Source organism: Aotus nancymaae, unplaced genomic scaffold, assembly GCF_030222135.1.
Source record: "Aotus nancymaae isolate 86718 unplaced genomic scaffold, 86718_ANA_hifiasm-v0.15.2.pri h1tg000033l, whole genome shotgun sequence".
NCBI lineage: Eukaryota > Metazoa > Chordata > Mammalia > Primates > Aotidae > Aotus > Aotus nancymaae.
In genome coordinates this window covers 63,546,966-64,105,000 of record NW_026988447.1, presented here as the reverse complement: position 1 = coordinate 64,105,000, position 558,035 = coordinate 63,546,966, and the positions used below count along the sequence as shown (strand labels likewise).

The window sequence follows — 558,035 nt, the reverse complement described above, 5'->3', positions numbered from 1 at the left end:
GTCCATAGAAGTCAGCCTTCCGGAGCAGAGTAGGGAAGAGAAAATAATGCAACGGACCTGGAGGAACAAGAAGAAACATGACTACATTTTCTTTTACATAAGCAGATGAAAAGACTGTGGCCGTAGAAATATCAAGGAGATTGAAAATATCAATTATTGGGGGACACTCAAGACAGCTTTGGAAAGCATCTCTACTTTGTTTTTGTAATCCCTTCATTTATTTCTCCTTTTTCAAAAGTTTAACTATTAAATACATGGCTATGTAAGAAATTTTTTATTAATAAGTATAGCTAATGAAGTAGAATGACAGTAAGATTCCATGGATATCTGTATTCCTCAGAGAGGTAACATTTTTTTCACATTCACCAGAAAAGACCTTTGCATTTATTTAAAATTGTCTTTTCTAATTGAACTAAAGCCAATTCTGAGTGTCATCATGAGCACGCAGCACAATTTACCTGTTTTGCCATTCAGAGCTAAAAATGCCACCGTCATATTTGTTTGAAATCTCAGGCTGAGGCAGTACAAATGATTGAGACCTGTATGGATTCCTTTGGATAATATGGGACTCACTTCATAAATCAAATGCTTTATTCAAACTTTGATTTGGCCTACCCTCATCAAAAACTGTTTGTGGCATCAAGAAGGTGATAGGATGGACCATCTGCCTTTTCTACCTGTTCTCAGGAATGCTTAACGTTTGATATAAATCCCTTACAATTTCAGATTGCAGAGCAGTACCCTTAGGTTTTTCAACATAAAATTGTTGCAGAAATACCACACCAAAAATCTCGGTGTTAATTGCTTAACCTTCAGAGGCTTTAAAAATGGCTTTACCCTGGTGAATTACACAGGCAATAAAAGATGGTTCATTTATAAAGTTCGTGTAAATGATGCATTGAGAAAGGGTTTTTTGTTCTAGTTGATAAAAGTTAATCAAATGCAAGATGGCATAAAGCAATTTAGCATAAATCTTCCACAGAGCACTGCTTAAGCTTCCCATCTCCCAAGTAGAAAGAACATTCATCTGACTATTTCTAACTGTCCCAATAAATCTTTGATTAAGAGAAGCATATCAAAGCAGCTGACTAATGACTTGTTTTTGAGAACTGTTCTAGTAAATATATTATAAATGGCATCTCAAGTCTTCAGTAGCCTGAATGCAAAGATGTTTAAAACTTAAGTGAGAACCAAATGAGTCAAATGAGGAAGAGGTTTGTCCTAAATGCAGTTTTCTCTTAATGCCAGAGAAACGGCCTCAAGAAAAGCAAGAGGAACTTAGCACAATTAAGTTCTACAATGTTTTCGAACCACTAGATTTTTATTCTTTTAAGGCCTATGCTGAATAACAGATTCATTAGTGGTGGTGCTTGTAAGCTCATTGATGGGAAAAAAAAAATCGATTACTATTCATTTCAAATGCTGTTCAAAGTCTGAGACAATGATTTTAGAAGATAATTATCTCTTCCTCTCTATATAGTCCTAAAAAGGAGAATAAGGCTCTCTGAGGAAATGTAGTTTAACTAAATGGGAGCAAATGGCTATTGTCTGTGGACAAATATATCTACCTACACAAATCAGCTTGTTCCCCAGACAAGTTTGCCTTGTGCAGGCTTTTGTGCTTGACCACATGATGCCAAATTACTTGTTTAAAAAACCGCTCAAGTGGCCAGGCACGGTGGCTCATGCCTGTAATCCCAGCACTTTTGGAGGCTGAGGCAGGTGGATCACGAGGTCAGGAGTTCAAGACCAGACTGGCCAACATGGTGAAACCCTGTCTCTACTAAAAAATACAAAAATTAGCTGGGCATGATGGTTCATGCCTGTAATCCCTGCTACTTGGGAGGCTGAGGTAGAAGAATTACTTGAATCGGGACCCGGGTGGTGGAGGTTGCAGTGAGCTGAGATCGCGCCACTGCACTCCAGCCTGGGCTGCAGAGCGAGCTTCCATCTCAAAAAAAAAAAGAAAAATTGATCATGAGTGTTTTGACATAATATGTACCCTTTCATATATGACCAATTGTATTGAATTATTCCCATCATGTCAAGAGAAAAATTATATGCATATACTTCTTAGCAATTTTTATGGGATTAAAAACCTGTAACATGTGACTACTGCTTATTACATGACTGGCAATCAACACCTGTTTGTCCACTTCCCTTTGCCCATCAGCACAATTCAGATACAGGTCCATATGTTCTCAGTGTGTTTGCTTATTATAATAGCTACCACTAATGTGTGAAACTGTGTTTAGGACTTCTCATCTGTTACCGCATTTAAGCCACACAATAAACCTTTGGGCTACAAATCTTCTCATCCTAAAGGTGAGTAAATCGGAGCTCAGTGGAGTTAAGTATCTTAAGTGAGATCGCACTATCTGTATGTGATTGATCCCAGTTTTATCTGAATTTAAAACCACATTGTTTCCACTGTTTCTTTTTTATTAAACACTAAATGTCCTAGGTGTTAAGGATTTTGATTCTGCATATAATGAAGCAAAGTAATTAAAGATACCTACCTAGAACACTGGAAATTAAGGAGACTGATTATAAAAAGTTCAATAAAATGTATATTTGTGAAACTTGAATATTCTTGGAAACACTGTAATATCCTCTTAAGCCACCTGTTTTTCCCTCCTTAGGTGAAATATACCATGTGCAATTACGAATCCTAATCTGTGGATACAAACAAGTTGGTACCAATTTGTCGCATTAGACCACAGAAAAATGTTCTTACCCAGGTCACCATCCTGCCCAAACATTGAAGTTGTTTGTTTCATGGGAAAGAAAAACGATAATAAAACATTGAATCCTCTTTGCAGCTGTAATTCATTTTTTAAGCCAGAACTCTTCGAATGTAATATACTCAAAAAAATGGTGCTTGCTTTTCAAGGAGACCTGACTACAATGAAAGGGGCCAAAGGATCATGATGATGAAAAAATAAATGCCCTTATTTGTGTATTGCATAGTTTGACTGCAGAATAAGAAGACATTACTAACCCATCATATTTACAGTAGTTTTATGTATCTTTGAAAAGCAGGATAACATTTCTTCTTTCTCTCTGCCATTGCATTTAATTAAATGTGATCTTTTCTAAACTGACTGAGTCACTTGGCACTGCTGTGTGTATTTTAGGCTCCACACATAAATTTTTTACCAGATTTCCATTTGGGGAGGATTAACCATTTTGCAATCTAATTTTCTTCGAGCAGAATGTCTCTGGTTCTTTGTCAATATTGAGAAGAAAATATGGAGCTCTCTAAGGGTCTAACTCTTTCCATACAAATGAACTCTCTCCGTAATCTTCTTGATTACGTTCTCTCCCCATCTTCAAGAAAGTTTGCATATGAATCATTTCTCCTTAGATGGATAGGATTACATATTATCATCTCCCATGGGCCTATCCTTTACCACACATGGCTTCTGCCAGATTCTGTCAAATTCAAATCTCTAGGCCAAAGTTTTAGTCCAAGGAATTTTTCTGTTGGACAAGAATCTGGACTAATGACTTCAAATTTCAATCTCATTGCTTTGGGATGCCTTGACTATCAGTGTTGGAGAGCCATTAGAATCATTTAGGGTGAAAGCCCTCATTCTTCAAACAATGAAACAATAGGTGAAATTAAAATGTCACAAATGATTTAATGACAAAACTTGGACCACAGCCCTTGTGATATGTGTCCAATGATTTTTCTACATAATAATGCTGGCTCATACAGGTGATTTTTCACATTTTTGAAATTTTTGATATTCACTTTTAATTCAACTGAAATACCTCAACTGAACAAATACCCATATTTCATCAACATGAAGACACATTTTTCTACTTACTAACTCTTCTAAAATAGAGAGGAATCTAAGAGGCAATGGTTCTTATCGTTGCTTTTAGCTGGGTGTCAGTAATGACATGAATGAGTAACAATGGTTATTCATTATAATTGTTTATTGTCATGGAGTCGTATGTCCAAAGAGGTTGAGGCAGGAGGATCACTTGAGCCCAGGTACTCAAGGCTGGAATGAGGTATGATGGCCCCACTGCACTTCAGCCTGGATGACAAAGGGAGACACTGTCTCTATTTAAAAAGAAAGAAAGAAGAAAGAGAAAAAAGAATTGCTGCATTACTGTTGCTCGTAAAAGCACCGAGAACAAGATTGTTGGAAAGCATAGGCATTAACAACTGAGTTGAATATTATTTAAAATAGAATCTGTGAAGAACCTTTAAGAATATCTTAACCAATCTATTTACCTTATATATTCCATTTTATATGTGTGTAAGAATGTTGGATAATAAAAATCTCAATAAATATAAAATAAAAATTCTAAACCATTGTTCAATTTTCAGTGTTTTTTTAAATGGTATGTAAAACAATGATATTATATTAGGGTCCTCTAAGAGGGACAGAACCAGTAGGATATCAGCATATATAAAAAGGAGTTTATTAAGGAGAATTCGCTCACGTGATTACACCATGACAGGCCATCTACAAGCTGAGATAGAAGTCAGTAGTGGCTCAGTGCAAGTCTAGGAAAGCCGAGTACAGTCTGCAGTCCGCAGCCAAAGACCTGAGAACTCCAGGGAGGCTGCTGATGCTGCTGTAAAGCCCAGAGTCCAAGGGCAGGGGAAAAGGAAGGAAGCATCAGGTAGGAGAAGAAAGAGAGAGCCAGAAGACTCAGCAAGCAAGCTGATCCCTGCTGCTCCCGCCTGCTTTGTTCCAGCTGAACTGGCGGCCGATTGGATGGTGCCCACCCACATAGAGGGAGGGTCTTCCTTTCCCAGTTCACTGACTCAAATGTCGGTCTCCTCTGGCAACACCCTCGCAGACATTCGGAGGAACAATGCTTCACCTGCCAGCTAGGAATCCCTCAATCCAGTCAAGTTGACACACAATATGAACCATCATAGATATATCTTACAAGTAATCATGCAATGGTTTGAATATTTGTCCTCCAAAGCTCATGCTGAAATTTAATCCCCGATGTCATAGTTTTGAGAGGCAGGGCCTGTAAGAGGCGATTAAACACAAGTGCTGAGACGACCGCGAAGTGACTGACAAGCAGGATGGAGTCCACCTGGGAAGGCTCCATGGAGATGACGCAGATTAAACAGAATTCTGAGGTTGGGAAGAGATGGAGTGAGTTAGCGAGGCTTGGCATGAGAATTATAAAAATGGATTGGAGGACTAGAGATCTAAGGATGCCAAGCTGTCTAAGTCTATTTTCAATTTCAGATCATCAGAGCTTTCCTGTTTTGTGATCAAAAGATCCAGCAAGCAGTGAGAGATATCCACAGGCCCTCTAGGAGAAAGGTACAAAGAAGGGAGAGAAACGTGATTGTATTTGCAGAGATTGGTCAGCTAGCTTTTTCCTGTGTCAGCACATGGACATTCTCAGGCAATCTGTACCTCAGAAGTACCCACTACGTCAAGGAATCCACATGGGAAGCACTCACTGCCTGGTGCTGGGTGTGTTTCTCAATGCACTGAGCTTTCTCTTGGCCAACAGCAGCTAGTCATTGCAAATTCATTCCAGCAGACTGCCCAGCACTCCTTGAAGGCATACTTTAACTTTGTCTACTTCAATATAGAAATTCCCATCAAGTGCTCCTGCACGCCTGGGGATAGAGATGAGAAGAAAGGTAGCAAATACCTGTGGGAGCAGGGCTTCTGCAGACCCAGTCTCAGGGTTTGCAATTAAAACTCTCAGTACAGGGCCAGGTGCGGCGGCTCATGCCTGTGATCCCAGCACTTTGGGAGGCCGAGGCGGGTGGATCACGAGGTCACGAGATCGAGACCATCCTGGTCAACATGGTGAAACCCCGTCTCTACTAAAAATACAAAAAATTAGCTGGGCATGGTGGCGCGTGCCTGTAATCCCAGCTACTTGGGAAGCTGAGGCAGGAGAATTGCCTGAACCCAGGAGGCGGAGGTTGCGGTGAGCCGAGATCTCGCCATTGCACTCCAGCCTGGGTAACAAGAGTGAAATTCCGTCTCAAAAAAAAAAAAACTCTCAGTACAACCTTGTGAAGCAAGAAAACATCAATATGAATCAGAACATGAAACTGGGCAGAGACATGCTGCAGAGTGACGCCATGGGAAGTGCGTGTATGGACCAAGCAGTGATCCACAGAGAAACTCAAGGCATCACAGGGAGTCCAAAGAGGACTCGGTGGAGAATAGAAGGTGCTTTAGGCTTTGCTATAATAGTTCTGTAATTCTACAATATTGCATCCTAATTAGCAGATGTCAGTTTAGAACTTTGCTAGTCAGCTCTCTTAAGCATAAAGCTAAGGAACAAATCATGAGCCCTGCAACAGTCTTCTTGGGCCGCCATAACAAAATACCGTAGACCAGAGGGCTTAAACAACAGACGTTAACGTTCTTATTTTCTGGAAGTGCTGGCAGAAGGATTTTGTCTGAAACCTCTTTTCTCGGCTTGTAGGCAGCTGCCAAGTCACTCGGTGCTTACCTGGCCTTTCTTTAGTTTGTGTGCACAGAAATCGCTGTCTGCTGTTTCCGCTTATAAAACACCAGTCCTGTCGGAGCAGAGCCTCACCTTTATGCATCTAACCTCAACCACTTCTTTAGTAGTAGATTTGGAGGTCCCATATCCGAATATGCTATACAAGGGGTTAGGGCTTTATTTAATATATGAATTTTGTGGGGGTGCAAACATTTCCACTCATAACAGTCCTCTAAATAGAATGAGCCGTCTCATGAACTTATAAGTAATATTTGAGAATGCCTATAGGAAATTTAAAACTATTAGTATAATATGCAATATTTTAAATAATAAAATGATAAGGCTTTAACCAATATAAAATCATGGAAGAGAAAACAAGACCATCCAGGTTGGCCCATTTTCTCTACAAAAAGAATTGACAAGGTAGGGACTGGATAATAGTTCCTACGAAACAAAGGGCAGCAGGAGTATCAGGTGTTGGAGTAAGAACTTTGGAGGGGGAAACAGAAGTGGAGTCAATAAGTTGAGCGAAGGCTGTGGAATGCATAACATTATTCCACCCCATACTCCTACTCACGAGTTCATAAGTCCGCTTAGATTTCTTATGAAACACAGTGAAGAGGCTAAGCTGGCAATTGTTTATAACCTGGGTGGTATCACCCTCACAGTAGCTAGAGGGCATTTGGAAATGTGTGGCAATGTTTTGGATTGTCACGATAATGCCAGAGCACCATTTATACGCTTTACATCCTCAGTGCAATAGACGGTCCCATAGACCGAGAAGGTTCATCTGAATATCAATAGATTTAGGCACATTTACCTAAGTCTCTGAGGAGTATGTAAGGCCATAGGTCGCAATATCTCATCATGTATTTATTTTTTCGTTCATTCATTTGATCATACATACACTTAACATTTGTTAAACTTCTAGTAAGTATAGAAAAGCAGAGATGAAGCAACATGAGTAAGGCATGGAACCTGTCCTCAAAGAAGTCCTAATCTATTGAGGCAGGTATATGCATAATTAAATAAAATGCTTTCTGATACATTTGGTAGTAGTCATATAGGTAGAGCAATAAGCCAATAATTAATTCAAACCAGGAGAGAAAAGAGGGGAGAGCATCAGAGAAAACATGTTTGAACTGAAACGGAAAGGATGATTAGAATACCACCAAGTTACAACTTTAGAAGTAGCGAAGAAAGCCATTCCAGTAAAAAGAGCAATGAGAACCAAGGCACAGAGGTATGAGAGTATATGACATCTGTGTGTCACATAACATAAGATACAAAAAATAATTGGTAGTTGAGCCGGATGCAGTGGCTCACACCTGTAATCCCAGAACTTTGGGAGGCTGAGGCAGGTGGATCGCCAGAAGTCAAGAGTTCAAGACCAGCTTGGGCAACATGGCAAAACCCTGTCTCTACTAAAAATACAAAAATTACTTGGGCATGGTGATGTGTGCCCATTTACTCAGGAGGCTGAGGCAGCAGAATCACTTGAACCTGGGAGGCAGTGGTTGCAGTAAGCCGAGATCATGCCACTGCACTCCAGCCTGGGAGACAGAGAGAGACTCCTTAAAAGAAAAATGGTAGTTGAGATTGGAAAGGCAGTTTGAGACCAGATTGTGAAAATACTTGTAAGTCATTCTAAGAAGCTTGGATTTCAGTCTGTGTAAAGCGAAGACCTATCAAAGGATTTGATCAAGGGAATTGACATAGTTATGAATTTAAGGGATGGGAATAAAAGATTAGTTGAGAAGCATTACACTAGTGCACAGGAGAGAAGATGAGGACATTGGTAAAAGATAAAGAATCAAATAGGTATTTCAGAGCTACAAACAACATATTCCCTGTGCTTTGGAAAAGTTCATAAAAAATGGTCACAGTGGGTTTTCTAGGTTTCTGACACCAGTTAAAAGTAAAATTTCGTGATTCAAACATCCCCAACATTGACGGTACTCATGAATATGTGTAAGTGTAAATGGGATAAGATAACACAAGGCAATTTATTTTGACAAAAACTCCATGATCATGCATTTATTATGAATAATCTGATGTTTATGTTGTTAGCTTCAAATTCACCCATTTCCCTGAGGGACTACTAGGATCAAATCAGCTGCTGTGTTCCTAAAATACCAAAGGATGTTGTTGATAAAGTGTCTCTCAAAGTCAGGAGTTTCCAACACAGGGTGTTTCTCTACCAGTCTGGCTGTCAGCTGAGTTATTATGTTTTTCTCTGACCTTCAGGATATAGTCCATCTGTTCAAAAATGCTTTGGCCTGAACCATATGAATGGGATGAATGACAAGGGAAAAAGCCAATAATAAGCTGCAATTGCTGTTTTAATCTTTACAGTGCTTAAGTATGTGGGTCTCATGTTCCCACCAATCTTAACTCACAGAATAAAATATCGGTCTTTGCCAGAAAGAAAATAATCTTGTTTTTCCATCACTCAATAAGTCACTGTTTGCTTGAAGATTTGAAAAAGGTAATTAGACAGGGTTCTAGCAATGGCTCTGTGTTTACTAACTTCCAAGAATGCTGACCAGATTCTTAAAATATACTCGGCTCATTAGATATGCTGCCCTTTGGGGATCAGCTAATTCAGCATGTGGCATCAAGGCAAGAGATTTCCAGCCTGGTTGGCTTATGGCTTCTGGCAACCAGTACTGTTGGCCTCAGAAAGGTTTGTTCCCCTCTTTCTGTTTTGATTCTTTGTTGTTTCTGAATTTTTGGTAAGGAAGTTTGTGGGAGTCAAGCATACGTGGTATTTTATTATACAATATCCATATAATCTTACTCTTAAGTTATTTAACTAATACTCATTTTATGAAAGAAGAAAATAAACATGTAAGGCACAAATCAACTGCAGCTGTGCAGGTACATTTAGTGTCTGAGCAGATAGCACAGAGGTTCAAATGCAGTACTTCCCATTAATTAAAAGGCACAATAATTCTATTAATGTTATATTGTGTAATTCTATATTTCACACCTATGAGTTTAGCTCCTTCTGGCTGAAAATAACTTACCCACCCAAGTAACTCACACACATTAAACATACAGGGCCCTTAAATACTTACCTAGTCCAGGGTTACAAGATGGTAAGTGATTTTTACAGTTATTTATTGAGAACTTACTATGTGCTAGACATTGTGTTAAGTGCTATAATTGTAGTAACTCATGTAATCTCTGCAACAGCTTGGTAAGAGCTTCCTATTTTTCTTTCTTTCTTTCTTTCTTTTTTTTTTTTGTGATTTGAGTTTCACTCTCGTTGCCCAGGCTGAAGTGCAACAGCATGATCCTGGCTCACTGCAACCTCCACCTCCCAGGTTCAAGCTATTCTCCTGCCTCAGCCTCCTAAGTAGCTGAGATTACAGGCATGCACCACCACGCCTAGCTAATTTTGCATTTTTAGTAGAGACGGGGTTTCTCCATGTTGGTTAGGCTGGTTTCAAACTCCCAACCTCAGGTGGTCTGCCCGCCTCGGTCTCCCAAACTGCTGGGAATACAGGCATGAACCACAGTGCCTGGCTTACTCTTTCTTTTTTTCAAATGAGCTACAGATGCAAAGGTTGGAGAAACATTTTTCCAAGGTAGCAAAGCTAGTAGTTAGGAGAACTAAGATTTGAACTCAGTCTCTCCTACTCCAGCATCTGTGCTCTTAAACAACAAGCAATATTTTGTTGTTGTTCTTGTTGTTTAAAAAACATAAGTACATACACATAGAAAGTCAAAAAGGATTGTGTTTAATTTTTTTCAGCAATAGGATTTTATGTGGTTTGAACTGTGTTTTTTAATTTTTTATTTGGAATAATTTTAAGCTTGCAGAAAAGTTACCAAAAGATGACAGACTTATCATATATCCCTCACTATGCTTTCCCTATTTTATGTAATTTGAGTATAATTTCAAAACCAAAAAAGTAATATTGGGGCATATTACTTGATGTTTTACCAGTTTTTTTACTAATTTGTGTTCACTTTCTTACTTTATGACACAAAAGATTTTCTAAGATCTTATATTTTCCTTAACCCAGCCTTGGAATCAACCATTTCTCCAGAGACCTGAGTCATCAGAAACCACAGGGAAATTAAGTATGATCATTGTGACTGGACTGTTGTTTCCTCTAGGCCCTCTCAGTGGACAGAGTTGGAAAATATATGCATCAGGAAGAAGATGGAGGGTAAGAGGCGGAAGTAGCTTTCAGCTCCTGCTCAAATGGACAGAACCACATGTAGAGACTTGCATCATGAACTTCTTCTCCAAGAACTGCTGCAGAAACATACCAGGAAAGCCAAGAGAATCCACAGGCCCTTTGAAGGAGCTGGATCACCCCTGCAGACTCCCTGAGACACTGAAAAACTGAGTCTGCTGCTTTCTCAACGGGAAGGTTCATGACGTGGGGCAAGTTCTCAGCGCTGCACTGGCTGCCTGGGAATAGACTCAGTGCGTTGGAGGGCACAGTGGGAGTGGGACCAGCCTTTGGGACTGCAGGCTGCATGGGAGCAGGTGAGGCCCGACTGTCAGCTTTCCCCCACTTCCCTGGAGACCCAGATGACTCAGCAGAGGCAACCATAATTCCCCAGGGAATATAACTCCATTGGACTAGGAATCACCCCTTCCCCAACTGCCACAGCAGCTGCAGCAAGCCCCATCAAAGGAGAGTCTGAGCTCAGATATGCCTATCTTTGCCCCCACCTCATGGTCTTTTTCTACCCCTCTTAGCAGCCAAAGACAAGACAAAGGTTATAATTTCCTGGGAGTTCTATGGCCCTGCCCACTGCCTGAGAAACCTGAATACTTAACCAGGTGTCCCTAGGGCAAGTTTGAATCCTCCCTATAGGACCACAGCTGATGCACTGTTGAAAGTGCCACCTCCTGCCTGGAGGCCAATCAACATAAAACTAGGGTACTAAACAAAAATACAACGAATGGCCCTGGCAGAGTCCACTTCATTCTCCTGCTGCCTCCACCAGAGCAAGTGCTGGTAACCACAGCTGTAAGACCTGGATTCTCATCTCTCACCCTATACAAAAATCAACTCGAAGTGGATCTAAGACTTAAATCTAAGACCTGAAACCATAAAGATTCTAGAAGATAACACTGGAAAAACCTTTCTAGATATTGGCTTAGGCAAATGCAACTTAATTTAGCTAAAAAGGTTCTGCCAGCAAAAGAAATAATCAGAGTTAATAGACAGTCCACAGTGTGGGAGCAAATCTTCATAATCTATGCATCTGACAAAGGACTAATATCCAGAATCTACAGCAAATCAGCAAGAAAAAAACAAACGATCCCGTCAAAAAGTAGGCTAAGAACATGAATAGACATTTATCAAAAGACAATATACAAATGGCCAACAAGCATATAGAAAAATGTTCAACATCGTTAATTATCAGAGAAATGCAAATCAAAATGACAATATGATACCACCTCACTCCTGCAAGAATGGCCGTAATGAAAAATAAAATAAAATTAGATGTTGGTGGATATTTGGTGAAAAGGAAACACTTTTACACTGTTGGTGGGAATGTAAACTATTACAACCACTATGGAAAACAGTGTGGAGATTCCTTAGAGAACTAAAAGTAGATCTACCGTTTGAAACAGCAATCCCACAGTAGGTATCTATCCAGAGGAAAGAAGTCATTGTACAAAAAACATACTTGCACATGCATGTTTGTGGCAACACAATTTGCAATTGCAGAAGTATAGAACCAGCCGAAATGCCCATCAATCAACCAGCAGATAAAGAAATTGTGATATATACCTACATCCCAAAATACTATTCAGCCATAAAAAGGAATGAAACAATGGAATTCGCAGCAAACTGGATGGAATTGGAGACCATTATTCTAAGTGAAGTAACTCAGAAAATGGAAAACCAAACATTGTATGTTCTTGAACTCATATGTTGAAGCTAAGCTATTAGGATGCAAAGACATAAGAATGATACATTGGACTTTGGGGCTCAGGGGAAAGGGTTTGGGGTGGTGAGGGATAAAGGACTGACATTGGGTACAGTGTACACTGTACAGGTGATGGGTGCATCAAACCGTCAGAGTCACCACTAAAGAACTTATTCATGTAATCAAACACCACCTGTTCCCCCAAAACCTATTGAAATAAAAAAATTAAAAATTTTTAAAAGGAAAATATAAGCATGTGTATATTTTTACCTACATGTATATAATGTATAGATTTTATATTTACATGTATATAACTACACATACACACATCTACATGTATCTCTGTATCTATCTACATAAATATATTAAAAATTATGAAGTCATACCAATACTTCCAATATCAATCCAAGACTCAGGGTTCATTATAGTCTTTCTTTTTTGTAACCCTTCTCTCCAACTGCAGGAAACCTAGGTTTCATTATCTACAGCATGCTTTATTTGTGCAACTGACAATAATAAATGTTGATAAGAATACAGAGGAACTGGAACTCCGAGACATTACTGGAAGAGGTATAAATTAGCACAAATATTTGGAAGAGTGGCATTACAAATTAGAGCTAATCATATGCCTACTTCATGGCTCACAACAAATTAGTTCATACAAACACCAAAAAATATATACAAAAGTGTTGATAGCAGCTTTAGTCTTAATAGCTCTAACTGGAAACAATTCAAGTGACCAATAACGACAACAACCACAACAAACAGGTAAACAAATTAGATATGGTCATTAAATGAAATACCACACAGCAATAAAGAATAGACTACGGATATACACCACCACGCAGATTCCTCTCCCAGAGTAATGATGAGCAAAAGAAGTCAGAGACAAAAGAGTATCTACTATATGACTCCATATGAAGTTCAACCAGATACAAAACTAACCCATGTTGTTAGAAATCAAAGTAGTAATTACTTTTGGAGAAGTTTTAACTGGAGAGAGACATAGGAACCTTTTGTGATATGAGAACATTCTGTCTTGAGCTGCAGGTGGTTACATAGGGTGACATGCAGTGTTAAATCAAACTAAAATTGGCCCAAGGAGGCCTCCTTAGGAGTTCCTAACTGCAACCTAACTTGGAATGTAACAAACTGAAAACATAGTTTAGGAACAAATAAGTGTCTCAGCCAATCACAGGTGACCAACTAGTCAAATGATATTCGAACAAGATACATCTGAGTTATAACCCATCAGGCTGTCTCTGTACCTCGCTGTCATTTTCTGAATGTCACTTCCTTTTCTCTGACTGTAAATATAACATGCACAGGTGGTGGGGTGGGGCATTCTGAGCCATTTTTGTTTCAAACTTCTGTCCGATTCTAGAATTGCAAATAAAAGCCAATTATGATCTGCAAAATTAGATTTATTGTATTTTTGTCTTTGAACTATGAGAAAAACAAATCAATCTGCATACTTACAATTAGTGTACTTTATGTACTTTACCTGTATGTATGATAAAAATAATTATTTTAAAAATAAGATGAGTCGAGTGCCTCAGAAAAATGGAGAAATTTCCAAAACTTTTCAACATGAAACAAAGAGCTAAATCTGACCCACCTATAACACAAAGAAGGAGTGAAGAACGTAATGTTAAGTAGTTGGAGCACAGCATTACAGCTGGATAGAAAAGAAGGTGATTAAAATATCAGACATTATTGTCACTCTTCTGATACTAACTTGAATCCATCGATCCCACTATTTCAACTCAAAGAAATAAAATGATAAACAAGGATTGTTTTCAACAGAGACAACTGAGTTTTTAGTTGAAACCAGCAGATGTTTCAGGAAAAACAGATTCTAATATTTCATTTATTTTGCTCTCCCACAAACTCATTTCACATCCAAAGAATCAATTAATATTCAAGTTCAGCCACACTAAACTACGTCATATGTTAACTCAATTCCATTTGAATGTCTTTTACATAATCCTTAGGCAAGGACCTTGTCAAACTCTGCTCAGTACAATTCTTGGGACACTACTGACATTCAGTTGAAAGTGTATATTGTAATTTATATCATAATAACAATAAGAATACAAGGTGTGTATTCACAAGAAGAATGCATACCTTTTGCAGTTTGCAAAAACGTTGGGCTTCAGCTAGCACAGAATTTTAATTCAGATTCAACAATGGAGAGAGAGATCTGAGGGTAGTAAGAGCAATTTAATTCAATGAATTCAGAGATTCAGCCTAAACTGCAGAAAAACGATACTTACGAGGCAAGCTCTCTATAGGATACAGCTAAAGTAAGCAGGGTATTATGTGTTCTTAATGCATTTATCTTACATAGTGAAAGCTGATGTCTTAGCAGCTCCACAAAACCAAGTCTTTTATTGAAGGTGTAAGAAATTGGAAGTGACTGTGTGTATCTTTAAGTCTATTTTAAAATGTTCAAAAGTGCTGATTGTAGGGTAAGAGAGGAGGAAACTAATAAAATACTTTGTAACTGAAAAGATTATTTGTCTAATTAATGAAATGAGTTATACCTTTAGCTCCTAATTCCCACCACAGGAGAAACTGCTGATATAATAAGGATTAATAAGCATTCCCTAAAGGTACAAAGCTGTTAATTTTTTTCCTTTGGAGAGCAGCCAATATCCACTCTCCAATCCTCAAGTCGAGGGCACATATCAAACTTAGCCAGGAAAAGAAAAGTCTCTGGGCTGCGTGTCACAGAAACACCTGTCAAAAAGCCCCAGGGCAAAGAGAATTTACCCCAAATCCAGATTTAATCTGAAAGATTTCTTTTACAATGCCTAGTCAGTGATCCTCAAAGTATGCTCCCTAAACAAAAACATTATGGACTGAAAATGGTTTAGAAATGAAATTTTCTCATTCTTCTCCAGACCTGCTAGATCAGACACTCTGAGAGGGGGGCCAGGGAACCTGGGTTATTTATTTATTTATTTATTTTTTGAGATGGAGTCTTGCTCTGTCGCCAGGCTGGAGTGCACTGGCACAATCTCGGCTCACTGCAACCTCCGCCTCCTGGGTTCAAGCGATTCTTCCGCGTCAGCCTCCCAAGTAGCTGAGACCACAGGCGCACACCACCACGCCCGGCTAATTTTTTTTTTTTTTTTTTTTGTATTTTTAGTAAAGACGGGGTTTCACCATGTTGGCCAGGATGGTATCGATCTCTTGACCTCGTGATCCGCCTGCCTCGGCCTCCCAAAGTGCTGGGATTACAGGCGTGAGCCACTGCGCCCAGCCGAACCTGGGTTTTAATAAGCCCTGTTGATGGCTCTGAGGCAGGCTCAATTTTATTTCTCATCAGTTCCACATCCTCTTCCATTCCCCTTCAAATAAACAACTGGCCTTGGTCTCTTACATAGCTGCTGCAAGTTTCTCTTCCTGTTACATCATTTTTTTGAAGATAATTATTCTTCAGAGTGGAGTCATATTTATCATTTGCTGCTTTACACATTTTTACACTTTACACTTTAACATTATTCAGGCAGAATGTATAGTCCCAGTAGAGACCATTAAAATACAAGAAAAGTGTGTGTACCAAAAATCTTGCCCAAATCTATTAAATTGTATTAGAGCCACTACAAAGCACAATAGGTCTTCTGCAATCCAATTCTAAGCATTATGTTCCAGAACATTCTACCACACCAACACCTCACCTGCAATACAGAATTCTCCTACACAGTAGGTGAATTTGCATTTAAGACTTCTGCAGAAGAGAATCTGTGGCCATGTTACTAATTTTTTGACAATAAAATATGGAGAAAGTAATTAATGTATGGCATACCTGAGTCAAGACCATTCAGAAGCAAGGGTAACTTTTTCCTGTCCACTCACGTGATACAAATAACACAAGCACTGAAGGCCTGGAACAGTGGTTTTCAACTTTTATCATGCTTTAGAATTACCCGGAGGGCTGTTTACAATGCTAATTGCTGGAATCTACCCTCAGAATTTTGAATTCAGTAGGTCTAAGGTGGAGCCTGAGAATATGCATTTCGAGTAAGGTCCTAGGTGATGCTGATCCTACTGGTGCTCGAACCACTGTCCTGAACCACAGCCTAGGGGATGATGGAGCCAAAAGAAGGAGACTGCTACGCAGAGTGGCCATATGGAGAACAGCTGGTTAATCAGGAACACAAAATTCAATCTCTATGAGCAAGAAGTAAACTCCTTACTGGTTTTGAACCAATGTGCTATTGAGAATCTATTTTTTATCATAGTTTATTCTATGTTTTATCATAGTTTATTCTATTATAATAAAATTCCCTGGAAAAGTTGATTTCAGCATCTTTTAGATATTATATAAAAATATATTTATAGTATTTTTAATACAAAACAATAGACACCAAACAAAATACTAGAGACAAAAATAACATTTTATGCATCTTAAGATAGAAATAATTGATTTTCATTTTTAATACTTCAGCAAATTCACCCACTGTGTAGGAGAATTCTGTATTGCAGGTGAGGTGTTGGTGTGGTAGAATGTTCTGGAACATAATGCTTAGAATTGGATTGCAGAAGACCTATTGTGCTTTGTAGTGGCTCTAATACAATTTAATACTTTTCAATGCTTATCTCCCCTAGAGTTTCAACACAATATTTATGAATTAATTTTCCTCAGTGCAATAATACTTTCTGTTCTGTCTAGTCTTCCATCAGCCAGTGGCTTTGTGACACCATCAGAACAACACTGTCTTATTTATCTTGACTTTCCTAGTGCCTAACGCGATGATTGGCACATGGTTGAAATTTTTCTTTTAATTATGTGAGATGAACAACAACACAAAGAAAGCATAGGAAAAATGGAAAAATGGATAATTTTTTAAAAAACTGGCCAGGCGCGGTGGCTCACACCCATAATCCCAGCACTTTGGGAGGCCGAGGCGGGTGGATCACGAGGTCAAGAGATCGAGACCATCCTGGTCAACATGGTGAAACCCCGTCTCTACTAAAAATACAAAAATTAGCTGGGCACGGTGGTGCGTGCCTGTAATCCCAGCTACTCGGGAGGCTGAGACAGGAGAATTGCTTAAACCCAGGAGGTGGAGGCTGCGGTGAGCCAAGATTGCGCCATTGCACTCCAGCCTGGGTAACAAGAGCGAAACTCCGTCTTAAATAAATAAATAAATAAATAAAAACTGGTTTTGTTGACTGCCAGAATTTAGGTACCATTAAGCCCCACAGATGCATTCAACAAATATCTCTCTGTCATATTTCAGGCACTGTTCTGGTGATGGAGAAATAAACTGAACAGAAAGTCAAGGTCTCTATTCCTGAAGTCTACACTACTGTGAGAAAAAAAGGAGACATTAAAAAGCAATGTTTAAAAATGCAATGTAATCAAATAAGAAAAAACAAGGCAAGTAACTGAGTGGTAGATTCATTCAGAAAATGTACACTGGGTGCTGTTGTCTAAGACACTGGACAAAAGTACTTGGCAAACTTTGGCATAAGTAAATGGAAAAACCTCTATTGTACCAGCAATACTTAATAGGCTCCTGCAGCAATAATTATTTCATGGCATCTGGGGGAAGACTCCATGAGAAATTAATATACAAAACATTTGTATTGTAAACAGTCATTGAAGTTGTGCATTTCCAATGAGGATAAAGAGTATGTTCAGCTGGAGTGAGGAAATGAGGCAGTCAGAGAAAAAGAGTATCATAATTTGAGATCATAGTAATAAAAAAGTTCTGGATGTTTTTAGATGAGGAGTTTTAAGATGAGGTTACTGTGATGAGTTGTTGAAATTAAGTAAGCCGCAATAGAGGAGTGTAGGGTGAAGGTATGTGAGTCAGGGTGTCGGATGTTGAATAACATGAGGATGATAACAGACAGGAGGGGTCAAGTGCTAAAGTTCTTCAGAATGTGGAAGTGTGAAGTAGCAGATGGCTCTCAAAGAATAAGTGTTCCTTAGTTAAGAGTCCTCTATTATATGATTGTATAGCATGAAGTATTTTTCTTTGTGATACTTGACTAAATTGTAATTACATTGTAAATACATTGATTTATTAATACCAACCTCCCTGTGAGATACTGAGTTTCTTGAATGTTGGGACTGATTATAGCTTGTTCCAAAGTCGTTATATTAGCTTGTAAAATACAGAGATGGATGGATGGATGGATGGATGGATGGATGGATGGATGGATGGTTGGACTGGTAGACAAATGAAAAAGAAGCAGTACTAAAATTAAATGGCATCAAGATAAAAATAAGGGAGCCTTCAGAATAAAGTCAACAGGAAGATCATCTGCAAAATAAAATTATACCTAAAAATTCAGAATTTCTTCGTTACAGTTACTCATTCCCTACCTCCTTGTTTAATCTTCATATCTTCTTTCCTAGATTAATAAACTACATATTTATAAACTCATCAAATATGTATGATATGCAAATATTTTATTTGCAACACTCTTTATAATACTGAAAAACAGCATTGTCACTAAATTCCAAAAATAGGGAATTTGTAAAATCAATAAAATAGTACATTCATAAAATTGAATTTTATGCATCATTTTAAATATCCTGCCTTTGTAGATAATGTCCATGAGGAACCATTAAATGAAAAATATACAGATTAATCTACATATGATCATCTCATCTTTAAAGTGTGTGTGTGTGCGTGTGTGTGCATGTGTGTGTGTGAGAGAGAAAGAGACAGAGCACAACAGAGACAAAAACAGAAAGAGAAAGTTCTGGATAATACTTGGAGTTTTCCCTCTTCCATTTCTTATCTTCTTCTCTCTTCCTGCTCTTTTCAGTTCTATTAAGAGGCCATAGTTTTTGGTGAAACTGTCACTTTTAGAGCATAACAAACATTTGCTAAGGGATGTCATCAATATTACACCCCCCCAAAAAAATATTGGTTTGGATTGTGGCTATTTGCCTCTGAAGACTGTGAGGCTCTCCAGCATTGCCAGATCTTCACTGCTCAGGGGCCACTACCGACCCTGCCTCCCTTTTTTAGGTGATGCCCAGGTACTCAGGCATCAAAGAGAGTTTTGGTGAGAAGGAAGAGTAATGAAGAGGACCAAGGGCTTATAGAAGAAGAGAAGGAGGATACTAGAATGAGAAGGGAACAGAAGAAAAGGGATACCTTCAGAGTGAGTATTGTGAGCTGATAGGTGACGTAAAGAAGAAGTAAAGAAGTGCTTTGCACCACCCCATGAACTTCAGAGACAAGTGTGTCAACACTGGCTCACTCCTCCAGGTACTCCTGGTGTAGCGAAGTGGTAAGATGTATATGTTTACATCTGTGATGGTACATGCAAATATATACATATAATACATATATATAATATATTATAGTATTATACATAGTATACACATGTTGTATTTAATAAATTTACATATATGTAATATAATATATAACATACACACATACTTTACATTTAATATTATATGTGTTATGCGCACACACACACATATAGTTACAGATATATATAAAGACACAAACCAAGCTGTTAGCAGTGACTGTTTGTGCAGCAGTCTTCCCACTATGGTGGGAAGGGGAAACATTAGCTGAATGCAAATCATTAAGGCATGAAGATTGGGAGCAGTCTGTATAAACCTCTGCATCGTTTGCATGGTTCACAATAGCCATGTTTCATAATTTGAAAACAAAAATTTTCTTTTAAAGAGTTCAACCAAATCTCAGTTCACCTGCATAACTAGTATATCTGAGCAGGAGAAAGAGGCTCTAATGTCCATTTCACTCTCCTGAGCATGGTTCATTCTGCCATTAGAGTTGCCCCCAAATTTGTAGTGAATGGTTCTGAAATCTTACCAGAAAAGCAATTGTTAGGTTTTCTTGGGAACGATCATTTAGCTGTGCAAACGAATAAAATATATGTGTTCTAAATTTTCATGATCACTTACACAAAGAGGAAAAAAATAAGTATACAGTGAGATCACACACAACATAACTCCTATATCCGGTATCCACAGATTAGTTCTGTTCACTGACACAGCACTAGAATTTGTACTTTCTATTGCCATCCAATCTGAATACCTTGAATTCTTTCAAAATCAGAAATTCTCTTATTATGTATGATATTTAAAGACGCCCATCTGTATAGTGAGCAAGGTACACATTTTACATTAATGGGCGCGCAGAGGCTTTAGACATTAAGGTCACAAAGAGTACCACCTTAAAACGTACTGATTCAAGTTACAAGCTGTATATTCCTATTTCCATGCTACATTGTGACTGCTCAGGAGGCCAGATAGCCTTTTTTTCTTTTAACGTTCTTATCTCACTAGTAAAATGCAATGTCACTTCAAAGTGCATCAGACACTTGCTTGAATCAGCAAAGACTAAATTCGCTACGTAGAAGTAACAGACAAATGCTCCTTCTTGGTCTTCCCAGCCATGACTTTTCCATTTGGCAACTGATAAAGTACAATATTTTCATTCTTCTGTTCACTCAATAACTGCTTTTTGTACGTTCAGTTTATTTGGATATAAACCATAATGTGGAAAAAGGTAGAAGACGTAAAAACGAACAATGTGCTTCTTATCGACAACTTCCCTGGAAGATTGGCTGGTGATTATGTGTCTGAGTCATGACCCAGGCAATGAGTACCCATTAGACCACTGTTAATGAAGACGTGGTTTTAGTCAGTATCTTATTATGCATCTTTCTTACCCTCTGGTAGTTTCTCCTGAAAGTACCTCTCCCATTGATCCAACATTTGAGCAAGTGCATAAGCACAAAGTCATGGAAAATGTGCCTCATAGGTACCATTTGTTGCTGTGAATATTGAAAGAACTCCTATATTCTTGGCTGGGCGCAGTGGCTCACACTTGTAATCCCACCACTTTGGGAGGCCGATGCAGGCCAATTACTTAAAGTCAGGATTTTGAGACCAGCCTGGTTGACATGGTGAAACCCCATCTCTACTACAAATACAAAAATTAACTGGGCGCCGTGGCTCATGCCTGTAATCTCAGCTACTCAGGAGGCTGAAGCATAAGAATTGCTTTAACCTAGAAGGTGGAGGTTGAGTGAGCTGAGATTGCACCACTGCACTCCTGCCTGGGCAACAGAGCAAAGCTCTGTCTCGAAGAAGAAATGCATATTTAAAAAGATTGAATATTGGAATTTTTACATTCTTGCCCATTTCCACATGTACTTGTGTACCATTTTTCATGTACAATGCTTCCCCGTACTCCAGCCAGAGAGCAGGACTCTAAAATAAAAACATTGTGACTGGATGTGGGAGGAAAAAGACTAAACAGAGAGATCAACAAGCTCTAATATTAGGGATTGATTCTGCAAATGCCACTTCTAATGAGGACTAACAAGAAAATTATTAAAAGATGAATTTACTTATTTAATATGTCAAAGTTTTGTCCTATCTTAAGAGAAGTAGCTTGCCTTTTTGCATTATTTTTGACAGATTCAGGAAAAATGGCATCATTGACTTAATAATGGAGAGATGAAAACTAGCGTTTTGTCGAAGTGGAGAAGAGACTGACCAGGACAGAGGTAGGGAAAAGATAAAGAAACCTAGAGAGAGATTCTTGATCCGTCTGCAGTTTCCAAGCCGTTCTCCATTTACAGCCAGTTCACACACAAAATTAGATGTCTAATTCTGCATTTAGATGGGGTACTGTGTCACCATGGTAACTGGTTTTTCTTAAACATAGCTCTGCGTGTACATACAGTCCAAATTAGCTATGGAAGAGAGAGACACACTCAATATTCCTGGAGCTTATATAAAACCAGCCTATCTATTTTGTTTCTCTGAAGCGAGGTCTATGAGTTCATGTTTGCAAATGCTCCTTCATTAAAATTTTCCTTTCTCAGTGTAGTTGTCTCTGATCCTTCTGTTGTTATAATCCTAAAAATAATATTCCAGATAAAATTTCAGGTGACAGTCAACATGTGAAAAGAATTACTTGTATATGCTTGCTGGCTTTTGTCAGTAAGTTCTTAGTGTGGGGAACATGAATTGTATAACCTACCACTTGAGCTTCTTCCCTTTCAAATGCTATTTTGTTTGGCTCATCCTTATGGAGTATTTTGGATCATTTTTCTTGAAAGATTATCTCCAAATAGCACATCCACCCCCACTGACTCCTCCTTATGATAAAATTGCTAAGAAAACAACTTAATGCAAATTGACAGGACTTTAAAAAAAGGATGTTGGCACAACATGGTATTCAAACCAAAAAATATCTCCAGCGTTCTTCTAATAATGTTTACTTGAAGATTTATCTGAAAGAAAAGATAATAATTTATAGTTTGAACTCCCTTACATGACACTATAAAAATAGTGTGATTCTTTGTGCTTTTCAAGCCTCTATTTCTTTCTGGGTCTTTTTTTCTTTTATTTTCTGAGAAGAGAATTTAGCATAATACAATTTGGTGGAAATCACATCATTTGTTGTTTTACAATTTTCAGGACCATCCTGGTTTGTTTTAGTTTTCTGGTACTAAGATGGCATAACGTTCATAGTGTTTGTTAATCTTTTGCTGCAAAGAGGTAAAATTAATCATGTTTCCTCTGCTGAACATTAGTGAAATTATCCTTCTGCTTTTGGCTACAGGATGTACTCACAAAATTTGTCCAGTATCTGTAGCTGTGGCCCATCTATTTCAAGGAAAACTGCAACCTTTATATTGAGCTCCAATTATGTACCAGTCATTTGGTAGAAAATTTAGCATGCCATGTCATTTAATTCTCACAAAACTTTGCAAGGTAGGTGTCACTTCCACTGCAGAAAAGGAAACTAATGCTGAGAGCTGTCAAGTTACTTTCCCTCTCTTACACAGCTGAGATGCAAATGCAGATTCCAAAACACATTTGCTCAAAGGATACCCAGCCCATTTCTAATGCTGTTATTACTAAGGATGAGCAGATGAGAGCTCACCTGCATTGGATTATGTTGGACTGGCTGTGTTTTTTTCACTAATACTCTCATCGTTCTGTTGGAAGATCATTATGTCAATCCACCAGGAGGACCACCAGAAGGTAGTAGCAGTGTAAACCAAACCTTAAAATTCGAGTTATTATCACTAACTTGCTTTGAGCTGAGTCTCCATTTCTACCAGGAAGTGAATACGTAACACTTGCTTCCTTCCCCAGACTGTCAAGACTCAATTGTGCTGAAATATTTCTTAAAAACTGTTTAAGGATGCAGATATCCTGGCTTCTGTATGCAACGGGAAGAAAAATGATAGCGGTTCAGCAAAAGCTTCTGACAACACGTCATTAACAGCGTCCGAGGAAACGAGAGAGGTAGGAGCATTGCTTGAACGGGCTGAGAAAGATAAAGAACTGCAGTCTGTTGCCTGCAGAGGAGCAAGGACACCCTGCGGCGACACTGAAGTGACGAGCATGTGGTAGGGAGGGACATACACTGGTCCTTGAATCCCAGAGCTAGAGATGACCTTCAGGAACATCTCCCCCAGTGGCTGCCACACTGTGTCTTGGAGAGCTTCCTACACACGTGTCCCAAAAGCAACTAAAGGCTGTGGGCCAGGGGTGACTCCTGAGCTTCTGATTATGCACTCCAAGCCTGTTTTTTAACCTCAGTGTTTTCGTTTTTATAGGTTTTATTTTTGGGAGTTTATGCAAAGATTATTTATTTATTTATTTATTTATTTATTTATTTATTTATTTTGAGATGGAGTCTTGCTCTATCACCCAAGCTGGAGTGCAATAGTGCAGTCTCGGCTCACTGCAACCTCTGTGTTCCGGGTTCAAGCGATTCTCCTGCCTCAGCCTCCCAAATAGCTGGGATTACAGGCGCCCGCCAGCACGTCAGGCTAATTTTTGTATTTTTAGTAGAGACAGGGTTTCTCCATGTTGGCCAGGATGGTCTTGAACACCTGACCTTGTGATCCACCCACCTCAGCCTCCCAAAGTGCTGGGATTACAAGCATGAGCCACCGCACCTGGCGCAAAGATTTTACTTTATAAAAGAGAATAATGCTTCTTAAAAGTTTGAAAATTCCCCAATTTTATACATGAGGAAAATGAGACTTAAAGGTAATCTATCTTACCAGTTCTTTGCTCAGTAATAAACAAACTGTTGGGGCATATTCCTACTGATAGTACAAGTATTTATGCCCATAATATTCTTCACTATCACAAAGCAGTTTTACAAGCCCCCTAGAAGGAGTGAACATCTGAGAACATGAAAACAAATGTACTGGCACAAGGTCTACACCTCAATTCTACCAGCATGTTTTACTATGATGCTCCTTGAGACAGATCAGTGACAGAGAAAGCTTGCCTTTATCTTCTCTTTAAGATGAAAACTGCAATATCAGCCTCTCTTATCAGGTGTTGATTTGACGGGCAGAGTTGGCTGGGTGTTCAACTGAGAAAAGAGCAAGTCTAAAGGAAAGACAATTGTATGTTAAGGAGAGTGATTTTTTATATTATTAACACAAAGCAAGAAACTTCAATTCACCCAGGGTATGGAAAATATAATTGAGGTGTTAACCAAGACTACAGTTCTTTATTTGGGAAGGAAAAAAAAATAACATCCCTTTTGCAAATTCATATGCAAAATGTTCCTATGAAAACAGTTTCCATAATTTGGGGCAACAGAATAGCTTCGAAGAAAAAGCGCCAGCTTTGGACCCAGATATTTCTGAGTATGAATCCAGCACTGCCAAATCGTAGCTGTGTGGCTTTGTGGGCGTCACAGTCCTCTTTGTAAATGGCTGTGGAACTATTTGAAGGATTAGAGAGAATAAGTGTGATGTGCCCAGCACTGTGCCTGACATTATTGTATCATTGTACACTGCTATTGTTTTTGTTGCGATTGAACCTGAAAATAAGGATTCAGAGTTACAGAGAGATGGCTGGTATGATTTTCTTACAGTAAGAATATTATTGTGATTCTGCAGCTCATTTCATTTAGGAGAGAAATTCGAACTAGTTGATAGTGGATGCCTTCAGTGCTGTGGAGAGAAGTATTCTGAAGCTTCTCAGCAGGAAAAATTAATGGAAATATAGTTAAAATGACAGCACACATGTCAGGTTTGTATCATCTCTTCCCTGTGCGAAGAAGGTCTTAGGAACAGGTAACACAGGTACTGAGCCCCAACATTGTACCCAGTCGTTTCGATCATTGATGGAGGACAGTAGAGAAAAATACCACCTCCTCCTTTCACTGCAAAGACTTTACCAGACACAGAAGCGGCTGTCTGTAGAGCCTCAGTGGCTGGTTTGCTATCATAGAACTTGAGAAGCTGCAGAGGAAAGGGTCAACTTTAAGTAAGAAAGAGCAGGAGAGAAATTTCAGGGAGAAGTCGGACAATCTAGCTTGGAGATGCTGTGTATATCCTGACAGGTGCCACCTGCTGTGCCCAGCATTTGTTAAAACATAAGGCCTCTATTTTACCTGTTGGAGAATTTTCAGTGCTACTGTAAACTCCTAGAGAAACCCTAGCACTGGAACAAAAGTACATTCAAGATTGAGCTAACCAGAAAAATGTGATTTGAGTCCATTTTTTCAAGAAACCTCAGAGGCTTGGAGTTAGTAGGTTTCTAGTAGCCTCTGGATTGTTGCTGGACCAAGGAAGCCAATTAAAAGAAGGCTTCTATAGAAAGAGGGTGGGCAGACTGGGAAAGCATCCCTAAAGTGACTGTGGTCTTAAGAGCATAGAATTAGAGATTTTGTACACTTTGAAATTTTCCTAGAAAAACAGGAAAAATAATACAGAAAAAATAGTACGTTGTGTGAATATAAATTTTTCTATTGAGATTGTTGCCTTTCTGGAAAATAATACTCTTGTCTCTCATATTAGGAGTCTACGAGGCTGATCATCCAACCCTCATTTGTAGAAATTACTGCTTTAAAAATCTAAGCCATGTGAGTCATACTGAGAATGTGGGCCGGCAGTATGGGTCATATCATGCTACACTTGGTCATTTTGCTCAAAACGTGTCAGCCAGGGTCTCTGGTTCTCCTGAGGCAGACTGCTAATGCAATCTTTACCGCTTCTGTTCTAAAGCCTTATTACCTAGTCGTAGCCTTTTTAGCTATAATTACTTGCTAAAGATGACATTTTTCTTTTGCAAGTGAATAGCCTACAATGAGTATATGAAACTACCCTATTTGAATAAGTGCATCAATTTAGTATCTTGAAGTAAACAAGGTTAATAAATTGATGCATTCTGCATAGTCCCTGAACATAATTAAATTCAGACATTGCCCAGGAGGGGATCATGTTGCTGACCACCTTCCACAAGGACAGCACCAGAGAAAATAGTATCTCAGCCTCCTTACCAGAAGAAACAACGTATTAAGTACTTTAAATCACATCGGAAGCTCAGGGTTGCTTTGCATTTCTGTTGTAAATATTCCCCAAACACTCCGATTTTGCCGTAGCCTTTGTGGAGTTAGAGTGTCCATGAAGCAGCACCAGTGAAACCTGTTTTCTACATATCCACTTTTCTGCAGGCAACTTTGGCAACTGGCGTTTTTGTTTTTTAATTTTCAACAGTATTTTCTTTTACTTTGGCTGCTGAATCGACTGTGGAAGCTTAACTCCACCGTCCCAGTCTTGGGAGTCCCCTTTGAGTGTCTACTTAATGGTTCATAAACGTAGCACTTTTAGCTATAAAACAAATTCCACTGTATTCTCAGTCTTTCGCTCTACTTTTGGATTCCTATCTATGTATCTGCTGCCAAAACCATTAGATTCTACACAGCCTCAAAGAGACAACGCACCACTGCTCCCACTGGTCTGGGCACTGTCCGTGGCTGTGGTCCACCAAAGTCGTGCAGTACCAGCAACGCTGGGAGTTCAAGCTCTTTTGTCCATTCATCCTCTAAGACGAGGTTGTCACATTTAGTAAATAAAAATACAGATAAGCAATAAATAAATGTTTCAAGTAAATATGTCCCAAATATTACATGGGATACACTCATACTAAAAAAAAAAAAGTGTTGAATTCATCTGAATTTTAAATTTAACAGGATTTTCTGTATTTTATCAGGCAATGCTACCTAAAATACATATAAAATGTGTATTTCAGATGCCTCTCCTTCTACAGGGGATCACAGTTCCTCATCAACAAGAGAACAAGGCCTGATGGAGAACGAGTGCGTTCCAGTAACAGATTTAGGCTTCAGAAAGCGGATAATAAGGAACTTTAGTGAGCTAAAAGAACATGTTCTAGCCCAATGTAAAGAAACTAAGAACCTTGAAAAAAAGGTTTGACGAAATGCTAACGAGAATTGACAACTTAGAAAGGAATATAAGTGAATTAATGGAACTGAAGAACACAATACGAGAACTTTGTGAAGTATGCACAGGTTTTAACAGTCGAATTGATCAAGCAGAAGAAAGGATATCAGAGGTCGAAGACCAACTTAATGAAATGAAACAAGAAGACAACATTAGAGAAGAAAGAGTAAAAAGGAATGAGCAAAGTCTCCAAGAAATAAGGGACTATGTGAAAAGATCTAATTTACGATGGATAGATGTACCTGAATGTCATGAAGAGAATGAATCCAAGTTGGAAAATATTCTTCAGGATATTATTCAGAAAAACTTTCCTAATCTAGTAAGGCAGGACAATACTCAACTCCAGCTAATCCAGAGAACACCACAAAGATATTCCTCAACTAGAGCAACTCCAAGACACATAATCACTAGATTCACTAGGGTTGAAATAAAGGAGAAAATTCTAAGGGCAGCTAGAGAGAAAGGTCATGTTACCCATAAAGGGAAGCCTATCAGACTCATAGCAGACCTCTCACCAGAAACCCTACCAACTACAAGAGAGTGGGGGTCAATATTCAATATCCTCAAAGAAAAGAATTTTCAACCCAGAATCTCATATCCCGACAAACTGAGCTTCATAAGCGAAGGAAAAAGAAATTTTTTGCGAACAAGCAAGCACTCAGAGATTTCATCACCACCAGGCCTGCTTTACAAGAGCTTCTGAAAGAAGCACTACAAACAGAAAGGAACAACCAGTATCAATCATCCCAAAAACTTACCAAAACGTAAAGAGTATCTCCATAATGAACGTAAAGAGTATCTCCATAATGAAGAATCTACAACTAATGGGCAAAATAGCCAGCTACCATTAAATGACAATATTGAACTCACAAATATTAATATTAATTCTAAATTTAAATGGATTAAATGCCCCAATCAAAGACACAGACAGGTAAATTGAATAAAAAGTCAAAACCCATCGGTACACTGTATCCAGATCTATTTCACAAGCAACGACATACAAAGACTCAAAACAAAGGGATGGAGGAAGATTCACCAATTAAATGGAGAGGAAAAAAAAAAAAAAAAGCAAAAAACAGGAGTTGTAACTTTCATCTCTCACAAAATAGACTTTAATAGTAACAAAGACTAGCCGGGCGCGGTGGCTCACACCTGTAATCTCAGCACTTTGGGAGGCCAAGGCGGGTGGATCACGAGGTCACGAGATCGAGACCATCCTGGTCAACATGGTGAAACTCCATCTCTACTAAAAATATAAAAAATTAGCTGGGCACTATGGCACGCGCCTGTAATCCCAGCTACTCAGGAGGCTGAGGCAGGAGACTTGCCTGAACCCAGGAGGCGGAGGTTGCAGTGAGCCGAGATCACGCCATTGCACTCCAGCCTGGGTAACAAGAGCGAAACTCCGTCTCAAAAAAAAGAAAGAAAGAAAAAATAGTAACAAAGACTAAAAGAAACAAAGAAGAACATTGCATAATGGTAAAAGGATCAATGCAACAACAGGAGTTAATGATTATAAATATATATGCACCCAATACAGGAGCACCCAGATACATAAGACAAGTTCTTAATGACTTGTAAAGAGACCTGGACTCCCGCACAATAATAGCGGGAGATTTTGACACCACATTATTAATATTCGACAGATCAACAACATAGAAAATTAATAAGGACATCTATGATTTGAACTTAGACCTGGAATAAGTAAACTTAGTGAATATTTATAGAATTCTCCACCCCAGGTCCACAGAACATACATTTTTCTCAGTATCATATTACACCTATTTTGAAAGTGACTACATAATTGGAAGTAAATCACTCTTCAGCATTTGCATAGCATTTCACAGACTTAAATGAAATATTGGTTGGCTGTTTGTTTGTTATTTTCTTCCCTTATTCCTTCCTGTCTTCGCTGTTAAGCACAATTATCGGCATAAAAGAGGTTTTTAATATCTATTTTTAGATTACATTCCAGCCCGGGCAATAGAGCAAGAATCCTGTTCTCTCTCCCCCTTTTTCTTTCTCTTTCTTTCTCTCATTTTAAAAAAAAAAAAATGTGTATTTCATCCCCACAACAATATTATACGGTGATTATTATTATTGTAACGGGGGAAGGAATGCATACTCAGCTCCCTCCCCATTCAGATTCTGAGGTCCTTGGCCTCTCTTACTCCAAGAATGAGGAAAGGGGCCCCACTGGCTCAGTGAGCTTATCCTTCCAATAAATATCGTGGACCCAAAGAGTTTAGCAGAGAGTGATTTATTAGGCAGAGAGAGAGAGAAAGCGCTCCCACACTGCCATGGGAGAGGATCCAGGGAAAGAACTGGCTTAGGTAAAGAGCAGCAGGATTTTAACCCTAAAGTTAGTCCCACCCCATTCATGTTATCATCTGATGAGAGGAGCTCTTTAAACCTTCCACTGGAGTGACTGACTGATCTTTGACTGTGATACTGGATTGGCTACTTGGTCCTCAACGGAGCCCCCTCCTCCCAGAGCTTTCTGAGGGCTTTTTGAACAAAGAAACCCAACTGGATTTCTCCACCTCGCCAGCCAGTGAGAAAGTCAAAGAACTTTACATTTGAAACCCCTCTGGTTCCCAGATGGAGGCAAAACCACACCCCTTGCGGACCTGGGAAGAGAAGTTTTTCTCCTTAACACAGTCCCTCAGTGCCCTCTCTGAACAGGAAAGTCCAACTGCTGTTGGAGCACAGGACACTGCTTCCTCTCCTTCACATTTGACTGTATTCATCTAAAAGCACATGTGCTATAGTCTGAACTTTTGAGTATTCCCACAAAATTCCTGTGTTGAAATCTTAACCCCCAAGGTGATGGTATTAGGAGGTGAGGCTTTTGGGAGGTAGGTCATGAGAGCAGAGCCCTCGTGAATGGAATTAGTGGTCTTATAAAAGAGGCTCAAGAGAGATCCCTTGCTTCTTCCGTCACGGGAGGACACAGCAGGAAAACGTCTCGGAATCAGAAAGCGAGCGCTCGTTCAGAAGCTATCCATTTTATGGTGTTTTGTTACAGTAGACCGATGACTAAGACAAGTTGTTAAGAACTGAACTGTGCACGTGCTGGCTCATAGTCATGCAAATAAGTGCAGCAACCCTACCTTTAAGCCGCGTGTTGTCTTAGCTTACAGAAATGCTCAGACAAGATGGTAAAGCTCGTGGAGCAGCACTCAACGCATTTTCCCTCTTCGAACCATGTTTTATCAAAACAGCCCCATCTTTGTGTTGGTTAATACTGCCCTCATCTTAGAAAGCTTTAAGTGACCTACGATTTTATTTTTCTTATTCTATTTCTGCCTAGAATTAAACACTTTTTTCAAGGACTTGCCAAAGATACGTTCAACAGAAAGCCAGCAAATCAAATTCAGATCACTACTGTCATCCATGTGACAAGTTATTTCTTGTTAAAGAAAGACCCAAGAAAGTGCATGGGCACTTTCTTCCCACACAGGGCCTTGAGTCTTTCTTTAACAGTAATTTTCCAGAGAAGCCACTCCATCCTCATGCAAACAGACTTATGTGAGTTGTTCAGGCATGTTGATTAATCCTATCCTGGGGTCCTTGGGCAGAATTTCTATAATTAACTAGTTGAGGCTTAAAATGAATAATCAGTTGGTTATCTGTGACTCTCTTTGTCATCCAGAAAACAGTAGTGAGATTATTTCGGCCAGGATACATTTAAGCAATTTCTTTAACTAAGTCCATTTTGTTCAATCTAATGAAGATTCCTAAAAGTGGACTTGGGTAATTTCCAGTTTATATGACTCCACAAATAAGACAGGTCCAGCATTCTGAGGTGCTGTCTCTAACAAAGAGAATATAAAGTCTACTCTTAAATAACCCTCCAGGACCTAGTGGCATCAAATTCTCAGAAAGCAACCTAACTTAATAATAAGTGCACTTTCTCCTCTCTAATGTTGTCTAAAAACTGACCTAGGATGTGTAGTTTCTCTTGGGGTACTCTGCACAGTGGCACCAGGACAGAGGGTGAGTGGGAGCTGAATCGCATCCTAGATTTCATTTACCAAGCCATCTGCTTAGCCCACATCTGCATTGGCCGAGAAGAAGAAGAAGGCGCCATATGGGCTGGAGGAAGCCCAGGTTAAGTAATACGTTTTCTGAGTCCTCTGGGTAGAACATGTCCTTTGAGTAGACTTCCAAACCAGATCAACAATCCTAGCTATTGAGCAGAACTGCTTCACCACTTGGTAAACCAAAGAGAGGGAAGATGGAAAATTAGGCTCATACATTTTTAAAACCCTGTATTTCTGTATTTTTATTTCCCCATACTTATGATAGAGACCTTCGGAGTGTCAAAAGGAGTCCGCATAACAAGTACTATTTGGAGGATTATACTTGGTAAAATGTGTAATGCAAGAAACACTAAGTCAGGGTGTGCAGTCAGGGTGTGCAGTCAGGGTGTGCAGTCAGGGTGTGCAGTCGTCAGGGTGTGCAGTCGTCAGGGTGTGCAGTCAGGATGTGCAGTAGTCAGGGTGTGCAGTCGTCAGGGTGTGCAGTCAGGGTGTGCAGTCAGGGTGTGCAGTCAGGGTGTGCAGTCAGGGTGTGCAGTCAGGGTGTGCAGTCGTCAGGGTGTGCAGTCGTCAGGGTGTGCAGTCGTCAGGGGGTGCAGTCGTCAGGGTGTGCAGTCAGGGTGTGCAGTCAGGGTGTGCAGTCAGGGTGTGCAGTCGTCAGGGTGTGCAGTCAGGGTGTGCAGTCAGGGTGTGCAGTCAGGGTGTGCAGTCAGGGTGTGCAGTCAGTCAGGGTGTGCAGTCAGGGTGTGCAGTCGTCAGGGTGTGCAGTCAGGGTGTGCAGTCAGGGTGTGCAGTCAGGGTGTGCAGTCAGGGTGTGCAGTCAGTCAGGGTGTGCAGTCAGGGTGTGCAGTCGTCAGGGTGTGCAGTCAGGGTGTGCAGTCAGGGTGTGCAGTCAGGGTGTGCTCTGCCACCTACAACCTCTCTGAGTTTCAACGTCTTTACTTAGGAGCCTTCCATACTTAGTTTAAGAGATATCCGAAAATAGCATTTGCATGTAAGCATTCTGTACAAAAACACAAATATGAGGATTGTACTCTAAATGTTTATTGTACCTTAAAAATTTTAAATAATGTTTATTTTATTTCACGTAAGAAAAGCGACACATTTTAGTTACTGCAAAGTGTTTTCAATTTTTAAATCATCAAGTGATATACCACAGGAAGGGGGATTGAATCACTCTGATCCTCTTCAGAAAAAAAAAAAGGCTTTGCTTTTTATTTCTTAGGATAATCCTATCATCAAAATATGTTCAGGATCTTAGATTACACCACAGCAAGATCCATTAGGTTTACAATCTAGAAAAATAGCAAAACACAGGATAACATGTTCAATTCATAGAATAAAAAAGAGTTTTCTCTTCAGTCACATGCTATAGTTAAAGTAAACGCTGAGCTAAGAAAGTCTTTCAAAGAAAAATCACATTCCAACAAAGTAAGGATATACAACTAATAGTCTCTCTACAACATACACTGTTGAATGATGTAGGTCTCATTAGCGGTGATTTCTTCTAACAAATAGCAGCACAATTCACAATTGCAAAAATATGGAACCAGCCCAAATGTCCATCAATCAACGAGTGGATAAAGAAATTGTGAGGTGTGTGTGTGTGTGTGTTATATATATAAAACGAAACTCTATTCATCCATAAAAAGGAACAGAATAATGGCATTCTCAGCATCCTGGGTGGAACTGGAGATCTTTATTGTAAGTGAAGTAACTCAGAAATGAAAAACTAAACACCGTATGTTCTCACTTATAAATGGGAGCTAAGCTATGAGGATGCAAAGGCATAAGAATGATACAGTGGACTTTGTGTACTTGAGGGAAAGGGTGGGAGGAGGATGAGGGATAAAAGACTACAAGTTATATACTGCTGGGGTGATGGATGCACCGAAATCTTACAAGTCAACATTAAAGAACTTACTCATGTAACAAACATTGCCTGTTCCCCGAAAACCTATGAAAATAAAATAAAATAATGATAATAACAATAAAAACATTTCTAATCCTAAATAGCTTTCTCAAGTTACAGGAACCATATCATCATCTTGGAACCTCTTTTGTGTTTAAGTAGATGTTAGTCAGTCACTAATATAACAAAACACGAATTATTTACTAATGAAATTTTACTTGATCTTAAACTATGTACAGAGAGAGGAAGGCTGAAAATGAAGCAAGGAAGGGGCTTGAAGTCAGGAAGTGTCTATTTTCTTTTCAAAGGACTAGAAGACCACTGATGGGGCTCATTTACTCATTTGTCAAATATTTTATTATTGAATGAGCTGGTTATGAGCTAAGCACAGAGGATACCACAAAATTAAGCAAAAAATTAGTGGGGTGTGATGGCCAAATAATCATATACAAATAATCATATTATATAAGTAAGTACATAGCAAGAGATGTGGATGTGTCCTGTGAATAAAAGAGAAATGTTTTTATGAAGGCATAAATAAAGGACACTGATGAGAGTTATGGATCAGGCAAGGCATCCTTGTTGTAGCAATAGTCTTGCTAAAATAAAAAGACTAGAAGAAATTAAGTAGGTAAAAAGGTAGAATGTAGGTACAGAGTGAGAGGTTGAAAAAAAAATATTCCAGGTAGAGCAAATATCACGTGCAAAGGTCCTGTGGCAAGAGTAAGTGGTTGAAACAAGAAAGTGCGGTGCGGTTTATAGAGCAAGAGAGACCAGAAAACGGATAAACACACAGACAGAACAAATGAAACAGTCACACAGTGATTAAGTATTTAGAAGAAAAGCAAAGATGACTAGGGGAACAGAGAGAGAACTGGCAATAACGTAACATTTGACAGAGACCTAAATGAAGCAAGGGATAGCAGCATCTGGACAGCTGTGAAGAGCAATTTCCAAGCAGAAGAATCAGCCAGTTACCTGAAGTGCCAGCCTCTGCGTAATTTAGAAAAGGAAAAGATACTGCTCTGGTTGCTGGAGAGTAACACAGCAAGAGGAGAACACCGAAAATGAGGTCACAGAAATAGTAGGGGGCAGAGACCACTGCACCGTATGAACTTGAAAGGCATTGGAAGACCGTTTGCAGAAGAATTTAATAATCTGCCTTACGTCTGTAAGGGTCATTGCATCAGGAACATACCGTAGGGGCAGGAGCAGATGCAATCGTTGGCTTAGATAGGAGAGTTCAAGGACAACTCCTAAGCATTTGACCTCTGCTCCTGGGAAGCACTAGTACCACTCCTACAAACTGGCAATCCTGAAAGAGGACTTGGCTTTCTGAACATACTGTAGAGGAATCACCAAAGGAGAGGAGAGAATGAAATATATTGTGATCATTTGCATTTGAGGTAGTTTTTGACATCCAAATAGAAGTGTAACTGTAGGAGTCACTAGAAATCAGAGAACAACTGAAATTTCAGGTGCAGAATCGATTGCCTAAGGAGGAAGAACGTGCTGGAAGAGAGAGGGCTAAAGTCCCAGTCATGAACAATAACAACATTTAACAGTGGAAGAGAGGAGAATAATAACCACAGTAACCACAAAAGTAGGGGAAGGAGGAAACGCAAGAGCTGCAGCAGCATGTATCTGGTGCTTATTATATTTCAGGCACAAACTTTATGCTTCACAACCCTAAAAGGGTCCTTGCATTACCTTTGAAATTCAATAATTTAATTAGATATAAACTCCTGTTGTCAGTCTTGTATTAATTTTGCTCAGACATCTGCAGATTCAAGTTGTTCTTTACACTAGGTAAAATTTTCATTATTCATGTCTTTAGACATTTCTTTGGTTGTTATTCCGTAAGTGTTGACCACTTTTGCTCTCTTTTATCTCTGTCATCCATATCTATTCCTTTTTCTGAAATTATTTCTGTATCTTTTTGGGGTTTTCTCTTTTACTCTGTGCAATTTTCTCAACCCTACCCTAGATACCCTCAGTTTAGATTTGCCTTTATTCGAATTGTTCAAATGTGGCTTTCATCTCTGTGATACATTTTTTTAAATCTTCCACTTCCTTCTGGAAATTTTCTCTCCTTGATGCATTCTCTTCTCAGCTTTCAGGCCCTCTCACACCATCGTTGATGTTTCCTTCCTGCCTTGTTGTTCTGTCTCAGCCCTTAGCAGCTTCCTCTTGTCCCTGAGCTCTAAGCCTGAGGCCATTCCGTGTTTGGTTTTATGGCTTCTTATAGTACTATATATATTTTAAGAGAAGGTCTTGCTCTGTCAGCTAGGCTGAAATGCAGTGGGTCTATTGAGGCTCGCTGCAACCTCAAACTCCTGGGCTCAGGCAATCCTCCCACCTCAGTCTTGGGAGTAGCTGAGACTACAGGCATGCACCACCACACCACTTAATTTTTGTATTTTTCTTTCCTTCTCTTTTTTATTTTATTGAGCCGGAGTCTTGCTCTGTCGCCAGGCTGAAGTGCAGTGGCGCAATCTCGGCTCACTGCAACCTCTGCCTCCCGGGTTCAAGCGATTCTTTTGCCTCAGCCTCCGAGTAGCTGGGACTACAGGCATATACCACCAGCCCAGCTAAATTTTTAAATTTTTAATTTTTTTTTTTTTTTTTTGTATTTTTAGTAGAGATGGGGTTTCACCATGTTGGCTAGGATGGTCTCGATTTCTTGACCTCGTGATCTGCCCACCTCGGCTTCCCAAAGTCTTAGGATTACAGGCATGAGTCACCGTGCCTGGCCAAGTCAATGTATTTTTTAATAGAGATGGGGTTTCACCCTGTTGCCCAGGCAGGTCTCAAACTCCTGAGTTCAAATGATCCTCCTACCTCAGCCTCACAAAGTGCTGGGATTACGTGGGTGAGCCACTGCACCCAGCCTAGTTCCACAGATTTTAACAACATCTGTGCTTCTGTGACTCCCAAACTTAAATGTCCAGCCCAGCCTTCTGCCTGGAAACTTATAGTTAGCTTTCTAAACAATTCATTTCAAAGTGGCCCCTCAACGTGAGGAAATTTAACATGAAGCTCTAGGTTTTCTCTCTCAAATCTGCTTTTTTCTCCGTCTTTTTTCATTTTGTAAATTATACCCCTCTCCACTCAATTGCTCACACCATAAATAGTATTTATTATTGTTGTCTATCCTCACATTCAATCTACTATTTGAAAGGCTCTGATTTGTCTCTTAAGATCTTGAGAAAAATCACTCCAAATGTCAGCTGCTATAGATCTTAGCCAAATGCTTTGCCCCTTGAAAAGACAACACCAATTTGCTTGGGATAAATAACAAATTGCTTAGGAAACAACAAAGCCACATAATCTGTGGGTAAAATGCTTTCACCCTGGGAAGACTGAGAATTAAAGTTAGAAATAATGAAGTAAATTAAATCCATGATAGTAACACTTTTGCATTAAATTAAGATATAATCTTTGTACCTTTCTACTTCGTATATTTGCAATGTTTAAGAGAATTTGGCACATTTGAGTTGTGACTACAATTTAAAATGTCTGATTACTCATTTGCACTTGTGATTTTAAGTTGAAAAGTATGAGAATATTTTATCACATATTTAAGATACACTGTACTTTAAGATACATGCACCGTATGACATTTCAGTCAATGACAGATTACATATACAATGGTGGTCCCATAAGATGATAATAGCACATTTTTATTACACCTTTTTTATGTTTAGAGATGTTTAGATACACAAATACGATTTGTTAGAAATGCCTGTAATACTCAATACAGTAATATGCTATGCAGTTTCGCAGCCTAGGAGCAACAGGAGCAATTTGCTATTTATCCCACATAGCCTGGGTGTGTAGTAGGCTATACCATTTAGGTTTGCATAAGTACACTTTATCACGTTCACACAACAATGCAATTGCCTAACAATGCATTTCTCAGAACTTACCTTTGCAGTTAAGTGAGCCATGACTGTATCTATAAGTCTGGATTGTTAGAGTTGTCATAAAGAACATCTTAAGTACTTTGTAAATTTTTGTTATTCATATAATTGACATACTTAAAGGAATTAAATATCTTAAATGTATAAATAGTATTAAAAATATTAAAGCCCCTTAGTAGCGATTATTTCAGTTTATCAGATTTTTAATTAAAAATGATGTTTTCACAAAAGAAATGAGAATTTTCAATCCTACTGATCGAAGGAGGCACAAAAGTCCCTATCATGTAGCACTGATGAGTGCCTTCCACAAAGTAATATTTCAACAAATATTTATTGAATGAAAAATTAACCCAAATCTATTTTAAAGAAATTTATCACTCACTGGCGGTCTATGCACACCATATGACTATTTATTCAATGAAGATAGAAACAAAGTTTTGGGCAATTAAGTATCAAGGATATCAACCTTAATGGGAACCACATACATTCTTAATTACTTCCTGATATTGCTAGAGCCAAAGCATCCGCTGGTCCCTGCCCACCGCTGCCTCTGTTTTCTGAAGTACTCCCTTCTCAGAAGGCAAAAGAATACAACTTTTATAGCAGTGGTGTGGTGCTTACTCTGAGAAAGCTGCTCAACCACCTAGATACTTCAATTCATGAACCAACACTGGGATTTCCTTTCTGTAACAGCATCATACAGAGAATCCATTTCACAGGTTATCTACCTATTAAATTCTAGACTCCAGAAACCTTTTGTAGAAGGCCCATTTCCATTTTAGCAGGTAATTAGGATTACCATATTGATTTGATCAAGTGCCTGATAAATTCAACTTTTAAACTTAGTGAAATTTCAGACGAGAGCATGCTACCACTAATCAGAAAACTCTTGCAGAAACCACCTTCGACTTATCTCCAATCCCGTCAAAGAATAAACGTGGCTGTGCCGGGTGCAGTGGTGCACGCCTGTAATCCCAGCACTTTGGGAGGCCGAGGCGGGTGGATCACCTGAGGTCAGGAGTTCCAGACCAGCCTGACCAACATAGAGAAACCCCATTTCTACTAAAAATATAAAAGCAGCCAGGAGTGGTGGTGCATGCCTGTAATCCCAGCTACTCAGGAGGCTGAGGCAGGAGAATCGCTTGAATATGGGAGGCAGAGGCTGCAGTGACCCAAGATTGTGCCACCGCACTCCAGCCTGGGCAACAAGAGCAAAGCTCTGTCTCAAAAAAAAAAAAAAAGAATAAACATAGCTGCTTCTAAAATTTCAGACATAAAGCTGAAATGCTGTGTAGTCAGATGCTCATCTTGTGCCACTTCATAGGAATCTCCCCAGAGCCCAACCATTGGATCCAAGTCTTTAGTACCAATTTTATATATTGGAAATGTTTGTAGGGTAAAAATACCAAAATCTTTTCCAAGCCAGACCTGACACTCTTCCTTCAGTAGTCTGTGTTTCTATGTGTAAACTTTGTAGATGCATCTGTTTTGAGTTACATAAATACACTAAAAAAGTATTTTATAGCAGGAAAATTTATGCATTCCATATTCTCACAGCTTTAAAATGGCCAAATTTATTCTCTTGAATAAATGCTCTGGGGATAAAATCAAAAGAACATCTCCAAAGCAATATTTTGAGAGTTTCTGCCAGCATCAGAGAAGAAGAAGGTACATAAAAATAGACACACATTTATAACACATATATTCATATCCTGCTATTTTTGCTGAGATAAGGGAGACTACAGATAATTCCAAATGATTTGATGATTCAAAAAATTTATTTTCAGCCTTAAATATATTTGTACGCTAATATTATGTTTGAATATAGCTGTGTTCAATATTCTTATATTCAATTCAAAGCAAATAAGAGAGATGGGAGGATACCAGTTAGTACCATACAGAAAGAAGAATTTCTGGTAGCATTTTTATGACTACTGAAAGGTTCTCACCATCAAGATGGCATAAACATTGAGATTGCCACCTACCACAGTGGCTGGCAGGCAAAGAGAGATGAATCTGTGTGCTAGCGCTCTCCCTTACCTCCTTCCATAGGAAAATGTGAGTCTAGGATGGAACCCCACTATCCATACTCATTTGTCCCAGCCTCCCTAGACAGCTATAACAGAAAGAATCCCTAGGAATACAACTAACAAGGAACGTCAAGGACCTCTTCAAGGAGAACTACAAACCACTGCTCAACGAAATAAGAGAGGACACAAACAGATGGAGAAACATTCCATTCTCATGGTTAGGAAGAATCAATATCGTGAAAATGGCCATACTGCCCAAAGTAATTTACAGATTCAACACTATTCCCATCAAGCTACCAATGACCTTCTTCACAGAACTGGAAAAAACTACCTTAAACTTCATATGGAATCAAAAGAGAGCCTGCATAGCCAAGTCAATTCTAAGCAAAAAGAACAAAGCGGGAGGCATCACACTACCAGACATCAAACTATACTACAAGGCTACAGTAACCAAAACAGCATGGTACTGGTACCAAAACAGAGATATAGACCAATGGAACAGAACAGAGGACTTGGAGGCAAGAAAACATATCTACAACCATCTGATCTTTGACAAACCTGACAAAAACAAGCAATGGGGAAAGGATTCCCTGTTTAATAAATGGTGTTGGGAAAACTGGCTAGCCATATGCAGAAAGCAGAAACTGGACCCCTTCCTGACACCTTACACTAAAATTAACTCCAGATGGATTAAAGACTTAAACATAAGACCTAACACCATAAAAACTCTAGAAGAAAATCTAGGCAAAACCATTCAGGACATAGGCGTAGGCAAGGACTTCATGACCAAAACACCAAAAGCATTGGCAACAAAAGACAAAATAGACAAATGGGACCTAATCAAACTCCACAGCTTCTGCACGGCAAAAGAAACAGTCACTAGAGTGAATTGGCAACCAACAGAATGGGAAAAAATTTTTGCAGCTTACCCATCTGACAAAGGACTGATATCCAGAATTTACAAAGAACTAAAACAGATTTACAAGAAAAAAACAAACAAGCCCATTCAAAAGTGGGTGAAGGATATGAACAGATACTTTTCAAAAGAAGACATACACGAGGCCAACAAACATATGAAAAAATGCTCATCATCACTGGTCATTAGAGAAATGCAAATCAAAACTACATTGAGATACCATCTCACGCCAGTTAGAATGGCGATCATTAAAAAATCTGGAGACAACAGATGCTGGAGAGGATGTGGAAAAATAGGAACACTTTTACACTGTTGGTGGGAATGTAAATTAGTTCAACCATTGTGGAAGACAGTGTGGTGATTCCTCAAGGACCTAGAAATAGAAATTCCATTTGACCCAGCAATCCCATTACTGGGTATATATCCAAAGGATTATAAATCGTTCTACTATAAGGACACATCCACACGAATGTTCATTGCAGCACAGTTTACAATAGCAAAGACCTGGAACCAACCCAAATGCCCATCGATGATAGACTGGACAGGGAAAATGTGGCACATATACACCATGGAATATTATGCAGCCATCAAAAACGATGAATTCACATCCTTTGTAGGGACATGGATGAACCTGGAAACCATCATTCTCAGCAAACTGACACAAAAACACAAAATCAAACACCGTATGTTCTCACTCATAGGCGGGTGTTGAACAATGAGAACACATGGATACAGGGAGGGGAGCACTACACACTGGGGTCTGTAGGGGGGAAATATGGGAGGGACAGCAGGGGGTGGGGAGTTGGGGAGAGAGAGCATGGGGAGAAATGCCACATATAGGTGAAGGTGGGAAGGCAGCAAATCACACTGCCACGTATGCACCTATGCAACAATCTTGCATGTTCTTCACATGTACCCCAAAACCTAAAATGCAATAAAAAAAAATAAAATAAAATAAAAAATTAAAATAAAAATAAAAAAGAATTTCAATCAAGACCAGGAACAGGGAGGTGGTGGATGCTCCTGGAAGGAATAGCAGAAATGACTAAATAATCTTTGCTGTACGGCTACTATGCACTTCAGGGCCCAGAAATCCCTGACAGTTTTCCACCCCAAACTCATCATCTCAGTCATTAACTAGCTTTTCCACTCCTGCCTCATAACTCTTGGTGCTATTAGGTCCAGCCCCTTGACCACATATATTCTTACTTGCAGCGCTGAGTCGACTCTGTGCCTCCTTTCTGACTTTGTGGATATGCCCCACCGAGCATCAGTTGACATTACTGTAGGAAAGTCGACTAGAGAAATTGAAAAGCTGTTCAATTTCCTAATTGTGTCTTTTACCAGGGTAATCTAACTCAAGCTTATAATTAACTTACTTAGAGCTATTAAGGTTTTGCCTCTTTAATTTTTTTTTAATCCTGAAAAGGAAAGTACTTTCAAAGATTTTCTCTGCCTAATACGTAAACATAAAGTCATGAAATGTAAATGAAGGGAAAGATACAGCTATGCAACATTAATAGGGACATATATCATCAAGCCCCCAGGAATAGAAGGCAAGGGCAATGAAGTTCAAAGCAAGGTTTGCCGGGAGTTGACCACACCGCAGCTACTGTCTTTGAGAATAATCAACAGGGTGTTCTGTAGATGGTCTTGTGTACTTCTGAATTATAAGAGTAGAATCTTCACATGAACAGCTCCCATCCTGCTTGCTGCCTCCTCTCCTGGTAAGATTTTTTTAGGTTCTGGGTTTTTTGCCCCATCTACACATCCCATGTTTCACTAACCCTTCACCAATTTCTTTCTGAAATGCATACTTACTTTTTTATGCTGGCAACTTATGAAAAACCCACTTTTCTTTTTACTTTTCTTGTCATTTCCCATTAGCGAACCAAGTATCAATCCAACCATGGCCGACAAACATAGGTAAGAAATGGGACTCTATCAAGGAAAGAAAGTCCATGATTTTGATATAATATTGGACACAGGGAAAAATAAGCACTCTCAAAATATAAATTCCTTTAACAGTTCCAGAAGTTCCTTAACAAATTTCAACAAAGCTTCGCATTTATGTCACTTTTTAAAAATTTTTCTCAATAATCTATATTTAATAAGAAAAATAAATTGAATTTTAGTATTACTTTCAATGTATTTAATTCCTGGTGTGGCAAGTATATCTTCTGTATAATCTTTTATTACTTATGTGTAATTTTTCAGTGATATTATAAATTAATATGTGTTTGAATACTGATTTGACCAAGCAATAATTGTTTGTGATACTTATAAAAAAGAATATTATAATAACTAATATTTTTAAAACTTACAAACACAATCTATTTTAAATTGAGACGTGCCTGAATACATGTCTGTAAAACATAGAACCATCTATATGTCTATTTTTCTCAGTATAATGAATGTTTGATGTTTTCCCTTTTATTATATCATCTGCAGAATATGGTTTTCATGGCTTCCCAGTCAAAAATTTGAGATAAATCATGTACTTATACATTTGACATATTTTTATTATGGTCTTATAGCTGATTGTCCTCCAATGATCAATATCCCAGTGATTTTACCCTTAATTCATCTTGGTTCTGCAAAGAAGAATTTAGCTTTAATTTTTAGGAAAGTACTTCAAAAAGTATCTTCACCAACTATAAACTACTCAATTTTCTTATTTAACTTTGAATTTATTCTTTGGAAGGTCATTTTATTAAAAAAAAAAATCCCCGCATCTTCAGAAAAAAGTAATTTTTATCCAATATTTAATGTGATTCACTAAGTCAACAAATATTAAACCTATTCTTTGCCAGATATCTATATGAATCGAGATAAATGAATTAACTGATTGCTCAGCCATCTGATTTAATAATATTGGAAACATTTTTTTCATTTAGTTAATATTTATTAAATTTATCCTACATTCTATGTACTATGCCAGTAATGAGTTTTCAAAGAAACAATTTGAAAATCCTGCCCTTAAAAGAAAGTCTTCATCCCATGACTGCAAGACAATCTCTTCAAGCGCATATGAAATATTTACCAAAAATGACAATAAGCAGGGACATAATCAATAATCAATTCTCTACAAATTTCAGAGAATTCGTAATTTACAGAATATTCTTACAGCCACATTAGAATTAAATTAGAAAACAATCATTTAAAAAATCTATAAAATCTCCAAATGTTAAAAAAATCAAAATTATTCTTTTTAATAGTCAGAAAAATATTACAGTGGAAATTTCAAAATATATTACCACGAAGTGAAGATAAAAATACAACATAGTGGGCTGTAAATAAAGTCACACTAAGGAAGAAAGGCTAAGCCTTAACTGTATATATTTTTTTAAAAAAAGAAAAAGCCAGTGATCTATGTACCCTTCTGAAGTTTTCTAAAACGCAAAGTTATGCAAAGCAATTAGTTCAAATACAATAATCAAGATAAAAATGAATTAATGAAACACAAACATATAATAGAGAAGATCATTAATTCAAATTTTGGTTGTCTGAAAACAATAAAGTTGATAAGAGTTTGGCAAAAACTGATGAATACTAAAGCCAGAAATTATCAATTCCAAGAATTTTAAAAGTCATTATGAACCCTACAGTTATTTATTAGATTATAGGAGATTATTATAAACAACTTTATGTCAATAAATTTTAAAATAGAGATGAAATGGATAAATTTCCAGAAAAACACAATCTATACCTAATTGACAGCAGAAAAATTTTGAAAATCTGCCTGGTCCTCTACCTGTTAAAGAAAGCAAATCTATATTTTAGACTTTCCCACAAAATAAATTCCAGGCAAGACTGATTCTGGCCTTGTATCCAGAATACATATATAAACTCTATAAATCATATTTTAATACAGAAAATTCTATAAAAAGAGAAACAAGGGACTCAAACAGAAACTTCACAAAAGAGGATATTCAGACGTTCAAAAACATATGAAAAAGTGGTCAATTTCATTACTTACCAAGGGGATGTAAATTAAAATCTTAAAGAGATACCAATAAGCACATTTGAGAATGACTATAATTAGATACACTAATATTAGGAAGGATATTGTCTATATTGCCTAATATTACAAGGATATAGAACAACTTAAATACTTATATATTTCTAGTGGGAATATTAGATGAGTATAACTTTGGAAAATTGCTTGGCAGTGATTACTAAATCTAAAATATGCATATCCTATAGCCCAGCAATTCCTTTCATATCGTAAGAGATCCCTGGGCCTCTTAACTCTGATGGGTGAAGAGAACACACAATCAACCTGTCTAGCTCTCCTGGAGTTTTCTCTTTTTATACTACTCAAAGATTCTCTCCCATTTTCTTGGTCTCAGTTTCTCAGAGAAATTAAGGCAAATGAAGTCTTTATATTGAAAGCACTATTCATAATAGCCCTAAGCTGGAAAAAACTGAAAAGTTCATCAATAGTAGAATGGATAAATAAATTATGGTTTACTCAAACATCAAAAATTGTACAGCAATGACAATGAATACAGTTTTATTATATGCAGCAACATGGGTGATTTTACAAATATGGAAAGAAAGAATCCAAACACAAATAATGTATTATTTAATTATTCAAAATTTAAAAGCAAGGAAAACTAACCCGAGGTGCTAAAAGTTAAGAGAAAGATTATCTTTGAGTAGGGAGATAATAACTGACAGAGGGCTTCAGGAAGTCTTCTGAGGTTCTGAAAATGCCCCATTTCTTTATCTGGGTGGTGCACACAGATTTCTTCATTTTGGGGCAATTCACCAAGCAGTATATTTTCTGCAGATTCATTGATTAAAGTTTTTACTGGCCAAAGGAAACTCATTGTTGTGAAAAATATTAAACATAACGTTTCCCACTGTTCTATGGTTTCATACTCCACTTGGTTTTCCTTTGAGATTTTCTAAGCCAACCTACCCCTTGATATGCATGATAAAGGGTTAAAATTTAGATAATAAAATATTCACTGGTTCCGGACAAAGCATTAGGCATGCTCATGAATCATTTAGTTTTACAATTTCAGCTGACTTTGCCTGCACATGTGTGCCGGAGAAAAATACCCATTTAGGTTGATGCCAGTTAGATTTATTTTGGAAATTTCCACTTCGGCGTGCTGACTACTGCAGCAGGATTTGGATCCAGTCACCTGTTTGGCTAAGTAACTGGAGTGATCCTGCTGACCAGTCCTCTAGTCTTGCTTTGGCAACGGTTAAAAGAGAGAGGAGAGTTACCATAACGTAGATTTCCTGCTGCTCTGGCCCAGGGCCCTTCCATTATTTTCTCTTTTCCCAATCCCCAGAATTGCCTCAATGGCAAAGGAGGACAATAGTGGATATTCCCAATTAAAATGGAGATTAGCAGGTTTTACATATGTCATTATTATCTAACTGATAAAAAGGGCAGTAATATCATTAAGATATTAAGAAGGAAGAATACCACAAATTGAGTAATTTATAAAGAAAGGAATTTTCTTCTTACAGTTCTGCAGACGGTAAGTCCAAGGTCAAGGGCCACATCTGGTGAGGGACTTCTAACCCCATCGTAACATGGTGGTGGTCATCACACAGTGAAAGGGCAAGGGCATGCCAGCTCAGGTCTCTCTTGTTTTTATAAAACCACCAGACTCATCAAGGGGGGCCCCACACATGATGACCTTACCTAATTCTAATTACCTCCCAAAGGTTCCACCTCTAAGCCACATATAAATTTGGGATTAAGTTTCTAATATATGGAATTTGAGGGACATATTAAAACCATAGCGGTTAATTAGAAAAATTTTTATGGCTAGAGGAAAATTTAGAAATGACCCCTGGCCTCTTTACTCTGATGGGTGACAAGAGGTCTCAGGCAACCTGTCTAGCTCTCCTGGAGGAGTTTCTCTTTTCACACTACTCAAAGGCTCTCCCCCGTTTTCTTCATCTCAATTTCTCAAAGAAACTAAGACAAACGAAGTCTTCATTTCCTCTCTGGGGAAAACAGCACTCATGATTTTTTAAAGTATATTTTGTGGCTGGGTATGGTGGCTCATGCTTGTAATTCCAACATTTTGGAAGGCTGAGGCAAGCAGATCACTTGAATCCAGGAGTTCGAGTCTAGCCTTGGCAACATGGCAAAACCCCATCTCGAGAAAAAAATACAAAAATTAGCCAGGTGTAGCCGGGAGAACAGGTGGCACATGCCTGTAGTCCCAGCTACTCAGGAGGCTGAGGTGGGAGGATAGTTTAAGCCCAGAAGGCAGAGGTTGCAGTGAGCCAAGATCGCACCACTGCACTCCATCTTAAGCAACAGAGCAAAACTATGTCTGAAAAAGAAAAAAAAAAGTGTATTTTGTGCATTAATACAGTTAGATTTCCCTAAAAATTAAAGGCCGTTTTAAGGAAAACTCCTAGATCTGGCAAAGGTGGATAGGAAGCTCTGTTCTTTATCTACAGCCAATACTGGCAACTCCAGAACAGATCCTGGCAGGAGTGATAAAGGTAGAGAGGAGACACTGAATTCTGGAAAACTGAACCTCCTTTCTCCTATCCACACCTCTTCAGGATACATTGTGTCTCTTTGAAAGCTGCTTACTGCAAGCAGGTGATGATCGGTGTGAAGTGTATAAAGCAGTTCCTAATGAATCCACCACGCCAGAGGGCCAGGCTGCTTTCCTCTCTGTTGACAATCCTAAATCCCCTTTCGAAATGGTAAAATGTCATTCAAATATGGGAACATTGAACTCCCTCTCTACAGGTCCAACTGACAGCTGGAATTAAGGTCAGAGGGATCATGGGGCCCCTTTGTATAAAAGTAAAATGACTTTTGAAGTGAAATAATGGATTTAAAGCACTGAAGCAGAACACAGCTCCGTGTAAACCCCTAGTGACATATTTACAGAACCAGGTCTGGCTGGAAACAAGGTGAAAGAAACAGTAATTCCAATTGCAGCCAGCAAAATAAAAAAGCAGATTGGATGGAGACTGGCCAAGCTCTTACCGTTAAAAATACCACAGCATTGCTGCCAAAGGGTATTGGGACAAATTGCCAGAGGTAACTGTTACATAAGCCAGAGCTCACCCTGCCAATTAGTCAGAAACCATTGCTAAATCTCTTTTGGCCACAATTATTCTGATAGGTAACTTGCAAGCTGTTTGACTGTTTAAAGGACTGTACCAGAAGAAATCAGTTTTTTTGTGGGAAGGGAAAAATACACGTCAAGGACTAGGCAGCCTGTGGGTTTAGTTCCTCTGGGAGTGGTGATTCCACCCATTGGTTGATATTGAGTAAGAAAGTAAGAGGATCTCAGAGAACCCGGGCAGATGACCTTTATAAAATTGCTGCAGCTTTCAGGGGAGCAAGGGTAGCAAAAGCAAACAAAAGTGCCTAGGCTTGCAGAAAGGAAGGAAGGAAAGAAACGCCTATGAATTTCCTCATTTTCTTTATTAAAAGATGCTTACCACCCTGATTAGCTTTGAGCTTTGCAACAGTTCCCTGAGGTCTATTCTCCAAAGGTAAAAATGAAAGAAAATGCAGAGGACAATTATCCAGGTATGTCAGACGAAGCCTTTCCTTGCTCTTGCAGCATGGAAAATCATGGCATGTGGATGGAGTTACCCAGGTAAGAGCCCCATGCTCCTCTCCTGTCACTGCTCAATCAGGATGCAACGGATCTGGGGCCCTGCCACCACCTGATTTCTAGCTGCCATTATTTTCCTTCTGATTCCCAGCCACAGCCTCCCTCTAAGAAGTCTCCTATATCCTGGTATCATCCTCCTCCCTACGCACTCACAATGTCACATCCGTAATCCGTTAAACTGCCACCTGTCAAAGTCCTCATTCCAATAAACAAATTTGATCTTGCAATTCACCTATACAAAATCCTGAAGGACTGTTTCATTACCTTTGGTATTAATTCTGAGCTGAAAACAATAAACTCAACCTACTTTGTAGGCCTTAGTTTTACTTATCCCCACAAGCTCTACATGCTAGACAGAGGATAATTTATTAGAGTGTTTTTCCACCTAAGGAGCACATTCTAATGACCAAAGCAGTGTCTATTAATCCCAATGACCAAATAGAACTCCATATCAATGCATCAGAACTCTAGGAGGGAAACTCAAGCATCTATATCATTTAAAATTTTCCCTGTGGTTACGAGTTTGAGACCCAGTGCACTATACCACCTCTTCTGCTTTTGCACACACTTTTTCTTAGCAAGAAATGCGTTATTTTACACTTTGGTTAAGTTTTACAGGTAAAGAGTTTTTTTTGCAACCTTTCAGTGACCTCCCTTCATTCTTATGGCAACGAATGCACTCCTGGATCCTAAGCCGTAATTTTTCTCTTTATGTCTCTAACTAGATGAGAGCATCCTTCTGGGCAAGAATTGTGTTGTGTTTGTCTATTATCACAGTGCCTATTGAGGAAGAAGAGCAGATGCACACCAGGACTGATTGATTTAATTCTCCAAGCTCTTCTTCCAACTTCTTGAAAGCAAAACAGTCTTCTGTTTGCAAAAATCTGCAAGACTTTATAATTTTAGGACATAATAAAGTGAATAGAGAAAAAAAGACACCCGGAAGATAAGAGCATCACAGCTACTTGAGGACTTTGTAACACTGGGAGTTTTGTTACCCTCCGTGGTTGCTGTTAGCAACTGGATGAGAAATTCTTAATAGCTTCCATGTAGAAAGATTTAAGAAATGGAGTTCTGAAGTCTTCAATCAAGAGCATGAAGGCTTATAAACAGTTTGATTTTATGACCTTTACCCAAACGGATTTTGTTTTTAAAGCATTTTGGCAAAGCATGTTCCACAATGTGAAGGCAGAAAGAACATTTAGATAAGTGGATACTGGGGGCTTGGTTTCCATTAAGAGGAAATTCAGCACTCTTCCAAACAAAAAGGGATCCTGGACATGATGCAAGGACATTGTGAGAAAAGATCCAGATTTAGCAGTGAGGATGCAAACATGAAAGCAATTTCTTGCTGGAAAGACATTTTAAAATTCTGTGATCTGCAGGCCAGAGCCTGCCATTAGAACTGGCAAAGAAAGAAGAAAATATTGATTTTCATTTTGGCTTTTGCCACGGTACCATTGCTTTGTGATGCTTGCCCAAAGTCTCTAAATGAGATACTTGCTGTGTTTTTTGAAGTTTCTGCATGCTGATGCCAGCGCGGAAGACACACTGCACTCCTTTTCCTTTCTATCCAGTGCAAACAGCTTTAGACACTAAGCTGTTATGAATATACGTTGAAAATAAAGTTTATTTTCCAACATAGGTGGTGGCCCGTTATTCAGGAAAATCATAGGGACATAGAAAGACGAAGTATGATGTGTAAAACAGCCAGCAAGGTGGTACTTTTTCTTTTCCTTTGTTCTTTTTGGAATTCTAAGAATTCTCTTGAGCAAAATTTACACTTTTAATAACATGAGCTTTTTATGTTAAGGAGGCCCTATTTCAGGAGTGAATATAACAAGACACAGGAACTGTCTCCTAAAAATGTCACATTTTAGTGCAGGCTTAGCTTTTAGTAATCCAGTAATCTCTTAGGTCTCAAGACAATTACGTAAGTATCTGAGAGGGCGATAACAAGGTAGAATGCACGTTAGACATTTTGTATCGGATCAACATCCTGACAAATTTTTTGTTTCTTTTTTTTTTTTTTTTTTTTTGAGACACGCCTCACTCTGTTGCCCACGTGGGAGTGCAGTGGTATGATCACCACTCGCTGCAGCCTCAACCTGCCTGGACTCAGGCGATCCTCTCACCTCAGCCCCTGAGTAGCTGGGACTATAGGCACATGCCACGATGCCCTGCTAATTTTTGTGGGGTTTTGTTTGGTTTTGGATTTGAGTTTTGTTTTTTTTTTGTAGAGATAGAGTTTTACCATGTTGCCCAGATTGATCTCAAACTCCTGGGCTCAAGCCGTCCTGCTACCTCAACCTCCCAAAGTGCTGGGATTGTAGGTATGAGCCACCATGCCGGGTCAACTGGCCACATTTTTAATAATCAATTTAATTCCTTCTCTCTACTTATCCCTTAGACACAATAACATTAAATCATATAAAACTGCCATTTCTATAGGCCAAAAAATGTCAGATATCAGCAATTCCATTTATTCGTCCTAATAATAAACTGCCTTCGGAGTAAAAGGATACCGAGTCCCAAAGATACATGAGGTCCCTTTGAATTTCATCTTTAGATTTCAACTTCCTTCTTACCAGTTTAAAAACCATATAGCTATTCCCATTTTACAGATGAGAAAACTGAAGATTACCAAAGTTAAATAAATTGTCCAAGGGTACAATTTTAAGTGGCAGAGAACTAGGACTGAAAACTGTATTTTGACTTGAGACACCCTGGTCCTGCTTCTAACTCAGGCCATTTCCGAGGGACTAGTTATAAGGGGTACTAAAAGCAGTATGGGAAATGTAAGGAGACAAACTTAGCAGGATTCTCCTCAGGTTGAGGGCTCTGTGTTTGTTGGGAGAAACACTTTGATTGGCTGCATGGTGTGAGGAAGGGCGGCAGTGAAAGATGACAGCTCCCGAGAGATGCGCGTCCTCAGGTGGTAACTCGGTTAATCCAGCATCACGAGAACAGGTCGTGCTTGCCACCCCTGCTGTGGTTCACATGGTGTGAAGTCAGTGTGGTGTCACAGGGTGATTGGCTTCCATTCTCACCCGTCCACAAGTTTCCCCAAATGGATCCCTCAATTCCATGACTCACCAACAGCTTTTGAATCAGTATTAAACCCCTGGGTGTGACAATGGGCTTGTCAATCTCTTGCCCAATGTGGATACCCTCCACCCCTTTGTGCTGTTTTTATACTGCAAACTCTCCAAGTAGCTGGGCCAGCCAAACAGATAGTTTATGCAAATCCTCAATGGAAAAAAAAAGGCACATTTTGGTGATCAAATAACTGAAAGCATATTGTGGCAAAAGATCCAAAAACATTGAAAAGGTCCTTAAGCTCTTCCTAGCCAGTCTTATTTTTCCACTGCTTATGAGCCACTAGTTCTGCTTTTCAGTTGTGTAAGGTCTTAAGCAACTTTCCAGCTCAGAAACTGCCATTGCTGCCCAGAGCACAAACGTGCAGACTTTTAATTGGAAGTTGCACGCAAGAGGACAGGCTGGCCTCCAGAATCATCCATTATGGACAGTCTTCAGCGCTTTTGATCTTAATTAGCTAAACAAGCTCCTAGGACTTGCTGGCAGAACCAGTTCAATTAATCTGACTTAGTCACAGTTTTCCTTGTTGGTAAACAGTTAGGGTCATAATAACTTTAAAAGATGACCATAATGTGTGAAAATACTCTATCAGAGGAAAAATAACACTAAAACATGGAAAACATATCCTGTGACCTGTAATTCGAAGCACCCAGTATGTTGTATATGGTAAGCTTCAATTCTAGTATATAATTTGATGCCTACAAGCATATATTTAATAAATATAATAACAAAAACACACAAACACCAACAAAATGGGACAGATGTTGCCTGTAATAACTGGTCTCTGCTTACCTCTTTGTGCCACCTGAATATGAGCCCTGCTACTTAAGGTTGACAATGTTGAGTTGGAAAAGTAGAAACACCATAACTAAGAAAAGTTCAGAATTCTCTTCTGTTACTAATTACCAGGAATTTAACAGTTAACTTCAAAACAAAATGGGTCGAAGGCCCAGACATCTGCACACTGCTTTTTATTTTGTTACCTTTTTGTTCAAGCTTTGGATTTGCAAATAAATCACTGTATAGGGATATATGCATAGACTCATGTACACTTTATGGGTTGATTTAAAGGGCTGGCAATGATAACTTTTCCATACTTTGTTTTCACATTTTGTATTGATTTTAGAGATTAGTCCTTGTGATTCCTCTGAAGAAATGAGCTAATGGATCCTCAAAAGAATTAAAAATCATTCAAATAGAACCACAACACTAAGCCATAAACAACTTTTCTTCATAATTAGTCTTTGTTTATAATGCAATTTTCTATCTTCATATATCCATTTGCCAGCAATTAAGACTTTATATTCCTCTTCAACACAGGGAGAAAAGTTGCTTTTCACAGCAACTCCTTTCCAGTTCCATTGTCTCCTTGTTTTGCGATAACCTTTGCGTGATAGGCAGCAAAGAAGGCTCTGAGACTTTCAGGCTCAAAAATTTCAGAACTTCCCTTCGGTGTATTTGAAAGAGACAGAGTAAGGAAGCCAGTGTGCTTCTCCCTTCATTTATTTATGAGACAGTTTCGCTCTTGTTACCCAGGCTAGAGTGCAATGGCGCAATCTCGGCTCAATGCAACCTCCACCTTCTGTGTTCAAGTGATTCTCCTGCCTCAGCCTGAGATTACAGGCATGTGCCACCACGTCTGGTTAATTTTGTATTTTTAGTAGAGACGAGGGTTCTCCATGTTGGTTAGGCTGGTCTCGAACTCCTGACCTTAGGTGATCCGCCCATCTCGGCCTCCCGGAGTGCTGGAATTACAGGTGTAAGCCACCGCACACAGCCTTCTTCCTTTATTTTTTACCTAAATGTGGATCACAGTGAGGCAACTTGTTTCTTGGGACAGGGTAACCCTGTGGCTGCTTCATTTTCTTTCTTTTCCTCAATTACCTGCCTGGCTCAATTCAGGGAGGATGTGAAAATGCGAACTACCAGACTGGTAGAAATGATCCCCACCAACTCCAATGGAAACGAAGTATGGTGATGAGAAATGTTATTTAAATTCTTCCATGAAGTGCCCTCGCACAGAGGAGAATGAACGGGAGGTTCAGGGATGTCACATGGCCTTTGGCATGCTAGGAAATGTTTTCAGTGCACTATTATTTATTATTTAAAGTGCCATGTGATTATTTTTTCATTCTACTGCAAAGTGTTTGCCTGTTTAAATATAAAAATGTTTTATATTACTTCCCACATAATCAAATTGTCTTACCATAGAATCAAATTTCTGACCATGGAATCACTTTCACGATTTTTCTATGAAATCACTTGTCTGCTGGCTTACCAGACTGAACATTCTAGAGACAGATGAAAGGTTAGTGCATCTAAAGAATGAGACATGGCTTCGAATCCTGCCTCTGTCAGTTATGTACTCTGCAGTCTTGATTAACTTGTTTCATATCTATCTCCTTCTTCCCTTTTAATGAAGGAAAATATTTTTAATACATTCCAACTCTAAAATCTTATAAACCTAATATTTGTGTTATAATTGTATATATATTATCGTTAGAATAAATTCAATTATATTGAAAAGTCAGCAAAACATTTGATGCTTTTAGAAAACAGAATGAAGTGTTCATGAAGAGCGAAAGAAGGATAACTGACTAGTGCTTAGAAGCCACTGAAGTCAGAGAGACCAAACAATCTCAGAAATTAGCACCAGCGAGGGGCAAACTTGAGCTTCAAGGTTTCTACTATTCTCTGTCTTTTGCATTTAAAGATGGCCAATAGGCAAGTAAAGAATGTTTAGTAACATTATGTTTGCATTTATTCTTTCACCTCACAAGGTGCTTCAAGGATCTGTCCTGAAGGTACAGCAGCAAAAACACAAGCATAGCATTATCTGCGGTAGCAAAAGACTGAAAATAATCCAAACGTTCATCACTGCGTTACTGGTTGAATAAACAAGGGTTTACCCATATGACGGAGGACTATAGAGCTGTGAATAAAACATAAGAAGCACCTCTATATCGTGCAATGGATTGACCTCCATAATACATAAGGTAAAAAACTGAAGTGAAATTAAACATGAGGAGTAAAGTTCATGTAAGAAAGGCATAAATATATTTACAATAGTTTGTATTTTTAATGTAAGGAAAACTCAAAAACATTAAAAATACCATCTTTGGGGAAGGAAAAAAATAGCATGGAAGGAACAGAGATAGGCAAAGACTTCTTGAATGCCCTTTGCTTTATAAATTTGACTTTGAAATTTTTACATAATTATTACACAAAATTAAATTTTAAAAAAATTATTAAAAAGCAAAAGCAAAGTTGAGTTAAAAGCAAATAGTTATCAAGTTCAAGCAACTTTGCAGCACAGTGAGTTGATTATATATTCCTGGCAGCGTATGCCTTAAGACAAAATGAACTGCAGCAAAAAAAATCTTAAAATATTTCAGTAACCACATTGTTGCAGACAGTGTTGGTATTGTTATTCTAAGGTTTTTACACATGAATTGTGGGATAAATCAGATGAGTAATTATGTTGATTCATTGGGAGTTGGGATTTTCTGTGTGGGAGAAAAGAGAAACAGATGAAACATAAAGTTAAGTAAAAACAGTAGGATCCTGAATGTAAATGGGAAATACCAGTATACACTCAGATGTAGATTACCTTTGAAAAGAAAGAAATTCCCAGGCTATATTTACTGAATGGGTCTAGAAACCAGTGGTAACACTGACAAGTCTCAAGAACAGGGGTGTGCTAGAGTCAGCACACACAGGCTCATAGCAGCGGGCTGTTAAACGTTCCGAATATTCTGACACTGTCGTTAAAATATGATGTCCCGTGTTTTTTTTTTGAGAATGTGTTTGCCAGAATAATGCTATATAGGAGCCAACACAAAGAAGCTACCATGGACAAACATTTTCAGCATCAATAACTACAGTGGAGTGAAACATCAAATATAATTACATTTCTATGTTCATAATGATATTTCCTCACACTGAAAATAATTGATTAGTCACCTTCAAAGCATATGAAGTAATCAAATTTCTATTTTCAAAAATGGTAAAGAAGGGGAAAGAGTCAAAATACACAGGAAAACTAATAGGAACAGGAAGCAGAGAAATTCTGGGCAGAAAAGGGCAGGTCCTTGTGAGGCCCCACCCTCCAACTGTAAAGCCTGAGACCTCGGCCCAAAGTGAGAACTTACATCCCTGTTTTCCTGCTTGAATGTTGCCTTTTCCAACACCACCCATGGCCCCACCCAACTCCCATCCTGTACCTATAAAAATCCCACATTCAGGCTGGGCACAGTGGCTCATTCCTGTAATCCTAGCACTTTGGGAGACCAAGGCGGGTGGATCACCTGAGGTCAGGAGTTCGCAACCAGTCTGGCCAACGTGGCGAAACCCCGTCTCAATTAAAAATACAAAAATTAGCCAGACATGTTGTGGTGTGCCTGTAATCCAGCTACTTGAGAGGCTAAGCTAGGAGAATCTCTTGAACCCGGGGTGGGGACAGAGGTTGCAGTGAGCCAAGATCACTCCATTGTACTCCAGTCTGGGCAACAAGAGCAAAACTCTGTCTCGAAAAAAAAAATCCCGGACTCAATCAGCAGAAAGGAGAAGCAGTTGGACATTGGAGAGGAGCAGCTTGATGGCATAACTCCAGTGAAGAATCCAACCAGAGATGGCTGGACTTCAGGAAAAGATTACCTTCCCACCCTGTCCCCCTTTCATCTCCCCTTCCTGCTGAGGGCCACTTCCATTAGCAGTAAAATCCCCACATTTACCATCCTTTGATTTGTTCACGTGACCTCATTTCTCCTGGATGTCAGACAAAAGCTCGAGAGTCACAAGTGCAGATACAAAAGTTCTTCACACTGACCCTTTGCCCTCACTGGCAGAAGGCAGCCATCTCACATGAAGAGACAGAGGGCCCACTGAGCTGTTAACACTTAAGCTCTCTGTGAATAGCAGAGCTAAAAGAGCACTGTAACACACCATCTGGGGCTTCAGGGGTCATAGGCATCCCCCAAGATGCTGCCATGGGGCCCCATGAAATTTTCTTTGGCTGACACCCAAAAGCCCTTTCCCTGGCTTCTCCACCCACTCACCTGCATGCTCCCTCCTGCAAGGGGTGGAATGCAGTGGGTTTGAGCAAGTGAAGTTCGCCCCTGCCTGTGCCAAAGTGGCCATCTGGTTCCAGCATTCCAGTTCCCACCTCATTTGCTAGCACACTCCCTCCCACAAGGAGTTGAAAGCTGCAGGCTGGGTAAACGAGGAACCCCTGTCGTGAGTTCCATGAAGCAGTCAGGCAGATATCCTGCTTCAAATCCCCAATTATTTAATGAATTTAGACAATGAATAATAATAGCTTCTAACATGACAAAGTAGAAAAGAATCAGATGTTTGCTTACCTACAAAACACCATTCACATCCCCAAATCCTACTCCTCCTCAAAAGTAACTTCTATATCTGTGTATGGATTTGTTCTCACATCAGCTGACTCTCTAGACACCAACTGGGTGTGCTCCAATTCAATTATGATGCTAGCTACCCGAGTTAGCATAAACACCACAGGACTGTCCCCCACTTCAGAACCAATTGCAAGTAGTAGGCCCCTAGGTTACCCGCATTTCTATCTGACTTGACTCCAGATCGAGGGTTCTGATGACCTCCTTCTCATGTCTGATAACATGCTATGATGGCTCACAGAACTCAGGGAAGCACTTATATTTACCTGTTTATTATAAATGCTGTGATAAAGATTACAGATGAATAGCCAGATGAAGAGTCACATAGGCAAGATTGGAAGGGTCTTGAGACAGGAGCTTCTGTCCCCAAAGAACTAGGATGCATTACCCTCCCAACACATGGATGTATTCAGCAAACTTCTTAGAAGCTCTCTGAACTCCATTTTTTAGGGATAGTTTGAATGATTCATCATCTAGGCATAACTGTTTATTAACTCCATCTCTAGCCCTTCTTTCCCCTGGGAAGGAAAAGGGTAGGTGTGGGGGGGAAAGTTCCAAGCTTCTAATATGTCTTGGTTCTCTCTGATGACCAGCTCCCATCTGAGACTAGCCAAGAGCCCATGAAGAGTCACCTCATTAGACCAAAAGATGAGCTTATCACCCAGGAAATCCCAAGGGAATTCTAAGGAGCTATGTTTCAGGAACTGGGGTCAGAGACCAAATAGAATAAAAAGATGCTCCTAGTATTCCTATCCCTCAGGAAATTTCAAGGGTTATAGGAGCTCTGTGCTAGGAACCACAGACGGAGACCAAATATATATGTCTTATGTCAAAATAGGTAACTACAATTTTACAGGAAGTACAGGAATCAAGAATCGTGTTAACAAAAACTACGCAATCAGGAAAATTTACACTATTTAAACTCTACAGGACAAGTTATGGATTTTTTCAAAAAATAAACTGTAAAGAAATATAAAGAGATGAGAATAGAGAAGGAGAAAGTGTGCATATGAGAGAACCTGCAGACTGAAAGACAGATAAACTAAATACAAGAATGAATTGCAACATGAACCAGTTGCAATAACCAGTAAGAAACATCAATCAATTACAATGTATGGATCTTATTTCAATCCTAACAAGCTATTTGAGAGGTGGAGGGAATTAAACAATAATGAGACAATTGGGGAAATTTGAAAAAGGTCTAGACATTTAATGTTATGGTAGAATTATTATTTTTTTAAAGTAGAATAATGGCACTGTGGCTACGTTTTTATAATGAACATATGTTTTGGGGATATATGTTGGAATAATTATGAATGAAATAAAATATCTGGAGTTGGCCTCAAAGTAATGAATGGGCAGGAATAGAAGTAAGTAGGAGTTTACAGAATTCTGCTATTCCAAGAGTAAACACCAGCTAGGATCCACGTCACCTGGGAGCTTGATCCACATCATATAAAAACCTCAGGCCCAAGTCTGAACTGTAAAAAACTATATTTTAACATTCAAGATGATCAGTAGGTTTACTGAAGTTTAAGAAACTCTAGTGTAGCAAAAGATATTTGGCCATTGTTTAAGCTTGGTGATTGGTGTATGAGGATACTATACTTTCTACATTTGTGTGTATCCGATTTTTAAAAAGAAAGCCAAGTTAGAGAGAAGGGTAGCTAGAGTGTGAATAAACCAAAAATAGACCTTTTCTTTTGCTCTTTACCTCATATTCCCTCACTTAGTCCCTGCTCTGATACTTACCCATTAGCATGTTCCCTGACTTACCCTCACATAACACACTCCAAGCCTCTTGAACTCTAGGGCCGTTCCTATTGTGTTACCAATTCTAAATTCCAAGATCAGCAAGTAGATGTCATAAATTGAATAATTTATCTCCTCCCAGAGCCCTAACAACGCCTTTGAAAACCACATTTGAGACTCTTCAGGAGAGTTAAGCAGAGAGTGATGCCTCCTGCCAGGAATGATTTACAGAGCTCATGAGGAGACAATGCTTTCCAGCTGTCTGCGTGCGATGGCGCAGCTGCACTTTTTACAAAGGTCACTGCTCTTTCTTTAGTGATTAAAAATATTTTAGCACTGTTTTGCAAACAACAAAGCGGAGGTAAAGGGAAGTCTCTCTGCATGTAGATGCAACATTGTATTTTTTACTGTACAAATATAAAATAATGCATGAATAAGGTCCAGGGGATCAACAAGACTAGAGGAGAAAAAATAAAACATTCCTTCCTTGTATATTAGGCAAGGTATTTTAATATACAAATGCATTTTCACAATGGTTCAAAAATAAAATCTACTCAACTTCCTGCATTTATACATCGTCCAATCTCCTTAGTCTTCTCTTTTTTTCCAACTTATACAAATAATTGCCAAGTCATTCAGAATCCAAGGTCCTCTGGGAATTACCCTGCCCAGGAATTGAATAAGAATAGCCAGTGTTAGTTAAATTTCATCCTGCATTTAAAAAGCTCAGTAAGCTTTCTTTAAACATTTGAATGAAATAAGTTTTACTAGTAGTCAAATAAATGCAAAGGAAAATAGCGAGTGTCACCACAACCTCTCAGTCATCACAGGTGCTACTTAGCGATGAGGAAAAGCAAGCGTTTTCTCATGATACTAACGAGAGAGTGATGGGGGAAATCTTACTAGACAGAAGTTTAGCATTACGTATCAATAGTCTTTTCTATTTTAAAAAAAGTTACATTGAAATATAACTGAAATAATATAAACTACCTATATTTAAATTATACAATTTGAAAAGTTTTAAAATATGTTTATAACAATGAAACTATAACCATTATCAACATAATGAGCATATTCATCACTCCCCAAAATTTCACGTTCCTTTTAAGCCTACTCTTGTGACCTATCAATGACATTGCTTTTTGACCACATTCATGTCTTATGATTTCACTGAAATGAAATTATACAGTATGTGTTATTTCATCTTGCCTCTTGAACTCAGCATAATTACTTTGAGATTTATCTATACCATAGCATGTGTCGGTGGTTTATTCCATTTTAATGCTGAGGAGTATTCTATCATATGGCAACATCAGTTTATCCAGTCACCTGTAATATAGAAATTTGGATGGTTTCCAGTGTTTAGCTGTTACAAATACATCTCTGTGAACTTGTGTGTGCAAGTCTTTGTGTGGGCATAAGCTTTCTTTTCTCTTCTGTAAATACATAGGAGTAGAATAGCTGGATTATATGGTAGGAATGTGTTTAAATTTAAATAAATTGCTGAACCGTTTTCAAAAGTTATTGTTCCATTTACTTCCCATCAGCCATGAATGAGAGTTCTAGTTCCTTAACATCTTGGCAATAATCTGATTTTTTTGGTCTTTATTTTTTGACAATCTAGTGTGTATATACTCATATCTTGTGATTTTAGATGGCATTTTTTTAACAACTAATGATGTGGAACATCTTTTCATCCACATGGCTATTTGCTATCTTTATATTTCCATTGGTAAAATGACAACTCAAATATTTTTTCATCTTTCTTGAAGTTTTTGTTTTTCATTTCCAATTTACATGTCTTTTATTTCTTTCTCGTTTAATTTATCTGGCTAGAACTTTCAGTACTGTTTTAAAGAAAAGTGGTAACAGTGACCGTGTTTGACTAGCTCCTAATCCTAAAGGAAACTTTCCATGTAATTTGTATATATGGCCTTACTGTGCTGAGGTACATCCCTTCTGTACCTAACTTAAGCCTTTGCATCATAAATATATTTTTATATCTTATATATGAATAATATACATTATATATATATATAAAACCATATATTTTATGTAAAATATATTTAAAATATTTTATAAATTATATATAAAATATGTAATGTATTTAAATTTCTTCAATACATATTTATATAAAATATATTATTTTTATATTATATATTATACATATATAATATGTATGTATTACACGCACATATGTATAATATACACACACATACAACAGAAATTCAGCCTTAAAAAGAAGAAAATTCTGTCATTTGTAAAAACATGGATGAGCTTGGGAAACATTATTTTAACTGAAATAAGCCAGACAAAGGAAGACACATACTGCATGATCTCACTTATATGCAGAAACTTTTTTTTTTCGAGACAGTCTTGCTCTGTCACCAGGCTGGAGTACATCACTGTAACCTTGGCCTCCCAGGTTCAGGTGACTCCCCTTCCTCAGCCTCCTGAGTAGCTGGGACTACAGGCCTGTGCCACCACGTCCAGCTAATTTACATGTGTGATCTTATAGTCGAACTAATGGAAGTAGAGAGTAGAATTGTAGTAACTAGGGCTGGAACGTGGGTGGAGAGTTGGTGACATGTTGATTAAGGACAGAAAATTTCAGTTGAATAGGGAGAATGTGTTCAAGAGAACAATTGTACAACATGGTGACTATAGTTAATGACAATGTATTGCATTTTGAAAATCACTGGGCAAAGTTTCTGGGTGTTCTCACCAAAAAAATGATACGTAAGGTAATGCATCTGTTAGTTACCTTTATGAAGCCCTTTCACAATGTACACATATTTCAAAACATCATGTTGTACATGATAAATATACACCATTTTGTCAATTGAATAATAAAAATAAAATAGAAATGCATACAAGAAATAGAGTCAAAGGAAGTTATTTTGGAGGCTTCAGATTTAATGATTGTCCTACTGGGATTTAGACTTGCATGGGGCCTGTAGCCCCTTTGTTCTGGCCAATTTCTCTCATTGGAATGAGACCATTTATCCAATGCCTTTATCTTGGAAGTAACTAACTTGTTTTGGCTTTGCAGTATCACAGGTGGAAGGGACTTCCCTTGTCTCAGATGAGACTGACATGAGAAGGATATGAGATTTGGGAGGGGTCAGGGCAGAATGATATGGTTTATGTCTGGGTCCCCACTCAAATCTCATGTTCAATTGTAATTCAACAATTGTAATTGTTGAATTGGAACTAGCAGTTACAATTCAATTGTAATTGTTGGGGGAGGGACCTGGTGGTGACTGGATCATGGGGGCAATTTCCCCTTTGCTGTTCTCTTGATAGGTGAGTGATTTCTCACAAGATCTGATGCTTTACAAGTGTGTGTCACTTACCCATCACTCTCTCTCTTTCCTGCTTCACCATGGTAAGACAGACTTCCTCTTCACCTTCTGCCATGATTGTAAGTTTCCTGAGCTCTCCTGGTCATTCTTCCTGTTAAGCCTGTGAAACTCTGAATAAAGTAAACCTTTTTTTCTTCATAAATTACCCAGTCTCAGGTAGTTATTTATAGCAGTGTGAGGAGGGACTAAAACACCGTTTGTGTACTATACTCAGTGCTCATGATTATTGAGTTTTGCCTCCCTGTGCCAGGACCTGGATACTCTCTTAAGGTAATAAATATAACACATTTTCTGTCCTCTCTTAGATATTATGGTCCTTTTTTACCCCCTGTTCAATGTATTATAAATGGTTGTTTTATATATTTTATTTATTGTTTAGGGTCGTTTTAGGCAGGAGGATACAATCAATACCTAAAACTCCATAGTGGCTGAAAGTAAAATCTCAAAAACCTAAATTTTGAAAGTACGTAACTTTTGACGTAGCTATTCTACTTAGAGGAAATTATCTCATCAGAATATGCCCACAGGAGGGCCTGGATTTATGTACAAAGATATTTCCTAGACAGCAGTAATTATAACATAATAAAAATTGCATTATCTATTATATTGGAGGAATATAATATAATTATATTTAAAATAGAGAAAAATTAGAAACCAAATTACAATATTTGGTCTTTTGTTAGACCAAGTGTCTAACAATAAGATATTTAAAACATTTATGACTATATGTCAAATGATTTAATAGTAGGCATTTATTAGGAAGAAATATATTAACATATTTGTTAACAGAGAGAAGAGATCATGAGTATTTTTGAGAGAAAAAGCACCTTATAGAAAGACTGGCACATATAATATATGTCTATTTTATAATGTTATTTATGTGTACATGTATATAATTTGTTTCCAAGAAGAAAAAGTCTGGAAGGTAATAGCAAAACCTCCTTATCTCTTTTGGGTAATGGTCTATCTTGATTTTTAAATTCTCATTTATTTATACTTTTAACCATTTTTCATCGTATATGTCTTACATGTCTCACATAGTCATGTATCATGCAATGTTTGCTAAAATTTCATTTTGGAAAAAAAACGCTAAACTTACAGAAAAGTTGGAAGAACAATACAAGAGATTCCTAAATAGCTTTCACTTTAATTTACCAATTGTAACACTTTTCCACAAAAAGCAAATGGCAAATATTATTGTGAAATATTTTAGTCACACAGGCACAGTTTTGTTTTCAGAGACATTTGCTCTGTGACAGGCTGGAGTGCAGTAGTGTAATCATTCAGACTCTCTTGCTTTCCTGGGCACAAGAGGTCTTCCCACCTCGGCCTTCTGAGTAGCTAGGATTGCAAGCCTGTGCCACCATACCTGGCGAATTATTTTTAATTTTTTGTAGAGATGGGATCTGGTTATGTAGCCCAGGCTGGTCTCAAACTCCTGACCTCAAGCGATCCTCCTGCCTCAGCCTCCAAAACCACTGGAATTACAGGCAGGAGCCATCATGCCCAGCCCTCACATAGGCACTTTTAAAGTTGGTCACAGAAACACAGACTACCACTCTTATTTATATCATTTCATTACAAATGCTTATTACTGACCAGAATATATCCAGAGTAAGGTGTGGAATGATAAAAGTAAACCCATCTCCGTTACTCAGGAAAGAATAGCATTACACTATGCTAGCGATGGGTTAGAACACACTATTCAAATACAAATAACAGCATAAGTCTTTTTTTTTTTCCCAAAAGGTTATTTGTCACATTTAAAATACAAAATCAAATACACAGATCCAGATACGTGAACCATATATACATATCTATATAGCTATTATTTAGACCTACATGAACCCATCTATACATTCTTAATTTGTCAATGCTATCCCTTAAGTAAAAAGCAACATATCTCTTTTAAAAAACCTAGGTTTGTTATCAGTAACACTGTCGAATGTAAATTATTTTCACTTTATCACTTGAAAGGGTAGAATTAGATACCTCCTAGAAATAGGGCAATTACCAAGCATATATCCAATTTGTATAGATTTCTTAAAATACATTCTATAGGAATAATTAACCCAAGAAACTGCCAATCAAAGTCTTTGGACATACTAACTCTAACAAAATTTGAGTCATGGGAAGACATAGAGTTAATTACTTACATTCCAAGAGTTTTGTTTTGATTTTGGTTTTAAATGCAAAGAGACTTTATATGGTTTAGTACACACAGCACTTCCAAGTCATACTTCCTGTGGAGTTATAGTGATAACAGTTTTTCAGGGGCTACCTACAGCTATTAAAATTAAAATGGTCACTAAAGGAGGTATCTGATTTTTAACACTGTGGAGGTTATTTCAGCCAAAATGCAAGAGCACATTCTTTAGGAGAAAGGCAGAAATTTTAGACTTCTAGATATAGAATGTATGATGTCACTAACACACGGATGTCCTGCTGATCCGGGGGACTATGTTATAACAGCTTCTTTGTTCTAGGATGTCATCTATCTTACATGCAGACCACAGGACACTAAGCCTCAGGTACCTAAGCATCTCCATTCCAGGCACAGGATTGCATTAGTGCCTGCTCCCACAGCTGGGAACACATAAATATAGAGATATGGGTCATTACCAAAGATTTACATTAAAGGCGTCACAACAGCAACACAAATGTACTCAATGTCACATTTCCATAGGAAAGGTTATATATACACTATACACTTCAGTAATGAATGAATTTGGTGAGGGTCCCACACCCTCAAACCCTAATTTAGCGCAGCAAGAGCCCCTCCTTCGCTGCCGAGCGCTGGCGGTGAACTTTGTCTCGCTGCAGCTCTTCACGATTTGGATGCCAGAGTTTCGTGATGATCCTTTCAATGTTAAGGGCATAGACAGTACGCGTAGGGATGACTTCCCTGTGTACCTGCAAAGCCTCAGAAAGCTCATACGCCAGCAGGAGTGCAGCCTGCTGCTCGGCATCATCTGGGGGTGGGTGAGAAGCTGGCTTCTGACCAGCACAGGGAGCAGTAAAAGCTGGAGGGCTTTCTACTAAGTTGTTGTAAGCTACTACACTACTCTTCAGGTATGGCTGTGGGGTCACGTCACTGCCAAAGGCGTATTTAAGATCGCCATCTCGTATTGACACAGCTGAAGCAGCCTCCGCGGTGACGTTGTCCAGCCCGTGCTCATGAGCAGTCACTGTCACTCCCTTCAAGCTGGCCTCGAGCGGGAAGCATCATTGTCTGGGAACAGAGTTTCAAGTCATCATCATATTGGGGATCTTTTGCCCCAAATTGCTGGGCTCCTGAGAGGATTTTGAGGCTGGAATCTATGATCAAATTTCTGACGAACAGGAGAAAGCTTTTTCTTTCCCAGGTTTTGCCGCAGAACCCCCTGTCCAGGGCAAAGATCCAGCACCCTCTGGTGTAGAAACCAAAATCTGACGACGCGTGAGAATGGCCATGATCGTGTGTGAGAAGTCTATGAGCTTCAAGGTCAGACTCCTCTTTGCCGCCAGGGCTCGCTCAAGTTCTTCTTGGCTGCCTCCAGCTCGCTGACTAAGGTCGCCATCGCTCCGCGCGTCTCCGCATAAGTCTTATATATATAAATAGTTTCTGCATGTCCCTTTGGCAAAGCCTATGGGATCAATCTGTCTGCTTCCGTCTGTAGCTTCCTGCTTGTTCCCTTCATCATAGTATCAATTCCTTTTCAAACGACATAAGGCCATTGGACCAAGGGGCTTATGCAGAAAGAAAAGACAGCCATGAGGACCAAAAGATTTGATCTGGATGTCCCCAGGCTATTTCCTAAGCTGGAAAAATTGAATCAAGATAAATTATTTAGGGACTGGATCTCATCCTCAGCCCAATTTTATAAGAAAGTGAATAGAAGTGGATTTCTGTCTGCTCATTTTTTCTCTCTTGGAGATTTGAATCCTGATGCTTTCGCTCATCATCAGGAAAAACAGTCTCAAAATGCCGTTTGTAGTTCACGCCTTGGGTCTCTGAGACATCCCCTCAACCTCTGCGCTTCTGTTTCAGCGCAGCTGTGGTGGACAATTTCTTTTGCTCATGCTCACCTTAGGGTCAGGCCCCAAGCCCAAGCAGAGTATCTTTCTTCATTCTGTCCTGTGTCCTTAGACACAGAAAGAGCTCTTGTGGCCCACATGCCAGAACACTGTGGGAATCTAGAAGGGTTTACGCCCCCAGTGAGCAGCCTTCAACAATGGGAGTGGATGGATAAATTCTACCATTTCTTATGTTTCTTAGGATAAACTACAAGCATCCAAAGCTTTGTCTCAGCCTCTGCTTTTGTAAAACTGAAACTAAAATACCTTTCACTCTTTCGATGCATTTAATACCTTATGTACTGAAGGTAACTAAATGTAACTCTGCTTGCTTTATCAAACGCCCACAAGAGCAGGACTCTACCTATTTTAGCCAGCATTTGTTCCCAGAGCCCAGTATAACGACTAGAGCAAGGAAGTCCCTGCCTTAAAAAAATAAATAAATAAAATTAGAGAGCAGAAAATTCATTTCTTATTCATAATTTTTAAAAATAACATGTACTTCTTTGAGAATTGTATAAATACCACTCAAAAATCCTTAATTCACCTTGTTTGATTTCATGACAACTACAGTTAAGGCAAAAAAGTGAATGAACAGGCAGAAGAAATTTGTCAAATCATCAGTATGAAATCCATTAAAATCTAATTGTTCCTGTCAGACTCTTTCAAGAAATTCAGTAAGATTAAGTTCCCCTGTGTCTGGAGAGAAATAACACGGACTAGGTGAAATTCTCTTATTCTGGGATTCCTTAACGGTTTGTCCTATTAGAACATCTACCGTGACGTGCATCACAGATTTTGTTGCTGCCTCTCGGCTCTCTGTCTTCCTACACACTGTACGCACCCTGAGGGTGGCAACCATGTTTGCATTATTTGCTCCATAATCAAAAGCATGTAGCTTCAATCCTGGAACTTGGTAAATCTCTATAGTTATTCACTGAAAGAATAAAAGCATCTTTTTCATTGCTTGCACAATGTGTTTGCTCTGCTTCTAATTAAGGTCAGTATAAGATGAGACAGGGAGGTTGAGAGAAGAGACAGAGAGAGGAAAGGAGGGGAGAAAATGGAAATGGCGGGAGAGAAAAGGAGGGGAGATAGGAGAGAGGAAGGGAAAGGAGGTGAGAAGTGAGGACACAGGGAGAGCAGTTCCTCATTAAGCAGCTTACCCAACCACCGTGGAATATGACAGTAAGAATAGGTTTACTGAGATAAGGAAATTGTTGTTCAAACTGAGCTATTTAGAAGAGCACTTCGAAGGATACTGTATTTTACAGGAAGTCTTAATACATACTTAACTGCCTTCTCGTTTTTACTACTGTCTGAATATTTAGCAAGTACAGTTAGTATGTTTACACAGGCATTTCGCTTATATTTATAAATATATCTAGAGATGTAGCTCGTGCTGTCTCCTTTTCACACCTTAAGAATATAAAATAGTGTTTCCAATCTGGTGCTGAGGGGCTAATTTTGCTAAAACAAATAGTTGACTGGATCATTAACAATTCTTAAACTTAACATGTAAATAACTATAAGCCAGTTAATGCCTAGAACACATCATTTTTCCTGTTTAACCTGGTTTCTTCCTAAAGTCTGATGAAGGCATTACTTCCTCTGTGGTTTCCCATTCCCTTTATTTCAAACGTCTGTAGTGCTTCTTTGCTCAGGTTTGGCCTGAGAATCACGGAAATTCTATAGATTATTTTCTCAAGTATCAGCAAGCTAGCGATTAAGGTCTGCTTTTTTTTTTTTTTAACTTAGAAGTTAAAATTCCCCTGTGAAATAATGGAGACCCTCATAATTGGGCCAAATATCAAGCAGTAATTTCAGTTCAGCCTCTTTAACGCAAGTATTCTTTCTCAGTCCATTAGTTTCCAACCCTATCAAGTGATTTGGGGCATGGTCACTACTTTCTTTGCCCAATAAAATATAAACACTATATCTAGCATTCCTCTTGTACAGCACATCCTTTTCCATCTTGGATGACTCTTGCTGCATGTGTGTGTACGTGTGTTTGGGTGGGGATATGTGAAGTGAGAGGACATCTTTCAGAGTCCAACATCCCATCTAGTCACACTCGCCCTATTGCTGATGCCTCTTGGTGACTTCCACAAGCCGATAATTGTTTTCTTTGTGGTACATTTACTTCACAGTAGAAGTCCCTGGTGTTCTGGACTTTTCGCTCTGTTGCCAGGCTGGAGTGCAGTGGCATGATCTTGGCTCACTGCAACCTCTGCCTCTTGAGTTCAAGTAATTCTCCTGCCTCAGCCTCCGGAGTCGCTAGGACTACAGGCACGCACCACTACACCTAGATCATTTTTGTATTTTTAGTAGAGACGGGGTTTCATCATGTTGTCCAGGATGGTTTCGATCTATTGACCTCATGGTCCACCCACCTCGGCCTCCCAAAGTGCTGAGATTACAGGCGTGAGACATAGCACCTGGCCTTTTATGACTTCTTTTTGACTAGATTCTGTGTTTCATTCCATAATTCCCAGCCTGCTGCTAATTTTGTCCAGTACTTCGCTGTCTCATTTCATTCTTTCTTGTAATGTTTGATAAGCAGGCTACTGGACACCCACCATTGCCTTCTTTCACAGAGGATTCCCATCCGCTAGAAAATTCCCTTTCATTTATTACACTGTAGGCCCCTTCAGTCACTTCAGGCTATATCCAAACTCAAGTTCCTAAGGAATGAATTATAAATTATGTTTAGTATATCATATATTTCCCATATGATAGTAGAGGCTAGTTGTGATTCATTCATTCATTCCACAGGTACATATTAAGCACCTAGCTGGAGGAAGAGCCTCAGTGTTCCTTAAATAGCTTGCATGTTAATATGCATACTCAAATCTGGCAACCATCTTTATTTTATCTAACATCAGATCAACTAAAATAAAATTTGATTGGCGTATAACTTGAAAACTCAGATAGTAGCTAACTAAAAAAGTGTTTATCTCTATTAGAATAGAAGCAGCAATGGTTCACTGGGAAAGACGGGAGTCATAAAATCCCTTTTAAAATACACTGGGCAATTGGAGAAAGGTACTTTCAGGGAATAACATTGAACAGCTATAAGAAGACAAGAAGAAGGTCCGTGATTTAGGATGCAGGTAAGAGCGAGAGAAGATGGTGGGGCAGACTGACAGTGATGGCCAAAAGGACGTGCTTGAATAGGATGGAACTGCCAAGTCGCTGATCAGTGTCAAAGAGGCAGACCAGGAGGTTGCTTCAAACTCTGTTTGAAAACAGCAGTCATTTTTTCTTCCAGGGTTCAGATTAAACAATATTTATCTAAGATAATGAGCTGTGGCTTCTGACTGCACATTTTTTGCTAGGAATTTGTACTTTTTCAATTTTGATTTCTAAAGAGGTATTCTACTTTATTGCCAAAATGATTTGCTCCAGTATTCTACCCAAAGCAGTGAGCTAGAAGGCGAAGTCTTAGACCTGGTGACCTGTGTTCATTATTTCTCTGAGTGTCTCAGATAGCTGAGCAACCAAATTGTTTTTGTTATTAAAATGGAGCCTAGTCACAGTTGAGCATATGAGCAATTCTGCTTCTTAAATATTTTGTTTGTAATTGTATTCACAATGGCTTTGGCCAAAAATATTGGGTTGTGTTTAATAATAAAGTTGCAAGAATTAATATAAAGATATCATAAATAACAAAAATTGGAATGACAAAAGAAAACAAATTATGCCAGACAGCTTAAGGTTGCAAACAGGTGACAGATAGAAAGTGTGACTCTGGGCGTCTCTTTCCTGTAAGGGCTGCTTGTGGCACAGTTGTGGGGAGGATGGATTGGAATGACTCAAGGAAGCTGGCATCAGTGGAAAAACCAGAGAAAAAGAAAAGTGTCTGAGGATTTGAGAAGCAACATCTGGAAGCAAGGACAATTAACTCAGTATTTCTAGGTGACACCCTATATGCAGTGGGATAATTAATTTTTCTCCACTCCTTTTTTTTTAAGAGCTGAAAAACTTGAGGAAATTGCTTTAATTGTTATCATTGTAAAACAAGTCATAGATGAGAAGCTGGACTTACTTATGTGCTAAATAAAAACACAGCAACATTCCATTAGTTTTTTTCAGCTACTATATTTATGACCTAAGTGGCTCATTTTACACAAAATATCTACTCCATGCAAAAAGCCTTGGTAATAGGAGGTCAAAAGCGTTTGTTATGAAATTAACTAACCACTTTCTATGCTGATTCCCCAAAGTATCAACTCTGCCTTAGGACATACTCTGAGAGAGTTTAAAGTTAAAATGTGAGAGGATCAAAGATGGCTGAATAGGAACAGCTCTGGATTGCAGTTCCCAGCAAAAACACAGCAGGTGAGTGATTGCTGCATTTCCAAATGAATTTTTACTGTCCACAGACCAGGAGATTCCTGGGCAGAAAAGTGCCATGAGTCTCCAGCACGGGTGCAGCAGGTCTGCACACAAAAACTCACACAAATCCAGGTGCCTTTTCAACTGGCGCCTGGAACACCTGGGAGACAGAGTTGCCTGTTCAACTGAAAGAAAGGGGCTGAAACAGGGAACCAGGTGATCTGGCTCAGCCGGTCCTACCCCTACAAAGACCAGCAATCTGAAACGCTCTGGAATGAGAGTTTCACAGCAAGCACAGCTGGAACTGAGATGGTCCTGCTCTTTGGGGAGAAGGGTATCTGCCATTACCGAGGCAGTCCACCACTACCAAGGCAGTCCACCATTACTGAGGCAATCCACCATTACTGAGGCAGTCTGCCATTACAGAGACAGTCCGCTATTACTGAGGTAGACTGCCATTACTTAGGAAGTTCTAACTACACCTCTATAAACAAAACTGCAAGGAAGTTCACAGAGCAGCTGGGCAGAGACCACAGCAGCTCAGCAATGCCTCTGCTGGCAGACTGTGACTAGGCTATGTACTCACTGGGCAGGGCATCTCTGACAAAAGGCAACAGCATGTCAGGAACTTATAATTAAAGCCCCAACTTCCTGGGACAGAGCACCTGGGAAAAAAAGGTGGGTTATGAGTTCCGCTGCAACAGACTTAAACGTACCTGCCCAGCAGCTCTGAATGGAACAACAGAGCTCACAGCTCAGCACTTGAGCTCCTATAAGGGACAGACTGTCTCCTCAAGCAGCCCTCAGATCCCCATATATCCAAAGAGACACCTCATAAAGGAGAGCTCAGGCTGACATCTGGCGGGTATCCTTCTGGGACAAAGATAATATGAAGAAACTGGCAGCAACATTTACTGTTCTGCAGCTGCTGCAGGTGATCCCCAGGCAAGCAAGGTCTAGAGTAGACCTCCAGCAGTCCTATAGCAGAGGGGCCTGACTGTTGGAAAGAAAATTAAAAAACAGAAATAACTTCATCATCAACAAAAAAGACATCGACTCAGAGACCCCATATGAAAGCCAATAACTACAAACACCACAGGTAGATAGATCAACAAAGATGGGAAGAAACCAGTGCAAAAAGGATGAAAACATCCAAAACCAGAACGCCTTTCCTCCTCCAAGGGAATCACAACTCCTCACCAGCAAGGGAACAAGGCTGGATGGAGAATAAGCTGATGAACTGACAGAAACAGTCTTCAGAAGGTGGGTAATAGCAAACTTTTCTGAGCTAAAAGAACATGTTCTAACCCAATGCAAAGAAACTAAGAACCTTGAAAAAAGGTTTGAAGAAATGCTAATGAGAATAAACAGCTTAGAGAGGAATATAAATGAATTGATGGAGCTGAAAAACACAACACGAGAACATCGCAAAGCATACACAAGTTTCAATAGCCAAATTGACCAAGCAGAAGAAAGGATATCAGAGATTGAAGATCAACTCAATGAAATAAAATGAAGGCAAGATTAGAGAAAAAAGAGAAAAAAGAAATGAACAAATCCTCCAAGAAATATGGGATTATGTGTAAAGACCTAATCTACTTTCGATAGGTGTACCTGAATGTGACAGAGAGAATGAATCCAAGCTGGAAAACACTCTTCAGGATATTATCTAGGAGAACTTCCCCAACTTAGCAAGGCAGGCCAATATTCAAGTCCAGAAAATACAGAGAGCACCACAAAGATATTCCTCAAGAAGAGCAACTCTAAGGCACATATTAGTCAGATTCAACAGGGTTGAAATGAAGGAAAAAAATGCTAAGGGCAGCCAGAGAGAAAGGTCAGGTCACCCACAGAGGGAAGCCCATCAGACTCACAGCAGATATCTTGGCAGAAACCCTACAAGCCAGAAGAGAGTGGGGGCCAATATTCAACATCCTTAAAGAAAAGAACTTTCAACCTAGAATTTCATATCCAGCCAAACTAAGCTTCATAACTGAAGGAGAAATACAATCCTTAACGGACAAGCAATTGCTCAGAGATTTCATCACCACCAGGCCTTCCTTACAAGAGCTCCTGAAAGAAGCACTAAACATAGAAAGGAACAACCAGTATGAGCCACTCCGAAAACATACCAAATGGTAAAGAGCATTGACACAATGAAGAAACTGTGTCAACTAATGGGCAAAACAACCAGCTACCATCAAAATGGCAGGATCAAATTCGCACATAACAATATTAACCTTAAATGTAAATGGACTAAATGATGCAATCAAAAGACACAGACTGGCAAATTGGATACAAAGTCAAAACCCATCGGTGTGCTGTGTCCAGGAAACCCATCTAATGTGCAAGGATACATATAGGCTCAAAATAAAGGGATGGAGGAAGATTTACCAAGCAAATGGAGAGCAAAAAAAAAAAAAAACAAAAAAAAACAGGAGTTGCAACCCTAGTCTCTGATAAAATAGACTTTAAACCATCAAAGATCAAAAGAGACAAAGAAGGGCATTACCTAATAGTAAAATGATCAATGCAACAAGAAGAGCTAATGATCCTAAATATATATATGCACCCAATACAGGAGCACCCAGATATATAAAGCAAGTTATTCATGACCTACAAAGAGACTTAGACTCCCACACGATAATAGTGGGAGACTTTAACTCTCCACTGTCAATATTAGACAGATCAACAAGACAGAAAATTAACAAGGATATCCAGCACTTGAACTCAGATCTGGACCGAGTAAACCTAATACACATTTACAGAACTCTCCACCCCAAATCCACAGAATTTACATTCTTCTCCACACCACATCACACCTACTCTAAAATGGACCACATAATTCGAAGTAAATTACTCCTCAGCAAATGCAAAAGAACAGAAATCATAACAGTCAATCAGACCACAGTGCAATCAAATTAGAACTCAGGATTCAGAAACTAAGAACTCCACAACTTCATGGAAACTGAACAACTGGCTCTTGAATGTTGACTGGATAAACAATGAAATGAAGGCAGAAATAAAGATGTTCTTAGAAACCAATGAGAATGAAGACACAACATACCAGAATCTCTGGGACACATTTAAAGGAGTGTCTAGAGGAAAATTTATAGCAATAAATGCCCACATGAGAAGCAAGGAAAGATCTAAAATCGAAACCTTATCATCAAAATTGAAAGAGCTAGAGCAGCAAGATGAAAAAAACTCAAAACCTAGCAGAAGACAAGAAATAACTGAGATCAGAGCAGAACTGAAGGAGATAGAGACATAAAAAACCTTTCAAAAAATCAATAAATCCAGGAGCTGGATTTTTGAAAAGATAAAGAAAATGGACCACTAGCCAGATTAATAAAAAGAAAAGAGAGAAGAATCAAATAGATGTAATAAAAAACAATAAAGGGGATTGTTTTTTATTATACCACAGATTCCACAGAAATACAAACCACCATCAGAGATTACTACAAATAACTCTATGCACATAAACCAGTAAACCTGGAAGAAATTGATAAATTCCTGGACACTTGCCTCCTCCCAAGCCTAAACCAGGAAGAAGTCGAAACCCTGAGTAGACCAATAACAAAGTCTGAAGTTGAGGCAGCAATTAAGAGCCTACCAACCAAAAAAAGGCCAGGTAAAGATGGGTTCACAGCTGAATTCTACTAGACATAGAGGAGCTGGTACCGTTCCTTCTGAAACTATTCCAAACAATCCAAAAAGAGGGAATCCTTCCCAAAGCATTTTATGAGACCAACATCATCCTGATATCAAAACCTGGCAGAGACTCAACAAGAAAAGGAAACTTTAGGCCAATATCCATGATGAACATAGATGCAAAAATCTTCAATAAAATACTGGCAAACCGATTGCAAAAGCACATCAAAAAGCTTATCCACCATGATCAACTAGGCTTCATCCTGGGGATGCAAGGCTGGTTCAACATATGCAAGTCTATATACGTAATCCACCACATAAACAGAACCAGAGACAAAAACACATGATTATCTCAATAGATGCAGAGAAGGCCTTTGACAAAATTCAACAGCCCTTTATGCTAAAAACTCTCAATATACTAGGTATTGATGGAATGTATCTCAAAATAATAAAAGCTATTTACAATAAACCCACAGCCAATATCATACTGAATGGGCAAAAACTAGAAGCATTCCCTTTGAAATCTGGCACTAGACAAGGATTCCCTCTTTCACCACTCCTATTCAATATAGTATTGGAAGTTCTAGACAGAGCAATCAGGCAAGAAAAAGAAATAAAGGGTATTCAATTAGGAAAGGAGGAAGTCAAATTGTCTCTATTTGCAGACAACATGATTGCATATTTAGAAGACCCCATTGTCTCAGCCCAAAATGTCCTTAAGATGATAAGCAACTTCAGCAAAGTCTCAGGATACAAAATCAATGTGCAAAAATCATAAGTATTTCTAAACACCAATAACAGACTTAAATAGAGCCAAATTAAGAACGAACTGCCATTCACAATTGCTACAAAAAGAATAAAATACCTAGGAATACAACTAACAAAGGATATAAAGGACCTCTCCAAGAAGAACTACAAATCACTGCTCAAGGAAATAATAGAGGACACAAATAGATGGAAAAACTTTCCATGCTCACGGTTAGGAAGAATCAATATCATGAAAATGGCCATACTGCCCAAAGTAATTTATAGATTCAATGCTATCCCCATCAAGCTACCTATGACCCTCTTCACAGAACTGGAAAAAAACACCTTAAACTTCATATGGAACCAAAAGAGAGTCCACACAGCCAAGAAAATTTTAAGCAAAAAGAACAAAACTGGAGGCATCACGCTACCTGACTTCAAACTACACTACAAGGCTACAGTAATCAAAACAACATGGTACTGGTACCAAAACAGAGATATAGACCAATGGAACAGAACAGAGGCCTCAGCGAGAACACCACAAATCTACAACCATCTGATCTTTGACAAACCTGACAAAAACAAGCAATGGGGAAAGGATTCCCTGTTTAATAAATGGTGTTGGGTTGGGAAACTGGCTTGCCATGTGCAGAAAGCAGAAACTGGACCCCTTCCTGACACCTTGCACTAAAATTAACTCCAGATGGATTAAATACTTAAACATAAGACCTAGTGCCATAAAAACCTTAGAAGAAAACCTAGGCAAAACCATTCAGGACATAAGCATAGGCAAGGACTTCATGACTAAAACACCAAAAGCATTGGCAACAAAAGCCAAAATAGACAAATGGAATCTAATTAAACTCCAGAGCTTCTGCACAGCAAAAGAAAGAATCATTAGAGTGAACTGGCAACCAACAGAATGGGAAAAAATTTTTGCAATCTACCCATCTGACAAAGGACTTATATTCAGAAACTGCAAAGAACTAAAACAGATTTACAAGAAAAAAAGAAACAAACCCATTCAAAAGTGGGTGAAAAATATGAACAGACACTTTTAAAAAGAAGACATATATGAGGCCAACAAACATGAAAAAATGCTCATCATCACTGGACATTAGAGAAATGCAAATCAAAACTACATTGAGATACCATCTCATGCCAGTTAGAATGGCGATCATCAAAAAATCTGGAGACAACAGATGCTGGAGAGGATGTGGAGAAATAGGAACACTTTTACACTGTTGGTAGGAGTGTAAATTAGTTCAACTATTGTGGAAGACAGTGTGGTGATTCCTCAAGGACCTAGAAATAGAAGTTCCATTTGACCCAGCAATCCTATTACTGGGTATATACCCAAAGGATTATAAATCATTCTATTATAAAGACACATCCACACGTATGTTCATTACAGCACTGTTTACAATAGCAAAGATTGGAACCAAACCAAATGCCCATCGATGATAGACTGGACAGGGAAAATGTGGCACATATACACCATGGAATACTAAGCAGCCATAAAAAATGATTAGTTTGTGTCCTTTGTAGGGACATGGATGAACCCGGAAACCTTCATTCTCAGCAAACTGACACAAGAACAGAAAATCAAACACTGCATGTTCTCACTCATAGGCGGGTGTTGAACAATGAGAACACATGGACACAGGGAGGGGAGTGTCACACACTGAGGTCTGTTGTGGGGGACTAGGGCAGGGACAGTGTGGGTAGGGAGTTGGGGAGGGATAACCTGGGGAGAAATGCCAGATATAGGTGATGCGGATGGCAGCAGCAAACCACATTGCCATGTATGTACCTATGCAGCAATCCTGCATGTTCTTCGCATGTACCCCAGAACCTAAAGTGCAATAAAATATATATGTGTGTGTGTGTGTGTGTGTGTTTGTGTGTGTGTGTGTGTGTGTGTATGAAAAAGAAAATACGTACTGGAGAAAAATCTTATGCACATAATTATTTTGAAAAGACCTTTGTATGACATACAGGACAACTATGCTGGAAAAATATTATATAAAGAAGTTAGCAAAGCCTTTAATTGATTCTCTAATCTTACTCAACCGACAATTTGTATGAGTGAGAAGCCCTACAAATGAAATAATTGTAGAATGACCTTTGTCCAAAATTTACACTTGGAACACCACCAGTGAATTTTCTGGAAAGAAACTTTACAGGCACAATTAATGTGGGAAATAATTTTAAAAATCAACTCTGAAAATTTGATAAATGAAAATAAAAATCAGATTAATCACCTTAGAAAGAACTAAGAAACTCACACTGGTATATACATTACTCTAAATCTGAGTGTTTATTATGATGAATAATCTAAAGTTCAAAGAATAAAATAATTTAATTGTATGTCTCAAAGACAGAGATTGATGGATCAATAGATATATTCAGTGTCTATTTTCTTGTAATGACAGTATTTGAAATTATTCGAGCAAATATTATTGATGTAATTAAACTGTCAAATTACAAAAATAAATAAATAAATAAAGTTAAAATGTTTCTTACAAAAAAAGGATATTGGAAAATAAATTAAAACTGAAGGAGGAAAGAAGGTTTCAGTGCAGATGACCTGGTTGGTGATGGAAAAAGAGGTCAGGTATAATATAGCATTCCATTTCATTTCTAAAATGAAAAATGCCTACATATTTGCAGGATAAGTCTGGTCTTCTGATTCAGCCAAGGAGGTCAGGTCAAAACTCTATTTTTGAAAAGAAATAGATTGTATAATTGGTTGCTTGAAATTAATTGGAAGTTGGTACAATTGGAGAACCATTTTCCCTGAAGACTCATTCCTCTTAAATTGAGCAAATGTCAGAAACAGACATTAAAAACCTCATGTTTGTCTTCTAATTCTCAAAGATTTTATTGTGTGTGTTTCCTGTGGACATGTATACATGAACCTTCCTAGGCTTGTGTAAATGGTTCATACCAGGCTGTCTCTGACCACTGATCCCTTAAATGAAAACAGCATTTCAGAAACTATCAGTGAACTAGAAAAAGAAGGAATGATTAGAACTGCAATTGTAACACTTTCAGATTCAATGTCTTCTTTTTATAACAAGTATTTTTTATCTGCTAGTATTTGGTTTTATTAATTTCTTAACATTTAAATTTATATACAGTAAAACTAGCTTTAGTTTTTATGTACATTTCTGAGTTTTAACACATGTATAGATTGCTATAACCACCACCACAACCAATTAAAAGAATAGTTCCACTACACCCCAAAATTCCTTCATCCTTTCTCTTTGATCTTTACCTCCACCACAAATCCTGAGAATCATTTGCTCGTGTAATCTGTCACAATAGCTTTGCCTTTTCCAGAATGTCATGAAATGGAATCTTATACCAAGTGATCTTCCAAGAGTGACTTCTGTTTGGGGCAACTCTTCATCGTGCTTCTGCACATCTTGTGATAGCTTTTGTTCTGGGCTGTCCTTTTGAGGCTGTTTTTGATGATAGTTTCAAGGTTGTTTGTTAAGATAGAGGTACTGTCTCCCTCTAAGGCTAAAGGAACATTGATTTCTTGACCAGGATCCTGAAGATTTTGTCTTTTTTTGAGGCAAACATTGGGCTTAATTGCTTGGAGCTCCCTTTATAAGGCTGTTGTGGGGAAGAGGTGGGGGTTCTTTTTCTTTGAGACAAAGTCTCGCTCCATTGCCCAGGCTGGAGTGCAGTGGCACCAACTCAACTCATTGCAACTACCACCCCACGGCTTCGAGTGATTCTCTTTCCTCAGTATCCTGAGTGGCTGGGATTTTAGTCACCTATGACCACATCCAGCTAATTTATTGCTTGCATTTTCAGTAGAGATAGGGTATTGCCATGTTGGCCAGGCTGGTCTCAAACTCCTGACCTCAAGTGCTTCACCTGGTTCAGCCTCCCAAAATGTTGGGATTACAAGCATGAGCCACCGCACCTGGCCGGCCAAGGCTGTGGACTTTCTAAGGTAGAGTTCTTCAGATGTGACAGAAACTCAATGTACATGGTGTTTATCTGGGTGTGCTAGAGGAATTGACTGAATCCTGAAGCACATGCTGGCTGCTGTGCTGTGGGTAATAAAGTTCTTTGTTTCTGACCCAGGAGTCTCCTCTTTTCTGTCAGCATCTATGACACTGACACTGTGGTAGGCAAAACTGTTAATTTTTAAGCAAGATAAAGCCTCAGACTCTTCACAATGCTTAACACTTCCTCCACCTAATCCATTTTAGGTAATTTTATGTAGCAGTAGTGTATCAGTTTCCTAGGGCTGCTGTAACAAAGTAGCAAAGTTTGGGTGACTTAAAGCAACACAAGTTCATTTTCCCAGGGGTCTAACGACCAGAAGTCTGAAATTAAGGTGCCAGCTGGGCTATGCTCTCTCTAAGACCTGTAGTGACATCTTTTTTTTCTTCTTCCTGGTTTCTGGTGGTTTGCCAGAAACCACTGGTGTTCCTCAGCTTGCTGCTGGATAACTAAAATGTCTGTTTTCTTTGCCACATGGCATTTTCATATGGATCCTTTTATAATGACACCAGTCATATTGAACTGGGAATCCACACTATTCCAGTATGACCTCTTCTTAACTAATTAAACTTTCAGTGGCTCTATTGCTAAATGATGTTACATTGTGAGGTACTGGGGGTGGGGACTTCAACATCTGTTTTTATGGGGGAGGAGCAAAATTAACACATAACACATAAAAAGTGTTATTGCTAAGTACTATTCCATTAGATAGATGTACTATGTTGCGTTTATCCATTTGCCTGTTGAAGAATGTTTGGGTTATTTCCAGATTGGTAATTATGAGTGATGTAGTTAAATACTTGTATACACGTTTTTGTGTGAACATAAGTATGTATTTTTGTAAGGTAAATATCTAGGAGTGGGATTGCTGGGTCATGTAGTAACTTTATCTGAAACTGTTTAACTTTATAAGAAACCGTTCTCCAGAGTAGCTGTATCATTTTTGGATTTCTACCAGGAATATGGGAGTTCCGGTTGCTCTGCGTTCTTATAAACACTTGACATTATCATATTTTTTGTGTGTGCGTTTCTTTTTTCCTATTCAAGTAGTTGTATAGTGATATCTCATTGTGGCTTTAATTTGCATTTCCCTAGTAACTAATGGTACTGAGCATCTTTTCCTATGCTTGTCACCCATACCTTGTCCGGCATGTTTGTTCAATTTTTTGCTCATTTTAAAATGTGTTATTAAATTTGGAGAGATTTGTGTATATTCTATAGGCAAATTGTTTGATAGATATGTGATTTGAACACATTTTCTTCCAGACAATTGTTTGTTCTTTCATTTTCTTAAAAATGCCTTTTACAAAGGAAAAAATTATAATTTTGACGTAGTCTAATTTATCATTTTTTTCCTTTATGGTTTATGCTTTTGGTGTCATCCATGTGAACTCTTTGCCTAACCCTAGGTCACAGAGATATTGTTCTATGCTTTATCTAAAGATTTTATACTTATTATTTTAGATTTTGTAAATCCATCGTCCATTTTGAGTTAATTTTTGTGTAAGGTATGGGGTAGAGGTCAAATTCCTTTTTTCTGCCAATGGATCTCCAATTGTCTACTATTAATTTGCTGAAAAGTTATCTATTCACCATTGAAATATCTTTGTACATTTCTCAATTGACCATTTATGAGTCTATTTCCCTACTCTGTTCCACAAATTTATGTCTCCATCCTTTCATCAATACCACACTTTTTACTACTATAGATTTGGAGTAAGTTTTAAAACTGGGTAGTGTGAATCTTCCAAATTTGTTGGACTTTGAAAAAGCATATTGGCTACTCTAGCTCTTTACTCTTTCTATAATATATAAATTTTGGAATCAGTTTATCTATATCTACAAGGAAATCTTGCCAGGGTTTTGATTGGAACTGGATTAAATCTAGACAGCCGATTCATTTGAGAACTGACATCTTAGTCTTTGACTTACTAGTTAATTGACTATATAGTAAGTCTGCCAATCAACTGAGTTCTAACGAACTCAGTGTATTTCCATTTTGTAGGTGCTCTTTTATTTCATCAGCATCTCATAATTTTTGTTTTTAATTTTATACATATCTTAAAGAACTTGAGGAAAAAGCCTACTATTTGTACCTACTTGCTGTTATCTCTACAAAATTCATTCAGTAACTCTCCCCTTGTTGTTTCTACCATTTTAAAAATACAAAGTCACAAACTTTCTCCAATCATTAGACTCTTACATGGAAAGATTCAGCTTAACCAAAAGAAATATAAGTATGTTTTTTGTCCTTCCCACCTAGATTTAAGATAACTCTGTTAAGGTAGTGGTTACATTACTGTGGTAAGGAATGAATTCAGTTTTGTCTTATTTATAGGCTACTTTGTAGTATTTTCCAGTAGTCAAAGAGTGTTGCATGAGGAAGTGATGCCGGGACGTGCCCAGATGGAAGCCAATAGAACAACAGAGTGAGAAGGACGGAAACATCCTTGATGATGCTGTTGAGCTACCAAACTAACCTCAGGGCCTATAAGTCCCAGATGTCCTTGTCCAGAAATTGCAAATGTCTCTGTGGTTTGAACCTGGTTAGGTATTCGGTTACTTGCAGCCAAAACACCTCCTGATACAAACGCTGATTTGGCTCCATCCTGGCTTCTCATTCTCATCACTTTTTGTGCCCCACCCCTCCTTTGCTGTAACCGAGTCGTCAACATATCACTATTTTTCTGGATCTTTTCCTCTGCTCTCACTTTTTCTCTCACACTGGAGCTCGAGCCTTATTTCTGCTTAGTGTAACCCGAGTAACTGCTGCTGGATTCCCTGGTTCCCACACCGGGGAGTTGAACCCAGGCCATCTGGATGAAAACCAGGAATCCTAGGTGCTAGGCCACCGCAGGGACAGGGTAGCTGCAGCCGGAACTTAGGCTTGGCCTTCCTAACCCCACGGAATGGCGAAAGGGGCCGCGAAGGCGCAGTGAGTTTTGCCGATCAAATAGAAATCGTGGAACCGAAGAGCGTGTGAAACTGCGGTTTATTAGGCAGAGTGAAAGGACAGCTCCCGCGCTTTCGTAGGAGAGGATTCCATTCCAGGCTGGGGAGGCTGGAATTTTTACCCCTGAGTTATTTTCTCCCCATTCATGTTCTCTTCCAACGAGAGGGGTTCTTTCACACTTCCTCTGGATTGAGTGATCTTTGACTCCATGACCAGATTGGCTACTGATTTATAACCCCGAGTCACAGAGCTCCCACCTCCAAGTGCCAAAGTTGGGGAAATCCTCTACCTGGCCTGTCAGAGGCGGGAGAGCTGAAACAAGACACCCAGCAGGCCAGAGGCAGGAAGGGGAAACAAAGGGCCCCAGCCAGCAGGTCGGGAGAGCTGAAACACAGGGCCAGAGGCGGCCAGAGGCAGGAAAGCCCAGAATCCCAGCACTGGAAGCAATGCCCCAGCCGACCGGGGGAATTCCCTTTCACAGTCCCTCAGTGGGGAGATTCCAGCCAAATAAGGTTTGCGTGGGTTTTTCTGACACTCACAGGTGCTCACGCACGCATGCACAATCTTCACCTATGGAATACCTGAAGCTGTGTGTGACCCCGTGTGCTGCTCAATGTAAGAACTAAAGTTGACTGAGTGCCTATTTTCTGCCGGGCACCATGCCTACTACTTTTGAAACCCATGAAAAGCTTATGAACTAATTACTGTCATTGCCTTCATTTCACCAAGGAGAAAATGAGTTTCTGAAGGTCACACGGACATCTAATAAGTATCAGAGCTTTAAAAATTCCAACCCAGGCCCAACTGTAGGTCAGCACCGGTGTAAAGTGCCTCATGTAGAAGTGAATACGGGCGGTACCACATTGATTTCTTTTCACCGCCACTGCATATCGTAAGAGACTAGATTTTGTCTTGAATTTCATTGTACTCCTTTCTCTGCCACAGGCCTAGCAGGATAGCTACACAATAAATGCACCCAGCTGATCAGTCCTCTCCCCAAGCACTCTCGTGCTCCAGCTGTGGTCTTCCCCTCTCTATAAACACACCTGTCTTTATTAGTCTTCGACTAGCCCTGTTGGAACCAAATGAGTTAACTTTTACTAAGATACTAATAGCTGACAAGTTAAAAAATTTTTTTTTGGAGAAGGTGCTTTTGAATTCAAAGGAATGACTCAGGTTAAAACTTCTGGAAGGTAAAGGGTGGTGAATATATATTCAGAGGGCATTTTGTGAGCAAATTCTGGCAAGTTGATGGTGATAATGGGTGTGGTTTTTATGGTAAGGTGGGTGGGGTGACATAAGGAATCTTTTCAATATGAAAGCATTCCATTCTCTTCAAGGCACAGGCAGCTTTTTTCATTGATTCTTCACCAGGAGTCTTCAGATACTCCACCACCACTAATCTCCTTTTCCTGGGTGAAGTCTAATACACTAAAACAACAACAAAAACCACTGCTTCCTTCTTAAAACCTTTTAGTTGTGAATGTTGTATTACATACTTAAATAATTCCATTTTTGTGTAAATTCATATCCATTAAACTATTAATGAAAATTAAATTCATCATGCATAACCCTGTGTAACAGCCATGATAAGCAGGAAAATATTTGCCTCTGCTAGAAAATCTGTAGAAATAAAAATATAGAACTGAATTTTAAGTTTGCTGTAGAGATAGACTAGACCAGGTTTCTTAGACTTGATCCATAAGAATTTTGGTGGCTGCTTATTAAAATGTAGGCTCCACTCCAGACCTTCAGGAATTAGGAAATTCTTAGGCGGAAGAGCAGGAAACATTGAACTGGGGTAAGTGTTTCAGCTGTTCTTCAATATGGGTTTGCCATTTGGAATCTGGGGGTGCCCCACACCATAAGGCTATGCCAAAAAACATTTTCCTTCTCCTTTCCTCAGTCCCCTTCTTCCAAGAAACACTATGCCAGGCAGTGTTTCATCCGAAGGATGCAGAGATAAGCAACAATGCTCCCTGCAGTGACGGATGGACAATAAACAATTACATGCAGCGGATTCAGTGTCGAAAACAGGTACTACAGGATACTGCACGCTTAGAGAGGAGGAAGTGACTCACTCCCGTATTTAAGGCAAAGCTGACATCTGCACATAGAAGATGCATGAACACAGACCCAGAGGGTTGAGGAGGCCTGCTGTCTTCTGAACATTTAAAAAAGTCCACTATGGCTGAAGCTCAGGGTCAAGTTTGGGGTAGATGAGACTGGCAGGAATCAGATCGTGAATACACTTGCATGCCACCTTGTAAGACTCAGGACAACCTGGAGTTGTTGAGAAGAAACCTCGATGCTTCCAGCAATTGGTATAAAAATATTTGAAAATATAACATGACGAGAATGCCTTACGACTGAAGTTTAAGTCAACTTTGTGCTGAGCTAATATTCTGTAATAGTCAATTAAAACTTTGATAATGTAGCGGAGACTCTTTCAGCTGATATACAGCAAAATACATAAAAGAGCTGCTTTGGTTGATACAGAAAGCTCAGCCCCACGGGAGTACTCCCGGAAATAAAAGCTTAAACAGTTTGCAAATCAAAGTTCTGTGCTTTCAGAAGACTGATTAATTGCATGGATATTTGGAATCTTGCTATTGAAGGGAAATTTAGATATCATCTAGTTCAATGTCTATCTTTGAAGAGTTTCTTCAACTCCATCCAGCATAACTTCTTCCAGGCAGCATCACTCACGTGTCTATGGCACTGAATAAAGTCTGCCCAGGTTTTAACACTTAGGAAAGGAGAGGCACTTAAGCTTTCCGGCAGCTTACTCTCTGGTTAAGCAGAGTCATTCCTTAGCAACTTCTGTCCTATGGTAATTAGGCATCTTTCTGATTTAAAGAACGTCTTTTGGGATAACCAACTCGGTATTACATCTGTCATGATGTCTGCTGCTCACCTTTTAAGTACGTTTCTTCAGTCCTTCCTTAAAACAGACTCTCTCCTGCGGGGTCTCCATTTTCCCACGTGCATTTCAATTCGTCACTGTTGTCTCTCAAAATTTCCATCACCAGATAAAGGTAAAACAACACTTTCACTACTTATTTCCATGTATGCATTTTTTAAAAAATAAATTTTTCGTGAAAGGGCCTAGCTAGGGTCTTTTCTGGCTAATATACAAAGAAGGAATATCCATGAAACAAAAAGCAAAGAGCAGCTCAGTGTTAGCCTGACAATGACTCACTGTACAATGGAATGCTGACATTTAACACTGTAATAAAACCTGGTATGTTGTTAAGATTGCCAGGCGTTGTGTGTGTGTATGTGGAAAAAACAAGAACCCAGAACAGTGAAAGGAACAGGGCAGAGGACTGGAGTTTGAGAAATGAATAAAGTGCAAAGCCACATAACAAGGGCAAAGGACATCTCTTCAGTTGTGGAGATCGACTGAAGGGGCTTTCAGTTGACCAACTTTTTTTGTTGAACTCAAGGGGCTTTCAGTTTTGAAGAAACTGGTGGGGCAAACTGAAAGGTCCCCTTTTCTTAATGGAGTGTGACAAGAGGGGCCCAGTGAGTGAGGGACATTTAAGTAAGACCATTCCCATGGTGCCTCCTATGGGGCTGACTTCATGTTGGGGGCCCTGGTTTCTGGACAGAAACATGGATGTGTATTAAAATTTATTTCACATGGATGTGGTGAGGGTGAGAGGGAAGGAAGTGTTTCAGGGTGAGGCCATTCTGAGGGTTTCAGCGTCACCATGACACCACGTTCTAGGCTAACGCCAGGAGATACTTCCAGCTGTGACGTCATCCCAAGTCCCACACTGGAGATGAGCAGAGATGTTTCTCGTCTTCTCCAGTTTGTTCTCCTCATTGCACAAGTTTGGTCTCTGAAGATTTTTCTTTCTTTTCTTCAAATACCATTTAAGGAGCATAGAAGTAGAGGACATTTTAGAAAGAAACAGCCGAAGCAGGGTCAGTCAAATCTAGCTCTTCATCCTTGAAAACACAGATGAAAATTCAGCACTGAGTTTGAATCCCATGAGAGTGAAGTCACCCTGGGGACGGGGGACAGGAGGTGGCTTCTGTGTGTGTGTCTGTGTGTAACCAGACGTACACTGGTACGAGCAACTAAAGAATTCTACAGTTTCTCCAAAATTGAAGGAGAGAAACCTAATAATTGATGGTCTGGAACTGTTGCCACTTTTGGAGAAATAACTACTTCTGTATTAACTTTTTTTGAGAGACCAAACTCAAAATACACAGTATTGACTTTCCTAACCACTGATCAGAAAGACCAAAGCAATACTCACATCAACTGCTTATTTTAATGTCAAATGTTTATTTCTAAGCCATAGTTGCCTCAGCACAATTTGTAAAAGAAAGGAATCCAAAAAACTGAATTTTAGTCAGGATATTTTCTCTGCAGTTATAAGAAAGAAAATAAACACAATGATACCAGAATCACCATTTCTTTCACATCATTCTAGGAAGTTGCATCTAAATATTTTCCTTGGTTGCCACTTTTTTTTAGGACGGAGAAATATCCACAGGAAAAAAAGGTCTGGATTAATTAAAATAACTTGGGATAGTCTTTGACAGACTGTATCTAGAACATCTTTGTTTTGGGATGCTACACCACTAATTGCCATATCCTTATTATTTAATATAACAGGCATACTTTATTTTACAAAACAAAGTGCACTGAAGATGAACAGTGTTAGAAACAAACTGAAGTTTGGTGTGTCTTAAATCTTCGGGTGATTAGATATAGCTGAAGCGTGGGAATACAGATTTTCTCATTAATACAAATGCAACTCTCTTCTGTGATGAAATGCACTTAGTAGCCTCGTACTTTCTGCTTTAGCAGATAGGACATCCAATACAACTGAAACAACCTGATCACAAATGAGTTTTAGTTTTCAATAAAAAGGAATGCTCTGGTGTCTTAACTGGCTCCTCAAGGAAGCCAGAAGATGGCATCTGCTCTTTAAATAGACTTCTCTTATCTGATCTGAGACACAAATCCACCAAGATTCTTACAGTGGAAGTAGGCGCCACCCCTCAGATCACGAGGCCCCTAGGAAGAAGCCTGCTGGAGTCAACCTGTGATGCCTGGTGGTGGGCCAGCACCTAGAAGACACGTGGTGGCCGTGCACAGAAATCCCTGCAGCGGACCCAGTGGAAGGATGAGAATTCTGTAAGTTCATGCACATTTTATTGAGTAGTAATATAAAATGCTTTTTCTTTGTCATTGTTACAAGTGCATGCTTTGATTGCCAACATGTCAGAAGTCAAATTACAAAGGCAAGGCTTTAGGCTGTAGTGAATTACTTGGGCACTTATACAATTGTTAAAAAATATGAATGGACTTTTGTGTTGTTGTTTTCAGAATGAACCAGTTGTAACCCGTAACTGATATACAAAGGGAAAAAAGTGAAAAAAGTACATATTTTGTGGCACATGACAGAACAGAACAAAATAACTAAACTGTTATGACGTTAACAGTTACCATGCATTTAGAGTTTCACATGTAACTACAAACTTATTATAATTTCACAAGGTTTGCTAAACATGCTAACCGTCTACATGTGCACTGACAAGCTTATGTTAAAAACTTTAAAGAATACTCTCCCCTTTAGATTTTTTCAAAGCTTTTTTTGATTACAAAATTTCAAAGGCATTAAGCATTTTAGAGGATATAAAGTACGCCAGTATACATACATTTCCAGTATATGTCAGACCACTAAGCGCATTACAGTCCCGTACAGGCCGATACAGCCATTTTGTTTTCTTAAAAAACATGCATAGGCAGATTTTTTTTTTTTACAGAATATAGATGCTTTATCACTGTACTTAATATGGTGTCTTGTTCACTATACTTAAAAATGCACCACTCATAAATATTTAATTCAGCAAGCCACAACCAAGACTTGATTTTATCAACAAAAACCCCTAAATATAAACAGCAGAAAAAGATAGATGTAATTATTCCAGTTTTTTTTTTTAACTTAAAGAAAAGATAGTCATTGCCGAATTAGTAAGATAAGAGTTATATGGAAAGAAGGGCATCCGAGCACACTAAAGAAACCTGAGGTAAGCATAATCTGTACAAAATTAAACTGTCTTTTTGGCATTTTAACAAATTTGCAATGTTCTTTTTTTTTCTTTTTCTGTTTTTTTTTTTTTTTTTAAGACTGCCTAATTCAGTTTATAGCCATTGTCTGACAAGAGTAGCAAAACATTATCAATAAATAGTCCTTAGTTTGTACATCATTTTGTTAAAAATGTTTGATGTCATCCATTTTTAGTGCTGCGACTGTAAACGTACGATAGAGTAAGAAATTAGACAAAGTTTTCATGTCCAGTAACAGAATAAAAGGCCTTCCATTAACCTATCTAGAAGTCCCCAATGCAGTAGGAAAACATGTTCATTCCCCTAACATTGCAGTATATACTAGCATTAGCTTTCTTTTTAAATTTTTTTTTCTCTATAAGCATTTTTAAAAGGCATACCCAAAAGAGGTGTTTAATCACCACCCCCACCAAAATATAGTTTACTATCTCTCTCCCTCTTTTTTAATGATAGTGTAAACTGAATCCAAGTCCTGGCCCCCAGAGCAAATAAGCTACTGTCAGAGGCAAGAACATCCAACTGCTGATATGCAGCAATCCCATCAAGCCCTGCAGCTCAAAAAAAAAAAAAAAAGTGAACAGGAAGTGGTCACTGAATATTGCTGCTATTGCTGCCATTGCTGTCCGTGCCGTTAGTCTCTGAGGTGAGAGCCTTGTTGATGGAGTTAAGGTTGGCGTCGGAGGGCATGGCATCTCTGCGAGGCGGCATCCTCTCGTTAATTCGGTCTAAGCCCTTGGCTTCCTCGAAGCTAGTGATCTTATGTTGTGGTGAAAATCCTTTGATAGCTAAACAGAAAACCATTAAAAAAGAAAAACAGAATTATCCAAAGGAAAACAAAAGGGACAGCTGTTGTAGCAGGTGACGTTAGAGATTTCGCAGTGAGAGGGAATCCTTCAGTGAAGAACAAAGTGACGGGACCTGCACAGCACACGACAGACTCCTTACCATACTCGGAGGTGACCAAAGGTTTGAAAACAGCCAATGTCTCTTGCCAACCAAAATGTCCTCTTGAAGTTATTAAGATGTAAGCATTTCTCCTGTCTTCACGAACATTTAGATTAAAGAAATCCAAAGTGGACACATAAAGAGGAAGGCTGCTTTCAGGGACAAGCCTCTAGAACCAGCATGACTGGCTACAGCATTAGCACGATTAACTGCATCAAACACTTAACCTGGACAGGCTGCATGTGCCTCTTTGTCTTCTTCCATTGTGCCAGTAACGGCAAATTCAGTGGAATCACTGTGTCTGCTATACCTAAAAACCTAGTAAAGGGCTTAAAGCAGAAGCTAGAAGGAGCTGGACAAGGAATTAACGGGAGCATTTCCATGCCATCTCAGAATCCCAGAAAGAACTTCTTGGCAAGCAACTCAATGATGGCATGAAAAAAATTGAAATTATAAACTCCCATTTCTCCACTCAACTTTGGAAGGATGTGGAGTGAGTGAAAAGGTAAGAGAAACTCAAAAAAATCAGGATAAGATCACTAAGGAGAAACACAGTCTGCCCTTCAGCAGTGAACAGTCAAACTGATGTTCATCTGGTATCCATTACTGCCTAAATAAAAGAAAAACTCAGTAGATCAATGTAGATGTAAGTGATGGTTAAATGATAACAAGGAAAAAATGCCTTTCACAATATTTAGCAAAAATGAACTGAACTGGTTTTGGTCCTATTCAATTAAGACATGGAATTCTCAAAGTGGGAATGATATTTAAATTTTTGTTTGTTTGTTTAACGAAATCTTTGGTGTGCTACAGATAAAGGTAAGGCATCTGTACAAAAAACTTAATGATTTCTTCAGTGAGTATAACAACTGGTGAGCTACAAATAAAACACATAAATGGGGAACCAATGACATCAGTTTGCTTTACTCCCTGTGAAGTGCAAACCAGGTATTTCAGGGCCAATCACCAATGCTCACTGGGCTGCATCACTCATGGCTGATTGAGGAGAATTTCACGGTACCTCTATCCTCCCAACCTTATTTGGGGCGGGGGAGGGGGAAGGAAAGCAGTTTCAAGCTGAAACTTTACCAGCCATTCCTACACAAATGTGCAGTGCCTTTCATTAGTAGGGATGAGATTCCTAAAAGATATACACAGCCGTTTCAATACTCAGTAAACGATGAGAAATACTTTCTCCCCCTCTGCATTTTAAAGGTTAGCATAATGGTGATTAGTCAACTGTGAGAGGAGTAAGATGGGGAAATGGGGAAAGACCAAGGCCCAAAGCAAAGCTTGTTAATTCTTCTCTAATTTAGTCATAAATTGCAAAATAATAGAGCTGTCTAACGAGCACCCACCCTGAAAACTAACTCAATTATTTTGAAGTACAAAAGAATGGCATGAAGTGGTACTCTACTGTTTTTGTAGACTACTGTGAATATAATTTCATAATAATTAACAGGTACAAAAGTTTGTCATCATTATCATTTATGAAATGATTTAATTAATTTAAATGGTAAGAGTGGAATTTCTAGGTTTTAAAAGCCAATAGGGTGGGAGTGTTAAAATTAAAATTCTATCGAGAACAATGCATACTTCTGGAATGGGGCTCCATCTCCAATCATTTCTGTCCATCCTGGTATGGAAGAATGTGCTCTGCTGTAGTTGCTGGTCAGACAATGGGTATTAGCAATTTACACTGGTAGTATACTTAACACAACACAGAGTCACAGAAACCACAGAAAACAGCCAAACTGTCAACAAGAATGCACACTGCAGATTAGAATTTGCCAAGAGGAATAGAGAATTCCCACATAAATAGCAGTTTGTTCGCTGCTATTTAGGAAGCAGTTGTATTTTCTCTTACAGTGCCATCGTCCCCTGCCATGTCCAAATCATTACAGATTGGAGGAGTCTGAAGTGGCGCTTTTTACATCACACCAAAGGACCATATGCACAGAATTTTGAGAAAAACAAAAAGTTACCTTGCAAGAACAAAATACAACTGAAGAATTTTGTTTTAAAGGGGAACTTCAAATTATTATTTTTGAAATTTCCAAAGGATATGGTACGTATAATATTAAAACCTATTTTGATATGCAGTTCTCTTCTAACTGTGTATTTAAAAAGCAGTCAGTAAAACACAATTACTAAAGCGTTGAGTTCTACTGTCCTTGAGCAGTGCTGGGACACAGCTGGAGATGGACACTTGTTGATTTCCCCCGCAGCTCCTAGGACAGTGCCTGGCACAGGGCAGACACTCAGTACACATTCATCAATTGAGTGCTACTTGATACTCACTATTCTTGTTATCGGCCACTTCCACAGCCATTAGATACTTTGGAACTCTTCATCATATTTTGCTGGTGATAATTCTCATACAAATAGCAGTAGGTTGAAATTTGATTTAAGATTACCAGAACTGTTCATCTCGCATACAGCTGTCTCATGTTGGAGTATTTTTTAGAGACATAAATTAATGTTGAACTACAACAAAGCACTATTTAAATGAGCATTTTTTTCCTTTGGCTACAAACTTCTGAAGACTAGAATTAAGATGGCTATTTTTATTCTCTTCAGTGCTTCCTGAAAGTGATTTGAGGGAGGGACATGGTTCAGCTCATAGATTACTGTTTTACAAGCTACTGGTCAAAACAGCTGCCATAACCCCCACCCCACATCATTCAAAATATATAATCCTTTTGTTTTCTGTGATTAGACTATTCATCATATACAAAAGTCAAACATAGCTTTAAGGGAAAGAAACAAACAAACAAACCATAGAAGGACATTTTCCCCTTTAAAGCAAGAACATTTTGGTTAATACTGAGCCACAACTGTTAGCTCAACACCCACACACTCTGTACAAGCTACAGCAAAAAAATGAATACACCCAGCAGAGCCCTTATCTGTTGCAGGTACAACAGAAAGGGGACTGGCCAATTTACCTTCATCAGCCTCAATAGCCTCAACAGTAGCTGAAGGAAGAAAGGGGGTGCAAAATGAATGAGAAAAATGAGCAGAGGATTTTTAACTCTACGAACAAATCAGTGACCATCAAAGGAGCTAAGAGAACTAATGTTCCTGTAAGTGCTAGATTCTGGCACACGCAACAAAACAGAAATGCTAAAAAGAAAGAAAAACAACACCACAGAAATTATGTTTAATTTATGCGCTGGATATGCCCATCTGAATTAAATGCTTAGGTTTTTGCCCATTAAATAAATAACAAACAATTAACCCTTGAGGAAAACACTTGGGAAAATTTCTTTTACATGAACTGAATTATAAGGGATTATATGAATCTCAACTGTGCTTCTGACTCTCACAGGCTACTATAAAACCTCTGCTATGCTTGGTGATTTAGTTTAAAAATGCCAGACAAAATGGCAGCATTTGAAGCAGTGCCGCAGTATCAGTGGATCATTCACACTATTTAGCCGATATTAAATAGCGCTATTTCCTGACGTGATGCAAAAGCAGGGGATTCAAATTAAAGGAAAAATAAAAATCAAAGTGTCTAAGGAGATAATGCACGTGACTCCTTAAAGATAAACACATCAGGCATGTTTAGCTTTGGGGGTCGGTGGGTAGGAAGAGGGTGAAGGAAAAAGAAAAAAGGAAACAAACTTGGAATATTAGTCTGGACTTCTTTATCCAGCAAGCCCAGTTATGTTTTCTTTTCCTTACTGGGATATTCTTTTCGAAGTAAAATTCTCAAAATGTTAGAAATCAAGTGGTGATGTGCCAGCAGTGGCAATAATTCTACCAGCATTTTAAAGAACAGGCAGCCTAAATACTGAAAGCTCATATAGCTGTACGAGGCTTCATATAAATATGCAGCAACAGCGTATTTCAGAGGCAGAACTTTAAAAGCTCATTGCTTTATCAGCAATTTGTGTAATAAGGTTAGCATCTAAACTTTCACTATGTAAGTGTATGAGTCTTTCTACGTTATTAAGGTTAGTTTATACTTCCCTAATTAAATCTTAAAATGCAAAACTTCTCTATAACTCTGAAATGTTTAATATTAAAATTCTACCCCTTGACTTTAATTTGCATTTTTCTTATAATTCAAGATTTTAAAACTATAGCAACTGCAAAAATGTGCACTATAATTTACTTACAGTGGATTCTAGATTCCTTATGATAAAAATGGAGAATGGTTACCACCACGGAGAGAGGAGCTACATAACAAAGACGCTAGTCGTTTCCCCTTTTAGACAAACTGAAGGCCATCAGGCAATACATTTTGGAGTCGTATCAATGTATGTGGTTTAAAATATATAGGAATTTTTCAAACCCATATAGAAAGGTTCCATATGTCTTTTATGTGGATGTGTGTTTGTGTATAGGTTCAACATAGAAAAACACAAACAATGGATTTAAAATAAAAGAAAACTGAATAACCCAAGTAAAAACACAGGGAAAAATCTGGAAATGAAACAAAGAACTGGAAAGACTTAAGTAACTTAAGTTTAAAAGTAAAGCAAAACATCCAGAATCACACGAGCACTGACGTATTAGAACTATGCAGCGCCCACTATTAAATGTTCTAACGCAAATGTGGTCCACAGTTTCTGACAATATACCTGCTGTATCTTCAATTGTACTTATCAGAAACTAGATTTCAGTCAGTTAGGTAGAGAGTACATTTTGGACATGTAAATAATCCATTTATGCTAATGTTTTAGTGAGAGACTTAATTTGGTAGAAAAACTTCTTTTTTACAAGTTGTTAAAAAAGTTCCTAGCTGTAGATTTAAAGTGGGCGGTTGGGGGGTGGGGTGGTTTACTCCTCAACACTGTGTGTCTTCTTACTTTCATTTAAAAATATTTCTCTTTTTGTAAAAACTCGAAAGACACTGATTTGAAATACATTCATCTGAAAATAAAGAAAATAATCGTGATGCAGCCATGATGTGATCATTCAGAAATACTATATTCATGAAGTTGATTATTACTCTTCATGTAGAAGCGTTATCTCAATTACAGAAATGAGAATAGCGAGTCTTCCAGGTTGATGGGCAGGGATAGAAAATATGAACAAGATTCAGGGAAAGATACAGGAAAATAAGCAAGAGTCTGAGAATGTTGTGAAAAATTTCATAGCATATTTTCATTTTCATTTTTTTCTTTTAAAGCCTCATCTAATAGCAATTTTCTATTGTTTAAATTGTACTCTAAATGTTAATATCTATTAAAATTGATAACAAAAGTAACAAAATTGAAAGAATATATAGGACTGTGCTGCTAACATGGTAGACACTAGCTCCCTGGCTTATTTAAATTAAAGTTAATACAAATTAGATAAAATAAAACATTTAGTTTCTCGGTTATATTTGCTATATGTTCAACAGTCAAACAGTCATATGTAGCTTCTGTATAGATACAGAAATTTCCATCATCACAGAAAGTTCTGTTGGATGGTACTGGTCTAGAAAGCTACACATTTTGACACAAAATCTGTATTGCAAAGGAAATGTTACTCTTTTTTTCAAAAATAAAATGTGGTTCTACTCAGTCTCTTATGTTTTCAACTGATAAATCAGAGAAAACACACATATGGCTCCCAATTTCCATTCAAGAGGATAATGAAATCATCTCCCCGAAATCTAGACTTACAGGTGTATTTTAGTGTTTGTGTGTATGTGTGTTAATCTCATACATGAAACAGATAACTGGAACACTTATTAAAAATGTAATTAAAAAGTTGTTTTTGACAACTGACTGGCTCAAAGTCATCAAACCTATTACGCATGTGGGCAACGCAAATGAGCTGTCCTATAGCTAGGCCAGAATACGTAGATTAACATGTGAATGAGGGAATGGGGAAAAGGTGGAGGAGTAGAGACCACATTCCAGAGAACGAGGGAGCTATCATGTTGGACAGGACTGATCAAACTGATTGGGGTTTCAGCCCTTCTGCCAGCTGAGAAGAACTGAAGACCAAGACAGAGCTTAAATGAGTGAATCAATCGGGGCTCTAATGACACAGCTGACTGCGACGCCCCGGCACAGTCGTACCCATCGGCCTGCTTACTGCTTTGAATGACACAGCTGACTGCGATGCCCCGGCATAGTCGTACCCATCGGCCTGCTTACCGCTTTGCAAGGTTTGCTTCCCTCCAGAAAGCACTCCACTGGGGAGCATGCCAGTCGGGGTCAAGCCTTTCAGCGTCAGCACACTCTCACTCTCTTCTCTGGAAGGCACAATGAGAAGTGGCATTAACTTTTAATTTCTTTTGTGAAAAAGAAATGACTCGAAGGAAAAAAATGCATGTAAGAACCCACGTCTCCCTCTATCTTGGTTCTCTGAATCTTTTTTTTAAGATACTTTATTTTAATTTATTTCTATACTAGTAATGTTCCATAAACAATTGCTACAACAAAGTTTACGTTGTCCAATTAGGGAGGTTCAGTTTCTGAGTACTGAAGATAGAGAACGCCATTTTGATTTTGTAATCAGGCATCACAATACAAAGTTTTGTTGTGCATTCTGTATGTTAAAAGTGAGCCATGGAGAGTGCTGATGTAAGTTTTTCAGCCAAGGCTCAGCCAAAGTAAATGGAAGTGATTTGATCTGACAGAAACAAACAAACGAACAACAACAAAAAATAAACCAGAGCATATGGGAGATTGGGGAAAAAAATCTGATCTGTAGATTAGGGAATTTGGAATTATATTTGGGGACTTTTAGAAATTAAGGAATTTAGTAATTTAGGCGCTACATGAAAAACACATAAAATAATGGCAAGTAGCCAATAAACCTACTGGTAAAATTTCCCAGCTTTTTTTTTTCTGTCACTTTCCCTACTGATTTGCTAAGATAAAATTATTTTCTTATTCAGCGTGACAACTGTTATACAATCAGTTTGAAGTACATCATTATTTCAATTATATGTATTAATTACTTGACAGTATTAATCATTATTAATCATTTTGAATTGTTGAATCCTCATAATTAACCGTGAAATAATAGTAACCTTACTCTTTCCACATAGCGATACTGAAATCCTACATGACAAGAAAAAAGTCTTTAAAATACAAATTGTATATATACACATATACACACACATACATATATATACAGGGAGAGAGTTTAGTATATAGAATTATCTACTCCAAATTTTTACAAAGGTGTCTCACATGACTCAAACAGAATTCCTGAACTTCTCCCCAAACCTGCTGCTTCCACAATCTGTGTCAACTCAGAAATTAGCAATTCCATCTTTTAGTTACTTAAGAGTAAAGGATCAGCCTTCAACTCTTTTTATCCTAATTCCATATCCATTACATCAGCAAATATTAAGGGCTCTACCCTCCAAATATTTCTGGTATCTTATCAATTTTCACAAAGCTACTACCTCATCTCTTCTGACAACAGCTTATATCTTGAGATATAAACTTGGCATACGATTAACCTAAAGTATAGGATTCAATCGATGGTCTTTAATATATTCACAGAGTTGTACAACCATCACCACAATCAATTTTAGAACATTCTCATTATCCCTCAAATAAACTTCACAGCCATTAAGCAGTCACTCCCAACTTTCTTCAGCCCTGTGTAACTTCTATTCACCTTCTGTAGATTTGTTTCATCTGGACACTTCATATAAGTAATATCATATAAAATACAGTCTTCTGTAACTTCCCTGTTTTGCTCACCACCAGTGTCACCCACCTGGATTGCAGCCGCCTTCCGAATGGTCTCTGCTCCATCGGAGCCACCCTTGTGCCCCTCCTCCCACAGCCCTACCCCTACCGTACCCACAGTATGGTAGCCAGCGTCAGCCTTTTCATACCTATGCCAAATCCGGTCACTTGTGTATTCGGAACTCTCTAATGGCTTCTCCTCTCCTGACAGGTGAAAGGCAGGTTCCATGAAGGCCTTAGAAGAAACTAGTGACCTCACACTCTTCTGTTCTCACTCATCTCTTGGTTCCCATTTTCTACCAAAGTCCACTTTCCTTAGACGTCCTCACACATACCCAGCACACGCCACCGAGGGGCACTGCACTTTGTCATCCTGCTCCCCTGGCATCTGTGTGGCTCACTACCACTCTGCCTTCTAATCATTGCTCCAATATCACCTCCTAAGCAAGGACTTCCTTGGAATATCATTTAAAATAATATTCCTGGATAACCGCCTGTAATCCCAGCCCTATGGAAGGCTCAGGTGGGTAGATCACAAGGTCAGAAATTCAAGACCAGCCTGGCTAAGATGGTGAAACCCTGTCTCTCCTAAAAATATAAAAATTAGCCAGACATGGTGGCAGGAGCCTGTAATCCCAGCTACTTGGGAGGCTGAGGCAGGAGGATCGCTTGAACCAGGGTGGCAGAGGTTGCAGTGAGCCAAGATTGAGTCACTGCAGTCCAGCATGGGCAACAGTGTGAGACTGTCTAAAAAAAAATAATAATAATAATAAAAAAAAAATCCCTTTCTCTACTCTTTCTCTCTTTGCCGATTTTATTTTTATCTAAGGCACTTATCACCCTGAAAAACGATGCAGTGTGTTTACCTGCTTATTTTTGGTCTGCTGTCTACTCTATTCCCCTCCCACCCCCTGCTCACCCCAGCTAGACAAGCCTCATGAAAGCGGGGGTTCCTGTCTGCTTTACTCATGCTGCACCCACAGCACCCAGACTAGAACAGCGCCTGGGTCACAGCCCACATTTCAAAAATACTTACAAAAAAACAGTAAAAGTTGAATGGAGAATGGAAATGTTAATCCATATTTTATATTTCTGTATCCTTTACTGCAAAGTTTACTTAAAAATAATAGGTTTGAGAGAATTAATTATTCTTTATTTTCATACAGGTATTTCAAACGTTTTAAGCTTCTGTGGTCTGTCAAACTGCCAGAGGTCCCATGAAGAAATATACTGAATAATATGATTTAGGAAAATTTGGAGTATCTCTAAAGAATGAACACAATTTTCCTTTACATTCATATTCAAAATATGGCTTTTGCCTTATGAGTGATTATAATTCCTACATACAGAATCTTGGTGTCCAATCCTGTATTAAACATGGGATTCAGGCTGGGTGCGGGGGCTCACGCCTGTATTTCCAGCACTTTGGGAGGCTGAGCTGGGCAGATCACTTGAGGTCAGGAGTTTGAGACCAGCATGGCCAATGTGGCGAAACCCTGTCTCTATTAAAAAATACGTAATTTTTAGCTGGATGTGGTGGCCTGTGCCTATAATCATAGCTACTTGGGAGGCTGAGGCATGAGAACTGCTTTAACCTGGGAGACGGAGGTTGCAGTGAGCAGAGATTGTGCCATTGCACTCCAGCTGGGGTAACAGAGTGAAGCTGTCTCAAAAAAAACCAAAAAACACAAACAGAAAAACAAAAAAACCCACCCAAAACACACGGGACTCATCAAATAAACAGTTACAACCCATAATGCTCTGAGAAAGCCAAGTAAATTATTAGTTTTTTAGCTACAAACATTTTCTGGTAATCTGGAGTATTCTTTTTAAATCTTCAAAATTTTAATTTTATACAAACAGTAGAAAGATCTTTTTGGGAAATCACATCTTTGTGGGGGTCACACTTACTCAGGCTAACGTCCCAGTCATAAGACTGAGGTTGGGACATTATTTAACTTTCTTGGGCTTTAGTTTCCTTATTAATAAAATCCCATCTGTAATTATAGGATTTCTATGAGGATTAAATGTTACACTGTATATGAAAACCTCAGTAGAGAAGGCGGTCATTTTCCTTCCTTCCTTGTTCTGTTTTTCTTTCTCCTTGAACCACATTCCTTATTTCCCTTAATTGTGACTGCCATTCCCACCTCACAAGGAGCCCATGCCCTCAAAGGTTTCTAGCAGCTTCTTCATTTTTCAATTCCAACAATCTCTGCTGAGTTCTCATTCAAACTCCTATCTCTGCAGTATTTTTTCTGATGACCATGCTCTCTTCCTGAAAGACTCTGCCCTGCGTGTTGTGATGCTTTTTTTCCTTGCTCTCCTTCTTCTCTGACATCTTCTCAGTTCCTAGGCTGATCTTTTTCCTATATCTCCAGACCTGTGCTTTCTAATATGTAGGACCCAGCTACATGTGACTGTTAACCACTTGAGACATGACTAGTCAAGATGTTCTGTAAGTGTAAGATAAACATGGGATTTCAAAGACTTTGTACAAAAAAAAAGAATAGAAAATTTCTCTTTAATAGGTGTTAGTGATCAAATGTCAAAATGATAAAATTTTGTGTATTTGTGTTAAATAGACTATATTATAAAAATTAATAACCATTTCTTTTGTTTCTGTTTTACCCCTTTTACTGTGGTTTCTAGAACATTTAAAATGACAGATGTGGCTCACATTATATTTCTGTTGGAAAGCAATGTTGTGAAGAATTCTTGCGCCCCTTTCTCTCGTCTATCGCTCTTTCCTTTAGCAAGACCGTCAGCTAATGCCGCTGCACCCCTGTCTCTGTGTTGTTTACTTTCATGTGGGTATTACTAACCCTCACCTCTCTCTGAACCTCCAGGGCAGCATTTCTAAGTGCCTCTACATAAATGCTCTGCAAATTCAGCTCATCCTACTCTTCCTAATAAACATCTGTTAGATATTTAAATTGAAAAATACTTCCTCTTCCCTAGCATCCTATCAATGACATAGACTAGGACCTCTGTAGAATATTCTGGAATATTTCCTTTCTCCTATAACCTCTCACATAGGTAAGGGTTTGCATAGCCAACAATGGAAATCTATTCTGGCTAATTTTAACAGGAAAGAGATATATTAAAGGTATTAGAGAGCTCGCAGATCCAGAGAACTGGGCTTCGATGCTCTGCGGCTGGGAAGAGTTAACAGTACCTGTCCACACTGTGGGGCTGGCTCCATTAAGGGCTTGGCAACAGCCAATGCCAGAGCTCAGAGTACTGCTGTCTAGTTAGCTCCCAAAATGTTGAGGCAGATGCTCTTCCATTGTTGGGCCCTGAGATTCCATACCTGACGGGACAATTGCTGTCCTGCCTTGCTGCTTCCTCATGATGCTCAATTTGAAACAAAGCCTCATTTACATGCATTTACCCGACTGGCGAATCCGAGGCAACAGGCTTGTATTTTATCTGCAAGGACTGCTGAAAGACAGTTTTCTGGTTCCCTTATAACGTTGTAAATTTCCAAAATGTAAGGAACATGTTGGGCAAGTGTATCTGACAAATCTGTGCCGCAATCCATATTACTTAATCACAGTCTTTCTTCCCACATTTCTTGTATTTGTCCTTTCCTTTGCATTTCTCCTGCCATAGCCTGCTTCAGCCTTTTGCTTGGATTACTTCAAAAGCTTCCTAAATTTTTTTTTTTAATTTAAATTTTGTGTTATATGTCACCATGCTAGCCAATCTTCATGTTGCTATTAACATACATAGTGAAACATGAGTTAGAGATGCCTCTAATCTCATGAAAGTAATTCTATGACTCCTGATTGCCTACACACACGAAAACTGAATACTTTAACATGCTATGCAAAGCACTCAAGGATATGGACTTCAGTATATTTTCGGCCTCCTTTTTAACTAGATTCCTCGTTGACCTTCATGTCTTTTACTAGTCAGTCAACTTACACATTTAGAATTCATTACTAATATTGCTTAGAATTTATACTAGACTACATAGCGTACTTTTGTGTAGGACTCTCATTAGTGTTGCTCCCCAAATCAGTGAGTTTGGACGCTCTCCTTAGCCTCTCTCGGATTCAGTTTCCTCCCAGTACAGTCACCACGACCTTGCAAGTTTCCTGTGCTGATTATTGTCAAATGTGCGTAACACGGGGCATGGACCTGGCACTTAGCAAGTGCCCCATAAAAGGAGGCCATTGATGTTGCTCTTAGGATCGTTATGGCTGTGCTCCTGATAATTTTTCCACTTCCAGGAATGCCTTCACCACAATTCTCCCTGTCCTGGAATCCAGCCTATCCTTCATAGCACTCGTCCAATGTTAACCTCTTTATGAACATTCCAGTCAGGAAACACAGGGTTCCTTCCTGTCTAATGCCACAGCAGGGTACCTATTCATGTAGTTAGCACATACTTTATTTTCTTACGTTAGCTTATTATCTCTCTGGTTAGCATTCCAGTTTGGTATCTAGATTGCCTAATTCAGTGCTTGGTATACATTTAATGCTCAACTATTATCTACTAAGCTTAACTTACTTTTTTTCTGGATAGGATCTCTCTATATTCTACATATGTGCTATGGATGCTTTCATTATAGAAAAACATTAATATATAGCTTGTTTTTATTTTCTACTAAAATGCAATTTCAAATCAAGTCACTGATGACTGGGTTCAAATAGTCCATTTATCATGGGATAGTCCATCAAAATTCTAGAGCTATTTTTACTTTTCCACATAGACACTTCAGACAGAATAATAAGAGCATTATTGGTAAGTCTGAGGCACAATAAATATGCAAGTGTTTACTCAGAGTTCCAACTGAGCTTACGACCTCCATTTACTCCTTTCTTCCCGCAGAACATTTTTCTAGACATACAGGCCTTCTTGTGGTCCTCAAAACTGCCAGCTTTGTCTTTATTTCAGTATCTTTGCATTTGCTATTCTCTTTGCCTTGAACTCCCTTACCTCATTTCTTCATGAAGGTCACCCACGCTTCCCCAAATACCATTACTCTGAAAGTTTTTTGTTGACCACACAAAGTACAGCAAGTGAGAGATAAAAGTTCTTTACCTCTCACTTGCTCTATCTCTACATTGCTTTATTTCTTTTCTCCATGGTACATAATCGATGCTTTAAGTTTTACTATGTTTATTTATGGCATGAATGAATAAGCCCTGAAAATGTAGTCAGAAACACAGAGCAATAGAGCGAAGGTAGCCTCATTCAGTAACGCAAGGAGCAGTGATGCTCTATTTTCAGCTTGAACACGGCTTGTCGTGATCGTGCTGGCTACCACGAGTTCTCACTGCCTTTGATGTGGTGTCTCTGAGACCACTGGATGAAAAGGACGATGCTTTTCATCCTTCTGATCGCTCCCTCTTTTGGCACCAAGTCATTCAGTTACTCTGCAGTGACCGTACCAGGAGGAGGACAGAAATAGCGAGAGGAGAGATCAAAAGAGCCAGTGTCGATACTCTATTGGAAGGCGTTGAGGCAAAAATTCAGCAAAACCTTAGATCATTAAATTATCCAATTGTAGATATACTATTTCCCAAGGTGTTCCTATTTGTCAATATGTATTATTTTGAGTTGACTGTATACTCCTTACATATAAATATATCATATTTTAAAGTAACCTTCTGAAGAGAAATATGTTAGATTGTATTATCTAGAAATAACTGGAGTTTCCTTTATGAAAATATTTGTTTTCTAATAATAATATGATTCATGATCTATTTATAAGGTATGGTACTATACGGAAATTGAAACATTAAGTATTTTTTTCTCTCATTAATTAGAATAATATAGGTTCACAGGAATAGCTTTATGGTTGATGTTTATTTCCTAGAAATCTAGTGAAACGTGTTTGATAAACAGATCTTTCACCACAGAACTACAATGAAAAACAAAACAAAAAACAATTACACTAGCTTTTCCTGTTTGATAAGATGTTCAACCTATTGTGAAATCAACGTTTTAAAGTCCTATACCAAATAGAGGAATAAAATGTGATGCAATTCATTTGGAGACTTTCTTAACAGAAATAATTTAGTAGATTGCAATTTAACTAAAATAATGAGAAACTGACAATTTGATATTTAATATTCTTCCTTTAATTTTTAATTTAAAAGTGAAAAAAAAATGAAAGGCAAATATTCACTAGTAAAATATTTAAATTACCGGATGAAAGTATTAAAGTATTTGTTAGTGACACGTAATAACGTCTGAGACAGACGCAGAGGATGAACACACCCACCTGAGCACTGAGAACACTCTGGCCATTTTGCCTATTGCTCGGATCTTGTTCCTGATCACTTCCTTCCGGGCCGCAGCTGTTGCGCCTGTATTTTAAAACAGAGTTCACTGGTCAGGAATTTTTTATCTAATCGTAGTTATGATACAAGTTATACATACAACAGACTCCACTAAGCAAAATCAGTTTTTTCCCTCAAGAGGATTTATCTGTAAATCAAATTTGAAAACCTAAGCTTTTGGCCACCAATACTAGGATGCGATTTTTAAGAGGTTCCCAGAGTGTCAAAGAAAAGCTTTTGAGATCTCCAAGGGGCAGGTGAGTAAGAGGCTGACTGGAAAATCACACAGCAGACAGGGGTAGGTTCCTTCCTCCTCTTCTAACTGAGTTTCCCTTTCTCTTCTGTTTATACAAAGAGAGCATGCACTGGGAGGAAGAGCTAAGTGTCTTATCACCATCTTCTATTCATTTGCAGTCTCCACGCTGGGAAAACTGCTTTAGGAACCTGCTTTTCCAAAAGTTCTCTTTTGATGTGATTAAACTAGGAAGCCTCTCAACTCCCTATCTGCCTTGCAACATCACTCATAATTATTTGATGATCTTTGTTTTAGCATTTGATACTCTTTCATCTTCTGGTTGGTTCATGAGTTCTAGAGAAAAAAGTAGAGAACTGCTGAATTGGATTTAGTGAGAGATAATGGCACCATGGTTTGCATTTTAGTACTATTTTTTTAAAGTTATGCACGGTTTTCCTGAGTAAGTTTTATCACTTATTACATTTTCCAAATTAAAAAAATGTACTTGATAGGTTATTGTTACAAATAAATGTATTTTAAAAAATGTTTTAAAATAATACTTTAATGAAGTAATTTTATTTTTCTTTATTCCCGAGGTATATTTGAAGAAGTACAAAACAAATAAAATACCTCTCATGATTTCTTTTTTTTTTTTTTTTGAGATGGAGTTTCGCTCTTGTTACCCAGGCTGGAGTGCAATGGCGCAATCTCGGCTCACCGCAACCTCCGCCTCCTGGGTTCAGGCAATTCTCCTGCCTCAGCCTCCCGAGTACCTGGGATTACAGGCGCGCGCCACCATGCCCAGCTAATTTTCTGTATTTTTAGTAGAGATGAGGTTTCACCATGTTGACCAGGATGGTCTCGATCTCTTGACCTCGTGATCCACTCGCCTCGGCCTCCCAAAGTGCTGGGATTACAGACGTGAGCCACGGCGCCTGGCCCTCAAGATTTCTTTTTTTAGGATGGGGTCTCACTCGGTTGCCCAGGCTGGAGAGCACTGGTGTGATCTCGGCTCACTGCAACCTCCGCCTCCCAGGTTCAAGTGATTCTCCTGCCTCAACCTCCCAAGTAGCGGAGACTACAGGCATGTGCCACCATGCCCAGCTAATTTTTTTTTTATTTTTTATTTTTAGTAGAAACAGGGTTCCACCATATTGATCAGGCTGGTTTCTAATTCCTGACCTCAAATGAACCGCCTGCCTTGGCCTCCCAAAGTGCTGGGCTTACAGGCATGAGCCAGTGTGCCCAGCCAAGATTTTTATAACCCAAGTTAACATGGGTAAGGTATGTTTTTTATACATTATGGGATTTTATGGAAAGTGTTAACACAAACAGATAATCTTTCTAATTCTACTGCCTCTAATAGATATACAACAGAATATTCTTTTCAAATAATATCACTTGTGATAACAGCAAGCTTTCACAGAAGGTTTTTGAAAGAAAGATTTCTACTGTTTCCCTTAGAGGGCTTTTATGAACGCAATTTGGAATCTTGTTGATTGTAAGGGTCAAACAATCCATTTCCATGAGAAAGAAAACTTGTACCAACAGATACAATTTTGAAATGGCTACAGAAAAGGCTTTTGTTTTTTTTCTCTGCTCCGAGAAAGTGAAAACATAATCACTTTCTTTGCCTGGGTGGGTAATCTTTCAGAGGTGATGCTAACACGAACCCATCTCATAGGCACATGGGTGTTCGCCAGAGGGTGTGTGAAAACTAGCAAGCTGACTTCCTCCCACCTTCCCTCTGACCTGAAAGCCTAAAATTATGTTCCTTTCTTCCTCTTTTATGGCAACTACACCATGGCAGGCAGCACCTTCCAACATATCCAATGGGCAGGACTTATTGCCAGCTCTTCTACCTGCAAATGGATGGAATAGGTTTCCATCCATGTGGGCGAGAGCTGTTCTCCAATCTAGCTGTTCTGATAATTAAGCAAAACCACGGGTTCTCATTCACTATAAGTTCCTTCAATTATTAATTAGTCTCTTGCCCAGAACATTGGAGAGGAGAATAGGGTGTATGCAGGACCCCTGCCTCTAAATGTATTCTGATTTTGTAACAATATTTATTATCTATGATTTGGAATTAAGATTTCACAGCAAACTCTGCTCTGGAGACCATCTAAAACTGAATTCTCTGTGCTTGGATTTTGGATGATTAATGAACAAGAGACCATTAAAAGACTGTTTTTTTTTAAAGTGTTATCGCAAATAGTCCCCTTAGGGTGGTCTCCCTATATATATATATATATATATATGATGTCATATATATATATATCATTGAATGGAGTAACTGAAACATATATATATGTTTCAATGATGCTTTCAGTCTAACACTGTCTTATTCCCCACCTCAACTGACCTGTGAACTCAGGGGTCATGATGTGTTAAGTAAGGGTAAAGATTCTGGCCCTCTCCAATAAACAATATGGCCAGATCATGAAATCAATCCAATGAACACAAAGAATGGAAATTGTAGGAGAGCTCCAAAATTGGTCACCATATTTAGAAGCATAACAAGAAAAGCAGCAAGGAATGGTTGTCTAGAAATAAAATTTCATGTATTTAAGTGAAGTGAGAAGGGGAACACATAAAATCAATTAAGTAAAAAATATATATGAATAATAATCTCACAGAACATTTCTGATACATGACTTGCAAAAACCATAACTAGAGCAATGAAAAGTAAGAAACTAAGTTGGAAAAGGAGGGAAATAAATTATGTAGAGCTGTGCTTCTTAGTTTGGTGTAAGCTAATAATCAGAAAAATGCTGAAATACATATTAAATTTTAAATGTAAAATGAACATTCTCACAGTCAGAGTCAGTATACTATTCCTTATATTTTCAGATAAAATGGATGATTAGCGAGCACATAAAAGATATTCTACTCTATGTATATGTAGCTGTGCTCCCCATAAATAGTGAATCACAACACACTCTAGCACTTTTCTTTCTATCTTTTTGAGACAGAGTCTCGCTCTGTTGCCAGGCTGGAGTGCAGTGGCGCAATCTCAGTGTACGGCAACCTCTGCCTCCTGGGTTCAAGCAATTCGCTGCTTCAGCCTCCCAGGTCGCTGGAATCACCTGCACTCGCCACCACGCCTGGCTAATTTTTGTAATTTTAGTACAGATGGGGTTTCACCATCTTGGCCAGGCTGGTCTTGAACTCTTGACCTCATGATCCACCTGCCTCAGCCTCCCAAAGTGCTGGGATTACAGGCGTGATCCACCGCACCTGGCCCCAACACTACCGCTTTTCTTAATGAAAAAAAAAACTCTCTTTAAAACATTTCTCAATAACCCAGATAACGAGTTTTATTATCCCCCTTATAAAATTGGAATATATTTACACAAAAAGTGAAATAACCTGACCATAGACAGTAAGAAGACATTATTCTCTGAACATTTGATGCTGAAAAGTACCTTCAATCTTTTCCATATAATCAAAATAAAAACTAGCTCCAACCCCACATTTATAACCTCACAAAGATTTAAAGTATAAAAATAAAATATCTGGATTGATATGTAAGTCAATCTAAAGGAGCTGAACAACAGCAGGAGAGAATTAAGTTCAGAAGTCAATGTTCTGGTATACTAGACTTAGTATTACTACTCCAGGTTTTCAGGATTTTCCAGAGATCATTAAAACTCTTTTTTCAAAATCTTATTCCAGTCCAAATCCTTACAGTCCACAATTAAATAGAAAGATCAAGAATAAGTACATGTTTTTCAGAATTTTACTACCTGAAACATGCAAAGATAATGTCATATTAAACATTCTCGGTACTGTTCTGTTTAAGTTGTGAAAATGTACCACAGTAGCTCATATTAAAATTCAGTATATTAAATAATGAAGACATATACATTTTACATGAAAACTGTGGAAATTTCTTTCCACTGAAAAAAAATGTAATCACTTATTTCAACTTGGAAGTCCAAAACTGAAAGGTAGCATTTCATAGGTTAGAAAAAAATAGTAATTTTAAGTAAAATTTCATTTTGTATTTCTATTCAAATAATATTCACTTCTTTTTTTGGCCTATCCTTTCAACTTTTTGAATTCTGATCTTCTTTTATGCCTGGGGTATCATGCTACTATTTCCAAAATCTAAGCAACCCTGCAAACTCAATTTTCTTCAACATGAGGGAGGCTACTATATAGACCAAGGGCATCTTTAAAGATTTGCTTTAAATATGTGTCCTTCTTGCCCTTAACTTTGCACCTTTCTGACTTCTCATTAAGTTTTAAGATACCTCTGGCAAGTGGCCTTCTAAGTGAGTGTTGCAACCCCACAGGGTGGATTTCAGCCTCACAAAGGAACTGGAAAAAGGCATTTGCACTGTGGGAGTGGGGGGTGGGGGCAAGTGCTTGGCTGAAGAGAGATTTTTGCCACCCGGGGTATCTGCCACACGTTGCAGATGTTGACTCTGACCTCCAGCTCAGCTACCACTGTGGAGCTGCTACTGTGCACTCCTCAGTCACACCTGAGTTAGTGGGGTGTGCAGCAAGCGCTATGTAGCGTACACATTACTATCCAAACCATCCCTTCATCAAATATTCTTGTGACTACTTTACTAGATAGTCTGCCAAATGCTAGCAACAGAAATGTGAATGAGACATTGTCTCTGCTTTCGGGGATCATGTGAACAACAACAGACCATGACAGATATTATGCTGAAAGTAGCAGTGGGGTGCGGGACTAGCGTCTGTCAGCTGCTAAGAGGATGCTAGTGTATCCCTTCTTAACTCCATGGTCAGTAATTTCATGTTGGTAGCTTCAAATCAGCTGTGGGAGAAACATTTATACCACGAAAATCTGTAACTGCTACAAACCGGGGCCGTTTTCCCTGGGAGGACAGGTGCAAACTGCTTAGAGGCACAAGAAAAATTTTTCAATGAAATGGTGACAGTTAAGGATATTGAAGGATAAATAAGCACCAAAAAGAAAGAAGAATGACATTCTCCAGAGAGATTTTTTAAAAGTGTAAAGGCAGCATTATTCCACATTATTTTCACATGATGGGTAAGAAGTTTGACGTTAATCAAGTTTGAGTACACTCGGATGAAGGTAGGGTGGGAAAGAAGCAGGAAATGCCTGGGCTAAACTATAAAGGCTTTAGCATAGCACCTGCAGACAAGAAGTTTAGATATTAGCATATGTGCAAGAGATAAATAAAACTTACTTTGCCAGATACCAGAAAAGAAAGAAACGGTTGGACTGCTGGGTGAGTAGAAAAAGATGCGTGACAAAGCACAGACAGTCAATTGTTAGCTACAGAAAGTCAAGTGATGACTACCTGGGTCCTGACCATATAGTTCTTCAGACCTTCCTATATGCTTAAAACATTTTGTAATAAAATGTCAAAAAATGAAACTTGGAAGAAATTTGGTTTTATGGAGAAAGCAAAATAGCAGCTTTGAGAAAAGAAGTCTCTATGTCCCGCCCTGCCCTTCCCTTATGTAATAGAGGAGGATGCATGAGCTTGCTCAGAAAGGCAATGGACTTCTCACTGCAGTTAGATTCTCACCATCTCTCTTTTCCACCAAATCCAGGCGAAAACTGAACTGGTAACATTTTGTTTTAAAAGTTTAATCCAAGAGATTCTTATTAGTTGTAACGCATTTTTACAACCGTAAAAAAAAATTATACTTAAATTCTTCTGAAAAGAAATATTTTTACATTAGAATGTGAAAAAACTGCTTTAAAACATTTTTCTTGTTATTTATTGAGTTGTATTTTAGTTGATAGAAACACTGGCAGACCTTTCCTAATTCATCGGTATACAGGCCATAAGCCTGCCGTTATCATTTAGGCTTCTTTCTTTATAGGACATTTAACTAATACAAGGGTATCCATAGCATATATATTTAAATGAAATATGAAAAAAGTATATTTATACTAAAACATTTTATATGTTTTAAAAGGAAAGATATGTTTTTAAAATCATATTTTGCTGGTAGACTTCAAATGTTTTGAAACTTTAATCTAAATTCTGAGAAAAAAATAATATTTTTCATCACTCGCCTCTTCCAAATTTGTTGAAACTTAACAAAGTTCATCCCTGTTCTACTTGAAAGTAAAATTTTTATCATCGATCAATATTATTAAACAGAGTTTCAATGTTTCTTCAGATTTTATTTTTTGCCAAATAGAGCAATTACTGAATTTGAATAAAAGCTCTTAATGAAATGAAGCATAAGGTGTTGAGATCATTCATATCTTTTGTTATGCAATATTAAAGATAAAAATGGGTTTGGTGTCCATCCAAAATCAGCACCTTTGAAACAGAAGATAGAATGCATAAGACAGAACAGACTTCAGATACCTCTAAGAAACTTGCATAATTAGTTTTTATAGCTTTTTACAGATGATGGAATTATGAATATAAAGACTGTCTTCTTTGGGAAAATACATGTCCAACATTTGAAGTAATCCCTAAATTTTATCTGGTCTTTTTCTTTCCTGACCTAACTTAGCAATAACAAATCTTGTGCTCGTATATCCCAGCAAAGAGACGTTATGCAGAAGTTCATTTAGATAGCTACCAGCTTTGCCATTGGCTATGGACTGTGGCAAGTGCTTCACTACATTTTTCTACACCACCAGGCACCTGAGTCCTAGATTTAAAAAAGCACCATAAGCAATGGAAAACTGTTTACTCTGATGGAATGGCTTCAAGACTGTAGCCTTTACAGTTTCTACTCATGTAGCTACAAAATAATATCCCCAAAGAATACTATTTCCATTCCATGTTTAAATAGCTTAAATAATGTTGTAAACATTATGAGATTAAAATGAAATGGCTATGTTACTCTGTTACTCATGGCATATAAATAACACAGTATTTTGAGTCCCACTATCATTCTTTTTAAATTCTATGAATAAAATTCTCATTGATATTTAAAAATGTTTTGTTATTCTTTTTTTCTTTGAAATTGTAGTTTCACTTTAATTTCCCGAATTTTACTCCAGTGCATTATAAATTTACACTTTAAAACACACTAAGCTTTTCCAATGTCCCTTTTTTTTGTGCTCCAGGGGTTTTTATAGCTCAAGGAAATGTTCATAGTGACTATGTCTAGGGAGGCCTGTGCCTTTCTGTTAAAATGGAAAAAGGGCATTTGAGAAAGAGGAGGTGGGAAAGCAGAAGATGCAAGAAGGCCTCCAGCCAAGCTGCTTTTTCAGGCTGATCACTTTTAAGAAAATAAGACTTGTGGAGGCCGAGGATGTGAAAATGGATTCCCTTTAACTCCCCTTGAAATGTCTCAGGGTAATCCAGACAGTACAGACATTCTAGCCTGAAGGCTACTGTTCTATCAAGACTTAGATGACTCCATTTCTAGAGCTGACAGCTGTTGGAAGAGCTCTTTGAGTAGCCATAAACCTGGAGATCCTGCACTGTTCACCTACTTAGGGTCAGCACAGGTTGAAGTGAATCCAGAGACTGTTAGGTGCTTTCTCTCACACACACAAAAGGTCATATGTATGCTTATATAGGTTAGTATTTTGAGCAAAAGCAAAACACATTCAGGACAACAAATTTAAAAAATCCTGGTAAAAATTCATCTTTTTGGAGATTTAAAATGAAAATATTTAGAATATCATTGTAACACGGATTCTGACTCTATTACCCATCCCTCCCATAGGTCGTAAAACTGGAACATAATGGCCACTCACTCCAGATCACTCTAAAATACACATTCTGAATTTCTTCCATATGTTTTTTAAGTTGACTACAATCTCAGTATGTATTAAGAGCCTGCAATGAATGGTGTGATATTTGACGAAAGACTATTCTGTCTTATATCCCACTTTGAATGCAATATAAGAGTCTTTAAAATATAATTTTCAAAAAGGTTTTCCTTTGTAATGGATTTTCAGGGTGTAATGGATTTTACGGAAGGCCAGAAGAGCCTCGACTAATTTTTTCTCCACCTCTCTTGTCATAAAACATAACCAAATTCTTTGGCTAGGAAGTCTTAAAAACGGACAGACTACTCCCAAATGTCCAAGTCCTGTCCTTATTCGGTTATTTTCTGTTTAATTAAAAGTTACTTTCATTTCCAAAATCTCATTTGATTCCATGCATTTTTGTGCTCTGAGATGTTGTGTTCCATCTGTTTAATGACTCCTTGGTTGAGCCGCAGAAGCTGACTATAAGCAGAATTCTAACTGGGTGAAAGTGAAAGACTTCACAGTAGATTAGGAACCTCCCATTGATTTTTTTCAAGAAACTATTACATATTAAGCTCATGCTTTACAAAGGATATTGCCTTTTTTAAAAATATATTTCCCAAGGAAGTAATGAATAGCCGTAACATCCGACTCGCATCAACCCCTTCATCATGACAAAAACGCATCAGTCTCACAAAGTAACAACAGAAAATAAAAACAAAAAGCAATAAATCTAAATTTAATAATGTCGATTTATTGTCTAAAAGGGAAGCAATCATCATGCTTGCATGTCTAATCAAAGATTGCTCTTTACGTAAATGAGGATATAACCGTTTAATAGGTATTTATTGAGGACATAACTGTGCATATGTGATAAGTGCTGGTAGAAGTCATTCAGACTAGAACTTAATTCTAGACCCTTATGGATTTATACATTTATCTAATACTAGAATGACATTTACATGTTGTCTCTGCAATGATATAAAGTGAAGGACATATGTTTTACCTTAGATAAAAAGTTAATTTGAGTACCACTTGACAGCATAATAAAAAGCAGACAGAAAGAAAGAAGTAATACAGCTCCTTCATCTGACAGTGGAGAATGGCTGAGGCACTGGCATGTAATGAGTATATCTGAAAAGAAGTAATTCAAAGGTCTTTAGCTATTCTCAATCCAGGCATGGTGTTTGGTTACTTTGTGGGAGATGTAGTGAAGTTTTGCTCAAGAAGGAGGAGTAGAGAAATAAGCACAAGGTTCTGGCCGGTGATCCATGCATAAGCAACTTCAAAAAGTAGATGGTCCCCAGGTCATGAGACTTTAACATCACCTAATTATATTATTATCTTATCAGGAGAATGGATGTGCTAGTCGAAAATGTGTTTGCTTGCAACAGACACATAGTGAAGAAGAGTAGCTGAGGCAAAACATTTGAAATGTTCTGGGAAGTACTGTGCATAGGCCAATGGCCATCAAGTGTCCTGGTCCTACTGCAAAGCTTCAGGTCACAAATAATTGGCTTGTTCACTTCTTTTAAGACATATAACTAAATCGGCATTTGAAAGCCAGAACAGTACAGAGGTAAAGAACTTGTGTCTAGAATAAAAGACCTTGGTCCAAGTCCCAGCACTATCATTTACTAACTGTGCTACCTTGGGCAAGTACTAAGTTGCTTTAGGGGTTCACTCCTTATCTATAACATGAGGAATGTTCTAAATGCAGTATTTGTATTATTTCATATAATCATCACAACCACCACAAGGAGATGGAACTATTAGTCTCCATTTGACAGAGAACAATTCTAAGAAACAAAACGCTATTTGTCTAACGTCTTTAGCTAGAGGTGATTCAGAACCAGGATTCATTACAGTACCAGCTGACTGACCTACTTCACTGATGGTGGTAGAATTAAATAAGCAACGTGCTCATTCACTCTCAACATTCAACAAATACATGTACCAGGTAGGGTGCTACCTGCTAATGCACATAGAACAGAGCTTTGGTATATGGAAAGTATTGTAAAATGATTGTTATTGTTAAGAAGAAAACATTTGTGCAGATATGAACATTCCAGTTTTTCTAACAGTTACATTTCTCTCTGTAAATTAAACCATGTATTATGTGATCTTGATGAATATCAAGCTGCCCTGAGATTTGGCCTCATTTATGTTTTGTGCCAACCAGGCTAACGGTTGAACCCCAGATTATGGCAAACACACTTGGAGAGAGTGAGAGCAGCCAGGATGCTGCTGACTTTGCAGTCAGAACAAAATGGACCACCCCAAAAAGACGGGTGGACAAAATAGAATCAACGGTTCTATTTCTACAGAATTCTGAGACAAAACAGCTTTTATATCTTCTCATGAGCTAAGAATAGAGAGGAAAAGATTAAATAAAATTTTAGAAGGGTGAAAACAGGGAAATATCAGAGAAAAATACTTTAAACATTTAAATTTTGTGGGCATTTATTGAACTTTGAAGTAAAGTCTTTACACCTGCCATGCTAGACCAAACAATTACTCTAAGAAATGTTTTATAAAACTTTGGACTCACAACTCTCTTGCAGTTGTTCAATCGGTTATCAATTACTCTAGTAAAAGTACAATCTTCAAGTTTTAAGAACCTGAATCCATTAATGCTTTAGTACAAAGAGATGCAGGAAAGCTCTGCCGGAAAAGTTTGAGGAATATATTTTATTTTCTTTTGGTATCACTTTTCATTACTTACTAAAGCTTACATTACTTACTAAAGGCCTTTCTACAAAGAAGGTGTCTTTTACATGCCAGTTATCTCAACCCTGTTTGCCAGAACTAAAGTTTTCTAAAATACAGAGACTTTGCTTTCATTGAGAAAGAGTGATCTCTATTTCAATGCCTTTCAAATACAGAATGCATTAAGGCTTATAGAGCCGCATGTTTACTTCCCTTAGGCAACATAGTTTGCTTTCTCAAATAAATTTTATAAATATATTTATGCTTTGATATGCAATAGCTAATGTTTAGTATAAGTTGGCTAATGTCACCATTAGTTGAATAAAAACTCTAATGCTATAAAAATCATTTCTTTTAAAAGCTGTATAAAATATGTTATCTATGCATATAATACTGCATGTTGAAATACACTATAAAATCTAGAGTATTTTCTGTAGTATTACCTTACTGTGAGTGTAATATTCTGGCCAATGGTGGACATTATCCAACCAATTAGGTACAACAGGGATATGCTGTTTTTTAACATTTAGTTTATTCTGCAAATTCTGAGCTTTCATGCAATGTGAAATTATGCCAGGTAATTAAGAGAAACAGTTGTGCAAAGTCATGGTAGTACAATATGAAGAGAAGGCAGTATTTCTGATGCCTGTATTATTGCATCATTTTAATTGCTAACTTAAAGAGATTTTAATTATTGTAACCAAAGATGACAGGCCAGATTTGATGAAACTGATTAAAATATGATAGCTAACCAGGTAGCTGGTTTGATAGTCAAGGCCTCAAAATGTCAACAGCCCTAAACACGATGAGAATCATACCAAACTATACCTAGTAAATGCCCATGTGTTTTTCAGACATCTTTTAGTTTTAATGATATACTAGATATAATAAGGTGTCTTCTTTTTAAGATGAAAGGATAATGAAAAAAGCAGTTTTCTGTACTTTATAAAGGGTGTGAGAAATAAATAATAAATTTACAGAGACAAACAATTTAGCTTCTAAATTAGACACTAAAATATTAGGCAACTGAAAACAACAACAACAACAACAACAAACTGGGAAAACAATAAAAAAAAGCCTGAGAAGAATTTAGTCTTTTAAAAATATTAAATAACCTATCTTTCTATACATTTTCTTTTCCCTGGAGCCTAATTATATCAATAAACTCAATTATGAAAATAAAAGAGATGTTAAAGCTGGTAAATTGATGTCCATTCTTGCATGTAATTTCCTAGAAAAAATAATGTGGATTTCTCACACAGCCACATTTTCTAAAATATCAAAATTCATAGAAGTTTTTTTCCTTTTCAGAAGCAGAAAAAGAAAGATGTCCCCCATGTTCTTCCTTCAGTTACTAAATATTTCATCTCAATTCCTGCTCCCTCCTCTAAACGCCTATATCCTGTGACCAGCATCTTTGAACACCTATATCCTCTGCCTGACTAGCATGTTTAAAATTGGTTTAATTCTTATTCCACTTGACTCCAAATTCAGTGAAGGCAGGGAACACATGTGTTCTGTTCATCGGTGAATACATGGTAAAAGATACTATGTGAATATTTGCTTTTAATGAATACACAGAAATAAAAATAATATATAAAATGAAAATACAATGTTATATTAGAATTGGGGCACACTGAACTTTACTTAAGTATTTTTTTTCCAATGATTTCAATTTTATGTGCTATTGTAAAAATAAAATAGCAAAATAAATAAAATTTTGCTATTCATTTCTTTCAACAATCCGATGTCTGATAACCAAAGTCATGGTCCCAGTTCTGGCCAGACTTATATCTCATAGTAATTTTTCTGCAATGGGTGCAAATACTTTTAAGTAGCTGTTGCCTGAACTGCTACACAAACCTGGTTTTTGTGCTCTCTCTCTCATCGCTCCGATTTTCTCCTTCACCTGCTTGTCTTTCATCTCCCGCTTTAACAGTGCAGGCTAATTTCAAAAATCAGTCCTCAATTTTGTGAGATTTTATTCCAAATCAGCAACCCTGAAGACCTATTTCACTCTTAGTAAACTCAGTTATTACTTAATCCTATGCTTCCGTCACTAGCTCCAATTTCTTTCTCAGTTTCTAGGTCTCCTTTCCCAATTCCTGCTTGGGCGTTTCTAGAATTACACGTGCCAGTTTTACTCAAACTCCTGCCTGTAGCAGAACTCATCTTTCTCCGAGAGCTGGGGACTTTTTCCATAAATGTTACCCGCCCTCCTAGGCCCCTAGGTTTGAACCATCAATTCAGCTTCTGTTTCTCTTGCCCCTCTGTCTAAGACCTGCGGGGTCTACACTGTCAGTCCGTGGAAAGGTCTTTTGAACAGTTCCTTTTTAACGTTTTTCTTAACAATACTTTTGTTCAGATCTTGTCATTGCAACTTCGATACTTTATTAAGTTCCTAAATTATATCCCTACTCATCCTTTGTTCATTTTATAAGCATTTATCCAAGCTTGAAAAAGTTCTTGCTTTTTCTCAAATACTGTTTTTTTATGTTACTCCTTTACTTATTAACTTCAGGTTAGGCTGCAGCGTTGACAGAACAAGAATCTCATTGCCACTTGTTCCTCAGAGCATATTTTATTTTTGTGTCTAAATGGGATTTTTTTTTCTATTTTTATATTAAAATTTAATATATTCCTTCTAAATTGACAAATATTATAAGATATAACATCTTTTTTTTCATATTGGGAACCTGAAATATAAGATGCTAAAATGAGTTGCTCAGAAATAATAATTATAGCACAAAAAGAGCTCTAAGCTAATGGTTCTTAGTATAGTGGTTGCTAGATTCACAAAGTGATAGGACTTTCTAACATTAAATCTTTAAACTTAATTTATTCACTCCATTTAGATTTTTAAGTTAACCAAGCCCATTTAGATTCTGTGACTATCTGAAAGTAATGACTCGGGGGTAATCCGTTTATGCTTGGGGTACCAAGGGCTTGCATTTCTACAAAGGAATTATTACTGTCAAATGCTTTTGGCTAGGTCAAACATTCATCATGGCAAATAAATACAGTTTTGGTAGAACGTAATATATCCATGCCCTTAGAAAACTATTCCTCAAGGACCAGTAAGATACTACACTGGTCACACGAATTCCCAACTTTGCACTTTAAGTTCCATACAACTTTTAACAGCTAGACAGAAATAGGAAGACACTCTGGAACCTGTGATGGGAGATATGAAGAATTAGCTAATTCAAGACAGACTTTGGAAGATAATTTTCTGGTATACGCTATAGATGGTTTTATAGAGGATGCAAAACACTGCTCTGATTCCATATTCACTTGCTTGTGGTTAACATTAGGATAAGCAAAAATGCTGATAAAGGATAAGAGTTCTACCATGTGCTTTGCTCTTTAGATGAGAGCAGACATATAAATTCTAATTTAATATTAAGTCTTTCCAGTGCAGCCTGAAACTATATTTGGCTTAAAATGTATTCACTTTATTATTTTTTCTTTCCTTTCTCATTCTACAGGATTTCAGTTTAACTTCCACAATTCTTTCTGGTGAGTGAGACTTATCACATATCACAGTCTCAAACATAATTTGTATTTTTTAAAAAAGTGATCTCAGTGCCTATGATTTTAGGACCCAAAAGAAAGTCCCAGATAAATAAATATTCCTAAGTTACAAAACCATCACTAGGTTTCTAATGCTTACTGTTACTTCAGACTTCCTAATTATAACAGTGAACAATAAAGAAACTCTTGTAATGAAGGTTGATTTCTATTAGCTCTACTTTGCAATCACTTACTAACCCCTAGTCTGAAATGACTCTTCTTCATTAACATTATCTACCAAATGAGATACATATACTTGGATTTCTTTTTTCTCTAAAGTGTTCCAGTGAATAACAACCCTAAATTGAAACCAGACTATCATTTTATCATCCAAAATAAGAAGTGGAAACAGGAAACAAAGATCCTAATACATATAAATTAGGTCATCAAAAGACATTCATTGGCCTTAAACTGCTTCCAAACTTTACAAGATAACAGAAGTTTTTAATTTTATTTTCAACATAGAGGACCACAGGCCAATTTAAAACAGCAATCTTTTTCCAGATGGCCTATCGAATTCCTTTATTTATCAGACAGAAGCTAAGGAGGGGAGAATCATGACATGGTTTCCATCCAGAAGCCTGTGTGAGCCAGAAGGCAATTTTTGTCTGCTCAGATACACCTAATTTTTTTACAAGATAAAACACATCTCTTCTTAGATTATGTTAAAACAATTGAATGATATCGTTTCATATGCATTGACTTTCATTGCCAAATCTATTTCTTCATTTCATAGAATATTTTTATTTTACAATATACTTATGTATTGTATTTATATTTTATTTTACAGAATATTTAACAGAACAAATTAAAGCATATTACATTTGCTTATTAGTGTGTGTGTGTGTGTTTTTTAAAGCATCACACTGTGTGAATGAAAAAGATTTCAAACATTATAAACACACATGGTGGAAAGTTTAAGAGCCTGACGACCAAGCAGACATTAGTTGAATACAGGCTCTGTGTCACTTCACTAGCTGGATAACTTAGGTTTTCAACTTACTGAGTCTGGATCACTTTATATGTAAAATATAATATCGATAGGCTGTTTTGAATATGAAAGATAATATAAATTGCCTAGTAAATGTAACATAAACAATAGTTAATAACAAATCTTTTGTTGGCCAAAAGGTAAAATTAGTAAATTAAAGAACTAAGCTTGATCCCTAACATATAAGTGTTAGTTGCTGTCATCACCACTGACATCATCATTAAATAGTAAACGGGAGTTGTCCGATTCTGAAGGAAATGAGGAGCATCTCCAATTGCTATAGGAGCTATAGACACTAAGAAGTCAAGCTGATAAGAAAAAAAGACAGTCATGGATTGTACAGGCATTATTATTACCTTTGACTTTTCCATTGACATTGGAGATGGAATTAAATATTGAGAAGGGCTTGATAAATGACTCATGAAGAGATAGCTCACTTAAAATAAGCAGCAATTTAAGGAAGAGTTTTGTTTGTGTTTGGATGTCTTCTGATTTCTGCTTTGCCTTGCAGCCAATAAAGAGCCTGGCAAGCAGCAGGAGACAGCCAGCCCCAGGAAAGAGACAGGCTACAGGCAAAGAAGACAGGGTATGGCAATTGGAAATTTTATCCTAAGGTTGGAAATAATGCTACACACAAACACACACTCTCAATATATGTTATCAATAAACAGTATTCCCAAAGAAAATCAGGAAGTTCTGAGAAGCTTTACGAATTATTCTTTGCGCATCTTTGAGCACTCTAACCCTAACCCTTTGAGGAAATCCAGTTTTGATGTCATGTTACGTCAAGTGCTAGGACTCTTTCTGATTGCTCATACTGAAACATATAACATCCTAAGTAGAATAGATTTTTTTTTTTTTGAGACAGAGTCTCGATCCGTCACCCAGGTTGGAGTGCAGTGGTGCAATCACGGCTCACTGCAACCCGTCTCCTGGGTTCACGCGATTCTTGTGCCTCAGCCTCCCAAGTAGCTGGAAATACAGATGTGCACCACCACATCCACCTATTTTTTCTATTTTCAGTAGAGACGGGGTTTTGCCATGTTTGCCAGTCTGGTCTCCAACTCCTGACCTCAAGTGATCTGCCTGCCTTGGCCTCCCAAAGTTCTGTGTTTATAGGTAAACTAGATTATTGAGGGAACAATGGCAAGAAAAAAAAAAGTCTGTACTCAATCAGTACAGATGCAACTTTTTCCTGAATATTTTCAATCTGAGGTTGTTTGAATCCATGGATTGCAGAACCCTTGGATACAACGGCTGACTATACTTCTGCTTTTTTTTTTGAGATGGGATCTTGCTCTGTCACCCAGGCTGGAGTATGGTGGTATGACCACGGCTCACTGCAGTCTCAACCTCTTGGGCTCAAGGAATCCTCACACTTTACTTTCTGAGTAGCTAAGACCACAAGTATGCATCACCACACATGGCTAATTTTTTGTAGAGATGAGTTCTCCCTGTGTTTCCCAGGCAGGTCTCCAAATCCTGGGCTTAATCTCCTGACTTGACCTATCAAAGTGCTGGGAGCCACTGCACCTGGCCCCAACTGTACTTAAATGCAGTTAAGTTTGCTCCTATACTTTCCTTCTCTAAGTACATTTTTGTTAGTTTCCGTTCATTTTTAGGTGCTTCTGTAAGGCTTAAGGTAATCTTCCCCTCCATCTTTAACCTCATGGATCTGTGCCCCTTGCAGAAAAAGCATACCCTTTGAGGGTAATTAAACACCAAATAATATCTTGAAAAACATCAAAAACTCCTCATAGTTTATTCATTATCAATTTTACTACAGAAAGAAGAAATACTGGGATTGACATAAATACCAATATATACATGCCTTTTTTCATAAACATCAAAATTTGAATATTTGACATGAATAACCCCATTAGAGGACATTTTAAAATTGCCTGGTAAAAGAAAAAATAATTGTACAGTAAGTGGTAACACTTGTTAGAAAATAAAGGATTACATTTGTATGAAAAAGCCAAAAGAAGTCACTTAGTGATATGAGCCACTAAAAGCCTATTAAAAGAGTTTACTGCTTTAACAACGTTTTCAAAGAAATGAGAAAACTATCATATTTGTTTCTTATACTTTTAAAAAGTAAATAGAAAATAAATCATATCTTTCATTCTCAATTGTGTACTATGTTTTAAACATAATCTAAGTCTTAGAAATTTATTCTTGGGTTTAGCAATGAGACTCCAAGTAATTAGCAGGCAAATAGCATTAGCCCAAAGGCACAAAGGCTCAAGCCTCTTACCATCAAATCCATCTTCTTCTGACCCCAGTTCATCATCTGAGCAGATGTTGAGGACATTTACCAGCATCTCAGTCACTAAAGAGAGAAAGCAAAGAGAAAAGTCAAGCTTTTCTGTTTTAACCTCAACTATCACAATGGCATTGTTTATGAGCAAACTGAGCAATAGCATTTCTTACTTAGTTTGTACACAGAAGCAGTTTCAGTGAAAACCCAGATCATCAAAGACAACCGCCTTTGTGAGTCTATGCAGACTTTATTAAACTATTAGCTCCTGACTATGATATCTAATGATAACGTTTATCAGCTCTAGGTCAATAGACATTGACAAGTCAAATATGTGGATGTGCGTATACTAGAAATCAATAGAAGAGAAAATAGGTTTTTTTTTTTGAATTTTTATTGTTTGCACAATGATAAGGCTTAATCTAGATCAGATTATAAACTTCTATTCAGTCGGGATGAAGAATGATGATTTTATTCTTTTGTATTTTTAATCACCTAGAGAACGTCACACCATTACAGGCATGTTGTAGGGTCTAGCCCTACTGGGTCTAGAGGGCATTCTCTACGGGTGTGGAGATGAGAGACTGTAGAAATAAAGACACAATACACCGAGATAAAGAGAAAAGTAGTTGGGCCCAGGGGTCCACGACCACCTAGTACGCAGAGTCCGCCAGTGGCCCCGAGTGCCTGGACATTCTGACTTTTATTGGGTACAAAGCAGTGGGTAGGGAAAGCAGGGTGAGTTCAAGCAAATCACGTGTCTAAGGAACAAGGGGACGCGGCTTGCAAGTAGCCGAAGCAGGGGCAGCAAGATGCGTTAGTACTTCATGTTATGCTTGCCAAGTAACAACAAAGGCTTCAAGAACGATGCTACTTCTTACTACCTTCAAAAGAGGAACCAGGTGCAGAAGTTGGAGTGAAAGCAGACACAGACTGGCCAATACAGCACAGCACCACATAGAGACAATTAAGCCACAGGAGCACTGGGGAGTGGAGTGTTCTCCAGCTCGCCCAAAGACAGGACATGCTCCCTTCCAAGGTCTGCTGAGTAGCGGGTGCTTCTCCAGGCACTGGCACTACCACAGAGATTTTAGATGCCCTCCAGAAACCCTTATGCGAGTGTGACAGAGGGCTCAGTTTCGGCATTCAACAGGTTATCTCTGCTGATCTCCACCACTGGATGTTCAACAGGTACTGATGCTCTTGCCTGGTGGCCACCATAGGGTCCCTTATCAGTCCCTAACCACAGCAACCTAAGTCCCTAGATAATTATGCATAAAGTACAAGAAGACTTTAATCAAGGCTTAATACTCTAAGACTAATATCTAATCACTCATGATACTTAACATTCAATAAGACTGATATCTAATCACTCACGACACTTATTCCTAGCTAGATTCTTCTTTCTATACTCTATTTATTAGACAGGAACTGGCCGGGGCTTCAGTCTCCTGCTTTGGCACTTATGAGACTTTCCTCCCACAGCATGTGCTTTTGTGTTTAATACAAACTGTTGATTGATAAACTAATATATTTGAAGTACTTTTCAGAATACTAATTTTAAAAATATTTTTACAAATATTAAATTTGATCTTCAAAAATGCTTAAAAAATTAAACAGCTGCAGTTTAATCAGAAATTTACTTAATAGATTACAATAGGATTATATAAAAGTGCTGTACAGGCCGGATGCAGTGGCTTAAGCCTGTAATCCCAGCACTTTGGGAGGCCGAGGTGGGCGCATCATGAGGTCAAGAGATTGAGACCATTCTGGCCAACATGGTGAAACCTCGTCTCTACTAAAAATACAAAAAAAATTAGCTGGGCATGGTGGTGCGTGCCTGTAGTCCCAGCTACCCGGCAGGCTGAGGCAGGAGAATTGCTTGAACCTGGGAGGCGGAGGTTGCAGTGAGCCGAGATTGCACCCTGTACTCCAGCCTAGCGCCTGGTGACAGAGCAAGACTGTCTCAAACAAACAAACAAATAAACAAGAACAAAAACCCCCTGCTGTACAGAGGAAATTAGTACTGCATTATTTTTATACTACAAAGCATGCTATTTACATTGAACCTTTTTTGAAATTAGACTGGGTTCTATCATGCAGGTGAAAAGAAGCCTGTCTATTGCTTCTTCAGGAGCTGTTTTTAAAGTAATATGCTATTTTAAAAAATGTCCTGCTAGAGTTGAAGATGTATGATAGAGAGTGAAACTTCAAGGGAGCCAACACTGATCCAGAGTTTCAGTTTAATTATCAAAACTGGATTTTGTGTACCAGCAGATTAATATGCTAATTTCTAATAAATGCCCTAAATTTTAATAATTAATAGAAACAACCCAAATAAAGGGTGTTCAAAAGTGCCCCACAGTTGTCAGGATTCACACTGTTTCTGTTTCCAGCAAAGCCAACAGATGACACTACTTCAATTTGATCAGTGCAAGAAAGTTGCGATATGGAGTGGTACTGGGAATATTTACTGGAGACTATAAAAAATTTACTTTTGATTATTTTGATATCCAAAGGGAAGAATTCTTAGCTGACAACTCATAACTTGACTGGTTTAATCATTTTAGGGCATTTAAAGGGAAAACAACAATTACTGTAGGGTTTCAGAAAAACGTTTAGCTTTTCTCTGAAACTCCTCATAGGACATCATTACTCTAAAACTTAAGCATCTTTCTGACAACGCCCACTCACCTTCTCATGCAAAGGATGAAAAGATGCATGAGAATCAATCTGTGAATTATTGTTAGGCCTCCTGAATGAAAAACAACTGGTGCAGGAATTTCCTCAACATTTTTGTTGAGGTTTAGGTCAACATATGAAAGCAAAACGAAGCGGGGCAGAAGGAAGGGAGGAAGAAAGTTAATAAGCAACTTTTTAAATGCGAATTTGTCCCTGTACTGTACCTTACAAGGCGCTAATCCTACTACATTTTTGATGAACTACTTTGTTGCTGTTGTAAATGTTGTTCTTCGTATTATTGTAGCCATTAAGCACCATCGTACAATAATTTATTAACATCAGAAATGTAAGGAAAGCATGGCTATCCTAATCTTTTAATTTGGCAGATAATTTGTAAAATAAAATAGTCCTTTGGGATTATAGTACAAAGGGGTAAGGAAAAAGGGTAGACATTACTTGAAACCAGGTAAAGTTGTATTTCCATTGTTTTTTAAAGAGATGTATTATTCTAATAAGATGGTATAAATTTACTACATAGTTCTGCTGTCTTTTTGTTTGCTTTCCCTGATTCACTCATTGTGCCCTGTTACTAGGATACAGCGTGACACGTCGGCACTTCCAAATCACATCTTTCATTGTACAACTTGGGAATTTTATTGGCTGGGCCAAAGTTCGTCTCCAAATGTTTAATCTCCTTTCCTTCCTTCCTATACTATTTTAATAAGAACGTCTCAGGATTCCACAACATACCTTTTTCCCCAACAAATGGCAGGGACCAAGTAAAAACATCCATGAAATTTGGAAGCCAGTATGGATGAGGAGAACAGTTGAACTGCCTGATATTCATAACGTTGTTCTCATACTTCAATACTGCAGCTAAGAAACCAAAAAAGGATGTTAGATACACAGAACATATTTCTGCTTCTATGTATGGCTTTAGCTCATCAAGAAAATTCAGCTAATTGACTGAAGTTCCAAAACATCCAGGCTCATACCTGAGTCATCTCAGAATGTTACACAACTTATGGACTTAAGCTTTACTCAGTGTAACGTATAACCACACAATATATGAATACTTAATACGGAATTGTATAACAAATTGGAAAATATTTATAGAAAATAGTTAATCCAATGTCTGTTGGAACTGTATCAAGGAATTGTATCAAGCTCCCCTTTCAGCCAAGAATACTTTAGTCTTAAAATTTGATATCTGATGACACTAATAAAAGTGGCACAGCTAAGTCTGACACAATAACCTCCTCAAATAGTTTAAGTAAATTTATTTTTAAAAAATAAAACTTCCAGTAGAACTCCCAATAGTTGTACAAAATAGTTTTAGTTAGATTGGTTTATGTTTTTTTTTTTTTTTTTGAGATGGAGTTTCGCTCTTGTTACCCAGGCTGGAGTGCAATGGCGCGATCTCGGCTCACCGCAACCTCCGCCTCCTGGGTTCAGGCAATTCTCCTGCCTCAGCCTCCTGAGTAGCTGGGATTACAGGCACGCGCCACCATGCCCAGCTAATTTTTTGTGTTAGTAGAGATGGGGTTTCACCATGTTGACCAGGATGGTCTCGATCTCTTGACCTCGTGATCCACCCACCTCGGCCTCCCAAAGTGCTGGGATTACAGGCGTGAGCCACCGCGCCCGGCCCAGATTGGTTTATTTTTTAATGTTTATTTTATTTTTTAAAATTAACATAATACTTGTATGTACTCATGGAGTACATAGTGATGTTTTGATACATATAATGCATAGTAATCAGATCAGGGTAATTAGCTATATATTAAATACCATCTCAGACATTTGTCATTTCTTTGTGTTTGGAACATTCAATATTTTCCTTCTAGCTATTTGAAATTACTAACTATTATTGTTAACTATAGTTACCCTATGGTAGATTGCTTTCTTGACTTAATAAAATAAAATGTTTGGATTGAATCCCGCCTAAAATAATGTGCTTCCATCTGACTCTATCCTTGATTTCTGAGAAAACAAATCTACATGCTTCATGTCTCTGTGAGTACTTTCAATAAAGGAAAAGTCACCTGTTTTAATGGGGTCATCTATTCTATGAATAGGTAATTTTAAGTTGCAGGAAATTTTCAGGTTGAGTTTAGACCTGCCTTTACCAGTCAGTGATCATGGTTTTGCTATGAGTATCATATTTAATATTTAAAAGGCTGTCATTCTGCTTCTGAATGATAGCCTTTTAAATATTAAATATGATAAGCATACCTTCCTGGGCTTTGGCAAGATTTCATTTTTATTATCTATTCAGGGTATGATTAGTATTACATTAGAAGACAGTAACAAACAGATTATACGTGATATCAAATGATCTCTTCTTGTTTATATTAAGGGGTTGAAAATATAGAAAAACTAATCATTTCTTTACTTTTTTTGCTTTTGCTCAGAATATATGCTCAGAAGCTGGAGAAACATCTTGTTATTTGCCTTACAATCTTTCTCAAGCCAATTATTTTTATTCCCTTTCACCCTCTTTAATATGACATGGCTTCTTGATGCTTTAACTCATCATGTTCGACCTATTCTGAATGCATGCCAGATTGGCAATGTCTCTGTTACAATGTGGCCCAGAACTAATATAATCTTCTAGGTCGGTTTGAACAGTGCAGAGTATGGGGAGAATATATCATTTTCTGTGGTGTGGATACCATATATATACACCATATATATACCATATTGTAGCCTAACAACATGTTGATGTTTTTAGCAGCCTGCATTTAACTAAATTCAGACTTGTGAATGGTAAGCCCTTTGCTTTGAGTTGTTATTTCTGGCTGACCAACATGGTTCCATGGAACATACAATCACAGACACCCCGGGGACAAGAAATGTAGGTGGTGTAGGCAATACTGATACAAAGGTAGCCACCCTCTTCTTCCCTTGGAATACTAACTCCTGCGTATATTTCTGTAAACCCATTCCCTTTTACGTTGTTTTATCATTTATGCAACAAGGATACATTTACATGATATTAAAAACAAGCAAAATAAAAAAATCAAGGCAAGCTACCACATCAATACTTTTGATCTTCAGTATGAGAAAGGTGAAGTATTTCCCATCTTTGCTAAGTGCTTCCAGAGCTCTAGCTCCTGTAAGACGTTTTTACTATTTTGCAACACTGAATATTCACAGCAGAAATGCAACCTCATATCTTCAAATGAATCTTTAAGGCTCTAAATTGTCTTTTTGAAGAGTAATTTCTCCTCTAAATTCCCTCACTTTTTATTAACCTTAGGTTGGTGATGTGGCAGGAGGAAGGAAAGCAAATATTGTAATTAACAGTGCCCTGGAGGAAAGAGAGAGGCTTTATACAACAATCTGCACAACAAATCTGAGAAGCATGTGTGACTGCCCTTACGTTACAAAGGAGTTGTGGTTGAGAAATGGAGAAACTTGCTCAAGATCATGCAACCAGTAACTGGCGGATCTTACTCATTATTTAAACTCAGCTTTTTCTGACACCAAATTCATTCCCTTTCCATCATTCCCTGCTGTCTCTCATAAATTATAAATGCATGAATTCTAGTCCTAGCTGTTATAATAATTTAACTTTGAACATGGATTTCATAATTAAAGAGGTTTTAGCTTTGGCTAAAATACATGTTTGAGTGAAACAGGATGCAATTCACAAGCAAGGGTAAGGCTCATCCAACAGATAAAACAGAAGTTCAGTTTTGTAGCTAGTGAGATAAAAGTATTTATTTATTCGACCTTGGCTCGACACAATTTACTTGAGTACCTACTGATAAAGCAAACTGTTTTCAGATTTTATTTACATTTATTTACTGAGTATCTGATGTACGCAAGGCATTATGTGTGGCCCTTTACAAACATAATTACAAATCTTCACAATATTCCTCAAAAGTGGTTCTTATCATTTATGTTTGGAAAATCAGCCAACAGAGAGGTTATCTGCCCACAGTCACTTAGGAAGAAGCAAATCTCACTTTTGGCCTGAGTCTAAAGTCCCTGATCCTTCTAGTACAACATAATATACTCATCCTAATGGTATAAATCATTCAGTGTCTATCAAGTTTTGGACACAAATTCTTTCTCCTTCCATGTTTAATCTCTTTAAAGAAGAGCACAGGACTGGAAAGCTAGGAAGCCAGACTACAAGATGGATTCTGTCACTAATTATTCCCCAGACTAAGGTACATAATAGGTCTCAGTTATCTAACTATGTGGGTTTATAGATAATTTATAAAATCTCTTCCTGATCTGAATGATGTTAACAAATTTCACTGTTAACAATGAAAGAGCTCATCACTAATGCAATGAATAATATTCTGAGTAATTCTACAGGCTATAAATATAATTTTTTTCTTATTTTTTTCTAGGTCAAAAAAATCCTAAATTTTTTCAATTTTAGGATTTTTTTGACCTAGAAAAAAATAAGAAATTACACCAATATGTGTCTTTTTTTCTTTAGCAACACATTTATGCAAAAATGCTTTTTGAATAACCTTACATTAGTAAGTTACTCAAAATTCTGATATTTTTGTAAAATAAATATATAACACAGAAATACATGAGAGAGAGAAAAAAAAACTAAAACAGTCCAAAATATCTGCAGTCACGAAATTCACAGTTAACGTTTCATCTTCCACCTCCCACATCCTCCGCCCCTGCCACCTGCCTCCGACTGTCATTGGGATTACAAAACCCAACTGGAGCCCTAACAGCGTGCTCTTCTCTGAAGTACTTGAAAGACGTTTATCTCCAGTACAATATAAATAATACAAATAGTTGTACTTCAAGAATCACTCAAGACCACCTCCTGAGACCTTGTCTGAAAAAAAAACAACAAAAGTCTACCACCAAGGAGCTCCTTTATTCTAGTGACAATTCCACATGACCTCTTGTCACTTAACAATTGTAACAGAGAGACTGTGACATACATGCAAGCTTTACATTATTAACCATCATTCAGAGCACACCAGACACCACAGAAATAAATGCTCTTCTTTTGTACTTGCAGGTATGAAGAACAGCTGGAAGGAAATTTGGTATAATGAAAAGAATACTAAATCCACAAATCTGGAACCCTGACTGCCAGTTCTTTTTCTGACGTCAAAATTACCGTCTTAAAGTTATGCAATCCAATCATTTTTATAGTACCTGTAGGACGCTGTGTTCAAAGGCACGCTGTAAAAAGCTGTAAAGTTAGTAATCAAGGGACTGCTCCTATTTGGTGAATGGGGAAGGGGGACTGGACTTCGATTATTCCCAATAACACAACTGGTCCCCTGTACATAGTGAAATCCAAGGAATAGGATCTTTATCTTAATGCACTGCTCTGTTTACCAAGCCATGCACTAAGTTGCCTGGTCATATCCAAATCTGTAAAACAAGGAATCTTTCTATCTTTAATTTGAAAATTTGATGATACAAACAACAACAACAACAAGTATTTCATAAAAACTTGAAAACATTTCCAACATGCTCTCTACAATTTTCTTCAACCCCGGAAAACTGGAGACAAAGCAATGAATGACAAGAATAGAAAGATCAAAAGAAAGCTTCTAATTAAAGACCAGCTATCAAAATATGGCAAACAAGTGGTGTTAACTAGTCACCAAACCATAAATGGGCTCAGCACTTTTCAAGTGGGTGTCCAGAGGAATACAAAGTTCTTTTTCTGAAAAACCTGTAACTGTAATGCTTCCAACATAGCTCAGGCATTCTGCACACCACTCGTCCTGATTTTAAGACGGGGGGCAGAAGGGGTCAAAAGAATGGAATATGACTTGAATGTTATTCCTGTTCTCTCCCTTTTGCTGACATCTTTCTCTCCTTATCTCTAATTGACCATCCTCTTCCACTTTCAGAAGATGGGAAAGAGGGAGAGAAAAGAAAAGAAGATGAGAAGGAACCAAATGGGGGCATACCAGAATCATAATCCATCCAGAAATAGCAAAAACACAAAGACATTGCATAATAGACCCAGGATGTTTTTTCCTTCCAATTCTTCCACCCGCAGATGCCCTAGCAGAAAAACTAGCATCAATGTGTTCTTTTGGCAAAGTCCTACCATCACAAAAGGAGGCATAATGCCTTGGTGGATACAATTCCTGAAGAAGGACCCATGCGACTCATAATGTTCTATAGTGGCATTTTAAGATTATGCCAGTATGGTGCATACAAGGGGTTTTTTAAATTCTGGGAGCCATGCTACTTAGTTTTTTTTTTTTTTTAAATCTGTATTTTCTCATAAAGATAACATTTTGGTGTAAAATTTTCATTTAAGATAGTATGAATATGTACATATGTGCATTCACATATATGCATAATTTTCTGTAGTATATAACATACATGAACACAGTCTCTACAATTCCTTCCATTTTAAAATTTGTCTTCTAACTTCCAGCTTCTTTTTTTCAATGTCCTAGCTCCTGCTGGATGAACTGTCTTAAAAGATTCTTTTAAATATGATTAATAACTTAGTTAAAGGGAAATGTACTAATTCATGATGGTTACAGTATTTATTTGGTGAGCAAGGACTGCACTCATAACTCATTATTACTCTGTAGATCATAACCTTAAGTGAAAACTATGTGTTCAAGTTACTTATGAAGGTAGACTTCAAGCCTTAAAGTTTTAGGTAATTTGACCATGATATTCTTCAGTGTGAGAAAGTTAATGTTTATATTGTTTGATCCAGTACCTAACATAAGGTCATTCACAGGCAAATTTTCAGTAAGTTCCATGGAATGACTAAATTTTTCTTTACTTATTTTTCAAGAGATAGGGTCTTGCTCTGTTGCTCAGGCTGGAATGCAATGGTACTATCATAGTTAACTTCAACTTTGAACTCATGCGCTCAAGTGATCCTCCCACTTCAGCCTCTCAAGTAGCTGGGACTATAGGCATATGCCACCATACAGGCATATGTCTGGCTCATAATGACTAAGTTTCAGCTAATCTGAAATATTTTCTTATTAGTAGATACAAACAGTAGGTATACACGACTTACTAGAAACTATGAGATAATTATTTTGTATGTATCAAGGACACACATGTATGTGACTATACATAATCACTTTATAGCCATTCTAGCCCTTGCTCCACTCCTCTTACTCACTAGGTAGAAATGAAAATACACTCTCAACCTCTGTATACCTTCTCTACCTTGTACATGCATCTTTCATAGTACCTACAACACCTTTTCTTAACTTTGTTACAAGTCTCCTAAATAAAATATTCATATTATCTCACCTACATGAAGGGCAGAGATGACACTAGATATTTCTGTGAAACAATATGAGCTGATATTATCATGTGCATGTGTGCATGTATGTGTACCATTGAGCAACGCAGGCTTCAACCTCACAGGTCCACTTATATGCGGATTTTCTTCTGCTTCTGCCACCCATGAGACAGCAAGACCAACCCCTCTTCTTTTTCCTTCTCCTCAGCCTGCTCAACATGAAGATGACAACGATGAAAACTTTTATGATAATCCACTTCCATTTAGCGAATAGTAAATATATTTTCTCTTGCTCATGATTTCCTTCAGAATATTTTTCCTCTAGATTTTGTGTATTATATACAGTAAGAATACAGGATATAATACACATAACATACAAAATATGTGTTAAATGACTGTGTTATCGGGAAGGCTCTGGGCAACAGTAGGCTATTAGTAGTTAAGTTTTTGGTGAATCAAAGTTATATGTAGATTTTTGACTGCAGTGGGGGTTGGCACCCCTACCTAACCCCTGTGTTGTTTCAGGGTCAATTCTGTATGTGTTTCCATTCTTAATAGAGGATTCGAAAATTGTTAACCAGGTTATTATTCATATATGGAATCTTGGGTAAAGTAAGTGGAAGGATGAAGATAGAAGGGATGAGGGAGGCACAGACCCCTTTTTATGCTTTTGCAGTGTTATGTACCGTATCTGGCATATGGCTGATGCTTAATTGTGTTGGTTAAAGAAAAGACCTAAGGATGAAAATAGAAAATGGGAAGAGAAGAGGGAAAAAGAGAGGAAAGAAACACAAAACATATAACTAATCAGGACACTAAAAATATAACAAAATATAAACAGAAATATGAAAAGAACAAAAGAATTTAGGTAAAAAGCAATGCGTCACTTCAAAGGCTAAACTGTTTTAAAATTGTAAGAGAATATAAATTAGAGAAGAGTGGAAATGATACTGGTTCTGTCACATGGCAACTATATGACCTTCAGTAAATACTTCTCCTTATTTAGGCTTTACCTTCCAAACTTGTAAAATAGGAATAATAATGCTTGTTCTCTCATTTTTAAAGTATAAAGATCAAATAATCCAACTGCTAAGAATGGGGCAGGAAAAATAAATAAAATAATATATGTGATTAACATTCATGATAATATAAACAATCAGGTGAAATATTTTGTCCCTGAGAAATGTAAAGTATTATGTCTGTTGCAAATTCCTCCAGGAGGGCATGGGTATCTATTTTAAATAGTTTGCCATTTTATAATCCCCACCTAATGTGTTATACCTACATACTAGGATCCAGAGAATTTGGGGCTGATAATTGATCTTTGTAAGTAGCTCAAGTCCAGTTAAACATTGTGAATCATTTCTAACATTACAATTGTGCATCGAATATTTGAATTTCTTCTAGCAAATTCCTTTTTGTTAATAAGAACCACTGGCAATTATCAATTCCTTAACAGTTTCAGCTAGTGAATTCACTTATGTTCTAATCCACATTATGATAATGCTAAAGTGAGGCTTAAGCAAACCCAGACTAAAAACAGAGAGACTTAGCTGAAGCTTTAAGCTGTTGGAGGAGACGGCACGGGCACAGTAAACATTGTGCCTTCGCCTTGTTCTCATTCATGCAGCTGCAAGTGCCTAGTAAGGGGAACTGTGCTCTCCTGGGAGGTATCCTGAAACTGCGTTATCTCCACACATTTATAGAAGACCCTTTGCAGCTTCAAGCTTGGACTTTGTATCAAGTCTTGAGCTATAGCTTGCAATGATTCCAGGTTATCTCCAAGATATCCTTGGTACTGAGTTAGTATTAGTTCCTACACTTCATGTCAACATTGTTTTCCATGGAAGTAACGTCATGGCAGACTTTTGGACGCTGCAAGAGTAAAATCTAAGAGTCTCTTGCAGGTCTAGAATACTTAGATAATGAAGAGCAAGTGACAACCCATTAATTCAAGTTTTCAACATTCCTCAGATTGTTACTGTTTTTCCCTTGTTGAATGCTTTACAGAGAATGAAATTTCTAGAGAAGTAGGTTTTAGCTCAACTGAAGAATCAATTAACCATCAGGGCTATCAGGGTGGATTCTTTGATTGACCCTTTTCAGATGGTAACAGAAGAGCACTTGGCAATGAATCTGTATGGAGGATTCAGCATTGAATCTTCCTTTGTTCCCTGGCAAGGTCTTCCATAACTTTGACATCTGAAATCCTGTAATTCTATAGCCAAAGCTTGGTGAAAAGCAAGAATTACCTTACACACTGTGTCTTACTTTGCTGAAGTTTCAAAATAACTACTTAACTAAATTTACAATTAGAGAGTAGTGATTTTTAAGAAGTCAAGAAGGTCATTTGTTGGCCCAAAGATACATAAATTATGGGAATATTAGTTCAATTAAAACATATAGTACAAGGAATCTTTCAATATTAAATCTTTTCTTTTTTTTTTTTTTTGAGATGAAGTCTTGTTCTGTCACCCAGGCTAGAGTGCAGTGGCACAATCTCGGCTCACTGTAACCTCCGCCTCCTGGGTTCAAGGGATTCTCCTGCCTTAGCCTCTCAAGTAGCTGGGATTACAGACACTCACCACCACGCCCAGATAATTTTTGTATTTTTAGTAGAGATGAGGTTTCGCTATCTTGGCCAGGCCGGTCTCAAACTCCTGACCTTGTGATCCACCCGCATCGGCCTCCCAAAGTTCTGGGATTACAGGCCTGAGCCAGCATGCCCAGCCTTAATATCAAACCTTAATGGGATAGTTTATATTTTATCCTCCCTTCCATTAATTAAAAGTTTAAATGTGAGCAAGTGACTACTGAATTAAAACTAATCTATTTAGAAAGTGGCCTCTAGCAATGACACTTTCACAGTGGAGCTGAATAAAAAACAGCAAAAGTGCTTTAGGGAATACATTTTAAAGGGATAAATAAATTATTTATTTTAGAAAAATGTAAAACATACTCTAACTTCATTCTTTTAATAATGCATATATTTGGATGTATAACATTCATGTAATTTTAAAGTGATAACAAATGACTCTTCATTTCAAAAGCTTTCTTTTCTTATTGAAGAATGGTTAGAGTCACCTAAACATGATGGAACCATGAGGTGAAGAGTGGCTTAGTGCAAACACTGTTCGCAAACATTTCACAAAACAAAGCTAAGGCGGAAGAGGATAGACAGAGGTTAGCATGTGGGCTCTGCAGTCAGTTTGCTGAGTTTCAGTCTCAGTGCTTTCTGGTACTGGCTTGTGTACCAGAAAAATATGCAGTTCCTTTGTGCCCCAGATTTTCATCAATAAAATAAATATTATACAGTAATGCATTTATACACATAAACTCTTTGAGCAGTGTCTGAGGCATAAGTGCTCAAAAAATGTTAGTTATCATTATATGCTATTCATAGGGACAAAGTAAATAACATAGGTGTAGTATGCTATCCCAACTCAAGGGACATTTTCACATTTGCTAAATATATTACCAACCTAAGACTTTAAAAAATATATATCTAACTATATCACTCAAGGTGACAATGATAATGACAATGGTAAATAAAATGAATATCATAATTGGATTAATTACACATGGTGAATCTTGGATATAAAATGTAATGAGAGAAGACATTCTGTTGAAACTCCTCTGCAGTGAATTTTAACCATTCATCTCAGAGGGGTGATTTTCTGAAAACCAATCAAAACTTCCTACCCTTGTGTTCTCTTCAGCCTGAAATGTTTATGTAAATTTCTTTTCTACCACTTCGTATTGATAATAAAAGAATACTAAAAGGTTTTGTTTATAGTTTCTGCTTTATTCCTTCATGTAAATTCTTGTATTTCATACCATTTCTCAGTGAACTCTCATAGGCTTAATAATCGTTACGAAAAAATTATCTTTATAGTGTGTCTAATTCTATCATACACATATGGCTTTAAGAATCTTTATCAAATAAAGGAAGAAATAAATTAGGGGTTGGAGGATGTTTTACTTATTGTTTTGCTTTAGTCAAGAAACAAAAATAAAGTACAATAACCTTGGCCTACAATTATTAGAAAGTACCAAATACGCTGCCCCGACTGTATGTTTACATCTTCTATATTGCAATAAGTGATCTGGGGCAAACACGTTTTCAGGACCCATTAAGAGTATCTTCAGGTTTCCAATGATGGCAAGAAAAAAGGACACGCTGGGAAAACTGTTGCTATGGGGCAAAGTCTCTGGATTAATTTTATCCAATTTGTAAAGCAACTAGTGATCATATTTAACCTGTGGTTGTAAAGATACCAACAAAATGCTTTAAAAAGTCAATGTGAAAAGTCATGTCCATGCTTAAGATAAGCCTCAGGCTCGCAGAAACGGATCCATGAGAACAGTATGGGGGAAACCACTTCCATGATTCAATTATCTCCACGTAGGGCCCTGCCCTTAACACGTAGGGATTATTACAATTCAAGGTGAGATTTGGGTAGGGACACAGCCAAACCATATCAGATGCTTTCCATGTGCATCTTATAAAACCAATTTTCTATCTCTCTCTTCCTTAACTACTTCAATATTGAATTGGTTTACTTCTTGGTTATCATTTAAATGTTTGGTCTTGATTACTAAATTAGCTTGGTTGCCATTAGATATTTCTCTAAAATCCAAAATAATTTTCATTTAACAAATTTCCTGTATTTTACTGGCAGTAGGATTTACCGGAACTGAGTTACATACCTCTTGTACATACGTTTGTATTTCTCTACATATATATCATATATTTAACCACTCATCCAATCACCTATCCATCCAGCAACCCATCTGAACTACGGAGAACTTGTACCACATGGAAACCTACTGTCGTTTACTTTAGATTCTTTTGAAGCACAGGTGTACCTCTACAGAGAAGACAAATTTAAGTGTTTACATCAAGGTATAAAATATACTTTTCCTGAGGTTCATTATAATTTTTGGTCAAACTGAGTTGTTTAAGCCAATGTTCACATCTGCCACTCTATTTCTCGATCCAGAGAGATTTTACTCTCACTGATCGCTTAAATATCACTTCCCCAATTAATCCCCATAGAATAATTTCCACTCTCCTATCACATCACTCTTTTCTTTGCAGCTTTTTCCAAATACATATACTTAATTATTGGTGGAATTATTTATTTAATGTCTATCACACTACCAGATTATTGAGCACACCAGGGCAAAGACTATGTCTGTGTTGTTTCATTTATATCCCCAACACCTACCATGGTACATGGTATATAGTAAGTTCTCAATAAAAATTTATTGTACTGGTGAGTGAGTAGAGTTAAAATCACTTTTACAGGGGGCAAATAATTTTCTAAAAAATTGAAGCTATGTGTCATTACTGTAATTTTCATCTGATTAGTGTATTTGAGTAATTAAGAAATAGCTTTTCCTTTGGGTCTACAGATTCATAGAAGAAATTCAACAATTCAAACATGCAAAATGCTCTGCAAATGTTTAACTCCAATTTAGAAAGGGCATCAGCACTGGTTATAGGAGTAATTTAAAGTGATATAAAGATCTGTGGGTCAATATCAATAGGGTACTTTTGGTCACTGTCTTGCTGTTAATTCTCCAAAAAAAAAATGTTTAAATCAATGCATGTATTGACTGCCTACCACAGTCAAGGCATGCAACCTGGCTTTACAGTATGCATCAAAAAGCCTCATGTTTCAGACTAATTATAATCTCATTGGGAAGTAACAGGAATGCATGGAAAAGCTAACAGAAAAAAGTAAACAATAAATACAAGAGAAAATGATTGGGATGGCAGACATTCAGACAAGGACTACCAACAGAAGTCTTTATGGAAACACAGACTAGACTGGGTCTAGTCCATTTAGACAGGCAGAAGAAGGAGACAAATATTTTAGACAGAAATAAGTATGCAGGCAAAAAAGTGAAAAAAAAAAATTAGAGAAACAAAATGTCTAAAGTTGCTCAGGGCAATAAAGTTTACCTCAAGTGAAGCAGAAAGACAGGTGATAATGGTAGATTGAGGCATACAGTGAAATTATCAATAAGCAACTGAGGAATAAGGGTATTTTCCTGCCAGCTTCTGTTAGCTTCTTGCACTAACATGTAGCAAAATAATAACAACATAAAATATCCAATGATAATAACGTCTTAATATCGCACGGCATTTTGTTTCTAAGCGATTTCATGTAATATTCACAAACAAACATTTTTTCTCATCTCATAGTGATGCCACTGCATGTCCAATAAATTTAAATGAATTAGTTGCTTACTGGCAGAGCTGTGATTCAAACCTATATCTTTTGCTATGCATCTTGCAGAGCTGTCAGAGTGAAGACACAGAAGCAGGGAGACAGGCAAGAAGACCGAGCAGACTGCAAAGGATGAGAACTGAACGAACTCATGTGGGCTGTACCAAGAGATGGAACAGTTAGCCCTCGCAACTTTCTGAATGCTATGTTAGATATAGTGAACTGTCAGTATGCTCCGCTCTCTGATTCTTTAATTCTCCATTTTAAAGTTTAACTTCCTTATGGTTTCAGTAAACAACCTTATCCACCAGTTCTAATCAGCAGTTCCCATCTGTTCCCCCAGTCCCCTGCTCCATCCTGACTCATCCTGATTACCTGCTCTGGTCATCTGCTTCGGTCACCTGCCCTGGTCACCTGCTTTGACCTGAGTCACCTCTGGTCACCTGCTCTGACCTGTCCTATAACTGTCCTTCCCACCAAACTACCCACTCCACCACTCCAGCTGGTACTCTGCTCTTGTTAAAATAGCCAATCAGAATTAGCCTAGAACGTGCAGTCTAACCCTAGTTAATAGGGGAATGACACAGCAGTAGGGGCTACCTGCATCAGGAATAAGAACCCCTGCCCCTCCTTGTCCAGGTGTGCACTTGTCATTGCTCCATCTGTGAGATGCATCCATCTATAGAAGTAAATTGCCTTGCTGAGGAAATCTATATTTGAATGCTACTTCTTTTGCAGCACTGAAAATTTATATATAACACTATTAATTGCAGATAAGTATGAACTACTAATCAGAATTATTGGACATTTACATATGAATCTAATCACAACTATTATTGGTTTTAGGATGGCAAGAATAAATCTATTTTCCTTATTCTTTCATTTTGCCAGAGAGTACTACTTCTGTCTTAAGCTGTAGGAGCTTCAAGAATCAAATCATACTGTAACTATTAGGTTATAATTCCTGAGTACTTTAGGATCATCTGTTTTAAACAATCAAATGGTTAACTCAGATTCTTCACAGCTATTTTCCATTGATTGGGTTTTGAAGATGCTTGCAATCCAATTTTATTACATTGCTTTTAAAAATTCTAGTTAACATCAATTTTATTCAAATACAGTAATCCTCACTTTAGCAGTGAATAATTGACTCCCACTCTGACATACTGTATACACTGTTAGCATAATAGCTTTAAAATGCTTCAGAAATTTTACATAAAAGTCTTTTGAAATTTTGCTTAAACTCAAGAATACATCCTTCTCTTCCCTATCAGTTTATCTTTTTCTCTCAGGAGAATATTTTCTATCATGAAGAGGTTCCCAACATGAAACACTTCTACCCACTTTCCATCTATCCTAGAGATGGTGATCTACCCCAAAGGCAAGAGAACACAGTGAAAGAACTACAAAATCTCAAAGTCACTGATGTGTTGGTATCTTTTTTTTTTTTTTTTTAAAGTTCCAACCTTGTTAAATCAAACCATACAAAAAGAAGCAATTCACACCTTATTTGAGAAATAGGTACTGGTCTCAAGCAAAACTGCATTACCTAGCATTGTGATGAATCGAAAGTGTCTAAGTCTGTTTTTGTGGAGTAAAATCCCAATTTTATTCCTTTTTTACTGTTTTGGTTTCTTTTTTAGAAATTGCGGGTAAACTTGTAAGCACAGTACATGCTATTTAGTAATCAGTGTCTGGCAAGAAAATAACTTTTAGGGACATTTCCTTCCCTCAGTTTAATAGTAAAAAATCTTAATGCCATAGAACAATATAAACCTGTGTTTTAAAAAAATATATAAAAGTATGTTTTATGTACTTTGGTAAATTATAGGATCATGGTGGAACTGGGATATGCAATATGACTTACTAAATTCTTGCATTCCCTGTAGGTATCTCAGGGCCTTCCCTGTGCAAGATTGAGAATCCTCACCCAGTCAAAGAGATTAGCTTTTATGGGTTCTATACAATAAATGTTTACTGTTTTAAAAATATTCATTGGCCTTCATACTATTTATTTCTCTTTCTAATAAAACATTCACTATTCTTTAACATCCAGATCATATTTTAGCTTAAGCCTTTCTCTGACCATTCTAGAAAATTATCCCTTACCAAATATATTTAGTGTTTGACTCTCTTTGTTTATATTATTGGCTCTTATATTATTAGTTAAATCACCCAAATGTCTTACTTTGTCAACTCTACAGGAGTTTTAAAAATCACATCATACTGTAACTATCTGTTTATTATTCTAGAGTCCTTTATGATCATTTGTTTCTAACAATCAAAGATTAACTCATAGATTCTTCACAGCTATTTTTCCATTGATTGTGTTTGGAAGGTGCTTGCAACAAAATTTTATTGCAGTCGTTTTCAAAATTCTAGGTAACATCAATTTTATTCAAATACAATAATCTCCACTTTAGCCGTGAAACAGACTCCCACTCCCACATACTTAAAAGCATGTGGCAAGCAGAGAACACGTTTTATTTTATTTTGCATTCTTCTTGGCATAGCCTACTAAAGGCAGCACTTCTTTTCTAGGAACTGCCTCTTTTGTCCCCCATGGTTATAACAAAAACTGCACTATGCCTTACCGAAAACCATGCTCCTTCACCACAGAGGAGAACCCAGCACAGTCAAAATGACAATATAAAGGACTATATGGCTACAGCAAACACCATTCAGCAGATGTCATTCTCTGGGCTAGGAAACAAAGGACTAAGGACAATTCAAAAGGTGCTGGGGAACAAAGGTGGCCAAGGCCAATATTAAGCATCCTGGACGCCAGGCCTGGGCCAGGAGGACACCCATCACATCTCATTTATGCAGGCACATGACTCCTAATTTCAGGAGTTTTTAGACTGGCTCAGAAACTAGGCTGCCTTTTACCACCCCTTCTGGGCCATAATTGACCTTATATATGTTATTTGACTGCTTCTTTCCTTCTGTCTCCATTTCTCTTACTCTCAGAAAGCCACACTCAGACATGCTGCCTATATAAAATCCAGACTAATGCTACCTAGAGTTAAAGGCTTTTTCACATTTTATCACCCATTCTTACACGTGAAACACTTTATAATATATTCAAATAAAGAGATTACATTTATGAAAGAAGGATATAATGCACCCCTTGCTCTTCTTCTTTTCCCTGTAGTAAGTAATAATGCCCTCTTGTTTTCATGTTTCTTTTGGAATGGAGTTTCAGAAAGGTGGCACAGGACATAGAACCAGATGTGGATTTGAACCTAGTTCATTACTTCCTAATTAAGTGACCTTGGACAAGGCAATTAACCACAGGGACTCACTCTGCATATTAAAAAAGGAGGAGGTAGAGTGGCTAATAATATTTACCTTGAAGTTTACCTTTTTTTTTGCTTTTTTTTTAAAGAAATGAACATGTACTTGCCTAGCATAGGAATCCACTCATGATAGATGCTTAATAAATGCAATTCGAATTTGAATTTCAAGCTACTGAGTTTATTTTTTGTTTCTTTTTCTTGATCCTTTCCATGCACCATCACACTTATTCTATTTAAATCCAAATCCTTTTAAGAAGCATGATTCTGGATTACTCCCAATTATTTCTTTTAAAGTCTGTATCTACCAGAGCAGCAGCTGTCAACCCTGTTAAGAATTAAAATGTCCTAGAAAACATTTAAAAAATTAACAGTGCATAAGCCCAATCTCTGACCAAATTTGAATCTGTATCTTTGAGGATAATCACAAAGCGTGCATCAAACAATAACTGAAAAATAAAAATAAAAAGGACTGGTTAAAAATACTTAAGACCAAACCAAAATAAAACTGCTCGAGAAGAATTATTGCACACATTACATAAGACTGAAAAGGGGATTTAAAAACACTTACCTTTGTTATTGTATACATCTAAGTAATTTGGTGCTGAAAAAATTGTAATTAGAGAAGGGAAGCCTGTGGTTTGGCTTTTCCTGTACATGCGGTACCTAAAAAGAACAAATACAGTTAAAACAAAGGTAGTATGGAAAAAAGATAATATCAAATCATAGACTTAGAAATAGAAAATTAAATAAGTCAAGTTCCATTATTCAAAGAGTCTCCAATTATGTAACACTAAATAAAAATTTCTCCCTAAAGTCTGTTATACACAGGTGTTAATACATTTCAGGGACATGGGCATGAAAACATACATTCATATGTAAAATTTCCAAACAGGTATTTTCTAAGTTAGCAAACCTCAAGAGAGTGTAGAATTAAGTGGAAAATCATAATTCATTTCCATGTGTTCAACAGAGAGGACAAAGGCTGATTAGTGCACACAGATACTTTGTACCCACCAAAATTTTCAGACGGTTGCCAACTTTTTTGCCATAAAAAGACCAAACAAACCAAGCAAGATATAAAGACTAATCACTAATAGCCAGGCCAATTATCCGATAAATCCACAACATTCTGTAAAGATTATATATAAGCATTTTGCCTAGACTAAGTTATTTTCTTTTAAAAGAATATCCTCTTAAATCTATGAATTTTTACAAATTGAAACTGTTTCTATTTTAGAATTTTATTTATTACCAATCTCTACTGGTGTCTACAGGTCAAAGATTATTGTCTCAGCAGGGTAATATTTAATACATCAGTAATGAAACAGAATATTCACAAGAACTTTTGAAATAAACCAACAATCCAGTTATTAAGACAGAAATCATTTATAGGGTAACACTTTAGTCCTCAATTAAAAATACAGGTGACCCTGACTCATTTACATAAGGATAAAAATGTATCTAATGACTTCTGTGTACTCGATTTTAGGAATATCAGTTTAGAAATACCCCTCCAAAATAACATTTTTTACCATTTCTTCATTGATCTGTGTCATTTATTCCTGGTAGACTAAACCATGCCTAATATGGTTGGGTTCTAAAAGTAACTCAAAAAGTACCTTTAGAAAGATAAATAGCCACTTTAAAATTTTTAATTTTAAAAACACTTTTGAGTCCTCTCTTTTTGGAACTTGGTCATACTATATTCCCCAGAAGAAAATGCCCCTTAAAAACCTTTTAAAAATGTTCTAGAAGTACGTGTTCTGATTATGGGACTGAGCTTTGCTATGGAAAAAAAATCCATGTGAAAGACAGTTACGTTCTTAATCCTAGTAGCTTGACTTTATAGACTAAGGGTGACTATATGCCTACTTGACAACAAACGAAAACAAAGAAACTGGATGACATCATCTCAATTTTTCCAATGAATCAATCAAATTCTCATTTTAAACAAAAATACTTGATATTAACTGATGCACTTAACACACTTGCAAGTAAGCCAATGGTTATGGGTATGTGGTGTCATTAGGATAAACCTGCCAAAAATGGGCAGTAAGCCAACTGGAACACTCAGCCAAAATAGCATGGTGACACCACTGCCTTGATGAGAAAAATTATCTGAAGACCTGATTGGTTGGGTATAATAAACAGGTTACTTCAAACATCAGCTATAACACAGTGAGTACATAATATTGAATCCATTCACACCTGTTGACTGATTGCTTGAAAACAGCTAATTGTGAAAAGAACTTGGTATCTGCCTTGATTCAGGGGCATCATAGACATGGGCCTCCTTCCAAATGCAGGTATCTATATTCCTAATTTCAGCATACAGGTTATAAAAAGAAGAGCTCCTACTTTTCAGAAAACCTAGACTATCAAGGAATGAGTTTAATTATTCAAAGGCAAACAAAGCCTTTCAGCAGAGCCTACTGGAAAATGGTATTAGGTCTCAAATCTTAAAACTAATTATTCTAGTTTCTCCCAAATGTAGATTTAATACACTATTAAAGTGAACCTCTGATATTTCATAATTTTCTAAACCTTCAAAATTGTTCTACATCTTAAAAACTTACCTGATGAGACAAAATCAACTTTATGTAATCATTTGCTAGTTAGAACATAAACTTTTCCCTTTTTTTAAGATGTTCCTATTTTTTTCCCTTTAAAATCAGGGATTTTACAGGGATCAGGAATGGTATTCGGGATCAGGAATGATATTCTTTAAAACAAGAGTAAAATGTGCAATATCTATTAAAATATTTATGTATAATTCTCATTCACATTGTCAACTAAGACTGAAAAGCAGCTGGTAATTTACTCTCTTATATGACAGTGTAAATGCAGCAATCGAGGAGTAAGAGGAGGTGCCCTCACAGTGCATAAGAACTCAAGCTGAAAATGGACTCGTTCAAGCTAAAGATGGAAGAACTGCAAGGGAGTCTTCACAATACATCTGCAGCCATTCATCCCCCAGGACTCTGTCATATCCGTGTCATTCATCAGGAGATAATTTTAAGCTCTAATTCCTTTTGGGAGTGAGTTTGGTAAAAGGGAACCTGCAGAGCCTAAGCAGTGAATAAATTCTGGAAGATGGACAATGCGTGGTTTTTATAGATGCTCAAAGCTGCTCACCCTGCATCTTGGGCTTCATGGGCTCGAAGTATAGATAACAAGTTATTGTGCTGTAAGAATTCACATACAGCCGGGTAACTGCCAGAGACAAAAAGAAAAGAGAAGCATCTGTTATGAAATCATCAGGAGTAGCACATTTATCTCTAACATCCAGATCCATGTGACCGGATGAAAGATAATCAAACATACATCATTCATGAAACAAGCCTCTTGACTCTAAGGCCAAGTTTATCCTTGTGGCAGAAAAAGCATCTATAGCTGTACTTTTTACATAATCAGAAAGGGGTTTAGGTGTGTGAACTGGGGGGAAAATATAAGCTATTATATAACAACATTAGGAAAGTGTCCACTCAGAAATACTGATTTTTACAAGTCTACATTTAAAGACAAAGTGAACAATATAACAGGATAATGAATTTAAAATATAAGTCTCAATTTTCTCAGATAATGCACCATTTGTGCCTGTGTGCACGTGCATGTGTATACAACAGAGATAACTGAGTTTGGAGGCAGAAGGGAATACATATGCTCTTTTCTGCCTCCTATTTTTGTTTCTATATCATATTGAACTATATTTTAGACCTTGAGTTAAATCTCCCAGATTTAAGACTCCTCCCATATGGTGGGAAATCACATTATATCTAACATTATGGGTACATTAAGATGATTATATCATTTAAAACCTAAACAAAATTATGAATATTCACAAGGCTTTAAAATTTGTCCTTTAAATATGACCTGCAGAACTTTAAGACTTAATCTTAACTAAATAAAACATCCAAGATACAATTGTTGTGTTTGCCTTTTAAGAGTCTCAAACTCAAATAACTTCATCATAAATAAAATTTAAATCACAAATTAAACTTGAAAAACCTTTTATAGTCATTATGTCTCTGATTTAAGAATTTTTAATGAAACAAATGTGTATTATAAAAATAAATTTTTGACAATCCAAAGCAAGGTACAGAAAACCAATACTCAAACTGCAAATATTCACTAGAACTTAAATTATATGCCATTGAAAACATTCATCAATTATAAAAATAGCACTGCAGGGAAATATTCTAGTAGTATATGTTACTGAAATAATTCATTAGAAAAGATACTTTCTGTGTTACAAATCCCCTGAACAACAGGGAAAAAAATACCATTAAGATAACATACAGTTGGCTGGGTGTGGTGGCTCATGCCTATGATCCCAGTACTTTGGGAGGTTGAGGCGGGCAGATCACCTGAGGTGAGGAGTTCGAGATTAACCTGGCCAATGTGGTGAAACCACGTCTCTACCAAAAATGCAAAAAATTAGTCAGGCGTGGTGGCGGGAGCCTATAGTCCTGGCTATTCGGGAGGCTGAAGCAGAATTGCTTGAACCTGGGAGGTGGAGGTTGTAGTGAGTCAAGATAGTGTCATTGCACTCCAGCCTGGTGACAAGAGTGCAATTCTGTCTCAAAAAACAAACAAACAAACAAAAAACCCCGATAACATACACTTATAGAGATACTGACTATAACAAAGATTCTTTGGCAAAAAGGGATCTCAAGCTGAAAAGTCTCTGTTCATGTGCCCTTGTGTGTGTTTTGCAAGAGAAAGACAGAAAAAGAGGAGATAACCATGTGGCCTCCACTTCGTAGTTGTCCCCAGTCAACTCAATAAATAAAACACCTAACTGATGAACATGAGTGTATCTTAGAAATTGGAGAGGATGGCCCAGCCTCTGCATGGAAACATGCCCATCTGGTACCCAGGATCAGGTGCTGACCAACATGTGTCTTCAAAGGCTTCTGTTTTCTGCTTAAAGAAAAAGTGAATACACGACCTTTTCGGGTAAGTTTGTGTCAGAGAGAAAAAAACAAACAAAGAAAAAACCACTTTTATTTCAGAGATACTAGTTGGTCTTTCAAAAATAGCAGATTTGTTTGGTATATATTAGCAAAAAAAGACCCAGCCAAGGGGTGGCACAGAATAGGTTCTCAATCAATATTCCTTCCTTATCTTTTCTCTTTCTCTGAGGCCTTTACTTAAACTTCTAGTGCCTTTGCAATGCCTCTGTATAGATGTAGCCTGTCTTGCTGCCACTGTCAGGAGAGGTTGCCTGTGTACATCTGTCACTTTTTTGCCCTTGGCAAATGACTTGGTTGCTGCTTCTTATTTGACCCTTTGGAACAACTTACACTAGACTTAAGAAAGAACAATTTTAAAATATTTTCTTCACACTAAGTTTGATACCCTTATGTTTTTAAGCTAAGTTTTTTCCCATGAAAATCTATACCTGATTTTTTTTTTTTTTTTTTTTTTTGAGATGGAGTTTCGCTCTTGTTACCCAGGCTGGATGAAATGGCGCGATCTTGGCACATGGCGAGCTCTGCCTACCAGGTTCAAGCGATTCTCCTGCCTCAGCCTCCTGAGTAGCTGGGATTACAAGCATGTGCCACCACACCTGGATAATTTTGTATTTTTAGTAGAGATGGGGTTTCTCCCTGTTGGTCAGGCTGGTCTCAAACTCATGACCTCAGGTGATTTGCCCACCTGGGCTTCCTAATGTGCTGGGATTACAGGCGTGAGCCACTATGCCGGGCCTATACCTGATTTTTAATGGAAATCTGAAAACAATAAAATTAATCAAGTAGCAATTTGCTAGGTTAACAGAATTAAGTGAGGAGTATTTGCATTATCTACTTGGAGGGAATTTATTTTGAAGAAAAACTAGAAATTTTAAAAAATATGCAATCAAGTACTCAGCTTTTCAAAGAAATACCAACATTTTCCTCATAAACCCAGAAAATACTTGAATATGATCTAGATTCCCACTGTTGATGAACTGCCTACTTAGGATATACAGAAGTTTTTAATAGTATTAGAAAAGAGAAACAAAAACTCTGTAACACTTTATGCTCTTTAATGGAAATGATCACAAACCACAAAATGTTTAAGCTGAAAGGCACTGTGTACATACACAGACACAGACACACACACACAGAGAAAGGGAGAAAGAGAGAGAGACCGGCAGGAAAGGCAGATTGCTAACAGCTAAACACCACAGAGATATGAAAAAATTACTTATTCCTCAGTAATTTATCAGAAGCCTAGTGACGACTGTTTTATTTGTTAGAAGACACTATTAGCTACAGGGAGGTGTGGTATAAGTTCAAGACATGGTTTCCGTCCTGAGGGTATTTATTATCTATATGGAAACATAAAACATTGTAAAAGAATTTTTATGAAACTACTGAAGAATAAAACACATTACAGATAAAATAGTTTTATAGAGACACTATAAAACAAAAAAAGCATCTGAAATTAATCAGAGAAATCTTTTGAAAAAATATCTTATCTTTTGTTTTATATATAAACGAGAATGACGCATGCAAATCGGTAGACAGGAAAGGGGTGAGAATTCTGCCCAGAAAAGGGGAGGGATAATTGGAAGCTGAGTGAACACGAACAAAGGTAAGGAAGGTAGAAAAGAAAAAAAATGTAATAAATGGTAGATGAGCCAAGATCACGCCACTGCACTCCAGCCTGGGCAACAGAGCGAGACTCTGTCTCAAAAAAAAAAAAAAAAAAAAAAAAGGCTTGATGACACACATCTGTTTACAGCATGGTTTACTAAATATTTTAACTTCACTCGTAAGTTCTACTGCTCCAACAAAAGGCTTCCTTTCAAGACATTACTGCTCACTGATAACACACTTGGTGACTGAAGAGCTCTGAAGGAGATGTACTAAGAAGATTAATGTTATTTTCATGCCTAATAACATAACATCCATTCCACAGACCACAGATAAAGGAGTAATTTCAAAGTTATCAGAAGTTTGGATGAAGTTGACTCAAAACCTCATGGCTGACTCTAAATTGAAGAAACTGCAGATGTAGTAGAAATAGCAACAGAATTAGAATAAGAAGAGGTGCCCCTGCTGGGCATGGTGGCTCATGTCTGTAATCTTGGCATCTTGGGAGGTCGAGGCGGGAGGATCACTTGAGGTCAGGAGTTCGAGACCAGTCTGGCCAACATGGTGAAACCCCATTTCTACAAAAAATACAAAAATTAGCTGGGTGTGGTGGCATGCACCTGTAATCCCAGCTACTCGCGAGGCTGAGGCATGAGAATTGCTTGAATCTGGGAGGAAGAGGATGCAGTAAGTCAAGACTGTGCCATCACATTCCAGCCTGGGCAATAGAGTGAGACTCTATCTCAAAAAAAAAAAAAAAAAAAAAAAAAGAAGCCTGAAGTTGTGACTGAATTGCTGTAATCTCATAATAAAACTTCAATGGGTAAGGAGTTAGTTACTTTGTACAGATGAGCAAAGAAAGCGTTTGTTTGTTTGTTTGTGTTTCTTAAGATGGAATCTACTCCTGGTGAAGATGCTGTGAACATTGCTGAAATGACAAAGAAAGACTTAGAAGATTACATCGACCAAGTTTATAAAGCAGGAGCAGGGTTTGAGAGGACTGAATCCAATTTTTAAAGAAGTTCTACTGTGGGGAAAAATGCTACAAAACCCATCACATGCTACAGAGAAATATTTTGTGAAAGGAAGAGTCAATTAATGCAACAAACTTCATTGCTCTCTTTATTTTAGAAATTGCCACAACCACTCCAACCTTTGGTAACCACCACCCTGATTAGTCAGTAACCATTAGCATCAAGGCAATACCCTTCACTAGCAAAAAGATTATGACTAGCTGAAGGCTCAGATGATGAGCATTTTTTTTAGCAATGAAGTATTTTCTGATTAAGGTATATACATCTGTGTGCTTTTTCTTAGGTATAATGCTAGACTACAGTATAGTGTAAACATAATCTCTACATGCATTGGAAACCCAAAAAAACAATGACTTGCTTTATTGCAATATTTGCTTTATTGTGGTGAGAGTCAAACTCTTAACATCCCCGAGGTATATCTGTGTAAGTATACATATAGATTTGACATTTATTTATTCACTTATTACTTATTCATATTTTCATTTTATAAATACTAAGAATCCATTTGAATAAGAATTTCAAAGTGAGCCTTTCATTTATACTAAAGAAGTTATACAAACATTATAAATAAATCAAACACATGGACTGATAAATCCTAGCATTATGAAGAAAACGTGTTCAGGATAGCAAGCTCTCTATTCTCACCTGTAGAAGTACGAACACCCCCTGACTGTGTTGTGAGTGAAATGTTCCTGAGTCTTCTCATTTCCAAAATCTTCCAGGGGGTCTGACCACAGGATATCACACATAGGTCCATATGCAGGTGGTTCTTTGAATCGGTCTAACTAAGAAAAATAGAAGACAGAGAGCAAAATACTAATCTTTGGAAACTTAGAATTCCGACAATACGAGAAACAAGCCCTGTGAAGAATGCATCCTCTTCTCCCCAGCTACATTTTGGGGTGAAACGTCTTCTCTCTCTCTCTCTTCCTGTCCTTCTTCCTCCTCATTTTCGTATCTCTCCTCTCTCTCTCCAAATTTCTTTCCCACTTCCTTCTGATGAGATCATTTAGTATCTACCTTAATCTCACCCTTTACCTCCCTCCTGTCTCTATTATCTCTAGATTTTGCAGTTTCTCTTCTCTCCTATTCCACCTTTCATACTTCTCTCTCCTTACTTACTTTATATAGCCAAGTGTTTTTGTCATTACCGGTTATTATGACTCTATTTCTGTTTCATTTATTGAGGAAAGACTTTTACTTTGGTTGGGGAAATTCCTATTACTTCCTCAACTGAACTATGATTTAGAAGTCTGGATGGAAAACAGTTCCTAGTTTTTATGCTTATGTTATATATATATATATATATATAAATATAGACATATATTTATATAGATATATATATGTATAGTAAAAGCCATCTTTTTTCAAAATCATGTTCTTAAGAACATGATTTTGAGAAAAGATGGCTTTTACTTTAAAAGTAGCCACTTGCTATATGATATTTTAGATATTCCTTCATTATGGGCTATCTAGGTTTCTAATGATAAAGTACAAGCTTACTGTAGTTGACTGTAGTGGGCACAAATATAAGTAATGATAAGCAGTAAAATAAAATCCGATTTAGCTGGTCATTCTTAAGTTCACAGTTCTAAGCCTTATAATTTTACCTGAAACCTTCATATGAAATCAATTTTCCAGCTATAGATGTTTAATGAAGTCATATTTCAATTTTAAATGGTGCATTTAGAAGGCATAAGAGAAATATAGCCACTGGAAAAAACATATCATGATCAATTTTAAACATTTTAGTTTAGCTTTATTTAACTGTAACTGAAGGATCTTTGGTGAATCAGCAGATACTATAAAGGCCCTTGAATAAAAGCATACAATAGCTATGAAAACCTATTAATAATTGATATTCTTCATATTTATATTTAAAAAAATCCAATACAGACAAGTGAATATATTTGGCTGACAACTAATCAAATTGTATATTTTGTTTTCTGGGACATACATTTTATTTTTTCTGAGTAATCGTTTTCCTGCACACTACTTTTTATTAGTGTCTACAGAGAATGAGGAAATATTTTACATCTTCAACACCCAAAGAAAAACTTTAGTAAAACAAAACTCTGTATTTCAACCATTATGTTAGTCATAAAATATTCACTGCAAACTTAAACTTGTTTAAGAGATTTAAATAATTTAGGCCTTTGAAACAATACATTAAAAAAATAATAATACTTGTCCCTAAAAGTACAGAACTTCTGTCTGAAAAATAAGAACTTATTAAGGGTAGGACAGCATAGGATGAGAAAATTTCTGATTAATATGAATCCCTAACTAAAGGTCTGCAAAGCAACCAGAATATAACATTTACTCTGGAAAAAGCATAAAGTATATTTTAAAGTATCATTGACAGTAAAAATAAACAAATACAAAAAAACTTGAATTGATATATGGCAAAATGAAAACCTAAAATCATTTTCTGGTTATGTTCAGAGCTTAATGATATGTATGAAAATTGAATATAGCATCTAAAATACGTTGGGAGGTAATTCCTAAGGTTGTTAGGTGATATTTTTAAAAATCTATTTAATTTATGATATGAAGTTTATTTATTTCAAAAAAAAGTCCATCAGATTACAGAAGAATGAGCTGGTTACATTCATGCAGAAAGAAACAATTTTTTTTTTTTGAGATAGAGTCTTGTCCTGTCGCCCAGGCTGGAGTGCAGTGGCTTGATCTCGGCTCACTGCAACATCCACCTCCCGGGTTCAAGGGACTCTCCTGCCTCAGTCTCCTGAGTAGCTGGGATTACGGGCATGCGCCACCATGCCCAGCTAATTTTTGTATTTTTAGTTGAGACAGGGTTTCACCATGCTATTCAGGCTGGTCTCAAATTCCTGACCTCATGATCTGCCTGCCTCAGCCTCCTAAAGTGCTGGGACTACAGACATGAGGCAATGCACCCAGCCCAGAAAGAAACAATTTTACACTGAATTAGCATCACATCTCTAATGTACTTTAAATAGAGAATGAAGACCAATACTCTATGCTCTATCGGACGGCAGAAATAAGTGTGAAATAATGTCTTAAAATGAACACAAAGACACAGAGCAACAAAGTTTATTTATTGTGCTTTTGCTTGAATTTTAAAATAAAAAGCATGCATTTGCTTTCCAATAGGAAAGTAAATACATTATTTTTACACTTGAACACTTGAACCTCAATGATAGAGTATTAAGGAAGAACTTGAATGTTTTATTTTACCTAAATATAGTTTTTCTCTAAAACCTAATGAATTTTTAAGAGAATACTGAGTTCATGGTAGCAGAGATTTATGGTATGTAAATACATTCCTAATTTACTGAAGTATTTTCTCAAAACCATGAGTTTCATGAACAAATGTATTAAAGAAGCACTACAAATGAGAGTCATATGAAAACGGTTATTCATTTTGTAGTAGAGCTTTACAGCCTTTTTGCTGGTGACTGCGTCTTAAACAAAATATTCCAATAGCCCTAACCTTTCTGTTTATTCTCTACAGTATAAAACTCTATTCAGAATATCAGTTCTGTTCAAATAATGAAAACACTGTTTTGAGCAAACTTTTCACTAATACCCTTTTAAGGAGGACACTCAGTAAGTTTCTTGTCTGCTATCCAAGGTCATGAAATTCGATCAAGGCAAGAGAATGAAACATAAATGCATGTCTTTGCTGCCCAACATTTGCTAACAAAAACTACTAAACTTATTTGTAATTTGAACTTTCCTATTTTCCAAAACTATTTAAGTAAGTGGTTATCAGGTTAATATGATACACGGATACATGAATAGATAAAATATTTGCTTTCCTTCTCCACTGAACACAAGGAGAAAATATTTTAACAATTTAATAACTTAAGGCAGCTGTAAATGTTATTCGGCATACAGACTTCTAAGACTTAGTTAGCAATCAAGTTTCCAAACTCTGAAGAAATGGAAAAAAACATTTAAATGGCATCAATCAAACAAGTGACACCAAGGGAGGCTTTGTAGGAATGCCCCTAACGGTAAGTGAGATCAAGAATCTGAATTGTGTCCGTGGTTATTCTTAAGTGAACCTATATTTAAGAAATAAATTCTGTACACCTTGAGATTAGAACATCACTTATTTGAAGCCAAAGTCTACCTGTAAGACATTAGGCTTAAATAAATACTTAGTATGTATGTTTAGAACAAATCTCAGCAAAATTCCAATCTTTATAGTTCAAATACAGTAATTTAGAACAATGTGACCAATTTATTCTTACCAGAATTACTGGTGAGGATAATAATAAAAGGCTAGAATTATTTCCATATCTCTATTCTATGGGATAAGTACACGCATATTTTCTTAGGTCTCTAAAAGTAGAGGAAAGAAGATAAATATAGTTTTCAACTATCATAATTCCTCCAGAAAAAAATTGACTTAGATTTCCTAGCTAGAAAGCTTGGTGATGAGCACAACTTTTCAATAACATATATTATAAATATTGATGTGAAGAAATTATCATACTTTAAAATAACTCAAAGTAATATTATTTTAAAATGACCTAAGAAAACATTTACATTGCTTTCTCTCTTTGGCAATTTTGGCACCAAGAAATATACACTGAGATTTTTTATTACTCTCTATTTTTTTCCCTTACATAGTTGCAATCATCAGAGTTAGAAACACAGCCAAAGAAGTAAAAGATTGTCTACTGTACTACATAAAACTATCCCATGTTATTAGATTTACTCAAGAAAAAGACACAATCCACTTCAATGTAACTCATCTTTTTGCTGGTTTAAACAACTGTTAATAGCCAATGCTAAACTGCAGTACTTCTTAAAAACTTCTTAAAAATACTTCTTATAAAGTCCATTGTTTTCCACCTAGCCATTCAATAAAATTGATAGAATATTATCACTGTATTTGTTAGATTGCTACTTGAAAGTTTTAAGTTGAAACAAATAGTAGATTTTAAAAACACCATAAAATGAACACATTTTAATGGTTATGTTATGATATTTTCCCATGGGCAAAACAACATTTCTAGCATAAAACATGAATATACAATGGATTATTTAAAAAAAGCCAAATGGAAATGATACGGCATATTTTTTTAGAGGTCAAATATTTTATATTTCCAAAGACACATGTCAGATAGTAAGACCAACCCTGAGGTTGTAGAGATAAAAACTCTTCCAAATATAAATATATCTTCCTTTCTTGATAAAAATTTAACACAAAGAAGAGATTCGTGACCACTTTAAATCATTTTAACTCAAAAGGATAAAGTTAGTGACAAAGGCAGGGTAATTAATGTCTTCTATTTATCATGGTAGCACACGAAATAATTAGACTTGGAAAATAACAAAACTTACTTTTCTGATATCATCTAAAGTGTTAATCTCTGGAGACAAACCGCCGTGTACACACAGGAACTGCTGGTTCATCAGGGCAGCCAGGGGAAGGCAGTCAAAGGCATCCATACAGGCGTCATATACGCGTTCTGAATACTTTATTTTACCTTTTAGAAGTGATAAAAAAATACTCATGATATATAGGCAGGATCATTTCTTTGAAATGTTTTTGGTTTTTTTGAGAAGTTTTATTGTTAGGACAATATTTAACATAAAAGAACACACTGCAAAATTCTAAAACATAATTAAGATTTTTTGACACTAACATATTAATCTTTTATATCTAGTTTTCCTGTTTTTGTCATTCATTCATATTTTATAATTTTCATAACTTTTTGTATAGCAAGAGAATTTGTATATACATTCTGGCTATTTATCTGCAGATGTCTCACCATAAAAATGTACATGAACAACTGGAAGACCAACGGAAAAACAGTCATAAAGCTGCTTGTATCCCTTCATAATTTTGTAGTAAAGCAGATGGCAAGACATTTTCTAAAGTTGTTTCTATCTCACTGCACATCGCTTTTCCTGTGACTTATATCTAATGTTTTAAGAGGAGAAGTCTTTATGCTCTATTGAATAAAGGACTAAATGAAAAAGAAAAATATTGATATGTATAGAGAGATTCTCTGGCCTTCCATTTAACTGTATTTATATATAAAACAAAAATGTAATGTTTTATATACCTATGTAAGATTCAGTGAACAATAAAGAAAATTGTAAGGAGGAAAAAGAAATTTTAAAAAGTACTCCACACTCCTTGTGTCTATGTCTAAAGAATGATGTCATCTTCAATTTTATAAGACTCAGTAGAAGCTAGCATTTATTGGGTCCAAAACAGAGGCATAGGGTTGAATTTGCCCTCCATTTGCGTTTCTTGAGTAATCTGAGATTAATAGGTAGAATTATTGTTCTAAACAGTAGTATTCCTAAATCACTTGTTTCTTAGGATAAATTATATCAAATCTTAATTCGAATTCTTCAACCACATTATAGAGAAGTTCTAGTTTACAAAGAAATTCTGGATTCTCATAAACGTTCATGCTTAGAAAGAAATATGGGATGATACGAAAGAGTGTCACTTTAAGTTTTTGCCTTTTAGGCAATGGATTATATTGTATGTATCTTAGTATTGATTAAAATTACTGTTTAGCACATATAGTGTTAAAGGAAGGAGCTTGACGTATACTTACATTCTTGTTTAAATGTGAAATACTCTGTTAGATGTCTACATTCATGATTTCCACGAAGTAAAAACAGTGTTTTGGGGTAAAGAATTTTCAAGGCCCACAAATACAGCACACACTGAGAAAAATAAAAATCATATAAAAATAAATATTCTTTCCTTAATACTTATGCATTTCATTGTTCACATATCATAAAGGCATGAATAAAATGTGTTACCATGACCAAAAGTCCCCCAAAAAACTGGACCTTAGTAGAGAAGATATTGACAATCAAACAGAAAACATTACTTTGGTAAAAAGCCAAGGCCCATCTACACCTAAAACATACATACGCACACTGAGGATCACATATCACAAGAAAACAATAGACTACATATGGTCAATAGAAGGAGAATTATGTGGCCTGAGGAAGTGGGAGTTTAAAAAGAAAAATGGAAGATGAAGAAACTAAAATATACTAGAAATAAAAATATGCTAGTGTAAAAGCATGATAAGAAATACTGGTATGTGTGGTGAGATTCCCTGACTTTCAATTAAATTTACGTCTAAATCAAAAACTTAAGATTTATGTACCAAAGACACTGACAGAAAAGACAGTATGTTGGTAGAGAAGAAGCAAGGAAGTAGAGATGGAGAAAAGTAACAGGAAATGGAGACACGGTTCAGGTTAGGCTGAGCTTGTCAGTGCTTTGCTCCCCCTTTTTGTTGTTCTTTATCTTTCCAATTCTTCAATTTCTGTTACCTGATTTTTTAAAATAATTAGCTTTACAAAGGGAAGTGACTTTATTTTACTTATTAATTTCATAAGGTATAGGAAAAGCATATTTCATATACCTTGAAACTCTCAACTTGGTTACTTGGGCATTGCAGTCTATAAAAATGATGGTCAATTATGCATTCACCAAGTTGGGAATGCATCTACATTTGACGTAGTCTTCCTGAATGAGCACTGAGACAACTGGAATACTCAGGTATTAACACCAGTAATTTGTTAAGATCAACTGACATTTGTTAAGAACCCATAGAGAACAGAAAACTAAGTTTTGAAAAACAAGTCTGCTTTATATCCTCATAAAACCTATATTCCAAAAGTAAAGCTAAGAAGATACAGAAACTACAAAAATATTGAGGTAAGTCTAATTCCGGTTACTCAAATCTGAAACCAAAATTCATGAGATTTATACATTAATAATTGGCTTTCCAATACAGTAGATATCCTGGATACTATCTATAGGGTAAAGCTGCTGACTATCTGTAGTACTACTTGTAAAGAGTAATCATCTCTTTTAGCTCATATGATAATTTATGAAATGAGTGAGAACTAATTATATTTGACTATACAGATCAAGTTTTGGAGAAAATACTAATTATCAGAAAAAATGTCTATTATTTTGTTGTTCAAGCAAAATCTCTATGTAATTATGATTGAAGTAAACAAAATAATAGGTTGACATTAAATTATATATGTTACTTTAATTAACTTTCTAATTACCACTTTCTGATTATAGTTATTAGCTAAAGTTCAAGTGACTAATAATATTAATACGTCTGAAAGTTGACCGTGCGGCATGCAAAAGTGATCCTTGAAGCATCGTGGTCTGTTGATGTGTGTAAAGCCTCCTGTTACCTCAGCGAGCAGTCCGGAAGCTTAATGAGTCTCTGCTACAGATCGGGTTTTATAGCTGTACTTACGTATTTCAATAAAAAGAGTTGGTATTACTCAAGCTTGTCTCACATTTCAGAGAAGATATTCATAAACTATTATTAATGTCAATGAGAGAATTGTTCCCAATTTAAAACGTATGAGGCTGTACCTTAATCTGAAAGTAATATATGTATTTTTCCAAATTGGTTGTTAATTTAGGATGTCTAGTTTCAAATACGAATGGATATGAAAACTACTTTAAAACAGATTTGTATGTTGAAATTGCTACTTTGAATATATTTTATTTACATGCTGGGGGAGAGAACACATGTTTTGAAGGCACTTAGGCTACTTCTATTTGAGTTTTTTTTTTTCTTTAAGAAAAGTATAACATATCCAGTGAAATGTCCATAACTGAAATCACAGTTCAATTAATTTTTACACATATCCCATGAAACCACTACCCAGATACAGTTATATTTCAGCACTCAGAAGGCTCCTTTCAGCCTCCTCCTAGTCAATATTCTTTTGAAAATGTCATTATAATTCTGATTTCTTTAGATCAGTTTTGCCTGTAAAAATGTGTTTTAAAGCAAAGCTCTACCTCTCCAGTTGAAATCTAAACTGCAACTTTTTAACCACACTGAAATACCAGTAGAGGAATCACATTCTAGGATCCACATTTTCTTTTTTTGCTATCTGTTAAAGGCCTTTTTTTGACATTAGCGTGCGGCTTTATCCCTCTAGTCTCAATTACCACAGTTCTTTCACAACTGAAACCTCAAAGTGGGATATATAAATGCACAATGCTACATATTTCTATCCTATATATTTACGCCTTTTAAATGATGCGACATACATTTAATGTCTATTATTATTTAATGGCTGTAAAGCACCTAGTATGTGGTAGCAGTTAAGGAAATACTAGTTCCCTTTCTGTAAATGAAAAAGAAGGAAAGAAAGGAGGGAGGGAGCAGGGAGAGGAAGGAAGGAGGGAGGAAGAGAGTCAGGGAGCAAGAGAGGGAAGGAGGAAGGAAGAAAGGGAGGAAAGAAAGGAGGGGGTAGAGGAGGGGGGAGGGGAAGGGAAGCAGAGGAGAAGAGAGAAAGAGAAATAGAAGGCAGAGAAAGAGAGAGAGAAAGAGAAAAAACATAACTCAATCTAAATTCTTGGCTCAAAATACCTAAAAATAAGTCTTCTTCTCACATTTTATTTCCTTCTCCCCTGTGACAAGAATAAAGTATCTTCCCAAACATTGACTAAAACCACAGATGCAGCCAATATGGAAGAAGCGGCACGGTAAAGGAAAAGGGCAAGGGCGGACCGGAGGCGGAGCCCTGACAGCCTCTCCCTCAACAGCTGGCGGGGGAGCTGCCAACGACAACACTGTCTTGCCGGCAACTGTTTCACCATCTAAAGCTCTAACGTTCTGGAGAACTGAAGATCTTCAGCAAATCATAACCTGATAGTTTTTAAAAAGGGAAAGTCTTGTGCAAAAAAAGTCATCATCAATGAAAGCAGTGAAATACAATTAGTTACTTGTTTATTTTTGTCTATGTGGTATAAGATGGCTAATTTGAATCAAATTTTCACTGAATTAATTGGTTAAGGTAGAAGCAAAGGGCTGTGTCACGCTGGCCTTTTCTGCATGGTGAGATGTAAATGAGGTGCACTAATCACTTCAACTGGACCCCACTGTCTTTCTATTCTGACTCTTAATTAAACAAATATTTACACTTTAAGGTTAGTTTACACTACTCAATATGAAAGATTGAGCATCCTCTATTTTTAAAATCAATTTTTGCCACAGACATAGCTTTCTCCTGTTCAAATTTTTCCTATCTTCCCCAATGAAGCAGCACTAAGAATATAATTTTCTTCGTTAGTTTTAATTGGTTCACTGATAATAATAGTGCAATGATTTACTTTGTACTTTATGCTTTTAATGATAAGTATTCTTGAAAATTGCATAGAGAAGTAAAGAAGGATGTAAAAGAGGAAGCAAGGAAGTAAAAAGAAAATACACAGCTTTAGGTATATATTAATCAGCCCTTTAAAGTAACTATTTGTGCTGTGAGACATTCCAATCAAAAGTTCTGCCTCTCAATCACTGGACAATTAAGTGAAGGATTTGCATCGACTGGGAAAACATCCAAACTCCTGAAATGTCAAATGTAGCTCCTCTAAGGCATCACTTGCCTGCTCTGACAAGCACGTAGAGAGGCAGGAGCGGAACAGCAATGCACCATAAAGATGACTGGCTACAGGGAGACAGCCAGGCAATTTCTTCCTCATGTCTGTGGCATTACTCTGTCACCTAACATTGCTTGTTGTGCCACTTGCTTGTTATTCTTAAGCAGAAGCATGGAACACTGCATGACTTTCTGTGGTTCATTCTGGTCTACAGATTTACAGCTAATAAACACAACAACTCTTCACAGTTAAACGTGCTTGAGGCCTGGAGTTGAGATCTGGTCTAAGCTGAGAAGCCAGCTCACTGCTAAGCTCTAGTCAGTGCAGTGCAAAAAGACTAGAAACGGAGTTTGTGGAAGTGAACAGAAGTAAACAGCTGTGCGTGCCTGTTTGCAATTCTAAGTTTTTCCTTGGGTTCTCAGAGAAACACAGCCACAGACCTATATATACACATATGCTTGATCAAAGAGATTAGGTAGTGTAATGCAATCATCAGAAAGAGCAGTATTCGGTGTAAGACAAATTATTACTCAAAACAAAATTACCTCTTTCATCACTACTAAAAAGCTTGCTTGTCTTATTTGGGCTAACTTTGTGGGAAACGATTTCTAATTTTGGCAAAAGGAGAAGACTGGGGTGGGGTAATGCATAAAATGAGCTCTGTGTACTGCCCAGAGCACATTACCTAGTGCTTACAAATATACCCAGCAGAGACTGTTTGAAATCCGAAGTTATCCTTCAAAGCTGACTTGGTAAAAATTAAACTAAAGTGCTCCCCTTTGCCCAGAGGGTAGCCAAAGGAGAATACATGCGGTGGAGCCCTGAATTATTGAGAAGAATTGAGATCCTTTAGAAGCCTGTTAGAATGATACACGCTGGAAAACGGAGCTTTTATTTTAGGATTTTTTCTTAAACCAACAGTATCATACTCACAAAACACTTTATACTTAATGCTTTGATCTTCAGATTATATAGACAGGGAGAGGGCTGTGTGTACATGTTTGTATATGCATGGGTGAGTAAATAGTGTGTACCAGTTTCTGCATTCTTGATTTTATTTTTATTTTTTTGTTGGTGCTTTGTGGTACATCTAATGAATATACTATGGCAAAAGCCTGGGGTTAGTGGAAGAACACAGGTTTTGAATACCAGCACTGCCATTTACCATGTGCGACCTTTGAGCCCCAGTTTCTGCACTCATAAAAGGAACATATTTACATGTCCCTTCTAAAGCTGTCAGGAGTGAGATCGTTTAAACCATGAAACAATAGCATTTACAACATGCTAACAATGTCAGTTTCCTTAATCCATGATAAAAAAAATCCTTAAAGTATTTTCAGTAGGTACACTTTATATAAATGTCCATTTTAATTTACATATGGTATCAACGAGCCATTCCAAAGCCCCACAAAGGTCACAGTATAATCAAAATGGAACATTTCATATCTGAGACATATTGTTATTTTTGTATGTATGTGGCAAGTCCCTGGGCTGTAGTCTTAGACTCTTGAAATTTAATTAAAGAGCTGTTTTTGAAAATGAGGACCAGTACATGCATCTTACAACTTTTAAATGCCCCATAATTTCTACATTTGATATGTCACTAACATCCAGTTTGATCCTTTGCTTGAATTTCAAAAGGGGCATACTGTACCAAACAGCAAATTTCGTAGTTCAAATATATAGATTCATCGTAGCCTTTAAAGAAATCTGCTGAGGAAGAAATTAGTGATTACTGCTTCTTAATGCCTTTTTTTTTTTTTTTGATATGGAGTCTTGCTCTAACACCAGGCTGGAGTGCAATGGCGCGATCTCAGCTCACTGCAACCTCCGCCTCCCAGGTTCCAGCGATTCTCCTGCCTGTCTCCTGAGTAGCTGAGACTACAGGCTCACGCCACCATGCCCAGCTAATTTTTGTATTTTTAGTAGAGACGGGGTTTCACCATGTTGGCCAGGATGGTCTGGATCTCTTTATCTCGTGATCCACCCGCCTCAGCCTCCCAAAGCGCTGAGCTTACAGGCTTTAGCTACCACACCCAGCAACGTCTTTACTTAAAAAAATAGAACTCTAAAACTCTCTAGTTAGGAAAAGTTTTAGAAAATTTCAGGTGGTTCAAGGACAGAGATTCAGAAGCCTGCACTCTTCAAGTAAAAAAAGGTAAATAAAGACCAATAAGATTAAAGAATATTATCCAAAGATGGAGTTGATGGGACAAAGAGGGAAAAGTCCAACTGTGCCCACTGTTACTCAAGCCACACAAGATGTGGTACCTTATTATAAAATGAATAAGCAAGCGTTGTTGGCTTTGGTTACCTTTGGAAAGATACAAAGCTGTGAAAAAATCACAAATGTTATAATAAAAAAAATTCCAGTGTAGCACAACAATATTTGGCTGACAGAAATAATCACTCCATCATGATAGTCTCGGGATTTCCTCACTTAGATGGCAAGCTTCAAGGACGTAGAATGCCTATTTCATTCACCCTCAAAAACTTTATTAGGAGCACTATAAATGTTAAATGAGTAAGATGAATTTAAGAGTTACTAAAATAATTTTAAAAATATTTACTTAGAGTCTATATAACCCAGGCCAGATTACAGGCTCATGCACTTTGTAATCTGAGCACTTAGGGATGTCAAGGTGGGAGAACTGCTGGACCTCAAGAGATGGAGACCAACCTAGGCAACATAGTAAGAACCTGTCTCTACTAAAAGTAAAAATTAACCAGGCATGGTGGTGTGTGCCTGTGGTCTTAGCTACTTTGGAGGCTGAGGCAGGAGGATCACTTCAGTCAGGGAGACTGAAGCTGCAGTGAGCTATGACTGTGCCACTGCACTGTCACCTGGGTGACAGAGGGAGACCCTGTCTCATTAAAAGAAAGAAAAGAAAAAAGAAAGGAAGTGAAGAGAAGAGAAAAGATAAAGATTCTATATAACCTTAATTCAAGGAGAAGAGCAGAAATCTTTGTACTTCCATTGCTGGTTCTTGCCTACCACAGTCTTCCTTATACCTGACCACATACGATCACCTATGGCCATATCAACAAATTATGGCTCATGAGATACAAGTTGAAGGAACTGGGCCATTTCTGGGAAACATCCTTAAACAAGAAGACATACCCTTCTCTTTCTCCCTTTCCTTCTTGTTGAATATTATGTGGAGAAATGATGGTTGAAGCTGATGTAGCCATCTTGGGTCACTAGGTTGTCTTTGGAATGAGGCCATGAATAGCAGCAAGAAAGCAGATGGAGCCTAGAACCCAGCACCGCACTGTGCCACACCAGTCTTGGTGTGCCATCAATGGGCAAAAGAGAAAAACATCTATCTTGTCCAAACCACCGTTATGTAGAAGTTTTGTTTCGTTGTGGTTAATCCTGGCAAATACCAGTCCTAATGTGATATAAAGGTCTTACAAAATTAGTGCTCAATTGCTTTTCCATTAGTTAAGCTGGTCAGGCTGGCCCCAAGAACAAAACAGGGTTAGCAGAGTTCACTAATTTCTTCCTCTGTACTTTTGCTCACTTTAATTTTCTTCCCAGCTAAATCTTACTTGTTCTTTGATTCAGTCTTTCCCAAACATGTGTGTACTTAATATTCTCTCACTTTTCTCTAATCCTATCACACTTATTATTTTGTACATCCTTTAATCACAAGGTTTTAATAATCCATTCAAATAACTGAACCTGAATGATCACCTATTCCAGGCTTCTGATTCTATACAGATTTTTATGGTTCTATTTTCCAACATAGATTTAGGTTTCTAGACAGCAAGAATGTATATTACATTTTTTAAAATTCCTCACAGTCCTATTCATAGTGCATATACATTTTATATGCTTGACAATACTTGTTTATCAAATGGAGGAAATAGTAGGAATTTATTTTCTCTTCTGGGATTTATACACCATTACAATTCCTTCTTCTTCCATTGTCACCAGGAGTAATTAAGAAATCTGTGATATTTAAATGCAGAAGGGATTATTATGCTGGTGGAAATACATATATGTTTGTATAAACTTTTCTGTGTCTGTGTGTCATCAGTGACTAAAGGTGAATTAAATAACCAAAAAATACAACTAATATAATTTTATAAAGAAAAGCTGTTTAAGGATGACATGCTTTTAACATTAAATATCCTTTTAGTAAATAAAACTATAATAAATTTTTTTGAAATATGGAATCTTTTTCAATGATTATTATGAATATATGATGTTGGTGTGAGTCTCTATAATGTTGATTTCTCTCTTTAATTAAGAACAATCATTTTCCTTTTTAAAGCTCTTTTTTGATAGCACGTGTCAGCTACTATACACAAGGTCTGATTCTTTAAAACCTATTCAATTTCAAACCATTTCTTTCAATAAATTATTTACTAACACACCATGTTAGGCACCAAGAAGAACAAAGATACGAATAAAACTATGTCTCTGCCTTTATTTCAAATGTGGTTTTATGTACTTAAAGCAGATGCAGATGGGAGGCTGTGGAAGAACCTCTACTCCCCAAAGGTTATCGTTTTGTTTTAATTAATGAGTTTGACAAATGATCCTAGTTAGATGACAGGTGCCAAAAAAGACAAAATACAGCAGCTATAAGTGTATTCACACACGCACAGTCACAGACACAGACACATGTACTTCATTATCAATTTACACAGGTAAGTTACTGTCTCAGAATTTTAAGGCATAAACATGCAAATCCATACCTGCTTATTTGATCAACCTTGATTAGTTCTTTCAATGGAAAATGGAATTATTTATTGTAAACAAAGATGTAATTTTTGCAAATTTGCAAATATATAAAATGTACGAAAGGCAAGATCTTACTATTTACCATTTTTCTGGCATCTCTATTAAAAAATATGGGAGTCAGGCTGGGCTTGGTTTCCAGCACGTGATCCCAGCATTTTGGGAGGCTGAGGTGGGTGGATCACCTGAGGTCAGGAGTTCGAGATCAGCCTGGCCAACATGGTGAAACTCCATCTCTATGAAAATACAAAAATTAACTGGGCGTAGAGGTGGGCACCTGTAATCTCAGCTACTCAGGAGGCTGAGGCAGGAAAATGGCTTGAACCCTGGAGGCGGACGTTGCAGTGAGCAGAGATCACACCACTGCATTCCAGCCTGGGTGACTGAGCCAGACACTGTCTCAAAAACAAACAAACAAAAAACATATAGGAATCAACTGAAAACAGAACATGTAATTTCCTATGAATTAAGCACAATACATTTCATTGTTAGAGGTTTCCATGAGGCAGTAACATTTATTGCTTTTATTTTTTTGAGATATTGCTGATCCATAACCGAAGAGCTAAGAAGATATGATGTAGACTTACTTCGATACTGAAGTACCCTCTGTCAACATAGTCCCCTAAGAAGAGGTAGCGAGTGTTGGCAGGAGATCCCCCAACTTCAAAGAGCTTCATCAAGTCAAAGAATTGTCCATGAATGTCCCCACAAACTGAAAGAAACAAAATTCATTTTATGGTCATAGTATGTTAGGAATTCAAATTAAATAAAATTCCAAAATTTTAGATCCAGACTTAATTTCAAGTTTATCTGGGCCAAAACATTCTTTTGCAGAACAAGAAAGTAAGATAGAAAAGCTAAGGACTTTGCTCAGGTTTCCAAAGTTAATTAGTGGCAAATCTGGCTCTAATGTCTGGGTCCACTAGTATACAGATTAATTATAAAAAATGAAGACAATAATAACAATAACGGCTATCACTGTGCACTTAACAATTCTGTATGAGACGCTGCTAGGACGTTTATACACATTTTCTAATTTAACCCTAATAATGCCATGAGACATGTTTTCATTTTGCAGGTAAGAGATGACGCAAAGAATGGTTCAGGAATTTGGCATAATCTATGCACAACTGAGGTCTGAATACATGGCCACTACACATTACTGCCTCCTGAAGAGAAAGAAACTTTGATATGTATCATAAAACCTGCATTTCGTTGAATCCAAAATGTTATCTATTGTAAGACACATCATTAGTTTATGTACCAAGAAAGAAAGAAAAAAACTCCAATTAAACGTAAATTATAAGGAGCATTTTTATAAAATGTTAAAGTGAAAAAAACTACAAGAATTAAAAACTGTGAAATACTACCAAAAAATTACTGGGAACTGGTATTTCTTAACATTCTCACTTTCTCTTTTAAACCAACTCTCTTGGAAGAGCTATTTTGTCTCTTTTAAAAAAATCATTTATTTAATATTTATTTCATTTCCACTTTCAGAGCTCTAAAAAATATTATTTTTAGGCCAAGCATGGTGGCTCACGCCTGTAATCCCAGCACTTTGGGAGGCCGAGGAGGGCAGATCATAAGGTCAGGAGTTGGGAGACCTGCCTGGCCAACATGGTGAAACCCCATCTCTACTAAAGATACAAAAAATTGGCCAGGCATGGTGATGTGCACCTGTAATCCCAGCTACTCGGGATTATCAAGCAGGAGAATCACTTGAACCTGGGAGGTGAAGGTTTGCAGTGAGCCAAGATCATGCTTTTGTACTCCAGCCTGGACAACGGGGCGAGATTTCATGTTAAAAAAAAAATAAACAAAAATAATATTTTTATTTCTATTATACAGATAAGGAAATAATATAGCTTAGAGAGGTTATGTTGCTTGGTAAGGTCACTGATAAAAATAAATGATCCAGGGCTTAAATTCCGATTCACCTGATCCAAAGCTTTTTCTGTCAGCTACCACATTATGGTATCTTTGATATTTTTATATATTTATACATATATATGTGTGTGTGCGTGTGCATATGTAACATTTTAAAAATTTTGTGTTGAATGGTGAACATGATGTGGCCGCTTCTGTAACACCAACAGTTACACAGAATGAATGTATTCGCGAATACGAAATCAGGAGTAGATCTTAACACATTATATCCTGCAATTACAAGCAAGTTATTGAAATGTTTTAAATTTTACTCCTTTATTTGACAAAAGTTCAGAGAAAAAATAATCAAGTGAGTTTAATGATGAAACAATTATAAAACAATTAAATAAAAATGTTAAATGCTATAAATTCCTATCTTTACTATCAAGAATTAGCTACTAAAAACCCACAGCACTATAAGCATGAAGCAGGTACAGGTGGATTCCATTTTAGAATGTCTGCACTTGATAACCTTAGATACTAACGAAATGGCTGTAAATAACAAGAAGCTTTAACTACTAATGCATCCCTTTGGCAGACTGAGATCATATAGCTTCTTCCCTCTATTGAGCATGAGATACACAGTAGAAACATATTCTTCCATTTTTGAAAAAATACGTTTTAGAAGATAGTTTACAAATAATTTTTTATTCCTAGAGCAAATAAATCCATATTCTGAGGCATTAAGAAGTTGGTTTGTGAGACACATCATATACTTTGTTGTAATCATATGTGAGATCTAAGCCAGGGGGAAATAAATAAAGAGCACTGGATGGGATGGTCCAAACGCTGCCAGGCATGGATGCCAGTGCCTGCTCTGGAGAATTTCACAGCTATGTTTGGAGCTGTAAAAACTAATATAAATAGTAAAACACTTCTTAAAACTTTTATATATTTTATATATGTGTATATATAATATGATATGAGCAAAATTTAAAAATTATCCATCTTAAAAACGTAATTAGCACATTTTTATTACCAAATTTTTAAATAGGCAAGGATAAAGCTTATTAACTAACAAGTAATAATATAATTACTTTTCTACCTATGTATCTATTGAAGTTATAGTTGGTATGGATTACTTATCACAAGTGCCAGTTGCTCTCAAATTGTAGGAATCTTGGTATCTGTCATATATATGACATGTTTCAAACCAAAAATTACAATACAGAAAATACATAGTTGGAAACCATACCTTCACGTGCTCTCTATTAACTTTAGAAGTTGAAGGAAGGAACTTCAAGGAAACAAATTATGAAGCAAAACATTTCTTTGCATCGGATTTTATGCAGCCCTTCATATGTCAATGAGTGTGACGTGACACTGTGTATAGCCCATGTCTTGCTACCGGCTCGCTCCCTAACAGAGAGGTGAGGGTCAAACATTTGGTAAGTAAGGCTCAGGGAAAACAGGAACTCAGGTGAGGGGCTAAGTCACAGGCTTCAGACACTATTTGGAATTCCTATGGCAAGTTTAATAGTTATGTTTTAGGCTATTATTAAAATACCCCCAAGACAAAATGGCTAATCAAAGGCATTAGAGGGTGGGGTATCACTTAAAGGCCTAGTCTCTGGATCCACACTACTCAGGCTCCAACCTGGACATTGACTCAACTTCTCTGAGCTTCAAATGTATTTATCAATAAAATGGGGGTGGTATTGCTACCTTACCTTATTGGGCTATGGTGAGAATTAAATGCGTTAATATCATAACAGGCTTAGAAGAATTTCTGGAGTCTAATAAGAATTTAACAAATGCTGTATCAAAGTGGCATTTCAAAATGGCTGTATCTAAAAATGTCAAGATCCCAGACAGAATAGAAATCCGGTGCTTGGAGCTGGGGGGGAATAAGGAATGCCAGAGTGGAAGGCATTCTAGGGACATGCTAAAGCATCTTCTCTCCCCCTTCTGGCTTCTTACACCTTTTTTATCCTTCCATTTTAATTCCTGGCCATGTCTGAAGATTCAAGGATAATTGCTTTTTACCTCTGTATATGTAAATGACATAAATACCAAGACATTAATTTACATTGTAAACTGCAGGTTAGGCATCAAGCAATTATAGCAACTAACATACAACTGAAGCATAATCTCACAGCCAGAATGAAAAAAAAAAGTCTCTAGACAATGCAAACATTATGAGGATATGTTTCCTTTTGTTGAAGTACAGAAGTACATTATCATGAATTTAGTTTTATAAAAACGAAATTAATCTCTTCTTTCTGGTCTATAATAATTTTGCGATAAGAGATAATCTCAGTGATTTACAAGATCACTGCAATAACTGGATTTTGGCTTGATGATATAAACTAGAAAGGAGCAATTGCTGTAAACTCTGCATAGAAAACAAAATACCCTGAAATCTATTACACATCTGATCATCACACTTTCACTGACTTTACCTTAGAGCAGCCATAGGTCTTTCATAGAAAGGCCACCTATCATGACGCTCAGTAAAGGAAAACGATGTGCATACATAAACATAAAAAGATTAAAAGCCCAACAAAAGAATATAGTAGCTCAAATAAAACATAATTTTAAAAATGGAGGTATTTTCTTCCTTGAATTTTCATAGGCTGCCTTCCTTTCATCCATAAGGTCTCAGATAAATGTCACATGCCCAGTAAGGTCTTTCTTGACCAACCTGTGTAAAGAAGCAAAGTCTCTCCACCATCATCCTTTACTTTCTTCACAGTAATTATGCCACAATCAGCATTATCTAGTTGATTTATTTGCATGCTTGTTTCTTCTCTGATTCTTCCCACTGAAATCCAACCTCTGCTAAGCTGGGTACCTTGTCGGTCTTGTTCGCCATATCCCTAGTGCCTAGACCCGTGTGCCCAGGCGGCACACTAGAAACACCTGCTGGGCTGGCATTCTTCTACTAGGGCTATGCCATGCTTAACTTGAAAATCCTTCACTAAGGCCAGAGATTTTGAGATGCCCTTGGGACTCACAGAGATTGACAAGTTTGTGGAGTTTGCTTTGATGGAAACCAACGGCCTCGACTTATCTGAGATCGTACTTGTTTTAAGCCTTTAAGTTACAGGTTTCAATATGGTGTGCAGCAAGTCTGGGATAGAATGTGGAACCTCCACATATCTTATGGTTGTTTTCTCCACCTAATTCTACATCGGAACCACTTCGAGAGGTTTCAAAACTACAGATTTCTGGGCCCTGAATCAGAATCTCCAGAGATGCAGATTCACTAACAAGCTAGTTACTATGACTAAATACACCTATGCTTCTGAGCCTCCCATAGCACACACAGCCCTCATTCTGCACACTAGCATGGTTCCTCTCATAGGTGCTATGTGTGGAGGGGATGAACATTTGGAAGGCAACCTCTTTTACTGCTTATTCTAGGTTGCTGTGAGATTAGGACTTCATCGTTATATGAAAGAATCAGAGTAAGTGATAGATGGCGGGAGGGATGAACCTAAGAGGGGTGATAACACCACATTTCTTTGGGCATTTTGTTGTATTTATTACTCAGGCCTTGGATATTCCAGCTGTAAGATAAGGGTTTATCCTTAAGTCCTATTATCCCATTCACTGTCTTGATATCAAATTTCAGGAAGAAAGTGGTCACCATACTGCAGTATCCAGGAGGTAGCCAAAAGGATGGAGGGTGGGCCCATGGCATCACACAGAGTAAAGGCTTACTAGGCTATAATATGCACTTCCTATTGGTCCCCATCCTCTATCTTCTTGGGTACCCAAGATACTGATGTCCAAAGAGCAGCATAATATGCCAATGCCAACTAATGATACAAGTTGTCTGCTTGGTTGCTTAGGGCTCGAAATTCCCCAGAAGACCAGGTCCCTTTCTCTTCTACTTTACTTGGCCTTGACAGCACTTCTCAAACAACCAGGCTCTGACAATTTTTTGCCTTCAAGGCAAGTTCACAGCAATGCTTCCCACATTCTCCTGGCTTTCCATTACTTGCTTCTCATTCCTCATGAGAATGCTGGTAGGTAAAGTACCCCAATACTTATGATGTTTAAAAAGCATCAGTAACATAGATGCACAATACAAGTATTTAAAACACTCCTGGCACTCTAGGAAATCATCCATCCATCTGGCTGAATAGTCCAAAAAATGTATTATGTCTTCAGCAGATTATTAACAGAACTGTGTATACTTATGTCAGATATTCAGAAAGTTACAGCATTTAACAAAATTAACACATTAAAGATACTGAAATAGAACATAAGTTTATTTTTCTGGAGTATTACAATTCATATCTGTTAGCAACCTTATATGACAAAAATATTGATGGTTATTTTTCCTGTGAGAAATAACCTGCCATTTGTTTTTGTACTGGAGAAGTAAGAACTATCAGATACACCGAGCAGTTTCATCTGTTTGGTGAGATTAATCTAATGTAATCTATCTTGGTAATTTCCCTAAGTTGGGTAACTCAGCAGTTCTGAATATGGCTCCTCTAACCAAATGGTGCAAGAGTGGCCAATATCCTGTGATGTTTACACACTATTACTTATCTCTTCTATCAAAAAACATATATATTCTGCCTATGTAATCAACTACAAAGTAAGGACTAAGCAAACAACTACTTTTGCATAATTGCCTTTTAATATTGCTTCCTTGCCTCCATGGCTTTAGCCCATTTTATTTTATTTTTCTTTATTTTTATTTTACTTTAGGTTCTGGGGTACATGTGCAGGTCATGCAGGATTGTTGCACAGGTGCATACTATAGCCGGCATTTCTCCCCATGTTATCCCTCCCCACCCTCCCCAAACCCCCTGCTGTCCCTCCCCTAGCCCCTCACCAACTGGCCCCAGTGTGTGATGCTCCTCTCCCTGAGTCCACATGTTCTCATTGTTCAACACCAGCCTATGAGTGAGAACATGTGGGGTTTGGTTTTCTGTTCTTGTGTCAGTTTGCTGAGAATGATGGTTTCCAGTTTCATCCAAGTCCCTACAAAGGACACGAACTCATCGTTTTTTATGGCTGCGTAGTATTCCATGGTGTATATGTGCCACATTTTCTTTGTCCAGTCTATCATTGATGGGCATTTGGGTTGGTTCCAGGTCTTTGTTTAGCCCATTTTAAATAAAAATTTATGGGAAATAATTTTCACACAGAGTGGTGCCAAAGACTTTTCATGTAAGTTGAAGCCTTTTGAGGTTTGAAATAGGAAACGGAAAAATAACATGCAGAAAGTATTTGTTTTTATTTTTTAGGGAATGGAAGAGCTGCCCCCTGCCCCAATATCACTGTAAGAAAGCTATTTATTAAGCTTTGAAATCACGGCATGAAGGTGCAAGTATATACAAACATAAATGTAAATATTAACTTGTGTGTGTATAAAGCCACCCACCACCAAGGAGGAATTCAGAGATTAGGGAGCAGTGTGGTAGTCCGGGAGTCATTCAACAGAAGTTCAGGACTTTACTTACTATATTACAGAAAAGTAGTGCTGAGGAGAAAACAGTAACGAGCTAGAGCAGTGACAAGGGACTCTTTGTAGTCAGCCGAGTAAGCTCTCGCAATACACAAAGTGTACAATGAATCAGTCACAGGGCGAGTCTAAGAGTCTCTAAAACCAGTGTGCTCCTAAGTACAGAAGATAATGGCCAGCATATTGAGGACAAAGAGGCCCTTGAGAATAGAATCTTGGCAAAGGAGAGAGGACAAATCAGAAAGATAAACATCAACAGAACCAAGCATTTGCCTTGCATCTTCTGACCAGAGAGATGCTGGTAGAGGGACAGGTGTTCAAAACAAACAAGAACCAATCTTGTATTATTTAAGTGTTAGGTATGTAAGTCTAAATGAACTTAGCAAATGTTCAAATAAGCATATCTATATTATAATTTCATTATTTTTCAAAGAATTCTGCTGTTTCTAAGTTTATATTGGCAATTAAATTATTACATTAGAAAATGTAAACCAAAGTGGGTAATAATGAACACTTTAAGATAAGGTTCCACTATAAGAGCTATACATAATAGCTTGAAGAGGACTCCGATAAAACTGTCATCCTGAATAGAAGATACATAACTAACGTAATATAAAATATACATTTTCACATAAAATTGCTTAATATTTTGACTTAGTGCAAAGACTTACACATTTGGTCCTATTTACTTGAGTATATGAAAGGGAAATTTGTTAAAGAACACCATTGGGTCAACTTGTTGATACTGAGCAAAAATTTTATAATATCATATAATTTCAGGTTAAAGAAAGCTTATACAAATTAGGTTGTCTAGGGACAGAGGAGTATGTTGTTAAAAATTGTGAAACAATAAATTAATAAATTGCAAATGAAAAATAGATTTTTAATGGGCCAGCATTTCAAAATTGTTAGGCAAGACTGTATCAATACTATGATTTAGAAATCAGTGGTTTTAATTCTTGACTCATTGTTTATTTTTCTATAAAGTCCTTTTTTCTCCAAAATACTGGCTTTTATCATCTTGGAAGACTTGCATGAAGTAGAATAACTTCTTATACAAGTTTTTCCAATTCACACTAAACTAACAGATGACAATTTTTCCTTCAGAAAAGACGTTACTTAATCGTTCAGCAATTTTCACCACTGGGGCTCCACACTACTTTCAGCCTCGTTTACTTCAACCTAGTATTTCTTCGGTAATAGCCACAGTTTCCCAAGACAATAAAATCCCTAATGTTAGGGAACTAAATTTATGTCTAATTCGCAGCATGAGGAGATTAATTTATTAAATGTATTTGTTTAGTTTTTGGATACTCTATCTACCAAAACTTTTTTCTTTTCTAAAATCTACAATTTTGTAGAGAAAGATTTAATTTAGAGGTTTTGTTAGAGGTTAACCACAGTGGGTACTACAAGTATATATCTGTTTCCTCCTGCTGGTAATCCCGGTTTATGGAGTCATAAGTGGATGAAAAGTTCAAGTACAAACCAGATTGCCTAGATATGTGTAGTTCATTAACAGAATGCACAAACTTTTAAAATCAGGCAGTTACTCAGATAACGGTGACACTGCAGTTCATGACAGTGTCCATCTAGAAATTTGCTTCTATCTAGAAATCTGTATCTATAGTAAAATAAACTAAAAAAGAAAAAACAACAGAGTTCTAATTCACTAAAGAGGTATATTTCAAAATAATATTTTCCCATAGGGAATATTACCTTTTCAAAGGATAAATATGTTTTAGGTACTTTATGAAAACAAACTGTAAATTATTAGGTCAGTCTGGTTTGATAATGTAGAACAATAGTGAAAAAGTCTCTAAATCAAATCAAAATTTGCTAAATACAGAAATTTCTATCAGCACATTCTTGGTTATAAAAAAATTAAATATAAATATATATGTATAATATACATATATATATATGAAATTGCAAGGATTTAAAAAGAAACAATAAAGCTGTAAAATAAAATACAAAACAATAACACCAGTGCAGATAAATAGCAGTAATTTCAAACATTTCTTTATATTTATGATGCTGTTTTATGAAGATAAACTGTTAGCCAATGTTAATGAGAAACAGTGCAGGAAAATTAAAAAAAAACAAGAATAAAATACACAGTAGATTACAATAATTAATAACAATGACAATAATCCAGTAGTAAATATCTCATTAATCCTCTTAATCTCAGTTCATAACTGTGATCAGATGGAAACAAAACAGAATAGTCTACATTTTAAAATCTATCTTATTGAAGGCCCAAGCATATACGATACCATCATTATGTCCACAGTATACTATTTCCATCAATAAAAAGTAAATTAATAGAACCTATATTTATGTTTTCATCCTAAAGATGAGTGTTCTCACCATTGAGATTGTTTTTTTTTGAGGTGTCCCTTCACTGATTGAACACTTTAAAAGATTTAATTGATTGAATTAGGAATGCATTTGCTCCATTTGTTATCACTATTTTTCCATTTTAGCACCAATCAATATTATAATAAGATGCCTAATTATTAAGGGTTCATAATAGCATTATAGAATTACATAAATTATAGTCATGATTGTGGTGCCAATATATAATAAGTATGTACAACATTTATGATATTATTTAATTAAATTTGCTCATCACTCTGTTCTTGTGTTCAAGTTTAGTCAGTCCTGGAAACTAGTAGCTATTTGATGTGACTTTATTTACAATTCGTAGTTTACTAAGTCCTAGTCCTTGATTATCAACACCGGTCAATCAAGAGTATTGGACGAACATTATGAGTTGACACAATTTCACCCGAATGTATACAAATTTGATCAGTACATATAAACTACATATAAATATAAATAAGTTATTATTAATTAATAATTTTCACTTTTAAAAACACTCATCTCAGGTTTCAGATCCCCATTAACTCCTTCCAGGACCCTGAAAGATGGACTGTCATTACTGCTCAGATCTGGGGCGCTCAGGTATGTCTTAGTGTTTCTATTTTGGGTCTTCCAAGCCTGTGTTTCTAGGGTTTTAAAAAAATCTTAGTGTTTATTAATACTGTGTCTCAGTATTCTTTCATTTCTGGCATTTTGCTTTTTCCTGGCTATGTTATTTCACCCTTTGTAGAGGCAGTATAGTACAATGGTTAGGAACACAGACTATGACATGAGATTGCTTAGTTCCAAAGCCAACCTCCACCACCCAATCAGCTGAGTGCCACTGGAGAATTAACTAATCTCTCTTTATCTGTTTCTTCATGTGTAAAAATGAACATCGAAATAGCACCTCCCTTAAAGGATTATAACAAAATCAGATTTATAAATTAAATTATAATTGAACATCGTTTACTTTAATACAATACATACTAGACATCTGGCACTTGTTATCATAAGGGTTTGTTATTACTCTTCACTCAGAATTTTTTGGAGCATTATTATCATAATTTCTCTGTTAGTTTCTGATTTTATGTGTATTCCTTCTGTTTGACCTTAGTCTATAAGTGGTGGCTTCTTTCTTAATTACTTTCTTATTCATTCTGCTTGAATCAGCTTTCTCTGCTACAGAGTGCATAGACTCTTCCAATTCGCTTTTCCCAATCTCCTCCTTTGCATACGCACACTCTATTCTTTTTACTACATTTTTAAAGGATTTGACCATCGTGCTCAGTAAATTATGACTTGTGTAACTGGAACAAGAGAGGTATTTGTAAAAGGCCTCAGCTGCCTCATCTATAAGGAGACTCAAAACAGAACTTGCAGAATTGCTTTTTTAATAATGAAGCAACGTAAGGAAGAAAAAAGCTTAGCAAATGGTAGGTACTAACAAGTGAAGCAGCAGAAAGGGGAGTTATTTCAGGGATTGTCTAAGAAACATTTTGAATGTTCTGCAAGACTTAGATAGATGGATTAAGAATCTGTTATCAATGTGGCCATGAGTAAAATACACAAAAAGTTGTTCAATATTTTTCCACTTTTTATCCAAATGTATGCTATCGTATATTGAAAGCTATTAAGGCTGAAATCAAATAGACTAGGTCTTAGGCGCCACAATTTCCATTTTCCAAGAGTGGAAATATCTCTAAATGGCTGTGGTGATATCACCAATCTTTCAGAGTGGCAGCACCATGATGGGTTTCCAGTTAGTCTCATTTTCTTTTGTAGCAAAGCTCATTTATAAGACCACTCTGTTCCATGGCTATGTAATGGTAGTAATGTTTCAAAAGCTGGAAGTGACATAGCAAACAGAAGTAGTATAAGACATTTCAACAAATGGATTTTTTGAAAAAACAAAACTTTCTTAGATTTCTGGAAAACTCAGTTAAGAAAAATCTTCTATGTAGGGGAAAAAAAAGAAAATCATCCCTTTTCCTCGTCATGATAGTCCTCACATTTTGACAATTTAAAGGATTGTTTTGATTTTAATATTTTTAAATCTCAAGGCAGGCAAGGAATGACATTTAATTCTAAAGTCCACATATTCATTATTGATTTGGCAATTATAGGCAGTGGGAATATCAGTAGAAGGGTTTTGGTTAAAATTGACTTTTAAGTATTCAGCTCTATTTATGCCTACCAATAAGTGACAAAGCTAGTAAGTGCTATTCTTAAACGGCAATACTTAAACGCTGTAAGCAGAGGAAGGATTAGACTATTTACTATCACTTCCTCAGTAAAAATATATAAGCTTATTGTTATGTGTAGCATATCTGGAAATTAAACATGTAATTCTGAATTGACAAATTATTAAACTATTATTCAGACATATTTGAACAGGTTCATTTAAAATTTAAGAATATGTATTAAGAAAAATTATTGGGCCAGGCGCGGTGGCTCATGCCTGTAATCCCAGCACTTTGGGAGGCCGAGGCGGGTGGATCACGAGGTCAAGAGATCTAGACCATCCTGGTCAACATGGTGAAACCCCTCTACTAAAAATACAAAAATTAGCCGGGCATGGTGGTGCGTGCCTGTAATCCCAGCTACTCGGGAGGCTGAGGCAGGAGAATTGCCTGAACCCAGGAGGCGGAGGTTGCGGTGAGCTGAGATAGCGCCATTGCACTCCAGCCTGGGTAACAACAGCAAAACTTCATCTCAAAAAAAAAAAAAAAGAAAGAAAAGAAAAATTATTGTCTCAAAAATAATTCTGACAAAGGCAATGAGCCCATTTATTAATTCTGACTAGATTTTAAAAATCTATCTTTCATTCCTTTACATATCTTTCAGTAGATAGATATTCCAGAAATATTTATTCAGTTAAATATCCAAACAATGAACAAAACACGGAAACATGAAATATTTGCTAAGTATTCTGTATTAACAGATGAATAAACACTGAAGACAGGTTGACTTTTCACGTGTGCTAGATTATACTGGGGTAATAGAGAAATAAAAATGTGGCCTCAAGAAGCATACTTGAGAAGATGTACACATAAACAATGGTACTGAAAAGTATCACCTTCCTAACATCAGTGGACTTCCCTCTCTGTACTAGAAACTTCTGTGGGTTTAGGCCTTAGGTCTCCCATTGATGTCTGATATGGACAAATCATTTTATTGCCTGTTTCCATCCATCACATTACTCAGCAGAGGCAGTAGTATATACAGTTTTTCTAAAATAATTGTCAAATTATAAATACTTTACATTTACTTTTAAAAATGATGTTTTCATTTTGGAATTTCAAATTACATTAAGAAATGAGACTGTTTTCTTAAAATCTAGGCAAAACCATTCAGGACATAGGCGTAGGCAAGGACTTCATGACCAAAACACCAAAAGCATTGGCAACAAAAGCCAAAATAGACAAATGGGACCTAATCAAACTCCACAGCTTCTGCACGGCAAAAGAAACAGTCACTAGAGTGAATTGGCAACCAACAGAATGGGAAAAAATTTTTGCAGCTTACCCATCTGACAAAGGGCTGATATCCAGAATTTACAAAGAACTAAAACAGATTTACAAGAAAAAAACAAACGTGGGCAAAGGATATGAACAGATACTTTATAAAAGAAGACATACATGAGGCCAACAAACATATGAAAAAATGCTCATCATCACTGGTCATTAGAGAAATGCAAATCAAAACTACACTGAAATACCATCTCACACCAGTTAGAATGGCGATCATTAAAAAATCTGGAGACAACAGATACTGGAGAGGATGTGGGGAAATAGGAACACTTTTACACTGTTGGTGGGAATGTAAATTAGTTCAACCACTGTGGAAGACAGTGTGGTGATTCCTCAAGGACCTAGAAATAGAAATTCCATTTGACCCAGCAATCCCATTACTGGGTATATATCCAAAGGATTATAAATCATTCTACTATAAGGACACATGCACACGAATGTTCATTGCAGCACAGTTTACAATAGCAAAGACCTGGAACCAACCCAAATGCCCATCGATGATAGACTGGACAGGGAAAATGTGGCACATATACACCATGGAATATTATGCAGCCATCAAAAACGATGAGTTCGCATCCTTTGTAGGGACATGGATGAACCTGGAAACCATCATTCTCAGCAAACTGACACAAGAACACAAAATCAAACACCGCATGTTCTCACTCATAGACGGGTGTTGAACAATGAGAACACATGGACACAGGGAGGGGAGTACTTCACACTGGGGTCTGTCGGGGGAAATAGGGGAGGGACAGCGGGGGGTGGGGAGTTGGGGAGAGATAGCATGGGGAGAAATGCCAGATATAGGTGAAGGGGAGGAAGGCAGCAAATCACACTGCCACATATGCACCTATGCAACAATCTTGCATGTTCTTCACATGTACCCCAAAACCTAAAATGCAATTAAAAAAAGGAAGTATAAATCTAAAATTATACTAGATTAACTTAAATTTACTTGTCAGGACTAATGTTCAATTGAAGACATTGTATAAAATTTTTTTATATGCTACCGTGATATGAGCCGTCATTTTTGTTTGTAAAGATTAACAAGGCATACAGTGGCTCACACCTGTAACTCTAGCATTTTGGGAGGCCGAGGTGGGTAGATTGCTTTAGCCTACGAATTTGAGAACAGCTTACACAACATGGTCAAATCCCATCTCTACAAAACATACACACAAAACAAAACAAAAAAAGATTAACAAGGGATAGATAATCAGAGTCTTGCCATCCAGGCTAGGAAGCTTGAATTGCATCCTAAAAGGAGCCATGGAAGGAGTCTGGGCAACAGAAAGACTCTATCTTGCTTCTGGCGAGTAATTATAACTGTCTAAGCCTCAAGTTCTTAAGAATAAGGACAATACCAACTCCCATATAGAGTGGTTTGTAAAGATTAAAAATTGATAAAGTTGTAATAACTGGTACAGGATAGTACTTTGACAGAAGGTAACTCCAGTCCCTATTACACCACAGCTCTCATTAGCACTGCTTGATTATAACTGCCCCTTTAATAAATGGTTACAATAATATTTCAATGTTAAAATATCACTAGCATCAGACTAGGCTTTTAAAGAGTTTTGTGTATCTTATTTTCTTTTCGTTTTCTTTAATTGAATGCTAGGTAATGGATAGCTGATGGTCCCAATTTTACATCTGTAGATATAAAGTGCAAGGAAGATGACACTGCTTTCTTATCTACCACTTTTCACACAATATGACCAAATTAGAAAAACAAACCCGCAGAAATATTTAAAATAGAAATCACATATGAACAAATTATATAAAGATAACTATGTTGGGTTGCGTGCAGTGGCTCATGCCTGTAATCCCAGCATTTTGGGAGGCTGAGGCAGGCAGATCACTTGAGGTCAGGAGTTCTAGACCAGCATGGCCAATATGGTGAAACTCCACCTCTACTAAAAAAAATACATAGCCAGGCATGGTGGTGCATGCCTGTAATCCCAGTTACTCAGAAGGCTGAGGCAGGAGAATTGTTTGAGGCCAGGAGGCAGAGGTTGCAGTGAGCTGAGATCATGCCACTACACTCCAGCTTGGGCAACAGAGCAAGACTCTGACTCAAAAAAAGAAAAAAAAAAAAAAAAGAAATAACTGTGTTGGTGTTGAGGAGCACATTTTTATTACTATGCTTTTAAATTCTCATCATTGACAGAGCCCTTTCACATTGATATTCATTATTAAAGTAACTAAACATTCACAGGGTACTGAATTATTAATTGATGTACATATTATTTTCACTGTTTGTAAATATAATGTATTTCCAATGAAGCAAAGAGTTTCTGCAGAGATTCGATTCATCAAAATCTCAAAGCCAATGAAGAAGTAAGTGTAAATGCTCATTAGCACATAGGCAGAAGTGTATAAGATACTATGGAACCTTAAGCCACTTTCAGGTTTTTCTCTTAAGCTCTTTGCAAATCCCACCATTCACTAACCGTATCTTTCCCTCATAAAATGCAGTAAAATAAAAATACTGCCTTCAGGCACAAACAGATCTGAGTTTAAACAAAGCCTGCCTCCAACGTTCACTCTCAATCAACTTCTCTCTGCACTTTGATCTTATTTTTACCTACTGCAGTTGCACCTACTCCAAGTATCCTCTAAATCACATCCATTCAGCTTGATAACCTAAAAGGTAGATCTACCAATCCCAGCAAAACTGAGCCATGAAATAAATGTGGCTGGCTCTCTGAAGGTCCCCTGCACACTCATGAGTCTATCACTGCATCCAGGAAATGGTGCATGCTGGCTGGCCAGTTCTGGGTCATTTGTTCACTCTCTCTTATTGGTAGGAGGAAGGCTAAGTCTATTATCAAAAGAAAAGGGATTGGGAAAAATATTCCAGGCAGCAATCACAAACAGGGCTTTGTGCATTTTTTAAGAAGTAAAAATTCTTATATATTTCTCTTTATCATAAAGATCATTGCAGTAGCCATTCCAGTGCTTTGGCTAGAGGTTAGGTTCTCACTTCAGCAATGTTGGCAAGACCTGGAAAACTCATTGAAACCATTTAATATTCACTCCACCTGGTTGCTGCATAGAATTTATGCTGGATTCATTTATATTACAGATCCGAATCCCTGAGGAATATGATATTTTATGTTTAGTTTATCGGAAGCCATTCTTTCTGGCCCTTAGGTCATCACCTCATCACTTTCCTCTCATTTCCAATGGAACTGGCTTTCTTTTCATGGATATCTTTTTTCATAGGAAATAAACATACATACTAAATGGTAGCGGGGGAGGAAGGGAGAAGTACAGGTAAATTTATACACAATATTTTTAAAAGCCAAAATGAAATTCACATGCCGAGGAATCTGCTAGAATAATGCATGAGTTAAATTAACACATGTCATGGACCACTGTGAAAGGTCAAATCTTACAACATAAAAATTGTGAATGCCAAGAGACTACTCTTCTCCTACTGTAGTATCCTGTGATGTCTAAAATATGGTGAAAACATTTTAAGTACCATGACTCATGTTTCTGAATATGGCAGCAGTTTTCATACAAAGATCAAGTGTTAGAAAGGCATGGAAAACTGGAAATGAAACAACTATATAAAAACCCACTTAGGGGATGATCTAATCTTCGTTGATTCAAATTCCTGTAAGGATTAGAAAATTCTAAGTGAAGTACAATTTCCATATTTCTCTTTCCATAGTTGTCATTAATATGGTATTCACAAAGGACTTTTTGACTAAGATACAAAAGAGATGAGTTTCCTTAATGGATCAGCCCATTGTTGCTTATTTATAGTCATAATCCTATGCTTAGGAAATCAAGGCTGGTTACTTTGGAAATACTGATCGTACAGACACATAGATTATGATACAAGACCTTTATTTATGATGCACCTTTTTATTCATGGCATCTTTAAACACTTCATAAACCTGATGAACTCGTACTTATCTACGTGTTAAGCTCTCAAGATGAGACAATACGTATGGTCTACACAAAGCAAACTTAATTAAGTGTCACAAACAGAAAATAAACATATTCTCATTCCTGGGAGATCTCAAAAACATCTTACATAAGTAAAATCTATCTGTGTTGGAAACTGGCCAGGCAACCACAGTCTACAATGCTGTTTTTATGACGGCTGTTAAAGGTACATTAACGCTTTGAAGTTGCCAGGATGTCATTTATCCCATGTTTGAGGAAAGACACTTCCAAAAGAGGACAGGCTGGCACTTGTCAAGGGCCAAGTTAAGTCTACTGCTTATATCTTGGGAATCTGTTCAGTACTGTGATTTCTCTAGGATTTAAGTCCAAATTCTGCCCCTTAGACTCACCCCAGAAGACAGGAATCTTGTTTTAACTTATCTGAGCCCAGAAGTTTAGGTTTGGGTGTATCATTTATTCATAGAAACCTCTAGGCCTATTCACTAGTTAAATGTCAAAATACCAACTTTTGTTAGATCTTCCACCTCGCCCCCAACTCCATTAGTGCCCTCTGCTTGCTTCTGGTACATCAGTTCCTCTACTTTGAATATCTTTGTTCTAGATATTATGGGTTAAACTGTGCTCCACCACCCCACCAAAGATATGCTGAAGACATTAAGGTCACACTTAATCCAGTATAACTGCTGTCTTTATAAGTAAAGAAACAGTTGAACACTGGCAGAACCACAGAGGCCATGTAAAGATGGAGGCATAAAATGGAATCTTGCTGTCACAGGCCAAAAAAAAGGCCTGGAGTTACCAGAAGCTGGAAGAGGCAAGAATATACTTCCAGAGGTTTCAGAGGCAAGGAGGCCCTGCCAACATCCTGATTTCAGGCTTCTTGTTTCCAGAACTGTGAGACAATACATTTCTGTTGTTTAGCGACTCAGTTGGTAGTACTTTGTTAGAGCCAGCCCTAAGAAACAAATGCACCAATGTATTACTCAATTATTTGAGTTCTATTGCTATACACATGCACAACAATGACAACAACATTTTGAGTCTTAAAATATGTCAAGCAATGTTCTAAGCATTTTAGATGCAATAGTTCAATTAACCATTCAGTAACCATAGGAGGTAAATACTTTTATTTATCATCATTTCCCAGATGGAGAATTGAGACAGATTAAGCAACTGCCCAAGCTGATAAGTAGCAGAGCTGGATTCAAACCCAGGCAGTCTCACTCTGGGGACTGTGCTCTAGACAAGATGCTTACTGATGTCAGCCACTACATATCTGCTGCATATATAGGACTTTCTGCCATCATAAGCCCCTGAATCTTTATGGAAAGCCATCCTTCGCATAGAGATGTCTAGGCCACAAATTTATCCAGTCTTCCCTAGCCTAGTAAGAGGCTTTGTGCCCTGAGAGCTAACATAAAAACCCTTCTCAAAATCACAGCCAGATATGAGGAATGAATTCTAGTGTTCTATACCAGTACAAGATAACTAGAATTAATATTTTATGTAGTTTCCAATTGCTAAAAGGAGGATACTGGATACTCCCAACACAAAGAAATTGTAAATGTTTGTGATAGCAGATATGCCAATTACCTTGGTCTCATCACCAATCACACATTATATGTATTGAGGCATCACTATGTTATATACCATGAATATGTACAATTATCATTTGTCAATTAAAATTTTTAATTAAAATTAATTTTTGATTCCCGGGCAAGATGGCTGTATAGGAACAGCTCCAGTCTGCAGCTCCCAGGGAGACCAATGCAGAAGATGTGTGATTTCCGCATTTCTGACCAAGGTACCCGGCTTATCTCACTGGGACTGGTTAGACAGTGGGTGCAGCCCATGGAGGGTGAGCTGAAGCAGGGTGGGGCATGTCCTCACCTGGGAAGCACAAGGGGTTGGGGAACTCCCTCCCCTAGCCAAGGGAAGCCCTGAGGGACCATGCCGTGAAGGATGGTGCCATCCTGCCCAGATACTACACTTTTCCCATGGTCTCCGCAACCCACAGACCAGGAGATTCCTTTGGGTGCTTACACCATAAGGGCTCAGGGGGGCTATCTGGGCAGACACCTGGCTGCAGGAGCTGCAGGAGTTTTTTTCCAAACCCCAGTGGCACCTGGAGCATCAGCGAGACAGAACCGTTCATTGCCCTGGAAAGGGGGCTGAACCTGGGGAGCTAAGTGGTCTTGCTCAATGGATCACACCCCCACAGAGCCCAGCAAGCTAAGATCCATTGGGGGAAATTCTTGCTGTCAGCACAGCAGTCGGAAGTCGACCTGGGATGCCTGAGCTGGGTTGGGGGAGGGGCTTCCACCATCACTGAGGCTTGAGTAGGTGGTTTTCCCCTCACAGTGTAAAGAAAGCCACCTGGAAGTTTGGACCGGGCAGAGTCCACTACAGCTCCCCAAAGCTGCTGTACTAGACAAGCTCTCTAGATTCCTCCTCGCTGGGCAGGGCATCTCTGAAAGAAAGGCAGCAGCCCCAGTCAGGGGCTTACAGATAAAACTCCCATCTCCCTGGGACAGAGCATCTGAGGGAAGGGGTGGCTGGGGGCACAGGTTCAACAGACGTAAACGTTCCAGCCTGCCATCTCTGAGGAGAGCAGTGGATCTCCCAGCACAGTCCTCAAAGCTCTGCTAAGGGACAGACTGCCTCCTCAATTGGGCCCCTGACCCCTATACCTCCTGACTGGAAGATGCCTCTCCAGCAAGGGTTAACAGACACCTCACACAGGAGCGCTCCTGCTGGCATCTGATGGGTGCCCACTAGGACAAAGCTTCCAGAGGAAGGAGCAGGCAGCAATCTTTGCTGTTCTGCAGCCTCCGCTGGTGATACCCAGGAAAACAGGGTCTGGAATGGACCTGCAGCAAACTCCAGCAGACCTGCAGAAGAGGGGCCTGACAAGAGGAAAACCAACAAACAGAAAGGAACAGGATTAACATCAATAAAAAGGACAACCATGCAAAAACTGCATCCGAATGTCGCCAATGGCAAAGACCAAAGGTAGATAAATCCACAAAGATGAGGAAAAACCAGCACAAAAAGGCTGAAAAATTTAAAAAACCAGAATGCTTCTTCTCCTCCAAAGGATCATAACTTCTTCTCAGCAAGGGAACAAAACTGGATAGAGAATGAGTTTGACCAATTGACAGAAGTAGGCTTCAGAAGGTGGGTAATAAAAAACTCCTCTAAGCTAAAGGAGTATGTTTTAATCCAAAGCAGGGAAGCTAAGAACTTTGATAAAAGGTTAGAGGATTTGCTAACTAGAATAATCAGTTTAGAGAAGAATATAAATGACCTGATGGTGCTGAAAAGCACAACATGAGAACATTGGGAAGCATACATAAGTATCAATAGCAGAATTGATCAAGCATGAGAAAAGATATCAGAGATTGAAGATCAATTTAATGAAATAAAGCATGAAGACAAGATTAGAGAAAAAAGAATGAAAAAAATGAACGAAGCCTTCAAGAAACATGGGACTATGTGAAAAGAACAAACCTACGTTTGGTTGGTGTACCTGAAAGTGATGGCGAGAATGCAATAAAATTGGAAAACACTCTTCTGGATACTATCCAGGAGAACTTCCCCCACCTAGCAAGACAGGCCAACATTCAAATTCAGGAAATATGGTGAACACCACAAAGATACTCCTCAAGAAAAGCAACCCCAAGACACATAATTGTCAGATTCACCAAGTTTGAAATGAAGGAATAAATGTTAAGGGCAGTCAGACAGAAAAGTCATGTTACCCACAAAGGGAAGCCCATCAGACACAGCAGATCCCTGTGCAGAAACTCTACAAGCCAGAAGAGAGTAGGAGCCAGTATTTAACATTCTTAAAGAAATGAATTTTCAACACAGAATTTCATGTCCAGCCAAACTAAGCTTCATGAGTGAAGGAGAAATAAAATACAGACAAGCAAATGCTGAAGGATTTTGTCACTACCAGGCCTGCCTTACAAGAGGTCCTGAAGGAGGCACTAAATACAGAAATGGAAAACCGGTCCCAGCCACTGCAAAAACAAACAAAACAAAGATCATCGACAGTATGAAGAAACCACATCAACTAATGGGCAAAATAACCAGGTAGCTAATATTGTTATGTGTGAATTTGACAGAATCAAATTCACACATAACAATATTAACCTTAAATATAAATTGGCTAAATGTCCCAATTAAAAGGCACAGACTGGGCCAGGTTTGGTGGCTCACACCTGTAATCCCAGCACTTTGGGAGACCAAGGTAGGTGGATCAACTGAGATCAGAAGTTTGCGACCAGCCTGGACAGCCTGGCGAACATGGTGAAACAGTGTCTCTGGTAAAAATGCAGAAGTTAGCTGGGTGTGGTGGTGGGCACCTGTAATCCCAGGTACTTGGGAGGCTGAGGCAGGAGAATCACTTGAACCCTGGAGTCGAAGGGTGCAGTAAGCCGAGATTGTGCCATTGCACTCCAGCCTGGGTGACAAAAGCGAGACTCCATCTCAAAACAATCAATCAATCAATCAAACAAATAAACAAACAAAAGGTACAGACTGGCAAATTGGTTAAAGAGTCAAGACCCATCAGTGTGCTATATTCAGGAGACCATCTCACATGCAAAGACACACACAGGTTCAAAATAAACGGATGGAGGAAGATTTACCAAGCAAATGGAAAACAAAATAAAAAAATCAGGGTTTGCAATCCTAGTCTCTGATAAAACAGACTTTAATAAAGATCGAAAAAGACAGAGGGGCATTACATAATGGTAAAGGGATCAATGCAACAAGAAGAACTAACTAGCCTAAATTAATATCCACACAATACAGGAGCACCCAGATTCATAAAGCAAGTTCTTAGAGACCTACAAAGAGACTTAGACTCCCAGACAATAATAGTGGGAGACTTTAACACCCAACTGTCAATATTAGGCAGATCAATGAGACAGAAAATTAATAAGGATATTCAGGACTTGAACTCAGCTCTGGACCAAGCGGACCGAATAGAAATCTACAGAATTCTCCACTGCAAATCAACAGAATATACATTCTTTTCAGCACCACATCATATTTATTCTAAAATCGATCACATAATTGGAAGTAAAACACTCCTCAGCAAATGCAAAAGAATGGAAATCACCACAAACAGTCTCTCAGACCACAGTGCAATTAAATTAGAACTCAGGATTAAGAAACTCATTCAAAACCGCACAACTACAAGCAAATTGAACAGCCTGCTCCTGAATGACTACTGGATAAATAATGAAATTAAGGCAGAAATAAATAACTTGTTTGAAACAAATGAGAACAAAAACACAACCTACCAGAATCTCTGGGACACAGCTAAAGCAGTGTTTAGAGGGAAATTTAGAGCACTAACTGCCCACAGGAGAAAGCAGAAAAGATCTAAAATCAACACCCTAGTATCACAATTAAAAGAACTAGAGAAGTAAGAGGAAACAACATCTAGCAGAAGACAAGAAATAACTAAGATCAGAGCAGAACAGAAGGAGACAGAGACATGAAAAACTGTTCCAAAAAACCAATGAATCTTGGAGCTGGTTTTTGGAAAAGATTAAAAAACTGATAGACTGCAAGCAGACTAAAAAAGAAGAAAAGAGAGAAAAATCAAATAGACACAGTACAAAATGATAAAGGAGGTATCACCACTGATCCCACAGAAATACAAGCAACCATCAGAGAATACTATAACCATCTCTATGCAAATAAACTAGAAAACCTAGAAAAAATGGATAAATTCTTGGACATATACACTCTCCCAAGACTAAACCAGGAAGAAGAAGTTGAATCTCTGAATAGACCAGCAACAAGCTCTGAAATTGAGGCAGCAATTAATAGCCAACCAACCAAAAAAGCCCAGGACCATACAGATTCACAGCCGAATTCTACCAGAGGTACAAAGAGGAGAAGGTACCATTTCTTCTGAAACTATTCCAAACAATAGAAAAAGAGGGAATCCTTCCTAACTCATTTTATGAGACCAGCATCATCCTGATACCAAAACCTGGCAGAGACACAACAAAAAAAGAAAATTTCAGGCCAATATCCCTGATGAACATTGATGCGAAAATCCTCAATAAAATACTGGCAAACTGATTCCAGCAACACATTAAAAAGCTTATCTACCATGATCAAGTCAGCTTCATCCCTGAGATGCAACGCTGGTTAAACATATGCAAATCAATAAATGTACTCTATCACATAAACAGAACCAATGACAAAAACCACATGATTATCTCAATAGATGCAGAAAAGGCCTTTGATAAAATTCAACACCGCTTCATGCTAAAAACACTCATCATAAACTAGGTATTGATGGAACATATCTCAAAATAGTAAGAGCTATTTATGACAGACCTACAGCCAGCATCATACTGAATGGGCAAAATCTGGAAGCATTCTCTTTGAAAACTGGCCCAAGGCAAGGATGCCCTCCCTCATCACTCATATTAAACACAGTATTAGAAGTTTTGGCCAAAGCAATCAGGCAAGAGAAAGAAATAAATGATATTCAGTTAGGAAAAAAGGAAGTCAAATTGTCTCTATTTGCAGATGACATGACTGTATATTTAGAAGATCCCATCCTCTCAGCCCCAAATCTCCTTAAGCTGATAAGCAACTTTAGCAAAGTCTCAGGATACAAAATCAATGTGCAAAAATCACAAGCATTCCTATACACCAATAATAAACAAAGAGACAAATCGCGAGCAAACTCCCATTCACAATTGCTAGAAAGAGAATAAAATACCTAGGAGTACAACTTTCAAGGGATGTGAAGGACCTCTTCAAGGAGAACTACAAACCACTGCTCAAGGAAGTAAGAGACGACACAAACAAATGGAAAAACCTTCCATGATCATGGATAGGAACAATCAATATTGTGAAAATGGCCATACTGCCCAAAATAATTTATAGATTCATAGATGCTATTCCCATCAAGCTACCATTGACTTTCTTCATATAATTAGAAAAAACTACTTTAAATTTTACATGGAACCAAAAAAGAACCCATATAGCCAAGACAATCCCAAACAAAAAGAACAAAGCTGGAGGTACCAAGTTACCTGACTTCAAACTATACTACAAGGCTACAGCAACCAAAACAGCATGGTACTGTTACCAAAACAGAGATACAGACCAATGGAACAGAACAGAGGCCTCGGAAATAACACCACACATCTATAACCATCTGATCTTTGACAAACCTGACAAAAACAAGCAATGGGGAAAGGATTCCCTATTTAATAAGTCGTGTTGGGAAAACTGGCTAGCCATATGCAGGAAGCTGAAACTGGGCCCCTTCCTTATACCTTATACAAAAATTAACTGAAGATGGATTAAAGATTCAAACATAAGACCTAAAATGATAAAATCCCTAGAAGAAAACCTTAGGCAATACCATTTAGAACATAGGGATGGGCAAAGACTTCATGACTAAAGCACCAAAAGCAATAGCAACAAAAGCCTAAATTGACAAATGCAATGTAATCAAGCAAAAGAGCTTCTGCACAGCAAAAGAAGCCATCATCAGAGTGAACGGGTAATCTACAGTATGGGAGAAAAGTTTTGCAATCTATCCATCTGACAAAGGCCTAATGTCCAGAATCTACAAAGAACTTAAACAAATTTACAAGAAAAAAGCAACCCCATCAAAAAGTGGGCAAAGGACATGAACACTTTTCAAAAGAAGACATTTATGGGGCCAACAAACATATAAAAAAGCTCATCATCACTGGTCATTAGAGAAATGCAAATCGAAACCACAATGAGATACCATCTCACACCAGTTAGAATGGCAATCATTAAAAAGTCAGGAAACAACAGATGCTGGAGAGGATGTGGAGAAATGGGAACACTTTTACACTGTTTGGTGGGAGTGTAAATTAGTTCAACCATTGTGGAAGACAGTGTGGTGATTCCTCAAGGATCTAGAACTAGAAATACCATTTGACCCAGCAATCCCATTACTGGGTATATACCCAAAGGATTATAAATCATTCTACTATAAAGACACATGCACATGTATGTTTATTGCAGCACTATTCACAATAGCAAAGACCTGGAACCAACCAAAATGTCCATCAATGTTACAGTGGAAAAGGAAATTGTGGCACATATACACCATGGAATACTCTGCAGCCATAAAAAAGAATGAGTTCATACCCCTTGCAGGGACATGGATGAAGCTGGAAACCATCATTCTCAGCAAACTAATACGGGAAAAGAAATCCAAACACCGCATGTTCTCACTCATAAGTGGGAGCTGAGAAATGAGAATATATGGGCACAAGGAAGGGAACATAACACACCAGGCCCTGTTGCAGGGTGAGGGGTAACGGGAGGGATAGCATTAGGAGAAATACCTAATGTAGATGATTGGTTCATGGGTACAGCAAACCACCATGGCACATGTATACCTATGTAACAAACATGCACATTCTGCACATATATCCCAGGACTTAAAGTATAATAACAAAAAATTTAAAAATCCTTCTCAAAAAAAAAAAATCAGTATGTAGGGAGCTTGGGTCCATAATGATCACCTGAAAAAGGTCCTGGAAGTTTTAGTCGATGGTATATGCAATGTATGCCATGTCTGTGTTGAAACACAGTTTCGTAGTGCAACAGTTTACTCTGAACTCCCTATTTTTAACACACATTAGCAAAACAGAATACAATCAGGAACTAGGATTAATACTATTCTGGGTCTTGAAACAATGTTTTATAAGAAAAACAGAGGCTACCTGGTCTGAGAAACAGAGTTGATGGCAGCATGATACCTGTTCTCAAGTATCAAAGAATCTTTCACAGACGAGGTACCCAGAGGGCAGAATAAAAGCAAATGAGTGAAAGTTAAAAGAAGCCCACTTGGTTCAACTGAAGAAAAAGAAGATTCATTTATAACAAGAAAACCATTCAGAATGAATAGCTGGCACTGTGATGTAATGAGCTCACCCACACTAGAAATATTTAAGCAAAGTGGGAAACACCAAGTTGTTATCTTTATTTTATCCTATTCCTGTGTCTTGCTTTCATTTTCTTCTTTTAGATTAACGATTTCTTCACTTGTGGCAACTTACTTTGGGTAAACAGCTTGAACTCTGGTGAAAATGGCAGCACTAGCACTAATCAGCTTTAAGATAGTGAACTATTTATTTAAATGTTCTCACATGTCAAACTAAAATGGTAATATTCCACCTTGCAGGGCTGTCTGAGGATTAAAAAGTATCTTACGTTGTGATTGTTACTAGCATATTTCAATCTACCACTGATTATAAGACACATGATTAGTTTATCTATTTTTAAACAAAATGTTTTCCTATCACTTAGAATCTTTATTATACTTCTTAAGTGAAACATTGATTAATATATTCCTAAATCTCCTCCACATTGAGTTTGGCTAATCAGAGCCATTTTTCACATCAGTATAATTCAGGTTTTTACACCAAATATCATCTGTGCTATCAAAAGTGTTCATTGGCTGAGCACAGTGGCTTAGGCCTGTAATCCCAGCAATTTGGGAGGCCGAGGCGGGTGGATCATTTGAAGTCAGGAGTTAGAGACCAGACTGGTCAATATAATAAAACCCTGTCTCTACTAGAAATACAAAAATTAGCTGGATGTGGTGGTGTATGCCTGTAGTCCCAGCCACTCGAGAGGCCGAGGCAGGAGAACGGCTTGAATCTGGGAGGCAGGGGTTGAAGTGAGTCGAGATCACACCACTGCACTGGAGCCTTGGCGACAGAACCAGACTGCCTCAAAAAAAGCATTCATGAGGCGGTGTCTTTAAAGAAATGCTGCAGTATCATAACCAGGATTTTGTTGCTGGACTTTCTGGTTTGATGTATGATAGGCACTCTTCTGCTTGTATGTTGGCAAGAAAATATAACCGGCTTCATCAGCTTATGGTAATCTTTATTTTCAAATCCTTCCCATTAAGCATTTGGGTTTTACTTTCTGTGAAAACTGGGAAATGAAGACAGCCAACCAATAATGAATATTTTCTTTCTAGTATAAGTACCTCATTGCCTTATGTCTGTGTCTTTTTGAACAATAACATTTAGGTACTTGAAGACATTAAATAGCAATTAAACTCAATACATGTGGTTCCAACAATGCTTATAAATCAAATAAACAATATAAACATCTATAATCAAGTTCTTGCATGAGCAGGAAATGACAACTATAAATATATCATGACCAGTGTTTGACCAACAGCCAGTTGAGACCCAGGCAAATTTCACAGTAGTTAAAATATGAAAACAGTGCATCTCAGAATTGTAAAATACACTGTTGTTTGATTAGTATAATTTTCTTTGACTGTAACAGAAGTGTCTATTTAAATATATACCTCTGTATTTACATAAAAGAGGCGCTCAACCAGTATTTGCTTAATGCAGTACAGGTTGGCAGGCATATCACAGAGGGGATTGTCTGATACTGTTTACAGTAGAAGACTGCTAGATTACTTTCCAAACCTAGGATTATTTCATCCCCAAGCAATTACAAAGGCAAGATGTGAGGAGTAAGAGGCGGTCTGACTGAGATCATGCCTTGAAATACAACTAAAAGACCACTTTAAATAAGGAATCACAAAGACAACAAAGCTGGCTGTCTCTGTGGCTAAAGAATGGTTTGCGGTTCCCAGGTGTCATGCCAGTTGGCGTGAGAAGGCACATAAACATGTCCAAGCTCTCCCAGTTGTGCTAATGGGAGCCGTGTCATTTCCACAGCTTCTCTATGGAGCACCTCAATGACAGTATCCTTCTCTACCCAGCCAAACCAAAGCCTAGGTCTTCCCAGAGCAGGGGTAGGCTGATGTCCTCTCAAGAGATGAGCACCCACCGTCTCCGGCCTAGGTGTCTTGTCTGTGGGATATTTTTACTTTTCGTTGTAGCTGATTTTATTCTTTTCACAGGATCATCATTCTACATTAGCATTAATTGGCCAATGCAGTGCTTCTCCTCTCAACATTTTCTCCTAATCTAAATGTGTCATAAGAAAGACAGCAGTTTACTACTCGCCATGGGCTGAGAGTAGGTATACATAAATTTGATAACCTCATTATAACTCACAGCTTCCAGTCCTCAAATAAAAAAAAAAATAACCTTTCACACACAGGCACGAAAAAATAAAAAATTCAAACTAGCAAGGACTCTGTCTTTATTATTCTGCATTATAGAAGACAGGTCACTAATAAGCAAGCAGTTGCATTTCTGTATCTGTAAAATTGAGATCTCACTAACCTTTAAGTATTGCTTTTACCATATCACTTCTCTGGGCAGAAATAAGCAATGGTTGCCTTTTGTCAAAAAGACAGAAATCTAAACTCCTAATCATGGCACTGCCATATCATATTCAGTCCTCTCAATACAAACTGGTTTTCTTTCACGTCTACAGCCTTGTCTCATCAATCCCTTTGGAGAAATGGACTGGTTATGGAATTGACTTTGATATTTACATAGCTGATTTGAATCTTGGCTTTACTTTCCTTAAGTGCATAATTTTTGGACAAGTAACTAAGCTCCAAAGAACATAAGAGTTTTCATCTCTAAAATAGAAATAAGACATCTATTCATTGGCTTATTGTGTTATATATTTAATCATCAAGCACATTAGCTGAAACATAGTAAGTTTACATAAATGGTAGCTATTATTTTAGGTCAGTTATTCTTTATCTGAAATGCTTGGGAACAGAAGAGTTTTGCATTTTGAAGTTTTGGGGGTTTTAGAATATTTGATTTATATACTTACAAGTTGTGCGTCCCTAATCCAAAAATCTAAAATCCGAAATGCTCCAATGAGCATTTCCTTCGAGTGTCATGTTGGCACTCAAAAAAATTGCAGATTTTGGAGGCTTTGGGAATTCTCAAATTTTCAAATTATGGATGCTCACCTGTATAACAATAGCATTCCACTCTGCACTCTTACTTGTCTAAAATCTAATTAGGCTTGCTCTACTATTCATTGTATACTGAGATAATACATGTGTATTTTACATATGGTTACATACAAGGCTACAGATGTAAACTTATGACTATGATACTTACATATGAATAACGTTACATCTGTAACCTTTCATTGTTAATAATTTCATATTATGACAAATACATGAAATTGAAGTGTTATAAATAAGTAACATCAAAATATTATGGAAACCTAATATGTGAAAAACACTTTTTAAGAAAAAATTCACATATACTATTTTCTTTAATCTTCAAATAAAATAGTAAACAATCCAAGTACTTTAATTTATGTAAACAGTCTAAGTATTTTGTAAAAGTAGAAACTACATCTTAGACTTAAGACAACCTGTTAAAGGTATTTTGGCTGATTAGTGATAGAGTCAAGCCCAGGATTCTTTTGATTCTCACTAATGTTCACACTCCCAAATTTAAGAAGGCAATCAGAAGACAAAGACAGCCTTTCTGTGTCCTCTAAGGACTCAGATTATGCCTTGCATCTGCACATTGTAGGAGCTCACAAGTATTTTATTTGACCCGTAAAAGAATTATGACAAATGTAGAAACAGTGCTTTGGGTATATGCCAGGAAAGAGTGAACATGAACAGTCCTGATAAATTTGAAAAGAGGAATGGATCTTCTACCCAAATTGAGTTTTTTGTTTTTGGTTGCTATTGCTGTTTGTTGGGTTTGACTGTGTGCTTTTGTCCTGTAACTACTCAACAAATAACATAAAAGATAAAAGGCTTCGAGAACCTTAACTCCTTTTTCTAGTGGCTTGGAGTGTAAATCCATTGCAACAACTGTTACGACTTGAAAAGATATGCTAGAGTAAACAGAACAACACAGTTAATTCACCTGAAGTCTTTAAACTCTTTTTTTTCCCCAGGGTATTTTTATGCCATGTGGCAAAAAGGCACTACCGTACAATTTTAGGTTTCGGTAACAAATGATCTCCTTTGCTTTGCTTTCCCAATTAACTGTGCACAACACTTTCATATTATACTAAAATAGTCTTATGACGAGAAGTGAATGATTAGCACAAAAATTTTCTAGTCCAAACTATTAATTAATGAAAAATTAATTTACATAGCAGTTTTTAAAAGGTAATTTATAATTGTCCAAACATCACTCTTTCTCAGTTTCCTAAAGGAGATTATTTGTGAAAACATTCATTTGTCAGTTAAAGTGGAATTCATCCTATATTTCTCTTTGCAATTTACTTTTCAATTTAAACTAGATTTTAGTGTATATCCATGCTGAGCTCTGAGTGCAGAATTGAGCAGTAAAGACTTAATAATATTCTCATTTTCAAGACACTGGCCTTTCGAGACACGGATCTCAGCAGCCCAATGCATGCCCTATGCATGTACAGGAGATTCGAGCAGCTCTCCTCGCAGCACTTGGATTAATCATGCACTATTAGGTCTTGAGGACGTTTTCTTTTTCCTTCTTTCCTTTATCAGTATTGTCTTCTCTGGGTAAGATGCATTACTTATGTGATTCAGAATAAGATGAACAATTGGGCTCTAATGCTCATGTTTTTATTTAGGAAGAAAAAACTCAGTCCTTTTTTTTTTGGAAGTCACTTTTGGTAAAAGTCAAATGTATCTGTGACCAAATTATAAACACTGTCTTATGGATAAAGAGAAATGTCATCAGAATTATCATGAAGAATGACTACAGTTTCAAAAGCATTCTGTTATGTGTACACAGTAGAATTATGATTCTGTCTCTCTATCTACAGACACCCATTTCTTTAAGACACATGATTAAAGTTAACAGAAACAATATTATCTGTTTTTAGCATTCTACCCACATAAAGTAAATAAGAGTGGGAATTTGAGCTTAAATTATCTATGAGATACTTTTTACTAGTAGTGCATTTCATGGAATACTGACTCATTTTGATTACTTGCTCATGAGTGAAAAAAGAGGCTAAAACATAATGGAGACAGAAATAATACTTAAAATCTAAAGATATCATAAAAATCAATATTTTATTTCTCTGCTCAAAACCCTGTGGTTGGCCGGGCATGGTGGTTCCCAGTACTTTGGGAGGCCAAAGCAGGTGAATCACCTGAGGTTAGGAGTTCGAAACCAGCCAGGCCAACATGGAAAAACCCTGTCTCTACTAAAAATACAAAAATTAGCTAAGCATGGTGGCACATGCCTGTAGTCTCAGCTACTTGGGAATCTGAGGCAGGAGAATTGCTTGAACCCAGGAGGTAGAGGTTGTAGTGAATCCAGATCATGCCACTGCATTCCAGCCTGGGCAACAGAGGGAGACACCGTCTCAAAAAAAAAAAAAAAAACAAACCAAAAAAGCCTGCAACAGTGTCATATTTGAATTGTGCTACGGTCCCAAGGCCCTCTCAAACCACAGCTTCCCTCTCTTCTGGTCACTAAGTTTGCTTTGGCCACAGTGGTCATGTTTTCCTAAGAATACGAGGCCAATTCTTACCTCAGGTCCTTTGCACCTCCTCTGCCTACAGAATTTTCCCCTAAACACGTCATCTGCTCTCCCCTTTACTTATCGACTACCCTGCTGAAGAGTTATTTTCTCAGAAAGGTCTTCCCAGATCCTCCTCTCTTGTATTTCCTGATACTTTCTATTTCTTCTTTAGTATTCTTTCATAGCACTTGTTACAACCTCACTTATTCTGTATTCTTTAAATTTACCAGTTTCTTTGTCTCTCCCTACTAGAACGCAGCTTCCCAAGAACAGAGACTGTTCACTCCTGCATCTTGATTTATTAATCAGTGACCGCCTTGTAGGGCTGAGGGCCCCACAGGGTTGTGGGGTGTCCCTTATGCTGTGCTGAGGCGTGGGATCCGAGAAATAAAGAGACAGGACACAGAAGTACAAGGAAAACGCAGCTGGGCTCGGGGGGCCACGCCACCTATGAGCGGAGTCAGGCGAGGCCCCGAATGTCCAGAAGCCTGAGTATTTATTGTGTATAGGTTAGGGGGCAGGGCAGTGAGTGAAATCATCTCTAAGGATAGTGCTAGGGTCGTGAGCAATAAAACATGGGGTCCACCCCCATTAGGTCACCTAGGCCAGGAGGTGGACAGTGCACAGCAAGGGGCCCGTTCCCATGAAGACAAGGGCTGTGAGCAGTAAGGGGTCCACCCCCATTAGGTCACCGAGGCTTGAAGGTGGGCCGTGTGCAGTGAAGAGGGTGCAGTGTGCAATACTTCTATCTATGGGAAACTACTTCTAAGAAGAATTATAGGAGGATGCTTTAAGTCACACAGCAGTGACAGAGCTGTCAGGGTTACCGCCACCTTCTGGCAGCTTCCAATGAGTTCTATGGGAAGATGCTTTTCGAGCAGCATAGTAGCAAGAGCTGATAAAGTTCACAGTCACCAAGGTGGATTGCCGTTCTGAGGGCAGCCTTCCACAAGAACTGGAGCAAGGTCCTACAACTCCTTTATCAGGAGGAGTGGCTCTTGCCCCAAGCCTGCCGTACAGCGGGTATCTTTATGATACTGAACGCTGCCGCCTCGGCCATGGATTCTTGTCCTGGTATAACTGTTTTTCCCTTAAATCATGCTCTGCACTGTGTCTGCTCTAGGCATTCCTCTGACTATAAGCTGCTTATTACTTAATTCATGCTCTGTACTGTGTCCACTCTAGGCATTCCTCCGATTATGAACTAAGATATAATTATAGGTATATATGTAGGGAAATATTCTTTAGGCACTCATACTATCAACTATTATATGATTATATATAGAGGATTATATAAAGGGATACTTCAAGCCCTAATTCTATAAACGAATATATGATTATGTAAAGGATTATATAAAAGGAAATAGCTGAGCAGTAACATTATAAAGTGAGATGTTCCTCAAGCCCTAACTGTGCCAGAGTTCTGCTTAGCTCTCACTCCTCGGTGCCTATATGGGGGGTTACCCACACTGCCTCAAAAAGTTTCTTAAATGAGTGAATGAACGAATGTATAGGATGCGTGATACAAGGGCTAAACTTACGCTTATAACACAAAGTGGTAAATGTAATCTCAGATTCCACTTAATTGTGGTACAATAATACTTAACCTTAGCCTGCCAATGGAGGATGACAGGAAAAAGCACTCCAACTGTAAGCATTTGACATCATTTAGAGGAGGAAACAAGGTTAAAAAAAAAAGAAGAAGAAATTGTGGTCGACCACAAATTATCTTGTTGAATAAAAATAACACATAATGCAATTAAAGACACTGATCAAAAATTAGCATAGAAGCAAAATATACTAGAAATGGGAGACTTTGTTTTCCTGAATACCATTGTAACTATCTGCATAGAAGTAAAGCATTTTATAAATACTAAATTGGACTTCCCGTAAATCTCACCCCTGGAATTTGAGGAAACAGGATAACTACTTGTCTATACCTGACTTTGACATATAAGGAAGAGCTACTTAGTGAATCAGAAACCATAAGAAAGCAGGGATACAAGCTGAGTAGTGGAGATGGTGAGAAAGAAGAAGGCTAAATACAGCCCACAGCTACACTACAGCCCTTTGGAATGAATAACAACAACAATGATAATGATAATAATACCTATCAATCACTGAGTGTCAATTACGGGACCCACACTATACAATGAACCCCACAGGCATAACCTCCTTTAAACCTCACAACATTACCCCACCCACCAGCCCCGGCTTTTTTGTAGATACAGGGTTTCACTATATTGCCCAGGCTGGATTCAAACTCTCAGGCTCAAGCGATCGTCCCACTTCAGACTCCTGAGTAGCTGGGACCTAAAGGTGTGAGTCACTGAGCCTGGCTTCCCTTCTTTTCTTAAAACAAAGTAAACCTTTAAAAAGAACTTTCATAATTAATTCAGGTAAGAACTGAGTAATCATCTTGTAGAATCCATTTGGAAACTCAGTCATTCTACGGTATGTTGCTAACATTTAATTATCAGGGAGGACACCACACTCAAGCGAGAGGAGTGGTATTTTCTGGAACTGGGCTGTGCAAGGCCTCTGGCTATATGCCTTGATCCCTGTGCTGAGCTCACTATACTTTCTGCCATGGCTCTGGGCATTTCTCTTTCCCAGCCACCCTTTCAGGGGGTTTCTAGATCATCTGCAGGTTTCTCCTTTGCCTTCACTTTCAGCACGTAGTTTAATTTCTTTCTATTACACAAGTAAGAGAGAAAGTGGGCTGGGATCCACATTCTCTGTTTTCTGGTTCTCTACTTCCTCTCTCACCCTTTCTATCTTCATATTTTTCTTTCCTTATGGTCTTAGAAGGTCTTTATTCCTACCTAGAGCTAATCAGTCTACGGGCATTCTCATGACTATTTTCTCAGGGATCACAGGCCATCATCAATTATTTACTCCCTCTCTTCTATTTCCAACTTCTTTTCAAATGGTTTACCTTGCCTATAAACATTTGAGTGTCTTACAGGGTCAAAAAGTTTTCCCTTGATCCTCTCATCCTCTGTTGCTACTGTCACATAGGTCTTCTCAGTCAAGCCACAGGAAAGACTAGTCCACCCTGGGCGTCTTTTTTTCCTTGCTCTCCCTAATAACTCTTGATTCACTATAATCATAATGGCCTTGTCCCTGGACATTCTACTCCATTTCTATGGACAGATTGTACCAATCACTTTCTAACTGTCAAACCCAGCAGGTATTCTTGAGTCCATCTCTCCTCAGGTTCCATTAGACTATCATTCTTTCTCCATCTCCTCTGTGGCCCCACTTCCTTCGATTCTTCATTAATTTCAGGCATTATCCCTGGCTTTGTAATCTCATCCAGTTGTATGATTTTACCACTATCTACACAAAGATAGCTCCAGAGTAGTATCTCTAAACCAGATCTCCAAGCTGAACTCCAGAGAAATGTACAGACAGCTGTTACAACTGCGTAGTTTCATTTAGGTGTCACACAAAAGGCTCACACTCAACCCACTGAATCCATTGCCTTCTCACCCAAATTTGTCCCACATATACATCTTGTCTTGGATGATGGCATCACCATCTATCAAGTCACATAAACCTGGAAGCTGAAACTCATCCTAGATTTCTCTTTCCACTCATCAACCACCTTCTTAATACTATTTCATACGAATCTTAAATATGTATTAAAATCCTATCACCTTTACCACAACTGCTGTTGCCACCATGTCTGCCTCGGTTCAAGCCCTGTCGGGACCATTACATGAAGTTTAGACAGAATTTCTGCTTCAGCCTTGCTCCCTCCAGCATCAACTTCAGATTCAAGTGAATAAAACATGATAGTAACATATACCAGATATGATCAAGTCTTTTCCTTACTAAATACAGTAAAGTATATGTATATAATGAAGCTTAAAGTGCTTATCCTTAGCACAGGAGACTTTCCCGTGACAAACTCTCCTCTCTCCCTCCTGGCACTTTCCCTCAGCTGTAAAATAGTTTTGCAAACATATCAAACTAAAACATCCCTCTGCTCCTTAGGACACCTTCCCATGCCTAGAATGCTCTTCCCCCTACCCCTTTTGGTCTTGGTAAGCTCCTATTTGTCCTTCAAAACCTTTATCAGAAGTTACTGCCTTTTGACCTGTACCCACAAAGTTATTTGCTTCGAAGCGTGTTATTCCCTGCAAATTGTTCTTGCTTCACACATCTATCATATTTTTTATAATAGACTGATTTCAGTCTGTCCTCTTTAGGAGACTATGGTATCACTAAGGGCAAATACTACATTTACTAACTCTGTGACTCTAGATCCTAGAAATATAAGTGATCAATAAACATTTCTCAGCTAAATAGAAGAACGGTATTCTATTTTGTTCACTTCAATCTACTGCTAGATATTCCCTGAGGTTGACCATTCATGCTTATGAAAACCTATTTCATGGTATTTCCTATGCCACAATCTCTCTCAACAATGCGAATTTTATGCAAGGTTCTGTGCTTTAGGCAGTGTTTTTATAAATTATTTGATCACAAATCAAAATTAGAAATGTAATTTACCTCATAAGCCATTATAAACATATATGAATACAAATAAAAAATTACTTTCTTTTAATTTCCTTTAATAAACTCATATTTTCTTTCCTAGTCTAGTTTTTGCATTAAATAAAAAAATAGTAGATTGACATAATAACCTGCTTTCATTTCCCATGAACTGTGACGTACAGATTTTGGAAAACATTTATGCTTGACGTATGGTACAGGTTAAACATCGCTTATCCAAAATGCTTGGGGCCAGAAGTTTTTCAGATTTCAGATTTTGGAATATCTGCATTATACTTATTGGTTCAGCAGGCCTAAGCATTTCCTTTGAGCATCGTGTCAGTGCTGAAAAAATTTCAATTCTGTAGCATTTCAGATTTTAGATTAGGGACACTTAACCTGTATCTCATTCAATTTGTACACCATTCCTCTGAGATAGGTACTGCTTTTATCCTCATATTTTCAAATTAGTAGAGTAAAGCAGGGAAAGGTTATAATTTGCTGTAGATCACACAGCTAAATAAGCAGCAGAGCTGGGGCTTAAACCCAGATTTGTCCAGAAGTCTAGGTTATTCTCATTAGTCTCCGCTGTTAAAGGCAACACAGTGAATTGTCAAAAATTGACAAAGTGACAGATTAAGAGTTCAAGGTTTTTCTTTTATAGCCAATAATTTCCCAGTTGTTCCTTAGAGCATGCCATTAAATTCTGGTTTAATTCTTTTATGCTTTGTAAAAAGTCACCACATTATTCAATAATTTAAAGTAAATCTAAAGACTGAGTATTTTTCAAAAATGTCATAAATGAGTTTGCTGGCTTGCTGTCATGTATGATCAAAGAATTCAGAAGGATGCCTTTTATCTGAGACTATCAAAGGGTACTAACTAAAAAAAGACACAGAGGTCCTATTACAGTGAAGAGAAAAAGCTGAGCCCATTGAAATATTATACAAGAATGTTGGCATACAGGTAATTCACAGATATTATTACCTTTGCTACTTGAAATTGGACCAATCTGGATTCTCTCCAAGAGCTACTCTTTTAAAACTGTAATACATTAAATTCATTTGCTACAATTGCTACTTTTTTCCTTGTTCTTCCATAGTTCCTCCTCATTCTATATAAACACACACACACACACCCGTACGCACAAGCGTGCATACACACACACACATACACACACCCATACCCATACCCACACACAGATCTGTAGATTCATACCACATATCCATATACTGTATTTTCCTCTGTGGCTAACAACAGCCTATACTATAAAATAGCTAATATTTATCACTTTAGAAATTATAAAATTAAAATTAACTGAATTATCTTTTCTAGTTGTCTCAAGTCTCTAGTCATTATGAGGGAAACTGAATAATTACAAAATCTATTCAGTTAAGTAATCGTGGTTAAGATCCATGTTTCTGTCCAAAGTAGATACAGTCGGGTAATTTCATTGGTCTGGAACATATTGTAGACAGTAACAGTTCCCTCTCAAAAATGTTTATTTCAACTCTTTCAACCAAAATATAAGAGAACAATTTTTCCCTTAAGATACACTGAAAGTATCATTATTGCTGAAATATACTAAAAGCTAAATCTTGTCATGGTATTTTGAAAAATCTGGTCTTACAGAATTAAAATGTACTTGAAAAAAATGTTTCCTTTGAGCTTGATATAAAATAAAGCTAAGAAACGTGAATATGACTTCCAGAGAATTATCTGAATATTAAATGATATATATGGTTTTAAGTAATTATATTTATTCCCATCAAAATTTGTGAAATTTTTTAGTTTCTCAATATCACTTTTTGACATAGAATTATTTAAAACATTTAAATCTGTTACTGTAGTTAGGCTGTTTATTTATTTATTAAATGTCTTGATTGTGAAAGTTAATTTATCTTTCTAAACAGAAATTTTAGATTCCATGAAAAGAAACACTACCATAATTTTTTTATACTTACAAAGAGTGAATTTTTTAGAGACATTAATCTCTTGATACACTGTTCTTAAGGCAAAATAATTAATCTACTTTCGTGGACTGAATTCCTGATCAAATTAGCATATATATTTTAAAGTAACAAGAAAGAAGTTGAATTGCCACCTCTTTGGATTCCGACAGTGCTTTATGATTCCAAGAAGCCTGGTGCCTGAGCATGTCTTTTATCTCAAATGGTAAATGTACCATCATACCCAGGAAAGGACAAGGAGTGTAAGGCTTTAGTGAAAGATAGGAGTGGAATGTTCTCTTAAAGGTGTTATCATGACACCTTTTGTATGTTTGTTAAAAGGAGTAAAGCTGGCCACTCTCTTAGGATAGCCTATTTTCCGATTCTAAATGAGGAGACAAAAATATTGTTAAGGCATAATGTATTCAGATTTTTAAAGTAATCTATCATAGAAATTGTACTTATATTCTTGACTAGCATACCATATTAATGCTTTTGGATATTTGAAAAAGATTTTTCTTTTTATGACTTATCTTTAAAAGCTGTCAGTTCACCCTGTCCAAATGACCACATTCTAAAGTAATAGGTGCTGATAAAGACATTTTACTTTGTAAGATCAGAGAATGTCATAGGTTATTCACAAAGTAAGAAAATTGGCAGTTGTAAGACCAGATTATGCACAGAAAATAATATAAAATGCAGTAACATAACTCAAGTAAATGTTATTAGAAACGTATTTCTCCATCATGCCATTAAGTCCTTACACAACTCTTTCTCCTTGTCAACCAATCAACCAGTCAATCAGCAAATATTTAAGATACCTACCATGTGGCAAGCACAGTATTACACAATGAAGAAAGAGGCAGAGAAACAGTCTAGAAATAAACATATAATCTAGAAAGTACACAGATTATATAGGCCACTGAATGTGTGCACTGGTGTCACTAAACAAAAGAAAAGGAAAAACAGTATGAATGCAGTAGATAGTATACTTCTTTGGATAGAAAAAGACTTCCCACAGGAGTGACATTTAATTTGAGACCCAAGGGGTGAGTAGGGCTTATCTGGGTTAAAGGGGAACTTAACAAATTCCATTAAATGTTAGGTATCTAGTAAGTCCAGAGTCTGGAGATTAAGGGGAAAAGACCGAGAGAAGGCTGGAGAAGAAATCCGAGCATTCAGGGTAAAGTGGTAGGATGGTAAAGTGTATTCCATCCCAAGGGCAAAGAGATGCTATTAAAAGGTTTTGTGCAGGGGCAGTGGATTGACTTGTATGTGCAGAAACTCTGTTCGTGGTTCTGAATGAGGCAGGCATGTTAAAGAAAAGAATTCAGGCTTTCCTCAACACGGAACCTAAACAAAGCATGGCATTATACAAAATAAAGAAACATTTCTTGTTAAGTTCAACTATTAGCAAAAAATAAATTGCTATGTTTATTTCATCGTTCTTAATAACATTCATTTCAACAGTATACATAGAGTTCTAGATTTGTGAAGATACCATATACTAGTGGCAAAACAGAATTGTATATATAATTGGTACACGGAATATAAAATTCTTGTCATCACCTCACATTTGTTTGTTTAGCTGCTAAAAGATCTTTGAACAAAGAATCACATCAACAAAGAGGGTGTCAAAATATCAACAGAAAGAGATCTTGTCAGAGCTTAATTAGGGCTTCCAATTATAAAACCAAACTAAACTCTATTAGCACTCAAGCAGGTATTCTCCTTGCTTAGTAGAAATGAAACAGCTCCCACATATTATCTAGATAGCAAAAAGGAATTTTATGAAGAACTCTGCCTGGTGGGATTAAGCCAACAAAGACAAGCAGCATGAAAATCCATCTCAGAAGACGAAGGATAACCACTGTGTGCTCAGGCATACTTCCTGCAATGCTACCAAGTTACTGTCATAGTTCATTCTAAATACAACACATTTGGGCGTACAGGATGTAAATTTTATGAAAATAAAAACAACCACAACACATTGGGACATACACATGGCCTCCTCTGCTGCTGTCTGGTAGAAGTTATTAAATAAAGCCATTTTTAAAAGAAAAAAAAATTCTAAGTCAAAAGGAGTAAATGTGCTACTTAACAATAGAACCAACTCAGTTTTTATGAAGAAACACATTTGCTTGTATGTGTCATCCTTATGAACACTGCTTGCCTGCCTCCCGTTTTCAAGAAGAAAACAGTTCTATCCTCCACTCGAAATTATTTCTTGGTCAGAATGGTTCAAAAACTGTGAATGGTCCTGTTAGTTAATTAAAACAAGTTTACTACTATAAAATATTTGCCGTTCTCACAAAAGTCAGGTGTTCTACCAGCGAATAAAAAAGAGAAACATTTTCAAACCCAAAGTAACATATCAAGAAACAAAATTCTGACTAGCAAATTTATAAACAGTATCAAAATTTAAAATTAGTTCCAACAATTAAATCACATGTGGTTTATTCTGTACAAGAATTTGGAAATGGTTTTTTTTTTCCCCAGATTGGTGGAAAGGGTAGGTTAAAGAAATACTCCAAAGCTATGCTATGGGGCAATAAAAGTGTTCCATCCAACACATATAAAAATTATCTGGTCTTCCAGAAGTAATATTTAAATTCCAACATTTTGTCACAGAGATAACACAGAGTGACTAGATTTTAGAAACTGCTAGTTAGACTCTACCCAGAGTTATGTAATCATTGTGACTCCAGTCATGATTGGGTTTCTTCAGCTCAATAGCAGATTCTCAAACTACTCAAGTACTTCCAATTTATTCATTCAAACATGCACTGCATTACATTTGTTCTATCAGCATGGAATTTAGCAAATGTCAATCTGCTTCAGAACACATTTACTCCCCCCCAAAATTTCAAGATTTAATTGGACTTGGGATGTTAAAAAATAAAAACAAACAAAAAAACTAACTTAATCTCAATGCAGAGGAATAAATATCATGCTTTTGAGGTGTCCAGTACCCAGCACAGTGCTTGTCACCAGGTATATACTCAACAAATGGTTGAATTGAACGTATACTAAAAGAGTAGACAAACCCATGAATGAATGAAAACAGACTCGCATTACGTAGAGCACATTTATCAAACCCCTTTTGCCCTGAAGAGGTAAGGTAGGTATTCCTTCTGCATCTGACGCCTTGAATTAGCTTCAAGAAAGATGAAAGGTCCTTCTTGCAAGTACTGTCCATCCACCTTTCTTTCTCGTGGGACAGAGGCAGGCGCTCCAAGATGAGGGAAGCGGCATGACTCAGAGGATAGCTAGCCTTTAAACTTAGTATTTGCTAAGCCAGGAGAGAGAGTTCCTTTGTCCTGGGAACAGATCCGTTTGGCCCCAGGCTTCTGAGAAAAGAGACAATTATATGACTAATATAAGGAACTGTTAAGCTTAAAAGATTCCTTTGTTTTAAGTTCCCACTCTGGGAGGCACATAACTACCTCAGTGCACTAACTACATGCCTCATTACTACTTAAGGGTATATTAGATTAATTTTTATTTTAACTTGAAATAGATTTTAAAGCAGGAAATATCTTTTAACTCAAAATTAAATGTGTTGAAATAAATGGTGAAAGAGTGTAAAATTCATCAGAAAAATATCTACAATAATATGAATACTAATAACCATGACAGCAGTTAATACTCATTGAGCTCTTATCACTGTGCTGTGTATTGTTCTCATCCTCACAACCACCCTTCAAGGTAGACAGGGACCCTTATATGCATTTAGAGATATGGAAACTATGCCTATGGTCAACAGCTAGTAAAAGTCAGAGTGGGATTTCACACTCAGACAGTCTGATTCTGGTACCTGCTCTATGTTTCAATTACAAGTTTTCATATGAAAAAAGGAAATCGCTTTACTAAATCAAGAAGTCCCAAAGGTAAGCAATTCAGGAACGACTCGAATAGTGTTCAGCGTGTGGTCAATCCCTCACTTTTTAAGAGGGTGTTTCCATATATCAACTCAGGGGGCCTTTACCACCATTCCAGTCCCCACGCCAAGCCCAGAGGGCATCAACAGAGACACAAGAGAGATTAAAGAAAGAGAATAAGATTTGAAAGCTATTCTAAAACAAAAATCAGAATAAATCACAGAGATAGCTAAAGGCATACTCCAGGGACAAAGAACAAACCAATTTGGCTAGATTTGAAAAGTTTATGAAGGAGAACAGGAGATAGGTATGGGACAAACTGTGGGTGGCCTGAAACCAGTTTCATGAAGTCCTTTGAATCGATTTCTAAAACTGATAGTGAATCACTATACGTTTTTAAACAGGGAATGAGGAGTGCAACATGGTATTTTAGCAAAATTAATCTAGCAGAGTTTTAAAAATGAATTACAAGAGAAAGAGACAAACTACAGGCAAAATAGGCAGGAAATAACCACAGCCCCTTAGCAATCACAGATTAACATTCAGAATTTCAGCTTTTCCCAAGCAATCTCCAAATGGTCCCATTTCTCATTTTTCTAGGGCACAGAGTTACCAGGTCGGTTTGTGAAAGCAATTCATTAGTCAGCACTATGCTTCTGCTTTTCGGGGAAGTATGGTTTGTCCGATGCTGTTTTTCCCTCTAGACCAGGGTCCTATTGCCACTTAGTAAGTGAAGAAAAATGTTTCTGTACGCAAAGCATCCCCAGGTAAACCACAACTGCAGGTGTAGAAATAAATGATGAATTATTGGAAAGAAATGAGTTTGGTGATTTAATTGTGGAAGTTCCGCACATTAATTCCTTAGTAATATCAAGATATTTTATACTTTCACATTCCAGGCATTTGTGTCAAGAAGACAATAGAAATAGGGAACCAGAAAGCTGACATAAAAGACATTGAAATGAACAGTAGGTCTTAGTGGCTAACTAGAAATAAGGGATAAGGAAAAAGAAGAAATAAAGACAGTCTCTAAAGTTCCTAGCACGGGAGACAGGGAGCATGGCAATGCCTTGAGTAGGCTTAAGAAATCCTAGAGGCAACCTAGAACAAGGACAAAGAGACTGGTGTCTGTGTGCACCGAATCAAAGTTCTTAAAGGCTGATGATGTAAGTTAACTGTCTGGCAGAAGAGAATTGACTTAGATAATTTTGATGTTCTTTGAAACCCATCAAGAGAATGCAAAGTTTGTTCAATGCTTTTTTCTTCTGCTCTTTTAATACTGCAAGTCCAGGGTACTCTAATTCCCTGATTTTTCAAATCAAAATTGTATGGTTCTGCCTTTTATTTCAGAAAATGCTTTATGAATCACCCTAAACGGTTCCCTAGGAGGCAAAGAAAAAAAAAAAAAAAAACCTCTCAGTCTTCGTGACCAGTTTCGAAATAGTTCTATTTTCAATTCACGTCTAAAAGCTACAAGTGTTTAAACTTTTGTACACTTAAATAATGATGTCATACTGATATACATCCTAATTGAGAGAGACAAAGGCCACTGGTGAAATAACTTTACTATGTTAATGTTTTATCTTTGTTTTGCAGGAGAAGCTTTGCAGAATATTTGCAGGACAAATATTCCATGAAATAATTAAACCTATATTTACACGAAGAAGACGAAAAGAAGAAAGAAAAACCCACCAGAAACCTGAGAATTCAGAGAGAATTATTCACAATGACGAAGAGCCATCATCTCAGAAAGCGCATCACCAGCCTCATCTGTATTCCCCAGGGGAAGCAGCAGCAGCTCCAAGGAAGATCAGCAGTGAAGAAAGAATGTGTTATGCAAAAATAGTTATTTCAGACGGATCACAAATGGAAGCCTGGTGGGCAGAGAAAAGCTGAAGCAGTGTGCTACAAGAACGTTTCAAAAGGCAGTACTTAAGAAGGGAGCAACTGTTTGTCCTTTTTTGTTGTTGAGGTTCAAAGGAAAACAGACGAGTTAAGGGAGCTTTCCTTTCAGTCTCCATGTTTAGGACTTTGGGCCTCTGTATCACATCATAATTAAATGTCAGATGAGAAATCACGAGAGTAGTTAAAACCAGGTGCCACACAGCCGGTCTAGGTTTTTGGGGCCTCAGTGACTTCAAGTGTGGCCTCTACTGTGATTGCCTATTGCTGGTGCCCATAAATAATACCTGAACGAGCCAGTCAATTGCTGTTTGGTATCTGGTTATTCAATAACTAAATCAGTGCATCCTATGAATAATATGAAGTTTAGTAAACATAGTAAAAGCTCTGTTATTCAAATGTTCGATGCAATGGCAAATAAAAGTTATAGCATTTTAATCGGCTAAAAGTTAATTCCTATCTCAGTAACATTTATTAAGTACTTTTAACCAATATTATCCATTTTATTTAATCTTCACAGGAGTGATGATACTCCATTTTATGAGTAAAAACAAGTAAGTGTCAAAAATGATTAAGAAACTTAAACCATGATAATAGTAGTTGACTTAGCTTCCTCTGGGGGTTTGGTTCATTGAATCCTCACAGTTCCCTAAGAAAGGTACTATTGTTACCTCCATTTTGTAGCTGAGGAAACTGAGGCTCAGAGATTTTTAGGTAAGTTGCCCACATCCTTAAGGTAGCAAGTTATACAGCCAAGATGTGAACCAATCCTGGCAGTCTGGCACCAGGGCCCATGAAGAGCTCATTAGGAGGCAGTAAGTTGGAACTGGAAAAGAAGCAGATTCTACAAACCAGTGATTCAGAGGCCAGTGTTATTCCTGCAGGCCATGCTCATCTAAGTAGGTACTCCCAGTTCTTTCCCTCTAGCTCTTCACCCCACACTTGCCCACTGACCCACTTCCCCAGCCTTCCACTCCCTGCCCCAGGATAAGAATAGTGCCAGCCTCTGATTTAATCTGGATGTACATTATCTCAGGGGAAGATACCAGGGGTTTTAGAGTAATCCAACACTTCCACCCAAAAGAAACTCAAGACAGATTTTTTACCAGAAGTTTTGTCAGTTGAGTGAACTGGACTGGCCTTCTTTCTGGTGTCAACAGAAAGACAGCATTGTTTTTTTTTTTCCCCCCATTAATGGTTAATAATTATCTAAATGAATAGCTGTATTTTTATTAAGTAAAACTGACTCAGAAACCCTCACAATGCCCCAGTCTTAAAAGTATTCCCATCCTATGTGCTATATTGTCACTACTGTGAAAATTCACAGAATATAGTCTTATAACAGGATTGCAAAATACCAGAATCTTTCAAAAATATACATTTATGGATGTAGGGCTAATTCTAAAATAGGTATCAACCAGCGCTGCCTTTTTCTGCTTGCTTCAGATACCTGAAATACATACATCAAAACCATCTGTACACAGAAATGAGGCCAGTGTTGGGGGCAGTGTTCGGTATTATTTTTAAAGTTACAAAAATGTGAGCTATCAAAACTATTCACTCTGATTCTTATTGGAAATAGCCCAATAGAAAAAATATTCATGTATGCATCATTATAATAATCAAGAGGGGATAAGGTGACAACTCCCTGGGGAAAGTAGAGAAGAAAAATGTGAAACAGAAAGTAAAATATAAACGTATGGTTGGTGCCTGCCTGCTGCATCTCACATTGCGATCTTCATACAACGCAATAGTGTGCTAAGTAGACACCTTTACAGCGACTGCAGTGATGAAGTCACTAACAAAATTCTCCAGTGAGTACACTGACTTCCCCATGGAAAACACATTGACAAAGACCACTGATGGAAGTGATTCTAATCCTTACCAACAAGGTTTGGCTCATTTTAGGCAAATAACTTATCCTTTCTGCCCCAACTTTTTCATCTGAAGTAGCAGGAAAATGGCCAACATGATTTCTTCAGTCTCCTCAAATTTTAATATTCCTCAACTCAATCAAAAATAATAACCTCAAATGTATGCATTAATAAAATATATGGGCGTCCAATCATGGAAATGCATAGAGTGTGCTCTATAGGATAGCTATGTGAATATTTTAGAAGCAAAATATGTCTTACAAAATGATTAATAATCCTTCTTTCATTTCTATGAAGTCAATATGTTACTGGAGTTGCTCAGAATGAGCACATCCACCCTCTACTCCTTTGCACTACTCTAAAAGATAGTGATTTCCATGAATGAATAGCTCTTTCTTCTTTTTATATATCTAGAGTATATCTATTCTTTAAAAATGTATTTTAATCAGACAAAGATACTCTTTAGAATATGTATGTGAGTGAAGGTATTCAAATTGATAATAAGGAGCCAGGTTTTAGAAATACAGAGAAAATGGACTTGGGATATTAGATCTGCTAATATGAAGAGAAAATCTGAATCCTTGTTGAAGTTCAAAATAATGACTCACATTTCAAGGGCTTCTTTTTCTCCCTTCTACAAAGAAATACATCACATACTGCATATCCATGTTTTGGTCAAGGACATGCCACCTATATAATGGTGGGCCTGTAAGATTATAACATTATATTTTTACTGTGTCTTTTCTATGTTTAGAGATGTTTATATATACAAATGCTTACCTTTGTGTTACAATAACCTACACTATTCAGTACAGTAACATGTGATACAGGTTTGTAGCCTAGAAGCAATAGGGTACATCACATTCTCTAGGTTTATGTAAATAGACCCTGCATCAGCTATATCATCTAGGTTTGTGTAAATACACCCTATGATGTTCCCATAACAACAAAATCAGCAAATGGTGTATTTCTCAGGATGTTTCCCTGTTGTTAAGCAAAGTGTGACTATAATAATATTTTTATTGATTATTTGAACAAGCCTCTCCCTATCACAATGAATTCAATCATCCATTAATCATTTCATGAGGTGCTTTAATACGGTATAATACATTATACATTTTTCTCAGGCTATAATCTTGGTATTTAATGAAACTAAACAGATTGCCTTAGTGTTGCTATGGGAACATTTATCAGATAGGAGGAAGCTGGCAGTAAGCTGTCTGCCGCCAAATGGGAAAGGATTCATTAACTCTAGAAGACTGGCAGTCCTAAGAATCATTTAAATACAGACATGAAAAAGAAATGCTCAGTTTACAATTAGGATTTTACACAATTCTAAAATCTCTTTTTAACACACAGAAGTGAGAGCTTTACAATACTTGGTAAAGAATTCTGAACAAATTCAAGTACGGTTGCAAATTTCAGAAGAATACAGGAAAAAGAACAGATGGAGTTGACGTGTAAGAGAAAAGTCACTTGTTTCCAAAAGAACAGGGAAGGCCAGTGTCTATATCAGCATACCATAACAGGAGCTGCCTCAAAGCAGGCAAGGTGACTTGGCTATATATATATTCTATAGAAAAATTTTACCTTGATAGTCCACATCAAAGTTAAAAATAAAAATGGAAGTAGGCCAGGTGTGGTGGTTCACGCCTGCAATCTCAGCACTCTGGGAGGCCGAGGCAGGTGGATCACCTGAGGTCAGGAGTTCGAAGCCAGAATGGCCGATGCGGCGAAACCATGTCTCTACTAAAAATACAAAAATTAGCCAGGTGAGGTGGCACGTGCCTGTAATCCCAGTTACTTGGGAGGCTGAGGCAGGAATTGCTTGAGCCTGGGAGGTGGAGGTTGTGGTGAGTGGAGATTGCACCACTGCACTTCAGCCTGGGAGACAGAGCAAGACTCGGTCTCAAAAAAAAAATGGTGGTGGGGGGTGGAATAAATCAGGTATGGAACTTATTTCTGCGTCTTTGACACTCTGTGGAATAAAAACATGACACCCTGTGCAACTTTGGCAATGAATTTCTTAGTTGATCCACTCATAGAAATGGAGTCCTCAAACATACATGTACGTGCACTAATTACATACAGTTGACAGTATCTTGTCTCAGGGTTAAAATTTTCACTAGCAAATTTGACTCATCCTTTCCCTATAAGAATTTTCATTTAATTTCACTTTTTCATTTAGAAAATGGGCATGCCTTTGAGAAACCTTATTGTCAGTCAGCATTCAGTATCACTCTTCTACACTCTCTCTAAGCTATAGGACCTGGATTCCCTTGCCATTAGGGTTCTGGATAAGGCTTAGGTTCAGCCAAGGAGATGTAATTCGCATCATGTGATTAGTTGAAAGCAAAGTAGGTAAAAGTCATCCATTCCCAGCACTTGACATGACTACTGACTGTGGGTTTTGGTAAAGACTTTTTAATAACTGGAAATTCTATATTCCAATACCAGTCACCAGTTTAGGAGCCATGGAGCAGTTACAGCTTTGGCAGGCTTTTCCTGCATCTGTGCATGCCAGTTTCCTGGACTCCAGGTCACGGTTTGCAGCAGAGTGAACAACAGCAACAAGAAACCTGGCCTGGTATTCCTCTGCCTTTTCTAACAATTTTGCAGATACATAATTCATTGTTTGAAATCTCTTCTTGATATGAAATATCTGGGGCTGTTGTTGTTGTTGCTGTTGTTGTTTGCCCTGAGTCCTTTCACAAAAAACTAAGGATCCGAATCTGTCAGTGCAGGATATGCACTGGCCCAAAAGTCAAAGTTGTAGTCGTAGTATGTTAAAAGAGATCCACAAAGCACGTAACAGAGAGAGTGTGGTCTCTGTAATTGTTTGGTGTAGTCTTTAATGAGGACAAGACGATATTCTTCCAACCTTTCTTATTCCCACCCTTTCTTTGAGGCTTAAATAACTATCCTTATTTTTATTCTGTTTCTCTTCTCTTTCTGCTCTTCACACTTGTGCAAGCCCTGGGCTGGGTTACAGAGGCACAGCACTAGGTGTTAGGATACATATTTTGTGCTGGCATATATGATAGGTACACCATGGTTTAAAGTTTCTGGTGGATTCAGGGGTAGAAATAAGTAAAGCCAATTTTATATTATTTTTAAGTCACCTGAGGGAACCAGAACTGAGTTCTACGTCTGGTTCAGCCTAGCTCCTCAGGCATTATATACTAAGGTTTAGAACCAAAGGCTTAGCCAGCAGCTATTTATCATGAATACATAGATTTCTATCATGGACTCAGATAGAAGTTGGTAAATGATAGTTTTAGTTTTTATTTACTTATTATTTGCTTTTAGAGACAATGTCTTGCTCTGTCACCAAGGCTGGAGTGCAGTGGTGTAATCATAACTCACTGCATCTTTGAACTCCTGTGCCATCAACTGATCCTCAAGACTTAGCCTCCTTAGTAGCTGGGATTATAGGTGTTCACCACCGTGACTGACTAATTTTTTTGAGGAAACAGGGTCTCACTTTGTTGCTCAGGCTGGTCTCAAACTCCTGGCTTCAAGCGATCTGCCTACCCCAGCCTCTCAAAGTGCTGGGATTACAAGTGTGAGTTACTGTGCTTGGCCACTTGACAGAGTTTTAGAATCTGTAATTTCACATCCAGGCCTTCATTCTCTCCACCTATAAATGTCCACTGGAACTCATTCTGACACAATTGGAAGAAAATATTGTAAAACTTGTTCCTTTCAGGAGCAGCATAAGCAGTATGTTATGTAATTTAATCTAATTCGAGGTTAATAAATATTCAAGTTGTAATTTTAACAAAACAAACATATTAATTACAAATGAAGCAACCCAAGGTTTGTAGGATGACAAACTCCTAGGAATAGCGTGAAAGAAACCACAGTAAGGTACACGGCCTTCAGCCTGCTCACTCTGGGTCACACTTGCCTCCTTGTGCTGCCACATTTGTTCCTGGGAGCCAAGCTCTACCTGTTCATGCTATGAAGAACCTTTCCTCTGGGTGTCTCGTTAGCTACCTCTTCACCTATTTCAAATCTGCTCAAATCTCACCCTCTCAATGAGGCCTACTCTGACCACTCTACTTAACAATTCCACCCACCCTCACCCTGACACTCCCTTATCCCACTCTAAATTTTCTATTTCTATGGAACTTATCACCTTATAACATCCTTTATAATTTACTTATTTATACTTCATTGCATTTATTATGTTTTGTCTTCTACTGTTAAGATAGTCAGAACCTCTGTGGAAACTCTCCTGTCATATCCCAAATTCCTAAAAGAGTACTTGGCATATAATACCTCAAACACTTGTTGAATACATGTCAAAAAGAAGTTCCTAAATGAATCAATGATTTCTTCTCTCCCTCCTGTCCCCTATACGGTCCTATCAGTTTTTTTATAACTTACTACTAATAAGTTTATTTCTTTATTTATTAAAAGCCATTGCAAAATCTGTTAATTGGGTAGATTTACATAGAATAATGAAATAACCACTGAGATCACTTACTTCCGTGGTACCCCGACTTTTGGATTTCATGGGCCAGTAAAATATCCCCCACAACAGAGAGAGAGCAGTGAGGATCAGATCAAAATAGAATGTCAATATGTTCTTTTGCTCTGTAAAGGCATTAAATTAAACCAATAGCATCTATCATAATTAAAATAGGACTAGGGTCATATACCTAATCCACCAAAAAAACTTAGAAGAAAAAACAGTTCTACCAGAGATTAAAGGCTGCCAATGCTGCACATGTATACGGCACACATACATAAACCATTTCTAAACCTCCTTCATCATCTTACTATGAGCTACTGATCAGCACTGACTCTGGGTAGGGGAGAAGAGATTTTATGCTTTTGTTCAGTAGTCTATCCAGTACAGGAATCCCTAAAAAAATGATTCCTGAAAGAAGGTTACGCTCTATGGAATCTGCTACTAAACAAACGGCAGCAGCTCCTGCGGCGGTGACAACCACAGCAACAAACTCAGCGACAGCAGTTTATTTCCTGTTCGATGACCCTCAATAGAAAACACTTCTTGGTATCCCTTTTTGACATAAGGAATGCTGCACATGGTTTAAAAGTAAGAATAACTGAAGGAAGACAGACATTCCACATTGCTCCTTCCATAAAGGCAGTCTTTTTCTCAAACATTGCAAAATTAAAATAATGCCATTTGTTAATATAGAATAATTATTCTTTACATAAACAGTAAAACATTTGCTGTCAATTTTATTGTACAATCTTTCAGACAGATTCAGAGAGACACGAACTTAAACTGAACCCTTTACTGTACTTCACACAGTCCTTATCCTTTTGTCCAACCAGCATTCTCAGCTTAACATGATTTTGATATTAAACCCTTTTCCCTTGTTGCTTTACCCAAGAATAAAAGAAAAAACACTTGAACATCCGAAACTGCTTTTATGTATAAGTTGTTCAAATATTACTTATATGTGTACATCAACAAAATGTATTAATCTTTCAAGAGAACTGGTTGTATACAAGCACAAAGCAGCCTTTATGAAATAATAGGTATTTTACATGAAAATAAAAGGAACTTATCAGATAACATTACTGAGATATACTCAAACTGGCATCAGCTTTGTTGGTAGTGACATCCAGGCCATAGATACTACATAAAATTTTCTAAATAACGACAAAAAATGATCTGATTAGTTAAAAGAAAAGTGGATGGATGAGACAGCAACAGAATGACCAAAAGTAGAAGATGGTAAACTTGCTAAACCAGTTAAGCAAAATTTTAAGTCCTAAGGGGTCAATTGGAATACATACAACTAGGTAAAATATGGAACATACAGTCATTTAGAAGATTTCAAGAAGAGGAACTCGAATTTACATGCATATTCTGACTTAAAAGTATTTTAGGATGAAATATCATATACAACTACTATTTAGATAATGAAGTACTCCCAGGCAAAGACATTCTTCCCGGTACAGCCAAGCAAAGGCCGACGTACTCTCTTCCAGATTCAGTGAATTTCATCACTTTGATTTTCCTTTCACCTCAAACCAATTGTCACTTTGGCTTTTCTGCACAATTCTTTGGTGTCTAATAACCCATTTTTGAGCCAAAATACTATACAATTGTCCCACGAGAGCAGTGCAATGTACTGTTCCTCCAATCCAAAAAGCAGATTTTTATCATGCAAAATTCAGTCTCAACACAAATATTTAATGTTTACTCATTTAAACAAATTTCTTTTGACTCCTTAGAATATTTTTTCCTGAATATTCTACCTCCCTCAATGGAAAGATTTCCCAAAAGGACAGAAAGAAAAGAGACAAAGAAAAATAAAACTAAATTTCTTGAATTCAATTTCTCATTGCTTAGGTCATGTTTGCAAGTGGCATACCCTGCTATGATAAGTCCACATGATACAGTTTATTTATGGAGAGACCACCTTATGTTATTTTGGATTTTCATATGGTGATCATATTCTGTGAAGCCAATATTTGAAAAGCATTTAGTTTATCATTTAAAAGATGGATAAAATACTTTTTACCTCTAAGGATTCCAAAGCAACAATAATATGAACATAACTATTGGTTACCACTTACACTGTGTATTTCCTTAGGGCATATTAACACATTTGAAAGCTTGCTACATTGGGTGCAAGCCAAAACATTATGATTTATTGACTTTGTTGATATTAACAAGAGCCAAATTATTAGAAAGCAATGAGACAATTTTCAAAACTGATATAGCAGCACATAGCCAGTTTCTTAGTCTTTTTTGTCCTCCCCTTTTAATTATATTTGAAATTGAACATTTTCACCTGAATTCAGGAGAAGGCTAGGTGAGAAATGTTTTGCCTCAAGTCAAATTCCCCAATTCCATTCTTTTACCTAAACATGTTGGTGTCATTAATTGAAGGAAGTGAGACAAATATAAAATTACATTTCTGTGTGAGAAATAACTTCCTAGATTCTGTAAATGCCCATTATTAGGGCAGATAATCTTTAAAGACCAATAGAGATGATGATTCTTGACATCACTATAGAGTCTCTTGGTTAAGGCACCTAAGAACAAATAGCTTCTGTATGCATACTGAGAAGCATGGTGATTTTTTTTTTGTTTTTTGAGTAAATCCCAGCCACATGGTTACCAGGCAGTTTTCTTCAGCTAGACAGCTTTCGTAAAAAGAGGAGCTTAGCTTTCATCAAAGAGGAGCTTAGTCAACATTTAAATCATTATCAGTATGTGTAGAAGTGTTTACCACATGCTTAATATAGGCCATGTATTGTTTTAGACACTTGGAATGAAGCAATGAAAATAAAAACAGTAAAACATCCCTCCCCTCCTTGAGCTTACATTCTAAAGAGGCAGAAAGATAATAAACGAATCAACGGAGCTACGAAGTGTATCAATGAATAAATGTAATGAAGATTATAAACTAGGGGTGCCTGATAACAAGCACCTGAGAAGTGGTTAGGGTTGGGGGACAGGAGCTGTGACATTATGTAGAGTGGTCAGAGAAGGCCTCCCTGAGGAGGTGACTTCTAAGCACAGGCATGAAGGACGTCAGGTTTCCTATAATTATGTGGGTGAAAAGGTGGCTGTCTGGAAAGGACACCGAGTACAGAACATGTGTGAGGAGCAGAGGGGAAGCCGGGGGGCTGAGATGAATGAACAAGGGTGGCAGGAATAGGAGTTGAAATTAGAAAGACATAAGGGCAGAAGAGGAGAAGGATCAGAATCTAAAAGGCCTTGGAGATGAAGTCAAGCACTTATCCTCTTGACCTCTAGTGGGAAAGGAAGCTCCTATAGGGATGTGAGCAGAATGGCTGGATGGTGCTAATTCTGTTTTACCAGGATCACGCTGACCACTGGGTTGAGAATGGGGCCAGAGAACACTTTAGATAGAGGCCACTGCAACAATCCAGCCAAGGTAGTGGAAGGGCTAGTGCAGAAGCGGGGGAAGTGATCAAATTCCAGGCATAGTTTAAAGACAGAGCTAAAAGAACTTTCAGACAGACTGCGTACAGGATGTAGAAAAAAACAGAGAGGAGATGTCAAGAATACAGTTGTGTGTAATAAGATGGAAGGCACAGTCAGAAGAACAGATTTATCAAGGAAGGTCAGAAGTGTGGCTTTGGAAACATTTAAATTTGAGGTGTGTCTTAAACAGGCAAATGGAGGTAAGTAGATAACTACAAATATGACACTGGACTTAGAGGAAAGGACGCGGCTAAAGATGCAAATATTTAGGAAGCATCTCACAAAAGACAGTTTTGAAAACAAGACAACAGGCAAAATATCCACAGGGAGTGAATGTAGATAGAGGAGGGTAGTCTAAGGACTAACCATTGGGGCACTTTAAGAGGGGGAAGAATCTCCAAGGAGACCAAGTAAAAACGACCACGAAATAAGGAACAAAACAGGTGAGCATGGTATCCTGAAAACCAAGCAAAGAAAGTACTGGAAGGAAGTGAGGGTGTCAACTTCTCATGAGGTCCAATAAGAGGAAGACCAAAAATTGGCTGAGAGCAAAAAGGTTCAGGTACTGAACTGAATTATCAATCGTGTTAGTCACCACGCCCAGACCTGAATAGTATCTATTAAGACCATATATACTTCTCCTTAGAAATTAGTTTTAGGAGCTGTGCCACACTATCCACACGTCTAGCAGATATTTACACCAAGACTTTTGTATCAGATAGACCTGCTTACACATATATGAAGATACATGTGCTAAATCCACCATCTTAGTCTTGTGAAGCAATGATGGAGGAATTATAATTCTTTATAATTCTATCTTCCCCTTTATACCTATTTGCTGGATGATCAATAATATGTACTGAATGAAACAATAATAAAGCTACTTCATAGACTTCAGTCACAAATGCAAACAGGAAATTGAGACACTCATTTTTGCACAAGGGCAATTAATTGCAAACAGGAACTTCAGATAAGCAGTTAAGCAATTATATCTACATACAAAGGTCAATAACCAGCCTTGCCTGTTCACTGAAGATCAAACTGGTTGCCTAGTATGGTAATCATGTATAGGCAATGTAGGAAAGTAGATATATTACCCAAATTATAATAAAGCCGGTAGGTGAAATTCATCACTTGTACCTTCTACATGGATTTAGCACACTGCGTAGAGAAGATGCTCAGTCAGCAGCAAGACAAGAATGATGGTGTGCATGCCAAGGCTACTACAAACGACCACTCCGGCTGTGTCCTACACTACTCCAGAGGGCGCTATTTACGAGGCTACCATGTTACGAGACGTGTGGTGCAGACATGCACACCACCTGTGGCAACCCTGGGGAGCATCCGTCAGCCTGACTTTTATCCTAAAGCTGAAAAGTAATCATGGTAATGACACATATGAGCTAAATATCCTTTGAGATCAACATTACCTGAAACATGCCTAAAGAGACAGTTATTGAATGCCTACCTATGGGTTTGATGATTTTTACCTAGTGCTATATGTGTATATGTTTTCAGCATCTGCTTGCAAGTGGCTAAAAGGCAGGGATTGAGCAGGCAAATATTACATACCAGAAGCAGTAAACACCTTTTTTACTGTTGACTCTTATGTGATGACTTCGTAACCTTAGAGAATCTGTAACAAGAGCCTTCAAGAAATGCTGACTCAGAAACCATTTACAAAGCATGCTTTTAAGACATGCTGGTGATTTTTATCCTCTTAAATTTGGGGAGTTAGTTTTGATTCTGAAAAGACTGTTCTTTTTAAAGTAAGTGCCATTCAGTATACTTGGAATTCAGGCAGTGCATTATTAGGCAAGGCCCAAGATTTTGGGCTCTGCCAACAATTAATGGAAATTTCCCCCATTTCTATAGTTTTCCAAGTAAAATACAGTATTTATTTGCTAGCACTTCCTGATCTTAAACACAGTCCAATTAAAAGCTGTAACACAAGACACGAAAGTGACTTAAATTACTCCCAGATAATAATTTAAGATTCTTGGAAATAACAAAAGAAAAGCGGCCTTAAAACAAGTAACACAAAGTCTGTAATTTAGAGCGTCAAGACATTTTTTTCCATAATTACATAAAACTACATAGAAAAGTGGAAAAAATATCCTCCTGACTCTTGCTGAAAATCTCCCATAGAGATCAAAAGGCAGAATATACTGCAAAGTACCTGAGATGTTAGGCTTTAATCTCCTGGGTCCTCAAGGCTGTAATTTTTCCTGGTAATTCTAAAGCCACAGTTAACTAGATAACACAGAGCATCGGTCAGAATTTTTAAAAAAGGCAATAAACATTTTGCATGTTACTACAAATAAATAAACGGAATTTAACTGATTGGAAAGGCGCTAAGGGCTGGGAAAGAGTACCATGGAAGTAAGGTGAGAGGTGAAAAAAGATAACAACAGGAAACTGCCTTCGTATTTGCGGAAAATATGTTCGCCATGCTTGAGTCAACCTCACACCTAGCACGTCTTCTCTGTGTCTCTGTACTTTGCTTAGATATAGTTATACCTGGATGTTACTCAGAAAAGTAACAGAATAATCATGTTTCATGTACCTTAACTCAAAAAATCCCACACAGGCTGTAATTCATCCTTCTCATCTGTTCCCCAAATATCTTAAGCTTTCAAAATTCATTCAATTTACTTAAACTCTTATTTATTGAGCACCTACTATTTACCAATATTATCAGTGAAACTGACACAAATCCCTGCCTTCGAGAAGCTCACATTCTAGTACGGTAAAACTTATATTTGCAAATAATTAATCATTTTGTTTTTTTTAATTCAATTCCATTTTAAATTCCATTTAAAAATGAACTAACTAGCATCTACAGGAATTCTTAAATATTTACTGTTTCACTTATTATGACAGTTTTTCAAATAGCTATCAATATTCACCCAAGGTACACAGAGAAAAGTCCTTGGGTAGCTGCCAGCAGTTTACATTCCTTCCCTGACACGTGTGCAATCTCCTTTCTGTGTAATTTGAAAGCCATTAGTTTTTACCTTGGTGTGTGAATCTGGGTCATCTATGGAGCTTGTGAAAAGCAGAGCTCAATTCAGACTTACTGAATAACAATCTCCTACAGTGGGAGCTAAACATGTATATTCTTTAAAGCTCCATAGTTGGTTCTGATGTACACTCCACCAGTTTATGAACAATTCTTTAAAAAAGAAAAACACCCTCAAAGAAGGTTGACAGAGTAGGTAAATACTAAGGTTAAAAGAGAACTTTGCTGTGAAGTTCTACTATATGACAATAGGAATAATAATAATAGCTATATCTTCTTGTGCATTATTATATATCTTGCACTGTTCTAATCTGTTTCCCAATGTTCCTTCTTCCAGCCTGTAAAAAACTATTATTATCCCTACTCTGCAGGAAGCTGGAATATGCATAGGTTAAGTAATTTGTGTAAAGTCCCAAAGCCCAGTAGTCATAAAGCTGGATTATGAACCCTGGAATGATTCCAAAGTGCCCATGTTCAGTCACGACTTTGTAGAAGAATTTATTCTCACCATTCATTAATTTATTCATTAATTTACTTGGGAAACAGGCGTAGGTATAAGAGACTAGTTTTCCTCTGTAATACCACAAACACATACAATTGTGTAATCTGTTTAATACATATTTCTGCTAGGATAGAAGGATCATGAGGAAATGAGCGTGTCTCTCTTTTACTATGGCACTGCCATATTTAGTACAATGCCTAACGCATGACAGCATTCAATAAGTATTTTTAGACTGACTGACTGATTCAATGAATGAATGATAGTTTGTAGACTGCAGGTGTACATTTTTTTATTAAAGGAGCCAAACTTGTAAATTACTTAACCCAGAGCAGTAATGCTCTTATCAAAGTACTGATGGAGAGCAATGGGAGAAAGGAAGACACGAAATGCCATCATATCCAGAGTACCACTTGATTCTTGCAATAAGCCCATGACAGGCAGTGGAAGTTTTATTACCCTATTTTATAGGGAAAAAAATCCCTCAAAATGAGTATGTCTAGAAATTCATGCTATATTCCCACAACCTGAGCAAAAAACCAGAGAGATTTTTTCAAATCCCATTTGTGACTCTTCTGTGGCCTTAGACAAGCTCTTAACATTATTGAGCTTCAGCTATTTCATCTCTAAAGAGAAGTATGTACCCATCTTGCTTCTAATTTACTGATTTATTCCAAAAACTTACAAGAGTGCCTAGAATATAGTTGGTGCTAAATTAATTACCAAATTGTGAGGTTCTTTAGGGCCTTAATTATGAAAACATGTACAAAAGTACCCAGCACTGTGACTAACCCAGTTAGTCATGGTTCTCTTGTGACTAAATGTCCCCAAAATGTCATCCTCACTTCCCTTTCTCTTCGAAATCTTGAAACGAGTCTTTGTCCCCTTCCTCATTTCAGATTCCTTTCTAAGCACATGTAGCCCCTTCTCTAATGAGCCTTAGGAGGTTTAGCCCTATTTCCATGAAATCACCTAGTTTTCTAATACAAAGGGAAGCTGAATCTAGTCTTTAAATCAGGACAAATTCTAACTTACAATGGGAATTAATTTGCTTTCTTATTCCCATAAGACATATTAAACATAAGTCTCTAAGTTCTCCTTCTTTCTAAAACCCATGTCCTCACTTTTATTTTTAATGATCCTGTAAAAAAATGCTTACAAAATTGCAACCCTATTTTCACCATTCAGACTAACAAAATCAATTAACTACATAGGTACATATTAGATTTCTTTGCACTGAAGAACAGTTAACTGGACATTTAAGTCCAGCATTCCCAGATTTATGATAACCCACATGTACACAGAGCTCTACAAGCCAGCTTCCCTCTTCACACCCCTCTCTACACCTTCTGCCTGTCAGTGCAGAAGAAGAGCCATTGGGCCAGTGTTATAACACAGCCCAGATTCTAAAGACAGACTCTGGGCACTGACAGTGGCTTTTAGGGATTAAGGGAACAGGGCTTTTGCCTTTATTGGGGGATGAGGGAGTAAGGGGTGTAAATGAAAATGTCCTGCAGGCTCAGCTATATTGCAATGAGGAATAGATGGATGTGTGGTGGGCGGAGTGTTTATTTAGCATTGTGGTAAGAGAGAGAGGCAGTGTTTGGATGTACAAGAGTTTGTAAACCTTGTAGTTCATAATTTGAGTGCTAAGGAAAAAAAAAATCCAAACTTTAGAAGGCCTTTATTTCAAACAGCAAAGTGAAGTTCTAGGTGGTTTTTGCAATTATATCCAGCTCTAGCAACTGACATTTTTATTAACTGCTAAAAAGTAACAGTATTCATATTTACTTTTATCCAAATTTATTCTTATCCACTAGAAAGACAGTGATATCAGGATTTACATGGAGATATAAAAACGGACACAGAGATGAAGTCCCTCTGTAAGCATACATAAGTTTTAAATAAGTTTAGCAAAGATGTATTCCATCCAAACAATTTTAATTTTTTCAATCAAAAAAATTCCTGATTTAATTAACTAAATTATAATAACAATAACCATGTCAATGCTAAAAATACATAATATTTATTGATATAAGAGCATAACAAAAACCCACTGAGGTATATGTTCTTAGTATCCTTCCATTATATAGATAAGAAAATCTTATCTATAAGATAAGGTTCAAAGAAGTTAAGTTGCTTAAGAAACAAAACAGGTAGATCCAGAATTCGAACTTAGATCAGCCTAACAACAAAACTCCAGGTCTTTCTTAAAAACATGAAATTCCAAGTAATTATACATAACTGTAATAAAATAGTCTCATGGGGCAAACATGAAATTAGGTGTGGAAATCATGCTTACGTAGGGATTAAGACTGCTGATTTCTACTCTTCATTCAACTATTAACAAACTCAATTATCTTGTAATGAAACTAAACTTTCTGGGCCTCAGTTTCTTCAGAAGTAGAATAAAAAATTTAGCTAAGTACACATTTCCCAAATATATTTCCCAGAATGTCTTTGGTCACAGGAGAGAGTGGTGTCATCTTTCTGTTAACCAGGGCCTCTATGTTTTATATTTGGAATTTTGAATTTAAATATTTAATTAAACAAAGAAAAAGTGTGGTGGATCATGCTCGTCACCTCCACATTTTGGGAGGCCAAGGTAGGCGGATCACTTGAGGCCAGGACTTTTAGACCAGCCTAGGCAACAAAGCAAGATCCTGCCTCAACAAAAAATTAAAAAATTAGCTGGGCATGGTGGTGGTTGCCGGTAGTCTCAGCTACTTGGGAAGCTGAGGCATTAGGATTACCTGAGCCCAGGATTTCCAGGCTGCAGTGAGCTATGATTGCACCACTGAACTCCACTGAACTTCAGCCCGGGCAACAGAATGAGACCCTGTATCAAAATAAGCAAACAAGCAAAGAAACACACACACACAGACACAAATTCCCCCCAGAAAAAAGAAAAACAAAATCAAAAATCCACATGTTGTTAACAAATAGTTTGGAAGTCACTGAAATCAATCAGCTTTATACTTTCAAGATCTTTTAATATTCTATGGCTCTATTAAATATTTATGTTTTTATCAGTAAGATTGCCGCCTTCTGCATTGCTTAAAAGTGGCTCTTTTGAAACATGAACCTAAACGATGTATTTTCAAGGAAGAGAAACAACCAAACTATTTGTTACTTTTTTTCATTAAGATATCACAAAATTAACTGGGGTTGGGGAATGCTTCATTAAAGTGCAACGGATTTAGGTACACTTATTTTTAAAAGAAACAATACATTGTTTTGAATTTATGTATTCTTGTAATCTGGCTTAAATATTTTCTAAAACATCTTCTTGAAGTAAGTAGAACATTTCTTCCTAACAATATATGAAAGCTTTAAATACTATGAGAATAACTTTTAGGATGACAAGACTATAAAGCATATTGTGCAAACCTAAACATGAGACTATCCATATTGTGAGGTATTTCAGGGGAGCCTGTGGGTGCCAATTGAGGTACCCTTTTTAATCTAAAAGAACATAAAATCTAAAGACATGAAGTGCAAGTCTGTGGAAGATGAGATGTTCAGTTGGCCAAGCATAGTGAGATGGGGAAAGGGAACAAAGCCTGTCGTAAGACTGAAGAGGCCAGCACTCACTCACATGCCACTTACTATATGCCTGACAGCTATAAGAGCTTGACAGATATTAATTCACTTAATCCCCAAAACAACTCTAGGTAGACACTGAAACAGAGCATACATAACTTGAAAAGTCACAGAGCTGGGTTTGAATCCAGGCATTATGGCTATAAAGGAGTTTGCTTTGTTTGCGGGGAAGCCAGAGGACTAAGGTAAGACTGAAAGCCCTGAAAAATACTTGGAGATGTAAGAAAGATCTAAGATAATCTATAATGCTAGAAAGAAAAGGTGTCAATGCCTTAAAAGCAAATCCTAAAACAAAGACTAAAGAAAAGAAACAATGAATTTTTGGAAGAAGAAGCTAAAATGACATCATCCTTGTTTTTGAAGCTATGGAAACTGGAAGGGGCCTGTAAAGGAAAAAAAACGTTTTACTTCTGAGAAATTAAAGGGAACACTAAAGGTGATAGCTTGAATTAGAACTTAGGGGCTGACCTGTGGCAGACTCCTGGGAAACGGTAACCGTCAATTTTAATTGAATGAAATCAGAGAAAAGGATGACCAGGTAATTTTTGCACCTTGTTAGCTGATGTGTTTTATCAAAGAGAAAATGGAGGCATAGGGAATTGAAGTGGTTTGCTCCAAGATTATTCCAGCTGGTTAGTGGCAGGTCCATCACTCCCTTCAATGTACTTCCTGATTTGTTTTTAGCCTTAATGTTTCTTCAAGCTGGAATGCTGTATTATGACTCTATTAGAATGTTTGTGAAAGAAGGAGCATCTAACGAGTTCAAAGGGAGTTAAAGCTCTCTGTGATATATACATATCATTTTTTTTTGTAATTCTGTAGCTGTACACCATATTAAAAGATGTGTATACTTGAGTCTGTCCTAAACTGTTGACGAGAAAGAAGTAGCTAGAAAGTAGTCTTTGGAGTACGAAACATCTTCCATTTTCAAATGGAGAGGAGTGGCCAGTAAGAAACCTCAGTAGAGTGGAGTAGTTTGCTCTTTAGGTATAAATACAATAATATTGATTCTACCACTCAGGAGTAAGCTTAAGAAACTGGAAACATTCTATTTTATTCCATTTTCCGCAGGAAATACAGAATGGATATCTCTGGTATACTCCCATCTGAATCATGTGGTCTCCACAAAACCTTCCTCGCTCAAGTCTGAAGACATTTGAAAATAATTATGGGAGAAGATGAGGGAATCTTTCCCAGCAGTTAAATGAGGATAGTCATGGAAGGGACAAACATCACACCTCTCAGGTTATGACCTCTGTCCCTCTGCCAAACATGATGCAAGAAAGCAGAAGTGAGCTCCGGGTCAAGGACAAAATGAGAAATACACTAAGGGATTACTTTATTGAAAGGTTAGTAGGAAAAGATCAGTTAATATGTGATCTACAGGATTGTTAAGAGTAGAAAAACTCACATCTATTGCGGAAAAATAGCTGTTAAATGCATTAGTGTATGTAAATTTATTAAATTTTAATAAAGCCAATAGAAATTAAATTGTAAAACTAACACTAACATGCTGCAGAAGTAAAGTCATCAACATCCCCACTGTTCAGAAGGGAATAGATGACAGATAAAGAAGGGCAATGGGACATGGTGGAGAGAATCCACAAGAGCATGGAGGGACCAGAGTTCTGGGCCCAATTCAGCACTTCCCAGAGTGAGTGGCAGTGCTAGACTGCTCCAAGCTTCCTAATCTGTAAGGTCAGTAGCTGGAGTGGTCTCTAAGTCTCTTCCAAAAGTAAAATTATATGACTATTTAGAGCAGAAAATAATCACAGAAAAAATTCAAACATATTTCAAAGTCAAGAATTTAGCAATAGAGTTTATATGACCAATTATCATTCATATGGGGCAAGTGATTAACCTTTAAGAATAATGAAGATAGAGAAATGATAGAACTGTTCATTAAATCAATTATATGACTAAAATACAACCACTATAAAAGCCCCCCAAAAAACTACAGTGAAATGTGACCAACGAACATCAATAAAATGTGACCAATAAAATGTCAACAGATACGTGATATTCCAAGAAATTTTACTTAAAATTCCTAAATCCATTACCTTTTCACCATGCTTTTTTCTATAGCCACAACATTATTCAAATCAAAAAGAAGTCAATTCACATATTATTTAGATGAGAAGAATGTAAAAGCATGCATAAAGAAGAAAAATGTTTTTGTGAAACAGATCCGCTATATTTTAAAGAAAAAAGGAACACACATAGGAGTCGAAGCTTCATTATTTTAACGACAGAAATCATTCTGGATATTGAAGAACTCACAAAAATAAAACTGGTGTTTTTAAAATGTTCAGGAATTCATCATATGGTGGGAAGTTAAATCGCACAATAACAAAAGTTAAGGTTATCTGTTACTTTGACAGAAGTGTTTTTAAAGGGTAGCAGGAGGAAATGCTGATTAGACTAATCAAGATATTCACTTTGAAGTCATGTAACACATAGTTTGGGTAAGAAATGCATTTACAGAACGAAAACCAACAAGCGCTTTGAGATCACCTAGAATAACCTCTTCATGAATTACAGGAAGACACTGTCAGAACTGGCACAACCTCTCAGGATTCCTGATTCATAGTAGTCCCGCACTCTCCCCGCTTTTAGACAATAGTTTTCACTAATACTATTATTTTCATCTTTCTTTTCCTGTTAAGCTCAGGGAAAAAAGGGATTATTTTAGTTGAGTAACGACAAGAAGATCCTAAACAAACAACCATACTTTTACTTGGAACCAAATGTCAAACAACTCATATGAGTCAAACGAAAAGTGGGATTCAGGTGCTAAGAAAGCACATCAAACAAAATAGAAAAGAGTTTATATAAATTCTATGAATTCAATTTTTGAATTTTCTATTATGAATTATTTTAATGGTTTCTGATTTATACCAGAAGGGCAAATGTGAATTAAGTGCTGAATACATCAGCAAACATTTGATATTTCTTATGAAGAATGACTGTTAAATTTAGCAGAAAAAATAATTCAATTCCTAAACAATGACTATTTTATCCAGAGTACACTACTACATACAAAGCAATATTATTTTTTCTGTTTACTAAACATTTATATCCATCCATTTACAGAAGGTTTCAGAAAATATATGTATATAGATCAGTTTTAGTGGTAATAAATCATATTTTTTGGTCACTGAATGCCTACTACATATCACGTATTATGTGAAGAGCTTTTCAACATTATCTCAAGTCTCACAGCACTGTAAGGTAGAAATTATTTCATCCACTTGCCCAGAAGTTTAAATGAGGAAGAGCATGTTAGGTAACTTGTGGGCAGGATTAGAGCCTATTTCTGTTTCATTCTGAATTAGGTGACAAAGCACTACCCTTACAACATCCCATTACACATAAAATGTGCTTGTTATGTGAAAAAATCTAGAACACAAGCATGAATCCATGCTCCAGTTTTACTTTATATGCAAACGTTTGGATTTTATTTGTCAGCAGCATGGTGACCACTTAACAGTTTCAGCAGTTGGCCTTGATTAGTTAAGCAGAAAATAAAAATCTGCTCCAAAAAAGCCTGACCTTTACATTTGAAATTTTTATTTAAAATCATGGTCACGCTGCCCCTGGAAATAATGTATTCTATCTAACAAATATAGTCACACTGTCTCCCATTGAGCTCTACTGGACAGACTGTTGGTACTGTGCTCTCAGAGTCATCTGACTAAATCAGAATGCATAGTTTGCTAAAACCTTTCCTCTCTGTGCCTTTACCATTCTAAACTGCATAATTAGCCATAGTAAGTCAATTTTAGGAGTAAGCTGACTTTTAGGAATTGACTTACTATGGATAATTATGCAGTTTAGTACTCCAGTCTATCCTCAAAAAGGTCACGTCTATTCCCATCATAACCTTATCACTAGTCCCTTTCTGGAAATGAGCATTTGTCATGACACTTAGACATCACTAAATCTAACATAAAGCCCTCAAGTTGGTAAGCATTCTCCAGACAGCCCTCAAATGAATAGAAGTGTTACTATTGCCCCTTCTGTCCTAATTCCTCAGGTTCAATCCAACCACACATAAACCACCTCTGACAAATCCTTTCCTTGTCTTCAAAATTAGCATTCCCTGGTCACTCTTAGTCATCAAATAATCATTTCTATAACCCCTGGCTAACTCCCACTGATTCTTACTTTGTTTGTGGAACCTAAGTCTATTGGCCAAATCAACTGTTTCTTGTTATCACCAGTCTTACAAATCCCTTCATCATATTTGACTCCCACAATTTTCTTCTCTTTCTTGAACTATCTCCCAAACAATCACCCACTCTCTCCACGTCACTTTTCATCGTAGAAAACAAAAGAGGTGTCCAGGACATCACAAGTCCTCATGTAGGTGTAATCTTCGTTCCTAGAGTGCTATTTAAAGAAAATAGCTACAGAACTGAGCCTAAATTTCATCCACGCGTCCACTATTTTTAGGGAAAGGTTTGCAACCTTTTGGATACCATCCCAAGGAAATTATCACCTAGCTGAAAAAGTTCAAGTCAGAAACAGTGGGTTATCTACCCACTGCTGAGGCAATTCACTTTGCCCCTGGACAACACCACCCCTAGTCTCAATTTGGTGATTCATCAAATTAATAGAAACTCAGTATGCTATCTTCCATAACTGCAACATCCTGGATACGATCCTGGCTGCAGAAGGGGACCTGTGCCATGGTTGGAAGCCACTGCTGTCTCTTTGTCCCCAGCAATCTATCTGATGTTTCAAGAGGTGAAAGAAGTAATTTGTCTCATCACTGCCATCAAGCTGACACCGGTGACTTGATGCTAAGAGCACTGGACAACACTGAATGACTGTGCTTCGCACACTACCTATTTCAGGGCAAATGCTCAATAAACGAAAATTCTAGAAACATTAAAAATATTTGAATCATTATAATGTGTTGACCTTAACACTTATATATTCTCCCATGTGTATAAGAAATGTTTTATTACAATTTTTGACATCTAACTGACCCACTCTACAGTACTATTCTAAATTTCTAATGTTTTACTGTATTAATTTATGGAATCAATCAGGTCTACATTCAAATGCAAATATACTCAAAATCTACATGTAAAATATTATTTATATGAAGTAATCCCCATTCTGTTGTGCAAATAATTATAATCTGCACTTGTGGTACATCATTCTGTAGTCACCCAAAAATGACAGGACAATGATTAGTGCACCCAAAGTTGTATGTTCAAGTTGGCCAACATTAAGAACGTGAGGTCATATCTAGTAAAGATGGGCAGAGGCGGAAACTGGAGACCTTCAAGGCACAGTACTAGGACAAGCTAATATCCCAGTTGGTCTGGAACAGTCCTGAATTAAATGTGCTACGTTAGTATAATTATTAACTGCATCCCTGTTTACTTTCAAATGTGTACCAGTTTGAATGATGAACTGTAATATCACCAATTTGGTACCAATAATCAATAAGTGGGTTCTACTCACGATCCAAGAATTGGCTCAGCTGGTAAAGAGCTAAAACATAGCCATGGGCCACTAGCAAAAATCACAACGGAGACAGTGAAAATAAAACCACTCTCCTTGTAGGCCATTTTTAAAAGGGCTGTATGAGTTGGCATTTAATCTACTGTCTATGGATGTCTGACAGTTAAACTGTATTTCATATTATTTATAATTGTATGCCTCAGTTAATTCTGGAAGTTGACCTTCCCTGATAATTACTGAAATTTTTTATTTTGAATCAGTAATTAGCATTGTATCTTGCTACAGTAACCCTGGTAATAGTGAGCTCACCCACAGTATTCTCATATTGGGAATTTGAGAGCTACCCATAACCTAAACTAATAGTAAATTAAGTTTCCAGATCATGATGATGTTAGGGTAAATACTGCTTTGGCCAGGTGCAGCGGCTCACACCTGTAATCCCAGCACTTTGGGGGGCCAAAAAGGGAGGAACACTTGGGGCCAGGTGTTCAAGACCATCCTAGGCAACACAGTGAGTCTCTACAAAAAAGAAAACTTAGTTGAGCATTGTGGTATGCACCTCATTAGTACACTATATTACTACATAACAGTCCCAGCTACTCAGGAAGCTGAGGTGGGAGGATCACTTGAGCCCCCAAAAGTTCAAGTTTACAGTGAGCCATGATTGCATCAATACACACCAGGTGGGTGACAGAGCAAGACCCTGTCTCTAAAAATAATAATAAAATAAAATAGAATAAGTGTTGCTTTGAAAATTTTTTAATATTTAAGGATGTTAAAATAATATTGGCAAGTACTTTTTCCCCCTGTATTAGCTTTTCGTGAGAATTTTTTCAAATTGGTACAACATCGTAAGTTTATGGTCACCATACTAAAAATTGAAAAATAACATACTAAGTATTTCGACTTACACAGATTTTACTGGGTATATTATGGACATTTATAAATATGTTGATGGCTACAAAATACAAGGAATTAAACATCAAAAAAATATCAAATACTCAATATTCTCTAAAACCTGAGGAGACTTTTTAAAACAAGGTCCACAAAGGTAACATAACAAAGCTCAAATAAAATAATATATTTCAAATAAATGAAATTTATATAACTTAGAATATAAAAGGAAAACAAAAGTGTTTTAAAAATTATTTTAGTAAAAATAAAGCAGGGGTTCCTCTGTTATGCAAATAGTTTTTCCAATATTTACTTTTCCTCAATCTGGAATATAAAAGCAGGATCTGATAAAAATACACAGAAAAGGCCGGGCGCGGTGGCTCAAGCCTGTAATCCCAGCACTTTGGGAGGCCGAGGCGGGTGGATCACGAGGTCAAGAGATCGAGACCATCTTGGTCAACATGGTGAAACCCCGTCTCTACTAATACAAAAAATTAGCTGGGCACGGTGGCGCGTGCCTGTAATCCCAGCTACTCAGGAGGCTGAGGCAGGAGAATTGCCTGAACCCAGGAGGCGGAGGTTGCGGTGAGCCGAGATCGCGCCATTGCACTCCAGCCTGGGTATCAAGAGCGAAACTCCGTCTCAAAAAAAAAAAAAAAAAAAAAAAAAAAAAAAAATACACAGAAAAGCCCATTACATTTTGGAGCCAGACCACTCAAAAATCACATTTGACATGAAAGTAAAACACATTAAAATGAAAGCATTATACAAAATAATGTATCTTACAATTCTATAATTATATGAAATTTAGCAATATGAATTTGCCATGAGAAGCACATAAATGAGTTGTCAAATCTTTAGATAAGAAATTGTCCTGTGATCCCAGCACTTTGGGGGCCCGAGGCGGGTGGATCACAAGGTCAAGAGATCGAGACCATCCTGGTCAACATGGTGAAATCCCGTCTCTACTAAAAATACAAAAAATTAGCTGGGCATGGTGGCACGTGCCTGTAATCCCAGCTACTCAGGAGGCTGAGGCAGGAGAATTGCCTGAACCCAGGAGGCGGAGGTTGCAGTGAGCCGAGATCGCGCCATTGCACTCCAGCCTGGGTAACAAGAGCGAAACTCCGTCTCAAAAAAAAAAAAAAAAAAAAAGAAAGAAATTATGAGGAGACTTACAAAGAGGGTGAGACAGGCTAAACAGCACAATTAGGGATGCTATCAATTATAACCATAACCATGATCACTAGGAAGCCTATCAAAATCAAAATAAGAGCTGACGATAATTTAATTGTAAGTGATTTGTATGGAATAAAAAGGCAAGATTTTGAATAATTTAATATGAGATTATCTACTCTTCAGTTATCATACTGGGCTACACTGTGCTTTTCTCTATTTCTAGGATAAGAAACTAGGAAAAATTGGAAAGCATCCTTAATCTTTCCTTTAAAAAATAATTGTGTAAAAGTATCTCTAAGTCCTAACAATTTTTAAGGTGATAGATTAAGATGCAATTAACATTTTTTTTGGTGTTAAACAAAATCAAATCAAATTGGATTAAATAACCTAATACAGACAGGCATTGGGACAGATGCTAAGATTGCTTTCAAGAAGTTTTAGATACAGCTATTTCCCTCAAAGAATTTTCAGTTTAGCTGGGAGAAAGAACATACTACCTAATAAACATTAAATTGAATAGGCTTAAGTAATAAAATGCACGGGGAATTAGGGGAAGAGAAAGATCTTGCTATTTGAGGATTCAAGAAAATCTTTCCAGAGGACAAAGGACCTGAGCCTGCTCTTGGGCACTGTACAGAATTCACAGTGGTGGTGAAAAACAAAAATAAAACACAACAACAAAACGGAAGACATACCTCAGGTAGATGGAATTTCTCTGATGGATCTCAAGTCAGAGAAACAAAGACAATCAATGTTCATTAAAAGAATAATATATTGGCTTCTCTCTGGAAAAGAACAGGGTTTGTGGCAGGGATTGATAGTAGCTATGGTAGGATACATCTGTAGGAAAGGCATTAATAAACTTAGATTTTGTGTTTCATATGGTTTGGGTGTGTGCCCACCCAAATCTCATTGTGAATTTCCAGGTGTTGTGGGAGGCACCTGGTGGGAGAAAACTTAATCACGGGGGCAAGCCTTTCCCTTGCTGTTCTCGTGATAATGAGTAAGTTTCATGAGATCTGATGGTTTTAAAAATGGAAGTTTTCCTGCACAAGCTCTCTTTGCCTGCTGCCAACCACATAAAATGTGACTTGCTTCTCTCTGTCTTCCACCATGACTGTGAGGCCTCCCTAGCCATGTAGATGTGTAAGTCCATTAAACCTTTCTTTGGTAAATTACCCAGTCTCAGGTGTGTCTTTATTAGCAGCATGAAAACAAACTAATACAGTATTAGAATGCAGGCCAAAAAATATTTAAAAGACCCAGAGATAACAATAGCTTAAATATGATAAAAGCTTATTTCTTTGGATATAAGCGATTTGGTCTAACACGGCTTATACACAACACTGGGACCCAGCAGACCTTCTGTCTTGTTGCTCTGCCATACCCGACATATGATCTCCGTCTCATGGCTAGAATGGCATCTTCGGCTCCTGCCATCCTAAGTGTGTTGGCAAGAAGGGAAAAGGGAAGCAAGGAGGACATCTGAAAGTAATACATGCTACTGCTGGTTATAACCCATTTGCCAAAACCAAGTCACTCTGTCATATATAGTGACAAAGGAAACTACAAAATATAGTCTTCAGCTGAGTGCCCACGTGCACCACTTAGAAAAAAACAGAAACTGAAGGAATGAAGGTTGGGATAAAATACATAGTGTATGACCAACTCAATTCTATAGAATAGTGTGTTACAATGTCCTCTAATGAAAACTATTAAAATCCGTTGCCTTATTTAACTCTATTTGATATCTTAAAATCAAAAAATTTTGTGATTAAAAGCATATTAGAAAAAGTTTTGATTCTCAAAGTTACATGCTATAAAATGGACATTTTGTTACCATTATAAAGAATGCATTCCTTTTCTTTCTTTCATTTATTTTTATTTATTTATTTATTTATTTATTTATTTTTTATGAGACAAAGTCTTGCTCTGTTGCCCAAGCTGGAGTGCAATGGTGTGATCTTGGCTCACTGCAACCTCCACCTCCCAGGTTCAAGTGATTCTCCTGCCTCAGTCTCCCGAGTAGCTGGAACTACAGGCATGCACTGCCACACCCGGCTAATGTTTTTGTGTTTTTAGTAGAGACGGGGTTTCACCATATTGGCCAGGCTGGTCTCGAACTCCTGACCTCGTGATCTGTGCACCTCAGCCTCCCAAAGTGCTGGGATCGCAGGCGTGAGCCACCACACCCAGCCTGCATCCCTTTTCTTGATCCAAGTTTTTCTATTTGGTGTTGTGTGAAAGACATACCAGAGACTGTTGACTTTCTGTATCAAGGCTATTGCATTGCTTTGCTTTTTCACATTCTTGCTTCAGTATCTCATTGTTCAATCCTACTTGAGTCATCATCAATTATGACACACTTACCCTATGAACCTTGTGCCACACTGCTTTGAGAATCACTACTATGAGGAATGGTAGTCACAGAGGCTTTCTGAGCAATGGCATGGTAATAAAAATAATGCCTTAATGAAATTAATATGATGGTTTTGTGTAAGATCACCTAGGACTACAAAACAAAGCCTGCCAGGGAGGACAGAGCAGAAGGGTTAGAAAAAGAATATAGTTCTGCCAACTGGAAGTAGCAAATGGTGCACATTCTATAGGCCCAAGCTCACCATTTGGGAAGACAAAAGGAGCTAGGTTAGAAAAAGAAGGTAAGTGACCCCGTAAGTGACTCCCATAGACTGCCAGTGGTGTGCGATTTTATGTCCTTTGATGCAACAGGGAAAGGGATCAAAGACACAGAACGAACACCATAGGATCGACTGAAACAGAAATAGGTCGAGAATACAATCTGACTATGCTCGATAGTCACGACACAGGCAGTTAAAGCCAAAGAAGAATCTAACGAGGCAATGCTTGTGAATTGAAGGAAGAAACCTATTCAGGTCCTGAGATGGTACACTGTGCTGATGGAGAGCTTGAGGTCCAGAATCAGTTCCCCGCACTTGATTCCAGCCGCTGCATTTACTAAGACTCTGATCGTAAGTTACTTGCCAAGCTTCAGCTTCTTTATCTGTAACTGCTGTCTGATATAGTAGCCACTAGCCACAGGTGGCAACTGAGCTCTTGAAATACAGTCAGACTGAAATGCATCTTAAATATAAAATACACATCAGACTTAGTAAAAAGAGAATGTGAAATATTTTATCAATAATTTTATATTGATTTCATGTTGAAATGATAATATTTTGGAAAATTGAAGTCATAAAATATATTATTAAAAATAATGTCACCTGTTTCTTTTAAAATGTGTAAGTGGCTCTTGGAAAATTACAATTACATACGTAGCTCATACTATGTATCTACTGGACAAAACTGCTTCTCTACCTTTAGTAATAACAACGGTACCTCCACCTCACAAGATTGCTCCATAGAGCATATACAACCTTTAGTACCTTGTTAGGCGTGTAGTAAAGGTCCGAAGAAGGCCAATTACCATTCTTTAGCACTTGGAGTTAAAAGGGAAGGACTAACCTAGGTACTTCATTCTGGGGTGAGGAAAGGGCTCATGGCTGCACACGGCAGCATCAGGTAGGAAACAGAGTCACTGGGGGAACTGTGGCAGTCGCACAGAGACGCAAGCAGCAGGATGCAGAAGACTGCAAGCTATGTGCCTTAGTCAAGCCAAGAGGGAGGTCCAAAATGTCTTTTTAAATAGTAGTCAAATGACATCATGAAGTTTTATTTGGTCTTATGCCAAAGTCAACAGTTTAAATTGTCTTCTTAGGTAGCACAAATACATACAGTAATTTCGAACCTGCATGCCAAAATTCTTCTAACTACAAAAAAAAAGTAAAATTTCAGTCAAGATTTGTGAGGTAATAATATTTTTTTATTTTTATGTATTACACAAGAAATACTGTTTGATGAGAATTTTGAAGAGGTAGAAGGAAGAAGAAGAAAATAATTCTGGGTTCACCCTTTCCTAGAGGACCAACAGGAACTGAAGTCTTATATAAATCATCTGAACTTCAAAGAGGGATATTCAAAAGATTTCAAGACTGTTTTAAAATGATTCCAATATCTCTAACACAGGCACTTGAAAGCAATTTCTAAAACTAAACTTTTGAAACAAGGTCATGTGGGGAAAGAAAAAAGAAAAGAAAAACTATGTGTTCACTTTAAAAATATTAACTAGCTCTTGAAACATTCTAATTCTCACTTCACCTAGTAACTTCACTGGCTGTAGCATGCCTTCTTTACAGGTTGCATGAAGTTGAGGAAATACTTTGGTATTTATGAACATGGGTGTCCATTAGAAACTTGTTTCAAAGCATTAGTGGAGAATAATAGGAGAAATTCCTATTCGAGAATATTTTAATCAATGGTTTATGGCCACCTTCCCTGCCTTATAAGACATTGGGTTCTGGAACCAGACTGCTTGGTATTGAGTAATATTTTAGTGGAAGGGCCATGCCTTAGAACCAAGAGCTCCAAACTGCAGATACTCTATGTCTACGACCCTAGGCAAGTTCTGTAAACCTTTCCACATCTCAATTTTCTCATCTATTACATCGATATCCAAAGAACATCTAACTCCCAGAGTTAACGTTCAGTTCATTCATTGCTTAAAACAGAACCTGAAAAATTAGTTCCTACCTACAAGTGGTTTAAATTTCTTTACAGTGTACAAAAGAATAAAGGCATAATTGAGGTCAATCAATATTATGTTGTTTTGACACATGATCCTTTAACCTACAATTTCTTTATTTCTCCAGCTGAAACATGTGCCTAGTGTTTTCTTATTAACATATGTTGAAACATACTAAGAAATTGTTACAAAGACAGCCTGAGCTTTCTAGAAACGCTAGAAAGCTTGACAAAGAGGTATAGAACAAAATGCCACCAAATTGTTTAGGGTTGCCAGTGAGACGCAGAAAGTTCACCGGAAATCCCTGCAACATTTTTCTGATTTAAATGTCAGAAAGCAATCTAAAGTTGCACATTACTTGGGAAATGTAAAATCCAAATTACGTACACTCTGTTGGTAGTTCCATGAACTGTTAAAAAGTCAATCATTCAAATATGAAATGAAAATGCATTTATATCCAAGTGATTCTTAATTATCAAATACAAAGAAAGTATTACTTTGACATGGGACTCTTGAGCAAAGCCCACCTTTGCATATATTTGGCTATTTACTTCTAGTTTTCTAATATATAATAGCTCGTATTTGCCATTTTTAACTTTTCTTTTTCTTCTGATATACTGATAGTACAAAATAAGTTGATGAAAACAAAATTCATTTTCTTCGAAATTAAAACTCATTTGGAATTCAGAAAGGGTGAGTAGGGGACAGCTGTGGTTAGGAGGAACTGTCTGCACGCTCTGTCACAGCACAGCCCTCTCAGTCTTGACTTACATCCATAAAAGGGGAACCGCCAGCTATATTATCCAAATTAATATAGTTTTTATCAGGTGTCTATACTTCTAATCACCAAAACCATAGACTAAAATCACGAGTTGGTATATCAGATACATAACAATACCAGCCACAATAGTAACAGTTATAGTAATAAAAACAAAAAAGTTACTACTCAGTGGGCATATCTGTGCTGTGTGGTTGCAGCATTTCACTTTATCTGAGCGACAGGCATAACACCTAACACCACTGAATAGATACAAAGCTGAGGTTTAAAGAGGTGAATATCCTGTCGAGTGGTTCACAGGTAGAAGGTGGCAGATGCAGAATGCTAACTTAGAGATCCACAATTATGCAGACGCTACGCTGGATAGGGTGAAAATAAAGTTACTGCTGCAGTTTCTTCCACCACTCTGATATCCCACAGACACACCTCAGGTGACCTGCATAGCAGCGATTAAATCACACTTCCTAGTCTTGCCTTTTCTTACTCCTGTCATTTTCTTTTTTTGAAGATAATCTGGCTGAACCAGAAGTTTGAAAATAATCTGAGAACTCAAAACAGGCTACAAAGGGGGGAAAAAATCTGTAAGTTGGCTCACTGTTACCATGTGCTTAATAAACTATGCTAACCAGCCACAAACTATTTTGTAAGGGGCTAAAATCATCTGATGCATTTTTAACATTTCTTCAATTCAGAATCAAGTGGAACTGATATTTTGTATCAATAATGCAGGCAATTTAATGTCTAGCTTTTACCTACCTTTGATATATATTTAATAAATATTACCAGCTTATCTCCTGAAGCAGGCAAAGCAGTAGTTGAGATTAAGCTAAGGTCCACCTTTGAAGGAGTTGGCCTTTAATGTTTAAAACATGAGAAAGAGAATTTCAAATGAGTAAATTCTGTCTCATGCTTGATTATCTGAGAATCTCTTATTCACCACATGATATTCAAATATCCAATCAAATTTTACCTTTTCAAAACCAATGAAAAATATGTAACTAGGATTTTAAACAGGATGCTGAATATCTACAAATGTCTGACCAAAGCTGTGTTCTGAAATTGCAGCCTGATTATAATGCTTTGTAAGAAAGAATCAGATTATGCTTATTAACAAAGACCAAAGCAAACATGCATATTACTTTGAGAAAACAGAAAGGAAAACACAAAGGATCCTTTGTTTGAAACAAAAACAAACATCTGCATGTCATTTCAAAAACATTCTTCTTCACAAGCAATACAGGATGTATGATTTTGAGAGCAGTTAAAGGAACAACTGGGTGTATCAAATGCATACCACCAGATGGCATCTTAAATCACATAGCACATTCAGAGATCGTGAGATCGTGAGAGTTAATAACTGCATTTTTCGGAATCAGGTTCATAAATTCCAAATAGATCTTTTCACATTAAAATGTCTGACATAGATCATAAAATCCAAAGAAAACTAACAATAATACTGTCTTGAATATAACAAAAATATATGAATCTGAAAGGCAAGGCAGTGAAACAAAATGGTGATCTCGACATCTATTTATATGAACATAAATAAGTCATTACGAATGCAGCCATAAGGGCAAAAGGATTTGGTTAATCATATGAGGCTGCCCTTATTTCTACCTAAATTTTTTATTCCTACTAATCTTCATATTAAAATACAATGTTGTTTCAGAAAAATTACTGAAAAACACTTGATTATATCATGTATATTTGTTTTTATTTCTATCATCATATAATCAGTATAATCCTACATTTTCAAAATACATTTTGCTATAAACGTTATTTTCATATGATGAAGGCAACCTAAAAGTGAAAATTCTGACCAGTTTGTTATCTCTTTAAAATATGGATTTACATATATGTAAATAGTTTGCTACATAGACCTTTTAGGGTTTAATATGAGGAAAAGAACATTGGACTTTTTTGAAGGCTTTTCCCTACCTCCTCAACAGACTGACTTAGGTGTCAAATCATTCCATGGATTTCCATGTGACTTTATAAGGCAATGTTCAAGGATGCTGCTGGCAAAGCAGACAAAATACAGAAGAACCAGCTATCTGACCTCCAGGTCGAACACAAAGCCAGGGCTGACCTGCCTGAAGGCCTTCTCTCAGGTAATGTATTTTCCATTAGCAAGGTGTGGACCTAAAAGCATTTAGTTCTCATTTTTAAATAATGTTACATTTTATATACCAAAACAGTAACTTTACAAAATAGTAAAGTAGCTGCATCAAAGTTAATATTCTTTTCCTTTTACAAATCCACTAATTAAACCACAGATTCTTCTATAACAACTTTCAAACAGATTTGTGTATTCATCCAGTATCTCATGTGTCTGTGTTCAAAACACTCCACTAAGAAGAGAGAAATCAATAAAATCAACAAATTCAGGAAAATGGAAAAGAATAAAAAGATAACTGCCGTGTAAATGGTTACACTGACACAAAGACACACATATATAAATACCCACTCTAGACATTTCCCTGTATTGCCATTATATTATTATAATTTACTATGTACAAATCAGCAGTGCATTTATACTAAAATTATTTTAAAATAGAATAATATCCACCAAGCCACAATGCATGTTTACATCCTCAGATGTTTAACCTTTAGTAGGATAATAGTATGAAACAAAACTATTATTCAGGACAATACAGTTAATGTCATGCTATATATGGTTACTTCCAGATTTAATGATTTCATAAACCTGTAAAATTAGCCTCCACCTCCAAATAAAACAGTAATAGACACAGTAGAACTGCTTGGGATGTAATCCCAATTCTGGCACTTTCTAGCTGGGTAACCTTAGTAAGATATACAATTTCACTGAGCTTTAGAGTTTCCTCATTTGTAGAGCTGATAACAGTACTTTTTTCACAGGGTTGTGTGAACACTAAAAATTAAAAAGTACAGTGTTTATAATAGTGAATGGCAAAAAAAAAAAACTCACAAGAACTTAATATGTTAGCTTTACAACAAAAACAACTCAGTTTATCGCCCCTAAAATTATAAAAAATTACCATCTACTGTCACTACAGTGTCAAAAAGAAAACATTCTCACTAAGATGAAAATGAAACATTCGCTCTGGATCAGTGAAAACCTTCATCATGGATCAGTACCAGTCAGTGGCTGGTATTTTGCACTGTCCATTACAGTCCACACATGTCACTGACTCAGAAAGAGAACAAAATTAATGAAGTCTGAAATTATTAGGAACACTTCAATGAGAAACTGGAATATAGATAAGATTGGAAACATGAGTATTACCTGGGTAGACAAAGGAAAACATCTACCATTTTTTCTTCAAGGTACCTAAGAAAATACTCCTTCCTTATCTGGAGGCATTTCAGTGTTACCTGAAACACCACTTCTCTTAAAGCCACCATAGTATGGATTTTAATACATTTTGGTTTTCTCCAAAAGAATTAGAGCATTATTACTGCCAATGATTATTTTCAAATTTTAATAATAATAATTTCGGGGATGTTTGTCTTCCTGTAAAAACAACAGGCATTGCTTTACCAAAGGTGCTTAAATATGTCACTATTTGTGAAAAGTACCAATTCATGAGATGTTAAAAGGAATATGTACACTGTGTCTTAGAGTAAAATAGTTTCTGTAACTATGATGTAATTGTAATGACTGTCAAAAGTTTCCCATAGATAGTGCTACATGTTTATTGATGTTTATAATAGAGTATTACTGATTTGTTCACACAAATACTGAATTACTATGGTTCAGCTATTTTTTTTTTCCTGTATTATGCATGCTTTTATTTACTCTGTTCTATTTTCTTATTGACAGTATAAGGTTTCTTCATTTTTTAAATTGCATTTTAGGTTTTGGGGTACATGTGAAGAACATGCAAGATTGTTGCATAGGTACACACATGGCAGTGTGATTTGCTGCCTTCCTCCCCATCACCTGTATCTGGCAATAGAATACTGTGTTCATTGCCACTGAAACATGATTTTGATCCCCTTGCTTACATTTTTTGTTTGATAAACTGCTCCAGTAGTAACTTTCTATAGTAAACTCCTGAAGAGCTTATAAAGAAAAGCACTATGAATGTTTCTTTCTGGGAAAAACTACATACGTAAACTCTATATCCCAAATATGCCAAGCATTTTGTTTTGTCCTCCCCCTTGTATTATAGAAATATACCTTTATTTAAAATATAATAAATTATAATCAACAGTCAAAATAAATAATTTATTCCTTCTACTTCTTGCATCAGTATTCTTTGTACATTTTCTTCAGTCATGAGCAGGAAAACATTCTTGTCATGGGAATTGAAAGCACAAGACTTTAACCCTACGATGCAGAGGTAGAATAGTATATACAGTACAGTATAATAGCTAAGCACAGGTTATGTAGATGAATGCCTGTTTAAAGCAAGGTCTTCAGCTTACTAGCTATGAGACTTCAGTCTAAGTTCCTAAATCAATGATTCCCACAATGTGGTCCCAGATCAAGAGCACCATCATTACCTGGGAACTCAGATATTCAAATTCTCAGGCCCTATTCCAGACCTACGAAATCAGAAACTCTGGAGGTAGAATTCAGCAATCTGTATTTTGTGGAAAGCCCTACAGGTGATTCTGATCTATGCTCAAGTTTGGAAACACTGACTCTACCTAAGTCTCCCTTTTCACATTTGTAAAATGGGTTTCCAGGAACAACTTGCAAGATCGGAGGTGAACAGATCAAAGGACGTTGGCTCTCATGCAGTCACCTTTTACAATCATAATCACTTTTTTAACCAAGGGCTGAAATTAAGGAGTATAAGGACATCAAAATGATGTGTGGTTGCCACAGGCTGGGACTGAAATGTGCTGACTTGCCAGCAGTGGGCCGGATACCAAAATAGGTCTCTGGCTGCAGGGCAGGCCCTAAAGATTTGGCCACTAAAATCACAAGTGGGCAAAATGCCCCAGACGCAATATTTTATTTCCATATAAACTAAGCCCACACTACTTAATAGTGACAAATAACAGTATGAGGAGAATAAACACTGATCTTTTAGGTCCCAGAAGACACCAGATTCCTATCCCTGCTTAACTCTCCTCAGAGTGCAGGCAAGGGGAATTCTCCTAATTGACGTCAGCTGCTGTAAGGGAAGGAATGCCATGACCTTAAACTTGGCCACCAGTCCACTCTCACATCCAGGAACAAAGCCAGAGGGTTCTCCTGGCAACTGCCTGACATGCTAAATGGCAGGCCCAGCCACTGAGGGAATCCTTTGCTGCCCCAGGGACAAATCCCCCACTGCAGGAAACAGACAAACCAGAGAGATTAGCAGTTTTCCCAGCTGATGCTGGCCTATCCCCTCTGCCCAGAGAGCAGAAAATGAGTTCTAAATCATTCTATTCAAAAATCTAAGCTTCGGGTCTGTTTTTGCATTATAAATGAGTGGAATGTTCTCTGCTAAGTCAAAGGGAAAACAGGAAAATATGAGAACTTCATGGAGAAATGTAAATTGGATCCCTGCACAAATCATCTTACCGTCTTCAAGGAGACTTTAAGAGATACTAATGTTTGAAATACAAACTAATCAGAAGTTTTAAATCAACTTTAACACTCATTTTATAAAAGGCCTTTGTAATAAAAATGGGATTCAATCCCCCTACCCTGCCAGGGCTTCCTTGAACAAGCATGAAAGTTTCCTAACCAACCCCTCTCTTCGGAATTCCTCCCCACCTCATCCTACTTATCTTATCCAGGACACTATTCCAGCCACAAACGTGGTTATGTAACTCTCTGGCTCAAAGATCCCCTTTACCCCCATTCCTTATAGAATGGTATCACAATAAGCGCTGCCTATAGAGATTAATATTTAACCCTGGTCTTCCAGCCTCAGTCTCATCCTCCCAGCTCTAGCCCACCTCTCACACCCTTCTAAAACCCCATCTTCTCACAGTAAACCTCAAAGAACATGCCTAGCCACTTTACAGAAAAATACCAGTAGCTTTCATGTGCTGTTATCTCTGCTCACAATGTCCTTCCCAAATCTTTTCACACAGTACAGTTTTACCTACCATACATGACACAATTCAAATACCATGCAGTCTGTCAATACTTGCTTGGCTCTCTGCATCCCTTTTGCTGAGCTCTCACACCAGTTTTTAGGTGCCTCCATTACAGTTCTTAAAAAACTTATAGTAATTATCCCTTCATGTGTCTGACTCCCTTATCTAGGCCTCGGATAGTCTAGTCAAGGACTACGTCTCATATGTTTTATCACCCATAGTCTTAATCTTGAGTAAGTTCTCAGTGCATATTCATAACGGGTAGGACCCACAGCTATTTAACAGTTTCTTTAACTCAAAGATGAAGTATAATATCAATGAGCAGTTTGAAGGAAACAGTCATTTAGAAGATAGGAAAACATTCTGGTTTTAAGTTAGCTATATGCACTTTGATACTTCCTAATTTGCTTGAATAAACCTAGGTTATATCCTTTAATTTGGTCGAAAGTTTAATATACCTATGATTGGTTAGGTATCTGTTTCCATCTTTCCTGTTATATTCTGAGCCCTTGGAGGGCAAGAATCAGGTCTTATTCACATGTGTACGATCCATACCACCTGGACCAGGTAAACATATAATAAACATTTTGTTAAACTGGATTACCAAAATGTGTTGCCTCTCTGGTTTTGGGCCACATTTTTTTCAATGTTCCATTTGTGTGTTTGCAAGAACACAAAGATAAGTTCAAGTACGTTTTTGGAAAAAAAAAGTCAAGGAGGAAAAATACTTTTCTTTACAAAATTGCCTGCAACACAGAAATACAGTCTTCAAATTAAAAATCTGAAAGAGCTACCGGTCTAATCATCCATATTAGCTGGGAAAAAAGAACAGAACTTGCCTCATGGCTCCCTTGTTTGGATAAACCACATCACTACTCCTATGAAGATGGTCTGCTCACCTATCTAAATCCACACGCTAAATCCACTCTCTGTGAGGGCAAGTTCACACTCTTTTACTCCCTCTGCAGAAGAACAGATGCAGGGAGTCAGGGGACTAGGTAGCTTCCTGGTGCTCTGACTTCTCCAAAATAAAACATAATGAATTTTCAGGGAAAAAACATCCTAAATGAACACAAACCTTTCATTGTCTTAGGAACACTTGAAGAGAAAGTCTTTTTCATTTTAACTTTAAAGATATGCTAAAGGAATGAAGGAATATCTATATTTCCAAGAACTAGGACATTAATTCCCCAGTTTTTCTTAAATGGGGGCAAACCATGGCAAATGTCAGTACAGTTCTTCTCTAAACATCTGAAAGTGAAACATTTTTATTAATAAAAAGTAGGAGGGAAGGACTAAAGGAAAATCCGGGAGTGGGTTTTTAATTATAAAATATTGATAATTTCTGTTGAGGGTTTATGTCTCTGCTATACTTAATACGGAATTCCATACAAGAAGTTACTGGTGAGTAACTTACAAAGTAGTCTATGGCTTGACATAGTTCCACTGGTCCAATATTGGGTTAATACTCCTCAAGTCAATTCTTCCTCTAGCTCACCCTAAACGGAGTTATTAATTCTGAATTACAAATAAGAAAAAAGCATTGCCAGACAAAAATAAAATGTAAAATAATGTCAATCCCTCTGGGATAGGAATCATTCAAGATATTTTGATCAAGAAAGGTAAGGTGTGATACTCAAAAGAGCTTATCTTTCTTTTAACAGTCAAATTCAAACATGTATTTGAAGACCAATAATTTTAAAATAAATTAGTAATCACTAGTATATATGAAATATTTTTAGATGCCTCCTTTATATCAAAAGGACATTATTCTGTGTCTAAATCAGAATGATTATATTTAAGGAAATATTTTTAGCTTATTCAAAAATGAAAAGCTGCAAATTAAGTAAATTCCATAAAGAGTAGACCCAAAGTCTCTAGTATTAGAAGCTGTATACCATACAAAAGTTGTTTTTTTTAAATTTAATTTTAATTTTAATTTTATTGAGATGGAGTCTCCCTCTGTCACCCATGCTGAAGTGCAATGGCGCAATCTCGGCTCACTGCAATCTCTGCCTATCGGGTTCAAGAGATTCTCCTGTCTCAGCCTCCTGTGTAGCTGGAATTACAATCGCCTACCACCATGCCCAGCTAATTTTTGTATTATTAGTAGAGATGGGGTTTCACTATGTTAGCCAGGCTGGTCTCAAACTCCTGACTTCAAGTGATCTACCAGCCTTGGCCTCCCAGAGTGCTGGGATTATAGGCACGAGTTGCTGTGCCTGGTCCACACAAAATTTTTTGACAATATTTAATTTTTATGGCCTAAGAGAAGCACACTTACACAAAATATGTATCTGACCCTAAGAAGTAACAAAACAAAAACATTTAAAAAATTAAAAGGCCAGCATGGTGGCTGATGCCTATAATCCCAGCACTTTGGGAGGCTGAGGCGGGCAGATCACTTGAAGTTGGGAGTTGGAGACCAGTCTGACCAACATGGAGAAGCTCCATCTCTACGAAAAATACAGAATCAGCCAGGTGTGGTGGTACATGCCTGTAATCCCAGCTGCTTGGGAGGTTGAGGAAGAAGAATTACTTGAACCCAGGAGGCAGAGGTTGTGGTGAGCTGTGATCGCACCATTGCACTCCAGCCTGGGCAACAAGAGCGAAAACTCCATCTCAAAAAAAAGCCAGGTGTGATGGTTCAGCCTGTAATCCCAACACTTCGGGAGGCTGAGGCAGGCAGATCACCTGAGGCCGGAAGTTTAAGACCAGCCTGACCAAATGGTGAAACCCCATCTCTACTAAAAATACAAACAATTAGCCGGGCGTGGTGGCACATGCCTGTAATCCCAGCTACTTGGGAGGCTGAGGCAGGAGAATTGCTTGAACCTGGGAGGCGGAGGTTGCAGTGAGCTGAAAACACACCATTGCACTCCAGCCTAGGCACCAAGAGCGAAAGTCCATCTCGGAAAAAAAAAAAAAAAAGGATATTTTGTAGGGACAAAATCTACGGGCAATAGAGAAAAAATGCGGCTTTCTTCCTCAAGTTCAGTGCTTCTCAAACTTTAATGTGCATCAAAGTCACACAGAGGGCTAGGTAAGACACAGACTGTTGGGTCTCATCCTAGATAATCTGATTCAGTAGGCTGGAATGGAGCCTGAGAATGTATATTTTAACAAGTTTCAGATGGTGATGATGATGACAGTATCAGTTTGGGGATCACACTTTGAAAACCACTGTTTGAACTTAGCCCCTTACTCAACCATTGTGTAAGTCTCGAGATGCTTTGTCTAATCTTTCCCAACAAGTATCTTGTGTTCTTTGTGACAGTTAGTATTTCTACTTAAAAACAGTATCACTTCTTAACTAAAGCATTACTTCAGAAACCATCTTCATCGCTAAGTTGCATGCCACTTTTTATAGCATTGCAATCTTACAGATATTTAACACATGAAAATATGTGTATATATGCAGAATATCCTTACTCCTCTAATGTATAGATTTGACAGTAAAGGATTATGATGAGTAAGCTGTTTGAAGACTCACTGGTAACTAGGACTTTTGATTTGATGCTACAAACAACAAAATGTGTATACAAGTGAGCAATCTCCATCCTCAGGACTTACCTGTGACTGGTGCATCAATATCCAGCAAGTTTTTTTCCTGTCGAAGAATTGATGCACCTTCTGTTATTATTCTCAATGCAACACTCTCTTCCAGCCTTCCCTCCTTCATAAGATGTGCCTTTAAGATATCCACACGAGGTTTTCCATCATTATCAAACACTTCTTTTGCTGTAAGCCGGTGACTTGGAGGAAATGGAACAGCTGAAAGAAAAAAGGTCAAATTATTACGTTACGTTAGCCAAAATGCAACAACAAACAATTCAATAATCACCACCAAATATCCATCCTCATCACAAACCATCCAATATAGTATTTTTAGGCGGCTGAATTAAAACGTGATCAAGGGCTATCTATCAAAAATTAAGAACTGTATCTTTCCTTTGATTCTAGATATAATGTGATTGCTTAAACAAAATTAGTAGTTCTTGTTCATCTAGCACTATCTCTTGAATCTATAATATCCCGATTGAGTTAAAAAGGAATGAAAAACAGTTTTCAGTTCAACAATAATCAGTTTAGTGAAAGAAAACAGCTCCTATACATCCAACCATAACCAACTTGTGCAAAGATGGGTCTCTGCTAGAAACAGGCTCCTCTCCTGGGATTAGTGTGGGAAAAGGTCTACCCAACCAGATTTGCTGCTCTAACTACAGTCACATCTGAGATAACTGATCTACTCACTGTTTAAGAAAACAGCAGGAATCTGTTTAGGCAAAAAGGCAAAAGTGCACTGAATACTGATCAGGAAATCAGGATTTGCCACTGAGCGTGTATGCTTGTACTGAAGGGACCTCCTTAAGAGTTAAGGGTCACGATGTCAGGGTGAGACACAGGTATTTTTAAAAATGACACAATGACAAAGTTAAATTATTGCTCAGACTTGGAAGCAACCGTTCTCTCTTCCATTCTTCCACATCTTCTTAACAGCAAGAAGCTCTCTTGTAGCACTGACTTCCTCTGTATCTTTGAGTACATCCATTCACTCATCCAGCCAGAGGACATTCACTAAACTCCTCCAGCTTGCCCTGCATCCAAACCTCTACAGTCAGAAATGGTACCACAAAGGTTAAATCTGCAACAATTGGCCAATAAGCCATTTAAAAACTCATTATTTCTCTGTTTCACATGGTGGTTCATTTACTGGACAACTCATTCTTGCCAGATATTAGAAGCATCTAGCAAGGAATATAAACATCATCCCATCTATCTTTCATGCGCCTTGTGCGTTATGAAACAGACATTCGGCATCTCCATCCGATGGCTCCTCTCTCAGGAAAAGCACTTGGTGTCACAGAATAAACTTGGCCCTCTCCCATCTAAAATTGTCTCTCAAAGAAGCAAGACTTAACAGCAGACCTATGCCAAGAATTTTTATGTAAACTAATGGCATAGATTTGTAATCCTGAGTGAAATTATAACTGTAAGAAAAGAAAAACCGGGAAATAAACCTGCACAGATGGATGCAAGCATAATTTTCTGGACAATCCCACCACATCTATTTAACTATGCTGTCAACTTGAAGCAGTCGTGGCAGATCTGGTGGGTGAGGAGGAGGCTTTTGTGGTCAGACAAACCTGGGTGCGGACCTTGCACTCTGCACACTCACCAGCTTACGACTTTGAGCAAGTTAAACAACCTTCTTTGGCTCCAGTAACCTCACCTGTGAAGTGAGGATTACATCTGTCTAAGGACTGTTATACTAACTAGAGTAAATAGTAACAGTAGTAGCTAACATTTATAGGGTATTTATTTTATGCCAGGTGTCATTTAGGTAATAAAATCAGAAACAACAGTAAAGCTGTAAGATGAGTGAGGTTACATACATGTGTTTATATATAAACTTATTTAGCTCTCATAATATTACTGTGCAGGAGAAACCTGAGGCTCAAAAATATTAAGCACCTTGCCCAAGATAATCATCTAGTTGATTTATGTGTATAACTCAGTGAGTTTAAACCCCAGCAGTCTGATGCCAGGATACCTATAACAAACTGCATTGCTTCCCAGAAAGTACTGGATAGTGCTTAGTAAGTAAAAAGTGATTAATAAATCGCTTTTGGGAATTGAAATTCTAATACTGAGAGGTATTTATTTCTCACAAACACTCCTTTATTTTCCAAAAGGTATTTTTAGTAGCTTGTATAGTACAATAGATACATAATACAAAAACAAAAGACAAAATGTATAATGCCCAAGAATACTATATAATATAAGAAATCTGAAGATTAAACAAAGAAGAGAGAAAAAAATGAAATTAGGTCATTAAATTTGAGGGGTTTGGGGTAATTCTATTTTTTTTCCTCTGTCCTCCTTGCTGTCTTGCTCAACAGAGTATGCACGTTAAGAACACACAGAGGTGTTTTTCAACAGCCATATTTCTTTACATAGGTCTTTATGTTTGTTTTGAGATTAGAAAATATCTTACCCAGCAATTCCTCAAAATTCCCGAGGCAACAGACTGTGAGTCAAGATACGGGCTGGGGGCTGGAAAGGGGGAAACTGCAGGAGGATGCTTGTGTAAGGGCGAGAGATGAATTTTTTAAAACTGATTTCCCAAGGTGTGTTAGGTAACAGTGAAGGTTTAAGTGGCTCTGCAAAACTGTCAGGGCAGAATCACAGGAGCACAGAAGGGAAGAAGGCGGATATATTGTCAGGCAGATAAAAGCAGTGGGTTTGGGCCACACATGCACTTGCTAGCCTGATTAAACTTAAGATAAATCAAAGGATTAAACCTGAAAGTGCCGAAGCATTTACGAAGGTGAGAGGCAACAGGAGAGCACCCCAGGGAGCGCCTCATCTTCATGAATTAGTCTTTCTCCAAGTCCCTAGACTCCCTCCAAGGCCAAGATCACTGCAATAACAGATGCTCCACCCTCCACTGCAGATCTTTTACCTTCCAGTAATTGCTAATCCTAAGGTAACTGGCTAAGGTAAAGCCACCTGCTTTGAGATACTGGTTCCAAATCAACAGGGGCAAGAAAGGAGAGGAAAAAGGCCAATCAGGGGGCTCTATTTCCAATTGGATGGAAGGGATCCTGACGAGATAGGGCCCTTAACCATTAAACAGATGGCAAGGCCTGCAGGGAACCAAGATGGGCAGTAATGATGCCAAAGAGAACACAGAGATGCCGTCAGCCGGTGAAAAGTTTTCTAGGACAAAAATAAGACTGGGCTAATATTTGTGTGTTTGTGCACGTTTTGGCTTCATAAAAAACATATCAACCTTTTAGGTCACATTTATTTGTTTTCTCTCCTCACCTAGAATCCTACATGAAGACCTGGGCCAAATATTGAGCAAAAACTATTTAGACCAAAGAATCCAATCAGGCATGGAAAACATTTATTTAATTAATTCATTGTGAAAGTTGCCAGGCTTAATATAACAAAATTGGATTTCCCCTTCCTTTCTCTGCTTTGAGTATTACAACCAGTTGCTTTCATTGATACATGAGCAGGCCAGGACTAGAGAAGTTAGGTTTGTGCACATTACTATAAATTCAGAAATAGCTGTTGATATTTGGGCTAGCTCTTTCCAAAACAATTTTTTATAACTGCCTGTAAGCAAAGAATATAGTGCTAAGACTTCTTAGAAGCATCCTAAAAATAGATATAAACCTTCTCAGCTTTCTCTACTTCACAATTCCCACTCAATGCCAGTTTTTTCTCTCAAATTAATAAAACAGCAAAGTAGATAAAATCTGGGACATGTAAGTCATTGACTGACTCCTAACAGAAAACATCACAGAAGACTTTACAGGCAAACAACATATTGGGCTAGGATTATGTTCTCATATCACTGACTGTGGAAATCCTGCAGACGCTGATTTTCAAGGGTCAATGATATGAGATTGTTTCTTTTCTATTTGCTGTTTCCACGAGACAGTTTATCTGATACAGAGAAAAGTTACTAGTCTATCTATGAACCAAACTCATATGCATCCAACATTGGTGTCTACGTAACTATTATTAAAGCTGCTGTCAGTTGTACATTTACCAGAGAGAAACACATTTCAAGTCACGAAAATCCTGCACCCAGAGCAATCCTGGCCCTCGGTGTGGCTGACTCTGGGAACTACATCTCAGAAAGATCCAGAGATTACTTTCTGATTTTGGGGCTAAGTTAGTTTTAGAACACAAATAGTGTTCAGTAGCGTAAGTGATCTGTTATCACTCGGATAGATCCGGGTATCTGGGATTTCTGCTTCTCAAATCTGAGTCACTTAATCCACTACTGAAAGGATTCCACTATTTAATAAGAAACATCTGAGGGTCATTGCCGTGGTGACACTTCACTGGAAGATGGTCAGTGCAAATACCAAATACAGTATCAAGCCTTCTAAATACAGTGAATTTGCAAAGACACTGCATCTGTTGTGATCGATTCACTGGTGCGGAGCCTGTTTGGGGGAAGTAACTAAAATGCTTGGCATTTTGTATGCCTTTACTCATAGTATCAATCAGCAGATCTCAATCTGGACTTCATATTCATGTAATCTGGGATGTATAAAAATATGCCAATGCATATTTTTAAGTATCAGGAGCAGGGTACCTACTGGAGTAGTCCTATAAATGCTGACAAAAAAAAATTTAAGAGAATATTTAGCCTAGTGATGTTTTGAGCCTTTGTTTTGCTTCCTTTTTTTCCCCTCAAACAAAATTACGCCCGGAAACGTAAGTATATCCAAAGGGGAAGGGATTAAAGCAGTGTGGCTGCTTCCTTTCTCCTTGATGATGGATGCTGAGGGATGCTCACACAATCCTGGCACTCTCTGGAGCAAAACTAGAAAACTCCCAATCAGGACTGATCAGCTCATACTAAAACGAAAGCGAAGTCCAGAGAGAGGATGAGTGAATCAGCCAACATCAAAGGATTAGTCACTGGCCAAACCAACACCAACATTAAGGTCTCCTGATTTTAATTCCAGCACTTTATCCTCTTTATTCACAAAATACTACATTGACTAGTCACATACAGCTGTTGAATACTCAAAAAGTAGCTACTCCAAACTGAGAAATGCTGAAAATCCACAGTGAGCACTGTATTTAGAAGACTTGATGCAGTGTTTTAAAAAGTTAACTATACCATTCATATTTTAATATTCATTTTATGTTGAAATAATATTTAGAACATATTTGGCTAAATAAAATTTGTTACTAAAATTAATTCCAACTATTTTTTACTTTTTAAAAATATGTCTACTAGAACATTTAAAATTTCGTATCTAGCTTCCTTTTAGTGGTCAGTAGTATTCTAGACCCTGCATCCTTCTAAGTAAACGAGAACAAGGTGAATGGAAATTAAATTTCTTGGCCTTTCTTCTCTCCCAACTTTGGTTTGATTCCTACAAAACCTCAACTTATCTCAAAACTGGTTGCACAACAGAATTGCTTTTTAAAAAGATGATGCTCAAGCCCTGTGTCTAGAGATTCTGATTTAACTGTTTCAGGGTAGGGCCAGGGCATTGACCTACTTTTAAGTAATCCCCAGTTACACAAATATGAAGTCCAGACTGAGATCCACTGATCCATACCACAAGTAAAGGAATACAAAATACCGGGCACTTTAAATTCTCCCTCTAAACAAGCTCCACACCAGTCAATCAATCCACAACAGATGCAACGTCTTTGCAAGTCCAGACACGTTTCTGTCCTCCTTCTCCATAACCAGGACATGTACAGGAACAGCTCTTGTCCCATATTTCATGTGGCTACTAGTGTCTGAATAGGACTGTCAAAGATACTTATGTCAGCACATGTTAAGAGAACAGCTTAGGCATATCACATGTCAGACACAACTTAAAACACTTTCTGGCCTGACCTCCTTAGATTGGAACACCATCTATTCCCATGTGGACATTTGTGTATGTCACAGACCTCTGTGCTAATCAAACCATATCAATTAATGAATCATTTAGTAGCGCCTACTGAGCACCAACTATGCATTGTATATCCCATGCTAGGCAGTGAGAAGAGCAGGAAGAAATGGGCCACAGATAACAAGCATAAGACAACCCACGCTCTGAAGAGCTTACCGGGTGGTATAATTATCAGTTTTTGCTCGAGATAGTTGGCAAAGTGCTAAACTGCAAAACTAACTAACAAGTTTAAAGACAATGAGAAAAAATATGCAAGTAGTAAGAAAAAATTGTGTCTATCTACCCTAAGGTTATTTCTGAATTCTCAGAAACTCTTTGATATAGTTGCACATTTCTGTTGTTTAAAGTATATAATAAATATTTAATTTTTTAGATGACTCCAGGAGATGAAGTTCTGTTTTTAAGTTATGAAAAATATAATATATCCATTGTAAAATATAGGCCAGTTGAAATATAACAAGTAGCTCCATCACCAAAATATGTGAAATCTGATTCTACTTCTGAACAAAGAGTAAAGAGATACGTAAGTACCAAGGACTTTTCACTGAATTTTATTTGGGTTCTAATACTGAGCAATTAGGTTTAACTTATACACCCCTGGAATAAAAAATAAATTCTATCAGTATGGGGGATATGTGTTTATTCGTGCACAGAATGGATATTCTGCAAGCAAAGATATACAAAACATGCTGTCTGGAGACAGAGCTAAAAATTAACCACAGCTAGCCCCTAAAAGAATTGTAAGAACATATTTATTAGGGTTCTACTTACACTATTCCTGCAGACACTCATCACTTGTGTTTTTGAAAGTCTTTGGCTTTCGTTATAGATATTATTTCAAATAAAAATGTATATGGCCATCTCAAGAGTGATTAAACATTAGACGTGTAAACAGAAACAGTCAGTCACAATTACATTTTTTTTTCATCTCCACAACATTCCATTTATACACAGAACTAAACAGATAAGCACATAGTCACTATTGTGGTTAGAAGCTGGCAGCACGGGAAGGGGGAGAAACAGGTGGGGAGTGGGGCTGTTGTTAAAAAAAAATACAGGCTCCCCTCACAACTGGGGGGCCTGAGGGGAACTTGGTCTGCAAATCATTTTTTATAGATCTGTAAATAAAACTCCAATTTATTAATTCACTGGTGTTTTTTTCCTGCTATGATGACGTCTATCCTTGTCAGAAACCTTCCTCACCTTTTCTGAACACTACCATACCGGTCCTGAGCCTTCAAATAGATTCAGCTGTTAAGACACAGTATGTGTCTCGATCATTTTACTAGCAGATTGAATACCTCATTTGGTTTTCCTCAATGTTCACATACAAATTTAGCAAAATAGTATCTTATGTAACATCCCAAAGTGTTAATCAAAGGGTGTTATGGTACTCGAAGCATTTACTGAAATAAGCATTCTTCTTTTTTCTCAGTCTTACAGAATACATATGACACCCAGTGATTTTTGAAACTAAATCTGAAATGTGCTACAAGTAATTATTTAATAAAGATCAGATGAATTAAGAGAATTATTTCTCAGCCAGGCAGGATGGTTCACGCCTGTAATCCCGGCACTTTGGGAGGCCAAGGTGAGCAGATCATGAGGTCAAGAGATCGAGACCATCCTGACCAACATGGTGAAATCCCATCTCTATGAAAAATACAAAAGTTAGCTTGGCATGGTGGCGCGTGCTGGTAGTCCCAGCTACTCAGGGGGCTGAGGCAGGAGACTCACTTGAACTCAGGTGGCTGAGGTTGCAGTGAGCCACGATCACACCACTGTACCACTCTAGCCTGGCAACAGAGCGAGACTCCATCTCAAAAAAAAAATTACTCCTCCAACTACAAGGGATTAGTAATTAATTAGAGAAAATAAGTACCTGAGCAGTACAAAGCTTCTTGTGTTATCTGAATTTCAAAATAGTGTTTAAATGTTTCTGTATATATATTTAAATATACCTATTTATGCACATCTAATCCTTCCCATGTACAGCTTTTCATGCTCCTTCTACCATATATTCTTGAGTCTAAGGATTCAAGGACAGAGAAATGAGTGACAGTCCCCAACTTCCTCCGCATGCAGTGTTGAGAAGCTCTATCACAAAACCACTTTAATTTTTGATATTTTGGTTACTTCATTTCATTACAATTGCAAATGCTTATCTAATGAATTATGTAATAATGATTCAACATTAACGATTATTTGACAAAAGTTATTTTAAAGGTTTCAAAATATTTCAGCATTATTGATAAGTTTAAATAAAAGCTGATTTTTAAAAATTTATTATTATTATTTTAGATAGGGTCTCCCTCTGTTGCCCATGCTGGAGGGCAGTGGTACAAACACAGCTCACTGTAGCCTCAACCTCCTCCGGCTCAAGCAATGCTCCCACCTCAGTCAACCTCGGGGGTTCAAGCAATCCTCTCACCTCAGTCTCCTGAGTAGCTGGGACCACAGGTGCATGCCACCACACCTGACTAATTTTTTAATTTTTTGTAGAGATAAGGTCTCATTATGTTACCTAGGCTTGTCTTAAACTCCTAGGCTTAAGCAATCCTCCTGCCTTAGCTTCCTAAAGTGCTGGGATCATTGGCATGAGCCACCATACCCGGCCCTGATTTTTTAATGTTGTTCAAAATTTAAAAGTTATATACACAAGTCCATTGATTGACACATGGACAATGCCAATCACAAATTATTTCATACATGGGCATGATAAAAGCAAAATTGTATTTATTGATTTTGAAATATATGTTATTGAATGTTTAAACTAAGAATTGTAAGTAAATATTAAATGTCTTAATTTACATATTTAAGTCAAATACTTAAACATTAAATATATAATTGAAAAACTGTTGTTTTATACAAGTCTATTCTATAATGGTTTTTAAAATTTCTTTAAAAAAATATATGTTCAGTTATGCCTAGAGGTACCCATCCATCTTGGATCTCAGTACTAGATGAAATGATTACAACAATATTTTCAGCTGATGGTATTTATACTAATCCCCAGAATATCAAACTAAAGTAATGCATGAAATTCACCTCACTAGGATGAATTAAACAGAGAGACTTTTAATTTATAAATTTAATTTTTGGCCTTGAACATTTGCTCTCTTTAGAGAAAAGTGCCATAGGAGAATAAGAAAATCAAGAAACAAACAAGGATAGATACTTTAAGACCAGATGAATTTATTTCCCAAGTGAGCCAGTCTCTTTTGAACACAGTAATTATTCCTTAGAAATGAAGAGTACCCAGGGATTCTGAAACTTTATTTAATCCAGGTACATTTTTAAAAATTATTTATTTATAATTAAGTTCTGGGGTACATGAATCCAGGTACATTTTACCACTCAGAAATCCTCAACTCAACAGCATAAGACATAAAATATAAGGAAGGACTTTACCTAGTGAGTTGAACTACTTGATAGAAGCTCTTTAATCACTATAAACTTTAGAAATCTATGTATTAATTAACCCTATAAAATATAGTATTTGCCTTCTGAGTTCTCAATCCTAAACTGCTAAGTTGATATGAAAAAAAAGTCTATGCTCACATATAACTTGTTCCTTTTACCTTCTTCATTCAACTCTAGGTGCCTACACATTTTCCATGCCCATGTGCCCACCTACCATCCCCATCCTCTGTGGTTAAAACACCTAAAGGCATCAAAAGCATTTTATTTAATAAACAGACTTTATCTTCTTTCAAAGGGCCTTAATAAAATGGCAAATATGTCCCAAATGATACCAAATAATGTAATAAGTGACAATTTAAGAATGTCAACCACTTTTGCATATAAATGATCCATTAAAAAATAATAAATCCAGCATACAGCATCTTGTATCTGTGACCACAGTGAAGCAAAGATCGAAATATTTTGCCTGAGAGTCACCCTCCAGAGAACCAAGGGCAGGAGCTAAATTCCCAGGTTTCCATTTAATTCCCACCTGCTCTGGCTCAATACTCCCTACTCTGAGTAGGCTTCAGAGCAGCTTGCAGCAAAACATCAGGCCCTCTGGGTCTTTCCATGTTTCAGTAATGCTTACACTGGTTTGCTTCATGCTGACGACCAGACCTGTTCTCATCCACTCTCTGTGGTCCACCATTTCTAAGAACCACTTACTCATCTGAATAACACAGAGGCATGCAGGACATTCCAATTCTCTGCACCTCAAATGTTCACTCCCCAGATCATAATCTTCACACATCTATTTAAAAATTGAAATGTCTTAATGACTACCACCTATAATAGTATTCTCTCAAACTTCATTTTCAATTGAAAATAAACTTGTCAATTTTGGTTTAAAAATTAAACATGCATTTTTTAATCCAGCAAATGGAAAATGAACAATTTTATAATAAAGCTACAACAAACTGTATTCTTTTCCTCAAAAAAGAACCACTCTTGGGAGATAATTTTCACCCATATGTAAGGTAAATTTTGTGCATAAAAGAAACTTTAAAATAATAAGGAAACAGATTGCTGGAATTATAATGCCAGTTGCAAATTTACAGGTAACATCAAATCTCACTCCAACCAAGGAGTCAATCAATGATCACTAGTCAATAACAGAATAATTAAGTAGAACGATTAACAATCAAGTCCCATTGAGTGTCTAGTCCAGTTCCCTGGCATCTGATACGTGTCTTTGAATGAATGTAAGAAAGGATTGCCTTTTCTCCATCTCATTTACAATTTATTTAATACTTCTGTGGTACTAGAAGCAGTCTAAGAAGAGGGAATGGAAAAAAAAAAGGTCTTGTTCAGATCTAAAAGTATGTAATTATGAAAATGATAGTCAATAGCCAAAATGACAGAACACGGAAATCTTCAGTTAGTAAATGTAAATGTCTTTAAGTAGCCGTTAGAGTAAAGAGACCATGGATGCCACACGGTGTGGTGGAAGCTGGGGACCCATATCAAAGAGTAGACAGACAGATGTGATCAGAAGTGAGCAACAGATAGAAAACTGAAAAGGAACAAGAAAAAAAATGGCAAAAATTTTGAAAAACTAAGTGATTTTAATCCCATATGTGAATGCAGGGTCACAGATAAATCTGTTGGTAATCATGATGTAAAATTAACCCAATAACAATAAAACTAATGTTACATCAATACAGTAGTGCCTCTCTGCTGTTAAGAGCCTAAAGCACTAGCACATGGAATTTCAGAAAGCAGGTCAATGTTTTCCTAGTTTATAAAAATGCTATTAAGGTAAATTATTGAAGTATGATTCAATTAAAAAGACATTTTTAACTGCTGAACTTGCAATGTCCAAGACTTAATAGACTAATCCTTTCTCAGCAACTCAGGAGTCAGAAGGAGTTCAGGAGGACAAATGCCTCTTTTTCCCCTCTTTTTAGAGTCTGCATGACAGGCTACCAGTCAAAGTGAATCCAAATCTTTTTTTTTTTGAGACGGAGTTTTGCTCTTGTTGCTGAGGTTGAAGTGCAGTGGCATGATCTTGGCTCAGTGCAGCCTCTGCCTCCCAGGTTCAAGCCATTCTCCTGCCTCAGCCTCCTGATTAGCTGGGATTACAGGCATGTGCCACCACGCAAGGCTAACTGTTGTAATTTTAGTAGAGATGGGGTTTCGTCATGTTAGGCAGGCTGGTCTTGAACTCCTGACCTCAGGTGATCTACCCGCCTCGGCTTCCCAAAGTGCTGGGATTATGGGTGTGAGCCACCATGCCCAGCCCCAAATCTTACTAGTAGATACAAATTAAAAATTTATTGAGAAATACATCTATCAAGAGTAGCTAAATAACTAGGCCAGGCACAGTGTCTCACGCCTGTAATCCCAGCACTTCGGGAGGCTGAGGCGGGCAGATCACTTGAGGTCAGGAGTTCGAGACCAGCCTGGCCAACATGGTGAAACTCCGTCCCCACTAAAAATGCAAAAATCTGCCGCGTGTAGTGACAGATGCCTGTAATCTCAGCTATTCGGGAGGCTGAGGCAGGAGAATCGCTTGAACCCAGGAGGCAGAGATTCCAGTGAGCCGAGATCACATGGCTGTACTCCAGTCTGGGCAATAGAGTAAGACTCCATCTCAAAAAGAAAAAAAAAAAAGAGTAGTAAATAACTAGAGTATCTAACTCAGCCTAAGCACATATATAATGGCAAACAGAATAACATTAATTTCCATGATATATGACTTTGAGTTACGGTTCCCCATAGCATCCAAAAAGCTTCAGTTCCATAAATTGTTCACTATCCAGGTGAAACACACTAATTTAGGCATGATGGCCAGTCATTTGGGCAGCACTGTAAGGGGCTTCATTCAAGTTTCATGCACGGAAGTCACAACTAGCAGACTAGAAATACACTATTTTTTATTATCACATCATTTAAAATCACTCATTGCCTTAAAATTGTCACTCAAGAAATAATCATGATTAAATTTAGAACTACTAACAGGTTAATATAAATGTAAGACACAGTATATGTTCAGTGAAAAGTAATCACACACACACAGAGACAGACACATACACAAATTCAGATGATGTAACAATGTGTGCTACTCCAACAATGGGGTTGTATTTTGTTTCGTCCCTTGATACATGATAATGCTCCATTTATTCAGAGCTTTGTTTCCCATCATCCTCACCAACCACAGTGCAATTCCACACCTAGAGCAATGGTGAGAAGCCTCACCACAAAATCCATGTTCTTTATTCCACAAGAAATGGAGCCATGCTCAGCACACTAAACACAAAGGGATGCTGGACTGGCATGACTGAGTGTGCATGTGTAGAGTTCTATGCTTCACAACGATCCTAAGGGACACCAGGGAGTATCTGTGGTGTTATACATTCCCCACTGCACAAATACCTTTTATTACAGATTACTAGACGATGTTCTCTGTTACAAAGAAAGAGACAGGTATAATACAATTTCAATATACTCTCTTTAAACAGAATTTTAAAAGTTATATGTCTTGGTTATGTGATTTTGGTGAAATATATCATTCCTTGATTATACCATATAATTGAAGGTTCATATACACTGTCAATTCTTTTTTGGAATATAATTCAAATCAGGAGAAGGTTCTTATTCTCATAAGAGTGAATTTAGTAATTCATAAAGAAACAAAATATTATTTGACTTGCTAATATTCTATATTGAGTTTACTTTTTTATATAATATGTAGGGTACATGCATTCATTATGTACTGCAGAAAGAAAAATCTCACATTCTACTCATTACATAAATGGAAACTATGTAAAAACAATTTTCCTTTATAAGGACAAAGGCAGAAAACATAGAAACCTGTACAATTGCTTTCCTGATATTCTTCTTCAAAACTAACAGGTCAGTAGCATCACGATTTTTGAGAATATTTATATTTATAATATTATAAAGAAATAATTTATACTTCCATAATAGAGACTTTAACAGTCCAAAATGCAGTAAAAGTTCAAGAATAATCAAATAAATAAGGAGAAAATAAACAATTTTTTGTGACTTGAGGAAGATAAATTTGAGTTCAACTAACCAAACTGCCAAGTTACATTGCATTGTTCTTAAAAAAGGCAAAATCCTAAACAGCATGTGAGTTTTACTAGAGCAATTTCCCAAAGGTACTTGCAATGCTTACTCCCTACATAGCCAAGGGGGACTCAATTATTACTCTCACACCAAATGATAAACAAAAACAATAATCAGTCACCCAACCTCTTCTGAACTCCCTCACCACTAGACTGTAATTACCCTGAGGATTTCCATGCTCAAGAGACAAAAAAGTATGTCCTAGAAGCAAAGAAAAATTTTGGATCAGATTCACGCAAGAAGCCGTTTAAAATACATTTTGTATATAAGATAGATGTACTGTATTTATGCACATAATTTTCCTATCCCAGATACAGCTTTACAAATAACAAGTGAACATGAATAGACATAGAATGGTATGGATCACTGTAAAGACATACTATGTACTGGTCACAAGGTCTACCATCACTTTTGTACTCAAGCAACAAAGAAAGAAAAACTGAGGCTCAAAGAGAGTAAGAGTAGTAATTATAATAACAATGAAATAAAATAAGTGGTATCTAAATAATTTATATACATATAAATTAGAAAAGTGTCTGAGACGTAGTCAGTTCATACACACAGATTTAATTCACTGAATCTACACAACAGTCTTGTGATTTGGGTACTGTTATTCTACTTTTTATATTCCACAACCCAGGCACAAAGAAATGAAATGACTTTGCCAAGGTCACACAGCAAGTAAGTAGGGGAAGCCAGGGGACCTCTGCTGTGGAGCTGTGCTTTTAACCCTTGCTATTCCCTCTCTGTAGATAAGTGACTCATCCAATGATCCAAAGGTAACTAAGGGCAAAACCAAAGTACACATCCGGTTCTCCAGATTCCCTGAACCGTGCTCTTCACTTTTGAGTTCCCTATTCCCTACCCAGAGTCATAGGCATAGGAAGCATTCAAAAAACGTTTGTCTAGCAATTTACTGGTATATGATTCACATCTCACCATATAATTTTCTAAATGCAGTAATGTTTATTCTGCATGCACAGTTTGCTCCTTGAATATCTTATCTGGCTCTTCTGCCTTCTTAATTGCTCCCAGTCTTAAAAGAGACCAAAATGTACAAGGGACAACTAGGTCAGTACTCAGCTTGTCAAAGGTACATGTTTTTTGTTTCAATTTAATTTTTGATTAATTGATCCAGAGATCAATGAGTTCTTCAAAGCATTTCCATATATGAACATTGAGCTTGGATCTACACAAAACAATTCTTCCCATCAGTGCCAGCTGTCCCCTCTGAGACTGGCCTGTGGTTTTGTTTAAAAGTATGCCTCTTCTGCCTTTACTCTTCACAAAGCACGTTAGTTAACCTGTTGTTGAGAATTTCCAGCAATACAGAGCAGAAACTGAGCTCTACGTGCAACAAAGTGTCATGGTTGTTAGTTTTGAACTATCTAATTACCTGCCTTCAAATGATACCTTTAATGGCTGTGTGTCCTTCAGAAAATTTTTGAGAAACCAGTTTCATGACCTGTCGAATGGAGACAGTAATACCTACTCAAGAAGCTATTGAAAGGATTAAATGAGACCACACTTGCAAAAGTGCTTTGTGCAATACTTGGTGTGAAGTATGAAGTCAAATTTGTTGAACTTATATATTTTAATTATTTGTTACTATTCTGCTTCAGTTAATTCCCACAGGATTTCTTTCATTCTATATGCCTGCATTTTCAGGTATGCTTGAAAACTTTCATTTGGCGTATATACATCACAAAAACCCTAAGTATTAAGTAAATGCTTATACCATCTAATTGGTCTAATAGGAAGGAACTTATCTGGCAACTGACAGAGACACCCTCAACAACTAGATCACGTCCTTTGCAGGAGCATTGTTGGACTGGAAGCCATTTTCCTCAGCAAACTAACCCAGGAACAGAAAACCAAATACTACATGTTCTCACTTATAAAGTAGGAACTGAAGGATGATTGATAATACATGGATAAATAGGGGGAACGACACACATTCAGGCTTGTCAAGGAGAGTGTGGGGGGAGGGAGAGAATCAGGAAGAACAACTAATGGACTCTGAGCTTAATACCTAGGTGATGGGATGATCTGTGCAGCAAACCACCATGGCACACGTTTACCTGTATAATAAACCTGCACATCCTGTACGTGTACCCCTAAATTTAAAAGTTGAAAAGAAAAAAAAGATGGCCTAAAGATGGTTGTCTAAACAAGAATTTTATTTATTATCATGGGCAAATATGAGACTTCTTACTATGAATATAATGTGTCTTTAGTGGAAGGCTCAAAGCAGCAATTAAAAAACTACTGGGCTTTTCCAAGAACATTTATGTATATAGCAGCATTTCCCTACTATAATTCTGGGTTAATAGATGTTTTATTTAAAAAACTCTGGGTGGGGAAGAACTCCAGAATATCTATGTTATAAATGGTTAAATTTCTTTGTGGCAAATTTTCTTAGAGATCTGAATAATCAATATGCCTGGTTAATATCACAGAGGATGATTAATAATGCCTCATTTCCCAACATTTTCCTATAAAACTCAGTCCTCCTGACACATCGTAAAGTATGTCTTGAGAAAGTCCACTATAAACAAGTAGCTAATCATTTTGACAAAGTGAGTTAGTTCATGCAAACATGAATATTCAACAACAGATACTATCAGTAAAACTGGTCAGAAATTTTAAACAAAGTCATAAATATGTTAGTTTTTTAAGGAAAGGACATACTATACTTGTTCATCAGATTCAAAAAAGTTAAAAATTTGCTTATTTCTGATTTCTATTAACTCATATGTATACCATACTATGAAACAGTGTACAATCATGCAATAAAAATTAACATTTTTTAACCTATAATGCACACAGTGTCTACTTCATAGTATGTGACTGCAGTCGTATAGTACTGGTTTAAGTCAAATACAATTTAAAGATTACTAAATGGTATTAGGTATCTTCAAATCAATGATGAATAAGTAAATTCCCGATAATTTGAGTATAAAACTGACCTAGTTGTCTTAATTTGGCTGCTCTACAGGGCATAAAAATGTTATCATTCGGAACAAAGAACTCCTTTTTAAGTTAGGTCTCAACTTAAAGAAACTCAACAACAGTAAGACACTATCCACACATGCTTTATATTTTTAACACATTTTCTTATGTATGATTTCACTCCCTCTTCAGAATAACCCTATGTAATAGGTACTGCAGTGTTCGTTTTATAGATTAGAAGGAGTTTACACTGAATGATACAAATAACACAGCTTGTGGGCAGAGCCATGGCATAATCCTAGAGTCTTGGCTCCACATCCCATGCCCTCTCCACTAAAGCTCACTACATTAATCTGAAAATGCCTGTAAATTGTAGGTTATCAGAGGTAGTTGTCATTTCTCTAAAAAATCTACTTAGAGAAAGAAAGTGAAGAATTCCAACCAAAGAAAAGAAAAGCTTCGGTTTTTGACAGTGACAGGGTTGCCACAGCTGCAGGCACTCCTATCTTCCCTCCACTTTCAAACCCAGTCTGTACTCATATGCCAGTCAGAGATAACCAAGATTATCAATCATTGAAGTGTTTACTTACATTCATTACAATAGATTTTCACTCTCAAATAAGAGATTTATTCTTTATTTTGGGGGGCTAACATTGAAGAAGTCTGGGTTACAAAGTTGTGCTTGTGCCAAGGCTCTAAGACTCTCATTATCTGTATTCAAATTCTTTTCCTAAAACCTACTAGGACTCGGCAGTTGGGTAATTTATTTAATCTCACTGTGACTGAGTATCCTCATCTGTAAAACGGGCATAAGATAGAACAAAGTGGTTGGAAGGATTAGTAATAATATATATCATATAAAAAACATAGAACAATGCCTGACATGTACTAAGGGATCAATAAACATTTGCCATTATCATTATGAGACTTCCTAAAACAAGAGCAAAATCGGAAAAAGATAGCAGCTCCCTGAGTTGTGATTTTTCTAGAAAGAAGATCAAGAATCATTACAGGCCACCATCCAACAATGACCTCCATATAATAAGACACGCTGGCTTTCAGCAGAGATAACTGTCTCCACGAAGGAACTTCAATTTCTACCTATTAGATAAACGTCAAAACTCAATAATGAAACTCCTCCTACAGCAGGGTAATCTGTAAAAGCTCCTTTTATCAAGCCAATATGTTCTGAGGAGTCATTCAAATAGATTTAATCATGCAACTAGACACCAGAATCACCTGGGAGATCTCACTGAAATAATCAGTGATCAAATGCAAAGGGTCAAATTTTGTTATCAAAGTCTTATTTTGATAAGTTCTAACTAAACAGAAATCCAAAATCATTGACACTGATCAGGCACATGCCTGTAATTAGCCATGTCAATTTTCCTCCTAGTCATTTATTTCATTTTCGTTTAAATTAATAAAATTCCTTAGCCAAAATGTAAGAGAAGAACACTAGGGAAACACTATTCACTCTAATAGCAATAATCACACATTTTCATCCTTACGGTCTAACAGTATAACTATGTACATCTTTGTTAAGAAAATTCTCATGTCCTTTCCTGAGATTTTGTCTGGCATATATTCTCTGAATTGAGTGTACATTGAGGGAAATTCATTTCTACCAAATGCAATATTTACAATAATAATACTTATAATTAACAATATAAATAATAGTTCACAGTGTTATAGTACATTTACCAAATGCAGTATGCGTGTTCAAGCCAAAAAGAGAAATTTGTTTTGAAAGCTTTAAAAATAAATGCAAATTGCCATGAAATTAAAACAAAAACAAAAACTATTCAGCTAGCCAAAATGCATTAAGCAAAATATAAAAGAATATAAATAGACTTCTCTAATATCTGCATGTAACTAAATGAGGTTTTTACCAAAACACAGAATGCTTTAATTACATGCATTATATTGATTTCTTCCAAATTCCTCATTTCTAACATTAGAAAAGGATCAAGTGAAACTTCTCTATTTTTTTTCTCTTCAGCTTAATTATCTATTAACAATCCAGTTACCAAGTAAGCAAAATATAATTTATTCTTAATTTGTTACAGTAAAAGCATTTTCCTTCCTTTGGTACAGAAAGAAACTGCATGAAGGGGAAGAAAGTTCAATTATGTGTATCAGAGACGAGGACTTGGTAACTATTCTAATCCTAAAGTCCCTTTTAACCAAGTAACACTAACCTTCAGTTGTTTTCATCATGCAAGCATTTTAAAAATTCCTAATTTAATAAAGCTAATGCAAACGGCTCCAGAAAACATATATTGCTGATATAGTTGTAAATTTATTCTAAGACACTACTAATCTATTTTCAGTGTGATATATTTTACCATATAGTATACAGATGAATGCCATCTAGCAAAGATTTAGAAAAAAGTGATCAGTTTAAAACTAAAGTTGTATCACAAAAGCTCAGAAAAAGCACCAAGGAGTGAAGAGAAGACATACTCGGCAGGCGGCCGACTGCATCATCACTAACTTTGCAACATCTTGTATTAAACAACTATCTGGCTCAATTAAAAGAAAAAAGTTCCTAAGACTTAAATGTTTATGCCAAGACTTAATATCTAACAGAAGAATCTAAAAATTACGATGCTTTTTGAGATGAATTTTTTGGCTGACCTACATATGAATGCAAAGGAATGATTATTTCATAATCAATAAATTATACAGCATTATATATGATTTATCACTGAAAAACATTATTTAACCATTGTACCATGTAAGGGAAAATAGTAACATGGTCCTCAAATAAACTTAAATTACATAATTTCCTTCTCATTTGCATAATAAATGGCACTGTCCCAGATTAAGGAACTAGTGGTGATAACAAATGAGCATAATTATGCTCTTTTGAATCCTGTATTTTCTTTACTGTTCCCAATCATGGGGTTATGAATTATATTTCACCAGCTGATCACCAGATTTCAGTGTTATATTCCAAAAACATGTGAGTCCTTCAAAATTGGTTTGCAGAACTGCTCAACTGCTACAAAAATGGTCTGTAGATTATAACACCTTCCTTTTTTTTTCTTTTTCTTTTTTTTCTTAAGAAAGGATCTCACTCTGTCTGAAAGGATCTTCACCCAGGTTGAAGTCAGTGGCGCAATCTCATCTCACTGAGGCCTTGACCTCCTGAGTGCAGGTTCTCCCCCAACGCCAGCCTCCTGAGTAGCTGGGACTATAGGTACACACCAACAGATCCATTTAATTTTTTTTTTTTTTTCTAATTTTTAGTAGAGACAGGGTTTCATCGTGTTGCCCAGTCTGATCTTAAACTCCTGGGCTCTGGAGATCAGTCCACCTGGGCCTCCCAAAGTACTTGGATTACAGGCGTGTGCCACTATGCCCAGGCCCATAACCTACTTCTTACTGTTAAATAAAATCACCACATATATTTATGGGAAATTATATCAGAAACCATTTTGACAGAGAAGCTTTATGTCTTTCCCAAAGTCATTTCCAAATATGAATAATACAACTCAATGATCAGTGAAAATAAAAATGTTCAAAAATTATATAAGTAAAAGATGCTCTTTAGGAGCATCAATCAATTCAATGGTGCTAGCTCTTAGAAACTCTTCTAAAATTTATTGAAGAAATGAGCCACAGTAGCAGGTAAACTGAGGCTGGACATTGCCTGTGAATTTCACTTATCCCTGGAGCACTTCACTCTGGTATCAAAGGTTTCCTATATTTGGATTCGGGGCCTGGTTCTATCATAACCATGTAAAATAAGTGTTTATTGTTCCTGTTTGACAGATTAAGATAAAGAGGTTAAATATCTGGTTCAGGTTCACTCTCCTATTAAGTAGCAGTTTCCATGAGCACTCAGGTATATTTGGTTTCAATTGTTCACAGTATACTATTCTAAACTACCTCATATATCAAATAAAATTGGTATTCTAAAATAACTTTCAGAAACATATTCAGTATTTTGACTATCAAATCTGTTTACATGTTGAGTGAGTTGAAACAATATAGTGTAGTGTTTACTGGTCCTCAAGTTAGCAGAGAGAATCAGTCAAGGATCTGCTACTCACCTACTACATAGGTGTGGGCATTTCACTTCACTTCTCAATAGCTCAGTTTCCTTACTGGTAAAATGGGCAAACGGTGCCAGTAATCTCCAGATCTCTTTCCATTTTCAAAAGCTATTCAGGGCCTTCACATACTTATCTCTCATATATAGCCATTCCTTCTGTTTCACAAATCCCAGACGTATCCCCAAATCTACAGGTTTAGGAGGAACACATTTAAAACATAAATCAGCCTAAGACAAGGACCAGTGCAGTCAATTGTACAGTGTGGCTACTGCACAAGGGTCTGGATGAGGCAGAAACTGAGGGACTGAAATCCTGATCCCCATAAATGAGTCAAACTACGGACCTTTTCTACGTTCCTGCATGGAGTAGACACAAGCCAGCCAGAGACCCTGAGTGATGCTCAAGGGACCTGTATCACAATAACAGATTTGTTTGTCAAGATGGGAAAAGGAAAGAAATGCGATAATTTTATTACTTGTCTTCACTTTTTGGAACTTGAGGATGAACTACCTGTCCTGGAAGAGCCCAGCAAGGAAGAGGGTCATAAAAAACTTGATGGAAAAATAAGGGGAGAAAAGAGAAGGAGAAACTGTCAAAGAATGAATGTGAAGGGAAAGCTGAAAGAGAAAGAAAAGAGCTGAAGAGAGAGTTATTACATGGAGCTATGAAGAATGCAATAGTTTCCCTCCTCAATAATAACGGAAGAGGGAATAATGCCCTTTTCCCAAATAACAAGATTTTACACTCAGAAAATCCTGAGTTAAATCAAAAGGTAACTGGTCTTTACTATTAAACACTATTTAGCTAACATTAATAACTCCCAATGAAAAAATCCCTTAAAAACAGAATTTTAGTAGTAAATATCTGGATTTTGGAGTTAAAATGTGAAAAGTTTGAAGCATACTCTCCTACCCTCGCTGTTGAATTTTTCTCTTTTGCTTAAAAAAAATTTTTTTTGTTACACCCAAGTTTTCCCATACCTCTTCACCATATGAGATCAACTTCTGTTTTCACAAACACTAGGAAAGCTGAATAATAATTACTCACAGTTTAAATTCCTTTCCAGAAACAATTCATTTAGAAAAAAACAAAGGAAAAAAACTATGTGTAATAATGGAAAATACAGTTCATCCAATGTCCCAATAAGATAGGAACACAAATAGTATTTCACTAGTGGGATACACTGTAAAGAGAAAAAAAGAAGAGAGACCTAAAATGAAGTAAATGGATATGAAGAAAAAAGTGGCAGGTTTTGAGTGCTGAAATGAGCAGAAATACACATTTTTAAAACTCTTAAATCAGACATAAGCAAACAATAGAAGAATATTCTCTACCACTATTTGTACTCCATAGTTTTTACTGGATATCTATATGCTTCTTCACAGCACAAATAAACACACGGTCCCTTTGAAAACACCTGGTAAAGATCTGAGTTTGCTCATTCATTTAAAAAGCTTTCGTTAAAGTGCCTATTATGTGTCAAGACACTGAGCTAGGTGTTATGAAATCATAGTTAAAATCCTACTTTGCTGCAGGGCATAAAATGGGGGGAAATGGAAGGCTATGACTGGGCTTTACTGGCAAAATCCTATATGCTACAGTTTTATGGTCTCGTGCTTCAAAGTTTCCTATTTCATCTCTGCATCTGGAAAGTATGCTATGGATAATCCAGATTATTCCTCTACTTAATAGCTAACAGATTGCATGCACAACATTTTAATAAAATCTATTCTCCCTTCACGAAGTATTCTAGAGTATAATGAATGTTGCAGATACACAGAAGAACAATTAAAGCTCTAGTATATTATTTTCGTGAGGCAGCTTCTGAATCACATCTTGAGAATAATATTAAAAACTATCATGAAGGCAAAGACAGAAGATAATTAATTTCTTTAAAAATAATTAGATTGTGGAAGATCCTCTTTAGGGAGGAGATCCAAGATGGCCGCTTAGGAGGAACTCGGGAATGCAGCTCCGAGAGAAAGCACAGAGGGTGAGTGGACGCCGTATTTCCAGACTGATTTTTACTGCCCACAGACCAGGAGATTCACACGCAGAGAAGCCACACGGGTCGCCAGCGCTGCTGGCGCTGCTGGCTTGAACGGCGCAGCCACTGGGCCGGCACCCTGAGGCAACGGCTCACTGTACAAAGTGAGAGAGTCTGAGTCCCCTATAAGCCAGCAAGGGGAGCTGAAACGGGGAGCCAGGCCAGCGCCACGAATCTCAGAGCCGCGGCTTTAGCCAACGCAGCGGCTCCGGAGGCAGATCAGATGAGACGGTGTCCCCTCTTACCCAGCAAGAAGACCTGAAACACAACTGAAACCGGGACGGTCCAGCTCTGTGGAGGAGGGGCGTTCTCCATAGGCACCCTGCTGTTCTCTACCAAGGCAATCCGCCACTACAGAGACTCCGTCACTACAGGGGCGGGCCAACATATCGGAAGCAGTTCTAACTACACCCAGAAGTTCACACGGAAGCTGGGTGGAGCCCACAGCAGCTTAGCGAAGCCTCTGCAACCTGAGTGTGACTAGGCTGCCACCTTGTGGGCAGGGAAAACAGCAACCGCACAGAGGAACATCATAAAACCGTAACTCCCTGGGACAGAACACCTGGGGGGAAGAGCAGGGGGTTTATGAGTTCTGCCACAGCAGACTTAAAATTACCAAAATCAGAAAGACAACAACTACAAAGTCAACAGGTGGATAAATCCACAAAGATGGGAAGAAACCAGCGCAAAAAGGATGAAAACACCCAAAACCAGAACACTTCTCCTCCTACAAGGGATCACAACTCCTCACCAGCAAGGGAACAAGACTGGATGGAGAATGAGTGTGATGAAATGACAGAATCAGCTTTCAGAAAGTGGATAATAAGAAACTTCCGTGAGCTAAAAGAACATGTTCTAACCCAATGCAAAGAAACTAAGAACCTTGAAAAAAGACTTGACGAAATGCTAACAAGAATGGACAACTTAGAGAGGAATATGAGCGAATTGATGGAGTTGAAAAACACAACACGAGAACTTCGTGAAGCCTGCACAAGTTTCAACAGCCGAATTGACCAAGCAGAAGAAAGGATATCAGAGGTCGAAGATCAACTCAATGAAATAAAACGAGAAGGCAAGATTAGAGAAAACAGGGTAAAAAGGAATGAACAAAGTCAACAAGAAATATGGGACTATGTGAAAAGACCTAATCTACGTTTGATAGGTGTACCTGAATGTGATGAAGAGAATGCATCCAAGCTGGAAAATACTCTTCAGGATATTATCCAGGAAAACTTCCCCAACCTAACAAGGCAGGCCGAGATTCAAGTCCAGGAAATACAGAGAACACCACAAAGATACTCCTCTAGAAGAGCAACCCCAAGACACATAATCATCAGATTCACCAGGGTTGAAATGAAGGAGAAAATACTAAGGGCAGCCAGAGAGAAAGGTCGGGTTACCCACAAAGGGAAGCCCATCAGACTCACTGCAGATCTCTCAGCAGAAACCCTACAGGCCAGAAGAGAGTGGGGGCCGATATTCAACATCCTTAAGGAAAAGAACTTTCAACCCAGAATTTTGTATCCAGCCAAACTAAGCTTCATAAGTGAAGGAAAAATAAAATCCTTTGTGAACAAGCAAGAACTCAGAGAGTTCATCACCACCAGACCAGCTCTACAAGAGCTCCTGAAGGAGGCACTACACATAGAAAAGAACAACCAGTACCAGCCACTCCAAAAACACACGAAAAGGTAAAGAGCATCAACACAATGAAGAATCTGCATCAACCAAAGGGCAAAACAGCCACCTAGCACCAAAATGACAGGATTGAATTCACACATAACAATATTAACCCTAAATGTAAACGGACTAAATGCCCCAATCAAAAGACACAGACTGGCAAATTGGATAAAAAGCCAAAACCCATCAGTGTGCTGTATCCAGGAAACCCATCTCGCATGCAAGGATACACAAAGGCTCAAAATAAAGGGATGGAGGAAGATTTACCAAGCAAATGGAGAGCAAAAAAAAGCAGGAGTTGCAATTCTCATCTCTGATAAAATAGACTTTAAAGCAACAAAGATCAAAAGAGACAAAGAAGGACATTACATAATGGTAAAAGGATCAATGCAGCAAGAAGAGCTAACGATCCTAAATATATATGCACCTAATACAGGAGCACCCAGATACATAAGGCAAGTTCTTAAAGACTTACAAAGAGACTTAGACTCCCACACAATAATAGTGGGAGACTTCAACACACCATTGTCAATATTAGACAGATCAACGAGACAGAAAATTAACAAGGATATCCAGGACTTGAACTCAGACCTAGAACAAGCAAACCTAATAGACATTTACAGAACTCTCCACCCCAAATCCACAGAATATACATTCTTCTCAGCACCACATCACACCTACTCTAAAATTGACCACATAATTGGAAGTAAATCACTCCTCAGCAAATGCAAAAGAACGGAAACCATAACAAACAGTCTCTCAGACCACAGTGCAATCAAGTTAGAACTCAGAATTCAGAAACCAACCCAGAACCGCACAGCCTCATGGAAAATGAACAACTTTCTCCTGAATGTTGACTGGATAAACAATGAAATGAAGGCAGAAATAAAGACGTTCTTCGAAACCAACGAGAATGAAGACACCACATACCAGAATCTCTGGGACACATTTAAAGCAGTCTCTAGAGGAAAATATATAGCAATAAGTGCCCACATGAGAAGAAAGGAGAGATCTAAAATTGACACCCTATCGTCAAAATTGAAAGAGCTAGAGGAGCAAGATCAAAAAAACTCAAAACCTAGCAGAAGACAAGAAATAACTAAGATCAAAGCAGAATTGAAGGAGATAGAGACACGAAAAACCCTTCAAAAAATCAATAAATCCAGGAGCTGGTTTTTTGAAAAGATCAACAAAATAGACAGACCACTAGCCAGACTAATAAAAAAGAAAAGAGAGAATAATCAAATAGATGCAATAAAAAATGACAAAGGGGATATCACCACAGATTCCACAGAAATTCAAACCATCATCAGAGATTATTACAAACAACTCTATGCACATAAATTAGAAAACCTGGAGGAAATGGATAAATTCCTGGACAGCTGCCTCCTGCCAAGCCTAAACCAGGAAGAAGTCGAAACCCTGAATAGACCAATAACAAGGTCTGAAGTCGAGGCAGCAATTAAGAGCCTACCACCCAAAAAAAGCCCAGGTCCAGATGGGTTCACAGCCGAATTCTACCAGACATACAAAGAGGAACTGATACCATTCATACTGAAACTATTCCAAATAATCCAAAAAGAGGGAATCCTTCCCAAATCATTTTATGAGACCAACATCATCCTAATACCAAAACCTGGCAGAGACTCAACAAGAAAAGAAAACTACAGGCCAATATCCATGATGAACATAGATGCAAAAATCTTCAATAAAATAATGGCAAACCGATTACAACAGCACATCAAAAAGCTTATCCACCATGATCAAGTAGGATTCATCCCGGGGATGCAAGGCTGGTTCAATATACGCAAGTCTATAAATGTAATTCACCACATAAACAGAACCAAAGACAAAAACCACATGATTATCTCAATTGATGCAGAGAAGGCCTTCGACAAAATTCAACAGCCCTTTATGCTAAAAACCCTCAATAAACTAGGTATCGATGGAACGTATCTCAAAATAATAAAAGCTATTTACGACAAACCGACAGCCAATATCATACTGAACGGGCAAAAACTGGAAGCATTCCCTTTGAAATCTGGCACTAGACAAGGATGCCCTCTCTCACCACTCCTATTCAATATAGTACTGGAAGTTCTAGCCAGAGCAATCAGGCAAGAAAAAGAAATAAAGGGTATTCAATTAGGAAAGGAGGAAGTCAAATTGTCTCTATTTGCAGACGACATGATTGTATATCTGGAAGACCCTATCATCTCAGCCCAAAAGCTCCTGAAACTGATAAGCAACTTCAGCAAAGTCTCAGGATACAAAATCAATGTGCAAAAATCACAAGCGTTCCTATACACCAATAACAGACTTAAAGAGAGCCAAATCAAGAACGAACTGCCATTCACAATTGCTGCAAAGAGAATAAAATACCTAGGAATACAACTAACAAGGAATGTAAAGGACCTCTTCAAGGAGAACTACAAATCACTGCTCAACGAAATAAGAGAGGACACAAACAGATGGAGAAACATTCCATGTTCATGGTTAGGAAGAATTAATATCGTGAAAATGGCCATACTGCCCAAAGTAATATACAGATTCAATGCTATCCCCATCAAGCTACCAATGACCTTCTTCACAGAAATGGAAAAAACCACCTTAAACTTCATATGGAACCAAAAGAGAGCCCGCATAGCCAAGTCAATTCTAAGCAAAAAGAACAAAGCAGGAGGCATCACACTACCAGACATCAAACTCTACTACAAGGCTACAGTAATCAAAACAGCATGGTACTGGTACCAAAACAGAGATATAGACCAATGGAACAGAACAGAGGCGTCGGAGGCAAAACAACATATCTACAACCACCTGATCTTTGACAAACCTGATAAAAACAAGCAATGGGGAAAGGATTCCCTGTTCAATAAGTGGTGTTGGGAAAACTTGCTAGCCATATGCAGAAAGCAGAAACTGGACCCCTTCCTGACACCTTACACTAAAATTGACTCCAGATGGATTAAAGACTTAAACATAAGACCTAACACCATAAAAACACTAGAAGGAAACCTAGGCAAAACCATTCAGGACATAGGCGTAGGCAAGGACTTTATGACCAAAACACCAAAAGCATTGGCAACAAAAGCCAAAATTGACAAATGGGACCTAATCAAACTCCACAGCTTCTGCACAGCAAAAGAAACAGTCAATAGAGTGAATCGGCAACCAACAGAATGGGAAAAAATTTTTGCAGCCTACCCATCTGACAAAGGGCTGATATCCAGAATTTACAACGAGCTAAAAAAGATTTACAAGAAAAAAACAAACAAGCCCATTCAAAAGTGGGCGAAGGACATGAACAGATACTTTACAAAAGAAGACATACATGAGGCCAACAAGCATATGAAAAAATGCTCATCATCACTGGCCATTAGAGAAATGCAAATCAAAACTACATTGAGATACCATCTCACACCAGTTAGAATGGCAATCATTAAAAAATCTGGAGACAACAGATGCTGGAGAGGATGTGGAGAAATAGGAACACTTTTACACTGTTGGTGGGAGTGTAAATTAGTTCAACCATTGTGGAAAACAGTGTGGCGATTCCTCAAGGACCTAGAAATAGAAATTCCATTTGACCCAGCAATCCCATTACTGGGCATATATCCAAAGGATTATAAATCGTTCTACTATAAGGACACATGCACACGAATGTTCATAGCAGCACAGTTTACAATAGCAAAGACCTGGAACCAACCCAAATGCCCATCGATGATAGACTGGACAGGAAAAATGTGGCACATATACACCATGGAATATTATGCAGCCATTAAAAACGAGGAGTTCGCGTACTTTGTAGGGACATGGATGAACCTGGAAACCATCATTCTCAGCAAACTGACACAAGAACACAAAATCAAACACCACATGTTCTCACTCATAGGCGGGTGTTGAACAAGGAGAACACATGGACACAGGGAGGGGAGCACTATACATGGGGGTCTGTTGTGGGGGAGTGGGGGGGACAGCGGGGGGGTGGGGAATTGGGGAGGGATAGCATGGGGAGAAATGCCAGATATGGGTGAAGGGGAGGAAGGCAGCAAATCACACTGCCACGTATGCACCTAAGCAACAACCTTGCATGTTTTTCACATGTACCCCAAAACCTAAAATGCAATTAAAAAAAAAAAAAAAAAAAGAAAAAAAAAAAAAAAAAAAAAAAAAAATAATTAGATTGTGATAATAAAATCTCACCATTAAACTAAGTACACATTCTGTTTCATCTAGCTTTCAGTAGAAAAGCCTATAAGAAAATGTCACTTATAAGTTATTTCAAATGGAGTATTAAATTATATTATTCTCAACCATCCATGGTGAACAATAAAACTTATTCCTAGAAGCTCTATATTCTTTAAATCAAGGTAACCCTAAAAGTAGTCAATATCTATAATAAAACGAATATTTGAAACACATTATAGTCTTCAGTACTGTCATCTTGGGAAAGGCTCGTTGACAAACCATATTCCATGTAACAATGCAGACTGATTTTTCTAAATGTATTGTTTAAATTGCAAAATGAAATGAGGGAATTCAAACTCAAAAGATCTAAATTTCCTGCAATAATGAGATACACAAATGCGTAACTTTATAGTATTAAGAATGGAACTAACTTTACATGTAATTTGGCCAAATAATTGTTACCGAACGTCCATAATGATCATTTTCCATGAAGTACTTAATCGTAAGGTTTGATTAACATGCTCTGGTTTCTTGCATGCCATGTCATCATTATAATCAGAAAACTGGAAGAAATTTGCTTCAATTAAGTATAAAACAGACGATCACACTTAGGAAGAAAACATATTTAACTGCCACTTATATAGTTGTTACAATACATATGAGTATTTTCATCTAAAGGAAATCATATTTAATGGCCTAATTTTTACAAAAGATGTTTACATTTTCAAGTCCTTTGAGATGAGGTCAGGGAACACATTCTTAAATAATAATACTGTGGATACCCAAAGCTTTCTGTTTTCAGAATTACTTGACAGCATGTTTGGGGTTTTATCTTCATTTGTTTATTTTATTTAATGGCTAAAATAATGGTCAAGTGAGAAGGGAAAAAATTAACCTGTTCCTTTTTTATCAAAATTATTTTCAGTTCTATTTTAATCTATCTCTTTACAATCAAACTAAAACGTCTCTCAAATAACAGCATTAAAACTAAATTTTATTTAACAGAATCACTGATGTATCTCCGCTAGAGATCAATGGATTTTAATAAAAAGATCTAGCTTTTCTGATGCTCAAAGAAAAATAAATTTATCTGGGTACAACTGACACTAGGGAAATAGGTGTTTTTTTTTTTTTTTTTCCTGGCTTAATTATTCTTCCTACCTGTTACATGCGGATGAAACACATTGGTTATTTTCCTTCCCCAATTTCCCAATTTACCTGAGGACAGTGTCTGTTAACAATTAGCCCTCTTATATATTCCCTGTCAATAACTCACATACACACACAGCCACACACAAAGGTTAACTATTCATTCACATTAAATTATGGCAGGTGTGCCAGTCACAGCTTTACCTCAAAGTTTGCATTGTAAAAATTTGAGCTAAACCCAAATGAGCACCTTCGCCTTAAATTCCTCTTGTAGTTTTATTGAAACAGATTGTCCTGTTTGAATTCAGCCAAGAGAAAGTCCAAGTATTCTGTTCCCAGCCATTTTACATGAGTATTTTAACAGAAATTCCAGTGAATAAGTTTTTTAATGATCAAAAATTATGTCAAAGTAGAGTTGAATGATTATAAACAAAAATCACTCATATTATAATTTGGTAAGAGAAAGCCTTCCAAATTACTCCTATGAAATGACTTGCTTCCATAGATTCTAAGTTTCACATATACTTTTCATTAGTTCCCAAGTGGTAGGAAGCACTAACTCCAAGTGTACATTGTGTGATATACATGGAATTATATGAAATACACAGCTGCCTCCACAGTTGCTATGGATAACAGAACTAAGTAAGTCTATCACCATTAATTGCTAGTAAAATAATATTTTACATCAATTTGAAAGATTTCTAACTCTGTCAGATCTGACATATTTTAGGTCATATCACTTAAAAGTTTGTTTCAAAAGCATATTTCGAGAAGTAAACAGCCTTCTGGTAAGCTTCCCTTCACAGATGCAAGACTTTAAAAACGACCACAGTTCCAAACTGGAATTCTCATTGTTCCATTCACTTTGCTTAATACACACACACACACACACACACACACACACACACACGAGGCAGAGAGAGAGAGAAAGGGAGAGAGAGAGGAAATTATTTTAAACAGACTATTGAAAAACCACATTAAAAAAATCAAGTCCAACATCAGCAATGGGCACATAGAAATGTGAGGCATATTCATGGTTCATGGAGGCCAATCTTTAAGGAAGGCTGCATATCACCAGAACGGCCACACTCTAGTATATAATCATATTTACAACTCCAAAACATACTTACTGTTCAAAAATAATATGTAACAACGTCAGTTAGTAACTTTTCTGTTTTAAGAAACAAAACACTCTCCCTTCTAAAAGAAAATGCATGGCTTAGTCACTATCTGGTAGCCAAGATAACTGAAAGTTCACACCTGCTCTTTCTTATAGATTGCATTCTTAATATTACCAAAAAAATTTAAAAATAGAAAATATAGAATTAGTAAGAGAGAGCTAACATTTCTGTTTCCTTTAGAGTTCTATTGAATTTTTCTTATTACTTCTCATAAATATAAAATAACCTGTACTTAAATTTGAAATCTGGATTATAAATGCATTCTAAAAATACTTTAAATCATTACAATCATTTATCAAACGTTTTAAGACCACTGAAAAAAATCACTGCTTTGTTCATGTATATTATTTTAGGAATTTTATGAAGTTAACAGTTTTATCCTTATGGTGAACACATTGTTCTTTTCCTTTATTATAGGAGAGAAAGGCATTTAATTTCAAATATATATGAGAACCACATTATAATGTAAGTGGATGTAATTCATTTCTACACAGAAGCAGATATCTCAGTTTGTAAAACTTTCCACCCCCAATTCCACCTCAAATACACATTAAAAATATACTCAATAACAATGGTATGCCCTAATTGTTCTTTATAGCCAATGTTTTTTTCCAGTCCATAAATATAGTAACACACAAAAGATTAACTTCATTTTTCTTTGAATTCTGTGTGTTTAAGTGTACTAGAGGAAGGGCACACTTTATATTCTTTATATTGCCCAACATTACATATGGAAATCTGATTATTTTTCCCAATTGTTATTTTATTCCAAGGTCATAACTATTGGCAGGTATCCAGGAATGGATGAATCATTGCACTGATGAAAATGTATTTCATAAAAATATCATTTACATCAAAGATAGGTCGATTGTACAAGGATAGTCTAAGGATCTACTCTTAATCAAACAATAAAAAGATGAATGAACTTTCATTAAAAAGGAATATGATTTAGCCTATGTAAACATACTTACTTTGCTCCACTATTTCTGATGAAAGCTACGCCCTACACTGAAACACAGCTATCAAGCTAGATTAGCTGCAAAGACACAGTTGAAGTTTAATTATCCATACCAATCGTGCAGGTCAGCGGTGCACATAATCCAAAAATCATTTGTATGTGAAAGACAGACACTTGGGTATCTCTGACAGCCTATAAACGCACATTATTTTCAATAAAATACGGAAGTCATTGTGAAAGGTCTACTTAGGTCTATTTGCCCAAGCTCTGAAACCTGTCAAACTACTCACGTTAACTCCTGTATTTCCCCCCGTGAAGGGATGAACTAAGTAGTCTCCTAGACTAAAGGAAAGATTGGCTTAAATTTGACCTTAGCTCTCTTTATAATTAGCTGATTCACTCTCTAGGGGAGAGAGGTAATTAACTTACTGATTAAGAACTTCCTTGGGAAAGAAATGTAACTATTTCACCTAAAAGGGCTTTCCTTGTTCCGACAGACCTAATGCAATCTCAGATTTAGATAGAAATCATAGTTTATAAAATTGTTTCAAACATACTAAACTCTTTGGCTCTGCACAACAGCCAGTGACTCAGTATAGGTCAGAGAGCCCTAAGGCACAGACAGGGTAAGTAATATTGGCAAAATTGTAATTCCACTTACTGAGAAAACAAAAAGAGAATTAAGATTTCCTGACTCTTAGTTTAGTTCTCTTCCTCGGATTCCACAATTACATGTCCATAAGACTGTTATAGCAATATTTATAGTACAGTGATATTTCAATGTGGGATACTGTATTTGCAAAGCAAATCTGGACACACATATGAAAGCATTCATTCCAGAAACTTCCCTTTAAAAGGAAACATTTTTCTCGCCAATCTACTTCCATAAACCAAAACTTTAATGCTTTTGTAAAATACATAAATAAACACTTCATAATTTCAATGTATAACTTAGTATCATTATAAGAGCAAAACTCTAGAAACCACATATAATTTTTAATCTAAAATAATCTCTCATTCAACGGGCAAAAATAAGGAAAATAAACTTCAATATGAGCATCTCCTAAAATAAGAAATGTATAGTCTTCTGAAGTACCAGAAAAGTCACCAATCTCCAATCTTTTTAAAATACAAACCTATAAAACCATTCCAAGAGGGAGAAAAAATTAAAGGGAAAACAAAATTTGGGGCTAATCAGCACTAATAATATTCTAAATTAAACTAAAATTATGAAAATACCAAAACTTGAAATGACTTCTAATAACATAAAAGGTATGCAGCACAGTTACAGATCTATGTTGGGTGACCACAAATTTATCATCAAAACCAGGACACTTTGAGGAATGAAGGGTTGCTATAAATAATTACACTGGGACAGCAGGCATAAATTGGGATTGTCCTGGGAATAAAACAGGACATATGGCCACCCTAATTACATGTCTGTACCAGCTGGATTGTTTTCAAGGATTCCCAAGCATCTCAGTTTTGGGATTTTGGCTTTTTAGGTCAGAATTCTTTTTTCTTTCATTCTGTTGTACCCCTACTTCTCCTTTCCAATCCAGGAAAATATTAGTCAAGGCCCTTTATTCTTTCCTCTACATGTCCTATTATGTCTATTGAGGCAAAAATGTTTATTAGTCTGAAAATCCCCTTTAAAAGCTATTACTTGTACAATGGCTTTATGACACCTGTATCTCCATTTCAAAATGTCATTGCTAGAGCTCCAAGAAGAAAGACAGCAGGCTGGTTTCTGCCTAAACCTATAGTAATACACTATTGTATATTTGAAATCACCTGAAACTAGACTTTGAAAAATCTGCCACAGTCAATTTGAGGTATGTGTGCTACAATGCAAAGTCTTCTGAAATTCAATATTCTGAATAGATAAGAAAACGGGGGCGGGGGGATGACACAGAAGAAGTGGACAATACTATAAATACGTTTCATTACACAAAGTATGGTCAGGGTTTCCAAAGACATTGTCAGTAACTCTTTATGCTCAAAGCTGTCCAGTGGTTTCTCATCTCCTTCAGAGAAAACACAAGGCCCTCATAAAGTATTCTATGATTTTCCTCACTCCCTACACCTAAGGCCTCCTTCGCCCTCCTCTTCTTTCCCACCTAATTCACTCTGCACCAATCAATCCAACTCTCCTCTCCAAGATTCCCAGCAGACAAACGGCTGCCTCCGGGATTTGGGATCTGCTGTGGTTAGAACACTTAACCCCATGGAGGTACTCAGCTGCTCTCTCGCCAACTCTAGGTCTCCCTACAAATGTTACCTTTCCGAGACCTTCCCTAACCACCCTGTTTGAAATGGCACATCTCCCGGCATGACTCCTCTCCCTTTCTAGCCTTACTTTCCTCCATAAAATCACTATTTGATTTATAATTTATTTATCTTTTTTCTGTCACTAGAATGGAAGCTTCACAAAATGAAGATATTTTTGTTAAAAATGCTCACTTTTGTATCACCAGTGCCTAGAAAATGACTGACACTTAAAAAAGGGCTCCATAAATATTTGTTGAATAAATAAATAAGGTAATCTAAGAAATGTAACCATTAAATGAACAAAGCCTACGGAAATGTCTCGTAATCTGGAACAATAGTAATAAAGAGTTCTACAAGCCTTGGTTACCAAAAGATGATTTAAAATTCATAGTTAAAATGACCATTTTGCAAATGACCCTTTAGGTATCTTTGAAACACATAATTATTTGGATTTTAAATGATGTATTGGTTCTTGAATGTTTTTATCAGTCACAGGAATGACAAATTAGAATATTATAAGCAATAGTAAACAGAGATTTTTTGGCAGTTAAACTTAAAATAGAAAAAGTATAGGTGTCTTTGCATATTATATAAAATATTCTTAAGAAATTATATGCCCACTACTAAATAGAAAAACAATGACTTTCCTTTTTATTCTCTAAAACATCTGGGATAGAGGTAGATTTAATACTGGCTACTTTGTGTCAATGTACTTTAGAAAGCAAACATCAACATGTGAAACAGGCAATCACGTTCTCAGTTTCTCCATAAAGATGAACATTTGTACTTCAGTGTGGGGAATAAGAAATGTGATGAGCATGACACAACCTATATTTGCTTTTAAATGAAAATAGTTATGGAAAATAAACTGTTACACAATATGGTCATGACATTAATGTTGAAATCCCTGAAAATTTGAATCTAACGTTAAAGTAATATTATTCTTCTTTCTACATGATAAAAACCTTATAGATACAGGACCTAAAGTATGAAGGTCATGAACAGACCTGTGCTGAAACACCTCTGCCAAGACCTAAATCTGTGGTATCTGTGAACTATTTGGGACTCCAGCCTTCTTGCAATCTTCCCAAATTTCCAGTTACAGACGTGCACACACGTGGGTAGACGTGCACACCTGTCTCCTTCCTTTCTCCACCCTTATCATCATATCTAGCACCTGGCAACATTTCCTAAAAGAGACAAAATGGAAAATGCAGAACCTCCTGACATCCTGATACTGTAGCTGGGAAAAGGTTACATGTTCCAGTGACCCAGACTCCCATGTGATATGCAGTGCACATTTGTAACATAAATGGTCAAGGTCAGAGGCTGCAGACTATTGATACATAAAAAAGTTCTGCTAGGTGAAGGAGTCTCTATAAAGATCCTTTCAACAACTGTCAAAAAACAAAACAAGTTCTAACTCAGCGAACTCAATTCAGTTCACTGTATCACTGAGTTAAAGTTGCAAATGCACAACTGTGTATCTTGTATTAATACTCTGGCTATTGAGAAGTCCTAGAAACCTGGTACATCCTACATAAGCATCATTTTACTCAAAGATCTTACAGGAAAAGATCATTTTTTGTAGTAAAACACATGTATTTGGAGGACAGTGCAACTGCTTACATAATTATTTTTTCATATGAACCCTAAGACTTCAGAAATTACAGACTTCCCATTTACAGTGGCCTCTCAGAGTTAAATCTCTTGTGTAAGAACATGATCATTCACCTCTGTATTCATGGTGTCTTCTAATAGAAATGTCTGGAAAATACTGATATCATTAAACATTATCACGTCAAGCAGAGAAAAGAGAACAGATTTACAACCACGAGCCTGTCCATGGTTCAGGACAACTACTTTTTTATATGATGGACAGGACATAGTATTACAGGTACAGATGTTTATAGTTCTTTTACAATTAAACATGATCTAATTTAAATAAGCATTCCAAAAATAAAATAAATGTCAATCTATTGATAGGTTCAACGTTGAAAACACAGATGCCTGTAGCATAATGGTAGCTAGGTATGTACATCCATCAATACACACATAGATACACATAAGTGACATCATTTAATAAAGACAACACATGCAGGAAGAGACAGAAAACACACCATAATTAAATTTCTATTAAGAAAACGAATCCTCATCAATTTCCTAAGGAATTCACTGATTATAATTTCTTTTCTGTTTGACCACTGCTTTTTCTTCATAATCTGCTACTTCTCCCCTCTTGTGTTATATACTAGATTATATCGTATCATCATAAATAGGAGTACAATTATTGATCAACTCTCTTTCTCATTCTGTACTATGCTTGTTGCAAAGACAGTGAGGCTGGCACACAGAAGGCCTTTCAATTTAATTTCAATTTCTCTTTCTCGTGTTTCGGTCACACTAGTGGTGCCTGGAGGATAGTGAACAGAATTTCTCTCATCATCCAACAGGCCTTTTCTTATTTTTTTTAACTTTTATTTTTGTTTTAGGGGTACATGTGCAGGTTTGTTATATAGATAGATTGCATGTTGCAGGGGTTTGGTGTACAGATTATTTAATAATCTAAGTAATAAGCACAGTCGTTTTCAATCCTCACCCTCCTCCTCCCCTCCACCATCAAGTATGCTCCGGTGTCCACTGCTCCCTTCTTTGTGTCCATGTGTTCTCAATGTTTAGCTGCCACTTATGAGAACATGCAGTATTTGGTTTTCTATTCCTGTATTAATTCACTTAGGATAATGGTCTCCAGCTCCATCCATGCATCCATGTTGCTACAAAGGTCATGTCTCATTCTTTTTTCTGGCTGCATAGTATTCCATGGTGTGTATTTACCACAGTTTATTTATTTAGTCTACCAGTGATAGGCATCTAGGTTGATTCCATGTCTTTGCTATCAAAGGTCTTTTAATGGGGATTCTTTCTACAATGAGTCAAGCTACCCATGATGGCATAAGGTTAAGTTATATGGCACATAAAATCTAATATGATAAATAATTTAAATAAATGCAAAATCATTTTTCTAAGTAGACATCAAATATTGAAAACACTTATGTTTCAATGAAGCAAGAATGCACAGTTTCTTTTCCATGATATGAATTCTCTATTGTCATCTAAACAGAATTCTCTTTGAAATCACCATGAGACTCCTCTTTCAGGGTATACCTTCAGAGATTCTGCTATAGAACTATAAAAATCTGCATTTCTGGGCAAAAATTACTGAGGTGCTAATATGTGAAGTTTTACAAGAATTAAATCACAATGCAAAATTATGAACACATAGCATCCACAGCATAGAAATATTTTTATATAATTTAAATATAAATCATTTCAATCTTAGATATGAAAACTTAACAACCAAACAAATGACCTTAAAGAGTCTTGATTAAAGGCACTATGCAAAATGGAATTTTACATTTTCTTTTTACAAATTATTTTAATTTGGGACTCTCATTACTTCTTGAGGAATCACGACAAAATATCTCCATGAGCATTCGAGGGAAAAATCCTTCATAGCAAAGGGCCTTTTCATCCCTGCCAAAAAAATGTTTTTGAGAATCAGAAGCATGTAATGAAGTTCACAAAGAGCCAACTATCAAAGATTTGAACTTCAGAATAGGGGCAGGGACAGGCAACCTAACAGAAGTGACGTCTATCCTCGTAAAATACTCTTCTTAATTAATTGCCAGGGAACAACAGGTAAAAGCAATAAACTACTGTGAAAAGAGCCATTTCATTAGAAAAGATTTGGAAATAAGTATCTATAAAGATAACTTCCACCAGAAAGTCTAGTTGGTGCTGCCCCATTAGATACTGCTTTTGATTTTCCAATTAATAAAATGTGAGGGACTGTTGTGAAAATTCATTTTTGACTGGACAACCAGTATGCAAACTCCTGTCACTCTACTTAGCACTGAAAAAATAAGCTGTTTCTACAGTAATATTATATGCGTTTGCAAATAACTGCTGTATAAAATAAAATGATCAGCTGTCTAATAAGTCAATTCTCTCTCTTCAATAAGTGCTGCCAAGTGGTACAAAAACACAATATTTTTTAGGGACCAATTGAAAAAGAATTCAATACAACCTAAGTGACACCGTGAACACTAAAGAGAAATACAAATTTCAGAATGAAGATTTTTATTCATTATTTTAAACACACACACACACACACACACACAGAAAGAAAAATGCCTTGTGGTTTTGAATGGAATTGCAAGTGTCCAGTCCCAAAGCTAAGACAGCTTGAGTCTCTAGGCTGAGTCTAGGAAGCCGCTATCTATACAAAGTTCTGGCTGCTGCTGATTCCCCATACAAAGAAAGTGAATATTCTTCAGGAGTTAATTACCCAGTATATGAGAATCACATTCTAGCAAAAATGTGTAATTTTGTCACAGTCTATTCTCTCTAAAAGTTCTTGTACTTTTCGAGAACTGTATTTACTTCCTATTTTGATTTATTTATTCTTTGCAAAAGTAAATCCTGACTTGGATAGGAGTTTGGCAGAACGGTGTGAGGTGAAAAAAAATAAATCTAAAGGCCACATTAATATAAATTGAGCCCTTAGAAGTCAGTGTCCACTATAGCCCTTGGGCCGAGCGTTAACTGTTCCCTTCTGTACTGTATACATTCCCAGTCTCATCCACAATGCAGAGGGTAAATGGGCAGTAGGAAAGGAGGAAATCAAGAGGCAGACAGTGCTTTGTGAGTAGTAGTTGTTTTTAAGGCAAATAGGGCAAAAAGAAAACTGAGACAGTAACAAAATAAATGGGAAAATATGGAAGAAAAAGCCCAAAAGATTGAAAAAAGGAAGACATTTTTAAAAACTATATTTGGAACCATTTATCACCAGTATTGAGGTATACAAAGATAGGTGGCTGAATACCCAGTTCCTTCTCTATTAAAACAAATTTGATTAAGGTCTCAGAGCTCAAATCAGTGATTCCATGAGATCTGGATTATTTTTTAATCTATTTTGTGGCTGAATCATAAATGCCTCAACAATTCATAAACTTTAAGTTCTAACAATCTTAAGAAGCATTTAATCCTAAGTCTAGAAATTTTTAATACGTCAACCAGATTTTTCTTCTCTAGAAATATCTCTAAAATTCTATCTATCCCCACTTGCAGCTCCTACTTCTAGTGCCAACATCAACTCTACTTGAGTTACATTTTTCACTAACTTTAAAATATATCATGAATTTCTGTATCTCTAAGAAAGAAAAAACTACCACCAATAAATTTATAACTTGTCATCAATTGCATCCCAATTTCAGAGATAGAGGAAAATACTGTTCATTTTTAAATGGATAAATTTGAAGTTGCAGTGAGCCATGATCACACCACTGCACTTCAGCCTGGGTGACGGAGAGACCGTGTTTCAAATCAATAAATACATAAATAAATAAACAAACTAAATAAATGAATTAATTAAATTAAATTAAAAATGAATGGATAAAGCCTCCCAACTGTGTCTGCTCTCTTTCTCATCTCCCAATTCACCCACTCCATCCTTCGCTCTGCCACATAAATTATCTGCCTGTAATAGCACCTCCTAGCTAAAAGGTCACTGTGTCTTCCTTCTGCCTGCATAGGTAAAATCTAAATTAGACATTACTAGAATAGAATGAAAAGCTTTTCACAAACAGAACCTAATCTGCTTTCTACTCTCACCTTCTGCCACTCCTACATCATAACTCTATCCTGAAGACACAATGAGGATTTCTACTTTTCGTGAATACATCACAATTATTTCAAGACTTTCTGTGTATTCTCTGAACTATTTGAACTGTCTTCTTTTCCCTCCTCATCTAGGAAAATTTTACTCACACTTCGTAACCTGTCTTTCATGAATCATTTTCAAAATGCAAAGTCATTCCAGGGTGCACATGGGTATGAACAATGTCATAAGAATCAATTTCCAGATCCTCAATGTTCAAATCTCCTCTTTCCTAAAACTATCTCCTTCAGAATACTCTTGTGGACCACCCTTCTCTGCCACCTCCGTTTTCTCTTTCACAAATGATCTTCTCCAGTTTACAAGTCTTACGATGACGCACTGGCCAGGATTTAAAGAACTAGAAAACCTGAGAGCTTTCCTCTGGGGGACAATCATGGAAGAGCAAAGCGAGAAATAGGGAAGGCAGCAGTTTTAGTTTATCAGGCCGCTAACTTGTGGCCAGACTCCATGACTCTATCTATAAGTCAGACTATTTATCAATGAGTCCATTTATCTTAGAATTAAGAATCAGAAATGATACACTAGGGAAAGGAGGTGTAGTTAGTTTATTTAAACCGAAAAAAGAAGTCATACTTTTTCTTACCCAAAGTTAAGTCTCATTTGGCTTATTGATTCGACAAGTGAAGACTCTGTAATGAGATAATGTGATGGGCCTTTTCTAGTTTGGCTGAAAGCAACTATTGAATGTTTTGACCCAAAAAATACATATAAATACTTAAAGCAAATATACACCATAAGAAAAAGATTGTACCCTTTAGGGATGCATTGTAACACATACACGTTGCTGCAAATATTTGATATTTGTCTGTCTCCCTCCATGGGATCATGACTGACTTGTCATTTCTTATTCATTTAAATATCTCACTTATTGTAATTGCTCAGTAAATTTCTGCTGGACTACTGGATCAGTCAGAGTTACAATTAAATCTCCTCATTAAAAATTCCTAATAAAATATAGTAGTGTTCAAACTGCTGATTAAGTGTGCGAAAAACATTCTCCCAATCATAAGTATTCATTCTCATTCCTCCCTGTGATCTCCCACTGAATATTACCAATAACTCAGTATTCTGTGTTGAAAATATTACTTAAGTACATTTTATATTATAAGATATCAGCTCCTCAAGATCAAGAGCATCATCAAATTGATCTCTGTCATCACCTCAGCATCTAAGGTAAACCCTACTTGACCTTTTAAAATAAATTAATAATTTAAAATAAAAGCCTTTGCTCTTTAAAGCACTGACACCTAATTCTATCTTACTGCTCTGTGTTTTGGCACAGGATAGAGAGGGTAATTCCTAAAAAGAAAAAAAATTGCTGTCAGTATATAAATATGATGCCACTGACTCACCACCAAGCAAGGCAGGCATGCTGAGTTATTTTTTCCAGTAGTAATGATGAATTGTGCCGACTGAGCCATTTGGTTCCTCCTGGGACCAAAGGCACACATATTTTTATGTAGTCTGTCAGGAGTTAAAATATAGTTTTTGGCCACTTGAGCAAACTTGGAATTATTTTCTTAAAAAAATTGTAGAATTGTAGTTATTTCACCCAAAGTGACAATACTAAGAGCCAAAATAAAATAAGCAAGAGTATATGCAATAGAAATAAATGCTTCATCTCTAGCTCGAAGGCCTTATACCTTACCACCTTTAGTTCCTTCATACATGAGTCAGGTTTTGGTCTCAGTATCTTATGACTGACCACATGGAAACTAAACACTTGTAAGTTGAATTTTACATGCTTTCAATTGGCTTATGGTCATATCCCAGATCAGCTTCAGAGAAAAAGGAATATCTCACTACATTTCCACTTCTATATAAAACAACCTTCCTAACACTCTTGAGTTTAAATTAGTTTCATGATGTTAAATAAAAACATACTATTATTATTTGCTGTTCTTTTAGTCTGAAAATGTCAATTTTTAAAACTGTTTTTTTACATTTTTAATAGTCTATATTCTGGTATTCTAACAACAGAAAAAGAAATTATCAGTAATAAATGAAGAATAACATATAGATTTACTAGTATTTATTAAAATATTAGTAAATTTATTTGTTAAAATTATTCAATTTATTTATTAAAATACTAGTAAGCAGCTAAATCTAACAGTAAAATAAAACCTTCACATTCATTTAAAGCATTCTATTGTAAACAAATACCAGCTTCTATGCAATGTCGTCGATACGAAACTCAATAACGTTTTCAATTCACTACTGCCTCCTCATCAACTGCTAATTGTCTTATTCATTATTTATTTACTAATCACTTATTCATTCCTACGAGTTAGCCTGCTATCTACCAAAATGAATTATCTAAATATGAACTATACGAATGAGATTTTGGATTACTTTTTTTTTTTAATCTGTAACTATTTTCAAAGAAAAAGCCAACTAATTTATAGGAAAACTATAAGACACTATATTTAAAGTATAAAATAAATTAATATCTAAAAACTTCATATTAGAAAATATTTGAAAATGTACAGATATAAAGAATAGCTGTCTGTGAGTATAGGGCTGGTGTCTGTCTTACTCCTTTTTTTTCAGAGCTTGGCAGGGTCTGTGTTATGTATCAGCTATGGTGATATAATGGCCCTTCTAGTCAAGCCATGGTGTCTTTTTTATCAAATCCTTTAGATTAAAGTACCCATCAATCAGTTTTTCTAAAAATCACAAAGTAGAACAAATTGCTTGGTAAATTAATAACAGTAAAGGAAAGTCTATCCATTTTAACATGAGTTAAGGCAGTTGGCAGTTAAGGCAGTGAGAAACATACAGGTCCAAAGTCAAAGATGTACAAAAATAAATATTAGCATCACATAATTAACTTTTTACTTAATCACAGCTTTTTGCCAAAAAAAATTCTCTGCTGGTTCATTTTCTAACTAAACGAATGAGAGTCTGAATATTATTCTAAAATTATTAAAAGGACAGGGCTAATGTACTTAGAATAAATGTGAAGACACTTCAACAGAGTCATTCATAAATAAATACTGCAAACAGGCATTCTTCAAAACAAGCTTTTCAATCACACATATATATATATATATAACTAGTGAGTGAATGAGATAGGTGACTTTTTTAAAGATGAAAATTATTAACACATGGAAAATTTTTGAGAGACTACTTCAAAATAGGACTTTTTTAGACAAGATACATCTGAATTTAAACTGCCCAAATGATAAAAAATTTACACAATTTAAGAAACTGAACACTTTTTACACAAGCTATATCCATCTAACTAATTTGAAGTATGGGGCCGAATTGCCACAGAAGTAAATTTAAATGAGAATAGCTTTTAAAGGCATCTCATTTGGGATTCAAAGAATACTACTGAGGTTGCCAACTCTTCCTGCTAACTAGTCTTCAATCTATGTCACTTTAGACTTTTGAAAGGGTCACCAGACCTATATATGCATAAATAATGTCAGAACCCAAACACATACACAAACAACATAGATATAGAATGTAGGCATTTGTATCAGTGTTAGACTGACATGAATGTAAAGCAATATGCAATGAAAAAATGATTTCTAATTAACAATTATCCCTTCACTAGATATAAATTCCATGAAGAAAGATTGTTTGTTTTTCTGTAACCCAAGAACCTAAAAGGTGGCTAGGCATAAAGTAGATGCTCAGTAAATGTGTTTTATTAATTAATATAGCATATTTTGGCCATTGACATCTGACTTGTGGAATAATCATTAAACACTTGACAGCCAATCTGTCTAAAATTGAGTTACCTCATGTGTAGCTTCCCTCACTGACGTTATAGAGGATAATACACAAATTTTCAACCAAAATGAATATTAACTCATAACAGTTAATATACCCTTTGCACTGAAAAGGGCCCACATGACTTTCCAATAAAATGAACAAATTTAAATCTTTGCTCTGCATTTAAGGTGCCTAAAAAAAAAATCAAGTAAAAATGTCAAATTCACCATGGCTTGACTAGAAGGGCCATTATATTACCACAGCTGATACAGAACACTGACTCTCCAAGCTCTGATAAAAAAAGAAAAGGGGTAAGACAGACAGCAGCCCTGAACACACAGAATTTGTAGCTTTGTAAAGAACCTATGTAACAAATAACCAAATGAACAAATAAAATAATCATAAATTATATCAAGTGCAATGAAGAACATAGGGTACGAAGACAGAGAGTGAAAAAGGAAATCAGCTTTAAATAGTATGCTAAGGACAGGCTCTGCTGAGGAAGTAACATTTTGGTCAAGATCTGAAAGATGAGAAAAACAGTCATGTTAAAAGCAGAAGGAAGTACATTCTAGGCACAGAAAACATCAAGGGCAAGGGTCTGAGGTGGGAAAGAGCTTAGCATTTTGAAGAACTGAAAGAAACCTTGTAAACTTGAACGAAGTTGAAGGGGGCTAAGGTGGGGACACCATTTGTGTTTGCAGTTACAGGCACCAAACTAAAGAACATATATTGAAGTACAAAGGGAAGCCATGAAACGATGTAGGTAGGGAACTAGTAAAATCTCTCTCTCTATGACATGTGGACAATGAGAGCAAGAAGCAAGAATGGGAGTGATGGCCAGCGCTTTGCCTTGATTATCAATTAAATTTCACCATCTACAGAAGGCAGGGAAGCATTTTTTAAGGTTGTTTATTTGCCTCTGAATTGCTGAAAATTTATGTTTTAAGTAATCCTTGATTCTTCCACTAACAACTCATTGTTTTAAATAAACATATTTTCCTAAGAAAATTTCTAAAGTAGGAATATCCAGAAGTCTTAAGCGACATAGACTGAAGACTTGAAGACTAGTTGGCAGGTAGAATGGGGCAATGTCAACAGTGTTTTTTGAATCCCAAATGAGATGCCTTAAATCTTGGCTTTTCTGCCTACTAGTTATATGAAGCTTCCAGATTTAGTGTCCTTCCCTGTAAAATGTCAACAATAGAGTTATCTCATAGAGATATTATGAAAATTAAATTATGTAATCTGTGCAAAGTTTTTATAATAGTAGGCTAGTAAGAATTAAATAAAATAATCCATAGAAAACACTTGGCAACTAGATCATTAAAATCAGATATAGTATTGTTATTTCAACTATGATTAAAATTAAGCCGCAAAAGCCTTCCTTTATTAGCTATCCTTTTTCTATTATTTTGAAAATAGAGTTTCTCCTGGAATGTCAAAGTCTAGCAGAAGATATCATGGCTGCAATTGTGATTTCCCAAATGATCAGATCTAATGTGATACGGTAACACTCTTCCAAGTGAGCGGGTAAATATAACATTATCATTATGTCTGCTGAATCATCCGAATTAGATTTGTCCAGCATTCCAGGGAGTGGTGGGTTGAGTATTAACGTGGAGATTCAGTTATTGAGTAGCTAAAACAATGTCCACATAGAGCAGCGTAAAAAATATTACACATGATCAACTTACATTAGAGAAGGCAAACCAATAATGAACTTGCATAAAGATCTGGTTGACTACCACCAACACATACATTTTTAAGTATTTTACCTATAGTTTCATAATTGATCCTTAGCTCCTTACTACTGGCTTTCATAATACCATGCACTGGCATCTATTACAACCACAAGTTTGATTTAATTCGTGTAGTTTTGAACAATATATCTTCATTATTAGATTTAAACTTCTTGAAGGAACAGAGCACATCTGCTTCTGTTTAGCAGGGTGTCCCCAGCAAAGTCTGATACTTGGTGGACAACTGTAGCAGATGCTGTGGCACACTGGCCAGATCCCCGGACAGTCAGGACTCCCCCTCAGCATCAAGGATACCCTTCCCTCGACTTCTAAGAGTACTAGATGCTGACTACTCACAGCTGTGCCACTCAAGGTTGCACTATGTCCTTGCTCAATGCAAGACTGCAAAGACCAAACTCAAAGGCCATCCCAGCTCCAGAGCTCACCACAGGACTGACTCGCATCCCTATTCCGACTGTATCAAAGTTCAACTCCCTCTTTCCCACTCTCTTCAGTGCCGTAGATGTTGGTCCTGGGAGTGCTCTCCAATAAACCTACTGCACACAAATCTTACATTCTGTTTCTCAGCAATCTGCCCAAAGATATTACCCAACAAACACTTGTAGATTAAATGAATGTGATATGGCCGTTAGATCCAGACAAACCTTCTTTTAAAAGAAAAATCCATTTTCAAAGCATAAGACAACAGTAAAATTGACAACAAAGATGCACAAATAGACTTAAGAATACTGTCATGTTACTATGTCACCGTATTATTTAATGTTATCCAACAAAAAACATGATCTTAATTGATTTAATACCTTGTCCTTCACTCTGAAACCACAAATCAATTAAAAGCTGATGTTAGTTCTATAGAAATCTCAAGAAAATTTTTAATTTAAGAAATAACAGGTTTTTTATAATTAATAAAAGAATTTAAATATAAAAAGCAGTTTATGAATTCTTTAGTATGACATTAATTTCATCATACAAAGCTGATTAAAAAATGGAATAGATGAAAAAAATTTTAGCTTAAAGATTTAAAAAATAGAAAATACTGAAAATGGAGGTGTGGAAAACACACTGAAGCTTATTTTCTTCCATATAAAGTACTAAAATCCCCTAGGGCTATTTAGAGTCTTAAAGTTCATAGCTTAAAGAGATGGGATTCAAAAATCATCATTTTTCTACTTTCAAGAATCAATATTTATCTCAGGTCACAAGCTAGATGTTAATCGTTTTGGTGGAAAGCTCTTCAATTCTAATGGATATAAAAAGAGAGACCAGAATTATGTTCTCAAATATATCCTATCACCTATCCTTCAACTAGCCTTCTCAGAGGCTTAATTCTTTCTCTGACCTAAGACGTTTTGAACGTCTTACACAATTATTGCTTTACCGGCACTTTGATGACTCATAATTATTTTTAGGATCAAAACTCTAACGTAACCATCCTCCCATTTGCCAGTACTACCAAGTATAACAAACATATTGCTGACAATTAAATTAACTTCCTCCATCTACAAACACTGTCATTCAGAGAAAGTTTACTGAAGGCAGGAAACAGATTGTGAGCGGCTACTGAGCCATATAAGCAGAACTTTACACAAAAATTACTTTTGCCAATAAAAGCAAAGAGGCCAATATGTAACTTAGTATGTTCTGTCTTCCTTTTCACTTTATTAAATTCAAGTTTAAACATCTCACCCTTCTCAGAAGCAAATAAGTAATTTTCTTAAAATGTCACAGTCTAACTAAATTCTAGTTTTCAACAAAATTTAAACAATTGGTTTAATTTTATTCCAAAAGCACTAAAATAGTTTGATGTCACTGTTGATTACTCTCTTTTTCTTTCTCAGTAAAGTGATCTCAAAATCAAATTGTAAAATTGAAAGCAAACAAACATGCCAACAAACCAGAAACTGAATTTTAAAATTCTGTCTACAAACAGAGGAAAGAGAATTCCAGAAGAAAACAATTCCACTTAGTTATAGGAGAGGACCTAAGGATGATTATGATGTTTAGTTACCACAACCTGGAAGCAAGATTCCACAAAAAAAAAAAAAAAAAAAAAAAAAAAAAAAAGCAAGTTGATGGTAAATATAAAAATAGTTAAATACAAACTCACAAGTAGACAGTAAAAATGATAATCATTTTAATGGCTTACCTCTGCTTTCCCATTTGTTCTCTAGTCACACCCAAGATAAAATATGAAGGCATATTAAGGCTGCCATGGGCCTTGTATACAAAACTGGTATTCAGTAATAAAAGTTGAGAGTTCTGCACTGGAAACTGACTCATCAAAGTCTTTACTCCTTTAGGTTCTCAGTTCCATCAGGGATTCCACAGGCATGAGAAGGCATCTCACTCTTTAGATACAATAGTTGAAATGCAGCGCACCCACGGTCCAGTAAAACACTTCCTACTGTACACTGACATCAGGTTGCTCTTAGGCAAATATAATCTAGAATAGTTTGATTAAGGAGGTTTAGAATAAAAAGAGCCTACAGTGGCTAGTTTTTTTTTTTTCCTGGCGGGGGCAGGGAGGTAGCTACTAGAACATAGGATCAACTGGTTTGTACACGATTTTATTGCTACAGTTCTGCACATACTTAGGTTCAGAAATACGGCAGATGAACGCATTTTTAAAAGTAAGAGTACACACAGGAACAAAGCAACAGTTAAGATTTTGAATTCTCTGAAAATCTTTTGGCCCTTTAAAGTTTATATACACAATGGAGTTCTCACCAGAGGACATCACTATACAAAAGCAAGGGGATGACATGCTTCAGTAGCAACTATAGGGAATTACCAAATTACATAAAATTAATGGGATGTGGCTCTTTGCAATGAATAAATTTATATCTAAATGAGCAGTGCCTTTCACTTTTGATTCCACTGAGTGAACTGCTAGAGTAATCAATTCAATCAGGTATATTAGAGAAACCATTACATGTCTGATGGGCAGTTTTGCTTTCTTTTCCCCCTCTCCTTATTAAGATTTCTGTTTGTGTTTATGGAAAAATTACCAGGTTGGTCTTGGAATCTATAATGTGGGAGGCTGGGAAATCAGATATGGAAATGGAAAAAAATAAAATGAGAAAGCAGGAATTGAATAAGACAGACACAAAATAATAAAATTAAACATCAGAATTTAAATGTTTTGTATATAAATCAAATACTTTCAGTTTCAAAATATACAAAATTTGCTAATATTCAGAAAACCTTTCTAACAATTAAAAAAACTAAGGATGTGTTACTGTGATCCAATCTGAGAAGACTCCAAGCCAACACAGATTTGCCTCACATCCAAAAGATCCATATTTTAACATGCGGAGGCAACGACAGGTCCCACAGGAATGTAAGCAGAATTATTTTTTCTTCTTCTTTATTTTTATTTCTTTATTTTTGAGACAGAGTCTCGCAGGGTCATCCAGGCTGCAACCTTGACCTCTTGGGCTTACGTGATCCTCCCACCGTAGCCTCCCAAGTAGCTAGGAACAGGTACACAGCACCATGGCTGGCTAATTTTTAATTTTTTGTAGAGACCGGGGGAGTCTCCCTATGTTGCCCAGGAAGGTCTTAAACTCCGGGACCCAGGTGATCCTCCTGCTTGAGTCTCCTCAAGTGCTGAGATTATAAGCATAAGCCACCATGCCTGGCCAAGATGCTTAAGAAGAGGTAGTGTGGTAGAGTGAAAAGAGAAATGACCTAGGTTTTCATTACTGCAATGAGGTAAACCTTTGCACTCCTATGAAAACGTGCTTCATCTATAAACCAGCAATATCATTTTTCCTAGCGGCTTCATAGTTCTCACAGGAAAGCCACCTAAGATAATATGTGGAAGGGCTTTGTAAATGTTACAGCAGTCACAGATCAAAGGTAACACAAATTATAGGTGATTTTAATGTTGTTAACTCTAACAAAAAAAGCAAGTGTTAAACAAGTATTTGTTGAATAAAAGAAAGAAAATTTTAAAATGATTTTAAACCTGAAATGAAATGATTCGAATCATTTTGTTATATTAATATTAATGTCACACTGTGGAATACTTTAGTTGTCTATAATAATAGCCAATATTAATCCAATGCTTACTATTTGCCAGGTCCTGTTTTAAAGCCTACCAATATTAACCTGACAATAACTTCCTGAGATAGAATGTATTATTAAAATCTATTTAATCTGTAAATGCATTTGCTTTATTTATTTACTTCATTCAAATTACTTAAACTAAAATACAGGGCTAGATAATATACCAAAAATCACACAGTCTCAATTCAAACCTGGAAAATCTGATTCCAGTGATCATGCTTTTAAACTAAAAATGAATTCATTAATACATGTACACTTAGACAAACTGCTAAGTGTATTGGTACAAATGTTACAGTACATGACCAAAATAGCGTTTTCTGGTAAAATCAATTCAGGATTGTTGTTAACTGTACTGTGCCACACAGTCATAATTCTTTTAATATTCTGGAACTGCCAAATATCAGTTTTATGGCATCATATCAATTACATAACCTCCCTGTTTCACTTTTCTGCCTTTAAAACACTTCCTTCTCTGTTCCCCAAATATACTTGTAATCGAGCAACTTGTTTGATACAGATAGAAACATGCTTAATAATGAAATTCTTAAATTAGATTCATAGTAGAAACACCTAGGTTTTGTGAGTGTTTACAGACAGCAGTTAGCTCATTAATGGCTTATTTACTGACTGCAGTAAGCATAATATTAAACACTGAACGAGGATAGATAAGCAATTAAAGACATGACCTTAATCAGTTACTTTTTTTAATCAGTTATTTTTAAAATCTAATTAAGACACAAAACATACTTATGTGAGATGACCTGAAAACTACATTTTAAAAAACCACTTATTTCCAGTTGAAAACTGGCAAGCTACTAGTTGAATACGCAAGTCCTAAGGAGAAACAAGAAGGGTCAAACTTCTTCAAAGGGAAGACAAGTGCCAGGGAATAAAAATTAAGTTAAATTACTCTGTGTGCTTTACATTGTTTAGTAAGGAAAATCTTCACCCATATTCTGCATCACAGATTTGCAGGACTCCCAGACTGTCTTATATGTGTCATTATCGAAATATGTTACGTTAAGAAATCTGGGCCAGGTGCCGTTTCTCATGCCTGTAATCCCAACATTTTGGGAGGCTGAGGCAGGAGAATAACTTGAGGCCAGGAGTTCAAGACCAACCTGGGCAACATAGCAAGACCTCTGTCCCTACAAAAAAATAAAATATTAGCTGGGCATGATGGCATATGCCTATGGTCCCAGCTACTCAGGAGGCTGAGGCAGGAGGATCACTGCTGCCCAGGAGCTGGAGGCTTCAGTAAGCTATGATCACATACTGCACTCCAGCCTGGGTGACTGTGCCACTGAATCTGGGTTCTGTTACCCTCTAATATGGCAGCAGCTTGTGCGGCAGACTATTGGGTAAAGTGAACAGAAAGGTCGATGATGACCATGGTAGTGGCTCCGAAACAAGAATGGTTCAAAACCAGAGGAAATCACGTAGGACAAAACCATTTTCCTTTACATCTCACCTTTACCAACCCACCAACTAGAAGAATCCACTCGTACTTTTTCCTTCTGCCCAGTTTCCTTAAACTGCCCAACTCCCACTGTCAATCTGTTTCAGGCAGCTCCCTGACTCCCATATACACCATATGTGTGCACACACAAACACATATCCTCACAGACGTAGCGCTTATTCTTATTTGTACACCTAAAGATAAAGAACATACTGCCCATTCTGAACCACATATAAAAGCATTAGATTAAGAAACAGCGTAGTGAGTTACAGAGTGGGGCTGTGAAAATAAGTACAGTTGACCTTCCATATCTCTGGGTTCCACATCTATGGATTCAACCAAAGGCAGATTAAACATATATAGTGGAAGAAAACAGCAACTATACTGAACATATACACCTTTTTTCTTGTCATTATTCCTAAACAATATGGTATAACCACTATTTACATAGAATTTACATTGTATTAGGGATTATAAGTAACCTAGAGATTATTTCAAATATACAGGAGGATATGCATAGGTTATATGCAAATACTATGCCATTTTATATAACAGATTTGAGCATCTGTGAATATTGGTATCGTTGGGAGGTCCTGGAACCAATCCCACATTGGCTGCTGAGGGAGGACTGTGTATCATTAATAATTCTTGGCCAGAAGTTAAACATCTAACTTCAAATCCCAGTTCTTCTCTGCATGCCTGTGTGGTCTTGGTAGTTATTCCTTCATTTTGACCCTCATTTCTCATTCATTGACCCCTGGACAAAGAAACTGCTAATGTGCTTTCAAGTTCAAAATTATTAATTCTTGAAAGAATAAAAGTGAATTCAAAGGAGACAGAAAAGTTTTGATTTATGAGATAAGGTTTGGTATCTTTTTAACAGGACCACAAATGTCCTACCTCATGATGACTGAGATCGTAGTCTCTAAGTGAAGAGTATATTGGCTTTCCTATGCCGAAGGCAAGATCATACCTTCCAATATTAGTAATATTTGAACCACAAAAGGAATGTAGCAAGTACTTTGTCCTTAAATCATCTCATATTTAGTTCCAATGTTATTTTTAAAACATGGTTTCTGTATATAAGTTAGTTTCCTAAAATGCCTTCTGTAGAAAAGTCACACCAGGACCAACCTCCAATAATATGCATATCTTTATTCTCTACCAATGTCTACTCTTTATGACACAAAAGTAACTTAGAGTCTACACCCTTTTATGGGATCTCTTGTTTTTTTCATTTCTGTTATGTTAATGAGAGAAGAGTAAAACAAGGAGGCTATATAATTAACCTCTTCAATCTGCAAGTTGAACAACCTGGAAACAGCACACAAAGAAGTCAGTACACAGAGTCTTCCGAGAGCATGTAACATGCTGCTTTTAATCAACACCGCAGAATAAAAGCAAATGAGAAACAATTTCCTCACCACAGTGCTAATGAGGACTGACTAACAGCACAATTAAAAGTGCGCTGTATGCCCACCCCCATGGTAGACGAGAGACGCCTACAGCTAAGACACAAACACACTAAATCGACACACGAAAACACAACATACAGAATAGGTCTGTTATTTGATGTGACATACACTTTATATGCTTTAGAAGAATTCAAAACACTTCAGTACCTGTTCCTTGAAGTTGTGCTATACATGATTCAGCTAAGTTTGGAATTAGTTAATATGCAATTTACACCTAATTCATACTGGCACAGTCAGGGCTCTCTGTTCCACGTCGGAATACCTGCCTGCAAAATGTTCAGAGATGCCAAATACATGATTCTGTGAGAAATGGCTTTAAAGGAAACTATTTAAAGTCATTTCCAAGCTATTTCATAATTTCATGTGAGTCACTGACAAAAAAGAAAAGAAAAATCGACTCTGCCTATGAAACTGGGCTATCATAAACATCAGCCTGCAGATATTTCAAAGAAATCTAGTGAAATTTAATGAGATTGGTGAATAGTTTTTCCATACTTGTCTGAATAGATTTTTTTTTAATGGCTTCCCATCAGGCTTTTAGAAGATAAAAAGAGAGCAATCTGATTACACAAAAGGCAAGGCTCACACACTGCACAACACAATTTCCAACACTGAACTGTCAGATAGTCCCACCACCCAATGCACTTGTTCATCACATGTTTAATCTGACATCTTCTCCTCCCACAGATCACGGGCTCCTCTGCACCCTAGCTCAGGCTTATTAGTAGCACCAACATATTTGTAATCTCCTCATATAGAACATCAAGGGCTTATATTTCACCTTTTTATCCCACATAGTACAAATAAGAATTGCATTCAGTCACTATATACCATACACTTTAACCATTACTTTATTTACTGCAATCTGCTACCACTTCCTATCGGTTTTTCATTCATTTCATTCATTTGCTTGAAAAGGGTCTTAAATTTATTTCTTATGCTCCAAAGTCATTGTTATCGCCATAGACCAGGCTGTCATCAGCTCTCCCCTGAAGGATTTCAAGAGCTCCTGTCCTTTACCCCTCTATGTATCCAGTTAATCTCTAGGAGACTTATCTTCCTTAAACACTAGGTCAATAGGTCCTCTAAATCTTATATTGGTTCTATCCATGTTCTATTACAGTATTTATCAATGTGTATTTTGTCCTCCATCCCACCCCTAATAATACACATGGCCAACTAGGTGTGAGATATTCTGCTTGCTACTGTCCCTTCTTGGATTCTCACTGTGTATATTAACATACTAAAATCTCTGAGGTCTTGAGGTGCAATAATCTATTTATCTTTCTTTAACCTAGCATATTTCACACTTACTTGAACAAGGGACCTTTCCTCCCCTCAGAACACACACTAAAGAAGTAATTTTGGAAATTATATAATCATTCATCAATTCCATATACTACCGTGGCTTTCAATTCCCTTCTCCTTCCTATGAACCCACTGTCACTCAATTCATTCCCAACCCAGTTGTTCATGTTGTCTCTCTAACTACCTCTGCTTCGTCTTTTATATACACTCAAATTCTGCTAGTCTTCACAAGTTATACCTCATCTGTGAAATCTTCCATGATAATCTTCCCAGTCACCTCATCCTACACAGGTCTCTTTCTTCCCCAATTAGAGCATAAACTCCTTAAATAAAGTATCTTCATGTTTTAGGAAGTATTTTCTTCACTTCCAGCAAAAGGTGCATGTAGTAGGGAGTAAATGAGTTTGTGTTGATGGCCATATTATTACCTGATACAAAGAAATGACCATATAGAGTGAAATATCAACTACAATCTACACACTGGCATACAGTCCTGGTATGTTTTCAGAAAGACGCCAATGAGATGCTACTTATTTATTCTGACCATCTTTAACCAGTGAAGTCACATGAAGAACTATGGCAAGCCAAAGTGATTTGAAAACAAAGCTTTAGGCCCTGTTGCAAAGGAGACCAAAAGTATATCTAAAACCACTGACATCCATTTTCTAGTCAAATGATAATCAAATCTTAATTAGTAACAAGTTACAAGCCATATATATAATTAAATCTTAATTACTAACAAGTTATAAGCTATATAGGTTAAAGTATTAATTTTAGTCCTTCTTTAAACAATAAAATAACCTCCATATATTTACTCTGAGTATAAAACAACTGTGAGTTAAATCAGTATAGACATAGTTATATACACACACAGTGTGTGTAACTATATATGTAACTCTCTATATGTGTATATAAGCATATATATGATATATATACAAGAGTCTCCTACAATATGTATAAAGTTAAAGGGCTTTGTTATTTGTGATTTATAATAGATTTAATTAAAAAGTGGTGCTAATGAGGCACAGGTGAAAAAAACTCATTCTGAGCCAGTTGATTTAATCTTGAATTTGCAGCCTTCTCCTATAACCCTTAGTCTTCTAGCTACCCCACAAAATAATCAGAAAAATTAACCAATCTTTTGAGAAAAACAAAGTATATACAGTAAGTACAACATATGTATTTTCTTTAGAGCAAATATAATTAGTTTGCATTCAAATGCTATTCACACACAAACTCACTAACTAGAAGAGTATATTCCCTCATAAAACCAATTTATGGAATATTGGATATTAAAATTTTTCATGCCTAACAGATGTGGTAATGTCTTGCTTGCCATCTTTTCTCTTTTCTCTTTTGAGATGGATTCTAGCTCTGTCACCCAGGCTGGAGTGCAGTGGTGCAATCTCAGCTCACTGGAACATTCGCCTCCCAGGTTCCAGCAATTCTTCCGCCTCAGCCTCCCGAGTAGCTGGGATAACAGGTGTTCACCACCACACCCAGCTAATTTGTGTATTTTGAGTAGAGAAGGTGTTTCGACATGTTAGCCCGGCCAGTCTCAAACTCCTGGCCTCAGGTGACTCGCCCACCTCGGCCTCCCGAAGTGCTGAAATTACCTTGCCACCCTAATACATGTCTGCCTCTTTGCCATCCCTGAAAGCTGTTCCCCACCCACCCTTCCTACGTCCCGTTACGCTACTCTGCATTTTGTACAAAGCACAGAATCAGCATCATTTCTATTCTTAGCATGAGCAAAGAATTTACAAAATTTAAAGGATGAAGCTTATTGTGTTTTCCCATACATATTTTTTTTCACTCAGTTTGTGATTTATTTTGTATGTCTTAGGGGTATGGTCAGGAAACTAGATATCAAAGTAGGTATTTCAACAAACGAATTTTAATACAGAAAGTTGCTTACAGTTGTCAGAGGGCTAAAAGAGCAAAACAGCAATACTGAAGAACACAAAAACAAAATAGTAGCAGTAAAGAAATTGGTATTTACTGAGTGCTACTATACATATACCACTCACTGTGCCCTGCCTGAAGACGGACAAAACCCTTCCTTGCCCAAAAAAAGATGACAATAATATAAAATAAGTGTGTATGAGCGTGTGTGTGTATATAACTTTTTAACTTTCTCTATCCATGTGTGTATATACACATACATACATATATATACATACACATATGTATATATGTAGAGAGGGAAAGAGTCAAATAATATAAACAATGTCCCAAGAGAGTAGGTGTTTAATTAACTGCTCTGAATGGTGTTGGAAAGGAGCTTGGAAACAGCAAATACTAGTAATTAGAAGATAAAAATTCTAGTCTGGCCACTATCTGTTGTTTGTTGGCAAGTCCATAAAGCTCTTTTGGCACTTCCAAAAAACTTTACTACATGACACATACTTTGTTCCTTCTGTCTATGACATTCTATAATTATTTACAATTTACAATGCGGAAGAAGTCACCTGACAGCAGCAGTATGTTGTAAAAACAACTTGAGTTTTAGAGCCAGACAGACCCAAACGTGCATTAAATTTCTAGGTTAGAATACCTTGCTTGTATTTTTCTTGTTAGAATTAATGATGATTCTTTTAAGGCATGCAATACGCAACTGCTCTGGAATAAACGGCAATTTTTGACTTAAAAGGAAACCACTGTTCTTCAGAGAAAGTTAGCTACATCACAAAATAAGATACTTTCTCATCTCTAAAATATTTAAACATATAAATTTGTCATCACTTTTACTAAATAGAAAACATCATATCAAATTCCACTATACATTCAACTGCTCTGGGGAAGAGGTTTCATCTTTAGCACTTATACTAACTGGTGGGAATACAAAATCAACTCAATCAATGCTGTTGATAAAACAAAAGTGTGTGCTGGATTACCTTTTTACATTTCAGATTACTAATATGTCCTTTTTTCCCAAAGGGACTAAAAATCTGGATGCCTACACCCTGACGAAAGTATCAGACTTGTAATTAATGAAATTCTATTTATTTCTTTTGTCTGTCCTTAGTAGCTACTCTGAAATTCAAATCTGAACTAAAATATGTTAAAATCATCTGTCAGAGAATCTTAACTGTTAAACAACACTTAAAAAAACAATACAGCTTTTAGGGATTCTGAAATACTTTTCTAAATGTAAGCACTACACAGATGATTTCAAGTCCCCCTTTTACAGATATTTCATCCACCTTGATATAACATTAGCAAAAATAAAACAAATTTAGCTTTAAATTTTTATTTTATGTCATAAAATATAAAATATTTTTAAAATAATGTCTTTGGTATTATTTACCCTTAAAAATACAAAAAAATCCATTAATAAATACAATAAATGGCCTTGGAACAAGATTGTTAAGATTTTTCACCCAATGCAAAAGGAAAGATTTTTTTAAAAAAAATATTCATTCTTCCTTGAAATACCAAAGTTAAACATCAAAAAAAAAAAAAAAGTACTGAACTTAAGGAGTTATTTTGTGAGTGGGTAAAACATTGATATTTTAATTTCCTGCAATACTCATTTCAGTTGTTGGAAATAACTGGCTTTTATGTACATGGCAGAGAACTTGCAGCCAACATTAGCTTTCAGTTTCATCTTATACAAAAAGACTTTTAAAATATTTACATTGCTTTGCCTTATTCTTAATGTAAGGCAGAAACTAACAACATTATATTATCAACCTCTGTTTAGTACTATAATGTATTATACCATGTTTTAATATGACAAAGCTAAACTACTAAAACCAAATTAAGTTTAGTGTTTCATATTGTGAATACAGTTCCCTCAATACAATTACAACATAATACAAAATAGCAAACAAATTTTCTAGTGAATTTTTCATAAATTATACAGCAAATTACTGTTTCTTTACTTTTCTTTGCTAGCCATTTAACATTAGATTTTGGAAGATCACAGATTGTCCTTCTGAAATGCTGTATAAGGCACGAAGGTAATAGTTTATTCGATGTTACTTAATAAACATTTAATGAGTGCTTTGTGATTCAGTTTTAAAAATAAGAATCACTGAGTTTTTGGAATTTGAGAACCAATGAGATTTCTGATATAAATTATTCTAAACCTTTCTTATAGATTAAGAATTGTCACCTACGTAAGTTAAGCCCCTGGGTCAAGGTCACGCAGGGTGGTGTGGTGTCATGAGAGTGCCTAGGATTTAGAGTCAGACAGACCTGAATGCTAATCCAAGCTCTACTTCTTACTGTGTTACGCTGTACCTGTGGCTGTACCTTCCATAGCCTTAGTTTCAACATCTGTAAAAAGGACATAATAATGAGTATTCCATATGTCGCCATATGAATATATTTAATAGAATATTATGTTACATAAAAGGATGGTAAACTTTTGTGAAGCTCTGTCCTTATCAAAGAAACAGCTACATACAAATCTAGGTTTCTTGCCTTCTCGTCTATAACTGACTCAGATGACATTCTGCTTAACTTACTGGCAGCTTGTAATTCAAAATCCGTATTTTTCCCACATACTTTTGAAACTCATTCCAATTATGTGAATCTCACAGATTCAAACAGTACCTTTTACCTCCTAAATATTAAATTAACATAATTAACTACTCAGAAGTGACTTTAACACAGTTTTTCCGTTCTATTCATTAGCCTCAGTTTTTTCCTTCCCTGAAGTTAAATTTTTTTTCAACCATTAAATTATTAATAGGGTTAATAAGCAAGTATATTCCTCTTGATAAATATAATGGATTACTAAATTCATATTAAAAGGAAATACAAATTTTTAAAGACAAATAAACTATCTCAACTGTGATTACCACGGGACTCTTTTCCCGAATAATCAGTTTGGTACGATGACTAAAAATAGAAAGAAAAAAAGGTTGTTCTGTCTTTCAAATAATGATTCTTTAAGTCCTGTAAGAGAATAATGTTTTTAATTTTATTAGAAAAACTACATACAGTTCCACTTAACGCAAAGAAATTTTTCATGTTACAGATCTTTAATTTAAATAATTAAGAAATATTAATATTTAAATAATAGTTTAAATAATAATTAAGAAGAAATAGCAATGATAGTCTTAGCTTTCAAAGCCTCATAAAATTGTATCATAAGAAGACAAATGTGGAATAGTGAAAGAAAACAACCGGGGAAAGCTGAACAAAGTCCCTTAAAGTTTCATTTATTAGGAAAAAAAGAAATATATTTATATATATGCATTTCTGTTTTCCCAAAGAAGTTAATATCTTTCATTATATTGTACCTATAAATGAAGGGCTTTAGAAATTTTTACTTATGTTTTGTTAATCACAAAACTTAACACAAGATTTTTCTGTCATGTGAAAATATGACTGACATGCAGTATTCTTAGCTGCTAACAATAAATGGAAACACCTGTGAAAATTACACAGGACAAAAATTAAGTTGGATCCAACAATGACTAGTTCTTCAGCATAGAGTACAATGACATTTCTCTCTTTAGAATCAAAGACTATTTATTAAATGTCCTATAATTGTTAACAACAGGGATGCTCTAACGCTTTTCCTGAGTAAGAGAAAACAGTCTCTGATTGTAGAGATTAAAGGCACCATGCAAGTCCCAAGTAAACTTGGGTGTATAGTAACAAATCGCAACTATAATAAAAGTACATTCTAACACTCTCTTTCCTTTCCCAAGAGGCTCAGAGAGGAAGTGTGCACTTACTTTAGCTGGATGAAACTTCCATCATTTCTGAAGGCAAAAAGTAAAACGGGATCTCCATTTCCACCTATAGGCAAGAATACATGTAGACACCAAAGGTGCTGACTGTTTCCACAGGACAGATATAAGCCCATACCTTGCCTCCTTCTTCATCAAAGTTTTAAACTGAAGACCAGACTCTCCTCAACAGAGGGTTTCGAAAAGGTCACACCTTGCTGAAAAGGGACATACCCACGATTCCCATGTGCCATTACTAAAACTATGATTTTAAGACAAAATCGGTTCTACAAAGTAAATATTATTATCTCCAATTTCCAGATAAAGAAAGCGAGGTTTGAAGAGCCTGCCTACATGTACAATGACAATCAGTAATGTGTGGCAGAATCCAAACTCTAGTCTGATTCTAAAGTCCACGTCCTTAGCCAAAATGTCACGCTCTCCCCATATTACCAGCAAAATGACATTTGCCCACCTTAGTCTTGAAAGAACTAATGTAAACATAAATTATTTCTTGGTTTGTCTGTCATATGACTGAATGCAGCCTCTGGTAGGGTTGTAAATACAGTAGAGAATTACTAAAGGAAAGCATCCACTCAATTAAAATAACATTGTATCTTATCTTTTTTCTGATTCATATGTGACTTTTCCCCCTCAGTTGGTAAAAACTTAACTAAAACTAAGACGTATCACTGTGAAACAGGTGAAAGAAGGAGTCTCAGAGAAAATCCCTTTGCCCACATTTATAACTCCACGGTAATGGTAATGGTTTTTAACAATGTGCATCTATACAGAAAAATATTGCATGGAATTTTTGAGTTCCCAGATCCTCTGAAGACCATATATGCACCACATATAGGTCCAGGTACAACCCTGCTTTATGAATACTTGAAAGTATGAGCAAATTATTGGCAATATTAACTTCCTTACACATTTGCAGCTGGGCTCAGAGGCCCAACTACTTTTGTCTTCTGTCCTCTTCCCTCCTTTGAAGTCCTTCTTAACTGTCTCTCTTATTTGACAGACAGTTGCTCTCATATCAGTTTCAGTCTACCAAGAGGCCCCACTTAATATTTGGGGTGAAGTGAAACAGTGGAGAAGAAGGCTGCTAACCAGATGCTGACGCTAGGAGGCTGCTGCTTGCTAAGGCATGTGCTTCCCATGCAGAGAAAAGGACTCACTGAGAAGCCTGACAAAGAGGGAACCGTGAAACCAACTCTGACTAAGCTAAAAGGGTCCAGAGGAAATTCTAAGTTTTCACCAAAAACAACATTTCATAACCAAGTAAAGGACAAAACAACATACTGAGATTGTTCATTAAAAGTGTTTTTGCTGTGTTTATTCAATGAAGTTATTCATGTTGAAATACAGTTATCCCAAATGGCAAAGCTTCCCTGACCAACAGCCACAAAATAGAATATCACTGCTACTACGTATTATTTTTTAGCACACATTCTTACAAATTATACATGTGAGAAGCAGATGGTGAATGTTAACTTGGCACCATTCCACCATCTGCTCTTTGTATAGCTAGTTAAGTTCATAACGTTAATCAAAGATTAAAGAAAGACAATGATATTACTGAAACTTAGGGTCACCTTCTTTCTTGAACTCTTCCAATATTTGTAATACAGATACCAAGCACCTTCAAGGGTAACATTCTGTTTGTGATACATAAAATCTACTTTAATTTCATCATATTAAATAAAACCTAAATAAAAGCATTCATCTTCATCACTTGTGCCAATTATTAAAGAATCCCCACCAAAAATCCTCATTGTTCAATATTTACTAAACCTATGTGATTTTCTCTGTAGAATTTAAATTTTATGTTTGTAGATAATCTGATTAAATTAACATATGACAGATTATGATGTTATTACTTAAATAAGAGCTTAGTCCATCCTCTATCCCACATTCACATTATTCTAGGCTTAATGAATGATGAATTAGTCTCAGAAATGTGTGAATATATGAAGAAAAGAGTGGAAAGGCAGCACCTCTCTTTTAGGATGCTCCTTAGAAAAGGAGAAATTGATTCTAGTTTTCTCTGTGGGGATATGGCAAAAAGCATATCCTGTAAAATTATACAATACAAGATGTCACTCAAACTCTGTATACTCTCTTTGCCTCTCCCACCTCCAATTTATAATCATTAGACTTAAATTCTACAGTAATAAGGCATTTTACAGCTATTATTAAACTCGTGTCAGGTAAGATCAAAAGTGAAATCATCCTGTCCTTCAAGACATATATCTAAAGAGGCCTAGTCAGTATGACTTAACCCTCACAAAGTCCCAGTACAGTTTGTTCTTCCAGTTACAATTTAGAAAATTGTACTAAATGTATTGGTTTATATAACTGTCTGAAGTACTAAAACTAGGAGGATATAGCTGGGTCCACTAGTGATCTCTGTATTCAGCAAGAGAAGCTAGTGCACATTAAGCACTTAATGAATAATGAATTACCAGACATAATTCATAACTTCATTTTTAATGGAAATATTCTGCTAGTTATAGAATGTGTATAATTTATTTGCTGGTCACAGATGTGGACCCAGTTTAGGCTTTGTATAAACTGTTTATATTGCATTTTAAATTTTTTAAAAAGCAAAAGTCATTGATTTGTGATTGCTCTATCACTTTATTCAGAGTCTAAATATTTCTGGCAATATCTTTGACAATATCTCTAAGAATAAAAATTAAATAATTGGTAAATAAAACGAAAACTATGCCCGCACATCATTTCAAAACTGGAACAGTATTCACTGATATCATTCATGTAGACATGATCAATGAGAGAACATTATCTAAATGGACTCTTAACAACTTCAGTCAGTAAATTTAACACGATAAAGCAGTATTAATTGGCTCTTCCCTCATTACTTTAAATGTTAAATCTTGAGTCTTGCCCTTTGAAAAATTTTGCTCTTATAGTCACTATGACTGTCTATCAATTGCTTAATTCAGCCACTCAACCAACATTTAATGACTTGAGCTTGACTGTCCCCCTAAACTACTACATACTTGAAAGTAAACCCTGTGTCCAATCAATCTTTTTATTTTACACCATGCATAAGGCAGGACCTCATACGTATGTAATTAACCAGAAATGAGTACTATATGTGAATGAAGGATGCTTTATCAAGACAGTACAAAAACATAAGAAGCATGAGTCCCAGGTCAAGATGTAAAGTTACACAGGATGAAGTTCCTTTTATTTGTTTCTTTGAGGAAACAGAAAACTTCAAATGTTACAGATTAAAAAATCACTGAAATGAGAAAGCCTATCCCTTGTGACTTCCAATTTTGCTTCTCTCCTCTCTGGGAATTACCCTGTCCTAATTCACTGCAAATCCATATTCAGAAGCCTATCCACTAAAACATCTCTTACAACAAACCTCCTAATTTCTGATTTCACCAGAAAGCGAGGGACTCTATCGTTGTTGTTAGTTTTTTAAAAAGGAAACACCGTAATGGCTCCATGTTGTACATGCTGCTCGCAAGTGAAAATTAGTTTCCCATTTTCAGTTTAACATGAATAGTTCACTTAGCACTTATGAAATATGAAGATATGCACCAGAAGGGCACCAACAAAGCTAGAAATTAACCTAAGACACAGACCCTCCTCTCTAATATTTTACTATATTTATCATACTTTTAATAATTTTATTTTAAAATTACAAATAAAAACAATTCTAACATCTTATTGTCAAACAAAACTAAGTAAATTCTGCAATTATAAAGCTAGTCTATCATTTAAAATTAAGCAATTGAAGATGTATTCACTGTCTCTTGTTTTTATATCTCACACTTCTGTATAGTGCCACATTTGAAGACTTTGTTCAAAAGTGTACTAAACTATTAAAAGCTTGTTTAGCTTGTTACTTTACTTTGTTAACATAACCACTGGTACCATGTTAATGTTACTTTTCCACAAGGAAGGCATTAAATAAGCCTCAAATCTACTTTACTGTTTTCACCTTTCTCTTCCTGCTCCATTTTTTAAATAGGATAATGAATAATTTTAAATCATGTTCCTCTCTCTTTCGGCTATACTACAGTCACTGGATGGTTACAGTATTGGTGGATTACCAGTATGCCTAACAATTTAATTCTTTTCTGCCCCTGAACAGGGGTACTGAGTGTCTATTTAGCACTCTTGTCACATCAAGATTTTTATTGAAAACATATTACAAAATGTAACAAAGGTCCACATATACAAATTCTCAATAGAGATTTACTATAAGCACAATACAAATGCCATATTATTCCGCTGTCTGACTAGAGTCAGAGTCTACAGAGTTAACTTTCTAAAAATCACCTAATGTCTGAAGCGATTCCTACCAACCAGGAAAAAGGATGTTGTCTTTCAGGTTACAATAGCAAAGTCAGCAATGCATAAGCTCAGCTATTGTTCATTCTGGCAAATCACCACTGGCTGGATGATTTACAACAGGTTGCTACTTACACGACGGCACATAAACATTGCTAGAAATTGTAAATACTCACCTGCTAGAAATGTAACTACATGTGCTTTAAAAGTAGAGCAATCAAAATCACTGGCCAACTCCAAAGGCAAATATTTGACTGGCAAGGCTGCCTGCTCACTAGTGTTAGTACTCACTGATACCAAATAAACCGTATCTACAATAGAAATTTCCACGTAAATGACCATTAAGAAGTCTGATGAAGTTCAACTGAAATACAGTGACTGCAGAGTTTCAATGACGGAAGGAGTCAACAGACTTACTATGAAACAGCTTCGTGATTTGGGAATGTTTGCGAGTTAAGATTGTCTGGTTCCGTGAGAAGCATTGAAATGTTAGGGTTATGTTCCTAGGGCAGCAGATTCAGTCACAGAGACTAATAGAGATGGTAAGAAACAAGGGAAAATAACCATTTATTGTTTCCCATCTGTGAAACAAAGCACTGAACTAGAGCGTTTCAAGTATATTATTTTGTTTAACGTTCTCGTTAATGCTGTAAAGTAAGTTTTATCATTGGTACGTGTTTTATGCTTGAAGAAACTGAGATTGTGAAAGATGAATTTAGCCAGGATTACCCAAGTAAGGAAGAGGTGGCATTAGAATCTTAATATTTCTTATTACGAAACTCGTTCTAGCTCTGCTATGTGCCCTTGGATGGGTCGCTTAATGTTTCTGAGACTGAGTTTGCATATCATACACTGAGCTCCATGTTAAATACGTCCATGTTATTGTTTACTCCTGATTCTTTTAGTTTTGATGTCTTCTTTCAGTGAAGGGGTGTTTAATAAAGGTAACGTATATTTATGTTCCAAAAGGAAAAATACTAAAGAAATGGGTTAGTTACCTCCACCCTGGATTAGAGAAATAGAGGTCTCCATCTACATACATAAGACACTTTCATCAGAATTCCACATTCAGTGACAGAATCCAATGGACATATTATAAGCCATTTTATTTGATATCTAGAACCTGCTTTCAGTTTGTTCTGAAGTTCACAAATATTTATTTGTAGGCTGTGCTAACCTCACTGTAAGTGTTTAAATCAGAGACTACGGTTTAATATATTAAAAGTATTTATCATATAGAATTGTTCTGATTATCAAAATAATCAATGTGTAAAATATTTAGAACAATGCCTGGCATGCAGCATGCTCTGTAAAGTGCTACTTAACTTTATGATGTTGGAATGATGTACCTCTTCATCCATGAAACATACAGAACATTACACAGATGACAGAAAATGTTAACAGCTGTGTAAAAGGAATCATACTTACCATAAACATACTATTTGTTTATTTTTAGCCCAACAACATTAGGTACTGAATATGCCTTATTTGTATATAGAATATACCCAGGAACAATTTTGTTTCTCTACCATCAATGTGGACAATTCAGAATGTAATAACATTGTTTCCAAAAAGTGACCAAAAATAATTTCTCTTAAAACCATGTCAGCAAATGAAACTGTTCAAAAAAGTTTATTAATATTATATCCAAAATATTAATATTACGTTCAAAACAAATGTACTAATATTATGGCCTACTTCTCCAGAGGCAGGGAAACATAAAAAACTCCCTGAAATAAGTGGGTACCCAAAAACTATTTGCTGTAAAAACAAATATACAAATAAATGACTCTTAAAAAACACAATTCCAGTAGTAGTGAAGCAGCCAAAACACAAAACCAGTTACCAAAAAAGTCCTAACTTTAATCAAGAACCCTGAATCTCAAGTATAAATACCACATTAGCATAAACTTATTGATGGTCAAAAAACTATAGAATACAGTAGCTAAGGAAAACGTCACAAAGAAAGTGGACATTGTAGGGGATTCTCAAGGAACTATGCAAATGGATGACCAATGAGGTAAGAAACTATGGTCTAGATCCCTCAAGGTCAACTTGCCCCAATTTTCTGATAAGCAATGAACTACTAGCAAGCAAAAGGAAAGAGGAGGGCCAGACAAGAGGCAACTGTGCTGTCCACAGCTGAGGATTCGCCTCGGACAAGAAGACAACCTACATGTTCTCTCAAACCTCTCCATGTTTCAGACACTAACTTCCCAAGTGGAAACAGTAAACACAATCTAAATTAGAGTTAGCTAATCAATGAACTCTGCTTTGATAAGAAATGTGTGACTTTAAACAATAAATACGTTTCTTCCTGAGGAAGTTTTCATTCCTTTGACTTTTTTTCTCTTTCTTGTTTATCTATTACTGAGCTAAGCTACTCCTTTACCACCACCCGTTTCCTGGTGTCCTCATCTCTCTACCTGAAGAGCCACAGTGAGACTTCCTTTGCTAAAACTCAGAAAGAAAGGAGAAATGGGAAGCCTGGCTCTTCTCTCAAGCTTGACAATGAAGTCCAGTTTCCTTTCTTGAAAGAAACTAAATATCTGGGAATTAAATGTCTTTTAGAAGAAACCAGACAAGTGAACTGCTGAAGCCCAACAAACCACACTCCAAGTCAGGATTCCTACCCAGGTCTTCCTGCTGCTAAAAGAAGCATCTAGCATTTGCCCGGAATCAAAAGACCTGGTTTCTGCTTCTGACTCTTCAGCTGACTCCATCTGGAGAGCAGATGACACTTCTTAAGCTCTGCTCTGGGTTTCCCCATCTACCAAAAACGAGAACCAGAGGTGTTCTTCAGTTTATATTTAAACACTTTTATTGCTGCAAGCACTTCCTTCTCTTGACTCTGAGGAAAGTCACACTACAAGCACTTTCCTCCTCTATCATCATCTCTCTCCAGCTACCCACAACGTGCCAACGGTTTCCTCTCGTGTCCTTGAGATAAAGTCAATTTTGGAAACTAGTCAAAACATGGGTGAACCCAGCTGATAGGAATCTCACTGCTAAGCACTTCTGTTTTCAATATCATGGTTTTCTTCTTCCTTTCTCAGTAGACAGGCAATCATTCATTCAGCAAGCAAGCAAGCAAGCACAATGACCCTGGATGCCACGTGGACCAGGATCACCAAGGAGTTCAATAAATCCCAGGATAATTTATTTTCTGGAGCTAAAAGTACTATTTCTGACTGCTAGCTTAAAAAATGTGTTTCTGGCATGATGTAAAAGTAACCTGGTCAGGATTATAAAGCACATCATTATAATGCCAGATTTATTTATAGTGTTACATTGAAATCATTATGTTCAGGAAAAATTTATAATTCTGAAAGGTGTTTTAGATTCCTTGGATTAAAACACACAAACACACTCACACACACACACATGCACACACACACAGTCCATCCTAAAGGATGCTGCCTTTCCATCAGAGCAGAAGATCTGGACTGGCAAATTAAAGTAAGTTGTGAATCCTCTGCCACGTGCTCTCTTCTCTTACAGTGGTATATTGTGAATACGCTCCCATTTTATCAGCTTCATGCCCCTAAGACCTGTGAATGCCACACAACCCATTTCCAAAGTATACGTTAATAAAGTACTAAGAGGTGTCAAGGCATGGAACATGAGAAAGTTCCTGACCAATGTTAATACTAATTACTCTTTCCTTTCAAGGCAGAAACTTCTGTTTTCAGCCTCAGCCAATTTTAGCTAGACGACCAGTTTAGAAAGCATTATTGTAAAATGCAGTTTTACTGATGCCAGTTTTTCTTAATGACTCATCGTTAGCTGCACAGGCTTCTGAAGACAGGGCAAATCATATCAATAAGAAAGGTGCAAACTGCTATTCTAATAAAGATCTTGGCGTCACAGGATTTCATACTGTCTCTAATTTAAATCTTCCCTTAGATATTCATAGATGGCAAAGAAATTTTGTGTGTGTATGTGTGTATCAGTGTGTGTGTGTATCAGTGGATGTGTGTACCAGTGGATGTGTGTACCAGTGGATGTGTGTATCAGTGAATGTGTGTATCAGTGAATGTGTGTATCAGTGGATGTGTGTACCAGTGGATGTGTGTATCAGTGAATGTGTGTATCAGTGAATGTGTGTATCAGTGGATGTGTGTACCAGTGTATGTGTGTATCAGTGTGTGTATCAGTAGGTGTGTGTATCAATGGGTGTGTGTATCAGTGTATGTGTGTATCAGTGTGTGTGTAGTATCAGTGTGTGTATCAGTGTGTGTATCAGTGTATGTGTGTATCAGTGTATGTGTAGTATCAGAAATATAATAACTTTAAAACCTTCTTAACATCCTGGCGTCCTTTCTGGTCTTATAGAACACTTCACATCGAAACAAAACAAAGATACTCAAAGTCTAGAACAAAATTTAAATGACCTGATAAAATCATTCCTTAAAATGGAACATCTGATTTCCCAGAATATCTTTTTCTTCCTAGCACCATTCTAGTCCATATGGAAATATCCAAGATCTCTATTGAATGACAATAGATCATCTAAATAAGCCTTTATATTAAACTGGTCCTTCATCAAAAAAGGAAAGCTCTGTTTCAACCCTGACGAGCCAAATTATTAACTAAATGATGAATGTCAACAACATATTGTAGCTTTAAATTTAAGTCCAAACTATCTTCTTCCCCGAAAAAGCAACGTTTGTTCATCAAAAGTAATTCATTCTATAAACTGCTCTCTGACAATCTTACCAATCATTTCTCAATTATTATCATCAGGTAAATTATCCTCATAAAAGGTGTTAATTTATCTTTCTAATTAACATTGTCACCTACTTTCTGGTTACTCCTATCTGGAGTAAGCTAGAAGGAAGTTCTATTAAGTAAATCACTTAATTACTTCCACTGTCCCAAGGAAGAAACCAGATCTTAAAGGAAAAAGAAAAAAAAAAAAAAAGGAAAGGAGTTAGAGGTATCATTTTCGCAGAGAAAGCACAAGCCAGTGGCAAAAGAACAAATGATTTTTTGACAAGATCTTCCACAAGCAAGGTAACATTATCACTAACTTCTCGTGAACATTTACTATAGTCTCTAGCTAAACACTTCGTATGTATTGCTTTACTTAATTTCCATAAAACTATATAAGGTAGGTACCATTAATATCTCCTGGAGATAAGGAGCTGAGGGTTGGCTAACTAAATCATTTAACCAAGATTAAAACAGGTGGTGGAGTTGAGACTCTTACAGCATATCAGAGGTAAACTCCTTCAAGAATTATAAGAGAGTACAGTCAGTTTTCAATCACAGTGAAGGAATATTGTAGAAAATACCATAAAAGAAGACAACAGGCCGGGCATGGTAGCTCACGCCTGCAATCCCAACCCTTGGGGAGGCCGAGGCAGGCAGAACACCTAAGTCAGGAGTTTGAGACCAGCCTGCCCAACATGATGAAACCCCGATTCTACTAAAAATTACAAAAAAATTAGCTGGGCGTGGTGGCTGGTGCCTGTAATCCCAGCTACTCAGAAGGCTGAGGCGGGCGAATCACTTGAACCTGGGCGATGGAGAAAGCAGTGAGCCGAAATCGCGCCAATGCACTCCAGCCTAGGCGAGAAAAGCAAAACTCTGTCTCAAGCAAAAAAAAAAAAGGTGATATATCTAGCATTGAGCATGGCAGGCTCAAATTCTTACATCTGAAGCCAACATATAAATTTGTTCACTCTGTAGTATTTGTCACAAGACATTTTGTCTACCGTAATGTAACATTATTGCTGCATAATATTTATAACTTCCAGATTTTAAAAGACATGTTCCAAACATCTGCATTTCTTCCAAAGCATTTGCAAACACCACATAGTATATTGTTAAAAAATAAATCAAGCATTCTCATTTATAAATTACTGATGTAGTATAATTATTTTTACTTTGAAAAAAAACAGAACTTTCTTCAAAAGTATCAATGATCTCACTGTGAAGCATAACCAGAAATATACATATAAGTTTAGAAATATATAATTAACTGTCAGCTCTGCAAATTCCCAAATTAACTATTAAAATCATTGAGTTTTCTCATACGTTCCTCTGAAAAACTCATTTTTTTAAAAAAACTTACAATGTATGTTTTAACTTCCCCTCTGCCCCAACCCCAATAAAAAAATTACCAAAAGAAATAATCAAGCATGAATGATTTATTCTTCCCAGAATTATTTAAGGTAATCTATTCTAACTACTCATATTTTTCTATAGGATTAAAGTATGAAATATTCAGAGAGGTTATTAACCTTCCTATATAATAACAAAAAAAAATACATTTAATGATTTTTCTAAGAATTATTCAATGAGTTAAAAACTGACCAGGAACTAAGGTAAATACAAAGACCAATTTTCACCTAAGTAGTTTTTATATTACATTTCTTTTCTTCTTTAATAGAAAAAAAGGAATCCACCCACGTCCCTCCTTATTTTACTAATAATCGCTCTGCAAATAGGCAATCAAAGGCAGCGTTGTCTATACTTTATAGAAGCACTTTAGGCAAAATCAATAACAAGAGTACACACACATCCAGTCTTCTCCCTCACCCAAGATTAAGATATTTCTGGACTGGTAATGTCTTAATTCATATCACTAAGGCACATTCCAATTAAAACAACTCAAATTTAAGGATATAAAATGATGTACATTGTTGAAATCTTTAATTTTTATTTAGTTTTTGGCTGGGTTTCCTTTTAATATCAGGAAAAGAGTATTTAGCAACAAGTGGATGCTTATTTTCTCTTAAACTAATAATAAAAATTAAATGGCACTCCATACTGTAAAGGCTAGAGGGAACCTTAGGAGTGGCTAGTTTGAGCTTCTCATTTTGCAGAAAGGAAAAGGAGACAGAGACAGGTAAGTAAGTTGCTCAAGCACATGAAGTTAGGTGGACTCTAAACCTCTGAGACTACGATGGAGGTCACCTAACTCTCACGGTTTTATTCTCCTGGAATTTGGCATATACCATAACTTTGAACTGTGTGTGTGCCTTCTACGAAGAATCAGAAAAATGCAAATCATGCTGATGTGAGCTATAACCATCCATCTGACCACCTTACTCCCATAGTTAGCGGGCTGGCTACTTTGCTAAAAAGAAAATTTGCGTTAAGTTTTATGCCCATGGTTAACCCTCTGGCCCTAGTAGGCTCTCTGTCAGGGGAAGGGACAGAAGAACAAAGGGAGGAGGAAGGTGCAGGAGAGCACTCAACTGGAGAGAAACAACACTGAAAATATACCAACATAATCCACAGCAGCTACAAAGGTAATGAGCTTATGATGCACAATGCGGTGTGTACTGTGTGTGTACTTGGCTGGGAAGATAAAATTAAGCTGAAGTCTTGAATCCCATATCCTTAAGAGATATTTTCATTTTCCTTAGCTTTCAATCTTATCAAGAAAAAATTCAGGACAAATACATGTCACCACTAAAAAATTCAGGACAATACATGTAATAGCTACTCTGTAGCTATCACAGAGTATGTGGCAATATGTCCTCTTTGTTCCACGTCAGAAAATCTTAGACTCACTAGGCCAGTGACACTGTAACTCTTGTGGAGCAGTCCAATTGTCTGAAGAACTTATACAAAAAATTAATACTTAGACCCCATTGCAGATAAATCAGAATTTCTAAGAGTGGGCTCTAGGCATCAGTGCCATTCCTGTCCCTGTTACTGCATAATATGTGATATGTCTCATTCAATCATATAATCAACAAACAAATGTTTTTGTTAATACTTCCTTCATAGAGGGCAACAAGGCCTCACAAGAAAAGACAGACAAGGTGTGTTTCTAACTTTCAATAAAGGGAACTTTCTAAAATTTTGAATTATTTACCACCGGCAACTTTACATTTCCTTTCTGATATCATCCAGCGGTTTTTATTTAATGTTTAGCATGATTAATGGGAAAATGCAACACCCTGCCCTGCCCCCACCTATATGCACACACAAAAACCAGAGTGCCCTGCTGACCACTAGAAGCATCCTCCAGACTGACAAGGGCCCACTGATTAAATTGTTGGTTCTTTTGTTCAGACAGGAAAAAAATCTACTTAACCACATTATCATTTAACCCATATTAGCTTTATTTTCTATTGTTTATATTAAGGTACCATTCAAGAATTTTATATAAATGGAATAGGAATTATATATATATATAATCTTATATAATATGTGAATATATATTTTATATATATTTTCTCCTGATCACTCTTCTCATTTTACCAGATTAGATATTCAGGTCAGTTAGATTGACAGAGAAGATGGTAAAAAGGGTGGTTTAACTCCATAATGATTACTCAGAAAAGTCTCCATCCAAAACTATCTTTCCACAGGATTATCTTAGTATATTGATTCTCGCAGTATTTAAATTAGCAATTTGATAGACTAGACTATGTCTATGTCTAGACTTTGAAATAGACAGAAAAAGTAGTATGTCTTCATATAAAGCTCTTCATTTACATCAAATAAATTAAATAAGGCAAGAATCCTATTCGTATCTTTTTCACCCCATAACCGTTTCTGTTGTCTATCCTTCCTTTTATTTATTTTTTATGACCCAGCACCTATTAGTAAATGAGAAATCACTGTAGCTTACAGTTGCATTAGAATTTTTTGACTTTTTAATTTCAAAAGAAATTGAGTCTTTTTTTATCTTTAATATGAAAACTGAAATGACTTCTAAGGCATATGAAGAAAGGAAAAATCAGCACCATAAGACAGGGTAAGAAAAAGAAAAAAAAAATTTAAAAAAAGGAAGGCAGGAAAAAAAAATTCCTTTGGAAAGATTCTTCACGAATCAGTTTTTTGAGACCAGCAAGCAAGCAATCATTATTCAACATACAGAAAAATGCAAAATGTACAAATGCACGTAAAATTCAGTTTGTTCTGCAGATCTTTGTCCCTCAGTCTCAGTGTAAATCAAGATTCTAAAAGCCCCGTTGCACAGTGACCTTCAATTTCTCACAATGGTTTATTAAGTTCAAATAATCACTAAGCAAATATCTCATTTAATCGTTCAAGAAAAGACAACAAACTCAAATGCCTATAGGAGCCAGGGGAGGCAAAGTAAACAAAGCATGCACGAGGGAAGAGAGGATGGAGGAGGCAAGGCAGAGTCCTGGTCATATAGGCCCTTATTAAAGGAGGTAACTGTGAAAAGTCAGGTTTTATCTTCTGAATCCCCACGACGGAAACTGATACAAACTGTTTAAATCTCTTTTAGGCCAAACAATTCTTTCTGAGGGGGAGGTAGCCTTCAGCTCTGGTCTAGGTGATTAAAAGAAAGAAAATTCAGGAAAGAAACCAAAAACTTCTATTACCACAATTTCCATAAGCATTCTGCTGAATTTTGTTGTCTTGTAGGTTATAATTTGTTAACCATATGAAACCATGTAGTACAGCCTGTTTTCCAGAGTCTCCCTCTGTCACCCGGGGCTACAGTAGTGGTGCAAACAGGGCTCACTGCAGCCTCAACCTCCTGGGCTTAAGCGATCCTCCTGCCTCAGCCTCCTGAGTAGCTGGGACGACAGGTGCACACGACCAAACCCAGCTACTTTTAAATTTTTATTAATTAATTTATTCATTCATTCATTCGTTTATTGAGACAGGGTCTTGCTCTGTTGTCCAGGCTGGTCTGAAACTCCTGGGCTCAAGCGATCCTTCCATCTCAGCCTCCCAAACTGCTGGGATTATGGGTGTGAGCCACAGCATCCAGCCCAGGTCTGCTTTCTTCAAAATATTTAATCCTGAGTTTTTCTTGTTAAATTGACCTGAATCCCAAATAATAGAAAGACTATCACAAATACAGAGGATAGGCAAAAAGAAGACTGAACCACTTTTAATGAATGGTGATTCAAGGAAAGGATAACTAAACATGAATCACTTGGAAACATGAATAAATACAATGAGTTTTCTTCATTCACTTCTCTGCTTGTGTCAGCATTTTGAAGAAGCTGAATGAAAGGTAAGGAGTGGCTAAATTCCAAACTCAGATGATAAGCCAAATAAAAAGCACACAAGATAAATGGCAGATATACAAACACTGCTTCAAAACAAACATAACTCATTTACCCTGATCTCAAACTGTCTAATAAACTCCACTGGTCATTTGCTTACGAAGTAGTGAAAGACCTAGTTATGTAATAGAGGTGAGTAACAAGGGAAGCAACACGGATAAACGTCTTTAAGATAATGCAGCTCCCATGCTCTACCTGGAAAAAAAAATGTGTTTCTTTAATGTATTTATGACAACATGCGGAGGGATTATGGAATTTACATGTTATCTCTGCCTGTGGATGAATCACCTTTATATACAGAATTACCTTTAAGAATACAAAGAGGAAGTAAATTTATACCTCAACAGGTTAACTTTCTTACTAAGTGACTTAGATATAATAATAATCAACAATTCCAGCCTGTTTTTATCATTTCTTACCTCACCTATTTTCTCTATTTTTCACCAAAACTCTGTATTTTCTTTCATCAGTTCCCACAGTCTTATTCTTTTTTTTGAACTCTGTCAAAATATGAAAAGCTAGTAAATTACTAATAGAAAATAAAGAGAATAAAAGTTACATACAACTCTCTATGTTTGCTATTTATATCTTACACCATACATCATAAGTACAAAAAAAAATAGGATTATTAAATGAATGCATTTGTCAAACAAGTTATTAAATTCAGATATGGCCTTAGCTATGTTTACTACTACATTATAAAAATGATTACTTGTACATTATAAAAAACAGTTAAATTATTATATAGTGATTAATCTTTCTCATTTAAAATCACAGTGTTATTCGGTCTATACTAACTATCCACTAAGAACAAAATAAAAAATCTATAATTAAGGATGACCTAATGAAGTCTCAAGGAAATGTCAAGGTTGGGACAAACATGAAGAAATTCCTTTATATTGACAGACTCAGAGATGACTGGATGAGAAATAAGAGCACAGTCCCTACTAGACCAGTATGGTCTGGTCTAGCAATTGAACCTGAGTTCAACTAGTGAAAGGATTTTAAATTAGGGGCTATGTGTACCAACACAAACACATTCACTAAAGAAAATTAAGAAAACAGTATCTTTTCAGTAGTATCTCTGGGTATAAAAAGGAGAGAATAAGTAGCAACTGCTCAGTAATTACCGATTACTGATACTGTCCTCTCTCATATAGAGAAACTGACCAACTATTGCTTCATTTAAGCCAAATTCTGTAAGAGCACGAGACAGACAAACACCCCTAGCTGTTCTTTTCAGATTACTACTCCTAGCTGCCTATGGGCTGTGGTGTGAAGTCAGACCTTATTACCAGGCTGCCTCTGCTCTGCGGTGTCCTCGGCTACCAAGGAATGAAATAATATGTATGGGCAGATTTCCACACCCTCAAACTGAGTGAGAGGACTCTAGAAAATGGAACCCAATTTCTTCAGTGTCAGAATAAAAGTATATTAGGGATAATTCATGCACTGTTCAGAATATGTATTAAATATAGGTAAGTTAATGGCTCATCTAAAAGTTGAACAAAATTCCACTTCCACTGAATCAAAGGTTTTCATACGTCAATGTAACATATAGTAGGTATGAATTATCCATAAATGTGAATAAAAGATTTTTTTCTAACCAGTATTTCTTCAGGGCCTATGATATGCTAGGAATTGTGTTTTATACTCGGGATTAGAATGTCAGAGTGCTGCAGGTACTCACTATTTAGTGTGAAAGACAATCAAGTAACCAAATAATTACAGTACAGAAACTATGCTACAACTCCTTCTTTTGAGGGCCATAAGCATAAAGTTTAAGAATGGAAGTGCGTGAAGCCCACACTACACTGAGACGGGAGGCAGGAGGGGATAAGGGAGTCTGAGGAATGGCCTCTAAAGGAGATGACACCTAATCTGACAAAGCGGAGGGAAATGTGTCCAGGCAGATGAAAAGCCATGTGCAAACTCTCCAAAACAATGGCAGGCCTGATGGAGAAGCAAATGGGGACCAGTGATAGAGGAGGCCCCGACTTCCCTATTTAAGTAAAGAAACACACCAAGAGACTTTAATCAGAGGAATAATATGCAGCACTACTTCTACACGGCATGTCTCAGCTACTGAACTCTCTCTAAATTTGTCTTTACATTAAATACCTGCCTAACAGCTGAATCCATATAAAATCTAAAATCATATTCCAATTAATCTTTCAAAACTTAATCTCTTATTAACTAATTAATTGACCACACAAATATTTTCTGAAGGTGAGAATGTGTTTTGATGAAAAAAATAACTTTGAAAACTGGGGTGAGAGTGAGAGGTCAAGATAAAGGTACAGAAGCAGGGCTATGGGGAAGCAGAGGGCAGGTTATGGGAAAGCAAATAATTGAAGCACCATCTAAGTGTAGTAAAATTTCAGTAACAAAAAGCAGGACAAAGAATGATGAAGTAGAAAGGGAGGTCAAATGCCTTTAATCTAATTTAGCAGCTAACGGAGTGCTAAAGTATAGTAAATGGAAGAGAGAGAAGTTGCATGAGAAAATCTACTGCATCTGTAGCCAGTGTGCAGGGGAAACTAGAATGAGGATATCCTTAAATGTGGGGGTATCAGAACAGGGTATTATAGTCAAGAGGCGATTTGGGCTTAAACTGATAATGGCTTTGGGAATGAAAAGAAGGCAACACAGACATTATAAGTGATGGGTTCCAATGAGATCATCATGAAAAGGCAGGTGGAGAAAGCCATAAGAAAACAGTTAAAATCTAAAATTGAAGTTCAGAATTCATGCCAGGATTACACACAGTATCATTTTAAATGCCATTCTTTCAGAGGTGACCACTAATAACCATTATTATACTCCTTTCAACTTTTTCCCCACTTCTGCCTCTTTAATGGAAGCTCCTTGAGGGTAGGAATCCTGTGTTATTTTTATGCCAACTTCTGGCCCAATGTCTAGGAGACACTTTAAAAAATAATTATGAAAGGCTCTATGATATCGTAATTAAGCTAATAAACATAAAAGCACTTAATATAGTACCTGACATGGAGTAACCATTCAATAAACATTACCTAATGTCATTAGCATCATCCCTTTTGATTCTAAACTGCTATGATTCTAAGGTAACTCTTACTGCTATTCATATCCAGTACAGAAGAAAAAAGGCAGAAAGATGGTTCTATAACTTTAATTTTTATATTATAAGAAAACAGCAGGAATCACTACATTTATTTGAACACACATACAAATATAGGCAACTGTGTTCTGATTTTAGGCAGTAACAAGTTATCTGTGGTGGATGGTTAAAGAAAAAACTATCTGTAACATTTCTTAAAATAACAATAAAATCAGAAATCCAAGACCAGATGGGAAAAAAACATGCTAGAAACATGCATATCATAACAAGTGAAAGATACGAAGATTAAAGACAGGATGCCTCTTTTGATATTTATGATCCACTAACAAGTTTTCAAGGCAAATATAAGCAAATATAGGTTATGAGTAATTCTTGCTTGTTTACAGATCAAGCAATGAAATTTAGAGTGTCACTTTTGTACAGATAGTGTTAATATTCAACATCAAGATATACATATAATGACATCATATTTATCTAAATAAATCATAAATTGTCATCCTACACAACAGAAAATGATCAGTCTAATTTAGGGTATTTATTAAGCACTTAAGAAATGAGGCAAGCAACAACCATTATTAGATTTATAGGAATTCTCAATCTTCAAATGCAACCTTACAAAAAAAGATACTATTATTCTCCCATTTACCAGTAAGGATATTTGAGCCTAAGGAGGTTAAGCAACTTGCCCAAGGTCACAAAGTGAGCTGAGAAGAAAACCGTATAATAAATTCAGGCAGTCTGCCACCAAGGACTGCATGTGTGAAACATTATAAAACAGCGCCTCACCAAAAGCATTAAAGAGGCTTCTAAGAGCAATAGTAAAATATGCTTTACTGCATGTAAATAATTACTATGTCTAATAATTTAACACACAATACTTTTACTCGTGTTTAGCTTTAAAAATGTAGTAAACTCCACTAATTTTATCTAATGACAAGATAAATCTGATATATCAAAAAACTTACAACAAAAATTCTCTATTATAAAACACGCTTCACAGAAAATCTTTATTACTTAATAGAAATCTTTGGGGGTTGTTTTTAGTAACAACAATTAACATGAATATAATTGTATATGTGTAATAGATAATTCTAAAAGAAAATTTAACATTTGTAAAAACATAATTACTTCTCTTCACTATTCAAATTCTCTGTCCCAGATCTTCATTTTAATAGTAATATACACTATCTCTGGAAAATGCAATTTATACTACTAATAAAAGTGAACTCCAGACTGACAAACTTACTAAAAAGTTCAATAAATTGAGTTCAAGATGAGATTGTATTATACAAGAATTTATAATCATAGTTAATACACCAATATTTACTCCACTATTAATATTCATACTATTTATATTATTGTTAACTTGTATGTTTTTAAACTTTTAAAACATTTTTAGTCAAAATAAATAATTTCCTCCTTTTCAGGGATATAGTTGATAGTGTAAGTTAAAATCAATATGCCTGACCAACATAATGAGATCCTGTCTATAAAAAAATACTAAAAAATTAGCCAGGCATGGTGGTATGCGCCTGTAGTTCCAGCTACCTGGGAGGCTGAAGCAGGAGGATTGAGTCCAGAAGGTCAAGGTTGCAATGAGCTTTGATTGTGCCACTGCACTCCAGCCTGGGCAACACAGAGAGATCTACTCTTTAAAAAACATAAATAAGTGATAATAACAATAATAAAAATGAATATGGAGAAGAAGAAAAATTTATAAATTCTCATTAATTTTCAACTAAAGCCAATGGAAAAGAGGTATTGTTTCTTTTCTGCAAAAATAACTGCACCTAGTTAATCATCAGTGAAAGAAGTATGAGAAAAGAAGGCACAATTCTGTCACATCTCAGTGACTACATTCTTAAGCTGGTACATAGTGATTCGTAGGCCTTCAACAATTTCAGAGAATTCTGACCTCTCAGTTCTTATGGCGCTATAAGATCACGATGCTGAAATCAACTCAAATACATAAAACCATCTTCCTCTAGAATAGTATCCTAAATATGTCAACACCACTATAAAAACCTGCAAGTCATACAACCAACAATACGTGAAGTAACATTGTATTTAACTGCTAATGAACTAAAGATAATAAAATTGCAACTTTATCTCACCTCTATACCTCGATAAACCTAAGGGAGATTCACAGCCTTTAACAATCCTAATAGCATATTATTATTAATACTTGCTGAAACACATTAGGCTTAATGTATTAGTTATATATACAAGTAACATATCTGAACCAAATGTCCAAGACTTTTCAGCACTCAAGAGATCCTCCTTAAGATAATATGGGAAAAAAAGCCAAAGGACAATATCACAATTTGATTTCTACACTGTGTTCATGAAACTGGTCTTGGTATTTGATTCTTTTATTCTTTTTACTAAGTTGGCTCATGGGACTTCCTGCCAAATATTAGCTGCCCAAAGTTTATAAACTATTTGTTCAGCCCAGGAGAAACCTGCTATGAAAATTACAGAAGAGCAGATATCAAATTCATTTATTATGTACAGTTGTACCAACTTAGCATTTTTCATTTTTATTATCTTTTAGCAATGCTGTTCCTGTCTTCAAAACCTTTGCCAAGAAGATTGAGACCCACTGCTGTAAGATTACACAGCTGCCCTCCTCACCAACTCAAAATCCCTCTGCTTCCTCAATTCCCTCTTCTTTAATGCCTTTCTCTGAGTTTTAAACATATCACCCTCTCTACCAAAGCAAATCTTCCACCCGCTTTTCATGAAAGTGACTCACTGCCAATTGCAGTCCGTTTTTTAAATCAATTATGCACCATATTTCTCTTTCACTTGCAGATTCTCTCTGTAGGTTGGCTCCTTTCTCTCTTCCTACAAAAGTTTTCAGGTATCCTCTGTGCTTAGAAAAGGGGTGGGAGGAGACAGAAAAAAAAAAAAAAGATAAACCTTTCCTGTGCTCCTGCTCCCCCCAACACAATACCTTTGTGATTGTTTACCCTACAAATGTCTTTAAAATGAAGACTGCCCCAGCTGACTCTAATTCCTCACTTCCTATCCACTACCTCATTTCCAAGTATATTTGTTAAGCCATTTCTACTTTGCTTAAATTGTTCTCCCAATGACTAACATCTGTATTTGTCCACAAGCACACTACTCCTTCCACTGCAAGACAGAAACCTTGAGTCACCCAAGACTTACCCTGTTACATCACCCTATGCATGCAGTTTCTAAGTGTTTTAATAAGTTGATATTTCTACTTTTTGTCTCAAATATATCTGTTGGTGCCAGTATATTGGTTTGGGTGATCATTACCGCAACTTAAAATATTGTGATACTCTCTTAATTGATCTATCCACCTGTGGCTCTATCTGTTGTCTAGAACAGGCCATAATAAATCTTGCCAGGCTTCATTTTAACCACTCTTTATTTACAATTCAGACTACACTTTACCGTATACCCTGATGGAAGAATCATCTTTCCAGAAGCCTAGCAGCAATAACGCCACTATCCTCCTCAAAATATTCACTAAATTTTCATTAGCTCCACATTCACAAGTGAATTAAATGCAAACTTCTTAGTTCATTACACAAAGCTTTCAACACTATAGCCCAAAACTATCTTTGTTAATCGAATTCTCTCTGACTTGTATTCTAGAATAAACAATATTAAATTGTTAATCCCATCCATGAAAACAGGGATAGAATTGTATTGTTTTCTTCTTCTCGTGTCATGCACAGAAAAGAACATACGTTCCACACAAGGAAGGGGTGTGTGTGTGTGTGTGTTTTAACTGCTATATATCCCAGAACCTGGAAAATTTCTTGGTAATTAACAGGCATTCATTAAATATTTGTTGGAAACACAGGCATCCTGTGATAATATCCATTTTGTTTCATGGCTGAGAAACACAAAGTATACTTACACTGCTGGCATAATTAAGCGCCTCAACATGAGCATCATGAAGAAGATAACATATAAGTAAGTATTTGTAAGGTAAGTGTCCAAATATGGCAGTACTACAGAAATGCAACATCGATAGAAGTCAGGCCTTTACTTTTCCAGTCTCTATAAGCTCCTCATTGGTTTTTCCAGGAACATGTGAACATTTCATAAGATTTTGGCTAACCCATAGTAATCTCTGTGGCATAGAGTTAGCTGCTGAGGATTTCATTAAATGTTAGAAAGAGTTCCTAGAAATGGAGTTAAGGGCACATAACATGTGAGATGGTAATGAAAAATACATTTCACATGCTTCAAAGGATGCTTCACTGCAAACGAGTTCTTTGAGAAATACAGTATTAAGACAGCAATTCTCACTTTGGGAGGCCGAGGCGGGTGGATCACGAGGTCAAGAGATCAAGACCATCCTGGTCAACATGGTGAAACCCCGTCTCTACTAATACAAAAAATTAGCTGGGCATGGTGGCGCGTGCCTGTAATCCCAGCTACTCAGCAGGCTGAGGCAGGAGAATTGCCTGAACCCAGGAGGTGGAGGTTGCAGTGAGCCAAGATCGCGCCATTGCACTCCAGCTTGGGTAACAAGAGCGAAACCCCGTCTCAAAAAAAAAAAAAAAAAAAAAAAAAGACAGCAATTCTCAAGAGGCAAAAATGTTTCTTAAAAGGTTCTGAGTTTGTAGCATTTTTACTACATAACATCTATATCTTTTAAAATGGCTATAGCTACTGCATAAAAACAAAGTGTCATCTGTGCAATCCATGACAGGTCATTCATATGTGTGCAAAGTACCTTCACAACCAATAAAAACTTCATCAATTGTTGTAAATATGTATCTCAATCTATTGCTCTATCACAAGGCATAAAGCAATGCCAGGTACAAGATAAGCTTGTTCAAACTAAGCTTCCTTCCACCTCCAAGATTCAAAGGAAAGGACAGTTCACTGCATAATGCCATAAGTTCCTAAAAGTATGTTTAAAGACACAAAACAATTGCCTACCAATTATTTTGAGATGCACTATGCTGCAAGAAATTAGATACCAAAAGTGATTTTCAAATAGACAGTCTTGGTCTATTAAATGGTCATAATTTAAGTACATCTTCTAGAAATGATAAATCTGCATATTGGCAAAAAGGGTCCATCCAACTTCCTTTATACCTGCTTTGTTTAACCTGAAGTTTTTATCTGTTAATGTACAGGTGGGCTGGTGAAGTCCTTGATGCCCTACATAAGACTTAACAATTTAATAAGATTCATTTTTCATTAGTTATCTTTTACATTCTAAAAAATCATTGCCTAAAAGTCCTTTTTGTAAATTTGAACCCCAAGGTAGATTAAATACAGTGTGACTGTATGAATTTTTAAGAACTGTTCCATAAACTACACATAAAAATCAATTCTAATAATTTTTAGTTAGACCTCTGTTACAGATATTTGAGACAGGCTGGAGTGGAGATTCAAACTCCTGGGCTCAAGCAATCCTCCCACCTCAGCCAGCCACTTCATCTATGTTCACTCTCTCCTTCACCTCAAGCTCTCTCAGAGAGATCACATCACACACAGAAACTATTCTCCAAATAACAGCACTCCTACTTGTCTTCTCAAATCTTCTGGATTTCTCTTTATAGGATTCTACATGTTTTCCAAACCTTGATAATTAAAAAAGCAGCTTTCAGTCAACAACAAACTCATGACACATACTAACGATGTATGCATTTAGCTAGTAAGTTATATCTTAAATAGTTAATATCCCTTCAGTAATATTTTCAATTCAACCAATAAAAACTGATTGGTGCCAACCATCATTGGTTAAGGGCTAGTTATCCATTTTCCCACCTGCATACCACCAGTTACAAGCAGAAGTTAATACTGACTGTATATCATGATAGTCCTCTTTAATCTTTTAATCAGAGAAAGCAAACATAAATCTAAAAGGCAGTGAGTATTAGGAATTGTTTTTCAATGGGTAAGCCAGTAGGGTAAGAATAAAATACAATTCAAAAGCACTAATTAAGGACAAAAACTTTTAACCCATGGCTTACTTATCCATCACATAAACTGCTTTGTAATTCTGTCCCGAATTTGTCTCTTTAGGGGAAGGAAGAGGATCATGCCCCTTCCCCCTACAACCCCCATCTTTCGGAATCATTCATCTTCCTGTTGCTATATGAGTCAGCACCACCGGAAGTGGACAGCTTCCTGCTGTTTATTAAGAGGAAAAGTCTTCAACCCATAAACTGATATAGTATAGATAACCCACAAACAAGGGTAAAAGATGGGCCCAAAAATGTGGTAGACAGAATTATAGACACACAAAATACAAACAGCAAAACTGCTGTTGGTGAATAAATGTCTATGTTGCTCACTGACACAACTTACCTTTTTAAAATAACATTAAAATATGACATTTTAAATATTAACTTAGTCATTCCTAATCATTATACTATAATGAGATAATGATTAATTCACTTAATAGTTAGGAAGAAAGAAATTTTCTTTATTATTAGCTAGGCCTAATTTGCTTCAAAGGGCTTCCCTTACACCCCACTCCTCACACCTCAAGGTTAGGTTAGTTATCTTGCCATTTGTGGACAGCTCACTCGCTATCCATAGCTGATAATATGATTATATGAAACTGTTTCTAGGTTTGTTTCCTCCACTAGACAACTTCTATTTCTATCATCCCAGTTACAGCACTTAATACTACATACCACTTATTCAATGCCTTCAATATACTTGACCTGTTATATTCATTATTTCATTAATCCATAACTACCTTATGAAGTACTACTAGTTCCATTTTGTATTTAAAAACATTCCTTAGAATTATAAATAATTATAAGAAGTATGGCAGTCAGGATTTAAACCCAGTTCTGTTAATCACCAAAGCCTGGATAACTTCCAGAGATATAATGCCTCATTCTATAATACACAATATATGTAGGATAACAAGGCAATTATATCAAGATTTATTTACCTATTCAACAGAAATTCATCCAAGAAAAGTATGTTTTCAACATTACTGACCATTAGCGTGCTTCTCTTTAGTAGTGATCCTTCTCTTATGCTCAGAGAAGTAGCACACAATCGTTATATAGAGAGATGACTGGGGTTCCAACCTCAGTTCCTGCCCTTACTTCTCCACGCCTCAGTTTCTTCACATGCAAAATATGGACAATAATGTTATCTACCTCATAAGATCAAATGCATTAATATCTACGAAGTACTTGAGATGGTGCCTGGCACAGAGTAAGGAAGTGTTTATTAAACAAAAACTCTCGCTGGGTAGACGGTATCAGATCTGCTTAGTGGCAAACTCTGTTGACACACATGTACTTTATTTATGGAGAAACACCTCGTAACCCAAATGCTTTAAAATGTTCCCTTAGGGTAAGGGACTCGTCTGAAAGGGGGCAGACAGGAGCAAACTATTCCCAGGGAGGAATGAAAAGCTAACAATGGAAGAGGGAAGGGAACAAAAGAGAAACTAAGTTGGCTTCAGACCTCCAAAACAACATTTTCCAGATTGACTTTTGGTTATTTGAAGTACTATCAGACCTTCAGATCATCCTGAGTTCAAAGGAGGAAAATTTTATATATTTTGATTATTGATCCTCCAATTTATGACTTAACAGATTTAAGTATGATAGATATTAATTGTTTTGAGAATACAAACTGGCAAGTGTTTTTAAATCAAGAAACTTTTTATAACTCCCCAGTACCTGTTCCAAAGGTTTCTGTTACTTTTAAAGAATTAACACATTTTTTTCACTCTGAGATTCTATATTTAATAAAGGAAAATAATTAAAATTATGCATTTTATGGAGACAGTTCACATTTAAGAAACTGAATCCAAAGCATAGGTAGTTTTATTTCTCTACCTCTCAAAAATACGGTTGAATATATATAAATCTCCTAAGGTCAGAATGAATGAAAGGAGTAGAATAAAAGAATGATTTTGGCAAAAATGGCCAAGAATGACACCTCTTCTACAGAACTAAAATAAAACTGTCAACACTGCAAATAAAAATAAAATGCTGAAATAAGAAAACATCCTGGGCCAAAAAGCAAATTGGCTATATTTAACTTAAATTTTTAAAATTTATTTAAGGAAAAAAAAATTAGATACCTGGAAAAAAAAAACTTTACACAAAGAAACTACAAAATAACTTCTTTTTTTTCCCCCTAGCTGGAATGAAGTGGTGTGATCTCACAGCTCACTGCAACGTCCGCCTCCTGGGTTCAAGAGATTCTTCTGCCTCAGCCTCCCAAGTAGCTGGGATTACAAGTCCCCATCACCACGCCCAGCTAATTTTTTGTATTTTTAGCAGAGACAAGTTTCACAATTTTGGCCAGGATGGTCTTGAACTCCTGACCTTGTGATTCATCCACCTTGGCCTCACAAAGTGCTGGGATTACAGGAGTGAGCCACAGCGCCTGGCCACAGACAAACTCTTAAATAACATAAAGTAGATTAAAGGTTGGCTGGGCGTGGTGGCTTACATCTGTAATCCCAGCACTTTGGGAAGCGGAGGCAGGCGGATCTCCTGAGGTCAGGAGTTCAACACCTGCCTGGCCAACATGATGAAACCCTGTCTCTACAAAAATACAAAAATTAGGTAGGCATAATAACAAGTGCCTCTAATCCCAGCTACTCAGGAGGCTGAGGTGGGAGGTTGTAGTGAGCTGATATCTTGCCATTGCACTCCAGCCTGGGAGACAAAGCAAGACTCTCTCTCTCAAAAAAAAAAAAGGAGAACATGACATAGATAAGAAAATATGTTCACGTCTCAAATTATTTTAAGTCTTTACTCAGTTAGTACTGAAGGACATTTCAGCTGTTAATTGGCTACAACATCCAAAATTAACAAATCTTCGATTATTTTATTTCAATCAATCAGATCAAAGATCTATGAATTATTTAGTAATTTAAGGCAAACTTATTCTGTACAGGAATACTAAACCAGCACTATTCAGATTTCCCAATTTCTTCTTCAGACATGAGACTCTTCCAGAGTTCACAAATACTCCCTTTCTTTTTTTACAAAAATCTTTTCTTCTATGTACCATATTAGGACATGAAAATCATGGATTACATATTTTTTTCATTTCTGTAGGAAAAAAAGGCACATTTTGTCCACATTACTAAAATCTCTGGGAATTTATTCTGCCTTTAATTAAAAAAGCCTTCCCACAAATCTAGTGTATTTAATTCATTTAATATTTAATTTCATAAATACCAATAATCAAGCTCAAGTGAAATTGCATTTAGATTATTACAAACCTAACAGGTGCTTTCTTATAATGCAAGATACTTCCAGCAATAAAACAATTCACATGAGATAAAGTGTTTAAATAATAGCATTGAAAGCCTTTAATAAATAATTATTGACATATTTTTACTACTTAATCACAAAATGTTTAAAAGGTCAAAAATAAAACTGAATTATTTTCAGTGATTGGGCTCCAAAAGTTAATTATTTAACGTGGCTGAAAGTCTTTCACTTACCCTGCTTCCTCATTAGCCTCATTATTTCCTCATAACCCTCTCACTTAACAGTATATATTCTGGCCACAAAGAACATCTTTCTGATCTCTAAACTCTCTGCAGCCTTGACTCCAAGCTTCTGCACTGACGATTCCTTTACTTTCACATCCCTTCTCTCACTAACTTATTTGGTTAACTACCACCCGCATCTCAGGTCTGGTTCAGTTGTCATTTCTCATAAAGCACCTTGACTGACTCCTCAGGGCTTCAGGTAAGTGTTTTTCCTATGTACTCTCACAGTACCATGTTCTTATCTGTAACTGCCTATAGAAACTTATACCTTCTTTCAGGTCAAACCCTTAAGAAACTCAGTTGCCAATATATTATAACCTTTTTCGACCCATATTCCTGGAGTGCTTTCCATAAAAGGTATAAGGCTAAGAAAACTATACTACTACCAAACAGCAATCATTCCAATTATTTTCAAATACAGGAAGCTTATTTGAGAAAAACAACACAACTTCAACATATTTGAACTTTTAACATTACTGAAGATAAATCTAAAGAATCAAGGTCATTCTCAAATTTACCTAAAATGTAACAAAAGTAGCATCTTCTTCAAACCAAAGACTCAAAATTACAATGGAAACCATAGCCTACCGATTCCTCTATTTAATAGCTTTTCAATCTTTTTTTGCTGGAAGCATGTTATGTGCAACATCACATTTGCATCTCATCAAGTTTTTTATTTGTTTTAGGGTTGTGTGGTTTTTCGCTTTTTATTTTGTGTGTGTGTGTGGGGAGGGGTTTTTTTTTTTTTTTTTTTTTGGACAGGGTCCAGCTCTGTTGCCCAGACTGGAATGCAGTGGAAATCATAGTTCACTGCAACCTAGAACTCGAAGGCCCAAGAAATTCTCCTGCCTCAGTCTCCTGAGTAGCTGGGACTACAGGTGCACCACTATGCCCAGCTAATTTTTCTAATTTGTACAGATAGGATTTGATTACATTGCCCAGGCTGGTCCTGAACTTCTGGTGTCAAGCAATCCTCCTGCCTCAGCCTCCAAAAGCACTAGGATTAAAGGCTTGAATCACCTCGTCTGGCCTTATCAAGATTTGTATCAAGTTTATGGAAACCTGCCCATATTAACCAATGAAGGAAACAGAAAACACCTTTAGAGAAGGACTGCCTCTGAAACTTGTAACCTGAAGCCTCTAGAACACAACCAAATTAATATGAGAAGTAATTTCTGTCAAGAGGGTGCCTCTAATTCACAGACTCTGAAAGCACAGGTATCAACTTTTATTTAATAAAAACTATGCTATTTTTTTCTGAAAATTAAACAGTTTAAAATAGTTTCAGTCATTAGTTCAAATTCCTCTTATGCCTTCTCAAACTTTTTCACAGAATTTTTTTCATGATTTGTTTTTCATTTTTCCTTACTAGCTTTTCCTCTCTGTGTTTGTAAGGCAGTTTGTTTACATGGTACTTTCACATACATTACCACCTGGCTCATTTCTTCACTCATCTCAATCATGCAATCATGTACCATGTATTTATCAGACATCCACTATGTACAGGAAACAGGGTTTGCCCTTGCAGGTTTACCATATTAAAATAAAATATATTTTTTAGAACAGTTTTGTATTTAGAGAAAAGAAAACTGAATGGTAAGTAACAGAGTTTCCATTTACCCCTTTAACTCCCACAGAGTTTCCCCTATTATTAATATCTTGCATTATTAGTACGGTACATTCGTTGAAATTGCTGAGCCAATATTGATATGTTATTATTAACTAAAGCCCACAGTTTACATTGAGGTTCATTCTTTACGTTACACATTCTATGGATTTCAACAAATGTATAATGACATCTATCCAGCATTATGGGATGATACATGGTATTTTCATGTCCTAAAAGTCCCCTGCATTCCACCTATTCACCCCTCTTGCTTCCCAGATCTACTCACTCGCCCTGGGATTCACTGGCCTTTTCACTGTCACCATATGTTTGCCTTTTCCCTAATATCACATAGCTGGAATCATACACAGCCCTTTCAAATTCACTTCTTCCACTTGGCAATTGACATCTAAGTTTATCAAGCTATTTCTATGTGGCTTGATAGTTCATTTCTTTATATCTCTGAATAATACCTCATCATATGGCAGTACTACAGTTCATCTATCCATTCACTTATTGAAAGACATCTCGGTTACTTGGAAATTCAAAATAAAGCTGCTATGGACATTTGTGCACGGGTTTTTGTGTGAACCTACATTTCCAATCCATTTAGGTAAATATCAAAAAATGCATTTTTTAAATTTAATAACAAAGTTAACACTTTATTTGTTTAAAATGTCCTAATTCGTCAGAAATTGCTCTTCTACTTGTATTAGTTATGAATATTTAGATAATATGGTACGCAAATGTTTCTAATGGTTCTTGTCTCCTCAGAGGTCCATCTTTCACATTCACCTCACGCACGCCTGCAATTCCTGTTAGACAAAAATATCAGCCATTATTTCTCTAAATGTACACAGCTTGGCAAAAATGCTCACCAAACTTTAAATCAATCTATAAATGTGCATTGGCTTTTTCACTTTCCAGTGACAAACCTAAACCAAGACAAGTCAACAATATTTATTAAATACGTACTATGAACAAATCACAGACCCTGTTGGCTGCAAACGGGGTTTCTACTTGTCAGTGGTCTAAGAGTGTTCAGAATTCTGTCTACATCAGTGACTCACAATGTTCTTAAAGAGAAATTTCCACAAAAACCAAAGCAGTACATCATAATACTAAGATAGTAACTATATTATAGCCTTATAAATCTCCCTCCTAATCTTCATAGGATCAGTCCTGATTTTTCTTAAAGCCTATATAAAACCAGATATTTTTTTCCCAGTTCACAACGTTGAATCTAGCATATAAAACTCCATTTGCTTTATATGGAGAAAGGGCCACTTAATTCTAGCAACAAACATAAAAAATGAAACTTAAAAAGCCATTAGTTAAAAAAAAAATCAAGAACAGTTCTTTTAACTATGACTTTTAAATTCAACATTATGAAATAAATTTAACACTGAAATCATTTTACCCTATTCAGTTTCTTAATTATAAGCTTATAATTGAGGTAAGCATGTCTTTAAAATATGTTAAATTTTATTTAAAGATTGCTTAGTCTACCTGTCACAATCCCATTACCCAAATTTTGCCTTTCTCTAACCCTCAGAATTAGGTCCATTAACTGCCCCACAGACACCTGATGCCCTCCTCATCACTCCCTCTACCATCTTTGCATCTGCAGTGGTTTAGAAATAGCTGCTGCTCGACAGAGCAAGGTGGCTTAAGCCCATAATTCCAGCACTTTGGGAGGCCAAGGAGGGCAGATCACAAGATCAAGAAATCGAGACCTTCCTGGCCAACATGGTCAAACCTTGTCTCTACCAAAAATACAAAAAAATTAGCTGGGCGTGGTGGCATGCACTTGTAGTCCTAGCTACCCAAGAGCCTGAGGCAGAAGAATCGCTTGAACCTGGGAAGCAGAGGTTGCAGTGAGTCGAGATCATGCCACAGCACTCCACACTGGCAACAGAGCAAGACTCTGTCTCAAACAAAAAAAAAAAAAAAAAAAGAAAGAAAGAAAGAAAGAAATAGCTGCTGCTCAGAAACAGACCTCTCCATTTTGACACTGGAGCTCTTAAACTGCATTTCCTGAGACTCTTGCTCTGCTATAAAGCAGATTGTGGATACCACAGAGATGGAATATTATCTTCATCATGTCCTGAAAAACAACTGAACATGAAGGCCAACCAGGCCTACGCAGAATGCTGAGGTGTGCCAGCAATGTTCTATATAGGTAGGGTTTGTGTGGGCAGTCCCAGTTTATGTCTCTTACTACTTTCATCTTCAAAGCACCCTGATTTAGACAATAAATTAGAAGGCCAGCCTGGTGATAGGCACCCCTCTCTTCTACACATTCACTTTACATCTTCCCTACCATCCCCTTAAACAATCACCGCTGTGGACATCTGGCCCCTTTGTGCCACTGACTATCAAAAGTTTAAGCACTTTAACACCAAGGATTCTGTAGCCACTACCTTTCACACACACTATACTCTATGCAGGACCATTTTTAAATATGACAGATTTGTTTTATGAAAACCAAGCAATTTCCCAATAAAGCCTTTCTGTTCCAAACTAAAAAAATGTAATTAAAATGTCTTGCATCAGACTTAGAAGCATAAAACACCCCAAAATAAATCACGAGCCAATCACCTTCTAACTGAAAAAAGTTAGTATAATGTTCTAAAGTCAAAATAGCAATTGCTATAGGATTAATGTAAAGATAAGTGTCTAGAATTCAAAAAGAAAGGGTGGCCACAATTACATTTTACAAATGGCAAGGTCAGAAAAAAAAAATGTGTAATCCAAGAGCAGCAAATAGATGAGTAACAGTAAGACAGAGGTTCAAGGTGAGAAATGAGTTTGGGGCAGCTTAATGAAGGATATGAGGAATGACATTTAGAAAACAGAATAAAGCAACAGACAAGAGAAAGGCTGCAGGAGGTCCTAGAGGGGTAGAAGCAGAGTGAGAGCCAGTAAGCAGCTGACCAACATCAGATACCTGACTCTGCTGTGCATTGGAGCAGCCAATGATCAATTAGAATTTCCATTAGTAAAGAGTGAGAAAACGCATTCCCGTGACTCTCGTGGGATAATTGCTAAATGGTTCATGCTGTATATAACTGCATATTTTGTATCAGAATAAGTATAGCCCTCCAAAAGATAACTTGCAGAGTCATTCACCAGCTTCAACTGAGCAGCCTGACTGAAACCAGCTGAGCCAATGACATCACCACAGGCTTTTTACTATAAAAAGGGCAAGCTCTGTGAGGTCAGGAAGCAGAACTAAGCTCCGTGAACAGAAGCCAAGCTGAAAGAGGGAAGAGCCAAGAAGTTCAGAGAAGAGACTCATTCCAAGAAGAAGCTAGGATGAGCACCTTGCTCAGAGACGGCTGCAGAAGAAAAAGGCACACAATGGAAATCTTCCTTTAAGAATAAGGCGCCACTGTTTCTTCTCCCAAAGAAGTAAGTTATCTAAAGAAGTCTCAAAGGAGAAACTGACTAACGCACTTTCACATTTTCAGTTCCTAGAACTGAAATCAACTGTAACATCATTGTGGTAGTAATATTCACGTAGTCTTTTCCCTCAATGTATATTAATTGAGCACCTACTATGGACCAGGCACTGTAGTAGGAAATGGGAATACATTGGTGACAAAATGGGCAAAACTCACTGCCCTCTTAGAGCGTATATTCTTGGATGTAAAGCAATAAACAGACAAACATACAGCACGTCAAATAAGCATTACAGAGAAAACTAACATGAAAAAGTAGCTGGATTGAGAATAATGACATTTGGGCAGATGTAAGGAGGTGAGGAAACAAGCCATGTGGGCATCTGGGAGAGAAGCATGGGAAACACAGGTAATAATAAATATAAAGGCTTTGAGCTGTGAACCTGTTTTCTTTTTTAAATAAGTATCATGAAGGCCACTGTTACTGGTCAGAAACAACAATGGAAAGCAAGAGTCTGAGTGTATGGACAAGTTAATTTAGACAGGCAGGTGGAAGTGTTAAGAAGGTATTTGTACATATGAGACTAGAGGCACTAAGGAAAGATTCAAACTGTAGGTAAAAACTGGAAACCATCAGTGTCATATATGAAAGAATGTTTGGGCTCACTCCGCAAGTGTATTATATAGAAAAGAAAAGGGGGCGTCCCAATGATTAGAGGCTGGAGAAACAAAGAAGAAATAGGGGAAAAAAATGACTGAGAGAGAACAGCCTATATGATGCATGAGGAGAACCAAGAGCATGTGATGTCCCAGTACTCCAGCAAAGAAAGTGTTCTGGGAGAGACAGTGTGATCAGCTGTGTTAAATGCCATGCTAAGTTAAATTAGATGAGCCTGCTATTAGACTGGACAGCACTAAAGTTATTGGAGACTTTGACAAAAGCAGGCTCTGAAGTAGTGAAGGAGGAAAAGCACTGGAAAGGGTTCAAAAAAGAATGGGAAGAGAGCAATCTGAGACAGTGGACTTAGGTAACTCTTACGGAGAGTTTGGCTCTGAAGAGAAATGCAGCAGTAACTGGATAAGAACATGGGCTCAGGAGAAGGTTTATTATTTCAAGACAGTAAAAACGATGGCATCTTCTTCTGCTAATGAGTAAGATCCAGCAAAGAGTAGAAATTGCTGATGCAAAAAAGAGGACTTCCTGGGGCAATGATCTTAAACAGCTAAGAGGGGGTGAGATCCAGTGAAGAAGTCTTGGCTCTTCTTTTTGTTTGTTTTTTTTTTTGAGACAGAGTCTTGCTCTGTTGCCAGGCTGGAGTGCAGTGGCGCGATCTCGGCTCACTGCAATCTCTGCCTCCCAGGTTCAAATGATTCTCCTACCTCAGCCTTCCGAGTAGCTGGGACTACAGGCGCGTGCCACCATGCCCAGCTAATTTTTGTGTTTTTAGTAGAGACGGATTCACCATATTGGCCAGGGTGGTATCAATCTCTTGACCTCGTGATCTGCCCACCTCGGCCTCCCAAAGTGCTGGCATGAGCCACCGCGCCCCACCTCAACTCTTCTTGGGTATAAGTAAAATTGAATGTATATGCATTATAATATAATTTGATTTGTTAAAAAAAATTAATATAATTGAGTTGGCTACGATTGAGAATGTATCAAAAATTTTGCCACAACTTTCTGAAATTCTTAAGTAATTTGGGCTATGATACAGATGGTTTTATAAGTCAATCAAATGTAGTAAGAAAGTGGTTAAACATCCAGCATCCAACTCAAGTAAGAAAACACACTAGGTCCTTCCAGAATCTCATTTTAATTTTATAAAGTGAAAAAATCATCCCTAAATTAATCAAAATACTTGCCTACATATAACAAAGACAGGCTGGCTAGTTATTGAGGGTCTTTCTTCCTGTACTAGGTTCTCAAATGACAAACCTGGGGAGGAAAACAGAAGAATTTCCGTTCAACATACATTCAATTACACCTCAGAGGGCCTGTAAGTATACATTTATAGAGCTTTCCAGATCTACAAAAATTGATATTTGATATCCCTCCACCCCATACCTTTTCCTAGGAAAAGCTGGTCTAGAAAATGAGAATATATTATCTGCTCATCTATGGTAAGTTTGAAAGTGACTTGCAGTTATTCTACATGAGCTTAGATAATCCACTACCAAACCATTTTAAATCTGGCTTAACTGCTTAAGGCCAATTTTGAGTAGGAGTGTTTTTGACAGTCAAAGCCTTGATAACCACTTCACACCCACCTAGAGGCCTCTGTAGCCAAGAGCTAAGTGGCAACAGAAAAAAAAAAAAAAACCAACAGTTTTTCTATCCTATCTGTGAAAACCGGAAGAATGACAAAGGAGATTAGATGAGTGAAATGTGATGGACAGCCCTCACTAGAATTCATGTTAGATACAGGTCCAGAGCCCTTCCCAGAAGATTGCTCTAAGTTGGTAAGACATGGATCAGGTCCTGAATTCCCAGTGGCCTGTTCTAAATGACAGCACATTCAGCATATTCCCTGGATCTGACTGATCTCAGAGCTTCTAGTCCTGCCTTCCCTTGTCAAGGTAGTGTCTGACTCACACTTATTCTGGGTTCGTCCCTATTTCTTCTTTGGTCTATTCACTTGTTGATTTTGCAGCCCAAATAATACTACTGTCAATAGATGTCCAAAGACTGGGATAAAATTAATTTAACATAATGCATGTGGGTGCTTTAACACCTTAGCAAGCTTCCCTTCCTGAGCCTGCTGAGATGCAGGAAGTAAAGCAAGGCTCCCACCCACCTCACACCACAGAAACACGACTGATTTACACAAAGGAGGAAAACCTGTGTCTGGGACAGTCTTCAACATATTTAGCATGGACTTTTAAAACAGCTTATCCAACTCTAATTTGAAATCTAACTGTGACCAAATAAGCAGCCATTTTAAGTAAATGCCTTTCCTTTCTATCTATCCTTGACTTACCTGGGTCAAGTAGTATTTGGTTCAAACGTATTAAACACCAAGAGTTAATTTTATAGGTTCAATAATACAACTATCACAGTCTCAATCAAAGCTCGCTCTTTGTGCTTTAAAAATGTAAAACAAAACAAAAAAACCTTAAAAATTAAAACCTGTACTACTCAGTTTTCTTGCAAAATGCTAATAACTGGTTATTAGCATTACCAGTTTACAGGAAAATAATAATTTACAGGAGAGCCCCAAATTTCAAAAAGATGGTTTTCAAACACTCAGTTTTAACATGTAGCTAGTCAACAACATAGGTTCAGATTAAAGCAAGTATCTACTACCCCTAATGTGGCAAATAATTTTGTGACTTGAAATAGCAAAACATCTAAGCCGTGGTGTCAATGCTCTCTGTAAAACGAGAACATTGTCTAGCATGGCTCATATTGTTGCTTTTGGCTATAATGTTCCTTGATTTCCTTCTACACAATGTTATAGATAGATCTTTAGTCTCTCAGATCTGTTAAATTTTACTCAACATAGAGTGGTATTATTTTTAATTAGCAATGAAAAAGGTAAATAAGTTGGGTGCAATACAAGTTAACAAAATAAGAGTATTTTAAATTTAGAAAAATCATGCTTGCAGGGAAAAACAACATTTCTCTTCAGTAATGTGGCAAACCACTCTTAAGACTTTGCCTGGCTCCCACTTCCTCCTTCCTGGGAATGGTCAGCACTCCTACATGTCATTCTGCAACCCAACCTACAGTCGCTTGATTCGGAGGGTAGACACCAAACCCATGTAAAGATAATCAGATTTTCTCTCTCTGGAAGATGCCATTGTTATCTGATAAATACAGGCCTGGCACCACTAATATCTAAGTCATGGTGTGACTCTGAAGAACCCACCGGTACTGCTTCCCAAAGCAGTCCTTAGTCCCTAAGGCCACCCTGGCTTCTTCCTACTCTTCTCAAGATTGATGTTTCAGTTACTCCCAGGATTCCTTTAAATCCTAAAAAGTTTACCTTTAAATTAATTAAAACTAAGTAAAACGTAAAATCCAGTCTTGTAGTTGAACTAGACATATTTCAAGTGCTAAATAGTCCCATATGGCTATTGACTACCATGCTGGATAGCACAGATTCTCTAAACACTTCCCTTATCACAGAACATTCTACTGGACAATGCTGCCCCAGAACCTTCTAATAAATTTCCTCTATTCTTAAACTGCTAGGATCAGGGTTTGCTTTATGTGTCTTTATTTGCTTTTTGTTTGTTGTATATTTGTATCCATAAGAGTAATCAGGAAGTATAATGGTAACTTTCTGGAAATCTTGTAAAGGATTTCTGGGCAATTTCAAGGGTTTTAAGTCTTGGAGTTAAGGTTACTTCAAAACTTAAAAGTTTACTCACATGACTCCTAGACACCTCCTGGGTCACAGAATCATGGAATTTAAGAGCTTAAAAAAACCTTAGAAAGTATCTAATTCAATTTTATGGCTTTTTTACACACGAAGACATTAAGACCCACAAAGCTTGTAACTTACTTTTGTTTCTGAACAGTACTTAAGTTTGGCTTAACAGATTATTTAACACAAGATAAATAAGATACTAACTAAAAATGTAATATAAAACATAACTCTGCAAATCTCATGATTACACAAGTAACAAAGCATGAAGTTTAAATATTTATTTACTCACCAAGCTGTTACTAACCCACCTCCTTCCTACTCCCCAGCCCCATGCCTTTTTTTTCTCTTATTTATTTTGTAAGGTGCATTTGCCGTGGTTACCATTGTTTTCAATGTCATAGTTACCCATATCTAAAAGGTACAGGAAACATTCTGTACTTTCAAATCTGGGAGCAAATACATTTTTTTGTTTTAATTTTTATTTTTCACTAGAACCTTTATGTTCAAATCTTCCACATGATTAGTCATCTGTACAGATTGAAATCTGGATAGGTGAAGATGTTTTTATTCAGTTGCTTTTAAACAAACAGTAACCAAACATCATTTAAAATACGGGGATTAAAATGTCACACTTATTCATCAATAGATGTCAACTTGCCAAAGCAAGTTCTTTTGGCATCTTCGTAAGAAACATATTATTTCTAATGACAGCGAGAAAACCACACATAAACAAACCCAAATACTGATGGGAGACAAAGATTCTAACCCTCTACCTGTACTCGCTGCCTCACACCTCACTGCACTAAAATCTGTAATGTCCACACAGCACAGAGATTTTATAGGTTTCTTTCCAGTAAATACAGAATTCAAAATTCATGCAATGTTAATTTTGACATACAGGATTAGGTTTCAATAATTATACTTAACTTGCTTTCCTTTAGTCAAATCTTATCAAGTGGTAGAAGAGATTACAACCTCCCATCCATCCCTTCCATTAAAGATCAATTGCTTACACTTTCTCTGCTACACAGATTTCTATCTAATATGACTAATCTGTAAATAAATGGGGTATAAGATTTATAACCCTGTACATAACAAATCACTTAAGATCCACGTTTCTGTACGGCCCTCCCTTCTTCACTGTAAAGAAGACCTCCCCCTTCTTATGTCACATTACACAAACCAACATTCCAAATCTTCTGAAACAATGATATACATTTCAAAGAATTAACTGACACTAATTCCTTTCCCTCCCCTTTCAAATGCCTATGTGTGTGTGTGTGTGTGTGCTCGCTCGCATGCATATCACAAAGTTTTCTAATACATGTGGGTGTTGGCTACTCCTATCTCAGGGAAACACCTCTCCCAAGATGGTCAATTCATGACCCACAAAGTCAACAAGGGGAGGTCCTGAACTTATCAGTGCCTGCTGCTATGAGTCATGCCACTAATCAATACTAGCGTGAATCATCACCAAGTGTGTCCAGGGAACACAGACCAAGAATATCAGTCCTTTAACAAAAGTTTTGGCTGATAATTTACACAATGAAAACAGAAAGGCAAAAGCAACATAAACTCCTATACCTAAATTGCATTGCAATAGCACATATTCCTTAGAGCAGTGGTCCCCAAACATTTTGGTGTCAGGGACCGGTTTCGTGGAAGACAATTTTTTCATGCACAAGGCAAGGGTGGGTAGATGGTTTCAGGGTGAAACTGTTTCACCTCAGATCATCAGGCATTAGATTCTCATAAGAAGCATGCGACCTAGATCCCTCACATGCGCAGTGCGCGATAGGGTTTGTTCTCCTGTGAGAATCTAATGCCATTGCTGGACAGAAGGCAGAGGAGCTTAGGCAGTCATGCTCCCTGGCCCTCTGCTCACATCCTGTGTGGCCAGGTTCCTCACAGGCCATGAACCACTACAGGTCCAAGGCCCAGAGAACCCCTGCTTTAGAGAAAATATGCTAAAGCCAATATAAGTATGTTAAGGCAAGTAAACACAAATGCCAACCACAATCTTGGATGGTTTTTGTTCAGACACCTGACTCTTTTAAAATACTTGCATATACTCTGGAAGGGATTACAAATTATTTAGGTCATAAAGTTTTGCACCTGGAAATATCTACTTCACTAAAAAGTTACCAAGAAGGTAGAAAAATCCTGGCATCTCACAAATGGAAAGTATGAAGTTAATTATATTAATAAAAATCAAACAACTGATTAAAAAACAAAAAGTGTCTTCACACTTGAAGAGGCTCTATAACCAAACTCACAGCATCTGCTAGGCGTTCCTTTCAAAATGGAACTCCAAATACTCTTACAGGACACTGTGTCAGAATTTTAACCATTCCTCCAAAACTGATAGTTTACACAAATGCTAACATAAATTCAGCTTCAGCATTCATAGCTGGTCATCACAGACCATCTCGGGAGAATCTGAAGACCTATAAAAGCAGCCTGGTCCTTTAACAAGGTCTGAGTAAGGGGGTCAGCTGTCACCTGTGACAGGGTTCAGTCTCTCACAAGAAAGTACATTAGCTGCAGCCGCCTAGCATCAGTTTTTGACAGCTGGGACTTGAACCTGTAGGATTTTAAAAGTTGTTAATTTTTTATGATGGAAAGCCTATATATTCTTTCCAGCAGGTTTTAGATTACAGAGCAGGAAAAAAAGTATGTTTGTAATATTAATATAATTTTTCTCTTAAAATAAACAGTAATGTGAGGCTATGTTTACTAAACTTTTAATGTTTAAAGATGAAATAACAAGGTCATTCTCAAATCTGTATTTCATTTCTCAAACTCAGTAACTGACAGGCAAAAAAAAAAAAATAGCTGCTAGCAGAAATACCTTAGCTAATTTACCTTGTTTTAGCAAAGCTTAAAATTTTTGAATTAGCCACCATCTTACATTTTTGATTACTTTAATTATACATACTTAAGCATTAGAAATACAACGTAAAAAGTCACACTTATTTTATATAATCCTTTTAATGCATACATTTATGGTGCAACACCAAAGAAATAGAAATTAAGAGCCTTTAGACAGAACTGATGTTGACCGTTACTTCTTGACAAAATTCTTGTTTTGAAAATATTCAGGACAGAAACACAAGCCTCTGATCAAAACAGTGGCAATACCCATTAATTTTCTTCACCATGTAGTTCAATTCCAGGCATCTGAGTGTGAAGTTCTCTGCTCCCGTTCACGTGCAAAAGTCCTCTGCCTAAAAGACCCACTAGCATTCTACAACCACTATGCTCACTATCTCACTTAGCACAAGTACAAAATTAGTCTTCTGCCTTCTAAGATATATGGATCATGTGGCATTAAACAGAAAAGAAAATAGTAGCTAGTGTTCTATTAACCTCTCTTCTTTTTTTTTTAAATTGATGTGAGCAAAGTGCCTAAAAGAGTTTTCAGTAAGTTTGTCCAAGACAAAATTTAAATTTATATCGCTAATCAGAAGCTGGTAACTTGTGCGCAAACTCAAGAAATAAAAATAAAAATAAAAATAACAGTTTTCAACAATCCAGTTCCTACTGCACCATACTATTTTTTTCCTTCCTTGACCCAACTGTCGAAGTCAGACAATCACCTTCAAGAAACCCCTTTGCCCTGCCAGCTTAAAGTCATGCCAGCAACCAAAGTAGAATCTGATATAAAAATAGGAGTCTGAGGAATCCAGGGAAGGCAAAGCACATCCTGAGGCCAACAGGTTAGATTGCCAACACCTTTTGGTGATAGAAACTTAAGCCTATATCTGAAGGAGCTATAGAATTAACTTGCCCTACCAAATTAATCAGTTAAGTCAATAAATCACTAAAATGACCAGGTGTCTGGCTGAAAACCCAAAGTGAATGAATTGGTGTTGCAGAGTCACAGGTGAAGGACATTAATCTACTTTTTTACAAGTCTTAGCTTATACACAAAGGCAATTTATTTTACTGAGGTAAAATTAATGCTTACCTACCAAAAAAAATTGCAAGTCTGTCATTAGAAACATTGGAATACTAATGTGAAATCAACTAATTACTCTCAAGTCATCTGAATTTTCAGGCACCCTAGGTTCTAACAAATTAATGGATAATAATGTTTAAAAGAAGGAAGGAGAGAGAAGAAGGGAATGGCAGGGGGAGGGGAGTGGTGGGAGAAGGGATAGAAAGGAAGGGGAGGGAAGAAGGAAGGGTGGAAAGGATTAACAACAAAATCGTGCTACCAAAAAGAGAAATAAAGCTTAGCATGCTAGTTACAAAGACATGATGATGTTCATGAGGTAGTAAAAATATTATGTGTATTTAAAAAAAATAAAGGAAGCAGCTGTATAAATATTTTAGCTTCCCCCCCAAAACAAAATGTTTATATGCTGTTCTGAGGACAGAAATAATCCAAGCTGAGACAGTGTGTAAACCTCTAGAAAACACACACACACACACACACACACACACACACACACAAAATGAAGTGCCTTGAGTCCCTTCATCCTTCCCCTCTTTGATTTGAAACATTTCCTCCCAACCTGGCTGAAAGACGGAAATCCTGAAAGTGAGGGTCATCAACAATATCTGTCACTCTCCAACTGTGTAGGAGGGAAAAAAAAAAGCCTTACTTGCTGGTTTCAATTTAAAGAAAAATGACACTGGTCTGCTATCTTTTATAAACCCATTATAAATGTAATGCCAATTTCGTTAAAAATATGCATGTCTATATTAAAAAATACTCAAAAGAAAATGTACAACAAAAACAACTCTAAATCTAGAATATGCATTATTTTGCACATTTCCTTCATATGTGTATATCAGAATACATATTGGTCATATAGATGTAATCATGGTTTGCTTAGTTTTGTATTTTGCACTTTTACTTGACATCTCATCATAACATTTCCATATGCTCCACATATTTGTAGAATCATTAAGAATTCTATAATATTCCACAGATTTAATCAGCTATTTATCTACTTGCTTATTTACGTCTACCTGCCTTCTTACAGAATGGACTTAGGATACAATCTCCCTCATCTGAGGTGGACTATTACGATTCCCACTACTCTCTTTTTTGGACACTTAGGATGTTCCCTATTGTTTTCCTCCTTTTGCAGCTAAACTTGTAATGAGCAACTTCATGCAATAAAGCTCCCTTTCTCAATTTAATCATTTCATGATTAATTCTCAGGTGAGTTAATGAGTCAAAGATTGTAAATCCATTCTCTTATGTATAAGCATACTCAATCTAGTATATACATTTTCATAGATTTTCTTTGTATACATAATATATATGTATATATGTGAGTTTTTAAAATATTTTCTTTCATTTTACATTAAATTTCTCCCTGCCCTCAAGTATGAGCTTATGACTTCTGTGAATATGTCCCATTCAAATGTCACTTGATTACAGTTATACATTCAATTTAACAACATCACTATAACCCCAAAATGTCCCTCTGTGTGTGTGTGTGTGTGTGTGTGTGTGTGTCAGATGTTTAAGGCTAACATTAAAATGGTCTCATATGCCCTAAGATCATGTTGCTGGAATGGTGCAAGGAAGTGTTAGGAAGGAAGCTAGCCTGACATCAGAAATGCGTCACCCACATGCACATAACGAAGACCATACGACACCAACATTGTACCTAGCAAGATAAAAGTGATCTACAGTTTTAAGAGATGAGTGACATAAAGTTAAAAGTCAACAAAAGTTCACAAAACTTGCCAAGCAACAGCTAGCAAAAATCTTGAAAATAGTGATTTCTCTAAAGGGTATAACTGTGTTTCTAGTTTAAGTCATAAGATGCTCTCTGCAAGAAAGACCATTTCTGTTATCTCTATCTCCAGTGTGACTTTGTCCGGTACCGTCCCAGGAATTCCCTTTGGTCACTCATGCCTCTCCTGTTAATGGCCCAACAACTGAGGTGGAATTGCCGCCCACATTAAACCACCCTTCACATCTGTTTTCCCATCACCATGTTTTATTTTTAAAAACACTTACCAGTAATTGGTATTTTCTTGCTTAATTTAAATATTTCCTGGCTTAAATAATATAAATACATGAGTATGTAAGCCTAAAAAGTAAGAATCTTGTCTCTTTATTCTTTCATTCAAAACAAGTATTTGTTACGTCCCTACATATGCTGGGCAGGGGATGGAGTAGTGATCTAAACAGGCAAAAATGCATACACCCTCGTGAAGCTTCCATTCCAACGGGGAGAGGCAGGTGACTCACTACGGAAGTAAAACAAATAGTATATTAGAAGGTAGTTAATGCTATTGAGAAAAATAAAACAAGGAAGGAACACAAGGAGTGCCAGGGAGAGAGCAGAGGTATGTGGCTGCAACTTAAACATTATCTCCAGCACCTCCAAGAGGGCTTGCAGGCAATCGATGAATACCACCTCTTGGGATGGGACCAAACTGACATATCCCAACTCCCTGAATATGGTGATTGGTTTTGAGCTATGCAAATAAAATCAGTCATTCAGATGCAGGAGACATTGGAGCTAGCAAGCTCCATGGTATTTTGCTGTTGTCAACAGGCAAGGCTTGGAGCTACTACAACCATTTTGCTACTCTAAGAACAAAGTCATCATAAGCAGGAAAGAACAATGTAAGAAAGGCAGAACCCAATAGAGCAAAATAACCAGGATGGTTTACATTATTTGATTGTCTGCTGCAAACTGTACCTGATGTTTTGCCCCCTTAACTAGGCTATTCAGTTACTTAGTGTAATGAGAACCTCTAAATCAACTAAATTAGTTTTTCTATGTGGGTCAAAACAATTTCCTGCTTTGCTTTCACTAACAGGAGTTCTCTTAGGGGCCAATTCCTCATTTAGAAAAAGTCAGAGTTGCTGTGTGATGTTGTTTAATCCACTCTGAGCTGGGTTTCCTATGACTTGCAACCTAAGGAGTCTGTATTGCCATGCATTCCACTTTATTATGTAATCTGAGGACTGCCTTCCCAACACATGGCATGCTCATCACTACGTCCTTGTTCCAGCTCTGGAATACTTTCTCTACCCTCCACTCCAAGCCTCAATTAGGGGAAGGTCGTCCTCTACCAGTACACATCCATATCTCCATTGCTCTCACAAAGCATTCAAGAATTAATCCATGCATTATTCACTCAATCATAACTCTAACAAATGCTTAGCAGACACTGACAGACACTGAAAATAAGACTAATAAGCAACATTCTTGTTCTCAAGGACATTTCAGAAAGCAAAGAAAATACCTGAATGAGTATCTGTAACAGCAAATGCAGGCTAATGACTGCTGGACAGAGTGATGTGTAGGAAACAATGAGGGTGTGAAGGGTGGACACATGCCTTTGGAATGGCCCACAACTTCCCTTACCTCCACTAGGCTCCACGGCGGTATCAGCTTGTCCCATAACACACATGGGCCAGTCACAGTGACTCATACCTGTAATCCTAACACTTTAGGAGGCTGAGGCGGGCAGATCGCATGAGCCCATGGGTTTGAGATCAGCCTGGGCAACATAGCAAAACCCCATCTCTACAGAAATAAAAATAAAAAATTATCCAGGCATGGTGGTACACTCCTATAGTCCCAGCTATTCAAGAGACTGAAGTGGGAGGATCACCTGAGCCCTGGAAGTTCAAGGCTGCAGTGAGCTCATGATCGTGCCACCACACTCCAGCTTGAGCGACAGAGACCTCATCTCAAACACATACATACACACACACACACACACATACACACACACAGACACACACACAGCCCCCATAGTGGAAACTGACTCTTCCTAAAAAGTTCAAAGCTCTTTGAGGGTAGAACTCTGTCCAGTCATTCTTCTATAGCTTCTAAAATTTCTAGCATATCACACACAGTAAGTCTCCAGTAATTGTTTATTAAATTAAAATATGGGTGTTTTGTACTCAAACTCTTGAAAAGAATCATAGATGCTATTTCTAGTCCGAGTTGAGCTGCATTGCTTTCTGAAACTATCTACTTTTTCTTATCTGTTTTAACAGCTGAGAGCTTATCAGAAGAGCTCATCCTAAACCAGAGTACATAAACCTCTCCCATGCCATCACCACGTGGCCTCTAAATCAGCTCTTCTTTGTGAGTCAAAATAAGTCTCACTTTGCTTTCACTAACAGGAGTCCTCTTAGGATCCAAGAAAATAATGACTTTAGAGTTTTACTTTTAAGTACTATATACAGAAGCCTCCTGTGCTGTGGCAATGAATCAAAGAGAGATTTTCTATTGCCACAGAACTCCTTAATCAGGCTCTTCTCAATTTAGAAAAATAAATTTAAAAGACTGACAAACTAAGTGGAACTAAGTACACCTTTTGGTCCTTAGGATAGGGCAAACAAAAATTAACCAAAAAACAAGGGGTTGGTGGGGGGGACATAACATGTTCCTGAAAAAAGTTTTGAGGATTCTTAAAAGCTAATGTGATTCAAAAGGGAAAAAAGTGTTTTTCCCATGTGGTGAATATTCAATCTAGTTTGTATTGTTTTTCTACATGATAACCTTATGTATTATATCACATAATGTAAATTATTTTTTATCTATTTTCAAACCTATGTGGTCATTTACAGGCTAAGTTTGATAAACCAACTTGCTAACTATCCTATCCAAATCTCATTCACTGTTTCAAAATGTTACATTAAAATTGTGGTACTATTGTACTATTAGTGTTATAGGCAGAGAATGCATGACTGGTGGAGTAGGGTCTGGGAAGCTGGCCTAGAATCATAACCCGCACTCACAATGTGGTCAATAGGCAAGTGCTTTCTGAAGTTCACAGCAGGAAAGGGAAAGCAGCATGGAAAACATGTGCTTCCCTTTTCCCCAGTCTAATCCTCCTGCCCTTTTGTCTTCTCCTCCTTTACCTGCTTGCTCAATCACAGGTAATGTTATTGTCCCTTTTCTGCCTTCCCATGCTTTACTCTTCCATAACACAATTTGGGCAGCTACTGACCGCCTTGTGGCCAGAACAGGGAATGAGAGAAGCTCAGGAACTCTTCATTCTTCAGACTTTAAAGGAATACCAACCAGCCCAGCCATGGCTGTGTCCTCTTAAAAAAGGAAGAAATGTCAGTCACTTTCTCTTTGATGTTTACCTACTCCAATGCATTCCCTCACATTTTTCCACACGTAGAAGATGCTCCTGTTCCCCACCTGCATGTCTTGTAGTGTAGACAGAACAGACATTCAGAGGCCCACGCCCTCCTTTCACCTCCACCACAGCCATGTAATTATGTGACCTTCAATTCCTTGGGTCTCAGCTGAACCACGTGATTGTTAAGCCACTTGTAGTTCAATGTTTTGTTCCATGTGTTAAGACTCCTACAGCTTTGCTTTTACCGTGTTTGCTTATTTTTTCTCCATCTCTCTTTTGCTCCATGAGGGCAGAGACAATGTTCATATCTTCAGACACTAGCACTGTGCCTGGCATACAACTGCCAGGAGGCATTATATGAGGAGAATGAATGTATCAAGATAGAAAAACCAGTATTTCAACATTTAAAAAGCAATAAGGAAGAAACGATGATCTGCTTTTTTAGTTGAGCAGTCACTAACAATGATAACTGAGGAACGTCAACATCATCAAGCCTTCATGTAATATGGATAGAAGAGAACAGCAGATCTCAGAAGAACTGGAATGGAGATGGGAGCTGAGGTAATAAGAACCACTTATATTTGTAGTTATACAAAATGAGTGAGCTTATAAAAAGCACCTCTTGGACCTCGCCTTCATAATCCAGTATTAATACGGACTCCAAGCAATCATCTTTGAACAAGGTATCTCGTCAAATAATTCAGAACCACTGATGCTCATCAACACATCAACCCAATTAGGAACCATCAATTCGGCTCCTTCCAGCTGCAGCGGTATGTAACTTTAGGACATACTAAGTCTTTCCAAATCTCTACTTACTTGATTACCTTGGGGCACTTCAGTATTACAATTTTATAACCATGTATCAAGTAGATGCTATAACTTCATTCCCTACATGTGGCTAATTTAATCATTTATATCAAGGCCTATGCTTAAGTCTCTAATATTAGTATATTTTAAGAATATGTTTTATGAATTTTAATGATAAAAAATAAATACATTATATATGGCAAAGAAGAGAAAGATAGTTTCTTCCATCTAGGGCAGGGTTTCATTATTTACACTTTGGGCCTGATAATTCTCTGTTGTGGGGGGAGTTCAGATGTTTGGCAGCATCTCTGGCTTTTACTCACTAGATTCCTGAACCGGGAACCACTGAAAAAAAAAAATTAAAATAATTTCATGGGTCTCAAAATACAAAATGTCCATTAAAGCCACCTTTATATACAATAGACAATTACTTAAGAAAAAGGGCTACTGTTATACTTGGTCTGAAAGTGTATCTGTTCATATTTTAGTGGCTTCAAGACCTTTACAAATAGTCGAGCAAATGAGTTTTATCAAAATGGGCACCTATTTTCTATTTTGTACATAAAGCTTACACAGGTGGAAAGTTTCCAAAATTAACACATGCATGTTCTAAGACAACTAAGGAATTCTAAATAACATTTCCTTAACATTCTTTTTGGAAAACTGGACGCCCTCATTCAAAATCTCACTGTAAACTCCATGATTTAAGACCATGTCTAGACAGAACGAAACAAAATGGAGACTTGGCAATTCTTTGATGTTATTACTTTGCTTCAAACTTTTCTCTTTGGGATTTAAATTATAGATTTTAACTGTCAACACTAATAAATTTAACCAGATAATTAGCCAACCTAAAAATAACTTTTTGCCATCTAGGCATTAGCTACTGTCATGATTTAAAGTTGTTTCCATTTCTTCCTATGACTCCTCTTCAGAACAGTTTTGGAATCCCAGAGGAAAGTGTAAAAAGTTTAAAAAGAAAATCACTCATTCTGAAAGTTTAACATTTGAAAGTGAGATATTTTGTTCCAATGGACCAGACCCAACAAGTTATGAACTTTAGATAAACTTCTTTGGAACTGTAAGACCTCAAGAATGTTTCCTTCTGTGCTTTCTTTTGTAACAGACTTGAAAACAAGCTGGAGTTTTTTGTTTTGTTTTGTTTTTCTGAAGGAATATTATATGTCTTTCAAGCAAAATGTGTCAAGAGGACAGTCATATATTGACTGTTTAACCTTAGAATTATATATATACATTTTAAACATGTTCCTAAATGATAGCACCAAAGGGATTTCCTAACTTTGTTAAGAATTACCAACTTATTAAAAGAAGTAATTTTCCCAAATAAAATTCAATAGATTTCAATTACAGCAAGCATTTTAAATTTCTACTGGTATGTAATTCACAGTGGAAAATAGAAAGTTAATGATTTCTCAGGGGCTATCATGTTTGTTTTTAGAACTAAATATAAGTATTTTGTTTGTGAAAAATTTTAAGATTATTCATCTAGAGTCTACCACAGTCCAGATTTCATGCAGTATCTGTCTTTTGTTCATTTTACTGCTCCTTAACAGCTACATGAGAAAGCTAAAGAAAAATAAAGATGAACTACTTTTATTACACTCCACATTTTGATAAACCAGTTCATCGTTTTTGCTTTAAGCTGACCTTTTCAAAAATAATCAGATAGGTAATCAGAATATGTGCATTCTCTTTTTAAAGGCGGAATTCCATATGTCCCTATTATTCCTATAAATTCTGGTGACTATGTTGTGTTATTTAAGGGTTTTCTCACAGGCTTAATTTCCTGAGGGTTTCAACTAGATTGTTTCTGTTTCCCACTTTTTAAAGCTTCATTTATTATTACAGACGTGCAAAATTTTACATTTATGCATACATGAATATAATTGATAAAGTAAAAAGTCATACACCTAAAAGTTAGGAGACTCAAGATTATAGCTGAAGTTAGCCAATGACTCATAGTAAAACACTGCTAAATTATTTAACGGCCCCTTCTATAACACCAATCTGCCATTAAACCACTGTAGAAATGTTCTGAAGTTAAATAACAATATGTTGAAATAACATATATTTAAAACACTAAGAAGCCTCTTTTAAAAAGTTTTAATATATGCACAATTGGGCACAATATCATTCTAGGAACTTACAAAACTCCTATCAAGACACCATGGCTCAGAGACAGTAGCAAATAATACAGAAAGATAAAACAAAAAATATTTACATATTGCTTCCTTCCTCATTTATTCTCGTCTTTTATTTTTAATGAATTTTGGTTGAGACTGGTAAGTGACAAGCTATCTGTGCCTCCCTAATCTTCTCTAATCATTTCTTTTGGAGTTAAAATTAGATTAATTCCAGATGAAAATAAATATTACTCCTCTTAGCACCGTGCCTAGCACATAGTAAGTACAAAAGTAAGCTTCCAGTTTAAATGATGAATCTAAGACATGGGGCAAAACCAATCATGATCATAATCATTTACCATGTCCTAAGAGATTACCATATAGACATCATGAACTGGCTATCATAATACAGGTGATTGCTTAACCTACCCAGAATAACATCAACACATCCATGTAAGGCAACAGAAGCAGGCCCAAGGTCTCTTAGGGAACATGTAGTCTGACTATGCAGAGGGTGTCATGGCCACTTGTACCTGGGATGTCAAGAAGAGGAACCCACTAGAGAACATCCTTGGGAAAGAGTCAACTATGCCAGCCCAGACACATATAGCCAGCTGCTGGCAGTGAATTCTGCACATAACCTACCATAACAGAGGTTTCTTCAGGCTTTTTTCCCTACTTCCCTATGTAGCAATATTCATCCGGATGATGAAGATCCCCTCTCCTAAATCTGAGATTTAGACTGTATTTAAACATGAAATTAAACATGTATTTAAACTGAAAATCTCCTGACCAACATGAAGAAACCCCATCTCTACTAAAAATACGAAAAATTAGTCGGGTGTGGTGGTGCATGCCTGTAATCCCAGCTACTCAGGAGACTGAGATAGGAGAATCATTTGAACCTGGGAGGCAGAGGTTGAAGTGAGCCAAAGCCCCGCCATTGCACTCCAGCCCAATCGACAAAAAAAAAAAAAAAAAAAAAAAAAAAAAAAAAGAAAAGAAAAGAAAAGAAGAGAAATAGGACCAGGAATCAGAAAATCAGATCTTAAACTGACTCCTCGTATTCGTGTGCCCTGGCAAATCCCCACTGGGCTTTCTCAGTGGGAACAGGCAATTCCAATAAGTGACTCCAGACATTCCTTTCAGTTCCAGAGACCTAGGATTCTAGTATTTCCCTCATATATATCTCATATATATATCTCCTATATATATATATAGGAGATATATATATTATATATAGGATATATATAGGGTCAGAACATGCTAATTAATGGGTCTCACAGCTCCTTATGCCAACATTATAGAAAGATGGACCCTCAGACAAACTCAAGAGTTTCTAAGATGTAGCCCAATGTCATTCAGGACCCCAAAGCCTCATACTTCCTTTTAAATTGGTCTAAGACAAAGAATTCTTGATGTAAAGTGACCTAACTATCAACTACAACTAGCAGGGATATATATATTACAGATGACCCTTTAACAACATAACTTTGAACTTCCCAAGTCCACTTTTACATGAATTTTTGTCATTAAGTTACACAGAGTATGCATGCCTCCCCTGCCACCTCCTCTACCTATTCCTCCTCTGCTACCCTTGAGGCAGCAACACCAACCTCTCCTCTTTCTCCTCAGCCTACTCAATGTAAAGACAATGAGAGGATGATTATAATGTTCCACTTCTACTTAATGCACAGTAAATGTATTTTCTCTCCCTTAATAATTTTCTTTGTAACATTTTCCTTTCTATAGCTTACTTTAAGAATATGGTATATATGATATATATAACATACACAATATATGTTAATTAACTTTATGTTATCCATCAGTCTTCCAGCCAACAACGGGCTATTAGTAGTTAAGTTTGGGGGGACTTAAAAGTTACCTGTGAATTTTCAACTACATGAGGGGTCAGTGCCCCAAGTCTCTAAACTGTTCAAGAGTCAACTCCGTGTGTGTGTGTGTGTGTGTGTGCATCTGTGTGTGTGTACACTCATGCATTGCTTTATGATGGGGACATACTCTGAGAAACGCATAATTGGACAATTTTGTCATTATGTGAAGATTAGAGTATATTTGCACAATATCAGTTTTCTTTTTTCTACTTTTTTTTTTTTTTTTGGTAGAGAAGGGGGTCTTGCTGTTGCAGGCTGTTCTTGAACTCCTGGCCTCAAGTGATCCTCCCATCTCAGCTTCCCAAAGTCCTGGAATTACAGGCATAAGCCATTGCATTCAGCCAATTAGAGCATTGCAAGCTACAGACAGAAAGCCTGAGGACCCAATTAGCCCTGCAGTCCTTGTTCTGAGATCCGTGAAAAACCACTGAAGACTTGGAAGCTGGACAATGGCAGGTTTTTCTGTTTGTTTTTTGGTTCTTTGTTTAGAGACAGGGTCTCACTATGTTGCCTGGGCTGGTCTTGAGCGACCCTCCCCCGTCAGCCTGCCAAGTAACTGGGAATATAGGCATGAGCCATCATGCCTGGCTCAAATATGCCCCATTATAATCATATGGGACCCTATCCTATATGGGGTCTGTCACTAACTGAATCATTGTTATGCAGCACATAACTGCTATGTGTAAATATATGTTTATTTATAAGAAATAAATATTACATACCAGAATTTTACTGCTTTGTCCTCTATTTGGAATACTAAAGGACAGACATTTGTCTTTTTAAATATCTGCATTGTACCAAACATGTACAAAGCATCAGTTAATGAAGATAAGTAAACACACTTATAATTTCCATTATAAAATGTCTAACTTACTTTCATCAGGTCATAAGCCTTAGGAGGTACTTATGCTACTGTCTGCCCTACATCACCTAGGACTAACATGCCACACAGTCCTAAAGCTACTTTAAAATGCAGTCTTTGAACACACTGTTTTTGAATACCTATGTGTACCCAGCACTGTGCTTGACACTGAATTTGTAAAGTTGATCAAGATGATAATCTCTTAAAAGCATACAAATCTTTTAAAATTAAAAAGAGATAACAGCCTCTGCTTCCCAGAAACAGTCTACTAAGAAGAAGCAGTTGAGGAAGTAAACGTAAATACGAAAATAACAGACTAATACACTGCTATTTTGGAGAGACAAATAATTTGGGTCATACAACAAAGAAGCTATAATATTACCAACGTCATTTAACACATACAAACTAGTAAGATTAATGTCCACTTATTAAATAAGCTATATTACCAATTTCATTTAACAGATACAAACTAGTAAGATTAATGTCCACTCATTAAACATTTCAGTCTGTCAAGTCAACCTACCCATAAAAACAGTTTGTATCCAGAAGATGTTGATCATAATGGCTATGAAAACAGGTTTAGTTAAAAAGCTATTTGGATCAAAAACTGGCAGTCACACATCTTGGCTTGGGTATTTCTAACACATAAAGGACAAAGATCACATCAAAAACATAGACCAGGAGCAACCTACCAGTGAAACGCCATTAATATTACCATAGTGATAAAACCGTTTTTGTTTTAATGTTTTAAATTAATTTTAAAATCCCTTTTTGCCAGCCAGATGTGGTAGTTCATGCGTATAATCCCAGCACTTTGGGAGGCCAAGGCAGGTGGGCCACTTGAGGCCAGAAGTTCAAGACCAACCTGGCCAACATGGTGAAACCCCATCTCTACTAAAAAAAAAGAAAAAAAAAGAAAAGAAAAAATTAGCTAGGCACGGTGATACCCGCCTGTAGTTTCAGCTACTCAGGAGGCTGAGGCACAAGAATCTCTTGACCCCGGGAGGCAGAGGTTGCACCACTACACTCTGGCCTGGGCAACAGGGCAAGACTCTGTCACATAATATTTCATATAGTGGTCCTAAATGTCATTGCAGATTGTACTGTGTATCTGCTTCCCCCAAAATAATTTTCATCTCTGAGTAATTCTGAGTTCTCTCCATACAAAAAAAATCATTGTTTCTATTGCTATTTATAAATATTTTGGTGAACACCAGAAAAAATAATGAATTACAGTATTCATCTAAAAGTATCTCAATCTTCAGATTTAGGGACAGGATTTTACTTTAAATCATTTCAAACATCCTTAAAACAGAAGTCACCATCATTCACCACAAATGGAATCATCTCAAACACCAAGACAGTAAACACGTTTACACGTATATTACAAATTTACTTAAATGCATACATTTATACAGAAAATGATTCATTTATATAAATGCATACACACACATTGACATGTGAATCTAGCATTCACGTCTTCAAATATCCAAGATTCACATTTGTGTTTACTGAAACTACAAAATTCATTTAATGTCAAATAACATGATACTACCCGCCAAATATTGAATCCTCCCTACTCAAACATTTCCAATGAAGTCTGTGTTATGAATTACCCAATTCGCCTGATAATCCTTGACCCAAGTAATGTTAACAACCGTTACATATATCAAATTTATATATAATATTATATAGCACCATATTATACATAACTTTAAAAATCAAAGGAAATTACTAAACTATGATCTCATTAAAACACGCAAATAAGTAAATATTATTTATATTTGCTTTCTGCAACAATTGGCCCATTTAACATAGTTTATAGAATATCCTAAAGAAATTTCTGTTTGAAAGAAAAAAATTGAAAATGAATGCAAAGCTACCCAGCTTCTAAAAGGGTACACTTTTTCTTTTAGATACTAATTTTACTGATAGGGACTACCTATACTTTTAAATAATATTTATTCCATTTGATAATAATGAAAAACAAAGTAAAATGTATAAATGCTTTAGATAGAGCCCTAGATTTAGAGTAATAGCATTTGTAAATTGGTTTACGTCAGAAATACTCCCCAGAATATTGCTCAAATCAAGTCCTAGCTCTGTCATTAGCCAGCTGTGTAACCAGGGACAAGTAATTCACCTAACTTGGAACATCTTTAAAATGCTGATGCATCCTCATCTTCAAGTTTCCTTCTGGCGGCAATGACATATTATTACAAGAATCTTATATAATTCAAAAAGCAAGGATAAACTTTTCCAAGTGAGCACACCATTACCGAGTGATGACTTAATCTGTAACAAGTCTGTTACAGCACTCACTAATAAGACAATTAACAGAACATGAGGTCTCTAAGGCTGTCATTACGGCACATTTTTATGCAGAACTCCAAATAATCTAAAAATACAAATTAGTTAATTCTCAATATTATCATTCTCAACTGAGAAAGGGAGAAACTGAGTCCCAGAACCGCAAGAGTGATTTGGCCCCTGTTAGCAAGATAGAATCCAATGTGGAAAGACAAAAGTTTCAGGCTCTCAACCACTGCCTTTTAAGAGTAAAAACAATTCAGACTCTCTAATCACTCTAAGGCAGAGTTATTAACAAAGCACAGCAATCAAGTTGAAAACTGTAGGGTCAAATGTATGTCTTGCTTCAAAATTGGGAATGGCCATATAATTTAATTTTGAGTATTATTCAAAGCTATATTCTACTTCAAAATTCATACCTCCCTTAAGAAACTCTAGATGAATTTTTCATCATCAAATGAGATTCAGTCTCCACTGGGACCATGTCACAATGAGAGGGAAATACAAGGACAGATTCTGTAACTCCATACATTTACCTCAGTAACACATTGTTCAAAAAACGTGTGATTCTGACTCATTTCAAAATAGCATGTTTCCATAAAGTAAAATGGCCAAAATGTATATGTAAAATTCTACTTGGTACTTTTAAAATTACAAATGTAATATTTATATTCATTTCAACTCTACCTCTCCAGCAAGCTACACTAATTCACCCTAGGGAAATAACCTTATTTTTTCTAAATGTACACAAAAATATACAAATATATGCATTTCACAAGTTTTTATTAACAAAATTACATAAAATACATGACCATATATTTATATGTACCTACGTATCTACAACTTTCTTTGCTCACTTCAAAATACTTCATGTGTTTACATCATGTACATTTTCCCAAGTGTACAGTGTTCCTATTATTTGAATATAGGTGCATGATATTCCATAGTTTGAATGTACCATATGTAATCCAAAAATGTTTCACTGATATTTTTAACACATAAAAATACATCTTTAACAATTAAATTATATTAACATACAGGTTGTTAACAATAGACATTCTCGTACTCTATCTTTTTGTATTGGTATTCTCTATAGGATGGATTCCCAAAAGTGGGATAGGATCAGTTAGGGAAAAAGTACATTTTACATTCACACTCTTATCATTAGTATATAAAAATGTCAGTTATCTGATATTCTTAGAAGCACTGGCTATTCAAAGTCCTCTTAAGTGCACTAATTTGATGAGATAAAAATGACATCTTACTGTTTTCATTTGTATTATCATGACCACTCATGATGTTGAACATATTTATAAATCTTCACTGGCCACACTTGAAATCTGTCTGATGTTCATGTCCTTTCAAAACTGTTTTTTGTTTCATTAATGTGCTGACGCCCTGAACATATTAATTAATCTTCTTTTCATCATATTTGTTGCAAATATTTTCTGCTAGTATTGTGTCTTTCTTTATGGTATCTTTGATAAATGAGAATGTTTTACTTATATAACCAAATCTGTTATTATGCATTATGGGTCAAAGTTTCTCAACATGCATACAAAGACCACTTTCATTAGGATATTTCACTAATGGTCTCTTATGTTTTCTCCTAATACTTTTTATTTAAATTATAAATTGTATTGTGCTATTACCATATTTGGAATTTCCTAATATATAGTATTATATTTGGCAAGAGTCACACCACAGAATTTACTGCATGTTTTTCCTATTTAATGGAAATGTCATTTTTTCATTTCAGTAAGTTTCACTATGTATTGGAACTTGCTTCTGGGTTTTGCCTAACGATGCCCATCTCTGTGCCAGTACAGACTTATATGTGGTAAATTTTACCTTCTGGTATAAGGACAACATTCCCTGTAGTTTCATTTTTAGTTTATTTCTACAGATGAGAAAGATTTTATTTATATTTTTTAAATAAATGGAATAAAATCTGAATGTTATGTAAAGTATTCAAAATTGCTCATCTAGGTAAGACTGAACACTTTCCTAAATCCTTCATGTTAAGATTTTAAACAGAATTACATTAAAAAATGAATAAAAGTGTATACATTTACATATCTAATAGATTTTAAAGTAAAAACTTACAACTTCTAGGATAGTCTACAGGTTTAAAACTCTATATTCATTTATCAACACAAATCATTAAAGAATGTGAAAGAAAAATTTTTCTTGACCTTACATTTCTTAAAGAAGAAAACAAATTCAAGAATTTCTAATAAATGTTCCTTATTTTTATGTGCTACAATTTATGAGACTAACTAAACAGGCCAGTCAGCTGGCCCAATTTAAGGAAAAACATTGAGGACATTGAAAATTAACTGAAATGTCAACCCACTTTAGAATAAAGCTATTAGTAAAACAAGGGTAAAGTTACAAGCACTTGTGAAAAGCACAATAAATAAACAATGAGACCCATTCAAAGATACTGGGGAGACATTCAGGCTTTGCAGGGTTAGAACAAGAGACAGCAGAACCAGTTCCCACATGGGCAAGAGTTTGTTTATTTTATTTTGCTTATCTGAAATCAGGGCAAATGATCCCAGTGGTTTGGAATGCCTCAAAATGTTTCTGGGCATCTAGGGAAGAAAAACTGCTTGGTTTTCAAGCAGAGCTTCTTATTTGCTCATTTGAATCTTAAAGTTCATGCCTGAAAATTGAAATATTTGAGACCACAAAATGTATTATTCTTTTAGTCACATGTTTAAGAGAAGATCAAAAGAAACACTTTCCACACAACTAAAAGTACTGCACAGTTTGACCTCATACATTATTGTTTATGGAAATGTCTTCACAGAGTTGTATTTCACACCTTGGGGAAAGATGTGAAATGAACTTAGATAGCTACTTTTAATCATAATTAAAGTTTTCTAGAAAACTGAAAACTATTTAAGATGTGAATTATTTGTTTCCATGATCTCATTTAAGGCCAGGCTAATTGATGAGAAAGCCTAGAATGTATTTCTTTCAGAGTATCAAATAGAGAGGAAAAATGACTATCACCCTTTTTCATATAAAGGTAAAGGAAAACTATGTTCCTTGAATAGAATGAGAGTTGTGATATCAAAACTTTCTATTCAACTGCAATTTCAGAATAAAATCATTTGTCACAAGCTTCCTATTTCAAATGCAGAAAACAGTAGGTTATAGGGTGGAGGGGGGTGGTTAGAAAGAATCAGTGATAATGTAGTTTCAACCTTTCATAAATATCTTCTTTTACCATCCAACAGTATAAAATGTTTTTAAGGACAAATACTCAAGAAAGTATCAAAATATAACCTACTCATTAAACTAGTTAATTTCAAAGCTTTACACAGTGCTTTGAAAGGATAAGACTTGCTGGAAAGGTACAGTGAAATAAGAAATTTTTTTTTTCTAATCAGACATCCACAGGAGGAAAATGTCTTAACTCTTGCCTCCTAAAATGGAGAATGTACTTTACCTTCATTAGGTGGTGAGGCAGTCCACCACAAATACAACAGCTATAAATTCTTTAGGGCAGGAAAAGCAGCCCTATGTCATGTCCATGGAACATCTACCGTTTGCCTAGCTTACTCCGGAAGGGGTTTCTAAGTTGGTTGGCTGTCATTAATGTAAGTATATATGGGAGCAGCTAATTAGAGAGGGCACTTTTCTATTTGAGAAACACTGCCTCAGGTGAGGCTTGAATTAGTAGCCAACTTTCACCCTACACCCCTACTCACTCCTGAATCAGCGCTCTGTCTGGAACACCTACCACTCCAGTTTTGGAATGTGGCCTGCCTCCTCCACCTGACCACCAAGGCTCCCCCTCCAGAAAGCCACAAATTATAGTGCTCAATTTGCAGCCAAGAGAAGAAAGCACTTGGAGGTAAAGCCAAAGTGAGAGTGAAAGAAAAATTTCCACTAAGAAACCACCAGTAATAATAGATCTATGAGCTACAGAAAAAGTGAACGAATATGGGCTGTACACCCACCACTTTCACTTCTCGGAAGAATAAAAGAAGAGAAGAGAGAGAACACAAAAAGACTCATATTATGACTTGGGGGAAACAAATTTCAGCAGAAGCAAACCAAAAAATAAACAAGCTAAGCTACAGCTTTCATTCTGTTTGCTCTGACTTACTGTAATTCTGAAAGCTGTTATGTTGAGCATTACAGTCTTACTGACAAAAAAACAAAAACAAAAAACAAATGCAACTCCCTTATTTCACACAGATCGCTTGTTTTGTGAAGGTACACTCTGATTTTTTTGGGGGGTGGAGGAGAGTGGTTTAGTTATTGGTAGCTCCTCTAATTAAGGTGTGAGAATTATGGCACTGAATAGGCAAGAGAAAAGCAGTCAGCTTCAGAAGTATTTAATGAAGGATTATATCTGAGGGAATGCACACCATGTCCCCTCTCAAGAACCGATGCTAGTGGTGGTATTGTAACTGCTACAGCTCTATCAAAACACCAAGTAATTTTCCCTAGCAAAAACATTAAATTTCAATCATGTTGAAGAAAGACTCTAAAATCGGATTAAAAGAAATCACTGCACTAATTTCACTTAGAACCAAAAAAAAAAAAAAAGAAACAAAACAGATTTTGTTGGTACAACGTATTTATACAAATGACCCCACTTTATGTGGACAATCTGAATGTCTGAGGGGAAGATACATTCGCCCTAGCTCCACTTGTGATTACAGATGAAGTTTTCCTGGTCTGCAGGAACTTAAACACAGAGTGTGCGGAAATGAAAAGAGCTGCCATATCTCCAGTATTTGGGGGCTGTTACCTCCTAAACAATTCTGAGAAAGTAACCGGTTTGGCAGGACAAAACCTAGGAAATCAGATAGGTTACCATAGTTGGCTGACCTTATCACCTGAAAATACATCTTCATTAGTCAAACTCTAATATATATAGATAAAGAAGGTAACTCCCTAAAAATGTTTTTGCTTAACAAACTACTTATCTTGATTATGTGATAAATGGTTGCTATTCTTATTATAAAATGTAGTTACAACCGGTCATATGTCCAGTGTTAAAAAGGCTAAAACATGGTCAACTATAAAACATTTTTTGGTGGCAATTTTCTCAGATGTTTCTAAATCTACCAGATGTACTTGTGGCCAACACTTGGAACACTTGGTGTCTAGTACGTGAGGACTTCCTCCAGAGCTAATACCATGCTGAATGCTTTAAAACAGATCAAAGTAACCAAGGAAGTTATACTGAAGTATACACTGCTTTCTTAAGGATAAACTTCTCTTTTATAAAAATTCTATTTATACTCCAATTCCATGGTAGCTGGGATTACAGGCACCCACCAGCATACCCAGCTAATTTTTTAATTTTTTGCACAGACAGGGTCTTGCTATGTTTCCTAGGCTGGTCTCTAAGTCCCGGCCTTAAGAGGTCTTCCCACATCAGCCTCTCAAAGCACTGGGATTACAGGTGTGAGCTACCACATCTGGACCATAATTATTTTTAATGAAGTATTAGCCAAAATTTATTTTGTAGTGACAAAAAATTTCATTACTCAAGAAAAATATACTTTCTACAATGTGAAATTTGATATACATAAGATTAAAATTTTTTCCATTAGTAAGAGAAAGTTACTTCCCAGAAAAAGGAATTCAGAATTTTCTGCAAAGACCTCCTGGTCGGGCCTGGTGGCACATGCCTATAAGACTAGCACTTTGCAAAGCAGAGGTAGGCAAAGGCTTGAACCCAGAGTTCGGGACCAGGCTGGGCAACACAGCGAAACTCTGTCTCTACCAAAAAAAAAAAAAATTACAAAACTTAGCCTAGCATGGTGGTATGAGCCTGCGGTTCCAGCTACCTGGGAGGCTGAGGCAGACGAGTCATTTAAGCCTGGGCTATTGAGGCTACGGTGAGCCAGGATGGTGCCACTGCACTCCAACCTAGGTGAAGGAGCAGAGCCTGTCTCCAAAAGAACAATAATAATAATAATAATAATAAACCTCCCAACCACAGCCAAACCTTCCTCTATCATCCCTTTTCTTCACTTTGATAGCAAGGCCTTTGTCATTTATGGAATAGAAAGGAAACAAAACGATACTACACGTCAGGTATTAACTTGGTACTTCCTGTTGCTTCCAGTTATAAGGGGCTTTATTTCTGGGGATATTATAAAATGACAAAGCTTTCTACTTGATAATAATCCATAAATAAGAGACTATAAAAAACATAATCCTTCAGAAGAGGAGGCAGCCAGGCTTCTGAAGTAGTTGTGTTGTGATGTAGGTTTCATATAAACACTTGAAACTCAAAAGCAAAGCAGGGTGGGTTGAGGGTGGGGAAGCAGCACTGCACAGTTCCATAAACTCATCTTGTTCTAGGACTCAGGAAAAACTTTTTTTTTTTTTTTTTGAGATAGAGTCTAGCTCTGTCACTAGGCTGGAGTGCAGTGGTACAATCTCAGCTCACTGCAACCTTTGCCTCCCGAGTTCAAGCGATCTCCTGCCTCAGCCTACCAAGTAGCTGGGATTACAGGCACACACCGCAACGCCCAACTACTTTTTGTATTTTTAGTAGAGATAGGGTTTCATCATGTTGGCCAGGATGGTCTCGATCTCCCGACCTTGTGATCTACCTACCCTGGCCTTCCAAAGTGCTGGAATTACAGGCATGAGCCACCACTCCCAGCCAAGAAAAACATTCTTAAACATGGCCAATTGGAATACTACAAAGAAAGATGTGCTATTCTGCCTGGAAATAAAGCAGGTAAACAGAAAAATATATATCTGCTATGTAGGGCCCTGTGAAAATTCCAATTACACATTTTTTTAAAAACAGAAATCCAGATGTTCAATTGATTCTCATTGCAGTCTCCACAAGAATGGTCAAGCAGTCAGAATTAACCAAGAGAGACTCTGTTCTCCAACAGGTGATACAATGGAGTGTTTCTATAGGATATTCTTATACAACTTAATAACAAAAAATACTTTAAACAACAGTGTGCCATGCATTCTCCTACTTTAAAAAGAAAGTATGTATTTATTAACATCACCTTATGCTTGATTCAACACTCTAATTTCATGTCCTAGAAAGCCTGAGACAGTATATCAAATGAAAAGATCAGTGTGTAAATAAAGAGAAAACTCAACCAATTATCAGGGTACCTAAAATCTACTTTGGTTTAACTAAAATATACCAGTTGCACTCTCTTCAGCTGTAGTACTACTGATTGCTGTATTTGTTAGTAAAAAGAAAAGTTTCCCATGATTAACTTCCTGTTTTTCTACTTTTCACTGCCAAGGTTTTTAAAATAAATCTCTCATAATTAACATAATGCTATAAAAATAAGGCTTAAATTGAAACACCATGCATTCTCAATAACCAATAATAATGATGGTTATGTTCTATCTTAATACTGATTAACCTGCCTCTCAGAAATTATTAATGTAATCACACAAGACCTCAAAGATTTTCAAAAAGAGTGATATTTGTATCCTGCAAAGAAGAGAAATAGTAAATTATATCAATTCAATTTTAAAAGAAAAAAGGCCTATATTCTTATCACTTTGGGAGGTCCAGTTGGGAGGATCACTTGAGGCCAGGAGTTCAAGACCAGTCTGGGCAACACAGTGAGACCCCCCATTTATACAAAAATAAAAAACCTTCCAGGAGGGGTTTCACCCATAGTTCTAGCTACTCAGGAGGCTGAGCTGGGAGGCTCACTTCGGCTCAGAAGTTAGAGGCTGCACTGCAGCCTGAGTGACAGATGGAAACCCTGTCTCAAAAAATAATAATAATTAATTAAATAAAATAAAAAAGTTGTTTAATTTTGACAAGTGAAACTACTGAAATCCAAAAAATTACTTGAGAATAAAATACATGACAAAATTCAATACAATGAAAGCATAAACATTTTTGACCAAAGGATCTTTTTCAAATTAAATAAAAACTATTAACGCACTTGGCACAATACAATTCACCTAAATTAATGTACTTAAAATGAAAGCAGCAGACTACTTCAAAGTCATCATCATAAAGAGTACAAAATTTAATTAATAATGAATGGAATAGTGAAAATATTAACACGTTTTTGAAGCATAAAATAAAGAAGCCTTATGGAAGGACACTAACTTAAAAATCAAAAATTAGTCAATTCTAACTTAATTATTCACAGAAGAGAAATAGATAAACCTTCGTTTCAGGATTTCCTATTTGCCTGCAAATCCAAGTATAGCTTAAATTCCAAGAGATCAATTTATGTTTTATAAAAGGTATGTAAACACAATGCCACTTATTTAGTTTTCCTCTTTTCTTATACTCCCATCATTTTTCTTTTCTCTGTTTTAGGAGGAAGAGATTTAAAATTTGTTTAGTGCCTAGGATGTTGACAAGGCACTGTGCCTTGTTCTTTACATTATCCTATTTAATCTTTACAACCAGCCCTATCACCTTGATAGTATTATCCCTATTTATCTAATGAGGTATTTAAAAATCATGAAAACTGAGTAAGTTACCTCAAGTCTGTAGCTATTTATTAGGTGTTTGGCCCTTAAGCCATGCTCCCTCTATATATTGTAAGGCAATACTAAACATTAAGATACCATCTCTTGGCCAGGCAAGATGGCTCATGCCTGTGATCCCAAGGCTTTGGAAGACTAAGGTGGGCAGATCATTTGAGGTCAGTAATTCGAGACCAACCTGGCCAACATGGCGAAACCCCATCTCTAGGAAAAGTAAAAATATTAGCCAGGCATGGTGGCATGTGCCTGTAATCCCAGCTACTAAGGAGGCTGACGCAGGAGAATCACTTGAACACAGGAGGCAGAAGCTGCAGTGAGCTGAGATCTTACCACTGCACTCCAGCATGGGCAACAGCAAGAGATTAAAAAAAAAAAAAAAAAAAAAGATACCGTCTCTCAGTATGATGCTGCAATTTTTCTGTTGAAAGCTCAGGTTCTGAACATATACCTTGTCCAAGCCATCCAATTTATTATCTCTTTTCTATTTCTTTCTACTCAAGGTAGTTATGAAGATATGCATACAATCCACTTATAAGTTATCCAGACTCAACTCTCTAATATCTACTACTTTATATCACTATGTATCATTTACAAACTAAAATAATGATAATAGTTGACATTTAATGAATGCCTACTCTTTGCCAAGCACTTCTCTATGTGACTTACACAGACATATCATTTAATTATAAGCAGTTGAAAAAGACAACCAGGAGTTAATAAGTATAAACAGATTACATATACTTTTGATTAAACTGAATAAAGAAAATATATATCTATGCAGCATATTATATAATGCATATATTGCAATTATATAAAATGGATCATTACAATATATTCAATTTCATTTTCACTGTAAGTACAGACGCTCCTGTACTTACAATGGCATTACCTCCCAATAAAACCATCATAAAGTCAAAAGGCTGTTAAGTTGAAAACTATATATAAATTAAACTTGAATTATGTGACGTAAGACATACAAAGAAAGCTGGAACTTATTAAGTATTATTTTGTTATTAAATAATTAATAAAATAATTCACCTGGGAGAAGAGTTTTTACCAGAATAAAAAGCAAATAAATAGAAATAAAGAAAATATCTAGAACCTTCTTTTTACATTCTATAGAACATTCACAAATTATCTTCATTGTCAGACTGGCTGAATGGCCATTTGTTTTTTAAATGTTCAGACTTGTGTGAAAATTAAAAAATTAAACAAAATAGTCCCTCCTTTAGTAATATGTGGTCCAGAAAAACTAAGCTGTATAATCCGTTACTGATGAAATTTCAAATAATCTTTAATTATCAATTTTTAAAAGGAAAATGTATAGATTAATACTATAAGTGACAAAATGCAGGCAAATAAAATGTATAAAAGACACTCAAAACACAGAAGTAAGCTAAGTGCTTTCACCCGAGCACTGTACCCACCGGAGACATTAAAAAGTGTTGCAGGCGAAACCAGCATCTTTGACATACCAACATTCTGGCTACAGAAGGCAAAGAATACATAAAAAGCACTTTAAAATGTACAATAAAATATAATACAAGTTACTGAGAAAGGCATTCTAATAAATGCAGAAATCTAATTTCTTCTTTCCTTCCCTTCTTCTAATCTAAGCAAATCCTTTATTTTATACCTCAAACGCTTCAGTTTCCTTGAAGATATGTCATCCCTTATTACTAAAGATCCTGTGGGTAGCAATGTATTTTTCACATTATGAACATTTCTCTCTCAGTTTTTAATACCACAAAACTGAGTTCTTGAAGGATCTTTTTTTTCTTTTTCTTTCAGAGATGAGGGCTGGCCATGTTGACCAGGCTGGTCTCAAAACTCCTGGCCTGAGGCAATTCTCCTATCTCAGCATCCCAAAGTGCTAGGATTCGAGGTGTGAGCCACCACAGTCAGCCTAAGGATATAATATACAAAATTAATCTCTGAGACATACCAGTGAAGTTCTGACTTAAACAGAAAGTCACCTTAATTTTCAAGATGTATTATGTTTTAACAGGGTCATTTTCTTGAAGGTTCAAATTAGCATTCATATTTGTATAGTTGACCTCTGCAAACATGGAAGACTTGAGGATTTAATACAATTTTATCTCAATTTCAGTTTATGTTGTTTTGAATTGCAAGAGAACAGCCTGTCCCTAGTTTTCCCAACTAGCCTCTGCAGAACAAGTGGGAAGATAAGGACTCCATGTTGGTTGGTAGTATTTTAAATCTGAAGCATTTTCAGAGTCTAAGGGTAATTCAGACTGCACACTTGTCAACTTAGGAGTCCCATTAAAATGACTTTAAAAATTCCTAAAAGAAGGCATGATTTATTATAAGCAAATGGCTACCCTGGCTTTTTTAGTAACAGAATATTAAATAAAAATAAAATTATATAAGATACACATTGTTTGGATTTTTTAAAACTCTATTAAACTTTTAAGTGGTTGTGAATATAAAGGCTGAAATAATTAAATGTCAACCCCAGCTGACTAGTGAACATATGGGAAAATGGGGGGGACTGATCCCAAAAGTTCTTCTCTTCTAAGCACTTCAGTTAGGGGCAAACACTAGAAGGTACAATTGTTACTGTACAACAAACACCAGTGAGAGTCTGTCAAATAATTTTAAAAGAAAACAGAATGCATTTGCAACTTACAAATGCATTTAATGTCCAAAATTTCATCACCTACCCTATGTCTAAAACTGGGAGGCAATCCAGAAACTAAAAGGAATCAGAAATTTGCAAAAACGTGTTTGCAATACACTATCCAACACTTGTACTGGCAACATTACTGAAGATATTTCAACATATATTAATTTTAAAGAATCAGTTCTGCAGATGGGCTTCTAATTTATCAAATTTCAATTAAGATGTTACTAATCAAGTTACCAAAAGATTTAATTTTCAAAATGGTAATACTCAAACTGCTTTTTGCGCTGCTGTAAAAACTATCAAAAATGGCAATACCTCTCACTACAACTGATCTTCAACAATTTAATAAAAATATCTACCAATATATTTTTAAGAAAATAAAAATGATCCCTATGATACATTTTTGATGGTTTTTTTTCAGTTGAACTACAGAAAAAAAATGGAAACAAAGTATAAAAATTCCTCTGTTTCTTCAAATTATCTGAATGGTTACCTTCATTATAAGAGTAACTGCTTCTTCATTTCTCCTTTTATAAAAATCACTGTGCAGAAGAACATATTTCATTTGTATTTTTTCAAAACATGATTAGAAACAACTAGCTCTTGATTTTATATTTTTTCATTAAATATGGCAGTCCTACTTACAGAAATCTTAACATCTGGTTCCCTGTATACTGCAAGGCTCTGAAACTAAATAGCCTTAAAACATAAATATTAGGCTCTAAGAACTCAATTTTCATTTCAAACTGTGTTGCATTATTACAATCACCTTTTGATCTAGGCTTCTATGGCTGTTCTTTGGTGGAGATTCCCTTATCTTGAATAAGTTTTCCTCACTTCTTTTTCTGCCAAAATCCTTAACATGTTCCATTTTCTGGCTCCTTTATTTCCTCTATACCTTTAAAGGAAAGTATCGTTTGACATGATCTCAGGTACTTCAATATAAAGAAAACATAGGTAGTAACAAATGTGAATTCTGAGCCGAATATGTGCTGTACCTAGAGCCAAGTATTTATATTTTATTCAACCATAATCTTTAGCAAATACTATGACTATGCTATGGTCTGAATATCTGTGCTCCCTGCAGAATTCAAATGTTGAAACTTAATCCTCAATCTGATCATATTAAGAGGTAGGGCCTTTGGGACGTGATTGGGTCATGAGGGTTGAGTCCTCCCATATGGAATTCATGCCTTAAAAAAGAGGCCCAAGAAAGCTTGTTCACTCCTCCCACCATGTGAAGTTACAATGAGAAGACACACACCTGTGAAGGAAGTGGGCTCTCATCAGAATATGACCATGCTGGCACCCTGACTTCACAGCCTCCAGAACTGTGAGAAATAAAACTGTTGTTCTTTATAAAACCATCTAATCTAAGGCATTTTCTTAGAGCAACCCAAATGAACTAAGACACACTACAACCCCAGTTTTATAAAAAAGTAAATTGAGGCTCCATGAGGTAAAATAACTTGCCCAAGATCACATAATTAGTAAACTTCGAAGTCAGACTCATGTCTTTGCCCTATGCACATTCATTATTCACTGACATTCAAGAGCAGAGATATGCCCAAAAGAATAAAGCCAATAAAACATAGAAGAAAGGTCCTATTCACTGAGAATGGTATCTGCTAGAATTAAATTCAGCTGCATATGACAAACCCAAAATAACAGTGACTTCAGTAAGATAGACGTTTGGTTCTCTCTCACAGAAATTTAAGTCAAAGTGGGTAATCTAGCCTACAGTACTGCAATTCCACAAAGTCATCAAGGACTCAGACTACTCCATGCAACGGTGTCCAAGGGAGAGAATACAGTCATGGGTTCGTAGTTTCGGTTTCTGGTTGGGCAGTACAGCCCCTTCCTCATCCCTCTTTTCTGCTTATCACTAGAGACAGAAACTGAAAACCACCGCTTTGGGCTGCTGAAAGCCCAAAACAAAACAAAACAACAAAATAAGGCTGGCCGGACAATCTTGCCTAGTGTGACGCATCCCCAAGGTCTAAAATGGCTGCCAGAGCTCCAGCCATCAATTCTGTGTTGTAGGAAGCAGGATGAGAAAAATCAGGAAAGAAATATGATACCCTTCTCTTTTAAGAATACATCTCAAAAGTAACACTCAACACTTCAACATCTGCCCAGGAAAAGAACTTATCACACAGATTCACAAGACTACAAAGGAAGCTACAAAATGCGGGTTTTCTGGCTGGGTGGCAATGTGTTGAGGTAAAATCAGAGTTGTGTTATCACTAAAGTGCAAGGTAAAAATTAGTATTTGGAGGCAACTAGGTGAATCTGCCACAAGAATTTGCATATATTCTCCAATTTATTCATAATATATAATCAAATTTTTCAAGCAAATCAGAGATAATTGAGGCTGACGTATCCAGAGTTATTTCTTAGGAAAGATATAATACCCCATTAGAGTCATCTCATTATAAGCAATCAAATAAGCAAATGTGGTTTTACATTTCAGGAAACTATTTGCAACATTTATATTATGAAGAATTAATGTTTCTGTCAGACAAAATCAGGTGGGATTTGTTTTACAAATACTAATCTTTTTCCATGGTTAGACTACAGGGAATTGGTTTAGGTAAAAGTAAGTTCTGCCAGTAGAGAAGTGAGAAATAATATATCAAATGTTTTTAAAATAACATATCAAAACAATTTGGGAATATAAATTGCCCATTCAAAATGATAGCATGTTCGCATACATGCTTTCAAACATTGGAATTTTATTTTTTAAGAAATATTTAGAAAAAATTTAAGCCACAGAATGATTAAAAAAAGTTCACTATTGAAATGATCTACTAACATCTGTTCATAAAAGGCCTAGCCCCAGAAAACCCCAAACCCCAGCACCGAGTAAATTATTCCTTTTAAACTGAGTTTACAGCATACTTAAAAGGAACTTCAGCTATTAAATTCCTTTTAGAAAGTACAAATGACTTTCCCATGAAAGGAAACACAAAGAAATGTGTATTTTTCCTTGAATAATGGAATATTTTATAATGAAATCACAGAAGTGGTAAGCAAACCGGGCTTCATTAATGATGTGCTTAGATTTCAGACAAATTGATAGGCATCATACTTACCACCTAACCAATCTTAAAACATTAACCTATGAATCATGAAGTATTGTTATATTTTTAGAATTGCATATATGGGTAGTATTGTGATAACTGCTCTGTTTGTATATCCACTATATAGTACAAGCATAAAAGTATGCAGTAGATACTAAGAAAAACAATATAATCAATGTCTTCCAATAAGAGTCATTAAAGTTTTCATTTGTACCTAAGAAAGAGATTCTGATTGGTAAGTTCTAAAAGTTGGGGTCCAAAACCTTATGCTTCAGTCTAACTTGATAGCCAGCATTCTGTTTTTAATACAAACATTAAACCTGGTATCAAGAGAATTCTAACAGCTCAAAGTTCTGTCCATTATGCATTACCACTCACATTTAACTTTGTACAAAGGGATCTGGAATCTAAGAAATGTGCAATGACACTGGCTTGGAGATTCTCACTTCTTTCAAACTCTCTATATTCTTAAATTATTTTATACAGGTTTGCACTTCGCAATGTAGGCTAGCTCCATTTCTGCTGGGCAAGCAGTCTCTCAATGAAAGTTATTTTTAAAAATTAAATTAGCAATGAATGAGAACATAATGAAGACAAATATTATTTTAAAAGCAGGCAGCCACTTAGAAAATTTATTAAAAGCTACGGCACTCTTAAAAGTGAAGAATTCTGAGTTACACCATATTGGGGGAAAAAAAAGCTAGCTTTAAAAAGGAAGAACAGAATAGTTACCTGATATTCCTTCGGTAATGTATACCCCCAAAAAGAATGAAAGATAAATCACATTATTACTTTTAAAAACTCTTAGTATGCTTTTACAAAATGACTAAGTTATATTCTAACCTAGTGATTTGTGGCATGGCTCCATGGAAAGGCTACTAATTAGTGGAAGTGCCCCATTTAAGGTTCACTCACACTATGTTTAGGATTCAATAATTTAAATAAATTTTTAGAACTACAAGTTCTATAATCTAATTTTATTCAAGAGTACCCAAAACTTTCACATCACAAGCCATGTTAAAGCAAACTAAAAATACTTCTTTACAACTAAATCATCAATTTCAAATGGGCAGTAGATTAAATGATATGAAATTCACAGTACTTCCACAGACGTGGTTCATTCCTTTCAATAAGAATCAGGTTAATCGAGAAAAAGAAATCTCACAAATCAGTTTAAAAAAAAATTGAGATAAGGACCACGCGTGCTGGCTCTCGCCTGTAATTCCAGCACTTTGGGAGGCCAAGGCGGGCAGATCACCTGAGGTTGCGAGTTTGAGACCAGCATGCCCAACATGGAGAAACTTTATCTCTATTAAAAATACAAAATTAACTGGGTGTGGTGATGCATCCCTGCAATCCCAGCTACTCGGGAGGCTGAGGCAGGAGAATTGCTTGAACCTGGGAGGCAGAGGATGCCATGAGCCGATATTGTGCCATTTCACTCCAGCCTGGGCAACAAGAGCAAAACTCCAACACAAAAGAAAAAAAAAATAAGATAAGAATTTATTCAGGGATATTTAGAAGAGGTTTCAGAACAGAAGAGCAATTATATCAATTGATGAAAGCTTTAAATATCCAAGGAATAAACTTATATCAAGAATCTTATTTTAAATACAAAATAAACAGCATACTAAGAGTGATAGAGCAGACCCAGTAAAAACTCTTAAGTACAACTGGCTTTGTGGTATCATGTACTATTAAGCAGACTAAGTCACGTACATTTACCTTAATTTCATCTCAAATAAAGATAACACCTGCTTTCTAGGATCATTTTGAATGTATAAGATACTATGTATACCTCAATTTCCTCTACCCAATCCCCAATTTCCATAGGTGTCAGTGAACAGAGGGACAACAAGCCAAAATATTAGCAAGGAACATAACTCTAAGAAGAGCATCAGGTCATATTATTCTGTCTTACAGAAACAACTACGAATTCACACATGTGCGCACACACACATATAATGTGTAGTGATTGTTTTTTTAATTCCACAAGGAGCCTATCCAAAACTGTGATTTTAAGTTTATATTTGAGATTAGGCATTAGCATTAGGAAGGCATTCCCTATAAGCTACCCAAAAACAACTAACCTAAAATGTAATCAATTAAAATTGTTTACTTGCATATTATGCTGTTACTAAAACAATATTACATACTAAAGGAAGGTATTTTCAAAATGGATCAGCACAGCCATGGCATAGCTTAAATGGTAAACACATACACAAAACCACTCATATGTATGTATATATGAATGTGTGTGTGTATACACATATCTATACAGACTTAACATGTCAATGTTTCCTCCAGTGGAAGAGGGGCTTGGATGCCAGGTGATTGGTCATGGTTCTTAGAAAGAAACAACCTTCATATAGAAAGGAACAATGTTTCAGGCTAAAAACCTTGCCTAAAACATGACATACTCACAGCTATTCTATTATTCTTAACTTGAGTTAAACAGGCAATCTTTTCATGTATAATTAAGCTGTCACTACCTGGTAAAGGGGCTGGCCTGACAAACCTGGACACATTGCCTGATCCAAAAGTAGGCATATGATCCATTCAGAATCTTTGGGAGAGATTATATGATTGTGATGGATATCATGTCAGGCTTATTCTGAGGTCTTTGTGAAAAGATCTCAGATATTTTTCTGAGATCCAAGTTAAGTCTGGGTCTACAGGGTGCATATCTTTGCTCCAACATAAAAAAATGACTACAGGACAGTGAAGCCATCTAAGAGGAAAGCATCACAAAGAGGTAAAGAGAAGAAAAACACTGATGTTTGTGTGTTTGAGTCAAATATAACCCTTGCACTTTCACTTACAAGACAAAGTATTTTTGGTGGGATTTACGCTATTTTCTATCCTAAGACATGATTTGGGCTTCTATGTCCACCAGTCATCTGTGAGATTGAAAACTGTGATTCCATTTCCTCACCTACACTTTACAGATATAATACTTATAAACAAACTCAAGGAGAGCAGATCTACAGAAATAAATATGTCCATATATGTTTATTTTATATAAACTAACCCATAATAATTAGTAAAAACAGAAGTCCTTTGGTATAGCTGACTTATAGAACTACATTATTTAAAAAACAGATAAAGTTCAGAAACCACATATATTTGAAGAAACAAAAGAGCATTTCATGTAATCCCAGCACTTTGGGAGGCCGAGGCGGGTGGATCACGAGGTCAAGAGATCGAGACCATCCGGGTCAATATGGTGTAACCCCGTCTCTACTAAAAATACAAAAAATTAGCTGGGCACGGTGGTGCGTGCCTGTAATCCCAGCTACTCAGGAGGCTGAGGCAGGAGAATTGCCTGAACCCAGGAGGCGGAGGTTGCGGTGAGCCGAGATCGTGCCATTGCACTCCAGCCTGGGTAGCAAGAGTGAAACTCCGTCTCAAAAAAAAAGAGCATTTCAGTGTTGGGTATTGCTTTAGCAGACAATATTACATCACTAAAACAAGGAAAAGTAATCCTTGCCCTAAAGGCTTAAAAAATATTAGCAGAGACCCCCTCTATCAGATGAGAATAAATGTCATTCCATCTTCAGTAATGACAATAACATTTTTGTTTTTAATTTTTCCTTGAAATTTTCTTCCCCCAAAATCTATCTATAAAAGGACTAGGGAGCAGGATTCATTTGTTGTTGTCATCTGGCATAAAATAAGGGAACCCTTCCAAGCATACCAAGTACCAGTGAATAAGCCTCCAAGATGGGAATAACAAATGAAGAAAAAGGCAAAGAGCTTGGTACTACGGCTGCACAAAGGTTCAAAAATAAGAGCAGTAAAATTTTGTGCAGAAACAAGAAAAATCTGAAGAGTCAAATGGTAGAGCTCAAGTGCCAAGAGAAAGGTGTTTTTAATAGCAGTACTCTGTGAAGAGGAAAAACAAGCCGACCAAAAAGGTGGCTGTTGCAACAGAGGATTCTTCACTGCAAAGACCATTTATAGTCACTTTCCCTACAGAAGGTTGGCCCTGTCCCTCAACTCCAATTAAGAATAAGAAATCCTTGTTTCATTTGTCCTTTAACACTTCTGCCACAGAACTCTTGTCAAATGAGCTCTTTTGAACATATTTAAGCTTTCTGGTTAAATGTTAAATAAATAATAGTCAATCTCTTCACATAGCAATTTTTTCTATGCCAACAAAAACATGCCTAATATTGCCCATGAAAAATAGATACCACAGTCTATTCCAAAATGCATGAAAATCACTATTGCTACGGTCTAAATGTTTATGTCTCCACGAAATTCATATGTTGAAATCCTAACCTCCAAGATGATGGCATTAGGAGATACAGCCTTTTAGGGTATGAGTAGGTCATGAGGCCAGACCATCATGAATGAGATTAGGAAGTGCCCTTAAAACACAGCTAGAAAGTAGGCTCTCACCAAACACCACTAAATCTACTGACTTTTTTTTTTTTTTTTTTGAGAAAGTGTCCCACTCTGTCACTCAGGCTGGAGTGCAGTGGCGCAATCTTAGCTCACTGCAACTTCTGCCTCCCAGATTCAAGCGATTCTTGTGATTTAGCCTCCCAAGTAGCTGGGATTATTGGTGTGCACTAAACTGGCTAATTTTTATATTTTTTAGTACAGACTGGGTTTCACCATGTTGGCCAGGCTGGTCTCAAACTCCTGACCTCAGGTGATCTGTCTCCCCGAGCCTCCCAAAGAGCTGGGATTAAAGGGATGAGGCCCCACACCTGGCATCTACTGACATCTTGATCTAACGATACAGCCTTTGCAACCACAGGAACTATGAGAAATAAATTTTTGTTTACAAGCCATCCAGTTTACAGTATTTTTGTTATAGTAGCCTGAATGAACTAAGACAACTATGATAAAGAGGTAATATATTTAGTTAATATCACAACTTTGAAGAGACATAAAAATAGACACGGAAATATCTTATTGTAGAGTAATACTTAACGTCATTGTTTTTGCTACATTCAGAATATATATGTGTGTATATATGTATCAATGTATTTAATGAGAAAAGCATTAAAATAAGTAAAAATAGAGCATGTGTTTCTCATTAGAATACTCAAATCTTCACACTTCAGCCACTTTATCTTTCGGGAAATAAAGGCGCCGGGCTAACGTGCAGTCTTTAGGGCCCCTCGAAGGGCCACATGTGACAGCTCCAGTATCCCTTACTGCTCCAGTCCCCCCTTGCTTGCCCTCCGCCCTGCCTGCTCCATTTCCTCCATGCTTGAACTGAATACCTTTAGCTGTTCCTCAAATAAAGCCAAACTATAAAATACTATTAGTCTAATGAATTGCTTTAAAAATACTAAACTGTGATACTATAGGGCTTTGGGGAAGACAATTATTTTAAAGACTAAAATTTGAATTTCTTCAGTGACTCTTATGGAAGGAATCTAAAATACATCAACGAGCTAAGGTTAATCGTGTATGTGTGATGAGTGTCACTTGCTCCCTCTTCAGGCAAGGATGAACTGATTATTCCACTTACCCAATGTAATGAGGAGTAAATGGAGTCAGAATATATGTCTGAACGCCTAGTGTTCATGCTCAAATCAGGGATCCAATTTCCCAGATTAAAAATTCTATTTTAATGTAAAGAATCTCTGAGATGTTAGAACCATTAGGTTAAGAGTCTATGCTTTCATATATAAGCCACCTTTTCTTTTTGAGGTATGGAATATTTAATAACAGTAATTATATCTGCAAATACTTATACAGCACTTATTATATGTCTAACATTCTTCTAACTGCTGTATGTATATATTAATTCATTTAATCCTCATAACAATTCTATAGGTAGCTGCTATTATTACTATGTTTTAATGACAAGAAAACAGAGGCACAAGGCCGGGCATGATGGCTCACACCTGTAATCCCAGCACTTTGGGAGGCCAAGGTGGGCAGATCACTTGAGGTCAGGAATTCAAGGTCAGACTGGCCAAGAAGGTGAAACCTGGTCTCTACTAATAATACATAAATTAGCTGGGTGTGGTGCACGCCTGTAATCCCAGCTACTTGGAAGACTGATGGACAACAATCACTTCAAGCTGGAAGGTGGAAGTTGCGGTGAGATTGAGGGAAGGTGTTCTCTCTTCAGGTTCACAAGGGGGCGTAGTTTTAAGGGCAAGAATTTCCTAGTGCCATGCCCACCCCTCCCCACCCCATCTCTCTCCATCCAGGAGATTTAACAGTTTATGTTTATATTTTGCAGACTCAGGAAGAAACTAAGGGTCAGTCACTCCAGCAGAAGTTCTAAGGAACTCCTTTCATTGGCTTGGGGTGTTAGAGAAGGTGGGGGTTCCTCCCAGGTTAAGTGTCCCCTTCTTCCACACCCCATCAGACTCCATGTTTGGACTCCCTTCCACAAACACTCCCTTCATGGAAGCTGTTTTTCTCTCTCCTGGATTTCCCCTCTGGAGTTTCCTTCCACACTCTCTCATGGAAGCCTGTCTTCCCCTCCTAAACTCCATCTCTCTCTGTTCCCTTCCACTCAGTGTGGAAGCTGCTTTCCTCTCCTGGATTCCATCTTTCTGGATTCTCTCAGTGTGAGTTAGCTATTTCTTTCTCTCTCCTTCTCCTGTTTCTCACTCTCTTTAAATAAATCACTTTCTACAAACACTTTTGAGTCCCACATTTACTGCGTACTGCACAGTGGTCCCCTCGAGAGGGCAGGAGACCAAACCTGGAGAAACGTCCTCTCAGGGGAGCTGAGGGCACCCTGAACCCCTGAACCCCAGTATTACAAAATGGTACCACTGCACTCAAGCCTGTGTGACACAGTAAGACAGAAAAAGGAAGGAAGGAAGGGAGGGAGGGAGGGAAGGAGGGAAGGAGAGACAGACAAGGAAAGGAAAGAAAGGGAAGGAAGGGAAGGAGGGAAAGGAAGAAAGGAAAGAAGAAAGGAAACGGAGGCACATAATTAACTGGCTTACCACAACATAACGAATAAGCAGCAGAGCCAGGAGTCAATGCAGGTAGCTTAGCTCCAAACCACTCCACCATATGCAACTAAGGGCAAGGAGCACATAGAAACTCCATTTCTCCCCACTGTTCCAGTTCCTTTTTGCTACTTCATTCCTCACTAAATGCAGCTAAATGAACAAAGTATGTGCCTGGAACTAAATTCACTAACTTAAAGAAAATCAATCAGCCATATACAAACTGAAGAAAATTTAAAAACAAAAATTTAAGTGCTTAGAATCCTATCCAGTGTAATGATGTGAATTTATTTAACTCTTGGTCCAGTTTTTGTCCATTTGGTATTCCATATCTCCCTGCCTCCCTCAGAATAACTCTTCACCTGAGGAAAAAATGGAACATAAAAAAGACAAATTTTGGCGGCATTTTCATTCCCTAGTGCCAAGGAGGATAAAAACAATGAAGGAGTTCAGTCTCACAAAAAAGGAAATTATTTTTTATGTCATGAGGAGCCAATTATCGACACCAAAAAGACTAAGTAAATATAAGCCCAGAATTTCTTCTATCTTTGATTGTCATTTGGCATCATTTTCAATATATGATTTACAAGTTGAAATGTTCTGTTCAGGGTTAAGAAGCTGGAACAGAACACAAAGATATCTACTCCTATAAAACCAGTACTTGTTAAAGCCTGGTCAAACTTAAGAATCACATGGGATACTTGAAAAAAAACAACAGTGCTAGGGTCTCATTTAGAGAATCTACTTTTTAAAGGGAGGTGAAGAGGAAAGTAAAAAGATGCTGCGGGCTTACCTAGACAGTCTAATTTAATTGTACAAGGGCAGTGCTGGGCAGTGGTGGCTTTAAAAGTTTCCCAAGTGATTGTAATGTGCAGCCAGTTTAAATGCAAGGCAGTTTAAATGCAACCTAAACCTTCTCAAACTTTAATACGTATATAAATCACCTACAGACCTAAGCTAAAATGCAGATTCCGATTCAAAAGGTAGGGCCTGAGATTCTGTACTTCTATCATGTTTCTGGGCAATGTTGATGCTGCTGTTCTGTGGACCACGCTCTTGAGCAACACCATTCTATACCTTCCTCAACAAATTATCATAATTACTAAAGGTGAGATGGAATGGAAAAGGTATCACAAGTCAAGGCAATGTGGAATATTTCATTTTTATGTAAAAGAAGTAACTATTTTTGACAAGCAACTGGAACGCATAATAAATGATTAGAGAGCACAGGGCTACTGTGAACTGAGTGAGTTAATGTGGATAAAGCATGAGGGACTGCTCCTAATCCAGAGTCAGTACTCAATAAATATTAGTTATTGCATTAATTTTTTTTTAACAAATGAGTAGCAAATGACGACTAACCATATCAAGAAAACTGAAAGCAGATATATACCTAGTGTTCTAGAAAAATATGGCTTCTACTGTTCACAGTCTTTATATTGTGTCATGCTCTTTCATACCTTAAACGATTAGGTACAGAATTCTAAACGCTAGCCCCACAGTTAAAACGTGTGCATTTATTAACATGATGTCTGTGATCTACTTTAAAATACTTTGGCAAAGAAAAAAGAACAGTAATCCTAGCACTTTGGGAGGCCAAGGCAGGCAGATCACTTGAGGTCAGGAGTTTGATACCAGCCTGGCCAACATGGCAAAACTCTGTCTGTAATATAAATACAAACATTAGCCAGGTGGGGTGGCCTGCGCCTGTAGTCCCAGCTACTCAGAAGGCTGAAGCAGGAGGACTGCTTGAACCCGGGAGGCAGAGGTTACAGTGAGCTGAGATTGCACCAATGCACTCCGGACTGTGCAACAGAGCAAGCCTCTGTCTCCAAAAGAAGAAGGAGGAATAAAAGAAATGTAATAAAATCTCCATAAGTAATCTATGGACTAGGTATATGGGGGTTAACTGTCCTCCTAGCTTCTAAATATACTTGACAGTTTTTCAAAATAATTTTTAAATGTTCTGGTTTTTAATTCCAGCTTGATCACTTACTAGCTCTCTGATCATGAGAAAATTATTTATCATCTTTGATTCACAGACTTCAGAACAGATTTACATATTAACCTCCTCACAGGATTACCTTAGGGATTAAAAGAAACAGTATTAGTAAAAATAACTGACTCCAAGTAGGTCACGTCATAAAGATAAATTTAATTTTAATCCAAATAGCTCTGATTTTAAGAGAAGCAAAAAGAATGGTAAAGTGGTTCTAAAACTGAAACAGGTGAATCTGTAAAGACTGAAGAGTGTCATCTTCTTGCCATTTCAGCGTTTTCTACTGCCTTGTAACATTCTAGACCAGATTCTATCAGAAATAGCAACAGGTAGCATTTAATGAAGTCTCCAAAATGCCATGTCCTGAAATAAATGCATCAAAATGTTTCTTACATGACAATATAAATCAAGTAAGGGTAGCCTATAGACAAACACCACTTCTAGCTCCTATACCATTCTCTGGTCTACAAGTAACATCACTCCCTTCATTCACGAACATCTCTGAACAGGTAGCTGGGGACAACAATTCAAGAGAAAAGGAACCTCTTAAATATAGGCTAAATAATCAAAAGCAAAAGATCCCTTCTGGTGCTAGCTCTTCACAGGACAGAAGTTCAAATAGTAACAGGTAGTATCTTTATTATCTGAGGCATAACTACAAAATCATTTAAAAATATACATTATTGGTGATAATTACATCATTCTTGAAATAAGCCAAATCACTCACAAAATCTCATAGTAGGAAATCTTGTAAAGAAGGAAAGGGGTAGACTTTCTTCCATGTGGTCACAATATACAGCTTAGCATAAAAATGAAAGGTAAATAACTAATTAAAATAGTGAATGTACAGAAAATAATTTATGCAAATTTCCATTTTTAAGAATATGGAGAAGAATCTTACTTCTGTCCATGACAATTGAATTCTAATCAAATACTGTGACTGAATGGGACTCCAGTTTGCCTCTCTTTTATCAGAAAAAAATTCTAAAACCTGGAATCTACTACAAATATGTTAAATTCTCTCATTAGCTCAAGAAAGAACAAAAATAGGGAAGTGAACTTAGAAGTTGTATTTACTAGGGGAATTCCCAAAAGAAGAGCTCTCCTAATCTTCTACTTTAAAATATCACTTGTAAGACACAAATTAAATCCACATTTGTAGAACAAAAAAGACAAACAGAAACTCCAAGCACGTGTCTTACGTGTCTTCTCACTTGGTTCACACACGCTACCACTAGAATGCTGAGTCATTGGTTATCTTACTTTGGCATTCCTATTTCAATACAGACTTACCTGATATTTTTCCTATACTTATAACATTCAAATCAGCTGTATGTGCGCAATAAATATTGGGCATAATCATAACGCAGCATCAATTTCCTTATAAAGCAGAGCTTATTTCAGGCGAGGTCTGGCTTCAGAATTGAAATAAACACACATAGCAGGAAAGTTGTATATTTTGTTTTATCAGGCCATCAAAACTCTTACATTTCAATAAATGTATATTAACAAAACAAGAACTGTCAACAAAACACTTTAGTTGTATGACGGTTATTCAAATTTTTCATCTACATGATAATGAACACTTTTCATAAACAACAACCAAAAAAAAAATAAATAATAACATTTGAAGTTCAGGGTTCACAAAAATATCACAAGGGAAAAAAAGGAAGAAGAAGAAAATATGAACCCAAGCTGATTCCAACAGGAAGAAATTTTCCCACATGCAGAGGTATTCACCACAAAGCAAGAGATGTTAAGAGGCCTCAGTGTGAAACTGGAGCTCCCTGAATTTACAGATGCAGGTAATCTGTACAGGGTGCTAAATCTTCCCTTACGCCTAAAGCTATGACCTGCAACTACCTCAACCACAGAATTTCTCAAAGTAAATTAAACGAGGTTCAGTTGGATTCAAAATATGTTTAGCAATCCCAAGAACAAACAAATTTCTCCAATCATCTGCCTCAAGAGAAACATTAAAATTCTCAATTACCATTTTTTCTTTCAAACAATTTAGTAAGTGTGTAACTAGGCTAGCCCTAAACATTCATCATAGTACAGGAATAGTTAAAAGTAGTAAATGAAAAATTCTGATCTCAAAACAATTCACATGTGCATCCAAATGTTACAGTGAAACCACATAACTCCCTCCTCAAAATGTTTCATGTGACATCTCCTTGAAGTGGCTTTCACTTTAGCTATGTGTGGCTTCCTTTATTTGCTTCAGCAACAAAAATATGAAAATGAATACAGGCATACCTCATTTTACTGTGCTTTGCTTCACTGCATTTTGCAGGTACTGCATTTTTTACAAATTGAAGATTTATGGCAATTCTGTCACAAGCAAGTCTACCAAGTCTAGCAGTGCCATTTTTCTGTCAGCACGTGCTCGTTTCATGTCTCTGTGAGATATTTTGGTAATTCTCATAATATTTCAAACTTCTTCATAATTATTATATGTTATGGCAATCTGTGATCCATGGTTTTGTATGTTACTATTGAAATTATTTCGGAGCACCTTGAGCCACACCCATATAAAACCGCAAATCTAAAAAATAAAAAAATACACTCTGACTGCTCTGCTCACCCGTCACTCCCCTATCTCTCTCCCTCTCCTTGGGCCTCCCTATTCTCTGAGACAAAGTAATACTGAAAATGAGGCCACTTAATAACTTTACAATGGTCTCTAAGTGTTCAAGTGAAAAGTCACACATCTTTCACTTTAAATCAAAAGGTAGAAATGATTAAAATTCTCGAGCAAGGCATATTGAAAGTGGAGACAGGCACAAAGCTAGGCCTCTTATGCCAAACAGCCAAGTTGTGAATGCAAAAAAAAGTTCTTGAAAGAAATTAAAGGTGCTATCCAGTGAACACACAAATGATAAGAAAGCAAAAGAGCCTAATGCCAATATAAGAAAACTTTTTGTGGTCCAGATAGAAGATCAAACCAATGACAACATTCTCTTAAGCCAACACCTAATGAGCAGCAAGACCCTAACTCTCTTCAATTCTATGAAGGCTGAGAGAGGTGAGGAAGCTGCAGAGGAAACGTTGGAAATTAGCAGAAGTTGGTTCATGAGGTTTAAGGCAAAAAGCTATCTCCACAACATAAAAGTGCAACAGCAAATTTTGATGTAGAAGCTATAGCAAGTTACCCAGAAGATCTAGCTAAGATCGTTAATGAAGGTGGCTATACTCAACAACAAATTTTCAATAGAGATAGAACAGTCTTCTGTTGGAAGAAGATGTCACCTACGATTTTCACAGCTAGAGAGGGGAAGTCAATTCTTGGCTTCAAAATTTCAAAGGGCAGGCTGACTCTGTTTTTAGGGGCTAATGCAGCTGGTAACGTAAGTTGAGGCCAATGCTCATTTACCATCCTGAAAATCCTAAAGCCCTGAAGACTTACGCTAAATCTACTCTGCCTGTGTTCTATAAGTGGAACGACAAAGCCTGGATAACAGCACATCTGTTTGCAGCATTGTTTCCCAAATATTTTAAGCCCTCTGCTGAGATTGAGATTTACTGCTCAGGGGAAAAAAAAAAAAGATTCCTTTCAAATTACTACTGCTCTTTGCAATGCAACTAGTCACCCAAGAGCTCTGATCTTATACACAGCATCCATTCTGCAGTCCATGGATCAAGGAGTAATTTCAACTTTCAACTCTTACTATTTAATAAATACATCTTACAAGACTATCACTGCCATACATAGTGATTCCTCTAAAGAATCTGGACAAAGTACATTGAAAATCTTCTGGGAAGGATTCACCACTCTAGATGCCATTAAGAACGTTCGTGATTCATGAAAGAGGTCAAAATATCCACATTGACAGAGGTTTGAAAGAAACTGACTTTGAGGAATTTAAGGCTTCAGTGGAGGGAGTACCTGCACATGTGGCAGAAATATCAAGACAACTAGAATTAAAAGTGAATCCTGAAGACAGGACTGACTTGCTGCAATCCCATGATAAAATTTTAATAGATTAAGGAGTCGCTTCTCAAGGATGAGCAAAGAAAGTAGTTTCTTCAGAATCTAAAAAACTACTTTCTTTGCGAACCAACTCAAAGGATTTCACATACCATATAAACTTAGCTGATAAAGCAACAACCACCCCAGGACACTGAAGGCTCAGATGATAATTAGCATGACAATTACGTGTTTTTTTAACTGAAGTATGTACACTTTTTTAGACATGCTATTGCACACTTAACAGAGTACAGTAAAGTGTAAACATAACTTTTATATGCATTGCGAAATCAAAAAAATTGTGTGACTTGCTCTCTTCTAATATTTGCTCTATTGTGGTAGTCTAGAACCAAACCCACAACATCTCCAAAATACGCCTGTATAAAAAAGCAAAGTCTACAAAAAAGGTTAACAGTGCACAATAACTAGCACTACATTTTTTTCATAGTCTTAACCTAGGGGAAAAACTTAAGGTCCAATTAAAATGACTTCTTTATGGATCTCATAGCTGGGACTTCTTTTTATGTTTGGGATCGTCTGTGTTGTAACACCATAATAAGGTGTAATAAGTGTAGTTTATAGTCCAGTCCCATGGTTGTGGGCCTCAACTGCATACCTCTACAAAGAAGACAAAAATATTTGCCCCACAAAAAGTACTACATTTTTTTCCCACAGAAAAGGCCACAGATGTTCAGCCAAAATGATTTCCAGTAGCAACAATATTTTATATAAAATCAAATCCCTAATAACAAGTATTTTCTGTCAATTCACTGACACTATGTTACATATGTGGCCTCATCTTGCCCTCAAATTAGCATTATGGTGGTAAAAGCCCAGGATCTGAGTCAAAACTTGGAGTCCAAATACCTGATTCACCACTTACTCACTAGGAAACTTTGCATAAGGTACTCAAAATGAGATAATATACATGCAAGGCATGGGTATTAATGTCAATAAAATTTTTTAGAATTGAAAGTTCAAAAAATATCAAGACACTTGATTACTTGTTCTTTTCTTTTTGAGCAAGATCCTATGGAGAAGCAAACTCACCTACAAATTAACAGTGTTCTCTTCAAATATAAGCATGAAATAATATATTACAAAACATACGCCAAAAATAAATGTACAAATTCTCTAATGATTATCCTTAGAAAACTCATTTCCACCATTCTCTGAAATCACAAAAGATTAAAGCTCAAGGTAGGCAAAAACAACTCGTCATTGTTTAAAAAGTTATCGTTCCGAAATACAGCTACAGAAAAATATACCAACTAGGTAAGAGAGACATCAAGGACAACAATTGCTCGTGCACCTCCCTTTTCTAAAGAAGCCACAGCGTATTAACCCAGGGGAATTTTTCCCATGTCACACATGCAGAATCAAAACAATCTGTGAATACGCTCACCCAAAATGACTGGCTCCAAAAATTAATTTAGTAGCCAGGTTTGGGTAAAGGCCTAGACAAATATACTAATGGTGCAAACTGGAACAAATAATTTTTTAAAAATTTAAGTATCCAGATTCTTTTTTAAGTCTAAAAAGGCTAGAATCAGAGGTTAGGAAGATTAAATCAAACTGCGATATTACTTTCAATTTTGTGTTTACAAATAAAAATTACACAATCTAGAGTGAAGGAGACCCGGCTTATAAGTTCATCACATGAAAATGCTCTCGGAAAGATGAGGGGAAAGTTCAAAGTATGAGAGAAAGTAATTCAACTGTAGCTAAAGCATGACATGGGTCGGGAGGAGAGGAAGTACTTTGCTTCATTATTCTTGTGTAATAAACAGAAATTAGTTTCTCCAGTCAATTTGTTTATTGTAAAACAAAACAAACGAAGAGTAATGTGCCAGGCATTGCGCTAAGCACTGGGGAGATCAAGTGGATGAGACCCTTCCCCTCAGAGATTTCTCAGTTAATGAAGAAACAGTTTGCAAACGTTTGTGATCCATTGTGCACAGAAGGGACAAGCAGCAGCACAGACAGCTGGCAAGGGTTTCAGGGAGTTTCACACAGGAGAGGCAGACAGACTAAAAGTGTTCCATGCAGAGGCAAAGCAAATGAAAGGCACAGGCGTGCTTCGGATTTTTAAGTCCTTCAGCTCAATTAACTTTTATTATATACCAAACACAGATAAACATTCAGAATACACATATAAACAAAAAATGTTCTCTCAGCTCTCAAAAATTTATATTCAAATAAATTGGAGACTTAAAATAAGTTCAGTACAATGTGATATATTCTATATTGTAAGTATTTTCAGAATTCATGTGATAGAGTCAAATTCTATAATATACAGAGTTCCTGCAAAAAATGGGATCAACCATCAAATAGGTATTGGCATAATCAAATGTTCATTTTAGAAAAATAATTCTAGTAACAATGTGACAAAATGTACGTATGCAAGAGGAAAAGGTTGAAAGCAGAGACACTGATGTTGGAAGGCTCCTGTAGCATTGGGTTTGGGGTATTTAAAAAAAACTGACCTGAGGGCCATGTTTAATTGACTGGATGGATGGTGGTGACATCACCAAGCATAGGAAACACAGGAGAACAAACACCCAACTATATTTGCAACAACCCATCCACAGCAAGTGTTGCATATAGGGTTAGAGAAACAGCTCAAGAAAAAAGTCTAGGTTGCAAATACAGATGTGTCCGTGATCAGCCTATAGGCAGTAATCAATCCTGTAAGTGTGAGGATATGAGACTGCCTAGAGGAAGGCGTAAAGGGATAAGGGAACATCAACATTTAGGATTCAGTCAAGATGAGATAGCAAACAAGTCAGAGAAGAAAGAAATTCAGGAAAGCCAATGAGGACAACCTTTCAAGAATGAGGTGACACCATGTCAAATATCACAGAACAGCCATTGGACAGCCACTGCCAATCTGTGTCATGGAATGGTAGCCCCACCTCCCACACCCCACCAACGCAAAGGACTGTACCATTGTATAGTAAGAGGTTGCAGTAAGCTGAGATCACACCACTGAACTCCAGCCTAGGTGACAGAGTGAGAGACTGTCTCAAAAACAAAACAAAAAAATGTTTATTCCAGGCCATCTTTTCTCACATACTCTAGGGATTAAAAATGTGTATTTGTGAGACAGCTGACAGTTAGGAGACTAATCTCCAACAACGAAGAAATTGACTCCCAAGTCATTCTGTTGCCAAGGAATTAGCCCTTTAACTTGCAAAGTAGAAAAAACTTACAAAGATTTCAAATATACTTCAATGTCTCTAACAAAATCCAAACAATGGATTTGACAGTGGACAGGAGGTGAAGAAGTGTATTACTTTAATGAAAATCATTTCTAGAAGAAAAAAGCATGTTTTTCAAAGGAGCTGTCCAGCAGCAACATTACAATATCTAACATATATAAGGAGCACTTTCTGTGCAGGCACTAAGGCTAGACATTTTACACAATCTTCTTCTCATTGTTACAACAACCTTGAAAAGTCTGTATTATCGTTTCCAAATTTTAATAAGAAAATTGGGTTCAAGATGGTTACATGACTTGCCCATGGATACACAGTTGTCATATGGAGGACAGAGGATTTAAATCCAGGTTTTGTTTAGCTATAAACCCATGCTCTTTCCACACTGTGATGCTGTCTCCCCATCACTGGAAATATGTGGAGGGAGGAAGAAGGGAGTGTGGCTTGTTAACCATCTAACAGAAATATCTTTTCTTTTTGAAAGATATTAACTAGCTTACTTCTCAGGCCTCTTCTATCTTCAACAGTCTATGATTCTTATATACCCTGCTTACAAGTGAGTTATAATAGCTACAGAATTCCAAACATAGTGCCATCTTTTTTTTTTTTTGGTTACAATAGCTACAGTTATAATAGCTACAGAATTCTCATATACCCTGCTTTACAAGTGAGTTATAATAGCTACAGAATTCCAAACATAGTGCCTTATTTTTTTTTTTTTTGAGGCAGGGTCTCATACTGTTACCCAGGAATGGATGTAATGGCATGATCATGGCTCACTACAGCTCAACCTCCTGGGTTCAAGCTATCCTCCCACCTCAGCCTTCCCAAGTACTGGAATTACAGGCATGAGCCACTGCACCTGGCCTCCATCTTCATTTTTTTCTCATATTATCAAACTAATTTAATGACTGCTAAAATTCATACTTGATAGGAAGACAATCTATAACTAAAAGCGTCCCTTGTTAAGTGGAAAGCAAAGATTTACTGACACTGAATCTCCCGTGCCTTGTATAGCACTAGGCACAGAATGGCATTCCGTGTTTTGAAAAACGAGTGAATGAATGGTCTGCCTCTTGTCTCTGATAATACAGAATATCATGTTAGGCAAAAACAGGCATCCATCTTCATTTTAAAGCAAGCTCAAAGTCATAACACATGGCAATATATACTATACCTCTCACAAATTAATATTGATTAAATTTATTTTTGCAAAAAAATGAGAACACAATATAAGGGGGTAGCTTATCACTCCCTTTTCTGCATTCCCACATAGGATGTAGCACCTTCTGCTATTAAAGCAAGCACAACTTATACCGTGATTGCTTTTTGCTTCTCACACCAGACAGTCTGTACCTTCAGATTCTCTACTTCACGTTAGGCCCCAAGAACATAGTGCAGAGCCCCACATGCAGTGGGCACTAAAATTCTGACACATATGTGGGCAGAATGGAAAGGTGGATGGGCAAATGGATGGCTTAATAAATAAAGGCAGTATCTTTTTAACAGCCATTTTCCACTCGACCAAATAATCTACTTACCAAGCAGGAGATTCTATCATATGTGAAGTGGGAACATATGTAAAACTGAGTGACACTTTCAAAGAGGTATAGCATATAGATTTTAAAAGAAGCATGAAAATTCACTCTCAAAACTCCTGAATAACAGAATTTTTTTCCTAGATTCAACATTATCCAGAAGGAAAAAAAATTTAAATTAGTCAATTCAGTAAATTATGTTTTAGAGATCAGTTACTTTTGAAATGCCTATCAAAAAGGCCACTCTTATCTTAAATAATCATGAAATTTCAGGCATGGTAAGTCCCTGGAGATGTGTGGGGAGAGAAGACTTCATAAAGCACTTTGAAGTCACCCCAAATGTGCCTACATAAATGTTTCAAGATCTATTCAATTTACAGACCTGGTTAGCAAAGCCAGTCTCCCATCACACGTCTCGGCCTTTCTTTTCCCCAGAGATATACATGATATTGCATTCACTTGTACGAAACACTAGGACAAGCAAATCCAGATTCTAATGAACCACCATTAAAAAAAAGTTCAGGGAAATACATACATATGCAATTTCCACTGTGATTAAAGACTTTATCAGTAAGATCAAGCAGACTGTAAATTGCACAAATGCCCAGCATGGAGAGTTGCAGCTCCATCCCTTCATGTCAGAATGCAAGTGAAAGTAGCATCCAGGGTTAAACTTGAATCCACTCTCACTTATACATAGGTATCTTAAAATAAGTTATTTGTAAACTTCCGTAGGTTGTGATCAGTAGCTGTTAATACCTCACAGCTGAGTGTAACACAACAATGTGCTGTGACACCATCGTTAGAAGCCACTGGTCTCCTTCAGATCTCAGTGAAACTTAAACTGGTTATCAAATTACAATTGAATTCACTACATTTGCCAAATTCAACAGCCTTAAGAACAGACGACCTTCAAAGATTAGGCACAAGTGAAAGCAAGCAGAAGAGGCAGGTATGGCTCTGGTCAAATGAGGTGCTGAGCTAGCTGCCTTTGTGGCATGATTTGAAAAGTAAACCAAAGGGCATGGCCTGTCTCTCAGCAGCCCCACCACCACCACGTGCTGCCGTGCTTTCATCCCGTATTACAAATGAAAAGTGAAAGCAATACCTTTAAAAAGTTGCTGTTAAAACGCATCTGCTATCTAGGTTTTACTTATAGAGCAGATTAGGCATTTGACAACTTGAAATTGCAGAAGTTCTGGGAAAGAATAACAAGAGAATTTCAATGGAAAAGGCTTGAGAACTAAGAGCAACACGACTGCGGCAATCCTCACCCTCCCAAGGGGTATCACAGGATGCTAAACTGAGCCCACCTATGAAAGACTTTTGAGTTCCAAGTTGGCATGAGGGCACAGGAGGGCAAGCAAGAGTTACCAAGGAACCAAGCGCAAGGTGCTGGAGGGTCCACAGAAGAAGTCAGTCAAGATCAACCTTTGTTCACTTCTCCATCTTCAAGGGACACCTATAGCCTGACTTGGATTTAAAGGTAGGCTCCTAGAATGGATAAGGACTTAGAAACCAGCTGGGCATGGTGGCTCATGCCTGTAATCCCAGCCCTTTGGGAGACTGAGGCAGGTGGATCACCTGAGGTCGGAAGTTCAAGACCAGCCTGGTCAACATGGTGAAACCCCATCTCTACTAAAAATGTAAAAAAATTAGCCGGGTGTGGTGGCAGGTACCTGTAATCCCAGCTACTATGGAAGCTGAGGCAGGAGAATCGATTGAACCCAGGAGGCAAAGGCTGCAATGAGCCGAGATCGTGCCATTGCACTCCAGCCTGGACAACAAGGGTGAAACTTCATTTCAAAAAAAACACAAAACAAACAACAACAGAAAAAACATGTTGTATGAGGAGTAAGACTGAAGAACAAGAAAGCTGGCCGGGTGTGGTGGCTCACGCCTGTAATCCCAGAGATCAGCTTGACCGACATGGTGAAACACCATCTCTACTAAAAATACAAAAAAAAATTAGCCAGGCGTGGTACATGCCTGTAGTCCCAACTACTTAGGAGGCTGAGGCACAACCGTTTGAACCCAGGAGTCAGAGACTGCAGTGAGCCAAGATTGTGCCACTGCACTCCAGCCTGGGTAACAGTGAGACTGTCTCAAAAAACAAAAACCAAGAAGGCTGTTTTTAATATCAAATGAGTTCTCTGGAGACAAACAGATAAGGCTCATTCTATGTAATTCTGTAGGGTAATGCTAATAACAAGCAATGTATATTCAAAGCATCAGATTGTAATCAAACATAAGAAAATATTTCTTGAAAGCAGAGTTGTCCAGGATGGAGCAAGAGGTCGATGGAATAAAGAGCTGCCTCTCACTAGATGTGTTCATGCAGGGGAGGGTTCCATCCATCAGAGACCCTGGACAGGGAGTTCCACATTAGGGATGGCCCGAGCTAGAATTCTGATAAACCTTCCAATTCTAGGAGTCTAATTTGTTATGCCTAAATTTAGGCATGAGCAAATATAAGAGTTAAAAGGTTTCCCCTATATCCCCCAATCCTTCTCCCCAGCAAATAGAGGGTTCTGAGCCAGAGAGAAAATTAGATTTATTTCCAAGGTTGCTTCCAGCTTCAAAAGCCATAATTTAAGGTTCAGACTATTCTTCAGCACACAAAGTTCACATTTACAACAAAAACAAGTGAGAATCATTTATTCTCTCCATTCAGAAGATTCCCATAAACCATCCCCATGTTAAATGCCCCTAACTGGTTAAAATTTTTTTACATCACCTAATTCTCTGATGCTTCCAAATATTTTCTCTTCTTTAGTTGACCGGAGTGATGAACAACATCTGAGTATGATCCAATACAGAAAGAGACTTTCTAATATTCAAAGACTGTAGTTAAATCACCACTCACCCTTTTTTGTTCAGACTGAATAAAGTTCTTTAATCATCTTGGGGACTTTTTTATAAAATATACTCCAAAATTTAACACATCCATTTCTGGAAGGGCATGTGGAATGAGACAGAGTACTTAGGAAGAATTCTGACCAGAGGCAAGGGCAATAGAGATTCCCCGCTAGTTGCTGAATGCCAATCAACAGAACTAACAATGATTTTTTTTTAATGTAGGAAACTATAGTTTCCCTAGTCTTACTCCTTGAAATTAAAGTACTTCTGTGTTAGTGAGACAGAGTATATCCTGGCCCATCTGAGAGACTAGAAATATTGGTTCAGAACAAAAAAAACAATGGAAAGCCTCAGCTGGCCTTCTTTAATCAGAAGCCATATAACCACATCTGGGGTAGTGCAGCTTCAGTGATCTTCTGTAAGGATGGGACTAAGAGCAAGTGCCTTACTATACTGCCACTCTGTTGGTGTGGATTCCAGTACTGAGCTTTTCTAAAAACATTCACCATGCAGACATACCATCAGGAGAGCTGACTCATGAGCAGCCTGTACTTGTGCTGGGCCTGAAGATTTTTTATTGGTATATATACAGTAAGTCATCACCTATCTGGGTGTACAGTATGTTTTAATCCTGTTCTAATTCCTAATCTTATGCATTTCTATTCATTTGAATTTGCACACTGTGAAGACTAATAAGGGCCTTCCACATGCTTGTCAAACAGCTCTCCCTCCAACTTCGTATCATCACCAGTCTTCCTGAGAAAGAAACACACTCACCTTTGAGGAAATCAACCTATACACCTTGTGACAATGATCCATTAAAAGCCAAGCACTCCCCATGGGAAGGCCACTTATGCCAGTTACGCTTCTGCATGCTGGTTACTGGGCAGAAACTATAATACAGCACTTCGAAAACTCACAGGAAAACACACTTCTACAAAGACTAGAGCTTATAAATCAAGAATTACCCATCAGATGTTTGCATAATGATCATGATTTAAGGCTGACAAAATTTCAAAACATAAAGGAATCCCATAATTTAGAAATTTAAATCCATCTTATCCTTTATGTTATTTCATTCCTTTAACAACCATTTATCAAATGCTTATTCTACAGCAGTCCCTGGGCTAGAGTTAAAGATACAAAAGTAGACAGAACTTGTGTCTCTGGGACTTTCCACTTCCTGGGGATGAGAGGCAGACAAGGAAACAAATCACAGCAACATGCTCTTATCAAGGTGTCTCCTGTGAGAAGGAAGAGGCTCAATCCCTTTATTCTAAGTGAAGGTGTCAGGAGATGCAGGTCCCAGAGAAGGTAATTTCTGAACTGAAGCTCGGAAGAAGAGAACTAAGTTAATGATCAGAAGAATGCTTGTTATCCCAATAATCAGGCCTGCAGAGAGCAGGAATGTGTGTAACTTTAATAGTATTAAATATACATGAACAAACAATGGCAGATTTGTCAGTTTTTAAAATGTAATTCCTTTGTAAAAAGCAAACAAAAAATAAAACAAACCTGAATTCCCCACTCAGGTCCATCCTTTTAAGAATGTATCCTGCTTTTAATTTAACTTGGTAAAATAAAATGGCATAGCTTACAAGATGTTTTAAAAACAAATGTCAACGGATGGCTCAAAGCCCACCTATGAGAATCTAAGAGTCAGCAGCATTAGTGCCACCTTTTTAGCCCATATATCTTTCCACTGGATGGTATCCAATGACATCTTGGGGGCCAGAGAAGGGGAGGAGGTCATGTTGGAGAAGGCTGCATTTCTGGATTACAAAAGCAATATAGAAAATGGTATATTGAGATGCAAACAAAGAGGTTTTTCCATTTTGTGTTCTTTTCCATGAGATTTAGTAGGTCATTTTATCCTCAAGTCCAAGTCTACACAATAATTAAAATACAAAAATCACCCGATAATCAGTCAGTCAGTTATTAACCTATTTTTTCTCACTTGTCAAAAACTGATCAGCCTAAGGGGAAATATAATAAAAACTGAAAGACAGCTGTCAGGTTCAAGCAAATAAACTAAATTGAAAAGAACTTAGCCTTTTAAATTCAGCAGGGATAAAGTCAGTTCAAGTGACTGAACAAAACAGTTCTCATTCTAATTGTGTTACCTTATTAATGCCTCCTTCTCATACTCCATGCCATGATTGGGCTGGAGAAAGAAGCACTCCAATTCACCAGTCACCATATATAACCATTTACAAATGGACTTAATATAATACACTCAACATAAACACAGTTTAGAAGGCCTCAGAAGGCACAGGAGAATTTTGCAATGTCCAAATCATTCAACAAGAATTTATTCAGTGCATAATAAGCAAGACACTGAGCTAGGGACCAGTAAGATAATGACCATTTTTTCCAAACTATAACTTTAAATACAAATATTAACAATTTTATGCAACTTCCAAGTATAGGCAGCAACCAAGAGCCATAGCTTAGACACTGACATACTAGAATTTCCAAAACATTCTGATATTACATAGAAACAACTGGACATTTTAAATAAAAACTACTACTAATTCTTCCCCAAAGAAAGGAAAAGTGAGACAATAAAATCACCATAGAAAGATTCTTTTTAAGTCTAAGAATCTTAGAGCTGATGAAATGTTTTTAAATTTCACTCCATATAAATAAAACTCTCTCTTTGAACATCAACCATCATTCTTCTGGTTTCACAACTGTCAAAAGTACCTGAAATTGACCAACATTGTAGAGTAGTATATCATAATCTTGAGGCATCTTTTATAAATTCCTGACATCTGCTTGTTTTCCTCTTTTGCAGATAGACACATGCAAAATTTCCAGTTCAAGAGAGGGAAGTTCACAGAAAAGTAGACCATTTTTTAAAATAGAGTCACAGTATATTTTGCTGTGAGACAAAAGCATGGATAAGGAAAACAAAAAGGAAAACAAAGTTATATTCCTCTCTGTGATGGTCTCAAAAACAACCTATCTGAATTCCAAAAACACAGCATTTTAATAATTTATTGCCACTTCCTCAGTGAGGGCTTTTACTTTTTTAATATCTAAAGCTTCCACTACCCAAGTGCATATATTTGCTAGAACGGATTTGAGGTAACAGCAACTGGGCTAGGTCATCAAGTTGATAACCCACCTGATTTAAGCCATTATTCAGAACACCTAACCATGGAGGAATAGAAAATTGTTATTTGACTTCTCATATAAAATATAATTGATGGATTCATATAGAAGATGGAATTATTGTAAAATAAAATGAATTTAAAATGCTGAATATGTCAACAGTACTAAAGACTTAATTTGCAAACTAAAATCCTATTTCATTGCCTACATCGGTCCTACCTAACGACTGCTTTAAAAATAGGAATGAAACACCTCAGAATCACTGGCCGATATTTTCACCTGAGCCTGCTCTAGAAATTAACAAAATCCTCAAATCAGAGGATTTTGTTTGTCAAACCAGAGTATCAGTGAGGGTCATTATCTGTAGTTCAGATAGACAAGCTTAAGACAACATCCTTCAAAATGAAAGTAAATAACATTCCTTTGCAGGAGAGTACGCTATTCTATTTCTGTGTGTATATTTACCTGAACAGAAAGCAATGTTTAACAGTATTTTCTTAGTGAACCTCAGGCCAAGGTCAAATCAGATTATAGTATTTGTCACCAGAATTTTATATATCTGCTAAATAAGAAATACAAAAAGCTTCCTCTCCTAATCAAACTATTTCACATAGCTGATTATTTAGTAAAACAAAATGGGAAACAAAATGTGAAGACATCTTAAATATACCAAAAGAAGTGGCCATTTTCTTTTCTTTTTAAGAGATATGGTCTTGCTCTGTTGACCAAGCTCCCACCTCAGTCTCCCAAAGTGCTAGGATTATAGGTGTGAGCCACCACACTTGGCCAGTGGCAATTTTCAAACATATTTTTTGGCAAGAAAAGCCTCTTTAATAAAGAAAATGGCTTGTGTACACTTACCTGTAACCATTCTATTCTGTCTCCACTCCTTTAACTATAAAAGTAAATGTCATCATAAGCTACTCTTGACCCGACACTCATGGCTTTCAATACTAATGGTTCTGACTATTCTCAGGTGACCTGAAAATACATAACACCTTGTCATTTTTAATTCTGTGTTAGCAGTGACTGAATTGCCATTACCAGGTAGTGGACAAAGTGTAACCACCACCCACCCTCCCATATCCCATTTGATTATCCTCTGGTCCTCACAAGTTGGCAGTGGATACAATTACTCCCCTTTTATGTATAGGGAAAGTTAGCCTGTGAAGTTATAACATGTAACAGTGGAATTACAGAAAGTTGGAGTTCAAGGTCTCACCATATCCCTCTTGTATATCAAGAGACTGGTACATCAGAAAGTTGCTGAAAAAAATTGACAAAATGATTTTTTAGTAATTATCAAAATTCTATTTCATGAATCACCACCATTCTTCATAGTTCTAGAAATAGATGACATATTTTCATTACATTTTCAAAATGGTAATTTAACCATATTTGCTTAAAGGAGAGTATCTCTGCAAAAATGCTGTTTTCCAATGAGGTCACTCTAAATGGATTCTGTATTTGGTGTCATAATTAGTTTCAAATTTACACATAGCTGACACAAAAAAAGATAAAGAAAAGCATAAGGGGTCAATTACAAAAGTTATAAAAGAATAGTATATCAAAGTCATATTTCATCTCTCTAAAATTACAAATTAAAACAAATCATAAAGAAACAAATAGATTTTAAAAGGCATAATTTTAAACAAACAAATCTTAGAGTAAACCTCAATAATTAGATTCTAGATGTTAATTTTTCCCATTTTTACTGGATGTCTTAAAGTATGTTGTCCATTTAAAATAAGGGTTCTATCCCACTCTTCCCAAAAAAACTATTATCTTCAAAATGTTGATTATTCTAATTGATGGTATTTTAGAATCACTGGAATGTCCCTGAATGCTAGTCTCAATTGTTGCACTAATCCTTAAATTTACTGAATGTTTTTACAACAATGCACTTATAGTCATTTTGTAATAGTCCCAAAAGGAAACATTAATAAATAGACCAACCTAACTTGTAATGAACAGCATGAATTTGCATATTGTTCACTAAGTATTGAAAATACTTTGTTCTCTTAGTATATTAACCATGCTGAAACTATGTTGTTTATACTTTTAGATTACTGGTCCCCTTTTTATCCAGTGCTGATGTAAACTTCAGCCAACAAACACTGATGATATTCACAATAAATTTAAATTTGTGATATTGAATTAATAAGGTTTCACTATACTCAAATTGAAAACCAGATATTTGAAACTCAACTGATGGTAACGAAATGTCAATAAAAAAAATCACAAGCTCTTCTTAGAACACCACAAATAAATGACATTATTTACTACTCCACTGCATCATGGTCTACAGTTATCACCAATGTTGCATATTTGTTTTCTTTTTAAGTAGTATGACCAGTCTCACCCAGCTAGAAATACCAGTGGCTGGAATCCCTATTTACTTAATAATATTTAACTTAACTAGCATCATCTTGCTTCTATGACCCTACTATCTTTTCAGAATTCTCCTATGAGTACTCTGTCTACACGAAGTACATAAGCTGACAATACACCTGGAAAACAGCTCATTCTCTAGAGCCAAAAGCAACCTTACAGAAAGCACATAGTTTGAGAGATTCCACAAAACTCTCCCCAGAAATTTATCCCTCAGCAGCCTGCCACAGTTTCTAAAATTTCTACCATTACAATCAGTTTGAGTTAAGGTAAAAGCCTCATCACAAAATACTTGGAGATGGGAAGAGAGGGAAGGAAGGTTAAGAGATGTAACAAAGCCAAACACTCATTATCACATAGGGTTTAATTTCGTCTAAGTATTTTTAACTATTATGTAGCAAAGTTCTGTGACCAATATGGAATGCTAGGGCCAGACAAAGCATTCCAGGCAGAACAGAGATAAATAGAGAAAAGACAAAGTTTGGAACAAGACCCGTAGAGTACTATTAAGAGAAAGATCAGGATGGGGTTGGGGAGAAGAAGATAGTTCTTCTTCTATTTATTGCCCTCGGTTTGCTGTATGTCTCTTTAAAAATATAATGTAGAACAATGAATGGATCAAATTATTTTGATTTCCAGCAAATGTCATTACCATGATGTTTTCTCTGAATTTTTCTACTTTGCATTGTTTTAATCCAAGAGCAGTCAGAATGAAACAGCACTAGTTTTGCTAACTGAAGTAACTTTTTCTCCTGGGGTAATCTAAATGAATACCTTTCGTCTCCACTGCCATCATTCTCTTTCATTTTTAAAGTTTAGAAAACTGACCAGGGTCTCTGCATACATGCTAGCAGACTCTATAAACCTCAAAAATAACACAGTTGAAACAAACTCAACCTACCTCTCTGAAACTGCATTCTAAAAGCACAATTAGGAAAACAGTCACATCATATTACTACAAACCACAAGCACATCTTTATTTGCAAAGATCAATTTGTTATACAACAAAAGCCAGATGACACTAATAAAGATAACTGTAAGTAAATATCATGGCATGCCATGGTAATAACGACCTGAATAATTATTTCTCTATTATATATAGTAAATAATACTACATATACTCGGTAAAAAAGAGAAAACTTAAGGGGCACAAATACTTCCTTAAAGATAATTTCTTTTCTGTATTAAAGAATTAGTTAAATGGCCATTGAGATGAAGTTCTAACAAAATTTCAAGTAAAATCATGGTTTCTTAACTCCATATTATCTACTTCTTGCAAATATAAAAAAATCATTTGTTAATGTTTCACATCCAGCATACGCGTACTTTCCATTCATTGAGTATGTGTATACATATTCAAGGGGAAATATTATCTCACAGAAGGCTAATAATCAAAATAGATTATTTCAATTACTAACCATAAAATGTTATTTATGACAAAATGTTGAATCCAACCTTGGATAATGCCTTTCGTGCTAATTAATATAAAGTCTACAAGAAAACACGGGATAAACAGCAACTGTGTATCCACCTTAAAATCAGGATTCATCAACAAAACTTCTATAAACAAAATTTCACATTTCACATCTCACATCAGGATCTCTATCAAAAAAAATGCAAAATTAACTTTTCCTATTTTTAATCTGTTATCCACACTTGTATTTCAGTTCTGCAAAAGTATGTAAATAAAATTTTTGAAATTACGAGTGGGTGTGTGTACCTAAAATGAAAAGTCACTTATAATGATACAGCATTGAAAAAAAGCAATGCAAAAACCTTGGAATGGTTGAGTGGGCGCTTCCATTTTTTACCGATAAAGACACTAAGCCAGAGAGTATAAACATTTATTTTTACATGTTCACCTGATGACTTTATTTACATTAAGAATCCACATCCTGTGATTTAAAACAGGGATTGTGACCTTACGTGTGCAGGACTGTTTTTTTAATTGCCAACACATTCACTAATATCATTTGAATAGTAAGCTTTACATTGTTTTGATCTTAACCTAGATTGGAGCTACCTCAAAACTTCACACATTAAGGAGATAATTGTCATAGGACTGTTTTTTTAATTGCCAACACATTCACTAATATCATTTGAATAGTAAGCTTTACATTGTTTTGATCTTAACCTAGATTGGAGCTACCTCAAAACTTCACACATTAAGGAGATAATTGTCATTCTCTGATATTTCAGCAAAGAGTCTCAATTTTTGAAAATGTCAACAGAAGCCTTTAATGCAAAACACAGGTCTCTCAAATGAATTTGAAATGGACTCTTTCCATGAAAATCCATGCCTGCAGAAAAAATAAAACAGTTGTATATCTCTCTGAAGCCCTATTTCGAATCATTTTTGCAGAGCTATTTCCTCAGTATGTTCTGGGTATACGAATCTGAAGCACTGAAGCTGAAGCACGAATGATTCCAGTATAACTAAAACAAAAGAAGATATTTTGTTCTTTCCGAAAAAAGGGAAAACAATTTCCCCCATCACCACCACCACTCACACAGAAAAATTACTTTCAAAACTGAGTAAGCCTGTAAGGAGAAAGGATCATTTCTGAAACCCCAGAGGGACTTGAGTATCATGGTCTCTGGGCTGCTGGGTCACTTCACTTAAGTGCTCATGGTGCAAACGACTTGATTGCCTTGCACCCTAATTGCATGCTCTGGCCACATTAGATACCATCTCTGTTCTACACACAACACACATACACATTACACCAGCCAGTGCTGTTTCCAATTTAAGAGGCCCGCTTCGCGCACAGCTCATGCCCATCTTTGCTTAGCTTGGGGTCCTGACCCCAGGAATGAGAGCTACTACTTAATCAAGGTGGATCTGCTCTGCTGCTTCATCCTTCCAGGATTCACAGGATGGTTCCTCCCCCACTACACCTAGGAATACAAGGAGGCCAGTGGATTCCCGTGCGATAGAGAGAGCCCCAGCCTGTCCCCTTCCTCACTCCGCACATCCCAGTTTCTCTTTGCCAGCAACCCCAGTATCATCCCCGCCAGGAGTATATCATCCTGGAGGCGGGAAGAGGGGGCAATAATAATAGGAATCAAACAGCCCGTTACAAAAGGGATGCCAGGGCACGGAGGAAGCAGGCGGAATGAGGTTATCACTTGGGAGGTGTGCACGAGTGGAGAACCCTTCAGGAGCAATGACAGGTCGGCGGGGGACAGCCGGGGATAGCGAGGAAGGCTGGAGAAGTGGTTTTCGTGTCTCTCCAGGGCCGTGCGGGGGAAATCCCGGGGCGGCTACGGCTGGTGCTCTCGGGTCGTTACCCGCCTCCCGCGCCCCCCGCGGCCACCCTCCAGCCAGCGGCCGCCCCCTCCCCCGCCCCGCGCCCCGCGCGGAAGGAAGCGCCGGGCTCCCCCCACGCTCTCCCGCTCTCTCGCGAGTCCTGTGCAGGCCCTTCCAGGGGGAGGGGGAGGGGGCGCGGAGGGAATTGCTGCAATGGAGCGAGCGCCCACAGAACCCTGCCCGAGCGAGGCAGTCGGTGGAAAGCCACGGCCACATAAAAATGCCATATTAATTTTTTAAAGCCATAAATCACCCCTCCCTCTGCAGGAGAAAACCATAAACCCGATCCCATGCAAGCCTGAGAGCAGCCACCCACTTCCTATTTCTGTCACAGCAGCTACACCCTGCCAGCAACCACCCCCCGGGCGCCCCCTCCCGCCACCGCCACCCCCGCCGCCGCCTCCCCGCCGCTCAGCCATTTGCCAACTGACGCCCCCGTCAATAAAAATGCCCCAAGTGAGGCTGGGTGGGACGCGTGGGGGAAGGGCGCCGCGGGGGCGGGGGGTTCGCGGTTGCACAATATCCTAGAAGGTCTGCGGCTGGAGCGGGCAGAGGAGAACCCGGGGCGGGGGAGGGGAGGCGAGGCGAGCTGCCCTGGCGCCTGCGGCACACGGTGCACCCGGGCCACCGCGGCGCTCCGCTTACCTTTCACCACCCTGTCGGTCGTCGACAACTTGGGATCAATTGCCTTGGGCTCGGACATCTCCAGCCGCCGGAGGACAGCGACGCGCTGCTCGTCCGTCCGACTGCACACCCCGACCGGACCGGCGGGCCAGACACTCAACGCCGCCGCCGCCGCCGCCGCCGCGCTGCAAACCGCTCGGCTGGAGGTCTGGGCTCTGAGCTGGCTTTAAAGTTGTGCCTTCTCCGCGCGTCCCTCCTCCGCCGCCGCCGCCTTCACTCCTCCTCCGCCGCTGCCGCCAGCCCCGCCGACTCGCTCCGGGCTGCGCGTGTGTGGTGGTTATTTATTTATTTTCTGAGCACGCCTCCCGGTTCTTCTTTTATTCTTGGGGGAAGGGGGATGGGGAGGAGAAGCGCACACACGAGCACCCACCCCGGCACGGAGACCCGGCACCGCGGAATGGAGCCCCACGCGCGCACACACGGCCGGGATTAAGACCGATCACATGGGGAGGGCCGGGGGCGAGGGAGGAGAGGCAGGGCCGCCGATGTCAGTGCCACCAGCCGCACCTTGGCGTCCCCGGCGGCGGAGAGGCGGCCGCCGCTGCTGCCGCTGAAGCTTCTGCTGCTGCCGCTGCCGCTGCTTCTCCACACGGAGCGCCGCCGCTGGTGCCGAGGCCGCCAGGGACGTCCAGCCGTCGCGATCGCCCGCGCTCGCCTCTGCCTCCCCGCGCAGCTCCTCCACTCACACAGGCACAGCAGCGGAGCTCGGCAGACACAGTCCCGGGCACAACCTTCCTCCCTCGGCCGCCTCCGCCGCCGCCGCCGCCACCGCGCCCGCCTCCGCCTCCGCCGCCGCCTCCTCCCCTTCCTCCTCCCGGCCCCCGCCTCTTGCGCGCCGGCCACCTCCTCCTCCCCACGGAGCCCGCCCCCGACCTCCCGCCCCGACGTTGGAGTCCCGCACGCTGATTGGCTCGGGTGTGCATCACTCAGTGCCAGGTGGCGGCCTCCCCGCTCGTCCCGCCTCCCGCTCCTCAGGGTTGTCCCCGCCCCTCGCTCTGTTTTCTCCCGGCTGTCGGACCAGCGGGCCCGCCGCCTCCACCGCCCAGTCCCTGTTCAGGTGTCACTGTTGCTGGCGGGCCGAGATTAGGGAAGGAGAGTGGGCAAGGGGTCGCGGCCCAGAGGAGATGGGCTGTACCACGCCACCCCGCTGTGGCCTCCGAACGCGGACCCCGCACACACCCCCGCGCCTGTTTGGCGAGCGTGCCTTGTCGGCTGGGTTAAGCCGCAGTGTGAGTAGCCAAGTGCGGAGGGTGTCTCCTGGTGTGTGCGTGGCCCACGAGAGGGCAAGGAGAGAGAAGGCGGGGATAAGAGGGAAGGGGTGGGGGCGAGAGGCAGCCCTGAGAGGGCGGAGGAAGGAAGAGGCTGGGAGCTCGGCGCCCGCGGCGCAGCTGCTGTCGCTGCCGCAGCTGTCCAGGGAGCATCGCCAGAACGGCGACGGATAAACAGCTTACCTTGCGGAGAAGAGCTGCGGCTGCGATGGGGTGTACGGTGGTTTTTGCTTTTGCCTTGGCGGCGTGGCGGCTGTTACTGTGTCCCACCCGGGCGTGCACCCTGAGCGGCAGGGCGCTGTGGAACGCCGGAGCGGGCTGGCGGAAGAGGATGGGACCGAGCCCCGGCGACCCCGGGCGACTCGGAGTTCCTTGGGGCAGCCCTGCGGGTCTCCAGGGAGAACCGAGGAGAAGCACGGGAGAGGGTGGCCTTTCCCCTATTCACACACGCGCGCAGACACTGGCCGGGACAGGTGACACCCATCTTCCTTCCCTGCTCCTTCCAATCATTCGACACCCGCTTGGTGCTGCCGGTGCGGGCAGAGCCTTGGAGCCCAAAGCGGATCCCCACACTTGTCCCTCCGGTCGGAAGGAAAGTGAAGGAGAGAACGTCAGCCGCGCCAGGGCTGAGGGTGATAGATAGTGGTCCAAAGGCTTCTTCCTGGCCCGCCTGCTGCGCCACAGAGTCTGAAAAAGCCGGTCTCCCTCTACCAGAAGGTCACCTCCACACAGCCCCTCTCCCTGAACAACCGCAGCACCCGAGGGCTGGCAACATGGAGCTTTTTGGGGTAATTATGAGGAAATCTGAACAAATGTGTTACCCTTCATCCTTCCTGTTTTATTTCCAAAGTCCTTCAGTATCAGGGTTTTTCTGTTTCCTCAATTGGGCCACGGGTCCAATAAATGATTTAAGGTACCCCCCCCCCCGACAGACACACCACACACACAAAGAAAAGATAAACAAGTTTAGGGAGCTGGGAGACGGAGCCAGGAGGAGTGTTTTGGAGACAAGGATTAGATTAAAGCTCAAACTTGACAATTAAGTTTTAGTAAGAGACTGATAGTGCTGCAGCATGACTTTGATGTGGACTGCACGGAAAAGAAACACACTAGATACTTCTGTGGAGGCCTAGCAAAGGGAGCAGATGCAGGGTGTGTCCCACCAGCACAGGGAGGCTGCCACTGGCACTGAGATTCTCCTGCCCCATTTCCAACCCCAGGATACTGGGTGGCAATTAGACAATTCATTCAATAAATATATTTTCTGTACTTATTATATGCCAGACACTGTGGTGGGTAATTTGGTGGGGAGAGAATGTATTTGAAAATGGTCCTTGCCCTCAATAAAGCCTAGAATTTTCAGAGAACATAAAATTATGAGCTCTGAGAGATCACTGTAATCTCCTCAGGAAGGGGTTGTTGAAAACAGCCTCCTGAGCACGGGCAGAGCTAGTTGCTAAGGCAGATTTGGGAAGTTGGTCCCTGGCCAGATGGCACACAGTGAGGGAGCGATGCCAAGACCTGTGGGTGAAGAGGGCCTGTTTCAGAAAAGACCAGGAAACCATGTCCAGAGATGCTCATTTCCAAGGCCAAGACACTCTCTCCCACATATTAGAAAAAAATGAAGTTCCCACTGTTATTTGGACTTTCTACCGGGTATAGGATAAACATCTTTGAACCAAGATCAGAAGGCTTAAAATGTCAGCACCATAGAAAATTTTATGATGGATAGGAAATAAAGGCACACCTTTCAGGCACACCCTTTAGTCCGCTACAAGTCTAGGACACCTCCTAGCTAAGGTATGTTTGGGGAAAAAAAACTTATGACTCATAATCACTTCCCAACACATTATCAACAGGAACTTTTAATGCCTGTGTATGATTCCATAACTGCTGCAACACCGACACTTCTTAAACAAAATTAGATACTGCTTTAAGGAAAACAGGACAGCAGCGTATTAACTACAGACTACTTGTGTTCATACATCTGGCTTTCTGAAGTCGCCAGCCAGATAATCTTTTTGATTCAGATGTTGTTTCAGATGTCCTATGCTTTCCTACTGCCACTCTTTTTCTGTCCTGTCCAGAGGTCACTAACCTTTTTGGCACAAGGGACTGGTTTTGTGGAAGACAATTTTTCCATGTATGGGGGTCGGGGGTGGTTTCAGATTAAAACCGTTTCACCTCAGATCATCAGGCATTAGATTCTCATAAGGAGCGGGCAACCTAGATCCCTTGCGTGCACAGTTCTCACTAAGGTTTGCACTCCTATGAGAATCTAATGCCACTGCTGATCTGACAGGAGGTAGAGCTCAGGCAGTAATGTTCGCTCACTCTGCTGCACACCTTTTGCTGTACAACCCAGTTCCTAACAGATCACAGACTGTTATCAGTCTGTGGCCCAGGGGTTAGGAACCTCCATGTTAGACTTCCCTAGCAGTCCATAATTATATTACCACTTGCATGAGAATACCTTTTATTTGGAATTTACATTTTGAAGGGGCTACTTCAGTTCCCAGATGCTGACTTTGACAATGTCCTGCTTATCAAGAAATCGTAGGGAGCAAAAACTTGAAAAAAGACAACAGTTTGTCTATCAGAAAATTGTGTTTTCCCTTCCTTAGTATAATTCACCCTGGGAATTATCTGCCCAGTAAGGGATTCCATTTCTAGCCTGACCCTGCTTTCCGCTAAGTAGGTCCATGTGACTAGTTCTGATTGGTGGACTGTGGGCTGAGGTGGTTGGTCTCTCTCAGGCCGAGACAGTTAAGCAGCAGATACATTTTCTAGTCGATGGACTCCCATCCTTTAGCTGAATGCAGAGACTTCTAATACCCAGGACAGACCGAACCCCAGAGATAAAGAGAGTCCCTTAATTACCACGCAGAGGAATGCTGCCCACTTACTAAGAAAATATGCATTGGGCTTTACACATGTATTGTGTTACTCCATTAAAATGTGTTAGAATAGCTAATATTAACAAATTAACATACAAAAGTAATTTATTATGGTAGTTCAAAAAATACAATGCTTAGCAAAATCTAGAATTATTGTTTTACTGTAATATAAGAGAAATACCAAAAAACTAAAAATACTTATTTCTTTTAGTACATGAGCATTGAGTCTTAATTATCTGTAAGTGAATATTTAATTATCTGTAAGTGAATATTCATTGACCACTTGTGTTTTGAACACCGGTTCTGTGCAATGCCCTATGCTACATGATCCATAAAATGGAGTAAAGAAGGATTCAGAGATTTCGTTCCTTCATTCAAGGATTTAAATGTCTTGTTATATGATCGTTAAATACATATTATCTATGCAAACATTTAAGTGTCAAGTGTTACTTCCTCTTTCTATTGGAGAATAACTACTAGCTTTATCAAAACTAATTATGAAGATAAATATGTGGGGCAAAAAAGAAAATATTGTAGATTTGAAGTCATCTATGCATTTAAGTGCACCACACAGCTTACTTCCATTGGTACAAATCATAGTAAATTAAGTACATTTTAGTTTACTATTAAGTGCTCTTTCAGTTGCTTTATTTTTAAAAATAAAATAACATATTGTATGTTATATTCTGTTTTGAAAATAATCTACTTTCAAAAGTTTGAACTTTCCTTTGGTTCTTGGATGAATTTATTACCCTTTGGACCTTACAGTTGAGGGATAGCTTCTGATTATGACTTTTCTGAGGCATGCACTTTTTTTCTGACTCACTGATGGTAGACAGCAGTATGTCTGACCTGTCCTTACTTAAGTTCATGGAACACAATGCTGAGGAACCTGCGCAGTAGACAGTCGACCGTGATAGGGCCGTGGATGTGCATGAGACACAGTCGACCGTGACAGGGCCGTGGATGTGCATGAGACGCAGTCGACCGTGACAGGGCCGTGGATGTGCATGAGACGCAGTCGACCGTGACAGGGCCGTGGATGTGCATGAGACGCAGTCGACCGTGACAGGGCCGTGGATGTGCATGAGACGCAGTCGACCGTGACAGGGCCGTGGATGTGCATGAGACGCAGTCGACCGTGACAGGGCCGTGGATGTGCATGAGACGCAGTCGACCGTGACAGGGCCGTGGATGTGCATGAGACGCAGTCGACCGTGACAGGGCCGTGGATGTGCATGAGACGCAGTCGACCGTGATAGGGCCGTGGATGTGCATGAGACTGCGGGTTATTATCTTAAAGCTAATTCCTGTGACATTTCCTTCTCACATTGTCTAGTTCTACCCTACTTCAATAGAGATCCTGTGAAATATGCTATTCTACATAGATCTTATTTGAGGTTCAAACCAAAAGAAAGTTTTATTGCTTATTTTTTGGATTACTCTTGAAATTTTGTTGAGCCTTGTTTCTTTCAGAAGGCAGTTTTACCCATTTAGAAAAATTATATTTCAAGGAGCATTAAACATTTTTATATCAAATGTATTCAGGAATAAATTTAATTTTTTCCCATCAGGATTAAACTATAATTTATGGAATTTTATGCCAAGTGTAATACAGAGAGAGATATTTTACATAAAATTTGGCAAGGCTATCTGCCATCATTATTCATTTGTATTTAATAAATATTCATATTTATTTTATTAATATATTTGTATCATCATCTCATATCCCAGTTTTGGGCACAGAGTAGGTGCTCAACAAATTTTGTTGAATGAATTTTTAAAACATAGTGGTATCTACTGTGTAAGTTACTAGCCTAAGTAACACAGGTTCTACTGTCAGAGAAATTTCAATATGACCCCAAAAATTAAAAACATGCATACTCACCCTTACACACACGCACGCACAGACGCACACACACACACACACACACGCATGCTGGAGAGAAACGTTATTGGTCCTTTCTCTTAGTTTTAATTCTAATTTCATTACTGATTTTGAAATTGTGAATATATTAATGGTGCCAAGTCATAAATGTTTGCATTTCAAATATATGTACTATTATATTTTTATACATCCAAGAAATACACATGCTGTAAAACTTCATGTATTCTGGATTTTCTAAACTTAGAATTTCAGAGTATTTGACATGAAATGAGCTGAGGTTTACATTTTAAGTGCTTTGAGAATGACTTCAACAATACCAGCAAAGGGCTTACTAATCAAACTACAGGTACAGACAAATTGTAGGAGACCTAGTAAATCAATTTAGGAGAAAGTTTGTTAGGGCCTTTAAAAGCATATTTGCATATACAAAATCAATATAACAATTAGAAATGAGTTTCACTCTTCTAAGTTAGCAGAGATATAGTTTTTACTTGAAACAGATTTTGCCAATTATTGATTAAAAATTCATGAATTTGCAAGTAAATATTCTGTCATTTAAATGAATCAGCTAGCCATCTTTCCCTTTGTTCCAATTAGCGAGATTTTATTTTACTACTATTCATGGCTAGTGGAAAGCATATATTCACAAGGTACTTACTGAGGTTGGGCATGGTGGCTCAAACCGATAATCCCAGCACTTTAGGAGGCCAAGGTGGATGGATCACCTGAGGTTGGGAGTTTGAGACCAGCCTGGCCAACATGGTGAAACCCCATCTCTACTAAAAATATAAAAATTAGCCAGCCATGGTGGCGGGCGCCTGTAGTCCCGGCTCATCAGGAAGCTGAGGCAGGAGAATCACTTGAACCTGGGAGGTGGAGGTCACAGTAAGCTGAGATCACGCCACTGCACTCCAGCCTGGGTGATAGAGCAAGACTCCATCTCAAAAAAAAAAAAAAAAAAAGGTATTTATTGAACACCTATACATATTAGGCCCTAAGACTGTAATATGGAAAAAAAAAAAAAGCAGCAAAGTCTCTGCCCTCATAAAACTTATATTCTAGTGAAGAGAGACAGATAACAGAAAAGAACAATTAACAGTTACACACACACAAACACACAAAGACATGCAACATGTTAGGCAGACTAAGTAATAACTGCAAACAATGAACGGTGGTAAGGACGTTGAAGGAAGTGATGGGAAGAAGGGTACTATAGTCAGCCCTATGTATCTGTGGATTCTATGTTCATGGATTCAGCCAACCTTGAATCAAAAATATTTGGGGAAAAAAGATAACTATATGTGTACTGAACATGTGCAGACTTTCTTTTCTTGTCATTATTTCCTAGCAAGACAGTGTAGTAATTATTTACATAGCATTTACATTGTATTAGCTATTATAAGTAATAGAGAGATGATTTAAAATATACAGGACGGATGTGCATAGGCAGCATGCAAATACTACACCATTTCATATCAGGGACTTTAGTATCTGTGGATTTGGGTATCATCAAGAAGTCCTGTAACCAAATCCCGCAGATACTAAAGTATGACTGTACTTGTTTCAGACAGCTTGGACCGGGAAGGCATCTCTGAGAAGGTGATATTTGAACAGACATTCAAGTGAAATAATGGAGATATTTATACCACTATGTAAAAGAAGAGAGTTCCCAGTAAAGTCAACTTTCATAGAGTAGAGAGTTGACTCAGGCCTTGAGGATTACAAATGGAATTCAAGAGTTTAGTTTTTAGCATGAGGTGTGTCTCTCACACATCTGTACTGTAAGAATAATTAATTATGTAGGTCCAAGGGAGGCCCAGTATTACTCATATTTCTTCCTTCTCCAAATACACAAAGGTTCTATTGTTTGCTTGCAACATCTAAGCTATTCCCTGATGATTAGTTAGGACAGATAGCAGCAATTTTCAGAGAGGAAGTGGATATAATTTGTGTTATAATTGTTTAGGAGCAGTCCCGCAAAAGAGTTTCCCTCTGTATTTCAGGGTGTTACTGATGCCCAGTCCAAAGAAATCTAGTTGTGGAAATCATGTTAATATGCTTTAGGGTACCTGTCCTGCCCATATCCCTGCTGTAGATAAAATGCCTCAGTAATGTCATCTGCTGAGTGATCATCAGGTCACAGGTTTAATCCCTGCCATTACAGGGGATTAGACCAGGGTGGGTGAACATCTCACTAGAAGGTACCTATGGGCTGGTAACCTTTAACTTCCCTAACCTAATTTGCGCAAGTAAGCTAGATTAATCAGATGCTGTCTGTGAAGAGCTCGCCCTTAAAATTCAGAGGAAACTATCTGATGGTAGTTTGAATAAAGGGAACTGCAGGCTGGGGCTATGGTACTAGCACACGATTCAGTGCAAGGCGTGTAAACAGATAGAGCAATTCCGGATAGAGGGGTAATAGGTCAGATTCAGTAGGGGTGGAGAGAGTAGAAGGAGACATTTCAAAATCTGTATTCTTTTTGTCCTTCCAAGGCATATTTGTTTAATTTTTTTTCTGGATAATAAACACCTCAATACCCTTACAGTAAGCCCCATTTTCTAGAGCTAGTTTGAGTGTTATGTTCCATACAACCAAAAGACCCCTAAAAAGAGCAGCTAAGATTGTTACTTCATGACCTCTGGAGTTTTTTACCTACGGAGTCTGGTGCTTATGGAAATTTTCTTCAGCAGAAAATGACCATATTCTACTATCATCACTGCCCATCCCATTGTTTCTATAGCATACCCAGTACAGAAAATGAAAGGAGAAAAGTAATTATGGATGGAAAGAGGGACAGACAGACTCTATGTAGTCTTGGTGAATTTTGCAGCTATTAACTGAATATTCTCCCTGCCTGTTTCCATGTCATCATCAGGCAGGTTATAGGCTATGCTGCAGTAAAAATGGAAAATCTCAGTAGCTTAACAAAAGTTTGAATTTCTCTGCAGGTCTGGGCAGTCCTCCAGGCTGACTCAGCATTCCAGCCTGCTACAATCAGATAGCACAAATATTAGCACATGCTTCCACCGTCACCCAGAAGGGCTAGAGAGGGCTGAAGGGCTTAGCCCTAGCAATCAAATGCCTCTGCCTGGAAGTGATACTCATGAATGACCACACTCACATTCCATAGGCTGAACTCATGATTTGGCCAAACCTAATTTCAAGGGAGGCAGAGTTATGTGATTCTCCCACATGTCTGAAATTAGAGATCAAACATTTATAAATGGTAATAATGTCAATCAGCATATCTAAATATCTCATCTAATCCTGTGGGAACCATATGCTACTCATTACAACCCAGTGACTAGGGCATTTGTCTTATCTGTTTCACATGCCAAAGTTAGTCCTGGAATGACTGTGACACACGTGCACAAACACACACACACACACACACACAACATATTACAACTTTATTAAAAATTAAAGTTCTTAACTTAGTTTTTTTTTGGTAAAAACTTAATTTTTGTTCCTCATTCATGACCTAAAAATTTCTGTTCTGCTAAATATATAATATCTACTTCCTAGGTAATTGTAATGCATGGTCAGCTATCTATGGTTGGGATACGTAGATGTAGACCCTAAGGTAAATAATTATATAAATGTGATTTATTAAAAAGTGTTCCAAGGAAAAACCAGGAGGGAAGCAGGAAAAGTGACAGGGAAGGGAAGAAAGCCAGGCAAGGGTGAGACGTCCAGCAAAGATGGTAACTTTGGCCCAATCCTGCAGGGGTCTTCTGGAGACTTATAAGTATACTTCTGAGCTGTTCCCATCAGGGACCAGGGAGCTGACTATTTGTACCCACCAGGTTTGGGTGATCAGACTGCCTCAGGAAGATATTAATTCCTAGGCACTTCCTGCTCTCTCCACATTCAGGCAAAGGCCAAGGAAGCCCAAGGACAGTGCTCTGACAAAAGATCCAGGTAAAACATGCAGGGGACTGCCATGGAAATGGAAAAGTTTGGGAGAGGCTCAGGGTTGAGGGACTGAGAGCATATGCTAGTCAGGATTGATTGCCACTTGGATAGAGGAATGGTGCAAGGAAAATGACGAGATCACCGAATTAAAAGATGCAGTGGGGAAAAAAAGTAATCTCTTCTTATCTCACTTCAGATTACTTTCCTTCTCCCACCTCCGCAATGAATTTGCCATCCTAAGAATAAGGGTGATGGAATTTTCTAGGCAGATGGCTTCACTCCTTTCCCGTTTCTAATCCCCAAATGATGTGCCTTCCATTGCCTGAAATTCTTAACTCACAGAAAATAGCATTTAATTCTTTGATAGGTAAAGTGAAAATATTCCTAATATGGGAAATAAATTGACTCAATTCAAAACTGAGATCTGTCCCAGATGTTTGCAGTACCCCCTCTTCCCAGGCTGGAAAGGCATTAGGTTTATGTTTGATGTTTTATCTGTTCAGAAGCCTCATTTCCAAGATGTCTTAGCCACATGATTCTACATGACCATGTCTCAAGGTTGTAGTTCTATAGATCAATATTGGACACATGATGCCTTCTTTTCCCATGAGATTTCTTTTCTTTGGACAACTGAATTCAGTCTTTTTCTGGAAAACAGGTCATATTGATACTAAGAAGCTTTCCAGCAGCTATGTTATTCCACCATATGGATTAGGAAAGAAGAGAAAGGGATTCTACCAAAAGAGAAAAAAAACATGAATCAGACATGCAGAAAAGAGCAGATGAAAGAAGAAAGACCACTGGTATTCTATTCCCTGATTCCACTGTGTTCCCATGACCCAGCTACATGACAGCCCTTGGGGACCGTGAGACCCCCACAACATTCTTATAATTTATTAGCATTTTATGCTGGAGTTGGGTTGAATTTCAGTTGTGGATAACCAAAGGATACTAAGTAATAAGGAAATGTATTCCTAATTGGCAAAACTTGGAAGCAACCAAGATGTTTTTCAGTAAGTGAATGGATAAATAAACTGTGGTATATTCAGGCAATGGACTGTTATTCAGCACTAAAAAGAAATGACCTATCAAGCAATAAAGAAACATGAAGAAAACTTAAATGCACATTACTAAGTAAAAGAAGCCAACCTGAAAAGGCTACATAGTGTGTGATTCCAACCATGTGACATTCTGGAAAAGCCAAAACTATGGAGACAGTAGAAAGATCAGTGATTGCCTGAGGTCAGTGGGAAGAAAGAGATAAATAGGTGGAGCAGAGAGGATTTTTAGGGCAGTGAAACTACTCTGTGAAACAATATAACGGTGGGTACATGTCATTCTACATTCGTCCATACTCACGGAATGTACAACACCTAGAGTGAACCCTCATGCAAACTATGGCCTTTGGGTAATAATGATGTATGAATGTCCTCATCAGTTGTAGCACTGTACCACTGTGGTGGGGGATGTTGATAATGGGGGAGGCTATGCATGTGTGGAGGCAGTGAGTATATGAAATGTCATTATACCTTTCTCTCAATTTTGCTGTGAACCTAAAATTAGACTTAATAGGGGAAACTAAGAGCAACAGTTTCTCAGCTGTAGATTCTGACTAGGACAAATCCTGGGTCTAGATCTGTGGAGCCACCTTCTCTCCAGAGGTCTGGCAGAATGAGGGGTGACCCAGAGGCTAAAGTGGTGACAATCATAGCCCTGGAATATAAGAAGGTTTTCTAGAAGGCACTGCCACTTCTTTTTTCCCATATCTCTCTTCACAGAACCTCTACCTTTCTTTCCCTCTTCTGAAATTAGTATGGTGCATTATTCCAGGATGTGAAAACCTCTGGGGAATAACACAGATAAACAATGTGAGAACTGAAAACAAGGAGTATCATAAGATGCATCCAGGAAGGCATCAATGCATGAAATATTGGAAAGGAAGGTGCCTTTTCTAATAGGGTGAAAGACTGAAAGACTGATGGATAGGCCTCCGTGACTTGATCCATCTCCTGAAAACCATGTGTTACTTATACAGGTTAGAATTCAGAAGTGAGATACTAGTGGGGCTACATATTTAAATATTCATTGAAATTGAAAAACAAACTCAGGATTTTCTTTCTCCTCACAGAAAATTCCACTTTAGTTATTGTTTCACAATTAAGAACTGGCTTTGCCAGCGAAGTTTTTTGGCAGACATTTTCTCTAAATTAAATAAGTTAAATGTGCTGCTCTATTGTTTCAATGAAAAATATTTAACACATAAGTGCAATACACAATTTGCTGGAAATTACAATTCTGTTTAATTATTAAATCATCAGTATAAAACTTTAGCTAGCAACTGAAAAATATAATGTAAAAAATTATTTTGAAGGCACTAAAGCAAAAACATTGGATATCTCTAGATCAGCAAAACATATTCACTCAGACTTAACCGCTATGACAAAGACATGCTAGACAAACCCATTTTTTTTTTTTTTCTTTTCAGACTCTTGAATGTCTCATGACCTAGGACCACACACTTTGGCCAATTAGCCTAGTGGCTCAGATCTCACATATTTGCTAGTTTCTAGTTTTGGCATGTGAAAGAGAAGACACAACACAAGTATACTAGGTACCCAAAAGGTGGTCATTTTTTATATTCTAGAGGTAATGAATAAAAACTATTTTACCTGTTCTATAATTTTGTATAATGCCAATATCAAATTTTTATAGTACTCTATAGCTAATACAGTATTTCATGTATTATTTCATTTTATTCTCATGAACCTTAAGTAGATTTTTTTTTTTTTGCCTATATCTAAAATCCTGAGATAGAAATTCTTTTCAAACAATTTATTGAGGGAATATCATTAGGAGAAAGTGTGAGAGAAGCCAGGCAGGACAAGAACTAGAAGATAAGCAAGTAAGTGGTTTCAGCTGGTCACTAGCTTCAATCTAATCCCACAGATAAGCTCTGTGCACAAACTGCACCACAGAGTTGGACCCCCTCCATCCAAGGGGCTGGCTTTCTGTACCCCTGTCCCTGGGGGCAGGGGGAAGTTCCTGTTTGACCAGTACTCTGGAGGCAGTTCTGTAGAGAAGAGGGAGATTGTCATCAATACTTACAGGAGATGGGAGATGGATACTCTAGATGGTAAAGGGAATCTGGGAGGAGCATCAAAAATATCTCCAGTTTCTTATTTAGAAGTAAGTACCCAAATTCAGAAGGTTTAAGTATATTGTGCTAGGGTTCTATAGACAGTAGATGATGCAGTTATGGCAAAACGTTGGGTCTTCTGACAGTATGATACAGATTTTTCTCATGCTATACAGGTTCATGTCCAATTCATATAGTTTATGGAGCTAAACAATGTAACATGAAATCAGGACATTTAGTAGCTATTTCCTTGGATATTTATCCTTTGGAGATATGACTTTAGACAAGTTATTTAACATATAAAAGTCTCAATTTCTTAAACTAAAAAATGTGAATAACAGTAACTACCATTGTATATTTCTGAGCATTAAAAAATGCATGGAAAACATCTATCATTGTACTTTTTGTACTTTTAGTAGAGACGGTGTTTCACTGTGTTGGCCAAGCTGGTCTTGAACTCCTGACCTCGTGTTCTGCCTGCCTCAGCCTTCCAGAGTGCTGGGATCACAGGTGTGAGCTGCCATGCCTGGCCCTTAAATTATACTGAAGATTTCAAATTGCCTTCTAACCTGAATGTACCAATTTACACTCTGTCAGGAATATATGCTCCCTATTATTAATATATTAACACTTTTATTTCACCCCATCACATGCTGGTGAAACAGTATCTCATTTATTTGTCAAAGTGAATTTTTCTGAGTGAATGTAAAGCTTAATGTCCTTCATTGTGTTTACTGGCCATTTGGTTTCCATTTGGGTAAATTGCTTGTCATTGTCCATGATGATTTTGTACTGTGTCAGTGTGACTAGGCTAGACCTTTTTACCAAAATTCCCCTCCCTGAATGGTTCCAGTTAGAACTGACCAAAAGGGAAACAAATATGAGATTTGGAAGGTAGAAGTGAAGCAAGAGCTGTTTAGCTTTGAAGGTTATCATGACTGAATTTGGTGAGAGATGGGCACAGAGATGTTTGCAATTTTTAGCTTGTCCTTTCTTTTCTGCATGATGTCTAGCTCTTCATGATAGCTGGCCTGATAACAAGTCACAATCCTCAGCTCTCCACCAGATCCAGAAACAACAGCCTTCCGCGGTCTTCTCTCCCAACACTCCTGTGCATTGCCACTCCAGCAACTGAAAGTGCCTGGCTTCCAGAGAGCTAGTTAGTGCCTTTTCTCTGATTTTTAAATTTCTTCCCTTAGAACCTATGCTCCCCAGCTTCTTCTACAATTGTGTAAGTTGTTATACAATAAAAAATTCTTCAGAGACAAAACAACTCAAAAAACTGGAAGCAATTGAACAGCTAATAAAGAAGGAAGAACCTAATAGGCTAAGATCTGAGAGAGAAGAGAGAGACTGAACTGAGCCCAATATCCGGCATAGCTTTTTCGCTCAAAGCATTTGCCAAATCATAAGTATCTCTCCACATTCCAAGAAGATAAGTGTAATAGAACTAGGGAAAAAAGTGTAAATTATGGCATTCTCCAAGGAGAAGGATCCCCAGTAAAATCTCTCGTTTTCAATAGGATGACTGGAGGGATACACTTTAGGAATGGTTGCTAACCAGAAATAGAATGGAATTTATAAAACTGACGCCCAGCTTCAAATCATTTTAAACAGACTTTATAAATATCATTTCTTATTAATTTTTTTTAAAGACGGCAAGAAGACATCCAATTTTTAATCAGAAATGTAGAAGCAGCTTAGGAATCTTTACTCTGTCCTGACAGCAAGTAAAAAGCTGAACAAACTGAAAATATCAACAGCTCTTCTTGGATTTTTAAGAGTACTGAGATCAAAGGGAAAACTGATGCCCCCAAATTTGGGAGACAGACAGACAGATACAGAAAAATGACAAAATATCACAGCAGAAAACTATGGGAAGTAGTGCTAGGGTCGAAAAACCTGAACTGTAACTGACTAACTGCTCAAGTATGAGAGTTAAAAACTCCAGACAAACCCAGTCACAAGGAGGCCTCCACATTTTTGTGAGGTTTACCTCCAGGAGCTCAACCAGGTTCTCAAGAGTCTGTTTTTCTTAACAAAGTATGCCCTCAAAAGAAACTGATTAACCAGAGCCTGATCTTCTAGTGTTTTATCAGAGCCATCTAAGGGAAGGGAAATACCAAACTCCAGTTCATTCTGCCTTTCCATGGGAGAGAAGGGAAATACCCAATTCTAGCCAATTCTGGCCATCCTGTCTCACCCAAGGGAGGAGGAAAAAAACCCTGAGAAACGCTTATGAAGTTCGAGACCAGAGACATTAGCTCACTAAAAGACATATCTAATTGTAGTGCTATAGGACATGCCTACTTCCCCTATATCTTACCTCCATGTTACTAAAAGCCTGTTTACAGTAGTTCCTTTTAAGCAATACATCATGTTTGGCTAACATGAAAAAAAATTACAAGGCATACTAAAATGCAAATAGCTTTTTGAAGAGACAGAGCAAGCATCGGAACCAGACATAATGGGAATGTTGACAATACCAAACAAGGAATTTAAAGCAATTATGATTACTATGATGAAGTAGACAGCATACAAGGGCAGAGGGTAATGTAAGTAGAGAGATGAAAAATGTTAAGAAATAACCAAAAATATGGTAGAGGCTAAAAAAAAGTGTAACAAAAATGAAAAATGTGGCTGGGCGTGGTGGTTCATACCTGTAATCTCAGCACTTTGGGAGGCCAAGGCAGGAGGATTGCTTGAGTACAGGAGTTCAAGACTAGTATGTACAATGTAGTGAGATCTCATTTCTATAAAAAAATATAAAAATTAGCTAGGCATGGTGGCACATACCTGCAGTTCCAACTACTCAAGAGTCTGAGGTGGGAGAATCAACTGAGCCTGGGAAGTTGAGGCTGCAGTGAGCTGTGCTTACACCACTGCACTACAACCTGGGTGTCAGTGTGAGACCTTATCTCCCACCAAAAGAAAGAAGAAAAGAAAGGAGAGAAAAAAGAAAAGAAAGAAAAGAAAAAAGAAAAAGGAAAGAAGAAAGGAAAGAAAGAGGGAAGGAAGGAAGGAAAGAGAAAAAATAAGGAAGGAAGGAAAGAAGGAAGAAAGAGAGGAAAGAAGGAAGAAGGAAGGAAACAAGAAGTGAAAATTGCATTCAATAGGCGTATTAGAAGATTCGGCACAGCTAGGGAAAATTTCTGTGATCTTGAGGATATCTCAATAGAAACCTCCAAAATTGAAAGCAAGAAGAATAAAGACTAATACAACAACATCAACAACTAAAACAACAGAACAAAAAAATCCAAGATTGTGGGACAACTACAAAGATGTAACATGCATGAAATGGAAATACCAGAAGGAGAAAGAAAAGAGAAAGAGAAGAAATATTTAAAACAAGGATGACTGAGAATTTCCCCCAAACTAATGTTAGGCATCAAACCACAGATCCAGGAAGCTCAGAAAATACTGATCAGCATAAGTAAGCAAAACATGAAACAAAAAACCCCAAACCCCACACCCTACACATAGGCATTATTTTCTCAAAAAAATCCCAGAGGAAAAAAAAAACCTTGCCTATAGAGCAAAGTTAAAAATTACCAATGACTTCTCAGAAATCATGCACGTGAGAAGAGATTGTAGCAAAATATTTAAAGCTTTGATAGAAAAGAACATCAAGCCGGAATTCTATACCCTGTGAAATTATCTTTCAAGGTGAGCAGAAATAAATAATTTCTCAGAAAAACAAAAATTAAGGAAATTTGTTGCCAGTGGACCTGCCTTGCAAGACATGTCAAAGAAGCTCTTTAGACAGAACTAAAATAATAGAGGGCAGAAACTCAGATTTACGTAAAGAAAGAAACATCATCAAAGAAGGAAGAAGTGAAGGCAAAATGAAACTTTTTTGTATTCTTAATCGATGTAATAGCATTTTTCCATGTAATAATAGCAAGAATGTATTCAATTATATATGTGTACATATGTATCTTATGTATGAATATATGCTAATATGTAAGTAAAATGAATGACAGCAATGCTACAAGTGATTGGAGAGAGGAATTAAGACACATTATTATATGGCACTCAGACTATCTATGAAGAGATACAGTATTATTTGAATGTGGGCTTGCATTAATTATAAATGTATGTTGCAAACTCTATGGCAACCACATAAAAATGTAAAAAAGCAGGTATAGCTGATAAGCTAAGAACAAAGAGAAAGCAAAGTCATAAAAATGCACAATTAAAACCACAAAAGAGACAAAAATAAGAACAAAGAAAAAGGGCAATAACTAGAAAACAGTGATAAATATGGTTGATATTAATCCAGATATGTCAATAATCACTTTAAACATCAATGGTATAACCACACTAAGGAAAAGGCAGATTGTCAGAGTGGATCAAAAAATAAGATTCATCTGTAAGTTTTCTATAAGAAATCCAATGTAAATACAAGTTCACACACACATATATATAAAAGTAAATAAATAGAGAAAAAGAAACAATGCTAATACTAATAAAAATAAAGTGGCAGTAGCTATATTAATTTCAGACAAAAAAGATTTTACAGCAAAGAAAGTTACCAGGAATAAAAAGGGGCATTACCTGACAATAAAGGAATCAATTCTCTAAGAAGACATAACAATCCTCATCATATATGTACCCAACCACCAAACACCAAAATACATGGGGCAAAACTAATAGAACTATGAAGAGAAATAGACACATTTACTATTATAGTTGGGAACTTTAACACTCCCTCTATAAGAAATGGAGATCCAACAGGTTTCTCCAGAAAATCAGTAAGGACATAGTTGAATTCAACTACATCATCACTCAACTGGCTTGACATCTATAAACTACTTTATCAAGTAACTGCAGAATATACATTTTTCTCAAGCTCACATGGAACATTTAAGAAGAGAAATCACACTGTAGACCATAAAACACATCTTAACAAATTTAAAACAATAGAAATCATACCATGTTTTCTCTCAGACCACACTGAAATTACACTAAAATCTGTAAAGGAAAGATAACTGGAAAATCTCAAAATATGTGAAGAGCAAATAGCACACTTCTAAATAACACGTGGGTTAAAGTCTTAAGAGAAATGAAAAATATTGCTAACAAATAAAAATGAAAACATATTAAAATTTGTGTAATGCTACAAAAACAATGTACAGAGGAAAATATTATGGCATTTAATTTATGTATTAAAAACAAGGAAAGCCAGCCTGGGCAACATAGCAAGACCCAGCCTCTATTAAAAAAAAAAAAGGAAAGAAAGAAATGAAAAAAGTTAGCTTGATGTGGTGGTACACACCTGTATTCCTAACTACTCAGGAGACAGAAACAGGAGGATAGCTTGAGCCCAGGAATGTGAGGCTGCAGTGAGCCATGAGCTGCACTACACTCCAGTCTGGGCAAAAAAGGAGACCCTGGATCAAAAAAAAAAAAAAAAAAATCAGTAATCAGTAATCTAAATTAGAGCAGAAATCAATAAAGAAAACAGAAATCAATAGAGAAAATAAATCCAAAAGCTTATTCTTTGAAAAGATCAGTAAAATTGATAAGCCTCAACAGCTCAGCGGTAGTACAATCAAACACCAGGAAGATTTCTAAGGTTTTTGTTTTTGTTTTTTTTGAGACAGCTCTGTGGCCCAGGATGGAGTGCATTGTAGACCATATTGTAGACCATAAAACACACCTTAACAAATTTAAAATAATAGAAATCATACCATGTTTTCTCTCAGACAACAGGATGGAGTGCAGTAGTGCAATCTCAGCTCACTGCAACCTCTGCCTCCCAGGTTCAAGTGATTTTCCTGCTTCAGTTTCCTGAGTAGCTGGGATTACAGGCTCTCCCCACCATGCCAGGCTAATTTTTTTTTTTTTTTTTTTTTTTTTTTTTGTAGTAGAGACAGGGGTCTCACCATGGTGGCCAGGCTGGTTTCAAACTCCTGGCCTGAAGTGATCTGCCCATCTCAGCTTCCCAAAATGCTGGACTGGGATTATAGGCATAAGTCACTACTCCCAGTTGATTTCTAAGGTTTAAAAAAAATTATTTGTGGGTATATAGCAGGTCTATGTATTTATGAGGTACATGAGATATATTGATACAGGCATGCAATGTGAAATAAGTACATCACAGGGAATGGGGTATACATCCTCTTAAGTATTTATCCTTTGAGTTACAAACATTCCAATTACACTTTTTAAGTTATTTTAGAGTTTACAACTTAGTTGTAATTGGGTATAGTCACCCTTTTGTGCTATCAAATAGTAGATCTTATTCATTCTAACTACTTTCTGTGTGTGTGCCATTAACCATCCCCACCTTCCCCACGTTCCCCAGTATACTTCCTAGCCTCTGGTAATCATCCTTCTACTCTCTAAGTTCATGAGTTCAATTGTTTTGATTTTTAGATCCCCAAAATAAGTAAAAACATGCAATGTTCGTTTTTCTGTGCCTGGCTTATTTCACTTAAGATAATGATCTCCAGTTCCATTCATGTTGTTGCAAATAATTGGATCTCATTCTTTGTTTATGACTGAATAGTACGTGTGTGTGTGTGTGTGTGTATGTGTGTGTGTATAATCACATTTTCTTTATGCATTCATCTGTTGATGGACACTTAGGTTGCTTCCAAATCTTGGCTATTGCAAGCAGTGCTGCAAAAAAACACAGAAGTGACGGTATCTCTTGGATGTACTGTCTCTTTTGGGTATATACCCAGCAGTGGAATTGCTGGATCAAATGGTACCTCGATTTTTAGCTTTTTGAGGAACTTCTGATCTCTTCTCCATAGTGGTTGTACTAATTTACATTCCCACCAACAGTGTACAAGGGTTCCCTTTTCTCCACATTCTCACGAGCATTTGTTATTGCCTATCTTTTGGATATAAGCCATTTATCCAAAATGGGATGAGATGCTATCTCATTGTAGTTTTGATTTGTGTTTCTCTGATGATGAATGATTTGAGCACCTTTTCTTATGCCAGTTTTCCATTTGTGTATCTTTTAAGAAATGTCTATTCAAATCTTTTGCCCATTTTTTGGTTGGATTATGAGATATTTTCCTACAGTGTTGTTTGAGCTTCTTATATGTTCTGGTTATTAATCCCTTGTCACATGGATAGTTTGCAAATAGTTTCTTTCATTCTGTGGGTTGTCTCTTTACTTTGTTGATTATTTTCTTTGCTGTGCAGAAGTTGTTTTTAACTTGATGTGATCCCATTTGTCCATTTTTGCTTTGGTTGCCTGAGCTTGTGGGGCATTGCTCAAAACTTCTTTGCCCAGACCAACGTCCTGGAGCTTTTGCCCTGTGTTTTCTTGTAGTAGTTTCATAGTGTGAGGTCATAGATTTAAGCCTTTAATCCATTTTCATGTGATTTTTGTATATTGTGACAGGTATGGGTCTAGTTTCATTATTCTGCATATGAATATCCAGTTTTCCCAGCACCATTTATTGAAGAGCCTGTCTTTCCCCAGTGCATGTTCTTGGCACCTTTGTTGAAAATGAGGTCACTTTAGGTGTGCAAATTTGTTTCTGAGTTCTCTATTCCATTCCATTGGTCTATGTGTCTGGTTTTATGCCAGTATCATGCTGTTTTGGTTACTATAGCTCTGTAGTACAATTTGAAGTCAGGTAATGTTATTTCTCCAGTTCTGTTCTTTTTGCTTAGGATAACTTTACTATTCTAGGTCTTTCGTGGTTCCATATAAATTTTAGAGTTGTTGTTTTCTATTTCTGTGAAGACTGTCATTGATATTTTGATAGGGATTGCATTGACTCCACAGATTGTTTTAGGTAATATGCATGTTTTAACAATATTGGCTCTTCCAATCCATAAACATGGACTATTTTTCCATTGTCTCTTTAATTTCTTTCATCAATGTTTTATAGTTTTCATTACAGAGATCTTTCACTTCTTTGGTTAATTCCTAGATATTTAATTTTATGTGTGGCAATTGTAAATGGGATTACATTTTAAATTCCTTTTTCACATTATACACTGTTGGAATAGAAATGCTACCGATTTTTGTATCTTAATTTTGTATCCTGCAATTTTATTTAATTTATCAGTTCAAACAGTTTTTTTGGTGGAGTCTTTAGTTTTTTCCAGATATAATATTATATCATCTGCAAACAAGGAAACTTTGACTTCTTTGTTTCCAAGTTGGATGCCCTTTATATCATTCTTTTGTCTGATTGCTCTAGCTAGGACTTCTGGTACTATATTGAATAACATTCAATATGGTGGGCATCCTTGTCAGGTTCCAGATCTTAGGGGAATGGCTTTCAGTTTTTTCCCATTCAGTATGATACTAGCTGTGGGTATGTCATATATGGCTTTTATTACATTGCAGTATGTTCCTTCTATACCCAGTTTCTTGAGGGTTTTTTTTTAATCATGAAGAGATGTTGAATTTTATCAAATTCTTTTTCAGTATCAGTTGAAATAATCATTTTTTTAAATTCTTCATTCTGTTAGTATGATGTATCACGTTGATTGATTTGTGTATGTGAAACCACCCTTGCATCCCAGGGATAAATCCCACTTGGTCATAATGAATAATTATTTCCTTCAATTGCTATGAGTTCCCCCAAGACCTGAATGGGTAATGTTTTTGACTCTAGTCCCTGACTCCCAAACTTCACCTCTTGACCAACCAGGGGCTTGGGGGATCTCTCAACCCTAAAGGGAAGGACACAGACCTAGCTTGCTTTGCCACTTGCTGAATGTAAACCTTTAGGGCTTTGAGTGAAAAAGACAGTAGCCAGGGAGTGGTTACCACAGCTCTTTGGCAAGACTCTGCTCTGCTGGCATCAGGTCTGACCCAGCACAGTCATAGTGTTAGTGGCCCCAGGGGTGCTTGTGTCACATCACCTCCAACTTTGGGTGGCTCAAAACAGACACACACACACACACACTCTCACACACACAAACACATGACTCCATTTGTTTGGAAGAAAACAAGAGAAGAGAGCAATAATCTCTGCCTCGTAATCCAGAGAATTCTCCTGGATCCAGTCCAAGACCATGATGGTGATATTTTCACAAGTCTGCAAATACAACAGTTTTACTGGGATTGGGCTGTCCCCTAAAGCAGATATATCTTAGATCACAAAATCCAAGTCCTTTCAATTATTTGGAAAGCCTTCCCAAGAAGGATGGCTACAAATAAGCCTGGATAATGATGACAACAGTAAATACCTAATTCTTCAATGGTCAGTCACTGAAGAACTGTGATCAACACCAGGATCAACACCATTCCAAAAAAAAAAAAGTAAACAACAGCAACAAAAAAACAAAAACAAAAAATCCATGACCTCATCAAATGAGTTAAATAAGGCACCAGGGACCAGTCCTGGAGAAACAGAGATTTGTGACCTTTCAGACAGAGAATTCAAAATTGCTATGTTGAGGAAACTCAAAGAAATTAAGATAACACAGAGAGAGAAATCTGAATTCTATTGGATAAATTTTACAAAGAGATTGAAATAATTAAGAACCATGCAGAAATTCTGGAACTGAAAAATGCAATTGGCACACTAAAGAATGCATCAGAGTCTTTTAATAGCAGGATTGATTAAGCAAAAAGAAAGAATTAGTGAGTTTGAAGACAAGCTATTTGAAAATACACAGTTGAGGAGACAAGAAAAGAGAATAAAAAACAATGAGTCATGGCTACAGGATTTAGAAAATAGCCTCAAAAGAGCAAATCTCAAAGTTGTTGGACTTAAAGAGGAGGTAGAGAAAAAGATAGGGGGAGAAATTTCATTCAAAGGAATAATAACGGAGAACTTCCTAAACCTAGAGAAATATATCAATATCCAAGTACAAGAAGGTTTTAGAACACTAAGCAGATTTAACCCAAAGAAAATTACCTCAAGCCATTTAATAATCAAACTTCCAAAGGTCAAAGGTAAAGAAAGGAAACTAAAAGCAGCAAGATAAAGGAAATAAATAACATACAGTTAGAGCTCCAATACATGGAGGAGACTTTACGGTGGAAACCATACAAGCCAAGAGAGAGTGGCATAAAGTATTTAAAGTGCTGAAGAAAAGTAACTTGTACCCTAGAATAGTGTATCTGGCAAAATATCCTTCAAACATGAAGGAGAAACAAAGACTTTCCCAGACACACAAAAACTGAGGGATTTTGTCAATACCAAACCTGTTCTACAAGAAATGCTAAAGGGAATACTTCAATCAGAAAGAAAAGGATGTTAGTGAGCAATAAGCAATCATCTGGAGGTACAAAACTCACTGCTTATAATAAGCACAATAGACAAAAAGCAGGATAAATACAAAAAAATTACATGTAGAAACATTACAAAAAACTTCCCCCAAATTAGTGGAAATAACTCATAAAATCAGTTAATAAAAACCCAGAAAATATTTTAAATGTAATTTGCAAGTTGAGTCTAAAACTTATATAGAAATGTGGTTGGGTGCAGTGGCTCATGCCTGTATTCCCAGCACTTTGGGAGACCAAGGCAAGTGGATCACTTGAGCCCAGGAGTTTGAGACCAGCCTGGGCAACATGGTGAAACCCTGTCTTACTAAAAATACAAAATATTAGCTGGGCATGGTGGCAAGTGCCTGTAATCCTAGCTATTCGGGAGGCTGAGGTAGGAGAATCTCTTGAATCTGGGAGGCAGAGATTGCAGTGAGTCCAGATCATCCTACTACACTCCAGCCTGGGCAACAGAGTGAGACTCAGTCTCAACAAATTAAATATCTAAATAAATAATAAAATAAAATGTATATAGAAATACATAGGTGCAAAAATAGCCAAGACATTCAAGAAAGAGAAAAAAGAGTGGAAGAATTAATGTTCTTGGATAACAAAACTTAAAAAGCTACAATAATTTAGACAGTAAGATGTTAACTCAAGAAGAGTCAAATAATCAAATTGAACAGGTAAAAAACCCCATCAATAACCTTTACATATGCAAATATGCAATGTGTGGCAAAGATGACACCAAAGAGACATGAAAAAATTATATATTTTAATAAACAGTTGGATAAGTTGAATATGCAAGTGGAGGAAAAAACCTTGGATGCTTACCTCTCAATGGACACAAAAATCAATTCCATAAAATTTGTAGATATAAAAGTGAGCATAACAGTAAACTTTTCTAAGATTATAGGAAAATTTATTTAGGATTTTGAGTGTAAAGAAACATTTTTTAAACAGCACAATAATCTATTCATCACTAGATACTGTTATGAGAATGACAGGGTCAAAGAGTAGGAGAATATATTTGTTACGAATAAGACTAGTAACAAAAATATACAGAAACCAATAGAAAAATAGGTGAGAGATGTTAACAGGCACTTAAAAAATTAGAATAGCCAAGTGGACAATGCACATATGAAAAGGTTCTCTAACACATTAGTAATAAGGGCAATTCCAATTGTAATTATGTGATTCTTCTATATTTACCAGAATGGTTTGAAATTATAAAGTCTCATAAAGCTTGTAATGGATAGGATGTGGAGTAAATGACACAATTGAAAAAGGATTGATAACAAAGATTTTGGTAAACCATGTAGCATTATCTGCTAATGTTTAATGTGGATATTCCAGAAGACCAGCAATTTCACCTCTAAGTTTGTAGCCAATAGAACTCTGCACATGTATTAAAAGACCTCTTGAAACATGTTCTTGAGTGCCTTATTTTGTATTTGCTCATGGAAATAACTCAAATGTTCTTTAGATCTAGAATGGGCAAAAACTGATATACTCATAGAACAGAATCCTTTACAGTAATGAATATTAATTAACCTTACCTAAAAACAACTTTAAAAGTATTTGTGGGCACTCTACCCACCTAGTCCTAACTGGGAACTGTGCTGAGAATCACTCTGCTATCACCTGGACATAGCTTTGCTAAAGAGTGATGTGGAATTGGGGAGAGTTCTGCTTTCATCTATTTAATATTGATACGTTGTACAGAAAGCTGTAACAAGCAGTGTTGCTTTTGTAGTCCAACGTTCTGCCCCTGAGCTATACCCCCTCCTAGTAGTGTTGCTTTTACCCTAACATCAAGAAAATGTTACATAAACTATATAATCATAGTTTTCATAAAGGAAGAAAGAAAAGTATGAAATCCATAGTATGACAGGACTTTCAAGAAGACATTGTAGGAGAGCAGTGATAATTAGCATTCTGACTTAGTTCTAGATGCTGCATTGCGGAGATTTCTAGGGCAAAAAGTCATATAAATGCTAATTTTCTCCAGAGCAGATTCTTTTCTTCCAACTTGACATTGCTCCAAATTTTCTTGTTTTTCACCTCTTTCCAAAAGATGGTTTTTAGAAATATATGTATTTTCCAGAATTTATGATTATTGTAATTGTTACAAGCAGAAGTGTTAGTCCAATCCAATACAAGCAACTCTGTCACTATTGGAAACTCGCAATTTTTTGTTTTGATCTTGTATCAAACAACGTCACCAAGTTTTCACGTCATTCCAGTAAAAATTTTTAAGACAGGTATGATGTATAATGGCTGAAAATGAGAATAACTGTAGGTACTCCTTTTTAATCTGTATACCTTAAATTTTATTTGTTTTTTATTATATCTATATATATTTTTTATTGCATTTCAGGTTCTGGGGTACATATAGAGAAAATGCAGGATTGTTGCATAGGTATATACATGGCAATGTGATTTGCTGCCTCCATCCCCGTCACCTTTATCTGACATTTCTCCCCATGTTATCCCTCCACAACTGCCTACCCCTAGCTGTCCCTCCCATAGTCCCCCTCAACAGACTCCAGTATGTATGCTTCCCTCTCTGTGTCCATGTGTTCTCATTGTTCAACACCTGCCTATGAGTGAGAACATGCTGTGTTTGATTTTCTGTTTTTGTGTCAGTTTGCTGAGAATGATGGTTTCTAGATTCATCCATGTCCCTACAAAGGACACAAACTCATCGTTTTTTATGGCTGCATTGTATTCCATGGTGTATATGTGCCACATTTTTCTTGTCCAGTCTATCATCGATGGGCATTTGGTTTGGTTCCAAGTCTTTGCTATTGTAAACAGTGCCACGGTGAACATATGTGTGCCTGTGTCTTTATAATAGAATGATTTATAATCCTTTGGATATATACCCAGTAATGGGATTGCTGGGTCAAATGGAATTTCTATTTCTAGGTCCTTAAGGAATCGCCACACTGTCTTCCACAATGGTTTAACTAATTTACACTCCCACCAACAGTGTAAAAGTGTTCCTATTTCTCCACATCCTCTCCAGCATCTGTTGTCTCCAGATTTTTTAATGATCACCGTTCTTACTGGTGTGAGATGGTATCTCAATGTAGTTTTGATTTGCATTTCTCTAATGACCAGTGATGATGAGCATTTTTTCATATGTTTGTTGGCCTCGTGTATGTCTTCTTTTGAAAAGTGTCTGTTCATATCGTACACCAACTTTTGAATGAGTTTGTTTTTTTCTTGTAAATCTGTTTTAGTTCTTTGTAGATTCTGGATATTAGCCCTTTTTCAGATGGGTAGATCGCAAAATTTTTTTCCCATTCTGTTTGTTCACCATAATGATTATTTCTTTTGCAGTACAGAAGCTCTGGAGTTTAATTAGATCCCATGTGTCTATTTTGGCTTTTGTTGCCATTGCTTTTGGTGTTTTAGTCATGAAGTCCTTGCCTATGCCTATGTCCTGAATGGTTTTGCCTAGGTTTTCTTCTAGCGTTTTTATGGTGTTAGGTCTTATGTTTAAGTCTTTAATCCATTTGTAGTTATTTTTAGTGTAATGTGTCAGGAAGTGGTCCCGTTTCTGCTTTCTGCACACTACTAGCCAGTTTTCCCAACACCATTTATTAAACAGGGAATCCTTTCCCCATTACTTGTTTTTGTTAGGTTTGTTAAAGATCAGATGGTTGTAGATGTGTGGCTTTGCCTCCAAGGCCTCTGTTCTGTTCCATTAGTCTATATCTCTGTTTTGGTACCAGTACCATGCTGTTTTGATTACTATAGCCTTGTAGTATAGTTTGAAGCCAGGTAATGTGATGCCTCCAGCTTTATTTTTACTTAGAATTGACTTGGCTATGTGGGCTCTCTTTTGGTTCCATATGAAGTTTAAGGTGTTTTTTTCCAGTTCTGTGAAGAGGGTCATAGGTAACTTGATGGGGATAGCATTGAATCTATAAATTACTTTGGGCAGTGTAGCTATTTTCACGATATTGATTCTTCCTAACCATGAGCATGGAATGTTTCTCCATCTGTTGGTGTCCTCTCTTATTTCGTTGAGCAGTGGTTTGTAGTTCTCCTTGAAGAGGTCCTTTACATCCTTTGTTAGTTGTATTCCCAGGTATTTTATTCTCTTTGTAGCAATTGTGAATGGCAGTTCATTCTTGATTTGGCTCTCTTTAAGTCTGTTATTGGTGTATAGGAATGCTTCTGATTTCTGCACATTGATTTTGTATCCTGAGACTTTGCTGAAGTTGCTTATCAGTTTCAAGAGATTTTGGGCTTAGATGATGGGGTCTTCTAAATATACAATCATGTTGTCTGCAAATAGAGACAATTTGATTTCCTCTTTTCCTAATTGAATACTCTTTATTTCTTTTTCTTGCCTGATTGCTCTGGCTAGAACTTCCAATACTATATTGAATAGGTGTGGTGAAAGAGGGAATCCTTGTCTAGTGCCCGATTTCAAAGGGAATGCTTCCAGTTTTTGCACATTCAATATGATACTGACTGTGGGTTTATCATAAATAGCTTTTATTATTTTGAGATACATTCAGTCAATACCTAGTTTATTGAGAGTTTTTAGCATAAAGGGCTGTTGAATTTTGTCAAAGGCCTTCTCTGCATCTATTGAGATAATCATGTGTTTTTTGTCTTTGGTTCTGTTTATGTGGTGAATTATATTTATAGACTTGCGTATGTTGAACCAGCCTTGCATCCCTGGGATTAAGCCTACTTTATCGTGATGGATAAGCTTTTTGAGGTACTCTTGCAATCAATTTGCCAGTATTTTATTGAAAATTTTTGCATCTATGTTCATCATGGATATTGGCCTGAAGTTTTGTTTTCTTGTTGAGTCTCTGCTGGGTTTTGGTATCAGGATGATGTTGGTCTCATAAAATGATTTGGGAAGGATTCTCTCTTTTTGTATTGTTTGGAATAGTTTAAGAAGGGATGGTACCAGCTCCTTTTTGTATGTCTGATAGAATTCAGCTGTGAACCCATCTGGACCTGGGCTTTATTTGGTTGGTAGGCTATTAATTGCTGCCTCAATTGCAGCTCTTGTTTTTGGTCTATTCAGGGTTTCAACTTCTTCCTGGTCTAGGCTTTGGAGGGTGCAAGAGTCAAGGATTTTATCCATTTCTTTCAGGTTTACTGGTTTATGTGCATAGAGTTGTTTGTTTGTAGTAATCTCTGATTGTAGTTTGTATTTCTGTGGAATCTGTGGTGATAACCACTTTATGGTTTTTTATTGAATCTATTTGATTCTTCTCTCTTTTCTTTTTTATTAATCTGGCTATTGGTCTCTTTTGTTGATCTTTTCAAAAAAACCATCTTCTGGATTTATTGATTTTTTTGAAGTTTTTTTTGTGTCTCTATCTCCTTCAGTTCTGCTCTGATCTCAGTTATTTCTTGTCTTCTGCTAGCTTTTGAGTTTTTTTTTGATCTTGCTCCTCTAGCTCTTTCAATTTTGATGATAGGGTGTCGATTTCAGATCTTTCCTCACTTCTAATTTGGGCATTTATTACTATAAAATTTCCTCTAGACACTTCTTTAAACATGTCCCAGAGATTCTGGTACATTGTGTCTTTGTTCTCGTTGGTTTCAAAGAACATCTATATTTCTGTCTTCATTTCATCGTTTATCCAGTCAACATTTAAGAGCCAGTTGTTCAGTTTCCATGAAGTTGCGTGGTCCTGAGTTAGTTTCTTAATCCTGAGTTCTAATTTGATTGCACTGTGGTCTGAGAGACTCTTATGATTTCTGTTATTTTGCATTTGCTGAGGAGTGATTTATTTCCAATTATGCGGTCAGTTTTAGAGTTGGTGTGATGTGGTGCTGAGAAGAATGTATATTCTTCTCATTTGGGGTGGAGAGTTCTGTAAATGTCTATTAGGTTTGCTTTGTCCAGATCTGAGTTCAAGTCCTGAATACCTTGTTAATTTCTGTCCTGTTGATCTGTCTAATATAGACAGTGGAGTGTTAAAGTCTCCCACTATTATTGTGTGGGAGTCTAAGTCTCTTTGAAGGTCTTTTAGAACTTGCTTTATGTATCTGGGTGCTCCTGTATTGGGTGCATATATATTTAGGATCATTAGGTCTTCTTGTTGCATTGATCCTTTAACCATTACTTAATGCCCTTTTTTGACTTTTTTGATCTTTGTTGGTTTAAAGTCAATTTTATCAGAGACTAGGATTGCCACTCCTGCTTTTATTTTTCCTCTCCATTTGCTTGGTAAATCTTCCTCCATCCCTTTATTTTGAGCCTTTGTGTATCCTTGCATGTGAGATGGGTTTCCTGGATACAGCACACCAATGGGTTTTGACCTTTTACCCAATTTGCCAGTCTGTGTCTTTTGATTGGGGCATTTAGCCCATTTACATTTAAGGTTAATATTGTTATGTGTGAATTTGATCCTGCCATTTTGATGCTAGCTGGTTGTTTTGCCCATTAGTTGATGCAGTTTCTTCATTGTGTAGATACTCTTTACTATTTGGTACACTTTTGGATTGGCTGGTACTGGTTATTCCTTTCCTTGTTTAGTGCTTCTTTCAGGAACTCTTGTAAGACAGGCCTGATGGTGATGAAATCTCTGAGCAATTTTTTGTCCATAAAGGATTTTATTTCTCCTTCACTTATGGAGCTTAGTTTGGCTGGATATGAAATTCTAGGTTGAATGTTCTTTTCTTTAAGGATGTTGAATATTGGCCCCCACTCTCTTCTTGCTTGTAGTGTTTCTGTGGAAAGAACCACCATGAGTCTGATGGGCTTCCTTTTGTGGGTAACCCAACCTTTCTCTCTGGCTGCCTTTAGCAATTTTTCTTTCATTTCGACCCTAGTGAATCTGACGATTATGTGCCTTGGGGTTGCTCTTCTTGAAGAATATCTTTGTGGTGTTCTCTGTATTTCCTGGACTTGAATATTGGCCTGCCTTGCTAGGTTGGGGAAGTTCTCCTGGATAATATCCTGAAAAGTGTTTTCCAGCTTGTATTCATCATATCCGTCATGTTCAGGTACACCTATCAAATGTAGATTAGGTCTTTTCACATAATCCCATATTTCTTGGAGGCTTTGTTCATTTCTTTTTACTCTTTTTTTCTCTAATCTTGCCTTCTCGTTTTATATCATTGAGTTGATCTTCAATCTCTGATATCCTTTCTTCTGCTTGGTCGATTCGGCTATTGAAACTTATGTACGCTTTGAGAAGTTCTCGTATTGTGTTTTTCAGCTCCATCAATTCATTTATATTCTTCTCTAAGCTGTTTTTTCTCGTTAGCATTTTGTCAAATGTTTTTTCAAGGTTCTTAGTTTCTTTGCATTGGGTTAGAACATGTTCTTTTAGCTCAGTGAAGTTTGTTATTACCCACTTTCTGTAGCCTGTTTCTGTCAATTCATCAGACTCATTCTCCATCCAGCCTTATTCACTTGCTGGTGAGGAGTTGTGGTCCCTTGGAGGAGGAGAGGCTTTCTGGTTTTGGGTGCTTTCATCATTTTTTTGCTGGTTTCTTCCCATCTTTGTGGATTTATCTACCTGTGATCTTTGTAGTTGGTGACTTTTGGATGGGGTCTCTGAGTGGATGTCCTTTTTTGTTCATGATGAAGTTGTTTCTGTTTTTTAGTTTTCCTTCTAACAGTCAGGCCCCTCTGCTGCAGTACTGCTGGAGGTCCACTCCAGACCCTGCTTGCCTGGGGATCACCTGTGGTGGCTGCAGAAGAGTAAGTCTTGCTGTCAGTTTCTTCTTTTGTTATCTTTGTCTCAGAAGGATACCTGCCAGATGTCAGCCTGAGCTCTCCTTTATGAGGTATGTCTTTGGATATACAGGAGTCGGGGAGCTGCTTGAGGAGACTGTCCGTCCCTTACAGGAGCTCAGGTGCTGAGCTGTGAGCTTTGTTGTTCTGTTCAGAGCTGCTGGGCAGATACGTTTATGTCTGCTGCAGTGGAACTCATAACAGCCGTTTTTTCCCAGTTGATCTGTCCTCAAGTGGTGGGCTTTTATTTATAAGTTCCTGATGTGCTGTTGCCTTTTTGCAGAGATGCCCTGCCCAGTGAGGAGGTAGCCTAGTCACAGTCTGCCAACAGAGACGATTAAGAGCTGCCGTGGGCTCTGCCCAGTTTCTATGTGAGCTTCCTTGCAGTTTTGTTTATAGAGGTATAGTTAGAAGTTCCTCGGTAATGGTGGACTGCCTCTATAATGGCAGACGACCTTTCCCCCACAGAGCTGGACCTTTCAGGTCTAGCTGTGCTTGCTGTGAAGCTCTCAATCCAATGTGTTTTAGATTGCTGGTCTTTGTGGTGGTGGGACCTGCCGAGCCAGATCACCTGGCTCCCTGTTTCAGCTCCCTTTTTTTTCAGTTGAATGGGCAATTATTTCTCCCAGGCATTTCAGGTACCAGTTGAAACGACCGCCCAGATTTGTGAGAGTTTCTGTGTGGAGACCTGCTGTGCCGGCTGAAACAGCCATGCTGGAGATTTGTGGCGCTTTTCTGTTACTCATGGCACTTTTCCTCCCAGGAATCTCCTAGTCTGTGGGCAGTAAAAACTGGTTTTGAAATGAGGTGATGACTCACCCTCTGCATTCTCACTGGGAACTGCACTCCAGAGCTGTTCCTATTTGGCCATTTTGGATCATCTCCCTATTTTCGTTTTTAATTTCAACTTTTATTTCAAATTTAGAGGGTACATGTGCAGTTTTGTTACATGCCTATATTACGTGATGCTGAGATTTGGAGTACCATTGATCTTATCCCCCAGGCAGTGAGCATATTACTCAAAAGGTAGTTTTTCAGTTCTTGTTCCTTCTCTCAAGCTCCACTTCTTGTAGTCCTGTGTGTCTATTGTCCATGTCTATTCAATGTTTAGCTCCCAGTTATAAGTGAGAACATGAGATATTTGGTTTTCTGTTTTGGCAAGTACTTAGAACAATGTCCTCCAGCTGCACCCATGTTGCTGCAAAAACACACTTTCATTCTTTTTTTATGACTGTGTAGTATTTCATGGTGTATACATACTACATTTTCTTTATCCAGTCTACCATTGGTGTGCACCTAGACTGATTCCATGCCTCTGCTATTGTAAACAGTGCTGTGATGAACATGCGAGTTTATGTATCTTTTTCATAGAACAATTTAAATTCCTTTGGATGTATACCCAGTAATGGGATTGCTGGGTTGAATGGTAGCTCAGTTCTATGTTCTTTGACATTCTCCAAACTGCTTTTCACAGGGGCTGAACTAATTTACATTCCCACAAAGAGTGTATAAACTTTTCCTTTTCTTTTCAGCCCTGCCAACATCTGTTATTTTGATTTTTGTTAATAGCCATTCTGATTACTATATATCTCATTGTGTGTTTGCTTTATGTTTTTTTGATGATAGTGATGTTGAGCATTTTTTTCATGTTTGTTGGATGCTTGTCTGTCTTCTTTTGAGAATTGTCTGTTCATGTCCTTTGCCCACTATTTAATGAAGTTATTTTTTCTCTACTTGTTAAATTGTTTAAGTTCTTAGAAATTCTGGATATCAGATGTTTGTTGGATGCGTAATTTAAGATTTTTTTTCACATTCTGTACATTGTTTGTTTACTATATTGATAATTTCTTTTGCTGTGTAGATGCTCTTTAGTTTAAATAAATCCCATTTGTCAATTTTTGCTTTTGTTCCAATTGCTTTTGACATCTTTGTCATGAAATTTTTGCCATGGCCTATGTCCAGAAGAGGATTTCCTGGTTTGCTGTTAGAATTTTTATGGTTTTAGGTCTTACATTTAAGTCTTTGATTTTTTTTTTTTTTTTTTTTTTTAAGACAGGGTCTTGCTCTGTTACCTAGGTTAGAGTGCAGTGGCATGATCTCAGATTGCTGCAACTTCTGTCTCCTGAGTTCAAGCAATTCTCTTGCTTCAGCCTCCTGAGTAGCTGGGACCACTGGTCTGTGCCACAACACCCAGCTAATTTTTGTATTTCTTTGTATTAAAATTTGTGTTTTACCATGTTGCCCAGGCTTGTCTTGAACTTCTGGGTTCAAGCAATCTGCCCACCTTGACCTCTCAAAGTGCTAGGATTATAGGCATGAGCCACTGTACCCATTCTAGTCTATCTTCAGTTAATTTTTTTATATGGTAAAAGGTAGTAATACAATTTAATTCTTCTCCATATGGCTAGCCAGTTATCCCAGCACCATTTATTACATAGTGAGGCTTTTTCCATTTCTTTTTTTTGTAGAGTTTATTAAAATCAGATTTTTTTGTAGGTGTATGACTTTATTTCTGGGTCCTCTGTTCTGTTCCATTGGTCTATGTGTCTATCTTGGTACCAGTACCATGCTGTTTTGGTTACTGTAGCTTTGTAATATAGTTTGAAGTCAGGTAATGGGATTTTGCTGGCTTTGTTCATTTTGCCTAATATTGCTTTGTATATTTGGGCTCTTTTTTTGATTCCACATGAATTTTAGGATTGCTTTTTCTAATTCTGTGAAGAATGGTATTAGTATTTTGACAGGAATAGCAGTGATTCTGTATATCATTTTGGGCAATATGGCCATTTTAGCAATATTGGTTCTTCCAATCCATGACCATGGAATGTTTTTCCATTTGTTTATGTCAACTGTGATCTCTTTCAGCAGTGTTTTGTATTTCTCCTTGCAGAGATTTTTCACCTCTTTTGTTGACTGTATTCCTAGGTATTTTATTTTTGTGTGTGACTATTGTAAATGAGATTGTATTGTTGATTTGGCTCTCAACTTGAATGTTATTGGTGTATAGAAATGCTATTGATTTTTGTACAATGATTTTTGTATCCTGAAACTTTACAGAAGTTGTTTATCAGTTCTACGAGTATTTTGGTGGAGTCTTTAGGGTTTTACAGGTATAGAATTATGCAGTCAGTGAAGACAAAAAATCTAGCTTATTTTCCTATTTGGATGCATTTTATTTCTTTCTCTTTCCTGATTTTTCTAGCTAGTACTTCCAGTACTATGTTGAATAGGAGTGGTGAGAGGGGGCATCCTTGTCTTGTTACAATTCTCAAAGTGAAAGCTTCCACCTTTTGCCTGTTAAGTATGATGTTGGCTCTGAGTTTGTCATAGATGACTGTTATTATTTTGAAGTATGTTTCTTCAATGCATACCTTTTGGTGGGTTTTTATAATGAAAAGACATTGGATTTTGTCAATAGCTTCTTCTGTGTCTACTGAGACAATTATATGTTTTTTGTTTTTAATTCTGTTTATTTGGTGAATCACATTTCTTGATTTGCATATGTTGAACCAATCTTACATTCCAAGATTAAAGCCTACTTGATCATGATGAATTAACATTTTCATGGCCATTGGATTTGGTTGGTTGGTAATTTTTGAGAATTTTTGTGTCTATGTCCATCAAAGATATTGGCCTAAAGTTTTTTTTTTTTCATTATGTCTTTGCCAGATTTTGGTGTCAGGCTGATGATGCTGGTTTCATAGAATAAGTTAGGGAGGAGTCTTTTCTCCTTCTAGAATCTTTGGAACAGTTTCAGTAGGATTTGTACCGGCTCTTCTTTCTGTCTCTGATAGAATTTGGCTGTGAATCCATCTGGTCCAGAGCTTCTTTTGGTTGGTGGTTTGTTTTTGTTTTAAATTATTGATTCAATTTCATAACTTGTTATTGGTATCTACAGAATTTCAATTTCTTACTGATTCAATCTTGGGAGGTTGTGTGTTTCCAGGGATTTATCTATTTCTTCTGCATTTTCTAGTTTATATGTGTAGAGGTGTTCATAATAGTTTCTGAGGATCTTTTTTACTTCTGCTGAATTGGTTGTAATTTTACGTTTGTCATTTCTGATTGTGCTTGTTTAGAACTCTTTTTCTTTCTTTGTTAATCAGCTGGTGTTCTTTCAATTTTTTAAAAATACTTTGAAGGAACTAAGTTTAGGTTTCATTGATCCTCTGTATGGAATTTTGGTTCTCAATTTTGTTCAGTTCTGCTCTGATTTTAGTTATTTCTTTTATTTTGTTACTTTTAGGGTTAGCTTGTTATCGTTTTTCTAGTTCCTCTAGGTGCAATATTCGATTGTTAATTTGAGATCTTTGTAACTTGATGTAGGCATTTAGTGCTGTAAACTTCCCTCTTAACCCTGCTTTTGCTTCATCTCTGGGATTTTGGTATGTTGTTTCTCTATTTTCATTTAATTTTTTGATGTGTGCCTAATTTAGTTGTTTACTAAGAAGTCATTCAGATACAAGTTATTTAATTTCCATGTAATTGTGTGGTTTTAAGAGATTTTCTCGGTATTGAATGCTATTTTTATTCTACTTTGGTCGAAGAGTATGCTCATAACTCTTTGTATTTTTTAAAAATACTAAGTCTTGCTTTATGTGTATGCCTTAGTTGTTAATTTTTTAAAATATTACATTGGCTAGAGCCTCTGGGAAAAATGTAAACACAACTACTGAAAACAAATGTTCTTGTATTACTCCTGATTTGAAAAATAATTGAAAAATAAAGTGTACATTCATACCATTAAACATTTTGTAGTCTGAAAAATTTAATAGTGTTTGTTACATTGTGGAAATTTTGTTCTTTTCTTAGTTTTCTTAGAGTTTGTATTTTTCAAAACTTTATTATGCATAGAATATTTAATTCTAGAAAAGCTTAATCTTCTCCTATTATGATATTTATATGATATTTTCTCCCAGAAAGAATTAAGTATTACTGTAGATAATTATTATATGAATGGATTATCTGGATTGTCTAATACTAATTCGTATATATTTAAAGCCATTTTGTGACCTAATAATTTGGTTATTTTTGTGAATGTTTCACATATGTGTGAAAATAATGCTTACTCTTAATTGTTGACTGCAAATATAGATATCTATATATATCTCCATTAAATCAAACTTATTTGTCATTCTCATTTTCTATGCATCTGATGAAAGATATATGTTAAAATCTCCCATTATGTTGAAATTCAATAGTCCCTTATTTTAGTGTGTTGATTTCTGCTTTTTACATTTTTTGAATATTTTTTCACACATTTTTATTGCTACATTTTTATATTGAGTTTTCTTAATTCATAATATAGAATCAATGTTTGGAGGAGCCAAAAAAATCGATGTTTGGAGCTCCAAAATGGCTGAATAGGAAGAGCTCTGGAGTGCAGTTCCCAGCAAGAACAACGCAGAGGGTGAGTGCCCAGCATATTTCCAAACAAATTTTCACTGCCCATAGACCAGGAGATTCCTGGGCCGAAAAGCACCACAAGTTTTTAGCACAGCAGTTTCAGCCAGTGCTGGCTTGGCACACAGAAACTCACACAAATCTGGGCAGCCATTTCAACTGGCACCTGGAAAGCCTGGGAGACAGAGCCACCTATTCAACTGAAAGGGAGGGGGTAGAGACAGGGAGCCAGGTGATCTGGCTCAGCGGGTACCACCCCCACAAAACAAACTATCATCTGAAACCCTTTTGATTGAGAGTTTCCCAGCAAGCACAGCTGGACCCAGGATGGCCCGGCTCAGTACGGGGAAGGGTGACCACCACTACTAAGGCAGTTCACCACTACTGAGGCAGTTCATGCAGCAGCTGAGCAGAGCCTAAGGCAGCTCAGCAGCACCTCTGCTGGCAGATTGTGACTAGACTACTCAGTGCAGGGCAGGGCATCTATGAAAAAAGGCAGCAGCATGACAGGAACTTATAAATAAAGCCAACCTTCCTAGGACAGAGCATCTGGGAAAAGAGGCGGTTATGAGTTCCACTACAGCAGACTTAAAAGTACCTGCCCAGCATCTCTGCATGGAACAATGGAACTCCCAGCATAGCACTTGAGCTCCTATAAGGGACAGACTGTCTCCTCAAGCAGCTCCCCAACCCCTGTATACCCAAAGAGACACCTCATAAAGGAGAGCTCAGGCCGACATCTGGCAGGTACCCTTCTGGGATGAAGATAACAGAAGAAGAAACTTGCAGCAACCCTTACTGTTCTGCAGCCACTGCAGGTGATCCCCAGTGTCTGCAGTGGGCCTCCAGCAGTCCTGCAGCAGAGGGGCCTAACTGTTAGAAGGAAAACTAATAAACAGAAAGAAATAACTTTATCATCAACAAAAAGGACGTCCACTCAGAGATCCCAATCTGAAAGTCACCAACTACAAAGACCACAGGTAGATAAAACCGCTAAGATGGGAAGAAACCAGAGCAAAAATGATGAAAACACCAAAAACCAGAATGCCTCTCCTCCTTTAAAGGATCAAAGCTCCTCATCAGCTAGGGATCAAAGATGGATGGAGAATGAATCTGATGAATTGACAGAATAAGGCTTCAGAAGGTGGATAATAACAAACTTCTCAGAGCTAAAAGAACATGTGCTAACCCAATGCAAAGAAACTAAGAACCTAGAAGAAAGGTTAGATGAGATGCTAACTACAATAATCAGCTTAGAAAAGAATATAAATGACTTGATGGAGCTGAAAAAGAAGAAAGGTTAGATGAGATGCTAACTACAATAATCAGCTTAGAGAAGAATATAAATGACTGGATGGAGCTGAAAAAGAAGAAAGATTAGATGAGATGCTAACTACAATAATCAGCTTAGAGAAGAATATAAATGACTGGATGGAGCTGAAAAAGAAGAAAGGTTAGATGAGATGCTAACTACAATAATCAACTTAGAGAAGAATATAAATGACTTGATGGAGCTGAAAAAGAAGAAAGGTTAGATGAGATGCTAACTACAATAATCAGCTTAGAGAAGAATATAAATGACTGGATGAAGCTGAAAAAGAAGAAAGATTAGATGAGATGCTAACTACAATAATCAGCTTAGAGAAGAATATAAATGACTGGATGGAGCTGAAAAAGAAGAAAGATTAGATGAGATGCTAACTACAATAATCAGCTTAGAGAATAATATAAATGACTGGATGGAGCTGAAAAACACAACATGAGAACTTCACGAAGCATACACAAGTTTCAACAGCCAAATTGACGAAGCAGAAGACAGGATATCAGAGATTGAAGGTCAGCTCAATGAAATAAAATAAGAAGGCAAGAATAGAGGAAAAAGAGTGGAAAGAAATGAACAAAGCCTCCAAGAAATATGGGATTATGTGAAAAGATCTAATCTATGTTAGAAGCCAGGTCACCATTCAAGTCCAGGAAATACAGAGAACACCACAAAGATATTCCTCAAGAATAGCAACCACAAGGCACACAATCATCAGATTCACTAGGGTTGAAATGAAAGAAAAAACACTAAAGGCAGCCAGAGAAAAGGTTGGATTACCCACAAAGGGAAGCCCATCAGACTCACAGTGGATCTCTCTGCAGAAACCCTACAAGCCAGAAGAGAGTGGGGGCCAATATTCAACATCCTTAAAGAAAAGAACTTTCAACCTTGAATTTCATATCCAGCCAAACTAAGCTTCATAAGCTAAGGAGAAAGAAAATCCTTTATGGACAAACAATTGCTGAGAGATTTCTTCACCACCAGACCTGCCTTAGAAGAGTTCATGACAGAAGCACTAAACAAGGAAAGGAACAGCCAGTACCAGCCAATGCAAAAACATACCAAATGGTAAAGACCATCGACACAATGAAAAAGAAATGCATCAACTAACGGGCAAAACATCAAGCTAAATCAAAATGGCAGGATTAAAATCAGACATAACAATATTAACCTTAAAGTAAATGGGCTAAATGCCCCAATCAAAAGACACAGACTGGCAAATTGGATAAAAAGTCAAGACCCATCAGTGTGCTGTATTCAGGAAACCCATCTTATGTGCAAGAACACACATAGGCTCAAAAGAAAGGGACATAGAAAGATTTATCAAGCAAATGGAGAGCACAAAAAGCAGGAGTGGCAATCCTAGTCTCTGATAAAATTGACTTTAAACCAACAAAGATCAAAAGAGATGAAGAAGGGCATTACATAATGGTAAAAGGATCAATGCAATGATCCTAAATATATACGCACCCAATACAGGAGCATCCAGATACATAAAGCAAGGTCTTAACAACATACAAAGACATTTAGACTCCCAAACAATAATAGTGGGAGACTTTAATACTTCACTGTAAGTATTACTCAGATCAAAGAGACAGAAAATTAACAAGGATATCCAGGACTTGAACTCAGATCTGGACCAAGCAGACCTAATAGACATCTACAGAACTCTCCACCCCAAATACACAAAATATACATTCTTCTCAGCACCGCATTGCAACTCCCCTAATGTTGACCACATAATTGGAAATAAATCACTCCTCAGCAAATGCAAAAGAACAGAAATCATAACAAACAGTCTCAGACCACAGGGCAATCAAATTATAACTCAGAATTAAGAAACTAACTCAGAACCACACAGCTTCATGGAAACTGAACAACTGGCTCCTGAATGTTGACTGGGTAAACAATGAAATGAAGGCAGAAATAAAGATGTTCTTTGAAACCAACTAGAATGAAGACAGAATGTACCAGAATCTCTGGAATATATATAAAGCAGTGTCTAGAGGAAAATTTATAGCAATAAATGCTCACATGAGAAGGGAGGAAAGATCTAAAATCGACACCCTATCATCAAAATTGAAAGAGCTAGAGGAGCAAGATCAAAAAAACTCAAAAACTAGCAGAAGACAAGAAATAACTAAGATCAGAGCAGAACTGAAGGAGATACAGACACAAAAAAAACTTCAAAAAAATCAATAAATCCAGAAGATGGTTTTTTTGAAAAGATCAACAAAAGAGACCAATAGCCAGATTAATAAAAAAGAAAAGAGAGAAGAATCAAATAGATTCAATAAAAAACCATAAAGTGGTTATCACCACAGATTCCACAGAAATACAAACTACAATCAGAGATTACTACAAACAACTCTATGCACATAAACCAGTAAACCTGAAAGAAATGGATAAAATCCTGGACACTTGCACCTCCCAAGCCTAGACCAGGAAGAAGTCGAAACCTTGAATAGACCATTAACAAGGGCTGAAGTTGAGGCAGCAATTAATAGCTGACCAACCAAAAAAAGTCTAGGTCCAGATGGTTTCACAGCTGTAATCTACCAGACATAAAAATAGGAGCTGGTACCATTCCTTCTGAACCTATTTCAAACAATACAAAAAGAGAGAATCCTTCCCAAATCATTTTATGAGACCCATATCATCCTGATATCAAAACCCGGCAGAGACTCAACAAGAAAACAAAACTTCAGGCCAATATCCATGATGAACATAGATGCAAAAATTTTCAATAAAATACTGGCAAACCAATTGCAAGAGCACATCAAAAAGTTTATCCATGACAATCAAGTAGGCTTCATTCCAGGGATGCAAGACTGGTTCATCATACACAAGTCTATAAACGTAATTCACCACATAAACAGAACCAAACAAAAAACACACGATTATCTCAATAGATGCAGAGAAGGCCTTTGACAAAATTCAACAGCCCTTTATACTAAAAACTCTCAATAAACTAGGTATCAGAGGAACATATCTCAAAACAATAAAAGCTATTTATGACAAACCTACAACCAGTATCACACTGAATGTGCAAAAACTGGAAGCATTCCCTTTGAAATCCAGCACAAGACAAGGATGCCCTCTCTCATCACTCCTATTCAATATAGTATTGGAAGTTCTAGTCAGATCAGTTAGGCAAGAAAAAAAAAATAAAGTGTATTCAACTAGGAAAAGAGGAAGTCAAATTGTCTCTATTTGCAGATGACATGATTGTATATTTAGAAGACCCTATTGTCTCAGCCCAAAATCTCCTGAAACTGCTAAGCAACTTCCACAAAGTCTAAGGATACAAAATCAATGTGCAGAAATCAGAAGCATTCCTACACACCAATAACAGACTTAAAGAGAGCCAAATCAGTAATGAACTGCCATTCACAATTCCTACAACGAGAATAAAATACCTAGGAATACAACTAACAAAGGATGTAAAGGACCTCTTCAAGGAGAACTACAAACCACTGCTCAAGGAAATAAGAGAGGATACAAACAGATGGAGAAACATTCCATGTTCATGGTTAGGAAGAATCAATATCGTGAAAATGGCCACACTTCCCAAAGTAATTTATAGATTCAATGCTATCCCTGTCAAGCTACTGATGACCTTCTTCACAGAACTGGAAAAAACCACCTTAAGATTCATATGGGACAAAAAGAGAGCCCACATAGCTAAGCAATCCTAAGCAAATAGAGCAAATCCAGAGGCATCACGCTATCTGATTTCAAACTATATTACAAGGCTACAGTAATCAAAACAGCATGGTACTGGTACCAAAACAGAGATATAGACCAATGGAACAGAATAGAGGCCCTGGAGGCAACGCCACACATTTACAACCATCTGATCTTTGACAAACTTGACAAAAACAAGCATTGGGGAAAGGATACCCTGTTTAATAAATGGTGTTGGGAAAACTGGCTAGTAGTGTGCAGAAAGCAGAAACAGGACCCCTTCCTGACACCTTACACTAAAATTGGCTCCAGATGGATTAAAGACATAAACATAAGACCTAACACCAAAAAACTCTAGAAGAAAACCTAAGCAAAACCATTCAGGACATAGGCATAGGCAAGGACTTCATGACTAAAACACCAAAAGTATTGGTGACAAAAGCCAAAATAGATAAATGGGACCTAACTAAACTCCAGAGCTTCTGTACAGCAAAAGAAACAATCATTAGAGTGAACTGGCAACCAACAGAATGGGAAAAAATTTTTGCAATGTATTCATCTGACAAAGGGTTAATATCCAGAATCTACAAAGAACTAAAACAGATTTACAAGAAAAAACAAACAAACAAACACCTCCAAAAGTGGGTGAAGGATATGAACAGATGCTTTTGAGAAGAAGACATATATAAGGCCAACAAACATACGAAAAAATGCTCATCATCACTGATTATTAGAGAAATGCTAATCAAAACCTCAATGAGATACCACCTTATGCCAGTTAGAATGGTGATCATTACTAAATCTGGAGACAACAGATGCTGGAGAGGATGTGGAGAAATAGGAACACTTTTACACTGTTGGTGGGAGTGTAAACTAGTTCAATCATTGTGGAAGACAGTGTTGTGCTTCCTCAAGGACCTAGAAATAGAAATTCCATTTGACCCAGCAATCCCATTACTGTGTATAAACCCACAGGATTATAAATCATTCTGTTATAAAGGCACATGCACATGTATGTTCATAGTGGCACTATTTACAATAGCAAAGACCTGAAACCAACCCAAAGGCCCATGGACAATAGACTGGACAAGGAAAATGTGGCACATATACACCATGGAATACTATGCAGCCATAAAAAATGATGAGTTTGTGTCCTTTGTAGGGATATGGATGGCTCTGGAAACCATAATTCTCAGCAAATTGACAGAAGAACAGATAATCAAACACTGCATGTTCTCACTCATAGGTGAGTGACGAACAATGAGAACACATGGAAACAGGGAGGGGAGCATCACACATTGGGGTCTGTTGGGGGGACCAAGGGAGGGACAGCAGGGTGGGTGGGGAGGTCAGGGAGGGATAACTTGGGGAGAAATGCCAGATGTAGGTGACTTATGGATGGAGGCAGCAAACTGCATTGCCATGTGTGTACCTATGCAACAATCCTGCATGATCTGCACATGTACTCCAGGACCTAAATTACAATTAAAAAAAAAGGGATCCAAAAGAGAGAGAGAAAAAAAAAGGATCAATATTTATCGTTAAAAATCCTTTTTCACCGACTGTGTACTTTTGTTGGGTGTTAATACAGCTTTTATAGTTTTCAGAATTTTCTTTATGCTTTTTATGTTTATCTTTTCTATCTCTAAGTTTTAGTTATTTTCTTTAAAACAGCATATATATTTTTATACATGTAATTTTGTAAGCTCTTTTTATACATAAGCTGGCCAGTATGTTTATATTTTTGTGAAGTGAATTATGCCATCATTTATTCTTGTTATTTTTTGTTTCTACTTATCTGCATTTCTATATTAATTGTTTTCTTATTCTAACTTCCTTTGAATTGTTCGTTTTATTCATTCCTCTTTTATTCCCTTTGCACTGTTTGTAGGAGTTATATATTCTATTTCTATTCTTTAATTTGCTTTTCCTTAAAATATTGACATGAAGAAATAAGAAAGTCCAAATTTAATTGGTTTCCTTAACAATAAACAAGCTTTAGAATTCTTTTACTCAGATTATCCTTGCATTCTGCCTTACACTACAAAATCCAGTATTTATTACTAACATGTATTTATAGTTCTCTAATTTGCAATGCATGGTTAAATAGTTAAGTGCTTAATTACATTTTTAATTACCAATTATTTCTTTTCTCTATTTCTTTTCAGTTTTTCATTCTATGTTTAATATTTTTTGTCCTAATTTTCATCTTTCAAGGTTCATTTTTACTAAATTCTCTATTATTTTTCTTAAAAGTTCTTATTTACAAGAGAAAAACAAACAGCCCCATCAAAAAGTGGGTGAAGGATATGAACAGACACTTCTCAAAAGAAGACATTTATGTAGCCAACAAACATGAAAAAAAGCTCATCATCACGGGTCATTAGAGAAATGCCAATCAAAACCACAATGAGATACCATCTCATGCCAGTCAGAATGGTGATCATTAAAAAGTCAGGAAACAACAGATGCTGGAAATGATGTGAGAAATAGGAATACTTTTACACTGTTGGTGGGAGTGTAAATTAGTTCAACCATTGTGGGAGACAGTGTGGTGATTCCTCAAGGATCTAGAACCAGAAATACCATTTTACCCAGCAATCCCATTACTGGGTATATATCCAAAGGATCATAGATCATTCTATAAAGATTCAGGCACAGGCATGTTTATTGCAACACTGTTTACAATAGCAAAGACTTGGAACCCACCCAAATGCCTATCAATGATAGACTGGATAAAGAAAATGTGGCACATGTATACCATGGAATACTACGCAGCCATAAAAAGGATGCGTTCATGTCCATTGCAAGGACATGGATGAAGCTGGAAGCCATCATTCTCAGCAAACTAACACAAGAACAGAAAAGCAAACATGGCATGTTCTCACTCATAAATGAGAGTTGAACAATGAGAACACATGGACACAGGGAGAGAAATATCACACACACGGACACAGTGGATGCTGGGCTAGGGGAGGGATAGCATTAAAAGAAATACCTAATGTAGCTAGTGGGTTAATGGGTGGAGCAAGCCATTATAGAACATGTATACCTATGTAACAAACCTGCACGTTCTGCACATGTATTCCAGAACTTAAAGTATAATAAGAAAATCCTTATGTAATTTCTATTTTTAGATAAACTGGATATAAAATGATAATGTACTAGTTATTTCTTTTTGGGATTTTAAAAATATTGTCCTGTCTTGTGGCTTTAATGTTGTTGAAAAAATTTACTGTCATTTGTTTATAAGAATGTGTTTTTTCTTTCTTTTTTTTTTTTTGAGACGGAGTTTCCCTCTTGTTACCCAGGCTGGAGTGCAATGGCGCGATCTCGGCTCACCGCAACCTCCGCCTCCTGGATTCAGGCAATTCTCCTGCCTCAGCCTCCTGAGTAGCTGGGATTACAGGCACGCGCCACCATGCCCAGCTAATTTTTTGTATTTTTAGTAGAGACGGGGTTTCACCATGTTGACCGGGATGGTCTCGATCTCTTGACGTTGTGATCCACCTGCCTCAGCCTCCCAAAGTGCTGGGATTACAGGCGTGAGCCACCGTGCCCGGCAAGAATGTGTTTTTTCTTAAAATTTTAATTTTATTTCCTTAGGCTTTTGGAAAACCAGTGGTATTTGGTTACATCAATAGGTTCTTCAGTGATGTTTTGTGAGATTTTGGGGCACCCCCCACCTGAGTAGTATATGCTGAACCCAATTTGTCATCTTTTATTTCTCACCCTCTTCCCACCCTTTCTCCAAAGTTCCTTGTGTCATTCTTCTGCCTTTGAATCCTCATAGTTTAGCTTCCACTTATGAGTGAGAACACATGATTGATTTCCCATTCCTGAGTTACTTCACTCAGAATAATAGCTTCCAATCCCATCCAGGTTGCTGCAAATTATTATTTCATTCTTTTTTATGGCTGAGTAGTATTCCATATGTAATACGTGTGTGTGTGTGTGTGTGTGTGTGTGTGCATTCACAGATATATATGTGTGTGTGTGCAACAGTTTATTCATTAATTGATGGGCATTTGGGTTGGTACTACATTTTTGCAATTGTGAACTGTGCTGCTATAAACGTGTGTGTAAGAATCTTCTTTGTATAATGACTTATTTTCCTCTGGGTAGATGCCCAGTAGTGGGATTATTGGATCAAATTGTAGTTCTCTTAGTTCTTGTGGAATCTCCACACTGTTTTCCATAGTTGTTTTTCCAGTTTACATTCCCAAAATCAGTGTAGAAGCATCAAAGCCAACATCCAAGCCAACATTTTTTCATTTTTAAATTATGCCTGTTTTTGTGGGAGTAAGGTGGTATTGCACTGTGGTTTTGATTTGCATTTCCCTGATCATTAGTGATGTTGAGCATTATTTTGTGTTTGTTGGCCATTTGTATATCTACTTTTGAGAATTGTCTATTCTTGTCCTTAGCCCACTTTTTAATGGGATTGTTTGTTTCTTTCTTGTGAATTTGTTTGAGGTTGTTGTAGATTCTGGATAGTAGTCCTTTGTCAGAGGTGTAGATTATGAAGATTTTCTCCCACTCTGTGAGTGGTCTGTTTACTCTGCTGACCACTTACTCTCTGAATACTCTTACTATTCCTTTTGCCATGTAAAGGCACTTTAATTTAATTAAGTTCCACCTATTTATCTTTGTTTTTATGCGTTTTATTTTGGGTTCTTGGTCATAAAATCCTTGCCTAAGTCAATGTCTAAAAGGGTTTTTCCCATATTAGATTCTAGAATTTTTACAGTTTTAAATCTTAGATTTAAGACCCTGATTCATCTTGTGTTGATTTTTGTATAAGGTGAGAGATGAGGATCCTGTTTCGTTCTTCTCGATGTGGCTTGCCAAGTGTTGCAGCACCATTTACTGAACAGGGTTCCTTTCTCCACTTTATGTTTTCTTTGCTTTGTTGAAGATCAGTTGGCTGTAAGTTTTGGGGTTTATTTCTGGGTTCTCTATTCTCTTCCATCTGTCTATGTGCCTATCTTTACACCAGTACCTTATAGTGTATGTTTTGAACTGTAGTCTATGGCATAGTTTGAAATCTGGTAATGTGATGCCTTCAGATTTGTTCTTTTTGTTTAGTCTTGTTTTGGTTATGTGGGCTCTTTTTTTGTTCCATATAAATTTTAGTAATTTTTTTTTCTAGTTCTGTGAAGAATGCTGGTGGCATTTTGTTGGGAATTAGTGAACTTGTAGATTGCTTTTGTCAGTATGTTCATTTTCACAATATTGATTCTACCCATCTATGAGCATGGGATGTGTTTCCATTTGTTTGTGTCATCTATAACTTCTTTCAGCAGTGTTTTGTAGTTTTTATTGTAGAGGTCTTTCACCTCCTTGGTTAAGTATATTCCTAATTATTTTGTTTCATTTAATTTTTTCACAGCTATTGTAAAAGGGGTTGAGTTCTTGATTTGATTCTTAGCTTGGTTGCTCTTTGTATACAGGAGAGCGATTGATTTGTGTACATTAATTTTGTATCCTGAAAGTTTGCTGATTTCATTTATCAGTTCTAGGAACTCTCTGGAGGAGTCTTTAGGGTTTTCTAGATATAGAATCATATCATCAGCAAACAGCAACAATTTGACTTCCTCTTTACCAATTTGAATGCCTTTTATTTCTTTCTCTTATCTGATTGCTTGGGCTAGGACTTCCAGTAGTGTGTTGAATAAAAGTGATGAAAGTGGGTATCCTTGTTCCAGTGCTCAGGCTGTCAACTTTTCCCCATTCAGCATTATGTTGGCTGTTGGTTTATCAGAGATGGCTTTTATTACATTGAGGTATGTCCCTTGTATGCCAACTTTGCTGAGGTTTTAATCATAATGGATGCTGGATTTTGTCAAATGCTCTTTCTGTGGCTATTGAGATAATGATCATGTGATTTCTGTTCTTAATTCTGCTTAGGTGTTATGTTACATTTATTGACTTGTATATATTAAACCATCCCTGCACCCCTTGAGCATAAAACCCACTTGAGCATGGTAGATTTTCTTTTTGATATGCTGTTGGATTCAGTTAGCTAGTATTTTGTTAAGAATATTTGCGTCTCTGTTCATCAGGGATAATCATCTGTAGTTTTCTTTTTTTGTTAGGTCCTTTCCTTCTTTTGGTATTAGGATGATACCAGCTTCAAATAATTATTTAGGAAGGATTCTCTCTTTCTCTATCTTGTGAAATAGTGTCAGTATGATTGGCACCAATTCTTTGAATGTCTGGTAGAATTCAGCTGTGAACGTGTCTGGTCCTGGACTTTTTTTTGTTGGTAACATTTTAATTACCATTTCCATCTTGCTGCTTGTTATTGGTCTGTTCAGTGTATCTAATTCTTCCTGATTTAAGCAAGGAGGGTTATATCTTTCCAGAAATTTATCCATCTCCTCTAGGTTTTCTAGTTTATGAATGTAAAGGTGTTCATAGTAGCCTTGAAGGATCTTTTGTATTTCAGTGGTGTCAGCTGTAATATCTCTTGTTTCATTTCTAATTCAAGTTATTTGGATTTTCTCTCTGCCTTTCTTGGTTAATTGTGCTAATGACCTATCAATTTTATTCATCTTTTCAAAGAACCAGCTTTTTGTTTCATTTATCTTTTGTATTTTTTGTTTCAATTTTATTTACTTCTGCTGCAATCTTGGTTATTTCTTTTCTTCTGTTGGGCTTGGGTTTGGTACACTCTTGTTCCTCTAGTTGCTTGAGGTGTAATCTTAAATTGTCTACCCATGCTCTTTCAAACTTTTTAATGTAGGCAGCATTAAGGGCTATGAACTTTCCTCTTAGCACTGTCTTTGCTGTATCCCAGAGGTTCTGTTAGGTTGTGTCATGGTTATTATTCAGAATTTTTCTTAATTTCTATCTTGATTTCATTCTTGACCCTAATTATCATTCAGGAAAAGGTTATTTAATTTCCATGTATTTACATGGTTTTGAAGGTTCCTTTTGGAATTGATTTCCAGTTTTATTCTACTGTGGTCTGGTACTTGATATAATTTCAATTTTCTTAAATTTATTGAGATTTGTTTTGTGACCTATCATGTAGTCTATCTTGGATAAAGTTCCAAGCGCTGATTAATAGAATGTATATAATGTGGTTACTGAGTAGAATGTTCTGTAACTATCTGTTAAGTTCATTTGTTCTAGGGTATAATTTAAATCCATTGTTTCTTTGTTGACTTTCTGTCTTGATGATCTGTCTAGTGCTGTCAGTGGAGTATTGAAGTCCCCCATTATTATTGTGTTACTGTCTATCTCATTTCTTAGGTCGAGTAGTAATTGTTTTATAAATTTTGGAGCTTCAGTGTTAGATGCATATATATTCAGAATTGTGACGTTTTCCTGTTGGACAAGACATTTTATCATTATATAATGTCCCTTTTTGTCATTTTTAAATGCTGTTGCTTTAAAGTTTCTTTTGTTTGATATAAGAATAGCTGTTCCTGCTTGCTTTTGGTGTTCAATTGCATGAAATATCTTTTTCTATCCCTTTAGCTTAAGTTTATGTGAGTCCTTATATGTTAGGTAAGTCTTTTGAAGGCAGAAGATAGTTGGGTGGTGAATTCTTATCTATTCTGCAATTCTGTATGTTTTAAGTGGAACATTTAGGTCATTTACTTTCAACATTAGTATTGAGATGTGAGGTACCATTCCATTCATCCTGCTATTTGTTGCCTATTTACCTTTTTTTTCTTTTTTTAAATTGTACTTTTGTTTGATTGGTCCTGTGAGATTTATGACTTAAAGAGGTTCTGTTTTGATGTGTTTCCAGAATTTATTTCAAGCTTTAGAGATCCTTTTAGCAGTTCTTGTAGTGCTGGCTTGATAATGGCAAATTCTCTTAGCATTTGTTTGTCTGCAAAAGACTTTATCTTTCCTTTGTTTGTAAAGCTTAGTTTCACTGGATACAAAGTTCTTGTCTGATAACTGTTTTGTTTAAGGAGGCTGAAGATAGCTACAATTCCTTCTAGCTTGTAGTATTTCTGCTGGGAAATCTGCTGTTAATCTGATAGATTATACATTACTTGGTGCTTTTACCTCACAGCTTTTAAGATTCTTTCCTTTGTCTTGACTTTAGATAACCTGAAGGCATGTGCCCAGGCAATGATCTTTTTGTGATGAATTTCCCAGGTGTTCTTTGAGCTTCTTGTATTTTGATATCTAGGTCTCTAGCAAGACCAGAAGTTTTCCTTGATTATTCCCCCAAGTATGTTTTCCAAACTTTTGGATTTGTCTTCTTCCTCAGGAATGCCGATTATTCTTAGGTTTGGTTGTTTAACATAAACTCAAATTTCTTGGAGGCTTTATTTGCTTTTTTCTTATTGTTTCTTCTTTGTCTTTGTTTGATTGTATTAATTTGAAAATCTTGCCTTTAAGCCCTGAAGTTCTTTCTTCTACTTGTTCGATTCTATTGCTGGGACTTTCCAGAACATTTTGCATTTCTCTAAGTGCATTCTTTATTCCCTGAAGTTTTGATTATTTTTTGTTTATGCTATCTATTTCACTGAATATTTCTCCCCTCATTTCTTGTATCATATTATTGATTTCCTTAAGTTGGGCTTCACCTTTCTCTGGTGCCTCTTTGATTAGCTTAGTAACTGACCTTCTGAATTCCTTTTCAGGTAAATCAGAAATTTCTTCTTAGTTTGGATTCATTGCTGGTAAGCTAGTGTGATTTTTGGGGGGTGTTAAAGAACCACATTTTGTCGTATTACCAGAATTGTTTTTCTGGTTCCTTCTCAATTGGGTAGGCTATGACAGAGGAAAGATCTAGGACTCAAGGCTGCTCTTCAGATTTTTTGTCCCACAAGATGTTCCCTTGATGTAGTAGTAGTCTCCCCCTTTTCCTAGGGATTTGGCTCCCTGAGAGCCAAGCTGTAGTGATTGTTATCTCTCTTCTGGATCTAGCCACCCAAGAGTTCTACCAGGCTCTGGACTGGTACTGGGGGTTGTCTGCACAGAGTCCTATGATGTGAGAGCTGCCTGTAGATCTCTCATTCATGGCTACCAGCACAGTATTTGGGGTGTCTCCCGGGTCCTGCAGGATCAATCTGCTTCATTGGGAGGGTCTATGGGTTCTCTTAGCTTTCCTGGTTTATTTCTGCAGTAGTTATGAAGCAAAAATTCATGATGCAAGTCTCCACACACTTCTCTGTCTATCCAAGTTGGAGCTGCAATCTGGTCTTGCCTCTTGTCTGCCATGATCTCTAAGATAATCTGATTTTTTTAATTTGTTGTCTTTAAGATATTTTTTTCTGTCATCAGTGATCAGCACTTTTACTACAAGTTATTTAGGTTGTATAAAATATTTGGAAGACCTAGGCAGAGGAACTAGGCAAGAGAAAGAAATAAAGGGCATCCAAATTGAAAAAGAGGAAATCAAAGTGTCTCTGTTGCCAGTGATATGGTCATTTAGCTAGAAAACCCTAAGAATCTTCTAAAAGATTGCTAGATTTGATAAGTAAATTCAGTAAACTCTCATGTTATAAAATAAATGAATGCAAATTAGTAGCATTTCTATATATCAACAACAACAAAGCTGAGAATCAAGTCAATAACTCAATCCCTTTTATAATAGCTGCAAAAAAAAAAAAAAAAACCTAAAAATGTACTTAACCAAGGAGGTAAAAGATCTCTACAAGGAGAACTACAAAACATCACTGAAAGAAATAAATGTCACAAACAAATGTAAATAGTTTCCATGCTCATGGATTGGAAGAATCAATATAGCGAAAATGACCATACTGCCCAAAGCAATCTACAGATTCAGTGCAATTCCTATCAAAACACTAACATCTTTTTTACAGAATTAGAAAAAAAATCCTAAAATTCATATGGAACCAAAAAAAGAGACCAAAAAGCCAAAGCAATCCTTAGCTAAAAGAATAAATCTGGAAACATCATGTTACCTTACTTCAAATTATACTACAGGACTATGATGACCAAAACAGCATGGTGTTGGTATAAAAGTAGATACACAGACCAATGAAACAGAAGAGATAACCCAGAAATAAAGCCATAAATACTTACAGTCAATTGATCTATAACAAAACATATGAAAACATAAAATGGGGAAAGGACAACCTGTTCAATAAATGGCATTAGGCAAACTGGACAGCCACATGTAGAAGAATGGAACTGGATTTCTATCTCTCATCATATTAAAAAATCAACTGAAGGTGGATCAAAGACTTAAATATAAGATCTGAGGCCATAAAAATTCTAAGAGAAAATAGGAAAAACTTTTCTGGACATTGGCATAGGCAAAGAATATATGGCTAAGACCCCAAAAGCATACACAACAAAAACAGAAATAAATAAATGAGTCCTAATGAAACCAAAAACCTTCTCCACAGCAAAAGAAATAGCCAATAGAGTAAACATACAACACACAGAATGGGAGAAAATATTTGCAAACCATGCATTCAACAAAGGACTAATATCCAGAATCTACAAGGAACTCAAAGGAATCAGCAAGAACAAAAAAATCCCGATAAAATTGGGCACATGACATTAATAGATATTTCTCCAAAGTAGGTGTACAAATGGCTAAAAAAAAAAAAATGAAGAAATGCTCAACATCACTAATGATCAGGGAAATGAAATTCAAAACCACAATGTGATACCACCTTACTACCCCAGCCAGAATGGCCATTATTAAAAAGTCAAAAAACAATAGATGTTGGTGTGGATGTTGTGGAAAGGAAACACTTGCACACTACTGGTGAGAATGTAAATTAGTACAACTTCTATGAAAAACAGCATGGAAATTTCTCAAAGTAGAGAAAGCAGACCTACCATTTGATCCAGCAATTTCACTGCTGGGCATCTACCCAAAGGAAAGAAGTCAAAAAGGACACCTGCATACATATGTTTATTATAGCACAATTCATGATTTCAAAGATAGGGAACCAACCCAGGTGCCCATCAACCAATGAGTGGGTAAAGAAAATGTATTATATATACACCATGGAATGCTACTCAAACATAAATAAAAATGAAATCATGTCTTTTGTAGCAACTTGGTTGCAACTGGAGGCCATTATTTTGAGCTAAGTGACTCAGGAATGGAAAACCAAGTACTGTATGTTTTCACTTATAAGTGGGAACTAAGCTATGATTATGCTAAGGCATGCAGGGTAGTATAAAAGACATTGGAGACTCAAAAGCGGGGAGGATGGGAGAGGAGTGAGGGCTAAAAAACTACCACTATTGGGTATAATGTACACTACTCAGGTGACAGGTACGCTAAAATTTAAGAATTCACCACTACACAATTCATTCATGTAACCAGAAAACACCTGTGCCCCTGATACCATTGAAATAAAACAAAAAGAATTTGGTTTTACAGATTCACATTGATACTTATTAGACCTGACCTTGAGAACTCATGACTCACATTTTTTTTTCTTGTAGATTCTTTATAATTATCTCTGTCATCAGTGATCAGCACTTTTACTACAAGTTATTCAGGTTGTATAAAGAATTTGAAAGACCTAGTTAGAGGAACTAGGCAAGAGAAAGAAATAAACAGCATCCAAATTGGAAAAGAAGAAATCAAAGTGTTTCTAGGAATGTCCCCCTCTCCCATTCTTCTCCCCTCTTCTCTTTATGGCTTCTCTTCTCTCCTCTTTTATGTGTGGGTTCTTTCATTTTATATTTCATGTCACATGTTTTTCTTCCTACATCCTACTTTTTTCTAATCGTGTTACATTTTGAATAGTTTCTCCAGATATATACTCTACTTCATTAGATTCTTTTCAATCTTTTTTTAAACCTAATCCCTACCTCTAAATTTTTAAATAACTCTTTATATATTTTATTTTTCACAGTTCTATTCCAAACTGTCTAGTCTTTTGGACAATATCTTGTTTCCCATCTATCTGAGTTTTTCTCTTTGTCATTTTAAGTATTATTATATGACATACCTGATGAGTCTCTCTTTGAAGGTATGGTATTAGGAGCATATTTCTGCCACCCATTTGGTTTTATGTTGACTCTGGTTTATTATGGATTTTTTCTTAAGGCGTTTTTTAAATTTTGTACTGGGAAACCATGTTCAGCTGCTTTATCTGTTAGAATCCTGGAAGGATGGCTTGGTGATTTATCTATACAGAGAAGTCTTGAGTTTGCATCTATCTGCCTGGATTCTTAGAAACATTATCACTTTGGAAAACATTTTTTGTATCAACTTTCCAGACCACATGGTCAAATTTTAATCTCAAACCTTGTTAAAGCAGACCTTTGGATATAGTTTCAGGAGAGATTTTTTTTTTTTTTTTTTTTACCCAGGGCCAAGTATGACACAAAGTCCCTTTGTCATTTCCATTTTCATGTGTAGAGATTTTAATGAAATTCACACTTTCATGGTGGATGATGTCCTTCAAGGGTCAAAGTTGTATGAGTCATCTTCATTCCAACTCACCAACTCACAGGTGCCTAGGGCTTCGTGTGGCCTTTAAAGGCCAAGCCTCTTGATTACTCAGCCCAGCAAAGCCTCTCTGACTGCCAAATTGCCAGTGCCTGATTATAACACTGGTTTTCAATTTCTCCTTCTTTTGGAGACACAAGGGGTTTCCTTTGTGAACTCAAACATTTATGTAAAAAGTGTTTATCCAAGATTGTAACAGATTTGTTTCAAGATTTTTTTTTCAACATTAAATATAAAAAAAATTTCTGTAATGAAAAGCTGAACTTCAAACTCTCAATGTAAAATCATACACTAGGTTTTTCAGTAGCTGATGATCACTGCTGAGAAATGCAAATTATTGCTTAATTAAGGAAATGGCTTAATGTATAAAACTATACGATACTGTATTAAAATATATTATTTTTATTGACTGTTATTAAAGGATAATAAAATATAATTTATAAAAAAATTACACTTAAAAATTATTAAGAACAACAAAGATCTTTTATTATTGCATGTTATAGCTATTATTGCTTACCATGTTACAAATGAAAACTAAGAAAATTTAAAAGATTTTATTTAGTAACTTGTTTAATAAGAGCTTTAATAAACCCATTACATTTTAGCATACATAAAGTATTTTTATAAGAAATAACTGTATTTTCCACACTATAAAGAAGTGAGAGGGGTGGCACTGTTTTACATTTTTGCATATCTCCTTAATATCTAGCTTTATGGAGAAGAGCTAGATTATCTTTCCTACATTATCATTTCTACATTCATTGTATTATAATATTTGATTATATTATATAGTAAAAATTCAGACTCACAGAGATACATGTAGTTGGAAAAGGAGTGAGCATTTTAATAGATTTTTCAGATGATTATGAGTAATCTTTTTTGATTCTGCATCTTTCTAGCCAGTATACCCATGCAGTTGGCTACCTATGTGGAATAGCATGGAACTGGGGAATATTGAGTACTATTGCACCATGTAGCCCCACGACCCCATAGTTACAGACACAGAGACACTGCAAAAGTCTTCAATGCTCCTTCCTCACTTTAAAGCATTTTCTGTCTTTTCTGGTGTTCCCATTCTCTTTCCTAACTTTTCTCTCCCTGAAAATTCCCAAAACATCACATAGCAAAGGTTCAGAGAAAACCAGAAGAGACGATACAGTATGGCTAGACCAGGGCGGCATGGAAGAAGACTCGGGGAGTAGGAATGAGAGACAGAGTGATAAAAGAGGCCTAGAATGAATTGCTAAAGAACAGAAAATAATACATGGTGGGGAGAGAACAGTGAAGGAAAGCAAGCAATAGGATAGTTGAGAAAAAATAGGAGACACACAGAAATACCCAAGGATTGAGGCAGATATAAGGAAAATAATAATTATTAATTTTTTTATCAGAAAGAGAGCTATTTTACAGAACAATAAGGGCAATAATATGAGAAAATAGCTAGCATGATATATCCAGCATAATATTTTGTCAGTAAAGGAGGCTCCAGGAGACAGACTGTCGTGGTCACCTATGGTTATCACGCATTCCACCTCCCTCTGAAGTTTAAGGATCTGCTAATGACACCACTCCACCATTTCTAGTTAGAAAAAGTCATCATGTGACCACCACCATGGTGGTATCAGAAACCTTTTGGAATTAGTTTTCTAAGCTTATTCTATCTAAGTCTCAAGATACAGTAGTGGATAATTTTTTCCCATGTGTAAAATACTATTTTTTTCCAATTTATATGTTAACTTATTTCATATTTCAAATATTTCTGTCTCATGCAAGCAACTCATTTTTACAGGTTGAAAATTTTATGTTTTGGTTTTAATCTAATTCAACAGTTCTGGAACCTCCTAGTAGTTTCTGATTCTCATTATTGGGCTTCATTTCTATTTTTTGTTTTGGTTTATGAATTTTTATAAACCCAAATAATATTTCAATTCTTACATTTTCTTTTAAAAATAACCACCATTTTTCCCTGACATATCACAGAAGACCAGTGTCCCAAGTGTTTATAATGATTGCCTAGGCCTTTATCTAGATTGTTGCTGGCTTTAAGTTTTTTATCATTCCATTAGTAAAGTTTGGATTGTCCTTCCACAAGCGCCTTGCTTTCTGGATTTTGTTATATAGAAACTCATTTGCTATTTTTATGCCCTCTCATACCAAAAGAGATTTCTGCAGTTTATCTCCTTTAGCTTACAATTTCACTGCAATAAAAAGTTTACACCATTTATAGACTTGGAGATTTGGCTATGGCCTGCTTCCTCCAAATTATTTATAAAGCTATAAAAGAACACTTCAGAGATGAGTTTATTTATAATTACCCTGTAATTCTTACTCAAGACCGTTGTAAAAACATGACTTTAATAACTTGGTAACTCAATATATTTCAGTAATATTTGATGTAGAAAAATGCCTGAAAATCTAAATAGTTTACAACTACTGATCCTCATTTTTCTCATATCATGGTAGATAAATGCCAGTTTTCTTAAGGAAAGTATGCCAGATTTATATATATGGGTATATGTATGTATATGTATATAAATATATAATCACCTTATATACATAATGGTTCAATTCTTTATGTTAAATTCTAACAGCCTCTGTGAAATGGAAGAAAGAATAATTAGTAGTTCTCTGTATTCCCTCTGGAGCCCTTGTTATAAATGATTATCACTTTGGAAAATTCCCAGCTGTCTTGTATAAAAGCTTGAGTGTTCTGGGAAATATCCCACAATTGGACACCTTGAATTTTTCCAATCTTATAGGTCAGTGACATCCAAGTAAATTATTTATATTTTCTTAGTGATTTCATCTGAAATAACATGTAGCTTTACTTTTATGCACTTTGGAAATTTCAAAATATCAATTTCTAGAAGAAGCAGCTCCCTAAACTTTCCCCCAGTAAAGATACAGACAAATTGTTATTCTCTTAACTGCTCTCTCTTTTCAACTCCAGGTTGTCCTTTTATACTACAATCCTTAAGCAACTCCATGAATTTCCTACCTGAATTGCTTCCTTTACAACGGTTAGTTTAGAAGCGCCTATTACAGATCCTTCAACATATATTTTGTCCCACCATGTTTGTACTTATGAACATTTCAGTGAAATTATCCTATGAAACTATCATAGTAGATGTAAAATGGTCTAGATACCAGGATCAGGGCAGGAATTTCAGATAACCATCTCCACCTCAACTCTTACTCCCCAGTGTATGCTGGCTTTCATCAGCCAAAATTTCTTCTTATATAATAGCTTCAAAGAACAATTTTGTATCTAAATCATTGAAGGGAAATGATAAGCCTGTAGTTAAGTAGAACTCACATTTTTTAGAGAAGTTTTGAGTACAGAAGGGGACAGAATCCAGGGGAAGTTCAACAGTGGTTCTCAAAGTGTGGTCCCCAGATCAGCACCTTAGGCATCATCTGGGAACTTGTCACAGATGTTCATTTTTAAGTCCCATCCTTTACCAGACGGGCTCAGATACTTAATGATGTAGAAGTCTGTGTTTTGTCAAGCCCTCCCAGTGATTCTAAAGTCCACTAGAGTTTGGAAACCACATTAGAGACTTAGTTCCATTTATCAAAGAGCAGGCAATGTCCCGAAGTACTGCTTCTCAAACATGATGTGTACAAGAATGGTAGGCCTCAGGTGGGACTAAAGATTGTATACAGAAGGTCCTGAGCACTGCTGCTGTTACTGCTTTGCAAACTACATTTAATTGCAAGGCCACTGATAAAATCTAGGGAAAGATCATACAAGGAGGTGCCAGGAAAAACCAGCTACATGGGGTGACCTTGACAAGTTTGGCTCAACACTGAGTGAGCTTGATAAGTCTTGGCTTTAAAATTAAGGCTCTTAATAGCTAACACAAAGAAAGGCCTTATCCTGAGTTCGGGATTTTAAGAAAGGTGATCTGACATAAAAGGTCAGTAAATAAAAAAACAGAGAATGTGTAAAGCTTTAAGCTTACTCCAGGTTAAGCTGTATGGTTTGAGACTTCATGGTGTACTATATCTCAGTGCTCTAGAGAAGTCCGTGGAAGAAATAGATGTACATTTTGCCTCACTGTGTCTACTTAATAGTTTTTGTCATAAAGAAGGGAAGGAGACCTAGGTTGTACCAACGGAACTTAGCTTAGAAGGTCTACAGTTTGGGAATTGCTGTGTGACCTTGGCCAAGTTACTTAATATCTCTGTTCATTGGTTTTCTCATATCTAAAATGTGGCTAAAAATAGAATCTGTGTTATAGAATTCTAATAAACCTTAAACGAGTGAAGGTTTGCAAGGCGCCCTGAAGAGAACCTGATGCATAATAAAACTCAATAAATTATATTTCTCCTTCTTTGTCTGTATCTTTGTCTTTACTTTCTTGTTATCCTTATTATAACATTGGCCATATTCATCTTTTCTGGTGGATGGAGAAACAATGAGGCAGAAGAAATTATGGGCATATCAGCCGGGCAAGGTGCCTTAACGAATGTAATCCCTGCACTTTGGGAGGCCAAGGTGGGCTGACCACCTGAGGTTGGGAGTTCAAGACCAGCCTGATCAACATGGAGAAACCCCATCTCTACTACAAATACAAAATTAGCCAGACGTGGTCATACTTGCCTGTAATCCTAGCCACTCAGAAGGCTGAGGCAGGAGAATAGCTTGAACCCAGAAGGCGGATGTTGCGGTGAGCCGAGATTGTGCCATTGCACTCCAGCCTGGGCAACAAGAGCAAAACTCCATCTCAAAACAAACAAACAAAAAGCAAAACAGCAACAACAACAAAGAAATGATGGGCACATCAAGATAACAGAAAGTCAGATGGTAGAGAACAAATTACGGTGACTAAGAAAGGAGAATTCTTACAAAAATAACAAACACATCAAACATTTTCACAAAAAGAAACTGAAAATTCCATATCCTATATAGGGGACAAATAATGTGAAGCTATCACTATTAGAGTTGCCTTCAGAAATGTCAAAGTAGTAATACTTTAATGGTACATGAGAAGTACAAGTCTTAATGTTAGTTCTTCACTTAATTATTTATCAATTTTTTGTCTTCTCTGCTGTCACTCATAGGTCAGATTAATCCAATTGATCTATTTCTTTACTTTTTTTCTTTTTTTGAGATGGAGTCTCTGTCACTCAGGCTGGAGTGCAGTGGCGCCATCTCGACTCACTGCAACCTCCATCTCCCAGGTTCAAGTGATTCTCCCACCTCAGCCTCCCTAGTAGCTGAGATTACAGGCATGCACCAACACATCGGCTAATTTTTGTATTTTTAGTAGAGATGGTGTTTCACCATGTTGGCCAGGCTGGTCTCGAACACTGTACCTCATGATACCTGCTCACCCTGGCCTCCCAGAGTGCTGGGATTACAGGCATGAGCCACTGGGCAGGGCCCAATCTTTTGACATAATGAACTGCTGAAGAAGATAAAGAGTTCCTTTGGGGCACATGTCTTTGTTTTTTTTTGTTTATTGGGATGTGTATGTGTGTGTGTGTGTGTCTTTTTTTTTTTTTTTTTTTTTAGCAGAGTCATCAATAAATTGGTCTGCTGCAGGAAAAGAACTGGCAAAATAATTTCTGCAATCACCTTCCAGAATATGAGATGAGTGTTTTGGGTAACAGGCAGAGAAAGAGAAGTTTTTTTCATTTTTTTTTTTTCCTGAAATTTTGTACTGATAATTTAATTATTTATTTGTTTTTGGAATACCTTGTCTTCATTTCTGATAATATAGATATTATCACAAAATAAAACTTTGGCTTTTCCTGTTTTTATTTATTGATCTGAACTTGTTTCTTTCTACACAGAAAAAAATACTTAAAATCTAAAATTGACAAGCTAATTTAAAATACCTTAATAAACATACAAATGACTCCAGTTTTTCTCTTTCTCTCTCTCACACACATTTGTATACAATGGACATAATATTGTTGATAAATTCTTGGCAGGAATTTTGATTTGTGTGAGTATTCAGGTACTTTCTAAACACTATACATTTAAAATCTCAGTAAAATAAAAATGAAAGTCTCTGAAAAAATACAAACCAGTCAGAATTTTTCAGGCTTTACTAATAAAATAAAGTGTCTAAATTATGTAAATCAGTTAGGATTTTTCAGGCTTTACTGCATTCTCAAAAATACACTTTTAAAAATGATTTTTAGCATTTTATATTTTTAAGAGGTACATGTTTGATGCACTGTTAGAATTTCCTCACTGTCTTCAATGAAAACAGTGCATAGTAACAATATGCATAAATCTTTTCTACCAAAGCAGGACTGTTACCTAGTGGTTCAAACAGCAAATAATATTTAACTTGTATACTTCATGTAGCAATAAAACAAATAAATGGTCCTCTCACAAGTTATATCTTGCATTATATAAATATTGTTTCTCTGCTCATTGTAACCTGCCTAGCCACAAACTATCATAGCCTTTTAGCCACAAAGTAAGTACTCTCCTTGTTGAGGTTTAGACAGTTTTATTGATTTTTTGTTATATCAGAATGAATTCAGGCAACCCTTGAAACTAGAAAAGGCAATAAAGTAACAATATTTAATTAAGATTCCCCAAAGCACCTTATTGTCAATTAGTATCTAACATAGCCATAAGTAGCAAATTCAGTGGATCATCCTAAATTAATTAATTATTTTGTACTTCCATAGTTATATGAAGGTGGAGTGGTGATCAGATAATCTGCTCTGGTAGATCTGCAATTTTGCAGCTGATATGCCAAGTTCCCATAAGTTTGGCAGAAGAACTTTGAAAGATTCATAGTGACCTGTCTGTGCGAGGCAGGATGGGTTCTACTTCCTGTCGGTCATGCTACAGTGTGAGCAGGAATCTGAGCCCACAAAGCTCAAACCCAAGAAGCCACTGTGCTCTGCTGTTTTTTCTTCCTAAAGGGAGGCTGAGGAGAGTGGAAGTGTTCAGAAGAGTCATCAAGTAATCTGATAACAAAAAACGGGGAGCCAGAGATAATATCCTGCCTGTAGTCTTGACCTTTTTACAAGTTATTTTATTTTTTTTAATTCAGTTTACTCAGAGAGACAAAAATGTACAAATCTCCTCCCCATTTTGAGAGAAGGTACAAAATAAAGCCTTCTACCATCTCTTCCTTTGATAATAAGTAACTAAACTGTAATAAAATAGTTTCAACTTTTCAAAATAGAGGTAAAAAATGTAGTAAGCCTTGCCTTTAGATTTGATCTTTGAATTATAAATATAAACTGCTGTATTCAGACCTGTTATGGTTTTTAGTCTACAGATAAATAAGGTGCTATTCAGAGAAATAAGACTAGTCTAGAATATTGAGAACACAGGCAATTTTACTCACCTGCAATTGAATCAAACAACCATGCATTTAAGACATTACTGATGATGGGATAATTAAAGTGTAAGGTTATTAAAATTATCAGGTTCAGGTTGATCATAAGCTTTCAACACTAATTTCTGCCTCAAGACTTAGGTCCCTGTCTACTCAACAATGATGGCTGTTCCCCTTCCTCATGGCACCCTGTATTAAACCTGCTTGCATCACATCCTAGTCCTGAAAACATGGCTTCTCACTGGTTCCTGAGTCTTGCATCTTCATGATACTTCTCACCTACCCAGCGATGCAAGACTGGCTTTACCAGAGATTTAAAACTGTCTTTAGATTCTTGTTAGCTTCAAAGTTAATTAGCATCTTTACAACAATTTTTTCTTCTGCCATGCCTCCCACTTTCTAGCCACCTCAGTAGTGCATTTATGAAATCTTCAGGCTATTTTGCTCATGAGTTTTTTTAGGTGTTTTGTGATGGATGGTATCAAATTTGCCATAATAATGGAAGAGGAGATTGCCATATTTTCATAGAGAGCAAAGCTGATAAATTTACTAGTTCTCTCTCCCGTCAATCTGTCGTAGACTGAGTTGTGCTCCATCTCCCACATTTATGGGTTGAAGCCCTAACCTCCAGTGTGACTGCTTGGAGACAGGAACTCTAAGGAGGTAATTAAGGTTAAATGAAGTTATAAGGGTTGGGTTCTAATTTGAGAGGACCTGAGAGGACATCAGAGCTCTCTCTCTTTATGCATACACAGAGAGAATGTGTGTGAGACAGAGTGAGGAAGTGCCGTCTGCAAGCTGAGGAGAGAGACCTCTCTAGAAACCAACCCTACTGACACCTTGATCTTGGATTTCCGGCTTCCAGAACTATTAGAAAAGAAATTTCTATTGTTTAAGTTACCCGATCTGTGACATGTTGTTACAGCAGCCTGCTCAACAAAAGAAGACATTCATCTGGCCAAGAAACATATGAATAAAAGCTCAACATCACTGATCACTAGAGAAATGCAAATAAAAACCACAAAGAGATACCATCTCACACCAGTCAGAATGGTGATTAGTAAAAAGTCAAGAAACAACAGATGCTGGCAAGGTTGTGGAGAAATAGGAACACTTGTACCCTGTTGACGGGAATGTAAATTAGTTCTACCATTGTGGAAGGCAGTGTGGCAATTCCTCAAATATCTAGAACCAGAAATACCTTTTGACCCAGCAATCCCATTAATGGATATATAAACAAAGGAATATAAATCATTCTGTTACAAAGACATATGCATGCATATGTTCATTGCAGCACTATTCACAATAGTAAAGACATGGAATCAACCCAAATGCCCATTAACAATAGACTGGATAAAGAAAATGTGGCACATATAATGCACCATGGAATACTATGCAGCCATAAAAAGGAATGAGATCATGTTCTTTGCAGGGATGTGGATGCAGCTGAAAGCCATTAACCTTGTGAAACTAATGCAGGAACAGAAAACCAAACACTGCATGTTCTCACTTACAGGTGGGAGCTGACGGTGAGAACACATGGACACATGGAGGGGAACAACACACTCTGGGGCCTGTCAGAGGGTGGAGTGCTGGGAGGGAGAGCATTAGAAACAAATAGTTAATGCATGCTGGGCTTAATATGTACGTGATGGGTTGATAGGTGCAGCAAACCACTTACCTATGTAACACACCTGCACATCCTAAACATGTACCCCAGAACTTAAAATTAAAATAAAAATTTAAAAAAAAACTAAATTTATTTTCTAAGAGCTTTCCAACATTGATCATTGATACTCAGAATATGCACTTACTTTAGTGTAGACTCTGCATTCCACCAATTGGGCATAATTTTACACAGGGCCCTCGATAAAACAACTAAATGAGAATATATTAGAAGACCAAGATATTGTAGCAGATACACTGCCCTCTGACTAGCTGTTTTAACCAATGTTTTCCATTTCCTCTGTAAAACGTACTGATGCTCCTACCACACTGAATTAGCTGCTGCCTGACTACTCTGGTATTTCTATGCCACTCTCCTTTCATGTTTTCAGTTTTTTTGCTTACTAAGGATTAGTTTGGTACCCAAACATTTGTGTTTGTCTGTTTTGTTTATTATAATTACATAATTGATATTATGAAATTATTATATAATACATAAACAATTATTTATTAATAATACAAAATATTACATAATTAATGGTGTGAAGACAGAGTAGTGCCTGTCTTCACAAATACAAAGCTGTGGCTGGGCACAATGGCTCATGCCTGTAATCCCAGTACTTTGGGACGCTGAGGTGGGTGGATCACTTGAGGTCAAGAGTTCAAGACCAGCCTGGCCAACATGGTAAAACTCTGTCTCTACTAAAAATACAAAAACTAGCCGGGCATGGTGGTGCATACCTGTAATCCTGTCTACTCAGGAGGCTGAGGCAGGAGAATCACTTGAACCTGAGAGGCAGAGGTTGCAGTGAGCTGAGATCACGCCACTGTACTCCAGCCTGTGTGACAGAGCAAGACTCTATCTCAAAAAAAAAAAAAAAAAAAAAAAAAACACAGAAAACTTGTTGGACAACTTTTACCTACTCTTTCATTCTTGAACTCCCAACTTCAAATACTTCTCCAAAATCAGTTATCAAAACAAACATTTTGAGTGCCCACCACATGGATGGGCAAAATGTTAGGCAGTTTATCTTCTAAATTTATTTGAAATTTTATCTTTCCAGAGGTGGGTCATTTAATTGCAATTGTATAATTACTAGGTCAATGAAGATGAGACATTGTGAAGAAAACAAGGGAGTATAAATAAAATTTACATTTTGAAATTTCAAAACCCAATTGTAATTTAGTAGATATAGGTTATTTCCTGAAACAATTTGTGAGAATAAAGGCAAGAAGAGTTCTCATGCGCTAGAGAATATATTTTTAACTCTCATATCGAGTCACATTTGGGCCTTGCTCTGCCATCTTGAAACATTTCTATACCCAAATCACTTTTGCAAGCTTTTCTGGAAAATAATTTATTTAGAGTGTTGATTTGGTTTAAAAAATTATCTTTTGGGGAATATACACATTAAAATGTAATTTCTCCTTGTGCCATAATCTTGATCTTCCCTCATTTTTCTCAGTCTCCATTTCTTTTTCCCCACGTCCACTGCCATGTGTTATCAACTTTCTCTTATTGTATTTTCTCAAGAATTCACATTTCTTCTTCTTTGGTCCATTTTGGCCTGTTTAAAAAAAATCAGTCTATTTTTAATTCCTTTACATATTTCCCTGCCAGCTGTATAATTTTCCCAGAGACAATGATATAATATAGAAAGTGGAGGGAAATTTTGAGCCTGTGACTAACAGTATGTCATGGAGAATTAGGCAGAATTTTAGGGTTTTGGTAAATGGGATGAATTTAACTTACGAAGGCGGGAAGTGTCAGAAAGTAAATATATTTGTTTATATAGGGAAGACAAACCCAGATTCAAATTATTCCAAAAGGAGGAAATACTGAAAATATGAAGATTCTCCTCAGGCTGAAAAAGGAGGAGAAGCAAGGAAAGAAAAAATTAATGAAAGAAGAAGAAAGTAAGAAGCTGGTGAGGAGCAAAATGCTTTGGTGACTGGCATTTGAGAATCTGTATTAGGTAAGAGAAGTATTTAGTACCCACAGGTATTCTATAAATTGAAGATAATCTGGGTTATCTTAACATAATACCTCCTCTACAAAATTTTGCCATGTAAATTGCCATGTTTTCCTGTTTATTCATTCTTTTGGTTCAATTAGTAGGAATCCTGCTTAATAGTTTTTAACACTTATTTTTCACCTAGCTTTGTATTTCTCCTGATTTTTCCCTTACATTTCACCTAAAGCCTTCCCTATTTTGTTTTCTTTCTCCTTTCAGGAAGTTCATTAGTTCAAAAACAGGCAAGTATTTCCAACTTTGAATCATGGTTTAGGGGAAAGCAAGGGTAGACTCTGTACGCTTCTCAACTGGGTTTTCATGTTACTAGTTCTGTAACATTGGGGAAGTCATTTTGCCTCTTTGGCTCAGTTTAACTGCACTAATTTTAACAGACTTTTCTTCAGATATAATGCTATATAACATGAAGGTGGTAAGGAGAATGTAATTTGGAAACTATTTCTCACCTTACCTAAAAGTTTCAATATTTTGAGATTAATTTAATATATAATATATAATATCTGGATAAAATATTCTGGTATCAGGTGCACGAGGCTGGTATACACACACACACACACACACACACACACACACACACACGATGTTGTTTTTTTGAGATGGAGTCTTGCTCTGTCACCGGGGCTGGAGTGCAGTGGCACAATCTCAACTCATTGCAGCCTCCGCCTCCTGGATTCAAGTGATTCTCCTGCTTCAGCTCCCAAGTAGCTGGGAAGGCAGGCGCCCACCACTACGCCCAGCTAATTTTTGTATTTTTAATAGAGACGGGGTTTTGTCATGTTTGCCAGGCTGGTCTCAAATTCCTGGCCCCAGTGATCCACCTGCCTGGCCCCCCCGAGTGTTGGGATTACAGGCATAAGCCACTGCACCCAGCCTGGTGCACATATTTTTTATGTGATATATTTCACATTTTTATTGAGATATATTTTTAGATATATAGTTTTATTAAGTTATATTTCACATTCTGTAAAATTACTGCATTGAAAAGTTGTGCAACCATCACCACTACATAATTTAGATAATTTTTATTGCCCCATATCCCCAAAAGAAACCTTGCATCCATTAGGCATCACTCCCTATTCCCTTTTCCCCCTGCAACCACTGGCAATCATTAATCTAATTTCTGTATTTATGGATTTGATTATTCTGGACATTTCCTATAAATGAAATCATGAAATTTATAGGAAATTTTTGTAACTTTTTGTTTCTGACTTTTTCATGTAACATGTTTGTAGCATGGTTGATCCATGTTGCAGCATGTATTAGCATCCCATTCCTTTTTATTGCTGAATAATATTCCATTGTAGGGATGTATCACATTTGTTTACCCATTCATTCATTGATAGATGTTAGGGTCATTTCTTTCTTTTGAATATTACATATAATGTTGTTATGAACATTTGTCTTCTAATTTTTGTGTAGATATGTTTTCAGTTTTCTTAACTATACAGAATTGCTGGGTTGAATGGTGCATTAGATTTCTATTGTCACTATTAAAAATTGCCACGAACTTCATCATTTAAAACAATAAAAAAATTATCAGCTGGATGCAGTGGCTCATGCCTGTAATTCCAGCACTTTAGGAGGCCTAGGCAGGTGGATTATGAGGTCAGGAGTTCGAGACCAGCCTGGCCAAAATGGTGAAACCCATCTCTACTAAAAATACAAAAATTAGCTAGGAGTAGTGGCATGTGCTTGTAAACGCAGCCATTCAAGAGGCTGAGGCAGGAGAAATGCTTGAACCTGGGAGGCAGAGGTTGCAGTGAGCTGAGATCATACCACTACACTCCAGCTTGGGCAACAGAGCAAGACTCCACCTCGAAAAAATATTATCTTATAGTTCTGGATGTCAGAAGTTCTGGAGGACAGGGATGCATTCTTTCTGGAAGACCTACTGGATAATTCCTTTTCTTGCCTTTTCTAGTTTCAAGGGTTGCCTGAATTCATTGGCTAAAGGCCCCATCCTTCATCTTCAAAGTCAACAGTGTAGCATCTGCCAATTTTCCTCTCTTTGTAACTTCTGCTTTCATCATCATATCTGTTTCACTGACATTCCTTCCACTCCCTTTTCTTTATAAGGACCAATGAGATTACATTAGCCCACCCAGGTAATCCAAGATAATATTTCCTTCGCATGATTTTATCTTGATCACATTTGCAAAGTCTATTTATCATATAAGGTAATATATTGACAGATTCCAATGACTAGGATATGAATACTTTAAAGACTGTAATTTGTTCTATATTGTATGATATCCCCATGTTTAACATTATAAGGAGCTGCCAAACTGTTTTCCAAAGAAGGTGCCATTTGACATTTCCACCAGCAATGTATGACTATTCCAATTTCTTCACATACTCTTCAACACTATTTTTTTAAAATTAGTAAGCTGTATTTTTTAAGAGCAGTTTAAGTTCACGGCAAAAATAGAGCAGAAAATACAGGGTTTTTATATATGCTCTGTCTCCAACACTTGCACAACCTTCCCCACTATTGATATACTGAAGCACGATGTCACATTTGTTACAATTGGTAAACTTACATTGACATCGTTGTCACTCAAAGTCCATGGTTTACATTAGGGTTCATGCTTGCTATAGCACATTCTACGGGTTTAAGCAAAAATATAATGGAGATTGAACATCCCTAATAAAAAAATCGGGAATCCGAAATGACTTAAAATTCAAAATTTTTGAGCACTGACATGACACCACAAGAGGAAAGTTCCATACCTGACCTCATACGATGGGCTGCAGTCCAAACACAGTCAAAACTTTGTTTCATGCATGAGATCATTAAAAATAAATTATCTTCAATGTATATGTATAAGTCAGATATGAAACATAAAGGAATTTCATGTTTAAACTTGGGTCCTATCCCCAAGATATCTCATTATATGCATGCAAATATTTCAAAATCCAAAATGGAAGACCCTTCTGATCCCATGCATGTTGGATAAAGGATACTCAACCTGTAACATATATTCTCCATTGTAGTGTCATGTCGATTAGTTTCACCATCCTAAAATTCTTGTGTGCTCTATCTATTCACCCATTCTTTCCCTTTAGATTCTGGTAACCACGGATCCTTTGATGGTCTTTACAGTTTTGCTATATCCAGAACGTCATAGAGCATGTAGTTGGAATTGGGTCGTATGTGGCATTTTTAGATTTGCTTCTTTCATTTAGTAACATCCATTTAAGCTTCTTCCATGTCTTTTCATGACTTGATAGCTCATTTTTAGTGCCGGGTAATGTTCTACTGTCTGGATGTACTAGGAGTGTATTTGTTTATTCACTTAATGAAGTACATTTTCGCTGCTGACAAAATTTGGCAATTATGAAAAAAACTGCTATAAAAATTTCCATGTTCAGGTTTTTGTGTGAACATAAGTTTTTAACTCCTTTGGGTAAATACCAAACTGCAATTACTGAGTTGTAATCAATGAGACTATGTTCAGTTTTCTAAGAAACTGCTAAACTGTCTTCCAAAGTAGAGATACATTTTGCATTCCTATCAGCAATGAATGGGAATGCTTGTTGCTCCACACCTTTGTCAGCATTTGGAATTGTCAGTGTTTTGGATTTGACCATCCAAATAGATGTGTAGTGGTATCTTATTTTTTAGAATGTATAGTGCAGTGATATTTATTTTTATTTTTAAAAATATGTTTATAAATTTAGCAGGTGCTGATTTCTTTCATGGATGTACTGCAAAGTGGCAAATTCCGGGCTTTCAGTGTACCCATCACGCAAAAAGTGAGTATTATACCCAACAAGTAATTTGTAATCCCTCAGTCCCGTCTTCCCCTCTCACCTTACATTATCTCTGGTGTCTATTGCTGCACTCAGTGCTCCCATGTGTATCCATTGTTTATCTCCTGCTTATAAGTCAGCACATGTGGTATTTGACATTCTGCTTCTGAGTTATTTCGCTGAGGAAAGTGCTCACCCCAGGACTGCGGTGTGCAGCCTGGAAGTGCCAAGCTGAGATCTGCAGCTAGCACCTGAGTGGAAGAGGAGCCTCTATTCTTAGAGCACTGAGAGGGAGTGCAGCTGCAAATGAGAGGAAATACAAGGGGCACATGGCTAAGCAAAAACCTATCTACGGGTAATTACGTATAAGTGCCATATACCAGATCACAGCCCAAACTTCAACACCAAAAATACTTTGCTGATACACCCTACATGAAACCAAGAACAAAAAATCAGCCACAAATAAAGATCCTGCCCAAAGCCAAGCCCTCTAAAAACATCCAGAAACGAAGTCAACTGACAATACTCAAATTACATTAAAGGAACATTGGGGCACACGGATGAGAAAAAAAAAATAAATAAATAAAACAAAAAAAGTTCAAGAACTCTAGCAACTAAAAAAGCCAGAGTGTCTTCTTTCCTCCAAATGACTGCACTAGTTTACCAGCAATGGTTTCTAACTAGGCTGAAATGGCTGAAATGACAGGCATAGAATTCAGAATATAGATAGGAATGAAGAGCATTGAGATTGAGGAGAAAGTCAAAAGCCAATCCAGGAAATCTAAGGATTATAACTGTATGATACAGGTGCTGAAAGATGACATGGTCATTCTCAGAAAGAACAAAATGGATCTGATAAAGCAGAAGAACACACTACAAGAATTTTATAATGCAATTTCAAGTATTAACAGAAGAATAGATCAAGCTGAGGAAAGACTCTATGGGCTCAAAGACTGGCCCTTCAAACTAACTCAGTCAGACAATAATTAAAAAAAAAAGAATAAAAAAGTATAAACAAAATCTCTGAGAAACATGGGATTATGTAAAGAGACCAAATCTATGACTCATTGATGTCCCTGAAAGAGTTAGAGAACAAACAACTTGTTTGTTTTCTGCCTTCCCCTTAGGTAACATAGGATGGCTAGAGGGGCCTAGAATTTGATACTGTCCTTCCTCCTAGTTGAAAACTAGCGCTAGCTGGAGTTGGCTATCCCTCTTCCCCCATGTAGGTGAGACTGATAAACTCTCAGCAGGTTAGGCTCTGGCAAAATAGTTTCTCCTGTGGGCAAGCCTTGTTAAGAAGATCAAAAAGCTCTAGCATATTTCAAAAATGGTTACTTTCCCTATTCCACTGCTGGAAGCATGAGGAAATTGTTCTCTGATATGCACTGTGAGGACCTGGTAGGCTTCCTGGAGGTGAAATTCACAAAATAATGGGTTTTCCTCCGTGGCCAGTTCCTCTGAAAGTTCTATCTCTCCGAGGTGTCTACACTGATCCTCCAGTTATTTGCCAATCAAGTTCAGGATTTCCTAACCTAGCATTGACTCCTGTGAAGCGTTTTGCTGCGGGTTTCTGCTCTGGAACGGGTTGTTATTCTTTGTGTTCACCTATCTGTCTCTCCAATCTTGGGGCAGTGATTTCCCTTGTGTCATCGCTTTTCTTACTCATCCTACAGTATTTATTGATTGTTCGGTTTGTTCAGCTTTTTATCCTGATAGGATGAAGTGGGGACTTCCGTGTTGGACAGAAAACTAAGTCACCAATACATCTTATTGTCTGTCTTTTTACATTTTAGCCAATAGGTGTGAGGTGGTATAATTATAGTTTTGATTTGCATTTCCTCAATGACTAATAATGTTGATCATGGTGCATATAATTTTAAGTGACGTTTACATGATACTTTATTAAACTGAATTTCAGTATTTTTAAATAAGCAGATGGAGACTTTCAAAAATGGGGTTATCCCATGTTAATTTGTAAGCCAGCTTTTATTTAGGTATTCTTTTGAGATGCCTTTCTCACTGGTTTTGACTAGGTTTCTAGATTGCATCTTTCTTTCTTTTTTTTTTTTTATTAAGATTGCATCTTTCTTAAGGAAACATGTAACATTAAGAATGAACAATAGATGCCTAAGCTTGTATCTCACTGTAATTAATATTCATTTTACCCAGGCAAATGTTGTTGTCATGCAATCAGGAAAAACCTGGATCTAATAGAGAAGTTGATATTGTAAAGTTACTGGTCACATACTGTTTAGATCTGCTTAGCTGCTCTTCCTCAGAAAAATCACTCTTCCATGAGTTCACTTCATCTTGATGAGGTTAGAATTACACCCCCTACTCATTCACCCATAGCCTCTCCTCTCCATGCCACAGGGATGAGCACAGAGCGCATCATCATAAAAATGGCCAATTGTAGCATGTTATGCACATACTTTTTGGTGAGCATACACATACATCTCCCATTCAATCATGTCTTTCTCTTCAGGCAGGTTGTACATTTTAGTGAAGACGTTGACTGGAAGAACACTGCTGAAATACTACCTCAGAGTGGCTATTTATTTTCATTCATCAACCTGCCATATTGACAACCTATATTCTGAGGCCTTGATTAACAAAGATTTGAGATATGTATAACTTATTTTTGTCCCACAATGACAGAAGATAATATGACTTTAAGGTTTACTTTTATGTGTACATGTGTACACTGTTAAACAAACCATATCATGTCAAATAACTATAAGAAAACTGGTGATTTTGTGTGTGTGACTTTTAATACATCAAGAACTATACAAATATATGAGGTCCATTAAAAAAATGAAATATGTGACTTTCTTGTTTCCTTGACAATGGATAAAGGCCTTAGTGAGTTACTCATATTTTGCTGATCTCCCATGAGGTTAGATTGCTAAAGAACAGTTGGACAAAGGGAACGGATATGTGTGAAGCACAAATCCTGAGAGAGGCATGTAGTGCATCAACATACATCATTTCAGTTTTTCTACTGAAGAACCTGCTGAAGAAGGTATTGTGATGCTGTTTTGACACACTGGCAAACTGAGGTTCAAAGATCTTGAGTATGATAATTAATCTTTTTTGTTTCTACCAATGTTTCCCGAAAGCCAGTTTTTAAATTGGAGTAGGATTGGCTGCACGCTAATCACCTAGGTGAAATTATTTAAAATAGAAGTTGCAGAACCCTGTGGCTAAACATTCTAGTTTGGTAGATCTGGCTTGGATTCAGGGATTCTTCTTGTATGTTAAAGTGATTATTTTACACTGCCAAGTTTGGAAACATCTGTTTTACCATATGACCTTAGACTGGTTCAGGGAGTTAACTACATTTCATCTCTTACACCTAATTAAATAGATTGGCAAAGGCTGCTCTGAGCTCTGAATTTACAGGGTCCTCAGGCTGATGAGAATGTATTCTGTAATTCATTAGTGATGGCTGTGATGGGTCCATGTGGGGGAAGTAGAATCCCACTGCCAAATGTTGGTCAACTGTGATCTAGATTTTGACAGTTGGTAGGTCAGTGAGAACAGAGTGGGGGAAGAAATTAGAGAACATAAGTTACATTTTTCTTAAAAATTGCCTGAGAATATACTTAATATTTTGTATAGCTACAGGTAATCCTCCTAACTGTACTATAAATCTAAATATAGCTCTTGGAAAAATAGCAGTGATGACCACTGTATAGATACCCGAATAAAGGAGAAGAGCCTAAATACTCTTTCAAATCTTCAAGATACTGGATTCCTCCACTGTCCCAGCCTTGTGGGAATGCCTGTGCCAGAAATATGGGGGACTTTTTCTAAGAGCAGCTGCCATGTACCCATGTTCTTTCTCTCTGTTGCAATCTTGTTTCTTATGGCAGAAAAAAAAATGTAGCTTTTTATAAGGGAATAATACATCATGTATTTCTTTTCTTTTTGTATTTTGAGATGGAGTCTCACTTTGTCGCCCAGGCTTCAGTGCAGTGATGCGATCTCAGCTCACCGCAAACTTCGCCTCCCAGTTCAAGCGATTCTCCTGTCTCAGACTCCTGAGTAGTTGGGATTACACTCCTGCCAAGATGCCAGGATAATTTTTGTATTTTTAGTGGAGATGAGGTTTCACCATATTGGCTAGGCTGGTCTTGAACTACTGACCTCAAGTGAACCACCCACGTCAGTGTATTTCTTATTATTTCAAAATATTCATAGAAAGAACAAATATATGTTATAGTTCTAAATTGTGTATGCTAAGTTTTCACATTTTATTATTAAATTTTAATTTTAGATGTATATATCCTATTTCAAGAATAGAATGGTTATTGCTTTAGTTCATAGTGTGAAGGTCTGGTATTTCTCCTCAGTTTTATCATTATCTTTAAAACACTGAGGCTTAGTGTTTTATAAGTTTAAACATAAGTTTAGAAGGTGAGTCTGATAACCAAAATTCCTATGTAGATACAATGGCTATCATTAATTAGATATATTCATAGAGAAAGTAGAAAAAAAAAACTGGGCCAATCAACATAAAAAGGCTTCCTCATAGGTCTTAGTTTTCCATCACAATGTAGCCTTCTTTAAAGGAGAACTCTACACTTAGGATTCATTTAATGCAGAACTGTACACACACAGCTTCTTGCTATAACATCAGCAACCAGGGTTCCTGCAATTCTCATTATTTCAATGATTGTCAGCAGGTAACCTGCAACAGATGGAATAGACTTCTAGGCTCCTAAGTGGGCTCTTACTTTATCATCCACTCTTTTGTGGACATTATTAGTTTCTTCTGTCCACTTGGAATTGAAAGGATGTAACTTAGCATAAGGTCTCTCCCCACAGTCAGACTCAGGGATGACCTTTTAACTGCTTAGTTCCCTCCCTGCCTTTAGTACAGTTGTGAAAGACACAGAAAATAGAGAGAGAAAAATGCTGTGATTGAGTAATTACACTTATTGTGGGACCAGAATTAGGAAACGGCAGCACATGATGAGTATATTTGTCATTTTTGATTCAGATCAGGAACAGTGGACGTGTCGGTGAGAAAAAAAAGTCATGATATTGTTATTTTAGTGTGAAGATACAAAAAGGAAAGAAATTAACAAGAGTTGTGGATTGGAGTGTCTGAATATAATTTCCACAAAACCCAAAATGAAACTTTACAAACCTCTATAGTGCCAGAGTTATTGGAAATTAAAAAAATGTCTCAGATGCAACTGCTAAATGCATTTGGAAAATATCATTGACTTTGAATTATACATGTGTTATTTGTCTCTTTAAATAACAGTGTTCTCCATTTCAAAATTTATAAGATGTGAGTTCTTGGAAAAAACAAGTTGGAAAATTACTTTCTTACTCTGCCATTCTTTCCTTCTGAAAATTGGTCATTACTTTGGTTACTTGTCTGAAGGTCTTGCATTTCTCCTTAGTTTTATCATTGCAAAAACTGAGGCTCAGTGTTTTAAAGATAATTACATTTATTACTTTTATTACCCGAAAAAATGCTGAATAATTATCATTGCCTTAGAAGTTAGATTTCATAGATACTTCCTACTAGCATTGCAATTGAGATGCTTTGATAAAGGAGCTACAGTAATATTAAAGAACTCTTCACAGCTACTTACAAGATGTTTACATTTGTACATTTGTAAACAAAAACATTTTGTAAACAAAATTTGACTTTAGCAAAGGAAATGCCAAGAGGTGATTTTACTCTCTCTTAGACTCCATAATGCAGTCCTGATATATTCTGGGGCAGTAGGGTGGGTGGGAAGATTTTAATTATAACAGACTGAGAAAAGCCTAGTGTTTGGCAGACCAAATGACAAAGAACTAAAAAAGTCAGGCCAGACAATAAAAATACGTGGGATTTTGTCCCCATATTTTTAAACAAGGGTCCCCATTTGCCCCACACTCTGGGAAATATGATCAACTCTCAGAATTTGCTAAAAGCAATGGGACTTTTTTCTTTTTTTCTGGTCTCTGTGAGAACATTATCTTTAAGGCAGTGAACAAAACAAGGAAACCCAATAAACAACTGGTTAGAAACCTAAGCTGAAGCCAAGACACATATTGAAATGAGAGGTGATGTTGCTTTACCATGGCTAGATTGCTGGTTTTCTCATTATTTGTCATGAGTGTATTTCCTGCTATACTTTACTAAAAACAGTATCTTATATCAGTTCACATTCCCTTCAAATACCAACTAAGAACTAATTTTCCAGCAAGCAAATTAACTTAAATGTGATCATGCATCACATTTTAATGGGAAAAGAAATGGTTATTCAATATAAATGATGTGGGGTAATTAATTACTTGGGACTCAATTTACCTTATATAAAACATTAAAAAAGAGAAAGAGAGAGAGAAGGAGGGAAGGAAGAAAAGCAGAGGAAGGGAAGAAAGGAGGAAGGGAGGAAGGGAGGAAGGAAGGAAAGGAGGGAGGGAGGTAGACAGGAGGGAGGAAGGGAAGAGAAAGGCAAGAAATTCCTCAGTGGTTGGCAAATACCAAGCATAAAAATCATAAAAATTCAAAAAAATATTTCTTTTGTTTTAGGTCTCCTATTGATCTGATTTGACTCTGTGCCCCGACCCAAATCTCATTTCTAATTGTAATCCCCACGTGTTGAGGGAGGGACCTAATGGGAGGTTATTGGGTCATTGGGGTGGTTTTCTCCGTGCTGTTCTCATAGTAATTGATTTAAAAGTGTGGCACTTCCTTATTCATTCTCTCCTGCTGCCATGTAAGACACACGTTGCTTCCCCTTCCCCTTCTGCCATAATTGTACATTTCCTGAGGCCTCCTTAGCCGTGTGGAACTGTGAGTCAATGAGACCTATTTCCTTTATAAATTGCCCAGTCTCGGGCAGTTCTTTATAGCAGCGTGAAAATGGACTAATACACCTATTTTCCAAGAAACAAAATAAATCACAAAGAAAAAAGTGACTTAGGTACATAAAAATTGAAAAGAACAAAACTATTCCTGTCAAAAACAGCAAATGAGTAAGTAAGAAAAAATTTATGGCAAATCTGACAAATTAGAGGCTCATATGAAAACTTAAAGGCTTCCTAGACACATATAAGAAAAAATCTTAAGCCCCCTACAGCTTGAAGAAAACATCCATAGAATTTTGGTCACCATTCTTTGAAATAGATATTTAAAATATGACAAACTATTTCATTTTCTGATAATGTCACAGGATTCTTGGGGTGTCATTTTTCTGGCCAGAAACCTATGTGGCCAGTAGAACCTTTGCTTGAGTTTTGCTCATGCTCGCTGGGCTCATTCTGCCCACCAAGCTTGGCAGGCTGCATTTGTCTTGTGCTACTGGCCTGGACCCCACACCTGCCAAGAGCCAATCAAGTGAGGGGTGTGTGAGTGAGCGAGTATGGGGTCCGGCCACTGTGGACAACCAGGCATACCTGCTGCGGTGGGGCAGGCAGCTCAAGGTACTGGCACAGGTGCTGGTTCCCTGCAAGGCTGCAGCTGGACCAGATGTATGGCAAATAGCTTCCATGGCTGGCACCAGGAAATGCAGTGACACCTGGAAGCTTGGAGACACCAAGAACTGCAGAGCCACAAAGAGTATGTCACAGTCCTGGCTTGGGGAGCTCCTAGGTCTGGGCTCCCTGAAGGGCTGCATCTCTTATTTCCTTCTGTCTTCTCTCCTTCTCATCAACTGCAACGTGGCAAGCAAGGGGCATGTTTCAGCCCTGTTTGTATTTGTTATGGATCTTTCATCCCCACCATTCAGCAGGTCCCAAGTTCTTGTCCCGTGCCCAGGAAGAATGAGATATGTGGACAAGTTGAGGGAGAGCAAGGCCAAGAGGTGCTTTATTGAGTGATAGAACAGCTCAGAGGAGATCCACAGTGGGCAGAGCCTCTCTCCAGGCAAGTTAGCCCAGTGAGCATTCAGCTCTCGGTAGAGAGGAGACCCACAGTGTGTAGCTTCTCTCCATGGGCACATTGCCTCTCATCTGCCTGAGTCTGGCTGAGTTCAGGATTTTTATGGACTTCAGAGGGAAGGAAGTGCATGCTGATTGGTCTATGGACAGCCATGGTTGGGCCCAGGAAAAGCACCATAATTTCTCACTCTGGTCTGCTGAACCGGCAGCCTGAACTACAGGCCTCAGGCCATCCCTGTCCTGAAGGTGGAGTTTCACCAGGACCCCCTCCCTTTCTGCCAAGAATCCTGTCTGCCTACTGCCATCATTAACATGCCCTCCACCATGTCCAGGCTGTTCGTGCTAAGGGGTGCCTGCAGGCCCGTACTAAGCTACCCTTAGCCCCACCCTGGCCTCAGCACCCAAAGTCCAGAGGGAGGTGAGGCAGCAGGGGGCTGGTGTGTCAGCACTGCCCTGAGTGTTCACATACCCAGCTGGGTCATGACAGTTCCCCAGGCTGGGCCACGACTTTGCTCTAATATAGGAGCAGGTACCAGGAGTGGGGAGAAGCCGGTAAGCAGGAGCAGGCACATCCGAGCCTGTGGGATCAGGGGTGCTTCCTGGCCCATAAGAATGCAGAGATGCCCAGGTCTGCAGCCACCTGCAGCTGCAGGTATGCCTGGGAGGGCGGGGATCCCATCCCTCCAACTTGAAAAGGGGAGGGGTTTCTTCCTATTCCTGGCTCCTGCGGGCTCCCTAGAGTACCCTGGAAGCCAATGTCATAGTGGGAGGCACTCCAGACAGGTGGTTGCTGCTATCAGTAATATAATAAATGTGAACTGAAATAAGATGTTAGTTTGAATAACAACTTAGAAAATATAAGTATATTAAGTGACGAAGAGGATTTGGTAGAATAAGAGTATTCACATACAGTATAAATTGGTATAAGTTATTTGGGTCAGCTTGGACATACATATTACGTCTACTAAAAGTTCATAATTTTTGAGTTAGTTATTTCTATTGTAGACACATATTCTGTTAGCATTGTCATGTATAAAGAGTTTCACTCAAGGGTTATGATGTTAAAAACGAAAACAATCCAAATATCCAATTTTAAGAGAATTTTTTATGTAATGTAGTGAACAACTTCATAGTTTCCAGACCAGGAATATCAGCATTATTGGGCATATTGTTAGAAATGTTCTTTCTTGGCCCTACCTGAGAATTCTTGATTCAGAAACTCTAAGGGTGGGAGTCAGAATTCCCAAAGCCTTTAAGGTAATTTTGATACATGCTAATGTTGGAGAATCACTGATGCAATGGAATATTACACGGGCAAAAATGCTTATAATATTAAATGAACAAAAAGAGAAACATTTATTCATATTTAGTATGATCATACATGAATTACAGATATCATTTCCATTTATACATATATGAGTACATATATGTTTGTAAACTCAAAACCATTCATATATGTGCATATGTACACATTCATACATACCTATGTACTAGCAGAAATAAATGCTATTCTCGATACATCAGAGCAGGTAGTTTTGAATTACTTCTTCTTTCTACCTTTACGCATTTTTCCAAATTGTCTTCTATAATGACTTTTTTTATTATCAATAAATGTCTCGGCCACAAACATTTTCACATATATGTGATGTTTGCAAAGCTTAAAGCCTCAAGTTTCTTATAACCCAAGTGTTTATTAACCTTTCATAATCACATTGATTTATTGCAAAGAGAAGCTCCTTCAATAGTAGATAATGTTTTATCATTCAAGAAAACAGTAAGATGTGGTACTTGGGTTGACCTAGCCACAGGCAGGATGTGGCTGCCAGAAAAGTGCTATAATTCTTTGAGCAAAGAGCCACATCCTCCTCCCACTATTTCTTTTTTTAGCTGATGGCAACTCCTAAGATTCTGACTTGAACCAAAGTTCACATCTTCTTTGTATGGCGCTCATACTCCTTTTTTAAAATCAGCAACTCAGAATAAGCTTAGTATATAACACAGGTTATATAATTTAAGAAAATACTAGGTATTAGAGATTTCAAATAACCAAGCTCATCTAGTCCCCCACAGGGGGACTCTCGAAGAAGACGATGATCAAATAATGGTTACTAATGCTATGTTAAAAATTATCTGTCCTTTGTTATCTCAAAATGCCATCAGAATTTTTTCTCTGGTCTAACTTGCAACTATCCAGACATACAGAAAGTTCAACCTGTTCTACTTGTACTTGGATGATGCAGTGAATCTATCATTGTTTACATTGGTCTTAAAAGCCCTCACATTGGTAACATTTTATGTCATAGAAAATATTGTAGCATGTACCTCTTTACTTGTGCACATCACTGATACAACTTCTCTTTGCTTCCTACTCATGTTTATATAGATTGTAAGAAGATTAGAGGGCATCCCCAACTGCTGGAAACTGACAGCTGCCCTCAAGTAGGGTATTCAGTGCCTAAAAGTGACATCATTCAGCTTCTGTGCTATGATAGCTATGATATACTTCAGCCTTCAGAGCTCATATTGGGAAAATTCTGTGGGCAGAAATATAGTTCCACTCCCTAAGTAAGGGCACAATTTGCTGTGATTCGGCATAACAGTGATATATTAAAGAAAAGTGATATGCTAAAAGAAGTATCCAAAAATTACATATTAAAGAAAATTAAAGAGCATAATTTTATGTAGTGATCTTGAAAATTAAATTCACTTATTGAACCTACTCAACAGCAACAAAATTTTAGATTTCCTAGTATCTGTTATTCAAAATGTATGGATGTATGAGTAGGAGCATAAGCTGATTTTGAAAACCTAGATGCTGCCATCCTGAATGTTATGGCCATGCCCCCTGGTTATTATTACCCAGGTCATTTTTAAGGATTCCTACAAATGTGCTTTGTGTTTGACTCAGTTTGGAAATAGTCAGAAGATTTTCAAAAGAAGCCCAGATGAAAGTATAGAAACTGACTGAGTCACGGAAGTCCTGAAGCTAAGATGCTCTTACAGAGAATAGAACAAAGTTAAATAAAACAAGGATCTCGATCAAAAGCCCAGTCAAAAATGAGTAACTTAAAACACCTGTGTTTTGTCAACAGTGGCTTGGCAGTTAGAATAGGAAGGACAGAGGAAGTTAAACCTACGCTGGTTTCCAGAAGTCAGCTACGAAAAATGAACCTCTAGACCAGATGGTTTTATGGCTTTGGTAAACAATAGATTTGCATAATGCTTCCTCAATAATTCTGTCAGGAAGAGTGTTGAGCTAGAAAATAACGTGCAATTGTGCCTTTTTTGAAAGATCAGCTCTCGAAATGGCCAACTGGCAATTAGGAGAAACTAATGCTGGGGAGGACAGAGTACGTCACGGACTATTATCTTGACTAGGCAATTGTAAATCCCAGTGTATTTGATAATATTAGGTCTCCCCTGGTGGCTACATTATACACTGATTATCAAAGGGGAATGAAAGCTTCTCTGATTTTAGGCACCACCTCCCTAAAGTTTCTTTGTTTATTCTCCTTTGTAGCTTCCTTTGACTTTTGTTTCTAAGGCTTGGGTGGCTGCCATCTGGTTTCTCTTCAAGAAGAATTAACAAACCACTTACTCTTGAATTCTCTTCTAGTAGACACAGGCATCACTACTTCCTATTGATCTCAGGATGTGGGATCCTCATACACATTTTGAACAAAATCCTCTGTTTCAACAAGTGGGTGAGAAACCTCTTCTAATTCATTTAACCAACTAATTTAATTGGCAACGTTATTTGTACGTGTGTTTTCTCCACACGCTAATACAGATTTCTACTTTATAACACCCGAGTCAGAAATGAGCCAGTGGAATGATATACAGATGCTCCTTGACTTACAATGGGGTTAACCTCCCAATAAACCCATTTCAGGTTGAAAATATCTTTAAGTTGATGGTGCATTTAATACATCTAACCTACAAATATCACAGTTCACCTACCTCATAGCTTGGCCTACCTTAAACATGCTCAAAGCACTTATATTAGCCTACAGTTGGGCAAAATCATCTGGCAACATAGTACGCTCAAGAGTGTCAGCTGTCCTAATCTCGTGACTGACGGGGAACTGTGGCTCTCTGCTGCTGCCCAATATTGTGAGAGTATCTTGTGCATATTGCTAGTCCAGGAAAAGATTAAAATTCAGAATTTGAAGTAAGGTTTCAGATAAACACATATAGCTTTTCCACCATCCTAAAGCTGAAAAGCTGTTAATTTTAACTACTGTAAGTCAGGGACTGTTAGTATCACTAAAATCTACTTTTTCTATCCCCCAAACAAAGCAATAATCTTATATTCATTTTTTAAGTTGAGTGCTAAAATATTATTCTTAAAGGAAAGGGTTTACAAGTTCAAAAGCCTATAGAGGTCAATTAACAGCTAAATATTGCGGGTGTTGAAATGAGTAAAAAGTAGCATTAGGAAACGCTGGGGACCATGGTGAAGTGGAAACTCTGGTCCAAAAATGAGTCAGCAGCTCTGCCACTCCAAAGAATTGGTACCATGTGTTAAAATGGCCCAAGAAATGAGTGATCTCTTGCATTTCCAAGAAAAGTAAAATTAAATCATTCTATACAAAGTTTAATTAAAATATCTATGAGTTTTTTAAAAATTAGCAGTTAAGTTTATAAACAAAACACTTCCATAAGCAGTATTCATCTTGCAGAGTACCAGATTGTGAGCTCTACCTTAGTTTTATGACAGTGCTGTCCTGTAGAAATACAATGTGAGACATACAGAATTTAAAATTTTTCAGTATATACATTAAAAGGGAAAAAGAGACAGATGAAATTGATTTTATAATACTGTAAGTATTAAATATTTTATCTAACGCAGCTATCCAAAATATTATTTCAACATATAACCAATTGTTATAAAATTAGTAATGAGATTTTAGATTCTTTGTATTGTTTTGAAATCCAGTATGTATTTTATACATGTAGCACATTTCAATTTTTACTAGCCACATTTCAAATGTTTAATAGCCATTATGTGACTAGTGGCTCTCTGTTGTACAGCACAGACCTAAGTCTTAGAGTGCCAACTCTCATGTACATATATGCAGTGAGTGTCTTAGGTTGGGTAGATTTCTTAGCCATTGGGCACCAGGGCCCTTCCCTGTTTCTGCCCAGAAAGCTATTGCCATTGCTGCAACATCCAGCTGCAGCTGCTTTCCCCAGGAAATAATGTAAGGAATTTTAGTTATTGCTTGAATGAAACCCAATCTTAAATGTCTCTCTCAGGAAGTCATTTAATGCATATGACCTTTCATCATATGGTGAAAAATGATAATTTATCCTGGGCTTCTATATGTCTAGCAGTAGAAGGCTACTATGTCTTGAATTAAATTTTGCTGTTACTAGATTGTTCTAATTTATAAAGTATTTTGTTCAGAAAAAAGAATTTGCTTGGTTATAAAGATAAGATAAAATTCAAGTGGAGAAAACAATGAGAAGACACATGTTCATTCAAAACTGAAGGAAATCAATCACAACAAAAGAAGAAAAGCAGTAACTTTCCAATCCTGAGCTGTTAAAATATTAGATGAATTTTCTTGAGTTCCTTATGTCTGGAGGTATCTAAACAGTGATTAATTGATGAGATTATTGTAGCATGTTAAATGTGTAACTGGATGAGTTCTTCTGCTCTGAGCTTTGTAACAGGTATAATAATAACAGGTAAGCAATACACATATATGTGCATATACACTTTCCAAAGTGTAGGTAAATGTTATCATATTTTATGTTTTTTTGAAATTTAAAATGCCATCATATTATTTTAATCTACATTTTTCTATTACCAGTGACATTGAACATATTTGTATGTTTTTAGCAATTTAGATTTTCCCTCTTGTATATTGCTGGTTCATATTCTTTTCTCATTTTCCTATTAGATATTTCCCTTTTATTATTGATTTGTATGTATTGAAGATACAAGTAACTATGGGTTAAATGTGTTGTACATATGTCCTCCACTTTTTGCTTGCTTTTTTAATCATTTTAGGTGTCATTTGATAAACAAAGTTGTTAATTTTAATTTATTCCAGATCATCAACCTTTGTCTTTTATGATTATTGCTTTTTGTACTTGTTTAAGAAATGTTTTCCTACCTTGAAGTCATGAAGATAGAGCCTATATTAATATTTTATTTGTTTAGTTATGTGTTTTTATTTGCTTTTTACCCCTAGGGAATTGATATTTGCATATGATGAAGGTAAGAATCGGTTAAATAAAATAATGAGAGTGCATTGTTTTGGAGTGAGCTCATACACTAGAACCCAACAGACCAAACCAAAATGGAGTCACATGTGCAAAGTGCCGTATAGTCAAACTGACACTTTAAGGAAGCAGAAAAACTCCCAAACAGACCATTTTTTCTTAAAAGTAAGAGATTTACAGTAACCAATTGGAAAAGGATAATCAACCTGAGCTGGAATAATGAAGTCCTTTATGATTTACTGTATTAGTTCGTTCTCACACTGCTATAAAGAAGAAATTTTTAAAGAGACTGGGAAATTTATAAAGGAAAGAGGTTTAATTGACTCAATTCTGCATTGCCACAGAGGCCTCATGAAACTTCCAATCATGGTGGAAGCAGAAACAGGCACAGACCTTCTTTACGTGGTGGTGGGGAGAGAAGAGTGAACAAGCAAAGGGGGAAGAGCTCCTCATGAAACCATCAGGTCTCGTGAGAACTCACTATCACAAGAACAGCAGGGGGAAAACCTCCCCCTTGATCCAATCAGTTCCCCCCAGGTCCTGCCCTCAAAACGTGGGAATTATGGAGATTACAAATGGAAATGAGATTTGTATGGGGAAAGCCAAACCATATTGTTCTGCCCCTGGCTCCTCCCAAATCTCATGTCTTTTCATATTTTAAAAACAATCATGCATTCCCAACCATCTCCCGAAGTTTTCATTTATTTCAGATTAATTAAAAAGTCAACAGTGTAAACTCTCATCTGAGACAAAGCAAGTCCCTTCTGCCTATGAGCCTGTAAAATCAAAAACAAGTGAGTTACTTCCAAGACACGGTGGAGTTACAAGCATCGGGAAAACGTCTCCTTCCAAATGGGAGAAACTGACCAAAACAAAGGGACGACAGGTTTCATGCAAGTCTGAAATCTCGTGGGGCAGTCAAATCCTAAAACTCTGAAATGATCTCTTTGACTCCGTGTCTCGCACCAAGTCACGCTGATGTGAGAGGCAGACTCCTGTGGTCTTGGGCGGTTCTGCCCTCTGTGGCTTTGCATGGTGCAGCCTCCCTCCTGGCTGCTTTCATGAGCTAGCATTGAGTGTCGGTGGTTTTTCCAGGCGTACAGGGCAAGCTTTTGGTAGATCTACCATTCTAGGGGCTGGAGGACAATGGTCTTCTCCCAGCTCCACTAGGCAGTGCCCTTCTTTTCACAGCTAACTAGGCAGAGTCCACTAGGACTCTGTGGGGTCTCCAACCCTAAATTTCCCTTCCCACTGCTCTAGCAGAGGTTCTCCATGAGGCTCTGCCCCTGCAGCAGACCAATGCCTGTACATTCTCTGAAATCTACGTGAAGGGTCCCAAACCTCAATTCTGTGCACCCAGAGGACAGACACCACGTGGAAGCTGCCAAGGCTTGGGGCTTGCACCCTCTGAAGCAACGGCCTGAGCTGTACCCTGACCACTTTTAGCCATGGCTGGAGCACCTGGGATGCAGGGCACCAAGTCTGCACACAGCAGGGAGGCCCTGGACCCGGCCCACAAAACCATTTTTCGCTAGGGGAAGGTCTCTGATATGCCCTGGAAACATTTTCCTTATTGTCCGGGTGATTAACATGTTGCTCCTTGTTAACTTAGGCAAATTTCTGCAGCCCTGAATTTCTCCCCAGAAAATGGGTTTTTCTTTTCTACTGAATCATCAGCCTGCAAATTTTTCAGACTATTACGCTCTGCTTCCCTTTTAAACATAAGTTCTAATTTAAGATCATCTCTCTCAAGTTCAAAGTTACACAGATCTCTAGGGCAGGCACAAAATGCCACAAGTCTCTTTGCTAAAACATAGCAAGAGTGACCTTTGCTCCAGTTCCCAATTAAGTTCCTCATTTCCATTTCAGACCACCTCAGCTCAGACTCATTGTCCATGTAACTATCAGTATTTTTGTCAAAACCGTTCAACATATCTCTAGGAAGTTCCAAATTTCTCATATCTTCCTGTCTTCTTCTGAGCCCTTCAAACTGTTCCAACATTTGCCTCTCACCCAGTTCCACAGTCACTTCCACGTTTTTGGGTAATGCTTATAGAAGTTCCCCACTACCTCGGTACCAACTTACTGTATTAGTCCATTCCCACACTGCTATAAAGAAATACCTGAGACTGGGTAATTTATGAAGGAAAGAGGTTTAATTGACTTACAGTTCTGCATTGCTGGGGAGGCCTCAGGAAACTCACAATCGTGGCAGAAGGGAAAGCAGGCATGGGCCTTTTTCACATAGTGTCAGGAGAGAGAAGAGTGAACAAGGGAAGGGGAAGAGACCCTTGTAAAACCATCAGATCTTGTGAGAATTCACTTGCTATCATGAGAACAGCATGGGGGAAACCGCTCCCATGATGCAGTCACCTTGCACAAGGTCCCGCCCTTAAAACATGGGGATTATGCAGATTACAATTTGAGATTATATTTATGTGGGGACATGGAGCCAAAGCATATCACATTAACCCTTGCTAGGAAAGTAACCTGAAGTATGTTAACCAATCCACTTTTTTTTTGTATTATTCTGTTACCTTATTCCTACTCAAGCTACTTTACAAAACCCAACTGTTCTGCCATATATAATGAAGCTCTTTCAAGTTTTGGATAGGATGCTGTCCTATTTGTGAACTGCTAACAAAAACCACTTGATCCTTAAACTAAATTTATTGAATTTGAAAAACAGATCCAATTGTACTCTCCCAGTGTGACCAAGTTGTCACAATATTGTTTACCATTCTTTCTCTACTTAACTGTCTAGCAAGTGTCCACCTGTATACATAATCTTAATTTTCTTTTATGGCCACTTCATCTATTCTTAGCCTTTGCTCCAACACAACACTGTCTTAATTAAATTTATGTCTTGGTACCTACTAAAGCATCTTCTCCCAGATGTTTCTTCTTCATGGATGTCTTGGCTATTCTTGTCACTTATCACTTTCATATAAAATTTAGATTTTGCCTCTTAAGTTCTACAGTGGGGGTGAAAGTTTGGGAATAGGATGTGGGATTCAGATATAAATTGCTTTGGATATATAGATCAATATAAAGGATTTAATGACTTTATACTATTCGGTATCGCAATCCATGTTTATGACATGTCACCACTTAAGTTCTTTTTAATATTTCTCAATAAAATTACTCCATATAGATTTTACACTTCTCTTACTAGATTTGTTTAAATTCTGCACATATTTAAATGTAATAGTGTATGATATGTTTAAAATTTTTATTTTCTAATTTCTTTATTTATTATTTTTTTTTAAGATGGAGTTTCGCTCTTGTTACCCAGGCTAGAGTGCAATGGTGCGATCTCGGCTCACCGCAACCTCCGCCTCCTGGGTTCAGGCAATTCTCCTGCCTCAGCCTCCCAAGTAGCTGGGATTACAGGCACGCGCCACCATGCCTGGCTAATTTTTGTATTTTTAGTAGAGGGGTTTCACCATGTTGACCAGGATGGTCTCGATCTCTTGACCTCGTGATCCACCCGCCTCGGCCTCCCAAAGTGCTGTGATTACAGGCGTGAGCCACCGAACCCGGCCCATTTTCTAATTTCTTTTACTGGTATAGAAATTCTACTGACATGATATATTAATTTTTTATTTTGCAAACTTTATAAACAGTAATTCTAATAATTTATCTGCAGATTATTTTGAAGGTTGTAATTTATACCTATACTGTTATTATTTGCATGTGATACACATATGCAAATAATAACAATTTTTGTTTTTCTAATTCTTAATTTATTTTGTTTGCATGATTGTGGCATTTATATATAGGCCAGCATTTTTCCCATTATATGGAAATTATAGCAGCAGGTATGCTTATCTTGTTGCCACACTTAAAGGAAAAACTTCTGAGCTTCACCATTAATTATACTAATTACCAAAGGTTGTTTGTAAACACTTTGTCAAATTAAAGAAAGTCTCTCTGTGTTCTTAGTTTATTGAGAATTTATATTAAGAAACAAAGTTAAATTTTATCTTTTCTGTAATGTAATGATAAGATTCTTTGATTTTCCTCTGATTGCCTGTGGATATGATAAACTGCATTAATTGATATTCAAATATTAACCTGTACTCCATGCACACAATTTAGTCACAATATATTTAATAGTATCCTTTTCTATATTTCTGGATTCCATTTGATAATATTTTGTTTAGAAAGTTTTTAATTCACTTTCATTAATTGATTTGTAATTTTCCTTTTTCTCCCTCCCATTTCTGAAATTTGAGTTTGAAATTATGCTAACACTAAAATATGAATTTATGCTAATACTGAGAGATTGTTGACTCATTTTCTGCTTTCCAGGTTAATTATGTAGTACTGGAATTCTTTTTAAAAGTATTTTATTTTGAAATAATTTTAAGCTTACAGAAAAAATGCCAGAGTAGGACAACAAAATTCTGTATCTACTTCACCCAGTTTTAGTTCCACTTATTGTGAATATGTTGTCACAGCAGCTTTATCTACTTTTTCTTGGATTATTTAAGATTAAGTTACAGATACTGTGTCCCATTATTCCTACAAATTTTATTACATATTTTACAAGAAGAGGATTTTGTTACATCACTATAGTACAGTTAGCAAAATTAGACAAATCAACATTGACAAAATGCTTTCTTGTAATATATATTCTATTATCAAATTTAGTCAATTATCCCAATAATGTCCTGCATAATAGATTTTCCCTGATTCAGTATCCAAATCAGTGTTATGAATTGCATTTAGTGGTTACATCCCATTAGTATCCTTAATCAAGAACAGTTTTTTTTAGATTTTCTTGGCATTTTGTGACATTGACATTATAAATGGGATCGTTTCCTCGATTTCTTTTTCAGATAAATTGTTGTTAAGTGTAAAGAAATGCTACACATTTTTCATGTTCATTTTGTATTTTGCTACTTTACTGAACTAATTTATTCTAGTAGTCTGTGTGTAGGGCTAGGTGGAGTCTAGAGTTTTCTATATGTAGGATTATGTCATCAGCAGATGGATAATTTAATTTCTTCCTTTCTGATTTGGATGTCTTTTATATCTATTTCTTATCTGATTGCTCTTGCTAGTGATTCCAGTACTGTGCTGATTAGAAATTGTGAGAGTAGGCATCCTTGCCTTGTACCAGATCTTAGATGAAAAATTTTCAGTTTTCTCTAATTGATTATGATGTTAACTGTGGAATTTTCATAAATGGCCCTCGCTATGAAAAAGTTCTTCTATACGTATTTTATTGAGAATTTTTTTTTGTTTTGAGATGGAGTCTTGCCCTGTCATCAGGCTGGAGTGCAGTCGCATGATCTCGGCTCACTGCAACCTCCACCTCCTGGGTTCAAGTGATTCTCCTATTTCAGCCTCCCAAGGAGCTGGGATTACAGGTGCCTGACACCATGCCCCACTAATTTTTTTTTTTTTTTGTATTTTAGTAGAGGCAGAGTTTCACCATGTTGGCCAGGATAGTCTCGATCTCCTGACCTCATGATCCACCCGCCTCGGCCTCCCAAAGTGGAGAATTTTTTTAATGATAAAAGGGTATTGAACTTTATCAAATGATTTTTCTGAGTCTATTGAGATGATCATATTGTTTTATCTTTCATTCTGTTAATGTGGTATATCATATTGGTTAGTTTGCATACATTAAACCAAACCTGCCTCCCAAGGGTAAATCCCATTTGGTCATGATATATAATATTTTTGCTGTGTTATGCAATTTGGTTTGCTAGCATTTTATTGATATTTTTTGCATCAATGTTTATCCAAGGTATTGGCCAGTAGTTTTCTTTTCTTGTGATGTTTTCCTTTGTCTCTGGTATCAGCGTGATTCTGGCCTCATAAAATATGTTTTGAAATATTCCATCTAGCCCTATTTTATGGAAAAGGTTAAGAAGAATTGGTATTAATTATTCTTTCAGTGATTTGTAGAATTCAGTCATGAATTAATATTTTCCTGGGCCTTTCTGTTAGAGAGGTTTTTGATTACTAATTCAGTCTCTTATTTTGTTATTGATTGGTTCAGGCTATTTCTTTTTGATTTAGTCTTGGTAGGTTGTATGTTTCTAGGAATTTGTCCATTTCTTCTGGGTTATTCAGTTATTCGTTACATGATTCTTCAAAATAGTCCTTTATGAACTATGTTATTCTTGAGGCATCTATTGAAATGCATTCACTTTCCTTTTTGATTTTATTTACTTAGGTCTTCTCCCTTTTGTTCTTAGTCTAATTAGGGGTTTGTTAATTTTCTTTTGGCAAAAAAATCAACTCACTTAAAAAATTCCTTTTCTATAGTTTTAAAATACTTTATTTGATTTGTCTATACTCTTCATTATTTTTTTCTTCTAATAAATTTGGGTATAGTTTGTTACTTTTTTCTGGTTCCCTGAGGTATAAATTTAGGTTATTTGAAATAATCCTCCTCCTCCTCCTCCGCCTCCTTTTCCTCCTCCTCCTCCTTTTCCTCCACCTCCTCCTCCTGCTCCTTCTTCTATGCTACCCAATTCCTAACAGGCCCTGGACTAGTACCGATCTGCAGCCTGGGGGTTGGGGATCCCTGGTTTAGGGAATAATGACAAAAAAATAATGTTAATACATGTTCAGTACAGACACAACCATCCCACATTTTTGATCTGTGGTTGGTTGAATTCGTAGATGCACAACTCGTGAATAATGAAGGCTGACTGTAATGAGTAATGATGAAGTATAACTCTTTGGCTCACATTTACAATCTCCAAGTTTGGATCATTCTGCACAAAAAGGTGAGCTTATGTGAAAGCATGTGATAATATTTTGGTTCTTCAAATTTCTATTCTTACTTCTTCAGTGCTAGTGCAGAGGCAAAAGAATAACAGAAAACACCCTTTGATGTCTATTGTATGCATATTACTGTTGACACAGACTGAATAAGACAAAAATTATTTTCCTAATAGATCTGGTGACTGATATGTAGGGATTCAATAAAAAAAATGAAATAAATTTGTAAATGATAACTTGAAAAATTACCTATATAAATGCTTAAAGAAAGTTAAAAATGAGTTGCTCATTTAGAGTTCTGTAAAGAGGACTGTTTTAATTTTTATACTTAGGGAAAAGCACAGGGTATTTGGTTTTGCTTGCTTTAAGTGACTTCATGACCCATCATTACTCTTATTCTGTGCCTGTTGGGAAGGGAGAATGTTCGGTCAGTTCTTTTCTTCTTAATTATTTCCATCCTCAAATACTGACTACTTTTTCTGCAGCTGGTTTTAGGGGGTGAACATAAAGGATGGAGAATAGATAGATGGTGGAGAGCAGAAAAGTTCTTATTTTGGTAGCAAAAGATGGCTCTACATTTTCTGATCCCAGTGAATATTTGAAGCTGATTCTTTCCTTTGTGGAGAATTGTTATGGGTTATGTGGAAGTCTGCCTCCATGTGTGGATATCTCTTACTTGCAATCTCCTCAAACTTTACTATTTTATTCCCTGTTCAGTTCCAACGACTGATCTCCGAAAGCCCCCTTCCTCGGTAATCCCTAACCTAACCTGGCTCTTTTAATCTCCGTGTGGTTAACCAGCCCAGGAAACATGTAACTGCTTTTGTCTCCCCAAGTTAAACTCCTTTATGACTTTGCATTTTATCTAACATCTCGTTTGAAATGTAATATTTATTCTACTTGGGTACTTCAGCTTAATCATAGGCTCCCATCATGAAACCATATTGGAAACCTATATTGAGGAAGGATCTTTTTGCAATTAGCAAAGCTTTGAGTTCATAGGGCCTGAAAATTTCACTGGAAATCATAAGGCTTCTTTTCTGTTCTACCTTGGGGCCTGCCAGAATCACAAAAATGCTTCACTTCTTTCTGTTATCCAAAGAGTGATTAAGGTCTCAGTTACGCTTATTCGATTCATTGGCTCTTCCCTGTGATGGGAGTAGTGGTGAAGGGTGTGCAGGAAGAGGGAGTTCAGGAGCTGCCATTCTTTCTTATCACACAGAGGCATTTTATCTTTAACAGCTGAAAGCAAAAATATACCCTATGATAATATTAAAGGTTCTCTATATTAAAAATATCCCCAATTAAAAAGTTTTTTTCCTGTATAGTTGGCCATAATTCATTTATAATTTTGCTCTATTACTTGGAATTTATTCTCTACATAATTTGCTTTTTTCTCTCATTTTTCTCAAGTTGGCCTTACTGTATTCCCAAAGAATGGTCAGTCTTGCAGACTTTTGGTCTACACTGCATTTTGCCTCATGAGAACAATAGACACTCACAAAAATGCAAGCCAACTATAGCTTTTAAAACTTCCTTTTGTTTTTTAAAAAATGTCAAAATGGCTTTTTCTCATAAGACTAGAATGTCAAACATAAAATGTAAAAATAAAATTCTCATTGGACGGGTATATGTTCAGTTTTCTTCCTATTTCTTCTACTGAATGTTGTTTTAAATTTATGGGAAATCATTCACATACTTCTTTTTGGTTCATGGCTATTTTACATTTGTTCATCTGTTATTTTCAGTTTAAAGATGTAAGAAAAAAACTACATAAATCTTTGAAACAGAGTCAAGAGTGTTGTTTGCATAAGGATAGTTTCTACCAGTTCTTTAGGGAGAGACACTGTTGGTCAATGTTTCCACTTGTATTAATAGCAACAGTGGATTTGGATATGAAGAAAAGAAGAAATTTTATTGGCCGAATACTACATGAGATTTTTTTTCTCTGAATATTTTAAATGCTCCTTTTTACTGAAGTATAGTGTATATGGATACCCTCCCTCCCTCCCTCCCTCCCTTCCTTCCTCCCTCCCTCCCTCCCTCCCTCCCTTCCTTTCTTTTTTTTCTTTCTCCGTTCTTTCCATTTCCCATTCCTTCCCTTTCTTTTCTATTTGGGTGTAAAATCTAGTTTCAACACTTGGAAACAATGCCTCTGTTCCCTAATCTATAAAATTTGATGATAATATCAATCTTAAACATAAAGATATGGTGAAGCAATGCATATGAAGAGCCCACATGGCATAAGACCTCATTTTGTAGCGTTTCACAAAGGTATGGAGGAAATGAGAAATGCCTTAAAAAACACTGGGTATGATCTCAACTTAGTTTTATTTTTGTAATCCTGTTATTGCTGTTCCCTGCTTATCAGGAAAGCCCAGGTGGTGCACTAACTTTTTTCCATATTAAATAATTCTGCTTTATTTTTTATATTAAATAACACTAAATAACACTAACACAGGATCAAGACTTCATCCTGCTCGTTTTTCAATGATGGATTCACATTCTACATTGGTTTTGTGATCTTGCTAGTATTAGAGTGTAAAATATAGTTATTACCTGCTATTTGTGACTATGTTCCTTCTTGATACTGCTATTTTCCATCCTGGGTGAGATCTATAATTCTTGACTGCAACCCAGACCAACCCACCAGCTGCTTAATAAAGAACTTCATCTAGAGGCTGCTTCAAATTGGACAAACCTCCTGGAATCATAAATGTGCCATCAGCTGGATGAGATGAATGAAGACCTTTCAATGACTCCAGCCTCCATTTTCTTACACTGGATATTAACTCTGGCTTAGATATGATCCAAGTTTCCATGTCACTTGTGTTATTTCAAAACATAGTTTAAAAATTACTAATGTTTGAATTATAGGAAAGATCAAAGAGAATAAATTAAAATATGCAGATTACTCACCACTGAGATTGAACAATTGTCAGGATTTGGCCACGCGTATTTCAAATCCTTAAAAAGTCTATTAAGGGTGCAAATGAAATTATTTCCCTCCCTTCTTACCTGCTCTTTCCTTCCCTAGAAGACACTTAACTTTTAAAGTTGATGTGCATTTTTTCTATGTTATATAATTTGCCATATTCTCATAGTGTGCTTTTCAAAGTTGCACATGTGATATAGCATATCATCTGTATATCCCTGAATTATATTTTTATCATTCAATAGTCATATTTATGTTCAATGATGCATTTATAAGTAGGTTATTTTACAGTTTCACACAATAGAATTTCATTTTGTGTGTGTGTGTTGGACATTTGAGTTCCCCTAAGGTTTTTTTTGTGTGTGTGTGTGGTTGTGGGTTCTTTTTATTTCTTTTCTTGCTTATAATTTCTTTTCTTTTTAAAAATATATTTTATTGCACTTTAGGTTCTGGGGTATATGTGCAAAACATGCAGGATTGTTGCATAGGTACATACAAGGCAATGTGGTTTGCTGCCTCCATCCCCATCACCTATATCTGGCATTTCTCCCCCTGTTATCCCTCCCCAACCTCCCTACCCCCGCTGTCCTTCCCCTATTCCCCCCCAACGGACCCCAGTGTGTAGTGCTCCCCTCCATGTATCCATGTGTTCTCATTGTTCAACACCCACCTATGAGTGAGAATATGTGATGTTTGATTTTCTATTCTTTTGTCAGTTGGCTGAGAATGATGGTTTCCAGATTCATCCATGTCCCTACAAAGGACACAAACTCATCATTTTTTATGGCTGCATAGTATTCCATGGTGTATATGTGCCAAATTTTCCTTGTCCAGATTATCATCGATGGGCATTTGGGTTGGTTCCAGGTCTTTGCTATTGTAAACAGTGCCACCGTGAACATACATGTGCATGTGTCTTTATAATAGAATGATTTCATATATTTTTGGGGTACCTGTCATTTTTTATTACATGCATAGAATGTGTAATGATGAAATCAAGGTATTTATGGTGTCCATCCCCTTGAGTGTTTATCATTTCTATGTGTTGAGAACATTTTAAGTCTTCTGTTCTAGGCACTTTGAGATATACAGTATGTTGTTGCTAACTGTAGTCACCCTATTTTACTGTGGAATATTATAACTTATTTCTTCTAACCAACTATAAGTTTGTACCCATTAGCCAATCTCTATTCCTCTCTTCCCCAGCCACTGGTAGTTATCATTCTACTTTCTACCTCCATGAGATCAACGTTTTTAGTTCCCACATATGAGTGAGAATATGCAATATTTGTCTTTATGTGTCTGGTTTATTTTACTTAACATAATGACTTCCAATTCCACCCACATTGCTGCAAATGACAGAATTTCATAGATTTTTAAATAGATGAACAGTGTTCCATTATGTATATATACTAGATTTTCTTTATCTGTTTGTCCATTAATGGACATTTAGGTTAATTCAATCTCTTGGCTATTGTAAATAGTTCTGCAAATAAGCACACATTTTTATTATTACAAATAACAGCTAGAGTAACATCCTCACACATGCAGGGTTTCTTGACACATATACAAGAATGTATATTTCAAAATGGATTTTCTGTGTTGTAGGGCACCTATGTCTTTAGACTCTTCTTGGTATAGTGTTAAATTAATGTTTCTGTCCACCATCTGGACTGCCATGGTTGGCTGCCATCCCAAACAGAGAAATCATCTGGGATAAGCTGTACCTGGCATATCATACTGGGCCACCAGTATAGGATGAAACCTGTCTATAGTCATCATTGTCAGGACACAATAGTTCCTAAAGTGCCTATAGAACTACACATTAATAACATCCTGAATGATTAATTTACTTTACAAGAGTTTATATATCCTGATTGGAAAATAATTCTACTAAATTAAAAATACTGTTATCCAGTAGGCTCTGGGAAGATAAAACACAATCTTTCATTTTCTTTGAGACTAGAAAACGATAAATAGGACTACTTTTTAGCAAAAATAAATTTTGCTGAAGTCATGAAAACACATCTTAAAAATAGACAAAAATCCACTTCATTGGGATTTTGTTATTTGGATTAAAATCTAGTTGGCAATTAATATTTTCTGCATAAAATACAACTGGATCATAGCTAATCACTCACCTATTTGGATGTAAATGTTTGTCAAGTGAAAAAACCTTTTCAGAATCAAAGTATTACTTGAGTTCTATGCAAAAAAACAAGTAAAAACACACAAAAATGACTTAATAAATTTGAGTTTAGAGTAGCAATGAAAAGAGCATGATTAAAAAAACATTGATTTTGGAGAAAGAAGTCAATGAATCATATATCTCCAAAACTTTGAGACACAGAAAAGTACTGAAAGAGTAACTATTAGTTAAAACATTTATATGAATAACTAGGTATAGTCATATGCTGTGTAATAATGTTACAGTCAACAATGGACTGCATAGACAATGGTGGTCCCAGAGGATTATAATATTGCATTTTTACTCTACCTTTTTATGTTTAGATATGTTCAGATGCACAAATACTTACCATTGTGGCAAAGTTGTCTACAGTGTTGGGTACGGTAGCATGCCCTGCAGGTTTGCAGCCTAGGAGCGATAGGCTACACCATCTGGACTGGGTGTGTAGTAGGCTATACCATCTAGGTCTGTGTAAGTACACTGGTCTAATGACACAGTTCTCAGAATGTATCGCCATCATTAAGTAATGCATAACTAAACAAATAACATGAAACGCCTTTGAGAAACAAGTCCATGTCTAATTTATCCTTGTTTGATTTGTGGCTTCAAGCACAGTACCTTGTACATAGGAAATACTAAATAAATAGCTATTGCTGATCAAATGTGTTAATGAATGAATAAGTGAAGTTTGAAGTGGTGAAAAGAGATGCACAGTTAGTCTGCCTTATTTTTGGGAGTAAAATAATGCAATGGAATATTGAAATAGGAAAACAATTCTGATATCACATTTTGCTCTAATTTTAAAGCCTTTTTTCATGTTAGATGTTCTTGTTGATTCAAAATTAGAAAACATATCCATTCCCTAATACTTAATTCCCATTCCCTAGCATGGCATTTGTTCATTCAATTAAAGACTTTTTAGCAAAATGCCTCTTCAACATCTATGGGATCATTTATAAAATGTTCTGGGGACTTAATTATAATTCTCCTCTAAGCTTTTGAAGCTTAGCTAAGAGTATTACCTAGTCTCTTGGGTTTTGCTACTACCATGTGCTAGAATGTGACAGATGTTTAGATGACTGTGACCAGGCGGACTGGTCACTTCAAAATTTGTTTGAGCCATATGCAAGAGAAAACATAATGTTGAGACAGAATGCTGAAAAATGTGTAAACAATAAAATTAATTTGATATGTTATGACCAAAGTATTCTTTTCAGTGAGATAAAATAAATATATCAGAATCCATTGAACATAGTAAGGAAGCATTGTTTCATGAAGTGTGTTAGTATGTACTTGAATACAGAGTTGTGATCTAAAATATATTTCCTCCCGCGATTGAAAGCCACTCCCTTAAGGGATACAGAGGAATAGGAGCCTACTGAAAAGTGATGACAATAAATAGACAAAGGCAAAATCCAGGAGAAGGCAGCATCATGGAAACCAAGGATAGTGGGCGTTTTTAAGGAAGAGGAAATGATCAATAGTATCACTTACTGCATGGTGAGATCACCAAGTAGGATAAGGTGAGAATGGGCTAACTTGATTTAGCACTGAGGAGACCATAGGTGGTTTGGGTTCATTTTAGTGATGAGGTGGGACTTGAATAGGCTAATGAATCAATGATATTAAGGAAGTAGAGTCAAATAATTGAATAACACTTTAAAAACTTAAATTTGACAGTGGGAGAAAAAGGGAGGTAAAGGAAATGTATAATATCCTTCTAAATCATAGTTTTCTTATCTACAAAAATAGGTACAGAAATACTTATATCAAAAGGCTAATGTGCAGTTTGTACATAACTACATAATAAGCAAAGCACAATTCCTAGATGACATGTGATGCTCAGTAAATGTAAACCACCAACATCACAACCACTGTCATCATCATTTCTGACGCACTTAATTTTCCACGGTTTTTTTTTATAAATTACCAACTGCCACTCATCGGCAGCAGTAATTCTATTATTTTTACCACTTTTAAAAATTCTGGATATAAAATTGAATGATTTTATGTGCACAGAAATAGGGTGGGCAAAAGTCTGTGGGCGAAATTGTGTGTTTTTGTGGTTTAATTGATCAGTTCAGAAGAGGCCCAGGCATAGACTATGTAGCATGTCGATCCAAATCCTGTGTAAGGATTTGTAAATACAGATAGCATGGATTGAACATTTGCTACCTGCTGAGCACACTTCTCAGCACTTCACATTTGTTGATACTCACAGTCACCATGTAGGGTTTGACTCCAAATACATCTTCATTAGACGAGTGAAGAAGAGACCCATGAAGTTGAATAAACAGCACCTATTCCTTTATGATAGGTTTAGGCGCTTTTGAAAAAAAGGTTAAAAGCAATAGAAAGAGGGACAGGAGAGCGAGACCTCATTCATGTGCTCTCTCTCCTATCCCTTCTATTTCTCTCTCCTGTCCATTAGAGTGAAGTTCACATGTTCCATTTTAAGAACTGACCTATTCCTATAGTGTTTACCAATCATCCCTTTTGAAGATTCTTTGGGTGGGGCTTAGAACACTTGATGAAGACTGTGCACAGTTCCTTTGTCACTTGGCCAAAGGAAAGAAAGCGCCGCTGCAGCCCTGTTTGAAATGGGAAAACCGGAAATGGCCGCTTGCCTTACCCTTCTCTATGCACAGTTGATATAAGCTGAAGTCATCACTGCAAATGACCAGAGTGAGATACTATCGTATGTTTGGGAGGATGGGACGGAGATGGCTAGAATGACTATTGGCTGTGGAATTGGAAATATAATTTCACTGTGAAACTTTTCCAAAGATACTGCAGGCTAAAATTTCAAAGTATCTCCAGAGGATTTAGTTTTATTACTCACACTGATGTCAGTGGAAGCTGGGTAGTTATTGCCTTGGCTGCTCTCTGGAACTTTGCCTAACTACTCCTATTTCAGCCATTAGAAATTATTTGTTTCACAGTCTCTCTTTTTCCCCCTACCAAATAAAGTAATCTCAAATATTTGATATTAAGGTAATAGCAGAAAAGTAGTCCCAAAGAACAGCTACTAGCTATGAACTGTCAGCTAGAGAATACAGATGAACCTCTCTTTGTGAAATAAATATTGCCTATAAAAGCAATTCTCTACTGATGAAAGTTGATCTTCTTGTTAACTTCCATTATAAGCTTGGAAGCTTGCTCCCCAAGAAAATCTCTGACAAATAAAATATAAATACATTTAAAGGCAGCAAATTTTACAAAACATGTTTAAAACTGATTGATGCAATGCAATATATATGAACACTTGAATAAGTTTGAAATAGGATTATTTTTGTGTTTTAACTTGGCTTAATTTTGAAAAGTAAATGAGTTCAAATAGAAATAAACACATTTAGCTTGAAGTTACCTCAACTTCTTTCAGTCTCTATTCCTTCACATTCTGTAAGAGAATGTCGGCCAGAGTTCCCACTGATTGGACAGACTATGCTTCCAGTTAGTTTAAGAAATGTCTTAGTGTATCATCGTTGGTTTTAAAATAAAAAGCAACTTTAAGTGGTTGAAGGGAGGGAGAGGACATGGAAGCACACAGGAGCAACAATTCAAGTGACAAGACACTGAATTAACCTTATTCATATTGCATGTTTCAGTTTCAGATTCTCCAAAAAGCCACTTTGCTAAATGCTATATTAATTCCACAGCATTTTCGTTTAATCTGAACTGAAACTCACTTTAGGGAAAAAGTTGCACCTTCCCAGAGTCAGGGAGGTCAGACCTAGAACCAAGTTCCCGACTTACTTTCCCAAACTCTTATCATTTTGAGCATTAATTTCCCTTGACTATTTTTTAAATTCTACTGTTTTCTTCCACTTCAAGTTCTGATTTAATTCAGTCAGTCAGCAACTAAGCAACTTTCCCCTAGCCTGTGACTAGTTGCCATTATTGGCCAATTATAATAACACTGCCCAATTGCTACTCAAATTCCCTATCTAAAAGATGCCGGCCTCTAGAAAGAACTTGAGGCTACTCTCAGTAGCACCCCATCATCATCATCCCCTCACTTCATTCTTGGGACTGCTGATACGAATATTTTGTGTTCAAGGATTGGAGCGAATGAAAGATGGATGGTAATTCTATTTAGCTTATTTCCTTTCTCTTGATTTTGGGTCAGCCCTATAACTCTTCAACCAACAGAATGAGGTGGAAGTGACACTGTGCCTGTTCTAGGCTGAGATGTTTAGAGCACTGGCAGCTTCTGTATCCTTGCCTTTAAAAGCTTGGGGAGAGGAACATTACACAATGGGGCCTTTAAGGGGGTGGAGGACTTCAGGAGGGATAGTATTAGGAGAAATACCTAATATAGATGATGGGTTGATGGGTGCAGCAAACCACCATGGCAGGAATATACCTATGTAACAAACCTGCACATTCTGCACGTGTATTCCAGAACTTAAAGTATAATAATAATAATAAAAAAGAAACTTAGCTCACCTGTTACTGACACAGAAAACTATTTCTTTCTATACAACACTGCCAAATATGTTTATTCTTCTTCCCTGATATTTTCTCTCTTAGCTGCTTCATTTCCATTTTCCCCTCATTCTTAGTGCCACCTTTGAGGATTTCATAGAAGCATCACTAGAAAATGATAAAATATCCCTCCCCTTTTAAAAAAATGCTTAAGACCTGTAGACTCACACCATATGGCTTAGAATTTAATCAGTCATCTGTACACCTAAGTTGCCCAGGGCTCCTGTGCTTTAGTAGTCATGATCCATTCTTAAGGAATTATGCCTTCTTTTCCTTTGAGGCCAGAGTTTTTCTTCCTTCTCAAAGGTTCAACCTGCGTTTATGATGTGGTTGCACGTTTGTTTGTTTTGCTCTTTTGAAGAACTTGTTTTACCCTTGATTTTTCTGCTAGCTCTTAAGGGTCTTGTTACCATTGCCTTTATCAAAGAAGAGTATTTCTATCCTTTTCCTGCTCATGTTTACAATTCAGTGTGTATGACCTGTAACAGCTCGGACATACTACAACATATTTCACATAAGCTACAAAATGACTTTCATCATTTTTGGTAGAAGCTATGCAGTTTTATTAGACCTGTGCCATAATCAGTAAAACTGATAAAAGAAGAATTTTTAAGTTCAATTCATCTACTTTTAAAACAATAATAAATTATGTCTCTATGTACCTATCTCTCAACTTGTGGGTCATCTCACTTACTGAAAACCCAGCTTTCCTGTTCTGACTATAGATTTTAAAATTCACAGGATGCTCAGAGGAGACAGTTAAATTTTGATTAAAACATGATTATTCCTGGGTGTTGACTATAGTTTCCTTTTTTGATGCTCTTCTAATAATTTGCTAGTACTTTGATGTGTTTCTCTAGTTCACATATATTACATCAGAAAAATACATATCTTTTTCTTAGATATATAAAGAAAAATGAAAGTTACGGTTTCTACTGTCATCTTTAATGCTATCATTCTACTTGATTTCAGTAATTTATAAGACTTGCATTATTTTCCATCATTAGGAGAAAAGAGATATTTTGTATACCCCAGAGAAACAGTGAGTACATATTTGGTGACGTATTATCTTTTTTTTTTTAAGTCAGAATTTCACACCTGTTGCCCAGGCTGGAGTGCAATGGTGTGATCTCTGCTCACCATAACCTCCACTTCCCAGGTTCAAGCAATTCTCCCGCCTCAGTCTCCCGAGTAGCTGGGATTACAGGTATGCGCCACCATGCCCAGCTAATTTTATACTTTTTATAGAGATGGGGTTACTCCATGTTGGTCAGGCTGGTCTTGAACTCCCAATCTCAGGTGATCTGCCCACCTCAGCCTCCCAAAGTGCTGGGATTACAGGTGTGAGCCACTGCACCTGGCTGACATGTTATCTTTAAAGACTTCCAAAGTCTTCGTGTGGTAATCACACCTAAATATAAAAATCATATTATTACTCTACCAGAATTATAAAAACAATTTATGCCACAATTAACCATTTCATAGCTACTCTCCATGTTAGAAACATTAGTTTCTAACTAGACATATATTTAAGTGCTTTAGACCAATTTAAAATATACTTTCCCAATCTTTCAAAGGCTTATTAGAACAGTAGGCTTGATACTGGATACATTCCTAAAAGAAAAATGATTCTATGTCGCAAGTGGAAGAAATCTATTTTTCTATTCCCAGCACATAATGTTCATTGATTTCCTATTTTAGAAGACTAACAAGTGAATTAGCATACTTATATCAGTAAGAATCTCCTTTTTTTCCTTCTCCTCCTCCTCCTTCTTCATCAAATGAATTGTGTGGATTTTAATTTAGAATGTGAAAAGGTTGCTCATGGGTACTTTTACAAAGCACTTCCAAGCTCATAGGAACAATGACTCTGGACAATACTTGTTATTATTGCAACATTTACTTCAGCAGAGAACAGACTGTGTAACTACCTTCCCTGAGCTCACACAGTAGATAGAGGTCCAGCTGAATTCCAAACCCAGTTGACTGATACCAAGATCAGTACTCTTCCAGGTTTTGGTATCAGAATTATGTTGGTCTCATAAAATGATTTGGGAAGGATTCCCTCTTTTTGGATTGTTTGGAATAGTTTCAGAAGGAACGGTACCAGCTCCTCTTTGTATGTCTGGTAGAATTCGACTGCAAACCCATCTGAACCTGGACTTTTTCTGGTTGGTAGGCTCTTAATTGCTGCTTCGACTTCAGACCTTGTTATTGATCTATTCAGGGTTTCTACTTCTTCCTGGTTTAGGCTTGGGAGGGTATAAGTGTCCAGGAACTTATCCATTTCTTCCAGGTTTACTGGTTTATGTGCATAGAGTTATTTGTAGTAATCTCTGATGGTGGTTTGCATTTCTGTGGAATCTGTGGTGATATCACCTTTTATCATTTTTTATTGCATCTATTTGATTATTCTCTTTTCTTTTTTATTAATCTGGTTAGTGGTCTGTCTATTGTGTTGATCTTTTAAAAAAAACCAGCTCCTGGATTTATTGATTTTTAGAAGGGTTTTTTATGTCTCCATCTCCTTCAGTTCTGCTCTGATCTTAGTTATTTCTTGTCTTCTGCTAGCTTTTGAGTTTTTTTGATCTTGCTCCTCTATTTCAGTTTTGACGATAGGGTGTCAATTTTAATGTTTCCTTGCTTCTCATGTGGGCATTCATTGCTATAAATTTTCCTCTAGACACTGCTTTAAATGTGTCCTAGATATTCTGGTACATTGTGTCTTCATTCTTGTTAGTTTCAAAGAACATCTTTATTTCTGCCTTCATTTCATTATTTATCCAGTCAATATTCAAGAGCCAGTTGTTCAGTTTCCATGAAGTTGTGCGGTTCTGAGTGAGTTTCTTAATCCTGAGTTCTAATTTGATTGCACTGTGGTCTGAGAGACTGTTTGTTATGATTTCCATTTTTTTCATCTGCTGAGGAGTGATTTACTTCCAATTATGGGATCAGTTTTAGAGTAGGTGTGATGTGGTGCTAGGAGAAGAATGTATATTCTGTGGATTTGGGGTGGAGAGTTTTGTAAATGTCTATTAGGTTTGCTTGGTCCAGGTCTGAGTTTTTATGAGACCAATATCATCCTGATACCAAAACCCAGCAGAGACTCAAGAAGAAAAGAAAACTTTAGGCCAATATCCATGATGAACATAGTTGCAAAAATATTCAATAAAATACTGGCAAACTGATTGCAACAGTACATCAAAAAGCTTATCCATCATGATCAAGTAGGCTTAATCCTGGGGATGCAAGGCTGGTTCAACATATACAAGTCTATAAACGTAATTCACCACATAAACAGAACCAAAGACAAAAACCACATGATTATCTCAATAGATGCAGAGAAGGCCTTCAACAAAATTCAACAGCCCTTTATGCTAAAAACTCTCAATAAACTAGGTATCAAACTGAATGTATCTCAAAATAGTATAAGCTATTTATGACAAACCCACAGCCAATATACTGAATGGGCAAAAAGTGGAAGCATTCCCTTTGAAATCTGGTGCTAGACCAGGATGCCCTCTCTCACCATTCCTAATCAATATAATATTGGAAGTTCTGGCCAGAGCAATCAGGCAAGAAAAAGAAATAAAGCATATTCAATTAGGAAAGGAGGAAGTCAAATTTTCTCTATTTGTAAATGACATGATTGTATATTTAGAAGACCCTATCATCTCAGCCCCAAATCTCCTGAAACTGATAAGCAACTTCAGCAAAGTCTCAGGATACAAAATTAATGTGCAAAAATCACAAGCATTCCTATACACCAATAACAGACTTAAAGAGAGCCAAATCAAGAATGAACTGCCATTCACAATTGCTACAAAGAGAATAAATTACTTAGGAATACAACTAACAAAGGATGTAAAGGACCTCTTCAAGGAGAACTACAAACCACTGTTCAACAAATAAGAGAGGACACAAACAGATGGAGAAACATTCCATGCTTATGGTTAGGAGTAATCAATATCGTGAAAATGGCCATACTACCCAAAGTAATTCATAGATTCAATGCTATCCCCATTAAACTACCAATGACCTTCTTCACAGAGCTGAAAAAAAACACCTTAAACTTCACATAGAACCAAAAGAGAGCCCACATAGCCAAGTCAATCCTAAGCAAAAAGAATAAAGCTGTAGGCATCATGCTACCTGACTTCAAACTATACTACAAGGCTGCAGTAATCAAAACAGTGTGGTACTGGTACCAAAACAGAGATATAGACCAATGGAACAGAACGGAGGCCTTGGAGGCAGTGCCACACATCTACAACCATCAGATCTTTGACAAACCTGACAAAAACAAGCAATGGGGAAAGGATTCCTTGTTTAATAAATGGTGTTGGGAAAACTGGCTAGCAGTGTGCAGAGAGCAGAACCCGAACCCTTTCCTAACACCTTACACTAAAATTAACTCCAGATGGATTAAATACTTAAACATAAGACCTAACACCGTAAAAACCCTAGAAGAAAATCTAGGCAAAACCGTTCAGGACATAGGTATAGGAAAGGACTTCATGATTAAAACACAAAAAGCTTTGGCAACAAAAGCCAAAATAGACAAATGGGATCTAATTAAACTTCAGAGCTTTTGCACAGCAAAAGAAACAATCATTAGAGTGAACCAGCAACCAATAGAATGGGAAAAAATTTTTGCAATCTACCCATCTGACAAAGATTTATATCCAAAATCTACAAAGAATTAAAACAGATTTACAAGAAAAAAACAAACAAGCCCATTCAAAAGTGGGCAAAGGATATGAACAGACACTTTTCAAAAGAAGATATATATGAGGCCAAAAAACATATGAAAAAATGCTTATCATCGCTGGTCATTAGGGAAATTCAAATCAAAACTACATTGAGATACCATCTCACGCCAGTTAGAATGGTGATCATTAAAAAATCTGGAGACAACAGATGCTGGAGAGGATGTGGAGAAATAGAAACACTTTTACACTGTTGGTGAGAGTGTAAATTAGTTCAACCATTGTGTAAGACAGTGTGGTGATTCCTCAAGGACCTAGAAATAGAAATTACATTTGACCCAGTAATCCCATGACTGGGTATATATCAAAAGGATTATAAATCATTCTATTATAAGGACACATGTACACATATGTTCATTGCAGAACTGTTTATAATAGCAAAGATCTGGAACTAACCCAAATGCCTGTTGATGATAGACTGTACAGGCAAAATGTGGCACATATACACCATGGAATACTATGCAGCCATAAAAAACGATGAGTTCACGTCCTTTGTAGCAACATGGATGAACCCGGAAACCATCATTCTCAGCAAACTGACACAAGAACAGAAAATCAAACACCACATCTTCTCACTCATAGGCGGATGTTGAATAATGAGAACACATGGGCATAAGGAGGGGAGCATCACACACTAGGGTCTGTTGGCGGGGACTAGGGGAGGGTCAGCAGTGGTTAGGGAGGTTGGGGAGGGATAACATGGGGAGAAATGCCAGATATAGGTGACGGGGATGGAGGCAGCAAACCACATTGCCATGTGTGTACCTATGCAACAATCCTATATGTTCTTTACATGTACCCCAGAACCTAAAATGCAATAAAAAATAAATAAATAAAATGAGTACTCTTTCCAGGTCACGCTGGTAGTTGTATAAGAAAGACTGACCATTTCAATTAAAATTTTTCATCTTCACAAGGGATTCTAAAGAGAAAAACCTTACTAATTAAGCATGACCTATCATGTTGGAACTAACAGGCACTGGACAATTGCCCTGAGCTTCAACTTAAAGGTAGGGAGTCATCCCCTCCTATCCAAGTACTTTATTTTGGCACACTTCTAGAGAAGCAGGTGCAGTAGGATCTTCCTGTGCTTTATTGCTAAGTCATGGTTTTGGGACACAGCGATACTCCTGAAATACTTGACTGCCTTTGTTGATAACACTGCAGTCTTATGATATTCTCATAGCCCTTTTTTTCTTCTGTTTCTAGGTATTTCTATTTTTTGCTATTTACATGGGCCTATATAATAGAATCAGAAAGATGCTGAAGTATGATCATCAATCTAAAGAATACCTTAATCATTTTTCTGTTACTACTTTATAGCAGTTTTTGTTTCCTTTACTGATCTAGCCTTTTCTATTGGTTCCGACTTTATTCATTCTGAATTGTGTCATATTTAACCTTAGTCTCAGGAAAAAGAGTAAAAACCCACATGTGATACTAACTCAAGAGGACTGTAATCCAGACCTTTTTACAAAGCAAATTCTAAGGTTTGTACTTAACCATATATTTATTTACACTATCTTTTGTCATGCATCCATATAGTATTAGATGCTCTACATACCTGATTTCATAAAACACATGATTTTTTTCTTTGAAACATGACACTCACTTGGTTACTAAAGTCTTCATATTCCTTTTGTGTCACCTTATCATCTACTTTTAATATTGATTTCAATCCTATGTAGTGGTATCGCAACTTTCATTTAACAGTATCATGTCTTTAACTCTTATATTACATGGAGCGTTTTAATTCCAGCACTCATCATTGAATTAATAATGGCTTTCTTTTAGGTCATTTATTTGGCACTTCTTATATTCCTAGAATTTATGTAAATACTCCTAGAATTTGTTTTTTTTCTTCTAACTCTAAAGGAGAATAGAAGTTCAAAATAGAATTTTGATAAAAACTAGTTCTGGGGCCGGGCGCGGTGGCTCACGCCTGTAATCCCAACACTTTGGGAGGCCGAGGCGGGTGGATCACGAGGTCAAGAGATCGAGACCATCCTGGACAACATGGTGAAACCCCGTCTCTACTAAAAATACAAAAAAAAAATTAGCTAGGCATGGTGGCGCGTGCCTGTAATCCCAGCTACTCAGGAGGCTGAGGCAGGAGAATTGCCTGAACCCAGGAGGCGGAGGTTGCGGTGAGCCCAGATCGCGCCATTGCACTCCAGCCTGGGTAACAAGAGCGAAACTCCGTCTCAAAAAAAAAAAAAAAAAAAAAAAAAAACTAGTTCTGGGCTCTTAGACATTTTGTTTCTGGATAAAAATACAAATTAATATTTCTGACATATCCTCAGTTTTCTAAATATTTTGTATATTTCAAAACTGCAATGCTAACATCTTAGTCCATGAGTATTGGTCTCCAAGCAGCTCTTAGAAGGGCTTTAGATTTGTCCAGTGTATGACAGCAGGCAATAGCAAGAAATTTTATTGCGGATGATCTATTTATTGTGGGATAGGGGCCATCTCTTTTTTCTTCTAGGTTGATTCCCTATTACCAGCCATAAGTCCTATCCTTACTCCTAGTATTGCCAACAGAAAACAACAAAAAAATTAACAAAAATCACCAGATATTCAATAATTGATTTTAGGATCATAGGTTTAACAATTGATTTTAAAGTATAAAATACAAGAAAGAAAAGTCAAAGAAGAGACATATAGACATTTCCCAGGCCTCCTAAAGTTACTATATGTGGGGAAGGAGAAGACTTTGAGATTTGGTATGGAACTTGAGATAGAGATCATACTAAGTCTGGCACCTCCAGCTGGTTCTCATTATAAAGACTCAAAACCAGAAATTCTAAATAGAGTAAAGGAAAAAAAGAGAAGATGATGTAGAAAGTAGATGATAATAAAAGCTAAATTCAGACTAACACACATACAAGTTTCCCATGTCGTATCTTGAAGAACTGAGCATGGCAAACATCTGAAATCTCATTTTGGCTGGGCATGGTGGCTCACACCTGTAATGCCAGCAGTTTGGGAGGCCGAGACAGTAGATCACCTGAGGTCAGGAGTTCGAGACCAACCTGGCCAACAGGCAAAACCCTATCTCTACTAAGATACAAAAATCAGCTGGATGTGGTGGCACATGCCTATAATCCCAGCTACTTGGGAGGCTGAGGTGGGAGAATTGCTTGAACCCGTGAGGCAGAGGTTGCAGTAAGCTGTTTGTACCACTACACCTCCATCCTGGGAGACAGAGCAAGACTCCATCTAAAAAAAAAAAACAACAATTTTGATTTTGAAACTGGAGTTTGACTTTGATAGTTGGTTTTCTTCAAGGTTTAGGCAGACTTATTTTCCCCCCCAATTTGACATTGCTACAAATTCCAGAATTTGATTTTCCTATGTGCTCTAGGAGAAATTTCCTTATTCAGCAAAATCCTTTGCTTCCAGGCACTCGTAATAATTATCCCATGAAAACTCTCCGAGGATCTGTTCTGCAGAGGAGTGGAAGTTTCTTCAGTCTAAAGAAATTGAGTCAACTTTAGGCATTGATAAGAATAGAAGACCTATGAAACAGGAAGAACTATTTGCTAGACAATGTTTTAAGGTGGGCTTTGAGTAATAAAGTAATGTGATTTGTGTAAGGCATACAGTGGTCCTGGGCATAACGTTTGGTGACTAGACTGATCTTGATATCAAGCCTTGGGTCTTATTTGATGTTTAGTACCCAGTTTCTTGTATGGGATTTGACAAACAGGAGAAGTTAAGTGAATATTTGTTGATGTAATGCTTTCTTGCTTGCCATGCTTCAAGACTATCTAGGGTAGACTCTTCGACTTCTATTTCGTTTATATTTCTCATAAAGTCCTACAAGTGGTAGTGGCCTTGTAAATAGTGGGGCCTCAAAGAATATGACAGATGAGAGAACTAAAAATTTATAATTAACTGAGCTAGCTGAAATGAATTGTGTAAAGGTGAAAAGTATTTTCCTCTCCTTTCCAGTTTTATAAGTTTATCTTGACACTAGGTTAAAATATACTCCCTGAAAACTTTAACCTTTGGCAACTAATTAGCTTTTGCCATGGTAGTATCACGAGTCTACATTTTATATAGAGCTGAGATTGCTGAAGTTACCTATTCAATACCTAATTCTGAGGGCATCTGAAGACCCTTTCCCCTAAAATGTTTTGAATTTCTAGAAAATAGAGAATTATTATCTATTGTAAACTTAACATGTGCTGGACATCATGATATACTTCTGTCATGCATTATCTATTTTAGAACTCCAAATTACTCTCACTTTATAGATGGACATCTCTTTAACATTGTTTTTTACTTCCCTGTCCAAGAAGAAAATATTTTCAAACTAATTTGGCAGATGTTCATTGAAAATTATTTTAATTATCAGAGGAGTTAATGTAGTTTTTCAGAAGCCATGTAAGAATTAAGCATGATTAAAAGTCAATTAAAGTAGTCATGTTTTGGTTGATGTACTATTCTTTCCCCAGTTTCTTTGATCTAAGAGGCAGCCTCCACATCTTTTCTACTCATAAAACACTATGGCATTTTAAAATTAAGATGTAAAAGGTGAAGGCTTAGCATAATTCATTCTCTCTTTCATTAGTAACAGAATTCTTACTTAATTCCAGGTGGAAAAGCATCCAGCTAAAAGATTACATTTCCTAGCCTCCCTGTATCTAGGAATAAACAAAGATGTTAACGAAAGATGTTGAGTGAAGCTTATTAAAAAGTTACTGTTTTCCTTTCTAAAATTTTCTGTCTGGATTATGACTATGTTGTCTGGAGTTCCAGAAGGACAGAGCATAGTTTCCTGATGGCCTTGAAGAGTGACATACAGGCCTTAGCTGCCCACTGCTCAACTTCCAGACGAAAGGATAGATCTTTATGTTGAAACCACTGTTGTCAGATTTCTATTACCAGCCATGATTCTCCACTGATAAATGAGCAATGGCAGCTTTGGAAGGGCTCATTAGTGTTTTAAAACTCTGTTCCATCATTTTGTGGTTTCTTGATGTTGTCTAAGGGGTCACCTGGGAAGGTCTGGAAAGATGGAAGGCATGATTCTCAAATCCGTTGTTGCCTGTCCAGTGAAAACATTTCTAATTCCATCTGTTTTATTATTTAGACATCTGTGTGGTATTTAATTTAAACCAAGTTCCCATAGCTTAAGATAATCTGAAAACCATTGAGTTCTAAACCAAAATTGTCATCATATTGCTAAAACAATGACTGTGTCTCAGGCATTCCTCTAAGTACTTACCAGACAATAAATCATGTAACTCTCTCAAGCACTCTATGAGCTAAGTGTTATTACTATTCCCATCCTGCATAAGAGAAAAACAAAGCACAGAAACATTAAGTAACTTTTGCAAAGTATACATCTCGTAAGTGGGATAGCTGAGATTCAATCCTCGCCACTTGCTCCAAAATCCAGGCTTTGAAACTCTATACTGCTTCTACATTTGATTACTACATTAATGCCCATGGAATATAAGTTATTTTCTTAAGTTCAAATAGAATGTTTATAGGAGATTTGATCCAAGCTTTTAGGACACTTAACTCTAACCTAAAATTTTCCCAGAACACCAAGTAAAATCCTATTTCTGGTCTGTTAACAACTTTTTTGTTTGTTTGTTTCTATGTGGCACAATAAATAAATTGACAAATAAAGAACAAAAAAAGTGAAGAAAAGTCACTTTCTTAGTTGCTGCAGTTGCAAATGAATGATATCCACTACCAAAAAGTTCAATTTTCAGCTCCTTGCTTCTTTTTAAAAAATAGCTCCCTGAAACTGTTAACAGTAACACTATGTTTGGCTGAAATCTTTTCTACCCCCGCTCGGCTTTCTTTTAAACATTACTCTCATCTCTCTCCATGTACTTCAAACCTTCTGTTAATCCCAGACTTTGCAAAGCTTTCAGTATTCTAGAATACAAGTAGCCTAGTGTCAGACAGCTGATAAAGTCTGCCTCCAGCCCCTTTTGAACTAGTCCTTTTAAAATCAACTCAGTATTAACTAAATATGGCTTCACTGTTACCATTTCTTTTACTAATCCATTAAAAATTCTAGCCTCATGACGTTTCCTTATAAAACCACCAATGCACAATTTTATACAGTATATTTTCTATTAGAATTTAGAGCTTTAACTTTATTAAAAATTGTTTGAATACGAGAAAATAAATTTTGGTTTCCTGGGGAAAATTTCTGTACGTAAACATTTCTCCTAGAAATGCTTCTCCTATATGCTGCTTTTAATTTTAAGCCACAGAATTTTATGATCTCAACAAAAGTAATCATTTGATCCTTTTTATTTTTATTTATTTATTTATTTAATTGTACTTTAGGTTCTGGGGTACATGGGCAGATCATGCAGGATTGTTGCATAGGTACACACATGGCAATGTGGTTTGTTGCCTCCATCCCCCCATCACCTACATCTGGCATTTCTCCCCATGTTATCCCTCCCCGACCTCCCCACCCACTGCTGTCCCTCCCTTGGCCACCGCAACAGACCCTAATGTATGATGCTCCCCTCCCTGTGTCCATGTGTTCTCATTGTTCAACACCCGCCTATGAGTGAGAACATGTGCTGTTTGATTTTCAGTTCTTGTGTCAGTTTTCTGATAATGATCCTGTTTAAAAATTCAGTGATTAAGATTTCTCTTAGGCCTTTGATTCACACTACATATTGAATGTAGTTTTCTTACAATATAAGAAATTCCAAAAAGGAAACACTTTGCTTTTAGAATAGTACAGCTGTTAGCTCTTGGCTATTTTCTTTGTTAATGGTCAGAGACGGACTTTGGTTTCTACTTACTTAGTTCTGTTCTAAGAATATGAAAGAAGGATTTTTCTTTATAAGACTTTCATAAATGTGAAGCTAGAATATCTTCATAATTTTGTTGAGTACTTTTTAGAGCAATGTAAGCTACATAGAAAGAGTGGTACAGATGACTTTGTAAGTTTCTATAATACCAACTTAGCTTCAATTATGTCAGTTTTTAGAGACACTCACCTTACAATTTGCTTAAGGTTACTGATGATATTGTTCACAGGTGAAAGGTGGATCACTTCTAAAGGATGGAATTACTAAATATCCAAATCTGAAAAGAATGCCTAGACGTATAGATTTCCAAATGGGCCCCAGAATGACTGACTTAAAATAACTAAAGATGGGGCCCAGGGGACAAGACATATTTTTTTTTGAGATGGAGTTTCACTGGTGTTGCCCAGGCTGGAGTGCAATGGTACAATCTCGGTTCACAGCAACCTCCACCTCCCAGGTTCAAGCAATTCTCCTGCCTCAGCCTCCTGAGTAGCTGGGATTACAGGCATGCGCCACCACGCCCAGCTAATTTTGTACTTTTAGTAGAGACAGGGGTTTCTCCATGTTGATCAGGCTGGTCTCAGACTTCAGACTTCAGGGGATCCATCTGCCTCAGCCTCCCAAAGTGCTGCGATTACAGGCACCAGCCAGGGCGCCTGGCCCAGACAAGATAGTTTTAAAAGCTCCTCAAGGAATTTTGTTGTGCAGCTAAGTTTGCAAACCCAGATTTAGAGAAAAACTACCTTAGTCATGAGAAATGTTAAAGTATTCTAGAATAAAGAAGATTAATTTTATTTTAAACATCATGCCTTAAAAAATAGAAATTTATAGTTTCATAAGTTTTAATACTACAGATAATTCATAAATTGAATTAATAGAAATACTTGTAAGGAGCAAAAATAAAAATGTGTTATCTTCTTTTTTCTAGAAAATCCTTCACTTATAATTGTATTTATAAAGTCTTAACACCATAAATGAGCCTCTGAGAGGGACAGGCAATGGAAAGGATGGAGTAAAAAAAATGTAAGATGAAACAGAATTTGGAAGTCAGCTTTCTTTATGTATAAAATTAATAATTTTTTCTTAATTACAAAGGTACGTTGGTTTTATGTTGAAAAGATGTAGACATGTATAAGAAGGTAAACAATATGACCACTGTTAATATTTTTATAAATGTATTTCTAATCTTTCAATTAAGCATATCTTTAAGTATCTTTTTTGATATTATATTCCTAGTGTCTGATATGTATAGGTGTTCCACAAATACCTTCTTTTTTTTGTTTTTGAGACGGAGTCTCGCTTTTGTTGCCCAGGCTAGAGTGCAGTGGTGTGATCTCCGCTCACTGCAACCTCCAACTCCTGGGTTCAAGCTATTCCCCTGCCTCAGCCTCCCAAGTAGCTGACATTACAGGTGCTCACCACCAAGCCTGGCTAATTTTCATCATGTTGGTCAGGCTGGTCTTGAGCTCCTGACCTCAGGTGATCTTCCCACCTTGGCCTCCCAAAGTGCTAGGACTACAGGCATGAACCACCATGCCCAGCTGAAACTGTACATTCTTAAACAGCTGCTCTCCATTGCCCACTTCCTACAGCCCCAGAGGGGCTATATTTTAAAGAAACCGAAGAGAAATCCTTTAAGCAGAGAAACCCGGGCAACAACCTTGGCCCTCATGTTCCAAGAACCTCCTGCTAATAGCTGGTTTAAGATAATTCAAGTCTTTCAAAGATGAATAATATGAAGGGATAAAGCCAATTTCTGTAGGATGGCACTTATAAACAAAGTATGTAGATGAAGATAAATTAATTTTTACACATGAAGAAAAAAATTTTAGAAAAAAATGCCATAAGGCAAAAGAGAGTAACCTAAATTTTTTTTTTTTTTTTTTTTTGAGACAGACTCTCCCTCTGTTACCCAGGCTGGAGTGCAATGGCATAATCTTGGCTTACCGCAACCTCTGCCTCCCAGATTCAAGCGATTCTGCTGCCTCAGCCTTCCAGATAACTGGGATTACACATCCATGCCCAGCTAATTTTTATATCTTTAGTAGAGATGGGTGCTTCGCCATGTTGGCCTGGCTGGTCTTGAACTTCTCACCTCAGGTGAACCACCCATCTCAGCCTCCCAAAATGCTGGGATTACAGGAAAGAGCCACCACGCCCAAACAATAACCTAATTATAACTTGAATAAGAGAAATGGAATGAAGTAATTCTAGCTATGAAGGAAGACTAAAATCAATAATTCAAGAATTCAGTGGAAGATGTGGTCAGACAAAGGGAACAATGATCAGAAAACAAGAGGAGGTAAAATGGGAATTGGCAAGATTCAGGGAAGAAATGCTAAAAAATGAGAAAATTGGCCAGGCATGATGGCTCACACCTGTAATCCCAGCACTTTGGGAGGCCAAGGTGGGGCGGATCACCTGAGGTCAGGAGTTTGAGACCAGCCTGGCTAACATGGTAAAACCCTGTCTCTGCTAAAAATATGAAAACAGCCAGGCGTGGTGGTGGGCGCCTGTAATCTCAGCTACTCAGGAGGCTGAGACAGGAGAATTGCTTGAATTGGGATGCAAAGGTTGCAGTGAGCTGAGATCATGCCATTGCACTCCAGCCTGGGTGACGAGAGTGAAACTTCGTCTCAGAAAAAACAGACAAAAAATGAGAAAACCATTTCAGGAGTGAAGACTAAATGACAAAGACCTTAAGAGTGAATAGACTACAGAAAGCATAGTAAGAGTCAGGTAGGTTAATGGTAAAAAGAAAATAAAATGGGGTGGAAAGGAAAGGAAAAATACCTCGAGAGATTAGAGAGAAATTTTATCCACAGGAGACAGACAAAAGATATTTAATATATTCATATTTTAAATTTCTGAAGAAGAAAGCTGAAGCATGGAATAGCTGCATCTATGGCACAATGGGAGGTTAGACTCCCATACATTCTCCTAGGAAAGAGGCTGAATCCAGGGGACTGAGCAGCAACAGCCCACAGGCCCTACTTCCATGGCACCTCACTTGCTGGAATTCCAAGCCAGTAAGATAAGATAAGGCTCATCGGCTTGGAATCCCAGCAGGCTACCAGTAGCAGCATTGCATCTCCTTAAGAAGGAGCTCCTGGGGGCAGTGCCTGGGGGGATGAGAGGGGTGGGCCACCATCTTTGCTGTTTGACATCTTGTCCATTCCAATCTTCAGGCTTGGAGGGTCTGAGTCCATCCAGGTTGGAAAAGATCCCTCAGCACCGTACAGCTGCTCTACCAATGTGTGGCCAGACTGCTGCTTTAAGTGGGTGCCTGATCCACTTTCTCCTCATTGGGCAGGACCTCCCAACCAGGCCTCCAGCCACCACTGCCTGAGCTCTCCACTTGACAAGGATCTGTATTTCCCCAGAGACAGTGCTCCCAGAGGGAGGGGTGAGCCACCATCTTTGCCATTTCGGTGACTTAGCCATTCCAACCTTTGGCCTTCAGAGTTCTTCAGGCAACAGCTGGCTGAAGTAGATCCCCAGCACAGGACAGCTGCTGTACCAAAACATGGCCAGTCTGCTTTTTTAAGTGGGTCCCGATCCTCTTCCTCCTTTCTGGGTGCAACCTCCCAACCGGGGTCTCCAGCCACTTTCTACAGGTGCCTTTCGGCTAGCAAAATGTCCATACCTCCCTAGGACAAAGCTCCCAGAAAGAGGGACAGGCTGCCCTTTTTTAGCTGGTATCAAAAAGAATTTAATGGATCTGACAGAGGTGAATAACATAATGCAAGAATTTCACAATGCAATCTTTGCTGTTTTGCAGCTTTCACTGATGACACCTTTAGGTTCTGGAAAATCAGAGATAACTGGAGACTGGAGTGGGCCCCATGCATACTGCAGCAGCCCTACAGAAAAGTGGCCAGACTGTTACATGGGTGCCCCTGCCCATATCTCCCTGCTGGGCAGGTCCTCCAGGCATGAGCCTCCAGCCACCCCCTACCAGAGCTATTGAGCCAGTACCAACTCCATGACTCCCTGGACAGAGCCTCCAGGGACAACAGGAAGCCTCTCTGCCACTGCCTGTGCAGTGGAACTGCCCTTGCCACCCTCAGACTAATGAAGGAACAAAGACCCCAAGTGCTTTATCCATACCTCCAACAAGCTGCAGTTGACCTAAGGAGAGGAAGTCAGTTAATCTCTAATGGGTCCCATGCCACTGCCCCCATGACAACTCATCACCAGACAGGGAACCCCTGGCTGGGGCCCACAGCACAAACCCTCCATCATGGGCTAATTGCACGAAGCAATTGCTGACCTACATTTCTCTGGGGTCGAGCCCCCCAGGAGTCAGGCAAACTACCCTTGGCCACTACCATTATTGCTGCCTCTAAGCTAGGGAAGAAACATAAACACTGAGATTGCCCCAGAGCTGTGTGGGAAGCCCAGGAGTGCCAAGTTATGAACTACAGCCAGCACTTAAATGGGAGGAGAACCCACACTTTCAGAGCACAGAGAGGGAACAGAACTGCAACTGTGAGAAAACATAAGGAAGCTATACAACTGAGCAAGAATCTATCAACTGGCCAATAAGCCTTGGTGTCATCTGCTTGATCAAACTGCAAAGCTTCAATACTAAATATACATCACTACCATACCCCATTCTGAAATCAGAGACAAGAAGTCAGCTTCAAATAAAGACTCTACACAAAGCCATGGCCAGATGAAAACATCCAGAAGTTTATTGACTGTACTCAGTCTGCACTGCAGATAAAGGAATACCCACGCACAGAGATGGGAAAGAATCAATGCAAGAACTCTGGTAACTCAAATGTCCAGAGTGTCATATGTCCTCCAAACAGTAGTACTAGTTCTCTAACAATATTTCTTAGCCAGACTGAACTGGCTGGAATGACAGAAATAGAATTCAGAATATGAGTAGGAACAAAGATCACTGAGATTCAGGAAGACAGCAAAATCCAATCCAAGGAAAATGAGAATCACAATAAAATGATTCAGGGACTGAAGGATGAAGTAGCTAGTATAAAAAAGAACCTAATGGGTTTGACAGAGGTGAATAACACACTGCAAGAATTTCACAATGCAATCACAAGTATTAACAGCAGAATAAACCAAGCTGAGGAAAGAATCTCAGACCCTGAAGACTGGTTATCTAAAATAAGACAGTCAGACAAAAACAAAGAAAAAAGAATAAAAAGGAATGAACAAAACCTCTGAGAAATATGGGATCATGTTAAGAGACAACATCTATGGGTCATTGGCATCCCTGAAAGGGAGAGGAGAAAGTAAACAACTTTGAAAATACATGTCAGGGTGTTGTCCATGGAAACTTTTCCAACATTGCTAGAGAGGCCAACAGTCAAATTCAGAAAATGCAGATAACTCCTGCAAGATTCAACACAAGAAGATCTTCCCCAAGACACATAATCCTTAGATTTTCCAAGGTTGAAATGAAGGAAAGAATGTTAAAGGTAGCTAGAGAGAAAGGGCAGGTCACCTACAAAGAAAACCCAATCAGGATAACAGTGGGCCTTTTAGCTGAAATACTACAAGCCAGAAGAGACTGAGGGCCTATATTCAACATACTTAAAGAAAAATATCTTCAACAAAGAATTTCATATCCAGCCAAACTCAGCTTCCTATGTGAAGGAGAAATAAAAGCCTTTCAGATAAGCAAAATTGAGACTTCATTACCACTAGACGTGCCTTGCAAGAGATCTTGAAAAGAGCACCAAATATGGAAAGGAAAAAATTCTATCAGCTAATACAAAAACACACTTAAACACACACACACACCAGTGTCACTGTAAAGCAGCCACACAAACAAGCCAACGTAATGACCAGATAAAAGCACAATTTCAGGATCAAATCCACACATATCAATATTAACCTTGAATGCAAACAGGCTAAATACCCCACTCAAAAGCCATAGAGTGGCAAACTGGATAAAAAAGGAAGACCCAATGTTATGTTGTTTTCAAGTAACCCATCTCACAAGTAATGAAAATCATAAGCTCAAAATAAAGGGATGGAAAAAAATCTACCAAGCAAGTGGAAAACAAGGGCATTACATAATGCCAAAGGGTTCAATTCAACAAGAAGAACAAACTATCTTAAATATATGTGCACTCAACACAGGAGCATCAAGATTCATAAAGCAAGTTCTTAAAAATCTACAGAGACATAGACTCCCACACAAAAATAGTGGAAGACTTCAACACTCCACTGACAGTATTAGACAGATCATTGAGGCAGAAAATTAGCAAGGATATTCAGAACCCAAATTCAGCATTGGATCAAGTAGACATTATAGACTTTTACAGAAGTCTTCACCCCAAAACAACAGAATATACATTCACATTGCCACATGGCACATAATCTAAAATTGACCACATAATTAGGCATAACAAAATCTTTAACAATTGTTAAAGAACTGAAACCATACTAAATACATTCTTGGACCACAGTGCAATAAAAATAGAAGTCAACAAAATGAAAATGGCTAAAAACCATACAACTTCATAGAAATGACACAACATGCTCCTGAATGACCTTTGGGTAAATAATGAAATTAAAGCAGAAATCAAGATCTTCATTGAAAACAATGAGAAAAAGATAAAACATACCAGAATCTCTGGGACACAGCAAAGGAAGTGCTGATAGGAAAATTCATAGCACTAACTCCTACATCAAAGTTATAAAGATCTCAAATTAACAACCTAACTTCACAACTGAAAGAATTAGAGAAGCAGGAACAAATCAACTCCAAAGCTAGCAGATGACAAGAAATAACAAAAATCAGAGCTGAATTGAAGGAAATTAAGACATGAAAAATCATTCAAAAGCTCAATGAATTCAGGAGTTGGTTTTTTGAAAAAATTAATAAAATATATAAGCCACTACCTAGACTAATTAAGATGAAAAGATAGAAGATCCATAAACACATTAGAAACAATGAAAGGAATGCTGCTACTGACCTCACATAAATAAAAACCACCATCAGAAACTACTACAAACACCTCTACATACACCAACTAGAAAACCTAGAAGAGATGGATAAATTCATGAACATATACACCCTCACCAGACTGAGCTAGGAAAAAACCAATTCCCTGAACAGACCAATGACAAGCTATGAAATTGAATCGGTAACAAATAGCCAACCAGCCAAAAAAGTCCAGGATCTGAGAGAATCACAGCTAAATTCTGTCAGCTGTACAAAGAAAAGTTGGTACCATTCCTACAAAAACTATTGAGGAAGAGGGACTTTTCCCCAACTCATTTTATGAGGCCAGCATCATCTTGATGCCAAAACCTGATAGAGATACAACAAAAAAATAGAAAACTTCAGGCCAATATCCTTGATGAACACCAAAGCAAAAATCCTCAACAAAATACTTGCAAACCAAATCCAGCAGCACATCAAATCCACCATGATCAAGTACGCTTCAACCCTGGGATGCAAGGTTAGTTCAAAATGTGAAAATCAAAAATCACATAAAGAGAACTAAAGACAAAGCCACATGATTATCTCAATAGATACATAAAAGACTTTTGATAAAATCCAACATCCCTTCATGTTAAAAACTCAGTAAAGTAGATATTGAAGGAACATACCTCAACTAATAAGAGCCATCTATGATCTATGATAAACGCACAGCCAATATCATACTGAATGGGCATAAGCTAGAAGCATTCCCCTTGAAAACCAGCACAGGGCAAGATGCCTCTCTCACCACTTCTATTCAATGTGGTATTGGAAGTCATGCCCAGAGCAATCAAGCAAGAGAAAGAAATAAAGGCATCCAAGTAGGAAGAGAGGAAGTCAAACTATCTGTTTGCAAACAACAATTCTATATCTAGAAAAAGCTCCTTCAGCTAATAAACAACTTCAGCAAATCTGCAGGACACAAAATCAATGTATAAAAATCATTAACATTCCTATATACCACCAATAACCAAACTGAGATCCAAATCAGAAAGGCAATCCCATTCACAAGTGCCACAATACACCACCACCAACAACAAAACACTCAGCAATACAGCTAACCAGGGAGGTGAAAGATCTCCACAATGAGAATTACAAAACATTGATCAAAGAAATCATAGGTGACACAAACAAATGGAAAACATCCTATGCTCATGGATAGAAAGAATCAATATGATTAAAATGGCTATACTGCTCAAAGAAACTTACAGATTCAATGCTATTCTTATCAAACTACCAACAAAATTCTTCACAAAACTAGGAAAAAATTATTTAAAAAATTATGAATCCCCAAAAGAGCCCAAATAGCCAAGGCAGTCCTAAACAAAAAGATCAAAGCTGGAGGAATCACATTACCTGACTTCAAACTATACTACAAGGCTATAGTGACCAAAACAGCATGGCACTGGTACAAAAACAGGAACATAGACCAATTGAATAGAGAGCCCAGAAATAAGGCCACACATCTATGACCATCTGATCTTTGACAAAGGTGACTAAAACAAGCAAAGAGGAAAATACTCCCTATTCAATAAATGATACTGGGATAATTGACTAGCCATATGCAGAAGATTGAAGCTGGACCCCTTTCTTACAACATATCCACAAATCAACTCAAGATGGACTAAAGACTTTCATGTAAAACCTGAAACTGTAAAAATCCTGGAAAACAACGTAGGCAATACCATCCACAGCATAGAAACAGGCAAAGATCTCATGAAAAAGATACCAAAAGCAATTGCAACAAAAGCAAAAATTGACAAATGGGATCTAATTAAATGCAAGAGATTCTGTACAGCAAAATATCAACAGAATACACAGCCTACAGAATAGGAGAAAATATTTGCTAACTATGCATCTGACAAAGGTCTAATATCCAGCATTTATAAGGAATTTAAACAAATTTACAAGAGAAAAACAACCCCATTAAAAAGGGGGCGAAGGACATGAACAGATAATTCTTAAAAGAAGACATACATGAGGGCCAAGAAGCATAGAAAAAAAGCTCAATATCACTGATAATTAGAGAAATGCACGTCAAAACCACAATAAGATACCATCTCAAACCAGTCAGAATGGCTATTACAAAAAGTCAAAAAATAACCAATGCTCATGAGGTTGCAGAGAAAAGGGAACCTTATGCACTATTAGTGGGGGTATAAATTAGTGCAATCATTATTAAAGCAGTATGGCGATTCCTCAATGAGCTAAAATCAGAGCTACCATTTGATCCACCAATCCCATTACTGGGTATGTACCCCCCAAAATATAAAGCATTCTACCATAAAGACACATCCACGCAAATGTTCATAGCAGCACTCATCATAATAGCAAAGATATGAAATCAACCTAAATGCCCATCAATGACAGACTGGATAATGAAAATGTTACAAATGTGCTGTGGAATATTACGCAGCCATAAAAAAGAATGAGATCAAAGGAAAAAGAAAAACATACAAATTTTATAAAATGCTTCTGAAATAAAGGACAAATAAGAATTTACATTGCTGTGTGCTTGTATTGGCATAAAGAAACAGTGAAAGGAAGCACAGGAATGAAAATGAGGAAAGTAATTACTAATAGGGATTGGCTGGGAGAAATGGGGAGGATGAAGATAGGAACAATGGTGGAAACAAGATTTCCATTTGTATTTCTTTCTATGGTCTCGATTTTGACCAATTTTAATACATTATCTAATAAAAATACGAGGCGGGTGGATCACGAGGTCGAGAGATCGAGACCATCCTGGTCAACATGGTGAAACCCCGTCTCTATTAATACAAAAAAATTAGCTGGGCACGGTGGCGCGTGCCTATAATCCCAGCTACTCAGGAGACTGAGGCAGGAGAATTGCCTGAACCCAGGAGGCGGAGGTTGCGGTGAGCCGAGATCGCGCCATTGCACTCCAGCCTGGGTAACAAGAGCGAGACTCCGTCTCAAAAAAAAAAAAAAAAAATACAGTACAATTTAAAAATGTCCCCCACATAGTATATCCTTTAGATTATAAACTATTTTTTTTTTCTAGGCCTCATGGTTCTTTTTTTTCTTCTGTTTATTTTGATATAAGGAAAGTTCTTTTTAGGCCTGATCTCAGTAAACTGAGTGCATAGTTTGTCCTTGATCCTTTCCATTATCCACATAGCACCTGTCAAAATTTACTCTTTCATTCATCAAAGAGTTATTGTCTACTATGTGCCAGCCATTCTTCTAGACATTAGGACGTTATCAGTGAAAACACAACAAAGAGAAATGTTTGTCCTTATGGAACTTATATTTTAGTTTTAGGGAGGGCTTACAGATAATAGAATATACTTAAGTTTAATACATAATATGTCAGATGATGCTGACTGTTCTGGAAAAAATAAAACAGAGGGACAGAGAGAATGGGGGAAGTGTGAAGGTAATTAGAATTGTTCACAAGGTCATTGAACATCTCACGAAGAAAAGATTCCTGTTTTCGTTCCATCTGTAGGACTCCTAGCCAGAATTCTACTATTTTGAAAGTATTTAATTTGGATATTTTAGGCAGAAGAAGGAATTTCTGGGGGTTTTATTTCTTAGACTTACTTTGGTGAAAAATAAATTTTGTTTTTAATACTCTTAAGTTTTTGTGATTCTTTCCTTATTAAAAACAGTAAGTTTTCTTTAAAAAAAAAAAAAAGAGAAAAACACCAAAACCCCAAAAACAAACCAATCTGTAATTTCTCAAGAGTTCCATTCCATGGATCCTCTTAGGTCAGCCAGATGGTCACACATAAGTGGCTTTCAGCTCAAGTGCCTTTACCAGGAAATTATTTCCAGAATTGGTGCCAAAAAAGTTATTAAAGGGAAGGATGATGGGGAAGGGATTATTGTAAGAGCTGTGATTCTCTGAGAAATCAGCTCCTTGCTTGGAGGCTTCTCTCTTTCTGACAAGTAGTAGGAATCTGTGTCCAAAATGCACAAGTTCTCCTCATGTCTTCTCTTCTTGTATTTCCCTCGCAAGGATGTTCCTCTGATATTTTACTAATACCATTACCATCTGACTTTGTGAAAATTAGTGGAGTTTATAAATTAAGTTTCCAGCGCCTTTGAAATTTTGAATCTAAAAAAACATGCTTTCACTGCTATTAAAATGGGAAGTTGAGGGTGGATGAATTAGGTGTTGCTCACTTTCTGTCAAGAGATCCTAGAGGTTTCTTTATTTTTCACTTAATCTAATATTATTCAGAGCATTTCATGAATATAATTTAGAGAGTCAAGTCGTTCTTAAAATGAGAAATGAGAACACCTTGCTCCACTTGGCCCCAATCTGATTGTCATACTCTGGAGAAAACCATTTAGCTATTTTTCTTTTTATTTCTATATTTCTAAAAGAATATAATCACATTGCTATTTTTGAACTTTGAATTTCATATTTTATCTGTAGTTTCCTATTGTACTCTCTTATATATGCCACTTACCCCAAATATCTTAGTTAAATTAATATTCACTGCTTGTATTATTATGACATTGCTATTATTATTTATAAATGATGATAAAGTGATGACTCCATTGTATATTGCTCTCCTTAGTCATCTTTTTATTTTTTTGTGAGTTGCTAAGTGATTCATTTTTCTTTTGCCTTGTTTTCTTTTATATAACTATTATTATTAATTTATTCTCAGATTCTCACCAGAAATAGAAATCTCTTTTCAATGAGTTAAAATGTATCACATAGTATGTTGATTTTGTTAATTTATTTCAGAGACATTGCTTCTGGCAGCCTTCACTCCCGACTTGGTCTTTTGCTTTCTGGCTTTCCCATACTTTGTTCCAGAGCTGCCCTTTTATCATCATTGTGAGGATTTCCTAAGCCTCTCTTTCATCTGGATATCATACACCTTGAATTTCATGTCTTATTCATTGGAGTTTTATTCCCTTGATTTGGTGAGGGAACATCTTACAGGAATATAAGAAATTGGTCTTTGGAGTAAAATTGTTTAAGACTGCATATCTGATGACATATTTTTTCTCACACTTGAATAACTGGCTGAGTATAGAGTTCTGTGTTGGAAATCATTTTCCATCAGATATGTGCAGGCCTTGCTAAGTTAATTAGTTGAACTCCAGCTTCCAGCGTTGCTGTTGCAGTGTCTGAAGAAATCTTGTAAACTTTTTATTTTGAAATAATTATAGACCCACAGGAAATTACAAAACTTGTAGAGTCCCTCCTATTCTTCCCTCATATTTCCTCAATGGAAACACCTGTACAATATTAATGATGCTAATTAATACATTAATGCAATATTAAATGACGGTATTTTAATTATAACTTTTGTGCAAATTACATTTTGTTTCTTTCTAAAAGTTTCAGAACATGAAAAATTCCCCCGTAGGTATTCTGAAATTTTATGATGAGGTATCTCGGTGTGAGTTTTCCTTTTCCCTTATTAAATCTGCTGAGTATTCAGTGTGTCCTCCTTTCTCATAGTTCCCTCTCCTCCACTTCCATTCCTATCTGCTCTCTCTTTGCTCTTTCTTCCATTTTATTGTTCTTTTTAAAAAATTCTATTTAATAGCCTTCTTGAAATATAATTCATGTAATATTTTTTTCCTTCTGCTTATTTCTTTACCTTGTAAGGGCTGTCCTCAATGAGTCTTTTTGTTTTGTTTTAGAGGTAAGGTATTGTTTGCTCTACTGCCTGGGCTGGAATGCATTGGTGCCATCAGAGCTCACTGCAACCTTCAGTTCCTGGGCTCAAGCACTCCTTCTGTCTCAGCCAGAGTAGCTGGGACTGCGGGTGCATGCCACCATGCCAAGCTAATTTTAAATTTTTTGTAGAGATGGGGTGGGGTTGTTCTATCTTGCCTGGGTTGGTCTTGAACTTCTGGCCTCAAGGGATCCTACTGCCTTTGTCTCTCAAAGTCCCAAAGTGCTAGATTAGAGGCTTGAGCCACTGTGCCCAACTCCATTAGTCTTTTCGACTGTTATCCTTTTCTTTGTTTTAAGAGTACAATATCTCTTTAAAAAGTGTTTCCGAGGATATTAATCATATTTCTTTCTAACATGTCTTCTACTTACCTCCTTTACCTTTGCTCCACTTTGCTTTCTCTGGGTTTCCTTTCTATCTTAGAGTCTTTTCTCACACATAGGAGGAGAGGCCAGGAATTCCAGGTTTTACTTCCCCCCATCAATAGAAATGCAATGAGACCTATTATCATCTCCATCTGCCATCTCACCTTCAGCGGCACCTGAGGCCTCATTTCTGCTTGAACTCATACAGCCTCAAGACTTGTTTCGGGGCTTCTCCTCCCAGAAGCACTTACCTTTTTCTTATCTGATCCACCTGCTCTCCAGGTTCTAAAACTATCGTTTTCTTTGCTCTCATCTCTCACCAATCCCATTTCCTTTGTCCTTATAAATTAATGCCATAAACTCTTAAATTTTGACAGGGCATGGAAGTAAGCATGTTCAAGCCGTGTGATTTACCTGAAAATTTCTCTCATAATGTTTAATATCTAATTATTGCAAATATATAGAAAGTGTTTTGATTTTGTGTATAATATTTCATAACCAAAGACATCATGAAATCTCTAAAAACAATCATCATTTCCTAGATACATGATAATTTTTTTCTTTCATAAATGTGAAAAATTTTTTCTTACTTCATTCACTAGTGCTTATAAAATTATTTATAAAAAAATTTAGCTATTTATTTTGCCTTGTTCCACTTTATTGGCTAGTATTTTAAATTATTTAAAAATATTTTTAGTTAATTTCTTTGATTTCTTTCTGACTAAACGATAATTTGGTGATATAGTTCAGCTGAATTTCAAGAGTTGGGGGTGGTCAAGGGAGAAACCAGGTGAAGGTAATTGAATCTTGGGAGCGTTTCCCCTGTGCTGTTCTCGGGATAGTTAGTGAGTTCTCACGAGATGTGATGGCTTTATAAGTGTTTGGTAGCTCTTCCCGCCTTCTTGCTTCCTCCTGCAGCCCCGTGGAGAAGGTGCTTTCCTTTCTCTTCAACTTCTGCCATGATTGTTTCCTGAGGTCTCCCCAGCCACTCAGAACTGTGAGTCAATTAAATCTCTCTCCCTTCGAAATTATCCAGTCTCAGGCAGTTATGTATAGCAGTGTGAAAACAAACTAATAAGTTTAGTTTTTCCTTTCTAAATCTGAAATATATTATTTGTCTTACTCCATTGGCTATCACTTTCAGAAATATTAAGTCAAACTGTCAGCATTCTTTCAGAATTTGTTACCTTAATGATATAGCCATTAACTTTTCCCACATACAGTTTGATTGCTGTTTTTACAAAAATATCCTTTATTGTGTTAATAATCATTCTTTGTTGAATCCTGCTTTTTCTAAAGTTATAAATGAATGTTAACTTTTTCTAATCCCATTTTGGTGTTTATTGTTTTATTCATGTGTTTGTTCTTATTCAGTAAAAACTTATTAGGTTGGTGCAAAAGTAATTGTGGTAATGGCAAAAACTGCAATTACTTTGCATTAACAGAATACGTTCCTAATAGATTCCATTCTCCAGTAATAGTGGTTTCTCTATTTCTTTTATAGTTAACCTTTCTAGGTCATTTTGTTAAGGTAGATGGATATTGGTATCTTTGTTGTGTGGATTTTTCAGATATTAGTGGGGAGCTTAAATTGCTTTCAATAAATTCTTAGCTTGCTACCTTGAGCTTTGCATTGCTTTATCAGAAATAAAGTTTAAAATTACCTTTCAGGGTTTTCTTTTCTTTCACCCTCTCAGCACCAATGTATCTCTTGAAATGTATGATATGAATGGTCTCTGGTCTGTTTTTCCCAGTGTCAATGCTTGTATCTTATTTATAAACTCATTTTATCATTATCAGAATGCTGGAATCATTGAGAATATTATTTGTGTTTTAAGTTATGGGCATAAAGTCTTATTTTACCTATTTCTAAATATTTGCCTTAAAACCTTTATTAGGATATTTAAAAAGTATATACATTTTGAAAGAAGTTAAAACTTAGAGATTTAAGAAGTAGTCATAAATCTTGAGAAATGTAAATACTATATATTTCATAGGAAAGTGGAAAATGGCAGATGATGATATTCATCTAATTATAATATTCTGATAAATGTACTTAAATTTGCATTGACTTTCTGGATAACAGGTCAACAAAAGCATACATATTATTTACACCATCTGTAGTTCTATAGCATATTTCTCACCTTCTCCTTAGTCCTGTCTATAACATTATAAAGGTATTATCAGGAAATAGTAGAACTGTTATGTTTTGCAAATATCATTCCCTTCTGGTAAAGACATGTCCTAGTACTGTCTTATCTGAAAGGGACTATTTTCCTTGAAGATAACTTCTGGCTGGATTAAAGATTTTTAAAGCTATGTTATAGCTGATTTGCTACCATTTCTTACATGGAGAAGCCACCTGCTTGAGGGAGGACATGGTGAATAATGTCCTCCCTCAAGTGTGTTAAAAACTTTTCTTTTTCCTTCTAAAGAGAAGGAATGACTCCTGAGCAACTATATAGTATTTTCTGTCTCATTATTCTTTCAAAATGGGCTCGTCATCAGAGAAATGTAGAATATATGAAACAGACTTTGGTACATTTTTCTACTAGATATATTCCTGCTAGATGAAGACACAGTTAACTATCTGTTGATGAACAGAAATGGTAAGCAAATAAATAAAAGTAAAATCTGTCCCGCATTAGTCATGAGAAATGTTCACGTTGCTCTGCTCAGAAGCAATGGACCACTCTGGAGTGTGACAACCGTACAACAGAACTCATTTTTAATAATTCATTCTCCTTTAGCTCGTGGTATGTTCTGTCTCTAGGCTCTTTGTTTTCTCTATGAATTACTCAAATGAGAAACAGGCAAGAGAAGACAAAACACATAGGTCAGAAACTGCTTTCTTCTACATGTATTTTACCTTTCAAGATGAAAATACATTATCTGTGAGCCGAGATTGCGCCATTGCACTCCAGCCTGGGCAACAAGAGCAAAACTTCTTCTCGAAAAAAAAAAGTACATTCCCCAGACTTCCTTAAATAGAGAGATCAGTTTTCTTTTTCATTATTTTCTTTCCATTTCTTTTTCTTTTGCACGTTGTGCTGGTGGTTTTCCATGACATGTAGGATTTAGGGCTGAAGTGGGAAATGTACAGGCAGTGAGAACAGTACAAGTGAACCCAGCATTTCTAAGGAGGCTTTGGAACAACTTGGCATATTACAGAAGTTATAGGCTGGTAGGTGAGCATTAAATACATGCCTGTATTTTGTGAAAATGCAACACAGCAGTGTACTTCAATCATTCAAAATCTCATATCCTAAGCGCCAGTGTACCCTTACCAGCTCGGAGAGGTGGGGACAGACATTGGAAAAGAACTTGAGTATCTGCTCTGGGTTCAGGGGACTGTATAGTTTTTCACTGAACAGATACCGTTGCCCACATGTCATTTTAAATATCACCTGATAGGTAATCAATTTGCTATAGTCGTTAAGGGCAAAGACTAGACCTAGACTCCTGGGGTGAGATGCCAGTTTAGCCAGTTGCCAACAAGTCATATCTTGTTCTAGTGTTTTAGTTTCTCATCTGTAATAAGGCAAAATTAGTCATTGTAAGAGAGTCAAAACAAATAGTTCCTGGCAGGTTTTAACTATTGTTTCTGCTCCAACTTTTATAGATAGGGTGGGAAATACATATTTTAGTTTTTAAAATATATGTTTGTGAATAAAAGTGAACTGCTTTTCAGAACTTGATTGCACAGCAGCTGGAGTAAAATTAAGTTGGGTATTTAAGACCCAGCAAATGAATAGAGTAGGCATGGCTGTGATCAGTGTTTAGGCACATTAGTAATAGAAAAAATCTGACAGGGTAACAAGAAAAATCAAAAGAATGACAGAGCCAACACTCTGTCTTTACAATGACTGAAGAAGATGACAGCAAAATAAGAGAAAGAAAACCTAATTCTTAATCTGTCTTTCTTTTTCCTTTTGAAATAGAATTTTGCTCTATTGCACAGGCTGGAGTGCAGTGGCACAATCTCCACTCACTGCAACCTCTGCTTCCCAGATTCAAGCGATTCTTCTGTCTCAGCCCTTGCAAGTAGCTGGGATTACAGGCATGCGCCATCATGCCTGGCTGATTATTATTTATGTATATACAATATACATTTTATGTAAATACATAAAAATATAAAAATATATATAATATATTAAAAATATACATATTTTTAATTAGAGATGAGGTTTCAGCATGTTGGCCAGGCTGATCAAGAACTCACGACCTCAAGTGATCCATCTGCCTTGGCCTCCCGAATTGCTGAGATTACAGGTGTGAGTCACTATGCCGGCTATCATTCTATCTTTAGTTAAGAATCATTAGCTAAATGTTAGAGAAAGTATCTCCATCTTGTAGTTAGATTGTAAAAGTACTTTTGGTTACATTTTTAGCCCTGTATTAATTGCCTATGGCTGCTATAGCAAATTACCACACACTTGGAGGCTTAAAAGTACAAAAATTTATTCTAAAGTTCTGGGAGTCAGAAATCTGAAATGGGTCCTACTGAGCTAAACTGAGGTGTTGAGAGTTTAATTCCCTCAGGGACCTTAGGGGAGACTCTGCTTTCTTGCCTCTTCCACCTTCTTGGTGCTGCTTGCATTCCTTGGCTTTTGGCTCGTTTCTCCATCTGCATTGCCAGCAACACAGCATCTTAAAATCTCTTTCCGACTTTAATCCATCTGCTTCCCTCTTCTACTAACAAAGACCTCTGTGATTATACTGGGTTCATTTAGATAATCTCATACAATCTCTCCAACTCAAGGTAAAATGACTAACAACTTAAATTCGTTCTGCAACCTAATTGCCCTTTGCCATGTGACCTACCATAATCACAGGTTCTGGAGATTAGGGCATGGACATCTTTGAGGGCTACTACTTTGCCTCTCTCACCTTTTACAAACGTTAGATTCCATGTGATTAATAATATGTTAAATTAGTATGCTGTGTTCTGAATTAAAATGGCACATGACTATGCATTCTCTCTCAGGCTTCTGGAAAAATAAAACACAGAAAAGGCTAAAACTGCCAGGCACAGTGGTTCACGCCTGTAATCCCAGCACTCTGAAAGGGTGAGGTGGGCGGATCACCTGAGGTCAGGAATTCAAGACCAGCCTGGTCAACATGGTGAAACCCCATCTCTACTAAAAATACAAAAATTGGCTTGGCAACGTGGTGGGTGCTTGTAATCCCAGCTACTCAGGAGGCTGAGGAAGGAGGAGAATTGTTTGAACCTGGGAGATGGAGGTTACAGTGAGCCGAGATCTCACCATTGCACTCCAGCCTGGGCAACAAGAGTGAAACTCCTCCCTCTGCCCCTCTGAAAAAGAAAAGGCTGAAACTCATTATTGAACTTGAAAGCACAAATAACAAGCAACCTACACCTGGAAACTATGAAAAGTCTTCTTTTCCAATAAGGCAGATGGAACTAGGGTTAAGAAAACACAATGTGCTTGAAATAGCACACTTAGATTTTATTCTTTTCTTAACCACTTGAGAAAGTAGACAATTTATAATTTTCCCACAACAATGGACTCAGAAATTTAATGTTCAAGCCAAGGAAAATGTATTAGTCTTTCTCTACTCTTTTGTTTTGATCAGCGCATCACTCAGATGCTTTCTGCATTTACCCCTCAGTTTTTCTCATCTTCCTTATTAGTAGTAACACTGATACCACCATCCAGAGTTAGCAACTTTCAGAAAACAATTAGGTAAGAAATAGGACTTATGGTAGTAGGTTATGTTCCCAGCAAAATCAATGAAAATAAATCTATGTTTATTTTTACCTTGGGAATCATTGAAACAACAAAGATAAAGAAAAATACCATAAAATAGCTTGATAAACAAAACAAAAACAAAGTTACCTACAGAGGAATAAAACTGAACAAGTTTTTGTTATTTTTTTTTCCTGTAAGCAAAAGACAGTTGGCAGAGAATTTACTGGTTAACAAGTATCTGTGTTCTGTACGGTATCAAGCCCCTTCTAGTTAGGAACAGGCACACAATTAGTACTGGCCAGTTGGCTCTGAGTGGCAGTGACCAATGTCATTTCTGAGTTGAATATTTTACAAGCTTCATTTCCTGTCACGAGGAATCCCGTGGGCCTACAGACTGAGTCTGTGGATATCTTCTCAGATCCAGAATGCAGGGTTGGATTAAATACTCTAGCTCATTGAAAACTCCTCACATTTCCTCCCTGATATGTGGAGTGAGAGCTGTTATGATAAGGTGAGACAAGAGAAATCCTTGCAACTGCCTGTAGCCTCTAACACAGTAAAACCGAAAGGTTATCATATCCCTTGGTATCCTACCTATGGCTTCTTTACAAGTCAGTCTATATGTAAAAAAGGGCAAGAGCAGAAGCTCCAAGGCTCCTGAGGCTTAGATTTAGAAATCTCCCATATCACTTCTGCATTCTGTTGTTCAAAGCAAGTTAGAGTCAGACTTGAGGACAGATCACGTGAAGGATGGCAAAGTGACAGGGGATGTGAGGAATGACCGCATCCATGTGTGCAGGAAATCTAGTGCAGCACGGGCAGCAGCAAGTAGGACGAGAAGGATTTATTTTTCCCTTGACGTGAATAGAAGTGCACCTTCACCGTTTTACCGGGAGATTGTCTTTCCAAATCTCTAATCATATAGTCTAGTGGCTGGTGATTATCTTTCAGAACGTGCGCCACCATATTGATAACATCATGCAGATTGGATAGCAAGTGCACTAGATGCTTTAGTTGTATACATACGTGCTAGAGTTCGAGACACAACTTATGAAAACGCAAAGGTCTGCCAGTTGAGTAAATTTTGGAAATCCAAAGTTCTTAGGCATGTTTCGTTATTTTCTCCATGGTGGATATAAGAAGTGCTTTTCACTGCCTACCCTTAACAGACTAGTACAATGCTTGGCAGGCTTGTCTGGAGGCTTTTGGGAGTGATGCTTTGATCCATTTATTGAGCAACCCTATTGCTGCGTGTTTTGAGTGGGAGTAAAGCAAAAGAAGGCGATGCAACAGGTTCAGGCTCTTGCAAGATGTTCTGTTATTCCCTATATTCAGTGGTGTTCTGAATATCAATGGTAGATAAGAATGTTATATGGAACCTCTGGCTAGCTACATTAAAAGATGCCTGGCACAAATATTTAGAATTGGGGGAAAATCTTCTGCTGATACTTATTTTATTTTGAGAAGAAACTTCTGAGTTGCTTTTGAAACGTCATGGAGGCTGAGTGCTAGACCATGGGACATTAAAGTACTATGTAATCTGAGATGCCCATTATGCGTGTTGTCAGATTCATCCATAATATTGTGCAGTATTAATCATTATAAAATGAAAGTATTATGGTCTAGATTAGGCTTAAACTGGTATGAAGGAAGAAGAAAATGGCATGGACAGGCTGCTCAGGCCCTCCTGATGCCTACTCATGCTGAATTGTCATAATTCTTCTATCCACACCTATGGAAAAATTCTTGTGAATAGCTGACATACAAGGTGAAAAAACACAATACCTCAGGCTTTGTTTTATAGAGTACTAGTACTCTGCAGTATAAGTTTGCAGCAGCTGGAAATGATCCACTGCCTCACTGCCATATTACACGGCCACTCAGAGGTGGCCTTCTAGCAAAGGAAGAAAACAAAGTGTGTGTGTGTGTGTGTGTGTGTGTGTGTAGTATGTATATTTATATATAGTGTGTGTATATATATACACTTCTAGTAAAGGAAGAAAACTGTGTGTGTGTATATATATATATTTGTGCATATGTGCATATATATGTGTATCTAAAACTGTGGGTGTGTGTATATATATGTATATACATATAGTTTTCCACTTTGCCAGGCAGGAGGCATGGCTCAAGGATTTTACTCATGGGTAGCAACTAATACCTTGGCTTGTGGATCAGGAAACTGGAAAGAACAGGATTGGATGATTAATGGCAAAGGAGTCTGGAGAAGAAGCACATGGATGAATCTCTTGCATGAGTACAGAATGAGATGATATCATGTCCATATGATTTCTCATAAAAATATGGCCATTACAGAGAAGGCTTTTAAAAATCAGGTGAAACTAGCTGATTTTTGCAAAATTTGCAGAAGTTTGCAAAATTTGCAGCCTGTCAATGTGATAGAAATGAAAATTCGATTTTCTGAGGAAAAATTCAAGCTGGCTGCAGAAATTTGCAGTAACCAATAGAGTCCCCATTCTCCTTCCACTGTTATTTTGTATGATATCTGCTGGTGGCACCTAACTTAATTTGTAAGTCATAGTCTGCAAGAAACCATATTAGACCTGAATGGTGAGGATTGGTTATCTTGAAGATCCTAAATTTGATCCTGGTTCAGTGACGAATGGTTTTGGTGTCTCTTCTTGTTGGGAAGAGTGTGAGATTATCTGCATGTGTATAATGGATAAGTATCTGTCAGGTGGAAATTGAAGGAAATAGATGGTTAAAGCCCTGGGCCTCTTAACCTTCAGATCCATTCCTCGACTTCTCCTTGCTCTGCCATCTATCAAGTGGCTCTAACCCTTGCCAGCCCGCCTTGTCATGGCTTCTGGCTGAAGTTTAGCCAGTGATGGGCCCTAGTGGCATATTTAAATAATGAAGGAAGGCAGCTTCCTCTGCAGGACATTCAGCAGACTTGTTGAATGAACTGTTGCAGTACTGTAGGTCCTTGATGGTTTCAGCTCTCAGGACAGACCTACCATGATGACCGCTGGGTGATTCAGGCTAATTTCACTGTCTCCTCTTGTCCCTAGGGACAGCAGTGACTCCTTGCTTTCTCTAATTTCTGGGTTACTTATTGTCTTTTGCTTGGCTTCTCAGCCACCCTTCACCCCTGCATCCAAGTGCCTGCATTAAATTCTCTGCATCTTAAGGCAAAAGGGTTTCTGCTTTTTTGTATTTTTTTATTGGATCCTGACTGATATGCTAGCTAAATATATAAAAATCAAATCACTAGAAATCTGTTTCACAAATGAATATAATAAAAAACTTATTCTCAAAACAAAACAGATATTATATAAAGATATGAAATAACAGTACCTGGATTTAAAACCACAGATTAGTCTAACACAGATCAAGAGGAGGTTAGTGGAGAAACTGTTTGGGAATACATGTGGTCAGACAAGAATCTAATACATTTGAAGGAAGGAGGACACATATAAATGATGCCATTTCACTCTTGGCTCTGACTTTAATTAAACAATGATTAATTTAATATGGTCTTTCAGAGTTTTAAAAGTTAATAAATAAGGACTGAAAATGAGATATATACCTTAAAACAAACAGAATGCAGAGGCAAAAACATATTTGTAAACAAGGAAATTTGCAACAAAAATAACATCAAGAAAGCATTAAAAACATGTATAAAGTAACATATATGTAAGTAAGGCAAGATAAATCACTTATTTTTAAAAGATAAATAAATTAAACTGGTATGTGAAAGAAGAAAAACCCCACAATTTGAGCCAAAAACAAATATATTGAGGCACACATATATACTTACCAAGTAAATTCAAATAAAAATAACGAGAGGACATAGTAGTGTCATCAGAACAAAAATTTTATATGAAAAGCAGTTACTCATTCTTAGCACTCACAGAGCAAATAGCATCAAATACTCCTTCTCTCAGTACGGTTTCTCTGCCCTCAATTCTGTCTGTTACTTCCTATTTTGTAATACATCTACCTTGCCCTCTCCAGAGAATAGTCCTTTAATTTTGAGTGGGGGCCCTGATGGGAAATAAACAGCAGGGAGGAGGGAGGAGCCAGGGCATTGATGGGGTATGGGAGCAGTTGCTTAGATGCACAGAGTGAGAGAAGATTGTCCAGTCTTTTGCGTCTTGAACTGGATTTTCAGCATTCCTCCATCCTTAACCCCACCCTCAGCCTCACCTCCCAAGCTGGCTCCTGCTGCCATTTCTGAGCTTTTTGGGCTTTGCAGCATGATATGAACAGTGGTTCTTTTCTGCCCTCCCCCTGCTTATTCAGAACTCAGTGTGCTCAAAGTCACTGTGTCAGTGACTGCTTCCTACGGCTTTCCAGCTCTCCAAATGCCGTTGCCTGTCCCCATTCTGGATCCTGTTTATTCATGAGTTGTACTTTTTCTCTCTTCTTTTTATCTCTTCCCTTTTGTTTACCCCTATGGGGGTGAGGGGGGAAGTGAGAGGGTAATTCAGTGGTCATTTGTGAATTCAGCTGGCCATGTTTAACTACTAAGAACTCTGTTTTTCTCTTGAGTTGTTTCTTCTGCATGTTTTTGACTTTTAAATACTCTCCACAGATTCTGAATATTGATCTTTTGTCTAGTCTATATGAAAAGCTAGAATTCAGTAGTTCTATAATTAATGAAGGAAGGAATGGATATTGATGGACTAGTCATCACTGCCAGAAAGGTCTCTTTTTGGTGCCTACGTATCCAGGCAGAACCTTCTACACTTAGAATATCCTCAACCCTTTCTCAAGTGAGACAACCCAATGTCCCAACCATGGCCTATGTGTAGATTAAAGTACAGCTCCCCATTGCCCTGTGACTTGTGACCTGATTGATGTCTTATCTGTATTCCTCCCCAAACTAGTCAAATTAAAATAATTCCTATATGGAAGAGGAAAGAACAGGAAGCACGTAACATCACTGAGCCATAGCCATAATGAACGTACATTGACACCTAGCTCTTACTATGAGAAAGTTCTTTCTTTCTACATGGAGGCAGGACTCTTTAGTTCATTATTCAGTTTAGTCTCTGGATTTGTCTTCTGAAGGCAAACATTTCAACATCCTTTGTAAGCCATATTAGAAGTAGTACTGGAAGTTGAGTGGCTTTAACCAACTGCTTTCTGTTAATTTGGTTTGGTGTCGGGATTATTTTAGAGGGTAAAAGTGAAAAGTGGCATGCTTTTGAGGGTGAAATATGTGATTATTTGGTAATATAATTGCCCTCTCCAGCTTAGTAAGGTCTTGGTCTATATCTTAAAACATGCCCATTTAGAAAACTGTTAAAACTTTCAGCTTCCTGGCCGGGTGTGGTGGCTTCTGCCTGTAATCTCAGCATTTTGGGAGACGCAGGGAGGAGGATCATTTGAGGTCAAGAGTTCAAGTCCAGCCTGGCCAACATGGTAAAACTGTGTCTCTACTAAAAATACAAAAATTAGTTGGGTGTGGTGGTGCATGCCCATAATTCTAGCTACTCAGGAGGCTGAGGCATGAAAATCACTTGAACTCAGGAGGTGAAGGTTACAGTGAGCTGAGTGTGCACCACTGCACTGCAGCCTGGGTGAAGGAGTGACTGTGTCTCAAAAAACAAACAACAACAAAAACTTTCAGCTTCCCTCTTTTATTAAATTGCTTTTTGTCTGACTTACCATTTGCTTCCTCAGTTTTATCTGAGTTACCTTGGTGTCGTCTGGAAACTTAGACTTTAGTCCTGAGGCTTCAGTGGGAACGGGAACGTGACATTTTTTTTTTTTTTCTGAATGCTGGGTTGCTTCCTACTGTCCAGTAGAAAACTATTAATTTGAAATTCTGAAAAAAGGCTGGGACCTTCTCTCCAACTATATCTTCTTTTTCAGAGCCATTTCTTATAATTAGCTTGTGTACAAGTTTTTTGAAAGCGGTAAGGAGCTTCCGACCCACACCAGTAGGTTCTGCTAAAATCGTGGCGCTCTGTCAGCATATAGTCCCTCCTTCAACTTACTGCAGATGACAGTTTAGCACAGCACAATAAATACTGTCAACCTTCCACCATACAATATTGGTGGCCTTACTACCTACCACCTAATAGCTAACGTAATGCTCTGAGGTTTACATTTTGGCATCACTGCACTTTCAGGTACCTGTTTTATATTACTTAGAGTAGAGGCCAAGTAGTTACAACAAGAAAACCTGAAGAACAGTGACTTATACATGCGGCTTGAGGGCGGCTTGAAGGCAGCTGATCTGCCTATCTGTGGACTACTACAATTTGGAGTCTAAAGTTTTCACCTTCTCTCAGCCAGCAGAGTGAACAAACCTGAACGGCTTAACCTGAATGTGGCACACACCACTTCTGTTTTCAGTCCATTGCTCAGAACAGCTTATATGACTTTATCAAGTTGCAGGGAATGCTTTGGAAATGCAGTGTCCATTTGGACATCCATCTACCTAGCTAAAACTAAGGAGGATTAGAAACAATTATTATTAAAGAAGTATGGCTATTTGTGACAACTGTCTCTGCCAAATGGAGGCTGAGTCATTAGCATATCAGCAATGACTTTTATTTACTCTTCTCATCCATTTATCTCTTGGGGAGTAACTTCAGTAATTGATGACTTAGAGATAAAGAACTAGACATGCACGATTCTGCTGCTTCCTCTTTTTCGTTGCTGACCTTTCTCTAGGGATTATGTGTGCTCAATTGCTTATAGATATAAGATCAGCTTCTGGGTAAAGAACTTGTCCTTGCAGGGTAGGCCTGCAGTATCTAGTGATGCTGCTGTGAGTGTCCAACATCGGAACTGACTATTATACAGCTTAGGTATCCACTGGGAAAAGAGTCGCCGTTTTCCAGTATCAGCTTTGATAATTCAGTCTCCATTTGTTTAACTCTCTATTTCTTAATTTGTTCAGAACACGGATGGAGGAGAGGTGCTATTTGCTGCTCAAACTTGAACCTTAACAAGTTGGTTCACACAATTAAATGATTCTTATCATTTTAGTAGGTTGTACTTATCTTTTAATATATAATTGTTCTCTTATTTTTGTATACTGTATTTCCCTTGAATTCTATTTTGCTTTATTGTAATAACTGCTATTCTTGAATTCTTTTTTTTTCTCTAGACAGGGTTTCCCTCTGTTGCCCATTCTGGAGTGCAGTGGCCCAAATACAGTTAAAGCAACCTTTCATTTCAGAATCCCAAGTAGCTGGGACTACAGGCGTGCACCACCACACCCAGCTAATTTTGTTACATTTTCTTTTTTGTTGATATGTGGTTTTGCCATACTGTCCAGGCTGGTCTTGAAATCCTGAGCTTATAGTTTCTGTAACCTGCCTGCCTTGGCCTATGAAAGCTCTAGGATTATTAGCTGTGAGCCACTGCACCTGTCCCTCCCTGATTTCTTTTATTTTCCTTTCTTTTCTTTCTCTCTCTCCTCTCTTTCTCTCTCTCTCTCCTCTCTCTCTCCCTTACTCTGTTCTCTCTTTCTCTCTTTCTTTCTTGATGGAATCTTGCTCTGTTGCCCAGGCTGGAGTACAGTGGTGTGATATCAGCTCACTGCAACCTCCACCTCCTGGGTTCTGGCAATTCTCCTGCCTTAGCCCCCTGAGTACCTGGGACTACAGGTGCATGCCGCCATGCCCAGCTAATTTTTCTGTATTTTAGTAGACACGGGGTTTCACTGTATTGCCCAGGCTGCTCAGGCACTCCTGAGCTCAGGCAGTCATCCCATCTTGGCTTCCCGAAGTGCTGGGATTACAGACGTGAGCCACTGCACCCAGCCTCTGATTTCTTTATCTTAGTATTTTTATGGTATATCCATTTACTTAATTTTTTTTGTTGTGTTGTTTTAAATTATTCTTTTATATATTATATAAAAATGAGTTTACCCCAATCTGCATGTATTTGCTGAATTACCTAAAATTATTATTGCCAATTAAAAATATTTACTTTTATTTAAAAAATTTCACACTCCATTATTTTTAGTTGGATTTATAAGTGTTAAAAAATTTCCATACCAGGGTTTTCAGGCTTTCTGTTTCATTTCTATTCTAATGATTAACTTAGCAATTTTTAACATTTAATCATATAACATTTATGGAAAAATGCACAAATCATATTTTACTACGCAATAGGTTTTACAAGTGAATTATTGCTTGCAGCTGTGCAAACTGCATATTGACCAAGAAACAGAGAATTATCTTCGGAAGCTCTCCTCATGCCCCATTACAATTACTATTCATCCCTACTCTCAACCTCTAGAATATAATGACTATTATATATCTCCATGAGTTTTTCTGACTTGATAGCTCATTTCTTTTTATTGCATATTATCTGACTTGAGAACATTTTTGATTAACTTTGTGGAGGTATATTAATATCTCACTGTTGTTTTAATTAGCATTTCCTTAATTACAAATGCAGTTTAGCATCTGTTTTATATGTTCATTGACCATGGAGTTTTGTTTATGAAATACCTATTTATATCTCTGCCATTTTTCTATCAGATTTTTTGCCATGTACCCATTGATTCATTGATTTTTTTCCTATATTTTGGACGCCACTCTTTTGTCCATGATATTATGTATTAGACATTAATTGTTATCCTTTTAGTCGCCCAGTTTGTTGTCTTTTTTAGTCTATTTTTGCTGACTTTGTTGAGCAAAAATCTTTAATGTGGTTGAATTTATCAGTCTCATCCTATACAACTTCTACTTCTTGAGTCTTGTTAAAGAAAGCCTTTTGTATTCTGAATTCATACAGATAATCACCCTTATTTTATTCTAAATATTGTGGATTATAAAATTTAAATTAAGCTGAAGAAATCCAAGAATTTCAGCCTCCTTAGGATAATGGCTTACATTGAAATACCTACTAGGAATCACCTGGTGCTTCCCCCTAAAATCCACATATAGTAAAAGGAGAGCAAATAAAAAGCCTTATAACCTACTTCTACAGAGTAAATAGGAGAAAGACTACACATTCAAATGTGCATGTAATTAGGAAAAACATCCAGACAGAGTTGTTGCCGGAGCCCCCGGTAGTGTAATAACGTCAGTGTAAGAATTTACCTTCAGAAGGAGAGAGTCCTACTCGAAGGGAATTGCTGAGAGCAGGTGAGAGGCCATTCCAGAGGTCTCACAATGGAGGAGTTTAATAAAACAGACTTCAAAGTTCGTGAGACTGGAGTTGGCTCTTAGGAAGCCACCACATCTGGGGTACAGAAAGGGAGGCAATGTGAAAATTGCAAGTGTCCTTTGAAAATAGCAGCCAGAAATAGAGAACTAGTGAAAACCTGGCCACAAAAAAATTTGACATAATAAAGCAACTTGTCTTCATTGCAGCAGCAGAAGAGGGACCCCTCAAACTGAGAAACCAGAAAAGCCACCTCCATAGACTCTCATTTCTAATTAAAATACAAAAAATACCTAACATCTTAAAAAAAAATCAAAAACTAACATGCAAATACCACAGCAAGATGCTGTAAGAAAACAGATAATGAAATTCAAAATAAATAAAAATACATGAGAAAAATACTACCACCAAGCAAAAACAAATTGAACCAAAAAATAATACATAGAAATACAAATTTTCTAAATTTTTGTGCTCAGTTCTCTTTACAATACTGAATGCCTTCAGCAACACCCAAATCACCTCGTGAATGCTTTGCTGCTTAGAAATTTCTTCCACTAGATACTGTAGATAATCTCTCTCAAGTTCAGAGTTCCATAAATCTAACAACAAATTAATATTCAACAAATTAACTATACAACGAATTTTGAAATATACAACAAGATAACTGTAGTTTTTCTCCTATACTATCAAATTCTAGAGCTTATTCCTTCTATCTAAATGTATTTTAATATCTATTAACCAACTTCTCTTTATTTCCTCTTTCTTTCTGAGCCTCTCATAACCACCATTCTCCTCCTTACCTCCATGAGATTCACTTTTTTTTTTTTACTTTCTACATATGAGTGAGAACATACCATATGTAACTTTCTGTGCCATGTTTTTAAATCCATTTACCTGTCAGTAAACACTTAGATTGATTCTATATCTTGGCCATTGTGAATAGTGCTGCAATAAGCATGGGAGTGCAGACAGCTCTTGGATATACTAATTTCCTTTGTTTTGGATAAATACCAAGCAGTGGGGTTGATGGGTAATATAGTAGTACTATTTTTTAATTTGAGGAAATTACATACTGTTTTCTATAATAGCTGTACCACTTCACATTCCCACTAACAGTGTATAAACATTCCTCTTTCTCCACATCACACATGTTAATTTACTTTTTTGATAATAGCCATTCTAACTGGAGTGAAATGATATTTCATGGTGGCTTTCACTTGCATTTTCCTGATGATTGGTGATGTTGAACATTTTTTCACACACCTGTTGTCCATTTGTATGTCTCCTTTTGAGAAGTGTCTATTCAGGTATTTTGCCCATTTAAAAATATGTTTATTTTTGTTGTTGGGTGTTTTTTTTTTTTTTGCCATTGAGTTGTTTAAATTCTTTATATTTTCTATTAATCTCTTGTTGGATGGACAGTTTGCAAATGTATTCTCCCAATCTGTAGGTTGTCTCTTCATTTTGTTAAATTGTTTCCTTTGCTGCACAGAAGCTTTTTAGCTTGATGTAATTCCATTTGCCTACTTTTGCTTTCTGCTGGTGCTTTTGAGATCTTACCCAAACATCATTGCTTAAACCAATGCCCTGCAGCATTTCTCCAATGTTTTCTTGTAGTTTCATAGTTTTGGGTTTCAGATTTGAGTATTTAATCCATTTTAGATTGGTTTTCTTATATGGTGAAAGATGAGGATCTAGTTTCATTATTTTGCATATGGATATCCAGTTTCCCAGAATCATTTATTAAAGAGACTTTCTTTTCTCTAGTATATGTTCTTGGAACCCTTGTTAAAAATGAGTTGGCTATAGGTGTGTGGCTTTATTTCTGGGTTCTCTATTCTGTTCTATTTGTCTATGTGTCTGCTTTTATGCCAGTGCCCTGCTCTTTTGTTTACTATAGGTTTGCAGTAGAACTTGAAGTCAGGTAGTGTAATGCCTCCAGCTTTGTCCTTTTTGTTCAGGATTGCTTTAGCTATTTGGGGTCTTTTGTGGAATGATGATTACATTTAAATGATAGGTACTGGGCTAATTTTATGTATCAACTTAGCTGGGCCATGGTGTCCAGATATTTGATCAAACATTATTCTGAATGCTTCTGTAAAGATGTTTTTTGGGTGAGATTAACATGAAAATTGATGGACTTTGAGTAAAGCAGATTATCCTCCATAGTATGAGTGTGCCTCATCCAATTTCTATTGAATTACTTAATAGAAAAAAGAGTAACTTCTTTTTTTTTTTTTTTTTTTTTTTTTTTTGGGATGGAGTCTCACTCTGTAGCCCAGGTTGGAGTGTGGTGGCACAATCTTGGCTCACTGCAACCTCCACCTCCTGGGTTCAAGTGATTTTCCTTCCTCAGCCTCCTGAGTAGCTCGGATTATAGGCGTGCACCACCATACCTGGCTAATTTTTTTATTTTTAGTAGAGACGGCATTTCACCATGTTGGTCAGGCTGGTATTGAACTCCTGACCTTGGGATCGGCCTGCCTTCGCCTCCCAAAGTTCTGGGATCACAGGTGTGAGCCACCACGCCCGACCAGACTGATTTCTTCTTCTAAGCAAGCAGGAATTCTACCAACAGACTGCCTTTGGACTCTAAATGCAATGTTTCCCCAAGTTTCCAGGCTGTTAACTTCCCCATCAGATTTTGGACTCTGCAAATTTCCTTAATTGCATGTGCCAATTCTTTAAAATATACCTCTGTCTCTCTCCATATATGCATATCCTACTGGTTCTGCTTCTTTGAAGAACTCTGACTAATAAAGGTATATAGATAATCATTGTACTATTTAAAATATTTATGTATATTTGACCATTTTAATAATAAAATGTTTCTAAAACAAAAGTTTTTAGGCAATAGATATTATTATAATTTTTCTATACTTACGTAATTTATTTAATAGGTTAAAAATATATTACTGTAATAGATTAGATAAAAAAGGCATTAGATAAAATCTAATCGTGATTCCTAATAAACTCAGTAAAATTGAATTTCTCTTTACTGTTATAAAAAAATCTATAACAGAATAGATATATTTAACTAAATAAAAATTTAAAGTGATTTTCATAACAAGTAAATTAGGGGACAAGTGATAAATTGTGAGAAATGCTTGCTCTTTTGATATCAGATATCAGATATCTGATATCAGATATTTGATATCAGATATCATAGTGATAATCAATATCACTATGATAAATAGACTTTTTATAAATCAATAATGAAAAAGTGATGTGCCTAAGCAATTCACAACAGAAAAAGTTAAATATTTCTTTCATAGGCTTACTAGTCATGTCTACTTTTTACATTTATTTTTTAAATTGTTGATCAAATTATTAAAACTTAAAATATGGATTGTATTAAAATTTATCATGTGTAGATAATGCTATTCTTATGAACTTTCTATGGGCAAGTAAATTGGCATAAACTCTTTGGGTGGTAATTATGAAGTGTGTATATCAAAAGTCTAAAAACTGGTTTATTTCTGACTTAGCCATTCTATTAGTGAAGCCTAAGGAAATAATCATTAATATGTGGAGACATCTGTCTATTGCTTTGTTTGTTATATTATGTTTACAATAGCAAAAATTTGAACTCCAAAAATATGCCAATAATTTAGGATTGATAAAGTTAATTATATAACTTTATTGACAAATTTATTCATATATTGAATATATATATGAATATATAGAGAGATAATTTCAATTGTATTTATATACACAGATTGCCTGGATATGTTCGTTCAAAATTTTAACAGTGGTCTTTGTGTCAGAGAATTAAAAGATATAATTTTACTCATTTTACTCTGTAATATCTGTATTTTCTAAAGCAAATATATATTTTTGCTTATAATGAAAACAGAAAATATATTAAATGCATGCTTTATGAAATTATTTTAAAATTTACACAAAATTACAAGGAGTGAAATCTATTTTTTAAATTGGACACATTATTCACAGGGCCTGCCATGTCTAGTATCTTTCTGTACCTGAAATTGTACCTTACTTTTATGATTCAGTGAAGATAAGTTTTCTTTGTACAGGAACAGCCACTTACTAGACTGGAAATGCCCCTGTTCCAAGAGTATTCAGCATGGGCTTGTGGAAATCCATAACACTGTGGTACAGAGGGCTTTTCCTAATGTATGTGCTGATAATTAGATGCACTAATAATTCTAGTTCTCAAAATTTATATGGAATGAGGAAGGTTAACAACCATTTCATCTATATTTTAGAAGAACAGATCATAAACTCAATGGGAAGCAGAGAGGCCAAGAAACAGAAATTACATGAGAAAGAGGAAAGGAAGAAGGGCAAGGAGAGGAGAGGACAGGAGACTTGGGGAGGGGAAAGAACTGGAAGAGAAAGGAGAGCGGAGGGGAGGGGATGACAGGATGAGAGGAGAGAGAAGCTACAGAGAGGAAGAGGTTTGAGCTCATCTGCAGCAATGTCTTACCCTAACAATTCGTCAGTTCCAATTTACATATATTCTCAAGGAAGGCCTGAGTAAATCTTCCATCCTTACAACCAAAAATGCTGAGTGGCTATCTTCAGTTTTATGGAGGAAATTGAATGATACAGTCACTTTTTGGACAATACAACATTTACCTCATTCTTATTAGGCAAAAGCTATTAAGAGCTACTGGACTGCACGATGGCAGAGGAGACCATCTTTTAGATGTTTGTGCTCTACATTTTCTATTTCAAGCATATATATGTGTGTGTGTGTGTTGTGGGGGACAGTTAACTGAAGTAGAAGGAATACATATATATGTATAATTATGTATATATATACACATGTATTCTAAAAATACGTTTTAGTGTAGTTTTAAGTCCACAGTAGAGTTGGCTTCATACAAACTTATAATGACATATATCCAACATAGTATCACACAGAATAGTTTTGCTGCCCTGAAAATGCTTTGTATTTTGCTTATTTATCTCTCTTCTCCATAGCCCCTGGCAACCCTAATCTATTTACTGTTTCCATAATTTTGGCTTTTCAGGAATGTCTTATAGTTGGAATCCTGCAGTATGTAGCTTGTACAGAATGGCTTCTTTCACTTACTGATAGTATTTAAGTTTCTTTCCTGTCTTTTTAAGACTTGATAACTCATTTCTTTTTAGTGCTGAAAAATATTCCATTGTCTGAGTGTACCACAGTTTATCCATTCACCTATTGTTGAACATCTTTGTTGCTTCCAAGTTTGGGTAATTAAGAATAAATTAAACGTCCTTGTATACGTTTACAGCTCATTAGGATAAATATAAGAAAATGCAATTGCTGGATTATATGCTAAGAATGTTTTACTTTATAAAAAACTGATAAGCTTTCTTCAAAAATGTTTTTAGTTTTATTTAGTTCAAAATATTTAATAATTTTTCAAGATTTCTTCTTTGAGCTGTGTGTTGTTTAATTTCTATGTATTTTACAATTGTATTTATCTTTGTTAATAATTTCTAGATCATTTCTATTGTGAGCTGAGAGCAGATATTATTTATTTTAAATTTGTTAAAGTGTTTTATGGCTTAAAGTGCAGTCTATCTTGAGGAATATTTCATGTGCTTGAGAAGAATGTATATTCAACTGCTGTTGGATGAAGTATAATCTATAGATGTCAGTTTATCCAGTTGATGAATGGTACTGTTGAGTTCAACTATGCCCTTACTGATTTTCTGCCTGCTGGATTTGTCTATTTCCGATATTGGAGTGTAGAATTCCATAACTGTAATAGTGGATTCATGTATATCACCTTGCAGTTCTATCAGCTGTTGCCTCATGTATTATGACACTGATTTTAGGCATATACACATTAAACATTCTTATGTCTTCTTGGAGAACTGACACCTATATCATCACACAATGCCCCTCCTTTTTTTCCTGATCAGTTTCCTTGCTTTAATGTCTGCTGTCTAAAAATAACATAGATACTTCTGCTTTTTAAATTTAATGTCACAATAGAATACCTTTTTCCACCCATTTACTTGTAATTTATATGTCTTTATATTTCAGGTGGGTTTCTTGCAGACAATATTTGGTTGGTCTTGATTTTTGATTCATCCGACAATCTCTGTTTTTTAATAGGTGCATTTAGACACTTAATGTTCAAAGTGATTATGTAGCTGGGTTAATATCATGTTTTCTGTTTTCTGTATACTGCTCTTATTCTTTGTGTTCTACTCTTTTTCTCCCTTTTGTGCTTTTAATTCAGTATATTTGATTTCCTTTCATTTATTAGCATATCAGTTATACTTCTTTTAACTTTTAAAAATTGTTGCCAATAAAGTTTGTAATATACATTTGTGATGAATTCAAGCCCATATTCAAATAACACTATACTATTTCACAGGGAGTGTGAATGTCTTATAATAACAATAAAATTCTAATTATTCCACCCCACCCTTTGTATCATTGCTGTCACTCATATCTCATATCTAACCATACCTAAGCAAATATGTATGTATGTGTACACATACACGATATATATATATCCCTTAGATGGGCTATATACACCTAAGCATATATAATCAAACACATTGTTGCTATTATTTTGAACAAAATATTACTTCTCAGAGTAGTAAAGAATAAGAAAAGAAAAGTTTTGTGGTACTTTACCTGTTTCTTCTTTGGTGCTCTTCCTTTCATTATGTAGATCCAAGCACCTGACCTATAGAATTTTCCTTTCCTCTATACAACATCTTTTAACATCTTTTTTGGGTGTGGGGTTAAGGGAATAAGACATCTCTACTGGTAACAGATTTCTTTAAGTATGTTTGTCTGAGAACATTTTATTTCTCCTTCACTTTTGAAGGCTGATTTCACAGGATACAGAATTTTAGTTTGGTGTTTTTGTTTTTGTTTTTCTCTCTCAGCACTTTAAATATTTTACTCCACTCTTTTCTTATCTGCATGGTTTCTGAGATGTCAGATATAATTCTTATGCTTGCTCCTCTATAGGTAAAATGCTTTTTCTCTGGCTTCTAAGATTTTCTTTCTTTCTTTCTTTTTTTTTTGATTTTCCATAGTTTATAAACGATAATCTCTAGGATTATTATTATTGTTATTATGTACATTTATTTTTCTTGGTGTTCTCGGAGCTTCTTTGATCTTTAATTTGTAGTTTGACATTAATTCGGTGAAAATTTTCAGACATTATTGTTTCAAATATTTCTTCTGTTTCTTTGTCTTCCCTGTGGTATTTCCATTACACATGTTATACCTTTTGTAGTTTCCCTACAGGTCTCGAATATTCTATTCTGTTTCTCCCCCAGTCTTTGTTTTGTTTGGTTTTTAATTTCATAGGTTTTGTTGATATATCCTAAAGTTCAGAAACTTTTTCCTTAGCCATGTCCAGTCAACTAAAGAGCCCATCAAAGGCATTTTTTATTTCTTTTATAGTGTTTTTTATCTCTAACATTTACTTTTGGTTCTTTCTTAGTATTTTATCTCTCTACTTACATGGTTTATCTGTATGCTATCTACTTTATTTATAGGAGCAATTGGATTATTAATCATATTTGTTTCAAATTCCATGTTAGATAGTCCTTTTATACCTTCCATATCTGGCTCTGATATGTGCTCTGTCTTTTCAAATTATCTTTTTTGCCTTTGAACATGCTTTGTAATTTTTTCTTGATAGTTGAACATGATAAACCGATGTAAGTAGGTTTTTAGTAATATGGTGGTAAGGCATGGGGGAATGGGAGCTTGTTATCTTATGGTTAGGTCTTAACCTTTTGGTGAATCTGTGCCTCTGGATGGTGACTGTGAGGAATGTTTCCTAGTTTTGTTTTGTTTTGTTTTAAATCTCCCCTTAGTTATAATAGAATGGCTAGAGGTGGCTGGAGTTAGGTATTTCCCTTTTCTCAGATCAGTTGGACCCTGATAAAATCACAGTAAGTTAGGTTCTGGTAACTAGTTTCTTATGAGGGAAGTCCTTGCTAAGAAGAATTCTCTCGTATATTTCAAAATTCTTCTTTTCCTTCTTGCCCTTCTTGAAGCCAGAATGAATTTTATTCTGATAATTACTGTGAGAACTTGTTCCAGCTCCTGGAGGTAACCGTACAAAAGTGTAGCAGATGCATCAAATTTCTGAGTTTCCCTGGAGTTTTTAACTCTCAGACATCAACAATTCATCAATTAAAGTTCAGGTTTTCTACCCTATATTTGTACCTATAAAAATTTCTGCTCCAGTGAGTTGTGATTCTCTGTAACTGCCTCTCTGTTTCTTCAATTTTGGTGTAGCAATTTGCCCTCTGACTTCACTTTCTTATAGATCTAAGTTTGCTCAACTTTGTACTTGTTAGGATGATGGTCTGGTAATTTCCAGCAGGAGGAAGTAAAAAGGAACCATTTTGAAATCTGTCAGCCCTTTTTTTTTTGAGAAACGATCTTGCTTTATTGCCTAGGCTAGAGAGCAGTGGCATGAGGATCTCCTGGGCTCAAGCGATCCTCCTGCCTTACGCTCCTGAGTAGATGGGACTATGAGTGCATGCCACAATGCCTGGCTCATTTTTTCATTATTGTTTTAGAGATGGGGCTTGCTTGTTGTTCAGGCTAGTCTTGAACTCCTGGGTTTAAGGGATCCTTCTGGCTTATTTTCCAAAAGTGTTGAGATTATAGGCTTGAGTCACCTCATCTGGCCTCAATTCTTAAAACAGCCTGGTCTTAGGAGAAATTCTTTAACCAAATACTTACCTGCTGAGCTAATGAAGTGCATAACCTACCTAAAGGAAGGAAAATGCTCCACTCTGGTTCCCTTTAGCTTTTCATGTAGGGGAAGGAAAATACACAAATCCAGTCCCCTACAGATATCCTGCCCCATTTAAGGGAGAGAAATGCTGAGAAACACTGATGAAGTTCACAGTACAGAGAAGGATCACCAAAAGACTGGGACTTAATCATAGGACTGTAGAATGATTTCCATCTGCACATAATGTAACCCTGTATTACAAAAGATCTATTAACCAGTTTCTTTTACCCAATGTAACATGTCCATATTTTAACAAAAAACATTAAAAGGAATACTAGAAGGCAAAAAACATAGCTTAAAAAGGCAGAGAAAGCATCAGAACCAAATCCAAAAGATGAAAGGGATATTGGAATTATCAGACTAGTAATTTAAAATAATTGTGATTAATATGCTAAACGCGCTAACAGAAAAAAAAGGCAAGATTAAAAAATGGATAATGTAAGTGGTAAGATAGAAATTCTGAGAGGATAAAAGAGAAATACTAGAGATCAAAACCACTGTAACAGAAATTAAAAATGCCTTTGATAGGTTAACTAGTAAACTGTATACAACTGAGAAAAGAATATCTGAACTTGAGGCTATGACAATAGAAACTTCTAAACTAGAAAAGCAAAGAGGAAAAAAGATAGAAGAAAACAGCAGAATATCCAAGAACCTTTAGACCACAGCAAAACATGTAATATGTGCATGATTGGAATGCTCAAAGGAGAAGGTAGAGAGAAAAGAAAAAAAGCAAGATTTGAAGCAACAATGACTGAAATAGCCTCAAATTAATGTGAAACTCTAAACCACCAATCCAAGAAGTTCAGGGAAAATCGAATATAATAAATGTAAAAGAAAAATACCCCTATGGATATGACTTTCAAACTATAGAAAACCAAAGATTAAAAAAAAAAAATCTTAGAAGTCAGCAGGGAAAATATCTTACCTATAGGTGAACAGGGGTAAGAAATACATCTGACTTCTCACAAACCATGCAAAAAAGAAGAGAGAAGTAAAATATGTAGCAAAACCCATCAACCTATAATTCTGAAGCTTAAAAATTATACTTCAAAAGTGAGAGAGAAATGAAATTTTCTCAAAAATAAAAAAAAATGTTGCCAGTAGACCTGATTTGCCAGAAGTGTCACAAGAAGTTTTTCAGAGACATGAAAAATAACATAGGTTAGAAACCTGCTTTTACTTTATTCCTTCTTAGAGAGAGCATCTAAGAAGGAATAAGTGAAAGTGAAATGAGTTTTATTTTTCTTATTTTAATCTAAAATAATATTTTGTTAAAAATAATAAAAGCAAAAATATATTCATTTATATACATGCTTATGTATGATTATATGTAAATGAAATGAGTAACAGCAATAATATCCCAGATGGGAGGTTATATTGCATGATGCTGAGGTTTGGGGTATAGTTGAACCTGTTACCCAAGTAGTGAGCATAGGACCCTGTAGTAACTTTTCAACCCTTGCCCTCTCCATTCCTGCCCCTTCTTGTAGTCCCCAGTGTCTGTCATTCCCATCTTTATGTCCATGTATACCCAATATTTAGCTCTCATTTGTTAGTAAGAATATTTGGTATTTGGTTTTCTGTTCTGCATTAATTCACTTAAGATAATGGCCTTAGTTGCATCCACGTCACTGCAAAAGTCATGATTTTATTCATTTTTATAGCTGCATTGTATTTCATGATGTATGTATACTACAGTTGCTTTATCCAATCCACCACTGATGGACATCTAGGTGATTCCATGTCTTTGCTATTGTGGATAGCGCTGTAAAAACACGTACAAGTATATGTTTTTGACAGAATGATCTATTTTCCTTTGGGTATATAACTAGTAATGGGATTGCTGTAGTGAGTGGTATTTCTATATTTTGTTCTTTGAGAAATCTCCAAACTGATTTCCACAGTGTCTGAACTAATTTACATTCTCATAAACAATCCTTTTTCTCTGTAGTCTTGAAAACATTTGTTGTTATTTTTTGACCTTTTAGTTAATAGCCATTCTGACTATTGTGAGACGATATTTTATTGTGGTTTTGATTTACATTTCTCTGTTTAGTGACGTTGAGCATTTTCTCATGTACTTGTTGGCTGCCTGTACATCGTCTTCTGAGAAGTTTCTGTTAATGTCCTTTGCACCCTTTTAATATTTTATATAATATTTTACTTTATTTTGTTTTTATTATACTTGAAGTTTTGGAGTACATGTGCAAATGTGCAGGTTTGTTACATAGGTATACACGTGCCATGGTGGTTTGCTGCACCCATCAACTGGTCATCTACATTAGGTATTTTTCCTAATGCTATCCTTCCCCTAACCCTCCACCTGCCAGTAGGCCCTGGTGTGTGATGTTCCCCTCCCTGAGTCCCTGTGTTCTCATTGTCAACTCCCACATATAAGTGAGAACAAGTGGTGTTTGGTTTTCTGTTCTTGTGTTAGTTTGCTGAGAATGGTTTCCAGCTTCATCCATGTCCCTGCAAAGGACGTGAACTCATTGTTTTTTTTTTTTTTTTGCTGTTGTTGTGTATCATATATTCTACATATGTTTTTTCCTTTAAAAAACTTAGACAAATGTATTATATACTCATTGTTAGTAAGTTTGTTAATTACAATGTTTGTCAATTACAAAGCCATAAAAATTACCAGAAATCCCTGTCATACCATAGTTAATATGTTGTATCCCTTTTTACTCACTCTTTGACATTTATCATCTCTACCATCTATGTTACAGAAATTCAACCAGAAAGAATAAGTTATTCCATATCTTATGTTTTATTTAACATTGTACATTTTAAGTAATATTATCAAGCTTTAATTTACATAATGAGAGATCTGTTCAAATGGACAGTCTGAGTACTGAAAAATGTTAATTTTTAATTAAATTAACATGTTAATTGGTGTTTTTTAATTAATTTAATTAAAATTTAACACATTAAGATTTTAAAAAATATTTTACTGCACTTTAGGTTCTGGGGTACATGTGCAGAACATGCAGGATTGTTGCATAGGTACATACAGGGCAATGTGGTTTGCTGCCTCCATCCTTGTCACCTATATCTGGCATTTCTCCCCAGGTTATCCCTCCCTAACTCCCTACCCCCTGTTGTCCCTCCCCTAGTCCCTCCCAACAGACCCTAGTGTGTGATGCTCCACTCCCTGTGTCCATGTGTTCTCATTGTTCAACACCAGACTATGAGTGAGAACATATGGTGTTTGATTTTCTGTTCTTGTGTCATTTTGCTGAGAATGACTTTCCAGATTGATCCATGTCCCTACAAAGGACATGAACTCACAAGATTTTTATGGCTGCATAGTATTACCTGGTGTATATGTGCCACATTTTCCTTGTCCAGTCTATCATTGATGGGCATTTGGGTTGGTTCCAGGTCTTTGCTATTGTAAACAGTACCACGATGAACATACATGTGCATGTGTCTTTATAGTAGAATGATTTATAATCCTTTGGGTATATACCTGGAAATGTAATTGCTGGGTCAAATGGAATTTCAATTTCTAGGTCTTTGGAATGGCCACACTGTCTTCCACAATGGTTGAACTAATTTACACTCCCACCAACGGTGTAAAAGTGTTCCTATTTCTCCACATCCTCTCCAGCATCTGTTGTATCCAGACTTTTTAACGATTGTCACTCTAACTGGCGTAAGATAGTATCTCAATGTGGTTTTGATTTGCATTTTTCTAATGACCAGTGATGATGAGAATATTTTCATATGTTTTTTGGCCTCATATATGTCTTCTTTTGAAAAGCATCTGTTCATGTCCTTTACCCACTTTTGAATGTTTGTGTTTTTTTTCTTGTAAATCTGTTTTAATTTTTTGTGGATTCTGGATATTAGCCCTTTGTCAGATGGGTAGATTGCAAAAATTTCTTCCCATTCTGTTGGTTGCCAGTTCGCTCTAATGATTGTTTCTTTTGCTGTGCAGAAGCTCTGGAGTTTAATTAGATCCCATCTGTCTATTTTGGCTTTTGTTGCCAATGCTTTTGGTGTTTTAGTCATGAAGTCCTTGCCTATGCCTATGTCCTGAATGGTTTTGCCTAGGTTTTCTTCTAGAGTTTTCATGGTATTAGGTCTTATGTTTAAGTCTTTAATCCATCAGGAGTTAATTTTAGTGTAAAGTATCAGGAAGGGGTCAAGTTTCTGCTTTCTGCACATGGCTAGCCAGTTTTCCCAACACCATTTATTAAACAGGGAATCCTTTCCCCATTTCTTGCTTTTGTCAGGTTTGTCAAAGATCAGATGGTTGTACATGTGTAGTGTTGCCTCCAAGGCCTCTGTTCTGTTCCATTGATCTATATCTCTGTTTTGGTACCAGTACCATGTTGTTTTGATTACTGTAGCCTTGTAGTATAGTTTGAAATCAGGTAGCGTGATGCCTCCAGCTTTGTTCTTTTTGCTTAGAATTGACTTGGCTATGTGCACTCTCTTTTGGTTCCATATGAAGTTTATGGTGGTTTTTTCCAGTTCTGTGAAGAGGGTCATAGGTAGCTTGAAGGGGATAGCATTGGATCTATAAATTACTATGGGCAGTATGGCCATTTTCACGATACTGATTCTTCCTAACTATGAGCATAGAATGTTTTTCCATCTGTGTCCTCTCTTATCTCCTTGAGAAGTGGTTTGTGGTTCTCCTTGAAGAAATCCTTTACATCCTTTGTTAGTTGTATTCTTAGGTATTTTATTCTCTTTGTAGCAATTGTGAATGGCAGTTCCTTCTTGATTTGGCTCTCTTTAAGTCTGTTATTGGTGTATAGGAATGCTTGTGATTTCTGCACATTGATTTTGTATCCAGAGACTTTGCTGAAGTTGCTTATCAGTTTGAGGAGATTTTGTGCTGAGACAATGGGGTCTTCTAAATATACAATCATGTCATCTGCAAATAGAGACAATTTGACTTCCTCCTTTCCTAATTGAATACCCTTTATTTCTTTTTCTTACCTGATTGCTCTGACTAGAACTTCCAATACTACGTTGAATAGGAGTGGTGAGAGAGGGCATCCTTGTCTAGTGCCAGATTTCAAAGGGAATGCTCCCAGTTTTTACCCATTCAGTATGATATTGGCTGTGGGCTTGTCATAAATAGCTTTTATTATTTTGAGATACATTCAGTTGATACGTAGTTTATCGAGAGTTTTTAGCATAAAGGGCTGTTGAATTTTGTCAAAGGCCTTCTCTGCATCTATTGAAATTTTTTCCTAATTGAATACCCTTTATTTCTTTTTCTTGCCTGATTGCTCTGGCTAGAACTTCCAGTACTATATTGAATAGGAGTGGTGAGAGAGGGCATCCTTGTCTAGTGCCGGATTTCAAAGGGAATGCTTCCAGTTTTTGCCCATTCAGTATGATATTGGCTGTCGGTTTGTCATAAATAGCTTTTATTATTTTGAGATACGTTCCATCGATACCTAGTTTATTGAGGGTTTTTAGCATAAAGGGCTGTTGAATTTTGTCGAAGGCCTTCTCTGCATCAATTGAGATAATCATGTGGTTTTTGTCTTTGGTTCTGTTTATGTGGTGAATTACATTTATAGACTTGCATATGTTAAACCAGCCTTGCATCCCTGGCATGAAGCCTACTTGATTGTGATGGATAAGATTTTTAATATGCTATTGCAATCAGTTTGCCAGTATTTATTGAAGATTTTCTCATCTGTGTTTATCATGGATATTGGCATAAAGTTTTCTTTTCCTGTTGAGTCTCTGCTGGGTATGAGGATGATGTTGGTCTTGTAAAATGATTCAGGAAGGATTCCATCATTTTGTATTGTTTGGAATAGTTTCAGAAGAAATGGTACCAGCTCCTCTTTGTATGTCTGGTAGAATTCAGCTGTGAGCACATCTGGACCTGGGCCTTTTCCTTTCTTTTTTTTTTTTTGTAGGCTATTATCTGCTCTCTCAACGTCAGCCCTTGTTATTGGTTTATTCAGGGTTTTGACTTCTTCCTGGTTTAGGCTTGGGAGGGTGCAAGTGTCCGGGAATTTATCCATTTCTTCCAGGTTTACTGGTTTATGTGCATAGAGTTCTTTGTAGTAACCTCTGATGGTAGTTTGTGTTTCTGTGGAATTGTGGTGATATCCCCTTTATGGTTTTTTGTTGCATTTTTTTGATTCTTCGCTCTTTTATTAATCTGGCTAGTGGTCTGTCTATTTTGTTGATCTTTTAAAAAAACCAGCTCCTGGATTTATTGATTTTTTTTCTAAGGGTTTTTTTTTAATGTCTCTATTTCCTTCAGTTCTGCTTTAATCTTAGTTATTTCTTGTCTTCTGCTAGCTTTTGAGGTTTGTTGATCTTGCTCCTCTAGCGGTTTCAATTTCGATGATAGGGTGTTGATTTTAGATATTTCCTTGTTTCTCTGATGGGCATTTATTGCTATGAATTTTCCTTTAGACACTGGTTTAAATGTATCCCAGAGATTCTAGTACATTGTTTCTTAGTTCTCATTGCTTTCAAAGAACATCTTTATTTCTGCCTTCATTTCATTGTTTATCCAGTTGACATTCAAGAGCCAGTTGTTTAGTTTCCATGAAGTGTGGTTCGGAGTGAGTTTCTTAATCCTGAGTTCTAATTTGATTGCACTGTGGTCTGAGAGACTGTTTGTTATGATTTCCATTCTTTTGCATTTGCTGAGGAGTGATTTACTTCCAATTATGTGGTCAGTTTTGGAGTAGGTGTGATGTGGTGCTGAGAAGAATATATATTCTGTGGATTTGGGGTGCAGAATTCTGTAAATGTCCATTAGGTTTGCTTGGCCCAGATATGAGTTCAAGTCCTGGATATCCTTGTTAATTTTCTGTCTCATTGATCTGTCTAATATTGACAATGGAGTGTTAAAGTCTCCCACTATTATTTTGTGGGAGTGTAAGTTTCTTTGCAGGTCATTAAGAACTTGCTTTATGTATCCAGGTGCTCCTGTACTGGGTGCACATATATTTAGGATCCTTAGCCCTTCTTGTTGCATTGATCCTTTTATCATTATGTAATGCCCTTCTTTGTACCTTTTATCTTTGTTGATTTAAAGTCTATTTTATCAGAAACTAGGATTGCAACTCCTGTCTTTTTTTGCTCTCCATTTGCTTAGTAAATCTTCCTCCATATCTTTATTGTGAGCCTATATGTATCCTTGCACATGAGATGGGTTTCCTGGATACAGCACACCAATGGGTTTTGACGTTTTATCCAATTTGCCAGTCTGTGTCTTTTGATTGGGGCATTTAGCCCTTTTACATTTAAGGTTAATATTGTTATATGTGAATTTGGTCCTGCCATTTTGATGATAGCTGGTTGTTTTGCCCATTAGTTGATGCAGTTTCTTCATTGTGTCAATGCTCTTTACCATTTGGTAAGTTTTTGGAGTGGCTGGTACTGGTTGTTCCTTTCCTTGTCTAGTGCTTCTTTCAGGAGCTCTTGTAAGGCAGGCCTGGTGGTGATGAAATCTCTGAGCAATTGCTTGTTCATAAAGAATTTTATTTCTCCTTTGCTTATGAAGCTTAGTTTGACTGGATATGAAATTATAGGTTGAAAGTTTTTTTTCTTTAAGGATGTTGAATATTGGCCCCCACTCTCTTCTGGCTTGTAGGGTTTCCGTGGGGAGATCCGCTGTGAGTCTGATGGGCTTCCCTTTGTGGGTAACCCAACCTTCCTTTCTGGCTGCCTTTAGCATTTTTTCCTTCATTTCAACCCTGGTGAATCTGATGATTATGTGCCTTGGGGTTGCTCTTCTTGAGGAATATATTTGTGGTGTTCTCTGTATTTCCTGGACTTGAATATTGGCCTGCCCTGCTGGGGGTTGGGAAAGTTCTCCTTGATAATATCCTGAAGAGTGTTTTCCAGCTTGGATTCATTCTCTCCGTCACATTCAGGTAAACATATCAAATGTAGATTAGGTCTTTTCACATAATTCCATATTTCTTGAAGGCTTTATTCATTTCTTTTCTCTTTTTTCTCTAATCTTTTCTTCTGGATTTATTTGAGTTGATCTTCAATCTCTGATATCCTTTCTTCTGTTTGGTCAATTTGGCTATTGAAACTTGTATATGCTTCGCGAAGTTCTTGTGTTGTGTTTTTCAGCTCCATCAATTCATTTATATTCTTCTCTAAGCTGGTTATTCTCGTTAGCATTTTGTCAAACCTTTTATCAAGGTTCTTAGTTTCTTTGCATTGGGCTAGAACATGTTCTTTTAGCTCGGAGAAGTTTGTTATTACTCACTTTCTGAAGCCTGTTTCTGTCAATTCATCAGACTCATTCTCCATCCAGCCTTGTTCTTTGCTGGTGAGGAGTTGTGATCTCTTGGAGGAGGAGAGGCATTCTGGTTTTGGGTGTTTTCATCCGTTTTACACTGCTTTCTTCCCATATTTGTGTTTTTATCTACCTGTGGTCTTTGTAGTTGGTGATTTTCGGATGGGGTCTCTGAGTGGATGTCCCTTTTGTTGATGATGAATTTATTT

General features: G+C 37.1%; 1 protein-coding gene and 1 pseudogene across 2 annotated transcripts; both read right to left on the bottom strand.

Annotated features, from left to right (window-relative positions):
• Positions 1-64,463: 64,463 nt before the first annotated feature.
• On the bottom strand, positions 64,464-65,263 carry LOC105706233 (transcriptional adapter 1-like; annotated as a pseudogene).
• Positions 65,264-85,757: 20,494 nt separating this feature from the next.
• PPP3CA (protein phosphatase 3 catalytic subunit alpha) lies at positions 85,758-403,033 on the bottom strand. 2 transcript variants are annotated; one of them, XM_012436483.2, is made up of 14 exons: positions 402,261-403,033; positions 245,469-245,669; positions 162,735-162,859; positions 153,568-153,679; positions 152,333-152,478; positions 147,641-147,780; positions 142,513-142,590; positions 139,946-140,040; positions 123,353-123,478; positions 119,918-119,992; positions 102,414-102,498; positions 94,621-94,718; positions 91,465-91,494; positions 85,758-88,356 (listed from the first exon to the last, which is right to left on the bottom strand). In XM_012436483.2, exons 1-14 carry the CDS (start codon positions 402,316-402,318, stop codon positions 88,160-88,162), a joined length of 1,566 nt encoding a protein of 521 aa, XP_012291906.1. In that variant the 5' UTR covers positions 402,319-403,033; the 3' UTR covers positions 85,758-88,159. The 2 variants fall into 2 exon arrangements, with proteins under 2 accessions (XP_012291906.1, XP_012291908.1); XM_012436485.2 differs by lacking the exon at positions 91,465-91,494.
• Between the last annotated feature and the right edge of the window lie 155,002 nt (positions 403,034-558,035).

Bases quoted from the DNA above. Each gene is read 5' to 3' on its own strand.
- PPP3CA (XM_012436483.2), bottom strand. From the start codon at position 402,318: ATGTCCGAGCCCAAGGCAATTGATCCCAAGTTGTCGACGACCGACAGG. The intron at 147,781-152,332 runs GTAAGTTTTGTT...TATTTTTCTTAG, and splicing joins CTTTAGATGATATCAGAAAA to TTAGACCGATTCAAAGAACC. The intron at 88,357-91,464 runs GTAAATTGGCCA...TTTTCTGTTTAG, and splicing joins GGCTATTGAGGCTGATGAAG to CTATCAAAGGATTTTCACCA.